We start from the raw sequence: 558,178 nt of genomic DNA, 5'->3' as shown, positions 1-558,178 counted from the left end.
GGGATTTGTTTGGCCACATGTTGCATATCTTTAGGATGAGCATAAGGTCAGTCCAAAGTGAGGCTTGCATTTTGGCCACCCACAGGGCACTAAGAAAAAAAAGATCTATAAATGTAATTGGGGAAAAGCTTCATTCCAGACCCTCCAGAAAGGATGTATCTAAGGATTTATCAGCCAGCCAAATTAAAAGCTTTTATTAGAAAAGTCGAAATTTAATTAAGCTGTTGGAGAAAATCTATCACACTCATTTCCTATCTGGTTACTTTGCTGCATTTGATGAATTAACATTTCACTTCCATCTGGGTTTATTTGTAGTTACAACATCTCCGCTGCTCTCCAGTCATTTCCAGACAAAGAATATGATCTCAGCTTGTTTACAAAGGAGGTCCTTTCTTGTCCTGACCTGCATTATGATGGCTGTGGATAACCGAAAGGTCTGCTTTTAAAAGAATACAGCAGGTGTGGAATCACAGCAGGGAGTCAAAATATCACCTCTCTGAACATTTAGGGAAGGGAAACAAGGAACTTAAGTGGCTGACTGAATCAGATCTCTGTAATATAAGGTTTTATGGTTCAATTTGTTTCTGTTATGTTGTCTTGGTGGAAAGATGGGAGGATGGGGAAAAAAGTAATATATGAATAAACCCAGTCTTCTCAACTTGATGTCCTTCACCTGTGTCAGATGTCAATGTCTATTAGTCCTTAACATCTCAGTGGCTGGGGACCATGGGATTTGCAGTGAAAACATGCAAAATGCCAGTGGAGAAAATGAGATTGTAGTCCAACACATCTAGAGGGCACCAGATTAGAGAAAGGTGATCTCTTCAAACATTCATTTTCTGCACAGCCTGATACTTCTGGCTTACCTTTAGCTCCAGATTTTGCTGGAAGATCCAGAGCATTCTTTGGTGATGCTGGGCAGCTGTTTACACATATGTCCTCATTGTGTAGCCTGCTGCTGGCACATGTCACTCCATCTGAGATTACAACAAGGAGCCTAGATCAATGCTCAGAAGGAGCAACTTGTGCCAGTGGTGGCACTACCGGGAAACACAGCAAGCACATGTCTGTAGACAGCCACCCAGCATTGTTATGGAGTGCAAAGGTAATGGGTGAATCCAGGGTATCTCCAGAGCCAGAATGCTCCAGGAGCAGCTCCAAATATCCATAGAATCCGAGAATCATAGAGTTGGAAGAGACCACAAGGGCCATCCAGTCCAATCCCCTGCCATGCAGGAATAAACAATACACTGGTTTTTGTGGGTTTTCGGGCTATATGGCCATGTTCTAGAAGCAGCTAGAACATGGCCACATAGCCCAAAAAACCCACAAAAAACTATGGATGCCAGCCATGAAAGCCTTCCACTTCAAACAATACACAATCAAAGCAATTTTGGATGGTGTAAGCAAGCTTTTAGACTTCAGATTGTCAAGATCCTTCTGTCTGGATTAAAACTGAAAGGCACTTTCCTTTTAGAGAATATCTCCTCAAATGTACCATTAGAGAACAACAGTTTCCAAAGCAACAGCCATGCTTGTCTGTGATGCAGCAATAACAACTTGACATAGTCTCATGGCAAACGTGAAGATTAAGACTGGGATCCTGTATCAGCAACTTAGTTAAATGTACTTAACTAAGCAACCTCTTCTGGGCTGACTCCACCAAACCTGAAGGAAATGTAATTCACCAATGCTCCATTCATGAGCAGAACTCCTTTACTCCATGCAGCTGGTGCTTGGGGGAGGGGGAGTTATGATCATGGCAATTGTATTAAAATGGTGACTTACATAGGGACCATGAACTGTTATGGATGAGTAAATCTAGGTAAAAGTTTGGTATTCACAATCACTACCTAGTCACGATTTTGTCAAAATTGCCACAATCATGAGTCCCCCCATCCCTGCCTACTTTACCAGGCATCAGTTGCAGAGAGAAGGAGGTCTGTTCTGCCAGCGATTGGAGCATGAATGTATGATGTTTCCATCAGCTTTGAGGAGATTGTGCCAGGAGAGATTACATAGATTAGTATAGTTAACAATTTAGCTGATACATTTATATTATAGAGTCCACCCAATGAGAGTCGTTATATATTACTCTCAGTTCATGTGTGTATTTGCATGCACAGAGAGAAATACAGAAATAGATACAGAGACAGATGAGTGGAATGATAGGCAATGAAGCCATATGGATACAAAATGCAAATAATACAAATAATGGTAATTCTGTTAGAACCTGAAGGCATACAAAGTTGGCAGAGTGATCATATATCATTGTGTGGTAGGTGATAACGCAGCCAACAGAAACAACCGAATTATCATTGATTGGCAAATTTGATTTGATTCATTTGAATCTCATTCAAGACAGTGTTTTATTGTTCTATTTTCTTAGCACTGCCATTTAATATTAGGGTGAAGATAAGCCTCATATAGAAGATCTAATGGAATTCATTTTCCAACCTTTATTGTGAACCTCGAATCAGACCATGTAGACTTCAGCGTCCATCAAAGAGGCAGAACTGGGATGGGGAGGTTAAACCCTCCTTCCCATACACATCCATAATACATCTGCTGTTTCCATTGCCAATTCTCCATCCACAGGGGGAGAATTGCAGATGCTCAAAGAGGTAGTATGAGAGAAGGGGGTCAAAATTAAGACCAAAAACGGCATTGTAGTGATTGAAAACTTCAATTGAGCATTTAGAAATACAGCTTAGGCATCCAAGAGAAAAGGGTCCGACAAAGGTACCAAGGGAATGTGAACACAACAAATGTAGGAGTTCTGTGCGTATTGTGTGTTGTGTGCCTTCAAGTCATTTTTGACGTATGACAACCCAGTCATGCGATTTTCATGGCAAGATTTGTTCAGAGGAGGTTTGCCATTGCCTTTCCCCTGAGGCTGAGAGAGTGTGACTTATCCAAGGTCACCCAGTGGGTTTTGTGGCCGAGTTAGGAATCAAACCCTGGTCTCCAGAGTCATAATCCAACACTCAAACCACTATGCCAGCCCCCTGTAAGAGTTCTAGCTGTGAATTATTGTCACTGTCTCCCTTTCTACAGTGCTGGATATTTGGGAAGTGAAGGGAAATTAAAATTTACGGAGGCAGGATAGAATATTTTTATTTACAGTCATAGACCAATAAAAGAAGATACCATTTACAAAATTTTAGAATCACATTAGAATACATCAGTATTAAATTACAGTATAAAAACAACTTGAAACACAAGTCTTATATGCTAAGTATTAAAAGGGAGGGAGAATTCTTATCTGGAAGGCAATGCCCTCATTTTACTCTCCCTGTAGCTACAGCCATAGGCACCAGGATTTATATTTGGGATAACAGTTTGGAAATAACTGGACTATAAACAGATGTTAAAACAGAAAGTAGCAAGAGAGCTGATCATGGCTGGTGTAGTTTGGCCTTCAGACCTATCCTTGACCAGGTTTCTATGGTAACAATGCAGCATCCTTCCTTTGTAACTGGGGTGCCAATGGAGTGCATTGGTTTGGCATACTGTCTTGCCAGAGGAATTCTGTGAGAGCAAGTGCTTTTTGCTTTTCCTTGCCATTAGCTTCCCTTTCTCATTAGGGTTGCCAAATTGAACGCTGGAGAGGGCTCCTGTACTTTTAATGGTTGTGTGAAAGGGGAGGATTCAGCATGTGTTGCTTGTCATGTAAATAGGTAACCAACAATTTGTTGTAATTGCATGCCTTCAAGTCATTTCCCATTCATGGCAACTGTAAGGTGAACCTATGGGGTGTTCTTGGCAAGACTCAATTCAAGAGTCTGAGGGTTCATCTTCTGCGCTGCAAGAATCATAAGGACATCTTAATGCAGGCAGATATCTTTTGGTGCATTTGAAAATCAATCAAATGGCCAGAGAGACTGGATGATGCTTTCTTCTAGAGAACCCCCAAGGGCTGGATTGAAGCTCAAGGAGGGTCATATTCTCAGGTCCCCCACCCCTTTTGTAAACAACAAGGGTGGTCTGTGTCTGTGTAGTCCAGTGCAATGACTGTGATTTGCTGCTTGATCCTGCAGCACATCAAGACCTGGCTTGCTATAGAAGAGGCCAAAGTGAAAGAGGAGCAACTAAAATGGTGAAGGGTCTGGAAAACATGAAGCCCTATGAGGAATGACTCAGGGACCTGGGGATGTTTAGCCTGGAGAAGAGAAGGTTAAGAGGTGATATGACAGCCCTGTTTAAATACTTGAATGGATGCCATATTGAGGATGGAGCAAGCTTGTTTTCTGCTGCTCCAGAGAACAGGACCCAGAACAATGGATGCAAGCTCCAGGAAAAGAGATTCCACCTCAACATTAGGAGGAACTTCCTGAGAGTAAAGGCTGTTCGGCAGTGGAACAAATTCCCTCGGAGTGTAGGGGAGTCTCCTTCTTTGGAGGTCTTTAAGCAGAGGCTGGATGGCCATCTGTCAAGGATGTTTTGATTGAGAGTGCCTGCATGTCAGGGGGTTGGACAGGATGGCCCTTGTGGTCTCTTCCAACTCTATGATTCTATGAGCCAGACACAATTGCCCTTCCCCTCTCAGGTAAACTGTTGATCTGCCAAATGCCAGTGTCAGTGCCTTGTATACTGGCATAGTTAAACACAGTTCAGATGAGTTGCGCAGTTGCTGTCCTTGTTATTCTGACTTATGGTGATCCTTGTTGTTGTTTTTGTTGTTGTGTGCCTTCAAGTCATTTCCAACTTATGACGATCCAAAGGGGAACCTATCATGGGGGTTTCTTGGCATGTTTCTTCAGAGGGGATTTGCTATTGCCATCCTCTGAAGCTGAGAGAGTGTGACTTGCCCAAGGTCACTTAGTGGGTTTCCATGGCTGAGCGGGGAATTTGAACCCTGATCTCCAGAGTCATAGGTCCAAAACACACTGCAGAAATAATCCAGTTTGAGACCACTTTTACTACCCTGGCTCAGTGTTGGGGAACTGTGGGAACTATAGTTTTGTGAGACATTTAGCCTTCTCTGTCAGAGAGCTCTGGTGCCACAATAAACTACAATTTCCAGGATTTCTTAGCACTAAGCCAGGCCATTTAAAGCAGCCTCAGACTGGAATATTTCTGCAGTGTGTTTTGGTCTCAGACCACCACACGATGCTGGATTTGTTCAGAAGGAGTTTTCCTTTGCTTTGGGGGTTTTCATGGCCAAGCGGGAAACCATACCCTGGTCTTCAGAAAACCACTACACCACTTTGGTTACTACAGTTCAAAACAAGTACCCAGCAAAGAAGATCTCCGCACAACTGTTTCCAGTGATAAAGAGAAAAGCAGAAACTGATGGAGTCGGGTTTAAGCACACTGAACAGAGCCTCACAGAAAGGCTATTGACATGCAAAGATCTCAATTGTCCGCCAAGCAAAGTGTGCAATAATCACTTTGGTTTTCAACTATCAGCCCCATAGTGTCTCTCTCTCTCTCTCACTCACTCACACACACACACACACACTTGGTGCAAGGGGGAAAAGCCTATACCCCTCCACATATCTCATTCTCTGAAGATGGAGACATTTTCCACTGGAGAACTAGCCCATAGCTTGCAAACAGCTTGGAAAACTGACTTTTTAGGACTGCAGCCCCCAAAATCCCCCAGACGTATACCCTCCTTGTTCAAAGCAGTACTTGGGGAAAGTTACTTCCTAGACCACAGTTCATAGAATCGCTTTGCCTGCATGGCGGGGTGGGGGTCCATGCTGTCTGGGGGATTCTGGGATCTATAGTTCGAAAGAATCCAGATGCTTAGATTCAAGGAAGCCACCACCCTGACTTTGCAAGACCCGGACTCTTGAGAACAGGCCAACATTTGGAGATCTCTGAGTCCTAGTCTCCCACTAAGTGGAAGTCGACTAAAGAGCAATTAGCAGCAAAAGTCCCCAAGTGAGAAGATGTTCAGCAGGAGCTTCCCAACCCTCAGGGAGCATAGAAAGCAAGCTCTGGAGCAGGGCTGTCCCCCTCCTTCTGGAGCCTGGATAAACCCCACCCTAGCCCACTCCCACTCCCACAGCATCTGCCCCTGGCTCCTGTGCGGAACAAGGGCCAGGGAGAAAGAGGAGAGCATCCATCATCCTCTTTGTCAGGGAGATTGTTCTCTGTCTCCCTTGCTAGGCTCCTTCTGTCTTGCCTTGCCTCGTTTTCTCCCTTCAGGAGAGGGATCGAGAGGAGGACTTCGACTCATCCAACTTCCAGCCAGAGCCAGAGGCTGCCTTGCTCTTCCCCAGGAAAGTCCGCTGGAAGATGGAGCCAGCCCAAGTCTTCTAGGCTGCTCTTCTGGGTGGGAGTTTCCAAGCCTCTCCTCTGCTTCTCCATCCTTCAGCCATGGAGGGAGATCTCAACAGCAGCTCCCTTGGCTTGGCCAACGGGAGTCTGGACGGGGAGCTTCAGCACCAAGGACAGCTCTCTGCGCCGGTCTCCATCTTCTTGGCTGCGCTGATGGCGCTGGTGGTGCTGGCCACTGTCCTGGGCAACGCCTTGGTCATCCTGGCTTTCGGGGTGGACAGCAGCCTCCGGACCCAAGGCAACTTCTTCTTCCTCAACTTGGCCCTCGCCGACCTCCTCGTAGGTGAGCCAAGCCCAGCCCTGACCCCAATGGTCCAAGGATGCCAAGCTATAGCCTTGTTCCAAGGATGCCAAGCTATACCCCTGTTCCAAGGATGCCTAGCTATAGCCCTGCAGAGGGATCTTGGAGCCCCTTTGAGACTCACTGAAAGGAAGAAGTGGGCAGTATGAGCTTTCCTAGACTAAAGTCTACTTCCTCAGATGCATTGATGCATTTGAAAAAGTAGATTTAAATCTAGAAAAGCTCGTGCTTCCCACTTCTTTCTTTCGGTGACTCTCAAAAGTGCTACAAGATCTCTCTGCATTTACTGATTCTACAGAATAACACAGCCATGCCTTTGGATTATACATTATGCATATGTTTTAATTGTACTGTTTTTAATGCCATATCCCGCTCTTTTCCCAAGATTGGGACTCAGAGCGGCTCTAGCAGCAAAAACACTACCTGCTTTGAAGAGGATGCCCATCTTTTATAACTGAGCACAACTTGCATTGAGTTGCTGTATTTATTAGAGGATGTCTCCTCTATCCAAAAGAGAGAGACAGAGAGATTGAAAAAATGGGGACAATTGTGTGCCTTTTGTGTCTGCTAGCTCAGCTTTTTCCATCCCATTGTGCGATGCTGCATCTGTCAATTTTTCTTCTTTAATTCCAGATCTAAAAAATATTTGCTGTAGGTCAGTGGTTGTAAACCTTTGGTCCTCCAAGTGTTGTGGACTTCCTCTCCCAGAAGTTCCAGTCACGATAGCCAGTGTTTAGAAATTCAGAGAGATTAAAACACACAACATTTAGAGGACTAGAGGTTGACAAACACTGCTTTGTATAATCCATCTCAAAGTGCAGAATTTTTGTAATTGCTTCACGTAAAGGCCATTTGAAACAGGCAAGTCCTCACTTGGTATATGACTGCACCATTGTGTGTGTACATATAGAGTTGGGGCACATTTATTTATATGTAAGTTTGTTATTATTCTGTACCTTCAAGTTGACTCTGACTTATGTTGTCCCTATGCTAGGGTTTTCTTGGTAAGATTTATTCAGAGATTTTTCCATTGTCTTCCTCTTAGGCTGAGAGATTGTGACTTGCTCAAGGTCATTTTATGGGTTTCCATGGCTGAGTGGGGATTTGAACCTTAGTCTCCTGGAGACCTAGTCCAGCATTCAAACCAAGACAACATGCTAGCTCCATTTGAAAGTACCATCACATTAAAAAAAAGGAAAAATCACTGTCACAGGTGCCAGGCTATGACTGTCTCACTAAAACGTTGTTTTACTGGTCTACTTTCACAGGTGGTTTTTGCATTCCCCTCTACATCCCTTATATTCTGACAGGTGAATGGAAGTTTGGAAAGGGTTTATGCAAACTCTGGTTGGTGGTCGATTATCTGGTGTGCACAGCCTCTGTTTTCAACATTGTCTTGATCAGTTTTGACAGATTCATCTCTGTTACGAAGGCGGTAAGGAATCTTCCTTTCTTCTGAAGGATATGTCTGACACCTTAACTTTCCTCCATCCCTCTAGAATCCCTCTAGATGCAGTGCAGGTGCTTAGTAAAAGAAGAGAAAGTACCTGAGCCCAACCATGACAGAAGAAGATAGTAATATCAGCACATTTGTTGTTATTGTGTGCCTTGAAGTGATTTTCAACCTATGGCAAGCCTAAGGCAAACCTATCATGGGGTTTTATTAGCAGGATTTACCTAACAACTATTAATTAAAATAGTCTGAATTACTCCATGTAATTTCTGAATCACCATTCAACAACTGATTCATCGAGTTTACTTATAGGCTTCAAGCCCCTGTGTATCTAGAGGACATCAATATACATTTGTAGTCCAAAGATGTAAGTTTTCTGAGCTCTAACCCCAATTAGCCAAATTCTCAAGTTGAGCGAGGCCACCTTTCTTACGGGCTTATTCCATTACACAAATTTACTACAATGACTGGGGCTGGGGATGTTTAGCCTGGAGAAAAGAAGGTTAAGAGGTGATATGATAGCCTTGTTTAAATATTCGAAGGGATGTCATATTGATGAGGGAACAAGCTTATTTTCTGCTGCTCCAGAGAATAGGACCCGGAACAATGGATGCAAGCTCTAGGAAAAGAGATTCCACCTCAACATTAGGAGGAACTTCCTGACAGTAAGGGTTGTTTCACAGTGGAACACACTCCCTCGGAGAATAGTGGAGTCTCCTTCCTTAAAGGTCTTCAGACAGAGGCTGAATGGCCATCTGTCAGGGATGCTTTGACTGAGAGTTCCTGCATGGCAGAATGGGGTTGGAATGGATGGCCCTTGTGGTCTCTTCCAACTCTACGATTTTATGATTCTATGAATATTTCCACCTTCTCCAGGGTCTACCACAATTGCTTTCCTTTGTAGCCTTGTTGTAAATTTTTTCTAACCTATAATTTCAACATACACTGCCCCACGATAATAAGAAACAGGTTTTATTTTTATTTGGGAAAAGTAAATGTGTCCTCCTGGCATGGCACATATGAATGCACATGTACATGCATGCAAGTTGCTTAAGCTAGGACGCTTAAACACTTAAACATTGACTACAATTAATGACTGTTTTGATACAGGCATCGATTAGAAGCCACATATTGAAGAAAAAAGATTTGACTTGTATTGTACCATGAATACCAGTAGCTCTTTTCAATTAGGATATGTTGAACCTACAGCTAAAATAATTAAGCTCTAAGTGGTATGAGTACCACCTTAAACACTGACACATACACACACACACACATTTTTCCAAGACCCGCAGTGTTGCTCACCACCATCTCCTCTGCTCTCCCCTCCTTGTCAGTTATGCATGGTGGGAGAAGCTAGTGGGTTGTTGTTGTTGTTGTGTGCCTTCAAAGCATTTCCGATGTTATGATGACCCTAAGGAGAATCTGTCGTGAGGTTTTCTTGGCAAGATTCAGAGAGGGCACTGCCTTCTTCTCAATCTGAGAGTGTGTGACTGGATTTTCCCCCTTCTCTCATAATGCAAAAACCCCAGGAAGCCACCTCCTGAAGCTAAATGGCAGGAGATCCAGAGCAGATAAAAGGAAAAACTTCTTTCCGTTGTGAAATGATGGCTTTAAAAAAAAGATTAGATCAATTCATGGGTGATGGAGTCATTAATGGTTCACAATGGACATATATCCTTCCCATTATGCTCAGTCTCTGAGGATGGCAATGGAAAACCCTTCTGAAAAACCTTGCCAAGAAAAACTTGTGATAGGATCACCTTAGAATCACCGTAAGTCAGAAATGACTTGAAAGCACACAAAGACACACACACACCAGAACCAGTACATCTCTTTTGAGAGCCACAAGTGCTATTGCACCCGTGTCTTGTGACACAGCACAGCCAGCTTCCCATTGGCAACTGGTTGACCGCCATGAGAAATAAAATGCTGGATTCCATGAGCCTTTTACAATCCAGGAGGGCTCTTCTTATGTCCTTCCCAGATTTTTCATTAGAGCGCTTGGAATTCATGTGAGATCAGAGTCAGGGAGCCATGATTTTTAAAAATTAACTTTTCCACGTTTTGGGCCTTTCCTGCCTATATTAACCACACAATTCCTAGTAAGCTTTATGTGATTCCCCATATGCTATCCTTTCTTTAAACCTCTCATTGTCAGCTTGAAAATGAATTAGAGCTTACAGATGCAAGAGCTAACAACTACTGTAGCAGAGTGACTCAACAGAATGTTCCCACTTTTCAACAGAGATTTTGCTATTGTTTTCATCGTTGACATTTCCTCTTACACCTTTCCTCCTAGGTGAGTTACAGAGCCCAGAAAGGGATGACCAGGAATGCAGTAGTGAAAATGGTGATGGTTTGGGTTGCTGCTTTTCTCCTGTATGGTCCAGCAATCATCAGCTGGGAGCACATCACCCAACGCAGCATTGTTCCCGAGAAAGAGTGCCATGCAGAGTTCTTCTACAACTGGTACTTCCTCATGATTGCTTCCACCATTGAGTTCTTCACACCTTTCATCAGTGTTACTTACTTCAACTTAAGCATTTATTTCAACATTCGGAAACGGACGCCTGTAAGAGCCGAGAACCTCCCTCCAGGCGAAAGGGACTGTGAGATGTGCTCGCATGGGAAGAAACAAGAGCACGCTATCTTTTTTATGAAAGTGAACAGAAAAAGAAACCAAGAGAGAAGTGGAAGCCTCTCTCCTACTAAGCTAGCTATGTCAAGGCTCAATGGTCAGAACCAGCGTAACCAGTTGGTAGAATTTAACATCAACCAAGATCTTCCACCTTTACAAGTTGATGTTCGGTCCAAGTCTCCATGGGATGGTTTCTACAAAGCTCTAGAAAGCATTTCCAATACCACTAAAAGGACAGAGGTTGCCAATACCATGGCTAGCCGATTTAGGCTTTCCCGGGATAAAAAAGTGGCAAAGTCTTTGGCCATCATTGTCTGTGTCTTTGCTTTGTGTTGGGCTCCATATACCCTCCTGATGATCATCAGAGCAGCTTGCCATGGGCAGTGCATCCACCATGCTCTCTATGAGGCTTCATTTTGGCTCCTGTGGCTGAATTCAGCCATTAACCCCATTTTGTATCCCTTGTGTCACATGAGCTTTAGAAAAGCATTTTTTAAACTGTTATGTCCAGGCAAGGCTAAAATTCACCCTAATATTTTCACATGACAAGATGCAAGGTGAGAACAAGGCATTTTAACATGGATGAACTTAGCATTTCAAAAGAACTGTGACTATATGCTCATCCAAGCTAACAACTCATCCAGTTTAGAAAAATGGCCTTGGACCATTCGAACCTTAAGACTAAAGTCAAAAGCTACAGAAACATTTGTCTGAATCTTTTTGGCAATGCCAGAGAAATTTACAAGGCTTAGCTCTCTTTTGAGATTTGTAACTACTATCTTACACTAGTAAGATATGCAATGAGTATGGACTAATCTATAATCAAAATTTGGGACATTTTAAAGGAAATCTTGGTTTATAAGCAAGAGTCCAAACTGCTGCCTGTTAACCACCGATACAATCCTGTTTCCATTGCTGAAAGATAGTACGCTATCAGTTGGACACTGTATGTGCTTCTGTTTAAGAAAATTGCTTAAAATAAAAAATGCAAGGTTTCCTTTAAAGACTTTTTGTAAATGTTTTATTGTTTTTGATGATTGCATTTTATGGGAGTGAAGGAAATATAATTCAGTATATTAGACAGTTTCTCTATCTGGGATATGAGATGTTCCATGTACTCATCCCAACTACACATGCCAAAATATAGCCGGTATCAAAACCTGATAAAACAATGTGTGTGCAACATAGCAAAGATTCTATAGATCTCCTTTTTCATGGTTTGGAAATGCATCCCCCCCACCCTTGGTGGTGTTGCACTGTGGCTCCCATCAGCCTCAGCCAGCATAGCTAATGGGGATGCTAGGAATTGCAGTTGAACACCATCTGGAGAGCTATACATTCCCATCTTTGGTACAGCTTGGCAGATGTTGAGGGATTCTGGAAGCTGAAGTTCAAAATAGCTAGATGTCCAAAGTATGGAGATCACTGCCATAGTATAAATATAATCCAGTGTAATTCTAGTTGCTGGTTCTCCAAGTTATGGAAAAGATTGTGCAACCAGTGCTGTAGCCTTGAACTCCCCTGTTGCACAATGGTTGCTTAGCTCCCTATGCACCAAGTCAAAAGTGAGAGGGCTGCATGTTTGCAACTGCTTGCCCAAACAGGATACTGGCCAATGCAACGGGGGCATGGATTCCCATCAATCCTAGTGGGATTCTCAAGTGGGATTCGGGGAACTTTCATAGTCCCTACATTGTCTCCAAATAAAAATTTTTGAATATATAGCAGTAACAAATGCACCACTTTAGGTTATGTATTTGTAAGTGCCCAACAGAATTCCAGTCCACACCACTTTCACATACACTGAATTCTAAACATGCATCAGCCTGACACTTTTGAAGATGAAATATCATTCATTTTCCTGGACGATTTCCCTACTATATTAATTTTGTTTGAAATTTCTACCAATACACACTTTTTTTGTATGCAAGCTCCTCCAGTGTACAGATTTTTCAGCCGAGTTCTCTATCACAAACAAAATACTCATCCTTCCCCTAATGAGAAGAGATCTTTGCATTAGAATAGTCTATGCAGCATTTAGAAAATACTGGGACTGAAAAATGGCCCTCACACCCACTGTAGTTTTCCAGCCCTAACATCAACCAATATGTACACAAAAAGGCCTTGTTACTATCTGTTGTCGAGTCAGCTTTGTTTCAAGGTAACCCTATGAATGAGAGACCTTCAAGAGACCCTTTTAACAGCCCTACCCAGGCCTAGCAAACTCAGGGTTGTGGATTAAGGAATCCATAGCCCTGAGTGTGCAAGACTTGCGTAGGGCTGTTAAAAGGGTCTCTTGAAGGTCTGTCATTCATAGGGTTACCTTGAAACAATGCTGACTTGACAACAGATAAACCTTCATGTCATCTTCCTCTTTTCATGTCATCTTCCTTTTTTCCTACTTCCTTCAACTTTACCAAACATTATCGTCTTTTCCAGTGTCTTCTCAAACTAATGCCTTCCCAAAATAAAATAGCCTGTTTATTCCATTTGACTTCTATTGAGAGCTCAAGCTTGATTTGCTCTGAGACCCATTTATTTGCCCTTTCTAGCAGTCTATATCCACTGAACTCTCCTCCAGCACCAAATTTCAGATGAGTTTTCCCTTCCATCAGCATTCTTCACTATCCAGTTTTTAGATTGATACATCGGAATAGGAAAAAATATGGCATGGACGATCTTGACTTTGGTATTTCATGGGATCTCTGGCAGACTTTAGTATCATTGATTCTGCATTAGAAACCACTTGGCACACTACCTTGGTTGTGTCTGGATCAAAATCTGATGTTCTGGCCATGAACTGAGTGGAAATATGAATGGTACATTAATTAGATGAGTAATGAAAGACAGAGCTTATGCAGCCAATTTCTCAGAACACACAGTACTTGGAATGGGAGAAAAAGGCCGCCTGATGCTGCCTTTGTGGTCTACCAGCATCAGGCAATGACTTTAAGCCCCTTCCCCTTATGATTCATTTCAAATACTAAAATTACATCAGAATGAGTTGTTTTGTTGACTGCTACCTTGGACTACCTCCCTGGAATCTTTCCTACAGAAATGTAAGCTCATATTTGTTCCAGAAAGCTTTTCAAACACATTCTGACGTTTATTTTAATTGGCTTCTTTCCAGGATTGCTTTTAATACTGTACGTTTCTAATGTCATGTTTTTAAATTTACAATATTCTCTCTGTGTGTTGGGAAGAAAAGCAGGCTATAAATAATCATGCTAAATTACTAGATGGGAGAAAAAAGGAGAAATGGAAAAAGATATACATAGATATAAGTAAAATTAAAGCTAAAACAGTACTAAATTAATATACTAAGCACTAACTGACGAAAACACACAAGGACTGGTTACACTCAAACTGTAATGGGGAAAAAATCTAAAAGATAAAATACAGTTGGCCCTCTATATTGACAGATTCTGCATCCACGGAGTCAACCAGCCACAGTTCAAAAATATTCACACAAATAAGATTCCAAAAGCAAACCTTGCTGGGACATGCAGTTCAGCAGTGTTTGGAGGGCCACACTATTCCCATACCTGCTCCAAAGGGACCAAATCTGCAAAAGTGACAACTAGGAGCAAAATACTGAAGACTGATCAAGACTATGGTCTAGCTGGTAAACTGCAGCAATGAGCTAACATGGTTGCCATCTGATTAAATTGCTGTAAAATAGGGTTAGACATACTCACAGGTGTTACTTTCTCTCTTTAACGGATGAGACCTCAAAGAAAAGAAAGAAAGATGCCACATATCTGAAAGCAGAAGATAGCTCTACTGTTTAGGACAAGCCAGTGCCTGGATTGCATGAGCCATTCCGTTCCATCCATTTGCTTCCTGGAGTCAGGAAATTGCAGTGAAAAGGAGATCTGAACCAGTTCTGCAGGGAAATTTACTGTGATCCAACTGGAAAATATTTAAGGTTGAACTACTGGCAAGTTGCATATCTGACAGGGATTTAACAAAGAAATTCTTTGGAATTGCCCCTGAACAAAAGGTTCAAATATAGGGTATGTCTGGAAAAAGGAGGACATCTGGTCACTCTGAATGAAAGCAGGCCCGGCATCTTTTCATAACTAGTCATTAGATGCAACAAGAGACATCCAGAACCAAGCTTGTTAATAGCAACTTTATTGTTCCACTGGTGCAAAGTCATGATAGGAAGTAGAAGAGTGTAATGCATTTCCCCCTAATTTTACAGCAATGAAGGTTATACATATACTATATAGACCACAATCTATTCTTTGCTTTCTTTTTTTGTCTTCTTAATACTATGCGGAAACAAAAATTATCTTGATAAATATGCCCTGCACACATTACTGGCCCTTTACTGAGTGTCACAGAGCCCTCATATGCAAAATATAGTTTCTGGATCTCATTTTATTTTTTTACTTTTTTTGAGCATGGTGCTTTACAACTCCAAAAACATGCATTAATATATTCTAGTTATGAGAATGGGTAAAAATCTGGCATAAACTTGAGTGGAAGGTGTTTGTTTTTTTAAAAAAAAGATGAAGCAGTATCTGACATACAAGAAAAATGAACATTTTCTGTAAAAACAAACTGAACACACATGCACACACACACACACACACACACACCCTAGAACACTTGCAGATGGAAAGCCAGGCTAGACAGTAAAGGGCTTGAAGGGGGAGATGAAGTGATAGAAGAGCAACAAAAAGAAATCAGAATGTGAAGGAGCAGAGGATTGAGGAAAAGAGACAGATACACATCACATGAATTTTAAGAAAAATGGCTTCAGTCATGCTAATTTTCTGGTGGTATCTATCGAGCTGCTGGTCCAAACAGTACAATTTGGTAGAAGTAGTCCATGTTAAGTGTTTGGAAATGCATCAGGGAATAGCTTGCACATTCACACAAAAAGGAGAGCAAACAGCCTAACTTGGCACTTCCAAAAGGCACAAATCTATGAACTCTAGCATCATCATCATAATAATAATAATTAAAAAAAAACCTCATGGACTTTGTTGTAAATGGAAAGATAACCACTTGGATTAGCAACTACCCAGGGCATTGTGTTAGATTATCAGCCCTTCATAGATTGGCCCTTCGGATTCCGGCGATTCTCTTCTCAAACGCAAATGCTCCAGCGTGTTGTGAAAGTGTTTATTAATCTGTTCTGTTTCCTCAGTTGATTCAAGGTTTGGAAGGTCTTCCCGGATTTTTTGTATAAGCTGATTCAAAACCTGAATTGTCACCTGCACATATACAAAAATGAAAACAAGTTCAGATCAGGAGAACAGTGGACATCTGTCCTAGAACTCAGAAGTAACACATTAAAAGGACTGTTGTTACTTGGTGCCTCTTCCCCTACAAAAACCTACTGGGTGACCTTGGGCAATTCACAGTTTCTCAGCCTCAGAAAGCAAGGGCAAAACCCACTCTGAACAAATCTCTGTGCTAGGATTGCCGTAAGTCGGAAACAACTTGGAGGCATAGCCTTATAAACCGTTTCTAAAAGAACCTGGCAGGGAAACCAGAAGAAAACTCCTTTCCCCAGTCTAATTCAATAATTTAGCTAGTTTGCAGAGACACAGGAGGTATCATGCAAGTTGACATGTAATATTTATCCAGACAACTAAGACACAAATGTCATTGTGATGTGCGGCATGGTGTCACTTACCGCATCGTTCTCCTTCTCGTAAAAGTAAATATATCTGTTCAGAATTTCTATGAAGAGCTGAACTTGAAGAGAAGGATCCATGCACTGATTTGCTATCTTCAAGGCCTTTTTCAAGCACTCCATGACTCGTTTCCCTCCATGAAGCTAAGCAGCACAACAAGGAAGGCTGATCAGTAATCCAGTATCAACACATATTTAACTGAATTTGTACAGGTTTCACAAGAATTTCCTCAATTTCCACATACTTGAGGATGGAACAGACAAGGGAAACAAGATGCAACAGACTGAAAGCCAATAGTCAAAGACATGGTTAGGTAAGCCAGTACATGAACCTATGCACCATTGTTCAAGCAGAATACTGGCAAGTTGATACATGTTATAGATGAGGGTGACCAAGATGATAAAAAGTCTGGAAATCTCGCCCTATGAAGAACAGCTTAGGGGGATGTGTATGTTTTGCTAGGAGAAGATGAGATTGCGAGGTTATATTTTCAGAAGAAAGAGCCACCTTTTTTAGATTGTAAGCTTGAGGACAGGGAAATGTTTAATTAACTATCTGTAAGCCACTCTCAGAGCCTTTCTGGCTGAAGAGCGGGGTATAAATAAAGTAAATAAATAAATACATTGTTTTCTGCTGCTCCAGAGACTAGAATACACACTAATGGTTTCAAATTACAAGATGAGGGATTCCACCTAAACGTTAGGAAAAAAATCTTAACTGCAAGAGCTGTTCAAGTGGAACAGGACACAGAGTAGTGGACGCTCTTCTTCGGAGGTCTTTAAAAAGGGGTTGGATCATGGCCATCTTTTGGAAGCACTTTAGTTATACATTCCTGCATTGCAAATATTGGACTAGGAGGCCCTTGTGGTCCCTTCCAAACCTACGATTCTATGGTTCTGGGGACATTTGGGACAACTTTCATGTGGCCATACTGGTGGAGTGATGGGACTTGCAGACCAAAACATCTAGAGGACACTAGGTTGACTATCCCTAGATAATATCAAAACAGTGAGGAGGAAAGCACAGCTTCAGTCCAATCAGTCTAGGGAAGACCAAAAACCTATTCAGAAGTCAAATAAGTTTGCTGGCATATATGCAAAGAGAGCAGTGTGCTAAACCAGGCTGCTTTGTTTCCAGTCTGTCTTCCCTTATAAGTGGCAGACAACAGTATGAACTAGAGAGCCTCCAACCATCTATGGAGACTCTCGACATCTAAGGAGGTGATGAAAGCTGGCTGGATAGTGCATTCCACACCCTTGTATGTAATATAAATGCCCAAACAGGGCTCCAATCTCCTTTAAATACCAAAACCCTCCTTTAAAATACTCTCCAAAACTCTCCAGCACCTTCAGCCTCTTCTCACCTCTTCCCCATTCTTGTCTGTGTTCCGGCCAGACCAGAAGAGATGGGCGCAGGTGCTGACGGCTCGGCACTGATCCGGCTTCTTCAGCAGTTTGGAGGCCGCCAGAGCACACTGAGTTCGCAAGGGCTCGTGGTTCTCTTCGCCAAAGCATTTCATCCTCTCAAATGTCCCAATTATCAAGGTGATTGCGGCCAGCTGCGCTTTTGAATCACTGATTTCGTCTTCATAGAGAGAGAATGCCTGATTCAGAAGCAAAGGAGGAAATTGGAGGGAGGGGAAGGGAGGAGGAAAAGATGATCACCAGTAATTCTGATTGCCTATTTTTAATTGCCATTTTTTTTTCCTTCTGCAGAACAAAAATAAAAATAAACCAAGCTCTCACAAATCAGTCTTAAGCTTCCTGGGGTGGAGGGAGGCAAAGAAGGGCATATTTATCACCACATTCAAGAGAAAAAGTGCCCAGATAGGGCAATCCAACAAGCAGTCACTTCTGCAGCTGTTGGTTTAGGTCCTACCTTTTGCACGCAAAGCTAGTCCTTATCTAGTAGTCTTCTAGTCTATCTCCCCAAAAGATTTCCTCACACTTCCCCTTTGGCATAAAGCGCACATCTCTTCTCTCATAGGTCTAGTGGCTATGGCACCCTTTCCAGGGTGCAAAAAGGAGCTGCTTTTTGCAGCTCCTTTTTGCATCCTGGAAAGGCCAGATCGGGGCTGTGGCGTGCAGTTGCCACCGCCCCAATCTGGTGAAGATGGAGGTGGCTGCAGGCCGCCCCTCCAGAAAAACAGTTTCCTGAACAGTTTCCACCCCTATGATGGGAAACAGTTGCCAAACAGTCAGGAGATGCACTGCCAGTTGGAGTAAACATATACACAACCAGAAATGGGACCAATAGACCAAACTGGGAAAAGAACCTGAGAAAGTGACTTTTCTGGACTAGTTTCTAAATCCCACTGCTGTCAGGGTTCTTTTGCTCAGAAAAAGGCAGCTTACAATATCTGAGTATAGAAACTGAAGCAGCCTTTCTCCAACCCAAGATCCTCCAGATATACAATTCCCACATCCTCAGAAAGCCTCAGCTTAATGGGCAGTCTGTGTGGGGGATATGGAGGATGAAGCACCACATATCTAGAAAGTGCCCAGGAAGTTGTACTGCATTTTATTTTTAAAAACTCACATTTTTATATTAAAATATCAAATGTATGATATGAAGATCAATCACAGTTAATTCAGTCAAGGTTTCAGCCCAGAACTGATATCAAAAGATTAAGTGATATCAAGATAATAAGTATGTCTAATTTAAATTTTAGCCTACATTTTCAATCTAAATGTTACACACAAACAATTATTTTTAAAGGCGAAACAACGTGCTGACCCCACCTGGGACATGAACTCGTAGGCCACCGTTTCATGGTTTTCAAATCCAATTTCCCCAGCTGCCAATGCCCCTTGGAGGAAGAGCCGTAGAGGAAGTTCTGCCAACTCTGCTTTTATCAGAGCACTGATTGTCTGGTGTGCAAATGTGAAGATCTTCTGACATTTCTTTTCCCATTTGTCATCCTTTATGTAATAGAAATAAAGACAATTCAGCATAAGACACTAGGTCACAAACCATGACAGAAGGAGAAATAAACTTGGTATTTTGAGCCATGTACAAGCCTCCACTTACATATTTTACCTTATTCAAAAGAATCTAAATTCTGCCATCTTATTAACTTATGGAAAGAGAACCTAAAATATGAGTATTTATTATACTTATAATGCCCCTTCTATTACAAGATGGAAATCACAAGTTCTCAGTTTATGCTGGTCAAGCCAAATCTACCTATTTTAATTGCAAGGAGATGGAATACTTGTATAAATCCATTCCAGCAAAAACAATAACAAGGAATTTTGTAACACCTTAAAGATATTTCATCTCCCATAACCTCTTATTGAGAGCTGCCTAAAACATCAGATGCACTGTTGCCGTCCCATCTCTTTTAAGCATCTGCTGCAACAAGAATACCAGGTATGCACTTTGGCTCATCCACTCACCACTTTAGAGTTCTCCTTATAACGGAATGCAAGCTGGTATGCGGCAAAAACCAACGGCGGCAATGTAAAACGAATACGCTGGTTTCCACCTGCACCAAAATGTTTCCGGGCAGTGTTTAAAATCTACCAAAGGAGGGAAAAAAACACATACATTTATCATTTGGTTATTTTAGAATTCAAGATGACATACCAATAAAATGAATTTAAAGCAGTTTTAAATGATATAACTACAAAGATTTAGGCATGACCCTTAGTTTCCCAAAGCTCTGAATTCTGCCTCCAAAGGATGGTTCTCCACAACTGAGGTGCCTCTAATGTGTCCCCACATATATACTGCTCCTACTGGTACCAAGGTTAGGAACCAATGATCCAGTTGTTCTTGATATTATTTGGAAGACAACAGGGTGAATAAGACTGCCATGTACTAGCTTCAAGCCTAGCCTTGTTTTTCAAAGATGGTCAGCTGGATGCTCACTAACAGTACATGAAGCAGATTATTAATCTTTATTTATAAAGCGCTGTAAATTTACACAGTAAATTTACTTGTTCAATAAGTGAATTCTCCTAGCATTCAGGGATACTGCTCCAGAACCTAGAAGCCTCACTTCACTATCACGACTCATAAGAACTGATATACCTTTCTCCACAAAACTGTAAAAACTGCAACAACCCCCTCTCAAAGTTGCCTGAGATCACAAGAGATTGCTATACACATCACAATGAACTCAGTTACCACTCTGATAGCTCCCTGCATTTGTTCTTCACACCAAGAAATTCAAAGCATGATGCATCATGACAATGCAAAAACAGACGAACAATCATTGCTGGAGCCAGGCATTTTGGGCAAGACAACTGCCTCTTAACCATGCCAGCCTGCCTTCTACAAAATGCAGAGGCTGGGAACATTATTTTGGAACTACAGTGCCCAGAATCCCCCGGCCAGCACGACCCCAGAAAAGACTAGAAAGATCTCACATAGGAAATGAGCTGGAACATTGACTCCATTTGCCCTTCCTCATTTCATCTCCGAACATTCAGAGGTATATATGATGATGATATAAATTATGACAATTGGATGATAATCAATGTTGCATCACCTATATGACTGTGTTATTATTCACTATAGCTGCCAGAAAATTATGAACTTACTTTAGTTGTGGTTTTTCAAATTCATGCTCATTAATATTAAAAAACTCTCAATGCATCTTCTCTATAGAAAATGTGTTACAATCTAATGTAGACTGCATTTCATTTCCTTTTAGCTTGCTATGGATTATTTCCGTTATACTAACTATCAAATTGTAATGGCCTTGAGTTAAATGCAACCAAAAATTGGCTATTCACTGTGACTGATAAAAGGATTCGGCTGAATCGTCATCTTTTTGAAGCAACAACTGTGCTATTAGCATAGGCCAGGTGGCATTCAATGTGCATTTATTAGAATTTCATATACTGTATGTCTGTGGAAAGATGATTCTGGAGCCTCCCCTCTCTTTCATTATTTAAAGCCAGCATTTTTCACAAACTGTTCCTGCAATTTAACAGAAACACTAATGACTCACTGTGGTAGAAGATGGTTGAGGAAGTCATTGTGATTTCCCACCCTTTCATTTCCTCTTTTCAGTAACTTAGGATGGAGTAGAAAAGCAACAATGGACAGTGACCCCCAGGTCTATCTGTAGTATGCGTTTGAAAATTTTTTTTAGAGAAAGAGCCATCTTAATGTAGCAGTTTAAGAGCTACGTTTGAGAAGCCATGCTTGCTTGGATGCCTCAGGCTTGCAGAGTATCTCTTCTATTTGGCCCTTTCTGGCCAAGTTCCTTATTGGGAAGTAGTGGAATATAAAGTTCCAATAGCATACTTACTTGAAGATCAAGACACAGGGCACAGGAAAGGAAAGGTGAAGGTAGCCAAATAGGCAGCGAAGCTAGGTGCTTTCCCAGTGCACCCACATGGCCAAATAGTAGCTGGGCAGAGTTATGCCTAGACATTGTTCACCCAGCACCATGATGTCTAGCAAAACTGTTGTGTAAACAGGTACCTGATATCTCCTTATGCAACACTGGAAAAAATTCTCTTTGGTAGCATAACTCACACATTACATCAGCATAAACTCTCAAAAGAATTCTTGGCCGTATGTAATAGTTTAAGCCCTTCCTGTGGGTATTCTGAATTTTACACTTGAGCATGAAATTCTGTGAATGAAGATTTTATATCAGTTTGTTCATCTGCAGAACATTCTCTTTTACTAGTTTATTTTGCACAATTCTGTCTATTTTTTCAGTCATACAATGGCACGAGAACTACGAAAGGCATCAGAATTTCATCCCAGAAGCAGAGAAAACTATAGGAGTGTTCAAAGTACAATCCTTCAGATGCTGTTGTATTGCAACTCCCAGCAGCCCAATCCACCACAGCCAATAGCGAGGAGTGCTAGGGAATTGTATTCTTACAACATCTGGAAGGTCACACTTTGCTCACTTTTGGCATAAGGCATCTAAAAACTTATCTCTTAAAAGATGATAGGTAGAGATTACAAAGAAACCAAGCCCAGTGATCAAAACTTCACCTCTTGCAATTTTCCTATGGAACTCTGATAATACACCCCACCTCAGGCCATACAGGAGACTTTACCAGGAAGATTCCACATTTAAGACAAAAGAGAAGGTGAAAGAGGAAAGCCAGCACTGACAACATGCTCTATAGATACTGAAATCTGTGTTTTGAGTTTGATTACAAACACACAAAATACACACTGATCAGAGCAGCACAGAAACCACTCTTTAGATGAAGTGGCAAACAAGCAGTTTGCAGGTCATGTGTGATTCTTCACACAGCCATTTTTGCACATATATCCCCCCCCACACACACACACAGACACCATGCCTTCATTTGTTACCACCACTAAAAATATATTTGCTTCCCTTTTGGAAGGGATGGAGATGCTTCGCCCTGCAAATTAGCAGGACTATATGGTGTGGGAGCACATTCTGGCACAGTAATATACCATAGAGAGCCACTGCAGTTGCTGTTAGATCTAACAGCAATGGCCAAATATCACTGCTGCAGTTGTGTTGGGTTAGGAGTGGTCCAGTGTATCCTCTTTTTCCGTTGCGCCTGAGGAAGTTGCATACCCGTGCTCCAGATGAAACGTTTGGATACACAACATTTTTTACTCTTAAAAAAGCCGTACCAGGTACTGTTGATTGGGATCATCTGAACGAAGGAGGTGAATGAACCTGCCCACAAGGCCCTGCTCGTCAGCAAAATCTTCAGGGTCAGGATCTTCAGCCGGCTGATCAGGCTGGTCCTGGATCAGCGTCGACACAAGGTTCATTATAGAATCCACCTGTGGAACACAGGGAACATTTTAATAAATCTGGTTCAAATTAATCAGAGTTCTGAAGACAAGGGCAACAGAAATGAAAACACCTACTTGGTTCAGAGAAACACAACTCAAATCCCATTAGCTCCAATGGGTTTTCTGCAACATTCCAACCTCAGAAATCCCCCTCCCTGGAGAAAGTAGGGAGATGTTCTGGATTCACACAGAATGTAGAGCTAAGGCAGTAGGTGGGGGAATCAACAGAAATCAGGGAGGTACAAGCGTGGCATAGTGGTTGGAGCATTCTCCTTGTCTCTCTTGCAAGAACTGACTTCTAGTGGATTTAAAAATCATTACAATGCTGGCAAGATTGAATTTATCTATTCAATTATTATTTTTCTCCCAGGATGGGATCCAAGGCAACCAGAAGGAGTCTAAAGTAGTCATGGGTAGAAGTTTGAGTGTTGGACTACAACTCTGGAGACCAGGATTTGATTATCTGCTTGGCCATGAAATCCACTGGGTGACCTTGGGCAAGTCACACTCCTGAGCCTTAGGGGAAGGCAATGGCAAACCTCCTCTGAATAAATCTTGCCAAGAAAACCCCATGATAGGGTTCCCTTAGGGTCATTATAAATCAGAAATGACTCCAACAAATATAACAACAACAGAGCATTTACATTCTTCCCCCAACATCTCCAGATGTCCAAACTACAGTCTACTTCCTAAATAGTGGAGAGATATTTGTGCCCATGAATTGCAATTGTTTTGTTCTTTCTTCGAAACTTGCCACAACCTGACATCCTAGAGCTCACAGACCAGAACTGGTCCATGGATCCCACTCCGAGTAGCACTTCTCTAGAGGGTCACAACCCTTTCCCAATGACACCACCATTAAGTGGGTTCCTGGATTTTGTTCAGCATCTTTTCTGTTCTTAAAAAAGGTCCCACCTTTTTTGCCATTGGCCCCCCTGTGACCCATCAAAAACATCTCTGGATATGAACTGGGCCTTTGGACTGAAAGGGGTTCTCCATCTTTGTTTTAACAAGGGTTTGGAATTAAAAGTATATTGGACTTTTCCAAATCAATAAGTTGACAAAGGTGTAATTTTCAAACAATTCTATATTATAAACAGCCCCTTGATTATTGGTCTGTTGTTATACCTGGTCCTGAGAGACAATTTCTGTGTTGTAATCCAGCACGTTGCTAAGTACGTAACAACTCATGCTCTTCCTGGATTCATAATCAAAATATTCAAAGAGTGGATGGAAATGTTTCAGTTTCAAGACAGTAAGGGCGTTGTTGTAGGTGTCAACAGGGATTTTCAGAAGTCTTGTTAGTTCTTTTGAAACAGCGCTGCTTGTAGCAATACTAGAATGATAAAAGTGGGAGATAACAGACTGGCAAATATTATGTCTCATACACTTAGGTCCATTTGCTTAAAAGTCATTATCTCAGGAAGCAGAAAATAAATATCAAATCAAAGCAATCTTCACGCATTGCAAACATTTAAACTGCCAGCTGCCAAGCTTGAAATTATGCAGCAGCAATCCACTGTTAAAATTATTTTGTTAAACAAATATTAGGCACTTATTTAAAAGCCAGCCTTTGGGTAAAATCAGAAAGGTGCAGCTGGCATTGGTTCCCCATCACTTCACCCCAATTAGCAGAAAATATATCCTTCTATTCTGTTAAAAAGATGGCATTCACTTACTGCTCCAGGTTAAGTTTGTTGAATATCTCCACTGTCGTCTCCAACACTTTGTCTACATAGTCGACCCGATCGGGGTAGCATTTCATAGCCAAGTTAATGAGAGAGACTTGTAATGAAACCACATCCTCCGAAGGCATGTCCTGCCTAGACTGAAGTGTGAACAATAAAGAAAAACATGCAATTTTTACATTATATATATTATATTTAAATTTTGGTTTAATCCCAACATCACCCTTCAAGGCTGTATATATAAAGGAGTGACAGTGTTATTACACAGCAGCGAGTCCTATTACACAAACATGCTAGCTCTACCCTCTCTGTCATCATTTCTATCATCCTCCTCCTCTGAAGGAAAACCTCCAGTATGTGTGGAGTCTCTCTACGCAATGCAGAACAGTGATTTTCCAGCATTCTGGGTTGCTTGGGGAGCTTTCAAGGACTAGTGAAGGGTCCCTTCTTCAGGCTGTCATCTTGCATGTTTAATACATACAGACACCTGAACAGGGCTAGGGCGAGTGACATATACCAGACAATGAACAAAGGTTGCACTGAGATTTTAAAAATAATTTCAAATGTGTGAGTGTATTTAAAAAAAAAACCTGGAACACTGATTTATTTATTTTCAAAGATGGTGTAATATTTTCAGAGAGGATGCTGGCCAAAAGTGATCCCTAGAGATACCTAAGTTGCCCACCGCTGCTGTAAAAATTAAGGGTCTTTTTAGTTGTGTCTGGAAACCGATAAGCTGTCAGCATCTTACTGCTTCCAAACTTTGGTGAAGTGCACTCCAAGATGAGAGAAGAACTGTCACTCCACTCTGGACCAAGCAGTGGTCAAAACTCAAAAATAAATTCATCACTCAAAATTGCACCCCTGGACCACAGTAAGTAAGATGAAAGCATCTCCACTCCCAACATACCTGTATGACAGTGGCCACCTGTTGGGAGAAGATGTCAAAAAGTTTTATATCAGCCGGGATGCCTGGTCCATCCTCTCGGTGAGCAAAGAGGGCAAGCCTAAAGCCGGAATAAAAGATTTAATTTTAGAAAATGCAAACTCATCCTAGAGATAATGATTCAGAACAAGTTTTCATGTAGACTCTCCCCTGGGTATCAGGGTACTCAGCAAGGGAACTTTGGTTCAAAACAAAAGCTGGGATTCTTATGGGAAATGCCTTCTGATCTTTGCATATCTTACATGTATATTCTGACCATATTCCTATTATTGAAAACAAGACGGCATATAGGCATTGACAAGACCAAGACATTCCCTAGCTTAACCAAGGCAACAGCAGCATATGCCAACAGACTGCCCACGGTCTCCATCCACCAGGGACTTGCAAACTTCTCATTTGCAGAATTAAACCAGTAAACTGAACTACAGAACAACAATCAATCATATCAGTCCTCCACTTAAGGTTCGTTAATGTATGGTGAGGCTACGGCAAAGGTGTGGTCCTCCAAATGATGGTGGACTGTAACTCTCATCCTCCCTCACAACTAGCTTTGCTGATTTGGGCCAATGGCAGCTGCAGTATATGAAGGACCAAAATGGCTCTCTCCTGCACCAGAGTAAAATGAGGCTATTTTCACCAGCGCTTCCTCTTTCTTGCAGCCTTTCATTCTCCAGATCAGTATTCAGAAAGTGCTGGGTCTAAAAAACCTTTTAGACCTAAAATTACATTCAGTAGATCCAAACTGATGTTCTGGGTATGCGCAACATCATTATGCCTTTTTAGAAAGTAATTGCCTTTTCATTAAATGTTGATGATGTGAAGCATACAATGGGGGCACATTCAGCTATTACAGTGGCCCTCGGTATCCACAGGGGATCTGTTCTGGAGCCCCCCTCATGGATACCAAAATCCGCAGATGCTCAAGTCCCATTGTCCTTAATGGTGGCATGGCCCTGCAGCTGCACCACCATTAAGGACAATAGGATTGGAGTCCCCTCCTCCCCTCCTTCCTTCCCTGCTTCCTCTGAGACTTCTGCCCTGGCTTGGCCAGCAGGGTTCCAAGGGAGCCAGTACCAGGGCTGAGGCTTGGCTTTCAGAGCTCAGAGGCTCCGTATCAGGTGTTCGGCCTGGGGACGGGACCCCGAGACTCAAGCCAAGGCTATGCAGCAAGCTCTGCCCCCAAAGCCAAGCTGGGGCAGAAGTCTCAGAGCAAGCAGGTAAGGAGAGAGGGAGGGACTTTTGTCCACAATGGCAGCGCGGCTGTCATCCACGGGCTTGCCATCCGCAGATGTTAAAATCTGCTTATAAGGAGGGCCCACTGTACTTTTGTTGTTGTTGGATACATTAAAATCTATCGGTTTTGTATTAGAAATGTCATTGGCATTTGTAGATGCCTATGTTTTCTTAAATTACATTCCCGTGATGTGGAATTTTACTGGGGTTCAATGTAACTAGCTTCTGTATGCTTTTACTCTTTGGGATACAGATGACTGTCACATACTTCAGCACAAACCGGGGGAATATCTATTCAGTGTTACATCTGCACTTCTGATTATATTAAAGAAAGATGGACTGTTTACACCCACAACTGTCACTATTTAATGCCACAGGGAGAACTGAATGTTCCAGGAGAGAATTGCAGAAGAGATTCAAGCATAAGTACAGAAAGCAACCAAAGGTTACTTCCTCCACATCACATAATTGTCACTTTCAATGGCTAGGTAAACTTCTAGTGAGTCAGAATATTTTTTTTCCAATTCAGAAATACTCCCAAAGTGTGAACTGAGTTTGCTTCAGGCAGCTGAGTCACAGATTTCCTACACACACAGAGATGATACACATTTCTCTTCCTTTCTTGAAACTGCCCTTTTGCTCAGATTTGTATAACATACAATTTGCATGCAACTATACATGTGCTTGTCATTACACAGTAGGTGGGAGCCACATGGCCCTTTTGTTGGATTGCAACTTCCAGCATTCCTCAGTGTTTGCTATGCTGACTAGGGCTGCTAGGAGTTGCAATGCAACAATTCTGGAAGGCCACACATTTACACAATGGATGTATTCGCACATAGTTTGTGTTCACTATGGCTTGATTAAGCTACAAACCCCATAGCATACACTTAAAAGACACATGGCTTGTCTTCCCCATTTCTGGTTAGATTCTCAATTGCCCTTTTTGCCAGGTGTTTCAGGGTGGTTGAGCCGGGGGAAAAGCACAGTTGTAGAGCTGCCCAAGGAGAGATCAGGCCGAGAAAGGAAGGAAGAATGCCCACATTAGCAGCCTTGACCTCGTGAATAATCAAAAACGTGAGTCTCAAGGCCATGAATATGGAGGGCCGACTGTACATAATAACCAGATTTCAACAAGCTACACAGGTATGTAATGATATGCCAACATAGTCAGGAAATGCAAACAGTTCTTTGAAAGAATGCCAATAGAAATCAGCAGCCAGCCTAATCCAAAATCACAAAATCCAAAATCACAAGAAGGGAAGTAGGGACAGCAAAGGAGTAGTTACCAAAATATGCCCATATCTCTCCACAGCTATCAAAAGTTAACACCTCACATGCAGAGAGAAAAAATTTAGCTGGTCAGTTCAATCAATGTGAAATTCTACACTCCAATTGCCTCTGCTCCCCATCTCACTTGCCACCAACGTGAACAACAGCACGTAACAAATTACCCTCCTTTCCCAACAGCATATTACTGATCCTGTCCACATGGTCAATCTGGACACAACTGTCTCATCCTTCCACCTTCCCAAATGTTTTCACTCTCCATATCAAGGACAGGCAACATGGTCTCCCCCCGCCCCCAGATAATGCTGAACTGAATAACCCTCACCACTGATAATGCTGGCTAGGTTTGAAACTGCTGTTCAACAACAGCAAAGCTGATATTGTGCATCCATATTCTTCCAGCCAACACATATGTCTCCTTCTACTTATAGATATAAATTTCTCACCCACTTATACTTTTCTTTTTCATTCACTTTTCCCGTACTTCAACATTTATTCAACCTTTACTTGAGGTCCTTTCTTCTTAGCCTGTTATTTTTTATTGTCCTTTCTTCTTCCTCTGTCCACTCCAATTCTCTATTCTTACTGTTCAACTAACAGCATAAATCTTCTTCTGACCTTAATAATATTGCTTATAAGAACTTTCAAACTTGCCTCTCCCTTCCCCCACAGACATTCCCCTGTTTAAACTGTCACCACTTCCAACCTCTGACAAGAAAACGTACATGCATTTTGTGACATCGCAGAAGCTCCACCAATCACTGGGAGAAAGGTATCAAGAGCAGGTTTTTAGCTTACAGTGAAAGAGTAACTTGTGGAAAGAACATGGAAATGATGAAGAGGGAAAAGGGAAAAAAATAAGTTTGGTAGATACAGTATACCTACAGATTCCTGCCACATCCACCCAGAAACATTTTGTACCCACCTATCAATTAATGCAATGATGATATTTTTCACATTCACGTTTTGGTGTAATTCTGCACATGCTCGAAGAAAAGGATTCAAGGTCTGCAGGTGGAATTCATCTGGGAAGACCTAGAGATGGCAGAGATCGCAGTCAGGAAGGGATGGGTTCAGCCAATGAACATATCATGTGAGAAACACATCACAGTAGTTACAGAATGAACATTCCAGAAGGCCAAGTTGTCAAAACTTTGAACAAAGATCATTCCAATCTTCTACCATTTGTTACATAGCTCTGGCTTCCAACTTAAACTGATCTCGCTATTACCCTCCACAATCTTGTAGGGGTAGGGAAAGAAATGCAGAGTAAAAAACTGTGCCTTGCACCAGACGAAAACTGTACCAAAATAAAATGTACCACCTGGTCCTTAATTCCTGTTTTAGTCATCTCAGGAATGCTCACAGCCTGTAAAATATTACCAGCCACATTCCAAACCAAGGTAAGGAGGCTTATTTTCCCTTTTGCAGAAGGGAATATATTTTTGTTCTGTGATTTGTGTATAACTATGCTGACTAGAGCTGACAGAATTTGTAGGCCAAAAACATCTAGAATGTCTTCGTTGCCCACTCTTGCTCTAAAGAGAAATTACAGCTCATACAATGAGAAATTACGGCTCATACCAAGTGGGAAAGAAATTATTCTGTGGCTTGCAATTAATCAGGCTGTTATATTAGCACAACTTCTGGGAAATATCACTAAGCAAATAACTATCAGGCTCTGAATGTGCATGTGCAAGTCTCTTAACACTCACTTCTTTCCTTCTTCCCCCCATCTGGACAAATTCTGGCTCTCAATCTGAGATGGGTTGAAGTTCCCAGTGCCTCTGATGCTGGGAATAAAATTTGTATAGGGAACACATATACAGAGAATGTATAGTGGACCCTTCCCGTATGTGGGGGATCCATTCCAGACCACCCACCACCATATAAAGGGAAAAACATGTATGCTTAAGCCCTGTTTAAAATAATGGGTGTGTGCTCCCACGTGCGACAGGGGTGTGCACGCACACCATTGTTTTAAACGAGGCTTGCTTTCCGCGTAAGGTTAAAGCCTTGTGTGGTGCACCTGTGTATGGTTAAACTGTGAACCAATGTGTGCTCACATGTTTCTGCATTCAACTGTATCCCATTAACTCAACCTCCTGGATTTAGGAGCAGTCCAAACTGGGAAGTCCCAAGGAAGTGACACACTGTAAGCTGTTATTTACTGCCATTGCAGGTTAACCATGCCTTGCTTGTAGCTCACCTGAATAATACATTCCATGAGATATTCTTGAGCTAGGGCATCCCTGCAGTTCACAACTTGCTCCAATATACCAGGCAAAACAATCTAAGAATAGAAACGAAAGCACTGTATTATTATTTTCACCCGGCCCTTGAAGTCTTATCTGCTCACAGTACTATATTCTCCACATGGCTCTTTGGTTCTGCTTCCTTCATTCTCACCTGCTTGTATCTTTCCACATTGACACCTTCCAACTGACTGAGACGAACCAAGTTGGTGCCCACTAAGATCCTCAGCTCCTGCCTCTCACGCTCCCTCTTCTCCCGATCTCGACTGTGACCTTGATGCTGCATTCGCACCCAGAGCTTATTCATCTCAGCAAAGTTCAGCAGCACAAAGTCCATGGAATCACTAATGTCTCCAGTTGTTTCTTCACTATAAGTCAAACAAACAAGCCTCTTAATGCACAAAAAGGACGTGCGATGATTACTTCTGAGGACATGGGTCTTGCTCATCTTCACAAACAGCCAATTCTCTAGATCATGAAAAAAATGCTCATTAAAAAGTTCTTTTTGGACTAAGCTTTGAAGCTTGAAGAAAGGATTTGCCTCCACCTGAGAATTAAATCCATTCAGAGGCTGATGGCAGAATAGGAAGAAAAACTGTAAAACTGAACATTTCAACCCATCTTTTTCAAACTCAAATAGCTGAGGTTTTCCTCCCAGAAGAAAATGATTGTTCAACCAAGAACATTTTCTACACACACCAACAATGCATGGCTCAGTTCAACATTAGACATGGTGGGTTAAATTTGCTGGAGAGCAGCTGGTTTTATTGGTGATCTATCCTGAGTGGAGGACAGGAGTCCTGGCAAACTTGACCACCACTTCCTTCCTCAACTGCAGGTCTTCCTCTGCCTAGAACAGAAGGTAAGGGGCCTTTGGCCAAAGAGGTGTTTTGGATTTCAGCTCCCAGAAGCCCTATCCACTATAGACAATGAAAGAGGAATTTAGGAGCTGTAATTCAAAACATCAGGAGGACAAAAGGTTTCCCACCCCTGACCTACAACAACTCAGTTGAGAACAGGGGAAAAATTTGTTTCACACACGAAAAGTCCTTCTAATTTTGCCTCTTTATCATAATCCCAAAGCCATATTAGGATGACTTGGTAGAAAAGAGAGACACTATAAAAAGTGATGAGTTGTGGCAAGCCCCCTTTTTATTTTTTGCTTCTAGGAATGTTGATTTTTCAACTTAACACTGGGCACCATCATTTGAACAACAACCCCCCCCCCAAAAAAAATCCTGTCAAATGTTGAGGTGTCTACCATGATTTCCTGTTAAGTTATACTGCCCCACCTCTTTTTTCTTCTAGTGATCCAAAATAAGCATTGCAATTTGGGCAACAACCAAAAAGCACTATGTTTTATGAGTTGTGGCTTTTATAGACAACCCAACACACCCACCTTGTTATTATTAGAGATATTCTTCATCCTCATAGCACCCAATGCAGGGTTCCCAGTGACCCACTTAGTTTCAACACACCTCCAGGGATGAGGCAGTTTTGCTCCAATGTGTATTACCTAATGGATTCAACATATTCTCATCTGCAAATGCTACACTTTCACCCCACCATGCTTTCTCTTACTCTGTCTGTTCTCCATCATCAGGCAAAATATTCCGTGTGCACTGAAGGAGGTAGTTGCGAAGAAACAGGCCTCGCAGAGGATGCTGAACACCACGACACATTTCCACCAGGTCTTTTAAGATGTCCTTCCTGGACTGTGGGAAGGACTTCACATAAACCACCCCAACTGTTATTAGTAAGTAGCTAGGAAAAGAGAGAGAAATGGTAATTAAGAACAATTAAGTCAATTAAAAATGAACAAGGCACTATACCGTCTATTTCCAGTGTCCAATACGCTGCAAATGCTATAGCCAAAATGACACACAAGAGGGAAGTATCGATGTGAAAGGAGTGGAGACAACTACCTCCTGCTCTCCATGAGCCACACACAGGCTAAATCCAATTTCCAGTTTCAATTAGACCAAACTAACTTAATCTATGGGATTTACATAAGTGCTGAATTACTATGCAAACATTACTTCAGCAGACACACTTTTGTGGGACCAGCAATTGGAGCTAGCTCACTATATCCTCAAATAAATATCTACACTCTAGATTCAAACTGACTTACAGCCGTGGAATGATGTTTCCAGCATACTGGACCAGTTCATAGAGATCTGCTACTTTCCTTCCCTTGGCAAATTCATCCGTCAGGTACACCTCCAGGTAGTGCAGTTCATCAGAGATAGCCATATCTTTTTCTTGCGATTAAGGACTGAGACTGATGCAGCACAGATGTATCCTGTGTGAATGTTATCACCCCACAATTTGCAGAAGAAATCAACAGCTTGGAAAAACTCAGAATCTAAAGCAGCCAATGCAAACAGCAAGGAAATGGAGCTGACATTTCAGAGGGCAAAAAGGGATTAAGCCTGCAAGCAGAGATAGCAAGGCAAAAGGCAGATACATAAACTTTGAAACCTGGCCTCTTGACAGTTATTAGTTGAAAGAACCGGGGGAGGCCAGGTTGTTCACAGAAGACCCAATTTTGGGTTAGTCGCTCTATGTCAAGAGCACCCAGGGAAGAAGACAAAGGCTGCTGCCACACTACAGAATTAATGAAGTTTAACACCACCTTAACTGCCATGGTTCCATCCTACAGAATTCAGGAGTTTGTAGTTTATTGTGGAACCAGAGCTCTCTGACAGAGAAAGGCTAAATATCTCACAAAACAACAAATACCAGAATCCCATAGCACTGAGCAATGACTGTTAAAGTGGTATCAAATTGCAGCCAAAGTGAGCATTAGGATTCCAGAAGGATCCTGACCTGCCTGTACAAATGGAAGTACATTTCCTATCATTTCTACCTCCATCATGTCCTCTGTGGCTTCAATACTCTGTAATGGTGCTGCTACTGTAAACCAAAGGTTGGACAGATTTCAATCTTAAGGAATCTATATGTGGTTTATTTTTCCACCAGAAACCATGATCCACCAAATGGACCCCACTGCTACAAATGGACTCAAAATTAAAGAATTCAGAATCCAAGAATTGGTTCTGAGTGCCAGGTTAACTTCAAAAGCCTATTCATATCTACTTCACTCAATATTTACATATTTGCTATGCTCTACACATATCATATGTGACAGATTTTGCTGCTGCTGTACTTTAAAAAATTGGAGGGGGCAGAAATCTCATCTCTTCCCATCTTTGCTACAAAGAGGTTCTGCCGTCTTAATACTAACATTAATACTGAATTCTTGGACTAGCTCAGACCTGGGGAATATTCAGCCCTCCAGATGTGTTGGCCTATGATTTCCATCAGCCACACTCAGGATGAGCAATATTAAGGGACCATGGAAGTTGCAGTTATCCAGATCTACACTAAGGAATCATTAGACAATCTAAAAGGTACAGTAGATACAGTGCTTACAAGGTCACATCGCAGCAACAGACCCTTCCTCTTTCCTTTACCTCTCACATTCCTGAGAGGTACATGTGCAAGAGGCTAACAATGGTATTGGTCTTTATATCTGGTGGAGATGATGAAGTGTCATCTCAACCTCCAAACCCAGGAGGGCAATGTATTGACAGTGAACTAGGATCACTGAAGAGTAGACTGAGACCACGATCAAGAGGATACAGAGTTCATAATAGCTCTTTGGAGATAGCATTGAAGTCCTTAGCTCACCAAGCATGTTTGAGGCATGTTTCAAGGCATCCATGAGCTTGTTTTTGTCCTAATGAAACACAATAAGAATAGTATTATTGGCTGTGTTTGATTTTTGCAACAGTTTAATAATGTACAGTGGGCCCTTCCTTTACGTGGGGGAATTCGTATGCTCGAGCCCCATTAAAATTAATGGTGCGACACATGTGCCATTACCCCTTCCAAGGCATGCCAAGGCTTCTTCCAGTGCAGCTTTCAGTATATGCTGAAAGCCATGTATAATGCACCCGCGCATGACACAGGTGCACTGTAATACCTGTACAGTATTCTGTTTTTCTTCTTCCATTGAGCTCAAAACAAAGTACAGTCCTCCCTCTGTTTTCAGTCTTCAGACTCGCATGCCTCACTTATATGCGAGGGATGAACAGAAGGGGAATGAACGGGACGTGCACTCGTGGCATGTGCCCCCGCGCCTATATTCAAGCCAATGGGGCTTGAATATAAGTGAAACTCCATTTTTGCCAGGTGGTTCGGAACGGATCCCCGCGAAAAAGGAGGGATGACTGTACATAACTTTCCCCACTGCCACACACATATATTTTACTCTGACAACAGCCCAGTGAAGTAGGACAGGTTGAGACAAAGAGCAACTGGCTCAAGGTTACTTATTTTCATGGCTCAGTGGGGACTAGAACCTAGATCTCCAAATCCCAGTCCAATATTCTAACCACTTCACTACACTGTCTTTTGAAGCTCTAGCAGAAAATATGAGCCCAGAAGTGTGTTCTCAATAGTTATCCATTTTCAAGACAATATACCAATCTAAACTGTCAATGCCACATCCCTGTATGTCTCCTTGGAAATGTTCCCCCAAATGCCACCCATTGTTATGAATTTTCCCATGAGTTTAAAAAAATTGGAAATTCAGAAATCTGTGTCAATCTTACACTGGAGAGAACAGCAGATCCAGATCTAACTCTGTCCATCTCTGCTAATAAGGGCCTTGCTGACTTTCAAAGAAAAAAAATTCAAGAGCCCCTCCACAGGAGGTAGAGGCAGAAAGGAGAGAATGTACCATTCCTCTATTTCATTCTTTTTCCCAAGCCTTCACAACTCAAGGTTTGATTACATTCATGCCTGAAGCAGCCCCAATACACGCAACTGGCCTGTTACCAAGATGTATCAAATATTAAAAGCAAATGAATCTTTACAAAACCTTTTTGTGCACTGAATGAGGACAAAAGACCTAAGTTCCCTGTGTCTTACCAAACATCGCTTCATTTGGAAAGACTGGACCTTGACAGCCTGAATGGCTTCATCCAGGAGCTTCTCTTGCTCATCTTGAGGAGACTGCTGTGTTGTCGGCTACAAAAAGAAGGTGAGGGAGAGAATATGTTATCATCATCATCCAGAACATAAAGAACAGAGGGTGTTAGATCACACTGAAATTCCACCCAGCCTGGCGTCCCTTTCCCCCCAGTAGTCAACCAGATATCTCCAAGAAGCTCATGCACGGAGAGTGTGAATGCAAAGGCCTCTCCCACTGGGGCACTTTCACACTACATAATTATAGCTCTGTGATTCTACTATAACTGTCATGGTTCCATTCTAGTGAATCCTGGGATTTGGATCTTATGAGGGGTATTTGGAATTCTGATCTTATCTAAATACCACCATTGGCTCATCAAACTACAAATCCCAGGATGCCATAGAATGTTGCCACTGTAGTTTATAGTGCTACAGTTGTGTAGCATGAAAGGGCCAGGCCCCAGGCACTCCCAGAAATTGCTATTTACAGATGTACCAACTATGAACATGCTGGTTTCAGATAATCAGCACAATTAATTGGCTAATGCTTGGCTTCTCTTCCACCTCTGTGCATTTACCTAATCCCCCTTCTAAAGCCATCTGAGCTTAGCTACCATCATCACATCTTGTTGTAGCAAATCCCATAACTTAATTATGCATCATGGGAAGAAGTGATGCTTGTTTCTCTTCTTGGACATATCATGACTGCCCAGATTGATCAACAACACATGGTTCTGTGAAAGTAGAGTTCTGCAGGGCCAAAGCATCCAACTCAAAGGAACTTACCTAAGTGTTGACTTACTAAGTTTGTTTGATTATTTATTTATTTATTTATTTATTTCCCGCTCTTTTCCCAGGACTGGTTCAATGGTTCATATTCCCAGTCCTAAGGACTGGAACATGGCTTTGGCATGGCTTTCAGACTCTTAGGACGCATACATCATTTAAACAGCATACCTCCAAAGTGACCTGAAGCAGCTTTATTTTGGCCTGTCTGTATGGGCCCATTGCTATCTTTAAATTCCTGAAGGGATGCCATGTAGAAGATGAAACACACTTGTCTTCTCCTGCTCCAGAGACTAGAACATGAGTCAATGGATTCAAAACAAAAAGAAAACAGATTCCATCTAAACATTAGGAAGAACTTTGGTTTAGATGGCTCTTGTGGTCCCTTCCAACTCTATGAGGATGATGGGAAATAAAGTCCAATACGTTTAAAATGTTATTGCTTCCCTCTAATCCTGATATAGGCAATTGATCTTCACTATTAGATTTGGGCATTTGCTAATACTGGAAAAAACAAAACAAAGAGAAACCCACTCATTCAAAAGCAAACAGCCATAGGGTAAAAGCACTGTCTCTCTTTTCTGGCTTTCATGATCTTGCCTACTGAGAATCTCCACTTTCTCCTTGACCACACTGTCAAAGGTTGGAGTTCAGGAAGGTTTATTTTATTTACTTACTATTTTATCATTACAATCTGCAGAATTTCCCTTTGGCCATGCTTACAGGAGTGTTCTGGAAGTCACAGACAAACAAACAAAAACTATTTTTCCTAGCTCTGCCAAAAGATACATACGCAGAGTAGACCTCATGATGTACTAATTAGAGCAGCATCCTTTCACAATAATTTTAATTTAATTTAATTGACTCTAGTAAGTCGTTTTAGGGAGCCAATTAAAGCAGATTAAGGATAGGAGGCGATTTTTCCCCCAGCCTTTGGTCACTAAAAGTCTAGATTCTCTGCCCTAGCAGGTTTACTTCTGGAGGAAGGGTCCCTTCAGAAAGAGCTATGATTCATTCATTCATTCATTCATCCATTCTTTCTTTCTTACCCACCTCTCTCCATGGATCAATCCATACAGTGTACAACAATTAGCAATTATTTACCAATGAACTAATGGAGGAGGGCAGGGAATATTCTCCAATCCCATATCAATGGAAAATAAAGATATTCTTAGGAAGGAAACACCATCCCCTTCCAACATAATTGTTAATGCGAACAGAACATGCATGTTTACACCAAAATAACTGCAACTGTGTTCAGGAATGCTTACTCCTAGGTGAAACTTGGAATATATCTTATTGTTGTGTACCTTCAAGTCCTTTGTAATTTACAGAGACCCTAAATCAAGTTTAGCAAGATTTGTTCAGAGGAAGTTTGCCATTGCCTTCCCCTGAAGCTGAGAGAGTGTGACTTATTGCCCAAGGGCACCCAGCGGGTTTGTAAGTGTGCAGAAAAACAGTTTCATATTATTTGCACCTATGCAAGTGTGTGTGTGTGTGTGTGTGTGTGTGTATGCTTGCATACCTCACACAGACAACAACTGCGCACACTTAAGTGAATATAAGTCTCACTTTGTCCAATAGGACTTACTCCCATGTAAGGTGCTTTGAGCACCGGGGCTGCAACTTGGGAGACCAGGGTTCGAATCCTGGCCTTGCAGAAGTCACTCTCTCTCAGCCTCAGAGGAAGGCAAAACAAAACCCCTCTGAAGCAATCTGGCAAAGGAAACTCAGCGCTAGGGTCACTTTAGGTCCAAATGACTTGGGTCCCAAACACACTGCGGAAACCATCCAGTTTGAGACCGCTTTAACTGCCCTGGCTCAGTGCTGGGGAATCCTGGGAACTGTCCTTCACTGAGCTCTCTGACAGAGAAGGCTAAATGTCTCACACGAAACTACAGTTCCCAGAATCCCCCAGCATTGAGCCAGGGCAGTTAAAGCGGTCTCAAACTGGATTGTTTCCGCAGTGTGTTTTGGGCCTTGGAGAGGTCCAAGAGAAATGCTCAAAGTGTGTCTTGGAAAGTTTGGCTTTAAGGGGAGGCTCTTGAATGGAAACGCTCTGGGCGACCTTGGGCAGGTAGGTCACACTCTCTCAGCCTCAGAGGCCTAATAAAAGCCCATTGGACACATCCTGCCAAGAAAGCCCTAGGAGAGGCTGGAGGGTGGCCCTAAAGGCGCCTTGAGAGGCAGCTGAGGCCCAGAGGTCTAGCGCGGGGCTAGGGCTCTGGGTTCGAATCCAGCCACACTCTCTCAGCCTCTCTGAACAAACCTCGCCATAGCGGTGCCAAACCGGGTTACCCCTGCAGTGCGGACGCAACCTGAGCCTCCGAGGCAGGCCCGCCGCCCCCTTCCCTTCCTCTCCTTGCAAAGGGAGCTTCTCCTCGGCATAGACTCACCATCGCGGACCCACTTGCGCCAACAGCCCCGACGCAGTCCTTGACGGCCTCCTTGCCTCCACTCCCTCCCCTGTCATGTGACTCAGGACCCGCCTCTCTCCAAACCCCGCCTCCCTCTCCCTCCTCATTGGAGGAAACTCCACTCCTCGATGGCGATTGGTCGCTTTTCCAAGACGGGCGTCCTCCTCAGCCAATGGGGTCCCTGCTCCGCTTCCTTGACGGATGAGACGTCTCCTTCTGCTGCTTCTTCTTCTCCTGTTTCCCACCCACGCCCTTCCTCTGCTCCTGACGTCACGCTCCGAAAAGGAATGGGCGGGGCTAAGGGAACGCCCGAAACGTTCGGAAAGGGGCGTGGCCACAGCTTCGGAGCGGGGCGTGGCAAACGGAGCGCGAACGTTCGGAAAGGGGCGTGGTTAGAACGCTGGGGGGAGGAGGCGGAGCCAAAGTGTTGGCGGCGTTCGGAGCGCGCGGGAAAAAGGAGCGGAGTCTGGATCCATGGACCGAGAAGGGCTGCAGCGCTTGGCCTCCAAGATGGGAATGACTGCGCCCTCAGGGATCAGGTAGAAGGGGGCTCTAGTTACTGGTCGTGTAACAATAGTATAGTATAGCATAGCATTAATTGATTGATCAATCCAAGGCTGCATCCACACGGGAGACATAACCCCTTGGGATTGATTGTCCAGGGACTGCATCTCCCATTATCCTTGGCCAAGGCGTCTGCCCTTTGCCCAGTTTCCTGTGGCCCCACGTGGCGTGGCCTTCTCTGGAACAATCCGGTTTGAGACCGCTTTAAGTGCTGGGGAATCCTGGGAACTGTCGTTTGCTGTGGCTCCAGACAAAAGAAGGCTCAATGCCTCACGAAAGTACAGTTCCCAGAATGGTTCCCAGCTGGGTATAAAAATGCAATAGATAGCTAGAGAGACACAGGCTTCGTAAGACTATCATTTAAGTATTTATTTATAGCCCGCCCAATATAGGAAAATATAGACACTCCTCCCTCCAGATTTGCTGGTTTGATGATTCATATGTCCTCTCTAGGAATCTCTGGGTCCTCCAGCGAAACTCTATGGCCAGCCTAAACTAAAAGTCGCACTGAAAGGCATAGAGATTATTCCTAGAGAGGACACTCCACTAGGCATTGCTAGCTCCTCCAGTTCAGCTCTGGTCAGTGTCTGTCGGACGTTGACCACAGAGTTGCAATGGAGGACCTAGAGAGGATACTCCACTAGGCCTTTGTTGCTCCTCCGGCGCGACTCTGTGGTCAATGTCTGGCAGAAGCTGACCATAGAGTTGCAATGGAGGACCTAGAGAGGATACTCCACTAGGCCTTTGTTGCTCCTCCGGCGCAAGCGCAACTCTATGGTCAATGTCTGGCAGAAGCTGACCATAGAGTTGCAATGGAGGACCTAGAGAGGATACTCCACTAGGCCTTTGTTGCTCCTCCGGCGCGACTCTATGGTCAATGTCTGGCAGAAGCTGACCATAGAGTTGCAATGGAGGACCTAGAGAGGATACTCCACTAGGCCTTTGTTGCTCCTCCGGCGCAACTCTATGGTCAATGTCTGGCAGAAGCTGACCATAGAGTTGCAATGGAGGACCTAGAGAGGATACTCCACTAGGCCTTTGTTGCTCCTCCGGCGCGACTCTATGGTCAATGTCTGGCAGAAGCTGACCATAGAGTTGCAATGGAGGACCTAGAGAGGATACTCCACTAGGCCTTTGTTGCTCCTCCGGCGCAACTCTATGGTCAATGTCTGGCAGAAGCTGACCATAGAGTTGCAATGGAGGACCTAGAGAGGATACTCCACTAGGCCTTTGTTGCTCCTCCGGCGCAAGCGCAACTCTGTGGTCAATGTCTGGCAGAAGCTGACCATAGAGTTGCAATGGAGGACCTAGAGAGGATACTCCACTAGGCCTTTGTTGCTCCTCCGGCGCAAGCGCAACTCTATGGTCAATGTCTGGCAGAAGCTGACCATAGAGTTGCAATGGAGGACCTAGAGAGGATACTCCACTAGGCCTTTGTTGCTCCTCCGGCGCGACTCTATGGTCAATGTCTGGCAGAAGCTGACCATAGAGTTGCAATGGAGGACCTAGAGAGGATACTCCACTAGGCCTTTGTTGCTCCTCCAGCGCAAGCACAACTCTGTGGTCAATGTCTGGCAGAAGCTGACCACAGAGTTGCAGTGGAGGACCTAGAGATTCCTAGAGAGGCATCCTCTCAGGATTTCCCGCATTCGCGGGGGTCTTGTGCCCCTAACCCTAGTGAATATGGAGGGACAAGCGTATATGTTTTTCTGAGGTCTGCTTTGAACCTATTGGGTCTCTTGGGTTTGGGGCAGTGGAAATAACCCTCTCTCCTCTTTGTGGGCCGACAGGAAAGCCGAAGAGTACCTGCGCCTGTCGCAGGTGAGATGCGGCCCACTGCTGGCCCAGATGACCGCCACAAGCCGGGCTGTGATCTGCCTGGACCTGGCTGCTGCTTTCACAAAGAACCCTGTGGACAAGGTAAAAATGCCCCTAAATGACATTATGTATATATAGTGAAATACACAATACATTAATCTTACTCTCAAATCTTATATAATACATATGACACATGTATCTTATATGATGCATAGACATGTAACATATGACAAACAAACAAAACGAACGTAACATTTAAACAACTAGGTCATACATCCCTCAGCATTCATTACTTCCTTATGATGGAGGAGGTGGGAAAATAGCTTAATAAATAAAGCAGAGCCTTCCATATGTTTTGGCCTTCAGTTCCCAGAAGCCATTGACAGCATGGCCAGTGGCAAGGGATTATGGGGGTTGTAGTCCAGTTTATGAAAGTTGTATCCTCTGCATTCTTCGGCCTAAATTCTCTTTTAGTCCTGACCCAAGTCGATCTCTTGAACCCAGTAGATTTATCTGTGTGTTGCCTCGTGATCCAGCAATTGATTTGAATGGGTCTGCTCTAGTGGGGAGAAACCAACAAGATTTCAGCCACTGTCTTTGTAAATAACTCTGTAAAATTTAGACCACAAAAAGGATTCCTTGCATTTCTTGTAAATGATTTGGAAGTATCTTTTGTTAAGCTGGCCTGCTTGGATGGCTGGATAAGAGCATTATGTGCCTCAAGTGACTAGAAGAATTTTGTTTTTCTTATTTTCTTATATCCCGCCTTTCTCCCAATATAAGGCAGTGAACAATTTAAAACCATAAAGCAATTAAACCATTTAAAAAGTTAAAACCGTTATGAAAGTAAAATACAAACTTACAGGCCTGGCAAAAGAAAATACCATTTGCTTTTCTTTTTCTTTAAAGAATTACTTGGTGACACTCTCTGGATTGAACAAGACCACTTACCAGAGCTGCTTGAGGTCCTTCGAAAGCCTGCTTGGCCTGCATTCGAACCTTGGCATCCGAGAATTGGCCGTTCAGTTCTGCTGCCTGGAGGCGGTGAATATGGCATCAAAAATACTGAAAAGGTAGGCATCCGTCTTTAAAGCAGTTTGTTGAGCAGATGTTATCATTGTTAAGAAGTACAAGTGGGGTCTGCCAAAAAAAAAGGTTGCATCTGAAGTCCTTATCTTCATGGCAGCCATCCATCTTCCAGGATATTCTGATCCTTTTCTCTCACTCGTCCAAACAATTTTCCATTATTCCCCCTCCACAAATGGGATAATACTCCATTGCCTTTGAGCATGTTGTCCTCACTCAGCTGTTTTGGCTGAGTTTTCTATGGTGAAGGTTCCATCTAAAGATGGGGGTTCTTTAAATCTTGGGGTTCCCCAAAGCCTGCAAATAGCCCCTCTTGAACATGAATGGTGCTCCTTTGGCCACCAAAGGACCGATACTTAGGGAATCAGTTTGCTCTTGGTGTAGAAGTGGTTCCAAAACTTTGGTCTTCCAAGTTCCCAGAAGCCCCAGCCATCTTGGCCAACAGTAAGGAATCCTGGGAGCTGGAAGTTCAAAACATCTGGAGGATCAATGTTTGGGAACCACTGGTGTAGAGGATAACCTTTGGTTCTTGTTTCATATCCAGTGTTATTTCTTTAATATCTTCTTACAATTGATTTTGCCTCATTGTTTTAATATCCATTGGTTTGTTTTTACTTAAACTAGTATAAAATAAATTATTTTTCATTCTTTTAAAAAGTCCCAAAAGGGTTGTTAAGACAATTTCCAGCTGTGTTCATAGCACTGTTGCAAAGCCAAGAGGTGCATTATTTGAGCCTTGCCAAGGTCATGTTGAAATGGCTTCGTTTTCAAGAAAGCAGATTTTCTCTTTTCAGGTATGAATCCAGCCTATCAGAAGCTCAGCAGATGGACCTTGATTTGTCCAAACCCTTATTTACAACTGCAGCATTGTTCACTGCTTGCAGGTAAAATTATTTGATAAAAGAAAAGTATTTATCACAGAGGGGAAGCTTTTGGGGACAGAGAGGATCAGTATGAAGTGTGTACATATGTCTTCAAGTCACCTGTTAACTTACAGCAACCCCATGGATTTTAAATGGGTTTTTTAATGCAAGAAATACTCAGAGGTGGCTTTGCCAATTCCTTCTTCTGAACTATATGGCATACAGAACCTGGTAATAGTTGGTGTCCCATCCAGGTACTAACCAGAGCTGATCCTGCTTAGCTTCCAAAGTCAGATGGGATTTGGTGCCTTTAAGGATGTTTAGGTCTTTTAGTGAGAGGCATAGAAAACTGTAAATCCCACAGACCTTCGCACAGCAGTCAACATTTCTGAAATGTTGAAGCCAATAGGGAGAAGAGGATTTCTGGGTTTTAGTGGGGGAACGTGGAAAATGTGATATTATTACCCTTTACAGATCAAAAGTCACTTTGTTGCTTTAAGAACGTAATGTAAATCACGTATAATTTAGTTGTACATAAAATTATCATATTTGCAATATATCAAAAATCCAGTTTATTCAGATAATAATAATTACATATGAAAAATTTCAGTACCGTATATATTCATTTTTATTGTTGCAAATGGAGCTACAAGATCCTGAACTGTACAAAACAACTGAAGTGCAAGGAATGTCTTCCGTTTTTGTTTTGGAAAAGTCGTGCAAAGTCCTGAGTTTATCTTAGCATTATGTGAGTGAACTCAAAAGAATAGCAAAGCGAGAGGGTAGAACTAAAGTAATTGTTGCCATCCAAATTAATTTGTATGAGTTTCTTTTATCTGTGTGGTCACTTGAAAGTTTCTTATCAGAGCTTGAAAATGTTAGCTGTCAAGAGACACACTGACACTTTCTGGGAGTTATATTCCAAAGAATCTAGTTCTTACCGACTATAGATGAGCTGCTACTTGCAAGTATGATTTAGGACAGTGATGGCGAACCTATGGCACGTGTGCCAGAGGTGGCACCCAGAGCCCTCTCTGTGGGCACATGTGTCGTCATCCCAGCACAGAGTTTGTTACTAGAAAGCCAGGGGGACATGGCACTTTGCAATAAATAAGTGGGTTTTGGGTTGCAGTTTGGACACTCGGCCTCTAAAAGGTTCACCATCACTGATTTAGGGTTTAAATTAGAGCATTGACCCCCCCCCCCATTGTATAGGGTTGTGTGATATGTTTTCCAGCAGTAAAATTTTGTTTACAGAGTCCATCTGAAGATCTTTTTTCCCCCTCCATGTTGCAGATATTTGAAACTTAAAGTGGATAAGAACAAAATGGTGGTTGCATCCGGTGTGAAGAAGGCCATTTTTGATCGTCTCCATAGCCAGCTGGAGAAGATCAGCCAGCAAGTCAGCCGTACGTATTTCCTCTCTTTCAGACTAGGTTCCCTGTTTCCAGTGCAGGCAAGTAATAAGATGTAACTTCCAGGGAAGAACATAGCCGGGATGTAGCTACTGGGGGGCAGGGAAGGCAAAAGAATAGCAATGCCCCCAATAAAAATTGTGTCCTAATGAAATTTCCTTCACTCCCCAAATTTCTAGCATTGCAATAATGTGGTTTTAAATTAGTGGTGTTTGAATGGGAAAGCTTAATTTTTAAAAATGTTTTCTCATCAGGTTTGAAGCTGTGTTTTGTTTTAATCTTATCATATGAGATACATGGGGTCCCATGTGGGGGTGGGGAGTGGGATTGTTGTTGTTATGTGCCTTGAAGTTGTTTCCCATTGTGGGGTTTTCTTGGGATTTGGTCAGAAGGGGTTTGCCATTGCCTTCATCTAAGGCTGAGAAAGTGTAACTTGTCCACATATATCACCCAGTGGGTTTCATGGCCAAGCAGGGATTTGAACCCTCATCTCCAGAGTCTTCATCTAATGCCCAAACCACTACATCACGCTGGCTCTTAAGAGTAGGATATTGAATTTAAAAAAACACAAGCTGCTGGTAAGTGAATGAACTGTTTGCAGACAAATCATTATGGTCTCAAAATATGGAAAAAGATGACACATGGGTGCTTTTAGTTTAAACTCAACATTTGAACTTCTCCCTGCTGCAGAAGTGGCTCTCTCAAATTGGTCCTGTCATGATCCTTCCAACAGGGATAAAAAAGTTCTAGGTCTGAACAGTTTTCAGTGTCATTCTGCAATGCTAGAAATTTGGAGACTGAAAGAAAACTTCTTGGGTGTGCAAAGTTCTTGTGTGTGGCTTTTTTTTTTTTTGGGGGGGGGGGGTAATGGTCTGGTTTAATCCCATCCCCAGTTAGCAACGCCCGGGAACACAAAGATTTATCATTTACCTTACAAGCCTTTTGACAAGAGGGCAGAGTCCTTTCTGTATCATAGATCTGTTTTATAATATTTCTTTTAAGTTAAATTGAGGAAATGGGCCAAATAATGTCAACACAATCCCAGTTTGAAATGTAGGGGAGGATATGCAAAACAAAGAAATGAGTCGTTGTCAAATGGGATAATGAAATGTATGTTCACCGTACATTTTTAATGTATTTATTTCTGGCCACCCTGTCCCTAAACTTCACAGCTGGATGAAGTCTAAAACATGCATTAAGAGAACTAAATAAAGCCTCAGGAAAATCAAAACCCATTGGGTTGGATCCAGAATGACTGGCATCAATTGACTTCCCCTCTCTAAAGTGATTCCTTCCATCCTTTTGGAAATCCTATAGAAAGGATTAGAGAGCCTGTTGAATGCTGCTGTTGTTGGGGACGGGGACGGCACAGGCTGATTGAACAGAGCTCTTGAGGGGCAGATGTGGTCCCCAAACCATTGCCAATTGTAAACTTAATATAGCTCCTAAAGCTCTTAAAAGGGAGGAAGGTCTTACAGCAGTGCAGTAGCTACTCAAATGCTTGGATTACTATCAAACTTTGAGTATACTACCAATGAAGTAATGAAAACTGGTGGGTCAAGCACAACCTACTTGATATGGATGGGTTGCAAACCCCTGCAGCCCTAGCCAGCATAGCCAATGTTAACACATGCTGGGAGTTTCAATGCCAACATATACGGATCCACACTTCACACCCTCTTGAATTTAGAGTTTACCCATTGAAATTATGCATCATTAAGACAGGCTTGCTGGCCTAAAGTGACATGCAAATGTGGCCATTATCGACAAGTCCAGGTTAGTGTAAACTGTACTTGAAAGAGTTGTTTTATCTTATTTCTAAGGAGAAAACGACCAGTTGGCGGTGGAGGCCACCAAAACCCAGAAGACCTTCGTTCACTGCCTTGGGAAGGAAGAAGGTAGGTGTCATTTACATTGGCTTCCTTACTGTTCTGCACAATATAGCCCTTTAATGGTCAGCTCCTGGAGGGACGCACTGCAGACACTCCTGGAAATTATTCTGAGCTATGCTATATAAACCTCTTCAGATTGTCTATGCATGGAAGAGATAAATCAGCCGTGGGGAAAACATGATGTTAGATTGCAGCTCCCACCCCATTCAGCATTAGCTAGGGCTCAGGGCAGGTGTTGTCCAATATCTGGAAGTCCAGATATTCTTTACCCTTGAGGGAAACAAAAGTCATCTAGAAATCTAGTCATCTAGAAATCAGTCTAGAAATTTTTGATTGATTCTATGTGGATTTTAATGATGTATAGTTATGCTGATTTTAATTGGGGTGTTTTTACTGTGAAGTTTGTTTTCTTTTAATCTGTATTGTATCACATTTGTATTGCCTGTAAACCACCGTGATCGTGGGAACGGCAGTATAGAAATAAAATTTCAATCAATCAATCAATCAATCTTGCTGTGGGTTCTAGTAGAGCAGGGACTGGTGGAAGGTAGATCTTAGGATGAGCTGGAAGAGCTTAGCAAAGATTCTGACTTCAGTCGTTTAACAATAGAAGCAACAATGTGACTCTCCCTTTGTGCTCTAATAGTTCTAAATTATAATGCTGACATGAAAAAAGACAGAAGATTAACCAGGAGTATTTGTTTATTTATGTGCATATAGGAATGTAACCTTTGTTCTCTGATAGCATTCAAAACATGTTCTTTAAATTTACATTGGGCCCTCAACATTCACTGGCTTTAAGTGTTCAAGACCCCCAAGAAAATGGGGAAAATGCAAATAAATCCATTTTTAAAAATCTGAGAGAACCCCTCTCTAGGAATCTCTAGGTCCTCCAAATGCCTAGGAAAGTGTTCTCTCAAGGTCCTCTAGTGTGACTTCTGGCATGAGTTGATCGCAGAGTAATGCTGGAGGACCTACAAATTCCTGGAGAGAACATATTAATCAAATACGTGAATAATCAAAGCTGCAAATGTGAAAGGCTTACTATACATGTTGTTTTTTTGCTCCAGGCTCTAGTGATGCATCTTGGGTTTCTAGAAAAAGAAAGCATTCCCATGAATAAATGGCAGAACTTAAATCAGGGTGGACAAAGTGTGGACCTCCAGATGTTGTCAGACTGCAGATCTGATTGTTCTTTACCATTGACTATGCTGGCTAGGGCTGATGGGAACTGCTGTTTAATAACATCTGGAGGATGACAACAGGGGAATGACAAAATGAGGGCATTCCTGCCCCCCAAAATAAAGCTTCTGCCCCCAACAAATGAATTGCAATCGCTTGAAACCTAACTTGGGAGTTTAGAAATACACTTCGGGAGTCCAAAATGTGACAAAACAGAATGAAAACACAGCGAGTAATTCTAGGTGTGAGTGATTTTCAGTGTCTTACTCTGCAATGCTAAAAATTTGAGGACTGAAGGAAAATTTCCCAAGGAGGCAGCGTTCTTGGGAAGGGGAGCTCATTTTGCCAACTTCATACTATGCCTCCAGTTGCTATATCCCAGGTGGCAGTTTGCCTACCCATAATATAAACATGCCGAAGTTAAGTAGGATGGGATAGCATAGATGTGGGGAGATTTCACCTCCCCAATACTGTTGGACTACAACTTCCATGAACTGTAGCTCCACCATATCCATTGTTGAGGAATGATAAACTCCTGGAATGCCGCAGAGTCTGAACTGCTGCCTTTCAGACCTTCCCAGAGCACTTATCTGCTCACAAAACATCCAGTCTCCTCAGTGTCTGTCTTTTTTCCCCACTCAAGTAGATCTGGAGACAGAAGTAGTGGTCCCTCACAAGCGTCCAAAACAGGAAACTGAAGCTACAGAGGAATATGAAGAATGGAAAAGGAGAATTCTAGAAAATGCTGCAAAGTCACAGAAGGAGAATGTGTGATCTGAGTATGTGCATGTGTGAGAGTGAGTTCCAAAACAGGACCTTCTGGGTGTTCGCTGTATTTTGAAATCTTCAAATTTCTGGTGGTTTTGGAGTTTTAGAAGTTAGAAGTCTGTCTGGTGAACATAAAGGCCATCCCTGTCAATTGGTCAGTATTTGGCATGAGGATTAGATGGCTGAAACAACTCCAAAACTGAAACCAACAGAAGAAGTTACTTAGGTTATCCCTGTTGCTTATGTCGACATTCCTTTGCATCTTTGTCATTTGAGGAAGTTGGACTTCTTTTTGTAGCATCACAACTGTGGTGCTGTGGATTGGAAACTAGAATATGCATTCTTCACTTTGAGGATGAAATATTTTATTGTGCAGTCAATCATGACTATACTTTCTCAGTAATGGAACCATTATTATTTTCAATGGATGTTGCTTCCACATGGCAAGTTCCTGCTACCAGTTTCATTCTCATATTTGTTCTGTGAAAACTTTCTTGAGTGCCTAAAGGGATGGTAAAACTTAATGTTTTCACCCCCATGTTTTGTTTTTAAAGCAAGGATGGGCAATGTGATGCCTTTCAGATGTTGGATTGCAGCTCTGATCAGCCTTGATCAGGGCGAAGGATACTGGGAGTTGGAGTCCAACAACCTGAGGCTACACTTTGCAGTTTGAAATTTTTTTGATGTGGGGGGCCTTGGGATAAAAATGAAATTCTCCTTAGAAGCAAATAAATATTTTATTTCTCTCCTTTCTTTGTGTCTTATTTATTTCGTTATTCAGATGCCACAGGTGAGTCAAAATCAGAGTGATTACATTTCCCTTCTTAGGGCTTCCTTACTGATAATCGAAAGTTACCCCATTCAAATTGTCATAGGAACGAATGTGGTGTAGTGGTTAGAAAAGGGGCGTGCAATTGTGGTTGTACTCCCCTCTGAGAGGATAGAAGCATTTTCATAATTTTAAATTTTCATTTAAATTTATTGCTGTGCCAGAAAATGGCCACAAAACCACACTGCTTGGGTTGATGATATCCTGTAACAATCACATGGGTCACTATAGGATTCAGTCTGCTTTAAAAATTGTGGACAGGTAAGGGTAAATAAAGGAGAGAAAAGATTGGATGGTAAATGTTTTGCAAGATGGGTTTCCCATCCTTCCATCTGAGATATGATATTCAGAGTGAAAATATTCCACACAGCCCTGATAATGCCGCAGTTTTAATTACATTGAGAGGTCATCCATCCCCTGACGTTCTCAAACATGAAAGATCTGTATCGCCTACGTAGCCATATAAAAAGTAAATGCAATCCCCTGACATTAATGTCTAGTCATAACCGACTGTAGGGGCGGTGCTCATCTCTGTTTCTAAGCCAAAGAGCCAGCCTTGTCCAAGAACTGCTCTGGTGGTCATGTGGCCAACATGAGTGCACCGAACACTGTTAACCTTCCCACTGAGAAGTACCTATCTGTCTACTTGCATTTCCATGCTTTCAAACTGCTATGTTGGCAGAAGCTGGGACTTGCGATCATCAGAACTGGCATCTTAACCACTAAGTCATCACATTCCCTTAGCTATATAACCATCTTAGTAGTATTTCCCAGCCTGCCCACCCCAGTCCTCAATGGGCAGCTGCTAGACCAGTGATTCACAAATTTTGGTCCTCCAGATGTCTTGGACTTCAGCTTCCTGAATTCCTGACAGTTGACCAAGTTGTCTGGGTTTGAAGTCCAAAACATGGAGCACCAAAGTTTGGGAACCATTGTGCTAGAACAATGAGGATCTGTCAAGAAGCAGCTGACTCAGTGAGCTATATCCATTATGACAAGCAGAAGCAGGATTCCTGTTGCAATCTCCTCACCTTGGGAAAAAAGGTGGAAGTCTCAGCTTCTTCCCATTCAATAGGAACAGTAGCCTATCTGTAATAGAGGCTGCTGCTCGGTAAGAGAATTGGGGCAATCTTCATTGCCCATACATGTTCCCTAAGACTAGGAATGGGAAGGGCAGCTATGAAAAGAACTAGACAAGATCCTAAAGAGTAAATTTAGACAACTGAACCCTAAAATAGGACTCGTTCAAACCATCATATCCCCCATCACCATGTACAGATGTGACAGCTAGAGAGTGAAAAAAGCAATAAAGGGGAGAAACTGCCCCAAAAGGGGGGCATCATGCCACCCCTGAAAGAGCTGGAATGGGGCTGTGGCAACTGCATGCCACAGTCGCCAGCCAGCCACCCACACCCACCCCCTAAATAGAAGTAGAAAAAGTGCTCTAGAGGTACTAAAAGTGTTCGCCAGCTCTGGGGCAAGTAGTGTCTGAATGCCATGCCCCCAAGTCACCTGGAAGCTGGCCGGCATGTAATCACCAGCGCAGCTTCCAGGTAATGGTGGTGTGACACATCTAAACCACACCTCCAAGCAGGCGTTGAACTGGATGTTGAGGGCAGTCTGTTTTAGCCCTTAGAAGAAAACATGTGAGATGTGCTGGAGAAGAGTGCTAAGGATACTGTTGACACCTAAAAAAAAACCCTAATGGGTCCTTGAAGAGAACGAGCTTGAAGTCTCCCTGGATGCCAAGATGATCAATATTGGAAGAAATTGCTGCTAATTGCTAACATATAATTGAAGAAATAAAGGAACAAGAGGCATAATTTAAGTCCACTTCCACCACCACCCCTTTCTAAAAATGCAACCAATTTTCTTTTTCTACAGACCACCCCACTGGGCCCTACTAGCCTTAAAGACTGAAACTGAAACACACTTTGTGGTTATGTAATGGAAAATGATGGAAGAAATCTCATTGCCAGATGGGGAGTTAGACCACTTCCTGCAATCTTCACATCTTTTCATGTTTTGCTGATCTTCAACAACAGGTTACGCAGGACTCTGAGACATGCTTGGGAACCTTCTCAGCCTGTTGGCGGCAGCAACCACATAGAAATGCTTCTGTAAAGAAAACAGAAACAACACAGTAAACAAAGACAGTCCCGATTTTAAAAACAAACACAAACAGACAGACAAATAAGTCTTATTATAATACCGTTACAATGTCCCTACTTGTTTTTAGTGAATTTTCCATTACTTCTTTGTAATTGTTTTCCAACCTTAGCTTCGAATGCTAACAATACTTAGTGTGGAAATAATTTTGTCAAACTGTTCTTAAACTACTTTAAAAACCACACAGCCTTTTCAAAGCTCTGTAATGCACTGGTCAGTCACAGTAACAAGAACTGGCACTAGCAATCTGAACTGTATTTAAAAAGAACAGGGAAGCCAACATAAAGCTTACCTTCCATTTACGCTGAGCCATGTAACGCTGTAGTAGCAGCTGAGACTTTAAACGGACCTTGGATTTCTTGGCTTTGGCTGGCAAATCTGTCAGCCATTCGTGTTTAAGGCAGTTGGCTGCACTTGTCCTGCCACTGTGAAGACAAGGAAGGAAATTTGTGAATGGGCAACTTCAGACCTAAATTATCAATGGTATCATTGAAGCAAATGCTTCACACCACACAATTATAGGATTACATTCCACTTTAACTGTCACGGCAACCTCTTGAGATTTGCAGTTTTAGGCAGGAGCACTCAGCCAGAGAACTCTAGTGCCTCCCCCAAACTACCAAACCCATGATTCAATAGGATGCAGCCATGGCAGTTAAAGTGGAATCCTCGGTCTGCAGGGGTTTCTGGGAGGTTGGAATGGGCCAATGGAGCATAATCAAGGCCCAGAGATAGCTGTGGGGAAACCCTCATTTCAAATACCTTTTTTCCTTTATGAGGAGCCTGGACACAAACTCTTTGGCCTCTTCTGACACTTGTTCAAAGGCTTCCGCGTCAAAGTCCCAGCTGCAATTGACAATGTAATTCATGGTCTCTGTATCCGTTTCTCCAAGGAAAGGTGATAAGCCGCTGAGCCTGAAACAGGGAGCAAAGGCACTGTTAGGTGGAGACTTTTCATCATGCCCATTGCATACCCACATGTGCTTCATAGCAATGCTACTGAACTGAGAGTGGGATGTATAACCTTTCCAGAGGTTTAGTTCAGCATAATGGAGAACTGCAAAATGTAAACTGTAGGTTGCATGTTTGCCTTCGCTACTGAACTCCAGTCCCTATGGATACCCTTCAGTCTCTCCAATCCTTCTGTCTAGTCACTTCCAATTTCTAAATATGCTTTTTCTAGTTTGGAGTGGGAATTATATTTAAATGGTAAACAGCACTCCCTTCAGAAGCTTCTGAGGGCCCAATTGACTATGAGTAAATAATTTCAGGGTGAAGAAAGAATAGAAGGAAGTGATAGCTAACATCGAGTAATTGTTCATTCTCGTGTAGCAGAAAGCCAACACAGACCAATAGTTCTCAGTCACTGTCCCCCAGATGTTTTTGGCTTCAGCTCCTAGGAGCACAAACCACCTGGCTTAGTCTATTGACAGGGATGCAGGATAGTCAAGTCCAAAACATCTGGAAGGCCAAAGGCTGCTTTCTCAAGTTTGTTGATTTGCATTAGCCGGCCAGGTTTTTGCAGCTGCTTTCAGTCTCTGTAATTCCTTTCTTGGCCCTTTCACAGCTTAACTGCCATATTAACATAGTTTGGTGAAGCACTAGAACTCTTTGACTAAGAATTCTAAATACCCCTTCCTAAACTGCAGCATGGTGAAATGGTTTGGGCATTATTGAATGCAATGTTGACATGGTAGATAAAGTGGAATGATGGTACTATAATTGTTTCGTAAGAAAGGACACCAACTCTCATAAACTTTGGCCACGTAAGACCTGCTAGCCTTATCTATGGAGTTAGTGTTGTCATGACTAACATCCTCCTGCCCTCCCTCCCAGAAGCTTTACTCACAGCATATATGCTATGACGCCTACGCTCCACATGTCCGTTGGGAATGACACAAAGTCATAGTTCACCACTTCAGGAGCCAAGAATTCTGGTGTGCCAAAATTCACTTTCAGCTTATCACGGGGTTTGTACCTTTACCAGACGTGAAAGAGAGAGAACATAGCAATGAAATGATGCTCCAGCAGATACATGGAATATATATAGGGCTGAATTTTTTAACAAACTGTTGAAAACATCGGCAAGGTCTCATTTTTTTAAAAAAAAACACCTTTTTAAAAAAAGAAGCAATGTTTCTAGATCTTGGTTCAAAACACATTGCAAAAATAATCCAGTTTGAGACCACTTTAACTGACCTGGCAAAAAACCACCATATAATTAAAAGTTTTTTAAGATCCAGGATCAAACAGGAAGATACTATTAGACCCTTTTACATTTTACATGTTCCCCACAATTATCAGGAACCAAGGCTTTGCTTTCAGCTCTGCCCCTGATGTTGCATACATTTCTTGGCTTCTGCACCTGACAGATAAAATGGCCCTGACATAATCCTTAGAATGGTAAATGCAAAAAAAACCCTGACACTGAGGAAGGTTATTCTAAAAGTCAGGGCTATCACAGAAGAAAAGACTTCATATGGCAACGGCCTATCTAGCCTCCAAAATAGGCAGTATGAAAGACAACAGCAGTCAAAAAGGGGATAGGGAGAAAACATACCTCCGTGCTAATCCAAAATCAATTATTTTGATCTGGTTTCCAGTATGATTTACACACAGTATGTTCTCAGGCTGCAAAAGAAGAGAAGATACTCAAATCAACATTTGCAGTCTTTTCAGAATGTGATATTAATTTGCAGCAATCCAGAGTGGTGCAGAGCATTGGGTTGCGATCAAGTAGATTGAGGTTAAAATCCCTGCTTAGCCTTGAAGCTCACTGCATGATCTTTGATCAGTATCTCTCTCTGTCTCAGCCCAATCTACCTCACTGAAGAAAGCTCAAGGGGTGACGTAATACGAAGAAGATAAGAACCATAATCATTACACTCTGAGATCATCAGAGAGAGGACAATTTATCAGTTTAATTGTCCTTTGCTGCTACGTGCATTCAGGTTAACTCCAAGGCATGGCAACGCTGTCACAGAGTTTTCTTGACAAGATTTAGAATCACAGAATCATAGAGTTGGAAGAGACCACAAGGGTCATTCAGTCCAACCCCTGCTTGCAGGAAATCACAATCAAAGCATCCCTGACAGATGGCCATCCAGCCTCTGTTTAAAGACCTCCAGGGAAGGAGACTCCGCTACACTCCGAGGAAGAAGTGTGTTCCACTGTCAAACAGCCCTTACTGTCAGGAAGTTCCTCCTAATGTTGAGGTGGAATCTCTTTTCCTGCATCTTGCATCCATTGTTCAGGTCCTGTTCTCTGGAGCAGCAGAAAACAAGCTTGCTCCCTCCTCAATGTGACATCCCTTCAAATATTTAAACAGGGCTATCATATCACCTCTTAACCTTCTCTCCACTGGGTGATCTTAGGCAAGTCACATACTCTCAACCTCAAGAGGAGACAATGGCAAACCTCCTCTAAACGACTCTTGCCAAGAAAACCCCATGATGAGTTCACCTTATAGTCACTATAAGTTGGAAACAACTTAAAGGCACACAACAACAACAGCAACAACTTGATTCTCCACATGACCTTGAAGGACCATATTCCCATCATATTCTCATCCTTCTTTTTACTTTTACTTTTTTTTTCCTTCTTTATTTTTTCTTTTCTGTTTTTGTTCTACAAATGTCTCCATGTTTTCTAGTTCTGGGCATACGTAAATGTTGTGGGGGACGGAGGAAGCCATTTTAAAATGTGGATCTTCTCCAGGGATTTTTAAGGCCTCTAAACAGGCAATGTGGGCCACATTTTTTTAAAAAAGAAAACACACATATGCCCAATACTAAAAGCGTGAAGGTGCCCTTCAACCATCCTTGGTTCAAAAGGATGGATTGTGTAGACTACAAGAAGTGATGTGAATTTTCCATCACCTTCAGGTCTAGATGAAGAATATATTGTTGATGCAGGTAGTGGATTCCTTCACATATTTGCTTCGTAAAGAGGACAGCATCCAGTTCAGTAAGGCTGTAGTTTTCATCTATGATCCGGTCAAATAGTTCACCACCATCCACACTGTCAAAACAGAACATTGAGGAGAAAGAAGTATCTTCCCATTAGCTCTATTTAGGCACGTCAGGTTGCAAGTTCAGCAATATTAAATACACAAATGCAAGGTTACAATCTATATGTTACCTAACTAAAGTTATATAGCCCAATCCTATGCATGCTTTCTCAGGAGCAAGTCTTACTCGGGGCAATGGAGCATATTTCCCAATACATATTTCACATGCTAAAATAAAAAGATAGATTTCTTTTTTCCTCCCTCTCCCTTTCTTCTTTTATCTCTAAATCATCCTTTTCTAACTCTCGTGTTCTCCAGGTATATTGCCAGCATGAGGACTTACTATTCCATAATTAAGGTGAGGTTGTTCTTTGACTCAAAAGCATCATAGAGCTGGATCAAATTGACATGGTTTAGTTGATTCATGATATTGATCTCATTTTTCACTTCCTCCTGAAAGATGAGACATTAGAAATATACTATCAGGATTTGCACATCTCAATTTTACTGTAGGGAGTTCAGGAAGCATTCCCATCTTGCCCCCCACCCAAAAAAAACCAGATATCGGATCAGGATCCATTACAAGGTGAAGAAAAGGGGAGATACAGAAAAATCCATTCTTTTTATTTCTGTATTTAGTTCTATGAATGAGGAGAAACATAGGTAGCTGCATTATATTGGGATGGTCCTCCAGATGTTTTTGGACTGCAACTCCTGTCATTCCTTACCACTGGCAGCATTAGCTATGGTTAAGGGGAATTGTATCCCAATCACATTTATCCACACATTCTGCACTGCCTCCCTTTTATGAAGTCAGATTGTACATCTAGCCCAGGATACTTCACTCTGATCTTTCGCATCAGTTCCTGCATGATCTTTTTTATTTCTGTTTGTTTTTAGCTCAAGATGCCAAGGACTGAGCTTGGGACCTTCTATGTACATGTGTTCAAACGAAGGGTACCAGCAGAGTCTAGGCAGAATAATAAATACAACGGAGACTACTGCATCTTGTAGATGAGTGGGATATAAATATTATTATTATTATTATTATTATTATTATTATTATTATTTTAAAAATCTTTTTAAAAATTCACTCTTTGAGAGGCCCTCCTCACTTAACTGTATTAAAAGGTATTAAGAGTGAATTCTATAATGTAGGGCTACCACCAAAAAAGCCATGTTCCTGGTGCCCATCAATCTAGTATCTTTGAATATGGGCATAAATCTCAATCAAAGGTGTCACTAAGGGGCTGCGGGGGTGCACACCGCACCAGGTGGCATCTGTTGACCATGCCAAAATCACAAATAAGCCCTCCGGAGGCCAGGCAATCTGGCCAAGGGGCCAAACAGAAGGACAGTACACACACAGCCAGCCCTTTTCAGGACCCGCAGCAGGTGACACCAACCTCCATGACGCCACTGATCTCAATGAATGGGCATGGAAGTACAGAATAGATGGTCCTTAGAAAAGCCAAATTACAAAGGGTTTACAAACCTAAAGGCTAAAATGAGCATTTTAAATTTGCCCAGAAACAAAGGCAGTGTAGCAAGTACAAGCTTTGGCATGTGGACTAATCCCTTACTGATAAGAAAGTCAATTTGTCAATTTGTCTACAAATGCGGAGAACTCTACAGGGTCGAAATAACATATTAAGAATTATATGTTGATTCTTCTATTTATTTATTTTTTAAATAACAGAGGGAAATTATTTCACATTTTGCTCTTAATGAGATGCATGCTCATTAAAGTTCTAGAATAACAAGTAGTGGCATGTTATAGATAAGTCACTATTAAAAAAAAAAACTAGGATGGTTTTATAGTGAAATAAGCTTTCAAGGATAGCCCTGGAAGGTTTTGCATGCAACAAGAGCTCTGGGACAAAACCCTCTTGATGACTTAGGCTTGCATAATTAAGGGTTATGCAGGCACTGGAATTGTTTATGACATTATGTAAGGATGGATCCAGTACTTTATTATGCAACAGTTATCATGGGTTTTTTCTTGGCAAGTTTCTTCAGAGGAGGTTTGCCACTGCCATCCCCTAAACCTGAGTCTAACTTTAACAACAACTACTTAATTTTGGAAATCACTAACCTTAAGAAACACAATCTTTTAAGACTAGCATTCCAAATTGTGGAGAATTCTAAATATCAGAGATAACCAAGACCATTCTAAATACTATGCAACATAGTACATGTTTATTAGTCATGAAAATTAAAATGCCAATCTTTTCGCTCCTCTCCCTCATGCATTGATTTCTGGAAAACTACTTTATTGATGTTGTCGTTGTTATGCTGGCTGGATAGTTGTAAATCACAAATTCGATAACCTCATTATACTGCATCTTGGACCTGTTGTTTGGTGGTGATGTTCATCTCTGTAAAATCTTTAAGATACTAATTTCAAAAAGAGAGAGAGTACTAATCTATTTCCTGTGCCACTTTCCCATATATCTTGTTTCAATTCGCAGATAAATCTGCAATTTTTAAAAATCTCTCTCTATACACATACACACACACACATCTATAAACATACACACACACACACCAGATGATTCCAAAAGGATGGTGCAAAAGTAAAGCTGTTCTTATTCCGTGCTGTTCTTATTCTGTATTCCACCATTCTTTTTGACTCACCCTGTATATATAAGTTTAATGCATATATTCTCTCAAACATGGGCTTCAATGTGTATTTTGAAACACTGAAACTGCCATGAAATATGGTGGATACCTGCAGAGGTATCGTTCAGGTCATCCGGGGCTGGAAGTCAGACAAATCAGATTCACATTCCCTGACTGGAGGGATTCTTTTAGCTGTTGCTTTTAAGTATACTGTTCAGACTGAATTTACATGAAAAACTGACAACCCACTGTTGCCCATCATAAACTTTCAGTGGTGACCAGAGGACCTTCTCATCCCAGGCTCTGGAACAACCTGCCGGACGAGATCCACCATATTACCACCTTGGAAGCCTTTAAAAAGGCTATTAAGAGAGATCTCTTCCGGCAGGCCTTCCCAGACTAGGTTAGATCCATTAGACATTCCTCCCCCCTCTAATGATACCTCTATTGTTCCGTTATCAAAATTGATTGATACCATCCCCCTCTCATTTCTTGCGCTAATCTGTGTCCAAGAAAAGAATCTTCTCCAGGTTGTCCTCCAACATTTTATCTCACCATCTGTGTCTCTTTTATTTTTAAAGAGGATGGAATTACCCTCTCTTTTGCTACTTTCACTTTGATGATTTTGGCCGCAAGACAGAGCCCAGTTGACTTTTCGGTGCACTTGTGAACTTGACCAAACCGCCCCCTGTTGAGAGAGAAAGAGAGAACACAACATAAATGATTCCTGAAGGGGAAAGGGCTTAGGGGACAACTCCCTGCAGACGCCTCCAGAGACCAACTATTCTTATCATCAATTAAAAATAACCTGGTACAAAGCGAACGGAATCGGGAGGTCAGGAGTCTGGGAGCTCCTCTTTCTCCCAGCTTAGGGGGGGATTAAGGTTGATCTTTTCATCCAGTTGTTCAGTGCTTACATTAAAATATTACTCCCCATGTATATTCCTCCATTTCACAATGGAATGACATCCGATGGTGGTCTGCATTTGATGCCGTAACAGGACACGCCTGTGCGGCTGCCCTTTAGCAATACGTTTCCACAGTTCTCCTAGAAAGAGAGCTTGCTGCTTTCTAAATCAGGAATGAGGAAATGAAATGGCAATGGAGTAGGTTCCCTCTGCTCATGCTCTCCATGGGCCAGGTCCTGACCAAATTAGACCTGCAGGATGGAAATTCTGCTCCCAAATTATGATAGTCAATAGCAAGAATTTTTCCCGTAGTGTACCAAGGAGCAGTATCATATTTGTGCCCTCTGGCTACAACTGTTTCATTCTCTCCTGGAAGCTCACCAGGGACCAGAAGCCAATGGTCTATGAACAAACACCAACCCATGGACCATCACTTTGAGCATCAATGCTCTAGGTGACAGGACATGTCCATTCTCCAAGCAAACCAAAATGATACAAATTTACCCTGTGATCTTTTGCATGTTTATTCAAAAATCCCACTGTGTTCATTAGGATTTATCCCCATGCAAGTGTGTACAAGACAAGCTCTGGGCAATTTTGTTTCTGCACACCTGCTTGTCTAATAGGTACATTTTAAACTTTGGGGTTTTTTTTAAATTTCTTTTTTACAATAATATTTGTCTGGATAGAGAAGGGTTAGAAGGTAGCAAAGACCTCATAAATTATTACGGAGGGTGGAGGCATGTATATACATTTTAAGGACAGAGGATAAAGGAATTAGATTAAAGTCTGCTCTTGTGGATGCTTTCTGCAGAATATGCATGTGATTTTTCAAAATAATGTTTTTAAAGATATGCTCCATGAGAAAGTCTGACAGACTGCTGCCCTTACTGACAAATGCAAGTACTGAAAGTTTAGTTAATTTCAAATGAGGTTTCTTGAAATTTATTGAAGTCCATCGACTTCCCTGAAGTCCATCGACTATCCGATTATATGCCACAGGTTATCAGATTATCACCAGACCACAATCCCAGTAGCCCTGAGCAAACTGGAATCAACACAGGCAACAAAAAAACACACTATATTGTATATTGTGGTTATTTGCCTTCAGGACAACTCCTCCTGTAGAGTTTTTTCCCCACAAGATTTACTCAGAGGAGACTTCCTTTCTCTATGGTTGAGAGAGTGTGACTTGCCCAGTGAGTGTTGGCTGAGAAGGAATGAAAACCCTGTTCTCCCACAGTCCTAGTTCAATAGTCAAACCACTACACTGGTTCATGCATGCAACACCCTGTCTTCCAACCTCCTTAATGTGGAGCATGGAGACCTAACATTTATAGGTGCTCTTAGGACAGACTTGAGAAACAAGTCCAAAAAAACCCTAACAAAATTATACAATATTGCAGATGAGGACCAGTCACTCATAAAAGCAGCCATTACAGATAAACCTACCCTCCCAAGACTTCATGATGGCATACTGAGTAAGAGGCTGTTAAGTCGGTTTGCTTGATGCTGACAATGCGGTGTTCGAAAGGAGCCGGAGGGGGAGGGCTGTCATCTAAAGGAGAAAAAACACACCATGCATTGATTTTTCTGTGCAGCAAACAGCTGGGTATCTAATTCGATCTCTTTGGCTTATACCTTTGCATCCCCAGGAGAAGATGCTTCAAAATGCCAGTGAGAACATTGGCCAAATACGCCTACAGTGATAGAGCATCTCCAGAGACTTAATAGATAACATTTTCTCCACTGACGTAGGCATTGTTCCAATGAGCTCAGGAACAGGGGAGATGAGATCTACCGCCAACTCTCACAGGCTAGGATTCATGTAAATATGCAGTAATAAATTGTTAGCACATATATAGTACTTTATAAGCCTTCCTTGCATATTATCAAGTCAATTGTTTCAGACAGAGGGGGGAACTTCCATCTGTGTAGTTTGTCAACATAAACATCACTGGTCATACTTTCTGCTTTTAATTTCTCCTTGACCTCACTCACTAGAATCCCATTCTAACCATACAACCCAAGAAAGCTCCTGAAATAATACATGTTAGTCTTTATGACTGCATAGATGTCTTTGGTCCAAAACACACTGCAGAAATAATCCAGTTTGACACTGCTTTAACTGCCATGGCTCAGTGCTAGGGAATCCTAGGAATTGCAGTGTGTTGTGGTGCCAGAGCTCTCTGACAGAGAAGGCTAAATATCTCACAAAACTACAATTCCCAGAATTCCCTAGCATTGAGCCAGGGCAGGTGAATCAGTGGCAAACTGGATTATTTCTGCAGTGTGTTTTGATCTTTGTCATTTTAACACAATGAAGAAGCAGCAGCATTTTTATAGCAATGAGAAACTACACGGAGCATCCCACTAACGGATGTGTGTATCTTCAAGTTGCCTGTTAACTTATGGTAACACCATGAATGTCACAGTTTGTTCTTAGGCAAGCAATATTCAGAGGTGGTTTTGCCAGTTCTTTCCTTTGAAATAGCACCTGATATTTGTATGCATGGCAATGGATGTGTCAGGGGTGGAAAAGCTTTGATATTTAAAAAAAAAGATTCAAAGCAATGAGACAAAAATCCAAAACACACACACACATGCAAAATTAATATAGAGAAAAAATGTTGCAAGGATCCAATGATTAAGTATCCTTTGGACCCATGAGAGGCTTTGGATTTCAACTCCCCAAAGTCCCAGCTCCTATAAAATAAAGCACAGTGGGAGTTGTAGTCCTAAACATCTAGAGAGAGCCAATTTTCCTGCTTTACACCAATAATTATTTAGGCTAGTATTTTCCCTGATATTCTTGTTTTCATTGTGCAGGAATTTTATTTATTCATTCGCTCTTGACAGAAAAACATTCAACTATATTGAGTTGGAGAGAATTCAGCCCAGATATACCTTTACTACATTGGATGCATCTACATTGTAGAAATAATGTAGTATGACTCCACATTGTAGCTCTATCCGGTAGAATCGTGAGATTTGTAACTTTACAAGGTCATTAGCCTTCTCTGCCAAAGAGTGCTGGTGCCTCACAAAACTAAAAATCCAAGAATTCTGTAGGATGGAGCCATGGCAGTGAAAAGTGGTATCAAACTGCATTATTTCTACAGTGTAGATTCACCCCTTGTCTCCTGGGAGAGGTAGGTCTTGAAAGGAATCAAGACTAGTAAGATTTGGAGGGAGTCAGGGAGCCATGTAGTCCAGCCCATAGCTTGCTTGATACATTTTGGATTGGGTTCAACACACCTGCAGCACAGACATGACCTGAGGCTGCTCAGGTAACACAGAGGACCATCTACTTACCAATGATCACCTCTTCTGCTTTGCTAGCTGCTAGCAATGGAGTATTTTCTGATGGTTTCTCTGCCCCCTGATTCGATCTACTTTCCCGTCTCCTTAAGGTAAAGCTACTCAATTCCATGCTTTCTGGTTTGACTTCTTTCTCACAGTCTTTCATTATTTTTGGTTTTTCCTTGGGACTTTTCGCTGGGCTTCCAGGATCTTTCTCAGTGTCCTTTGCAATGGAAATCAGGCATGGAATAGTCTTGCATTTGTTGTCTGCTTTTTCTTCAGCCTCTGTAGATGTTGCTGCCAGAAGGCCCTGAAGTTTGGGTGCCTGCTTTTCACTTGGTTTATTAGAAAGCCTCCCTCCTTTTTGTTCTTGAATGGGTTCAGTCCTGCTGCTCTTACTAGAGATCTGCTTAGCTGTACAGGGCTCCGACAAATGTTTTGTTCCTTCATCTATTGAAACAGAAGAGATAGGAGCTACACTTTTACCTCCGGGGCTGTTAGTCGTTCCTTCTTTGCTCTTTAACATCTTCTCTTGACCATCAGTCATTTGCACATTGATCGAAAGCCTAGGGAAAAAGAAACATTTATTTTTCAGATACTTCTTTGTGGCCTTGTTGTTGTTATGTGCCTTCAAGACATTTCCAACTTGTGGTGATCCTAAGGCAAACCAATCACAGGGTTTTTGTTGGCAAGGTTTGTTCAGGGAGCAAGATTTGTTTTGCCTTTGCCTTCTTTGAGATCTCAGGAAGGCCAGATTTAGTCCCAGGCCTTAAGTTTCCTACTCTTGGCCATGAATAATGGAAAATGACAGCATACCATTTGTCCATCTACTGCCTATACAGTGGGCCCTCCCATACGCTGGGATCCGTTCCAAATCCCTCCGCATAAGGGGAAATCCACACGTGCTAGAGCCCCATTAGAAGTAATGGGGCTTGCGCCCGCGGCACACAACACAGCAGCGGGCGCGCGCCATGGGCACCCGCCCCATTACTTCTTCTGGGGCGCATGAGGGGCTTTTCCAGCACAACTCTGTACTCAAGGAATTAGACATGCCTAAAGTAGATCTAGGGCCTATATGCCCTAAGGGCACCAGATCCTGTCTGATTTAGGAAGCTAAACAGGATTAGCTTAGTATACATAGGTGTGAGGCCCCCTATGAATACTTGGTGCTGTGGACTATATTTCAGAGGAAGGAACTGGAAAAACCACCTCTTGAGTATTTCTTGCCTAATAAAACCCTATGAAATTCATGGGATTGCCATAAATCAATAGGAAACTTGAAGGGGCACACACACATAAAGTAGATCAAACTGAGAGAGAAAAAGTTGGTAACAATAAGCTTTTGTAGACTAAGAAGGAAAGCAGACCAGTGTGGGGGCATCGCGGTCACACACTTCACGCCCCGACTCCACCCCCAAACTGCGAACACGCCGCACACACGCCCAGATGGCGGATGTTGTGGGAATGCTCCTGCGGTGCAGTGTTTATACACGTTGCGCCAAAGAAACATGGTATCCATCCTTCATTCTCTTGCATATTTGCACATATCCAAATGATCCTCCTAATGGCGTGCTAAACTGCATACTCTGTTCTACAAACCCCTTATCAGGCAAGTAACTGAGATCTTGTCCAGAAGTCTATTTGACTGAGCTCTGAGCAAGATTCCAAGAGCTGAATTTGCTATATTAAATCCAAACTAAATTAGGCTGCAAGGTGACCCAGAAGTATTGCAAGTCACCAAACAGCTTGCAAAGAATATAAGTTGTGTTACACCGCCTTTGTTCCTGACATAGCACACCCAAAAGATACCAACATTGTACAATTATGCCAGTTTGATAGCACTTTAACTGACATGGCTTTACCCTATGGAATCGTGGGATTTGCAGTTTGGTGAAGGATTTTGAATTATCTGCTATAGTTCAAGGAAGTGTACTGGATCTCGGCCACAGAGTTTTAAACCTCATTAAACTACAGATCCTAGCATTCTACATCAAGGAATTAAAATGCTATCAAACTGATATAACTGTGCAGTGTGGACACAGCCTTCATTGCTAAACAGTTTTACTAATCAATACCTTTGTTCAGAAACCTTTCAGATTTAAATAAAAGTATACACTTGGGTCCAAAGCACTATACTTATAGTGCCCAAAGCTCTTCATCTGCTCATGGATGATTTTTTTAAATGTTTCATTTGAACAGCAGTGCCACATGCCACATGCCACATAACAAACTGACTTGTGAAACTCTGATCAGTTAAAAAGACTTGAAATAAGAGGGCTGTTGTTTGAGGAAATGCAAGCCTAGACTATCATTGGGGTGACATATACCAGGGTTGTAAATGTAAAGTCTTCCAGATGTCTTGGAACTGTAAGTCCTAGCATTTCTCACCATTGCCTATGCCAGCTTTGGCAACTGGGAACTATGGGCCTACAACATTTGGAAGGCCATATAATTCCCATCACAGCTCAAATGGGCACACCAATTTTAAGATGCAAGCCAGGATGGAAAATACAGTTTGGGGGATGAAAAGGAAAGAAGTTATTTCATTGAATTAATGGGAAGAATGGCAGTTGTACCTAGGGAACAACTTTGCAACTTCTTTTCACTCTTTCTACTTGGCCAGAGCTTGAAAAAGTTACTTTTAAAGACCTCAGTTCCCACACTACTCCAGGCATTACGACCATTGTGGATTTTGGGAGAGGCAATTCCCAGCTCTGTTTCCAAGCGCTGAGATGGACCTTTTGCCTGATCTAGTGAGACCCCTTCTCTTCTCAGGATCCGAGAACAGAAAATAAAAACACTAGATCATTACCTTGTCCGCACAACTTCACCGCCAGACTTTGAGGTGGATGGCTCAGTTTCCCTGGTAGGAGCACTGAGTCGGGAGGTGTTTTTTTCAGTCTCCTTTGACTTTGGACTATGATGCTTCTGAGGAAGGTTTTCCAGGCCTGGGGAGGTTTTGTCCATATTCTGGCTTCCTGAGGGAGTGCCGCTACTTAAGTTGGAAACCAGTCCACTCTTCTGGCCTGCAGCCTTGACACCAGTTTCCTTTTGCTTTGGGCACACTTTGATGTTCTTGGTTTGTCCAGACATTTCTGTTCTTTCAGGTTGGGCCATCCTCTCCTTGACATGTACGCTGGAGTCAACTTTGGAAAAGACTGGACCGGCTGAATTCACCTTTTCACTTTCTCCAGTACATTCATCCAATTTTTTCTCCCTTTTGTTTTCTAGGAATCAAAATGGCATAATAGATTGAGAGAAAGAGAGAGAAGGAGCCATTAGTAGGTCAGGGAGCAGGCCTTGGAACAACATTCCCAGTAGGCTCAGGATTCTGAATGGCCAACCAATTTTATTATTGGTTGGCCAAAAACATTCAGCAACATATAATTACTTATAAAATATGATGACATAACCAACTTGTCATCTAAAAGTTATAGTCCCAAAATGTAACTTCTACATTGTCTGAAATCAAGCTCAAAAAATGAGCCGAGCTATCTATGTGCCATCAAAAACAGAATACAGTAATAAGACTCGACTACAATTCTGCAGATTTCTTCATCAGGATATATTTGAAATTACCTTCCAATGAATTCTTGCCTTCTGCCTGGATCCCTTTGTTGGCAGGTGCATGCTTACCTTTGGCACCTTTCTCTTCTGGTTTATCTTTAGCCTAATGGAAATTTAAAAAGGGAAATTATTGACAATTACTGAGTTGCAAATGTGAACTCCTTTCCTCATTTACTTCCCTCATCTCCAGAGAAGGAACTGAACAGGCAGCAACCACAAAGAGTTTTTGCCTGAGAAAATGTGACTTGCCCAGTGGGTGTCCATGACTGACCAGAGATTCAAACCCTGATCTCCAGAGTCATAGTCTTATTTGCACATCACTATATGACATTGCTTCACACAACTTGACAGGCCTTCAGATAAAAAAGATGATACTTGTACCTTCCAAATGTTGCTGGGAGTTGCAGTCCAACAACATTTAGAAGTTGGGGTGATTTCCATCCTCTGAAACTTAATGTGTCTTCCAACAGAGGAGCATTCTCCGTAAAATAGGACACATGGCCAGGCTAGTGGAAGGACTTCTGCTTAGCACACTGAGCTGTTTCTTAGTTCTCTCTTCTATTCAGTGCTTCATTCAGCTGTTTTGAACAGATCATACAGAGTAGCGAACAACTTGGATCTAGGTGTTGTTTACCATGTTAAGCTCACTTGAACAAGAGGGAATGTTCCCAAGAAACCCAGTTGTTTATGCATTTGACTTTGTGCCTTTGTTTATTTGCTTTGAGCTTATCTGCCCTTTTGAGTGATGAGAGACCCATCACGACATGTGAAAGAAGGAGACATGTTCCACTGGTATATTTCTGAAACTTTTCTCCATCAGCTGATAAAACCCTGCGCTATTCAATGCAAAACATAGCATCTCAAAACTCAGCAACTCATGGGAAAACAGCAGCTCAGCTACTGCTTTGGTTTCATTCACATATCTCCAGATGTGTGTCTGGAAGAATCCAGGAGTGGCAATTCCTGGATTCCTTTCATATAGGTTAGAGCTCCCGATGGACTATTTAACACTTTTAAGAAAATATTTCTCAAAACCAGGTTTGGATTTTCCTTTCTTTCTGAATTTTTGTTTGGCCTGTTTAACCATCTCTGAAACTCCTGAAGGATCCCAGAAGGATTGAAAATTGGTACTAGCCAAGATGGCTTCTTGTTCTCAAGCCAAGTGAGCAAAAAACACGCATGCAATTTTCAAATGTTCAAGTGGCTTTTTAAAAAGTAAACAGCAAAATAAATAGCCACCAAGTGGGAACTAGTCAGGATCGGGAGTTAGGGAGGAGTAGGGTAGGCAGATATGGGGGAGGGAGCCTTAATCCTTTCCACACTGGTATAATCCAAATCTGGATCTTTCATCCCCCCCACAGCACACACCTGCCATTTGCATTGGAAGAAAAGCTCCCATTGGGACAAGTGGGGGTTTTGTAGAAGGGACCAGTTCAGATCAGGACCACAACAAGAGCCTGATTCCAAAACTGGCACAATCTCAGTTGAGCAAACAGTCATACGTTGTCCAGACCTCCTTATCCAAGCAGTTGGGCAGAGGGCAAGTAGCATGATGTGCCAATTGGACCATAATCATTTGCCTGAGCACAACTATACCACCATTCTCCATAAACCATCATAGCCAAAGCAGACAACTGTAGGAAGCTTAGGGACACATTATCATCCCACCTGGAGAATCTGGAGGACCATCATCCACTACACACACACACACCAACAAAAAAATGCCCACAAATATCCCCCAAGAACTCTCTAGACTGCATTTTCACCATGCTTTTAGGCCCACCGTGGTGCATTTATAACCTAAGATGGAAAGGCCTTTTTTCAACAACAGCTTTCAGCCCTTTCCTCTTTACTTCCTACCATATAGTCCTATAATGTCTTTAGGCTGCCAACACTACCCAGTTTCCTCCTCCTTCCCTTTCACCCTAGAAAGTAAATTGGGATCCCAGTGAACTGTGTAGTGGACTCATGCACTGGCAAAGGATTGCACTAGAGGGTTCCTGTGATAGCAGAAAAGAAATCAGGACTATCCCTGCCAAACTGGGACAGCTGTAGAATATGTTGTCCCAAGCTATTTGGGGCTTTGTAGGTCAGAACCAGTCCATTGAAACTGGATTGGAAGCACAGAATCACAGAACCATAGAGTTGTAAGGGGCCCCATCAGCCAAGTCCATAGAACCATAAAGTTGGAACAAAGACCTCAAGGGCCACGCAGTCCAACCTCCTGCCATGCAGGAACTCACAATCATAGCACCCCCAACAAATGGCCATCCAGCCTCTGTTTAAAAACCTCCAAAGGATGAGGCTACCACACTGCAATGGAGCCTATTCTGTTGTTGAACAGCTCTTACAGTCAGGAAGTTCTTCCTAATGTCCAGGTGAAATCTCTTTTCCTGTAGTTTCCTGTAGTTGGGAGTCCACCCACCCCCTTCATGAAATCCAGTTACAACGTCCCCAGCAGGTAGCTTTACAGCTTCTTTCTGAAGATGTCCAGAGAAAGAGACCCCAGCACCACTTTAGGTAATTCGTCCCATAGTCCAACCACTCTGTCAATAAATATCTTCTAATGTTCAATCTGCTTGAGAGAAAGTGATGGGTCAAAGTCCCCCAGTGAAACCCACTGGAGGACCTTGGGCAAGTCACAGTTTCAGCCTCAAAAGAAAGCAACAGCAACCCACCCCCCGAACAAATCTTGCCAGGAAAACCCTGCGATAAATTCACCTTCAGAAACAACTTCAAGGCACACAACAACAATATCAAAACGTAAATGGAAAGCAAGAGCTCATAATTTAACCTAAATTTCTCCAGTTTCAAAGCACAGGGATATTTTCATTCATGCACCTTCACTTACACATGGATTCATTTTTACTGATATCTAGCTAAAGGCTATAAGGCTCCAGTCTGGTTTTTATAAAAGAAGATATTCACAGTTTTAGAAGGATTTGAAGTACACACAGATGCTTTCACCTTTTTTTCAGACAAAAGACTTGACATTAGTCTTGCAAACTGCAACAAGAGTTGCATTTCAACCATTTTACCATATATGTCTGTTTTCTCCCTTCTTTTCCTTTCTTAGGATGTGTCCACATTGCACAATTATAGAAGTCTGATGCCACTTTGATTGTCAGGGCCCCATACTATGAAATCTTGGGTTTTGTAGCTTTGTGAGGCACTGAGAAATAATTCTCTGCTAGAGAAATCTAATCCACATCCCCAAACTACAGCATTAGATACCCCACCAAACTTTAAATCCCAAGATTCCATAGCAGAGAATTCCCTTCCCTTTTCTCCTTCTGTTTTAAAATAACAAAAATAACAAGGAAACAGCAAAAAAATTAGCATCGAAGCCACTTTAGATAAGATCATGAAGCACTGTGGGACCTCAGTCCACCAGTTGATGCAGCTGAACTACCATTCCCATCATTCCTGACCACTGATCATAGTGGTTGAGGTGATCAGCCTTTGAATCCAGAAACAGCTGGAGGACAGCTGATGGTTCCAGAAAATAAAACCATGCATCAGGAGTCTAAAAGGCACCATAATTTCAATGAAAGACATGATTGGTATGGAGGCGTTAAGGATCAAAAACAAGGAACAAAGGGAAGAAACTAACCTCTTCTAGGATTTCAGTTGGACTCCTTTTCCTCCAAGGAAGTCCACCCTTCAGAATGAAGTCCACCACCTTAGAGTTTTTAAAAGTTTCTCCCAAAAATTTCACAATTTTGTCCACCGAATCCACCATTTTTTCTATCTTATCAATCCTCTCCTTGTACCTTGAGGTATCTTGATACGTTGCCTTTACTAGCTTTAAGATCTCATCACACGTACTATGGGTATCCGCCTGAGAAACACCATCTTCAAATTTCAGACCTTTTTTAACACCACTGTTAGCGGACGGCATGGCTGAAACAGTGAGCTTCTGAAAGCCTTTCCCCAAATCATCAATCCCTTCATTCACTTTCTGAAGCTTTCCTGTCAAGTCCTCCTGGAAATTTAATAGCTTGTCTACCTTTTCATTTAGGAGGTTCAGTTTTTTGTCCATTGTGCTCAACGTATTCCCTTTGATAACCCGCGATTTATTCACAAGCCCCTCTTCGGACTCCGGATTACTTTCAAACATTTTGATGATAACGGATTGTTTTGGCTATCTGGGACTTCTTCAGACTAGAAGACAGGTCTTTGAATTTCCATCTCACTTTGGACTGAAAGGAAAAGTCTACAACCCTCTGGAAGAGCAGCATCCATTAGCTGCCATGCAAAGCATTTCTTCTTTCATATCATTCCTTTTCTTGTTGCATGCTTATAATGATGATGGTAACTTGGCAATGAGTTTGAGGGTCCCTCTACCATCTCCTCCCATCCTCACTGGCCTCCTTGACGTCACAGAACCATTTAAAATTCTTTCCTCAAGAGGCTGTTGACAACCAAGCATCTTAAGAACTGGCAATGGTTGTGTAGCAGACATTAGCAAAGGAAAGAATTTAGAATTTTGAGTGGGTTTTTCAGCTCATCGGGGAAGATGCATGCAAGTGCGTGGGTGCTTCCTTCCCCCCTCCACAAGATTTAAGGTATAAAACTGAGCTAACTATATTTGAAGTAAGGCTTGTACGACAACGGTGTTGTCAACATCAAGTCACACACAGTGGCCAACATAGGCATGCTTGCTGTGCTTAATTTTGGCAGGCAGTTGGGATTTAAAAATAGACAATGTAATGACAATGATATGAGGCACGTATCTCGCGCCAGCATGCCTTTGTCAACTGAAACAACTCAAACGGCATTCTTTCTCAGGTGCCAAGAGAGCCCCCAGTGCAAAAACAAAATTTATTTTTAAAAAATGACATCTCAGAATTGTTTCCACAATTAACAGCAAAATGATTGATCCTACAGTTCTTTTTTCTTCTTTTAAGGATTTTCTATTCAACCACTTTGTTTTTCCAAGCAATTGTTTTCTGGAGGAAGTGAGTACTAATGATATTTTCTTGAGAGGCCAGAAATCATATCTCTTATGTTGGCTTTGCCTATATATGGCAGCCAGATTGGTCACCGGTGCATCTAGGTTTGACCATATAACACCTATCTTGAGAGATCTTCATTGGCTTCCTATTCGCTTCCGGGCACAGTACAAGGTGTTGGTTATCACCTATAAAGCCCTACATGGCTTGGAACCGAGTTACTTGAGGGACCGCATCTCCTCGTATGATCCTCCCCACACACTCAGAACATCTGGTAAGAACTTATTGGAAACACCATCTTCCAAATATGTTTCCTCATCCCAAAAGGCCTTTACTATAATCGCCCTGCAGATCTGGAATAGCCTTCCTGAGGAGCTCCGTCTCATGACCCCCTTGGAAACATTTAAAAAGAGACTTAAAACGGTACTCTTTTATCAAGCTTTCCCCCCTGAAGAATGAAGACCAATATCCCTGCTGACAACAATATTCTGCCTTGCCCCTGGATGCTGGATGGCTGATGGATTTTTGTACTGTTGTATTGATGAGTGTTAATGTAATATTTTTTATGTTTTTATAAGAGTGTTATATGTATTGATTTTAATAGTCTGTAACCCCGCTTCGATCCACTGGGAGAGGCGGGGAAACACAAATACATTTTATTATTATTATTATTATTATTATTATTATCATTATCTATCACCACATGAACAAGGGTTACCAGCATTAGACAGAAAGTACTGCAGAACCAAAGCTTGGAAGAGTTACTTTTTTGAACTATAGAACCCAGAATCCCTCAGACAGAATATATTTTCTGAATATATTTCTACTGTAAGGGCATCTCTTTAGCTCAGAAGAATCAGGGAACTTTTATGATGATGGCAGACAATGTCACAATCCCTGGTCATGACTCTGGTGAACAGGGTTCGAATCCTGGCCTGGCCATGTAAACCCACTGGGTGACCCTGGGCAAATCACACTCTCTCAGCCTCAGAGGATGGCTATAGCAAATTCTGTCTGATGAAACTTGCCAAGAAAACCCCATGATAGGGTTGCCTTAGGGTCACCGCAAATCAGAAACACAAGGCACACAACAATCAACAACTTGGATCCTATGAGCCTACTGCCTTTCATGCACAAAACAGCATCTTATTCACACTACTGGGAAGCCTTTCCTGCATAACAGAACCATGGCCTTCTCTTATTAACACCAGGAATATCTATTCAAGCAAATTTGGAGAGCAATGTCCCTTTGACACCTGGGTCTCCCATAACAATAATCTCCGTGAATGTTCTCTGGCACCCAGCTCTGCCAACTGACATCTCCATGACATTTTCATTTGACGTCATTCGCACATACAAGAATAATTTATCCGTTGAGGAAAAAATGGTATTTGAAGGTTAGCCACACAATCATCCGACAATAACAGCAAGGCAGGGAGCAGTGGCAGCTTGAGCAGGGAAGAATGAAATGTAGAGGTTGTTCAGCAATAATCTTTTGATGCTGAGTGTTCAACACACTGCACATGTGTTTTCTTGTCATAATATTTAAAGATCCCTGTAAGGTTTTCCCCCCTTTACAATAAGATCACAAGGTGAAATTCTCATCTATTTGCACTGGCCCTATTTAATAGTCACGATTGTTCCCAGTGTAGGAAAGATCCCACTGAGGATTCCTGCCATATAGCTGTTAAAGATGAGGACCCTATGCAGAAAAGAAAAGATGTGGTGACCTCAATTCAGCACCACAAAAAAGGGCAGAATAATACACAAGGATTTACTAAGCTGTCAAAACTCTAGTGCCTGGTTGGATGAGTTTCACTTTTCAACCATATCAGGGTGGGGGAACCTAAAATATCTTTTCCAGCAGGAGTATGTAGATAAGAACTTTCCAGAAGGTTTAAAAAAATAACCAAACAAAATTGTCGCTCATGTCCATCCGTGGACATGGACAAGAATGGTGGGTGCATCTGAGATGATATTTGAACCAAGAGTTTCTTGAGTCCTTAATCTCTCCATCACTAAGCTACACCAGTCCAAGTCACTGGCATGACGCCACCCAATAAACCAGTGCAGGTTTCCACACCACAGTTAAAGCCACTTCAGCTACATTTAGATGAACAAGAGCTAAAACAGCCATCGTGTGGGAATTACTCAGACTCAAGTTGCATGGCTTCTCCTTTCTTCCACAGGACACAAGAACACATAATCTGTGTGGAGACTCTAGGTATGTGAGAATAGCAATTCTCCTTCCTGGAGAAAAAAGTGGCAGCAAGGGAGGACTACAAAAATCCCATTATGGGAGAAAGGCGAGATATAAATCCTTGAAATAAAAATAATAAAAATTAAATACAAAAGTCAGCAGGAGCCCTATGTTATCCATGAAATTCCCAGTAAAAATTCTCCTTGCCCTCCAAAATATTCCTTCAGTCCTGACATTTCTAGCTTTGTAGAGTGAGATATTGAAAATTATTCACACAGAGAATTCTCCATTTTTTGCTATGTTTGCATTTCCTTCTTAATTGTACCTGCCCCTTTCGTTTGGGTGCCTAAACTATTGTATATCTCTAAATGTACAAGTCAATTTTTATTGTTGTTGTGTGCCTTCAAGTTGTTTCCGACTTATGGTGATCCTAAGACGACCCTGTCATGGGGCTGAGAGTGTGCAACTTGCCCCTCGGTTTCCATGGCTGAGCTGAGAATCGAGCCCTGAAACCCTGATCTCTACACTTATAGCACAATGCTCGAACCATTACACCATGCTGGCTGTCACAAATGGGCTACTCCAGCCTTAAACTAACCTGCCAAATTCAGGTGTAGCAGAGAATGCTCTTCAATCAGCAGTGTTGCTGCCTGTCCAGTTGGCTTTTGCACATGGAATGGGACACTGCACCATCATGGTCTTTGCTTCATACAGCAAAATGCCTCTGCTGCAGGGATATAGCTACTGGGGGAGGCCAAATGAGGACATTGTTCCCCCAATAAGGATTCTCCCACTGCTGCAATGAATATTCTTTCAGTCCTGATATTTCTAACTTTGTAAAAAGTAAAATGCTGAAAATTACTCACACATAGAATTTCTATATATGCTATGTTTATATTTCTTTGGTAATTATGCCTGCCTCTTTTCTTTGTGTGTGTGTGTGTTGTATTGTGTTGTGTTGTGTGCATTCAGGTCCAATTTATGGTGAGCCTAAAGCAACCCTATCATGCAGTTTTCTTGGCGGAGAGGTTTGCCATTGCCTTCCCCTGAGGCTGAGAGAATGTGACTTGCCTAAGATCAATACCTCTAAATGCATACAAGTTTTATTGAAATGCTAGAATTTGTGGACCAAAGGAAATTTTTATGAAGGAGCAGAAATCTGATGAAAAGGGAATGCCCTCATTTTGCCTCATGCTCCCAGCTACACCCAGCCAAGTGGACAACTCTAAGGCTGCATCTACACTGCAAAAATAATCCAGTTTGACACCACTTTAACTGTCCTGGCTCAATGCTATGGGATTTTGGAAACTGTTGTTTTGCGGGGCATTTAGCCTTCTCTGTCAGAGAACTCTGGTGCCACGACAAACTACGATTCCCAGATTTCCATAATATTGAACCATGGCAGTGACTCCAAATATGATGCAAAGAGGGCAGTTCTTCACTCCTGTTCATCCTTGCCCCAGCAGCAACAAGTGTTCAGTGGCTTATACCTTTTGAACATAGATGTGCCATTTAGCAAGCACTGCTAATAGCTGTTGATAGATTTCTCCTCTGTGAAGCTGTCTGATTTCCTGGCCAAATGCTGTTTAGGGTTTGAAAGGTCAACCGGGACACACTTGTCTCATTACTTATTTCCACTGCAGTCACAAGTCATCGCTGCAATAGAAATAAATAACTTGGACAACAGTGGGTGATGGAGTGTCACATTTTTACAGCAACTCCCCCCCCCCAAAAAAAATTGCTATTTACTTCTGACAAAAGTATTGCTGCAAGAAAAGGTATCTGCATCCACCTTACTCCAATAATTTCTGAATTTTTGAGAAAAGGCATTAAGGATCTTTATTCAGTTGAAATAATGCCAGTGCATATTGAGGCCCTTCAACAATTGAATGCAAATTGGAATTTGCTGGATTGGGGATTCTAGAAGTTATAGTCCACCAAACCTACTTTTACAAGCTGTAATTGAGAAGGACCTCCGAAAGGTGGTACACCTGGTCTGTTACTGCTGAATTGTTTTAGTTTTTATTGTCACTGGATGCTAGACTGGATCAGTCAATGTTTAGAATAAAACAATACCTTTATGAGGACAACCAAAATGTCACAAAATAGTACACAGGCTTTCAGGGTCTTCAAAAGCTGGAGAAGAATTTCTTTACGTCTTGTTTGAGGAGTCATAAAATGTTGTTTCCTTTTAAAGTTTTCCTTTATGCAATCCAACATCTATGTATTCTCTTCTCGAATAAAATTAGGTACTTTGGACTACAGCATGGAAAACATTGGGGGGCGGGCAGAACTACAACAATGTGGCATAGTGGTTTGAGTGTTGAACTATGACTTTGGAGACCAGGGTTCGATTCCCCTCATGGCCATGAAACTCACTGGATGACATTGGGCAGGTCACACGCTCTCAGCCTCAGGGTTTGTCAATGGCAAACCTCCTCTGGACAAATCTTGCCCCCCCAAAAAACCCCATGATAGGTTCACCTTAGGTTTATCATAAATTGGAAACAATGTGAAGGCACATAACAACAGCAACAACAAAATTATTTTGAGGGATGGCACAGCTGGAAATGACCACAAGGACCACAGGCCCTTTGCCATGCAAGAACACACACCTAAAATACTCCTGAAAGGTAGTGGTCCAACCTCTGTTTAAAGACCTCCAAGGAAGGAAAATCCACCATGCTCCCAAGGCAATGCATTCCACTGTCAAACAGCACTTACATTCAGAAGGTTTGTCTTAATGTTTAAGTGGAATCTCCTTTCCAGTTTTTGAGTCTTGGAACTGTAGTCCAAAGAAGTATCCCCCCCCCCAGCTTTCGACACATTATAAACAAATTAACAAAGATGACCAAGTTAGACAGTTTGCTTAGTGTCAACTTAGTCTCCAAGGATATTAACAAGTTCCGGAATAAAGCATATCCTGAACACCTATGAGACGGACTGGGAGAACTGAAGGTTAAAAAATGATGCTTATATGTGAAAGAAAACCAGAACGAAACAAAAAGGAATAATAATTGAAATAATCAAAATTGTTTCAAATCACTGCACCAGGTTCTCTGCTGGTCAGCCGTAGAGCCTTTGCTTTTTAAAAACTGCATGTTGGGTCTCCAGGACAAAACAGAATACAGAATGCAACAGCTTATGTGCAAGCACTTTTAAAAACTTAAAAGAAAAAAAATTATTTCCTTACCACAAATGTCTTGATGTAATTGGAGACACAAGATGCTCCCATACTCAGACAAAGTGACTTATGCAATGCAGATCCCTGATACAGCGTTCCCATTTCTTCTCCTTTGGCCTTGTTGGGCAAAATCCCTAGGGCTGCCTACAGCTTTTCACTGAATTCAGCATTGAACCCTCAGCAGGAGCTGGCCAGAATTGGCATCCCACCTTATCTATCACTAGACTAGGCATTTCAGACACTTCCTTATCTCCAGGCTCTGGCTTTTATCTCTGTTCCTGCAGCTCACTTCCTGAACGGCTGATAAGGGACCAGAGAGCCTAAGCAGAGGATGCCTAAAAGTGTCTAAACCAGAGTCCCGAAGGAGACTGACTCTCCTTTTGTAATCTGGACATACAAAAGTGGCTGCAGCAAGAATAAGAATGTCGCTTTCAGGGGAACAAAGCTGCTGGACTGGCTGCTGGATGGAACATGAACTACATAACATCTTATGGTCATGTTTGCCAGGTAGGTTGGGGTAGTTTAGCTGGTCTTCGTGTCCCTATTTCCCAGGGGCATCAAGAAGGGAGGTTGTGGGGCATTGCAGAGAAGAAGAAAGAAAACTCCTGGGGGTCTTGCCCAAGGGAAAAGCCAACAGAACAGTACAAAATAAATGTCGGTATCTCCACATTCTCCATTGACCTGATCTGGCAGGGACAGTCTTGATTAATCCTCTGTCATCCCACTTTTTTCAGTTGCATTTAAAATGTTCCAGTTTCTTCTCATCATGCATTCCTTCTTTGTCCTCAGCTTACTTCAACTGCTGCAAACTGAGTTCAAAGTGCAGAAGTAGTTTGTGCTCAATTTACTCAGTAGGGGAGGAAATGGAGAGGAGGGGGCAGAATGCTCCCCTTCCCAGGAGGTTCAGGTGAAAGCAAACTGCTGCAGCCTCTCCTAGACTGTGTTGCCATCCTGACCACACTCGGATGTTGCTTGGCCACATGTGTCCCAGTTTCAGGTATGACATGCTGGACAATGCGTATCTCAGCAATCCAGAGAGTGACTATGGTCCAAAACACACTGCTATGTTAGGACTATGGTCCAAAACACACTGCAGAAATAATCCAATTTGAGACCACTTTAACTGCCCTGGCTCAATCCTAGGCAATTCTGGAAACTGTAGTTTTGTGAGACATTTAGCTTTCTCTGTCAGAGAGCTCTGGCGCCACAATAAACTACAATTCTCAGGATTCCCTAGTACTGACTCAGGGCAGTTAAAGTGGTCTCACACTGGATTATTTCTGCAGTGTGTTTTGGACCTATCGTATTTGTTACTACTTTAGGAAAGGCATCCAATCATTCATCTTGCTTCAAAAACCCACTGTCAGTTCCCTTGGACCTTGCGGGGGGCAGTGGTGTGACTAGGGTTAGTGTCACTCTGTGTGGGTGTCCGGAAAGGATAGCCAGGGGCAGCAGCCCCACCTTCCTTTCCTTCCTTTTGCCTTGCCCATCAACCCACCCGCCACCCAGCCAGACACAAAAAAGGCTCCTAGGGTATGGATGTAGCAGCCCACCTGCCCATCACCCACCCAGCTGCCCAGCCAGATCCAAAAAGGTAGAGGACTGGGCGGGTGTCTAACTGGGTGAGTAGGGCAATGCTCTGCAACAATGGCATCCTCCTCCTCTTCTACTCCCCTCTCTCCTCCTTTTACAGAAGTGCCCTGACTGGCAGTGGAGGGCAGCAGGGGAGTGAGACAGGTAGCAATAGTAATAGCAAGTACATTTCTATATTGCTTATTAATGCACTTAAGCACTCCCGCCTAAGCCATTTACAATGTGTAAGCTAATTACCTACAACAAGCTGGGTACTCATTTTAGTGACCTAAGGAAGGATGCCAGGCTGAGTAGACCTTAGCGCCCTGCCTGGGATTGAACACACAGCCTTGCGGCTGGGTAGTGTGGGGAGAGTTATTTCCCTAGTGCGTCTCTCCCTCAATTCCTTGACTGTGCTTAGCACTACTTCATCTACTCATCAGTTCTCAAAGACTACAACTTGGACATGTTACTTTATTCTTATTCTCATTATTTCTATTATTCTTATTACAATTTCCACTACCTCTTTAGACTACAAAATGCTGTTTGGGAAACTCTGGTAGCTGTAGACTTTTTAAAAAAGCAATTTTTCTGAGCTCTGCATAACATATCACATCCAGAAAGCCCAACAGATGTGCCAGAAAATCCCACAGATACATGGTTAGCACCTACCCTTTCATTTGTCTTCCAACCATGCGCCAGAGTAGAATTGGATACCAGCATATAGTACTTTCTCAGGGGTAACAGCCGGAGGAGATAGAAAGCAAAGGATCACACTGAAGCCTGTGAAGAAAGCAAGTTGGGTTAGTCACTGTTAAAGCAACAATAAAGGCAATTCCAAAGCTCGAATCAGAGGAAAAAACAAGGGAAACAAACAGTTAGGGATTTCAGGACATCTCCTGCAGAATAGGCATCTCCAACAGCCTGTGTTTCTCTGACTGCATTGCCTGGGCACAAACATATTTCAATAGGTGCTCCACTCCAAACAGATTAGAGGAAAAGGTCAGGGTGCCATCGGCTTGCCCTGCTGTATTAATTCATATTTATTTTGTCTCCAGTATCTCTTAGGCAGAGGAAGGAAATCTCTTAAGAGCAGGAAGGGCTTTTCTAATCCATCATCAGGAGTATTTTTAATGGCCACTCACCTGTCCCTCAATTAATACTGCAGGCTGTTTCTTCAGAAGCAGAGGGCTGGGAAGAGAATCTGGCTAGGTTTCCCCTTTGTAGAATGTGGTTTGCTCAAGTCAGAGCTTGGGAAGGTTATGATTGGGACTACAGCTCCCAAAATCCCACAGCAGCATGGCAAGGTTTCCACCTGAGATGGGTTGGATCCAAAACCTTCCTACAATGTAATTATTTTAGTCTGTTAGCCACTTTGAGTCCCAAATTTAGGGAAAGGTAGATTATCAGCCATGTTCATCGTCTCCTGCTGCACCAAACTGGTGCACTTCTGGCAGAGTTCAGAACCTGTGTGTTAAGATGGTTGTTATGTGCCTTAAAGTCGTTTCTAATTTATGACAACCCTAAGTCACCCTTGTCATGGGGTTTTCTTGGCAAGGTTTGTTCAGAGGAGGTTTGCCATTACCATCTTCTGATGCTGAGAGCTTGTGACTTGCCCAGGTTCACCCCGAGGGTTTCACAGCCAAGTGGGGAATCAAACGCTGATCTCCAGAGCCGCCATCCCATGCTCAAACCCGTATACCACCCTGGCTCACTGTGTTAATATTAAGTATATTAAATAATATTTTGGGGGAGTAGGGAGAATTATGCCAAGATGTGGAGTTCTTTTTCTCCCAGGTGTGATTTTGTGGGCATTATCCAGGAAACAACATAGGGCACTTTGCACTATGAACATATAGTTTGCAGCAACTGAAATAAACTGAGGGCACAGAGGGAAGGTGGGAAGAAGAGAGAAACTGGGACATTTTACAAGCAGGTGAAAAAGTGGAATGACAGATTATTAATCTGGGCTATATCTGCCAAATTGGGACAGTATGTGCCTTTCAGACTGCAGTCCATGCCAGTTTCCTCCTTTCATTGCAGACAGCAGTGACAAAGAACAATTTCATCCGGCAACAAACAAACCAGGAAACATCTAGCATTGCAGTACCTTGAAGCCTTAGTTGAATGTTTAGAAATACAATATGTAGAGAGATCTTGGAGCACCTTTGAGACTAACTGAAAGAAAGAAGTTAGCAGCATGAGCTTTCGTAGACTTAAATCCACTTCCTCAGATGCATCCCCCAAATGACAATCGTGTCAAAAAAGACACGAATTCATGGATTCATGGATTAATGAAATAATTCGCTTCCATAGTGGGAACTACGCATCGATTTGATTTGATGCAGCAACCCAGTGTCAATTCGACCCGTAAACCAGTTTGAATGAAAGTGGGATGCTTCTGGGGACGACCATTTGAGAAGATGTGTAACTGGAAAGCGTGATAGTTAGATGGGAAGGAAAATGGTTTGGCAACAGAATTTGATATCCTGGGGCTTTCCAGGAAAAATGAAGATGACATTTGAGCATCTTCAAACCGACATCATCGAAAGCCCTGTCACTAGTGTTTCTGCAGCATTTGGGGGAAATCTCCTAAAGCTTACTTGTGCATGAATGGTAGCATTTTACCTATGTAAGGCCCAGCCAGGGCTCATATGTAACTGATTACAAATAGCAGGTTGCGTCTAACTACAGTGTACTTTCTTTTTTGCTAAATCAAAATTACTCAAAAAGTAACTAAGGTCCAAAACACACTGCAGTTACAGTTACAGTTACAGTTACAGTGAAGTTATCCCTTGTTATGTTACAGTCCTAAAAGAACTTTGTTCACTGCAGAAATAATCCAGTCTGAGGCCACTTTAACTCCCCTGGGTCAATGCTAGAGAATCCTGGGAATTGTAGTTTATTGTCTCTGACAGAGAAGGCTAAGTGTCTCCCAAAAACTACAGTTCCCAGAATTCCCTAGCACTGAGCCAGGGCAGTTAAAGCGGTCTCAAACTGGATTATTTCTGCGGTCTGTTTCGGACCTAAATCGTAAGAAATTTCCCTTCCTGAAGATGTATCATAAATAGGTCACGATAGTTAATAATAGGAAATGTAATACCTTATGGATAAGAGAAATGAGATTGAAGAAGAGTTAGTTTATATAAAGTTATGTATAGAAATCCTATTTGTACGGCTTAGGAAGTCAAAGTTATGTGCGTAAGTAGATTTGTGGACAGTTTTGTGTTAGGTGTTATATGTTATGTGTCACAGTGTTTGTAAATTTGAATTTTTATATATATGCAATAAAAATGTGTGTGTGTGTATATGTGTGTGTGTGTGTGTGTGTGTGTGTATCTAAAGCCTATCTACATATATACACAGCAAAAGTATGTGTGTGTTTGTGTGTATTTGTCTATGTACATATATATATATATATATATATATATATAGTGTATATATACACACACACAGCATAAGTATGTATGTGTATGTGTATATATGTGTGTGTGTGTGTGTGTGTGTGTGTACACACACACACACACACACACACACGGAAGTGCCAAGCGCAGAGGCATCCCTCTCTTGGCAAAGCCAAGGGCCATTTCTTTCCTCCTCCTCCTCCGTCCAGCTGTAAGGCTTTCCTTTCCAGCAGCATTGGCCTCAATAGAGGATGGATGGAGGGACACTGGGGAAGAGTCGCTGTCTGAAGCCATGGACCTTCTGGGAGCCTCCTTTTGTGAAGCCCACTGACCACTGCTGCTGCTTCTCCTTCTTTCCCCTTGGGAACCCAAAGGGGTCCTTGCCCTCTCTGGTCCTCTGGAACTACAACTCCCAATACAACTCTTCTAAGTACGAGAAGTATGTATGCATGTGTGTGTGTGTATGTTTCAGAAGTACACACACACACACAAAGTATGTATGTGTGTTGGTGTATACACACACACAGCAGAAGTACGTATGTGTTTGTGTACTTATGTGTGTGTATTGTGTATTTGTGTGTGCCTGCATAGAGATATAGATACGTGTGTGTGTATATAGATGTATGTGTATATATCTGTGTGTGTATGGATATGTATGTGTGTATGTCGATATATAAGTGTGTGTATGTGTAGATATATGTGTGTGTGTGTGTGTTTGTGTGTAGATATACGTGTCTGTATGTGTATTTGTGTGTCGATATATGTGTGTGTGTGTTTGTGTGTAGATATACGTGTCTGTATGTGTGTTTGTGTGTCGATATATGTGTGTGTGTGTTTGTGTGTAGATATACGTGTCTGTATGTGTGTTTGTGTAGATATATGTGTGTATGTATGTGTAGATATATAAGTGTGTGTGTGTGTAGATCTATAAATGTGTGTATGTGTAGATATGTGTGTTTGTGTGTAGATATATGTGTCTGTGTGTGTGTGTAGATATATAAGTGCGTGTATGTGTGTGTGTGTAGATATATAACTGTGTTGTTGTATGTGTGTGTGGCTATATAGGGGTTTGTGTGTGTGTTTGTGTATGCATGTGAGTGATGGGAATTGTAGTCCAAACTCGGTCCCTGCTAAGGGCGCCCCACCTACTTTTCCTATTGTCCTGGAGCGCCCTCTGGCGGCCGGCAGCAGGAAGGGCGACTTCTCCCCTCGAGGCTCCCGTTCCTGCCCGCTCGCTCTCTCTCTCTGTCAGGCGCCCTGCTGTGGCTGCTGCGCTTGCGCAGGAGACCATTAGCGCCATCCCTTCATCCCAAAAGAGCAGCCGCTAAAGAATTAGGAAATGTGCTCGAATGCGGCCACAGGAGGGCGCCGGAGAGCAAAGATCCGATGACTCGTTAGCGATGAACTCGCCCTTTCTGCTGCCGCCAGAGGGCGCTCCAGGACAATAGGAAAATGGGTGGCGCCCTTAACTAGTGCAGGGACTGAGTTTGGGACTGCAGTTCCCATCACTCACATGAACACACACACACATATCTATATATACACACACACACGTATCTACGCATGCTACTGCAACTAAACCTGAATTGTGCTCTAAAGAGCACCTATGCAAGTGTATGTGTATCCTTTTTCCTGGGAATGCAATGCCACTGAAAGAAGCTAAAATGGCAAATTTGCAAAAACAGTATATTTATGCAAGGAAATTCTGCTTCTGGAGAAGGTGACATTTACATGTGTCTCACCTGTGTTCCTGCGAGCCATTAAAAAGACAAGGAGCAAGCAGTCTTTTTAGCTTTGTTCATCCAAAAATAGGTACAATTCCAAGAAGTCGTGATCAGCTGCCCTTAGTTTGGTCTTTTATTACATACAGTACTTCTTCCTATGCTGCTTATGAGACTCAGTACGGTTCAGTGGTTTGAGTATTGTACTTGCACTCTGGGAGACCAGGGTCCACATCTCCACACCTTCATGGAAACTTCATTCTGGACAATCTTGCAGAGGAAACCCCATAAGGTCACTTTAAGGTCACTATACATAAGTCAGACATGACTTGAAGGGACACAACTAATGCTGTTTATCCCATTAGCCCTGCGTCTCTTCTTGAAATGGAGACCACTGCAGATTTAATGCAGTTTGACAGCACTTTATCTGCCATGGCACCATCCTATGGAATCCTGGGATTTGTAGTTTGCTGTGACACCAGAGCACACCGACAGGCTAAACAGCTCACAAAACTAGATCCCAGAATTCCATAACATTGAGCCAGGACAAAGCGGTGTCAAACTCCATTCATTCTGCAATGTAGATGGACCCCTGTTAGCATTTGGAATCCCCTTCCTGTCCAGACTGTAATGGATTCCTGCTTATCCCATTAAATTGGGATTCCCCAATGCTGTGCTTCCCAGTTCTTTGTGAGTTTGTTTTGGGGGGCAGACATCAACTCGCACCAATTCCCAGCAACATGGCCAATTGTGAAGGATGATGGAAACAGGAATCCAAAGTGTCTGGAGGTTCCCAATTTGACAGAGACAGACTCGAGAATGTATTTGCTGAGGTTGTTTGTACGCGGGACTTAGAAAGAGACTTTGAGCAAAAGAAGCATCAATTGCTAATTTCAGACTACGTTGTAAAATAAGGGCGTTTCTAAGTATAGTCAACATAACAAGGTATGATTTGGAAACCATGCCTTATGAGGAGCAGGAGCAGCTCAGGGACGTTCAGCCTGGAGAAGAGAAGGTTAAGAGGTGATACGATAGCCCTGTTTTAAATATTGGAAAGGATGTCATATTGGAAGATGGAGCAAGCTTGTGTTCTGCTGCTCCAGAGACTAGGACATAGAGCAATAGATGCAAACTACATGAAGAGTTTCAATCTGAACATAACCCACTGGGGGACTTTAGGCAAGTGATACTCTCTCAGCCTTAGAGAAAGGCAACTCCTCTGAATAAAGCTTGCCAAGAAAATTGCACAGATAGGATTGTCATAAGCTGAAGTTGACTTGAAAGGACACAACAAAGTATTCACAGTCTATCTCGAGTGGGTCAAATTTTCTCTGTGATGATGCACTTAGCCAAGCAAGAGATATGGGGAGGTTCCCCTGCCACATGATAATTGCTTCTGTTTTTTAAAGTATTTCCCAGAAAGCTACCATATATACTTGACTATAAGTCGTCCTCATGTGTTTAAGTCAAGGGCAAGCTTTGGAGCCAAAATTATGGATTTTGATATGATCCATGGATAAGTTGAGTGTAAAACTTTGGACATGTAACAAAGGATGTAAAGGACAAAGCAAAGGAAAACGAGGCCAAAGGACTTATAAAATGCCACCAGGCATAACTCATAACGTAATTTGTGTTCACCCTAAAGGCTACATGGATGGTAAATCATAGGTGTGCAATGTGTGGGGGATAAAACCAGGCACAAGTGGGGCTATGAAAATGTGCATAGGTCAAAAAGGATGAAAAGGCAAAACAAAGCAAATGGCAACTAGATTAGCAATGATTACAGCCTTTTAACTTCAATAACATTGCCTGATTTTAACCCAGAAAAGCTGAGAAATCATACACAAATGTCTTATTTAAATCCTTCAAAGCCCAATGCAGTACTCCTTTGAGGGGAAGTGCCAAAGAGCTGCCAGCAGCACCCTAGGCATTCAAAATGTCGAAGGTTGTGCCATGAGAGAAAGCTTAAAAAAGCAAAAACATGGTGGTTCTACACCACTCCCAATAACTTTCTCAGTTCTGCAATCAGTAGATTGTGTTAAAATAACAATATTGATTTATTAAAAGGATTAGCTGAAGTATATATACAGGTAAGCTTCAATGTAAGTTGAAAATCTGGAATCGGTGTTGTGAAAGACATTTAACTTAATTAAAATATTGAATTTTAATTGCAGAAGTGTCAAAACAAACAGTTTTTTAAAAAAACAAAAACAAAACTGTCGAGTTCTTCTAGATGCTGTCTTTGCAGGATTAAAAGATTTTTGCTTTTGATCTTCTCTCTCTCTCTCATGGAAAGCATTGGTCATTTTGCTTCTTGACAAAAAGCTGGAACGAACACCAAGTCTGCAGGCTCCAAAAACACCAAAAGAACGAAAGAGCGAGAGTGGCAGAGGTTCATCCAGGAAAAATGTATATCCTCAACTGATGCAGGTGGCCAGATTTCCTGGTCAAGCGCCACCACATGTTCCAATTTCATCACCCGACTTAAACAGCAAGGCATGCACAAGTCCTGACCAGGTAACTAGAGAATAAGCCTCTGGTTGATAATCTTTCTGTTTATTTCTGCCAAGGCCACTGAAAATACAAAAGCCTTTTCATCAGACAGGTTTGCATACATGTCCACTTCTTTTTCTTGTTTTTCTGCAGAAGAAAATAATAAGATATTAAAAATGAATAAGACAAGTGCAGCACAAACCAAGTATCTGAAAACCTTCCCCGTTTTAAGCGAAAAGATTTTACAAACTGGGGCATACTAGCATTTTTCACATTTGGAGCTAGTGTGTTGGGATGCTTGCTAGTTTGGCCTGCTGAACTCACCGCTTGTCTAAATTATGGACAATTCAAGGCTTCCTCAAAGAAAGAAAAGAAGATTGAGTTTCCTGTCCCAGCACTTCACAGTCACTCTGAACATGACCAAGAAATGATCTCAAAAGCAACCTTGAAGCTACATTCGTTCTTTGCACAGAGAAGGCACAGGAAGACACACTCCGCGTGCTTTCGTGGCCCTTGCATAATATGCAAAAGCAGAACCAGATGGCTCCGTTCCTCATACCTCTTTCTTCTTCATGCTTTTTAGCTGTGGCAGTCTTTGGTCTCCCTCTTCCTCTTCTGCTGTGGTCTGAATGGCTGTTGGACCTGGATCTTCTTCGGTTTTCTAAGTCTTTATTTATCACAGAATTTATCCTCTCTCTTTTGACTCTTTCTGTCCGTCTTCTCTTCGCCTCACTTCTGATTTCTATTTGAAAACATCATCATTGTTCATCATGACAAAAATTTTAAAAGCTAGTTTTGTGGCTTTGGGATTTTCCCTTTTCTAGGGGGATCCATTTTCCCAATCTATTTTATTATTAACATTACATAATTTGTAAGTAATAGCAGAAGGGGAAAACCAATAAAACACAAGTGCAACGTGTTGATTGTTGAAAAAAGATAATGCCCTTTAAAATATTTTTCCCCTTTACCTTCGCAGGTAAAAATTCTGGGCCCAAAAAGTTTTTTTGAGTACCCAAACTAAACTGAATGCATTTTCCTTCCATACTATTCTTGATTTTCCAAAGCTTGATGTATCTGAGATAATATGGAGTTGTGGGGCCATTCTGTTGCCTGCTATTCTTACCTCTTAAAATCCCTCCAGCTGGGGTCTGATTCTGGGAATTCTGGATTCTAAAAGTTATGTTTTCACATTCAAAGAACAGAAAGAGGAGGGGGAGAAATAGTGGCCAATAGGGGAAAGGGTTGAGATTTTTGTACTGAAATAAAGAGATCCTATTAATAGCTTTTTGTGGGGTTTTCGGGCTATGTGGCCATGTTCTAGAAGATTTTCTTCCTGACGTTTCGCCAGCACCTGTGGCTGGCATCTTCAGAGGATACTATTAAATTATCATCTTAGCAACAAAATATTTATTGACATGCCTCCAATATAGTGGGGTTAGGTTCCAGCTACCCTAAAGTGAATTACAGCTTTTTTCACTTGGTAGTGCATATAAAAGCTTAAAAGCATATTTACGCTAGCCTTTATTAAGTGTGCAATAACGCTAGGCCTAAAAAAGTATGCAAAAATAAAAATAATAAACATTTGCCAGAATATGACACTGAGACACAAAGTGCACAAATGCTGCAAACAGCCTGATACTCGGGAACCAAATGCACTGTACTGCATAATTGAAATGCACTGTATTAGCAAGGTATGACTCCATTACATACCAGATGTGCACAGTAAATTCAACATCTTCCGAAATGAAAAGACAACTATGAGAGGATGCCACAGGAATATCAGGGAAAGGAGTACTTAACCCTTCTCCTTCGGCTGTCTTTTGTTTTTATATTTTTTTACTGGAAGGCAGAAAGGAATATATATCAGCACTTGGAAACAGCAGAAAAGGCATCAAATGGAACAATACCTGCAGTGGGTGGCAGCCTTTCAGAGCGTTTAGCGTTCAAGAGTTTTCGACTAATAAATATATACCCACACGGACAAGATTTGCATGCAACAGGAACCTGGAAAAGATAATTTAAAAGATGAGTTTGTTTTCAAGGACTGTCACAGCTTAAGTCTACTTCCTTAGATACATTAGTAAGTAGGAAGTAGACTTAAGTCTACCAAAGCTCACGCCTGCAACTTCTTTCTTTAGTTAGTCTAAATGGTGCTACAAGATCTCTCTACATTTATAAACATAAACATAACAACATGGAGATACCGGAGTTATGGAGGTACAAGATGGTTACAAAATCACTGACAAAACTGGAGGGGAAGTTAATATAAGCAACATTGAGGGTGTATTAAGTAATGCATATTGTATTTATGCTGATGATTTGTTTATATGTTATTATTTGTTACATGTTATAATATGATTTGTTAGTGTTTTTTAGGAAGAGTGTGTTGCTATTTTATTTTGTGCAAATAAAAATTAATTTAAAAAAAAAGAAAGAAAAGGTTGGAAACCACTTTGGAAATCATTTCCAAAGCTAACAATCCGCAGTAGAAATACCTACGGCCCATTGTTTCAACAAGCTAGGCATTGATTACATGTTCTAAACATAGAGTGGTGCGCACATTACAAACCTACACTGTCAGCTGCCACAACTGTTGAATTTGTAGATAGCTTTAAGTCAATTTATATTTATTTCCATGCAAGATCAGAGTCCCATTAGTGTAAATCAAAGTCCGTATCACGTGCTAATGTTACTAGAATAAATGCATTCCTTTGAAAGGAAATAATCTTCTACTGTGTTTATGGCACCAAATTATGAGCACTGCCAGAGGCAGAGATGTATTTCCTGTGAAGCGCTTCACACAAGCGCACATTTATGAGCAGCCAGCCTTTGAACAGTGGATGATTACTCTTCAAGTTCACAGTACATCCCTGCCAAGCCTTCATGTTATTAACAATGGAGCCCATTCACTGTTGTGCATCTGAAGGTGATTTAACTGAATGGATACCCCCAAAGCAACTGGCATTGCTAATCCCATTCACATAATTTTCTGAAAAGGGGCTTCAAGGCAATTTTTCCCCCCTGAAAGAACGGCATTATGTCAAAACATTATTCGCATGCAATATTCCCCTTGCACAAGCTAACAGTCACATTGTAGAACTTCCATATCGAATAGTGTTGCCAGGTTTTCAAAATTGCTATAAAGGACAGTTTAAATTCATGACATGCAGGATTGATAACTAGGAAGTAGTTAAAAAGCTTCTGTTCCCCCTAAATATCAAATGAATGTATTGTTTCCGGTTAACTTAGCCATGTATTTCTCTGTAAAATGAACAAATTATCAATATTAATACATTACATGGGCCCACACACTTCATTATAGAATAGTCAGCATCTCATTCAATCTATCAGCTTATTCATACTCCATAAATAAAGCAGTTTTATACCATTTAAACTGTCATGGCTCCATCCTATGGAGTCCTGGGATTTGTAGTCAGATGAAGTGTTTAGCCAGCATGGTTTGAGTGTTGGACTATGACTCTGGAGATCAGAGTTCAGTTCACCACTTGAGCATAAAAATCCACTGGGTGACCCTTGGGCATGTCATGCTCTCTCAGCTTCAGAGGGTAGCAATGGCAAACCCCCTCTGAAGAAACCTGCCAAAAATACCTAGGGTCACCACAAGTAAAAAAAATGACTTGGAGGCACACGACAACAATGAGGTACTTTAGACTGGTCTGTCAGAGAGCTCTGGTGCCTCACCCAAACTACAAAATTCAGGATTTTGTAGGCTAGAGTCATAGCAGTTAAGGTGGTGTCAGACTGCTTTATTTCTGCAGTGTGGACACACCCTATATCAAAGGAAAAGCTTTTAGTTTTTCTCATATATGGGACATCCCTTACAATAAGGGACACCTGCCAATGGTGTAGTGGTTTAAGCACTGCACTAAGGCTCTGGGAGACCAGGGTTTGAATCCCCACTTGGACATGGAAACTCACTGGGTCACCTCTGGCAACTCACACTCTCTTAGGGGCTGTCCACACAAGTCAAAAGACCTGTGTTCCCCCTGGCTCGCATTGTCCTGTTTGGATGACACAGGTCAAACCTCAGAGCCAAGATTGGGGCAGATCCTAGCAGGTAGGATGTTGATCCAGCCCGATCCTGGGGTAAACAACCCTTAACACAGGTCAGTTTGACTCCCAGCTTGCCATGGAGCTTTCAGGAAACTCCACTGCAAACCCCATTTGTTTAGACACCCCATCGATTCCTTACCCTTGCATCTCCACTAGTAAGTTGACATACCTGGCATGCAAATGGGAGCACCTGGCTGCAACCACATGGACTGGTGCCCCATTTTCATGTTAGGCATGGTGAGTCAAGAGGAGGAAGACCAAAATGGTGAAGGGTCTAGAAACCATGCCCTATGAAGAGAGCCTGAGGGAGCTGGGTATGTTCAGCTTGGAGAAGAGAAGATTAAGAGGTGATATGATAGCTCTGTTTAAATATTTGAAGAGGTGTCATATTGAGGATGGAGCAAGCTTGTTTTTTGCTACTCCAGAGAATAGGACCTGAAGCAATGGATTCAACTTACAGGAAAAGAGATTCCACCTCAACATTAGGAGGAACACTATAGAGCTGTTCTACAGTGAAACACACTCCCTTAGAGAGTGGTGGAGTCTCCTTCTTTGGAGGTCTTTAAACAGAGTGGATGGCCATCTGTTGGGTATGCTTTGATTGTGAGTTCCTGCATGGCAGAATGTGGTTGGACTGGATGGCCCTTGTGGTGTCTTCCAACTCTAGGATTCTGACAGGGGTTCACTCACTAGCAGAGACACAGGGGAAAGGTAAGGAGCATGCCACAACACCAGGTCCCCAGGTAGGTGTGTAACCATGTGCCTGGCCCCGTGCCAGCCCAGGGACAACCCAAGTTACCACCTGGGCCAAGAAAACAAGGGCTGAGCCCCTACTTTCCTTGCTCATCTGCTCAGGGCCTTAGCCACAGAGGAAAGCAAAGGTAAACCCCTCTGAACAAATTCTACCAGGAAAAACCCTTTGATAGCTTGGCCTTCAGGATCGCTGTAAGTCAGAAAAGATTTAAGGCACACAGCTAGGAAGAAACTTTCTGGCCTTCCAATAAGGAACACTTGGCAACCATAATATCCAGAAAAGCACACAGGAAGAGGTGCCCCCACCTCCATCTTCTGTTAAAATAAATTCAAGCACTGCTTTGGATATTGCATAGAGCTTCTATTCAGAAAGGAACCAGTTCTGTTGCTCAAAGTGTTTGCATGCAAAAAAGCCTCACTCCAATAGAAATGCGGATTCTTAGTCAACAGTAACCTATGCTGTCATTTCCAGGAAAACATCAGCATTCAAAAACCCTTCTCAGTCTCATCTCATGGTTTTAACTGCTTTTGATCACTGCCTACTGTAATTTGCTGTTTTCTGTCACAGCCTAGTATACATTTATGGTTAGGCAACATGCCTCACAGCTCACTTCTGGCATTATTTATTGATTGCTATTGTGTTGAGGCCCTTAAAGTAATTCAAACTCAAAGTAACCAGTGCTGAACTTAAAACAAATACACAATAGGAGTAGAGGATACATACATTTCCTGTTGTTGCTGTTCCTATAAATGCAGAGAGGGAGAGTAAAAGCCATGACAGAAATTTTAAAGCAAAAAGTAAATATATTAATTATAACAGGAAAAATGTAACATCTCCAAGACTGCATCCCTTTCCATAGCTCTGTATAAGTAAAGGCTTATGCAAATCTCTTTAAGTAGCACAAAAATTCTCAAAGGCAGTCAAATACTTCCCTATTAATAGCATGACACAACAGTGCCTTCCCAAAAGGAAATGAATAAAACTGGCCAGGCTGGATCTACTGTATTGCTACATATTTAATAAAGCTGGGAGACACATCAAAAATAACTAGCTGACTAGCATACGATTAAAAATAAAACAAAATCCAGTGACTGTGTATAATATATAGGACAGGAACCCACAAATTAGAAGCTGTGTTAATTTCTACAATGATTATGAGAATCAAAGGATAGAAAATATAGCTAGCGACCACAAGGCCACGTGTCACACATCCCTCTCATCTTTATCATTGGCTTCAATCTTCCTTGGTGCATCTTTCAATTTCATGATATAGTAGGAAGGGTACTTTTTAAATGTCCCTTTTTGCTCATTTGTGCTTTCACTGATCTAGATCCATCATTCTTCCTCTTTAGCCTCCTTCAAAGATTTCCACTCCTCCCAGATTGATGACAAGTAAGGTCACTCCCTGATATGAAGATCAATGAATTCTACCCACCCTTCCAATAATAGCTTGTTCTCCAATAGCTGTTAAGTCAACTGTTTTGTTTGTTTGTTTTGCATTTTTCCTTTGGAGCCCTGACAAAGATGCATGTCATCACCATTTGGGGGTCATTTTTTGCTATTCCAGCTGCACCATGCCTAGTTATGATGGCCTGCATTTGCCTCTTGATCTAAGGCAGGCCTACACAACACATGGCCCGGGGCCCACATGCAGCCCGCCAAAGGATTTAAGGCAGCCCACGAAGATGTGGAACAACTTCAAGGGTTCTCTGTTGCCCAGCTTTCTCCTAAGAAGAAGGCTGGGCAGTGGAGGAGGAAGAGGAGCAAACATTCGCCCCTCGAGGCTCCTCCGTTGCTTGGCCTTCTCCCAAGGAGAGGTCTGAGCAGAGGAGAAGGACAGACAAGGCTCTTCCACCACTTGGCTTTCTCTTGAGGCGTATGCACCTCACAGTGCCGCATGCACATGCTCCACTGTTTTCAATGGGGAGCAAGCATACATGGTTTTCCCCTTATGCGGGGGGGGGGGGGGGGAGGTCCAGAACAGATGCCCTGTGTAAGGGAAAGGTGGACTGTATTCGGGGGTTTGGCCTAATAAAGGTTTTGGGAAAGCCAGCAAGAGCAGAGTTTGAAAACCTACTAGCTCACCATGGCAAATCATATTGTTTTAGAAGAAGGCAACAGCAAACCTCCTCCAAATCTTACCATGAGCCCTATAAAGTCACCTTACATCACAGTAAATTTGAAGCCACATAACAAAAGACAACAGATAACAGTATTACCACAGTAGTACAGATTGTGGAATTTGCCTTAAAACGGAGTGCATGAAGATTTTTATTTTTCAGACCTAAAATCTAGGCCAACTGTTATGCTTGCTGTTTGCAGAAACCAAAGAACAAAAATCATGTAATATAGAAATGAGGGGTTTGGGTTAATGTGTATGTTCTATTAAATGAATTATTATTATTAGTAGTATTAGTATTTCCTGCCTTTCTCCCAATATAGGGAATCAAGACAGTGATATATTAATAATATATATTCATATATGAATTATATATATATATATATATATATATATATATATATATAATGTTACTGTTATCCAGAAAAATAAGGTTCAGTGTTGCTATTGACACAGAAAAATCATATACAAAGAACATAGATTTCATTTCTTACACTCATACGCAAGACAGTTTCAACGTTATTAGGCATATGCTACTACAAAGAGTATCACTGTGTCTTAAATTCATTTAGCATTCCAAGGTGGGGACATTTTAAGAGCTCTTGAAAGAAGGCTCCTGATTCCAAGCTTTGAACAAACCACGCTATCTATACATATTTCTAAAATTACAACTGTGAAATGAGTCAGCAGCAAGTTGGCATGGTGGTTTTCTCAAAGCGAAAGCTCAGAAGCTGCTAAAAAATAAACTCCCCCACTCCATATTTTCCACTTCTTCGCTTCAAAGCTGTGTGCCAGTAGTTCGTATAAGAAAAGGATTATTTCCCCCTCTCAGTATAGTTCTTCATAAAGCTATGGCTGCAGATATTTAAACACTCACCAATCCCTTTAAAACATTATAGCATTATAAAACATGTAGTCTGTGTAGAACTGCGGACACAAAAATGGATCTTGGAACCTAAACTAAGCAGGCTGAGTTCTGGTTAGTACTTGGATGGGAGACCATCCACAAATGTTAGGCCCTATTTTATAGGAAGGACCTGGCAAAACCCTATGAAAACCCTATGAGTTCATCATAAATCGGCCAGGAACTTGAAGGCACACAGACACAAAGAAGTCACTCCAAAGCTGAATCCAAACTGCAGGAATAATCCAGATCGACACCGCTTTAATTGCCATGGCTCAATACTATGGAATTCTGGGATTTGTAGTTTTGTGAGATATTTAGCCTTCTCTATCAGAGAGCTCTGGTGCCACAAGTACAGTTCACAGACTTCAATAGCATTGAGCCATAGCAATTAAAGTGTTATCAACCTTGAATATTTCAGTCGTCTTCTGCAACAAGAACTGAGGACAGAAAAAGATTTCTTTTCCAAGACAGGCACTGGATGGAAAACAGGAGCAAGGAAGCTAATTTCATGAAGCTAATTGCAAGTTCCAGCATCTCAGAAAGAAACAGCTGGCTTTGATGCTGGCCTCTTGCAAGTTAAAATAAACTCTTGAGCAGACTCTCAGGAGGAAAGTGAAACCAGGCCTTATAGGGCCACTATAGAGATCACATAACCACCTATGGCTGTGTTTGCTCAACCACTTTTCCATGCTGGATGAATCACCATTCATTTGGCAACGTGAGGAATGCTTTCTGGGGGGAAATGCAGTGCAGGAGGAAGTTACCACAGACAAAAATACCACAACTGAGAGTAGTTCCACACTTTCCATGGAAAATATATTTGCTGGCATTTTCTATGTTACAGTCGGTTCTTGGTTTGGTTCCAGGACTCCTGTGGATACCAAAATCCATGGACGCTCAAGTCCTATTAAATACACAGGATAGTACAGTTGGCCTTCCATACCCAGGTCCCATTAAATACAACAGCACAGTAAAGCTGGCCCTCCAATCCCAAACCCATTAAATACACAGGACAGCACAGTTGGCCCTCCATACCCTAATCCTATTAAACAGGACTCCTGTGGATACTAAAATCCACGGACGCTGAAGTCCTATTAAATACACAAGATAATACAGTTGGCCCCCCATACCCAAGTCCCAAGTCCCATATTTTCAAGCCGTGGACGGCTGAATCCGTGGGTGAAAAATCTGTAGATACAAAGGTCCAGCTGTATATGCACGAACATGCGCAACACACAACTATACGCACATGTGGGAAATTAGACCACTGTGGTCTAATATGGGTGTATACTTGCATTTCTGTGGATATATATGTTTCATCCACACACTGCACATTTGCTATAGGAAACACTAGCAAATAAGTCTGTTTGCCACAAAATGCAAGAAGCTGAAAGGACCAAAGATGTCCAAACAGACATCCATGCATGTCAAAACCAACATGGATCCATGCAATATAGTGTACATGCCCTTGAATCCAAGGGATTTGCACTGAAGCAGCCATTAGGTTGACACATGGCAACCAAACTAACTACAAATATCCATCTTAAAGACATGGAAGTTTGCAATCTTCCCATTAATGGCAATTAGACCAAGACTGGAGAGAGACTCCAATTCAAATTTTCATTCACCTGTGAAGCTTATGCTATAATTTTGGGGCTGTCATTACCTCTCATATGGTCATCATAAACAGAAAAAGAAATGGGAAAATCCATGTACATCACCCACATTCCTCAGAAGAAATACAAGATATGAATAAAAAGACATAACAAATAAATAAAATAATATAATAATAAATGATAAAATAAAAAGAAATAAAAGAAATAAAAATATAAAAATACACAAAGAAATAATTATCTATAAATAAACAATAAAACACAATACAATAAAATGGCAATAAAAAATAAAAACACAAAGAAATAAATATTTATAAATAAATAAATAATAAAATATAATAATAAATAATAAAATAAAAAGAAATAAAAGAAATAAAAATGTAAAGAAAAGGCACAAAGAAATAAATATTTATAAATAAATAAATAAACAATAACATAAAATAAACAATAAAATACAATAAAATGGCAATAAAAATAGAAACAAAAATAAAAGACACGAAGAAATAATTTATAAATAAATAAATAAATATAATAATAAATAATAAAATAAAAAGAAATAAAAGAAATAAAAAATGTAAAGAAAAGACACAAAGAAATAAATATTTATAAATAAATAAATAAACAATAACATAAAATAAACAATAAAATGGCAATAAAAATAAAAACAAAAATAAAAGACATGAAGAAATAAATATTTATAAATAAATAAATAATAAAATATAATAATAAATAATAAAATCAAAAGAAATAAAAGAAATAAAAATGTAAAGAAAAGACACAAATAAATGTTTATAAATAAATAAATAATAAAATAAAATAAAAAGTAATAAAAGACATAAATAAAAATAAAAAATAAGAACAAAAATAAAAGACAAAGAAATAAATATTGATAAATAAATAAATAAACAATGAAATAAAATGAATAATAAAATAAAATGTAATAAAAGAGATAAATAAAAATAAAAACACAAATAAAAGACACAAATAAATAAATAATAAATTAAGTAATAACATAAAATGGCAATAAAAGACATTAATAAAAACATGAATATATAAAATCAATGGAAGGCTCTGCCTGTCAACCTTTTTGAAAAAGTGAATTTTGGCTCCCAAATCTCTAAAAGGGTTTTTAAACAGAAAACTGAGAATGAAGCAGTCTCAAATAAAAGAAGACGATTCAGAGGGAAAAGGACAACTGGCAGACGGAGGACAACCTCACACTGTTACACAGCACACAACATGGGGGAGCAACAGAGGGAGGGGAGGCACAACGCAAAGTGTCCATTTGCTTTCCGTCCTCTACAATCTGGGAGGCTACCATGATCCGTCTCAGTCTTGGCTGCACAAAATGCATGGCTAGAGACTCCAGGCAGCCCACGAGCACCAGGCCCAAAGCGTCTCCTATCTTTGTCATCGGGGTAATTGTCCTCTTTCATGACTTCAGGTTAACTGAACAATCCTCTCAAGAGGAAGGCAGCAGAGCCCTCGATTAGAAAGGGCTTCTAGCAGCAGCAGCAGCAGCAGCCTTCCCTTTCTCTCCCTGGAGAACCCTGAACTTAGCCAAGGCTCCCTTGAAGCCCCGGGGCCCTTCCTGCTCCTTCTTCCCAGGAGCAGGGCCTGGCTGGGTCTCACCTGCTGGTCGCACTCCGGGCAGGACTTGGTGGCCATCTTCACCTTCTTGGCCCGGCCGCCAGACATGCTTTGCTCGCCTTTGCTTCGCTTGGATCCAGACACACAACGCCGCGCATGCGCAGACGCCTCTGCGCGGCCACCGCCAGGCAACGGCTCGCGCCCCTTCCTTCCTTCCTTCACGCCGCCGCCGCCGCCTGCGCATGCGCGCTCCCGCAACTGAGGTTTTTGTTTTTTTCAAAGGGAAGCGGCCGCCCAATCATCGTTCGCTCTTCGGCCAAACCTTCCCCCCTCCCCTCTCCCCAAAGGGGCGGGGCTTACGACGTGACGAAAGGTCTGCTCCGCTTTGCTATTGGCCGGTTGGATATGAAAGACAGGCGGGGTAGTGAGGGGAGGAGGGGCCAGAAGAATTGGCCTGAGAGTTGGAAGAGGCCCTGATCCAGTCCAGGCCCTTCATCCTGCCATGCAGGAACTCCCCATCAGAACATCCTTATGGACAGATGGCCATCCAGCCTCTGCTTAAAGGCCTCCAAGGAAGGAGGCCCCACTATTCCCCATTGAGGGAGTGTGTCCCACTGTCCAACAGCCCTCCTGATGTTGATCTGGAATCTCTCTTCCTAGAGCATCCATCCATTGCTCCACTGTGCCCTAGGCTCTGGAGCAGCAGAAAACAAGCTTGCTCCCTCCTCAATATGTATTTAAACAGGCCTCTCATATCACCTCTTACCCTTCTCCAGGCTAAACATCCCCAGCTCCCTAAGTCCTTCCTCATAGGGCTTCATGGTTTCCAGACCCTTCACCATTTTAGTTGCTCTCCTTTGGACACATGGCTCCAGTTTCTCAATGTTTTTTTGAATTGTGGTGCCCAGAACTGGACACAGTATTCCAGGTGGGGCCTGACCAGAGCAGAATATAGTGGCACTATGACTTCTCTTGATCTAGACACTATACTTCTATTGATGCAGCCTAACATTGCATTGGTCTTTTTAGCTGCTGCATCACGCTCATGTTCAACTTGTGGTCTCCTTGGACTCCTAGATCCCTTTCACACCTAGTTTCATTCAGCCAGGTGTCCCCCATCCTATATCTCTGCATTTCATTTTTCCACCCTAAGTGCAGTACTTTACATTTCTCCATGTTGAAGTTCATTTTGTTAGCTTTGGACTAGCTTTCTGGTTTATCCTGGTCATTTTGAATTTTGATCCTGTCTTCTGGGGCATTAGCTATTCCTCCTAATTTGGTGTCATCTACAAATTTGATAAGTATGCTCCCAATTCTTTCCTCCAAGTCATTGATAAAGATGTTGAATAGCACTGGGCCCAGGACAGAGCCCTGTGGGACCCCACTGGTCACTTCTCTCCAGGATGAAAAGGAGCCATTGTTGAGCACCCTTTGGCTTCAACCGGTCAACCAATTACAAATCCATGTAACAGTTGCCTTGTCTAGCCCACATTTTACAAGCTTGTTTGCAAAAATGTCATGGGAAAATGTCATCCCAACCTTGTGACATTATACCCCACTGTTCTATTCTAAGATGGTTTGTTTTTATGTTCCAATAGGAACATAATTGTCCTTATTTTCCAGTTGTTGGGGTGTTTTGGTTGCTTTTGTTGTCATTGTGTTGTCATTGTTTTGCCTTATGGTTTGTTAACTGTAGTAAAGGATTTGACTTGAAAATATTCCAAAGTACCGTATATATAAATTACAAAAAGCAACCCTTGATCTGGCCATTTTACTACACCATTGCATTTAACGGGATTTGAGCATCCATGGATTTTGGTATCCATTGGGAGTCCTGGAATCAAATCCCAGCAGATAGCAAGGGCCCACTGTATTTTATATCTGTGTCCTTCTGTTCCGTCAGAGTTGGAAAACATATGGCTCTCCAGATACCTGAACTGCAACACCCAGCATCCCCTGACCATTAGCTATACTGCCTAAGACTGCTGAGAGTTTCACTTCATCAAAATCTGGAGAGCCGCACAGTTCCCATCCTCATTATTATCCCCAGTCAGAAATAAAGTGTCTGATGGATCAGTTGAAGCATGTGTTTCTTCTTGCCGGAAGTAAAGTCTCTCCATTTGGGAAAGGAAAGAGGAAAAAAACAAGGCTACAGTGACCGTGGGGCAATAAAGGTTTTATTATCTGTACAGTGTCTTTCCTAGGTTCTTATATGCTTCGTATGAAGTGTGCTGCAGACAGGAGAAAAGAGTTTCGCTGCTTGAACAACTGCCTTTAAGAGCAAGAGGGCAGTATGGAGGCACTAATCCTTGAGCATGAAGAACTGTCTTGCTGATATTTACTGCTGCTCTATTGGAAGCCCAGCTCTGGATGAAAGCCGAGTAACATTTTCAGCAAGCCTTTATGGGGGACTGCTGTGATCACCCCTAGGAATTACAAACAGGGAGACCAAGGCTGAGAAAGCATGGCTTGCATAAAGCCACTTAACATATCCACAGGTAGCCATGTTTGCTACATAGGAAAGTGCAACATCCAAAGTCCACAAAACGGTTAATACCTTGAAATAGATGGAGCATATGATTACATGAAGTAAGCTGAATAAGATGATTTGGTAAAGAATATATATGAATTTAAGGTAGACTGGATTTCAATAAATGGTAGTGTTATTGAAAGTCAAGAGCCACTGGTTGATATACTATCGGTATTCGATGGGAAGGAAGGTTAGGAGTGAATGTAAGGAGCTTATCACACGGGAGGAATTTCTCTTAATTTCGAATGAAAAGGAAGTGGGGCCAAAACGCATTTATGTGAATTCGCTAGTTCAGTGAATTTATGTGAATTCGAATTGCGTTCAAACTGACTTCCCATTGCCCGAAAATAGCTTGCCATTGCCCGAAATTGCGTGTGATCACCTCTCACACAATAACGTTCAACCCCATGATTGTGTTCGGACTGACTTCCCATTGCCCAAAATTGCTTGTGGCAGTCTATCACACAATAACATTAAACCTCATGATCGCATTCAGGTTGCCATTGGATTATACTTCCAATTTCCCTTGTCTGATAAACTCCTAGGTCTCCAGAGCCCAGATTGCCAGAAGAAAGAGCTTCTGCCTGCAAGGGTTCCCTCCATATGATTTTAACTGAGAACAACAACAACAACAACAACAATAATATCTTGACAAAATGTAGACTTGTGACTCTGTCATTTATTGATTTATTTTGACTTTTTCCTGTGTTATTTTTAACATCTTTGCCTGACTAAGAAGCGACTTGAACTTTGAAAGCCTGCCTCATGCATTTTGTACATTTTAGTTTGGCCAGGAAAGGGATTGGCATTTTGTGGATTCTGGATGTTAGTTGCTATAATCTTTTGGGGGAACATGACAGTTCTTTCACAACCCTCCTGCCCCCATTTTAAGGTGAAACCTCAATTTAGGTTTCTATTCCTACACTTGTTTTCTTGAGAGTAAGCATCCTTGAACTCAGTTGCATTTGCTTTCATTAGACCAACTGTCTTTTAAAATTCATCTTTAATATTGCTTCAGAGCTTGGGAAGTTACATATTTGAACCAACAAATCTGAAAATCCCTAGACAGCATGGGATTTGACTGGGAGTTATAATCCCAAAAGTCGCGATTCCAAGTTGTGTCCAGTGGTGTGTTTGTGCCTGGCAGATACACACCTATGAGAGGAATACACACAGAGAGAGGAAACTTGTTAAAATGGCTAGAAAAGTGGTATAAACTATGTTCCATCATCTAGACACATTTTTCACTTCTGACTTGACAAACGGATGTCCTTTACAGTTTTGAGAACATAAGGATGAATATTGTAACCATTTCCTTAACAGTCATTCAGTTTTGAATGCTGGATGTCACCAACAAAGGACACATTGAAACTCTGGCCAAGGAAGTGGAGAGAATAGATGTTCTGTGTAATATTGCAGGGTAAAATATTGCTATAGTTCACATTAGAGTCTACTCTTAATGTGCTTTTTCAAATTAGCCTGGATTTGTTTTTATGTCTACAAAAAAATTGTGTGTAGCTTCAGCCGTTAGATGCAGCTACAGCTATTTCCAGAGCCATCTAAATGCTGCTATGGCTCTTTTTCCAAACCTGGTCCTAGCTTTCAGCAGAAGGAAGCCATTCTTTCAGCATTCGATTTTAAATGTTATCATGCATATTGCAGAAGGTTAATTCATGTGTTATTGTTGAATGTTTGTTTGTGAGATTCTGCTTCATGCTCCCAAATAACATGGTTGGCTTTGAGTATTATATGCCTTCAGTTGGATGAGTTGGGAGTTGAGCTTGGAAAAGTGACCTTTTTGGACTCCGGCTCCTAGAATCTGGGAGCCTGGGAATTATAGTGAATTGTGGTGAAAAAGCTGACCATTTCACTATTATTGGGGGGCAGAAAAATGTCTTCAGCTAATCCTTTCTGAGAACCATAGGTCAATGTGATATGTAATATATGGAGTTCCTCTCTTTCTAAAGCAGAGATGGGAAATGGTATCCCTCCAGATATTCTTGAACTGCCATTCCTCATCATGGTGGTTCCCACAATCTCTGTAGGGCCATAGGCTCCCCACCCTTATTCTTCATCAGAGATGGGTAGCTCTTAGAGATGAGGATTGTATTGGCTCCCCAGGAGGACTGTGCATGGTTTTTCTCTGTGGGAGCACTAGAGGACATTTGGAAGCAAAGGTCATCCCAAAAAACGGCACCAATTTTTTTTTTTTGGGGGGGGGCTGCTGGGAGACCCTGGGGCTCAAAATCAGCCTTAATAAGCTGCACACAACCTGGAGACTGGCAATATTTTGTGGCCACATTAGTGGGGCCATCGCATAGAGAGCCTCGGTCAAAATTGCCATCCACTTTGCCCTCCTTCCGCCAAGTTTGTCTTAACAATGAGAGAAAAACCTTCCATCTTGGGCTTAGTAGCAGCTGGAGGGGGACAGTTTTTGGGGGACACCATCCTGCCAGAGGAAAGGGGTTCCAGTAAATCTTCTCCTTGCATACTGGTTTTACTGTTTGGTTATCCTGTTATCCTGTTTGAGATATGAAACCTGTCTGGATCTATTTATGAAAGGAACTGGGTTAGTAATACTTTCAAGGTGAGACCATGGCTTTAGTAGCTGCCATCCCTAAAGAATTTGACTTACCCCCCTCTCCCTTTTACCTTCTTCTCTGCCAGATTTTGTCCATCATGGGACCATTTGGGATTGTGAGGAAAAGGCCTGGGATTTCACAATGAATATCAGTGTGCGCAGCATGTACCTGATGATCACAGCATTCCTGCCGAAGGTAAGCCAGCCTTTCTTTCCTTCCAGCAGCTAGAGGTGTATCTCAGAGGCCTTGTTTAAGGAGATTCAGACAGAAACCGCACTTCATGTTTATATGAGTCCTTCCTGAATCTTCGTTCGCGAAGAAAAGACAGAGAGAGATTTTTTGTGCATTTTTGTGCTTTTAATGCTAACAAATCTGCCTTGTTGTGACAAGGATGGTGATGATGATGGTGGTCACCATGTGTAAATTTACAGCGCTTTATAAATAAAGGTTAATAATAATAATAATAATAATAATAATAATATTGATATCAGCAAGCCTCTGAGGCATGGCCAATGTAAGTTGCTCTGATTTTACAAACTCATGCGCAGTTAAGAAAAATCAAAGTACCTTGACCAAGTACACACTTCTGAGAAGTATAGTTAGTGTAAGAGACCTGAAACCAAGGGCAAATCCACTTCTTGTTAAACCACCTTGACATGTTCAATATGCATAGCCATGTTAACCCATGTTCATATGCCCATGTTAAATGCCCAAATGTGCTGTTGTGTGTGTTTTGCAATTGGGGGGGGGGGATGTTTGGCCAGAAAGGGAAGTACATTTCCGGCGGGTGCCGGGGACCGTGGGAAAATAGCGGGATGGGGAGCGGGACACCCTTCCTGCTTTCACGCACATGCCGGGGACCGTGGGAAAATAGCGGGAGGGGGAGCGGGACACCCCCCTGTTTTCCGACGGGTGCCGGGGACCGTGGGAAAATAGCGGGAGGGGGAGCGGGACACCCCCCTCCTTTCCCGCGGGTGCCGGGGACCGTGGGAAAATAGCAGGAGGGGAATGGGACACCATCCCTGCTTTCCGGCGGGTGCCGGGGACCGTGGGAAAATAGCGGGAGGGAGAGTGGGACACCTTCCCTGCTTTCCGGCAGGTGCCGGAGTCCGTGGGAAAATAGCAGGAAGGGGACCGGGACACCCTCCTTCCTTTCCCGCAGGTGCCGGGGACCGTGGGAAAATAGCGGGAGGGGAGCGGAACACACCCCTGCTTGCCCGTGGGTGCCGGGGACAGTGGGAAAATAGCGGGAGTGTGAGCAGGACACCCTCCCTTTTTCCCCGCGGGTGCCGGGGACCATGGGAAAATAGCGGGAGGGGGAGCGGGACACCCTCCAGGCTTTCCCGCACGTGCCGAGGACCATGGGAAAATAGCGGGAGGGGGAGCAGGAAACCCTCCCTGCTTTCCCCGCACGTGCTGGGGACCGTGAGAAAATAGCAGGAGGGGGAGCGGGACACCCTCCCTGCTTGCCAGCGGGTGCCGGGGACCGTGGGAAAGTAGCGGGAGGGGGAGGGGGAATCCCTCCCTGCTTTCCCCGCACGTGCCGGGGACTGTGGGAAAATAGCAGGAGGGGGAGCGGGACACCCTCCCTGCTTTCCCACGGGTGCCGGGGACCGTGGGAAAATAGCGAGTGGGGGAGACAGACACCCCCACTGCTTTCCCGTGGGTGCCGGGGACCGTGTGAAAATAGCGGGAGGGATAGCCGGACACCCCCACTCCTTTCCCGCGGGTGCCGGGGACCGTGGGAAAATAGCGGGAGGGGGAGAGGGACACTCCCACTCCTTTCCTGCGGGTGCCGGGGACCGTGGGGAAATAGCGGGAGGGGGAGCCGGACACCCCTCCTGTTTTCCCGCGGGTGCCGGGGACCGTGGGAAAATAGCGGTAGTATCAGCCAGACACCACCCTGCTTTCCTGTGGGTGCCGTGGGTAAATAGCGGGAGGGGGAGCCGGACACCCCTCCTGCTTTCCTGCCGGTGCCGGGGACCGTGGGAAAATAGGGGGAGGGGGAGCCGAACACCACCCCTGCTTTCCCGCGGGTGCCGGGGACCGTGGGAAAATAGCGGGAGGGGGAGCCAGACACCCCCTGCTATCCCGCGGGTGGCAGGGACCGTGGGAAAATAGCAGGAGAATAAGCCAGACACCACCCTGCTTTACTACGGATGCCGGGGACCATGGGAAAATAGCGGGAGGGGAGACGGACACATCCACTCCTTTCCCGCAGGTGCCGGGGACCGTGGGAAAATAGCAGGAGGGGGAGACGGACACCCACTCCTTTCCCGTGGGTGCCGGGCAAATGTCTGACAGGGAGGCGCTAGTGGCCAGGGCCGCAGAGGTAGATGCACTCCTGGTTGAGTCCACCATCACCCCCTCGGGTTGAGTAAGATCAAGCGTTCGGTAGCTCTCTTGAATACAAGACCTGATCCACCTACTCAGAGTCGAGGCAGATACCTTGCACCCAAAGAGCCCGTGAGAAAGGAAATGAATATTTCAGATGATCTTAAGGTTGAAGTCCTTCTTAGGATCAGGGCAGAATGAAGGCAGGAGAATGTCCTGCGATACCTGAAAGGCTGAGTTGACCCTAGGCATGAAGGTAGGGTCTGGACGAAGGCACATTGAGACTGGCCTAAAAATACACAAGTCTTTACGTACCAACAGGGCCCCAGCTCTGACACCCATCTGGCAGAGGTAATGGCCATGCGGAAGATGCCCTTGAGGGAGAAGTGTTTGAGGAAGGCCTCCCGAAGGGACTAGATCGGCCCAACCGTCAGCGCCTTTAAGACCATGTTCACGTCCCAAGATGGAAAACGATGTCTGGTGGCCTGGCCCTGTTGGAAACTCCCCTCAACAGCCTCTTAATGTGAGGATGGCTGCCATTCTAGCTGCTCTCGTGTGGAGTAGAACCGACGTGATGGCAGACACCTGCCTTATAACTATGTTGGATCTTAGTCTCTTTTTTAATGCCATCTTGGATGGACTATAGCAGGTCAGCCACTGAAAACCTGAAGCAGTCGATGAGAACTTGTCTAAAAGGTAGATTATGGTGGATGATGTGATCAATCAGAATAGAACCTGATCTAATCTGGACCTATGGCAGCTTCCAGCCTATCACTGATCACCTTGTCAACTGGTTATAGCAATGAAGGTGATATTAAGGTGATTTCATTGTAGCAATTAAGACTTACCGCTCTGAAAGAGGAATGTTAACGTCTGACCTCCAACTAATATTTCAAAACAATGTGCAGTTACTTACTGGAACATCTGTGAACCTGTGTAAAATAAGACTAATCCCATGGTTAGGCAAAGAAGACACTGGATTAACCTTTACCTCTCAGACATTGGCGAGTCCATGCAGAAGCGTGGAGGCACTCTGTGTTAACAGGGCCTGTGGTCAGAATTAAGTCTGATTTCATCTGAGGATGAACTTGTCTAAAGGCTTCAAAAATCACCCCAACTCCATGTAGCAGACCCTGGCTCCTAGCTCCCGAACCCCTGGGACCTGGGCACCTGGCCCCTAAAGCAAAAAGAGGTATTAATAGAAACTGACAGATAAGGAATCTATAAAAATAATACTATTAAATACAGCACCCATTTATTATCATCATTATAAATCATGTTAATAGATTTGCTGTGTATTCCTGCGTGGTAGAGGTTGGACTACGTGGCCCATGTGGCTCCTTCAAAATCTAGGCTTCTACAAAGAACATAATAAGGAGCAGATAAACTGAGATAAAACCAAGCCTAATGGGGGGCCGGACTTAGCACTAATTGGGAGACATGGTGAAAGATGCCTCTCTTTGGCTGCCTTGGGCTCCTCCGCGCATCAGAGAGAGCAAAACGAACATGGTGCTGCCTCACATGCGTCCTCATGCTCACTCTCTGAGCATGCTCTGCCGGTCACTTGTCTGACCGCTCTGAATGCTCAGCTGCACTGTTGCTGTAACTCTCCTGGAAGAAAACGTTTAATTTGATCAGTGTGTTCATGCACATTTTGATTTTAATTGTTGTTTTTTTAACCACAAAACTTTCGATATTGTGCATCTTCAGTTAACAGAAAATTCTTACAGTATAATTAGCTCCAATGGAGGGAAATGGAGGAAACCATGAAAGCTACTTGTATAACTGAAGCCTGGCCAGTTGCCTTCAGATGGAGGTGGCACATTCATCCTGACAAAGACCCCCCACACACACACAGATTCAGAGGGACTTTGCCTCTTCACATTTCTAGGCACTTTGGCTCTTTTTGGCATGTGCCCATGCCCTTGACACTCATCTGCCAGCCCTGATGCATCTCACAAAACCCTCTTGGCAGGAGGTGCAATAAGCACACAAGGAGATGCATGAGCGATCTGGCTCCATGGAGAAACCTTGGCTGTGTCAGATGCCACAGCTGCGAGTCCCATCTGGAAGCCGGCTCCAGATGAAGGGGGTCTGTGTCCCAGTCTCCCACCCAGAACAGGCCTCCAAGGCACCCCTTCACTTCTGCTGGCCAAGCCCCTTTCCACTGTTGCAGAAGGCGAGAGATCTGCACCATTGAGGCTTCTTCCATGTGGCACGAAGGAAAGGAGAAAGCAACATCGCAGAGGTTTCAGGGGGAAATCCATGCGTTGTCACTGGAATGCACTGTCCACCTGAGCAGCAACGTGGGAGCTCTCCTGTCCACCTAAACCTGCTTCCAGATGTTACTACCCCCTAAACAAGACAATGTCCTTTCAGGCGGCCATTCAAGACTAACCTGTGGCCCTCCAGGTTTTACTGGACTGCAAATCCAAATATACTAGACCACTGGTTGGGCTGCTGGGACTTGTAAGTCCACCTCGAAAGACAAGTGTTCTCTTCCCCCTATGTAAAGCATTGGTTTGGATCAGTAATTTTGCAGTGAATAGTTTAAAGTCATGTAAGGATGCAAATTACAGAATGATGCAATGATAATTGTGTACTTTTCTCCCAAGTGTGAGAAAAGTCTCCTCTACTGAAGCATTATGGGACACCTAAACCTGCTTCCAGATGTTACACACAGCTAGTAATGGAAGGAGGGGGACCTACTCCATCTCTTTTCTTTTGGAAACGGCACCCGTTTCGTCCCAGTGAGGTGACATGGCCCCAGCTGCTGTGTTTGCAAATTAGGATCAGCCCTTCAGTCCATTTGCTTTGCATTTACATAAATGGCAAACTACTAGGAGCAATTACTAAAATCACTAGATTCAACCATCAAAATAATGCTGTTTGGTGACTGAGCAAAACAATAGAGATAGTCTGATACTCCATTTAGTTTCCACTAAATGATGCCCAACTAAATTCGTTTCGTTGGTGTGGCAAGACTAATTCTATGGACAAATCCTTCTGCTCCTTTTCAGAATCCACACTTTGATAGCCCAGTATATTTAAGGCGCCTTTACAAACTTCCTGCACTCTCTTTACTTTCTGAAAGGAAAGGACATTTCTCCAGGCCTGGGAGACGTTGACTGCATCTCGGGAGGTGATCTGGAAGGCTTCCCTCTTTCGGCCTGGCCCTTGGCCGTGCGTGATATTGTAGATCCAGTTTTCAAGCTTAGCGGTCAGCTGGAGGTCTGTAAATTTATACATGGCTGCAATCTGGCCTATGGGGTCCCGCACGAGGTCTTCAAAGCGGACCATCAGGTAACGGTCCTTCAAAAACCTGGGCGGCTTCAAAGTGGCCGTTTCATAGATCTGAATGTGGCTTCGACAGATCTCTTGCAAGACCTTGTACTGGCTGTCCTCCACTTCCGTGCCATTCATGCTCAGGACGATCCCGTTGTCGCGGGAGAGGGCTTTGGCCGACTGCTCCCGAGACTTGACCACCGCCCGGGGGTCCCTGACCAGGTGGATGATCCTGAGGTTGAGTGAGGGGTCGGTCAGGAGCGGGTAGAGGACGCGCAGGTCGAAGAGCCGGACCTCCTTCAGGACCACGTGGCTGTAGGTCTTGCAGGCCTCCTCCGCCTTCCCGAAGGGGTAGCGGCCGCAGAGGGTCCGGCAGGCGCGTTCACTGGTGATTTCCGTGCGCTGGAAGTGCTCGCAGGCAGGAGTGGTGCACAACGCCCGGCTCACTGCCCACTGGAAGAGAGCCGATAGGTTTCTCTTCCAAGGCATGTAGGCGTCGAAGACAGACATGTCGCACTTGAAGACAGAGCGGATGAGGTCGCGCACCGCCATGTGCAAGACCCTGGCACTGTTCTGGTGCATGGTGGTCCAGACGTGCCAGGCCGGCTCCATCAGGTAGAAGACATCGGGGTGCTGGCTGAAGAGCTGTCCGACGAAGGAGGACCCCGACCTCCAGGAGGAGATGATGAGGACGTGGGCCCCGGCCGGCTTCTCCCTGGACTGGGACATGAAGAAGCCCCCTCTCTGGGAGCAGAGGAAGAGCAGGAACCCCGTCTGGACCACCAGGCAGACGGCGAGAGGCGCGCTGGTGATACGGAGCCTCGCCATTCTGCCGCAGCACCAGATCCCAACTAGGCACAGAGAGAGAGAGAGAGAGAGAGGCTGGTTAGTGGTGAGGGCCAAGGGAGGAGGGCCAGAGGAGGAAAGGGTGAAGGACACCCAGAAGGGGCCAGGTCCATCAGATTGGAGGCCAAGGAAGGCCATTCTTCACATTGCAAAGCCTTTGCAACTGCAGCGACTCTCTCTTCCTGGTAGGGTTGCCTTTTCAGGGGAATAGGCGGGACAATCACGGTTTTTAAGGTTTTACAGCGTCCCGTCCTGCCTAGTCCTGCTCCCATTCAAGTTCCCGGTTTCGGCTCCCCTCAGGCCCCGCCTTCCTCTCCTGACTGCTGGCAGGGGGTGGGATGTTCAGCTCCTCTGTTCCCATTGGCCAGATTCAAAATAAGTGGGAGAGGCTGCAGCCTGCAGCAGTCTATTTAGCCCTGTGCGGCATGTGTGCGCAAAACCGAGGCGAGAGAAGGCGTGGGGAGTGAGAGACACAGAAGAAAGAAGGAGAGGCGAGCAGAGCAGACAGAAGGAGCAGAGTGAAGCAAGAGCAGAGGAGACAGAAGAAAGAAGGGCCTGCAGCCAGAGAAGAGAGGAAAGAAGGAGTGGAGTCTTGGAGAAGATAAGAAGGAGAGCGGAGAGAAGACAGAAGAAAGAAGAACCAGAGTCTTGGAGAAGATAAGAAGGAGAGCGGAGAGAATAATAATATAATAATAATAATAATAAGCTTTATTTGTATACTGCTTTTCCATGGACGATCAAAGCGGTTTCCAATATCAGATTAACAATACATAACACATCATGACTCTGCTTCTCTCCCCTCAAGATGGTGGTCGGGACAGAAGAAAGAAGGACCCGAGCGGAGGAGACAGAGAAGAAAGAAGGAGCAGAGAAGAAGGAGAGCGGAGAGAAGACAGAAGAAAGAAGGACCAGAGTCTTGGAGAAGATAAGAAGGAGAGCGGAGAGAATAATAATAATAATAATAATAATAATAAGCTTTATTTGTATACTGCTTTTCCATGGACGATCAAAGCGGTTTCCAATATCAGATTAACAATACATAACACATCATGACTCTGCTTCTCTCCACTCAAGATGGTGGTCAGGAGGAGGGCTCTTCTTCATGGCAGGCAGAGGCCTGTTGTTTCTTGCCTGCTTCTCTCCCCTCAAGATGTTGGTCGGGACAGAAGAAAGAAGGACCCGAGCGGAGGAGACAGAGAAGAAAGAAGGAGCAGAGAAGAAGGAGAGCGGAGAGAAGACAGAAGAAAGAAGCACCCGAGCGGAGGAGACAGAGAAGAAAGAAGGAGCAGAGAAGAAGGAGAGCGGAGAGAAGACAGAAGAAAGAAGCACCCCGAGCGGAGGAGACAGAGAAGAAAGAAGGAGCAGAGAAGAAGGAGAGCGGAGAGAAGACAGAAGAAAGAAGCACCCCGAGCGGAGGAGACAGAGAAGAAAGAAGGAGCAGAGAAGAAGGAGAGCGGAGAGAAGACAGAAGAAAGAAGCACCCCGAGCGGAGGAGACAGAGAAGAAAGAAGGAGCAGAGAAGAAGGAGAGCGGAGAGAAGACAGAAGAAAGAAGCACCCGAGCGGAGGAGACAGAGAAGAAAGAAGGAGCAGAGAAGAAGGAGAGCGGAGAGAAGACAGAAGAAAGAAGCACCCCGAGCGGAGGAGACAGAGAAGAAAGAAGGAGCAGAGAAGAAGGAGAGCGGAGAGAAGACAGAAGAAAGAAGCACCCCGAGCGGAGGAGACAGAGAAGAAAGAAGGAGCAGAGAAGAAGGAGAGCGGAGAGAAGACAGAAGAAAGAAGCACCCCGAGCGGAGGAGACAGAGAAGAAAGAAGGAGCAGAGAAGAAGGAGAGCGGAGAGAAGACAGAAGAAAGAAGCACCCCGAGCGGAGGAGACAGAGAAGAAAGAAGGAGCAGAGAAGAAGGAGAGCGGAGAGAAGACAGAAGAAAGAAGCACCCGAGCGGAGGAGACAGAGAAGAAAGAAGGAGCAGAGAAGAAGGAGAGCGGAGAGAAGACAGAAGAAAGAAGCACCCGAGCGGAGGAGACAGAGAAGAAAGAAGGAGCAGAGAAGAAGGAGAGCGGAGAGAAGACAGAAGAAAGAAGCACCCGAGCGGAGGAGACAGAGAAGAAAGAAGGAGCAGAGAAGAAGGAGAGCGGAGAGAAGACAGAAGAAAGAAGCACCCGAGCGGAGGAGACAGAGAAGAAAGAAGGAGCAGAGAAGAAGGAGAGCGGAGAGAAGACAGAAGAAAGAAGCACCCCGAGCGGAGGAGACAGAGAAGAAAGGAGGAGCAGAGAAGAAGGAGAGCGGAGAGAAGACAGAAGAAAGAAGCACCCCGAGCGGAGGAGACAGAGAAGAAAGGAGGAGCAGAGAAGAAGGAGAGCGGAGAGAAGACAGAAGAAAGAAGCACCTGAGCCTGTCCTGGGGTTTCTTGCCAAGATTGTCTTCTGAAGAGGTTTGCTGCCTGACCTCGCTCTCCTTGGGGCTGAGGGAGCAGAGACTAGGACTTGCCCAGAGCCACTGGGGGAACATTGCCTCATACTCTGTTCTTCCTACCCTTTTTCTTCCTCTGGAGTCGGACCTTCCAGTATTGTCATTATGATTCTTCACATCGTCTACCTTTCAGGATTAAACTTCTCAAGAACGTTCAGACATATTAAAACATTCTATGCTAACAAATTAGACACACAAGTACAGTAACATCCAACATCTACAAAGCAGTGATACCTTTATAGCACCAACCAAAATGCACAAAATATATGATGCAAGCTTTCAAAGCTCCACTGACTTCTTCATCAGGCAAAAGTGTTAAAAATCCAACAGATGATAGATAGAAAAAGCGATGGTGTTGGAGTCATAGGCCTATACTTTGTCAAGATATTGTTAGTTGTCCTTAGTTTAGATGGTAGAGACAGAGGGATAGCCATGTAGACAGAAGCCATTCCTCCTTTTTTGCTGTGACAGAGACAACCTGGATCTTAAAGGAGGTTTCTTTTTGTGCTGCTAATGGAGATTAAAGGCCCCATACAGACAGGCCAAAGTAAAGCTGATTCGCGTCACTTTGGAGGTATGCTGTTTAAATGATGCATGCTTCCTAAGAGTTAGGAAGCTGTGCCAAAGCTGTGCTCTGGTCCTTAGGACTGGATCGTGGCTTTTGTGTGGCTTCTGGACTCTTAGGACGCATGCATGGCTCTGCAATGTGAAGGGAGGGGGCTGCAAGGCCAAAGGGCCCGTCCCTCTTGGAAATGACCCAGTCTCCCCAGCATCGGCGTCCCTGGGGCTGGGGTCACCATCCACCTCCTCCTCCTCCTCCTCCCATTTCACACCAGACAGGATCCTGAGTTGTGCTTTTTTGCACAAGTGTGGCCCACAAATTGTAATCCCTCTATACCACTGAATGTAAGGCTAAGAGTTGTGGCATAAACAACCAGCAACATTAAAATTGTACCTTCCAATTGCAATATCATGTGCACAACTGAAATGCATTTACCTATACAAGTGAAGATTTGGTTAAAATGTGATGTTTTCAAAGAAAGTTTAAAAAGAATTTAAAAATGTAAAAAATTCCAACAAATCATTTAAATGTAAAAGTCCAAATTTTAATGTTGAACCCCTCCCTCCCCCGAAGGAGGCTTTTCTTTCTCCTCCGGCTGAGCTTCACCCAAATGCCCCCAAAGTCCCTTGAGGCATTTCAAAGGAAGCAGAGAAGGCCAGGAGTGACATTGGGAGACGAAGGAGGAGGAAGTAAAGGAGGGGGCAGAGGAGCCTGAATAGGGGTCCTGGGGGTCCCTGGCCCCGTCTCCTTCGGCAGGGAAGACCCTTGGGGGGACGGGGGGCTCTGGGGGCAGAGTCTCAGGGGTTTTGGGAGGGAGGGGGACCCCTGTCTTGGCGTGAAGGAGGGAGGGAGGGAAGGCTGGACGGAGCCCGGGCCCCGAGTGCCCTTCCTTCCCTCCCTCCTTGGCTGTGTCTTGCCCCAGAAGTCCCGCTGCCTCCCTGCGCTTGCCTTCCTCTTCTGCTGCTGCCGCTGCTGCTGGTCCTTTGCCTTCGTCGCTGAGCAGAGAGACGCCGCCGCCGCCGCCGCCTCGCGGACAATGCTCCGCTTTCAAACGTGGCCGCAGCCTCTCGGGAGCCTCCCGGGGAAGAAGAAGGAGGAGGAGGAGGCGGGGTCCCTGGCGGCGGGTCCCAGGGAGGGAGGTCCAGCGGGAGCCAGGAGGAGGCAACCCCAGGGAGGGAGGGAGGGAAAGGGGGGCCTCTCTCCTCCCCAAAGCCCCCTTCGCCCCAAGGGACCCCCTCCCCCTCCAAAGGCCCCCTCCGTCAAAGAGGCCCAGGCCCCTCAAGGACCCAAACTCCTCCAGCCTCCCTTTTGCATAGCCCCACCTGCGGCTGCTCGGGGGGGGGGGCACTCCCCTTCTCCCCGGCTGCGGCCTTCGGGGGCACAGGGGCAAACCCGCCAAACCCATCTTCAGCTAAGGACCCTTTGCAGAAGCCTCAATACCCCCAGAGTCCCCCCAGAAGCCTGAAGAGGCCCTGGGGCAGAGAGGGCAGTGGGGCCTGGTCCCCTGAAGCCCCCTCTGGGGCACAAAGGCCAGGGACCACTGACCCTCCAAAAGGGCAGAAAAGGCAGCAGGGCGTGGCCCCCTGAAGCCCCCCTTTGGGGCAGAAGGGCCAGGGCGCCTCCGCTGGCAGGACTGGCAGCAGCAGGAGGAGGAGGAACCCAGAGGCACTGGATGCCCAGGGAAGGTGAGTCACCAGGTAACGAGATCCATCTGGCAGGCGTTGCCAGGCGCCTGTCACAACGGCCCCTTGTCATGTTTGAAGCCTTGAGCAAACACCAAAGTCCCTCCGGTGCCAAGGCAGGCTTCTTCCTCCGAGGAGGCCCGTGGGGCTCGAGGGCTAGCATGCCCCCTCCCCATCGGCCCCTGGGCAAGGGGCTTCCAAGCAGAGGTCCCCTGGGTCAGGCCAGCAATGGGCAGCCCCCCCCTCCCTCCCTGCCCCCAAAGGCTGGACCAGGAAGGCTGCAGCCACCGCCCTCTTCCTCCACCTTGCGCTGCCCACCCCTCTTCTTTCCTGGAAAGGGCAAAGCAGCAGATGGCAAGCAGGGCACTCTGGGTGGGACCCTCCCTTCGCTCCTTCCTTCCAGCACCCAGCAAAGGGCCACAAGGGAGCCTCGTCCGCAAGAGCCCCCTCCCAGAGCACTCTGCAGCCTTCCCTTTTGGGGGCAGGCCCCTTCCTCCCTGTGGCCCAACTGTCCTCCTGACAGGAGCCCCTTCTCCTCCTCCTCCGGTTCCTGTTTCTCGTCACAAAGAACCAGAACAAAACTCTCACACTGCAAAGTCTGCGCACTACATTTGGTTGGACTTTATTTAGCCACTTTGGCTTTGAAATTCTTCCTACTGTGTTGAAGTATTTGGGGTCAGCCAGAGCTCCTCCCTTTGGGCTAAACCAGGCCAGGAGTTTTTCAATGAACCAGACCTTGTAGTCCTTTACCAATTGCCTTTCTTTTAAGTGTGAATTTAATTTTCACTGATGGCTTTATATACCAGTGTTTAAACGCTTCTTTTCTAGATCCAGTTTATTATAATTTTATGAGCTATCCCAAAAACCTGCTAGAGTTCAGGTGTCAATCTTTCTAATAAGCCAGGTCACTTTTCAGGGCTGGGCATGACAGCCGTCTTCTGTGGGGCGGCTGAGCTCTGCAGCAGGGCTGGAGCTTTTGTGGCCCTGAAAAGATACTGGGCTGCAACTCCCAGCATTCCTCACCTTTAGCTCTGCCGATTAGGGCTGCTGGGAATTTCTGTTCAACAGCTCCGATCCACAGACTGGCGAGTGCATCCTCCTTGGAAAGAATCACATTGGACGGCCAGCATCTTGGTGCTATCTCACGGTGGTGCTTGCCATTTCTGTCCTCTGTCCTCACACAGAATCATGGCATCTTGGCTAAAATGATACACATGCCTGAAATTCACTGGTGAAAACACAGATGAATTCAACACCTAAGTAGACTCTTGCTCTTACCCGCTGAAGCTGCTACAGGTTGAGATGGAGACTTCAGCCAAGGAAGCCTAAAATACACTTGTGGAAGCAGAACAGCCAGCCCCCCCCCTTGTCCACAGCGGAGACAGAAACGGACACACAGCCTTCCCAGGATGGGAGCAAGGGAAATGCCATGTGACCAATAGTTTCCCATGATCCTCATCCTTGAGATACGGAGCAGTTGAAGAAAGAGAAAGTGAGGCAAATCCATTTTATCTGGTGTTTCCAGGAGTATGCTCAGGACTGGTGCTCTTTAAATGCCAAGGCAGCCGGGTGCTGTGACACCGGAACCATTGTTAGCACTTGGTTCTGGAAAATAAAGGCTTTTATTCTTTCAGATATCCAAAGGAAGATCAGCAGGATGCTGACATACTGGATCCAAGCAAACTTTATCATCTCCCAGAAACCAGGCTGATATGTAGCAACAGTCAAGGAATGGTTTCAATTTAGTGACTATACGCTATAAGCAACTGGCCAGCACAGTACTAACCCTGCCCAGACAAGCAGCCATAAGACACACTCTTCCTCTAGGCCCCCTCTGGGCTCCATCCCCTCCTCTGGCCAAGACTGTCCCTGCAGCCTCCTGGCACACAGCGGTGCCATCTGGTTCCTCGCCCGTGCCAAGCCTCACACACAGACAGGAACAGCATCCCGAAAGGGGAGGGGGCAAAGGGGAAATCCCACAAGGAGGAATGTCAGGCAAAGGATATGCAATGACTTCCACAGGATAGTGGATGACCACCTGGATCACAAAGGGCTCGCTGGGGGCTCTTCCGACTGACCACAGGGGGCTGGGACCGGTCAAAACTGTTGTGACTGCAAAGGAAGTATCAGGGGCCCTGAAGACAGCTGTCCAGGGCTGGCCAAAAGAGTCTGAGAGCAGTTCTGGGGGGCCCTCAGGACACAAGCAAATGGCAGCTAAGGAAGGAAGGAAGGCTCACGAGGCAAACTGACCATTTCTCTCTTGATAGGCAGCAACAATATTCGTGAGATCGTAGTCCTGAGCAAATGGACTTGTGCTGTTGATCACGGACACCTGTCAGGGCGAGATGATTGGGAATTAGGAGGCAAGAGCAGCTCTGCAGGACGGATGGGATGACGGTCCATTTCAGGATGCGGAAAATACCTCCACACTTGGTTGACGCTCTGTCTGTCTGTCTGTCTGTTTCATTTCTATCCCATGTTTCCCCTCCTGAGGGTCCCAGGCAGCTCAGCAAACAGGCCTAAACCAACCAGATTTCCCAACTGCTCTGGGAGATGCCCCAAATGGAAGGGAACAGGCAGCCAAGGCATAAGGTGAGGAGGCAATTCAAACTGCTGTTATAAAGCCCTATAAGGCTTAGGTCCAGATTATCTGAGAGAGCATATCTCCCCCTACGAACCTGCTAGAGCCCTAAGACCTTCGGGGAAGGCTTCTTCTCAGTCCAGCCATCATCACAGTCTGGCCTGGCATGGAAACCAGAGAGAAAGAGAGAGGCTTCTTCTCAGAGGCTGCTCCCAACCTCTGGAAGGAAGGCCCTTCTGGGAGACGCAGGACTGGCCCCTTCTTTGCTTGCCTTTTGTCCCCAGTGAAAAGGCGGCTCTATGCAGGCAGGCTTTGCAGGGATCACCATGGGGTGGCTTGGGCGCTTGCTATATAACATATAGGGAGGGTATCATGGCCTTAGTGAATGGACATTATTTTTAGATGACAACTTTAATGGTTTTCTTGCAATGTGTTCTTAGGGTTTTTATTTGTGAGCCGCTCTGGGTCCCTTTTGGGGAGAACGGCGGGACAGGACTCAAGTAAGCAAATAAGTAAACAAAGGAAGCCTTCCCCAGAGAGGGGCAATTGCCTGAAGTGATGTTCCTCCCGAGTCAGTCGTGGTGAATCTCTCCTACGTTCAATGTACCTCCTTAACAGGGCATCCATTCATCCTTAGCTCCCCCTTCTGGCTCCCTGGGAGGGGGGCATTCAATGCTGCAGACGAAAGGAGGGAGGGAGGGAGGGAGGACGGGAAGGGAGGGAGGCCCCGAGACCCAGGGCCCGGGGCCCTTCTGCTTGGCTCACGTTGTAGGCGTTGTCATCGAGGCCCGTCGTGTGCCGGAGGGGCTGCCTCTGGAGGAGCCTCAGGTCCCCGCTGACGAAGACCCGGGCCCCCGGCGCCGGAGAGGAGGCCTGCACCAGGGCCATGCTCTGCATCTCGAAGGTGGACATCCTCTGCAAGGGAAGAAGGAAGGGAGGGAGAAGGCAGGCCTCAGTCCCTGGCGGAAGGGAGGCAGGGAGGCAGGCCTGGTGGGGCCCAGGGTCCCGGGGGAAGGGGCGGCTTCCTCGCCTGCAGCCGGTAGGAGAAGGTCAGGAGGAGCTGGAGGCCCACGACCTCCTCCCCGGGAAGAAGGGGCAGCTCCATCCGCAGCCGAAGCACGTCCGACAGTCCGTCCCGGTCCAGGTCCTCCTCCGCCGCCTGGGAACCAAGAGGAGGGAGGAGGGCGGTCAGCCGCGGGGAGGCAGGCGGGCAGGGGACCCGGCCCAGGAGGACTGAGGCGCCTACCGAGAGGAGCGGGACGCGGAGGCGGGAGCCCAGGAGGCGGTTGCAGGCCGGGAAGGCGCTCCAGCCCACGAAGCCTCCTCCGCCGAGGAGCGCCACCAGCAGCGCCTCGTGACGGAACCGGACGCTGGGCTGCTCCGCGTAGCTGCTCCGCTGCAGCCACAGCCCTGGAGAGGGAGAGAGAGCGGAGGGGGAGGCGACGGGGCCGGTCAGCGGGCGCCGCCAGGGCCGGACGGGCTCCCCGGCTCCCCCCTTCGGGCCCCCGGGCGCACCGTGGCTCCGGTAGGCCGCCAGCAGCGGAGGCAGGTAGGTGAGGGCGCCCAGCCCCAGCAGCAGCCCCAGCGCCGCCCAGGAGAAGGCCCACCGCCGCCGCCGCCGCCCGCCGCCTGGGGCCCACAGCTCCAGCAACCGCGCCATCCTCTCGCGCTCCGTCGTCGCCACGGCAACCGCCCGGAAGTCCCGCCCCTGCGGCGCTGGCCGACGGGAACCGCCGCCGGAAGTCAGCCAGGCCGCAGAGGGGGAGCTTCCGCCGCCGGATCCGTCCTCCTTCGCGTCCGCCGACCGTCCGCCGCTGCCTCTGCGAAGGAGAAGGCGAAGGAAGGCCCCAGAGAGAGAGGCCTCCCTCCTCCCTCGGCGGCGCCATGAAGTGGATGTTCAAGGAGGACCACGCGCTCGGTAGGCCCCGAGGGAGGGAGGGAGGGAGGGAGGAAGCAGCGGACGGAGGGCGGGGCGGCGGGCGGCAGGCGAGGGCTGACGGAGCCCTTCTCCCTCCCTCTCTTTCCCGCAGAGCACCGCTGCGTGGAGTCCGCCAAGATTCGGACCAAGTACCCCGACCGCGTCCCGGTGAGTCGTCCCTTCCTTCCTTCCTTCCTTGTCCCGGGGGAAGCCTACGCGAGGCCCCGGCCCGGGCCTGTCCCTCCCTCTCTTCCTCCCTTCTTCCCTTTTGGCAGGTGATCGTGGAGAAGGTGTCCGGCTCGCAGATCGTGGACATCGACAAGCGGAAGTACCTGGTCCCTTCGGACATCACGGTGGCCCAGTTCATGTGGATCATCCGGAAGAGGATCCAGCTCCCCTCCGAGAAGGCCATCTTCCTCTTCGTCGACAAGACCGTCCCTCAGTCCAGGTCCGGGAGTCCACCCAGGAAGGCAAGGGGCCCTGGGGGCTCCCTCCTTCCCTCTGTGGGGAAAGGGGGGGCGTGGGGCTCTCTGGCCCATTTGTCCATCCGTCCGGCCAGAGAGGGGTCAGCGGGGGCCGTGGGGCATCCTGCCGGTCCAAGAGGCCAAGCAAAGACTTAAACCTTGGTCTCCTGGAGCCCCAGGAGGTCAATGCATTACACTCTGACAGCGCTGCCTCCTGTGGCATTCTGGGATTTGTAGTTCAGTGAGGCCTAAGAGCTCTCTGGCTGGGAATTCTAAATGCCTTTCCCTGAACTACAATTCCCAGAATGCAACAGGAGGCAGCAGCCAGAGCAGTAAAAGTGGAATAGCAGCACTGTCAAGTGTGCAGCTTGTCCAAGCACTGTGTTCCAACCCCAGCTTATGGTAACCTCCACCAGTTTCCTTGGCCTGGCTTCCTCAGAGGTTTGCCTTCAGCACTGCCTCCCTCTGGGAGCGGCTAAGAGTAGGAGTTGCCCAGTGCCTTTCCACGGCTGAGGCCTGCTCCAAAACTCAAAGCTGCTAAACCACACTGCGCTCATAGGGAAACTTAGCCAGTTACACTTCCCACATTGTCATAGGTTAGTTTGTGATATGTTTGAAGGCCTTGATGGAAATCCAGGTTTCAAAGAGAACTCAGCTCTCCCCAGGCTGTATAGAGAGTGGCCTCTCAGAAGCAGCAAGGGGCCCAGAAGGCACTGTGGAGGCTTGCCCAGGCGTCATCTCTGGGGCTCTTGGGCACCTGGTCCTAGCTGCCTGTCTTTGTCTTCCAGCCTGACCATGGGGCAGCTTTACGAGAAGGAGAAGGACGAGGATGGCTTCCTGTATGTGGCCTACAGTGGAGAAAACACTTTCGGCGTGTGAGCGGATCTCCTGCCCTTCTCCTCCTCCGCACCCGTTGTAAATAGCCTCTTGTCTGCGATCATGACTCTGAGGCACCGCCAGCATCCTTCACTGGGTTGATTTAATATATTGGTAGGGCATTTGGGGTTTTTCTTTGTTGTTAATTAGCCTGGTAAATTAAAATAACTTCATTTCCCCATTGCACATTGTAGTCATAGCTGTAAATTTCATAGTCCACTTCCGCTGAAATACACTGATGATATTATTTAAATAGCAATGCGAAAGTAGGTGAGGTGAGATTAAAAATGAAGGTGGGAGAGATTTTTTGAACTGAATGTTTGACTAATTATTAATAACTACAGTTTCATAGTAATAGGAGCTTCTCCGTTATTCTAAGCCGTCTAAAGATGCTGATATGTTGACCTTGGTTATTGTGTTCTTCTTGGTGAATTTTGCTTGAGGAAGTAACAATTAAAATTCCTCGCACAATTCTATTGCAATTCTGCTTTCTTACAAGTAATGTTCTGAGGCCAAGCACTGAAGCAGCCGCGTTTGCAGAACTCCCACACATTCAGGAATTTAAGAACGCTTTTCTTAGTGGAGTAAAATAGCTTCCTGGGAGCAACCACCAACAAGGCCCTGTCCCCTGGGTCTTAGCTAGCTGCACCTGGGACGGTGGTGGGGCTGAGAGAAAATGCCTGCCCTGAAGATCCTAAAACTCCAAGGAGGGCTATATAGGGAGACACGGTTTTTTGGACAGCCTGGCTAAGCCATGTTGCAATTCATAGCTCATAGTCAGCACTGCTAAAGCAGCCTCACTGGCTACCAGTGCGTTTCCAAGCAGAGTTCAAATGGACTGGTAGCCGGTCAGGCTGTTTCAGCAGTCCTATAACCAGCCCTAGTCTAGTCTAGGCACAGCATTCTGAACCTGCTGTTATGAAGTTTCCAAAAGCAGCCCCATGTACAGCAGAATGTGTTGCAGTGATTCAAATGGGATGCAATTAAGGCATGTGCCATGGTGGATGGAACAGACATTAGCTTTAACTGTTCAACTGCACTCCTGAACCCAGATTCCAAGCTCAGGGCTGAGTCCAAGCTAACCACAACTAACTTGAGATTTCAGGGGAGTATAACCCCTTCCAGCACAGCTTGAATTCACTGATCTGGCTTCACACAAAGCAGGAGCACATCGCTCATCTGGAATAAGCTGGTGCTTAGTCAAGATGGCTATAAACTTTTTTCCTGGGCCTGGGAGAGGTTGACTCAGGATAGCAGCTGCTGGGAGAGGTCTGAATATAGGACAGAAAGTGGCAGCTGGTCCTCAGATTTTGTGCAGCTTCAGGACAAGTCCTGGCATCTTAATGTAACTAGTGGAATATACAGTGTTCCAAAGGTGTTGGGTATATATGCAAAACTGCCTGCCTGAAAAAAACAGATAATGGGTAGAAGAGAAGAACCCAGGAAACAAATTTCTGGAACCAATTCTTTTGTCTTTTGGCTGAAAACTGCTTCTGCTGGGGACTCTCTGTGAGACGATGGACTTCTCTGCTTCGATGGTTCCACAGCCAAAGAACAAGCCGATGCCAGTCTGAGCCAGTTCTGTGCCTAACATCCCCTTGGCACCTCTTATCAACATCAGAAGTTCATCATTAACAAGGAGGCAGCCAAGCACGGAAGGGGAGACAGATTGCCCTGATCTTCTGCATGCATGCTGTGCAAATGAGCAGGAAGGCACTTTGCAAACCCTGTAACCTCCTTCTCCCACCTTCCCCCAGGCCCTTTTGCAGGGCTGCCTGTGCTGGTCGGGAGCACCTGCATGCAAAACAAGTGCCCTGGGAAACCTTTCCCACCATTTGTGACAGGCATTTGGTTGAGGGGAGTGTTTGCAGACCTGTTGTTGTGTTCCAGCTTTCATCACCCCATATGAATGTGTGTGCCAGCTATGACTAATGGAAGCTGCATTCAAAACATCTGGAGGCCGCCCATTCCTTTTCTGTGGCTCCTGAGGGGCTGCTGAATGCTGTAATAAATCAAAATGCCATGAATTTGAAGAGGAGGAAAGGGTCCAAACAGCAAGTGGAACGCAGTTACATGTGGTCTGTGTGGAAGGGTTGTTAGCTCCTAGAGGATATTTTCGGACAGGTACTACTTACTCTTAAAACAGAACCAGACAGCTGGCACATAATTGGCAAACGACACTGAAGAAATATACCTAATGAAATAACGCAGGTGACAAAACATGTCACTTTCAACATGTCCTGTTCAGAAGCTCTAAAAACATACAAGTCTAAATAAGCTCTTGAAATGAGCAGAGTTAAGATGACTTTTATGTAAGAACACAAAAAGTTGCTAGCTTAAAATATGCTAGTCCAAGAAGTTCTAAGGATCCATTTTGCATTGGGCATTATGGATGATGAACTGGACAGTAAATACGGATGACATCTTCAATATGACAACAACAGTAGTTTGTTGGAAAAAGACTGAAGCACCGACAATGGAGAAATGAATTGTCAAAGTTACTGAATTATTCCAAATTAATATGGGTTCTCAAGCAGCCCCAGCACCAAGAGGCCACCTCCACTTTCAGGTGAAGTATAGATAGTCACGGCTGTTCCTCACCCAGGAGCCAAATGCTTGGTCGCGCAGCTCCTTCCAGGCCTCTTGGTAACTGGCTGCAGCTTCCTTGTAATCCCAATAGGTCTGTAGCCTCTTAGCCCTGAGGAAGAGGAGGAGGGTAGATGTAAGAGGCTTGGGGGACAGTTTTGCATAGTGCCTCCCCGCAACACAAACAAAAAGGGTTGACAGCCTCCCATCCCCACATTCCCCTCGGAAGAAATTGGGAGTCCTGGAGCCCCTCCAGAGCCGCACCAGAAGCCGCCCAGCCTCCCAGTATGGACTGGCCTCAACAGCTCCCCTATATTTCAAGCAGGGGCCTCAAAGTGTCAGGAGCTGAATTCAGTATCTTCACCATGCTAAGCAAGGTCTCTGCCACAGATCTGCTGATGCTGCCAAATCCGCACGAAAGGACTGCCAAAACCTCTGACAGCTGGCCTGCCCTGCTGTGAGGAGGGCCAGGTGGCACTCTGCCAGACCCAGGCCCAGGCTGAAGGGAGCAGCTGGGCAAGGAGCATGAGCCTGCCCTGGAGGCTAGCAGGGAGAACAGCTAAGGACACCTAAGCCCACAATATCCTCCCTGGGATTTCTGGTGGTTTCCTTTGACCTTCTGGGGAGAGGGAGGCTGGCATGAAGCCTTGGGAGCAAAAAAACAAAACCCAAAATACTAAAAAAACCCATAGCACCCACTATCAGCATTGAAATGAAATGGCCAAACTATGAAATCACGCAGCTGCTACTTGCTGTGCACAGAAAGGTACCCGGCACACCTTCTGGTACATATGTCCCATAGCCCTCAGGCAGAGTGCCTCTGTTTCAGGAAAGACTGAGAGCTCCTCATCCTTCTGGGGCCACCCTTCTGCCATAGAGGGGCACTTCGGAAGGCACTGGCCTGCAGGACAACAAATGGGGTCACAGTGGAGATGCAGGCCAGAATAGAGGACTCCAGGACCCAAAGCTCAAGCTCCCCTCCCTGTGAGGAGGCTCCACTCGGGGCCCCTTTGCCTCCAGCCACTCAGAGCTGGATGGAGAGTAGGAGCAGTGGCCCCTTCTAACTGGCCCAGCTGATGGCCAGTCAGTCTCTGCCCTACAGATGCCATCCAACAGGAAACGTCCCAGCACAGCCTAAATCCCCAGGAAATTGCAATGTCAGAGAAAGCAGAGAAGGAGGGGGTGACCTACGCACATGGCCAGCATCCCCTGAGGATATTAAGCACAATCCAAGATCTGCTGGGGGAGCCTGGTTGTTTGTCCACGCACGTCCTACACCAGTGATGGCGAACCTTTCTTGGTTCACGTGCCAGGGTGGGGCTTCTTCCCCTGGGGGCAGGGACTGTGTGCTGGGGGCAGGGCTTATACCCTGGGGGCGGGGCTTTCCACTCTCCAGGGGCAGGGCTTCTCCCCCCACCCTTTCCCTGGCCTCCAGCTGGGGCCCCTTCTTCCCTCCTCACCTTCCCAAACCCACAGCAGCACAGGCCACAGCCATAGGTTCACAATCACAGTCCTACACTAAGCATGCTGCCGCTTGGTAGCAGCCAGAGGCCTGATCCTGCAGGACCATGTCCACATGGCTGGCCTCAATATGTCCTGAACAAATAGCAGGGAAATCAAGAACAGGAGAAAAACAGAACACAAAAAGAATCTTAGAATCAAGTTAGGAGGGAACCTAAAGGCCATCCAGCCCAACCCCTGCCAAATACACAACTATATGCTCCTAAAAGATGACCATCCAGTCTCTGTTTAATGACCTCCAAAGAAAAGCTGAACAGAAGCTCAGGGTCAGAGAAAGATGGTTATTATTCTGCCATGGCTTCTGAATTCTTGGCCTGTTGGCTCAGATCAAGTGTAGTTTGAGATAGATTGGCAGGGCAAGAACAACATCTACTTAAAGCCCCTTTGCCAGGAATGTACAAAGTTGCTGGGCCCCTTCTCCTGCTGTGGAATCACCAGAAGGTGGGAAGTCTCACCGGAGAGTCTGTGGGAGATGCTCCTCTGGAACACTGGCTACCAACTTCAAGAACTCGTGAAACAGCTCCACTTTGCAAATCCGAGACCTGGAATCCAAAGGACATATTCCAAGGAGAGGGAGAAGGGGTGAAATGGCTAGCCAACACTTGCCTTGGCAAAGACGTTTCCCACAGAGGGCTTCTTACAAACCCTCAACTGGGTCATAAAGATTTCTACAACAAAACGGGCTGAAAGGAGAACGCACCTCTGGATTCATAACTTCTTGCGCCCATAGCAGAGTGGGATGGCTGACAAGCAAGGGCAGAAGACTGACATGCAAATGCTTTCATGCTTATTTTTTCAGGACTGGTAAGAGATCTTACAAAGATGGAGGCACACAATCCACGTCTGCAAACATGAGGTCATTTAAAGGCCACCTCGTTTTCAGACTTGATTTCAGTCTCCAAGAGTGCCAGGATGTGTGAGCCAAATAAACCCAGCATCTGGCCTCCTAAACATCACAGGGCCTGGGAAGGCCCACCGCTGCCACAAAGCGGGTCTTGCTGGGTTCCTAACTAGAAGCAGCATTTCTGTCCACCTGGGCTTGCACACCTTGGCAGACCTGCCTGCAAGTGCCATGCAAATCCTTTTCAGAAGCAACTCTTGCCAGTAGCTGCCTGTTGAGAATGCAGCTGGGCCTTGTTGCTCTGCATTTCCTTCGGTACTTTTCCCATTCAACCTCTGAGAAATTAATTCTTCTGCAAGGCAGGTAGAGCAGCCTTTCCCACATACAACAAAGGCCCTGAAGAACAGCAGCACTGCCTCACCCACTGCCCAGGCCCAAGATGGCACACCTGGACTTGAGGCTTCCAATCGCTTTCTTGGTGGTCCCCTGCGTGAAGCCACAGCAGGTAATGTCCAGCGGATGCTCTGGGACGGCGCTCCAACTGATGGCTAGAAAATGGCAAACGAGGGAGAAGTCACTTGGCACAATGAGGTACCTGCAGTGCCATCTCTGTGGAGCCCTTTATGATGGAGGAGACCTGCTCTGCAGCCCCAGGAAACACCAGCCTGCTTCCTCTGCCACCTCTCAAGTCCTGCCATGCTTCTTTGTTCCCCGCTACCAGCTCCCCTACCTCCTAATATCAAAGGACCTTTGGAAGCACTGGACATGGCTCCTAGGCCACAACACCTCCTTTCTCCACCACAGGAGTCTGGGCCGGTAGCACCTGCCCATGCAGCCAACCAGCAAAAATGACATGTGCAGCCAGAGGGTCCAAGCTCAGCTCCTGTCCTACCACCAGCCAAGGGTAATGCCAGTCTCCTGCCCACCCGCTGCACCAGCTACTCTCATCTCAACCTTGTCTTCGTTGCCTGAACTTGCAGAGAAGCTTCTGTGGCTTTGGGTAACAAGACCATTCCTGCAGTGACACTGATGCACCCCTGGCATGCCCACCCAGTTTAAGGGAGAAAACTCAGGCACCCTCCCAAAGGCATCACCCTGCAGTCTGTAGTGATACTCACCTGCTCCACATGGAGCCACCTTTCCTTGGGATGATCCACAGCTGGCTTGCACTGCTTCACGGCTGTGGATAAAACACAACTGTGACTGCACAACTTCTAGCTCTTGTACGCGGAAACCATTTGGCAAATTCAGAACAGATCGACACCTGGGAATGGGAGGAGAGGAGAGCAATCAGCAACACAGGGAGTCACCTGGCACCACACAAAGCTGTCGCCCCAATAAAGAGTGCCTTTGCAGCCCTCTTGGAGGGTTCCAGCCATGTGGAAACAGGGGCCTGGTGGGATTTCATGTCCTTAGAATGGCTACACCCTCTTTTAAATCATTCTGGAAAAGGTGCTTCTGGCCCTGGCAAAAAGAGGCTTAAGGGCACAAGGAGCAGGACAAGAGATGGGTTTCAATGCCCTCCAACTACCCCTGGCACATATCCATCACAACGATAAAGGGTGAAAGAAATTATGCCAGGTCAAGTGATCTGTGGAAGGAGAATACCCACTTAGGGGTTCCAAACCCAGTGCAGGAAACAAGAAGACAGTAAAGATAAAACATAAAACCAGCAAGAGGAAGACAGGCCCAGGTGGCCTCCCAGCCAGCTGCCTCGCCCAAAACGTCATAACTTCCCACGTACCAATGGCAGCAGGGGAAGATAACAAGAAAAGCTCCGAAGATAAAACTCAGTAAGTGTCTTACCAGACGGTTAGAGAACCCCCCCCCCCCAACAGGCGCACTCCACCGCCCAGTCTTCCCCCAAAGGAAAAAGTGCTTATAGGCCAAATGGCAGCGGGGCAGCTTCCCTGGACCATGAGGCCATCCCTCCCTGCTTTCTTGCCTGCCAAGGGCTACCCACCGGTCCACTATGGCCCTCTGCATGGCCTCTGGGCTGTAGGGGCACTGAGCCAGGATGATGGTTGGCAGGTAGACGGGACGCTCCAGGAAGTGCATCAGGAGGGCTCCTTGCCAGCCCAGGATGTTCCAGCGCGCCAGCTTGTCGCTGCAAGACATGGAGGTGGTCCGGGGCCCACGGCCGGGCTTGACCCGCAGGAGCCCCGTGGCATGGAAGGCGCTGCCGGGCAGCAGAGGATCCCCGGCTTCCCCTGGGACACACTTGGCCCCCGTCCGGTGGACGTCCACTACTTTGGCCTGCAGGCTGTTGGCGGCACCAGTGGCAGCAGAAGCCAGGTCTGTGACCTCTGCTTTGGGCTTCTTGGGAGCGGGGCCATCGCCCGGGGCCTCTCTGGCCTCCCTCTCGCAGGCTGCCATGCCAAGGGCCTCTGCGCGCTTCAGGGCCCCACAGGGCTGGGCCTCCGCCTCCGTCACGGGGATGATGGAAGCGTCTCCACCTGAGGGAATCCCAAGGAGAGGAACAGAAGCATTCAGGGGGTGGAAGGCGAGGGGGCTCTCCGGCCCTTTTACCCTCCAAGAGCAGAGGGGGCCCCTCGTCCTCCAGGGCAAGAGGCAAGGGCCCGTGACAAGCCAAAGGGCAGCTTGCTCTTCCAGGGGAGGGCATGGCACTCTCTCACTCACAAGGCGTCTGGCTGGAGAAGAAGGCGAAGCGGACGCCCGGCCGGAGGGCCCACTTGCCTCCTCCCTCGGCTGCCGGGGCGAAGATGCTGCGGGGCTCCTGGCGGGCGGCGGCCATCTGCAGCTGGTGCAGCAGGTACCTGGCGGGAGGCAGGAGGACGGAGGGCCGCCGTCAGAGGGGCGGAGGAGGGCCCCCTCGGCCTCCCTCCCGGCCTCCCCGCTGCCTGCCTCCCCGCTGCCCACCTCTGGAAGCTCCTCTTGGCCACCACTTCGGCGTGGCTGTCGTTCAGAACGTCGCCTGCGGAGGAGGAGGAAGAGAACGAGGGCAGAGAGGCGTCGGACGAAGCCCCGCCCGGAGGACCGTCCCAGGGCTGCTCTCTCGGCCTCGGCCTCCCTTACCGCTGCGCCGCATCTGCTCCCGGCCCAGGCACTTGGTCCCGGTGCCCATGGCCACCACCTCCGCCTCTTCCGCCCCTTCCGCCTCCCTGACCACGGCGGCCATCAGCGTCCACTCGCGCCCGGGCTCCGGCTTCCCCCGCTTCAGAAGGCGCGCCTCGTAGTGAGACAGGCACCGCGCCGCCAACGCCTCCGCCGCCATCGCAGCCGCGCGTCACTTCCGGCTCCCGGCGGAAGGAAGAGGCAGCGGGACCAGAGAGTGCGGCGAGGGCAGAGCGGCCACCGGAAGTGCCCTCGCTCCCTTCTCCTCCTCCTCCCCCTCGGAGGCGACCGGAAGCCCAGGGCGCCTCTCCTGCTTTCGGGAGGAGCCCCAAGAGCAGCCCCCAAAGAGCCGCGGGCGGAAAGGCCGGCTGCTGCCGCTGCTGCTGCGAGGGATAGCCCTTCTCTTCGGAGGCAGCAGCGGCAGCAGCGGAGCCTCGTGGCGGCGGGGCTCCAGGGCGCAGAAAGGCTGGCTTTGAGGCGTCTCCCTGCCTTCTTTATCGTCTGGGGATGATGGGAACTGCCCTCCAAGCCCCTGACACTGACATTCAAGTCACCAATGAAGTTGTATCTAGTATTATGTATAGCTGTGGATATAATATTATGTGTGTGTGTGTTTATATATATATATATATACACACACACACACACACACACACATACGCACACACAAGACTGTGTTTATAATATTCTATATATGTGTGTCTACATATATATAGAGAGAGAGAGGTGTAAAATTATATATGTATATATAATATATCTATAAACCTGCGTATAATATTATACCTATGTATGCGTATCTATATGTGAGTGTGTGTGTGTGTGTGTGTTAGCATGGGCAGAGCACCTGGTCAGTTGGCATCCCTGCTGCCCTGTCTTCCAAGAATTGTGTTTTGTGGCTCTCTTTTTCGTTCTCTTTTCCATTGCCATCCATACTGCAGAAATAATCCAGTTTGGCACTGCGTCTAACTGCCAGGCTCCCTGCGATGATGGGATTCTGGGCAGAACAAGCCACCAAGCCCAGAATTTCATGCATGGAGCCCTGGCTGCTGGTAAAAGCAGTGTCTCAACATGTCACAACAAGCTACAATTCCCAGGATTCCCTGGTTTGAGAAGGGAGTTGCCTCCATGCTTCCAGATCACAGCCCCAGAGACTGAGTCTACAGCATATCAGTGTTGCCAACTTAAGTCCACTTCTTCAGCTGCATTTGGATTTAATAATGATAATAATAATAATGGTGATGATGATAGAGATAGATCTTGTAGCACCTTTGAGACTCACTGAAAGAAAAGTTGGCAGCATGAGGTTTCCTAGACTTAAGCGTACTTCCTCAGATGCATGGGAATTGTAGTTCATTGTGGCACCAGAGCTCTTTCTCACAAAACTACAATTCCCAGAGTTCCCTAGCACTGAGCCAGGGCACCTAAAGCGGTCTCAAACTGGATTATTTCTGCAGTGTGTCTTGGACCCAACTCAGGCTGCCTATTCACTCCAGACTCCAGAGACAACCCAGTTTCATACCGTTTCAACTGCCATGGCCCAGTGCTATGAAATCCTGGGAATTGTAGTTTGTTGTCACACCAGAGTTTGCTGAGAGAGAAGGTTAAATGTCTCCGAAAACTAGAATTCCCAGGGTTCCCTAGCACTGAGCCATGGCAATTAAAAGGGTGTCAAACTGGATTTATTTCTGCAGTGCGCTTGCAGCCGAACACGTTTCTATTTGGCAGAAAGCTTCCTGGAGCTCCTTCATGTCAAAATAAACATCTTAAAAGTATTAGAAGGACTGAAAGATTCTTTGGTTGGTTTTAATGGTAATTTGGAGAGTTGAAATAAGTTCCAATTATTTTTATTCAATTAGGGCTACGTTTATTTGCAAAAGATCTGCCATATTAACAATACAGGGACTTTCCGGGGATTTTGATGGAATATTCCGGGTAATATGGGGGGGGGGGTTGTGTGGGTTTTGGTCAGACGTGCCAGGAAATATCTTGGAGGCTTGTTGGCAACACTGCTGAAGGCTGGCTTGCAGAGAGACCCACTGAACGGAAGGAGGGGCTTCCCTGGACCAGGGCCGGCTCTAGGTATTATGCCACCCGAGGCAAGAAATATTTTGGCACCCCTGTCGCCCTTCATAATTATTTTCACTCCTTGATTTCCGCTGTTTCGTTTGTTAAAGCTAAACATGACATAAAACTTAGGTTCCAATCTCTCATCACAGTATTGAGAATTAGTCAAAAAGCCAATTAGGTTTTTACAAGTTAAAGACTTTTTTTTTTATTGCTGTGATATTTGGAATGGAGACTAATGCAGACATATTCCTTTTGCAAACTAGAAGCATTATTCATTCTAATGATGTGGAAAAATCTGGATCCCATCTCCATGAATTTGCGGGGAAGTGGTGCTCCATCTGTGACCCCTAAAAACTAAAAATCTTCACCCAAAGGGTGTCGCAAGAAAGCGAAGGAAACCAGTAGGGTCACCGGGTGAAAGGACCAGGGCTGCTGCCACACTGCAGGATTAATGCAGTCTAACACCACTTTAGCTGCCCTTGGCTGCCATGGTGACCAGCTCTCCTAACCGCAAAGGAGGACAAGGCACTGTAAAATGTAGGGCTTTCAAGTAAAATGGAGGACACGACCAAGGGAAAGCTGAAACCCTTCATATAAATATAAATGTATGCTTCTTAGTGATGCTCAACAGGGAGGACATCTTTAGAATTCCTCCTGGACAGAAGACTGAAATGTAAGGTATACCCCAGAAAAAGAGGACATCTGGTCATCTTGCTGGTTCCATGCTATGGAGCCCTGGGATTTGTAGTTTTGTTGTGGCTCCACTGCTCTGAGAAGACAAAATCTCCAAAAACCCAAATCCCAGGATTCCATAGCATGGTGCCAGACTAGTTAAAGCGCACTTCTGCAGTGTAGATGCAGCCCATGAAACAAGGATGGGAATGGCTCCAGAGCGAGAAAGCAAAGACACACAGTAGGCACACCCACCAAGAGTGGCAAGCCACTCTCTCTCAGCCTCAGAGGAAGGCCATGGCAAAGCTTCTCTGAACTCAGGGCAGCGCAGACCTCCTCCTCTTCCAGGACATGTCTTCCACTCTAACCTTCTGTCCAGGACGTATTCTAAAACATCCTCCATCTTGAGCATGACTAAGAAGCATGCATTTACATTTCTAGGAGTGTTTGGAACTTTTCTTGAGTTCTGTCCTCCCTTTTTCTTGAATGTCTGCCATTTTGTGGTGCCTTCCTTTGTGGTGAAGACATCTGGGAAGACCAAGCTTTTAAAGTGGATTGTTAGAGCCAGTGTGGACTAGTGGTTTGAGTGTTGGACTATGACTCTGGGTTCAAATCCCAGCTCAGCCATGGAAACCCACTGGGTGGGGGCATGACACTCTCTCAGCCTCAGAGGAAGGCCATGGTGAGCCTCCTCTGAACAAACCTTGCCAAGGAAACCCCATGAGAGGGTGGCCAGGAGTCAGAAAGGACTAGAGGGTGGCCAGGAGTCAGAAAGGACTAGAGGACATACAGGAACAACAAGGGGGTCTAGGAATCTGAGAAAAGGGTGAATGATGGGAAGGGAGGCAAAGGTGGGTGGATAGGGAAGAATAGGGCCAAAGTCTGAGAAGGAGAAAGGAGTTATGCAGGGGGGAGGGGGGTCATGGAACCCACTGGGTGGCTTTGGGGGTCACACTCTCTCAGCCTCAGAGGAAGGCCATGACAAGCCTTCCCTGAACAAGTCTCTCTCTTGGCAAGAAAGAGAGGAAGGAAGGAAGAGAAGAGGGAGGGAAGGAATGAAGGTGGAAGAAAGGGGAGGGAGGGAGGAACAGGAGGAAAGAAAGAGGGAGGGAAGGAAGGAAGACGGAAGATGCTGGCTGCTCTGCTTGCCTGATTCTATGATTCTCTGGCTCCACCAACTCTCTCTCTTTCTCTCTCTGGCGCCCCCTACAGTTTGGCGCCCTAGGCAGCTGCCTAGCTCACCTATATGGATGAGCTGGCCCTGCCCTCAAGTAAAGGCTGCTTCCTCAGGTGCATTCAAGGAGCTCCCTCTCCGTAAAGAAGCTTCCCTGGCTGAAGTTCCAAAGCAGGACGTCACAGAGACTGCCGAGGAAAGGAAGAAGAAGAGGGCGCTGGGTTGGCTGCCAGTGCCTTGGGCCTCCGCGGCCTGGCTCTTTGCAGGGCTGAAGCCCTGACCCACCAGGCACTGCCCTTTGCTCTTGCGCTGGGTTCACAGGGCAAAGGGCTGTCCTTTTGCTGGCCAGAGACAAGGGCCTGCTGCCTGCACTGCCTCCTCCGTCGGGCCCAGCTTCCCAGGTGAAGAAAGAGAGCCCTCCCTCCAGTCCATCTGAGGGAGACCTGATCCCTGCCCACCGCCATTCCTTCTCCTCCTCCTCCTGTGCCCTGTCTTTTCCAGATTGTAAGCCTAAGGGCAGGGAACTGTGCAATTCGCCATTTGTTAGCTGCTTTCAGAGCCTTTGAGGCTGAAGAGTGGGGTATAAATACTCCAAATGAAGAAATAAAAATAAAACCGGATTTCAGCTTGGATGCGGAGTGTTAATGTCTATTACATTAGAGGCCCGCTACGGACAAAGAGGAATTTCAAGCGCGATTGTGTTCTCATGCCCTCCAAAAACCAAGGAGAAACTCACAGCAAAGAAGAGCAGCAGCACAGGGCTGCCTTTAATTGCAGATGGAAAGAAAGCGCAGCCATTGGGCCTGGACTGTCCAAGCCTCTCACACTGAGGTCCCCTCCACAGGAGCGGCATTTGGCTGAGTGTCCTTCCTTTTGTCTTCAGGCTTCATGGCTGGAAAAAGCAGCACCTCCTGCAAAGAGACAAGGGGGGTTCTCACAGCTTCCCCAGACAAGGTTCATCCTAGCCTCCTCAAGCTTCGACCAATCCTCCCTGTGTGCAAATCTGCTCCTTTGGGTCATGCCCCTTTTAGGAAGGTGGGTTTTGGAGTCCTTGTTGGCATCTTAACAGCTCTTCAGTGGCATCCCAGAGTCAATGGGGGTGGCCTGGATGGCCCTTGTGATCTCTTCCAACCCTATGATTCTATGGGTTTGATGCATGAGTCTGGCAGCTTAAAGCTGGACATTAACTGGGAGACTGTGTCACTTTGGCTGTGACGGGATGCTGGAATCCACCTGCAAAAGGGCTGCCAGAGACCACTAATAAAGCTTACAGCAGTAACGTGAGTCACTGTTCAGCAGCAAAAGAACTCTATGAGAACCTGGAAATACATTCAGTTCTAGCACAGAAGGCACCTTGGTTTCTCACCAAGAACCCCATCGTGTGTGAATGTGGCACTAAAACCTGTGTTTGCCTCCACAGCCTGCTGGAAGAATGCCCTTGCCTGCTAACCTTAATGTTGTTGGAGTCTGTCAGAAACATTGTGAGACGGTCGATGCCCAGGCCCCAGCCCGCTGTTGGAGGGAGCCCATATTCCAGAGCCGTGCAGAAGTTCTCGTCAATAAACATGGCTTCGTCATCACCAGCAGCTTTTGCCTGGGGAAAACAAGAGACCATAATGCCTACGGAGCCAGGACCTGCACATGTTGCTGCTTTCCTTGGCACAGGCTGTCCAAGGCCAGCTGTGCATGTCAAAGTCCAGGGCAAAGGGCCACCTGGCAGCTCTTCAGAAGCAGGAGGGGTGCAAGGGCCACAGGGTTCTCTCCCAGCTCCTCTTTCAAATTGTTTACATTCAGTAAACAAAGAAAACACACAAGCTTCATTTATCTACCGCTTCATCCCGCCTAAGCAGTGTCTAAGTGGTTTACAACTGTAAGCTAATTTGCCCGCAGCAATCTGGGTACTCATTTTAGCAACCTCCCTGAGTCGAGCTTGAGCCCTTTTGCTGGTCTTGAACTCACAACCTTATCGTTTTGAGTGAGTGATGGCGGTACAGGCATTTAACCACTGCGCCACCAGGGCTCCTCAGTAGTCCATCTGCTCTTTATTCCAGTTATAGGGTCTCCCCACAGACCTCTATTTGGTTTCTCCTTTAAATGAGAGAACAAATATACCCTCTCTTTCAACAACAGAATCTCTACCTCCTGGAAGTCCTCAAGATAACACAGGCACCGCCAGTATCCTCAACCACAGTCTGAGCGCATCAAAAACTCTGCTGGCAGGCAGTGAGAAAGGAAGCAATGCCTCAGAGGCCAAGCATCCCCTCCCCAAACCCATGATGGCTTTCAGCTGGAGGCAAGAAGAGCTGCTACCCAAAATAAGGATGCCGAGGGGATCCATCAAGGCTAACCTTTCTCCACCTCACCAGGCAACAGCCAAGACAGGTAAGCGCCCAGTTCAATCCTGCATACATCCAGGATCTGTTCTTGGGGTCCCACAAGTTCTGGTACCATCTCTCCTTTTCACACACACACAGAGCCTTCTGCCCCTTTTATTCTTGCACCTCCTTTGAGCTGGGAGAGAGTTCCAGGCTTGAGGTCACCCGCCACACTTTGTGCTGGACACCCAGTTAAGAGGGGACACCCTTCAGACAGCCGAATGGGGCTGCATTGGTTCAGGGAAGGGTTTTCTGGTCCTGATGGGAGACATGAGGCAGGACTCTCCACAGAAGCACCGCAGTCGCCGGTTCCCATTGAGGAGGAGATCCACAGGAAAGCACAGCTCATGAGGGCCTTCCCTCCATTACAATCTTACTCTGATTTCACACCTTGGCCTGATCCTCAAAGAGCTGTCGCTGCCAAAAGGGGTCGTTCAGTTCGGTGTAGGCGTTGCAGACCTCCTTCCTCATGATGAAAAGCTCAAAGCGCTCTGTCAGTCCCCGCCGAACGCGGTGCCTGCAGAAAGAGGGCAGGAGGAGGGGGCTGCAGACTCAACCAGCACAGATACATCCCCTAAAGCCCCTTGGTAGGTTTAAAGGAAGACCACCCCCATCCCTGCCAAATTCTGCAATATTCTTTTTAAACAGAATGAGCAGTTCTCCAGAGACACATACACACACTGGCAAGACTTCCTTTTTGCTCTGCTCACCATTTAGCAAGGGGGCTCATGATTTGTGGGTGATCACAGATGAAAGTGGGGTTGATGCAGGTAACTTCCAAAAATTCCCCGACGAGCTGGAAAGTCCGGCATCAGGGGAGAATATGCAAAGAAAAGAGAAAGAAAGCATCTCAAACTGTAATTTGAACGACCACTGCATTGCAGAAACAGCACAAGCACCACTGGCCCTCTTTGGCATTTCAAAGCAATTCCGCTTCCAAATGAAGATAGAAACTCTGGTCTAAGACAGACCATTCAAGCATATTTTGCTCTCAGGGATAGCCACAAAGCCATATTTTCCAGAGGGGCATACTGTCTCTTTCCTACTCCAGAGGCACTTTGTTAACAGCCACCAGCAAGTCAGAGTCTTCCACTTGTGGTGCTAATTGATCACCAACCCCAAAGAGCTGTCAGGGATCTTCTTAATCTCTGGATGCAAGAGAGCTTGCAACCAGCTCCCTGCCTGCTTTGCCCTGCCTCCAGAAGGCTTTCCCATTTTGCCAAGGCGAGGCAAAGGTCAGAGTATGGGAAGTATGAGAAAGCCAAGGGTCAGCCACTTCGCAGCTCACAAAGTGGCCAGATGTGAGCCATTAAGGGCTCCCTGTTCATAAAGAGGATGGCGTCACACCTGGCTCTTCTCACCTTATCGAGGAGCCTGGCTGTAGACCGAGGCGGCGGACACTCAACTTTTCTCTCTTCACAAAGCACATCAAAGAATTTGCGAGTCTCTGTGAATGACAGGGAGAAACATGCAAAGTCTTTGCTTTCACCAGTTTAAGAAGGGCCAGAATAACTCATTTTCCCTCCCCTCATTGCCAGAAACAGCAATGGCCTCCAGGAAAAGAATAGGACGATTGATGCCAGAGACTACAGCGTCAATACTGAGGCAGAGTAATAAAGGGGCTGTCTCTCATGCAAGGCAGCCAAACTGACTATAAGGGGCACAGAGAGATGGGTTTCAGGCCCAGCCCACATTTCACAGGATAAACACAAGGAGGTTAACATTCCCAGACTATGAGAAAGACTCCTTCTCACCTTCTGTCTCAAACTGATCAACAGTGGGAAGTTTGATTCCCAACACTCTCTCCAGCTCATCCACCATGCTGATCTTCCGGAAGGGCGGAGTGAAATCTATTTCGTATGCCTGGCCCTCCAATCCTTCCGGGTGGTACATCACCTTGTAGCCGCCCGTGATGTGTCTGACCATTCCTGCGAGAGAGCAGCTCCATTTCAGTCACCAGTTGATGCTCTACCTGCCCTTCTCCTCCCCCACTGTGCCACCAAACCCTTAATATTCTGATGACAAACCTGAAAGTAGCTGTTCTGTGATCTCCATCAAGTCATGGTAGTCTGCATAAGCCATGTAAAATTCACAGGTGGTGAACTCCGGGTTGTGGGTTAAATCAATGCCTTCATTCCGGAATTGGCGCCCGATTTCATAGACACGGTCCATGCCACCGACCACCAACATCTAAAACACAAAGAGAAACAGCTCAGAAGTGCCACTTCATTACTGAGTGAGCTTGCTTTGAACTGCTGATTTTGACTTGTAAAATCAGTTTATTGTCAAATTTCAGGAGTCTAAATTCATTGGATATTTCAACACATGCGCCAAGCATCTGGGTAGATGTATGCTTCCAAAGCATTTCTCTTTTTATTGTTCCTGGCAGTGACCGCCACCAGTCCTCCCCACCTCGAGGCACAGGCCGTCTTGGCAGGAAGAGGGAGGTTTTTTACTGGCACTTCAGACTGAGCCTCCCACGCTGGCACTCGTTTGGTGGCCCTGTTCACCTCAGCCTGTGGCAACAGCCACACATTTTTCCTCTGGTGTCCCAGGTGACCTTTGGGCAGAGGAGCCTCAACCCAACTCCTGTTCCTTTGGCCCAAGGGTTCACCTTGTGGTAGAGCTCCGGAGCAACACGCATGTATAAGTTCATGTCCAGCTCATTGTGGTGAGTGATGAAAGGCTTTGCCACAGCCCCTCCAGGGATGACGTTCATCATGGGCGTCTCCACCTAGCCAAGGAACAAACACACAGCTATAATGCACCAGCCAATCACGGCAAATGCCCCGTCTCAAAGGTGTCTTTTTCGTGGCAAAGAATTTAGCAACCCCCCTCCACCGAAAAATAAATAATTACAAATAAATCAGGTATCTATATAAAATGGTATTGGTGGAGAATTGCATTCTCTTCCCAGTCTGGGATTCAAGACAACTTGCAAAAGCAGATACAACTGAAAAATTAATGACAGAAAGAATTTAAATGCAGCAATCAATCAACATATTTAAAAGGAACTAAAAGTATAACTACTGAAAAGGAGAAGAACCAATATAAATAGCTTAGTTCTCCCTGAGCAGCCAGCCTTCAAAGGCCTGCGGAACAAAAAGGTCTTCACCTGCATACAGACCAAGTCAAACCTCTCTAGGAAGGGAGAGCTGAGCCTGGGTTGCACTGAGTGCTTTCTCTGGAGCAGGATTTAAAAAAACATTAGCCAAGGACTAAATACGTTTTATGTATTGGTTCAAGGAATCCTAGGTGCAACGTCAAAGCATTACAGCGCCTACAGAGCTTCATCTGTACATCTGGCCCCAAGACAGTGGCAACAATACAAGACTTGGACAGATGATGCCTTTAGATGCTTATGGACCGTTATATATTTTAGGAAGTATCCAAGCGGAAAAACACTTACCTCCAGAAAGCCCAACTCATCTAGGAAGGTTCGAAGGTATGTTATTATCTTTGCTCGGATTATGAACTTTTGCCTCACAAAATCATTAAGAATTAAATCCAGGTATCTCTGCCGAAATCTGGTTTCCTAAGAGTCGAGGGAGGAAAAACCCAGAGTTCAAAAGCGCGTCATGAGATCCCCTCAGAGGCCATGAAGGAAGGCGGCCAGAGGGGATGGTACCTTGTCTTTGAGGCCAAAATGAAGGTGAGGCAGCATGTGAAGGCATGGAGAGAGCAGAGTGATTTCGTACGGGATGATGCTCAGTTCCCCTTTCTTGGTTTTGCCAGGATTTCCCAGGATCCCAACTATGTCTCCACGGCGAAGCTTGTTGTTAATGCGCACGTATTCTTCCTCCGACTTGTAGTTCCTGGGAAAAGGTTACATGAAATACCTTTTACTGGAGAAAAAAACCTTTTCCCATCACTGTGGCATTTACTTATATGAAAAAGCCTTCCAATCTTCCTAATCTAGAAGTTAGAGCCAATTAGTAATAGATAAAGATTGACATGAAAAGGTCCACTGATTGTTATTACACCACTATGCTATTAATAATAACTGGAAAACCTTTTCATCTCGGTCTCTGAGGCCCTGCAAAAGGCAGAAGCAGCCCCTGGGCCACAGGAAGCCTTGGATTTAAAGAGGCACCCAGGAAAAATTGTGAGTTGGGGCAAATGGAACAATTGAGGGATATAACAAGGATTGACCAATGAAATAAGTCTCATATACAAAATAAGGATATGAGGATAGAGAAGTGAGTGGATTATACAAAACAAGGAGCCCTGCGATGTTTACCTGGAATTGGCCATAACTTGCAGCTTCACTCCCTCCCCACGGAGATCGTAAAAAATCAGCTTTCCTCCAGAAGCACGTTTCGCATGGATCCGGCCTAAAAGGCGCGAGAGAAAGGTGTCGGTGGCCACAGCATCAGGGCTGGAGCGAGGGCCAGGGGCCATGGGGAGAGGGCCTTGGGGTGGGGGCCCGGGGGTAAGGGACAATGGGGAGAGGGCCTTGGGGTGGGGGCCCGGGGGTGAGGGCCAATGGGGGAGGGCCTTGAAGCGGGGGCCCGGGAGCAAGGGCCAATGGGGAGAGGGCCTTGGGGCAGGGGCCCAGGGGCAAGGGCCAATGGGAAAAGGGCCTTGGAGCGGGGACCCAGGGGCGAGGGCCAATCGGGAGAGGGCCTTGGAGCGGAGGCCCAGGGGCAAGGGCCAATGGGGAAAGGGCCTTGGGGGTGGGGGCCAATGGGGAGAGGGCCTTGGGGCAGGGGCCAATGGGGAGAGGGCCTTGGGGCAGGGGCCCGGGGGCAAGGGCCAATGGCGAAAAGGCCTTGGAGCGGGGGCCCAGAGGCGAGGGCCAATGGGGAGAGGGTGTTGGGGCAGGGGCCTAGGGGCAAGGGCCAATAAGGAGAGGGCGTTGGGGCAGGGGCCCAGGGCCAAGGGCCAATGGGGAGAGGGCATTGGGGCAGGGGCCCAGGGCCAATGGGGGAGGGCCTTGGAACAGGGGCAAGGGCCAATGGGGAGAGGGCGTTGGGGCAGGGGCCCAGGGGCAAGGGCCAATGGGGAGAGGGCATTGGGGCAGGGGCCCAGGGCCAATGGGGGAGGGCCTTGGAACAGGGGCAAGGGCCAATGGGGAGAGGGCGTTGGGGCAGGGGCCCAGGGGCAAGGGCCAATGGGGAGAGGGCATTGGGGCAGAGGCCCAGGGCCAATGGGGGAGGGCCTTGGAACAGGGGCAAGGGCCAATGGGGGAGGGCCTTGGGGCAGGGGCCCAGGGGCAAGGGCCAATGGGGCAGGGGCCCAGGGCCAGGGCCGGCTCCCATGCGCTGCCTTGGGGCTGACCTGCCACTCGCAGGGAGACGCTGCCCAGGTGCTCCCCCGGCTGCAGGTGTCTGTATCGCGCGAGGAAGTCTTCCAGGGAGAGGTCCACGTGGAACTTGTGGGGGTAGGGCTGCTCCCCGGAGGCCTTCAGCTGCTGCACTGCCTGGCTCCGGATCCGGAAGTATTGCTGCGGAGAGAGAGACCGGTCAGGTCAGGGCAGGGCAGGGCAGGGCAGGGCGGCCGGGAAAGGGAGGCAGGGCGCTGCTTACGTTGGGGTCGAGGCTCTCTTCCTCCTCCTCCTGCTCCTCGGCCTTGGCGCTGGCGGCGTTCCCTTCGTGGCGCTGGTCCTTGAGGCGCGCCTCCTTCTCGGCCGCTTTCCGCTCGGCCTTCATCCGCCGCTTCGCTTCGCTGAGAGAGAGAGAGAGAGGGAGGGAGGGAGGGCGTGAGCCATCCAGCCATGGAGCCCCGTCCCCCCTCGGCCTCCCCGGGGCCTGTCTCCCACCGACCTGGGCCTCTCCTCCGGCCCGCCGCTTGCCCTCCTCCTCCTGCTGCTCCCGCGGCCGAAGAGGAAGGGGAGGCGGAGGCCGAGGAGGGGCCGGGGCCGCAGGGCGAACATGGGCTCCTCCTCACTTCTTGCTCAGCCGCGGAGGCTGCTCCGGCTCCGCGCCCGAAGAGACCATCCTCGTGGCCGCCATGGCCGCCTCCGCCATCGCCGGAAGGAAGGAAGGAAGGAAGGAGGCGGGCCGGAAGGGGCGGGGCCGGAAGCGGCGCCGGCGTCGCTGGTGCGCGTGCGCGGGGGAGTGGGCGGGGCCAGGGAGGGAGGCGGAGTCGGAGGCGGAGGACGCGGCTTCTCTGCTGGCGCCTGCGGAGCCTCGCCCTCCAGGGCCCCGGGGGAGAAGGAGGGATGCTGGCGGAGGCAGGCGGCGTCTTCCAGGAGGCCAGCCGGGAGTTCGAGGACAGCGAGGTAGGAAGCCGGGCCCCTCTCTCTCTGCCTCTTGGCGGGTAAGGGGCCTGGCCCGCCCGCTCGCTTCCCCGGAGAGGCTGAGCGCGGAGGGCCCCCGTCCCTTCCTGCTTGGAGAGCCGCGGCGTCCCTTGAGGCGGAGGGCCCCCTGTGTCCCGCAGGGCCCTGCCTCGCCCTGGTGAAGCAAAGGCTGGGGGCCAGCTGCCCCAGGGGCTGCTTTGTGGCCGGAGGAGGGGCCCCTCTCCTGCCGCTGGGCATCTGGCCTTCAACCCAGGGCCCCTCCTTCCACTCCGCTGCCTCCTTTCCAGGGAGACCTACTCTCTCCAGGCATGGAGCCCCCCGAGGCCCTTCGCCCGGCAGCTCCCTCGGACGCAGACGTGGCCTCGGCCGTCAGGGACATGCAGCGCCTGATGGGCCTCTTTGGGCTGGGCCTGGAGGCCGTGACGCAGGCCTTCCTGAAGAACAGCGGGGAGCTGGCCGCGGTGGAGAGCTGCCTGCGGACGGGGCAGCGCTCGGACGGACGGCCGCTCTGGACCAGGCGAGACGACGCAGAGCTCCAGCAGGGGGACCGGGGCCTCAGGGGCCGGCTGGAGGCCAGGTACGGGCCGGAGAACGTGGCCAAGAGAGAGGCCTTCCGCAGGAGCTAGGCGCCGGAAGGAACCGGGCCGGAGGGTGGGCCAGATGCCCTTCTGGGTCTTCGGAGGCAGAGGAGTATTCTGTGCGCAAGGACCAAGAGCTCCGGCTCCATCCAAAGCAGGCTCCTTCCCGCAAGACCCTTCCCTCTCCTTCCAGGAGATGCCTAGCAGTCATGGCTGGACCCAGCGGTTGCGTGACGGAGGTTGGCTGAGAGTCAGACCGGACATCGGAGCAGGTGTCCCAAGGTGGATTGTGAGTGCCCTGTGTGCCCCAGGGTTTGCTGTGAGGCTCTAGGGCAGGCAGGGCCTTGTCTGTAAGGACTTATGGACAGAGCCAAGGGTCTCTGGGTTACGCTCTGCACCCAAGTCCTGCTGCGAAAGACAGCTTTCCCGCTCACCTGAACTGGGCTGCTCCTCTGCTTTGGCCTCTCCTCTTGATCCATGCCGCTTCACGGCTGCTGCCTGCCAAGGCGCTTTGGGGCCGGCTGTGGCTCTGTAATCAGGAGAGGGCCTTTACTCCACGCTGACCAAAGCCCATCGGTTTCCTATGCTTTTCTACAAATGGTGTATTGAGGCAGTTCCAGCTCTTCTCTGGTTAATGTGCTTTTTCACCCCTTCCCTGGCCCTGCAGCTGCTAAACATGCCTTTCTGCCTGTTTCCAGCCCAGCTGCAGGTAGTCTCTTTAGACTGCAGCATTGCTCACATTCCCTTACGGAAGTCACCAGTTCCTCCCTTTCCATTAAACAGTAACAATAAAGAGTCCTGTCACTTCTTAAAGGAAAAACGTATGCTCCCATCATTCTGGAAACCAAAGGGATCCCCTGCCTCAGAGCTGAAATGTGGGTGATTCAGGACAGATGTCTTAAGGCAGTGGTTCCTACTGGCTGGTGCGCCAATGGGGGAGGGCCTTGGGGCCCTTGGAACAGGGGCAAGGGCCAATGGGGAGAGGGCATTGGGGCAGGGGCCCAAGGGCAAGGGGGGGTCAAATGACCCTTTCATGGGGGTCGCCTAAGACCATTAGAAAACACCTATTTAATTACAGTTATGAAGTAGCAACAAAAATAATTTCATGGGTTTGGGTCACCACAACATGAGGAACTGTATTAAAGGGTCGCGGCATTAGGAAGGTTGGGAGCCACTGTCTTAAGGCAAGGAAGCACACATTGCTCCCTTCCCAGGTCACACCTTCCTTCATTGCTTCCTCCAAAGTGTGCAGGAGTCTCTGTGACTCTTATGGAAATCAGCACATTTGTATAGCCTGCTTTCAAGTAGGACTGAGTTGTTGACCAGCCCCTGGACAGCTGTTGGTCATGCTATCGGGAGCTGGTTCTGCAGGCAGATGGTGGACACACTGCCCGCCTGTCCTGGTTCTGCAGGGAGCATGCACACAGCTCCCCAGCTGAAGCGATGAGGGTTTGGTGACCGCAGCAGCAGGAAGAGCAACGCTGGGGGCCACAAAGAGCCACAGGGTCCCTCTTCCTCTTTCCCCCTGTGAGGTGCTGGCCAGTGTTTTGTTCCATGTAAGCATTGCTGGCACTGATGGCACATGTTACCTTGCAGGAAGAGTGTGGGCTCCACCTGTGGCACTGTGGATGGGGAAACAGTTCAGTCCGCTGGTGGTCTTGCCAGAACAGACCTGAGAGCCTGGTTCCTTTGTCTGCGTTGCCATTGTATGGTCTGGGGGTGTCTGAGGCTGGGTGTTGCTTGCAGGGAAAGGCAGGGCTTCCTAGCAGCCCTGCTGTTCTGCCGATCTGCCTGCATTGGGGCCTTTCAGAGAGAGGCATATAAAGTGCTTGCCTGAGTTCATGCAGTCTTGGGCCGGCTGTGCAACTGTCCTCCTGTGTTCTGCTCATTTCTCGTAACTTGTGGCATTAGTCATGAATGCTGGAAATGTCGTCTTAGAAAAGTACTGCTGTTGTATTGATTCATTTTGTGGGTTTTTTTTATTCCCAAAGTGACTTGTAATACAAGTAATAGGCAATAAACCCTTTATTAAAGCTAACAATACCAATTTTACATTACATGAATCTATTCTAGCAGTCACTGTGCTGTCATTCAGAATGGCTCAGTGGCGTTTCTGGGGCAGGTGGTGGGGAGAGACTGTATTAATCTGTTGCAGCTACGACAACCAAAGGTGTATGGCCCCCAAAAGGCCAACGAGTGTTATATTGCATCAGTCATTGTGTAATAACCATCTGCAAGCCGCTTATTGTGGTCATGCTTTTCTTAGGACAAGCCAAAGGCAGAACATGTACTGTGCCCACGGGGGTCTTCCTCAGGCAAGGATGGGGGAAGCTCTAGCACAGTCACTTTCCCTCCCTGTGTTGTTGTTGTTGTTGTTCCTTCATTGCCTGAAGAAGAAGCTGGTGGGCTTTGAAAGTTAGTGTGACATATTTTGCAACTTTGAACTGGCCCAATAAAATTATCACCACAATATGGACTTTTATTTTATGATCAACCCCTGCAGTTTTCCCCCCTTCTTCGTCTTTCCCAAATGCCAGGTAAGGCTGGGCTCTGTGTCTCAGATGAATGTTGGCCACTGCTGCCCCAGAAAGCAATAAAACTTGTTGGTCTTTGGGGTGCCACAAGACTCTCTGTTGGTTTTTCACAGGTATTCCAGCTCCTTTTTCAGAGTAAATATGTACAACCTCAGAGTGTTAACAAAGTGTATTTGCACTTGGTGCAAGGAGTTAAACATCACTTTAACCTTCTTCCTGGCTGAGCATTTCTGATGTGACTTGGCTGGATTGTGGGAGGGGAGGGAGACCCTTACTTTGGCCGTCCCTTTTCTCCATGCCTCCCTCCTGCCCCCAAGACCTCCTCCTCCTGAGTTATACTCTGGGACAGAAGGGAGCATTTCTGCACTGAGAAGGGTGGCTCCTGACTTTGCATCCCTGGGAAGGAAGCTGGAACAGCGTGGAAGGCATTAGGAACAGGACACTCCTGTGCATTGATGGTCACGGTGCATTCATCCTCAGATGTGCCGCTGTAGAGCCAGAGAGTTTGGGGTTGGGTTAGAAGGCTGCTCCAGGCTTGAAGGTCAATGCAGCAAGCCAAGGAGGTGGAGGAGACCTCACTCTTCCAACCAAAAGCAAACCTCCATGTGGGCTTTCTCCAGCAGCAGGCCAGTTTCCTGTGGGAATCCAGTCTGTGCCGTTCTTGGGGAAAGCCAGTCAGGAGCCACGGGGAAAGCTTTCTTGCTGCACAAGTACGTGGCTGCAGCTTCTCCTTCATACTCCTTCGTGGGTTTGTAGTTTGGAACTACAACTCCTGGTCTCCCTTCCCGAGTTGGGGGCTGGAGGCAAGGTCAGCCAGTCAATCCACTCAAAGAGAAGATAGCCTGGTAGTCTCACTGCGGTGTCTCCTTGTCTTTTATGTGGGGAAAGCTGGAGCCAGGGGCTCCCAGGTTCATTGGACCATCCTGCCCATCAGCGACTGGCTTATGCTCAGCCTGGCACTAACCATCCCCTTGGCTTGCTGCGCTGGCCTTCCAGCCTGGAGCCTCTTCTAACCAAGTCATGAGAAAACCTCAGACTCTCTGGCAGCCTGCTACCCACTTTGCCCCCAGCCTGCTGTCTTGTGCCCGATCACATTAACCCTGCCTCTCCTCCAGCTCAGCTGCTGGAGTCACTTGTTGAGGCTTCCCAGACAGGCTGGCCATGAGCATCCAGAAGGCTCAGTGCCAGGTCCTGCTGCTCTTCCTCGGAGGAAACTAGCCGGTAGCCCAGCAGGTTCATGGCCTCCTGGCAGATGGCTTGGAGCTTGGCTACCTGGAGGTAAGGCAGGGCGCTCCTCCAGGCCTGCGACACATTCACTGCATCCCGGGAGGTGGTGTCGAAGGCCGCCCTGCCCAGGCCCTGCCCATGGGTGATATTGTGGACCCACTGCTGGAGATGCGGTGGGAAACCCAGCCCCACAAAGCGGTAGAGTTCAGCAGCCTTGCCCATGGGGTCCCAGGCGATGTCTTCATAGCGCACCAGCCAGTAGCGGCCCTGGAGGGTGGAGGGCAGGGCCCGCTGGGCCTCAGTGTACACTGCAACATGGCTCTTACAGACCTCCCGCATGACGGTGTAGGCCTCCTGCTCCGGCTCAAGCTGCTTGGGTGGGCTCCTACCTCTTGCCACTATCTTGCTGCCAAGGGAGAGTGCAGGTGCGGTGCCTTCGTGAGTGCGGGAGCGGAAAACAGCCCTGGGGTCTCTGACCAGGTGGATGATTTTGAGGTTGAGGGAGGGGTCGGCGAGGAGAGGGTAGATGACGCGCAGGTCCAGGATGCGGACCTCCTTCACAGCGACGTGGCTGTAGGTCTTGCAAGCCACCTCCACTGTGCTGAAGGGGTAGCGGCTGCATAGCGCTCGGCAGGCCTGCTTGGGGACAATGTCGTCACGCTGGAATACGCTGCACGCAGGTGGGGAGCAAAGGGCCCGGCTAGCCTCCCACTGAAAGAGCGCAGATTTGTTCCTCTGCTCGGGCATGTATGCATCGAAGACGGACATGTCACACTTGAAAACAGAGTGGATGAGGTCACGCACTGCCATGTGCAAAACTTTGGGGCTGTTCTGCTGCATGGTGGCCCAGACGTGCCAGGCTGGCTCCATCAGGTAGAAGACATTGGGGTGCTGGCTGAAAAGCTGGCCAACAAAGGAGGACCCTGACCGCCAGGAGGAGAAGATGAGGATGTGGGCCCCAGCCGGCTTTTCCCCCTGGGGGTTCCTGCTCCCCTGGTACTCTGTGAAGAAGCAGAGGAGGACCAGCGCCTGGATCACCAAGATCAAGAGCAGCTCTAGCCGCTGAAACATCCGCATGGCTGCTGAGATCCTAGGAAATGGGGGGCAGAGAAAGAGAGGGGGCACATCTATCAGACTCCTGCACCAGCAAGGCAGTGCCAGTGGCTCCCCTTTGGGTTCCCACTCAGGGCCTCGCAAGGGGTGGCACCTCGGCCCCAAAGAGGCCAAGTAGGCAGGGCAAGAGGAGGTGCTGCGGGGCCACGGCCCCACTTTGTGGTGACCTACCTCTGAAAGTATGCTGCCACCAATTCCACTGCTCAGCCTTGCCACTAACTTAATCTCAGTTTAGTTAGCCACAAAGGAGCGCGTGTGTTTTTGCATATGTGTGTGTAAACAAAATGGTTTACTTAACAGAAGAAGATAACTAAACTATTCACCGCTGCTAGTTCTTCAAATGCATGTGGTTACAAGGCAGCATTTTAGTTTAGTTTTTAGTCAAATGCTTATAACAAACAAAGTAGATGTGTGTTCCTTGGCAGTATTTCCTTAACAGAAAAGTTGGTATCAGGAGCAGTAATATCATGGAAATAATAGGTTTAGAGTCCTACACCATACATGCAAAAAACTGTTCAACATGTTTCAGCAAATTTGTTATTTAGAACTACTAATATGAACATGTGAAATTAAACAACTTGAAGCTGCGCTCAAGTAAACAAAAATATTTTGGACCTTCTAAAAACCACTTGAAGGCTTCTTCCAAAATGCATCCAGGGTGGATTTTGTTCTTTCACCAGCCCCCTCTTTTCTTACAAATTCAATTTTGGTTACAGTTTCTGTAACCAGACGTGGCCGGAGAAGCCGGGGTGCCTGCCTTCCGTTGACAAAACCTCTGACCAAGAAGCTCCCTTTCGCAAAGTCCTTTCCACGTGCCCATCTTTCCTTTCATATATCATCATTTATTATTGTTGTTGTTTTCTGTCCCCCTGCTTTCTCTCTGTTTTGCTCCCAGGCAGGCTCCCTGCCTTTTCCCAGCTCAAACTTTATTGCATTGTTTACCGCAGGCAATCTGCTGCAGCCTGACTCTGAAGGTCTTGTGTTTCTCTAGCCCTCCTTCACCACTGATACTCCTACAAAGCAAAAAGGGGAGCATCTGGGCAAGCAGAAAAGATTTTGCAAAAAGGAGCTTCTTGGCCAGAGTTGTGTTAACTGACCTCGGCCGTGTGCTCCCTCGAGCTGCCCTCCCGCTGCTGCTCCAGATGCCCTCCAATCCAGCTGTGCAGAGCCTATGTGTGTTGGGGAGGGAGAGGCTGACACCGTTTGGGCTCCCCCCCCCAGTCCTTGGCACCAAATGATCCCACTGCTTCTCCCACCCCTCTGGGTTGGCATGTTGGGCGTCTGGCACACGGTTCCCCTGCTCCAGTCTGCCTGGGCCTTTGCTGAGGGTGGCATCCCTTCTTCTCACCTCCCCTCTGCCCTCCATCCCTGGGTGGGATGGGGACAACTGGAAGTCTGTCCATCTCTAGCAGGAGAGAAGATGCTGTGGCCTGGCAGCAGCCAGAGGTTTGTTGAGCGGCTCCTGTTCCTTCCCAGCCAAATGGGACCATCGCTTGGGGCAGGTTCTCCTCCCTCTTTATCTCCCACCATCTGCCCTAGAAGGTCCCAAGAAGGGCTGAAGAGGGTTATGTTTCAGGCAAGAAGGGGATCAGCAGGGAAAGTTAGTACTCACTGGAGTTGGCACCAGATAGGCAGGCACTTCCCCAGAAAGTGTTGCGAAGGCAGGACTGGCAATGTGGACCTGGCAGAGAATGGCTACTGAAGCAGGCGGCCGATCAGCCCAACCGCCTGCCAGCCCAACCTGCTGGGAGGAACGCCTGCTGTCTCCCTGAGAGGGCATCCTCCTGCAGGCAGACTGGCATGCAGCCAGTGCCCAGCCCTGCCAACAGGGAAAGGGCGCTGGTTTGGCCATGGAGGATGGGTGCATTGGGCCCTGCTTCCTTGGCACAGCCAGGCTCAGAGGCGGCAGCATCCCTAGCAGGGTTTATAGTGGGCGCTGTGTGGACAGGGACAACATGGCAGCTTTTTAATAGAAGGCTTGTCAGCACCCTCCCAGGAGCACTTTGGTCTAGATGGCCCTTGGGTGCCCCTCCCCAGCAGATCCACTCCCTCCTGACCACGGGCACATCTCACCTTAGCCTCTTCCCTTCCTCCCGCCAGACATTTGCAAGGTGGCATATGTATTTTTAAATAAAATAAAGCAGATCTCGTTCCCTGAATGCCCAAGTGACCATGCCAGCTGAGAGATCCTGGGAACTATAGTCCAATAAAGTAACTCTTTGAAGCTCTGTATCAAATATGCTTGAGGAAAACTACTCCCATTGTGACCTGGATGGCAAGGGCTAAGCTCCAAAATAAGACAGCCCTCTAAAAGTAGAGGAAGGAAAACCTCCAGAATCACAGCCCCCAAATGGTCTCCTCAAGTTGTTTTCAGTTCTTAAAAGACCTACTGCGAAGGAATGTTTTAAAAGTATTTTTGGTCCTTTGTGGGCCTTAACAATTTTAACACTGACAAGGGAAGTTACTTCCTTGGTCAGGCTAGCTGTGGATGTCTAGTGGTTTGGTCCTGTTATTTTGAGGAAGGGGATGTGGTGGCTCAAGTTGTTAAGACTGTTGATTGCCAGGTTGGCAGTTCGAGTGCTGCATGATGGAGTGAGCTCCCATCCCTAGTCCCAGCTTCTGCCAACCCAGCAGTTCGGAAGCATGCGAACGCAAGTAGATAAATAGGTGCCTCTCCGGTGGGAAGGTGAATAGCATTCTGTGCCATCATGTTGGCCCCATGACCACAGAGGAGTCTCTGACAACACTGGCTCTTTGGCTTAGGAATGGAGGTGAGCACCTACAGTCAGACTTGACAACCTTTTCAACGGGGAATACCGTTAACTTACCTTATTTTGAGGTAAAAGAAAATAGAATCATGACCATCATTTTAAAAGCAAAGTCCTTGGGAGGAGAGGGCAAGAAATGTCTTTTGGGGGGTCTGGTGGAATTCAAAGATACAGCCGTGTCAGTCTGTGGACTCAGTACATAGAGAGATTTTGTAGCGGCACCTTTGGGACTAACTGAAAGAAGGATGTTGACATGATGAGCTTTCCTAGTCTAAAGTCTGCTTCCTCAGATGCATTGAGGGGTCTGGTGGTTTGTCTGCCTCCTCCTGAATTCCTATCTAGAACTGTGGCCATGATCCATGTTGTTTCAGTGTGGCATAAATATTCTCCCACGGAGCTCTGTTCTGTGGTCCCTGTGCAGAATGCCAGTGTACCACAACATGTGCGGATCCATGTCCAATGTCCTTGGATGCATTTTGGAAGAAGCATCTCTAGATGGCCTGCAGAAGGATGATCTTTTGTTTGTTTGCTTGCTTTTGCCAGGCTTACTTGATTTGGTTGCTTCATTTTACACGTGGATATTGTTAGTTTTGAATAAAAAGTTTGCTAAAACAGGTTGAGCTGCTCTTCTTTTTTGTGCTGTCTGAACCTATCCCTTTTCTTTCCATTTTATTTCTGACTCTGGCACCAAAGGTTTTGCTAAAGAAGTAATGCCCAGGAATACCTCGACTTCATGAAATGAGCTATACCTGTACAACCAGAGGATTAGACTGCATTCCCTGGCAGAGGACCATGACATCTCCGGCGCTTTCTGGGGGAATGTCGAGGCGGCTAGCTATAAGGGGCATGTTGCCAGCAGGTGCCCATGGCCAGCTGGAGGAGGGGACTCCGTGGATAACTCTGGCAGTGGTCCTGGATAACTCTGGTAGTGGTCCGCCTTGCCCTGTAAATGGGACAGCAGCCCCCACCCCAAGATGAAGGGGTGATGTGTGGGGAGGGTCAAACCCTGTGCGTGCCTAGTTTTTTCTCTAGGTTTATTCATACAAAAGTTACAATAACTTACAAATATGTCAAACAGGCAGAGGAGAGGAAGAGTCACCGCAGCCTGGCAACCCTGGAGGGCAGCGGGGGGGGGGGGGTCAAGGGTCCCTCCCTGAAGAAGAACAGGGCCATCTTTAGCTCTGCTTTTTTTGGGGGGGAGGAGGTCTGGGAGTTCCAATGCAGAGGCCTGCAGACGTCTTCTGTCCTCGCTGGCAGATGGGGGCCTGCAGGGAAAGAGTGTTTCCCTCCCTCCCTCTGTGTCTGAGAAGGTGTCACAGTGGGGTACTGGCCCTGGGCATGTTTATAGAGACGGATGGAGTGGAGCAGGCTGGGGGGGAAGGCTGGGGGCCCCCATGGCTACTTGTCACACTCCAGGTCCTGGGCGCCTTCGTAGTGCTGCTCGCAGAATTGCCGGATGCGCTGGCAGGCCTCCGCCATCATGTCCTCTGGCACCGTGAGCACCACCCGGAAGAAGTTGGGGTACTCAAAGCACTGCCGGGAGAAGATGGGGGCACATAAGCCAGACCCATGGACTCCTTGTCCCCCCCACACCTGGGAGCCTGCCTCGGCTGCCCCTCTGAGCGGTCACCCTCCCTCTACTCTGGGCAAGGACTGTCCACTCCCGCATGGCTACTGGGGAGGGGCCCTTGGAAAAGAGGAGCCCAGAGGGCCTCTCCTCCGCCTGAAGGAGGGCATGATCCTCACCGTGGCCGGCAGGCAGAAGACCGACTGCTCCGCAATGAGTCGCTCTGTGAACTCTACATCGTTCTCAAACTCCGGGAAGTGCTCCATTTCAATGCCCACCTGCAAGAAAGCGGGAGGCTGAGCCCAAAGGGATGCTTGGGACCCCCGCCCTGAGAGCCTCAGGATCGCGTGTCCCCCTCCCCGCTGCATCCTTGGCTCAGCTCTACCAGTGGTCTTGGGGGACAACTCACCATGAGGTACATGGCTCCCGAGGGCTTGACAGGACGCAGGCCGCAGACGGTGGAAAGTGTAGTGTAACAGAGTGCCGCATTGGACTGCAAAGGCAAAAGGAATGGAGGGGTTGGGGGAGCTTTGATCTTCTTTCTTGTTTTAAGGAATTTGACTACAGTACATTTATAGCAAGTATTTGGAAAGAGTGGGCTTACTTTCAAGAAGCTGAGGGTGTTGTGGTAGAATTCAGGGGAGGTCCAGTGCAGGATGTGTGCAAGAGCTCCCTGGACGATGGTGCAAGGACCCAGGATCCTCTGGCTCAGCCTCAGCAGCCCGTCTCTGATCTGGGAAGGGGGCAGTGCAGAGTTCAGTGGGGCCATCTGAGCCCACTTCCATGGGGCAGGACAGTCCAAGCGTTCTCAAAGGCCACTCTGATTGCCAGTGAAGGCCACCTTGGTAGTTCTGTGGCTACTGAATGCCTTCTGGTGGGACCACCATAGTGGGTCTGGGTCCATGGTGGCACTCACCTATGGCAACTCTCATTCCAGGAAGCTTCAGGTGGAAATGTTCTTCCACTGCAAATCACTGTGTTTATGCCGAATGGAGGAACAAGCCCCTTAGTGCTTTATGGTACTAAGGAGTGCTATATAAACCTTGCAAATGAAATAACGGAATCTCCTCTGCAGTCCTGGCCAAGAGGGTGGGTATTTGAGCCTGCGTGTGCCATATGATCCACCCAGGAGCCACTCACCCCACCCCAGAGAAGGCAAGAAGGTGTTGGCATCCACTGGGAAAGCTCTCCTTTTCCCAGATGTGCATAATAATATTAATAAGTTTTATTTCTATACCGCTATTCCAAAATTAGATCACAGCGGTGTACAAAACATTCAATATACAATACAGGATAAAAATACATGGTGCCCGAGCTGAGCCTCCTCAAAAATCATTGGGCTTGCCTGAGGGGGTTTCCCTGCCCAAGGGGCTCTGGGGACAGAGTGGGGGCCTTAAACCCCCCATGAACCCCAGGGAAGTTGAGGCCTGAACAGTCTGGAATGAACCAGGTCCCAGCCTCAGAGACCCCTTTGGGTGAAGGGGCTGGGCAGGGGGTATGGCCAAGAAGGGGGTCCAGACAGGAGTGGGGGGCAAGAGCTTGGTTTCCAAAGTACCTCTTTCCCAAAGATCTCTCTGCGGTCATGGATGAGGATCCATCCCATTCTCCAGCCTGGCACCAGCCACCGCTTGGCCAGACCCCCACATGAGAGGATGGGCACATTGCTGCTGAGCTTGGCAAGGGACTCTGACTTGCCTTCCTCAAAGACCTGGGGAGGGGAAAGAAGAATACCCATTAACGGTGCTCCTAGAGCAGGCCTCCTTCCCCAGAGGAAACCCTTGTCCCAGAAGGGAGGCCAGGCCCCTGGAGGGCTGCCCAGGCTGAAGGGCCCAGGAAGTGCCCTGCTGTGGCCACTGCCCCACTCACCATCTCTGCATAAATCTCATCAGCCAGGATGGGGATGCACTGCCGGGAGCACACTGGGGGAGATGAGAGGAAATAAATCTTTGGGTCAGTTCCAGGGCCCCTCTTTGGCGCTGGTCGCCTTCCTGCCAGAACAGCCAGCAAGGGGCCAGGCAGCCTGCCAAAGGAGGGCAGGGGCTCTATCCAAAGGTCCTGAGCAGAAGAGGCCACCCTTGTCAGGGCGGCCCTTCTGCTTACCCCCAGACCAAGCGTTCCCTGGCCTGGCACAGATGTGGGCATGCCCTCCCTGCCCTGCTATTCCCGCCGTGGGCAAGGGACTCTTACCTGCTAGTATTTTCTGGAGGTGGCCCTTGCGGAAGACAGACCCACAGGGATTAGAGGGGTTGTTGACCACCAAGCAGGCGGTCTTCTCATCCACTAGTGACTCCATCTGCTTCAGGTCACTCTCCCAGGACTTCTCTGGCTGTGAGGGAGATGGAGGAGGTGGCTGAGGAGGCATGATTCAGCCTGGCATGGCCAGAGAAGGGGCCTGCCTGCCTGCCTGCCTGCCTGCTGCAGCCAGAGCCACCATGCCCAGCACACAGGGGCTGGAGGCTGCTTGGGCTCCATAAGGTCCAGCTCAAGGGACCAGAGCCCCCCTGAGAGGGAGGGGTGGGAGCCTTGCCACCTTGAAGGGGAGGGTGGGCAGAGAGAGAGGGATACCACACAATGCCCTTCCCCTCTGGACACATACCAAAAGGTCATAGAACTTGACCTCGATGCCCATAGAGTGAGCCAAGGTCTTGTAGAGGGAGAAGCCCGGCCGTGGCACCAGAATGTTCTGCCCGGGGTTGGCCAAGACTGCCAAAGCCATTTCAATGGCCTGGCTGCAGCCGCTGGTCAGGATCACATCCTGTAAGGGAGGAGGACAGGAGCAGCAGCAGTGAGCAGTGGGCTCCAGCCCTGAATTCAAAGCAGTGCGGGGAGGGGTCTTTGGCATTCCCTCCTGACCAGGATCCTGAGGGGGGCAGGAGAGATGAAGGGAGCCCTCCCCCCAGCATCAGGCTGCCTTACCTGGGCTTGCAGTGGGGCTTCTGGACAGCTGTAGTAGCCTGCAACCACCTCACGGCAAGAAAGGTAACCTGCATGGGGGTTGTTGGAGGAGCATGAGGGTGCTGCCCCACTGGGGTCTCCCCCAGGTGCCAGACCTGGGGGGGGGGGTGTCCCTGAGCCCATGAGAGTCTGCCATCACCCATGGGGCTAGAAGTGTCCACTGGAGTTGCTGATGCTCTTGTGCCCAAGTGATGCCCTGGCCCCTCACCCAGCCCTCCATCTCCCCAGGCCCATGGAGACCACCAGCAACCCCCTCCCCACTGGCTTGGAGGGCCAGAGACCCTCTGCTTAGAGGGATGCCCTAAGGATGCAACAGGGGAGGCTGCCCCTCGTTATGCGCACATCCTGGGTGGCCCCATTGCCCTTCCTGTGGCAACTGGGGGGCACCTACCTGTGGAAGGAGCATAGCCGTTGCACTTGCCCGAGTCCAGGGCATCCTTCATGGCCTGGGTGACCTGCTCATCCGTGGGCAGGTTCCCAAAGACTGTGGGATCCCCTGAGGAGCAAACAGCAGGTGGCTGAGGCCAGTCCCTGTTGCCCAGGAGCAGGGGGGCATCTGGGGGTCTCCCACCTGCCTCCACCCCTCACATCCCCCAGCTTGCTCACCGATGGAGAGGGAGATGAGGGGCTTCTGCGGGTGAGGCTCCACCTTCATGCTGTCCACAATGGCCCGGATGGGGTTGAAGGTCCGCTTGGACATCTCAGAGGCCCGGACTGCCCAGTGGGGCTTGCGGTGACCTCTCCCTTTGCCTGCCACACAGCAGGGGCCTTTGCTGGCCCGGCTGACCTGGACGTCCAGGACGGAGGGGAGGGCTGCCTTGCCAGTCATCATCTGGATCAGGTAAGAGTCCATTTCTGGGAAGGAGAGCTGCAAGGATGATCAGGAGGAAGAGGTCAGTGCATTGCCCCAAAGAAATCGGTGGCTCCTTGTGGCAGAGCCTGGCATTAGGCCTGCAGTCCAGGCAGTAAGCGGGCAAAGCTCTGCCCAGCCCCACGGCTGCAACCAGGGCTAGCAAGCGGCCAAGCAAGGTGAGAAGATGGCAAGAGGCTGCACTGAGGAGAGGCTGGCCTGGCTGGAGGGAAATAGTCATGCCCCCCTTTGCCCCCTGTGAAAGGTATGCCTTAGGGTTGTCATAAGTTGGAAACAAATTGAAGGCACACAACAACATCAACAACTGTAGTCCTTCCTTTGCCCATTCCCCAGAGGATAAGCCCTCTCACTTTCCAGTGGCAAGGAGTCCAAGGAACAATAGAAACAATGCAGTTTGACACCACTTTAAGTGTGATAGCTACATTCTATATGGGATCTTGGGATTTGCGGTTTTATTAGCTCTTTTAGTTTTCTGTGACCTATCCCAGGATTCTACCCATCCTAGGATTCTGTAGGATGGAGCCATGGCAGTTAAAGCGGTGCCACACTGCGTTATTTCTACCGTGTAGATGCCCCCAAGAGGCAAGCAGATGCCCTGCTCACTGCCTTCTCCCAATGCTGCCCCACCTGCCCACTCCTCAGCCCCTGCGTCAGGCATACTCTGGACAAGCGGTCAGCTCAGCCTAGGCCACCCATTGTGAGAAGGTGTCCACTGCTTTGCCATGGGTCTTTGCCCATGCGGGAGTGGTGGCAACCCCAAATACCCCAACTTACCCCATGGTTTGGGCTCAGCTGCAGCATGACCTTCATGGGCCACTTGGGCAGTTTGGTGGTACTCTTGCCAGGGGCAGCTCTGCCCTATCTGGGCACAGGGCCTGACCAGACTTACCTCAGATGTGGTGGTGGTGGTGGAGGAGGAGGAGAGCCTCCGACTGCGATGGCCCCGCTGGCCTTGGTCCAACCTGGCCTTGGTCTGGCTGGGGGGCGGGGGCAGGCAGCAGCTGGGGTTGCAGAGATCAGAGGCAGCAGGCCTGGGAAGGGACCCTTTTATGTGGGGCCGGTGGGCAGCGGATCCAGCAGCCCCAGGGCAGGTCCTTGCCAAAAACTGGGTGTCAGCTGGGAGACCTTTAGCCATTGGCTGGTGGGGAGGCTGGGGGAGACTCCCCCTGGCCCAGAGGCAGGCACACATCTGGAGCAAACACTCCTGGCTGCACATTAACCCTTTCTGGGGCCTTCTGGAGCACATGGCCTCTGGTGCAAAAGGGGTGGAGGACAGGACCCTCTGGTGCAAAAGGGGTGGAGGACAGGACCCTCTGGTGCAAAAGGGGTGCAGGACAGGACCCTTCTGCTTTGGCCACATGCACCCTGCCCACAAGGATACCAAGCAGCCTGACTTTGGCCTTGTGGTGCTCAGGGAATGTTGCATGTGAGCAGAAAGTCAGAGGGTGTCACGTGGGGCAGAGTGGGATCCCACAGGAGCCCCACTATCCCTCCCCAGAGCATCTGGGGGGGGGGCTGATGCAATTGGATGGGCTGCTCCCTCCCTCCCTCCCTCCCTCCCCAGATCCACGTTGCAAGACCCAGTAATGACTCCCAAATGCCTCCCCCTCCCCCCCTTTCTGCCACATCACTGGAACCTATCTGGGGGAGATGCCCCAGAGAACGGGCTGCATTCGCCCCATGTCCCTCCTGCCCCAGTTGCCCCATCCCACCCACCCCACAGCTGAAGTGGCATCACCTTGGCATCACCCCAGAGGTCTCCAATTGCTGCAAGGGAGCATTGGAGGCATGGCGGAGGGAGGGAAACCTTGACCAATTGGATGCTTTTAGGGCTTCTGGCAGAGCATGGTACCTCTGCTGACTCTGGCATGGCATCTCACATGGAAGTGGGAGAGAAGGGAGCAGGGACTTGCCAATGGCACCCTGTTTGCATATTTCGCTCAAGACTCCCTCCTGGCCCACAGCAAACTCCCCCCATGCCAACAGGGGCCTGTGGAACCAGGCCAGTCTGCCCCCCTCCCGTGCCACTCAGACTGCCAGGTGACGCAGCTCCGGCAATGGCCTTGAGCCTTCACAGCTGCCACCCCACAGCGCTTGCATAGCCAGAGGTATTGCCCCCTGCCACCCACCTACCCCAACTTGGGTGGGATGCTGATCCCTCTCTGCTGGGGCATTGCTGCCATCAGGCGCAACCTCACTGTTGCCGTCATTGTTGGCATGGACATGGGGGGAGACCGTCACATAGGGTTGCATCAGGCAGCATTTGGAATGAGGAGGGCACACTGCCTGGGACCTTCAGTGGGGCTTGTGCCGAGGCCTTTGGGTAGCGTATCTGGGAATCCCCCTTCCTCAGGCAGGATTCCCCAGCACCTGTCCCCCAGCACTCCTCAGGGGCTCTTCCCATGCTCTATCTTAGACTGGCTCTCTGGACTCACCCAACAGGCCTGGCCCTTGCCAGGGAACATGACCCACACACCCCCACCAGCCCCACGGCTGGCTGCCCTGCTCCAATGCCTCTGTGTGGGCCCTTTGCATGGCAGGTAGTGCCCATGCCCTCTACCCAACTGGTCCATGGCTCAAGACAAACCACTGCTGCCACCAAGAATCCTCTTCTCATTGGGAGGAGTGGGGCAGGCAATGCCAATGGGGAAGGTAAGGGGGAAGAGCAGGGCCCACAACACCCACGGCTGACCTGGTCCACCCCTCCCACCTCATGCCAGCTTGGTATCAAAGGCCCACAAAGGGTGCCAGGCAAATGTTGTGACAGTGCCTGAGGCCCTCTTCTACCTCACTGGGGCGCCCCTCCAACATACAGTCCAACCTGACCCAAAGCCACTTCTGGTTGCTCCTGGCTCCAGAAAGCAGAAAGCAGATGGCCCCACCTGAGCTCTGGTTGCTACTGGGAGACTTGCCTTGCCTGCTGGGGGCAGAGGGCAGATGTGGTGTTACATAGGGAGAGGGTTGGTAGGGGCAGTTCAAGACTTCCCAGTGGGTGGCATGGGAACCAGGCCAGGGTCCCCCGTGCTCATCTCGTCTGTCTGTTCGTCCGTCCGTCCATGCCTCCTCCCTGGGCTCCCATGGCCTTGCAGCTGGATCAATTTGCCCTCAGTGTGCCAATGCATTTTCTGCCACCAGGCAAGAGCTGCCCTGTGACCCATGAGCGACACTGACGTCCCCAGGACCTGAGTGAGCTGGACAGTGACATGGACGGATGGACAGAGAGACGGATGGGTGGCGTCAGCAACAGTTGCGTAATGGGGCGGGAGGGAGGGCCGGAGCGCCTGCTGGGCTGGGCCCCCTCCCCCCCTTTGACGCCAAAGTCAATATTGTCTGATTGCATCAGGGATGTTTGCCTTGGGCCTTCGTAGTCTCTTCCTTTGTGCTCTCTGGGATGGCAGGTGGCCTCTGCCCTCTTCCCCACTGCCCTGGCCTTGGAGCAGCTTGAGCTCTGCTAAAGGGGGGGGTGGGGTGTTAGACCACTTCATGGCTTTCAGTCAGCATAGCTAGGTATGGCCTCAAGAACAGCTGCTGGCCTCTGCCTGGCTTGGCAGCTTTTCAGAGCAATGGCTGGAGTGGTCAGGGGAGGCTTTTCTCCTGCCCAAAGTGGCAGCCTCCTCCTGGCACACAAGGGACTCTCTGCCTCCATTGCAGCAGCAGGAACAGCGGGAGATGAAGGAAGTCAGTCATGGGCCCCTGGCTCTGTTTGGCAGTTGATTGCTTAGCAATTGAATCCATAAGACGCCATCAAAACATTAAGAACTTGCTCACTGCAAGAGCTGTTTGGCCACTTCAGAGGGTGGTGGGCTTTCCTTCTTGGCCAGTCTTTCAGCCTCAGGGGACTCAGATGGTGCTTTGGTTGTGCATTCCTTCGATGGCCTTGGTATCCCTTCCAATGCTAAGCCATCCTTGCAGAGCCCACGTCCATCCTTCCTGAGTGTCCAGCGGCCAGTCTTGCTTGCAGAGGGAACCCAGGTAGCTGACTTGGCCTCACAGCTCTTCTTGGCATTCATGTTCTCATTCAGGAGGAGTAAACATGTAAAACAGGAGCAGCTAACAAGCTGGCTTGTGTTGAAAGTCAACAAGGAAGTGAGAAAAACTAAACCATTTTCTAAGTCCCCTTCGAGGTAGGTATTGAGAGAGCTTTGGCATTGAGTCCAGAACAATGTATGCTTGCCTGGTCAGAGAAAACAGAAGCCAGAGACGGGTGGCTGCCTGATGCAAGGAAAAGCGAGGCCACAGTCAAAACTCCTGGTCAGAGGACAGGACTGAGCCCCACTGGCTGCTAGGAAGAAGAGACAGATCTGGCAGATACAGGAGTCGCAAGAGCAACACTGAAGTCACTGATGCAGCACTTCACCGGATGTCAGGCTTCTCCTGGTGCAGTGCCCAAGCAGCCGGAGGAGCTGCTGGCAAAGGGGCAGCCAGTGCCCAGTGCCAAAGGAACTACTGGCCTGTTGCACAAACTCTTGCCCTGGCAAACGCTACCTGAGCGGCAGTTTCTCTTTGAGGAGCTGCTGTTTTGAAAACCTTAAGGCCAGGTCTAAAGGCACAGTCAGCAGTTCAGCAGACATTCACAGAGGAGGAGACATCCGTTAAACAGCTTTTCCCCTTTCACTCCTCTTGTCGGGGAAGCCTGAGCCAGTTTAAAATGAAAGTGCTCTAAAGCAAAAGTGGTCCCAGTCAGTGGGGGAAAGGATGTCCTGCTCCTGTTTGCCCACAATGTTTTGCAAATTTTTCCCAGTCTGCAGGAGATAAAGATCCTGCTTAAGTACACTGAAAAAAATTGTGGGTTGGGGATCAATTCCATCAAGCTTGTTTTCTGCTGCTCCAGAGAACAGGACCCGGAACAATGGATGCAAGCTCCAGGAAAAGAGATTCCACCTCAACATTAGGAGGAACTTCCTGACAGAAAGGGCTGTTTGGCAGTGGAACACACTCCTTCCTCGGAGTGTAGTGGAGTCTTCCTCCTTGGAGGTCTTCAAATGGAGGCTGGATGGCCATCTGTCAATGGGGATGCTTTGATTTGGATTTCCTGCATGGAGGGGGTTGGACTGGATGGCCCTTGAGGTCTCTTCCAACTCTACTATTCTATGTTTCTATAACTCTGAACTAATAGTGGCTCCATTCCCTTCTCATTGAAGTCTCCCCAGAAACTGTCTACTCCCATTTTAAATCCCAGCACCAGTTTCAGATCCCTGGGTGTAATGCAACCAAAATAAACTCTGCTGAAGGAATCTGAATAGCCAGGCAAAGGGGTTGTGCACAGCCAAGTTTCTTAGCAGAAGTTACATTTTACAGCTGTAGAAAGGCAGCTGTAAAATAAACATACTTCTCTGAAAATTTTCCTTTCATTTTCAGATGCTGCTAAGAGTCCTACCAAGTTATTGTCAGAATAACTTTCCCTCTGGGACTCATGGACGGCTGGGGTCTTAATGGGAAGCTGACTTTGGGTCTGCCATGTCTGGGTCTGATGGACGCACCAGAAGAGTGACCCTCTGAAGCCCCAGCTGGGGGCAAGGCTGGCTGGCACTGTCCTGCCAGTTAGCCCCCAGCTCCCCGATGGTAAGAATCGGATGCGGAATCCCTGACCCATATCTGACGGTGGAACAATCTTGCCACAAAAACCTTTACGAACAAACACTAGATGTGCTCTGGACATAGCAGAACAACCAGCTGAACCGGATCTACCTTTGACTTGATTGTTTGTCTAAATTTAAGGAGCCTTGAGACCCAGATCTTGTACAAAGGCATCATTCTCTGTTTCCTGGCAGGAGAAAGAACTGGCCAAGCCCTGGGAAACATCAGCACTGGGTCATTGAATCCAGGCTGTTTCTCAGGGCTGGGGGCTTGGAGGTTTCTCATTCAGGGGGTGCCAAAAACGAAAGACGACTTGACAGCAAAGACCAACAGATGCAGTGGATCCTGGAGAGGACCACAGAGATCTGAAACCAAGCTCAGCTGCTGGCAAGCAGGACAGAGAGTGAGTCATTCTGCCATGTTTGTTCTCTCCTCTTTCCACGTCTGAGGCATTTGGTAAAGTTTGGATGGAACAACCAAGAGTGAAACGTGCATCCTCTGACTGAAGTGGGCCTTCAGTGCCAACTCACACCTGCCCTGCGAGGTAGGCAGGGCACACCATCCCCTGGCAGCCACCAGCAAGCCTTTCTCCCTTCTCTCTCTCTCTGTCCTTCCCCCACAAAAAGCTCCCCTGCCCCAGCTACACACAGCCTGAGAGAGTTGCAAGGCCTCTGCCACCCGAGGCTCCCCTCTCTTTCCTTCTCCATCTTGAAGCAGCAGCCGCCTGGAAAACCCCCAGTATCTGCCCCCTGAAGGCCCCAGGTGTGTGTGTGTGTGTGTTTGTGTGTTTGCCCATAAGTGGGTGGCAGAGGGGCCTCTCCCTGCTCCCTCCCAGACAGGCATGCATGGGGCTAATCCCCCCGGGGATCAAGGGGGCCAGGAAAAAACCAGAGAGAGGCTCAGTTGGGCGGAAAAGTACAGCCAGAGAGGCACACCTTCCCTTGGCTCTGCAGGGAAGCCGAAGGGCCAGGAGGACCCTCGCCCAAGTGGGGCAAGCGGCCGGCTGGGCAGGGCCTGGTCCCATGAGACTTGGGCAGTAGAGGGGCTTGGGCAGTGTCCTTCGTGGGGAGCCTCCTCCTCCCCTCCCACCATAAAGGCTGCTGGGAGCCCAGGGTCCACATGGCTTACCTGGCGGGGCTGTTTTTGTGAGGAGAAAACAGAGGGAGGCATCGAGAACTCCAGCATCCCTTAAACATGGCCGTCGTCCTTCACTGGTGGGCTCCTTAGTCTGTCAGGGGAGAGAAAGAGAGCAAGAGCGAGGGCCCAAAAGGCCCATGTGAGGAAGCCAGGGGGGCTGTTTGGGGCCAGTGTGGATGATGATGAACATGGGCCCTTGTACTTCTGATCTCTATACCCAACAATAAAGGCGCTGCTTGACCTTCTCTGCCCCTGCCTGCTTTTGCCCCTGCCAATGCTTGTCCAGTGGGTGGGCAGAAGTCTACCAAGACCCTCTCCACACACAAAGGAGGCTTTGCACCAAAGGGGTCTCCTAGCCCACGATGGAGGACCCTTCCTGCTGCTTTGGCCCCTTTAAGAGGCGGCCCTGCTCCTTTGGCCAAAGGAGATCCTTCTGACCATTCTGGTCTCCAATGGGCCTGCACATTTCCCATAGTAGGTCATTCCAATAGCCCAGCCCCATAGGCCTGAAGAGAGCCAAAGGGTGGCCAAAAGGGCCTCCCTGACAAAGGGCCATCGCCAGCACCCTCCCTGGCCAGTGGCTGACCTTGGCCCAATGCCCCCCCAGCTTTGAAGCCCCCATCTCTCTCAGGGTCAGCCATGGTGCCCACTGCAGGGAGACCAGTATAAACCACGGCCACAGCAACAAAACCAGCTCTGAAAGCTCCATCGACACGGCTTTGTTAAACTGCATGGTCTTTTATTTCAGTGCCAATATTACAGATACAACACAAACGTCCCAGGAGGAGAACAAAGTCAAATGGAATCCAAGACTGACAGACTGAGGAAATGAAAAAGGGGGGCAAGGACAGAAAGCAGCTTTGCGGTGGCAGCAAGTCTTCTGTGGCAGGCCAAGGGCACTTGACAATTGCCCCTGGCGCCAGCCTAGCCTTCTCACCCCTTCATTCACTCGCCCACCCTCCCACCATGGCTGGCCGAGGACAAGACAAATGTAGTTCCAGGATTCGGGGCAGGGAGGTGATGAGGAACAAGGCGATGAAGGGAGGGGCCCTCGGGGGGGGCACTGGTTGCACAGTCCCCCTCTGTCTGCAGAGCATCCGTCTGGAACAGCAGCCCCTACACCCACAGGTCCCTGCTCGGACTTGGGCCCTGGCCTTTGGGGGAGACAGTGAAGCCAAGCGTAGAAAAGGCCTCCGCTGTCAGGGAACCCCAAGGAGAAGGGAAGGGCCACCAGCATCCTCAGAAGATTCCAGCATGAAGAACTCAGGATGAAAGTGCCTGAAGATGGCAACTGGCCAGGAAGGAGCCAGAGCCCACTGAAGAAGAAACGATGACAAAAAGGGAGCAGAGGCAACTGTCCTCTTGCTGCTGTTTGAGGGGAACTGCCAGAGAAGCCCCCCTTGCCCTCTGGCAAAACAAGGTGGCAGGCGTGATTCAGCACAGCTGGAGTGAGTGCAAGGAAAGCAGAGGGAGAAGGGAGCGCCAGAGTCTCAAGAGATAGGCTTCAAAGTGAGCAAGGGCCAGTCCTCCTGCTCCACAGTAGCAGCGGCAATAGTAGTAACTCTCGCCCGCTCCCCCGGTCCCAGTGCAAGGGGGGAAATGGGGTAGTCTGGAGTCACGGCACTATGGCTGGCCTGCCCGCCTTCCTTTCTTCCTTGGGCCAGCTGATGCAGTGGGTGAGGAGGGCAGGGCCAGAGCTCCTCACTGCCAGGACTGGGGAGGGAAGGTGTTGACTTCTGCCAGGTCCTGCATTGGTGAGCCCTTGTGATTATACGTCAGCTTAATCCGCATGCGGAGCTGTTGCTGCAAAGGGAACAAAGAAGAGAAGGCTCTGTGTGTGTGTGTCTCAGGAGGGCTGCTTCTTCCCCCCTTTGAGGGGAGCAGCCCTTCAGGGCTGAAGCACAGCTTGCCAATGGCAAGCCAGGCAGTAGCTTTCCCTCTCCTTGCCCACTTGCTCACCTTTTGGGGGTTCAGGACTTTGATGATTTGCGTAATGGTCCCCGTATTGAAGGCTGGGATGATGCTGCTGCTGGGAGACAGGAGCTGCAGCTGGAATGTCTGGAAGGAAGCAATGGCCAAGCGTCAAGACAGTCACATCTTCCTGGCCACCCTGTTTGCCAGGGCTTTGACCACAGCAGCAGGGATGTAGGAAGGGGACCGATCCAGTTGGGACACTTCTCAGGGAGCTGGCCGACCGGCCGAGACGCTTCCCAAGCTCACAACACCCAGCCCCCCACCAACAGCTGCCCCTCCACCTCACCTTTGGTACCGCAGCCTGGAAAACAAAGTCTGTCATGTCCAGCTCAGTGCTGTTGGAGGCCTGTATTGTGATCACGGTGACGCTCGGATTGGTGTCGGAACGCTCAAAGGCAAAGTCGATCTTCAAGCCATTCTTGTTGTAGGCTGTGATTGGAGGGATGCCTGTGGAGAAGTAGCACTGCTCAGGCCCTGCAACCTTTCGCTGCTGTCCCCCTGCCCACCCAGCGCACTCCCCAAGGGACACCAGGACAGAGCCCTCCCTCAAAGGGAAGGCAGGCTGTCCTTCAAGGCAATGCCCAGCAGCAGAACACATCCGCTCTTCCTACCAGCAGCAGCTATTTCGTTGAAAATGGGTGGGGAGGAAAGGCCGTCCAAAAGGAATGGGGGCTGTGAGATCTGTGGGGCAGGAGCCAGAGGACCTGGGGGGACAACAACAGGGTGTGGGTGTCAAAACTAGAGCTCCTCCAATTTTTCTGGCAAATCCCTGCCTGCCTCCAGCAAACAAGAGGGCACCCTCCTTATAGCCCTTGGCCTCCTCACCTGTCGTCGGGTTGAGATCCCCCAAGAGGTCCAGCAGCTCCCCTCCAGCAGAGGCCGGCTTGTTTGGAGGGGCTGTCGGGATGCCCAGTGTGATATCATTGCTGCCCAACAGGTCAAGCAAGTCATTTGTCTGAAGAGAAACACAAAGGGGGCCTGGATTCTGGGGTCAAGAGCAAAGTAGCAGCGGCTGCACCACAGCCAAGCACCAACTCTGTTTACAGGCTGCAAGGAGGGAGGGATGCCGCCGCCTCTTCCTCCTCCTACCTGGCTGGGAGGCTGCAGACCTGCCAGGGATGGCTTGGTCTCAAGAACAGCTGGCTCAGTCTCCCCGTTGGGCTGTGTGACATCCGTGGGGCCATTGGTGGTCAGTTTCTCCATGACTGGCATCCTCTCCAGAAGGGCTGACCTGTGAGAGGATAGAGGTGTGTGCCAGGGAACTCAGGCTCCTGTTCTGCAAGTGGTGGGCTGGTTCAAAGGCTTGCCTCCAACCTCTCAGGTTGACGAGCAGCCACCGCCACTCAAGCCATCCCGACAATTCCTTCAAGAACAGAGCTGAGCCACTACTGCATCCCCTTCAAGGGACCCTGCATCTTCCTGGGACAACGAGTCCAGGGCCCCCACTGGGCAGCCCCAAAGCGAGTGACTGCATTCTCCAAGGCAAGGAGCTGGGGCCCAAGTGCTGACCTCATGTGGTCGTACTTCTTGAACAAGGCGTTGTACTCCACTGCCCTCTGCTGGAGCTCTACATCTATGCTGCTGCCGTAGATGGAGACCACCTTCTTGATGCGGCTGGAAGAGAAGGAGCAGGGATAATAACCAGCAGCCAAGGGAGGGGGGCAAGCGGGGCATCCTTCCTCCTCCAGCAGCCCAGCCGGGCTCAGCCACTGGATTCTCTTCCCCTTTTTGCAAGACAACTAAAAATGGGGCTTTTTTAAAGAGAGGGGACAGTCTTGCTTGCCACTGTAATCCTACTAGAGCTTTCAGGAACAGGCCTCTCACTCTTCCAGCATCTCCCCAGAAGCAAAGGCAGAAGACACTTACTTGACTGTGCAGGAAAACCGCGTAGAGAGCTTCATGATGGCTGTCAGGGCATAGCCTCGTGTGACTGATGCCGACATGTTGGAGACAAGGACGCTTTCCAAAACATCTAGGACTTCATCCTCCGTGACCTGAGGAAGTCAAGTGGGGGGAGAGCTGAGGCAAGAGGCTGCTGGCACCACAGAAGTAACAACACAGGCCAGGCACCCCCAAGGCAGACCCCCTTCCCCTGGCAGGCCTACCTGGATGGGCTCCTCCTCCTCACACTGGCCAGACACCAAAAGGTCCCCGTACTCCCCGATGCACCAGGAGGACACCTGGACCAGCGGTTGCTGGCAGAGGAGCAAAAGGATCAGTCAGCTCAGCCACGGCACCTGGGTGCCCATGCTGCCCAGCACCCTCTCCCTCTCAGGGCTTACTTGGGAGTAGTCACCCAGGATGGCTTTGTAGAGTTTCTGCACAGTGTAGGCATGCATCTCCACACTGTTGGTGATGAGCTGGATGAGGTTGGGCACAGCATCATCGCGCACATAACTCCCTGCCTGGAAGATGGAGAACGGAAACAGGGACTCAAGCGCCACTCAGAAACAGACAGGAAAGGGACCCCCACATATGCTGCCTCACTCAGGCCAGCTTCTTGGCCTGTTTACAGGCTTTCAGAGAGAGCGGACCCTCTGCCACCGATGAGTTAGCATGAAAGTATGAACTTGCAATAATCATTTTGGATGTTTTTTGCATCTCCTTTACAGTTTGAAGCTGGGAAAAGATTATGACTGAGAATTAACTGGGAGTGATTTTTACTCCCTTGCTAACGTGCTTACAGTTCTCATGCTATTTTTTTGGGAGGGGGAGGGAATCATGCTTGAGCCCTTTAATTTTGTCTGCTTTTGCACTGAACAATCCTCAGAGCCCATCTTCTATGAGTCTTAGCCTGGGAGGGAGGGGGCTCCGTGAAGCCAGGGTCCAAAATGTCCAGCAATAGAAATCTGATCTGATTGCCAGGTGAAAAGATAAGCCTGAGAATTTGTTTGGGGGCAGCACTCACCGTAGTCAGGACGCGCATGATAGTGTCTATATGCCAGCGCTTCGAGGGAGCATACCTGGAAAAGAAGCAGAACGCATTAGGCCGAAGTGGGGATACTGCAGGTGCTCAGCTCCCCAAACTTCCGACTGCCCCAGCTCACAGTCAGAGGCTCACTCTGGCTGCACCGCACAGCATGATTTTAATTTTACAATTTTAATTGCTGTTTTAATGTGTTTTATATATGTTGTTACCCGTCTTGGGTCCCACTTTGGAAGAATGGCACAGTGCCAGGGTGTCCCCAGGGAGACATCACAGCTGGGTCTGGGTACTTGCCATGGCTCTCTCTTTAGGGAACCTAAAGAACCCTCCACCCAAACGAAAAAAGGTAGCAGGCAAAGAACATCCTGCAAACAGGAGAGCAACTGGGACTCTCCGTCTTCCTCTCACACTAGCCACACACCCACAGGCTCCTGGGGCTGAGCCACTGGCAGGGGTAAGTGGGGAGGGGGAACCCCCAATGGAGCTATGGAGGGCAGGCAATGAGACCCACTGATGTTCAGAGAAGTCATTCTTGGGACATCTTACTTCTCTGCAGCCAGAAATATGCCTGATGCGCAGTCTGCCTTAAACTCTGGCTCACAGGAGTCCAGGAAGTAGAGCAGCTCCTTCATCATGCCTCGGATGTTGTTGCCATTCACTAGAGCAAAACTGAGCTCCATCGCCCTCCTAGGGATGGGGAGAGGAAGAAGAGCCTCAGGAGGCACAGCAGAGGATGCTCACTCCCAGCCCTTGTGGCACTAGACTTCTTAGCTCCTTGGTGAGGGAGGGAAAAGTGAGTGCACTCTGGGCCTCCCTTAACTGTTCAGCAATAGAGAAGAGGGCTGCAGGTGTGCTTTGTCAGTCGCTTGAGTTTCACCACTGTGTCAGGCACTCTGCCGATGGATCACTCTCAGGCATCATCCTCCAACAGCATGGCTGGCTAGCCCTGTCAGGTCTCTCCTCAAACTGCTTCCTCCTGCCCTCCCCCCAAGTTCATTTTGCATATTGAATTTTCCTTTCCCTTCAGGAACAGAGTTGGTCAGGGCAGGTTGAAAATCAAGAGCAAGGTGGGCCAGACCCACAGGGGGTCGGTCCCCTCTGGCCCCCAACTGCCTGGATGGCCCAGCGCTCCTCCCCTCACCGTTTGATGGAGACATCCAGATCCTTCAGGCAGTCCACAATTGTGCTTCTGTGACGCTGTACAGCATTGTGGTCTGTCTGCACCGTCTTCAGCAGGGAGGTCAAAGCAACATATCTGAGGGAGGAGAGCTCTGCTGCATCAGATTACGGCAGCAGCCCTGCACTCAGCCTAATGGAAAACTTTTGCAGCCAGCCCAGGTAGGCCAAGGAAGACAACTAGATGATAACTGAGCCAGCACCAAGCTTTCCATGTCCTGGCCAGCTGGAGCCCCATGTCCATCTCAGGATAGACTGGCTGACTCCAGCTGCCCCTTTGAAGAGGAAAGCAAAAAGGGAGCTGCCCCCCACCCAGCAAATGGCCAATGCTGCCCCTGAGAGATCAGAGGGAGGGAGACCTGACTAAATTGCCAAAAGCTTCCTCTTGTTGGGATGTATTCTTTGGCTTACCTGATATTTTTATCGTTATTAAGTAAGAATCGGCCTAAGATGTTAATGGCCAGAACCTAGAAAGAAAAAGGAGACAGAAGGAGAGAAATCAACAAGAATGGTAACTTTTTGTTCTCCATCCAACCATCTCTTCCACTCCTTCTACAGAAAGGAGCCAATGGCCTGCCTCCAACCACAGGTTTTGGGCCTTCTGTGGAGTAGATAAGACCTCAAGAAGGGAAGATGGGCCAGACACAGCCTGGCTCGAAGCTGGAGAGTGCTGTGGCCACACCCGGCCCCTCAGGCCTTCTGAACTCAGGGGACGTACGTACACGCAGACCACTCTCAGACTTGATGTCCATGATGGTTAAGACTGTTTCATAAAGAATGGCGTTGCCTACGTTTTTACTTGTTTCAGTGTTTGTGGCCACCTGGAACAAGACAAAGGAAGGGCCAGCTTCACTTTGCAGCCCCAGATCCCCAGCTCTTGTCCCCCCAACATGCTTCTTGCCCTGCCCCCCCCCCCCCCCCGGTCTCCCAGGACCTCACCTGGGCAAGGATGTCATTCATCGCTTCACTTGAGTCGTCATCATTTCGGCCCAGAATCCTCAGCAACCGCAGGATCCGTACCTGAAATGGAGGCAGATCACAACATGAGCTGCTACAGCCACAAAAGGCTCAAGCCTGCAGCTGGTCAAATCGGCTCAACCAAGAGGTAAAGAGGAGCAAGCCATAATGTCCCAAGCCCCATACCTGCAGAAAGGGGTCACTGATCCCAGAAACGTCGTGCTCAGGAGAATAGCCAGACATGATGAGGTTCTTCAGGATACGAACAAGCTGGGGCACAAGCTGCAAGTAAAAAGACAGTCATAAGGCACCCAACATATGGCACAAGCGCAGGGAAAGAGACCCAAAGAGCAGCCTCTCCAGAAAATGAATTCTGCACAGCTTCTCCCACTCATGCTCAGGGGCATTCAGCCACTGACAGCCCAGCCCAGCCGTCCTTCATATGGCATAGAGTCAAACAGGCTTCTTGGCCTGCCTCCTGGGGTTGGAGCAGTTGGTTCTCAGTTGCAGCATTCTGAGAAGCCAACAGGTCTTTCCTCCTGACCATGCCTCCTGCAGCCACCCTGTGACAGATGGGGCTGGGGGCACACTGCTGGCTGCTCCTGCAGCCAGAGCACAACGGCTTCTCAGGTCAAATCTGGGTGGCATGAGGGCTGACAACCAGCATCACCTGTGCCCTGGTTGCTTCTCTGAGGACCAGCTCAGTGGGGAGCATAAAGCACTGAGTACAGCTTTTAAAACAATAAATGAAAAACATCAACAAAGAAAATAACAATGTACCATGCTATAGCTCCATGGTCACCCAAAATGGGTTGATTATTTCAATGCAAAGCCATCAGCAGCTGAATGAACTGAGAGGGCCATGTTCCAAGTGCCCCATGTTGGGATGCATGGTGCTATATGTATGTGTGTGTGTGTGTGGGTAGGGAGGTGGCTCTATCTTAAAAATAAAAGATGATCATGAGAAACAGCAGTTGCTCAGATCTGCAAAATTGGAGGGATTCCTACTGGCATCACACGGCCGTTATTTCCCACCCCAGGGGTGTTCCTGAAGGCCTGATGGGTGCCATGAGGGGGCTTCCTCCCCACACAAAAGGCACGCCTGCGAGCCACTTTTGCTTGCCTGCCAGTCACCAGCCAGATGAAAATAGAACACCTCCTTTGCTCATGATCCCCTTCCTTCCTCACAGACAGAGGCAAAAGCCCCCACACCACCCCTCTCAGATCTACCCAGTGAGGGGTGGGAGCCCAAGGCAACACCCAAATCCACACACAACTGAGCCCCTGGTTGCTGCCCCAAGCAAATATACATGGAAGTGCAAGCATGTTAGGCACATGAGCATATTAGTAAACAACAGAGAGGCATCAGCCTGTGGAGGACGACTACAACCATGCACCAGTGGGAGGGCCAAGCGAATGCCTCTTACCTTCTCATTCTAACAAACCACCACAGCAGGATTCCAAACAGACACAAAGGGAACAAAAGAGATGGAAGCAGCTGTTAGGAGAGGAGCGGCTAGGGCAGCTCACAGCAGCTGTGTCCCCCTCCACCACCACCACCACCAAGCAGGAAAGCAACTGGGGCAGTGCCTGAGGCACAACTGCAACCCAGCCACCCCTACTTCAGCAGCTCCCTGCCACAACTGGACAGCCCCACAGAACAGCAGCCCCCCCTGGGATTTGGAGCCAAAGCCAACACAGCAACCCCTTGCCTTGGCCCAGACCTCTGGGCTCTCACAAGAGCTCTGAGCAGAGCGGTCAAGCAACGGAGGCCCATGGGGCCCACACTGGAAGCAGCCACACACACACAGGGAGGGATGCCGGGACCTGGAAAGTGGAGGCAGGGGCAGCAGAAGCCCTGAAGGGCACAGCCACAGTGTCAACGACGGTGGCCATGGGGCACAGACTGACCTTTCTGAAATGGGCAAGCATGTCTGGGCTTCTCTCGCACATTTCTGTGAGAAGGACAACTGAGGTGTGAAGGACACCTGTAGGAAAAGAGAAGGTGGAAATGCTTTAGGGGGTTAGAGAGCAAGCACTGCAGGTAAAGAACAGTGGACAAGGGCAAGTGCCAGTGGGAGCAGCTATTGGGGAGCTTCTGAAGAGCCATGGCCCCAGACTCCATAGCAATTCCTACGCCACTCCTGCCTACCAGGGAATGCCTCAGGGCCCCACCAGAGCCAGTCCTCTGGCAATGGGGCCAAAGCTCCAGCACTGGAGCCTCTCAGTTTCCCAGTGCTAGACCAGATGGCTCCCCTTTCAGGGGAGGAGCAGCCACTCCCATCCAAGAGCCCCCTTGGATCCCTTCTGTCCAGGCCAGGCTGCCCCATACTCTTTGCCTTTGGGCCTGGATGTCACCTTTGTTCTGCTGGCCAAGACTCCAGGGGGCTCTAGGGCAGTGGGTGCCTGGAGGATCAAACTCTAAAGCGGCTGCACCTCCAGGCAGGTCCGCTGGGAAGATTCCCCACCTGAAACCCTGGAGAGGCCCTCTTCACTTCCAGGACAGACAAAGCAATGCTCTTGCCAGGGAGGAAGATGTCCCCTCGCTTCCAGCCAAGAACTGGCAGCCCAGCAGAGCCATCCTAGCAGGATGCAGGAAAGGCGCCCTTCACGAGCTGCCATGCTAGACTGTCATGCCCCAGCTAGGTCTCTTCCTTCTCCCTCCACTTGTCACGGCAGGCATTACCATGATTCTTCTCATTCAGGAGGTTTTTTGTCGCTGGCAGGAACATCTCCATGAGCTCAGGCACCTTCCGGATGACATGAACAGCACAGAGGGCTGCCTGCAGGCGAGGTGAGGCAGGAGAGGCAGGCTCAGCACTTTGCAACAGCAACTGTAAGGCCAGGCCTCCCCCAGCATAAAGAAACAGAGTGCTCTCCCTGCAGGAAGAACTCACAGCTCCTCTGCACAGGGTACCAAGGGCCTGTTAGTTTCTCTGCAGTCTAGGAAAGGGGACCTGGGAAAGAGGCATCCACAGAAAGTTACCTTTTTCCGCAAGTAGGAGTTTGAGGTCTTCAGGAGCTTCTCCACCTCCCCAGCAAGGTCGCGGCACATTTCTGATGAGCCCATGCAGCCCAGGGTGCAAAGGGCCAGGCCCTGGACATACTGTGTGCTGTGATTAAGGTCACTGGGATGAGGAGAGAGAAAGAGAAAACAGCAGTGCAGGAAACCCTTCCTAGGCCCACCAGAGAGAGAGAGAGAGAAGGGGGAGGGGGGCTTACTTCTTGATGCAATTGGTCATGAGAAGGTGGACATCCTGCCTCTCGTCCAGCAACAGCATGGCGCCAAGATATCCAATGCGCTTGTCTGTGAATTTCTGAGAGGCAATCAATTTGAGGCACTCCAGCTGAAAGAGAAGACAAATGTGTTAGCAGTACAGGTGAGTGCAGGTAAGAGTGACCTTCACTTCATTTACCTGACAAGAATCAATGGGAGGCTTCAACATTCCTCCCATGCTTGCCATGTCCATCCTGCCTTTGCAAATCCAGGCCACTTCCACAGATGGTGCTTCAGAAGCAGGTAGGGCCACTTCCTGCCCCCTCCCCAGCCCCTTCTCAACTGTTTCCAAGGCAAAAAGGGCTGGGGGGGGGCAGTGATCTCTCCCAGTTAACTCTCCTCCCTTTTCTGTATTTTTTGAGGAAATAAGTGTAAGTATTCCCCAAAATAACAATATTGAGGAATAATGCATATTTGATCATTTATTTGTGTCAGGTGCTTCTCCCTGTGCCTCCCACTGCTTCTCTTTTGTTTCTCTGGGTTTGTCCCTTCCACAATGGTGCTAAATACCGTTTCTACTTCCTGGATTATCCACATTGTAGTGGTTTTTGAGATCAGAGAGTCAATCAATCAATCAATCAATCAATCAATCGTATCATTATTGTGGGAAAAATGGCACTCTCTCTGCTCACCAACTGGACACAAAGAATAGACCTTGGCTGCTGCTTCCCATTTGGCCCAGCTGGGACTTTTAGTAGCACACAGGGAGACATCGTATAAATACAACATGATATAGCAGCATGTAAGCATATACAGTGCGCCTTTCCCTTACGTGGGAGATCATTCTGGTCCCCCCCCCCACGTAAGGGAAATACCATGTATGCTGGAGCCCGATTGAAAACAATGGGGCTCATGCCTTGCCATTGCCTCTTCCAGCACGCGTGTACTGTATAATCACCCCAGTGTGTTAAAACATTTGAAGAAGAAAAAGAAGAAAACATCTTTGTTTTGGTATGGCTGGTAAGGTCAGACCCAAACTGTGGGCTCCTGTCCTTTATGTGGCTGCTATCAGCCAGGGTTGCAAAACAGGGCAGGATTGAGAAGTCATCAGCAAAGGTGAGGTAGATCGGCAAATTTATTTGACCCTATGAACAACCCAAAATTGCACATTCTTATGTGAGGGAAATCCTCCAAACATGCACAGAAGATGCTTCGGATTACATTCCATGGTATTCTGAATCGTGAGAACGAAACGGACCCTAAAACTGAACACCCGTGGAGCACCCAACAGCCTCCTAGGACCCAGGCAGTGGTTGCTGTGCATCCTTGCCAAGAGGAGGCCCCAGTCAGTGCTGTATGCTGGCCCATGATCAAGGACAATGCCCCAACTGTCTCTCCCATCCCACTGGCCTTGCTTTTTACCACCAGGCCTCTCACTGATGCAACTACACTGATCCCTTCTAGTCAAAAGCTGCTGCCAAGGTGCTGCGGCAAAACTACATTTACCCAAGCTCATCATCTACCTGTTCCCAATCTGGGTATAAAGGGTCAGCGCAGAAGCAGTGGCCACCGGAGGCTAAAGTCACAGCATCTATGCAGGGGTTTGGTGCCTGAGGGTGTACTGAAGGGCTTCCTTCAGGCAGAACAGGCAAAATCGCAAGCACAGCAGCAGCAGCTCAAACTGGAACCCAGCTGATAGCTTGCTCAACAACTGCTGGCACCCCCCCCCCCCCCCGAGCCCAGTTGAGACACCTGAGCTGGCTCTCTCCAGTGAGTTAGGAGAGGGAGAGAGAGAAACCCTGACACCAAAATATCCATTTCATCTGGAGAGAAAGAAACCAGCCAGAGCAAGAGGAGAAAGAACAGGCAAAAGGAGCCGTCCTGTCCCCATGCTTTCCCAGGCTCTTCATTGTAGCCATCTGGGCTCAGGAGGGCTTGTTTTTGCTGGTCCAAGGTTCCAGAGTGAAAGGCCCAAGGAGAACCTGGCAAAGCAGCAATACCAGTGGGAGGGCTGTCTTTCTGATGTGGATCTGTTTCCCCTTCTAGCTGTGAGTGCCCCAAAGGCTGAATGTTCGCAGCACCCTCCCCACTAGGACGAGGAGAGCAGAGCTGTCCATCCTGGGTGGAAGACTCCCTGACAAACCCATTCAGCTCCTTACTGGAAGAAACAGCCTTTCAACCAGCAGCTGCACTGGGGAATTAGCACCTCGGCCTTCTAAGGCCCGTTCCGCATGGGTGTAAAGTGCGTCCTGGGGACGTACTAGGGTTAGGGAAAGTGCGTGCCTTATGCACACACCTAACCCTAGTACGTCCCCAGGGCGTACAAAATGGCAGTGCCCTATACACATAGGGGCAGCCATTATGACATCATGAACGCGCCGCCTCCAAACAGGGCGGCGCAGGCGTGACGTCTTCGCACTGCGCGAGGGCGCATAGAGCACCCTTTCCACGGTGCTAGAAGGAGCTCCGAAACAGAGCTCCTGCAATTTGCGTCGCTGGCGCAGCCTTTAGACGGCTGCGCCAGAGACGCAAGGGAAAAAGGGGCTGAGCGGCCCCTTTCTCCTCCTCCCCACCACCACCTGGTGTCCTTGGGGCTTGGAGCCCCAAGGACACCCCTTTCCAGGCCGTGGGGAAGCGGCCTTTTGACGCTTCCCAGCAGCCTGGAAAGCGGTGGATCGGGGCCTCGGAGGCTGCCGCTTTGGCAGCTGAGGCCCCGATCTGGCGGGGAAAGGAGTGCCTACAGGCCGCCCCAAAGGGGCGGTCTGTAACGCTCCTAAGAAACCTTCTTGATGGCCTTTCACACTTCCACTCCCAACAACCTCAAGAAAGAAAAGGAAATGCCACAAGATGAAATCTCTGGCTGCCTGACGGAGGTGGGGCCTGTGGAGTACTCAGAATGGCCCCATACAGACAGGTCAAAATAAAGCTGCTTCAGGTCACTTTGGAGGTATGCTGTTTAAATGATGCATGCGTCTTAAGAGACTGGAAGCTGCACCAAAGCCACGATCCAGTCCTAAGGATTGGAGCTCAGCTTTGGCGCAGCTTCAGGACTCTTAGGACACATGCATCATTTAAATAGCATACATCCACAGTGACCCGAAGCAGCTTTATTTTGGCAGTCTGTATGGAGACAACGTTTCCTTTATTCTGTTGAAGGGAATAATTACCCAGAAGCCACCCTAACCATTTCCTCCAGGTTACTGCAGCTCAAATGGATTCTTCCTTGTGAGAAGACTCCACTACTTCCCTGCCAATCAAAAGCAGCAAAAGATACCTGCTTGGAGGATACCTGGGCAATTTCCATGAGGCAGCAATCCTATGTGGACTCTGGATCACTTTGCCCCACATCCAAATCTGAGTCTCAACTAGACCCACTGAACTAACAGAACTTACATGGGTGTTGTCTTACTTGATTCCCACATGTTCAATACATCTATTCTAACTGGCACTGACCAATGGATTCCCGCCTTTGCTGCCAAGCAGGGCTTCCTCATAATCATCCAAGGACCAGACTTTCAGGAACTAACTACTGCTACCGTTTCAACTGCAGCCCAATGCTCAGCCTTACCCGGCTGCTCCAGTCAGATTGCCACAGGAGGGCCTACCTGTCCAAAGTGCGCAGGGTAGCCCAGCATGTGCATGTACAGCAACTTGGCGACGTTCCGGCAGCGATAAGTGTTGTCCTCTTCTCGGAAGGAGGACCGGATTGCAGCACATTCTTTCTGGATCATCTCCCTTTCTTCTGCTTGGGTCCGTGCTGTCCGTATGGTCCGGATCAACTCCCGGAGTCTGATGGGGGCTGGCATCCTCTAAGAGAAGAAGAGTGAAAACCTGTGAGATTGCCCCAGCTCTCAAGACTCCCTGGGCTTCACACAGGGTTCTTGGACCCAGTCAACCATCTCAGAAGGGGAATCAAGAACCCATGCCAATTTATTACAGAATATTCACCAGAAAAATGGGCTCAATCTGAACCAATTATTTTACTTTGTATTTGTGTATTCAGACACAAATGGATTTGTGATGGATACATTCGTAAGCTAAAGACAAACATTAATGCTAAAAACCAGTATGATGTTTCTTATACTGCATAGTTTCATATTCCTTGGAGCCGTAAACACGTAACAGCAAATATATACAACCTCACCTGTTCGATCCTAGCTTCATTGCTCCTAGGTTGAAATCAGGCTTAAAGAGTGACCACACTGAGGGACTAGTCAAATGCCCAAGGTCCCAACCAGCCATCTAAAACTACCACAATTCCTCCTGAACAAGGAAGTGAAAACAAAGTTCTTAGCAGCATGGCATTTACATTGTCACAAGATCTCCCTCTTCATGCCACATGGAAGCCACTAGGCTTACACTCAACTGTCTGCGTCACAGGCATCCCAGCAGTGCCACCCTTTAAAGGCTCCCTGGCATGGCTGGTTCTCTGGCTCAGAGCAACTAGGCCAGGACAGCAATGCCTGCATGCAGAGAAATTGCTGGGAAGACATGGGGCTCTGTCCTTCTCCCTAGGAAGGCTCTTGGCTGGTGGCTTTCCTAATGCGCTCTTGGGAGAGAAGGAGATAGACAGGCAGATAAAAGAAGGAAGGCAAGCCCAACAACCAAACAGCATTCACAGCTCCATTCCTGCCTCAGTGGGACCAATCCAAGGCCAGGGGTCCAGGCAGATCTAATTCTGGTCCAAGCACCACTTCCCCAAAAAAGCTTCAGAGATTTTCCTCTGACAGTTGGGTCCCCAAGCGAGATGAGGAGGCCCCTGTGCCAGAAAAAGTGAGCCAGCCACCACCACCATTCATTCAGGCCTTTTTCCAGTGGGCTGGGGTTCTGCTGGTGCACAAGCAAATGACAACTGCATGTCAGAAAAGGCTGGCAGGTTCGGCAGGAAGAAGAGACTGGCAGAGACGCACCTCACTAGGAGGAGAGGCAAGCAACACGAAACAGCCACAGGCCTGCTGCTGAGAGATGGGCCAAGAGCTCCCTCTCTTTGCTTGCAGGTTGTGAAATCCGCCAAATGCCACCTGCTTCCCCAGCTGATTTCACAAGGGCCCCCTCGCACCCAACTCCCAGAGCAGCTATAGCTACAGCACCACAACTGGGAACAGCTAGAAGGCAACCTCCTGAAGAGAGGGCTGCTCAGCTGTTTTGCCCTGTTGTCAGGACAGCCTTCCTCTGGAAACCTCAGCACTTATCTTGATTAAAGTGTTGATACCCACTTGGTGACCTTGGGCAAGTTATATGCTCTCAGCCTCAGAGGAAGGCAATGGCAAACCCCCTCAGACAATTTTTGCCAAGAAAACCCCAGGACAGGTTTACCTGAGGGTTGCCATAAATTGGAAACAACTTGAAGAAATGCTAAGGCAAGCATATTTTGGCAAGAGGCACAAGAACAGGAGGGTTCTCACCAGAAAATCAGCCACTGGCATCCGGAAGCACAACTAGCAGCTTTGGCTGCTTTTGCGAACCAGGAAGGGGTCACAGACTCCCTTATTTCACTACAGGAATGAGGACCCTTCATGATGGTTTGGACAAATAGCGGTGGTGGCCTTGCCCCCCTTTCTTTCTCTCATGCGCGCACACACACACTCATTCACACATTCCTTCTTACCGCCTTCTCTCTCAGGCCTGTGTGACAAGAAAGAGTTAGCTTTAGGGCACACAATAGAGGAGCTACTTTCTCCCCATGTAGCTGGCATCACTTCTATTCTGTGCTAAGACCTCCCTAGGGCCTGGGGACAGTGACTCCCAATGGAGGGCCTTCCTCACCCATCACTGTTCCTGATGAGCAAACCTGCAGGCAGCCATGGTATACTTGGCCTGCCCACATCCCTTTACTGACGGAACAACAGTATCTTTATGAGCATCCCTCAAATATTCTGGCCAACATAACCTGCAGGTCACCTTAGCTGCTCACAGCTGCTATTTGCCACCCTGTATGCTTACTCCTGCTTTAAGAGTAACATCTGTCCTGGCACTCCAGTTTAGGTCTTTCAAAAACCCAGCCACTAAAAAACGAAGATGCCACCCAAATTCAAATTATAAGACAGAGAGACAAGGGCCTCAGGATTTGTACTCTCCAATGACCCCATCAGTATGAAGAAGAGATCAGGAGCCCTCTCTTTCCCCCACTGGCCAGGCAACCTTTGAAAGAACAGCCTAGATAGAAATACCTAAAGGCACAGCACTGCTGAAGCAGGCACACATGGGGGGGGGGGGAGTAAAGATGGGAGACCACCAGGAAGGAGAAATACTAGGGATCTCCAGGTAGGGCCAGGAAACTTGCTGTTGCTGCCAGTCCTGAGCCAATGATCTGTCTTGGTATAAAGTGGGCTTCTGTCATTTAGCCAGTGGAAGAGACAGGATTGGGCAACCCAGTCCTAATGCCCCAGTTCTGCCTTCTGATATAGAGCCTATCTTATTACTGTGGAAAGTTATGAAAACTCCTCCGAACTGTATCTTGCAGGCTGGAAACCTGAAGTCTCTTTCTTCCTGCCAAACTTCAGTTGGCCCCACCTTCCTCAGTTACATTAGGGAGCAAGTCAGAGGGTAAAACAAACAGGAGAACTCTTTCAAAGCAGCTGGCTCTTCATGGAAGTCTGTTGTGCCATGCAGAAGGTGAAACAATCCTGTTCAAGGCATTGCCAGCGGAGGAGGACAGAAAGGTGAAGGCATGACCACCTGGTACCTGAACTGTGCAGCCAGACTTTCTGAGGGAGGAGGCTACTGCTTTCTGGCTCCACTTCAGACCACCAGATACCTTGGGAAAGCACTATGTAAACCAGGGTGCTAACTGGAACTCCCTAAACCTTTTCTACTGCAAGTTCCAGAATCCCCCGCACTGGCTATGCTCCATCTGGCAAAGGAGGTCTGCAGTCCAATACCTGAAAGGCCATATGTTCCCTACACCAATGTAAAATGAGGCTCGGGATTTTCTGGAATAGGTCCATGTCGAAGGCATGAGAGAAAACAGCTGGGTGTCAGACCACCTGGTACAGCGTGCCTGCGTCATACGCGGGCGCACTTTACGCAGACTTGAGCTTACGTGCTCAAACCGCGGGGTGCGTGCGGGGCAGAAGGGGCCGCGTGTCCTATTCAATTGAATGGGCGCGCATGCCCGTTGCGCCGCCGCGCCCGAGCCCCATTGTTTCCAATGGGGCTTGAGCATAGGTGGAATTCACCTTACGCGGAGGGATCCGGAACAGATCCCCCGTGTAAGGAGAGGGCGGATTGTACTGTTTCTGCAAAAACATACCAATAGAAAGCTGACCCTGGACACACACCAGCACCATAAACTGATGATGCCAGACAACAAATGAAATTAAGCAACTAATTTGGGCCGTAGTTGAGAGAGACACAGAACTTTATTTCATCAGCCTAAACGAAGCTATGACCCAGCCATACATTGCTAACAAGAACCATCATGGCAGACATGCCATAGGTAGGAAGGCCAGCATGTGACTCTGGAAGCCCCCGCTCAGCCATGGAAACTCATTGGGTGACTTTGGGCAAGTTACACACTCTCAACCTCAGAGGAGGGCAAGGGCAATCCCCCTCTACACAAATCTTGCCAAGAAAACTCTGCAATAAGGTTTGCCTTAGGGTTACCACAATGACTTCAAGGCCTGTGACAACAACATGCTGCAGGTCTTTGTGATTTAATCTGCAAGCTATAAAAGGTTCACATGTTATGTGATGCTGGAAAGAAACTGAGTTTGTTCCTGAACTGGGTGGGCTTCCTGAATTTGCATTGCATGACCTGGTTTTATTCAGAAGCTTTACCAAGCTTGTTCCACAACTCCAGTGCAGTTGAACTGGCAGCACAGGGAGGGAGAGAGAGGGTCTTTTCCCCAATGGTATATATCAGGCTAACTTCGCTTTGGCTGTGCATGCAATTGCTGCTGGGCTGAATACGATCAGCATTTTTGCTCATGATTAGCGTTAGGGTTCTTAGGAGTGTGGATTTAGACCATAAAGAGCATCTAGAGCTCACAAAAATGCTTAAAAAGAGAAATGTTAATGGAGGCTCATTGGAGTAAAGAAATTTCATAACGGTAAAAGAGAATGCAAAGTAATGCAAAACCAGGCTGCTCTGTCAGTCCTGGAATACCCCAAAGCCCACAGCTTTGAAGAAATTTGTCACGCTTTCCAGCTACTTAACTTCTCTGTTAAGAGAAGAAGCAGGTTCTCCCACCTGCTTATTTTACTTATACCCCACCTTTTCCCATACAGGATCCAAGCCAGCAGTCAGCATAAGACCCAGCAAGGTCTTCTCCTTTCCTTCTCTCCTCCATCCAGCGTATAGTAACAGAAGAAGGAAAGCACAAGGTTGCCTTCCCACTCACTCACCTCCATGGATCTCCAACCCACTGTGTCCCAAGGGCACAGCGTGGGCCAGTGGTCTGGCTGTTGGACAAGTATAGGATCCTAGGGTTGGAAGAGACCCCAAATAGGGCCCTAATCCAGCCCAACCCCCTTCTTCTGCCCTGCAGGAACTCTCCATTAAAGTATCCCCAGTGACAGATGGCCATCCAGCCTCTGCTTAAAGACAGCCTCCAAAGAAGGAGACTCCACCAAAACCTCCAAGGGAGCCTTTACTGTCAGGAAGCTGTTCTTTCCCTGGAGCTTGCCTCTATTGCTCCATTGGGTCCTAGTCTCTGGAGCAGCAGAAAACAAGCTTGCTCCCGCCTCAGCGTGACTCTCCTTCAGATGCTTCGAGAGGGCTGCCATATGGAAGCCCCTGGCTGCTGGCCTTGGGCAGGTCACACTCTCTCAGCCTCAGAGGAAAGGCAGCCGCCCTCTAACAAGCCTTGCCAAGAAAACCCCACCAACTCTGGGTCGCCAAAGGGCAGAAAAGTGACTTCTAGGCAGGCGATAACCATAATACTCATATCCTCCCCAAAAGCATTGGGACACAAACCCTTGAAAGCAAGCGCAAACCCACGGAAGACTGAGGAGGCAGCGAGGCGGCGGCTGCTGCTGCTGCTGAGGCCCCAGGGCTCCTCCGCCTGCCTCCCTGCAGCCTGGCTCAAGGGCCCGCTCGGGATCCGGGAGGGAGCAGGCCCAGCGGCGCAGCGGGGAGAGCAAGGGGCTGCTCTGCCCGGGGGCGCCGCCTGGCCAGACCCGGAGAGCCGAGCCTCTGCCTGCGGGGGAACCCGACTCCGTCTGTCCTCCCGCCCGCCTACCCGCCCGCCTCCTGTGCAGGACCAGCTCTCGGCTGCTGCGAAGGGAGAGCGGCCGGACGACTGGCCTCCCTGCCTCGCTCGCTCACCGGTCCGGTCCGGTCCCGACGGAGGCGGCGTCAGCAAAGGCGTCGGCGGCCGGAGCAGGAGCCTGGCCTCCAAAATGGCGGCGCCGCGGCCTCAGCACTGATACGGCCGGCGGAGGGATCCTTCGGCCGGGACTTGCTCGCGCTTCCCCTCGGGCCCAGCACTCCCGCCCCCGCCCCCGAGGGCCCTCCTTCCGCCCGCAGCCCTCCTCGCGGCACAACAGAAGCGGCGCCGGCGCCGGCGCTGGCGGCGGGTGAACCGAGAGAAGCGGGCCGCGGGGCTATCTTCCTCGGCGGAAGCATCCGGGGAGGCGCTTGACAGGAGCGCAGTGAGTCTGCGCCGAGGCCGCTAGTGATGACGTCAGACGCCTGGCGAGCCACGGCTGCGGCTGCGCAGGAAACACGGTCCGTGCGGGTCCCGCCGGCCGCCCTTAGGGTTCCGCCCACAATGTAGCGCCGCCGCGGCGCAGAGCCATGCGGGCCTGAGCCCGACCCAGCAGCAAACCTGCCGCTCCCTTCCCGCGTCACGTGCTTCTCGACAGGGCGACTACGACGGCCTTCTTTATGGTTGCCCTGGCAACCGCGGCCCGGCGGGGGTTACGTCATCAGCGAAGGCCCGACTCGCGCGCACCTTCCTGTCGTCACTTACGCGGCACTTCCGGCGCGCCGCCAGCGAGGAAGGAGGAGGGCGGGCCCAGGCCGGACGAGGAGGAGGCCGCGGCGAGATGGAGCCCGGCCGCGGCGGCAACGGCGGAAGAGGAGGAGGAGGAGGAGGAGGAGGAAGCGGCAGCGGCAAAGAGGAGGAAGGTGGCGGGTGAGAAGGGGCGGAGGGCGGGAGGGCGGCGGAGGCCCAGTCCCTTCTCCTCTCGGGAGCGTCCCTCCGCTGACGGCGTCGTTGTCTCCGCAGGTGAGGAGAGGGCGGCAGCCCCTCGGAGGCGCCATGCGCGCGGCCCAGGAGCGCGGCCAGGAGTGCCTCCCCCCGAAGAAGCGAGACCTGCCCACGGCCTCCGCCCCCGTCGCAGAGCAGCCCAGCCGCCCCTCGGAGAAGGGCCCGGGGCCCCCCGCGTCCTCCGGCTCCTCCTTCTCTTGCGCTGCGGAGTGGGTTCAGGCGCCCTCCCCGTTCGTCCCGGAGGCGGTGGCCGGCCTGACCCTAGACCAGTACGGACTGCTCTACAAAGTGGCCGTCCCTCCTCCGCCTCCGGCCGCGGGAGTGGTCAGCGTGGGGGCACTCCCTCCGGCCTTCAGCGTGGCCTCGCAGCTGATCCAGCACCCGGGGCTCCCTTACTCGCCCCTCCACTTCGCCCAACTGCCCCCGGCCCCCCTGCACTTCGTAGGCTCCCCCTACTCCCTCCCCTTCGCCGTCCCTCCGGGCTTCGTGCCCGGACACCTCCTGCCCTCCTCCGCCGCCATCCCCCACTTCGTCCCCTACGCCCCTCTCCTGGCTGAAGACTCCGGATCCACAGCCCAGGCGGCGCACGCCTTCGGCAAGGAAAGCGCTCCGCAGCCCCAGCAGCCTCTGGATGTCTCGCAGGGGAGGATCCCCGTCTATTACCAGGTCTCCCGCTTGCCCACTGGATACCCGGCGTTCGATGGTCCCATTGCGGCCCTCGACCCGGAACCCGCTCTGCTGGAGAATCACCTCAACCCTAAGACAGCCACAGAGAATGGTCTCCAGAGAACGGCCACAGGAGCAAAGGAAGGCGAGGCGGAGGAGCGCTGGTCTCGGGTGGCTGTCCAGTGTGGCTCCAATGGACCCATCTTGCTGAGAGCAGAGGCCTCCTCGGGAGCCTCCCAGCGGAGCAGCCCAGACACAGACCTGGAGGTGCAGCGGGTGGTGGGAGTGCTGTCTTTTCAGGACTGCCTCAGAGGCTCTTCTCGGGAGAAAGACGGCTTGAGCCCTTTGAACCTCTCCCACCGCGGTCACAGCCCAGAGCCAAAGGGGCAGCCAGCCAGGAACCCTGGGGAAGCGGAGGCGGCTGAGAGGCCCCCAGAGCAGCTCCTCAAAGGGCCGGTGGTGGCCAATGGCAAGCCGGTCCTGGGTTCCCTCCAGCCTGCGGCTCAGGACAGCCTGGATGCCTCAAGGCTGGAGGCAGTGGCACAAGAGGCGACTGGTGCCTCCCGTCCCCAGAGCCACTTGCCCTCCCACTTCATGAAAGGCGCCATCATCCAGCTGGCCACTGGGGAACTGAAGCGGGTGGAGGACCTGCAGACCCAGGACTTTGTGCGCAGTGCGGAGGTGAGTGGCGGTCTGAAGATTGATTCCAGCACAGTAGTGGACATCCAGGAGAGCCCCTGGCAAGGTTTGGTGACGCTGCACTTTGTGGTGGGGGAGCAGCAGAGCAAAGTGAGCATTGACGTCCCCCCTGAGCACCCTTTCTTTGTCTATGGACAGGGCTGGTCCTCCTGCAGCCCCGAGAGGACCACCCGGCTCTTCTCCCTGCCCTGCCATGTCCTGCAGGTGGGGGACGTCTGCATCTCCATTAGCCTCCAGAGCCTGAATGGGCACCTGGCTCCTCTAGCCAGCCCCCCAGCTGACAGCCGAGAGAGGTCTGGGAAAAGCAGGCAGGGCATCCAGGAGCCTCTGGCCCCAGTCCGGGAGAAAAGCTCCCCAGGGAAGGGTGGGGTAGTGCTGGGGTCCCCTCCAGACACCTCCTGGCTTAGCCCCATTTCTGCACACGGCTGGGCAGGCCCCAGCTTCCAAAGACTTGAGGATGAGTCCCCCGGGCTACCCCTTCTCCGCCCCTCCTTCATCCCTCAGGAGGTCAAGCTGTCCATTGAGGGCCGTTCCAACGCAGGGAAGTGACGCTTTGGCATTGGGAGCAACCCTCCCATTTCCTGCCGCTCTGGGCTGGGCGTCTAGTGACCACTGCTCAGACCTTCCTGGCAGCCCAGAGGCCCCAGCCAGCCCTCCCTGCAGCCTCTGTGTGCCTAAATGCATTCCACTGACAGAAGGTGGTTTTGAGGGAGTGGGGCGGAGGGGGCACAGGGCAGATTCGAGGGAACGAACTGCTCCTTTTCTTGGTGGAGAGGGGCCACTCATCACATAAGCACTTTACTAAGCCTCTGGTTTACCCAGGGCACTTGCGCCAGATGGTGGGAGGACAGAGGAGACGAGGGCCAGGTCTCTGCTCAGGTGCCAGGGAAGCCTCGGTCTCTGCAGCCACCCCTTCTAGGCCCTGAGTCAAGGCAGCTGGATGGCTCCTCAGGGAGGAACGCCTAGGCAAATTCCTCACCTGGGGCCAGTGGCAAGGAGGAGGGTTTAGCAGCTCCCTTCTGCCGTGCTGCAAGCATGTTGCCTCTGAGCCCTGCAGCTAGGTAAGAGTAATACCCAATAAGCAAGTTGTTTTGGGGGGCTGGCATGGGTAGGTGTGCAGGAGATGATTATGTGTGCATGTGCACGTCCACACTGTTTCCTTGCAGCTCTTTCAACCTGCGTGTCCCAAGTGCAGAGTGCTGCTGCAGCTCCGCAGCCCCTCCTGCTTTGAGATGGGCTCAGGGGTTTGCTTCTGAGCCCCCCAGTCACCATGCCCTGGGCTTCCATGCTTGGCCTGTTCTGATCCAGACATAGTCAAGGCCAGCAATTCCTGGGGAAAGCACAGAGTTACTCCCGCCTCACTTGGCAGAGAGGGCTTGGCAGAGGAAGAGGGAAACCTTTCCCTGGCCACTGACCGTTGGGAGTGTGGTGGGCAGCCACTCTGCAGCTTGACCACTGGGCTGAAAGGGCCCAGTGCTGGCCAGGAAATCCTGGGGTCCCAGCCACAGAGGCTCAGATTTTCCTGCTGAGGGAGCTGGGTTTTCTTCTTTGCACAGAGAGGTGCAAATGAAATTTGGATAAAGCAGCTGACTCCATGCCAGCCCCACCCTCTCCTCAGTGTTGTTGCCCCTCAAGCCCCAAAAACAAGGCTCCAGACAAGCCCTTCTGTGCCCATGTGCCACCCAGTCCCCTTCCAAAGCAGCCTTAGAGTCACTGGGATGGCCCTTCTGGCCATGGGCAATGGCTTCCCTGGACAACCATCCACCTCGGTGGCTGCAGGGTGGACTTTGCTGGATTCTTCCTGATTTCTTCCAAAGGTGCTGGCACTTTGCACTATCCCTGACTGCTTCCCTTCTGGCCCACTCTCCCCGCCTTTCTCCCAGGTTGCCCTTTGTGGGCCTCTGGGGCTAGAGCTGCCCTCTACCAGCATCACTGCCACCCCTTTTCCTATGTCCTCCAGCTGTGCAATAGCAGAGATGGAGCAAGGGCTTTAGGAAGTTTTGGAAGGCCTCCCCTCTCCCCACAGGTCTGAAAGGGTGAGGGGCTGGGCTGAGTGTGCCCCCCCACCGATGCCCATTTCTCTGATTTGATTCTCATACACAAGAGAATTGTTTCTGTCTTGCTGGTTTGCATCTGCTGCTCCTGCTGCTGTGTACGATCTGGGGCAGAAGTGTTTTTGGCTACTGCCCTTTCTAGGGCTGCAGGAAAGTTGGGAGCCCAGCTTCTCAGAGCAATAAGTCATTCCTCTCATGTGACACTACGGCGGGTCATCTTGCCTAGCACTGGCAGAGAGCAAAAGAGGCAGGGAGGGCAGCAGCGGCCTTCACAGCAGTTCCTCCCCCTCCAGCTGCCCAGCACCCACAAGAGCACATGTGCCTTTCCCCTCGGCTGCCCCAGAGCGGTTCTTGGACCGGCCTCAGCCCGGCAGCTTTTTTTCAGAGGAGTCCGCAACGGAAGGAGGCACCCAGAGGTGACGCTGAGGCCTGCCCAGCCTGAAGCCCCTCACACAGCACCTTAGTCCGGGTGGGCTGCTTGTCAGGGTGCGTTCGCATGTGTGTGCAGTGAACCAGGAATTGCAGCTGGCCACCCTCTGCTCTCGCTAGCTGCATCTGATGTCAATCCTTAGGCGTAGCAGCATTAGCAGTAGCTGCGTCCCGGTCCCGTTTCTCCTATCTGACCTTTGATGAAGCATTACTAGTCTGAGGGGATAATCTATTTTGTTGTGCTTCTTTTGTATCTGTTTTAAATAAATCAATTTGTACTGTATATTTGTACCTTGGGTCAGATCCTTTTTCCTGTTTTACCATTTAAAGTCTCTGTACACACACAGATTGTATTTTTATTGTTAACGCTTACAAATACTGCATTTAACTTGTTGACTATGTAAACAGTATATATGCATATACCTATATATCTATATAATTATAAGCCTATAGCTTTTATATTGCTGTGTCTGCCTCTTAATTGTGCCATGGAGCTGTGACTTCAGAACCATGTGAGAAAGATGTACCTGTCATTTTTGGGAGGAAGGCTGCTTTGGTTTTGCTACCTCTTGAGTGCTCACAAATTTCTGTCTTTGGGAGTAACTTAGTTTGCATATCCGTATTCTTTAGACCAGTATCAAAAGCCAAAGATGATATTATAGAAGTGACTTTGTTTAAACCTGTGTGACTCAATCATGCAGAGGTTTCATCCAGCCAGCCTTCCCAGAAAATGCCAGGGCTGGACTGGGTGAGTAGTTGTGTGCCAGCTTCAGAGGATGGGCTGCGCTCTTGGGAGCCCCAAGGCTCCTTAAGGGGCTGGAAAGGGAGTTGCAATAGTGACACCACAGCCACTATGTGCTCTGCCTCCTTCTGTGAAGTCTCAGGCCAGGGCCAGGGCTCTTGGTGGAGGGTCTCACTGGATCAGCCCAGACTAAAGTGCCTTTTGCTGGGCCAAACACACACAAACAGAACAGAGAGAGTGGCTAAGAGGATAGGGCCTGTTCCTCCTGCTTCCCATCCGGAAGTAAATGGGCGCCACTCCTCCCTCTCTCCCCCTCATTGCCCTCCCATGAAGAGCAGACAGTGAGATCTTGGCTCCCAGCCCTTGATCTGGTCACCCAAGAAAGACTCAGAACAAGTACAATTAATTTATTTTCTCTCTTGCCATTCCCCATTCCAGCTGGGCTTTGGGTCTGCCTCAGCACAGAGGATGCAGTGTCCCCTGCCCCACACACAGCCCATCCTGCCCCCCAGTCCCATATTCTCCTAGGATGGGTGCAGCTCCAGGAGCAAGAGCCCCCTGCAGTGGTCCCTGCAGTGGGTTTTGGGGAGGGTTCAGTGCAGGGCACTGGCATTCGGCTCTTCGAAGGCCATCTTGCCCAGGAGCTGGCCATCCAGCTCCATGCTGCCCACGGGTAGCGGGAAGAAATTCATCTCAGCGGCCAGAGCAGCCATGGCTGAGGGGTCCTGGCCAAACTGAGCACGCAGCATCATGTCCATCTTCTCCAGGCGCCGCTTCAGTCTCTTGGCTTCGCGCTCCCGGATGAGCCGGGCCTGCCGCTTCTCGGGGGTCTCGTTGGCGCGCTTGAGCCGCATGGCTTCGCGGTCCCGCTGCAGGCGGCGCGCACGCTGCTCATCTGTTTCCTGCAGGCGCTGCAGGCGCTTGGCCTCGCGATCCCTCATGCGCCTGACCTCCCGCTCTTCAGGTGTCTCGTTGTCCCGCCGGCTCTTCTTGGCCGTCCGCTCCCTTTCCAAACGCTGCAGCCGGGCCTCCAGGGGCTCGTTCTGCCGCCGCACAGCCCACTTGCGCACCCCAGGGGCCTGGGCCTCCAGGAGCTTCCGATAGGCCACACAGCTGTTGCACACCAGGAGGATACCTGCTGGGTAGACAGTCGGGGCAAGAGCCCCCGGGGCAGCAGGGGCATTGGCAGGGTTTTTTTCTTGGGTCCCAGAAGAGCCCTCAGGGAGCGGAACTGGCAGGGCGTCTCCACACAGCACTTCAGGCACCTTCTCACTGTGAAAAGCAATGGGCAGAGAGAAAGCCTGTCACAGATTTTCATGGCTGACTTGTGGTCATTCATGCTGGTTGTGCCCCGCCCATGCCATCCTCCCTCTCCCGTGGCTCCAGTCTTAAGTAGACTACTGGCCCATCCTGCCTCACGAACCCAGAGCCTGGAGAGTGTGAGCCAGGAGAGCCCAGTACCCCCAGACGAGGACTCCCACCCTCATGTCCACGGGCGACTTTTCACCTGTTGAAGGTGGCGTGGCTGGTGAAGCAGGCCCCGCACACCGCACAGTTGGAGAGCTGGTCCTCAGAGTGGATGAGGAGGTGCCGCCCCAGTGAACCTGGTGAACTAAGTGCCCGGCCACAGACGGGGCACAGGTAGCTCTTGGCGCTGACAGCAGCGGCGGCTGTGTGCTGCAAACAAGGCCGAGCTGTGAGGGAAGGGTCTCAGGCACCCCCTCCCAACTGGCCCTTGGAGGAGGGCCCACTAAAGCTGCACGAGAAGGGAAAAGCCCCATGTGGGCCTTTCTCAGGATGGGCTCCAAGCCCACTGGGATGAGGAGAGGGCAACAGGAATCTCTCCCCCCCACCCCCACCCCCACCCCGCGATAACTGAGCATCCCTATACTTGAGTCTGCAATTCCAACACAGAGTGAAGTTGGGGGGGAAGAAGGCAGGGCAGGGGCATGGCAGGGGGGAGGGGGCTATCTCCCAACAGCCCCATCCTAGTACCTGGTAGACGTGACTGACCAGCTGTTCCCGGCTTCCACACTCCAGCTGACAAAGAGGGCATTGGGAGAGGCCAATCAGGGTATCCTGGCTGGCACTGAAGCCTATCTGGAAGCAAGGAGTGGCAAGGCTGCCTAGAGAATGGTGCAGGGGCACCACTGCCACACAGGCATCTGGACACCCCCCCCACACACACACACACCATGCAATGCAGGAATTGAAACAACATTAACAACACTCGCTCCCTCACCCTGTATAGTGTGGAGATCCTTGAGTCAGAAGATGGAGACCCCTTACTCTCTGGGAAACCTACAAGCAGCATAAGAGGACACCAGACCCCCCCAGCAGACCCCCCCTCAAGCACTGCTGCTAAACATTATGAGGCTCAGTATGCTGTCAGAACTTGGTCACTTCAGCCACCTGCAGCATCCAACCTCTTCCACGGGAATCTGCATGATGCCCACTGGCAAGGTCTATCCCCTGGATCCAGGCATTGGGGAAGCAAGAAAGCACCCTACAGCTATTCAAGCTTCTCTCAAGAGCAGCTTTGGGGTGCCTCCTGTGTTCTGAGCATCCAGAGATCTCCTCTGGAGAAAGCCCACCTACAAAGTGGCACCATGCCTTGCTCTCGGGATGCAGAGAATGGAGCAGGCCCGCTGTTCTTCCCTTACCTGCTTGTGGTGCCCCAGCTGCTCCGTGGGTCCTAGCTCCCTTTTCACTGGCCCTTCGGCTGCAGCCCTTCCGTCCTCCTCAGATGCAGGAGAGGAGGCCTCCTCCTGGGTTGTCTCCTCATCAGCCTCACTGTCACCTGGAAGACAGGCCACACGGCCGATGGCTGGCTCGCTCTGTGCATGCGCGTATGTGTATGCGCTCGCCTTTGAGGTGGCTCTTGCCTTACGTAGACCCCATGGGCTTCACAGGGTCTTCCCAGGCAAAGCATCCTCAGCGGTGAGTCCCTGGCGGTCTCCATCCAAGGGCTGACCGGGTGGGACCTGGGCCTTGGGTGCCAGAGGGCCCCACGCAGGAGACTCACTTCCGCAGCTGGTGCTGGCGCTGCTGCTGCCGCCGCCGCCGCCTCCTCCGTGGGAGTCCTTCTCGGGGGGCGGAGGGGGCCCCAGCGGGTGGGCGGAAGGGGGAGCCTGGGCCCCCAGCAGCCCCTGGAAGTCCCTCTTCATCATGGCTGCCTGCCACGAGTGGCCCTCCAGGCCGGCAAAGACCTGCTCCCCTGCGGAAGGAAGGGGTCAGTGGGCGGCTGGGGCTGCTCCCCGTGGCCCGGGATGCCTCTCTCCCTCCCTCCCTCCCTGGGACCCCCTTCCACTTCCAGGCGGAGAGGCCCGGGGAGACCGGCTGCCCGCTCCCGGGGCTGCTACTCACAGCGCACTTTGTTGGGGGCGGGCTGTTTCCTCCGGGACATGGCTCCCCCCCGGAGGGGGCGCCGACGAGGGACCAGGCCCACCAGGCCCACCCGGCCCCCGGCCTCAGCCCCCCCGGGCCACCGGCCGCGGACGGAGCGGAAGATGATGGCGGCGGCGGCGGCGGCAGGAGCGCCTGGGACTCCCCCGAAGGGAGCCCTCCGCAGCCGCCCCGACCCCCTCCGTCCGTCCGTCCGTCCGTCCGTCGGCGGGTGGGTGGGTCAGCCGGGCCCCGCGGGGCGGGAGGGAGAGCCGGAGGGCACCCGGCTCCCTCTCTGGCTGGCCCGCCTCCCTTCCTGCCCTCCCTCTGGGCGCCGCCGCCGCATCCGAGGCGGAACAGTCCGTCGGGGGCCGGGCGCCGGGGGGCCGCAGCCAGAGGGACGCCGCCCCGGAAGTGCGTCACCGCGCTCCGCCGGAAGTGGGCCGCTCCCTCCTCCCGCGGAGCAGTTCCTCCTTCCGCACAAAGGACCCAGCCAGGCCTCACTCCTCGGCTGCCCCTCCCAGCGCCGGACCAAGCCCCTCCCGACGGTGAGCCGGGGTCCCAGGCGCCCAGGGGCCCAGGCCCGCGCGGAGCGAGGCAGGAGGGACGGCGCGGTCCTCCGGCCGGGGCTCCGGGGCCTCCCTCCCTCCCTCCCTCCCTCCCTCGATTGCGGCGGCTGGGGCTGCGAGGGGCCTGGGACCTCTCTCTCACGGCTGCCTTCTCCCCTCAGGAAGGCCCAGGATGCTGGGCTCCGGCTTCAAGGCCGAGCGCCTGCGGGTCAACCTCCGCCTGGTCATCAACCGGCTCAAGCTGCTGGAGAAGAAGAAAAGTAAGCGAGAGGGTGACCCGGGGCCCTGGGGCTGGAGGGCGGTCTCCATGGGTCCGGAGCCCTCCCTGACAGCCCCCTCCCTCCCTCCCTCCCTCCCTTCTCGCCTCGCAGCGGAGCTGGCCCAAAAGGCCCGGAAGGAGATCGCGGACTACCTCTCGGCCGGGAAGGACGAGCGCGCCCGCATCCGCGTGGAGCACATAATCCGGGAGGACTACCTGGTGGAGGCCATGGAGATCCTGGAGCTCTACTGTGACCTGCTCCTCGCCCGCTTCGGACTCATCCACTCCATGAAGTAAGAGCGGGCGGCTGGGGTCACGCTCCCTCCGACGGTCAGTCGGCAGCCGCCCGCTTGCTTCTCCAGCGCCACCTGCTTCTCTCCTCAGGGAGCTGGACTCCGGCCTGGCAGAAGCCATCTCCACCCTCATCTGGGCAGCCCCCCGGCTCCAGTCCGAAGTGGCAGAGCTGAAGATTGTGAGTGGGCCCGGCTCTGCCTGCTGCATGCTGGGTGGGGAGCCTCCGTTCCCTTTGCAGGAGGCTGGGGAGGGAGCATGCCTTGGCCAGCAAAGTCCGGTGCTGAGACTGGCTCTCCCAGCTCCAGCCCTTCTGTCATGAAGAGGAGGCTGAGGACCCTCAGCGACCCCCTTCCCTCCCCCCATAGGAGTCCATCTCTTTCCCAGGTGGCTGACCAACTGTGTGCCAAGTACAGTAAAGAGTATGGGAAGCTGTGCCGCTCCAACCAGATTGGGACCGTCAATGACAGGGTGAGCAGGGGGGGTTCTGTGCTCCTCGGAGGTATGAGCTGCTGGCTTTGGAGGGAGGAGAGGAGGCATCTCTTGGGGCAAAGGGGCGTGTGGGGGGTGACACTGAGGCAGGCCCTGACGACTTCTGTCTTTCCAGGCATGGCTTAGCAAAGGCTCCTTGACTTGACTCTTTCCAATTTACAGCTAATGCACAAACTGAGCGTTGAGGCCCCTCCCAAAATCCTGGTGGAGAGGTACCTGATTGAGATTGCAAAGAACTACAGTGTCCCTTATGAGCCAGACTCCGTGGTCATGGTGAGCGGGGGCTGGGGTGTGTGGCAGTGGCAAGAGTGGGGTCTGTCCCCAGCGCCCTCCCTCTGCCCCTGCCCCACATGGCTGAGCCTTGCTTCTCCTCCCCCTGCAGGCTGAGGCCCCCACAGGTGTAGAGAGTGACCTGATCGATGTGGGATTTGTGGATGACCCAAAGAAAGGGGGCCGCGGTGGGGGCGGAGGAGGCTTCACAGCCCCCTTGGCTGGTCCTGGTGGAATCATGCCTATGCCCATGCCCATGCCTGCTCCAGCTCCCCCCTTCTCCTATCCTCCTCCAAAGGGCCCGGTGAGTGACTGAGGGGTGCTGGGGTTTTTGAACAGGGGGCGAGTTCCAGAAAAATTGGGGTGGGATGGAGAGGGGTGGAAGAACAGCAGGCGCCTAGTTAGCAGTGGGCTCTACTTTCCAAGAGCATCTTTCTTCTGTTCTCCAAGACCCTTCACTCATCTGAATGCCTGTCCTGGGGGAGCCTAACCTGACCTTTCTCCACAGGACAATTTCAATGGGCTGCCAGTGGGCACATACCAGCCCTTCACCAGCATTCACCCACCTCAGATTCCAGCCACTCCACCCACCTATGAGTCAGTAAGTGTAGCCTTTGGAAGGCCTGGCTTTGCTGCTGGGGAGGCGTGGGTCTCTTCTCTCCTTAGCTGCTGCTGTCTGCAGAGCCTTACAAGAATGCTTCCCTCCCTGCCTCCTATAATTCTATCCCTGTCATCCCCTTCCTCACATCTGAAAACAGGTTTATTCCAGGGACAGAGCAGGAGGGGACCCCAGTGCTACTCAGGCAAGGCCATACAGCTGAGGAGACATACCTCACCTTTGGCTTCTCCCTCCTCTCCATGGCAGTTGGCTTACAGGGGCTGTCCCAGAGTTGGATGTGGTCTGGGGAGAGATGGTTTGGTGATGGGACAAGGCAAGGGAGGACTCCTGGCCAGGACTCCCAGAAACCAGCTTCTTTCTTTCAGATTGAAGATATTGGTACTGACAAGGATGTGCCATCTTTGCAGGTGACTGGTAAGTGGAAAGTGAAGCAAGAAAAGCCTTGGGCTGGGCTGGGGAATTGTGGGTCACAGAGAGAGGAGAGGCATTGGGCCCGGGCATCGTTGTGCCAGCATCTGCTCTTATTTGCCTGCCTTTCCCTGGCAGTTTGAAACCCATGGATAAGCACATGCCTTGGCTGCAGGAGGCTTTCTGAGGTGGCTGTCTGTGAGGCTGGCAAGAGAGGCCGCAAGAGTGTGGGGCAGTCATTTACATACTTGAGCCACGATCTTTTCATTGGATCAGATATTCCTGTTTCAGTCTTGGCTCAGCCCTCTGTTTTTCTCCCTTAGGTCCCAGCCCCAAGCCAGCCCCTCGAGGGCGGCCACCGGCTCCCATACCCAGTTTGGGAGACAACTTTGTGCTGCCAGAGTTGCCATCTGTGCCCGACACGCTGCCAGCTGCTTCTAATAGCTCAGCCTCTGCTTCTGAAGACATAGACTTCGACGATCTCTCTCGGAGGTTTGAGGAGCTGAAGAAGAAAACCTAAGAGAAGCCAGAAATCGCCTGGATGGCATGGGCCAGTCCTTCCCTCCTTGGCAGGGCTGGGCGCGCTTTCCTCTTCTTCCCTCCTCCTGGCATTCCCCTGCTGTAATTAACACCCAGAGCCACCTTTCCTGCTCCCCTTGCTTTTCTGGTGCCCACCACTCTGCCTCAGGAGGGGAACTCGGAGTTTGTTGAAGGTGGGAACAGGGAGCAGCACCAGAAACCTGGAGAGCCCTAGCCAAGCTGTGCTCACAGGGAGCCAACGCGGTGTGTGTGTCACCTTTGGTGAAAGGGTGGCCCAGCGGCTTCAGCCTGAAAGTCCTTGCCAACTTGGTAGAGAGAGGCCCTTAAACACCCCCCTCCCATTTGCCCTGCTGGTGTGAGCGTGTGCTGTGGAAGAAGTTGGGTAGCTGCCTCGGGGGCCCTGCCACAATCTCAGGAAGCCCTCTGGGGCCTTTAGGACTTTCCTGTGGGGAGAGGTGCTGCAGAACAGAGGATCACACCAGGCGGCTCCTGGGGGCTCTTGCTGCTGCTGTGTGTAACTTGGGGGCAAGTATGCCTCCCTGTCTCAGAGGGACCCTGGCTTTGCCTTAATGGGGCCCCGAGGAGTCCCTCTCTCTCCAGGGTCCATGCCAGCTCCCTCTCCGGCCCAGTCCCCCCCACCCCAGGGCCAGTGTCGCTTGACTTTTGCTTCATTCCCTCTGGTATGGCCTACACTACCAGCCATGAGGGACGGTGGCAGGGGCAGCCTTTCCTCTCCTGTGTAGCAACACACCTCTGTATGTAACCATTTCACAAGGCTTTTCTGGGATGATTTGGTGGGTTTTTACCTTTTCTGTTGATTCTAAATAAAGTTGAGTCATCTCTGAGGGAGTGGCATCCATCTGTGTTTGAAAGCAGGCGTCTGAAGCTTTAATGGTTTGACCTGTTGCAACACCACTGACCCCTATGAGAGAGCGGAGGGAAGGAGGTACCTCTGCCCCAAAGACAGCCTTACAGGAAATCCTGCAGGTCTCCCTGCCAGTCCAGGTGGGTTTCAGCTGCCTCATGGATTGCAGTTGGTGCCCATCCACAATCTGCGTGGGTGGGACAGGCAGCTACTTCAGTCTTGGGTTTCCTTTGGGGCAGCAGCTGCAGCCAGTGGAACCTGTTGCTTGATGCCAAGGAGGAGTGAGAGCTTGAACTGAATCAGCTCCAGCATCGATTCTTCTTTACTGGCCTGTAGAGCAGAGAGGTGCACATGTTGAACTGGGCTTGTAGTCTGTGGCTGCAGTGCAGAGAAGCTGCTTGAGGGCTTCTTCATGAAGTCTTGGCTCGCAGATGGGGAAGAGCAGGACCAAAGCCACTGGCCCCCTTCCCCAGAGGGCTGGAATCATGGCTCCATGGAGTGCTTTTGTATCAGTACCCCACAACCCACCTCATTATTTCTTTGGACTCTATCTCTGGAGGTCTCCAGGAGGCTTGCCCATGGCTACAGGGGAAAGAGGTTTGCAGCTGGTTCTGGCTTCCCTGGGGTGGTGAGAGGCTGGCACGGCCCATAGCAAGCCCTGGAGCCTGCCCACCCCAGGGGTTGCCCTTACCTTGGCAGCCTTCATTTCCCGCTCAAAGACTGTCAGGAGAACAGAGACGAAGAGGTTGATGATGACAAAGACCATGGAGAAAATGCTGGTGGCAATCAGGATGGAGCCCAGCACAGGGTCCAAAGCAATGACCTAAACAGAAGAGGGAGAAGGTGAAGTTGTGACAGGGCCCCTGTATGTGGGTGCTGCCCTGGGCCAGGCAAACCAGGAGGGCTTGAATGTCAACCAGGGAGCAGGAAAGCCCATGGATGCCCTTCCTTCTTTCCTTCCTTCCTTCCTTGTGGAGCATCTTTTGAGAACCATCCCTCAAAGCACACTGGCCAGGGCAAGGCAGGGGGTATTCACCTCTTCATAATTGAAGATCCCGATCAGAAGGCCCACGATGGTCACGGCTGAGCCCAAGAAGGTCTTGTAGTCCGAGATGCTCCAGCCGAACAAGAGGTTGCACTGGCAGTGTCCCAAAGAGCAAGAGCATGCGGGGGAAACGGACACACAACTCATCGGGGAGGGGAGGGGGGTCCACCCCCCCAGCAGCCCCACACCAACCCTCTTCCCCTCTGGCCCCAGGCCAATGTCTTACCGCTATGCTGTAACCTGCCAGGAGCACCAGCTGGATGAGAAGGAAGCCCAGGAGGTCCTCCCAGGCGGCCTGAAGCGTCTGTGTGATGAGCTGCATCCGGGGGTTGAGGCGCAGAAGGTTCCACAGTTTGACAGTGGCCAGGGCCACCAGAAAGGCAATCAGGTGGGTGACCGTTGCATCCATCTCGGCCACCTCATAGAGGCTGAGGAACCTGCATTGGGGCCAGGAGGGAGTATGTCTGCTTTGCTGGGGAAGGTGGAAGCCCCCTCGGCTTCAGGATGGAAGGCCCGTCCCTGTGGGAAGGGGCTGCCAGACTGGAAGCTTGGGAGGAGCGGGGGGGACCCAGTGTGTGCCCAGGGCTCACTGGTGGCGGTCTTGGTGATGCTGTGCCAGGATCCGTTGAGCCAGGAGGTTCCTCTTGATGTGGAGCCCGAAGGCAGCCAGGCCGATGAAGAGGACGCTTGCGTCCAGCAGGTTCTTCTTGCTGCCAAAGTAGTGCCACTTCTGCCGCACCAGCCGATTGCCCTGGCAGGGGGTGGGAGGCAGCCCTGAGCCCCAGGGAGACGCATAGGTGGAGGCAGCCACAGGTGGGGCATGACCAGCGTGGCAGCAGGGGTGCTGGAGGGGGTAAAACTGCCCCACCCAGCCCAGCTGTGGCTGGCATTCCTCACCTTTGGCTTTATGGTAGGAAGCAGGCTGATGGGAGATGCAGTCTGGCACGACCAGGAGGGCCGTGTGGCTTTCTGGGCTTCCTATAGAGGCTAGTCTCCCCTCCCTCAGCCGCCTCCTAAATCAGCCAAGGCTCACCTGCACCAGGGCATGGCCCAGGAGGAGAAGGAGGAAGGCAACCCGGGCACAGGCCACGTGGACGAGAGTGTGGCCACTGGCGTGGAGGCGAAGGACCCACAGATTCGCTTTGCCCTGTAGGGCCCCTGCCATGGAAAAGAGAATTGGGTGGAGGAGAAGGAGTCTGAGTGGAGCTGCAGGGAATGGCTGTCGGGAAGGGAGCCCACTCAGTCAGTTCTCCCAAGGCCCCACTTGCCAATCCCGTCGCCCTCCAGGATCAGTGTGACTGCGCAGAAGAGGTTGACATTCGCATTGTAGACCACCAGCTCCACAAAGACAGCACGCGTCCCCCTGTCAAGCCAGTGATGTCGCGCCAGATGTCGGAGGACCCTGTGAGGAGGGAGGGAGCAGAGCTACAGAGGACTTGCCTGGGCTGCTGCAACTGTCTGTCTGCATGCCTCATGAGGTCTCCACAACTGTTGGTAGGTGTCTGCTGCCCACATAAAGTCTCAGGTCCTGGCCAGGTCCCTAAAGGCCACAGAGAGTGGGACGAAGTGACCTGCTCTGCCCACCCCCCATATCCACGGGCCTGAATTGAGGCTTCAGCTCTCACCCCACCTGCCGCTCCTACCTCTGCCAGAATCACTGCTGCAGGTTGGCCTGGGGAAAGAGGAGAGCTCTGTGCCAGGCAGTGCTGACTAACTGGGGAGGCAGCAAGAGAAGCCCCTCTGGAACAAAGACTGCCCCTTTTCAAGAGATGCCCTGTATTTGATGCTGGGCCACCTACCTCTTGGCGTGGCTTGCGTTAGTGCCAAGGTTGGCGAGGTAACCGCTTCCTGGGTAGAGAGCAAACCTGCCCCAGATGGGGTACTCCTGCAGGATGCTCTCAGGCTGGTAGACCCAGGCGCCTGTCTCTTGAGCCTTCCCAACCCTGCCAGGCGGTCCCCAGTTGGCAGCAGCAGGGCTTTCCCTCTCCTGCCCTTTCTTGGTGGCCCAGGGCTCCTGGCGCAGATGGAGGGGCAGCCAAGACTTGGGGGGGCACTCCTCCACCCGGATCTGCCGCAGTCTCATGCTGCCCACAAGGAAAGAGTTCCCATCCGCAGCCAAACCTGGGAGGGCAGAAGGCCATTTCAGGAGCTCTGAAAAGCTGAGAGGAGGCGCATGAGAAGGCGTGAGTGTGCACCCAAATGTGGGGCAGCTCTCTCCCCAGACCCCTCTCCCGCCCCCGACAGGGCACCTGCCCCGTGGCCTCCCCGCTTGCTCTGGGCAGCATCGCCATAGACAGTGGGCAGTAAAGTCCCCCTGGCCCAGGCATAGAACTGCCTGGCAACCCGAACATCGTCCATCTGGGCTGTGAGCCTCCTCTGGAGGGCAGTGCTCAGGTAGAACTCGTTGGGGCTCCTCTCAATGTAGCAGAGCACCATCAGGATGGCCAGGAAAACAAGCTGCCCTGGGGACAGGAAGAAAGAGGCCTTGACAAAACTGGTGTCCCACGAGTGGAAGGGGGGGCTGCACCACATGAAGAACAGCCCCCCCTCCCTTAAATAGCCTCTGGCAGGACCCAGGGCTCTATTTTCATTGCAGCTTGGGGGCAGGAGGTGCCCTTGTGCACTCTGTTCATCCCTCTGCCTCCAAAGACCTGGTGGCCGGGCAGCGGTCAAGGTTATCCAGGAGTAAAGCGGGCACATCCTCCCCACCACCACTGGCCACAGTAACTCCCTGCCAGGAAGTAGCCAATGGGAGGCTGGCAATCCCTCCACTCCTCCCATAACAGGTCAAGGGACAGACCTTGGGGGCAGCAGGAGGGGCCCAAGGCAGGAGGGGGGGCAGGTTATCTTTTGAGCTCCAAGTGCCTCCAGGCCTTGAAAGGGGAAGGGGCCCTTCAACCCACCAGGGCCGGAGGGCTGCCTCTCCTTTTGGCTGACCACCAAGGGAAAGCTGGGGGGCCTTGATCAGCTCATGCTCCCCCCTGCCCAGCATGGGAGTCAAAATCATTCAGTCCCCTCCCTTGTGGGTGTATGTCTGCACATTGTGAGCATGGACAGCATGATATCCACCTCCCAGTGGAAGATCTGGGGTAGCGGAGGAGCCCCTTCATTCTCTTGCCCCTTCTCACCTGCAATCTCTCGTAGCAAAGAGTGCAACTTCTTCTCCTTCAGGGCCCGCTCTGTGGCCCTTGCCATGGGCTTGAGGGCCGGAGGCCTGGGCAGGGGATCAGCACAGCGCTGGGGGCTTGGACTTTCAGGGCAATGCTGCCTTTCTGGCCAGCGAGAGGGGAAAAGCCAGGTTAAGTTGCATCAGGAGGAAAAAGGCCTCCCTCTCTCCCTCCCGAGTGGCCAGAGTTTTCTGGGGCCAAGAGTTATCTACTAACCCTAGCCCTGCCCCATCTTGGGGTGGGATGAAGGTTTGAAGGGCCATGGGGGGAGCTTTGGGGTCACCTGAAAGGAGAGTGCTCAGCACCCGGTGAAGCTGCTGCTCCTGCCCCTCATTCTGCCACAATTGCTTCATGCGCATCAGTGAGAAAAGGAGAGTCAGGACCAGGACCTGTGGGAGGAAGAAGAGCAGAAGCTGGAGGGCTTCTGACCAGCAACGCCAGACAGCCACTCCCCACCCACTCCACCTTCTTCATGGGACCTGAGGACTGGGGTCCATGAAACCCTCCTCTCACCCAGGCCAGGCCTCAGGAAGGGGGCTGGCACTGTGGGGCCCCGAGCACCCCCCACCTCTTCCCCATTCAGCAGAGGCCAGGAGCATGGAGCTGGGGGCATATGGAGGGGGTGGGGGCACTTGCCCACCTTGAGCGGCTGTATGAGGAAGACGCTCTGCAGCACCGACAGCAGGATGGAGACAGCCCAGCCACTAGCCTGTTCCCGGTTCATCTGGAGAGTGTAGAGGATTGTGAAGAAGGCTGCCACCAGGTTGAGGACTCCCACCAAGAGCCAGCAGACGAAGGAAAACCGGCCAGGCAGGCGCCAGGAGGGCCGCCCCGGAGTCTTTTCTTGGACTAGCGTTTCAGCTGTGGGGCTGCCTTGCCAGCCACTGGGCCTCATGAAGCAGCAGCAGCAGCAGTGCCCAAGGGGGCTGTAAGCGGAGGAAGAAGGGGAAGTTGCACCACTGTGCCTCGGGCAACAAGGGGGAACTGGGCAGTGGCCAAGGGCAGCCCCTGGCACCCCCTCACACCCTCCCTCCTGGACTGAGGCCTCAGCTGGCTTCTTCTGAGTAATGGGTCACCACCCCCTGGAGATCCCAGGCAACAGAGGAGGAGGAGGATGAAGATGAGGAGGGGATGACTGCGCTCGCCTTCCCCCTTGCCATGACTTTTGCTCTGGCATAAGGCCCTGGGAGGACTGCCAGAGCCTCCCTGTACCCCACATAATCCCTTCGCAGCTCCATCCATCCTCTTGGAGGCTTGGTCCTTTTAACCTGCTCTTCTCCTAAGGCTTGGCTGCCATGTTTGGCAAAAGAATCTGCTTGAATTCACGTTTTATGCTTTTAATTCAATGGTTGAAATTGCTATGATTTTTTAAAAACATGCACATCTCCTACACAATGTCTACAATTTAAATAAACATTTTTGCAGGAAAGGGAGCAAGTGCTGGTGTTGTTCTTGCAGTTCCCAAATGGAGGGGAGTCAGGATCAGTGGGGGGGGGGGGGTAGGACCACCAGTGGATGGTCTGCAGCTCATCTCAGCCAAAACTAGCAGCTCTGTTCACACTCCTCCTTCTCCTTCCCTGAACTTTATCAGAAGGGCCAAGGCATAAACAACAGCAGCAACATTTTTAGTGGCACTTCTACAGGCCATGTGTGTGTGGACCTTATCACACATGGGGGGGGGGGGTGCAGCTCAGATCCGCAGTCACTCCTGTTCTAGCAATGCAAAGCGTGATGTTTTTCCACACCAGATCCAGAGTCACTCCTCTCTAGCAATGCGGATTGAGGTTAAAACGTCATGTTTTTCCACACCTGGCTGCCTTTCTGTTGTCCTTCCGAAGTGAGGGAGAAGAGAAGTCAGTTCGATTCCAAGCCAGTCACGTGATGCGGACTCAAGCAAAGGGGAGTGAGCGCACATTGTATGACCACACCAGAGCATACTGTGAGGGGTCAACGATTTGAATCAGCCCCCTTGGGCATGCTCAGTGGGGCTCGGGATGCTGCCCTCCTTCCCTGCCCCCTCCTTAGCTGTCATCCTTCATCGGGGTCTAGGAGAAGGCAGGGGATGATGGGATAACTTGCTGGGGGTTGCTGGGGCCAGGATCAGGACGCAGGAGCAGTCAGGGGATGATGGGATAGGTGGATGGGGGTTGCTGGGGCCAGGATCAGGACGCAGGAGCAGTCAGGGGATGATGGGTTAGGTGTCAGGGTGAAGGAGAGGAGCAGATGGGGGTCTAAGAGAAGGCAGGGGATGGGATTGGTGGGAGGCTGAAGGAGGGGAGCAGACCGGGGTCTAGGAGGATGCAGGGGATGATGGGATCGGCTGGTTGGCAGCGAGGAGGAGATGGCATGAAGGTGGAGGAGGGGAGTGACGCAGCAGGACGCAGGGGCCAAGGGGGGTGGCATTGGAGTGCTTTTGCACACCAGACCAAATCGCAGTGCAATAGAAGGCGGCCTGAAAGCGAATTCTCTGAAGCCACTTTTTTCCATTTTAACCAAAATGAGGGGTGACTTCAGAAACGCTGATGAAGGAATTCGCAAGGGGCTCCCATAGAAATCAGTCCCTTTATGAGGTGAAACCGCATCGTTTGAAGTGCAATCACTTCAGAAGTGAGCTGGAACTGAGCTACAAAATCACCCAAAAGCTCAGTGTGATATACTCCTGTGAGAGAGCATGTGTGAGTCATGAGGCTAGAGTGCAACTCCCAGTGCCCCCACCATTGGAGATGATCAGTGGAGGACTGGTGGGAGTTACAGTCCAATAACCACAGAGAGGGCCCCCATTCCCAACCCTGGCATGAACAATCCTGGCATTTGGGGCTGAGTGTGAGTGTCTGCCTGGGCAAGAGAACAACTGCAGAGGCCCACTCACTGCTGTATTTAAACCTGCCTCTGATCCATTGTACCTGGGCCCCTCGGGGGCAGCGGGTGCAGTCGGAGGCAGGTGGCACTCCAGGTGCTTCCAGAGCTGCCGCAGCTGATCCCCAGCATGGAGATGGTCATAGGGCTTGGGAAGGCTGCTCCAGTCCAGGCCACGAAGCTGGGCCTCCAGATCCTTCACCACACGGCATAAGTAGCTGTGGAGGCAGCGGGACCTTTCTGGAAAGAGGAGTAAAGGCACATAGGGGTCAGTCAGGGTTGCCCCCCTCCTGGCTGGGGGGATCCCCAACCTCTTTGCTGTTTTCACCCCTGAAGCATTATGGGCTGCCCATGTGCCCCCGTCTCCAGGGGCTTTGCCAGGGCAGAAGAGGCGGCGCATGCCCTCTGCCTGGCTGAGATGGGATAGGCCGCATCCTGCCCCTGTTACCCTGAGGGGGAGCTCCTGGGTCTTTCAGGCCTTGGAGGAGATGGGACCGGATGAGGCCACAGAGGCTGCCCACCAGTTCGGGCACCTGCTGCAGAGCCCCCGGGAAGCCGTCCGCCTCCCTGCGCTGCCAGAGGACATTCTTGTAGAGGAAGCCCAGCGTCTCCATCAGCTCCTGGCAAGGGAGGCACATGGTCTCACGTTTGGCCTTTCTCCCACAGCCCCCAGACATCCTCCGGGGGAGTGGAAAAAAGAACAAATGCAAAGAGGAACACAGGAACAGAATTCAGCAAAAATGCAGTCGGATTAAAAACAGTTTCAAAGCACTGTCATTAAGTACATGACAATCCTAAGAAACTGTGCAGGCACATGTTGCACAAGGTATGTGAAGGATACTCATTAACACCACATCCTTGATTTTAAAATGGCAGTTCCAACACTCAAGGCTCTCCAGTAAAGAAATGAAAGAGAGGTGGGAGGGCCTTTGCCCACAGTATTTTGGCTGGGAGAAACTACATTGTGGGTTTGGGAGGCACTGGCATGTACTTTTTGCACAGGAACCAGGGTGTTTCACTCCAAACAGACTTATGCCAAAATACCTTGGGAGAGGCGTTACAGAGGAGAAAGTATTGCCTTCCCTCAAACACCCTATTCAAACCTACATATTTACCCCAATGAAGTCCCAAAGTCTGGATTAAGCTTGAAAGATGCCATATAAAGCCTTGTATTCTCCATGCCAAGCATGCTGTTGGGAAGGGGGAATAGGTGAAGATGAGGATCCCTGTTGGAGGGCCAGCTCAAAGGCACCCATGGGAGGCGTGGGGGAGAGGCTGCTAGTGGTCAGGGAGCTGCTCTTTCTATCCCAGAAGTCTCCTTGGAAGGAAGAACAGTTGCTATGCTCTAGATCTGAGGGGGTTCTGCGGACGCTCTGGAGCAAGATGGATGCTCTGGAGCTTACATCAGCCCCTAGCGAGCACTCTGTAGCCACTGTGGGAAGGGGGACATTTGGGGAAATATTCTACCCAACTGGCAGATGGCCCTGTGGCCAACAGCTCCCTGGACTCAGGGGCCATGGGGGATGTGTGTGCCTCACCTCCTGGAGGTGTGTGAGTGGGGTGGCCTGTGTGGAAGGCGGCGGTGGGTGCAGGACCTCAGTGCTGGCCGGAGGCGGCACGAGTGGGGCCCCAGGGGGAGACTGGACCAACTGGAAGACACGGACAACCAGCAGGTGCACCGGCAGCATGAGGACGGCAGCTTGCATACTGACCACCAGCTCCCGCCACGTCACCACGAAGGGCCCTGTGGACCAAGAGGGGGAAATGGAGGGGAAAAGGCAGCTCAGCCAGGCAGGTGGATTGCAGGGAGACTGGTTCTGGTGGTGGTTCTGCCCCTGCCACACTCACAGCCAGAGCTAGGAGAGGAATGGGTCCAGAGGGCAAAGGAACAGTCGTCTGTCCATAAGAAGGGCCTTTGCCCCTGTGGCTCCCCATGAGTGTGTGGGTATAGCCAGGCCCTGCCCTCTCCCCAGGGCCTATTGGCCAGGGCTTCCTCTGGGTCCTTCTTCCCCATGTACCCCCAATAGGAGAGGAGGAGGAGGATGCTGGTGGCCCTTGGCAGCCTGTGGGAGCCCCTACCACACTCACCCGCCTCTGGGTCGCTCCCGTGCTCCGGGGCCTCCTTCCAGAACATGATGTTGATGAGCATGGAGCAGAGGAGGAGGGTCAGGCAGCAGGAGAGGCGCTGGATCCGGGTGAAGGGGCTCCAGGCTGAGCAGGTCAGGACTGAGAGCCAGAGGTGCTCCTGCGTCAGCTTCCTCACCAGCCCAGCCCAGAAGAGGTGCCTGTGGGGGAGAAAGGGGGCACCTGAGAGCAACAGGAGGCAGGGGTCACAGTCCCTCTGCCCTCTGGACTGGCCAGGGACCCCCCCCTCTTATTTTGCTGAGCCAGTTTGCCTGGAGGTTGGGACACCCGCTCCTCATATTGTGGAAGCCATGCCCCCAAAGGCCCTCTGCACATGGCCAGAGACACTCGCCATACTGTCACCTCAGTTTCCAGCTCCAAACATCTGTCATTCCATGGCAGCCACCATCACCCCTACCTGCCCAGCTCCCAAGTTCAAATAAGTTTTGTTTCATCATTTATTTCTCCTGTCTGCTTGTCAGCATCATCCAACAGGTGTACTGTTGGGGCCTGGTTCCCTCCAACTAGGTCCTTACCAGAAGGACAGGAGCTCCTCCTGTGAGGCAGCCACAAAGACCTTGTCCACTTGCCCATCGTCCATGTCAGATGCCAGCCAGCAGTTGCACAGGAAGAGCCATCTCTTTCTCACACTCAGGTCTTGGACAACCAGCTGCTGCACAAACCTAGGTGCAGAAGAAGGCCATCCTTACCCTCTATGGGGCAGAGGGACCTCATCGTGTGGTGCATGGACACAAATGCAAAAGAGGTGTTCCTCATCTCCAGGAAAGATTTCCTTGGGGGGGGGGAGGGGGAGGAACGACCACAACTCCCAACAAACTGTGACCATCAGCTGCCATGGCTGAGGATGATGTGGCATGTAGTCCAAACGACCTGGCAAGTCAGGATGGGGCTTCACAGGACAGACAGAGGGTCTGGTTTGTGCCCTTGCAGCCAGATTGCCACTGAGCCACAGACTGTGGCTGGTGGCCACTGGCCTGACACTGCCAACATTCTTTGGGCAGCCACCTCCATGCAATACTGCCAGGGCCACGGCTCCCCTTCCACTTACCAGCTGGGATTGGGTCCAGCCTCATCGTGCCAAAGTCGCACAGCATGGAGGTCTCCCAGAGGCCTCTGAGCAGCCAGGAGGAAGGCATCCATCCCACCACGCTCAAAGCCCCCAAGGGCCCCTGGGTGCCGCAGCATGTGGGGGCGGCTCCGTCCCTCTGCCCCATAGAGTGTCAGGATGACCTGAAGGCAGAGAAAGGAGTCTATTCAAGCAGGCAGGCCATGGGTTGGGGCAGAGGGAGCAGCCAGGTGGGCACTGGGTGGGATTCATGGCCCACAAAGCCCAGTCCTCTGTTCCTCCTCAGAAGAGGATGCTGGGCTCCAAGGACCAGCAGATTCTGCATAGAGGCCAGGAAGATGGCAGGGACCCCCAGGGTGGAAGTAAGGACCCTGCCCCCAACTCCCTTTACCTGGGCAGAGGTTCCTGCCCCTCGCCGATAGCCTGTGAAGACTTGGACCAGGTAGAGGAAGCAGGCACTGGGATCGTTGTCTGCCAGGACCGTGACTCTCACCTGCAGTGAAAGAGCAACACGGCTGAGCCATGCTCACCAACCACCCACATAGATGATGTGCCACAGCCAGCCCCACAGCCCCTCCCTGCCTTTGGGGCTGCTGCCCCACATCCAGCAATGCCACAGACTTGGGAGCATCCCCTGGCGCCCAGAGGAAGTCCAGGGAAATGACCCACAGAACCTCTTCCTGGCCTACTTCCTTCTGCCCCAGGCCTGGTTCCACCCTCCACCCATTCTTTATCTATCTGCTCTCTCCTGTGGCCCCTACACACAGATTCGGAGCCAGCATGGGACCCCAATTTTGGCACACACGGACCCTTTCTCTGGCCTCACCCTCCTGATGTCATCCCTCTGCCTCCGGCGCACCCAGAGGAAGGCAGCTGCATAGCCCAGCAAGAGGGCGCTGAGGAGGGCCACTCCAGCTGGGTTCTGGCCCACTCTGCTCAGGAGAAGACCTGTGTGCTGGAGGTCAATCGCATGGGGCAGGACTAGAAAGAGGCGCCCAAAGAAACTCAGGTGGCGGCACAGGCACTGGGTACTGAGCAAGGTGCTCTGAGGGCCCACCTGGAGAGCGAACGGAGAAGTCTGAAAGATGCCCTCACCCCCCATCCCTGGGCTGGCAAGCAGCTCCTGCCTGCAGCCTTCCTCCCTCCTTCCCTGGCTGGCATTCCCTCCATACCCGGCATCCATCGGTTCTCCAGGCCTGGTCCTGGCTGGCCCAGTAATAGCACCCAGTGCTGTGGATGCACACTGAGAGGTTCCAAGTGCCATTCAAAGCAGGGGCAACCTCTCCAGAGATGAAGTAGGTGCCCAGGCCATGATGGAGGCTTTCGGGGGGGATGACCCACACAGAGGCACCCTCTGGAGAAAGAACAGGGGGTCAGGGGTGAAGGACAGAGAGATACCTGGCACAACACATTGTCCCTCCTCCACTCCACTGCTGCCTGCATTCCCAGTCTCCAGGTGCCAGCCTCCTGCATCCATTTGTCCATCCCTCTGTCTCCTTCTGGCCACAGTTCCCCTTCCCTGCCCACCTTCCTTCTGGGCCTCGAGGACGGTGGTGTTCAGGAGACAGCCACTGCTGCCCTTGCTGGAGGGAGGGAAGCCCAGGAGGCAGAGGATGATCCGCAGCGGGGAGCTGGCTCTCATGGAGACCAGAAGGGCATCCTCCAGCGACGTGACGTTTACTGCCAGGCTGAAGTTCTCAGTGCCCAACCCGGTCACACTGCTCACGGCGGAGGCTTCTTTGCCACCTGCCTCTCCGCCCAGCTCAATCTGGCATTGGTAAAGATGTGCATATGTGGGGTGATGTGTGGGGTGAGACACCAGGCGACACCCCTAACACTGGTCTTTCCTCTTTGTAGCAAAGGCCACCATGACCAAAGCCCTGGTGGCACAATGGTTAGATCCCTCTCCTGCAGCCACTCACTCAGTCAAAACCATAAGGTTGCGAATTCAATACCAGCAAAAGGACTCAAGATCGACTCAGGCTTGCATCCTTCTGAGGATGTCGCTAAAATTAGTACTCAGATTGTTGGGGGCAATTAGTTAATAATAATAATAATAATAATAATAATAATAAATATTTATTTATATCCTGCCTCTTCCGTTTGGGGATCGAGGCGGGTAACAACAGTTTATGATACACAATATAAAAACAATAAAACCCACAAAACCCTGACCCAACCCTCCCTCCCAAACTATAAAAGTAGCTTACAGTTGTAAACCGCTTAGACACTGCTAGTTTGGTATGAAGCTGTTTGTTTGTTTTTTGAGACTGCCTCCCAAGTTTCCCTCCCTCAGCCAAGGCCCACTTCCAAACCAAAACAGGAGAAGGAAGCTGGCAGAAGGTGCATCAGGCCTTTGGTGGGCAGCACAGGGGAGGGGAGGACATTGGTGCACCCCCACCCTTTGCCCACCTCCCCGGTTCCCATGATGAGCCAAGGAGGGCTCCCCTATGGCCCACTCCACTGCAGCACCCCACCTCAATTTCCTCTGCCAGGCCCTGGACATGGAGGAGCCCTTCTTCCTTCCCCTCCTCGGCTGCCAGAGCCACACTGGCTATACTTCCGATTGGCCTCCTGTCCAGATGCTTGAAGGGGTTGAGGGAAAAGGAGGCCACCTGGAGTGGGTCAAAGAGCAAGAATGTGGGGGCACTGCTGGGGTCTACCCTTCACCGAACAAGGCAGGCTGGCAGCAGAAGGGAGCTTTGCTGCCCACCCTCCTCTGCCCCCGCCTCTTCTGCAGCCCTCCACTCTGTACCCTCTGATATCCCACAGATGAAAACTGGGACACATCAGAGTGGTCAAGCCACCAAAAGACATTCACAGGAAAGGACAGACAAGCTGGGCAGGGAATTTAGGCCTGAGCCTCCCGGGGAGGACAAAATTCTGCCCCTCCTCCCCTCTGCCAAGTTAACTGAGAACAGGCTACTTTTGCACCCAGAACTCAATCTGCAGCAATGGGAATAAGTAAAGGGGGAAGGAGGAGAGGGAAACTGGGACATGGTAAAAGCAGCTCAAAAAGTGGGAAAGCAGAAGATGAATGAATTCTGCTGCTGCCAAACTGGGGCAGGTGGCGGGCAGGCAGCTCCCCATGGATGCCACTTCAATGGCAAGGAGGCCCTGAGGGAGAAGCCACACTTACCTGGACCTGGATGCGGCTGTGCTGCCCCAGCAGGAGCTCCAATGCTGGGCCGGAGGGGAAGGTGACTGTCAGGGGCCTTGGCTGGGGAACATGGAAGGAGCTGTGGGGCAGGGAGGCCGCTGTGCAGCTGGGGGGTAAGAGAGAGGGTCACCAAGACACCTGTCTTGCCCCCACCCCTGCCCTCTGCCCCCTCCGCCCATCCTGGCACCTGCTGAGGGTGGTGCTGAGCACCGGAGAGACCACCGTTGTTGTCGTCGCTGGGGGCTGGTCCAGCAGGAGCCCCCTCTGGATGAGGGGCAGCGAGGCCAGCATGTCTTCCAGGGCCACCACCTCCCCCTGAGAAAGGGCCAAGGGTTAATAGGAAGGATGGACAGGCTGGCCATTTGAGGGGCTGATGAGGGAGACCAACCCATGAAGGTTGCCCAGCAAGGATGGGGAGGGGGGTCCTAGTTGCCATCCCTCCAGCCATCCTTCTCTCTCCATTTCCTCTCTAGGCTCCCATTTTGCCCCCAACAGGGACGTAGCCAAGGGGGGGGTTCTTGGGGTCCGGACCCCCCCTTCCGTTAGAAAAATGAATGGTGCGTGCTGCTGCGCCGCCGCACCCAAGCCCCAATATAATGGTGGCACTTAGTCTGGACCCCCCCTTCCTAAAATCCTGGCTACATCCCTGCCCCCAAGCAGCCCCACAACCACCACAACGACCGCCTGGCACCTCTCTCTGGCCCCCACTGGAGAGGTCCATGGCCTGGAGGAGGTTTCCAAGGGTCTGGAAGAGATCCTGCCAGGCATCACTGGTGGCAGCAGCGGTGTCTGTGTCAGTGGCAGGAGGGTCCCTCTCGCTCTTCAGGAGGTGGGTGCTGAGGGCCAGGAGGCTGCGGCTGGCAGATGCCTGTGGGAGGGGGCAGTGACAGCTGCACTGGGGTGCCAGGGACTAGGAGGGGGGAGGCAGGCCTGGTGGCCCCACATTCCCTAGCCTTCCACCCTCTCTGCCCATCTGGTGCCCGCCTGGTACCTGGGCACTCCCGGAGAGAAGAGCAGGGGAGCTGGTCAGACTCTGCAGCCTCTGGGCTTCTCCCTCTGGGTTTGGCCCTAGTGGCCCTGCTGCTAACTGGCTGAACTGGTCCAGCAGTCTCTCCAGGACCTGTGGGGGTGAAGTCAGCATGGGGGTTGGGGAGAAGAGGCGGGGGGCTCACTGCCCCCCAAAAGCCCCATGTCAGGGCCTGGCCCCTTCCCTATGGGGTGGGGCTGTGACGTGGAGGTAGGGGCAGAGAGGTCGCCCCCTCCTGGAGGGACCCCCCATGCCTTGCTCCCCTTCTTTCACAAGACTGAGGGCCCAGATGAGGTACATGCCCAACGGGCTATAAGTACAAGAGAAAGTTACTCCATTGCTCTAACAAGCAATGCCTTCTAATTGTTTTTAAAGTTGAGTTGAAAGGGCATTTTAAAGCTATTTTGAGAGAGTTTTTTGCCAGGTCATCCTCCCCCCCCCCCCCCGTCAAACAGTGGGTTTCTCCTCCCCTTCACCTCCCTGTTTCCCCTACCTGCGCCTGGGCCTCTGGGGAGAGGTCTTGCAGGGGGGTGAAAGGGAAGGTCTCAGTCCCCAGGCTTTCTGTCCTTTCCAAGGGGGTCCTGGTGGCTCCTCCTGGTGAAGGATCCCTCTCTGAGGGCTGATGGGGGCCTGGATCTGGCCTTTGGATGGTGATTTTGTTCTGGGCGGTGCTGAGCTCCTTCCTTGCTGCAGAGAGAGTCTGGGTGGTGGGCTGTGGGCTCTGAGGAGGGCTCCCTGGCCCCATGGTGAGGCTAGGGGCCTCGGGTGTGGTTCTCCTCCACGGGGGTCTCTGTCTGCAGATGAGCCGCTGGCAGGTCGAACGCTGGAGGAGGGAGAGAGAGACGGCAGGGATCACCATCACCCTCTGGCCAAGGAGGCCTGCTAGAAGGTGCTCAGCAGGGATGGACGGATGGACAGACAAAGTCTGTCTGGTGGGCCCCACTCCCTCCAACCCCATCACAGGCGCCCACTCAGCACCATCAGCAGGATCTTTGCCTTCCCCAGGACTTACCCTTTGCTGGGAGATGGCTGCTTCCCGTTGGGCCCTGTGAGGTCCTGTGGGGGAAGGGTTAGGGAGCAGAGAACAGGAGGACCAGAGCTCAGTGGGACCTGGTTCCAACAGACCACTGCCACCTCTCCTGCCCCTTTGAATGCCAAATGGAGCCAAAGGAGCACCTCTCCACTCCTGGCCTTCTGCAACACCTTTTGGCCTGGGAAAGGGGGCCTGGAGGAGGAATGGGGCTCCCTCCACACTCACCAGCCTGGCAGATGAAGAAGAGCTTGTGCAAACAGCCCATCCTTCTGGCCCAGAACTGGTCCCCAACCTGGACAAGGGCCTGGCACTTAGAGGCCGTGGAGGTCCCAGCTGTAGGAAGGAGAGATGCCTCAACTGACCCCTTTGCCAAACTGGCCCCCAGCCCCTCCCTTAATGGCTGGGAAATCCAGGACCAGGTCCCTGTTTGGGGCCTTGCTGTACCAGGGGAGGCCATGGCAGGACGAAAGGGGCAGGGGGCAAGAGGGGAGGTCACTCTGCTTAAGGGTAGCAAGAGGTGCCCCCACAACCCCCCAGCAGCAAAGGCCCATTGTTGGGGGGGGGGGCAGAGAGAGAAGACCACTTCCCTCGGAGGCCTTGCCATGAGGAGGGATTTGGGACTGGAGGGGGTGTAACAGAAATTTCAGGAAACTTAAATTTCTAGGACTGACAGAGCAAGGATTGGCAAGAGGACCTAGTAATTGAAAATCCATAAGTTTATTTCCAATTGTCGACAAAGGAAAACAATGAACTCAGTGGAATTCAAGTTCCAAAAGCTGAGACCCCGAACAAGACAAAATGGCTCTTTTTATATTATTCAAGACAAAGAAGCTTCTTCTATACACCTGATTGGCTAATTACAATTTAAACATACAGAATTCTTACAATCAGAACAGAAATACATGCATACATTAAAACTGCATCATCACTCCTTACCCCCTCCTGTAGGAATTCAGTGGCTTTCCTCCTAACCTTGCTTCTGAATGTCCTTATCTCAGTAGTTTATGTTATGTCTTTTTACTGGTGCCAGCTTCCATCCAGGTCAAGATGCACTCCTTATTCCTTTGCTCTAGTTTCCCTAAACTCCAAGCCTTTATTTCAAAAACCATCTCTCTGGCTGACAAAGGTGACTCCATCTTTCTATAGCTTTTTATTTCAACAAGTAATATTTCCACCACAGGGGGACAAATGTAGGATTTGGGAAGCTTATGTCCCCCGCGTGAGGCACCCAGCAGCTCTAGCCCCTCACTTTCACCTGTGTGGTGCTGTTCCTGTTCCCGGGGCACCTGTGCACTGGGCCCAATCCAGCTCTTGGTCCCATCTCCCATCTGGCTCTGGAGGGCCTCCTTGGCTTGCTGGTCCCACAAGGAGAGGAGGTGGGCCCCACGGCGCTGGCACCAGACCTGGGCAGCAAGGAAGGGCAGCGGGAACTGCACCAGGCGGTAGCAGACAGCCTCTCCCTCCACCGGGAGGCAGGGGGGCGCTGGTGCTTCCCAAGAGGCATGCACCCCAACCCAGAGGGTCACCCACATCACTGCAGGGAGCTCCATGCTGCCCAATCTACCCCACAGGAAAGCAGGCAGACAGGGACGTTGGTGCAGGGCCAGGCTCTTATAGGTGTCCCCCACCCAGGAAAATTAGGAGGCTGGAAAATGCACAATAGGAGATGAAAAGTGCTCCCCTTTCTCAATGGGGGGGGGGGAGAGAGCAGGTGTGGCACCACCAGGGCGTGTCTCTGTTTGCCCACAAGGGAGTGCCACAGTCCGCACCCCTTGCGGCTGAAGGGGTGCCCACTTTGCTGGCAGAGGCACCTGCCTGGATGCTGGTGGGAGGCTGAGGGCAGCTGAGGACGGACTCATCTTTCGGGCAAAGCCTTCTGGCCATTGGGCTTGAAAAGCAGCTCCTCTGGGGGAGGATGGCAGAGTGAAGTCTTTTTCAAAAAGCCCCACAAGGCTGGGTGGCTGGGATCTGTGGCTGAGCCAAGGTGTGTGTGTGAGGGGGGCAGATATTGCTCCCTCTTTATGGGGGGCTCTTCCCTGTCTGGACCCCCATGTAGACAGAGAGGCCCCCAGGAGAGCTCTGAGCCCCTCCACTCCCCCCCACCAACACATCCACTCTCAAGCCTCTGACACCAAACTTCTCTGGCCAGGAAAAGGAAGGGGGGAATCTTTGAGGGGCCACAGTAAACAGGCCAATCCAAGTTGGACCAAGGAAGTGTCCTGGGGAGGGCAGTTTTTGGCCTCCAAGGGGGCAGTTGTCCAAAGACAAGACCACCTTTGGGGGGGGGCAGTGGAGGAGGATGGGAATGTATATGATTGAGGGGGTGATGTCTTCCTCACTTGGGCAGAATGGTTTCTTAATGGAAATAAAAAAGAGAACATCCTATGGTGGGAGAGATTATTATTCATTGGCGTGGATTAAGCCTGATGACTCAGGCAGAAAGAGACCAACAAGTGTCACACTGCATCCCCTCCCTCATTTTTCAAGCTGGCAGAAGTCTTGCAACCAGAGAGCCAAGGGGCAGCTCCCACGGGGCAAAGAGATTGGGGGCTGGGCAGGTGGTCCACTCCCGCATTTCCCTGGCAGACTGGGAGGGGGGTGTTTCCATTTGTAAAATGCAGGAGGGCTTCCCTCTGATCACAAGATGATGGTCCACACAAAACCCCACTCCCCCACAATGAGGTGCCCAAAGGTGAACTCAGCCATCAACATGATGGATAGGTGCATTTCCTTTATTGAGCTCAATCCCTGTCAGTCAATGAGGAGTAGGTCACAGCATTGGGAGGGAGGTGTCTTCTTCCCCCCCCCCCAGCCGCCCCAGCTGCCTTGCTCTGCCAATTCTGGGTCCAGTCTCTGCAGGGCCATGGGCAGCTTCATCTGAGCAAAGGAGGGTGGATGGGAGCATGTAGGGGGCAATGGACGTTGTGGCTCCAGAAAGAGAGGCAGCACAGAGTGGTCCAACGGAGAGACTGGGAGTGGCTGGGGGTCTTGAGTGGAAGGCTGTCCTCCCCTGGTCACTGATGAAAGCTCAGCCTGGAATCACAGAGAAGGCAGGAGAACATCAGGGGGGAGGTGGGTGGGAGGGAGGGGATTTCTCAGCCCTCTTCCCAGCCAGAGCTCCCTTCTGCTGCCTGGACTGGGCTTTTCCCACCTCCTCACCCTTCTTCCTTGGCTGCTTCCCTAGATCTGGGAAAAGCCCAAGGGACACAAGGCGGGTTTTGTGGCCCTCAAAACTAGCCCCCTACAGACAATCCCAGCCTTTAGCTGGCCCTTTGGCCTTTAACAGGCCACAGGAAAGTCTGAAGCCCTTAGAATCACAGTTTTCACCCATCTCTCTGGAGACTCCTTTGGGTCTTGGGGCAGGAAAGTGGCCCTGACTTGCTCCTGAGGGAAGCTTCCCAGGCTGGGTCCTGGCACAGGGCTTTCTGCCAGGGCTCTCATGTAATCCCACCTGGCCAGCCTGCTCTCCTGTGGGCCCTCTGCTCCATTGTCTCATTACCTGTCATCTGGTGGATCAAGGGACCCCTCCTCAACAGGGACTTCATCCTCTGCTTTCTTCAGGAGCAGCGCAAAGAAGATGGCAAAGCAGACCACCTGTGGGGGGAGCATTGCAAGAGAGGGGAGCACTGAGCAAGACCCCCAGAAATCCCTCCCCCCCATGATCCAGCTCACAGAGAAACGGGTGTGTGTGGTAGCTTCCTCCCTGCTCTCCTCCTCATTGGGGCAAATGGGTTGATGATAATGGCATTAGTACAGGTGGAAAGAACACTTATGCACATCACACTATGATGTGTACAGAGACAGCTATCATTACGAGTACAGCTGAAGCAGTTTTCCAATGGTACAGTCCAGCATAACACTGCAGTGTGACAAGCACCTCGTTCTCTCTTTCTGAAATCTGACAGGATGCTGGCACTCTGGCTGCCTGGCAACCCCAAGTTTTGGCCTCAGCCACTCTACCTGGCATTTTAGGCCTACTTAGCATGGCTGCAGCATTTAATCCAGACATCTGGACTACAGCCCCCAGAATCCCCCAGTCAGGAGGAATGAGGGATGAGATTTCATGTGCATTCATGTGAGGGGTGGATAAAGGGATGGTCTGCCCAATTTCTGGAATGCCTTGGGTGCCCTCACAGAAGATGCCCAAGAAAGGAAGCCTGGCTGGTAGTCTCAGGTGTGCTCCCCCTATTCTGAGCCCCCCCGGCCCCTCTTTTTGGTGGCCTTCTCTCCTTCTCCCTGCTACCACCCTACCATTCTAGAAAAGACCACTTTCGTGGGTAGGGGGCAGGAGGGTACCTTCAGAGGCTGGAGCACCAGGAGGCTCTGCCCAAGGGAGACAGCAGTGGAGATCAGCCAGCGCTCAGTGCTCTCCTTGCCATAGTGGAAGCCATAGAGCAGGATGAAGAAGGTGGAGATGGTGCTGAGGGAAGCAAGCAGGGCCCAGCCCACCAAGGCGCCCCACCAGGGGAGGCACCATTGGCATCGCCTAAAGAAGGAGAGGAAGGCAGAGGGAAGGATCAGGCCCTCCAGGACCCCTGCTCCTCCCAATCCATCAAGCCCTCCAGATTGGTATGGCTACCTACTTGTGGTGGCCATGCTGACCAGATGAAAGGCGTGCGTCCAGGGCTCCCGCCATCTCCTGCACCAGTTGCAGGGCCTGGGGGGGACTGGCCGGAGAGGACCCCGCTTCCAGCTCTTCTAGGAGGCATGCCACGAGCTGCAGTTTCCGGAGGAGGAAGCGGCTGCAATAGACCTCGTGCAGCGATGAGGAGGATTTGGGCTCCTCAGCATCGTGCAGGGTCTTGGGCTGCCCCTCTGTGAGGGGGCAAGCAGAGGCCAAACTGTCATGCATTCCCTTGGGCTGGGAAGAAGTGACAGGGCTGGGGGGCTCCCACTGGATCTGGGCTCCTCACCATCAGCCAGGACCAGACGGCCCAGCAGCTGCAGAAGTTCCTCGAGGCTCAGGCTGGGAAGGGGTGGGTGCTGTGGCTCCAACCATTCTGTTCCTCTGCTCAGGACCCCCATGGCATTACGCAGATGCTACAGAGAAAGGCAGAGGGTGGGCAGCAGGGGCCAAACACTCCCAGGCCCCAAATCCTGAAGGCTAGCAGACACGTGTCCACCTCAACAGTGGACGATGGTTGCTTATCCAGCCCCACCAGCCCAGGAAGAGTGTGCTACAGCGCACTGGGGTCCACAAAGGAAAGGGCCTGTGTGTTGGGATACAGCAATTTCGCATGCTAAGACCTTTCTAATAATGCATGTCTATGGTAGTTCATTGATTACTAACAACCCCCCTCCTCACTTCCTGTTTACCATGAGGACACCTAATTTCCTTTGTCTTGAGTGAAGAAGAAGCAGGATGAATCGCCATTAGTACTAACTTGCTTGCAAACTCATCAGCATGTCTATCTCCGGAGCGGATGCATGCTGAGGGAACATCTTTCTTAAGATGTATGGAGACTACCTTTCTACCTCATTTTTTTCTTGCAACATGAAGCTAGACCTGTGTATCTCTTCATACACATGATTTTGTAAGTAAACTTATTTTCTTTTTCACTTTTAACCAAGTGAGTGTGTGTTTTTATTGGGGACACGTGGCTGGGAGAGGAGTGAGCTAGATAAAGTTTTTATTCCTGCTTGCCCCATCATTTTTCTGCTGTGTAAGCTCTGCTAGTGAGATTAAACAATCTTGCTTACTTTCCTGAGTTTTCTAATGATTCTCAAGAAAGAACTACATTTCCCAACACTGTGAGGCCCTGAAAGTGCAGAAGCTACTGGGATGGAGGCGCCCCAAGAAACTTTGCAGTCAGGGGGATGCCAGGGGAGATGGAACTGGCTCTGGGCCCTGCCCCACGGCCCTGTTCCCCTGCCCCCTCCACCCACCTCAAGCACAGCCACCTGTGGGCTACTGGGTCCATCTGGGACACTGAGCCCTGTGGAGGGTGCCTGTCTGGGTTCCCGGTTGCGCCTGCGGGGCTTAGTGCGCTGGAAGATGAAGACGACAAGGAAGTTGATGGGGAAGGCGAGGAGGGCGCTTTCCGCCCCGATCACGACATCCTTCCAGGAGAGGGAGAAGACGCTGCCTGTGCGACATAAGAGGAAGGCGCTTGATCCTTCCCTCTGCAGGGGCCCTACGTATTGTCCCTCACCCCTGGATCCTCACCCCTCCCCCTCCCCAGAGGTGCACTTTGGAGGGGGTTCCTCCTCGGTGGGTTTTGAAAGGCCTCCAGGACCCCTGCAGCACTCTCTCACTCTCTCCTTACCGACACACAGTTGAGGTGCATCTTCCTGTGGAACCTCCCAGAACATGAGGCTAATGAGGGCTGAGCAGAGCAGGAGGCACCAGCCGCAGGAGAGGCGCTGGGCCCGGGTGAAGGGGCTGTGGGGCGGTGGCTGCAGGACCAGCAGAACTGTGTGCTCCTCCCAGAGGCCCCGCAGGGCCCTTTGCCGGAAGATGGGCCTGCTGGTGAGAGAGGCCCCCGGGTGCCGGGGGAGCAAGAGGATTGGGGCCCAGTGGGAGCCCCAAATCCCTCTCTGACCAGCTAAGGGGATCTCTTCTCCAGGGCAGCTCCACCCTGAGCAACCCATGGCCTTCCCCTTGGCTGCTATGGCTGGGGCTGATGGGAGCTGGAGTCCAACACATCTGGAAGGACACAGGTTTCCCAAGTGGGTCTACAGGGAGGGGGAGCTGTGCAGAGGGACAATGGGGGACGGAGTGCCCCATTTGGGTGGTCACACATCCAGCCTACCAGAATGCCTTTTCTGAGGGAGCTGCTGGGAAGCGTTGTGGGGAGCTGCTGAGCCCATCTTCTCCTGCAGCAAGCCAAGCATGGCAAGGGAAGTAGAAGTGCTTTCGCTGTGGCAGGTCATGCACCGTGACCTCTGATATGTACCTGGGGTAGGGGGAGGCAGAATTAGTGCTCCCCCATGAATGACCCACTTGGGATACGGAGTCCTTAGTGCTATAGGAACTGCCTACTGTCCTGGCCTCTGGGATGAACAGGCGCTCAGACACAAGCGGTGGGGCCAAGGCTTAAAGAGAAAAGGGGTGGGGTGCTCTGCCATGTGGGACCCCAAATGATGGACAAAGAGGGTTTGTGCACTTTCCCTGGCCTGTGACTAGAGCCCTCCCAGCAGCCAGGGCATCCTGAGCGCACACACACATGCACCTCTCAGATAGCTGAGAGACAGACAGACAGACTGACCAGGGTGCCTGTGGGGCACTGGGGCTCTCCTGCCACAGCCAGATGCTCTGCAGCTCTCCCAGTGGGCATGGTTCGTGCAGCAGAAAGGTGCCAGCACCAGGGGAGGGGAGGCGCCGGGGCTTGCTGGTGCCAGAGGATCCCTGGAGGCTGATGCAGAGCTGGAGGGAAGGGAAATGGTGGAGGGGGTGAGTGTTCAGCCAAGGAATTGAGCCCCTTCCCTCCCTCCCTCCCTCCCTCCATGCCCCCCCCCCCCCCCATCCTGGGCAAACTCTCACCTCAATGCTGCAGCCAGGACTCTGGGACCGCTGCAGGCTGACATGCAGCAGGTAGCCATACTGGGCACAGGGGTCGTCCCCCATCAGCAGGGTGGCCCTCACCTGAGAGAGGGACATGGGTTTTCAGGCCACCCTTTCGTTCCCAACCTACACATTGCCCAGGGGAGCTGGGGACAAGGCCTTAAGGCAGACCAGGGCTACTGCCACCTTTGCCTGGACCTCATGAAGGAGGAGGAGGAGGGAAGCATCCCTAAAGGTCAGGGAGGCAACAGGCAAACTTTCCAGCTGCATAGTGCTTTGATGGGCGCAGAGATTTGTTGGCCACACTGTGGCTGCCACAGAGGGTATAAGCCACCAGGACCCATTCGTTGTGGCAGGTGGGGCTGCTTTGCATGGTTGGCTGGGCAACTAAAGGAGGGCACCTGCATGTGTTTTGGGGTGTCACTTGTGCCAGTCTCTCTTCCCCCTCAGCACAACCATCCCTGGGGCCGTGGGCCTCACCACTCCCCTGCCTCTGCGCACCCTCCAGCCCCTACACAGCCAAGCCCTCACCTGGGGTGGGTTTCGCATGTCCATCCAGCAGGCCCATGCCATCCCTGACAAGTAGAGTGCATAGAGGACCCCCAGCAGGATGGCCAGGATGGGGTTCTCGCTAACGCGCCCGAAGTACTCTGCTGTACGCACCAGATCCACTTGGACTGGCGCCACCCAGAAAGAGGTGCCGAAGAAGGAGAGGTGGGTGCACAGACAATGCCCTCCTGGCACCAGGCGGCTCTGGGGCCCCACCTGCAAAGAAGAGGAAGAGGAGGCATGCCATCCCCTTCTCCCAACCACCTCCATGAAAAGGGCAGTCCTGTTGCTGGGCCAGTGCCAGGAAGGACCCTCTGCCCAAGTGGACTGCCACATTCCACAAAGGGAAGCCCACCCATGAAAGGGCTGCCAGAAAAAGAGCCCCCCCCCCACACACACACACAGTAGTTCGGAAATGGATCTGAGTGTTTCAAAATGAGAAACCATTCTTGACAGCCTCTTCTGGTGTCAGTGGGAGTGTCACAGTTCGGGCTCCTCGTTTCCCCAGCAGATGGTTTTGTCCTTCTGGGGCCCAAGAGACTCACCGAACAGCCGTCCTCCCTCCACTGGGCGCTGGGTTGGTGCCAGGAGAGGCACTGGGTCCCGTAGGCACTGAGGTGGATGGAGACCTCGGAGCTCCCAGTGGAGAGGTTCAGTGGCACCAGCAGGAAGCGAGGGGCTCCCCCTGGGGCCAGGAGCACCTCTGACCCCACTAGCCAAGAGTAGCCACCTGCAGAGAGACATGTAGGGGTAAGACTGCAGAAACAGCTTCTGGCACTGCCGAGTGTTGGTAGGGGGCAGAAAAGGCTACTGTGCTCCCCCCACTAGCACTGGGTCCAGCAGCAGGAGGAGGCCTGTGCAGCCATGTCCCTCTCACCCACCCCAGCCATGCCACCCTGCCTCCCTTTCTTCCATGTGGCCCCCCCAGTGTGAAAGCAGCAGAAGGCACACTGGGCCACCGCTGGGCCTCCACACCTGTTGTAGGTGGGCCATGGGGTTGGGATTGATCCCCAATCCCAGTCTCCACCTCACGGACAGGCCCAGAGCTTGTCCAAGGTGGGCCTCCTCTGGCACCCAGAGTCCCCTCACTTACCTGGGTCGATGGCGCTGGGCTGCAGGAGCTGCTGATCCCACTGCAGCAGGAAGAGCCCCAAAGGCTGCTGGGGCTGGGTGGAGGCCTGGATCCCCAGGGAGCCCCCTGCCCACCTTCCCTCCACTGTCAGAAGTAGCGACTTCCCAGGAGAGACAGAGACAGTGGGGCCCCAGTCCTCTGAGGCCAGTGCCTGGGGCAGGAAGATCTGACAGGCAAGAGATACCATTGTCAGCTGTGGCCCACCGCAGTGGGATACGACACCCAGCAGGCTCTCACCCTTTCTCCCTCCCACATGGAGCCTTTGGCACAAACTGGAGGAAGTGTGTGTGGGTGTGTCTGGGGGTTTAAGAGTGGAGAGCAACAGGCAGAGGAAGAGGGGCCAATGCATAAGGTCTTCCTCTCAACCGCTCCAGCCTGCCTCCCCATCTCAAGGGGCTCTTCTGGACCCCATGGAGCCCCTGGCTAAGGCCTTCAGTCAGCCCCCCTCCCAGGTGTGTGCTGGTCATACCTGGACTGGAGTGCTCAGGTGGCCGACATGGATCTCAGTGTTCCCAACAAGGAGGTCCAGTTCAAGGACGGTGCCTGTGGCCACATGCTGTGTGGAGGTATTGGAAGGGAAGAAAGGGCTCCCCAAGAAGCTCGTCATCTGGTCAGAGAAAGAATTGGGAGCTCACCACCCCCAGCTCACCAGCTTTGATCCCCTTTGGAAATTGGGGGGGGGGGGGCGGGGTGCAGGTTGGTTCAATTTCATCCTCCAGCGATTGGACACAGAGGGGACATGTTTGCGACTCCCCAGAGGAGGTGGAGATGGACTGGGGGTGCAGGGCCAGCTGGTCTTTGTGGATACCTCTGGAGCTGGAGGAAGTAGGAAGTTTCAAGGGTTTCCCCCAAATCAAAACTCTCCAGATGCCCAGTGGGGTGGCCTGGTGGGAACTGCAGGACACAGGCTGGTTTTGGGCTGGGGCGGGGGCTCCTTATGCCCTGTTAAGATCTGAGGGTTTCTAGTACAAGGTGGAGAAGGAACAGCCAGGATGTGAAGCACAAAAACCCCTGATTAAATAATTTTCTTAAAGGATGATAATTTAAAAGTGTTTCCCTTGCAGAAGATTATTCTGGATATAGGCTGGTCTGTGATCATGACCCTCTCTCGAGTCACATTCCCCACGCCAAAGTGAAGCCTCTTAAATAAATTGCTAAAAAGAAGAAAGAAGAGTGAGAAAGATGCTCCTCATGACTCTGTGGGGTTGTAATGCTCTCCCACCCTTCTAAAAAAAGACTTTCTTTGCTTAAAAATGGGTCAGAGGGGCATAGGAAACATGGGGATGGGCAGTGAAAGCGGGGCAGAAGAGGATCTGGGGCTGGGAGCTGCCCCTGGGCCTGAGCCGTGGGCATCTGCAGCTCTTTGGAGAAACAGCACCCAGGTATGTGCGGGGAAGGAGGTAGGTGGGCAAGGCGTCTCTCCATCTGACCTGCACATCGACACAGACGTTGGGCGGCACAAAGGGGTCCAAGGCGTGCTGCTCTGGCAAGACCACCCTGGCTGCCCAGGGTTTGCTGGGGAAGGAGAGAACAGTGGCACCCAGCTGGGAGGAGATCAGCCTGGACCAGGAAAACAAAGAGCACAGTTGGCACGTGGTGGGCACAGGGGGTGTTTATGGTGGGATATAAGAATGGGTCACAGAGCTGTGGCAGGGAGCAGACCAGAGCTCCACCAAGCAGCCCTTGCTTTCTCTCCTGCTCACATGGAGGAGCTTCTCTCCCCTCACCCTCATTCCCACATGGGCACCCCTCGCACCAACCCCTCCCTTCCCCCTGGAAGGTTTTTTTGGCACCTGTGCACAGAGAGGCTGAGGAGTGGTGCTTCCAGGGCCAAAGAAGTCCTGTTGGGTCCCTGGCCACCTGACAGGGCTGCCTCCAGGTTGCTGAGAATCTCCATCAGGGACCTAGCCAGGGATGCCCGCTGCTCCAGCTGCTGCTCCTGCACCAAAGGTAGGTAAGGAGGAAGGCCCCCCATTTGTCCCCTGCAAGATCTGAGGGACTTCTCTGGATCCCTCCGCTACCACCCGCCACTCACTATCCTCACCTGGGTGCTGCCCATGGCTCCTAGCGAGCAGGGCCCAAGGCTGGCCTGGAGGAGACGGCTGCAGCCGCTGATGGCCAGGAGGGCAAGGAGGCACAGGTGGTGGGAGGAGGGAGCAGAGGAGGCCGGAGACCCCAGGCTCTGCTGCCGCACAAGGTGCTCGCTCACAGCCTGGACCAGCCTCAGCTCCTCCACCTGGCAGGACACAAAGACACAGTGGGTACCTGCCTGCTCAGTCCTGCCCAGGCCCCTTGCCCCCTCCTGCATCCCCTGTGCCACCCCACCGCTGAGCAATTGCTGGGTGGCTCTTCCCTGAACAGCCAGGCTCCCTTTCAAGGCATGTACCACCCTGCCCAAAATATCTCAGAGGACCTGGTCTGGGCAGAGCTCCCCACATCTCCTGGGTTTTGGGTCTCAGTTCCTCCATCCTCCCTGTGCCTCCCCAGGGAGCCCAGCCTCACCACTGCCATTTCGGAGGCGTGCCAGGCCACCGGAAGGATCAGCTGCTGGACCAGCTCCTGTGGAGAGAGTCAGATGAGGGAATGAGGACAGACCGGCTTGTGGAGCAGCTGGAGAGAAGCTCTGCTGGGCCTGAGTCAGCAAAGGCTGGTGGGCACTCATGTGCAGCAGGGGTGGGGGGCTGCATGGCATATGCCACGGATGTTAGGAAGAGGAAATCTTCCCCTCCCTGCCCACGGATCCCCTTCCCTCCTCCTCCTTGGCCAGGATGTGGGTGGGAGTAGGGCTCCTCTCATTCACCTGTCGCCAGTTCCCAGGGGAAACATTTTGCAAGACTTCCCAGATGGCCGTCATCTCTGTGGGCACAGAAAGAGTATTTCTCCTAACCCACACCAGCTCCAAACTGTCCCTTGATACACTCTTGCTCACAACCCCCCAGCCCCAAGAAAGACCCACTGGGTTTGTTCTACATTACCGGGAGATGAAAGGACTTGTTTCTAGGCAGCGGACTGTAAGTGTATTTCTGTCTGTACATCATAATGGCTTCTTTTGACCTTATGTGCTGGCATGGGCACCCTCTGCTGGAAAGGTGGCAATTATAGCACCACTTTAATGGCGGGGGGGGGGGAGAAACTGGCTCAGGGTGGGGAGGAATTAAGGAGTGAGGGGGCTGGGCGCTCCCACCATTACCATCACCATCACCATCACCATCATTTGCAAATTGGGTGGAAATGACTGAAGGCTTCCGGTGGCACAGCAGGCAAATGAGCCCAAGGAGCACAGGTGCCTCCCCTCCCTGGCACAATCGCTGGCTCACTTGCCTTCCCAAAGCCCTGCCAGGCTCTGGGCACAAATGGCAGCAGGTCAGTAGAGGGAGGTCAGGGGACGTCTGCCCAAGGGAAGGAAGCCCCCCACCTTACATTGTTCCTGGAGGCGGGGAGGTACCTCCTGAGAAGGCAGAGGGACCAGGTATCGCATTGCAACCTATGTTGACTAATGGTTTGCACCAAAGAAGGCCAGAAGGAAACCAGACTGTGCTTTAGAAAGTGTGATTGTTCACGGCACACTAAGGAACTAGAGTTGTACATTTATTGTAAGCATTGGCAGGAAAGTAAGAACTATACATATAGTTTTTAAACATGTTTTCATAGGTGACTCTTTGTCACTCTTCCTTTTTGTCCCTTTGTGTTATACCTCTTTAACCATTTAATTAAATGATTTTTATCTCCCTCCAGCTCAAACATCCTTTTTTGTGATGTTTATTGAATCTTATAACAAAACATACAGCAAACATACATTAAACCAAGACACAAATCTCTAACATTTCCCATAATTCTTCCACATTAATACATCTTTTCCTTTAATCTATTGACCTCATCCAACATCCTTCATTTTTATCAACATTTCTTTCAGTTCTTTTCTTCTTCTCCCTTCCTACTTCTGTGACCGCTTTCTCAGTCTTTCTGTCCTTTCCCACTCTCCTCCTTCCTTCCTTCCTTCCTTCCTTCCTTCCTTCCTTCCTCTTACCCTCCACTACGTACTTAACCCTCTGTTAAGACTAAGCTACCATTTACTGATTTGCTCTTCCCTGATCCTCTTCCTTTCAGCGAGAGGCTTCCTATCTTCTCGTTTTACTTTACACCTTTCTTACATTTCTTAATTTTACCTCTTATCGAACATCTAGTTGTATAACACCAGATATTTATTCCCCTTTTAAAATTCTTTGCTACTTTCCCTAGATCATTGGACTTTTATTCTTCTTAACCTTTAATGATTACACTACGATTGTCTAATAACAATTTCTTAGTTTTATCTTTTAACATTCACATATTATCATGGCTGGATCATAATATTATTTCTTCCCCCAGCTCTGCCATTCTAAGCAACAGGAGCACCATGCGCCTCCTGCGCGCCCTCCAGACTCTGCACAGCCAAGCCCTCACTTGGGGTGGGTTTCGCATGTCCATGTCCATAGGATTGTGCTCCCCCTCCCTTGGACCAGCCTTCTCAAAATGGCAGTCCCTGGACCAGTGCCGGCCTATGAGCCATCAGTCACCAGCCTCTGGGGAGTTTCCAGGAAGGAAAGACTTAAGTTGCAGCCAATGGGCACAAACAGGGCACTGTTTCCTGGGGAAAGCTGCCCATCCCCAACCTCAGCTTTGGCGCCCTAAACCAACCAGAGCCTGGCAGAAGGGGAACGCTGCCCCAAAGCCATGTGCCAGGATGAGAGACGTTTGGCCCAGGCCCCCTCTGCCTTTCCTTTTGCTGCCCCAGACTCACTTGGCCCTGCGGTGCCTCCTCCTCCTGGCATCAGCCTCTCCTGGGCCTCAGGGTACCTCTGTGGGGTGCTGGGCCTTGCCAGGGCGGATGCGGGGGTCCAGCTCAGGCCCCCGAGGAGCAGCAGCAGCAGCAGAAGGGCCCGGCTGGCCCCCAGGCGCAGGTGCCCCATGGCAAGAGCTGGCCTGGCTGCCCTCCTCTGGGTCTTTGTGGGGAAAGAGGCCGAGCAGGGAGGCAAGGGAAAGGGCAGGGCAGCAGCCCCGACGGCCCTTCCCTGCCTCCCTGGCCCTGTTTGCCCAGGGAAATCCTGGGGGCGGCCCCACTGTCCTGGCCACAAAGGGGGACATCTGAGCGGAGCAGGAAGCAGCCGGAGGCGGCTGGGAGGGATGGAGGAGGAGGGAGGCTGGAGCTGGGAGGGGCGCCCAGAAGGGCCCCGATCCAGTCCAAGCCCATTCTGCCCCGGAGGAAATCACAGCCAGCGCATCCCCAAAGACGGGGCCCTCGGATGGCCCTCGGCCTCTGCTCTCTTCCTGCTGCTTGCTGTCGGGAGGCCCCTCCGAATGCATCCGCTGTGTGTCTCCCGTTCTCCGGAGCCGCAGAAAACTAGCTGGCTCCCTCTTCACCTTCCCTTCTCCATCGACCCCCGTCTTTCCTCGTAAAGCCTGGCCAGGAGGAGGCAGCCCCCACGTGCCCCGCCCGCCCGCTCGCTCCGCTTCTCTCGCGGAGGGGATGGAAGGAAGGAAGGGTCCTGGCGGCGGCGGGGGGCGTGGCCGCCTTTCCCGGGAGCTTCCGCCGGAAGTGACGCCACCTGCGTGACCCCAGCCCCGCCCCTCTGCCGGAATGGCGGCGCTCGGGGTGAGGAGGAGGGGGAGGAGGAGGGCTGCAGGGCCCGGGTCCCTCGCTCCCTCCCTGGGCGCCGCTGACCCCCTTCCTCCCTTCCTCCCTTCCTTCCTTGGCAGCGTGGCGTGTTGGAGGCGGCGGCGGTGCTGGCGGGCGGCGCGGCGGCGCTGGGCGCCGTTCTGGTGGCGAAGGGCGACGCGGAATTCTACTCTGGGCGCCTGGTTCCGGCGCTGCAAAGGGCCCTGGGCCCCGAGAGGGCGCACCGGGCGGCCCTCCGCCTCCTCTCCCTCCTGGGGCCCCGGCACCCGGCTCCGGCTGATCCTCCGGCCCTGGTGAGCGGGCGGGCGAGCCTCCTTCCCCGGCCGGGTCCCTCCCTCCCTGCCTGCCTGCCTCGGCTGAAGGCCCCTGGCCCCTTCCCAGCAGGTGGAGGCCTTCGGGCGGCGCTTCCGGAACCCCCTGGGGATGGCCGCCGGCTTCGACAAGGACGGGGAGGCAGTGGACGGACTCTTCCGGCTGGGCTTTGGCTTCGTGGAGGTGGGCACCGTCACCCCGCGGCCCCAGGAGGGCAACCCCCGGCCCAGGGTCTTCCGGCTGGCCCAGGACAGGGCCATCATCAACAGGTAGCAGCAGCAGCAGCAGCAGCAGCAGCCCCGGCAGGGAGCCCAGCGGCCCCCGGCCAAGCGGATGGGCGGGTGGGCGGGCGGGCGGCCAGCCCTAACTCTGCCGGCTTCCTCCCAGGTACGGCTTCAACAGCCAGGGCCACGCGGCCGTGGGGCAGCGGCTCAAGGCCCGGCAGGAGGCCCAGCGCAGCCTGAGCGAAGGTGAGGAGGAGGGCAGCTGGGGCGGGACAGGGACCCCATGGCAGGGCCTGCCTGGAGAAGAGCCTCCAAGGAGGCCCATCTCTGTGGACCTCCTGCGCTGTTCCTTGGGGGGCCCCTCTCAGCGGTCGGTCGGTCGGTCGGTGAGGGGTCTGCCTCCGCAAGCACTTGGCGGCCCTCTCTTCCCAGCCGGACTGCCCCTCGGAATCAACCTTGGCAAGAACAAGGCTTCGGCGGACGCCGTGGTGGACTACGTGGCCGGAGTCCGGGCGCTCGGCCCACTGGCCGATTACTTGGTGGTGAACGTCTCCAGCCCCAACACGGCCGGCCTGAGGGCCCTGCAGGGCAAGGCTGAGCTGCGCCTTCTGCTGACCAAGGTAGGTCCCCGGCCGGGGGGTGAGGCTGGCCTTCCCACGCCAGCCGCCCTTTGGGTCTCCTGGGGTGTCCTCCCCACACACCACACCCCTCCACTGGCACAGGCCCTACTGGGACCCTCTCCCTGCTCAGGGAAGGCCAGGCAGCCAGGCAGCTGACCTGCACCAGTGAGAGAGCCCTTGCCTGGGCTGGATGTCCTCCCTGACTGGACAGCAGGCCTCCTCGCCACCTTCTTTGCCCTCTGGTTGGGTCCTCCCGCTCTGTTTCCAAGGAGCTTCTCTGGCTCCTGAGATGACAGGGGATGTACTTTGTGAAGGTGCTGAGGGGAGGCCTGAGGAGGCAGCTTGGAGGGCGCACCTTGCCCCCCCCACCGGGATCTTTGCCCTCATGCCCCTCCTCTCCCCAGGTGCTGGCTGAGAGAGATGCCCTGGCAGTTGAGCCCAAGCCGGCCGTGCTGGTGAAGATTGCGCCAGACCTCACGGCCCAAGAGAAGCGGGACATTGCCAGCGTGGTCTGCGAGGTGACCGGGGTGGGTGGGCGCTTGTGGGAGGTTGGAAGTCCCTTGACACACCTCTCCCCCACCTGCCTCAGAGACTGTGGGACAGCCTTGATTTGCCTGTGTGGCCCTAGAGCTCCTTCTTCCGTCAGGTGGGAGTGCAAGTAGATGGGTCCCCTCTAACAGTGGTTCTGGTCCCCTTTCCTCAGCTAGGTGTTGATGGACTGGTGGTCACCAACACCACTGTGAGCCGTCCTGACACTCTGCGTGGGGCCTTTTGTGATGAGGCCGGCGGTCTGAGTGGCCCCCCCTTGCGCCCACTCTCCACTCAGACGGTCCGAGAGATGTACGCTCTCACCCAAGGTAAGGGGCGGGTGGAAGGAAGCGTGGAAGTGCTGCTGCTGGAGGCGTCCCTCGCCTTACATTTCCCTTTGCTGCCATCCCTCAGGACGTGTGCCCATCATTGGTGTGGGTGGCATCTGCAGCGGGAAAGATGCCTTGGAGAAGATCCGGGCAGGGGCCTCCCTGGTGCAGCTCTACACAGCCCTCACTTACCAGGGGCCACCTGTGGTGCGGACTGTGAAGCAGGAGCTGGAGGCCCTCTTGAGGTGAGGGGGCGCAGGAGGGCTGGGGCTGCCACTCTGGAGGCCCCTCTGCAGTGCTACATGCCCTTGGCCTGACCATAGCCTAAGGAGGCCATTTGGGAATCAGGTGGATGGGCTGCACAGATTGACAGGAGGAGTCACAGTGGCAGCAGCTGTGGACAGGGAACCATGGAGTGCCCACCTCCTGTGGAGCGGGCCAGCCTGAGGGGTGCCTTCGTGGCCTTATTTTCTCTAGTTACGCTGCTCAGGCAGAGAGAAAGGATAAACTCCCTTCCCCTTCTTTGCTTCAGCTTCCAGTCTCTAGCTTTGCTCACCTTGGCAGACTCCCACCCAGACTCCACTCAAGGCCAGTCCCTTGCTCTCGCTCTCTGTCTGCGGCTTCTCGGCTTTTCATCTTCTCCTCCTCTTCCTCGCCCCTTTCCTGATGACTTCTTCTGGCAAATGTCTCCCCAGCCTCCTGCTTCCTCTCCCCAACTCTGCTCCCCTCACCCACAAACTCCCAGCATCCGTGTGGCTTCTGCCATCCTCTTGGTTGCAGCAGCAGCAGCAGCAGCAGCAACAACTCTGGAAGCCAGGCTTGGCATCTACATCTCTCTTGAGCCTTAAGAGTCAACACAAGACATGAAATTCAGTTTTATTTTGTTTACCTTTATCTGCCTTCCTCTGATTTTGTCTGTCACTTGCTTCCTAAAGAAGCACACCAAGGCAAAAGGTTTGCTCCCATTGTTGCCACCCACACATGATTTCCTGCCACTACCTGTCAGAATTAACCCGATGCTGCCTGGAGGTGGAGGGCTGGGGAACTCAGAGGCCTGCCACGCATCCTGGCTGATTTTGGGTGCCATGGAGGGTCAGAGGGCTTGGTTGGCCCTTGGCTGGGAGGCCCATGGGGGAATGGTGCCAGGGATTTCTCCCAGAAAATCTGGATTGCTACCAGCCAGTGTTGATGGTAAGGGGCTAAATGGGCCCTCAAGGGCCTGGCTCAGGGCCCTGTGTTCCAAACCTGATTCTGGTCCCTACAGTGTCTTGAATCCCTTGACCAATTGCTCTCCCTCAGCTTGGCTTCCTTCATAGGGTTGCTGCATGGATCAAGTGAGGAGGAGGCAATGACCGCTTAAACTTTCTTGCACTCGATGGAAGGAGACCAGGAGCCATTGTAACTAATAACCAAAACAGAGCTGCTGGGGTGGGCTCCGTATTGTTGGAATGGACATTTCTCCAAGCCTTTGGGCATGCGTGGCCCAGTTTCTGCTGAGGCGGCCAACCATTGCTCAGTCACCATTCTTTCCTTTTACCCAGGGAGCAGGGCTTCCGGAGCGTCCAGGATGCCGTGGGTGCGGATCACCGCTTCTGAGGAGCCCTGGCACGGCCTTGGTGTGGATCCGCAGGGGCACAGGGTGGGCGGGGCGTGTGCAGCCGAGGCTTGGCTGCCCCTCCACTCACTGCCCTCCACCTGGAGAGGGACTTGCAACCTGATGCTCCGTGTTCCTGGCACAGAACAAATATTGATCTGGGCAAGGAGGCTGGCATCGGAAAGCACCTGAAGGGTGTGGCGGACAGCTGTTTAATCAAGAGGACAAGCCAAAGGAGTCCCTGGTGTGGCTCTGTAGGGTCTGTCCTCCTTTGCAGGGTCCTCTTGCTCCCTCCACAGACCCTGAGAAGCCAGGGGCAAGTGGGGCTCTGCAGGGCTTGGGGCTTCCCTATGGCAGAAGGGAGAGTTCAGCTGCCTGGATTTCTCAATAAAGCTTTTCCTGTGTAATCTTGGTAAGTCTCCTGATTCTTGAAGCGCCGCATTGGAAACCAGCATGGGACCCCCACCTCCCCCTGACCCATGGGGCTTGGTGAAGGAGGCTGTGCCCCTTTGGCCAGAGGGCAGGCCTGTGAGGAGAGCACCGGGCGATGCCCCATGCACAAGATCCGGGTTCGAATCCCTCTTCTGCCATGGAAACCCTCTGGGTGGCCTTGGGCAAGAAGTCACGCGCTCTCAGCCTCAGCGCCAAAGGAACCCTGGGACAGAAGGGCGACTGTTGGTTTTAGCTTTATCAGTGCCTTCATTTCCATGGATGTTTTGGATGCGTTCTGGGGGGAGGGGCAGAGTGGCCCTGAGTGAGGAGGAGGAGCAGTGTTGCCAACAAGCCTCCAAGATAATTCCACCAAATGTTTGTCCAAAACACACTGAATCCCCCCAGATCACACGGAATATTCACTCACAATTCCCGGAAAATTCCCATAATGTTAAAATGGCGGATGTTTTGCAAATAAACATAAACATAATTGAATAAAAATAATTGTAACTTATTTCAACTCTCAAAATCACCATTGAACCAAACAAAGAATCTTTCAGTCCTTTTAAGATGTTTATTTTGACATGAAGGGGCTCCAGGAAGCTTTCTGCCAAATAGAAACGTGTTCGGCTGCAAGCGCACTGCAGAAATACATCCAGTTTGACACCCTTTTAATTGCCATGGCTCAGTGCTAGGGAACCCTGGGGATTCTAGTTTTCGGAGACATTTAACCTTCTCTCTCAGCAAACTCTGGTGTGACAACAAACTACAATTCCCAGGATTTCATAGCACTGGGCCATGGCAGTTGAAACGGTACGAAACAGGATTGTCTCTGGAGTCTGGAGTGAATAGGCAGCCTGAGTTGGGTCCAAGACACACTGCAGAAATAATCCAGTTTGAGACCGCTTTAGGTGCCCAGGCTCAGTGCTAGGGAACTCTGGGAATTGTAGTTTTGTGAGACATTGAGCCTTTATCAAAAAGAGCTCTGGTGCCACAGCAAACTACAATTCCCAGGATTCCCTAGCACTGAGCCAGGAGAGTTAAAGCGGTCACAAACTGGATTATTTCTGCAGTGTGTTTTGGACCTTAGTTATTAAAAATGCTCAAGGTCCAATCCATACTGCAGAAATAATCCAGTTTGAGACCGCTTTAACTGCCCTGACTTAGTGCTAGGGAACCCTGGGAATTGTAGTTTTGTGAGAAAGAGCTCTGGTGCCACAATGAACTACAATTCCCATGCATCTGAGGAAGTAAGTCTAAGAAAGCTAGACTTAAGAGGGAGTCGGGGGCTGAGAGAGAGAGAGAGAGAGAGAGAGAGAGCTTCCTGAGGGCGGGGGCGGCGACCACTCTCCAGTCCTCTCTCTGATTGGCTGAAAACTGTGTGTGTGTGACACTCCAAAGGGTTGGTTGCTCTGTAGCCAGCCTCGCTCTCAGAGTCAGGGCTGGAGCTGAAATGGGCAAAAGTCACCAAAAATGCACTGAAATAGAGCCAGGCACCAAAATCACACCAAAAGCTCTGAAAAGTCCCCGTTTCCGTGTGAAAGTCACGTCATTGAGGAGGAGGAGCTGCGGCGAAGGACTTGCCCCGCCCCTCTCCTTCCGGCCCGGAAGCCCCGCCCCCTCTGGGGAGCGCGCGGCCGCTCTAGGCGCTCGCCGCCGGAGTCTATGGCCGGGCTAGAGCGGCCGCTTCCGGCGCGGGGCATTGTGGGTGGGGCAATGGCGGCGCCCGGGCGGCGGAGGGCCAGGCCTTGAGGCGGGGAGGGAGCGAGCGGCGATGGGCGAGGAGGCTCCTTCGTGGCCGGGGGCGTCTTCTCCGGAGCCGGAGTCGGAGCCGGAGCCGGCCTCCTCCGCGTCGCTGCACCGCCTTTCGGGCCTGTCTCCGGAGTCGCAGCGGGGAGGGCTGGTGGTGCGGAAGCGGAGCGCCGCCGAGGAGCAGCACGTCTTCAAGATCCCGGCGCCGAGGACCTCGCTGCTCGGCCTCGACCTCCTGGCCGCCCAGAAGCGCCGCGAGCGAGAGGAGCGGGCCGAGGCTGCCGGCGGAGAGGCGGAGCGGAAGAGGCCCCGCATCGCCTCCTCCTCCTCCTCCCCGAAGGACTGGGCCGAGGAGGCGGCTGCAAGGGACGACGCGGACGTCGCCGGCGGAGAGGAAGGGGACGCAGACCCCGCCAGTGCCGCCTCCGGGCGCAGCGGGCGCAAGGACCGGTGAGGGAAGCTGGGAGGAGGGCAGGCTCCCGGCTGGTGGGCCTCCGAGTGAGTGCCCTTGGGGCAAAGCGCGTCGCTCCGCAGCAAGGGCTCCGAGGAGGAGAGCTTCAGCCTGACACCTCCCTCCCCCTTCTCCCCCTCAGGCACTACCGCTCTGCGCGCGTGGAGACGCCGTCACACACCGGCGGAGTCAGCGAGGAGTTCTGGGAGCGCAGCCGGCAGCGGGAGCGGGAGCGGCGGGAGCAAGGGGTCTACGCTTCCTCCAAGGAGGAGAAGGAGCGCAAGAGGGACCACGACCGCAAGCGCGACCACCGAGGTACCCTGGCCCCTGCCCCTGCCCTGCCCTCCCCTGGGCAGCGTGGGCCCAGGCTGACCAGGCCTTGTCTCCCCAGAAGAACGGGACCGAAGTCGGCGCAGCGGCAGCAGCAGCGGAGGGGGCGGCCGCTCTGAGAGGGAGTCCTCCTCCTCCTCCTCCTCCTCAGAGAGGGGCAGCAGCAGCCGGAAGAGCGAGCCGGAAAGCCCTCGCCACCGACCCAAAGGTGGGCCTGCGTTCTGCATTTCTCTCTTCGCAGCCTCTCCTGGGGAAGGTGCTCTGGGTCTCTTTGTGGCTGTGGAGAGCATCCGGCGTATCTTTGCAGGAAGCTGGGTGGGTGGGTGGGGGCTGTTTCCCAGGCCTCCTGAAACTCCCTCCCTGCCTCCAGATGCGGCTACTCCTTCGCGCTCCGGCTGGGAAGAAGAGGACAGCGCCTACAGCTCTTCGCGTCGCTCGCAATGGGAGTCCCCTTCCCCTGCCCCCTCCTACCGGGACTCCGAGCGCAGTCAGCGAGGGTCTGCTTCCCGTGAGAGCGACAGGCGGGACCGCGACCGGTATGGAGGCCCTCCACATAGAGCTTGCATGAGGCTTCTGGGAGTGCCTCCCTGGGACAGTCCTGGTGCAGAGGGTGGTTGTCAAGGGGCCCTGAGCCGTCGGGTCCTTCATCCTCACGGTCCCACTGTGCTGATTGCCTCTTGCAGGTCCCTGAGGAGCCGTTACCCAGAGGAGACGCCGTTGCCAACCCCTTCCTACAAGTACAACGAATGGGCAGACAACCAGCGTCACTCAGGTGCCACCCCTTGGCTCTCTAGAGGCAGAGGTGAGGCCTGATTGCAGGGAACTGGCATTTATGATCCCTGGTCAAAACACCCCTTGATGTTGCCTTCTGTCTCTAGGGAAGCGCGAAGATGGGGAAGATGGCATCGCCTTTGAAACGGAGGAGGAGCGGCAGCAGTGGGAGGAGGACCAGCGGGTGAGTTGAGGTGAAGAAAGGCTCTTGCAGGGCTCACGCAGCGAACTTGAAAGAGATCCTGCTCTTTGAGCTGCAGGAGGGGAGGCCTCTATGGAAGCAGCCTGCTTGGGCATCTCACCTGGTTGAGCTTTGTGGTTGGCAGGCCTTTGGAATGAGGCAAATGTGGGTCAAACTAGATTAAGGCCAGCGGTTGGTGACAGCACTTGAGAAGAAAGTGACTTTTTAAAAGAATGAATATGGATATGAATGAGTGGATTCAAGTTATCTGTAATTAAGAGGTGGCTGTTAAGTTTACTCTTAGAGCCTAAGGTAAAGACATAGCAGAGGAGTACTTGGCCAGTCTAAATGGATTCAAGTCCCCAGGACCAGATGAACCCCATCTGAGGGTGTTAAAAGAACTGGCAGAGAACCACTCTCAGTAATCTTGGGGAATTTCTGGAGAACTGGAGCAAGAGAGCATCCAAACAGTTGTATGTTTTAAAAATGTTTTTAAGCCATGGATGTTTGAGTCTGTGCATAAAAAATCTGTGGATGCAGTGGAGGGCTGTTGGCGTATGTAAGACCATGAGTCGTTCTTTATGGCTTCAGTTGTAGCGTGTTGTGATCTTCTTTTTGGTATTTTGGCAAGTGTCTCTTCCCATACTTCTATCTAGACTGACTTGAGAAACAGCAAGCCAAGGAACTGTGGTGCTGGGGGTTAGAGGAGAGGACTGCGCACCTCAGGCTGTAGGATGTCTTGGGTGCCGTTGCTGCTCCAGACTTGGTCACGGAAGTGTCCTGGAGCCGGTGACTGCTCCCTTCTGCCCCATCTTTTTTAAACTGCTGTCTCTCTAGAAGCGGTGAAGCACAGCAGGCACCGGAGATCATTGCACTTTTATAGTACTGCTATTCTTACTAGTCTGGCTGCCTCCTGTTGCATTCTGGGATTTGCAGTTTACAGAGGGGCACTTAGAATTCTTTCAGAGAGCTCTTAGGCCTCACTGAACTACAAACCCCAGAATGCCACAGGAAGCAGCCAGAGAAGTAAAAATGGAAAGCAGCACGATAAGAGTCTAGTGCAGTGATCCCCAGCGTCTCTGCTGGGCTGGGTGCTGTGCTTTGCTGAGCCTGCTTTTTTCTTTTATTTCTCTTTCTAGCAAGCAGACAGGGACTGGTACATGATGGACGAAGGTTACGATGAGTTCCACAACCCCCTGGCCTCCTCCTCAGAGGAGTACGTGCGCAAACGGGAGCAGCACCTGCAGAAGCAGAGGCAGAAGCGCATCTCTGCTCAGCGCAGGCAAATCAATGAGGTGGGCGAAGAAGGCTGGGGACGCACACACTTGGGCCCATTGGAGGGGGCCTTCTGAGGCTCAGATGGGGCAAAAGTGTGGCCCCCTGTCAGCTGACAGTATTGCCTAGCAGCTCTTTGGCCAGCTTGAGTGGGCAGTCCCTTTACCCAGTGGAGAGGCTCACCCTTACAGAAGCAGCCGCCACACTGCCACCAACTGCCCAGGAATCATGGGAGGGTGAGAGGCATGGCTGTTGGGTGCTGATCTGGCCTTGCTTGTCTTCTGGTCAGGACAATGAGCGCTGGGAGACGAACCGCATGCTGACCAGTGGTGTGGTGCACCGGCTGGAGGTGGATGAGGACTTTGAGGAGGATAACGCTGCCAAGGTTCACCTCTTGGTCCACAACCTGGTGCCACCCTTCCTGGATGGGCGCATTGTTTTCACCAAACAGGTAGGGAGGGAGGGGGGCTTTCATGAGAAAGGGAAGAAGGGGGGCCCTCTCCTGGTTAGTCACACTCCGCTTTTTCACTTCCAGCCGGAGCCCGTGATCCCTGTCAAGGATGCCACTTCGGACCTGGCAATCATCGCCCGCAAGGGGAGCCAGCTGGTGCGGAAGCACCGGGAGCAGAAGGAACGCAAGAAGGCAGGTCTTCTTGGGCTGGGCTGGGTCTGGGCAACAGGGGCTGAGTGGGGCAGAAGTGGCAGCCTGTGGTCAGGGGGGTTTGCTGGGATCCGTTGGGGTGGGGAGTGTGGGGGTGCTTTTCTTGAAGGAGAAGGGCTGGTTAGGAGGCCAGCAGGGTCAGCCAGGAAGGGGAGGCTGAGCCTCAGGACACACACACACTCACATAGCCCATTCTCCTTTTGGAGACCTTCAGAGTCAGTGTGTTTATGGTGTGGAAATGGGGCTGCTCCTTTTCCAGGCCCAGCACAAGCACTGGGAGCTGGCAGGCACCAAACTGGGCAACATCATGGGCATCAAAAAGGAGGAAGAGGAAGAGGGGGCCAAGCAGATCCTGGCTGAGGATGGCAGTGTGGATTACAGGTACAGCTTTTGAGCTGGGGGGGGGGAGACACAAGGGGAGTGGGGTTGGTGGCCAGAGAGACAAGGGGCCCTGGAGAGGAGCTGATGATGGTGACCCCCCCAATCTTCCTTCATGCAGGACAGAACAAAAGTTTGCTGACCACATGAAAGAGAAGAGTGAAGCCAGCAGTGAGTTTGCCAAGAAGAAGTCAATTGTGGAGCAGAGGCAGTACCTGCCCATCTTTGCTGTGCAACAGGACCTGCTGACGGTCATTCGGTCAGTCTGCCTGCCAGCTTTGTTGGCCATCCTTAGGCCTCTCCTCAGCTTGCCTGCCTGAGGGGGCTTGATGGAAGAAGGGGGCCTGGTTGGTGTGTTTGAAACTGTCTTATGCCGTTCTCCATCTTATAGATTGTAAGATGACAAACAGGAAATAGAAATGATAAGCCTTGTGTGTCCAGCGAACGTTGTTGCTGTTGTGTTTCTTCAAATTGTTTTCAGTTTGGAAATTGTGGAAATAGGTGATCCTATCATGGGGTATTCTTTGCAAGATTGGTTGAGAGAGTGTTTGTCATGGCTTTGCTCTTAGGCTGAGAGTGTGTGATTTGCTGAAGCTCACCCAGTGGGTTTCAGTGGCTGAGTAAGCATCTGAACCCTGGTTTCCCAGAGTCCTAGTCTTATAGCGCACTTGCTATATTGAAATGCTCAATAAAAGTGCTACCAACAGTACTATGATTCTTTGATTGTAAAAGGGAGCAGAAAGTGAAAAATTTATCATTTAGCTTTAAAAAAGTTCTAATCTGCCACTTAAAAATAGTAGTGCTGGGTGGCTTTGAGGTGTCTGTGGCAGGATGAGCATTCTCCTCCCCTTTCCTGTCCTCACAGAGACAACAGCATTGTGATTGTTGTGGGGGAGACCGGCAGTGGCAAAACGACACAGCTGACGCAGTATCTTCATGAGGACGGGTACACGGATTACGGCATGATTGGCTGCACACAGCCCCGTCGGGTGGCAGCCATGTCGGTGGCCAAGCGTGTCAGTGAGGAGATGGCTGTGAGCCTGGGGGAGGAGGTGAGTGCTGTGGGCACAGCTGTGGGGCCCCTGGGGAAAGAGGCCACTGTCCATCCTCCGGGGGGGGTACAGGGCAGTCTGGGTGGCCGGATTGCCAGGCTCTGTGTGTCCCCTGTGAGTGATGCAGCTGACTGGTCCCCTTGACTCCCTGCCAGGTGGGGTATGCCATCCGCTTTGAGGACTGCACCTCTGAGAACACGGTCATCAAGTACATGACAGATGGAATCCTGCTGCGGGAGTCTTTGCGTGAGGCAGACCTTGACCACTACAGTGCCATCATCATGGACGAGGCTCATGAGCGCTCGCTCAACACCGACGTGCTGTTTGGCCTCCTGCGTGAAGTAAACATTCTGACTTGGCTGGCCTTCAGGGATAGGGGTTTATGGGGCCACCATTTCTTTGCCATGTTTACGAGATGGCTGGGGGGTCTGTACCTCAGCATGGGTGATTGGGTGGGGAGGGACGGAGTGAGGGGTTGGTGAAGCTTCCTTGAGCAGAGTGCCAAAGAAAGTTATGGTGCTCAACAGCCAATAGGCATAGCCCATCTGGAAGCCAGTCTGACAGGCCAGGACCCGTTTGCCTATAAAATGGTGGAGCAGAGCCAATGATCAGAGCTTGGACACACGTTGACTTGTGTAGACCAGGACCACTTCTCCTGCCATGTGTCTGGGGATTTGCTTTTGTGGTGGGCCAGGAAGAAGCTGGCACCGCATCCCCTGATGAACTTATTCCCTGTAGGTGGTGGCTCGGCGCTCTGACCTGAAACTGATTGTGACCTCAGCCACCATGGATGCAGAGAAATTTGCTGCTTTCTTTGGGAACGTGCCCATTTTTCACATCCCGGGCCGCACCTTCCCAGTAGATGTCCTCTTTAGCAAGGTGAGGGGCACATTGGAGGGCAGGTATGTCTATGGTGCTGAGCCTGCGTCTGAGAGCGTGTGTGCTAGTCTTGCTGTCTCTCCCCCCCAGACCCCGCAGGAGGATTACGTGGAGGCAGCAGTGAAGCAGGCCCTGCAAGTGCACCTCTCCAGCGCCCCTGGAGACATCCTCATCTTCATGCCAGGCCAGGAGGACATTGAGGTGAGTTTGGAGAGGGGTCTTGGCCTTCTCCCTGGCCTCCCACACAGTTGCGCAGGTTGACCTCTCCTCCCCTCCCTCACTGCAGGTCACCTCAGAGCAGATTGTGGAGCACCTGGAGGAGCTGGAGAATGCCCCCGCCCTGGCTGTGCTGCCCATCTATTCCCAGCTGCCTTCGGATCTGCAGGCCAAGATCTTCCAGAAGGTCAGGCAATGAGAGAGGGCCCCTCCTGTGGCACCTGCAGGCCGGCGAGAAGCCTCTCCCGCCACACACTTGGGTCACCTATGGGAATTTGGCAAGACGGGGCTGGGCACCAGTGCAGCTGAGCACGCTGAGAGTCAGTCCTGGGGGTTGCGGGCAGACATGGAAAGCAATCTGCAAGGATTGGGGGGACAGCCTCGCGGTTGGCAGTGTGCCTCTGAGGAAGAAGACAAATAACAATTTAAATTAAAATTTAAATTATTTAAATTAATCAATTTATATTCATTCAAGTAATTAATTAATATTAATATATTAATTAAGTAATATATTAGGTATTAAGTATATTAGGTATTAAGTAATATATTAGGTATGAAAATACAAAATCAGGTAAAATATTTAGGTATAATAATTTCAAAAAGACCGAATGAAATTTGATAATAATTACAATTTAAATTACTTAAATTTAATTATTTAAAGTATTTAATTTAATTTTATTAATTAAAGTAAGTACTATATTAATTAAATTATTTAAGTTAATTCAATTTTATTAATTGATATATTACTTGCTTTAATTAATATATTACTTTTTTGAATTTTTTTGAAATTATTATACCTAAATATTGTACCTGCTTTTGTATTTTCATACCTAATATATTACTTACTTACTTAATATATTAATTAATGAATATATTACTTTAATATAATTAAATTAATTAATTTAAATGATTTAATTTCAATAATTTAAATTGTAATTTAAATTATAATTGTTATCAGATTTCAATTGGGACCTATTTCCATTCTTTCCATAATTTCAAAAAGTGTTGTCCAATTGACTGTATCAAACGCCTTCCCTAAATCTATAAAAAGCCTAATTCCTCATAAAATTTGATTGCATTTAGAACCTCTCTAATATTATCACGCGTTTGCCTTCTGCAAAGGCTGTGCTATTCTGATGAGGGATTGCCTCAGGTGGGAAGGTGTTTTGGGGTGGGAGACCCCAGGTCCTTGACTGTTGCCTCCATTTTGTGCAGGCACCAGACGGAGTCCGGAAGTGCATCGTGGCCACCAATATTGCAGAGACTTCCCTGACAGTAGATGGGATCATGTTTGTGATCGACTCTGGCTACTGCAAGCTGAAGGTTAGTGTGGGGAGCCAGGTGGATAAGCCTTGCGGAGGGAATGGGGGGGTCCGGCAGGGAGGCTGATGAGGTGCTGGCTCCCCTCCTCTTCCTCTCCAGGTCTTCAACCCACGGATTGGCATGGATGCCCTGCAGATCTACCCCATTAGCCAGGCCAACGCCAACCAGCGCTCAGGCAGGGCTGGAAGGACGGGACCAGGTCAGTGTTTCAGGTAGGCCGGTCCCTTCTCTTTGTGTGTGTCCCCCAATGAAGCCTTGGGTAGGGCAGGAGAAGGGTGAGGTGCTGCGGCAGCCCTTTGGCCTTCCTGGTGGATCCCTCGACTGAGCCCCTGCTCCTTCTCTTGGGCAGGCTCTACACCCAGAGCGCCTACAAGAATGAGCTGCTGACCACCACTGTCCCGGAGATTCAGCGCACCAACCTGGCCAATGTGGTGCTGCTGCTGAAGTCTCTGGGAGTCCAGGACCTGCTCCAGTTCCACTTCATGGACCCGCCTCCAGAGGACAATATGCTCAACTCCATGTACCAGTTGTGGATCCTAGGGGCCTTGGACAACACAGGTACAAAGGGAGCACGAGGCGACCTGGCTGCAAGGGAAAGGCCCGAGGAGCGTGTCCCTGATGGGTGTTGCCCATCTTACTTTCCCTGTAGGCGGGCTGACCTCCACAGGTCGCCTGATGGTGGAGTTTCCCCTGGACCCGGCTCTCTCCAAGATGCTGATCGTTTCCTGCGACATGGGCTGCAGTTCCGAGATCCTGCTCATTGTTTCCATGCTCTCTGTGCCAGCCATTTTCTACCGGCCGAAGGTGCGTCTCAGCTGTAAGTGGGAAGAGGCCATCCAGGCTCTTTGGTGCCCAGCCTCTTTGCCTCCTCATGCGCCGCTTTGGCTGCCTCCCCACAGGGCCGGGAGGAAGAGAGCGACCAGGTGCGGGAGAAGTTTGCTGTCCCAGAGAGTGACCATCTGACCTACCTGAACGTGTATCTGCAGTGGAAGAGCAACAGCTACTCCACCCTCTGGTGCAGTGAGCACTTCATCCATGCAAAGGCTATGCGCAAAGTGCGTTGGGGACGAGGAGGGCTGGGCTGGGCTGGACGGGATGCCAAGCCTAATATGTCTTTCTGCCTTCCAGGTGCGGGAGGTACGAGCACAGCTGAAGGACATTATGGTGCAGCAGCGCATGAGCCTGGCCTCCTGCGGCACTGACTGGGATGTCGTTCGCAAGTGCATCTGCGCTGCTTACTTCCACCAGGCTGCCAGACTAAAGGTGGCTGCGGGGAAAGGCTGGGTGGGCTGCCACACAGGTGGCTTCTGTTGGTTTGTACCATTGGGGCTGCCCTGCCCACATAAGGCCCGGCTGTGGGCTGCCTTCCTGTCATTTCTGGGAGCCAGTCCCCTTTCACTTCTAGCTTTGGGGGCAGGGGTTTTCTAGACCATTTGCTGTGCTTCACATGGAGTTTGACTTTTGGGAGCTGGTTTACTGCCTGGCTTGCAGGGCGAGACTTCCAGGGAGTCCATCCCCTGCTTCCCTTGTAGCCGGCAGTGATGCTTCTTCCTTCTGGAGGCCTGGCAGGGGTTCCTTGGAGAGCTGCTTTGGATGGCTAGTGAGGAGAGGGAATCTCTTTCTGTCCCTGTAGTTTGAGATTCTGCCTGTTAAACAAGGCAGGCATTTCAAGCAGGGAAGGGAGGTATGTTCCTGGTGTTTGCCAGCCTCCTAGCCATTTTGTGCTCCACCTGACCCACTCCCTGCTTTTCTGAGGGTGCTGCATTCTTTGTGCCACATTCCCACATTTACTTTTGCCCTGGACAGGGACAGTGCTGTAGTGTAGGTATGTGGCCGTGGGACAGTAATGCTCAACTGCCCTTTCCTCTGTGTCTCTCTACTGCAGGGCATTGGGGAATATGTCAACATTCGCACGGGGATGCCCTGCCACCTGCACCCCACCAGCTCACTTTTTGGCATGGGCTACACTCCGGACTACATTGTCTACCATGAGCTCGTAATGACCACCAAGGTGAGTGGTGAGGGAGCAGGCAGGTTGTGCTGACCTGCTTTTCCCTTCCTCCCTGGTTCCTGAGAATCCAGGACGGGACACAAGCTACCCTGGTACCCCTTAACACTCGCCTGCCTCCTCTCTTCCAGGAGTATATGCAGTGTGTCACTGCTGTGGATGGTGAGTGGCTGGCTGAATTGGGGCCCATGTTCTACAGCATCAAACACGCCGGCAAGTCTCGCCAGGTAAAGGAGCTGAGTTGGCATTCCCCTGACACACACCAGAGGTTCAGCTGCAGAGTTCCCAGGAAGGGCCTTTCCTTGGCAGTTGCTGAGAAGCCAGAAGGTTGTGCTGTGAACTTTGCTTTTTTCCTGCACCTTTCATGGGGGGCATGCCCTCTCTTAGCCAAGTGAGATTCATGGCCAGAATTGTATTTGGACCCTGGGTTGGCTTAGTGCCGGCAAGGTTGCCAGTTGGCTCTTCTGCAGAGCAGGTTGGAGTTGGAAGGATCCCTCAGGAACACCTGGCACAGGCCGGTTGTGCCACAGCCATTGCCACGTGTCCTACGTGGTATTTTTCCAGTGGCACCAGAGTGGTAGTGGGAAAGGGCCATGGGCGGAGGAGGGCTGCTCACAACTGCCATCTCTGCCCCAGGAGAGTCGCAGGCGGGCCAAGGAGGAAGCATCTGCCATGGAGGAGGAGATGGCACTGGCAGAGGAGCAGCTCCGTGCCCGCAGGGAAGAGCAAGAGCGACGCAACCCTGTGGGCAGCGTCAGGTACGCCTCTCGCAAGCCATGGGGGTGGCAGGTGCTGGGACTCAGCTAAACAGGCGTCGTCATCAGTCTTTTTCCCTCCCTCCTTCCTTCCCTTCAGGTCCACCAAGATCTACACGCCGGGGCGGAAGGAACAAGGGCAGCCTGCCACCCCACGCCACACGCCGGCTCGCTTTGGTCTGTAGCAGCCCACACTGTGTACATAGGCCCCCTCCTGCTGCCCTGGCCTGGGCAGGGCCCATCCTTGACAGACACTGAGAAATAATTTTATTGTTTCTATAAATGTTGCTGCTTGCTGGCCAGACTGTGTGCAGTGTTTCCATTTGCCCTCTTGCAGTGGAGGGGTTTAGCTCTGACGTCCAAGAGGTTGCTTCTGCCGGCTTCCACCTGGAGACCCGTTCTGTTTCCTCAGCACGTCCCCCCAGACACGCAACACAGCTGCAGTCCTTCTTGGGGGAGCACACCCCCATTTATTGGCTTAGTATTTTGCACAAGTATGTTTTTCCCTCCTCTTCTTCAACAAAGTCACATGATTTCCGTGGGTCTGCAGGTACTTGTCCACATGCCCTCTGGAGCCAGGCACACCAGGTGCCAATGTGGCCCTTTGCTCCAGGTGGCTGAGTGCTAAGGCAAGGGTGGAGAGCGGGGTCCAGAGGCCCTGCAGGCGCTAGCTGAAGTCCCACTTTGTCGCAAGCACTTTGCTTCTCTGCATCAAATGGGGAGAGCTGCAAGCAAGAAAGAAGGAAGGGAAATGACCACCCAGCCATGCTCAAGCTGTGGCAAACCTTTCTGGGTGGGGTGGGGAGGCATTGGAAATAAAACAAAACTCCATTGGATGGCAGTCTATACATGTTGGATACAGTGCACAAGTGCTGCTGGTGTTCTCTCCATAAGAAAGGGAAAGCAAGCCATCCCTAGCAAGGCTAGACAGGCGTGTCAGATGAGAGAACAAGCAACTTGTTGCTTGGATTGTGCTTGACCAGATTGAGCCTTTCTGGGCTGTGGTTGAAGGGCAAAAGCTGTACAGCTGCCTCTCTGCCACATCAACAAAGTCTCCTCCTCCTCCTGAGCCCAGCATGAAGAAGCACTTCGTTGCCCTCCACCAGGACCTGGCAGCAATGGAACCAGAGAGGCAAAGAGGGGCAAGTTGGCAGCTCCCGCCTTTTTGCAGGCAAAACGGGTGCAGGGAGGGAAGGCCACTCACCTGTCCACTGGGAGCGTGGGCTGTCGCAAGGCAGCGCACAGGTCCAAGTCATGGCTGCGGAGAGCCTGCAGGAGGGAGAGCAGCTGCGTGAGGACACTGAGTTGTCCTTGGCACAAACACCACACTTACACCGGCAGGCGCCCCACAAAATCCCACACAGCCATCATTTTCTTAGGACTTCGCAAACTTTCTAGGGAGCAGCTTTGGCCAAAGCCTCTTTCATGCATATCCAGTGCTGCTTGGACAGAACTGTGTACAGACTACATAAAGCATACAAATTAAAACACCACTCCCCCACCATCCCAAGAAAGCCATGGATGCATCCCAGTTTAGCAGGTGATGTACATCTTTCCACCACTGACCTTAGCAGGAGAGGGTCTGGACCCAGGCAAAAGGGTGGGCAGCCCTGAGGGGCAGAAGCAGCCCTGGGCCCCATGGGGAGGGCTGGTCCAGTGGCCCAGGACAAAGCGGGTCCCTTTCCCAGCTGCCTCAGCTACCAGCTACCTTGAGGCGTTCACACTCAATGCGCCGCTCATCCACCTCATTCTTCAGTCGCTTGTTTTCTTGCTCCAGTCTCTCGGTCAGTCCTTGGAGGTGGCTGGGGAAAAAAGGGGGGCAGAAGTGACATGATAGTGCACTGGTCATGGCACTTTGTGGCTACGGCAAGGAGGTGGCACACTACATTTGAAAGGCATATCTTGGCCGTACTCTTTAACATGTCAACGCATTTATTTGATTAGTGGAGGGATCCATGCAGACCATGTGTGTATAAAATGTGCCGGTTACAAAATCCATAATGCCCTGTACTAAAAAGGTGGAAGTGTTAGCTACTGGCAGAAGTGGGCAGGAGAAATTCACCTCATTCCCTCAGCGTGAAAAGTGGGATTCAAGCCCTCCACCCTTCTGGAAGGCAGAGGCCCCAAAGAGTCCCCCAAAAGATGCAGCACCCCATGGCCCCAACTCACTCCCTTTCGCCTGTCAGTTGAGCTGTTTGCTTGATCTGGTCTCGGATCTTCTGGCCTAGCTTCTCGTTCACCTGCCTGCAACAAGAGCTTCGGGTGAGATGGTGACAGAGCTTGCCTGCCCAGGGGCCACTCTTGGCTGCCGTCACCTCTCCTGCCCACTTGCCTGATAGCAGTCTGGCCAGAGGCAGACCACTGTGGCTGGCAGAACTACTCACTTCTGCTCCTTCACCCACTGGCTGACGTTGGCCATCACTAGTTCGCTCTCGTGTTGCAGCCGGCAGTTGTCAGAGCGGGCTGCTTCCAGGGAGGTCTGCAGGGATTCTACCTGAAGGAAGTCCAGAGGTAGGAAATGGCAGTGCCCTTCTTTGAGCTCAGAGCAGAGAAGGGGCTCCCTTGGGGTCACAAGAGATGGCTGCTAACACAACAGCTCTCCTGTTCAAAGCTGTCCCAAAACTTCCTCGAACCCTTCCTTGAATGGGTCCATACTGGGAGAAGGGCAGGACTCAAAAGGAATGAAAGCAATAAATGGTCATCAGTCTCAGCTGATGGAGCACTGCTGAGCCTGAACCTCAAAAGAAGAGGCCAAGAGGAGGCCAAGGAGACATGGAAGAAAAAGGAACCAAGGGCCTTTTGCCCTCTGCAAGCTCAGACTAGCAGGGTGCCTTCTGAGGTTTGAAAAGGGAGAAGATGGGGGCACTTCCTTCTGGGAACATGGACCAGGAGCCCCTGGGCTTGCTCTGCAGGGGAAAGGGCTTATCTCCATATGCCCCCTCCAGCCTGGAAGGGCCCTTTGGCCCGCTGGGCTCTTCTTGCTAAATCTGTGATTCCCTGCAAGGACTCTGAAGGAGAGAACAGTACAGAGAAGCCAAGGCAGTACAAGGGGAAAGCCAGAGGGGTTTTGTCCCTGGCTGTCAAAGGCTGTGGGGCAGAAGGAGAGGGAAAAAGTGGGCCCTCCCTGGACTCAGAGCAGCCACAGAGTCCATTCCCAGCCCTGGGGGATTTCGTGGCAGGCAACAGCTGAGGAAAGGTAGAAGACAGTTATCAGGGTGGCAGGGAGGGGGAAAGAGAAAGAACAGAGAGACAAACGGAGGAAGGCAAGCAATGAAAATGCAGAGGGTTAGGGGTGGGGTGGGCTAAGCGGCATTCCCCAGACTGGTGGAGAAGTCTGCAAGTGCAGTTGCTCCAGCCAAGGACTGTAAAATGCCGCTGGATGTAGAAGTGCAAGATGCCCACCAGACAGAGCTGGGTGCCACTGCTTCTGGGAAAATGCCTACCTCCCGGTTGGAGACAACAAATTTCTGCCGGAGAAGGTTGGCCTCGTTCTGCAGCTCTTCTCTCTGCCAAAGAAGATACCAGGAGAAGGCAGAGGAAAATGCAGTCAATGGGCACCCAGAGGCCAGGGTCTGGCAGCTCCCCTCAGACCCATTCCCAGAAGGAGGTGGCCCCCCACACACCTCCTCGGCCATGCTGCGGCATCTCTCCTCCATAGCAGCCAGCTCCACCTTGGTCACCACCAGCTCCTCGTCCTTCTCCTCCAGGGCCAACTGGGTGGCCTGGCTCTCCTTCTGCCAGTACTGTGCCTGGCTGCCCAGCTCCCTCAGCCTCTCCTCTGCACAGCAGGCCTGCCAGGAGAGGAGCCACATGAGCCACCGTGGGAGTAGGGATCGGGGGGCTGGGGTGGGGGTCTCCTCCAAAGCCCCTCTCGGGAGACTCACCTCTTGCTCCTGCACCCTCTGAGCGGCCATCTGTTCCTGCAGATGCTCCTGGGTGCGGGCAACCTGTTCCTCCAGGTGGACCACTTTGTGTTGGGCTAGCTGCAGCTCAGCCTCCATGCAGGACGCCTCCCGGGCTTTCTGTTCCAGCTGCCCAAAAGGGAGGGGGAGTGTGTTTTTGCATATGGGGGGGGGCCTCTGGTTGGTCCCCTTGGACTGGGGCCAGCAGCCTTGCCCTGCCACCTTACCTTCTCCACCACCTCCCTCTGGCTGGCCTGGCAGTTCTGCCGCTCCCGTTCTTGGACTGTGTGAAACTCTGTGCGCAGCTGGGATAAGGCAGATTCCCAATGCAATGCCTGAAGGAGGGAGGTCACGTTCACACATTCGGTCTGGGGGCTGCACAGGGGCAGAGGAAGAGGCAGGGGGACTCTGCTGTCAGCCCGCCTCACCTCTGTTGTCTGCTGCTGCAGCTGCAACTGCACACTTTCCAGGCTGCTGCGGGCTGCTTCCAGTTCCAGATCCTGCTGCTTCAGCTGCTCTCGCAAGGCCCGGCTCTCAGCTTCCCGCTCAGCCACACATGACTGCAGCCCTTGGTTCTTCCACTCCTCCTCCTGCAGCTGCAGCCAGGAAGGGGAAATCAATAACCTTGCCCCAGCTCTAAGGGTCCCATGGCCCAGCAGTGGGAATGGTGCCTGCTTTCCCTGGCTCCCGGCCCAAGGGGCCCACCTGGCACTGGCTGTTCTGGAGCCTCCGCTGCAGGTCCTTGTGGCACTGGGCCAGCTGGCTCTCTCGCACCTGGGCCTCATGTCGCTGCCTCTGCAGCTCTTCCTCCTGCTGCCTCTGCTGGCTCAGCTCAGCACGCAGCTCCTCCAGGGCAGATTCATGGCCCTGGACCTGCAAGCAGAGGCGCCCTTCTGTCTTGCGCCAACGAAGCCATCTCTGCCAACACGCCATCCCTGTCCCCCCTGGGTGCAGGCCTCCTACCTGCTGCCGCAGGTCCCTCAGCCCCTCGCGGCTGCTTTCTAGTTTCTGCTCCAGGCGTGTCACCTCCTGGCGCTGCTGCTGGGCCTCCTGGGCAGCTGCCTGGTGCTGCTGCCGCACCTGGCTCAGCTCTTCCGTCAGATGCTCCAAGAGTTCCCTGGTGGAGGCAAGGAGAGGGTGGCCATGTCCTCTGCACAGGGCACCTGCCCACCCTGGCCCCACTGGGCACCTGATCTAAAGGGATACCCCAGCTACCTTTTCTGCTCCAGCTCCTCTTCAGCTCTGGATGCTCGTTTGCTCAGGACCTGGACCTCAGCCTCTAACTGGTGGGCAGCCTGGGCATGGTGCACCACCTCTGCCACACGCTCCTCCATCTGCTCCTGGGCGGCCCGGAGGCTGTTTTGGGCCAGCAGTAGCTGCTCTTCCTGCCGGGCCAGTTCCTGGGCTGGGGAGGGGGGACAGGGTGAGCCAGGCCAGTTCCAGGGCTTTGTGGGGGAACAGGCCTGAGCAGGGAAGGAAGGGCCTCTACCCTGCCCTACCCCTTCCTTTCTGGGCAACCCACCTGCCTGAGCCCATGCACTCAGTGTGTCTGTGTATTTGTGTGGGATGACAAGCAGAAGCAAAGACAGAATGAAGAACAGAGGCTCTCCCTCCATAAGCCCAGGACCTGCCAAAGTACAGCTGGGCAAAAAGAAACGGGCAAGATTCGAGGCAGCTGATGGACATCCTGCTGTCTCCTCACATGGTCACTAGAGATCCCCCGGCGACAGAACTGACTTCATCTTCTGGGTTCAGAGAGAAGCTCCTGCAGAGCTCTCCTGTTGTCAACCACAATCCCATGCCCCCTCACCAGCTTGATGGTGCCGCTCCTGGGTCTCGCGCAGGCTCTGCCGCAGTGCTTGGGTCTCTGTGCGCAGCGCAGCATCCTCTGCTCGGTTGTCCTCCAGCGCCTCCTGGGCCTCCCGCAGGCCAATCTCCAGGCGGTGGGCTCGGCCCCGCTGCTGCTCCAGCTCCTGGCTTTTCTCCTGGAGGGCACTGCGGGCACGCACCAGTTCGGCCTGGGACTTGCGCAAGAGCTCATCCCGCTTCTGAATGGCCTGAGAAAGGAAGAAAGGAGTTTGGAGCTGGCCATCTAGTCAGCCTGGAACAAGACCCCTTCCTGCCCCACACAGGATGGGCACCTACTTGCTCTTGCTGGGCACAGGACTGGCGGCTCCGCCCAAGTGCCAACTCCAGCTGTTGGGCCTGCTGTTGCCGTGTGGCTGCCTCCGCCTCCTGCCGCTCCCTCTCGGCAGCCGCCTCCTGCCGCAGGCTCTGCACCGTCAGCTCCAGGCGCGCCAGGCCTGGAAGGAGCACTCCACTCACAGCTGGCCTGGCGTCCAGACAAGAAGCCCGCTGCTGCACCCATTCCAAGGGGAGTCTGCTCCCTTGTGCCACCTGTACCTTTCAAGGCGCTGCTCTTCTGCTCCACTACTCGCACCAGCTCCATTTTCAGGTCCTGCAGCAAATTCTGGTACTCCTCGGCCTTCTGCTGATGCTCTGTAATCTCCTTTTCGGCTTCTTGCAGCTTCTGGGCAAACCAGAGGGCATCCCCCACTCAGCTGGGCACCAGCAGCATCTCCCATACCTCACTGCCTCCACTCCTGACCCCTGAGCAATGCAGAGTGGCTAGTTGACCTCTAACCGGCCACTCCGCTGCCCCACTTACCTGCTCAAATGTCTTTGTATGGAGCACCTGGCTTTCATAGCTGCTGTTGGAGTAGCTGTGAGTTGACTTGTAGGAAGCAAAGTCCCTGCGCAGAGTTGCCAGCACCTCTTCCTGGTCTAGGACCTGGAGAGCAAATGCCAGTCAGTGAGGAGGACAATGAGGGCGGCCTGCCCACCCAGCTCCTCAGGGCTGGCACCAACCTTGGCACGGCTGTCTGACAATGCTTCCTGCAGTCCCTGGATGGTCTCTTCAAACTGGCAAGCCTGCAGCCGGCCCTGGCTCAACTCCCGCTGGGAATTATGCAGCTCTTGCACCAAACGCTCCATGGCCTCCTCAGCGTCGCTGGCTTGGTGACATTTGCCCTCCAGCTCCTCCTGCCAGACCAGCTTCTCTGCCTGAAGCTTCAGGATGGCCTCCTCCCTTGCCTTGGCCTGCAACATGGCAGGAAAAGGACAGCTCTGAGGTGGCATGGGAAGGGGACAGCGCACAGGAAGCAGGTCTCAAGAGGTGCCAACACCTCCGGCCACCGACCTGTCCAGGGAGCCCCCACCTGGCTGGCCAGTTCCTCCTCCAGGCGCTGCAGGCGACTCTCCAGCTCCCCGGCTCTGGTCAGTGAGGCCTGGTACTTCTGCTTGTAGATGTCCAGGCTCTCTTCCAGAAGGCCAGCGCTGCTCTCGGCCTGGGCCAGCCGGTCCTGCAGGTGCCGCTCACGCTCTTGCTGATGGGAGAGTGCCAGCTCCTGCTTCTCGGTGACCTCCTCGTAGTAGAAAAGCTGCAGAAAGTCCAGTGTAGGATGAAGAGGATGAGGCGGAAAGGGGTGCTCAGCTTGGTTGGAGGGAGAGGGGAAGGAAGGGAGTCCAACCCACGCACCTGGTCCTTGAGGATCTGGCACTGGTGGAGGAGGTGGTCCAGGTCCAGGCTCTGCTTCTCCAGGGTGCACTCACGGGCCTGCAGCTTGCTGAGGTTCTCCTGATTGCGGCCCTTGCAGATGTCCAGCTCTTGCTGGAGGTGCTGCAGCTTCACTTGCAGCTCCTCCATGTCAGCCTGGTGGGCCACCGGGAAGGAGCCCCGCCTCTCCCGCAGCTGTTCTCGGAGGGCCGCTGTGCTCGGGCTCTGCATATAATACCAGCCAACCCTGGGCATGAGGGCAGGGAGCAAGGGTAGGGGGTGCCACAGACGCCAGCCTCCCTCCCCTTTCTTGCAAAGGAAGAGACCTCTTGGCCAAGGGGTCTCATCCAGAGACTGGTACAACTGACCATTTTGCCTGCAGCCCTCCCAAATGCAGACAGGCATTTGAGGGTCTCTCAGAGTTCCCACTGGAGCCACACTTGGGAAACAGTGGCATGTACTAGAGTGCTGGCGGAAGCCCCCATCTGGGAAATGGAGGGGAATCTGGAGCCTCAGGGAGGAAGGAAGGAAGGAAGGAAGGAAGGAAGGACTGACCTGCCCAAGAGAGGCTTCCTTCTCGTGTTGGAGCTGATGGACAACACGCGTCTGCTCCACCATCCTCTGCCCCTGCTCACGCTGAGACTCTCGTGGGCCCCACAGCTTGTCCTGCAGATGAAGGAGTCTTGTTTGGAGGTCACTCACTTCAGTCTCCTTCCCAGCAAGCTAGCATCGGCACAAAAGAAAAGAGCATCTTGCTAGGCCACAGGGCAGTCCGTGCATTCAGGTGCCTCCTGCTGCTCATGCAGGGCTCTCCTCTGCACCTCCTGGGCTCCTGTTGGGCCTCAGTCTGGCTCTGATTGAGATAGATCATGAGCTGCTCACTTGTTCATCCAGAGCCACAAAAAGTGTTGGGAGCCCAGGGGTGCCTCTGCATACAGCTTTCATCTCTAGTGACCCATGGAAAGGAAAGGAGGGAGCAGCCCAACCAAAACCAAGGACATGCAGAAGGGTCCCTCTGCTCCACAAAGACCCTTCTGGGGCCCGTGAAAGTCCTGCATGCTCCCAGAGGTGCATGGGGGGGAGATAGGGTGGCATGAATGTTCCACTGTCTGGGCTCCATCCCCCTGCCAGGCTAGGAGACAGAAGCACTTGCAGCCATTCAGCCACTGGGAGAAGCTCCCCACATGTGGACACAGGTGGAAATGGGATAGCTCAGGTCACCCTTTGTGGGTTGTCTGTTAGGACCATGCCAAAGAGGCCCTCTGCCTCCAAAGGTCACCTAATTCTTTCCTCGCACCCACTCCTCCTCAAGTGTGTTTAGGCTCCCCTGGAGATTTACCTGGTTGTGGGAAAGGCCAGCTGGGAGACAACGGGAGAAATGCAGTCAGAGCAGCTGTGGGTGTTCTGGAGATAATGCCTAGAACCAGAACCCCCCAGCCACTGCATTCTCTCTCTCAGGAGGGGGAGGAAGGAACTCCCCCCACGCAGGCAGCTGGCACTGGGCAAAGGGAAGAGCTGGGCAAAGGGGAACCACTACTGCCCACCTACCCTCTCCTGGAAGGCTTTGTGTTGCTCCCTCAGTGAAGTCCCATCCTGTGCCAGCCGCTGGTGCTTGGCCTGTTCTGCCGACAGCTGCTCCTGGCACTGGGAGAGCTGGTCTTGGGTGGCCTGGATGTCTGCCTTCCATCTCTTCTTGGGCTGCTGCTCGCTTTGCTGCCGCTGCTCCCAAGTACAGGGAAAGCCCCATCAGAAGAGGTTAGGTGGGCTAGCTGGGCAGCCGGTCAGGAGTCCCTCTGGCTCTTCCCCAGTCAGGTCTGGGGAAGGGTAAAGGCGGTGCTGGCAATGGGCAGCTCCTCCTCTACCTTCTGGGCTTAGAGGAAAGGGAGGGCTGGGGCAGAGACCCCTGGGGAACCAGGGAAGCCAGGAGTGGATGGATGCCATCTTCCCCAAGCCTCACCTCTGTTGGTTGCAGGGCCTCCTGCAGGGCGCTCAACTCCTGGTCTCTCTTCTGCAGCTCCTCCCTGAGGACCTGGTACTTGTGCTGCTCTGTGCTCAGCAGTTCCTGATCCACCTGGAGAAGCAGATGGGAGAGACAGTTCCCTCAGCTCAAGGCAGCAGGGTCTCCCCAGCCACCGCCAGATGGACCGACAGGGGTGCCAGCATCACCCCAGGAGCCCCAGGACAGTGGGAGAGTCCCAGTCTGGCTGCCCCTCTCTCCCCCTGAGGATAGAAAGGGCAGCTGGGGTCTCCCAAGGGCCCCTTTCACACCCACTGGAGTGGTGGCGGCTGCTGTGCCCATACCTCCCCCTGCCGCTCCTCCAACTGCTGGCCAATTAAGTGGCCTTTCCTCCGCAATGCTTCGATCTCTTCTTCCTGGGCACAGACCTGGGACTCTGCTGCTTCCTGTTTGGCCCGTGAGGCTGACAGGGTGCCCTTTGAAAGAGGGAAAGGGCTTTGCTACTGTGGAGACCCCTCCCCTGGGGCAATCATGCCGTCACCGCCCCCCCCCCCCCCCAACATACACCTTAGCCAGGTCTCTTTAAAAGCCTTTAGGGTTTTCTGGGTCCTGGGTGAAGGTCTACTGCCCACCTGCCACCCAGCACACTCTGCTCCTAGGCTCGGGGGCGGGAGAAGGAAAAGGGTGCCTGGCTCCCTATACCTCCTCTTGTGCACTCTGAAGGCTCGCCAGTTGCTCCAGGACTTGGCTCTCCAGTGGATGAAAGAGCGCCTCCCTCTTGGCCATGCGCTGTTGCAGGAGGCCGTGGCTTTCTTGGAGGTTGTGCAGGGCTCGGTTCCTCTCTGCAGCCTGGAGGGAAGCAGAAGCTTTTGGCCTTCCTTCCAGTCCCAGAGCCCCCACAGTGGTGGTGGGGAACAGCGGTCACTTGGGCGGCCTCCTCCAAAACCCCTCCCCACCTTGGACAGCTCAGAACAAGATGCTGGCAGGGGGGTGTTCCTCACCTGCTGCAAATTCAGCTGAGAATCAAGAGTATTCAGATAGCTAAGGCCGTCTTCTTTTCCTCTACCCAGAATAATTATGTGGGGAGAGAGAAGGGCTCCCCTCTTTGGCCCAAAAATGTGGGTAGGCACATTCAGCACAGTGGCCTAGTTACCCAGTGGCTTCCTGGACCACATGTCCACCTTGGGAGAGAGGTCCAGGTGGTTTTCAGGCCCTGGATGAATAGCATCTCCTGGAAGGAAAAGGGGATGTTTGGGGCTGGTGGACAGCTGCTAAGGAGCCCTACACAAAATGTTCCCTCCAACAGAAGGCTGGATGGCAACTCCTTCCAAGTCTTCAAGAAAATCTCTCCAGGACAGGCAGCGTTTCAAAGCTTGGCTATCAACCAAAAGAGGGATGGATCACTTCCGGCCACAGAACTGGCTTTGGCCCACAAGCCACCCTGGACCTTCGTCCACCAGAAGAGGGTCAGTCCAGCCTCCTGCTGCTTCTGGAAACTGTGATGCTGAAACCCGGAGTTGGCTGTGCTCCCTCCTCTGCCAGGAGGACCGTCCCCATCCCCTCTGCCAAGAGGCACCTGGGAACATGTACGCTGCAGCATGAGCCCAGAGCCTCATTAACACCCACCTCAAACATCATTAAGACGTTTCCAAGAAAATTAATTGAGAGACTCATTAAAAATAAATTAAGAAAAATGTGTTGCGGAGTGCTTGCTCTGAGCTCGTAAATCATGGCTCACGGCTCCAGGCTGCTGCACAGACAATTAATGCCCGCCAATTTGTTTTATCCTGACCGCAAAACTAAGAAAGCAGACGTGGAGATTAGATTAGAGGTGTCTGTCAAGTGGAACTCAGAGTACATATTTTAGGATACAAAAGGAAAATTAGGCAAACAAAGGCCAGCAAGACTTCACGCAGCAGAGCTACCAGGTGAAGATGGGGTAGGCCCCCAAAGAGACAAGACTGGGACAAAGGGGTGCATTTGTAGGCAGAGGCCACAGGGCCCAGCCTGGTCCTTTCTTGGGGCTGGAAGACAGGTTCAATGTGTAAGTGAGAGAGCTAGGAGTCTGGAACTGGAAACGGTGGCTGAGAAGAGCATGGAGAGCCGAGCCGTGGGACTGGCCCCAGAAGCCCTTGGGAGAGATCTCTGGGGTGGGAGTGATGCCAAGGGCCCCTTTGGTCCTTGCACCAGAGTTATACAAATCAGAGGGCCCCCTAAACACCAGGCCCACTTCCTAGCCAAGATGCTCAGCCTGAAGACCAAGCGAGACCACCAGCCAGGGAAACTCAGCCATGCTCCTCTCAGCCCATCCTTGTCCCCCAGGGCCAGTGGAGGGCCAGGGGGGTCTGCCTCTCAAGAAGTAGCAACCACTCCATCACCCCTGCTCCCCCCATCTCACCAACGCAGCACTAAACCCCATAGCAAGAGGCAAGAAGCTGCCACTCTCAGGAGAGAGAGCGACAAAAAGAAAACTCTGAAACCTCAAGGGGTGCGTGGTAGTTGAGAGGCAGAAGGCAGGGCACTGGATTGGCCAAGGGGTACAGCTGATGCCAGGCAGGCAGGGAGGCACTCAAGTGAGGGTTCCAGCTGCCTGCTGGAGCAAAAGCCTTCCCAATGCTCTCTCTCCAAATCCCAAAGGAGAGACCCCCCCACCTCATCCCTCCTCATGGGGTGGGAGGGAGGGCAAGGGGATCCTCTTTCTCTGTTACTTTCTGGAAGAAAGCACATCATCCTTCACAGGGCCTCCTCTTTTGTGGGGGGAGGGGGGGGAACCATTGCTCAGTCTTGCAGTTCCAAAGGAGGACAGCAGAGGTCACCCTCAGCTCTTGCATTTGGCCGCTCCAAGTTCCAAAATGGCAGATTTTTGAAAATTCCCCTGATTTCCAGACATGAGAAGTGAGTGACTCCTCCTGCAGTGAGTGTCTGGCAGAGGGATGGGATCAGACAACAGACAATGAGAGATGGAGGCGTTAACAGCCTCTCCCCCAGAGCCCTCAAAAATACAGTTGGCTCTCCGTACCCACCGATTCTGCATCCATGGATTCAACCGACCACAGTTCAAAAGTATTCACACATACACAAATTCAATACACAAATGGTTTTGCCATTTTGTATAAGAGACACTATTTTCCTACACCAGTGTATTTAATGGGATTTGAGCATCCATAGATTTTGGTATCCACGGGGATCCTGGAACCAAGCCCCTTGCCACACTCTCACCACCCACCTTTCTTGCAACAGAAACGGAACCCAAGAGTTGGAGCGTAGCTGTCCGAGGGCAGCAAAAACAAAGCTGCACTCTGCGCATGGCATCTACATTGCCGCTGCTACCCCCTGCCACCCCTTCCAATGCTTTTGCTCCCATAGTACCTCCTTCAGGGCCAGTCTGTACTTGCTCCTCAGGGCAGCTGCCTCAGTCTTTGCCACCGCCAGCTGAGCTGTTGCTCCTTGGGCCTGAAAGAGAAAGAGAGGGTTGGCATCTGGGATAGGGGCCACCAGGAATGAGGGCAGGAGGGCAGTCCAGAGGAGCTGGAGCCAAGTGTCCTTGCAGTTCCCAGGGGCCTCCCAGGCATTCCTCTGTTTTCTCCATTTCCTCTCCTTCCATTCTGCTGAAAGAAAATGGTCAAAGTCTTAGCTTTGCTGCAGAAGAAAAAGGGGAAGGGATGTCTTTGGCAATTGCCGAAAGGCTCATTAAACTATGTGATTTTCACTGAATTGGCCCCTCACCCCATCCATGAACCTCTAAAAAGGATCTTGGAACATATAGCTTGGAACATACAGCTCTTGCTTGTCCCATGAAGAAAAAAATGAGTACAGAGAGCCTACACAAATGCAGCCTAGAAATAGAAACAGTGAAAGAGTTCTCATACCTGGGGTCAAATATTGATTGGAACAGGGACTACAGCCAGGAATTCAAAAGGGCAGCTATGAAAGAATTAGAAAGGATCCAAAAGAGCAAAGAGATACAACTGAGCCTGAAAATTAGAATTGCACAAGCCACTGTATTCCTCATCACAATGAATGGATGCAAGAGCTGGACAGTGAATAAAGTAGGTAAGAAGAACAACTCATTTAAGACATGGTACTGGAGAAGAGTGCCGAGGATCCCATGGATGGCCAAAAAAGACAAGCAAATGCGTCCTACAACAGATAAAGCTGGAAATCTCCTTGGAAGCCAAGATGACAACACTGAGGCTGTCGTAGTTTGGCCACATCCTGAGAAGGCACAACTCACTGGAAAAAACAATAAAGCTAGGGAAGGCGGAGGGAAGCAGAAAGAAATAAAGGCCACATGCTGGACGGACAGACTTTATTGAAGAGGTCAAGGGAATGGATTTGCAGGACCTGAGCAGAGCAGTGGAGGACAGAAAGTCTTGAAGATGTCTCATCCACAGGGTCGCCATAAGTCAAGACCAACTCGAGGGTAGTTAACAACAAAATTATGTGAGCGCATGGGAGAGGCCTTGCTGAAGAGGAGGACGGTGCAGGGAGCTTCTGACATGGGTTTTCTTGCCCCACCAACCTGATTAGAGTACAGGCAGGGCCTGGAAGGACCCACTGAATACATTCTCTGGTGCACTTTGTTTTTAAAAAGACCTTTGACTGAGAACTCAACACAGAGCAAGAGTGGAGGACAACAAGTTAGAGCTGGACAAAGCAGGAGTTAATTTAAAACAAAAAACAAAATGGAACAAAAACCCTGAAGCACTATAAAAGAGCATTTTCAACTGCGAGGGAAGGAAGCTTCTAAGTCCCCCAGGGATTCAAACTGGGACTGGGGCTGTCTAGTATTCCCAAATGCTCTGGATCCAGCAATGAGGGATGCACATCTCTGGCTGTGTCTGTGCCTTCAAGTTGCCTGTCGACCGATGGCGACCCCATGAATTTCACAGGGTTTTCGTAGGCAAGGAAGACTCAAGAGGTGGTTTTGCCAGTGCTTTCCTCTAAAATATGCCAGAGGAGATCCGTCATATCACCTCTCTAGATGCCTTTAAAAAGGTGGTCAAGGCAGATCTCTTCCGGCAGGCCTTCCCAGACTGACCTTGCATTAAATTAAATTGACTACCCTGGCTGCCCCAAGTTGTCTTGCTCCTATCTGCAGTTTTAAGTTGTCTTTGACTATTTTAATTGTTTAATTTGTTTTGATTGTTATGTTGAGGGTGAAGGGTTGGGGGGCCCGGGTAATGTTGTCAATGGTTGTATTATATATATATTTATCTTCTATTGTAACCCACCTCGATCTGTAGGGAGAGGCGGGATATAAATAAATATTCATAGGGAGAAGCAGAATATATTATTATTATTATTATTATTATTATTATTATTATTATTATTGCTACAGTATTTGTGAGACAGTGGCAGTCTCCTATCTAAGTACTAGCCAGGGCTGACCCTACTTGCTTCCAAGATCAGAGTTGATCTGGTGCCTTGAGGGTATTTGGGCCTCTGTGCGTGCATATGTGCCTTCAAGCCATCTGTCGACTTATGGCAACCTTATGAATTTCACAGGGTTTACTGTGGCAAGGAACACTCAGAGGTTGTGTTGCCAGCCCTTTCTCCCGAAATATAGCCTACAGCACCTGCTATTCATCTGGACAGTGCCAAATTTTACAGGAGCCTGAAAGCCCAACTAAACTGGGAAAGGCAGACGTGACCTTTCCCGCCAAGGAAGAGGAGGAGGAATTTGGGATAAGGGTAGAGCGGTCCCCACTTGGACAATGGGAAACCACCCCAGGGGTGCGTCTGAGCCATTCCCCGCAACTCTGGCCCAAGAGGAAAAAATCCTCCTTGAATCTGCTGAGCCAGTCCCAGCCAGAGACATTAGCCATGAGATTGCAAGGAAAGACCCCTGAGGGCTACAGGACATGCTCCTTCCACAGAGGGGATTACATATGGCATGTGCCTCTGGCCACATCATCTCCACAAGGTGTAGAAAAATGCAACTAAAACTGATCATGGCGTGTGGAGCAACTGCCACTCTCTCTTGAAAGACTGGCATGTGGAGTCTGCAACGGAACGGCAAACAAGTTCATCCGCCTGCAGGACCATTGCAACATTGGCTGCACCACTCTCAGAAATGCCAAAAATTCAAGGGGAAAAAATCTGAAGTGGTCTGATGTTCCCTGCCAGTTTCATTATTCCACAGGTGGGGGATTACAGCTAAACTAGTGCTCCTCTGCTCCGGTGCTGCATTGAGGAGGGAGCCCACCCTGTTCCCTTGGGAGGCCAAACCTCGGCTGGGAAGATGCAGCCCCAAGCAGAGCCCCCCGTCGTCCCTTCCTGGGGCTGCCCAGAGCCAGTGGGGCCTCCCTTACCATCAGGTGGGCATCCTGGAGTTCTGCCCAAAGAGCCTCCGCCTGGGGATTCACTAGCTTCCCACTTAGCTCTGCCCACTCTTCATGACCCCTCAGAGGAACTGCCTGCGCCTCCACACAGGGAGTCTTCCAGCTCCACTTCCAGCTGGGCATCAAGCCCTCTGGTGGGAAGGGAAAAGATGGACCTCTTAGATGAACCCTCTGCCAGGCCAAGCCCCTGACTCCCTCCTGCACCTCTCTGAAGGCAGAAGTCGGGGCAGCCAGCTTGGGTACCGGGCGCCGCGGTGCATGTCTTTAAGAGTCTCCTGTGGAGTGGGGAGGAGGGAGGCAAGGGCTTGGCAGGTGAGGAGGCTGACTTCCATTGCTTTCCCACTCCTCCTCTCAGTTCGGTCCCAGCCTGGATGGCATCCCCACCTTCCCTGCTTACCTCCACCCTGTGCGCCCATCTGCGGCCTCTCAGCACCTTGCTCTCGCCTTCTGCCTGTATCGTCAGCTGTTGGAGCAAAGGGAGACAGGCAGACATTGGGAGAAAACCAAGATAGTGCCCATGCCAAGGCCAGGGGGTGGCAATGGGAGTCTAGGCCTCACTTGCTGGACACAGCAAACAGACAAGTGGTCTGCCAGCTTTGCTTCAGCCTTACAGCAAGGGCACTCCGTGAGCATGGCCTTCTCCTGTATTTGATGGGTAACCCCTTCCCTCGAACACGGGGTGGGCTATTCAGCAGAGGGTCTCTTAAGACAACAACAACCCTGAGGCCTGCCTTATCTTCACATTCCTGATGTCAACCAGGTACCTCCGTGGAGACCACACACTGGAGCATGGAAGCATAAGCCCCACCACAAGCTGCACTGACTGATCCCCAGTCCTCTGAAAGAGAGGCTGATCTTAAAGCCATGTTACTCATTTTAGTCTGAAGACCAGCACTGCTGCTCTTGCTCTCAAGTGAGAAATGCACAGAGGAGCCTCAGAAGTGGGAAGGAGGAAGGCCTCGCTACGGTTGCAAAGCTTGTGCGCTTCATATTCTCAGGATGAAAATGGCGGCAAGGGAGAGCAGATATCCCAGGAGCAGCCTGAGCCCTGGAAGTTGGGTGGGTGGGGTTCCTCTGCCCCAGGCACCTTTTCCAGCTTCCAAGCCAGAGGTGGAGAGCAGAGCACATGCCCCAGAGCCGGAAAAAGCAGGAGGAGCACCACCAGTGGGCAGGAGATCCTCCCAAGGCAGGAGCAGCCATCCCCAGCCCTCGTGGGCCAATCCACAGCCCAATCCCTCAGCCTGAGCTCCTACCATGCTAGCCACAGCTGGTCCTGGGAGCCGCACTTGAACTAAGTACCCCAGGTGGAGCCCTTGCGTCGGCAAGGGAGGCCAGAGGCAGCGTGAGAGGAACCGCTGTGGGAGAAGCCACTTCCTACTGTCACTCACAGGGTCTGCAGCATCCAAGGTGCCTGCGCAGAACCACGGCTCATAGGAGAGCAGGCAGGGCAGGGGCAGCTCCGGGACACCTGTCCTCTGGCAGGACAGAGGTACCAGGAGAGAACAGAAAGTGCCAGCAGCAGGTAGGCACCCAGGAGCCCAGACCCAGGACCCTGAGCTGAGCCACATTGCAATCAATATGCCCTGAGTGCAGCGGTGGCTGTTCTTCCTTCAGCTGCTGCCCCTCCTGCTCCCCAATTAGTTCCCCAATTCCTCTTGCTTGGCCCTCCCATACCTGTTGGCAGGGGTCCTCCTGGCCAGGCTGCCTGTCCTCCAGATGCTGGGATTGATGCCGCCTCTGCCCCAGCACTGTCTGTGCCTCCCTCTGCAAGGTCTCCAGTTCACAGATCCTCTGCTCCTGAGCAGCTGGCTATTGACCCACACGAGGAAAGGAAGGGAGGGAGGAAGAAAATGGCGGGGGGAATCAATGAGGGACGAAGGAGAACACAGATTGGTGGCAGTGGTGGCTGTTGCTCCTCCAGGGGAAGGATGTCCGTGATGCTCTGAGGACAGGAAGGCAATGAGGTGAAGGGGGGCAGGATAAGGGGACAGCAGCGCACCTGCGCAGGGGCATGCCAGGAGTTCGGTCAAGTCCCCAGGGTCTTTGCCGTTGGCCACACACGTATATGGAGGTGGGGCAAGTGTGGGAGAGATGGGGGGGGGGGGCTCTTCTTGCCAGGCTGCCTCTCTCATCTTGAAGAAGCAGGAGCTGGTCCTGAAGCCTCTGGATTTGTGCTGCCTGCTGCTCCAGCCAGAACAGGGAGGGAATGTGAGTGAGCAAGATAACGAACAAATAAACAAACGGACCTTGACTGTCAACCATGAAACAGGGAGAGTAGGCCAAGACTCAGGATGTTGATCTGCCACACTGGTGGGTGCTGACTACTGCATCCTCAAAGGCACTGGCTGGGGGCAAGGGAGCCTGGCTGCCCAGGGAGGTCCAGCTGAAGTGGCCCAAGCATCAGGAGAAGCAGCAGCAGGAGGAGGAGGTCCACTGGAGGAAGGGGTGCTCCCTTTCTCGACCTCTGCTCTCTCTTCCTCGGCAGCCCAGGGACACGCCAGCCAAGGTGGGTGGGTGAGCTCAAAGCTCCTTCATAGAATCATAGAATCGTAGAGTTGGAAGAGACCACTAGGGCCATCCAGTCCAACCCCCTGCCATGCAGGAAATCCAAATCAAAGCATCCCCGACAGATGGCCATCCAGCCTCTGCTTAAAGACCTCCAAGGAAGGAGACTCTATCACCTTCCGAGGAAGTGCATTCCACTGTCGAACAGCCCTTACTGTCAGGAAGTTCCTCCTAATGTTCAGGTGGAATCTCTTTTCCTGTAGTTTGCATCCATTGTTCCGGGTCCTGTTCTCTGGAGCAGCAGAAAACATGCTTGCTCCCTCCTCAATATGACATCCTTTCAAATATTTAAACAGGGCTATCATATCACCTCTTAACCTTCTTTTCTCCAGGCTAAACATCCCCAGCTCCCTAAGTCATTCCTCATAGGGCATGGCTTCCAGACCCTTCACCATTTAGTTGCCCTCCTTTGGACACGCTCCAGTTTCTCAATGTCCTTTCTGAATTGTGGCGCCCAGAACTGGACACAATATTCTAGGTGGGGCCTGACCAAAGCAGAATACAGTGGCACTATTACTTCTCTTGATCTAGACACTATACTTCTATTGATGCAGCCTAAAATAGCATTGGCCTTTTTAGCTGCCGCATCACACTGTTCACTCATGTTCAACTTGTGGTCTACTTGGACTCCTAGATCCCTTTCACACGTAGTTTCATTCAGCCAGGTGTCACCCATCCTATATCTGTGCATTTTATTTTTCCGCCCTAAGTGCAATACCTTACATTTCTCTGTGTTGAATTTCATTTTGTTAGCTTTGGCCCAGCTTTCTAGTCTATTCAGGTCGTTTTGAATCTTGATCCTGTCCTCTGGGGTATTAGCTATTCCCCCTAATTTGGTGTCATCTGCAAATTTGATAAGTATGCTCCCAATTCTGTCATCCAGGTCATTGATAAAGATGTTGAATAGCACTGGGCCCAGGACAGAGCCCTGTGGGACCCCACTGGTCACTTCTCTCCAGGATGAAAAGGAGCCATTGTTGAGCACCCTTTGGGTTCGGCCGGTCAACCAATTACAGATCCATTTAACAGTTCCTTTGTCTAGCCCACATTTTACAAGCTTGTTTGCAAGAATGTCATGGGAAACCTTGTCAAAGGCCTTACTGAAATCCAGATATACTATATCCACAGCATTCCCTTCATCTACCAAACTGGTAATTTTATCAAAGAAAGAGATTAGATTTGTCTGGCATGACTTGTTTCTCTGAAACCCATGTTGACTTTTTGTGATTATGGCATTGCCTTCTAGATGTTCACAGACTCTCTGTTTAATGATCTGCTCCAGAATCTTTCCTAGAACTGATGTCAGACTAACTGGACGATAATTGTTGGGATCCTCTTTTTTCCCCTTTTTGAAGATGGGGACAACGTTTGCCCTTCGCCAGTCTGCTGGGATCTCTCCTGTTCTCCAGGAGTTTTCAAATATGATTGCCAATGGCTCCGATATTACTTTTGCCAGTTCTTTTAATACCCTTGGATGAAGTTCATCTGGTCCCGGAGACTTAAATTCATTTAGATTAACAAGGTGGCTGTAAAAAGATCCTTCCCCAGTGCATCTGGAACAGACAGCCAGGGGTCCTCCTGGGACCTATGGGAGGAAAGATGCTAGTGTGGTGGGACTTGGATCTGCTGCTGCCACAGTCCTCGTCTTGCCTGGAGTGAGAGCAGGGCAGCAGGTGAGGCAAAGGGGGCCTTGGGGAAGGACTCCCTGCCTCTCAGAAGCAGAGAGGTGTGGCCTCAGTGAGGGTGGGGTGCACAAAGGGAAGGGCAGGGCAGGGGGGAGGTCTCTGGAACCCAGGGATGTGCCAGGAGCCACGGAGGAGCTGTGTGGCCCTAGAGGCCTCTTGCTGGACCATACCTCCCATTATCCCTCACCGTTTCCCATGCTGGCTGAGACTAATAGATAGGAATTGCAGTCCACATCCTCATGCCTCAAGACAAGTGCCAGGGTTCCCGAGAAGCAGTGGGAAGGGGCACAAAACTCTGGGTTCTGCCACACTCTCTGCCTGCAAACAAGTCTCAGCGTGTGGCCCTTTGTTCCTGGGGCCCTCGAGTGCACTATCAGCGCTGACATTTCTCTCCAGGGCCTGCCTCTCTTTCTCCAAGACTGGGGAAAGAGCACAGCAGCAGAGCATGGGGCGCTTCCTTCAGCTGGCATCTGCTAGGTAGCCAAACACCCCCTGCCTGCCTGTGCCCATCTCCACGTGAGCCCACTCTCATGCTCCCAAAAGAAGGTAGGGGGTACTTTCCTTCAGGCTGAACCCCCACTCCCTGGGTCAGTGCTGCCATTTCTCTTTTCTCCTTTGCAGAGGCAATTACTTTCATGTCATCATTTCTGGAGACACTTGCAGGGAGAGCAAGAGCTGGACTATCTGTGCCCACCAAGGGACTTTTGCAGTGGAGGCGAAGGATTAAAATAACTGAGGAGCCTCTGAAGCAGCGGCTGTCACCTTGGTCAACGTGCCACACTGCTGGACACTCAGCACTGCGCATCTATGCAAATAGTTGCATTAAAGATCATGATGTCAACTTGCAAGGCACCTTGTGTGTGCTGGGATGATCAAAGCTGACCGCTAAGGCAATTATGGCAAAGGAAAGTCCATCGTGGCTGCGTGCTTCTCCCTGGGCTCAGAGAGTTTAACTGTTGAGCAGAGATGAACCTCCTACATTCAAGCATCCCTGGCATACGCAGCAAAGACACTGGCAGGTCCAGAGAACAGGGGCAACTGCAAGATCTGCAGTGGGTGAGGCAGGCAGCACACTGACCCAAAGGCCTGAGTGAGCTGACTGAGAACAGAGCTGGGCCTTCTAAGATGCCACCACGTCATCTGCAGATTGGATCTTCCCTGGGAGGATCCTCCAGCCCCAGAAGAACATGGGGGCTTGCTCACCCTCATGTGCCCTCTCTCTCTTCGCCAAGGGCATTGCATTCACTGTTGAGCTGAACCTGCCTATACAGAAACCTGACTTGTTTCTGGCAGCAGAGGCCTCCCAGCAGTCCACTGACAGCTGCTAACTTCCTACCTTAGGGGGCCAGCACACAAGCATATCAGCCCCCCCCCCCCCATGCCAAGAAGAACTAGATGTGAGCAGGTCAGCTCAGAGACTGGCGGAGGCCTGGGCGGAACAGCGAGTGAAACCTGCCGGGCCTGGACAGGCTGGCCTTTGCAGATGTTGCCTCCCTTGCAGACAGAGGGAAAGAAGGAGGAGCGGGGGTCAGGTGGCAGGAGAGCATTGGGGGAAGCCCAGCACTGTTCTCTGTTGCCTCTGTTTGCATTGTCTCCAAAAGCAAAATGGTTGATGTGTGGCTGCTGCAGCTGCGTCACAAGGAAGCCATGTTGCAAGAGAAGCTCCCCTCCCTCTGCCTGCCTTTCTCGGAGGCTCCATTCACAGCCCAGGCTCAACCTCTCTATCCTTTGTTCAGGAAGTGCCTCTCCCTCTGAATGGCATTTAATATTCTTCCCCTGCTTTGATTAAGCCTCCCAGCTTAAAAGGATAGGCTGCCAAGGCACACAAAGGCACCTCTGCCACTGCTGATCTTTTGGACCAAAGCGCTCGCTGGCCACCCAAATCTGGCAAGTTCCCCCCCTCCCACCTGAGAGCAGGTCTCCCACCCTGGAAGGGAACCATCACAACGCCCTGTGTGTGGCCCACTTGTTCTCTTCTACTCTCTCAGGAAGACATCCACACATCTGGATTGGGATGGGGGGCAGGCAATTCCTTGCCAGCTGGGAAGAGGATGCACCTGCAGTGCCCTCACTGCCAGCCTGCCTACCTTTGGGACGCCAGTGCAATAAGTCCCCTTTGCAAAGCAAGAGAGATGGGTGGGCAGGGTGAGGGGGCACCAGGACACAGTGCGACGGATAATTAGTTTCCTTTATAGTTACAGCTTTCCCCATTTTACATAAGTAACTGAAACACACCCGAAAGCAACAAGAAACTAGAAATGTTAAAATATATTTCTAAATTGTATTGAAAATGTTCAGATGTGTCAATGGTTAACTAAGGTTTAAAATGGTTCCTGTTGAAAGCCAGAAAGTCTAGGCCTGGAAGAACAAGTCTTCAAGGACATTTGCTGAGACATAATATACACAAAATGTATTATTGTTATGGTCTTGTGTAGTATGGTGACTTCATGGGAAAGAGGTGTGTCCACTTGGTGGGAAGGTTGATCTTTTGAGAGAACAAAGACTGATGTCACATTCAAGCTTCTAGCATGGACTCTGAAAGAGTATAGATGTATAGTAGCCTGCTGTAAAGTGTAAATAGCAACGAAGTCAATAAACCCTCATTTGAGTGAAAATCTGTGTTGAAGTTACTTTGTTCCTGAGTAGCTAAGAAGACTGCATCTGTTCCAGTTGGTACCAGTTCAGAACCACCGGCAGAACGAGACATCACCCATAACAAAGAGTTTTTTTTCCTAACAAAATGTACTCATCCATGTCACCTTGAACACACATTGGATCTGGCTAGTCTTTGGACAGGAGAACCTCAGGAGGGAATAACACCCAGGGGCTGTACCAGTCAGCACTGACCATACGGGACAGAGATGGACTGACAAGGGTCTGGCTCAGCTTGAGGGCAGCTTTCTGTGACCCTGCTCCTCAGGGCTTGCAACACAGCACCTCTGCCCTCATGGATTGGGGCCAGACCTCTGTCACTTTAAAAGCAACTTAAACACTGCAAATGGAGTGAAGTTCTTTCTCCACCTCAAGTTACAGCTTTAACATAACTTAACATGCCTTTTTGTCATGGAAAAGGGTATGAATTACAAGCAGCAGGTTCTGTCCAGATGGAAGGATGTGCCAGCAAGGTCTGCCCCCAATTGGCCCTCTGCAATAAAGGTTGTCCAGGCCCTGGAGCCTCTGCGTGGCCCCCACACCTCGTGCCATTGCAGGGGTTGCAGGTTAGAGGCCCAGGCTGGGTTACATGGAGGGCCCTGTCCCTGCTCAGGCTGGTGCTGTGGATCATGGTGTGAGGCCCCATTTAGTGCCAGTCCCTGATACAAGCTCCAGCTGACTGCAACAGCCACTCATTTGGCAGAATCCACTGCAGGTAACATCTCAAGGTATAGTCAGATGAAGTCAAGGAGCCTAGATCCAAAACACACAGAGGAGCTCTTACTTACCACTGCTGGCTCCTGCCTCTGCCTCTGCTGGACGCCACGCTCCTCGCTCTCCAGGCGGTCCGTGTCCTGCAGCTCCCTCACTGCCTCCAGATCTTTCTGGGAGATTTCATAGTGAAGCTCGGCGATGGTCTCTTGCAGCTTCTGAATTTTAGCTTCCTTCTCCAAAATCTGCAGACCAAGGAAGCAGCACAGGCCCATTTGCATCCTGGAAAAGACACTTGTCTGTCTGGGCACAAGGGGGTGGGGTGAGGGACATGCAGGAAGCTGGCCCTCAGGGGCTCTGTCAGCAGGGATGGGATGCTGCTCACTTGCCGGCCTGCACAGGATGCCTCCAGGGTCACTTGTCTGATGGATGAGGGGCAGGGCATTGGGGGCCACGGGGGGGGGGGTGATGGAAGGGCCATGGGGGTGTCTGGATCCCCCCACTAGCTGCCTTGCTCTGTAAAGAACAGACCCCATAATGACCTGTGCCCTGCGACCCAGTCTGGAGTCGGCCCTTTTCCTTCCCTCGACTGACTGGCAGAATCAGCACATCACTCCCCAGCCAGCTTGCCCTGATCCTTCATTGCAGAGGTCTACATGCAGGGCATAAGCATGGCTAGACCCCCCCCCCCCTCCCTTGGTCTGTTGGCTTTGGCATCAGGACCTGCTCAGGGAGTGAGATGGCAGGGCCCACCTCAGATCTGGCTGCCTCCTGCTGGCATGTGGCTTCCTGCAGATGGAGGGCAAGTTCGAAGAGGAACTGTTCCTGCAGCAACACTGCCAACCTCTGTTCCTCTGGACCAACCTGCTGCTCTGGGAGATGAAACCTAGGAAGGAAGAAGACACTAGTCAAAAAATGTTGCAAGGATGCCATTGGGACAGAAGGAATAGACAAGTGGCCTGAGAAACATGCCTGGAGAGTGGCCCTAGATCGGAAGGGCCCCTGGCTCAAGGCTGAGCTCCTCCCCATAGAGACCCCAGACAGCTGCTGACTATCAGAGAAACAGAAAGTTCCTGAGCACGAGAGACAAACAGCCTGACTCACTGCAAGATAGCCTCCTGGCCTGAGGTGGACAGAAGGTAGGAGAAGACTACAGGTAATCTCTGGGGGGCTTGATTAGGTCTTCAAGGGGCTCTCATCCCTCACGCCTGGCATCATGCCAGTGGCCGCTTCCTCTGCTCAGCTCAAGAATTACAAGCAGTGCTGCTTTTCACCAGGTCTTTCCTCATACCTGTTGGTTTTGTTTAGAATGAACCTGTGCCTGGCTCTGGCAGGAAGATCTCAGCACCCCAGTAGAAACCAAACCGGGTCCTGCTACAGCGAGGGCTGCCTCTCCCTTTCCCACTTCCTCCAGAAGATGCCTGACACCAAGTGGCCTCTTTGGACCCCTTGCCCAAGGTGTGCGCGCGTGCATCTTCCAGCTTCCAAGCGAGGGGAGGGGAGCACCTGAGGGGGGGGGTTGGGCGGGGGGAGGGCTTCCCCCTTCACAAAAAAGCCTGTCCTTTCTCCCTTTCTCGATTGCCCAGAAACACAGCTGCACACGTGTGCATGCAGAAGGCTGGTCTGCCCACGGGGGAATCTCACCCTCCAGCTATACCTACAGTCAGGATTAACCTACTTATGCCCCCTGCCAGGCAAGGGAGAGGGGTCGGGAGGAGGAGCAGAGTGTAGCATTCAGCCCTCCCTTGTGCCCACCTGAGGAAGACATCCGAGACCTCTGACTGACGGTGCAAAGGAAGGCACTCCATGGGCAGCCAGGAAAGAGCCACAATGGAGGGCATTTTAGTTACCTGAATTCAAGGCACTATACAGCCTAAAGACCCTCAAGACACAGGATTCCTGCCTGATCTTGGAAACTATGCAGGGTCAGCCCTGTTCAGTCATCAGATGGGAAGCTGCAAACAAATAGCAGGTACTGTGGGCTCTATTCCAGAGGAAGGAACTGGGAGAACCACCTCTGAGGAGTCCTGACCTGAGAAAACCCAGCAAAAATCATGCAGTCACAGGCAACCTGAGGGCACACATGCACACCGATGCCCGCTTGAAGATTTCAGCTTTTTCCATTGGCAGGCAGGCTCAACATGGGCAGGAAGGGGAAAGAAAGGAGAGAGTGCCATTCCGTGGCAAATGCAGCCATTGCTTCCCATAGCCATAGCAGACCATATGCATCCAAGTGGAAGCCCTGTGTCTGGCCTCTGCCAACAGCAGAAACATCTCTGTTATGTTTTCTATTAATGGGTACAAATAGACTTATTCTGTCTGAACACTGTGTTTTTCTGTGCTTTCATTTTCAGCTCAGTGGAAGGATTGAATTTCATCCATTACAATTGTTTTAAATTATTTGCAGTGTGCCAAACAGCTACTGGCCAGAAGCAGTGGTTTGAGTGACCCTGGCAGAGGATCTCTTGGGAAACAATGGCAGTGGCCTCATAGCCAAAACTGCACTGAAGGAGGCATAGAAAACCCCTTTCAAAGGTCTTTCCCCATGAAAATCCTATGATGAGACAATCTCAGATGAAACAAGAGATAGTGCCAGAACATAACACTCCCAAGTCAGATGGCACTGAGAGCACTTGGGAGGGAAGGAGGTGTGAAAATTGGAGGAAGGAACATCACATCAGCACAATATACCAGCAAAAAATAGCAAAAACTTGGGAGTGATTACTGAAGAAAGACATGGAAGAAAGTGCAGATGCAGACTTACAGTTGAACAAAACACAGATAATTTACATAATTTTAATGTAGATGATGAAAACATTGAAATAGTTCAAGATTTTTCATACTTTGGCTCAGTTTCAATCAGAGTGGAGACTGCAGTCATGAAAGCAGAAGACTTGGACTTGGAAAGGCAGCTATGAAGGAACTAGAGAAGATCCTGAAGTGTAAAGATATATCACCGAATACCAAAACTAAGATTGTCCATGCCATTGCATTTCCCATTTCTATGTATACAGTGCGCCCTCAGCATACGCGGGTGCGTTATATGCAGCTTTCAGCTTAGAACAGGGCTCGAACATACGTGGAATTTACCTTACTGGGGGGGAGGTCTGGAACGGATCCCCCACGTAAGGCAAGGACGCACTGTAGTTGTCAAAGCTCGACAGTGAAGAAAGTGGATAGTAAGAAAATCAACTCATTTGAAATGTGATGCCGGAGAAGAGTTCTATGAATACCATGCCCTGCTAAATAGACAAATACAGTCAGCCCTTCTTATACATGGATTTTTTATACACGGATTCAAGCATCCTCAGTTTGAAAAAGTTCAAAAAAAGTATAAATTTCAAATATCAAACCTTGATTTTCCATTTTTCTTTATAAGGGACACCATTTTGCTATGTCACTGTATTTAATGGGACTTGAGCATACAAGGATTTTGTTATCCATGGATGGGGGATCTTGCAACCAAACCCCAACGGATAACAAGGGTCCACTGTAAATGGGTCTGAGAGCAAATCAAACCTGAATTCTCTCTAGAAGCCAAAATGACTAAACTGTTGTACTTTGGCCACATCTCAAGACGTGACTCACTAGAAAAGACAATAATGCTTGGCAAAGTGGAGGAAAGTAGGAAAAGGGGAAGACCGCCATGCAGGTGGAAGACAATCAGCTTCTGTAGACCTGAGTCTGCAGGCAGTTGAGGATGGGGGTCTTGGGGCCTGTCATTCACGGGGTCCCCATGGACCTAAGTCGACTTGACAGCAGTTAACAACAAGCTATTCTATTGATCTGCCCAATTCCTATGTCCTCTACACTTGAAGAGTTAATGTAGCAAATGTTTTTTTCAGTCATGGAGACTTCCTGTGTTTTAATGGAAGACAAAATATGCAAATGTCAAATGAATCTTTTTCTGACGGGATCTTTTCCCATTCAGAGTTGCTGCCAGGGCAGTCCTGGACTCTGCAGAGAAGCCACCTCCCAGAGTGGAAAGGAGAAGCTGTGCTTCAGCGGAAGACCCCATCAGCTAAAAGTGACTTGAGATGACTGACCCCCCGGGGCTGACCAGCAGCTCCACAGCATTCCTGGGGAGGCTCCCCCACTCTGACTGGTGCAGACACACCCAGAGAGTCTGAGGGACAGGAGCCATGCCAGCTCCTGGGATCTCTTCTCTCCCCTTCAGAGGCAGGGCTCCCTGCTGCCAGTGTGCTCAGCAGCTACTGAGCAAAAAGGGCTTGTGGGGCTAGCCAAAGCAGGTTGCCCCCTTGGTTTGTAAGAAATGGGTCAAATGGCACTGAATAGCAGCAGGGATTATTAAAGAGATTTGTTAGAGATTTAAACTTCTCATGCCTGCTGGCAAGGAAAGGGCTGTGGAAGCCCTCTCAGCATAGATGCCCCGTCAGCCCACATGCCAAGGGTCTTCCACAGCCCACTGAGCTCCTTTGGGACATATGCTCTGCTCCTACCACCCTTCGGCTCAGGAACGAAGGTGTCAGCAGACGAGCCATTGAGGAGCCCATTCTGGGGGCCAACCTAGTCTTCCTGGGGGAAGGCAGGGGCCCAAATCCTCCTCCCATCTCCCCTCCTGGGAGGCCTGTCCTCAGGGCCTGCAGGGCCGATGCTGCCGCCATCAGGAGAACTAATTCCTGGGCTGGAAGGAGTCAGGAGGGCTTGGTCCTCCCTGCAGGCGCCTGGTTCCAAGGATGTTTGCAGAGCAAGCCTCTGAACAGGAGCAGTTCACAGGCAGACTGGCACTCATAAATTATGCACGTCGTTTGCATATTCCCATCATGAGACGTTATGCAAATGCTACCTGATTTGCATAATGGATTCCACTCACTGCTTCAGTTAGCTTGGTGCTTTTAAAAAACAAAATGACACCAAATGGAAGCACGAAGAGGGAATGGGTGGCTCCATCTGCCCACCCAACGCCCCCTGCACCTCCTTTCACCATCTGGGCATGTGGAAAGGATGGCGACCGGGTTGGGGGGGGCACCCAAGCCAAGCACAGGAGATCTTTGCAACTCTCTCCTTTGGACCCAGCGGAGATCCTGCACCAGAAGCCAGGCACCTGACCAGACAATTAGGGAGGAAGGGTGCATGCGAGAAACAGGGAGGCAAGGCTCGCAATTGAGAGAAAGAAGGATTCGGCCCCCTTCTGTCTCTCACTGGTATGGGTGGCACGGGGGAAGGCACACAGGGGAAACCCTTCTTTCACAGCTGCTTAATTAAAATTAAGGCACATCTTGGGGGAAGAGGAGGCAGGACCCACCAAAAATGTGCCTTAAGGCACATTTTTGAGGGTCCTGCCTCCTCTTCCCTGCCTTCATTTTCTTCCTTTTAAAGGGGGGGGCGTTCTGGGAGAGGGGGCGCTTTGATTATTTAAAATCTTGCGAAGGGTGGAAAGGGAAGTGGCACATGTGTGTATATGTTACCATCCATCAGTTGCCTGCTGCCCGTCCAAACGCCCGCCCGCCCGCCCACCTCTCTCTTTCCTGCAGCCAGGCTGCCTTGGCTTGGCTGCGGGCACTTCCCTGCCCCCCTGTGAAAGGCAGGACTGTGCCAAGCGCCAGGCGCCTGCACCCTGTGGGAAAAGTTGACTGTAATTCTTCAGCTTTTAAAATCAATTAATCTGTGTGTTAATTAACGTCAAGCTGACGGAAGGAGGAGGGGGAAGCCAGAGAAAGATGGGTGGGTGGGAGGGGGGAAAGAGGGAGGGAGGGAAAGAGCTGCAAGGGCGGATGGATGGCAGACTCGCTGGCACTGTGCCATCCATTCAGTGGCAACGCCACCATTCCGTGTGATAACAGCAGCGGGTATATGTTCCAGGGGTCCTGGACAGGGGCCGGGCAGTACGGAGCAGCAGAGGGAGATTAGCCCGAGCCCCGGAGCAGACAGCAAGCGGCGACAGCGCAGGACACGGGTGCCAGGAGCAGGAGAGCCTTTTGCTGGGACTCCAGGGTCCCCACCAGGCAGGGCACCAACCGGACCTCGGCACCAGCCCCCCAGTTCAGCGCCATTTTGCTGCAGCAGAGCCAGTGCAAGGGAAGACAAAGGCCGCCATCTCTGCCATTATACTGCTCCCACGCCCAGGCTGGCACCCTGGAACCTTTAAAATACGAAGGGAGCAGGAGGAAGAGATGCCAAATGCTAAAGGAAAACCAAACAACGCCCTCGCCTACCAGTTTGCCTCTCTTGTGTCACTGCTCCACAGGCACCTGGTCATTTGCCAAGTGGCACTGCTGATGGCTGGCACCCTAAAGAGAAAGGTGCAAGTGGTAGCAAGCTGCTGCCAAACTGGCAACACCTAATGGGGTAGCCCATTTGTGGAAGAGAAGCCAAGGAAGCTCCGGCCAGCGCCAGTTGCAAGACCAAAGGGAGCGATGCCAAGTCTGCAGAGAGCAAGCAGGAGAGCAACCAGCTGTAAGGTCTCCTGGGAGACCTCAGAAGGCAGGCAGGCAAGCGGGTGAGAGGCGCTGCGTGTCCGGATCCAGAGAGGGAACTATCTGCACCAGCACTCCAAAGGAAGCAGGCAGCGGCTGAGCATGAATGTGTACAGAGTGGCATTTCGGCACCAATGCCCACACAGAGCTCTCGGTATGTACATGGTGGATGCACCTGTGGGGCCACTCAGTTGTGCATGCACTCAGTTTCAGTCAGGTTCGCACATATGAATGTATCTACCTGTATGTTGATGCATGTATGTTTGTGTGTGCAAGATCACAAGGAGATAGTGTAAAGAAGAGAGAGGAGGAAAAGGGAGGAAGATGCCCAGCCGCCCACCCGTCACTTCTGACCCAAGTGTGCAAAAATGGCCACTTTCCATGGCCCCTCCAGCAGCAGCGGTGGTGGATCTCTCAGAGGGCTTCCGCCTGCTATCACCTGGGAGATGAAGGGGGCCGATGGCAGGGAGCCCTCCACCATCGCAAGATCCACCGTGGAGTGTTTCTGTGTGCTGGGGGAGGGGGAATGAAGGAGAGGGAGGGATGCCACTCAAACCTGCACCAATGTGGAGAAGGAGACGACGGAGCAGGCAGCAGAGCGAGCGAGCAGGAAGGGGCTCTCCTGACACCCGGGTGGCATGTGCCACACAGGCCAGGAGGCAGCTCCATGCCCCCCGCCCCATGCGCTGGCACAGGAGGCTTCCTCTCGGGCTGCTCTGTTCCTCCAAGGGGCTCAGCTGCTGACTTACATGGATGGTGCTGCTGCTGGAGAACCTGGAAGGCGTTTCACTGGCATCAAGCTCTGAGGCAGGGATGGGTGCTGGAGAAAAAAGGAAGATACAAAAATAAAGTCATACCCTAGGAATATCAATGGGCTTCTCGCTTAATAGGAATTTACAAAACACGCTAACTGGAGAGTTGCTTTCCCTCTTCATCCAAAAAGACCCCCACTCCCAAAAACTCCCTCCCCTCAGAAGAGAAAAGGGGATTGGCACACATTATTTTTGCATGGAAAATACAGTGCTCAGGATTAACAGCTGGCATTTTTTGGGCATCTTTTTTCCTCAAATAGACGAGCTTTTGTGGCTAACGAGGAATTATCGTTTTGCTAATGAGCTCTGAAATATTAAGGGTGTTCTGCTAATCATGCTGGCGCTGTGTCATGACTGGATTACAAAAGGAAGAATTGGGGGGGCAAGACAAAAGGTGGTTAAGTCGGAGGAGGAAGGGGTCTTCCTGAAGGGGAGCAGCACAGAGATGGTTGAGGGTCCACTGTGCTGCCCGCTGTCTGGCTCCTCTGGGCTACGTGCCAACTGCTTGGCCTCCCCAAACTCCGTAATGTGGCAGTTCAAGGAAGATCATCCTGGCCTCAAAGAGCGGTGGGCACCACTGCTTCACACGTCTCCTGAGTTTAATCATCATGCAGTTGAATGATTTTATGCATATTTCATTTGCATATCATTAAGGCACGCGACCAAGGGATGGTGAGCCAAGAGAGGTACAATGCTGAAGGGAGAGGGGAGCTTGGTTGGGGGCACCATCAGGAGATGCCACAAGCGGGACCTGAGTCTGCCCCTTGCTTTGACTCTTGTGGAAGTGGACTATTGCCCAGGCAGTGCCTCCTATTTCAACTCTGGGGCATTAATGGGGGGCTGGTGGCTGGGAGCCAAGCACACGCCATGCAGGATGCCATCCATTTCAGCAGGATGGAAAGAGCCGCTCCCGGGGCAAGGGTTGCTCCCATCTCTACAGAGGCCGTGACTGAGGTTGGTATGAATGACAGAGCCCACAGAAAGGCACAACAAAAGACAGTGGCGAAGCAGCAGCAGAACAAGTGGAAGAAGAGGGGCAAGGCCACCCTGCCTGTGGGGTGCAGTGCCCCTCTCCTCCTCTTCCCAGCCTAATTAGCAAACAGTTGGCTCCTCTGTTCCCTCTTTTGCTCCCTTTTCTTCTGGAGCCCCACTTCAACAATTCATCAGGCACAGGCTAGCTGGCCTTTCCTGCCCTGGCACCAGCCACGGAAGGACAGCAGCCATGTGTGAGTTTGTGGGGGGCCAGCAGAGGGGCTTTTTTTTCACTCAGTGCCACATAGACAGAACTGGGCCCCTCAGGCTCAACTCCTGGCCCACTGGAGCAATTCTGCTGCTGGGCAACCTCCCTTGGACACCAGGGGGTTGAGCCGGAACCCACTTTCCATGGGGCACTTCATACAGCAGCTGCCTTCCTCCCAACAGCTGTAGATCTTGGGCAATGGTGACTATTTGGTTGGGAAGTGGCAGTGGCATCAGGAGGAGGGTGCTGCATTAGAGCACCTGTGCTGCATTTCCTGTCCTGTCTGGGTCCTCCGTAGCACTGCTGCAGCACATGAAGGTGTCGCTGTTGTTCCTTACACAGACCTAATGATATGCAAAAGCAAAATGCAGCCTCTGAAACAACTGTTTCAAAGGGGGGGGGGGGGGGAGAAGAAGAAGCAGGAGGTCCCCATGAAGGGTCTTTACAGGAGGGAAGATGGAGGGGAGGCGCAGTCCAGAGTCCCATGGTCTCTGTAGGGGGAGGAGAGTGTAGGGCCGCCTTGCCCAATGCCCCAGGCGGCCTGAAGAGAAGGAGAGGGTGGTGGGCCCAGGGCTGGAAGTCAATGAGTCTCAGTCAGGCTGTGCCTCACCTGCCGTTGTGGGTTTGGTGAGGAGGGCCCTGGTGGCATCCTCATTAGGCGTGCTATTACTGCCAGCAAGCCTTGAAGGAGCTGCTAGGGTCCAGGCTGGGCCTCCAGAAGTGACAGAGAGCCTCCCACCATCACACAGTGGCCTGAGCTCCAGAGAGAGGGCCGGGGGGGGGGGGGGGCGGGAGAGGTGGTACTGCCCTCCTAAGGAAGCCTGGACAAAGAGGACTGTTTCTCATGGTCAGGCAGACCTAAACTGAAGCCAGGAATGGGGAGGAAAACAACCTGGGATTTTTCTGAAACAGGAAGTGTCTGCTAAAGGTCTCCTGGACCTTAATACGGTGCAGGAAGCCCCCAAAACACGGTGGAATGCCCCCATGGCCACTAAAGGCTGCTTGAGGCCATATGGGGGCAAATTAAATTCTTGATTTTTCCTTTTTTGTGGGTGCAGTGGGGGAGTATGGCCCTCCAAGGTCTCTTGGGGGGCTAATGCAGCCCCATAGTCTTCAATATTTTGTCTGCCCCTCGATTAGCTATTTGCTGCTGAGATCTGGCAGCCCACTGAAACAGTGGTTGTGCAGAATTTTAATCTAAATTTCCCTGTGGCTCCTGGGGGATGCAAAAAATAGTGTCCACAGGCAGTCTGTGGGGCATACATTGCCCACCCCTAACTCAAAGGTAGCAGAGGATGGGCATTGCCCAGTTCTCTCCCACCCCTGCCAACAGACCCATGGAGGTTGGGGGAAGAAAGGGAGCAGCCAGACCCTTGAAGAAAAAGGAGCCCAGCACAGGCAACAGCCAGGCTGCCCTTCTGGTAGTGCCAGCATGAGCCAACATGGCTCAAAAGGCACATACAAGACCAAGAGGAAGGCATGAACAGACTCAGGCAACCCTGAGGGCTGTCGGGTTATAAGACATCTTCACAGTACTCTTGTCCTGCTTCCAAAGCCATCCTGAGCTAGTAGCCCTGGCCACCTCCTATGGGAGCCAATCCCGCACACTCACTCATTTGCTCTGGCTTTGGTGCTTTTCTCCTTTGGCCACCCTTTGGGCACAGCTAATCAGTTTCACTGCCACCACCCAACCCTCAAGTTCCAGTAGTACAAGAGGGAAAGAAAATCTATCTATTTCCCACACCTACATCATTTTGCAAAACCTTACCTTGCCCTCCCTTACCTAGCCCAAGGTCCAAATGTACACGCGACACTGGTGAGTCTGCCCAGTGTCTGGCGGCCAGGCCAGGCCAGTGCTAAACAGACAGCGAGGCCTCATCCTGCGCAGCCTAGATGAGCCTCCCAGAGACCAGTGGGGCTGCTTAAGTGTACCTTGGCACAGATGCCCCTAGGTGCTCAAAGTGAGGCCAGGGGCGAGACGTCAGGGTAGACATTGCAACCTTTCTGCTCAACTGATCTACCTGAGGACCTGGGATAGACCCAACACTTCACTGGGCAGATGTGGTTGTTTCCAAATCCAACAGCTGTGAGGACAGATGCTGGAGGGGCTGAACTCATGTGCGCTAGCACTGCCATACTCTGCAAAGGCCTTTACACTGAGACGTCTGAGAGTCCAGCCAACATGCATCTCGTAAGAACGAGGGTACGGGTGGCAGGATCTGCCCAAACCGCACAGCAAACATTTGTGGGGAAACAGATGATGAACAAAGATCCCCAAACTTGATGGGTGCAACTAGATCAGACTAAAGTGGGCCTCTCCGGTCCACCATTCTGTTCCCATCATGCCTTGACAACAGGAGGGCAATGGTCTTTCTCAGCTAGTATGGTTATCCCCACATTTACTTACACACACACACACACACACACACACACACACACACACAGACGGTAGCTGGTGATTGAAGGACTACACCTTTCACCCTGAAAGTATCTTCACAGAGCCACTGTGCCTAGCAGCCACTGCCAACCAGCCTCCTCCTTCATGAACTTGCCCACTGCCCATTTCATGCCCTGCATCTGGTAGAAGTGTATTCCACCGACTGCTTGTGAAGAAGTCCTTCCTTTTGTCCATCCAGAATCTCCCACCACGTAGAGTCTGTGGATGCAAATCTCACCCAGCAGCACTGGAAGAGAGGAAGGAAAACACAGCCCATCTGTATTGTCCTTGCCAGACCTTCTTAACCTTTGTAACGTGGGGACTGGCAGCAACTTTCCCCCAGTATGCCAGGGACTGGCACCATATTTGTTCCCACCAACTATAAGTGTTTCTTTCTTTCCTGGAAACTTGCTGCAGATCAGATGTCAACGGTTTCCAGATTTGCACCAGTCCAGGGACAACCACTGCTGCATTGGTCTATTATCATTCTTAATTTTTTGTAGCTCTACAGAAAAAAACCTCTACAACCCCACTGTCTTTCCTTTAAAATTTAACTTTGTTACCCTTCCTCCCAGGGGACTGATTCTAGCTCCACACCATCTCTGTTGTCTTTTCCCCCTGAAAGTTTTTGCCTCTGTATCACAAGGCTGACTTAAGAGCATGAAGGGAAGAGGTTGGTCATGACTTCCCACTGCACACAAAGATCCAGGAACCACCCAACTTGGTGCCCGGGCACAATGTGATTCCTTGCCACATCTCAATGGCAGGTGGCACTTGACTGCTCATGATGCAAACGCACCAGCCACAGCCATGATCTAGTTATCCCAGTTGATCTGGGGCAAGATTCTCCCCAGCAGCTTCTGCCTGCTGCATTGCTGCGAGAAGTGCCTCGCCCTACTTTTTGGAAGGTGGGATGGTGTTCCCCTCTACCTCTTTTTTCATAAACCAGGGCAATGGGGGGTACTTCCCAGGCAGTCTCCTCTCCCACCTCCTGCTCTCCCTTTGCGGAGATCTGCTGACAAGCCTCTATGGGGAAAAAGGCACCTACCCACCCATCACCCACCACCTCCATTTCACAACCATGGAGCGCCACTCTGGATTTGAATGCCACTGTGAGGTCGGCAGAGCTGCAGAGTTCCTGGTGCTCTTTCCCCCCTTTAAAAGCAATGAGCTATTTACTCCCTAACAATTCTGCTTGAGAGCTGGTTTAGCATTTTTATTGGAATGTGAAAGCTCTTAAAAGAAGGGAGAAAAAAAATCTAATCAAGCAGAAGAGATAGAAAACTTGCTGGATTTTTTGCTGCCCCCCCAGCACCCCCCTCAGTCCTATCAAAAGCACATCTTCCATTCATTGCTTCCCGATGTCATTATGACAAGCGGCTACAAATCAATAGCAGAAGGGAAGGCCGGGCCAGTCGGCATCAGCCAGTGATAAAGACTCCCCTCAGCCCCGCTTTGCTAATAGCACATAATAGCAGCCACTAGTGCCCCCACATTAAATCATACATTTCACTCGGCGTTTATTATGGGATTTTTAAAACTCCTCACCAAATTGGATTTTCTAGATAGTCTCTAATTTCAACATTTGTCATTTAAAATTAAACTCCTCTGTGGGGACAAGGAATGAAAATGGGAGGAGGGCAGGACAGGGAAAGAGAAAGGGGATGGTTTGGGGAAGTTTTGTATCTCTCTTCTTTTTAAAAATGAAAACCCATAATAAACACTACCCAAATACCACTAAAATGTTATGTACCGGAAGAGTAAGAAGTTGGTCCAGAGTTGCTTGGGAAGTTTCCCATGAATCCAATTCAAAGGGAAACAGGGCTCCTTCCCATACCCAGTTGGTTTTGGTGCCGAGGGGCTCAGAGGCAGCTCTGGGGTCTTTTGGGGACCCCCTTCCAGAGGGTTTCATTGCAGAAGATCCCACGCAAGCGGCCTTGAGCAGAGTCCCTCCTGGCACAGGGGTGGACGCAATCATCAGGTTTAAGTCCCTGTTCCCAGAGAGAAAGAGAGAGGCAGGCAGAAGACCGAGGCCCTCATTTCTAGCTGGCGCGTATGCCATCACCCAGCCAGGAGTCCTGGGCAGACAGCATTGTGCCAAGAGAGAGGAACAGGCTGAAGAGAGGACGTGCCAGAGCAAGAGGCAAGGAAAGGGCGAGTGGGGGGCCCAGCCAGGCCCTTGACCACCCCAAGCGGCCTCCCACAGACTTGGCATGCCCACCCCAACCCAGCTAGGCTTCTGCAGGACCCCTCTGGGAAGCCAATGGCCACCAGAGCTCTGCCTTCCTCGCCACTCACCAAGGGCAACACAAGCAGGGCTTCTCTAACTGTTCTTAAGTACTGGTCAGTACTGGTGGCTTGGACCTCCAAAGGTAAAAACTAATACAGATAACAACCAGGCCACAGGGCACTGGGGTCCCTGAAGACGAACGGATCAGACGCCCCCTCCTGCCAAGGAACAAGCAGTCAGGGGTTTAGCAGACTCCTATGCTCATGAGGTTAGGCGAGGGGCACAGTCTACCGCCAACGGGTGGGCAAGGAAGGAAACCCACAGGCCCGTTTCCAAAGTTCAGGTGGTTTTTCAAGCGGCAAGGTGAGCTGCCCCTGCCTACCAGGCCATTGGCTCCATGGCTCCACAGGAGCTGAATTCAATGCTCAGCAGGAGAGGTGGTGGCTGTGGGCAGGAGAGGCCCCAATGCACCGGTTGTTCCGTCCAAGAGGGCATGACCAGGCAAGGCAGGTGGATGCCCCTCCAGGGCTCCACAAAACTCAAGTTTTTCGGAGTCTGCCTGCCACCTTTCCCTGGGCCTGGCACTCTTGGAGACAAGGGAAAGTGTGGCCCTGGCCCCAGACACTGAGAAAGGCAAGCAGAAGACTCAGAGTGCCCACAGCAGCCCTCCTGTCAGCCTTGAAGACGGACAGACTGAGAGGCAGGAGGGGCTTGGAATCTCCAGGAGCTGAATGTTTTCCCAGATCAGCTAATCGAGCTGCCTGGGTCTGTTTGGGGAAGGGGTAGCGGGGAGGGTGAAAAGGGCAAATGTCGCCTTTCCGGCAAGAGAGCACAATCTATTACAAACGGTGCCCGGGAAGGGAGCCACCCTCTGCCCAGCGCCTGCCCCGGGGCCTCATTACTCTCCCAACTGTGATTCAATTTGTCCCTCCTGGGGACCCCTGCCCTGCATGGTGCCAAATGCGCGCTAGCCCATAATTTCCAATTAATGCAATCTGTTCCTGACTTCTCCCTGACCCTCTCTTGCAACCACCTGGTTGGGCCAAGTGAGAGGGAAGATGCCCTAGAAAGCAAAGGGGCCAGTGAGTGAGCGAGGACACACACTCCAAACACATACACAGGCGTGTGCCCACAGAGGGATGGATGCTTCTGCCACTAGGGCCCTGACTTCAAACATAAATAAAAGAGAGGGAAATGGACCCTTCCCAGTGATTATGAAATCAGCACATGAAAAATAAGCGCAAGGCTGAGGCGGCGGGGAGACGGGGGGGGGGGGGAGGAGAAGAAGCTGGCCGCGAATCTCTTTCTGCCGATTTGCCTTTGAGATCGGCAAGGTGCCGTCTGGCTGCTTACATTCTGTTTCCCTGGCAACACACTCCTGTAAAAGAAAGATTATTAAAGCGCATATGATTACTTGGCTGCTGAGCGAACGAGGCTGCGGCAGAGCCAGCGCGGGCAGTGGAGGCAGCTTCTGAATTCCTTATCAGGGGAATTCAATTTCAGGGCAAATTGTGTTCTTGCACGCACGCACACACCCCAAAAGCTGCCTGGCTCTCAGACCCCCTTCCCAGTCCGGTGCAGCAAGCAGTACTGGTACCAACCCTTCCAGTGCCATCACAGCCTGAGAAGGATGGGGCCATGCTGCCAAGCAAGGAGGGTGGTGAGGGCACCATCTGACCATAAGCCTGGAGCCGACAGCCAGTCCCTACTCTTTCCATGACGCCGTTGCTGGCTCACGGCAATAACAGAGGAGAAGGAAAACATGCAAAGCAGCTCTTCTGCCCCTCTTCTCTGAGAGCAATTGCGAGCCAGTATGGGGCAGGCGGCACATGTCCCCAACAAGGTCCACTTGCAGGGCAGGCCTGAGCCAAAGCTCCCCTGGGCATCTGGGTGGGCATATTCTACTTTGAGCCCACTTTCCAGAGGGGCCTCTGGAAAGCCTTGGAGCCTACTGCCTTGTGTAGTCGCAGAGGAGCCAACCAAAGCCTCCCTCAAACCAGTGACTGACCACAGAGGCCAGGTAGGCATCTGGCTTAGCCACTGGCTGCTACTCCCAGCACTGCCCAGCAGGTGGCACCATTGATCCTCCTAATCTGACCTCAAGGAGGGAAGAAAGGCCATCTAGGCAGGAGACATGGGCCTCGGGAGGGAAGAGCATCTGCTGGGCCTGGTGGAGAAAAGAAGGGCAGCTGGAAGCCCAGCCAGACTCCTAGGCAGATCCCGTGGAGGTGGGACCCCAGCCAAAATGACCGCAGTGCTGTGCTTGGGCAGCAACAGCAGCAGCCCCCCGGCCCTGAATTCTAAATCCAAGAGCCACCTGAGCTGCCCTTGCCTTGGAGAGAAGTGAACTCTCCATCTTCCTAAACAAAGGGAGAATTCAAAGGAGAAGAGTCACAAAAGCCAAGCCCCCACTTCCCTCCAACTTGCCCACCCAGGGGAGTCCTGCTGGGAGTCCAGGCAATGGGATGAAGCAAAGGAGGAATACAGCAAGAGGTACCCCTCTGACACAGAGGTTGGTAGTGCCTGTGTTTTGTGGGGAGAGCATTTGTCAGCCATTCTGCCTTAGATGTTTTGCTCCCAGGCTGTCAGCACCAGTTAAGATCAAGTATAATATTAGACATATCCAGTCATTTAATATTCACTTCATGTATTCAGCTCATATATGATCACTGTTGTATGTTTAATATATGTATTGATCTAGAAAGTTCTGTGTGTTGAAACATTGTATAGTGTTAGGGGTTGGGAAAATAAGGTTGAATATTAAGGGTGAGGTTTGGCTTGTGGATGGGGCCCTGCTAAGGGGTTTGGGATGTGGGATAAACTGTAACGGCTCTTCAATTGTAAGGGGGCTGGTTGCCGTGGGGGCTGAGTCCTGGGTGGGGTTTTAAAGTGGGAACTTTTCCTTGTGCCTTCAGATTCTGCAAAGACGTGCTTGTGGTTACTTCTGCTGTGCATCTTACAATAAACTTTCTTGTTTTACATTAAGTTGGTTGTGGATCATTAGCCTGAGGTTCTCAATTCTCATACAGGCAGAAGGAGAGGCTGTTTACTGGCAACAGCCTGGCCTGCTTCCCTTGAGCTTCCCTTCCTCCTCACTGAGGACAGAGCCAGAGGGCCAGGAGAGGCTCCAGGAGGCGAGGAGGACCACTTTTGCAGAGCTGTAGTGGAGGGAAAGCCCTGGGCCAGCCTCCCCACCTCATCTCCCCCCAGGTCAAGAAGTCAGAAGAAGAAGATTTGGAAAGGCAGCTATGAAGGGACTAGACAAGATCCTGGAGTGTAAAGATGTATCACTGAATACTAAATCACTAAATACATCAAAGGTCCATGCCATCAGATTTCCCATCTCCATGTATGGCTGTGAAAACTGGACAGTGAAGAAAGCTGATAGGAAGAAAACTGACTAACTGGAAATGTAGTGCTATAGAAGGTTGCTGAAAATACCATGGATGGCCAAAAAGAAGAAAAAATGGGTCTGGGAGTAAATCGGACCTGGACTCTCCCTAGAAACCAAAATGGCTAAAATGAGGCTGTCATGCTTTGGATGGATTACCTTATAGTTGTAAACTGCTTAGAGTCACTGTTAGTTCAGTATGAAGCGGTATATAAATGAAGCTGTTTGTTTTGTTTGTTTTTGTATCATGAGAAGACACTTTCTGGTGGGGAACTGCAACAAAGCCCCCTTGGAAGTCCAAACAGGCAGTTTTATTGGGTCTTCTGTAAAGTCATTGCTGCTGACACTCAAAGTAGAAGCCCATAACCCAAAAAGGTCAGTAGAAGCAGAGCCCCTCCTTGAAAACCCAACAAGCCCCTTTCCTTTGCAAGTTTGTCCTTCTTTATACTTATCAGTTCAGGTTTTAACCACAGTTCCCCCAGCCAGTGATGCCCTGGGTTAAAGTGCCTGTGATCATGGGGCTGCTCCCTGAATCCCTTCTGGAGAAATGGCATAACATTGGCCACCTTCTGATCTTCTTGTAAGCAGGAGGATTTGAGACCCCTGAGACTCTTGCTTGACAGATCAAGGGCCATGGGCAAGGACAGCAAGCACAGAGAAGGTATGCAGAAGGCATACCATGCCAGAGAGAGAGAATGGACAGCTACCTGGCATCAAGAAGAAACAGATGCTAACCTGGAACAAGTTAAATGGCGTTTTGTGGTCACTGTAGCAGCACTTGCATTTTCAGCCTTGCACCCTGGACAACATGCCCTCACCTGCACTTCCTCTTCCACTGCAGCCATTCTCAAGAGCTCTCTCCTCTTCAGAGCCAAGGGGTTGCTCCAGTCACTCAGCCCTCTGATGCAGATGGCCTACACAGTCTTTGCCCTCATCTGTAAAGGAGGAAAGACATCTTCACAGGGATGCTCTGAACAGGTGCCACTCCTCACCCCAACAACTAAGAGGGCAGGCCCAACTCTGGGCATGGAGACCTCCTAAAAGAAGCTGAGGCCCCAAATTTTCCTTTGAGATTGGTGGCTATATGCAGCCAACAGGCTCCTTCATGCCCAGTGGATCATCATTAATTTGCCTGATCTTTTCTTTTAAGGCCATCAAAACCAACAGCTGTTGTAGCAAATACTACTGCTTAACAATGTCTTGTACAAGGAGGGACTTCCTCTCTTGAGTACTCCCATGTGCTAGCAAAAGAAGAGGAAGACTAACACAACGAGTCCTTTTATGCCCCATGCACTGACGCCTCTCCTCACAGGGCCCACGTCTGCAACAATGATGTTTGGGTCTCCATAAAACCCAAGGGGCCACACGTTTCTTATTCCTATTCTGCAAGGTGCCATACCACCCCCCTAAGTTTGCTTATATCTCAAAGTGTAAGCCATGACCCCATGAGGCAGTTAGACCCAAAGGCCTAATATATCATTCTGAAATCAATGCTGCAAGGTGGGAGTGTGCATAGAACCTGGCCTGCTCTCCCCTCTTTCAGCCAAAGCTACCCTGGAGCAGAGGGCTTGGGACTGGGGGGGGGGGGGGGAGACAGCCCAGCCCCATGGCCGAGACAACTACCCCAGTCCCCCAGGGAACCCAGCAAAGATCTCTGGGAAGGCGGTAGGACAAGGCAGGCAGAATATCGTTCCCCATTCCCTGAGCTGCCCCTTTGGGGTCAAATACAACGATTAGCTTATTAAGTAGCAAAGCTTGGCTTTTAATAAGCAAAAGTGACTGAAAATCCTCTCCCACATCCTGATAATTTCAGCATTTCTATTTCATTATTAGAGCCCAGATTCATTAACTATTCAGTTTATAGATATTAATGTTCAAGATGCAGGCATCACCTGCCAGAATGGAAAGAGAAATGGTTTCAATTAGCTGTCGTGGAGCATGGATACTCTCAGCTGGGTATTTTTAGAGATGGGAGACAAACACGTTGCTCAGCCAGACAAAGGCCCAGCCAGGGTCTGCATGGAAGGCCCTTCAGCCAAGCCCCCAAAGGTCCAGCCAGAATGGGTCAGCTGGAAGGAGAGCAACACCTGGAAGCAACACACAGGATGCCAGCAGGCATATCTCACAATGTGGCACAGAAACCTCTCCAGTGCCACCGGCAGCAACAACCTGCGGTGGGTTGGAGACGCAGTGCAGGTAGACCATATGTCATGGCGTTCTGGAAGCTCAATGAACCTGGCAGAAAAACCTAGTCTTGGGGAAGGGTCTCTCTCTCTCCACATTAGCTTCCAGAATCCGGCAGAGTTGATGCAGCTGGGTAATTCTGGATCTCCCCTCCCTCCCCCTGTCAATGCAAGGCAGCTCCTCTGGGCATCATTTTCCTGGCTCTTCCTGGCACTCGTAGGGCTGCTCCTCTTGCAAGAGCAGGGATATATTTCCTTTCAGCCCTCCCTGCCTGAGAGCAGCTTTCCTTCCCGTCACAACCTGCCCTTCCTTCCTTCCTTCCTTCCTTCCTTCCTTCCTTCCTTCCTCTGAGTTCAACTTCCGAACCCTTCCCTCCAGAGGGGTGGCCAGGCCAGGCCAGGGCACCTTTTGGGTCCTGCTGCTCGCTTGCAGGAGACCCTTCACCCTCTCCCCTAAAAGGGTCAAGTCACCTGCACCAGGTTAAGACATTGCCCTGCTCCTAGGCCCTGCCTGGGATGTGGTTGGCCAGGGGCCAAAACAATATCCATCGTATTTGTTATTGGGATCAACACTGCTACATATTTATTATTATTTTTTATTAGTTAAAATCAGCATTACACATATATGGACAGGTTGCTTACCTGTAACGGTATTTCTTCGAGTGGTCATCTGCGAATACATACAAATGGGTTTTACTGCGCCTGTGCAGTGCTGCTCGGAACTTCTAGAATCTCTGGGCAAAGTACACTTTGCAACTTAAAGGCAACTTTTTGGCGGTAACTCCACCCACCCTTTATAAGGCCCCTGCCTTCCCGCTCTTTCCTCAGTTCCAACTTTTTCCGCTGTGTAAGCGAAGAATGAGCCAATCAAGAACAGGACACTGCGGGGAGGATGGGCGGGATTTGTATGTATTCACAGATGACCACTCGAAGAAATACCGTTACAGGTAAGCAACCTGTCCTTCTTCTTCGTGGTCTCTGCGAATCATACAAATGGGTTTAGACTGACAAGCTCAGGTGAGCGGCGGAGGGAGTGTCCGGACAGCAAATAAAGTAAATCAATGTTGTTTATTACTAACAATAAACTTGTAAAAACCCAATCTGTTGTCAGTCACTTGTCTTTAAACCACAAGCATGACAGCAGGAGATGCAACTCCTGTAAGCAATAACCCAATCATGAATGCAGTCATTTGTGATTTAGCATAAAGAAACAACATAAACACAGGTTAAGCATTTCCTGGGTATGAATATCAATAGAACTTCATAATGCATACATTACTAATTAATGCAAACCAGAAACTAGTACAGCTCTACCAAAAGCTGCGTCCCGTCTGGCCCTAGTGTCTAGCTTGTAATGTTTAATAAATGTCAACGGCTGGGACCAGACAGCAGCCTTGCAAACATCCTCCAGAGGCACTCCAGACAGAAAAGCGGAGGATGCTGCTACCGCCCTAGTTGCATGAGACCGTACCCTGGTAGGAAGAGGTCGACCCAAGAGTTCATAGCAGAGGTGAATGGTCGCAGCCACCCATTTGGAAAACCTCTGCGGTGACACCGGTAGACCCTTTTTCGGTTCCGAGTAACATTGGAATAGTCTCTCGGACCGACTCGAACCCGACGTTCTGTCCAAGTAGAAGGCCAGAGCCCTCCTTACGTCTAAGGTATGCAAAGTCCGTTCGACCTCCGTGGTCGGATTCGAGGCCAGGGTAGGCAGAACAATGTCTTGACACATATGGAAGGTCAACACCACCTTAGGCAAGAAGGTGATATCGGTACGGAGAACCACCTTGTCCTTATGAAACCTCAAATAGGGCTGGTCTCTCCGCAAAGCACAAAGTTCGCCCGCACGGCGGGCAGAGGTAATGGCCACTAGGAAAGCAGTTTTCCAAGTCAATAGTCTCAAGTCCGTAGTGGCCATGGGTTCGAAAGGCTTGGTTTGTAAAGCTGACAGGACAGCGTCCAGACTCCAAGCCGGGGTTGGCACCGACACCGGCGGGTATAGGTTAGCACAACCCTTGAGGAAAGCCTTGACCAACGGGTCCCTGAAAAAAGAAGGTTTGTTTGTAAACTGAAATCGAGAACAAATGGCTGAGAGATAGCACTTGACGGAGGTGAGAGTAAGGCCCTCCTGCAATAGTGCCATCAGGAACTGCAACACCACCGGGGTGGAGATCTGGTCCAAATCGATGTCTCTGTCGGACAGGAACCTGGAAAACCTTTTCCACTTGGAAGCATAGGACCTTTGGGTTGAAGGTTTATGGGCAGCCTGGATCACCGTCCGTACCGAGTCCGGAAGCGAAGCTAGGGACGGAGCCTCCACGCTACCAAGGGCAGGCTGTCGATGTCGGGATGGCGTACTTGGCCGTTCTGGATCGTCAGTAGGTCCGGGCGAGGGTCGATCCGGAAAAACGTCTCTCCCGAGAGGTGCAGGAGGGACGGAAACCACGGCTGTCTGGGCCACCACGGGGTAATGAGGATCGCATTCAATCGGTCTGCCGTCATCTTGGACACCACCCGAACGATTAGCGGGAGCGGAGGGAAAGCATACAGCAGACAGCCGGTCCAAGTGAAACCGAACGCGTCTCCGAGGGATCCTTCGCAGCGCGTTCTGGAACAAAACTGGAGACAGTGAGTGTTGGACCCGGTTGCAAAAAGGTCGATTTGGGGAGTTCCCCATCGCCGGAATATCTGTGCTGTTGAGTCCGGGTGTAGTCTCCACTCGTGTGATGCAGACGTCTCCCTGCTGAGTCTGTCTGCCAGGTCGTTGTCCTCCCCTGGGAGGTGAATGGCCTGGAGGTGGACCCTCCTCGGAATGCACCAGTCCCATATTCGCATGTCGAGTAGGGTCGGGGATTTGGTACCTCCTTGTTTGTTTATGTAGAACAGCACCGTTGTGTTGTCTGTTCTGAGAAGTATCACCTTGTCCGTCAGTACCGATTCGAACGCCCTCAGCGATTTCTCCACGGCCAGCATCTCGAGGGCGTTGATGTGGAGCTGTTGCTCGGCAGGCGACCACTTCCCCTTGACTACTAAATCGAGGAGGTGAGCGCCCCAGCCGTCTAGGGATGCATCTGTGGTGAGCGTCAGCTGTGGCTGGAGCGGGGCGAAAGGTAACCCGGCGCAGACGTTTTTGGGTTCGCGCCATCAATGTAGGGAAGATGCGACCGGCCTCGGGACGGTGAGCCATTTGAGCGGAGAATCCACCCCTGGGTCGAAGATGGACAGGAACCATCTTTGCAGTGGGCGAAGCCGAAGTCTTGCCCACGGCGTCACAAAGGTCGTAGAGACCATGTGGCCCAGTGCCACCTGGACATCCCTGGCCCTCACCCTTCTGAATCTGAGGAATGGCTGGAGGGCGACTGATAAGGCTTGGAAGCGGTCCCGGGGAAGCGATGCTATGCAAGAGTCGTAATCCAGAAGAGCCCCGATGAACCTGACCTGTTTTGTCGGGGTCAGGTGGGATTTGTCGAGGTTGATCACCAAGCCAAGGGACTGGAGGAGTGTGAATGTGAAGTTGATGGACCGATGGAGGTCCTCTTGTGACGGAGCCGCCAGGAGCCAGTCGTCCAAGTAGGGGAACACCCTGAATCCCTTCTGGTGAAGGTAAGACACCACCGGAGCTAGGCACTTGGTGAAAACTCTTGGGGCCGTCGCCAAACCGAAGGGCAGCACGTTGTATCGATAAGCGTCGGAGCCAACGGCGAAGGCGAGGAATCTCCTGTGGGACTCTCGAATGCCTATGTGGAAATATGCGTCTTTGAGATCGATCGTCGCGAACCAGAGGCCCTGGTGGAGAAGAGGCAAGATTGACAGTAAGGTCACCATACGGAAACGCTTATATTGGAGGAAGTGGTTGAGCCCCCTTAAGTCTAGCATGGGCCGAACTCCCCCATCCGGTTTCAGCACTATAAAGTATCTGGAGAAAAGGCTTTTGGCCATTGATTCCGGCCTAGGGGGGAAATTGCACCCTTTTGGAGCAAGGTGCGCACTTCGTCGAGAAGGGTGTCCGAGGGTGGGGTAGGGAGGAAGGTCCCCGTGGGGGGAAGGTCTTGAAACTCTAGGGCATAACCCCTACGGACGATGGTAAGCGCCCAAGAGTCAGTTGTTATGGAGGCCCAGGTGTTAAAAAAGGGCCTCAACCTGTCGAAAAAGCAGGGGGTGACGAAGTGCGCGGTTCCACTTCAGGAGGCTTTCTTGGCCTGGTCGGGTCCCTGTCGGTGTGACTTTCGGTACTGGCCAGGGGGACCCCGTCTGCCAGATGAGGATGAAGACTGAGACGGGTATCTAGGGCGTTGGGAGCCCTGATGTTGACCCTGCCGGTCCTGTTGAAAGGGTCTGAATTGTTGACCCTGAGGCTGCCATTGGCGTCTCTTGCGATACTGAGGGGTGGACGACGAGGACATACCGCGTGCTTCTTGGCGGCCGCCTTAAGCTTGAATTTTCTATTGAGACGATCATCTGTCTCGGTATGGAACAAACCCGATCCATCTAGGGGCATGTCCTCGATTGCCGTCTTCACTCCAGGCGTCAAATCGGTCCCGCGAAGCCAGGCGTGGCGGCGGAGGGCCAAAGAAGCTGACATTGCCCTGCCTGCACACTCGGCCACATTCCGTGAGGCCGTGATCAGCCAGCCTCCTATGGAGTGGGCCTCGTCCCTAATCTCCACGAGTCTCCTTTGGGTGTCATCCGGGACTTCAGGAATTAGGGGAGAGACGTCTTCCATGAGGGCCTGGACGTAGGCTCCCATGCATGCGGTGTAGTTTATAGCCTTCACCGCCAACGCAGCCGCTGAGTATGCCTTTTTGGCCAGGCCATCTACCTTGCGCGCCTCCCGGTCTATCGGGGATGTAGCCTGCTTGTGGGCGATGTTGAGTTGGGCTCCCTCAACGATAGCCGAATTTTGGCGAGGATGGTTGGAGAGCCAAGGGCAGCTCGCTGGAGAAACCCTATACAGGGTCTCGATCTTTCTGGAGGAGCTTGCCAGTGAGTCAGAGCATCCCAGGACCTCTTTATAAGCGTCTCCAAGGACGGAAGGAGCGGAATGGAAGGAGGAGTTGGGACACGACCCTGGACCCGACGCTCCACAGGATCCCTTGCGGTGTCCTCAGGATATTGCAATTCGATGTCCAGAGCCCTGGACATCTTAATGATGTGTTCATTGAAAGTCCTGAGATCATCGGTCGGGGAGGCTGGCTCGGGACGGTGCATGTCCTGGGGTGAGTCTTGTAAGGACAAGTCGTCGTCCGAGAGTTCATCCAAAGAAGGAGCTAAGTCCGACCCCAACTCCGAATCCGAACGGTCACGGGACGGAGGTCTTTCTGGATGGTCCCTGGACCTAGGGTGACGAGGTGGAGCAGTCACGGTCACTGTGGGCGTCGCATCCGAGGGACCCGGCTCCGGGTCCGACCGTCTTGGTCTCGGAAGCCTTGGTGCCGGGGTTTCGGCCACTTGGGGGCAAGTCGCTTGGGCATGACGCTTGGCCTTGAATCTCTTGAAGGCAACCTCCTTGGAAACTGCCACGTAGTAGTTACCCGATTCGGAGTCATAGAAGAAGTCTTCGTCGACCCTCTCCTCCTCTGAGGAGATCTCCGAAGGTTGGGCCGGCATTGGAGTGGGAGAGTGATGCGGAGCCGGGGAACGGCGTCGAGCCGGAGAGTGTTCGCGGTCCTGGACCTCCATAGGGATGGACAGGGGGTCTTGTAAACCCGGGTCCGGTAGAGGAGCGTCATCCCGGTCCGGTGAACGCCTCTTTTTGGCCGGTTTCGGAGCCTGGCAATTGGGCGATCGGTGTCTCTTTGACGTGGCGGACTGGTCACGATGCTTTGAGCCCTTTTTCGAAGAAGAGGAGTCCTGTCCCTTGGATGACTTGGACTTGGAAGCCTAAGGAGTCTTGGGCTTCTTCCTCGGAGGCAAGGGCGAATCCGGCGGAAAGAAAGGATTGACCTGGAGGTCAGTGATGGTAGTTACTCCGGAAGTGGTGGCTGTGGTCGAGCCATCGCCCCTTGCGGGAGTAGAATGAACAGACCTTGAGGTCGAAGCCCCGGGTTCGGCCGGCGCCATGTTGGGATCGGTCCTCGGCTTCGTGCCCTTGGACTTTGGATCCTTGTCGGTCCTCTTGGATGACTTGGGCGGCTTCGAGCCTGAAGTTGCCAGAGGGTCCGAGGATTTCGACTTCGAGAGTGAAGTCTGATCCACTGACGGCGTCTTGGTTTGCTCCATCAAACCAGAGTCCTCGGTCCCTGACGGTTTGCGAGGGCGCTTGGAGGACTTGTCGGTGGCTCTGGACCGGTCTGGGTCACGGGCCACGTGGGAAGTCGAACCCTGAATGGCCGGGGGAGCCGAGGAGGCACTCAACGGGCTGTCTCGAGCCACAGGGGCTGCTCCGGAGACGGAGGCCGACGGAGCAGAGGCCAGTCGTGAATCGTCCCCCCGAACCCTGCCCTGGGCAATGGCAGAAGTCAGTCTGGACTCACGATTTTTCCTCGCTTGTGAAGTCATTGAACGGCAAAGAGGGCATGACTTCACGTCGTGGTCCTTCCCAAGGCAAAGCAGGCAGGACGAATGCGGGTCCTGTACTGGGACCTTGCCCCCGCAAACGTCGCACTTCTAGAATGGAGGCGACATCAGGAACCGAAGCAAACCAATCCGAAGGGATAAGCAAAGCGTAGTCAAAAAACAGTCCGTAGGTCAAGCGAAGGAGAGGTCAGCAAAGTCGAAAAACAGTCCAAATTGAAGCCAGAGATCAAAACGAGAGAGAGAGAGAGAGAGCGAAGTTCCAATAGCACCAACGCGGCGGAAAAAAGGAACTGAGGAAAGAGCGGGAAGGCAGGGGCCTTATGAAGGGTGGGCGGAGTTACCGCCAAAAAGTTGCCTTTAAGTTGCAAAGTGTACTTTGCCCAGAGATTCTAGAAGTTCTGAGCAGCACTGCGCAGGCGCAGTAAAACCCATTTGTATGATTCGCAAAGACCACGAAGAAGAAATTCATAATACAATGACATCTTGTGTCTTCCATATTTTCTATTTACATCTTATTCCATGATATCCAATTACAATTACAAAAAGATAATACTACTACATACCAAAACTTCCTTGCTTCTTTTCCGTCATACATGACATAATCTGGAAATGAAAATATTTTTTCTTCTCCTATATTACTACTCTTCATATCTTATGTGTCCTTAGGATCAAGCTGTTGAATATTCTAATCATTTTTTTACTTTCTATCTTTTCCCCTTTTATTGTTTATGGCTCTATTTTTAGTTTATTCCATTTTTTAAATTTATTATTTTAACTTTTTAATTTCCAAAGCACCTTCACAAATTCATCAAATGTTTTCCAATTTCCTGCTTCTACCTTTGTTTAGTAACATCATAGTTAACTTATCCATTTCTCTTAACTCCAGCATCTTTTGTTTCCATTCACCTAATTTGGGTACCATTTTATTTTTCCAGTTCTTTGACAATGACATCCTGGCTGCTGTTACAAAGTACAAGACTAACTTCCAGTATTGCTTTTCTGTCTTAGCTCCCAAAAAAGAAGTCGTGTTAAGTAGAGTTCTGGTGCCACAGGATATTTTATTTTAACGATTTCCTGTACTGCACTGTGAATTCTTTCCCAAAACCTTTTAATTTTTGGACATACCCACCATATATGATCATATGAACCCTTTTCCTTCTGGCATCTCCAGCACTTATCTTCACTCAGATTATACACTTTGGATATCCTAACTGGTGTGAAGCACCGTCCGTTCATCACCTTCAAGCAATTCTCCTTAAGATCCTGTGCTACAGTAAGCCTAGCAGTTCTTTCCCAGGAACTTCCCCAATCATCCATAGTAATAATATGCCCAATCTCTTGTGCCCATTTTGTCATACTCGATGTTACCTTTTCATGTTCCAATTCTCGTGACAAAAGTACTTTGTAGAATTTAGCAATCTTACCTTTATCTTTGTCCCTTTGTCTATTTCATTTTCTCTGTTCTCAAAACCTTCTTTAACTACGTCTTGCTTGAATTCTGATTTTATGTGTAAATAACTGATCCACTGAATTCCCCACTCCTTCTCCAGTTCCTCCTTGGATTTCACATCAGTCTTTCCCTTCTCATTTACTTTTAGCAGATCCTTATGCCTTAGCCATTCTTTATTTTCTTCCCATTTGCTAAAAAAAGCCACATTGGGATTTTTGAGAGAATCTTTCTTTAACAGTATTCCAAATTTTTAACAGAGGTTTGTGGATGGAGTGGTTTATAAAGTCCTTATTAACCTCCTGCTTTTGATACCATATGTAGGCATGCCAACCGAATCTTGTATTTGCTGGCTCTATACTCAACAAGCTTGTGTTTTCTGCCTTAACCCATTCCTGCAGCCATAATAATCCACGTGCCCAAAAATATAACTTCAAACCTGGCAAAGCACTTCCTCCCTTGATTTTTTCTTTTTTTAGTATCTGATTCATAATCATAGCTTTTTTTCCTTTCCAAAGGAATTTGTTAATTTCTTTGTTCCATTCTGTAAAAAATGTCTTTTGTAATAATGGGTAGATTTTGATACAGGAACATTAACCTTGGTAATATATTCATTTTTAAGACCGCCACTCTCCCCAACAGAGACAATTCAGAATCATTCCATTTTTGCAGGTTTTTCATAATTTGGGTCCATACCAATTTATAATTACAGTAGAGTCTCAATTATCCGACATAAATGGGCCGACTGATAACCGAAAATGTCGGACAATACAATGACGGTATGCATGCATGAGCACACATGGTGCCACTGGGGACAGTGGCTCCCTTGGAGCTGAAGGAGTCTAAGCCTCGCCTCAGTGTGCCTTGGACTCCTTCAGTCCCAAGGGAGTCCTGGCTTCCCTCCACTTGAAGGGAGCTCCGCGGAGCTGCCTTCTAGCCCAGGGAAAGCAAGCTGCTGGGCAGGGGACTGGGCCAAGGCCGGAGGGAAGGCTAGCCACGCACCAAAGTTATCCGACAGTCGGATAATCCGGAATGTCAGATAACCGAGACTCTACTGTATTCTCAAACAACTCAATGTTCCTATTTGTTAACCAAATACCTAAGTATTTTGCTATTTTCCCCACTTTAATTCCTGACTTTCTCTCTAACTCTTTCTCCTCTTCAGTTTTCATATTTTTAGTTACCATTATTGTCTTTTCCTTATTTATCTTAAATCCAGATAGTGTTCCAAACACCTTTAACTCACTTAGAGCAAAATCAATACTTTTTAACGGATCTTCTAGTATTAGGACCATATCATTGATGTAAGCCCAAATTTATACTCACAACCTTTAATTTTGGTACCTCTTATTTTCACATTAGTTCTAATAGAATTGTTAAGTATTTCCAGGATGGTGATAAATAATAAAGGAGACAATGGCAGTCCTGCTTGGTTCCTTTCTCCAGTTTTATGCAATCTGTTTTTTGCTCATTTACTATTATTTGTACTTTCTGGTTTGTATATAACTGTGAAATATTTGCCAAACATTTGTTGCCTATTCCCATTTTTTCAGAACATGCAACATAAATTTCCATCTCATTCTATCAAATGCCTTTTTGGCATCGACCAACACTAATGCCATTTCTTTTTCCTTATGAATTGTGTAATATTCTATAACGTTCAATATGGTTCTTGTATTATGTCTTAGCTGTCTTCCAGGAAGGAATCCATTCTGGTCTTCATGAATGATCTCAGCCAAAATTTTCTTAAACCCATTAGCTAATATTCCTGTATAAATGTTATAATCAATATTCAGTAACGCTCAAGACGTCCGGCTGGGATCGGCGGCAATGGCGGATCGCCTCTAGAGAACCTCCAAGAGGCGAGATCACTGCGCGGCTTCCCCCCAAATCAAACAAACAAATTTAGAAAGAAAACATTAAGAGGAATCTCTAAAAGGGGGCTTCCCACATCCTTGGCAAAAAGGAAGCGATACCTGGCTTACAGAGGGCTCCTAAAGTCATGTCCGGCGCGAGGAGTCAAGCGGAGATGGGGGAAGCTGTACCACTGCGGGCGAGGAGAAAGGAGATGGAGCCAAAAGGGACCGCGCTGGTAGAAGCTGAGTAAAGTGACCGGCACAAAACCCCCACCATTCACTAACAAGAACAAGTAAGCTAACTAATAATAAAAAATCTTGTACATGAAAGAAGGAAAGGGAAACTCCAACGGAACATCTGCAAAACCAAAAGAATTTCTTTTTAGAAACGGAAAGACTCCAGAGGTGGAGAGAGAGAGGCGGAGGAAGGGAATGGAGAAAAGCTGTAACGATTATAAGCAGATGTAGGAATAAAAGACGCAACTTCCAACTAGTCTTGCTCAAAGAGAAACAAAGGATCAAATAGAGGGTCGGAAACAAATAAGCCATAAGTAAAAAACGAGAGAGGTGAAAGTTCAGAAGACAGAAAGAGAGGAAATAAACCGATTCATTGTTTGCCCCTCAACTGAAAAGGAAGAAGGAGTAAGAGAGACTACGGAAAAAAGGGGCGCCTTCTTAAAATAAGTAAAACCATTAAACAGAGCAAGAGATTTAAGGCACAACTTGCTGCTAATATTTGTGAACAGAGAAGAGAAAAAAATTTAATACTGGCTATTAATCTGTCTTAGAGGCAAAGGGGAAATAAAGAAAGAAGTGGAAATGCAAAAAGAAACTGTAAAAGAAACTAGTGCATTTAAGGAGATCAACATACATTTTAAGGCAGAAAGAGAGAAGTAAAAGCAAAAGAACAAACACAGCTGTAAAGCAGATTTGAGGGAGAGACAAGAATGGGAAGAGCCATAACAAGATAAACTCAAGGACACATAAAGGGACTCAGCGGCAAAAGAATATACTGTAAGGCTGCAAAACTTTAAAATAGTGACGCCTGTTGATAAAGAAGACTGACCAACAAACAAATTAAATAGACAAAAGAAATTACTGCAACTGAATTTGAGAAAACTGAGATAATATTTGAAATATTATAAAAAAATATATACAGAAATAACAATAAATAAGAAATTTGAGATACAAAAATATTTAAAAGAAAAAAATGGCAATGTCCCTGAGAAAGCAAAGTACAACCCAATCTAACAGAAGACCATCTCTAGAGTACAGCTCCAAACAAGCCGAGCAATCAGTAATACTGGAAGAAATTAAAAAACTGAGCCAAGGGATGCAAGATATGCGTCAAGAAATGAAAACGGATCTGAAGTGTGAATTTAAATCGGAGATAAAAGGCTTAAAACAAACAATTGACAAAAGACCTAAAAGCAACAGACACGAAAGTGGAGATTCTGGAGGTCAAAACAAAAGAACTTGAAGATAAGACATTACAACTATCACTAGAACAAGAAAGAGATCAAAGAGCCATTTCAGATTTAAAAACAAGAGAACGTTGTCTGAAGATCAGAGGGCTCAAGGAATTAGAAAACGAGGGCCTCTATAACTATCTTATCCCAATATTGGCAGGCTTTGCAAAAATACCATATGTGGATTTGACAAAAGAAGTGGATAACATTTTTAGGATTAATTCAAGAACAGCTAGAGAAAGGAATCTACCGAGAGACATTTCCATTTATTTCGTCAGAACAAGAATTTGAAAGGATGTCACATTGAGGAGGGAGCAAGCTTGTTTTCTGCTGCTCCAGAGAACAGGACCCGGAACAATGGATGCAAGCTACAGGAAAAGAGATTCCACCTGAACATTAGGAGGAACTTCCTGACAGTAAGGGCTGTTCGACAGTGGAATGCACTCCTTCCTCGGAGGGTGATAGAGTCTCCTTCCTTGGAGGTCTTTAAGCAGAGGCTGGATGGCCATCTATTGGAGATGCTTTGATTTGGATTTCCTGCATGGCAGAATGGAGTTGGACTGGATCAGGGCCCTTGCAGTCTCTTCCAATTCTATGATTCTAATTGATTTTAGGAAGAAGCTATGAGAAAAGACTGGTTGTAGACAAGGAGGAATTGATGATTGCAAAAGATATCCCGGCGAGATTATTGAGAAAAAGGGCCGACTATAAACTTCTCACATCATCTTTAAAGAGGCACAGCATCCCATATAGATGAGAAATTCCAGAAGGGGTATCTTTTCACATACAAAAAAAGAGAATCAGAATTAACACCCCCAGTAAAGCCAGAGATTTCATAAGAACATGAAGAAAGAACCAACCAGCAGAAGAATCAGACAATCCGAACCCACAATCAGAAGAAGACGATGGCCTAGAAGAACAAGGAAAAACAGGGAACGACTCAGAAAGCCAAGAAGGGAGTGAAGAAGAAGAAGAAGAAGAAGAAGAAGAAGGAGAAACAAACAAGGAACCCTAAGAAAAGTACAGGGGATTAATAGAATTTGTTGAAACAAATATGAGTCTTAAAATATTGTCATGGAACCAAACGGAAAAAAATCTTCCAATATTTAAAAAAGAAAAATTGGGATATAATATGTCTACAGGAATCACATATAAAGAAATCAGAGATGAACTTATTAAAAAATAAAAGATTGGGGAAAGAATTTATTTCGGCTAACAAACAAACAAAAAAAGGAATAAAGGATACCATATTTTGGGAGGCCAGTTAGGAGGCAATGAGAGGATTTTTTATCCAAGAGAAAGTATTGGGAGGAAAAAGAAAAGAAAAACCAATAAATAAAATTAGTGAAGCAATTAAAAAGAAAGAGGAAATTTTGAAAGATGATACAGAGAATATCAAAATCATTAAAGAAATTAAACTATTACAAAAACAAATATTGATGTGTCTAATAGACGAAGTGGAGAAGAAAATGAAATTTACAAAACAATATTACTTTGAAAATGCTAATAAATCGGGGAGATGGTTGGCATACAAAACAAAAAAAGAAAGGGAAAAAACTTAATAATGAAAATTAAATTAGGAGAAACAGAAATAACAGATCAGGAAAAAAACAAAGAAATCTTTCAAAATTATTACACAACATTATATGAGAAACAAGATATTGGAATAGAACAAATCCAAAGGTATTTAAATGAAATTAATTTCCCACTAACAGAAGAAGATCAGATAAATGATTTAGAAAAACCAATTACAAAAGAAGAAATTAGGCAAGCTATAAAAGAACAAAAGAAAGCAAAGACACCAGGTCCAGACGGATTCACAATGGCGTATTACAAATTAATAATAATAATAATAATAATAGGATTTATTTATATACCGCCCAATCACTGGGAATCCGAGTGGCTTACAACAGAGGGGATAACAGACGGTTCCCTGCCCTCAGGCTTACAATCTAAAAGACATGGCACAAAAGGAGAAGGAAAAGGTCAAGAGATAGGAGGGGATCAGGTCCAGCATTCTTCTCTCCCTCTGAGTCCTGGACCAAGGCAGATGGACTGGAGGGAGGGCTCTCCTTCTTCAGGCTAGCCCTGATGGAGCTGGCCTGCCTCTCTCTCCCTCAAGATGGAGGATGAAGGGAGGGCTTAGAAGATGAATTAATAGAACCACTACAAAAAATGTTAAATGAGATAAACATAGAGAATTTCCCTAGAACATGGAAAGAAGCAAATATTACATTAATTTTAAAACCAGATAAAGATCCCCAAGAAATAAAAAATCATAGACCAATCTCATTATTAAATAACGATTATACAATTTTCGCAACTATATTGGCTAGTAGATTAAATTTTTTTTGAAGAATTGGATAGAACAAAATGGTTTTTTACCCCAAAGATATTTAAGAAAAAATTTAAGAATTATGATAAATACCATTGAATCGTTGAAGGAAAAAACAACAACAAAGAAATGGCGATTGTGCTAATAGATATGGAAAAAGCATTTGATAGAGTAAATTGGGACATAATATTTGAATTTTTTAAAAAAAATAGGAATTATAAGAAGATTTTTGGAATGGATAAAAGCAATATATAAAGACCAAGAGGCTCATTTAATTATAAACAGAGAAAAGACCAAGTTAGTAAAGATCAAACAAGGTACAAGACAAGGATGTCCCTTATCTCCTCTATTATTTATTATGATAATTGAAATACTTATTAGGAAAACAGACCAGAATAGAGAAATTCAAGGAATAGATAATAAGGGCACCAAGCTAAAAACATTGGCCTTTACGGACGATTTAGTTTTTTCTTAATATTTAATAACCCGTTATTAAATATTAAGATGTTACAAAAAGAACTAAAAGAATTTGAAAGAATAGCAGGACTAAAAGTGAATGATAACAAAACAAATGTATTAACTAAAAGTTTAAGTAAAATGGAAGAAAGGGAATTAATGGAAACAACAGGTTATAGTATAACAAAAAAAGTAAGGTATTTAGGAATTGACATTACAACAAATAATGCAGACCTCTTTAAAAATAATTATAATAAACTATGGAATCAAATTAAAAAAGACTTAGAAAATTGGAAATCGTTAAAATTATCATTATTAGGAAGAATAGTGTGTATCAAAATGAACATTTTACCAAAGATATTATTTTTATATCAAACAATTCCAATAATACAGAAAGAGAAATTAATAGAAAATTGGCAAAAAGATCTATCAAAATGTATCTTGGGTGAGGATGAAAATATTACAGGACTCTAAAGAAAGAGGTGGATTATCTGTCCCAGATCTAAAAATCTGTTTCCAGGCTTCTTGCTTGATCTGGATTAAGGACTGGTTAGAACCGAAGGATAGAAAATTAATAAAATTAGAGGGAGAAAAATTAACTTTTGGTTGGCATGCATACTTATACTATAATAAAGAAAAGACTGACAAGGAATTCAATAATCACTGTATTAGGAAACCGTTATTATGGATTTGGAAAAAAGTGAGAAAGAAAATTGGTGAATTAATCACACTAGAAACTTCTCCACAGGAAGCATTTCTCTGGAGAGAGAAAGGATTAGTAAAGAATTGGTTAAAATACAAAGACTTATTGGTGAAAGATGGGAAAACTTTTAGATTCAAATCAGAAGAAGAATTAAAAGAACAAAACTACAAAATTCATTGGTATTTAAAATGGCAACTCAAAGGAAGGTTTAAAACAGACCAGAAGGAAAATATAATCGCAGAGGAAGAACCAGAATTAGAGAAATTATTAACATTAGAAAATAAGGGCTTACTCTCTAAACTTCATAAATATTTATTAAAAACAGAATTAGAAAAAGAGATAATTAAAAACAATATGATAATATGGGCACAAAATATAGGACACAGTATAGAGTTAAGCCAATGGGAATATACCTGGAATAAACAATTAAAATATACTGGAAGTCAAAATATTAGGGAGAACTACTACAAAATGTTCTTCTATTGGTGGTATATCACTCCGGACAAATTAGCTAAAATACACGGAACAAACGATAAATGATGGAAATGTTCAAAAGAAAAAGGAACGTTTTTCACTGTTGGTGGTCCTGCTCTGTAATCAAAAAATATTGGCATGAAATTCATAACTTAATTGGGAATATGTTAAAAATTAAAATGGAATTTAAACCCGAAATCTATTTGTTAAATATAATTGAGAGCAAATTAGAAAAAAAACTATGGTAGAATAACCTTTCATTTAATTACTGCAGCTAGGATTGTACTGGCGAGAAAGTGGAAGGAAGAAAATATTCCAGATCTAAAGGAATGGACTGAAAAAATACATGAATTGGCCGAAATGGACAAATTAACAAGATTACTGAACGATGAAAACATGGAGGACTTCTTTAAAGAATGGGGATTTAAATATTTGAAGGGATGTCATATTGAGGAGGGAACAAGTTTGTTTTCTTCTGCTCCAGAGAACAGGACCCGGAACAATGGATGCAAGCGCCAGGAAAAGAGATTCCACCTCAACATTAGGAGGAACTTCTTGACAGTAAGGGCTGTTCGACAGTGGAATGCACTCCTTCCTCGGAGGGTGATAGAGTCTCCTTCCTTGGAGGTCTTTAAGCAGAGGCTGGATGGACATCTGTCAGGGATGCTTTGATTTGGATTTCCTGCATGGCAGAAGGGGGTTGGACTGGATCAGGGCCCTTGCGGTCTCTTCCAACTCTACGATTCTATGTGATAACTTTTTTACATCGAGAAGAAAAGGAACTATATAGAGAAGGCTTTAAAGATTAAAGAAACATTGAGAAATAGTAGTAAATGTAATCGAATTAAAGTATTGATAAAATATAAGTTCCTGTTTAATCCCTTCCTTCGGTGAGACGGACACATTAGCCGTACGCCAGGTATTTGGTATACCTTCTTCAGCAACATTCAGTTCTTTAACACTTTCCTTTCCAAATAACCCTCAGGCCCCGGTGCTTCTCCGTCTCTGGAAGCTCTTATTGATTGTGAGATTTCCTCTTCTTGTATTGGCAATTCCAACTTTTCTATTTGTTCTTTTGTAAACTGGCTTATTTTCTTTCCCCCCAAATATTCTCTTACCTTGTCCTCTGATTCACTATCTGTTACGTTTTCCTTAAATGAATTACTGTAATATTCTTGAAATGCTTTTCTTATTTCTTCCTGAGTGGTTTCCTACTTTAATGTTGTTAATCATTTTCTTATCTCTTTCCTTTTTTAATCTAGTCTTATTTGTTCCCTCAAAATAATTTTGGTTTACTCTTTTTAATTTATTTACCGTCTCCGCTGTGTTTTGTTGTTGGATTCTATGTTTTAATATAATGTATTGCTTTTCCATTTTGTCGTTTTCCTTATCTTTTGTCATCCTTTCCTTGAGAGCTTCCAATTCCTGTCTATTACCTTCCTCTTGTTTTTGTTCTTTACCTCAGATCCTCTTTGGATCAACATGCCTCTCATTACTCTTTTAAAGGGATGCCATATTGCCTTACTTTTCACATCAGTTGCATTATTTTCCCTGAAAATGTTTCTATTTCTTTTCTCATTATTTCTATATTTCTACACTGATATTATATACTTGTTTCCAACTTTTCTATATAAAACACTGTGTGCTGAAAAAGTGGGAAAGAAATGGAAATAATGGTAAAAACCGTGGCAGGTGAGACTCTCTTCCAGATGGAGGAAGCGTTTTGCCTTGATTTTTAAAGGGGAGGCTTGCTTCATGCGCTGGACGCTTTCCCTCCGCTCAGCTCTGCCCCCTTCTCCAGCGCTGCTTGAAACTGGCCTCTTCCCCACAATCCTCTTTCCGCACCAGAGAGAAGGAAGGGAAGGACCGGCCCGATCTCTTCCTTTCAGCCTGTCTGTCCCAGGCACAACAAGGAAAGTGTGGGACACAGCTTTCAGGGGGGCATGGCTGTCTCCCACCCTTTTAAATGCAGGTTTTCTAAAGAGGTGCTTGCTGATCTGGGGCCTGGCTGGGGAAAGGGTCTTGGGGCTCCCAGCACCCCAACAATGAAGCCGCCTGGACCCAGTTCTGCTCAAATCCCAGGCCTAAAGGGCTGCCGGGGGAGCAGAGGCCATGCCACACAAATAAAACTGTTCCGAGTGATTCTTCTTGGGTAGATAAGAAAGGAGGAAAGAAAGAAAGAAAGAAAGAAAGAAAGAAAGAAAGAAAGAAAGAAAGGAGTGCTTCAGGGCACGTGCCAGAGGAGTTTGTCTGCCTTGCCTCTCAGGGAGCATGGCGCACACCCCTCTGCCCTCCTTCCAGCAATAAACAGGAGCTTTGCGCCTGGTGACACCGAGGAGTGCTTCAGAACAACCTCACACCAAAACAGCAGATTTCTCAGGGATGCAAAGCTATTCAATAAAAAGCTTTTAAAGGCGTATTTTTAAACTTGCAGCAGGAAAGCTTTTCTGTGTCAAGACTGTAATTCTTATAACAGCATTGATCAAAATGTCATTCTTTTACGAGTGTACAATACCTTTTAATGGCATACAACAAGCCATTAGGGTTATACACCTCCGCAGAGCAGGCATCTTACTGGAAAGAGGGAGCCCTAGCCAAGAGGCAGGCAAGCCAAGCGCGGCTTCCCCCCGCGCCTCCAAAGCCTCACCCAGGGCGACGATCCCTTGGCAGACGGAAGACCAAGGCAGGCACGCGTTCCCCCAATCCTGGCCTGTGCCAAAACAGCAGTGTCCTCCTGGCTTTTGGTGTGGGGCAGACCCTCTCCCTGCCTCCCTCTCCCCAATCCCAGGTGACCTCCCCGTCTCCATCAGCCCAGCCTTTCTGCTGGAGGCTCTCAGCTTTCAAAGATAGAAACGGAGTCCTGGGAAGGCCTCCAGTGCTCTGGCTCTTGAGAGGTTTCAGAGTAGCACTGGAGAGACTATGCATTTGCTCCGCTTGGACGGAGCAGGGTCTGCTGGGAAGCCCGCAATGGCGCTCTTCAGTCTCTGCCCCAACTGCCCTCCACCTCCAGGCCTTTCCCTCCTGACGGCTGTGGAGGTCAAAGGAGCCCAGAGCTGCCTATCAGCCCTTTTTGCCAACAAAACCGTGGCTGCCCCTCTCCAGGGACACAAGGCAGGGCCAAGGACAGAGCTAGAGGCGCCAGGGCCCCCTGCCTTCAAGGGAGCCCTGCTTCTAGCAAGGATGCTGGCATCACAATGGCTGACTGAGTCAGGGGCTCCTCTGATGGCTCCATTCCTAAGATCCAGAGGGTCAAGGTGCCACAAGGGCCACCTCAGGGCCACAAGCCAAGCCTCTCAGGCCAGACCTTGCCGGACTCACCATCTCCTGCTCCTGTCACAGGCCTTAGACTCATGGAGAGACCTCAAGAAGGGCCCTGATCCAGTCCAACCCCTTTATTCTGCCATGCAGGAACTCCCAGTCAAAGCATCCCCACTGACAGATGACCATCCAGCCTCTGCTTAAAGACCTCCAAAGAAGGAGACCAATCTTTGTGCCACTGACCGGGTGCCGGGTGCGAGAGAGACTTCCCATACTAACTTGCCATTTCTTTTCCTTTCCTCAACAAGGGTTCTCCCCTGAAACAATCCACCGATGATGCCATTGCCAGCCACACTGGACCCCTGGAACCCAGATATATCCATAGCACCTTTGGGGCCTTGGTTCTGGAATACGCTGCAGGAATAATAACCCAGTTTGACACCGCTTTAACTGCCCTGACTCAGTGCTGGGGAATCCTGGGAACTGTAGTTTTGTGAGACATTGAGCCTTCTTCTCTGCCAGAAAGAGTTCTGGGGCCACAATAAACTACAATCCCTGGGATCCACTGAGCGCTCTCAGACCGGATCATTTCTGCGGAGCGTTTTGGACCTGAGAGGAGCCCTTGCCTTGGACCCTCTGAGGAAGGAAGGAGGCCCAGGCCAACAAAAGCCCATGCTCCCAACTCATCTCCCTCAGTTTGTCTCTCAGGTGCAGACATCAATCACCGATTAGACACTCTGAGTCGCTCCACATTTGCTAGGGAAGGGGCACAAAGGGATAAAGCCGCAGGGAACAAAAGCCCACCATGTTTTCACCTGAGAGGATGCCTCTCTAGCAATCTCTAGGCCCTCCATCTGCCAACAATGGCCATAGAGTTGCACTGGAGGAGCTACAAAGGCCTAGCAGAGGAGTGTCCGCTCTAGGAATCTCTTTCAGGGCCACTTTTGGTTGAAGCTGACCATAGAGTTGCGCTGGAGGAGCTACAAAGGCCTAGCAGAGGAGTGTCCGCTCTAGGAATCTCTTTCAGGGCCACTTTTGGTTGAAGCTGACCATAGAGTTGCGCTGGAGGAGCTACAAAGGCCTAGCAGAGGAGTGTCCGCTCTAGGAATCTCTTTCAGGGCCACTTTTGGTTGAAGCTGACCATAGAGTTGCGCTGGAGGAGCTACAAAGGCCTAGCAGAGGAGTGTCCGCTCTAGGAAATCTCTTTCAGGGCCACTTTTGGTTGAAGCTGACCATAGAGTTGCGCTGGAGGACCTAGAGATTCCTAGAGAGGAACATATTAAGCAAAGCAGCGAAGATGGAGGGATGAGCGTAGACTCACCTGTAGGGCGGCCTCAAGAGTCAGAGGCTGCATCCACACTGGAGAAATAATAACCCGGACTGGCACCGCTTTAACTCTTTTCTGGCCCAAGGTTATGGAATCCTGGGAGTTTGTTGTGGGGTCCAGAGCGAAGCTCCTCTGGGCCGCCTCCTCCTCAGCGTCGCTCCCGCTCTCGCTTCAAACGTGGCCCTCAACCGTCAGTGCCACCTCCTCCGCCGCTGAGCCCGCCCCCCGCAGGGCTCAGAGCCAACCAGCGCGGGCCCCAGCAAGGAGGAGGCGCTCATTGGTCCGCTCCGTTCGGGGAGCCTTGCTAAATGGCTAGCGCTCTCCTGCTCCGGACCAATAGGCAACCGCGGGGCTCGGAGGGGGCGGAGCCGGCGCGGACAAGCTCGGTGGAGAGGAGGGCGGCCTCCCGTTGCCTTGGCGACGCCCGGCAGGAAAAGGCGGGAAAGGAGGGGAGGAAGGCGGTGCTTCTCAGCCTCTGTCTTGAATTGACCAGAACTGGACATAGCGTTATTCCAGGCGAGAGGCCTGACCAAAGCAGAATAGACTGGCACTAGGACTTCCCTTGATGCAGCCTAGAATCGCATTGGCCTTTTTAGCTGCAGCCTCACACTCTTGGCTCATGTTCAACTTGTGTTCTACTAGGGCTCCTAGGTCCCTTTCATTAAGCCAGGTGCCCTCATCCTGTATCCCATCATCCACACCCTTGGCCCAAAGGAGGGGCCTTTCCCGCTTTTGCGCTTTCCTTCTTCCGCAAGGACCCTCACCTGCTGGAGTCCCTCCTGGGAAAGCCTTCAGACAAGGGCTCCAAGGCCTCGCCAAAGGACTGCCCTGGAGTCCCCTCCTGTGGCCCTGAGGGCCGCCTGTGGGCAGCTGAGGGCCTTCCCTGGGTGAGCCATCCCTGGGGCCCAGAACCCAGCAGCCCCATCCAGAGCCAAGAGCGGCCTGGATGCTGGCGGGCTTCTCCCTGGGTCTCCCTCCGAGGGGCCTGGCCTGGGCCAGGGCAGGCCGTCTGGGGTGAGGCCTCCCTGCCATGCGGTGCAGAGAATACAAATGGATGCAAGGGAAGCCTCATCTGCGCAGGCCTTGGCAAATGTCAATGCCACAGCCTCCTGGAGGTCAAGGGTCAAGGAGGAGGCTGCAGGTCAGCCAGGCCTCAGCAATTGTTTTGTGATAATAAACCAGGTGCCTGCGGCTCATAAATCTCTTGCGGGGGACTGTCAGCAGAGTCATTTGTGAATGCAGAGCCAGGCCCCCTTTCCTTGCAGAAATGTAAACCCTTTGCTGGAATGTCAATAAACCATCTGCTTTGACTCGTTACCAAACGGCTTCATCCAGTCCAAAGCCATCTTCCCTAATAAAAACAGAGTATTTATCTCCATGGCTATAAAAGGATTGTTTTCAACTCTTCACTTACAGTTAAGAAGCGCATTTAGTCTGGATTGATTTCCAATGCCGTGGTCATATCCTGTCACTTTCCATTTCTTGGACCCAACATCTCCCTTTAGCTACTTAGCAAGGGAAGGAACAAGCCAACTTGGGCCCAGAGACCAGTGCGCCAGGCAGGCATTTTTTTTTTTTTGGGGGGGGGGGGCATCATGGCCACAGCGGCTGCAGCTCAAAGCCCAGCTCCAGCCCTGCTGACCAGTCCCTCCTCCAGCTGCCAGGCTCTTTCCCACCCAAAGCCCTGCCGCAAGAGCTTTCTTCTGCCCTTTCTTCCACAATCCGGATCCATGGAAGATTCCAATTTGATTTGGGGCTGAGGGAAGGGCCATGAGGAACCATTCTGCTGGGTGCCTCCTCACCTGGATGGGCCTTGCTCCCCAGGCCCTTTTCATTACCTGCCAAACAAGCCTCCCCACCCCTGCATTGCTCCACAGAAGGCTGGGCCTGGGGTCTGCGCTGGAGAAGGAAGGCAAAGCAGAGGGGTGGCACCTCTTCTGTGGGCAAGGGACCCACTTCCCCTACACTTGGTATATATTTAGCAGTCCTGTCCCACCATGCGCTTGGCAAATGGAGAGCTCATGTTTTGAGTCAGATGCAAAGGGGCGGCAACATTTTGGGGAACGTTCACAGCACAGGCAGCCAAAGGGGTCCTCCCGCCTTCTCTGTCCCTTTGCAAGCACTGCTCAAAATGCCAAGTGAGGAATGATGCACCAGCCATGCTCTCCTGACCCAGACCCAGGCATGCAAGCAGCAAGGCAGCTTTCTTCCTCTGCTCCTAGGAGGGCCCACCGCAAAGGGACAGGGCTTTGGGGCTGGAGGTGGAAGTCTCCCAGGGAGAGCAGCACCCCCAACTCTGAGGAATAGGTCAATCCCGAATTTGCCCGTTCAAGAGAGGGATGGCTCCCCTGCCCCCCGAGGCCCTCCCTTGGCAGATGGGCCTTTGGGCTCCCAATGTCTGGAGCTCCAGACATTGAAGGAATCTCAGGTTCTTGTTTGCTGGGGGGTTGTGGGGGTGGAAGATCACCCACATTGCCCCACAAGCAGTTTTTCCTCTCTTGGCTCCCTTTTTCTAGGAAACCCAGCTAGGCCCAGGACTGGCCAGCCTCTTAGTTTGGTTTCTCCCCTACATCTGACTTTTCCTTGGCTCCTCTGACCAGAAGCTTTGAAATCATGGCTGCAACAGGCAAGTAAGCTCTCTGGCATCATAAGAAACCTGAAAAGAGCAAGTGGACTGCCATGCCAGGCTTCTCCCAAGCATGCTCTGGGGGCGACTGCCAAAAACCGTCCCAGGAGTGTGCAAGAACCTCTCGGGCAGCAAACTGTGGGCTCTCCATATTGCCTCCCGTCTGCTCAGGTTTGCCATTCAGGCGCCAGGCAGAGACCAAGGTGGGGGAGACCCACTCCTCCAAGGCAGGGTCTGGAGCCCGCTCCCCAGATCCCATCCCCGGGTCCAGAGACGTGGAGGGCTTGGCTGGACCTCTCTGGGGAAGAGCGAGAGGCCTGCCTGGTTGTCTCACCCAGAGAGACACTGCTGCTGCTGCGGCCACTGCCCGTGTCTCGCACCGTCTGACCCACGCCAAGGCGGTCCTCCTCCTTGTCCTCCGTCCGGCAGACAGGTGGGCAGTGCGGGCATTTCACACACGCCTGGGGACAGCCGAGACAAAGAGCTTTTGCTCATTTTTTTAATGTATCACAATGAGCAAGAAACATAGTTGATGAAATATTTTCAAAGGAGTATATTCAATAACCATCTACAATCAACTTAACTATGACAACAAAGTGTTTTGTGACAAAATCTTTTCTTGTTGTTTAGAGTTCCGTGTGGTGTTTTTTGTTTTGTTGTTTGTCCATCTCCAAGAGTTTTGGTACAGTTCGAGATCAGCATTGTTACAGTAACAAAAAAGCTAACAAGACTACATTATAGAAAAAACATCAAGAACATTATTTTTGGTTTCACTTGCTCTAGTTTTTGTACATTGCAAAGGCTGTTCATATACCTCTTCACCTCATGTATGCCTTCCGTTTTATCAAGACTTGTCAGGCCCCCCACCAGCTGCCTCCCCCCAAATTGAACAGATGAAAAAGAGTCACTAACATTTTGAGTCTCACAGTGGACAGGAGGGTCAGTGCCGTCCACCCGACCGACCGGCCACCAGCAGTCCTGCTTCTGCGGTAAGAGAGCCAACTATGCCAACCCACATGGGGATCCCTCACCCCATTCTCTGCCAGCACTCCCCCCGACCCTCCTTTCCTCCCCTTGGAGCCCAGCGTCTCAGGGACCAAGGTGGGATCCTGGGGAAAGAGGGGGATGGAGGCCAGGGGTGTGGTACCTGGAGGGGCAGCCATGGAGGACCCTCCTGCCCCCCAAAATGGAGGGAGGCCTGAGCCTGTCCTGGTGCAGGGCTGAGGGTCAATGGAGTGGCCAGGGAGGGCAGTGGCAGAGGGCAAATGGGAGGTTGCCCATCAGGCGGCCCCCTTGGGCCCTTCCAGAGCAGAGGTCCCTCTCCTGGCAGACCCCTGCATCCTTCGCCCTGGGGATATTGGGAAATGCAGTGAAACACGTGTGGGAGGGAGGGAGGGGGCCGTGTGTGGCATTAAGTGATTTGAGGGGGGGGGGATTTGGAAACAGAATGATTTCAAAGCAGACCACCAAACCTGGCAGGTAAAGCTAGTGTTAAACTGGCAACTGATACCACACAGGGAACCAAAAACAAAACAAAACAGAACTTCTATATGGTACAGAGTAACATTCAACAGTTAAATGGCAAAAAATATATATATATCTATATATTTTTTCATAGAATTACAAACAAGTTAAAATAATGGAAACTCAAAAAACTGTACAACTTCAAAATTTAAAAAATGTTCATCTCAAGCAAGGGAGAAATACAAGGATCTTTGTTAAAAGGGAGGCGGCAATGTCTGAGCCCAAGGCTTGCGCCTGCTTCTGACAACAACAACCACAAACATATGTGACGGCGGGAGGCTGGCCGCTGTGCGCCAACCACGCGTCCATGCAACCCGGGGGTCCGGGTCCGGGGGAAGGAGGAGGGCATTGCCCACTGCCTCCCCTCCGGCCAGAAATGTGTACCACAGCTGAAGGCTGAGCACCCGAGCCAAGAAGGGGTGGAAGGAGAAGTCCGGGTCCGGAGAAGAAGGGGCAGCCCTTGGTCAGACCCCCGAAGGTGCCAGGACATGGTCAGGGGGTGGCCAGGGCAGAAAGGGGCAATGAGGGGCAGCCCCCTCCCCGCATTCACAGTCTATGTTCCCTTTTGAAGCATGCAAACGGAGGGTGGGAGGCAAGGGCAGCTGGGCTTCTGGGCCAGAAAGTGGCAAGGCAGCCCCACTGCCCCCCAGCCCCCAAATCTACCTGGTAGCAGCACAAAGTTATCCTTCCAACATCCGGAGAGAAGATGCCACAAAGGGGAAGCAGATGGAAGGAAGGGTGTGGGGCAGGAGGAGAAAGGGGGGACCCACCAGACCCTCCCATGCCATGCCATGCTTTTTGCTCCCTCGTCTCCCGCTTGCACCCGGGCCCAGGCCTGTGAGACGCCCGCCTGAGAGGACGCCTCTTTGGTTTGTGGAACTGTGGCTGAAAACAGAAAGAAACCCTCGAGTCAAAAGAATCCTTCTTGCTCATTCTGCACCAGCGGTGAAAAGGGTTGTCTTTGGATTTTATTTAAAGCATGAATCTCTTTTGAGGAAAGAAAAACAAAACAGGGAAAACAACAAAGCCCCCTTTCGCGGGCAACAAGCATAGGATACGTGAGGAAAAAAGTCCTTGGGAAAGGAAGAAGGGCATCCTAGTGACCCAAACGAAGGCCGACACTTCCAAAATGGTGTCTTCTGAAGCATTTTTTAAAAAACGAGGAAAGGAAGTTAAAGAAGAAGAACAAAAGGAGGAGGAGGAGGAGGAGAAGAAGACAGAGTTAAGTGCACAAGGGTAACAGACATGTATACACCTTAAAAAGTTTCGAACCCCAACAAAAATATTCTGCAAGGGATGCTACTGACCCCTTGGAAACCCTTGGATTTTTCCCCCTTTAGTTTTTACAAAATAATTCTGCAGCCGCCCTCCAAGAAACGAAGGCGGCGGCCGAAGGAAGTGGAAGAGTAGGGATGGCGGAAGGGCCAAGGTACAAAGGGGGAAGCGGCTGCTTCTTCGGTGGGTCAGTCGGTGGGTCGGGACCTACCTGGCTAGGAATGGACAAGACAACATCAAATGAGAAGCCGTCAGCCGGACCATACAAAAGCTAAATGTACACAAAGGGGTTCTTTTTCTTCTTCTTCTTCTCTTTTTAAATCTACCATACTGCTTCAGTTCATATCCAATGCAACAATCTACTCAACACCAAAAATGGCCATATCTATCATAAATACAGAAAGTCAGTTGTTTTTTAAAACGCATTTTGAGCTCCAAGTCCATCACACTCTTTTGCGTGTTGCTGTTGCTTTTCCTTCCTCTGAAAAGTGGGAGTGCTGAACTTTCCCCTCGAAATTGGCTTCAGCAGAAAAGCTACCCTTAAGATCCCCAGAAAATTAACTCAGTTCACATTGTTTCTCTTATGAAGACTTTCTGCCCATTTTTAAATTAACAACCAAAAAAAATCCTTTTCTTTTTGGAAAAAAAATTAAAAACTGAAAAAGAAATTATATATCTATATATCTATATATATATTTATATAAAACAATGATTCTGAAAACCGAACAAAGTGTGAGCGATTGACCTGAGAATAAAAAGACGTTACATTTCTTTCTTTCTTTCCTTTTATCAAGCCATTGGTTCTGAATGCTAAGACAGCAAGACATTTAAAACTGTGAGCAGTGGTCTGCATTCCCATACAGTTATGCCGGCCTCTGCTGTGCTCTTGGGGTTCGGGTGGGGGGCGTTATTACTGAAGGAGGGGGTCTGGAGCTCCACATACAGATAGACTGACGGACAGACTGACGGACAGACGGACGGACAGACAGACACTGGAGAGGCCAGAGGGGCGCGTGCCTTTGGGGTCGATCCAGTCTACCTCCCATCAGCCAAAATGCAAAAAGAAAGCCATGGAAACGTCTGCCGGCATTGTTATATGGGAAAACAGCCCACACTCCTCTCTTCCTTTCTATTTTTCTTTTTTGGTTAGAAGCTTTGGAATTGCAGTTAGTCTGTTTCTGAAATTGGTTTGTTAATATTTTTTTTAAAATTCATTTCTTTTTTTAAATTGTTCATCTTCAAAGCTTACAATCTAAAGGTGTCCATTTCCACGCCAGCACCGAGACCACTGTCCTTGGGGCAGTTCGGCTGGTCAGGCGTCTCCGTGGCCAGGCTGGCCGGTCGGTCCGACTTTTGGCTAAGATCCGAGTCAGACTCCTCCAAATAGTCATCTGTTGGCATCGAGGGCTGAACCCCTGAGGTGCTGCATGAACTTGAGGTAACCGTTGAAGATGAGGAGAGAGGAGGAGGAGGAGGCGGCGGCGGCAGAGGAGGCGGAGGGGGCTTCCCTGGGGTGGACCCCTGGGCGGCCGCTTGGGGCCAGGGCTTCCTGGAGGCGTGGGGGGATGTTGCTGCTGTGGAGGAGGGGGAGGAGGAGGAGGAAGGGGGTGAAGAGGGGCTGTCATTTGAGTGAGCGGCAGGCTGCGAGGTAGATGTGGTGCTAGGTTGGGGGAGGCAGGCGGAGTGAGGTAATAGACTGGGGTGCTCTTTGGCGTTTCTTGCTGCTCTTGGGATTGTTCGATGTTTGTGCGGGGCAGACTCGAGATGCTGCCGGAGGGCTTCTTCCCCGCACACCGTGCTCTCGCACGCCACGCACTGGAACGAGCTGCTGCTGCCACTGCCGCCGGCAAGCACATGAAGCACCATCTCTTGCAGATTTGCCACGGACTGGCCGAAGTAGCAGAGGGACTTCAGGTGGTCGCTGGCCGCCTCCTGGCTGCCAAAGCCTGCCTGGCATTTCCGGCAGACCAGCCGGTACTGCACCTTTGGGACAATGAAGGGGTCGCAGAGGGAGTCCGCGGCCCCGTTGCTTTCTGCCTCAGGCTCTTCTGGGGGCTTGGGCAGGTGGGGGGGCGCCTCAGGGGGTGCGTTTTTCTGCTCTTCCTGTTTGGGGGGTTCTTTGGCAGGATTTTTTTCTGGGGTAGCAGCCCCAGAGGGGGTGGGGGTTTGGCTTCCTTTGGGCTGCGGGGGCTGCTGGAGCAATTTTTGCTGCTGCAACGGCTGCAGCGGTGGCTGCGATGGTGGCTGCTGCTGCTGCTGCGCTTGCCTCTGCTGCTGCTGCAAGGCTTCCTGCAGGCTCTGCTGATATTGCTGGTACTGCTGCAAGAGGGAGCCTGGGGACAAGCCAAGCAGGGCCTGCGACAGAGCTGGACTGTAGGGGAACAGCCCTTCCATGCCATACATGGGCTGGAGGTACCCGCTCTGCAGTGCCCCTGGGATCTGAGGGGCATAGTAGGGGGAGAAGCCCGGGACAAAGTAGGGGAGGAACTGGCTCGTCAGCAAAGCTGTGGGGTCCGAATTCAATGCTGCTTGCAAAGCCTGGAGCTGGCTGGGCTCCACAGAGTACTCCACGGTGGGCAGCATGGCAGCAGAGAGGGCAGGGGCCAGGACAGGAGCCTCCGCTTTGTCCTTCTTGGGGGCTGGAGGGGGCTCCCCCTTGCCCTTGGAGGATCTGTCCTTCTCTTTCGCCTTCTCGCTTTCCTTGTCCTTTCGGGGGGCAGACGGGGGCTGGGGGGCTGCTGCTGCCAGGGCTTCTGCTGGGGTGTGGGAACTCAGTGAGGCTGAGGGCTGTTTATTTGGTAATCCAGATGTGGGAAGCCCAGGAGAGGGGACGCTTGTGCCAGGGAGAGCCATCAGGCTGGGCTTGGGAGACGTTAAAGCTAGGAAGTCAGGAGAGAAAAGAAGAAGAGTTAGGTGTGGGCAGAAGATTCAGCCCTTCTGCCCAGGAGCTGCAAAGGGGCTGCCAGAAAATGGGCCTTGGAGGGCAAAGGGCAAGTGACTGAGGTTTCCAGGCTTAGACACACACATGCTGACTAAAAGGCTGTGGGGTGGCATGGAGGGGAGAAGAGCATCCAATGCCAGGGCAAGAGAGAGCAGTGGGCCAAGTGAAAACAGCTGGAGGAGAAGGGCAGGGAAGCAGACTCAAGTCCAATGGAGCCTCTGCCAAAAGCCAGGCAGGACAGTCCCTTCTCTGTGGGGAACCAGTTGTGCCATATGAGTCCCCTCCCACATTTGTTTGTTGCCAGGAAAGGTTCCCTGAGTTCCTCCACTCCCTGGAAAAGCCACAGCCATCCTTTAGGGCAGGGGTAGGCAACCTGCGGCCTGCGGGCCGGATACGGCCTGGCAAGGCCTTGGGACCGGCCCCAGCCCGGTCCTGCTGCAGATTGCCGCCGGGGCCTTTGGCGTCTCGCGGGAGGGGCATGGTGGGGCAATTGTCTATAGAAGCCTCAGAAACATGCATTTATCTTAACATTTTTTACAAAATCAGCAAATTTTTTTGCGTGTCCTCCATTTTTTATCTAAAAAGTGCCCTCCATTTGAAAATTTTGTCCTACATTTGTTCCGGTTTATTTATTTATTTAATTTTTTAAAAAATTATTTAATTATTTATTTTTTGGCTTCGGCCCCCCAGTTGTCTGAGGGACAGCAACCCGGCCCCCGGCTCAAAAGGGTTGCCTACCCCTGCTTTAGGGGAAGCCAAAGGAACCCACCTACTCCCTTTTGCCAGGTGCAGCTGGAGGCAGATGAGCTTCCCTCAACCAAACCAATGAAAACCCTTTGGGTGCAGCTGGCCAAGAAAGAGTGGCTCTATGCTGCTCCCCCCTGCCCCCCCAAAAGTCCAAGGCACCCAAGAGGTGGCCAGGAGGGCAGCTTCCCTGCCAGTACTCTCCAGGGCTCCAACTGGGAGCCCTGGGAACGCTGGCAGGTGAGGGACCCGAGGTCTGCTGGGTGCGAGGGTCCTGGCAGGAGAGCTCAGGGCTGCTCTCCCTCCTGATCTCTCCTGCACCAGCCCAGATTTGTTCTGCCCCAAAGGACAGAAACAAGAACCCCATTTTCCCATCCCTTCAGGCACCTCCAGCTTTTGCCCAAGTGAAGGAGTTGCTTTTGGATCTGAAAGGCAGGTACCACAGCTCCCAACAACCTGCACTCCCAGGCCTGGACCCTGATGCAGGTGGGGGAGGCTAATGGAGACTGGCCTTCTTGGGAGGCCCCCCTCTGCCCTGGGTTTTCTGAAGGTCAGGAAGGAGGAAGGGGAGCAACTCACCTGTGTTTGAGGGAGTGAAGCTGGGCAAGGAGGGGCTGTTGAGGCCGGGCAGAAGGACAGGCGGGATGCCCTGAAGCGTCGCTGGGTAGGTGGCTGAGAGGTTCAGCGTCTGAAGAGGGGGGCTGTCAAACAGGCCTTGCTGCTGTGTCGCCAGGCCGAGGACTTCATTGGCCTTCTTGATCCGGTCCAGCTCCTGCTGCGCCATCAGCTGCCGGACCGTAGCCGGGTCAAAGTACTCTTTCTCTTTGTCCAGCTGGCTACCAATGGTGTCCTTCACTTTTGAAATGTGCTGCTGAGAGAAGATGTGGTCCCGCACAGACAGGCGGGCGCTGTACTTGATGCCACACAAAGTGCATTCCGTTTTGGGTCCCTCGTAACTCGCCTGGTTAATGCCGAAGTGCTTGGCCATGCTGAGCTTGGCCTTCTTTTCCTTGGCACGAGCGTTTTGGAACCAAACCTGAACGACTCTCTTGGGCAGCCCAATGTCGTTGCCCAGGACCTCGCACTCCAGCATGGTGGGTGTCCGGTAGTCATTGAAGCAAGACTTTAGCAGCTTCAGCTGGAGATTTGTCATCTGCGTGCGGAAGCGCTTCTGCCCCGGCCGATCCCCGCTCTCTCCAGACTTACTAGCCGAGCCGCTCGTGCCAGGGCTGGGCGAACAGGGGTCTGCCAGGCTGGAGGTCTCGCTGTAGTCCACGATCCCTTCATTGTCGTATTCCTTGCTATAGTAGCTGGGCGCTGGGCTGACAAGGCCAGAAGACAGCCTGTCCTCATACTCTGACATGGCGATCATGGCGGCCTTGGTCAGACCTTCACTCGGCCCCGATCCGCATTTGGCTTCTGTGGAAAACCCGTTGGTGCTGTCATTGTCTGCATTGCCCTCATCGCCCGTGGTGGTGTCTGTGATGGCTGTGTTGACGGAGGAGCAGTCATCGTTGTCCAGCTTGCCTGGGTCAAAGCTCAGGTGGACGGAGGACATGGAGGGGTTCTCAAAGTCCTCCATCCCTTCAACCTTGATGGAGGACGGGCTCAGCAGGGCCCGAGGGGAGAGCTCCAGGGACTTGCCCATGGGGGAGAGGGGGATGCCTTGGCAATCACTGCTGCCACCAGGAATTGGCAGGTGGGAAAAGCCAGCCCCGTCAAAGAGGTCTCCCTTCACCTGGAGCCCTCCATCGCAATCTAAGAGCATGGCAGACAAGGTCAAATTGTACCCAGCCCGCTTGGCTTCGTGCCAGTGCCGGGAGCGGATGTGCGCTTCCAGGGCTGTTTTGGCTTTGAAGAGTGCCCGGCAGAAGGGGCACCGCCGGTGAGCCTGGGCAGGGCCCACTGCCCTGAACTGGCCCTTCCGTTCCCGGGCCCGGGTGTTCTGGAACCAGACCTGCACCACGCGCTTCTTCAAGCCCACCTCATGAGCGATGTGGTCCAGCATCTTCCGAGTGGGGTTGGAGTCAAGCAGGTACTTCTGGTAGAGGACCTCCAGCTGCTCAGGGGTGATCGTGGTCCGGAGACGCTTGTCCCTCTGGGGCTCCTCCCCGCCGGTGCTGCTGTCATTTTCCCCAGGGCTGGCGCTGGCCTTCTCCTCCAGCTTTCTCTTCAGGGTGCTGACGGTGGAGCTGGGCGTGGAGGGCGACGTGGCAGAGCTCAAAGGCAGCTGGGGAAGGGTCCCAGAGAGCAGCTGGCTGGCCAGGAGGGGGTTGCTGGGGTCAAAGAGCATGAAGGGCATCTCAAGTGTCCTGTCCAGGAACTGGGGGTGGATGAACTGGTTCTGGGCACTCAAGAAGTGGAGCTGCTGGTGCTCTTGCCAATGCTCGAAGGAAGGGAAGGCCAGCTTGCACTGGTCACACTGGTAAGGGATGAGCTGAGGAGGCAGGTTGGCCAGCTGCTGGGGAGTGGAAGTGTGCAGAGGCTTGGGGGGCAGGTGGGAGAGCTGTGGCGGGGTGGGGCTGGACTGGGGCAGGATGCAGTGAGGAGGCTGGGCTGGCTGCTGCAAGGTGGGTGGGGAAGCCTTTGGGTGCACCGAGCCAGACTTGGGCCCTACTTGGTCTTGCTGCTGCACCTCCTGCTTTGGTTGCGTTTGCTTCTCTGGAGTTTGGTTTTGCTGTGTACTTGGAGGTTCAGGTTGCTTTGGTTTCTCATCTGCTGCTTCTGCTTGGGAGTTGTACGTGGCAGAGTCTTCATCAGCCTCAGGGGTGACCTGTGGGAGGAAGGCCAAGGAGGAGGAGGAGGAGGAAGTGGAGGAAGAAGAAGAGGAAGAGGAGGAGCAGGCAGCATTGCCGGAAGGTGTGGGGGTGCTGTAGGCCTGGGAAGGCATTGGGGTGCTGCATGAAGAGCTGGTGGGTGTCAGGAGTTCTGCAGCATCCATAGAGTCCTCATTCTGGCTGTCCTCCTGGCCTTCTTCATCCTCATCCTTATAGCACAGCTTCTTCTGATGCTTGATCAGGTCGAAAATGCGCTGGAAGATGAGGCTGCACTTCTTGCACTGGTAATTCAGGTTGCTTGTTCGGATATACCTGTCATTGGTCAGCTCCCGCCTCTCCCCATCTTTCCCGTCTCCCTGATTCTCGTAATTCTTCCGGGCCTTCTGCCGCGCATTCTGAAACCACACCACAATCACCCGGGTAGGCAGGTTGAGCAGGTTAGAGAGCTGCTCGAATTCATCGTCCTTCGGGTAGGCGTTGGCATCAAAGAAGTCCTGCAAAACCCGAAGCTGGTAGTCCGTGAAACGGGTGCGAGAGGACCTCTTGCTCCCCCAGTACTCATGCTTTTGAGGTTCTGGGGAGGGAGGCCGCGAATCTACCTTCAGGTCCTCCAGGCTGGTGATGGGAGGGTTGCTGAAGTTATACGGGGAGTCCTTGTTGCGCTGGCGTTCTTTGAAGAGAGTGTTCCGAAACCAGTGCTTGATCACCTTCTGGGGCAGGCCAGACTTATCCGCCATCTCCTTGATCTGCTCCTCACTTGGAGAATTGTTGATGTCGAAGTACTGCCTCAAGACCCGGAGCTGGTCATCAGTAATGCGCGTCCGGGGCCTCTTGTTCTGTTGTTGTTGCTGCTGCTGCTGCAAGAGGCCCGGGTTGAGCTGGTGCTGGTACAGCTGGGCCAGGTCTGCAGGCAAAGAGTCAACAGGACCCAGCTGTGGTGGCAGGGTCTGCAGAGGCATGGTCTGCATCATCAGTGGGGAGAAGATAGGCAGCTCCATGGGCATGGAAAGCTGAGTGAGGGGCAGGGACGGCTGCGCTGGTGCAATGGTGGGAGAGGTGATGGGTGGAGCTGAAACTGGGATGGTGGGCGTGGAGGGCTGCTGGGGGGGTGCGGCAGGCAGCGGTGGGGGTGGCGGCGGCGGCGGCGGTGGTGGCGGTGGCTCTGGTGTCTGTGGCCGCAGCGGATAGAGCTGGTCGTATTGCTCCCGGTACTGCTTGGCAAACCTCTCCAGCTGCTTGAAAGGGAAGTAATGCTGGTGGACATGCTCTTGGTGGCTCTTCAGGATGAGGATGTTGGAGAAGAACTTGCCACAGGAGTCACATTCCAGCTTCTCTAAGCTGTCTCCCTGTTCTGTCTTCCCTGCCTTCTTCTGCACCTTCTGCTTGTTCTCGTTGTACTGGATGACCAGCTCAAACCCAAAATTCTCCAGCAAGGCCTTTGTGGCATTCCCACGTGCATCTGATGCAATGCGGGGAGGAAGCAGGGAAGGTTCTGACGGGCCCACCATTGCCACTGTGCTTGCCGTTGCCGCTGCCTCCGGCTTGTCTTTGGGCTTCAGGCAGGTGTTGGGGGGAAGCTCCTTTGTGGCGGGGCTGCAATCCCCCCTCTCTCCACTTTCCCTCTGCCCCTCCTTTTCCTTCCCAAGGGCTTTGCTCTTCTTCTCCAGGTGCTGGCTCTGCTGGAGGATGCAGTGAGGTTGCGGAGGGGGATGCTGCTGCTGCTGCTGCTGCTGTTGATGCTGCAGCAGCATCTGTGTGTGGCTGGGCTGGGGCAGCTGCACCTTCAAGTCATCCAGCAGGTTGGGCCCGGTCCCGGTCAGTGTGAGGGTCCCACTGGTCACAGGCAAACTCACATCTGTGTTCAGCTGGAACTCTGCACTTGGAATATAGAAGGGGAACAGGAGCTGCTGCTGCTGCTGCTGCTGCTGCTGGAGCTGGAGGAGGGTCTCAGTGGTCATTGGGAAGTGGGGCAAAAGGGTTGGGTTGAAGAGCTGGGACTGCAGAAGGGCAGCCTGCTGCTGCAGTTCTTGCTGGAGCTGTGCCTGAACGTGGGCCTGGGCCTGCGCCAAGGTGTGCACTTGCTGCTGCTGCTGCTGCCGGGATGCAATCATGTCGGCCAGTTTCTTCCGGTTGGTCTCTTTGGGCTCCGTCGATGAGCCAGAAGTGGCCACAGAGGTGGTGCTGGCACTGAGAGGGGTGCTGAGCAGAGGGATCCCTGTGCTGTCACATGAGATCTGGCCAAGCAGGCTTGGGACAGGGGCTGCACTGGTGCTGCTTGTGCAGGTCGTGGTGAAAGAAGTTGGGGCAACAGCAGGGATGGTGGATGCGGAGCTTGTGGTCACTGGGCTGGGTGTGGAGGAGGCCAGGGGGACGCCACTGCCGCTGCTGCCACAACTGCCTCTAGCAGCTGCAGGTGTGGGGCCTCCCCCCACTGCTTCCAGCTTGGCCGCTCGCGCTTTGGTCTGGTGGAGGACAGAGCGCATGTGGATCTCCAGGGTGGAGCTCTGGCTATAGGCCACACTGCAGGTGCTGCACTTGAAGGGCTTGTTGTCGGGACTGCTGGTGGGCTCCGGGTGGCCGGTGCTGGACTCCTGGAGGGCTCGTTTCAGCTTGTGCAGGTGGGAGACAGAGTTGTAGTGGACCAGAAGGATGTTTTTCTGGGTGAAGGATTCTTTGCAGACGGTGCACTTGTATGGGCGGGACGGGTCCAAGAATTTCTCCAGGGTGAAGTTTGGCCCCTTCCGGAAGGGGAGAGCCCGTTTTGGCTCTGAGCCAGAGTCCTCCTGCACAGAGCCAGCATCACTCCCAGTGGGGCTCTGCTTGTCCTCTGGGTCGCTCTCCTCCTCTCTGTCCTCGTCACCAAGCAGGGTGTGTTCTTCGGCCAGTGACGGATCGCCCATGGCCAGGAGGTCTCCGTTGACCAAGAGCCCACTGTACAGCTGCTGGATGTCCCCTTCACTCAGCTCCAGGTGGCTGGTCTCAAGGTGCTTCTTGAGGGCCTGGAAAGTGCGAAAGCTGCGCTGGCAAAGACAGCACATGGTGGCGGCACGGATGACATGGTACTGGGAGTGCAGCTGGAGCTTCTCTATGGTTTTGAAGGCCAGGCTGCACTGGTTGCAGCGGTACTTATAGACGTGCCGGTCGGAGACAGGCAGCTGGGGCCGCTTGGTGTGTGCTTCATTGAAATGGGCCTGGAGGGAAGTGGAGCTTTTGAATGCCTGGCTGCAGCCCTTTTTCCAGCAGAGAAAGCCCGCGTCTTCTCTGGCGGAGGGCTGGTCTGGTGGCTTTGCTTCTCCCAATTGCTCCAGCTGTTCAGAAGGTGGTGGCGGCGGCAGCAGCAAGCCTTTCCCCAGTTCCTCGGAGGTCTCTGTGGGAGAGAAACAGAGGAGAGTCAGTGAGGCACCTAGAGGCACTGTCATCAGAATCTCGTGTTTGCTGTCATCTGGAACTGGGCTTTCACCCTCAGTGGCCTTTTCTCAACCATACCTCTGACAAACATCTGGCCACAGGACTGGCACCTCACCTCCCCAGCCAGCTCTCACCAGGAGGAAGGATGCCCTGTTTCTCCCCTTCGGCATTCAGGGCTTCCCAATCTGATGAACCATATTGCTATTTGGTTCTATTAATATTTTTGTCAGTTGTCTCCATGAAAAATACATATTTTTGTGCAGTTTTCACCTGGCATTTGTATAGCCCAAAGTATTTGAGGAAATTATTTTGTGCAAAAAATACATGCAGGCTTTTTATGGAAAATGTTGCTGGGTTTTTGTGAAAAAACCAAAAGTCCCCCTTCCCACAATATAACCAATTTCCAGAAACATAACTGGCTTTTGCTTTTATTTAAATTTTACACAAAAGAAAATATATTTCTGGGGAAATAAATTCTGTGCAAAAATGTGGTTTTGTACAAATTTCCCACATATATTTCTTTGCAGAATAATTTCCTGGAACTCTTCAAGATGTGTTAATACTGAGTGAAAACTGAACTTCTGCTTCTGCGTTACTCTTCTTTACAGGACTTCCCAGCAGTCAGAAACAAATAACAGTGAATATCTGTTCTGTTCCTGGAGAGGAAGATCACAGGAGGCCTGGGAACATCAACAAGGAAGCCTTGCTGTCCAGCACTCTGAACCAAATGCAGAAACTGCCCCAGACAGCAGGTGGGTTCGCTGGAAGAGAAGGAACACCTTTTTGCATGTTCTTCCACACAATGCCTGACCAGCAGAACATGAGGGCCACCATTTTGCAGCCCAAGCCCCCTGCTATGGTTCAACAGCCTCGGGCCAGCTATGAGCCTCTCTACACAACTGTAGAGGACCCTGTTGTGATATGCCTTCCAGTTGACTTATGACAGGAGGCTTGCCATTGCCTTCTACAAAGGCTGAGAGAGTGTGGCTGGCCCAAGGGCACCCACTGGGGTTTCTAGGGCTCCCAGAGTTCTAGCCCAGCATTCAAACCATCACGCCACACTGGCTCTCAGTAGGTGTTATGGGAACAGTATTTGCATGTAGCCACAGAGCAGGTGGATTCACTAGCTGTGCCTTGTGGGCTCTGGTGCTAAAGCATCCTTCTCCCCCAACATCCCAGTGTTGTGAGTCCCAAGATGCAGCAGAGACTAGTCCAAACATGCCAAGAGACCCTTCTGGGATGGGGATGGGATGGGAAGGTTTGCCTCCAAGACCCCTCTTCAAGTGACTGACCAGATAGCTTGGCAGCCTCATCCGTGCTGGCATTCCCATCTTGATCTGGCGTTGCAGCCGGGATGAACATACTGCTGGGCATCATGACCTCTGGAGTTGTCACCTGTGGATACCCAGAAGGAGACAAACAAAAACCCTCTCAATAACTTTGGACACAGAGAACTTTTTAGCACCATCCAAATGCCTGAGGTGCCAAGCTTCGGTTCCTTTCAGAGACTGTCATTTATTACACAAAGCTCAAAGCTGCCAGAAATGTTTCTGCTATTATGTTCTGGACATAATTAGTGGCACACTCTCTATGTGCAACCAATTAAGTATGTAAGTTGAAAGGCCCACTTTAAGTAGCAGAGACCACAAGGAAGGTTTCAATTAAACCGCATCTCGGAAGGAACACCATGGTCTTGAACTACGAAAGGCTGGAGCACTCTGTTCACAGTGACTTGTCACCATAAAGAAGGAGCCAGAGAAAGAAAGGAAGGGGGGAAAGGAGAGAACCTGTAAGAAAGAGGGCAGTCAGGGGCTGAGAGGGAGGAAGGCAGGCTGGAGAAATAGCGGCCTCCATGCACATGTCCATGCTCACTCGCTCATTCTCACTCCCAAGCTCCAAGAACAAGCAGTGTCCTCTGATAGCAAAGATCAGAAGGTCAACGTCTAGGAAATCCTCCAGACTCTGACTTTTGTTATGGCTAAAGAGAATAAAAGGAACCATCCAGGCACACACCACAGATGATAAAAGGGAGCCAGAGACAGGCAGAAATGTGGGTGGCTGCACAGACCTATGGGGGCTGGTCAGCAGCCTTTGAATGAGAGGAGAGAGAAAGAGAGAGAAAGCACCAGCCTCCCACAGCAGGAACAGCGGTGGCCACTTCCCAAGGGAAGGGGGCTCCTTCTGCAGGGGTCCATGGCACCCGCCTCTAGCCCCAGCTGTGCAAAGCAGTCCCTGGCAGCATCACTCAGCGCCCGCCTGCCCACCCTGTGAGCTAAAGTGGCAGCGAATGTATGCAGGCACAGGTCCTCTAGAGCAGGTGGCCATGTCTGATATGCCACATATCCAGCCATTTTGCTGCAAGAGGAAAGCTCATTAAAACAAGAGCCCCGTTTGTTAAGCAGTGAAAAAAGAAATTAATGCTCAGGAATTATTAGGAAAGGTTTCTGGAAGGAAGAGGATGCTGCTAAGCAGCTCTAGGCTGTGGCCACAGTTTAAAGTAAGGACCTGGCAGGCTCAGAAGACTTGAAAAACCAGACAAGGGCAAACCAAATGGTCAAGAGGCTGGAGCACGTTCACCACAAGGAAGGGCTAAAAGCCTTGAGGCATTTCAGTTCTTGGGGCAAAGTATGTGTGATTACAGAAGTGGAAGAAGTGTGGCAGGGGAGAAGGTCAGAGAGAGGGGATTTTTCTTAAAAGGCAAGAAATCTAGGCCATCCACTGACATTGATTGCCAATAGGTTACAGAGCAGACAGAAGAAAGTATTTCTCTAAAGAATGAACACAAAGCTGATGAGATTAATAAGTGTGAGAGACTGTGGTGGAAGCGGGTTTACAGGACCTTTTCAGAAGTTTTAAACAAATACATGGAAGGTGCATCTATTCAGAGTTATCAGCCATGGTGCCTCAAGGGAGGCCCTCTTTTTCCTCACAGGCGGCAATGTCCCTGGGGAAGCCAAAAGGGGACTGACCACTTGACTGCTGGCAACAGCATAAACTGTAAAACTGTGGGCAGCCTCTTCTCCGATGTGTGTGAAATAGCGCAGAGGGCAAGACAGAGAGAGAGAGCATCCTGATGGACGTCCCAGGCCAATGGCCACAGCACTGGACGGCCATTTCCCTGCCCCACCCAGCCTCCAGAAAAACCAGAGTCACTGGAAAATGCCCTCCCTGAGTCCCATCCCATGGAGGCTGCCCAGGACACCAAGGCCAACCGTATCTAAAGTCCGTGAGAGGTCCAGCAGAACCAACAGGAACCCAGTCTCCCTCTCAACATCTCGGCCAAGGTTGTCCACAAAGAGAAGCAAGCCATCTCTGTCCCTTTACCAGACCTCAAGCCAGACTGAAATGAGTCTGGAGGATCTATCTCTTCTGCCACACAGGCAGCCACTTCTGTTGCATGGTCAACCACTAAGGGTCCGTACATGCATCTGGGTGAAGGGGAACTGGCCAGCAACACCAGTGGGCACTTCACATAGGCCAACACCCAACAACAACAACAACAGGAGAAGCGGATGGCAAGTAAGCCCAGAGATCTGCAAGAGGTTTTCCCATGGAGTGTGGTTCACACCCTGCAGAGGACATTCACAAAGGAGAAAGCCCCATTCTCTGGATGGAGATGGACCAGAGAGGCCTTCCCAGCTCCCTCTGGCCGCCTTGTCCTGCCCAGAGAAGGCAGACCAAAGGAGAAAGAGTCCAGGAAGAGAGGCAGAAAGAAGGGTGGACAGACAGGGATGGAAGGAAGAAAGCCCAATGGCACTCCTGGTACTATCATTGGAAGAAGCCAGGTCTCAAAAGTGATGCAAATAATTCCAGAGAAAGAGAAAGAGAGAGGCCAGTGGAGCAGGGCAGCAAATTTGATCCAATCTTAAGGTGCACATTATTACAGCAAAGCACCCTCTTTCTGCAGGAATCCAGGAGGGTAGCCATCCAAACTAAGAGACTCCGTACGATGGATCAGTAATTGTTTTCATACACTTTAATTAGAAAAACTCAGATGGCTACGAATAATAATGGAAGAGAGGCTTTTGCACTTGAAAGGTTGAAGTCAATCAAGTGTGAATGACGGCAAACCTAAAAAGAGAGCAAGGGAGCGCAATTCATCAGCCGTCTGTTGTCTTGCCGCGTCTTTAATCATAATTCCTGATTGGGATTCAAGAAGGCAGTAAGCAGCGATTCTTTGTCTGCCTTCACCTTCCGTCAATTAACTCTCCCTGAAATATAATCATCAACCTCACGTGCTTCTCTGCATCTCAATCTGCGGCTGCAAACCAGCCTTCCTGCCTTCTTTCGGTGTGTCTTAGCTTACCCATCCTTCCTCTGCTGGCTAGGCTCTTATGAGGCTGGAGGGCAGAGGGGTACCAAGGGGCACTGAGGAAGGGAGGACCTCAAGAGGCCATGCTTAACAAGCCAGGGGCTCAAACGGGGGTCTGTCAGGGCTGCTCTTCCGGGGCCCACTCCCAGCAAGGCCCAGCGGCCACGAGAGTGGCAGCCACGCACCGGGGGTCGGAAAGGGGGGCAAGTCATCCAAGCTGCGGCCATCTCACCAACAGGAGGGCATTTGGGCAGCAGAGGCACAATGGCCGACAGAGCAGCTGAAACTCCTGGGCTGTCCCAGAGTGTTATGGCGAGAGAGTGCGCCCCTCTCCTCCTCATCCCTTTGGAAGGATGCTGGCACTCACCCTCCCTGAAACTGCTCTCCTGGGCCCCTGGGCCCTTCCCCTTTCATGGGTCACGGGCGGCACCCCTCTGCTCACCCCTCTCCTGCCCCCCCCGGCTGCCCTCCTCCCTCCAAGGCTGAAGTCTAATTGGACCAAAATGAAATCTGCGCAAGAATCTGAGGAGAGACAGCATTAACATCTCAGCTGGTTGTCCATGCTGGGGCTGGGGAGGGTGACAGGAGTCTGGCAAGATGAGGTTCCAGAACCAGACAAAGGAGGCAATTTCCATTACAAAGGCAGACCCACTGACTGAGCAGCAGGCGAGTTAGAGGAGGAAGAGGAGGAGGAGTGTGTGTGTGTGCGCGTGTGTGTGCGCACGTGTGTCAAGCTGGAGAGAAAAGCTTCATTAGGCTCAGAGAGGCAAAGCAAAGGCACTATACCAAGGTCACTTCTAATTTAGACCACCTAATTGGCAAACACGGCTCCAAATGGCTACCATCTCACAAGGCTCAGAATTAATGAAGGCCGATTATTTTCATTACCTTCATCCGAAATGGGGGCCGAGGCCGGGTGGGAGACGGTGGGGAGGCGAGGGGGCCAAGAGTGTCAGCGGCTGAACGACAGCAGAGGGCTGTGGGGAGGCTTCGGGGGGAGGAAGAAGAGGCACCCACAGAAGCAGCCCCCAGCCTCAACCAAGGAGCCAGAAAGGAAGGAAGGAAAGAAGGAAGGAAGGAAGGAAGGAAGGAAGGAAGGAAGGAAGGAAGGAGGGACAGAGGAGGACAGAGTGGGCCAGAACAGCAGAGGGCCTGGGGAATGGCTGCCTAGCCCGCCAGGGTCGTAGCCCAGTCGACTTGCCCAGAGGGGACTTGCCTCCCTCCTTCCTGCCCTCCCTGTGTGACTCCCACTGAGCAAGGAAGGCCCAAGGGCCAGCATTCCTACCTTCCAGGTGACCAGCACAGGCCACAGCCTCTCTGTCCAGGTTTGGCCCATTGCGCACATGAGCAGCGTCTGGTTTCTGCTTGCCTCCAGAGGACGGTGTGGGACGTGGGCAATGACTGACATCTCTAGCAGTGGCCATGCATGCCATGCATTCTCCCCCAAACGCTCGCTCGCTCACTCGCTCGCCTACCTGCCCGCCCGCCCACTGGGCCACTGAAGGCAGCCTAGTCTCTCACCGTTAAAATGAGCTTCTCAACGCAGTCAGGGGACACACTGTGCAGGTGGGTGAGGTGCAGCTGCAGGTGGATTTTGTTGCTGAGCATGTCCTGGCAGAGCGGGCACCGAAGCATGGGCTGGATGGAGTGCTGCGTCATGGCATGCACCCTCAGCCGGTTCACGTCTGTGTTGCAGTACTTGCAGTATGGGCACTGATACATCTGGAGGGCAAAGAGAGAGCATGCATTTTGGTGGGGTGAAATGCACAGAAGGTCGGACGGGGACATCCTCCGGCCCACTCCCCATGTCCACCTGGCTCCTCTCGGAAGAGGCTACCCTTTTCAACCCTTAGGCAGTCTTGATGCAGCTTGAACGTGAGATATATTGTGTAAAGGGGTAGGCAGATGTAGTCTTTGCGGAACAGCGTCTCACCTGCTCCAGTTTTGTCTCGTCTGTTATTTTGGGCCATTTGGTAACAGGAGACTCAGAGCTCCTTGGAAATGGAATGTGTTTGGAAGATGCCGGGGCCTCTGTCAGCTCCTTCTCAGCCTGCGTCGCTTGTGCTGCAGAAAGGGCAAAAGACAACTATGTGAATGCACACACTGGGTCTGGAACAGCTTTTGGGGAAGAAAGACATTCACAGACTCAATCCATCCCACCCTCTCTCTGAATTGGCTTTGTTTACTCTTGGCAATGCCACTGCGTATAACACACCTGCTTGGCTCCATAACGTCAAGGTTAGGCAAGGAGTGAGAGAGAAGGAGGGCAATCTGAGAAGGCAAAATGGAGTGGAAGCTCCAAATAAAGTGGGGCCACAAGAAGCCCAAATATGTTGCCCTGTCTCTAGATCATTCCTGCAACTAGAAACCACCACCTGCAAAGGGCCGTGCTCCTAAAACGGAAGAGACATATTTCACAAAGCACCATTGTGCCTTGGTTTGTCCCAGTCCAAGGAACCACCTTCTCTCCATGTAGCAGCACATCCAGCCTTCAGCAAACAATGAATGGGATCTAGCACTGAGGGTCCAACCAGACACTGCACAGCTCCACTCTTGGGACTGCTCTGAAGGGTCTACCAAATTGGCTCCAAACTCCCCCCAGGCCTCATGCTGGGATAAGGCTGGGGTCAATGAGTGCCTCTGGGACCACTCTGGAGAAGGAGCCCAGGTGGGGAACATGACCAAAAATATCCAGAAAGACTGGAGCTCAATCCAGGCCAAAAACGAGAAGAACATGGCAACCCCTCTCTCTGTGTGAAAGCCTTGCAAGGCATTTCTTCTCATCCCGCACCCCACAGACACTCAGACCTATCCAGCTCACTTTGCACCAGGACTCCTACTGTGATTTCAATGCAGAGATAAAGAGGGTCACTGATGCTAAGGAACAGGGATATGTGAGTGCCCTCTCTCTCAAACACACATGCACACATATATATGAATGCTTGACCCCAACCCACGGAAACCCAAGAAAGGCTGAACAAAAGGCAGAGCATGTTCCAGGAAGGTGATCCTCTTCTCAGAATGCCCACCACATAACCTCTGAACTATGTACCTTGGAGCACATAAATTTGCAGGGCATCTATTATTTAAAAACTACAAGGACAAGCCTATTACGCACAGCCCTGACAAATGCACACATTCAGAACAGTACTTTAATCTGTCTCGAATCGACTTCAAACCCATTTCACCCTTAATGGGAGTTATTCATTTTCACTTGAAAGGTAATATATGACAGCTGGATATTTAACATGATGGATCGGCTGCCGATTAACTAGGTGGTTTAACGCTCCTTGCTTGCTTCTCCCCAACCTTTGCTCACTCCCCTGAAGATGCAAAGCAGTTTCAGAGAAGGAAGTTGGTTGAAAAAATCACAAAAGAGGGGGGAAGATGAGCTCAGCCTGAGAAGAAGACCTTTGCCAAGGTGCCCTCTCCAGCCCTTCTGTCCATCTGTCCTCTGTGTGCAGAGAGCAGCTGGTCAGCTGGTCAGCTGGCCGGCCACAAGTCCCCTTCCACCATTCCCCAGGCATTTTGTCCTGTTCCCCATCAACAGCCTAATCAAAAGTAATAGTCACTATCTTTGAAGAGGGTGGCTTAGCAAGGCATCAAGGGGCACTGGGCCTTTCCCCCTGGAACAGCCTTGGATCAGGAACAGAGAGGAATGAGAGGAGAAGGTGAAGGTGTAGATTTTGCCCATGTTTTCAATCTCCTTGGGGAAGGTACTCAGCTGATGAGAACCGGGATGGAGGCACAGGGAGGGGAGGCTCATGTCCCCTCTGGGGGTGCGATAAGCAAGAAAACCAGGGCAAATTCTCATAAAAGCCAAAGCAAAACCTGTTTTTGAGAGGATGGGACACAAAGATCAGTAACTAACAAAAGGCAAGGGCAGCATCCGCAAAAGCGCTGGAAGAGGGGCCAGGCGGTGGAAAGAGAAAGGACTGCACTCCCTCGGAGGGTGATAGAGTCTCCTTCCTTGGAGGTCTTTAAACAGAGGCTGGATGGCCATCTGTCAGGGATGCTTTGAATTGGATTTCCTGCATGGCAGGGGGTTGGACTGGATGGCCCTAGTGGTCTCTTCCAACTCTACGATTCTATGATTCTATGACTGCAGTTGCATGGACAGAAAAGGCAGAGCTGAGAATGGTGCTGGCACATACAGTTCAGTCCCAGTTTATTCAGGTCTGATCTTCCTCTAGTGGAAGCCACCTGCTTTGGCTCCAGCAAAAAAGCTTAAAAACCAAAATGTATCTTAAACGCCTGATAGACTAAACAGACAGGTGTGGAAACCTTAAGTGTTGCCATTGCCTTCAGAGAAGAAAGGCGAGAGCGAGAGAGCACCAATGTGGTAAGGAGCTTGGACACATGGCCCTAGCAAAGGGGGTCCTCCATGGGACTGGATTGTTTGACTTCCGTCTTCAAGGAGCAGATAGAAGATTACAAAACACTCTATTTCTCAGCTTCTGTGAGAACAGAATGGGAAAGCAGCTAGAAGCACAGCCTGCCACCTCCTCTGTAGCTCACCATTCAGGAATGAAAGCCACCCAGAACAAAAGACTGAAAGAACATCTGAAACTCAGGCGGTCCTGGGGCTTCAGCAGCGGGGGGCCGGGGGCAGGTCTGCCTGGCCAGAGATGGCTCCCCCTCCCCAGCCATCAGCTTCTTTTAGCTCAAGCACCACTGACAGCCCCTTCATCTATAAACGTCCATCTACTACCCAGCAGCATAATGGAGAAGCCAATTAAATGATTATTAATTCATGCTACTTTCCGTAAGCTGGGGTCTCGTTTCTCTGCGTGCCGTAAACCAACTTGCCACTGGCCCAGAAATTTACAGCTGGACTCTGTGAAGCTGGCTCTCACCAGGAAGTCCAAGACCCCAGCCCTCCAACACGGGAGGCCCTTCTCTGCCCTCCAAGGGTAAAGCTGCTGGTCAGGCGGCTGGCATAAAGTGGCCCAATGTCCGTGGCCCTCTGGCAGCAAACCATGGGCCCTGGCTGGGCACTGGGTGGGCCTTTCCTGCGTTCCCCTCTCCCTGCTTGAATCCTCCTTTTAGCCAAGTTTTCCAGCCCCAAGAACAGTCTGGACATTTTGTCCATTTTTGTTTCCCAGTGACCCATTGCCAGGGGCAGAACAGAAGAAGTACCTTGAGCAACAATGCCAGTAAATCATGCATTCAGTCTGTAAGTTCACAGAACTTCATACTGATGAGGGTTTTAGAATATGTGGCTCCTTTTGGTATGAAATACCAAAACGTGCTTTGTACCGACCACAGGGGGGATGTGCATTTTAAGGGCTCAGGCGCAGTACCTACTGCAAGCAGCCCCCAAACGAGGGGTCCGACACCCCGTGGGCCCCCCTTCCCTCCAGCGCTCCTGCCCTGCAGGCACTAAGGGCCCCTAAAGCTTCGGCTGTCCCTTTCCTGGTCCGGGTCTCTCTTGCCTCTTGGCCCCACTGGAGGAGAGGCTCAATGGAGCCTGGGATGTATGGGGCAGCAGGCGGCCAGGCCAGGGAGGGAGCCAGGGCGGGACATTGGGGCTGCTCTGCTCTGGGGTGTGCTGACCCCCCCCCCCCACTTCTCTGTCTGTAATTAGAAATATAGTGGGGCTGTAGGAATTATTCATAAAGGGCAAGAGCTGTGCAGCAGCCATTTATGTTAAACATGTCAAACCCAATTGCAATCATGCCTGCCAGCTCTGCACTCCATAAACACACTTTTCTGCAACAATTTCCCAGCCCTTGGCAGCCCATTAATACCTTCCTTAATAGCAGTCTGCCATGGGTGCAAATTACAGATGCTCTGCTGCACTGATTGCTGCATAAGGGGAGCCCCGCCAGCCTCTGAAAACAGGGAACGTTGAAAAGCTCTCTGGGCTGCTCTGATACAACCAGCTTTGCTCATCTGGCCGCAACGCTCAAGGTGCTGAGTTCCAGTGCACCCAACACACAAAACGCTTCAGCGCCACGCTGGCTTTCGTTAAAAATAGGTTGCTGGTTTTGTGCCTCAAAGCCATATCCAATTCACAAACGCTTTAACTTAATTTTTTAAAAGAAATCTGCTCCTTCCCACCTCCTGGAAAACAAGGAAATCCACAACTGCAATCCCTATTTCTAATGGAGGAAGCATAATTTCATAGCTTGCTATCTCCTTGTTAAGACATAAAGCAAAATTATTTTTCCTTGTTCTTTCTTTCTGATAGAGAAAGAAATCCAGTCTCTTGTTTTGGGTCCTTGCATAAATGCTAGACCTCAGAGGAACCCACAACAAGTGTCTGATAAAGCAGGCATTGCAAAGGCTACACTTCCCACATTTGGTGGGAGGACAGGCGTAGTCAGATGCCCCTTCCAGGACTGGGGTGAGGTGGGTTGGGGGCCAGCCTGCCTCTGTTTGCCAGCCATTGGGCAAACAGCAGCCTGATGCTTCCTCACACCCTTCTGCCTGGACATGGGATGTCCGGCAGGCCAGGCAGGCCTTAAGTCTTGACTCAGCAGCCTCAGACTCTTCTGCGGTCAGACCCCAGGTGCCAATCCCACCCCAAAGCCCCTGTCCTTGTATCATGTCCTGGCTGCCTTCTGCCAGTTTTTAGTAGGTGAGCTTCTGCCTGAAGTCTACAGAAACATGCAAGCAAGGCTGGTTTAAGAATTCCCTCTGGGTTTTGCATTTTCTCACAAAATCCATTTGGCTAAAACCAAATTTGGTTTAAACAAACAAACCTAAGTTCACTTTACATGCCCCTGACTTCCTAAGCTGCTGTCAAACACCAGACTGGTGAGGAAACACAAAAAGCAGAGCAATTGGAGATGATATTGAGTGAGGCATCCATGTGGACGCTCGGGGCCTCCTCCCACTGACCTGTCCATTTGAGCTGGTCCTTTTCCAGTGCGCTCTCAGGGTCTTTCGCAGGCTCTTCAGGGTCCGCGGCTGCCTCACTGGGTCCTTCGCCATCTTCGATTAACTCCTCTGAAAGGTAAGACGACAAAGGTCAAGGTAAGCAAGATCCAAAGCCCACCGCTGCAAGACTTACTGAGTCCGGCCCCGAAAATCCCTCCTCAGCAGGCGGGCCTTTTCTCTTGAGCTCAGACATGAATGAGTTGCTACTGGGAAAGAGTCTTTTGTAATGGTGGCTGGGCCAGAGAGGGAAGAACCATTGTAAGAAAACCACATCATGCACCAGAAAGGCTGAGTGTGACAACCCTCAAGGAGCCTCTGAAGCATCCCTGGGTCACAGGTTCTGGGAGGGATATGGCGTCCTTGCCACTCGTCATTCAGAGGGTGGGAAACCAGGCATCCAAGGGCAGCAACCCTTTCCCTTCTACATACTTGCAGGCGACTGGGTGACTCTCTGCTCAGATTCTTCCCAGCAAGGAATATGAAGTGGCATTGTCCCTTTCACCATCTAGAAGAGGCACCCACACTCTTTTGGGCTTCCAAACATAGAACGAAACCAGGCACCCAATGGTGAATGGGAAAGCACCAAGCTCACATTCTTTGCCAGGAAGCAAGGTGTGTTATGTGTCAACTGGTCAGCTCATTGCAATCAAGAAAGAGGCAGCAGGCAGTATGGGCCTCACCCTTCTTTCTGCTTGCTCTGTCCAGCCAACTGAAGGGGTGACAGCATTTTGTTTTAAATTCTTTATTAGATAATTTAATACCTTTTACATATAGAGAAAAAAGAAAATGACACATTACATACATTAAATATAACATACATAGACACAATCTTATCAGACACAATTAAAACTATCACAGTAAGTATAAGAAATACATTACCTACAAGAAAAAAAAGATTAAAATAAAGACTTCTGAAACCTGTGGTCCTGGGCAATTTCCCTCAGCTTATCTGTGCATTAACTCTTGTTTTATATACACATTTTACTAATTTCTGTAAAAAACATCCCATCTTAACTTTATAAAAAAGGAACGGTTGAAAAGTAAAATTTACACATTTTTCTATTTGTATATTCAATTAAATAATTTCACCCGACTTTGTATTTTTGGTCTCTTATCTGTTACCATTTTACTCTGAGCAAAGCTAACTATATATCTATAAGTTCACAGACACCTCTAGAGTCAATTGCTGTTTCTAGCTTAAGAAAAAGAAAACAAGCAAAGAGAAATCGGAGCAAGAGTAATCTTTCTGTGTTTCTATACTTCCTAAAAATCACATGAAATCGTCACATATCATGAAGCTAAATCATCACAGTTTTAACCATATTTTATAATGGTCTTTTGAGTCCAAAACTTATCGAGAAATCTCAATACGGGGTTCCACTCTTCTTCAAATTTTCCTAAAGAGTCACATTTAAGTAAATAAGTTAATTTATCCATTTCTAACTAATCATATACTTTCCAGATCCAATCCATTATTGAGGGGGTATGTTCTCCTTTCCAATATTTGGCATAAGCCAACCGAGCCATTTACACGTAAACTAGAATTTCCCCAAATTTCTCTTCTCACTTTTTTTCAAACATCCCTAATAGGAAAATTTTGGGTTTACTTTCTAATTTTGTTTGGATAATCTCTTCAATAGTTTCTTGAATTATTTTCCAATATTGTTTTACCTTTGGGCATGTCCACCAGATATGAATCAGGGAACCTTTGTACTTCCCACACTTCTAACATTGACCTTTCTGCTTGCTCTGTCCAGCCAACTGAAGGGGTGACAGCATTTTGGACGGGGACCCAAAGGGCCTCCATTGGTACTACCTGGTGTGGTACCTGGTGTGATGTTAGCTGCCTTGAACACTACTTTTGAAGGCATATAAGAATAAAATGTTAATAAAATGCAACAACAACAACAAAACAATTAGGCATTTCTGTTTATTCTGCCTTACTGCAAGGAATTCAGAGCAGCACATATTGTCTGCTTATCTTGTCCTCACAACAGTCTTATGAGGCAGATCAGGCCGAGTGGCTGCAATCTGACCCAGAGATCCTTCTCTCTTGTCCAGATGAGAACTGGCGAGTGGGAAGGGACAGCAGAGGCGCAGGGATTTGGCTGAAGGTGAGGAGAAACTGCCCGGTGGTTTGAGCTGTCTGACCGGCAGTCCTGGGGGCAGTTCAGCAGATCCAACATTAAGCACCGACTGGACTGGATGGCCTCCAAGGTAACTCCTTCTAGGAGTGGGAAATTGCATTCTGCACCTGAGGGACAAAGTGCATGAAGGCAGAGCTGGGGGCCATGCAGTTGGTCAGGGCAAAAGAGCCTTTGGCCAGCTGCCCCTTCAGCCACTGCTCAGAGGTGGCTCTCTTGGCCGGAAGGAAACCCTGTTGGGATATAGCAACTTCGCATGCTGAGACCTTCTAGTAATGCATGTCTATGATAGTTTATTGCTTACTAACAACCCCCCCTCCTTTCCTGTTTACTAAAAGTGAGCACACCTCACCTTTTGTCCCTGAAGAAGAATCACCACTACTATCTTCCTTTGCCTTTGTCCGGAGCTGATGCATGCATGCTGAGGGAGCATCTTTCCTAAGATGCATGCAGACTACCTTTTCTACCTTGATTTCTTGCAACATGAAGCTAGACCTGTGTATCTCTTCATACACATGATTTTGTAAGTAAACCTGTTTCTTTTCACTTTAACCAAGTGACTGAGTTTTGATGGGGGACACGTGGGCTGGGAGAGGAGTGGAGCTAGTGAGTTTTCCTGCTCCAGACTCCTTCTGGGAGGCACCGAAAAAGGCCCTCTCGCTCTTCAAGGGAAGGGGGTGGGGGGAAGGCGGCTGTGATGACCGAACCCTTTGGGGTCAGCTGGGCAGGAGGCTGCCTGAAGTCCCAGTGGCCCCCTGGAGGCGTCGCTCTCTCCATGGCCAGGATGGCCGCTGGCTGGGCTGCGACTGACCACAGCCTGTCTGGGATTCCCTCCGAAGCATGTGGAAATAATATATGGCTTCCAGCAAACTGTCTGGTTCAGAGGAAGCAAAATAGGACATTCGTAAGCAGTTGCACCATCTGTCTTTATACCACCAACACCATTGACAATTGCGGGGGGTGGGGTAGCTCTTTGAAATGGATTAAAGGCCAGATTGACAGCCATGACTCCTGGAGTGGAGCTGAGAAGACCCTCAGGTCCCATCCAAATGGGCTACTCTGAGACTCGTTTGCACACACACACACAGAATCACTGCAGCCCATCCTTTGTAGAACAAGGTACACAAACACACACACTGGAGTTGGTCCATGGCTGGACCAATGCTGTCCTTGCCCATTGAAAGTCCTTGAGAGAGAAGAGGTTCGATCTGTGGTCACCACCCCAGATGGGGCAAGCAGGGTGGCCAGACTGGGCAGCACTGGTGAGCACTGGTCCAAGTCCAGTCAAGGAAGAGGTGCCCCGCTTGCTCCCCCAGGGATGTGGGTCTGGGGCAGGCGCATTATCCCTTAACAAAACGACAACCCTCAAGCAAATCCCTCTCTAAAGGTTTTTGGGGGCGGTGGAGGGGGGAAGGGCAGGGGAGGGGGCCGAGGAGTGCGTTTCCCTCCCACACTGAACCCCCCCCCCCCGACTCCAGCAGACTCAAGAGTGGAGAAACATTAGCTGTCATGGACCACAATCAAATCGGGTTTGAAATATTTAGCAGTGGCTTGGAAAATGCGATGGTGCAGCTCTGACAGGCGAGATGGGCACAGACACCCATTTTCCATTATAATGGAAATATCCAGCCTGTTCTGAATATGTATAACCCAGAAAAATGTATTGATTTTTCATTCGGCATTAAAAAAAATTGAAATACCCCGCAGCTGTCAAAAGCCTTTTGTTAAAAGCTCATCTTCCTGGAATGGAGTTTACCAGAAACAAGTTTTAATTGTACACAGGCTGCTTCTTTGAAACACAGAGGGAACACCCCCCCCCCCCCGGACGGACAGATGGACTGGACCCTACTGTGCCCTTGCCCCCTCCCCAGAATGCCCAGAGGGGCTTCTTTTGGTGGGCAGCTCAGTCACAATAAGTGGGCTGCAGCCCAGGAGAGGAAGCCAAAGGCCACCTCAGGGAAATCTGGCTGGCCGGGCTGAGGTTAGGCGGCAAAGCCACCCGGGGGTTGTGGCCAGCCCAGAGGCCGGAGTGTGCCCACGTGCGCCTGCCCTCAGAGAAGCATGGAGCAGCAGGGCCAAAGCAGAGGCTTCACCTGCTCCCAGGAAACACCAACCAGGCTGCCCAGCTCTGACTAGGATGGGAGCAGCCTCCTTTCCGGGAGCCCTGCCCAGAGGAGAAGAGGAGGCTGGGTCCATACAGACGTCCTTGGGCTCCATGGGACCCCAGCCCTGAAGAGGTTGTCCCTGGGAAGGAACCCCTCTTGGAGGTCTGCTTGCACACATAATGGCTGGGTTCCTGGCTGGACTGGGATCGGCAGAAGGACCCCCAACAAGGAGCACAGGACCTTGTAGGGCAAGTGATGGACACGGAGGGGCTTCTGCCTGGCACCGCTGGCAAAAGGATGGAGTCCAACCCTCTCTGCTCCAGGCAGCCCCCCACCCTTGAGGTCCAGGTCCACACAGTGCACAGGAGTTATCATCATTCTCTAAGAGGACATCTTACATTAAATTCTTCACAAGGTGCATTTAGAGCAAGTAGAACTTTATCTGGAAAATAATTTCCGAGATCCCAGAAAAAGGAAAATAAAATATTCCATAAGATTAACCCCCCCAAATCTCCCATTGCCTCCACTGCAAAAATGGGAGAAAACACTTGGTTTTTAATCCCACGAGAAAACAGCGTTTGAAAGTGGTGCGCTGTATTTTATCTCGTATGTTTGCAATTATGTCTTCAATATATTTCAAACCGTTTTAACTACGTCCTTCCAATGGAACTGTTGTTTGTTTGTTTTTAACTTCTATAATAAAACATTTTAGCTAAACTTTTCTTTTAAATTATTATAAACTGCCTTCCCACTGCAGGACAAAGGCAAGATATAAACTGAAACAAGCAAGCAAGCAAGCAAATAAAATCTAGGAACTCAGTTTTTGTACTCTGAACTCAATCTGCTGCAATTGAAGATATGGAAGGACCAAAGGAGAAAGAGGAAGACAGTGTGCCATTTTAAAAACAGCTGAAAAAGTGGGAGGACAGAGGAGTAACTGGGCCTATCTCTGCCAATTCAGGGCAGTTGAAGGGTATGGAAAGACCTCCTGCTCTCCATGGATCCAAGGCACCAGGGACCTGGGCTCAGAGTCTTGCTTCCCTTATGGCCACTGGCAGTCCATCTCCACAAAAGGTAGGCCCTCGGATGAAACCACTCCATGCCTGGGACCTTTCCTGAGCCTCTTGGCTACTCAAACAGGGGTGGCCCTGGCGACTCTGGAGGGCTCCCCGCTTGGGTCTGTAGCCAAGTTCTGCTCCCTCCGCTGCAAGTGGACCCCTGGGTCCTCCCCGAAATGGCTTCTCCCAAAGGCGTCCCGATCTGCTCCCTTTGCAGCAGGCCCAGGGGCTCCCCTTCCTCCTCTTCCTGCTGCTCCCGAAATCATTAGCAGCGGTGAGCACAGACGAAGACGAAGGGAAGCTCTTCTGCTGCAGCCAGTCGAGAGCCCTATTGATCCGATACACACTTGGTGCCTTCAAAGTTGTTTATGATCAATATGCAAATTGCTCACGGCATTGATCTAGTATTAATTTTCAATTAGAGAATCCACAAGGGGTCTTCCAGGGTCAATACCTAACAATGCAAAGGAAATGCCACAATGAAGTTATCAGTCTTGGCGTTCAGAGGCACATCTACAGCTTTCTGTGCATCCTTTTCCAGTGACAGCTATGCCTCGGGGCCTTCTTGTAGTGACCCCCAAAGCAGCCCCCCAGCAGCATCCTCCCCTCTCGAACCCAAAGCCAACTGCAGGGGCTGCTCGGCTGAGATCTCTTTCTTGGGATGGTCCCTCAGGAGAGCTGCTCTGGGTGGGCTCTTCTTCCCTGAGGGCAGGAACGGAAAAGAGGCCACCGGCTGAGGCCAATTCCTCCTTTTTGGGGCAGCTTCTCCTTCCCTTCCTGCTCCGGAGGTCAGCCTTTTCCCCAGGCAGAGCCCACTTTTCTCCCTGTTTCATTGGCCCAAGCCCTGTGGTAGCTCCACTTGCCAAAATGGGTAAAGACAAATGAGCCGAAGAGGAATCCAGGTAAGGCAACGGGGGTAACAGCATCACTCTGGTCTTGTGAACTCAAGTGGGGTGTGTTGGTCAGGCTGCCCCTGGTTCAGGGCTCTGGGCTGCTGCTGGGAAGCAGAAGTGGGGACACCTGCCTTTCGCTGTCTCTCCAGTCAGAAAATGGGGAGTATTTCTTCTAAACGTTCTGGAGATGCTAACGGACATGGCTGCCAGTGGACTCTCCAGGGCCAGGCCACTGCCATGTGCTCCATAGAGGGAGGAGTGGAAGCGGGGCAGTTCCCGCTGACCCACAGCCTTCAGCTGGCAGAAAAGATGGCAGCCCAGCTCCTGGCGGGCGACTCCTCATGCAACCTTTTTGGACACCAAGACAGCCAGCCTTCTCCCTCATGTCCTACCCCACAAGCCATGGGCATACAGAGGCTCTGATGCAGAAGCTACACAACAGGGCAAGAGGGTCATTTTCTAATCTTGCCACGTGATTTTAAGTGCATTTCCCCCAATTGTTTATCACAACACATTTCCTCCATTGATGTCAAAGAATGGGGCAGCAGAGCAGAAACAGGACTAAATGCCCTGACTCTCCCTGGAGGGGAGGAAGGGTCTGCTCCGTGGCCAGAGACACCAAGGAGGAGAGGAGGGCCGCCCAGGGCTCCCACGCTCTGTCCACTGCCTTCCCCAGACCACTGACCGCTGACCCTCACACCACCGACTGAGGAGCGCAAAAAGGCCACTTGCGGTTGATGCCCTCCTCCCCAGATAGACTTCTGGCTGCCATTCACTGAACTAACCAGCTCACTGGCTACCCAGGCTAATTGCTTTATGGATAACATTAATTACCATGTTGCTCATTAATGGAGGAAATCTTCATTGGTTTCATTGATCAGCAGGACTTGTTAGCAGGCTTAACCAATGGCAGATGTAACAAGCTCTCTTATTGGCATATCAATTAATGTAATCAATTTTTGGCCAGCGGCTGCCATTCACTTCTCTGCTTGTTAGAAGCAGGAGCTAGGAGCCAGAGCAAAAAGGAATTTATTGGAAGGGTTTCTCTGGCTTCTGGGGTGGGTTTCCCCACAGGCCCCCTTCCCACTGTCTGTGGGTCCCTCGGCCAAATGCTCCCCACTCCTCCACACAATTTATCGGCTTACGCACCCACAACACCACAAGAATTGTCCTCTGAAGGAGCTGTAGCGCACCCTCCTGTGGATCAAACATCCTTCATGGAGGCAACCACATATTCACATTCAGGGGAAGGGGAAGCATGATCCAAACACCCCCAATTTGACCACAGCCCCATGCAGGGCAATATGGACTCTGGAGCTGACTCTTCTTCTGAACGGCCTCCATCTCTCATTCCCAAGACAAGCTGCTTTTCCCTGCTGGGGGGCCAGGGCAGTCTCTGGAGAATGCCTCAATCATTTCCCAGCTTCTGTCCTCCAAAGAACCGCTGAGTGAAGAATGAGGGGTTTCAACTCTTCTGTGCATGGAGATGCAATCCTGATATGTTTGTCCCACAGACCACAGAAACAGATCCTACGAAAACAGAGAAGTGGGTACCTGAGGCCACTGGACCATCAAGAGATCTCCTGCCTTCCACCTATTAGTAAGTGAAACCTTTCCAGGGCTAAACTATACAGCTGAGAAGACTCCCGTCATTTCAAGTCAGCAAATAACATCACAAAAGTACTTTTTAAACTAATTACTCATTTTCCAAATTGCTGCCCCCTAATGAGCCTTCTTTCTGCCCAGAACTTATGCGAGAAAAAGCTACCTCTGGAGCACAGTAATTACCGCTTTCCCTTTCAAACTTCTAACTGGAGATCAATGCTGCATTTTAAGACTCATTGATTTACAATTAGCCTGGCTTTCCTGCTAAAGTGTTTTCAAGCAGAGTTTACTTTTATTTTATTCTGAAATCTCGGAGATCTGGTTCTTGGATTTCACATCCTCCTGAGACACATGTTGGAAACTCAAACAGGAAGAAACGCATCAGGAAAATGGAGGCAAGGAACAAGGGATGGGGGCCATGCTGAGATCCACGCTGGACAACGATGAAGCAGTCCTCTGAGATGGAGACACCTTGGATGGAGGAGCGAGTGGCAGGCCCTTCATCCAAAAAGAGCAGCCGCAAACACCTGGCAGAAGCAGGAGCTGAAAGGATGGGCCGATGGATGGATGGACACAAGGAACTCTCTGGAAGCTCTTTCCTTCTGCTCTAGCTGCATCCAGCAGAAGGACGCTTTCTCCATCCTTGCAACACAAAGCATCGGTTAAAAATAGTGCAGAGGGTAAGGCCATGGGGGCCGTGGCTCTTGCATTTGTACAATCCCAGAAGGAGAAAAGCAAGCAAGCAAAGCAATTAAGAATTTCGTCCCGACTGCTTCAAGCGTTTTCTTTTCTGCCATAAAAGTCGTAGTGTAAAGATGAGTGCCCCTCCTCCTTCCACCCTGAGTCCTCCTCTCCATACAGATGGGGGGCCAGCTGAGATGGACAGATCTTTGCTCTTGGTTGCGCTCCACAGCATTTGCTATGTGGTGTAACTCTATACACAAAAAACCCACAAAGTGGTGCAATACACAAATCAGACCACCCTCAGCAGCGTGAAGGCAAGCAGGCAAACCAATACTCAGGCAAATCCACAACTGACATCATGTTCAGAGTAAAAGCCACATTGAGTTTTGTTTGCAGAGACGTGTCTGATGCCAGGCCAGCAGATGTCAGCAAAAGCTCCAGGGCTGAAAGAGGAGTGAGGACCCTGGGACTCTCCATGGCTCCCTGCCCTCTGAGTGCCGCCTTGAAACCCAGGTATCACTCACTCACACATTCACACACACAACCTCCCAACCACTTACCTTGACCCAGGCCCCACCTAAAAGTCCAGACATACCTTTGAAAGATGGAGACAGCGAGTTTGAAATAAATCACAGAAAAGAGATATGCAAAATATCTACCATGCGTATTGAATAAATCTATTCTGAATACAGAACCTGATCTCCTTGGTACAAAATATTCTGTCCCAATACAAAAAATAAAAAGATATCTGTACCACCGTCATATAAACAAATCTCTCTCAGAGGACGCGAGGGGAAGGGAGGTGTGCACAAGGAAATGCGTCTGCTTTAATGGCAACCATATCTTACTTCAGTGTTGTGCCTTAGCACCACAAGCCCATGAATTATAGATTTCTGATAGTATACACTATCAGAAATACTGCATTAAATTGCGTAGTTCGGTATTAACTGGATTAATGTATCCACTTAGCAACCCTTTGGCACAGCCACTGCTCTGGCGATCTCTTTTTTTTTTTTTGGGGGGGGGGAGACATTTTACACACACACCACACACAGACATGCACCAAGCCCAACTGGTCCATGCAGATCCGTGGCCAGAAAAGAGCATGGAGGACAGATCTTAACCACCGAGAAAGCAGGAAAGGCTGCCCAATTAAATCTTTAGGAAACGAGGACTGCATTTGATTCAGTCTCACCAGAAAGCTCTCTTGAGTCTAAAGCAGCTCGCCATGCTCCCCTGTTTGCCCTATTTGTAGGAATCCAACATCCAGAGGAAAACAAGAGCATCCATTGCCTTCTGCTCCAAAGGAGACGGAGTGATGCTACAAGAGGAGCAGCCATTTGGAGATCTGACTCATCCCCACACCTTCTCCTCTCCGTTACCGACAGCCATTTTCTCTCTTTTGCTTCACTGTCCTCCCTTCGACAGGAAAATGGGCTGCAACACGCATCCCCTAAAGCCACCATGCCTGAGAGCAAACCTGAGGAGCACTCCAAGGACCCCTGGGTCCGAGCCACCGCAAGAACCTGCCACGACCCACAACACCCAGGCTTCCTAGAGAGGAGCCAAGCCCCTAACCCGGTTGGGCAACCTGCCCCCAAAGAGAAGGCTCACTCAGGGGCTGGAATCTCGGGTGCCCCTTGGGAAGCCCCTGCGTGCCCCGACCACTCTCCGTCCCCATCCCTCTCTGCCCCCTTGGCATAGGAACGTAAGATCCCTCAACATGGAGCGCGTCTGTGGGAAACAGCAGCCTCCCAACCCCTGACCGCCAGCCCAAATAACCCAGTCAGGCCTAGAGAGGGCTCCGGCCCTTTAAGGGGTCTGGTCCAGGGTGCAAGCCAAGGAGGATGGGGCAGGTATTTGCCCCAGATGAGGGCAGAAGAAGGCACCCCGCTTTGCCAGACAGTGGCTGGGAGGGGGCAATGCCTTCTAGGGCAATTAAGAAGAGAGGCAATGCCTCTCTTGCAACCCATTCTGAGATGAGAGAGTCGGAGCTAATTGTATGTCTTAGTTCATCTTTGACGAACAGAAGGGTTAATGCAAGAACCACTTCTTCACAAGGGTAACTCAAGCGACACTGATGTGAATCAATGTTCCTTTTGTGAACGCATTACTTGGCAGAAACTGGCTTTTTGTATCCCCCTTAAACGAAGCCAGCAAAACAAAACAAACAAAAAAAAAATCCATGGGGGGGGGATGTCCTTCAAACAAAGGGATGAGGTGAAAATAAAGAGAGACTCGCCTGCACTTTATTCTCTTTCATAGAAGCAAATGCATTTGGTGCTTTTTATACATTAATCAATCAATATCACTGACTGTACATCAGCAGTGCAGCCAAGTTATGAACGACCTTTCTGGCAAAGAGGACACTTTTAATGCTCACAAGACTGCTCAAAGCTTTGCAACTTTCTGAATTTATGCCCGCATGGTTACTCTGCCGGAGCAGGAGCCCCGGAGCAGCCGCAGGAGGGCCAGACTGGAAGCTGCCAGTTTGCAAAAGCCGGGGGTGTGCAGGCCGCCCCAAGGCCCCCCAAAAGGTCTGAGAGGGTCAGCACCTCTGGGCCGAGTGCCCTGGCCCCAGCCACCTTTGGCCCGGCTGACCCCAGGCCTTTCCCCACAGAGGAGGACGGCTGAGCCGAGGAATGGCTACTGAAAGCCCACTAAGGAGCGGCCTTTGAAGCCATGCTGGTTTGTCTCCATGGCTGCCTTTCAGATAAGTGGCCATCAGTGCGCAAAGCTGCTCTTCCGTCATCGGTCACAACGCCATTTCTGCTCTTAGGATTTGCTAATTTTATACCAAAACAAAAAGAGAGGACAAAATTCAAACCAGGGCCATTTGTATGAAGACTGTCTGGTCAGACAAAAAAGACAATGCAGAAGGAACATTTCTACTATTGTTTCAAATAACATTTCTCTGATATTTCTACAAAATAGACAAAGGGGTGTTCTTTTAAAAAAAAACATACACACAAAATACAGCAATTGTGGGGTTTTAGAAACAAAATTCTATTAGAATTTTATTAGAATTAGAAAATAGAAACGAATCTTCTATTAGAGGAGGACGTGGTTTGTTATTGTTATATTGCTCTAATCACTATTGCTTCCTTGATTTTTGGTTGTTTGGTGTGGGATTATTCAGATATTAAAGAAGAAGAAGGGGGAAAAATAAAGGAAGAGACTATGAGAAATCAATCTCAAATCTACAAAACCCAAATCAGAGAAGAATCTTAATGGATAGATCTAAAAGCCCAGACATGAATCAATTAATATTGGACAAGATAGAAAATTTATCTTTAAATCTATCAACAAACCTGGCTAAAGAAATGAACAATTTTGAGAAAGAAATTAAACAAGAAATCAGGACTGATTTGAAAGAAATAAATCAAATGATAGACAGATTAACAATGGACATGCCAAAAACAAAACAAAGGGTATAAATTTTAGAGTTCAGAAATGAAAAATTAGAGACGGGCTTTGCAAAAATGATAAATAAAAGAGAGGAGGAATTAGATGAAAAAGCAGTTTGGGAACAGAAAACGAGAGAAAAATGTGTGAAAATTAGGGGCCTTCCAGAAGAAAAAAAATGAGAAACTAGCAGAAAAATTGATTACTGAAATTGCCAAATTTTTGAAAAAAAAAATGACTTGAAATCTTTTGAAGATGAAATAGATAATTTATTTCGAATTAATTCCCAGATTGCAAAACAGGAGGGTTTGCCACGCGACGTGGCTGTATGTTTCGTTAGAAAATGTATGCGGGATTTGTTTTTGTCCAGACTTAATGAAACACCCTTTTGTTATAAACAACAAGAATTAAAAGTGTTGAAAGATATTCCTGGGAGAATTTTACGGAAGAGGAAGGAGTATATTGGGCTGACTTCCTTCTTACGGAAAGGAGGAACGAATGCCTTATCGTTGGAGTTGCCGGAAGGATTGACATTCTGGTGGAGCAAGAAACATTTTAAGACAAGCCACACATAAAAATAAAGAACACAATAAAGAAGAGGAGGAACAAATCCCAGAAGGCGGCAGTGCTAAGAAAGAACGAGGCGGAACAGGATCCGGGAATCTTTTAGTAGGCTTAAGAGGAGAGGAGGAAGAGGATTCAGGAGGAGGAGGAGGAGGAGGAGAAGTAAACCAAAACGTATCAGACATTTCAAACCCAGATAGAGAACTCCAAGAATTATTATTAGAAGAGAGAAGACTGAGGAGAGAAGAACAAGAGGAGAAAGAAGAAGGAATAATAGAGGAATAGTAGTGATATTCATACATTTACCAAATTTGACTATATTTTTACAGTTTACCATATAAAAGTTTTTGAAACAAAAGCATAATATAAAAAGTTGTGGTACTGATTGTTTTGAAGACACATTTTGTCTATGGCTGAACTTTCAAAATTGTTAACTTGGAAGGTACAAGGTTTGAATACCCCACAAAAAAGGGGAAAAATTAAGCTTGACATGAAGATTAATAATCACTTAATAAGAAAATCTCTTCTAAGAATATAAAAATAAATGGTGCACTAAAATCCCATTTTGGACTTCTACTAATGAAGCAATTTCTACAAGAGAGGAAAAATTCCTGGGTAACTTACAAGGATTTAGCAAAGCTTCAAGGAGGAGTAAGGAAAATGAAGACTCAAGAGGACTTATTAAATGAAGGTTTCTCATGTAACTGGTTTGCGTTCAGGCAATTTAAGGAAGGATTTCTAATGGAGAGCAAAACAAGTGGCCTTGGACCGGCTGAATTAGAATCCGAAAAAGTGATAAAAAGTCCCAAAAAACAAATGTCAAAATTATATAGCTTAATCCAGAAGTTTGAATTAGAGGAAGAAACTGTTAAGGAAATTATGACTAAATGGGCAACAGACTTAAATGAACAGATAGATACAACTAGAATATTGGGAAAAATTATGGCAAACCAATATTAAATATACTCCGTGTGCAGAATTGAAAGAAAACGTGTCCAGATCCATAGATAGGTGGCACTTAACGCCTTACGAAATATCGAAAGCGGTTAAGAGAAGTAGAAGCACCTGTTGGAAAGGTAAAAAAGAGGCTGGTTCCTATCTACACGGCTGGCGGAAATGCCCAAAATCTAACATATTCTGGAGGACCATATATCATGAGATGAAAAAGATTTTAAGTTTGAAGTTCGTGCCGAACCCAAAATGTACCTTTGAATATATCAGATACCCTAAATTGAGAGAAAGAAAAAGAAAAAACGTTGTTCTATCTGACCGTTGCGGCAAGGATAGCATTTGCCAGATATTGGAAGTCGGAGGAATCTCCCAGAGATTAAAAGCTATGGCTCTTTATGAGATAGACAGATTGACCGCTCTTGAAAAAAGAACCATTAGATAAATTCTATAAAGAATGGGAACCTTGGAAAGAATAAGTTCAATTTGGAAAACAGGAAATGATGCAAACGGCGCCATAAAGGATTAGTTGAAAGGAAAGGTCTTGAATAAGAAGTTAGCAAAATTTAGCTGGTCAAGAAAGGTTTGCAGGGGTCATATAATTCTGGGCAAGAATACTTATTGGAAAACTTGGACTCTTTGGATCGATGTGACAGGAATTAGATAAGAGCGAGTCGTTTGCTTTTTGATACTTTCAACTATTGGGAAAAATTTACTTAGCCTTAGGAAGTTCAATGAAGGAAATGCAATTTGTAGTTTAGCAGATGCTATAGCATAAACAAATATATTAAAATGTTTTCTTTTGCACGTAATGATATCCTTTTTGTTAAAAGAGTTTTATATGCATGAAATTTTAAAAAATAAAATAAAATAAAAAAGAAACAAAATTCATCAGAGCTTTCCCTGAAAATATGGCCACTTTCTAAAATGATGATGGTTCCATTCAGCAAAACAAATGCTGTATTCATGTCCACTTAATTTTAAATGCTGTATAAATATTTCAAACTAGTTTTTTTCAATACCTAAAACGATGTAAATTTATATATTTTGATTAGAAATAAGTCAGTAAAGTAAACATGGCACACGCAAGGAGTAAGCGCTGATGAAATGGGAAAAGCCTATTTAGGAGTAAGCGCGCATGAGATTGGACTGACCATCTCATAAAGAAATGCAACTCTTTATGGGGGAAAGTGAATGGTGGCTTTGAAGCTGCTCAGTTGGGCTGCTGCCTTAGCCTTTCATTCCATTATATTTGGCTGTCCATTTGGTAAGGCATTTTCTTCCCCCCAGAGAAAAATACAGCAATGGAGTACTTCCCTGTCCAATGGCTCTGTGCCCAGCCTGCCATGCTGGGTCCTCTTATCCCAGTTGGCTTGAGAAGGAAGGCTACTCCCCTCCCAAGCCAGCCCCCATTGCTCCCAACCCAGAACGGAGCAAGTCTGGCTCCTCTTTTGCAGCCAAGGAGAAAGCCAGGGGACTCACTGGGAGGCGGGCAGCCGCTTCTGAATACGCAGCATCCTCCCAAAAGGATTACTTTGCTGTGTGTTGACATTTGGAGCGGCCTTAATGCACTTTTAAGGGGGAGGAGGTAGAAGCTGAACAAGACCCCTACACAGCCCCCCAATGCTCTTGCAGGCCTGGGGAGGGGAGAATTTGCAGCAGCCTCTGCTTTCATGGCCCCTTTCCCTGCCGCCCCCCACCCAGCCCCTCTCTCTTTCATCCTACGCCTCCTGCCCTATGCCTCTTGCCTTGGTATTGTTAGAAGACCATCACAAGGACCTGGCGGTGGCGGTGGGAGCTCCAGTTCACTAACATGCCTGTGCCCCTCTCCCCACATACACACTGGTCTGAGCGCTGACCTTTCCCCCTTCCCTGGCTCCCCTGCCCCAGAGCCAAGGAAGGGGAGGCAAGAGGAAGGAGCTCCTGGGAGCTGGCCTGGAAAGCAGAGGCCACCGGGCCACTGAAGTGGAACAGAATGTCCCTGCATGCCTGCCTGGGCTGCATTGATGCTCTTTCCTGCCACAAAGGCAGCCACCGTGCCCTGCCTGGTCGGAGGGCACAGCGATGGGGCCAGGGACCCTTCCTCCCAATGGAGGAAGAGAGGCACTTCCAGCTCTCGCTTGGAAGTCCCAAGGGCCTGACCACGGCTGCGGGGGAAGAGCTCCTGCCACTGACCAGCAGGAAAGGGATGTCTCAGCCTCTCCTCCCCAGCCATTCTCTCAGCGCCTCCCCATAGCCCCACACACAGGGCAACTGGTATTCAAGGAAAACCCTCTGCTGGTGCCACTGGTGCCAAGTTGGAGCTTCCTTTGGATCTGCCGATGTGCCTGCCTGCCATCCGGGTGATGGCAAGATGGAGCATCATCGACTGAGCATCCCAGATGCAAATGTGGGGCTGTGCTTGGAGCATCTGGGCATCACTTGCCCACAGCATCACCTCTCAGTGGAAGACCCAGGGAATGAATGGGGCACCTTGTGCATGCAAAGACGGTCCCTGCCTGGGTCCCATCCCTTGCCACTTCAAACAGGACAGAGCAGTTGTCTGGAGAGGAGGCAGGGACACCAAGCAAGCCCTTCCAGATCTTATGTCCACCATGCAAAGCTGGTGTTTGAGCCCAAAGGGCAGAGGAGAGCCTTTGGAGAGGAGGCAGAGCCACCACAGACAACCCTTTCTGGTCCGGTCCTATGCCAGGCTTGGGCACCAGGAGCACTTGCAGCAGGGAGATCCAAACCCCAGCGGCCAGAGGAGAATAGTGTTCCCTGCAAGAAGCAGCCAGCAGAGGGACCCCAAATCACTGCCAAGAGTCCTGGAGGCGAAGCAGTCCTGCAGCCGGCAGTTCCAGCCCAACAAGGGAAACATTCTGTAACAAGTCAGCAGCTGGAGGGAGCTTCCTCCCTTGTTGCTTAATGAAAGCCATGAGCTGCTGCTTCTGCTTCTGCTTCTGATGACAAGTGTCTGGTGGAGGGAGCAAGCTGAGGGTTTATGAGATTCCCGCCACGTTTCAGAGCAGCTGCGGCATGCCTTCACTCTGCCTGCCACAATCCTGCTAACCACATCCTTCCCGCTGTCCTTAAAGCGAGGCTTTGGGAAGAGGGTCCTGAGGAGGTTTACGCATCCTCCTGCCCAGCCCCCTCCTCCTTCACCAAAGGCACAGCTGGAATTTCAACCAACAGAACAGGAAAACGACCCACCTTTTCCCATCCCATCCCATTGAGATGCCCCCCTCGGTCCCACTGCGGCCGGAGCCTAGCCAAGACAAGGGATGTACCCCAAAGATCCTGGCCCTCCCTGGAGTGTGAGGTGAGACAGTGTTACCCCCTGGGAGTTTCAGGAACACATCTGCTCCAGAGGCCACCTGCGCCACAGAGACCCCATCCTCCCTTTACTTAATATCCTGCCTGTCTCCTGGCAACTGGGCCAAGGCAACTTACAACACAGACTAAAACAACATGCCACTAAGAACCTTTTCATATAAAAGTTTAAAAACCATTAAAGAGCAATCCCATTAGAAGCACTAATTTAAAACATAGTAAAAAGATGAAATGACACCCCACCCCACAAGCAGTTGAGTGCCAAAGCACAGTCTAAACTGAAAGGTCTTTGCCTACCAGCCAGAAAAGGGCAGGCAGTGGTGCCTTCTCAGGTTGTCTGGACAATGGTCAGAGCAGTGGTCTGGGCAATGCAAGGGCAGTCCTGGCCACCCACCACTCTTATCCCTGCAAGCCTGCCCTGCCCTGGACCTCCATCCAATGGAAGTCCCACCTGGAGATCAGTACTGAAAACAGCCAGACCTCCACCTCCCTCTCCTGCCCCAAGTAAGAAGGTTTTGGTGTTAAAATGGGACACTGGGAAAAAACTGCCAAGTAAAGGGGAGCATAAGGAAACATGGAAATGGTGGAGTGGAGGAGAAACTACCTCCAACAAAGGCAGCTGGTCCACCTCCACAGATTGAATGTCCCTCCAGACAGTGACCGTTTGTGTGCCGGCTGAGCAGCTCTTTGAAGGTCCTGGTCTTCCTCTCAGGCTCCAGAAGCAGACAGTGACCACTCGGCCAGCCCTGCTCTTCTGCTCCCCTGCAAAGGGGCTTCTGGTCAGAAAGGCCAGGCCCTTCTTCACCTGCTGCACTTTGTTTCCTAGGATTCCCAAGGCTAAAGCACACTGTTACTCCAGGGGAAGGGAAGGGAGAACTTCACTATCCCGGGAAAATAGCAGAATTACGCAAAATGATTTTACACGATGTTGCACAAAACCCATCAAAGTGGTCACAAAGAAGCATTAACACACATCTTTTTACTTTTGGGATTTCAGTGACAATGCATTTCCAATATTACTTTATTTGCACAACTGGGTGTGATAATTATTCATGCAATTACTCGCCATTTTCGCTTTATTTGCAGGATGCTTTAAATTCACTTTGCTCTCTCTTTAATGGTGAAATTAGCCCCAGTGTGATAAACTGCTATGATTTTAAGTTCAGGTACCAGGCCCCATTTGCCAACAAAGTCACCAGTCGACCTGGGGCCACTCTCTCTGAGCTAACCAAGAAGGAAAGGCAAGATACAACTGGAACTAATAGCGAGTGGAGAGAAATGAATAATGACTAGCCCTCCATCTTCTGAAACACACACACGCATGCATGCACCCTTATGCCGGTGGCAGAGAGATACCCCTCTGCAAGGAAAAAGAGGGGAGCCCCTCCGACCCCGGGGCCACTCACCAGCGTCGGATGCCGGGCACTTCTTGATGGTAAAGATCTGACCCAGGTCCTCCTCTTCCTCCGGGAGCCCCTTCTGCATGCGCTGCAACTTGCGCAGGCTCTCGCTCCGCTGGTGTTTCATAGAGCGCACGTGTTGGATGAGGTTCAGCTTGGCCTTGGTGGAGTAGTTGCAGAGGGCGCAGTGGTAGTAGCAGCTTTCGCCCTCGATGCCACTCTCATGATGCTGAAGGTGCTGCGGGGAACAGAGCAGAAGGTGAGGGACAGGGCCTTCCTGGGCAGAGCATCTGCTCACTCTGGGGCTCCAAGCCACGCAGGGCCAAGCGCGGAAACCATAGAGCTCTCGCCTAAAGTCATCACGGGGAGCCCCCTCACTGAACCTGAAAAGGAAATAGGGAGACTTGCAAGCAATAAGCCATCTTCCAAGATGCCACAGGACCCCGTTTTTACTGACTCCTTTTATTTTGAACAGTATGTTGGTAAAGCATATGTTCTCTTTCTCTCTGAACCAAACAGCTGGAAAGACAATCCTGAAGGATAACCATACAAACCTGGCAGCAACACACAGAAAGAGTATTTTGGCACATTAAGGGCTAACTGGTTGTGGCAGATGTTTACATCAAACTGAGTTCATTCCATGCATCTGGAGGAGAAGAAAGCCATTTGCATGCACCTTGGTTTGGGAACTCCAAAATGGCAGTGGGAAACATGGCTGAAATCAACTGCCCCCTCCCCGCGGGTCAAGTAGTGCCCACTCGCCAGGCCACACTGGCTGAGTGCCCAGCTTCAGACTCTCCCTTGGAGCCAAAGGGGGTAGCAAGGGACCACGGAAGCAAACCCCAAAGCCTAAAATAGCTCAAGAGTCAGGAGAGAAAAGAAGAGACCGCTACCCAGAGGTTCTTGTTTTTAGCCCCCGGTGATGCGGCGGCTGCCCTCATTTGGCACAGACTGTGAATACATGGCATGACATAGCCTCCCAGAGGGGCTGGGGAAGGGTCTCACAGCCGGCCCCTCAAATCATTCAACAGCACTGTGCTTTGGTAAGGAACAGGTCTCTGATCCCCAAATGTTAGCCCTCCAAGTTCTCTCTCACACATACACATATACGTGAATGTGGTGCGGAAAAGCTTGTCTAGAGAAGAAGCATGCCATTCTCAGCTGGCACACACACCATTCCACAAAGACTTTTTTCCCGGCTCATCTGGACAAAAGAATGGCAAAAGAAAAACACTGGGCAAAAATGACCTACCAGGAAGAAATTCTTTCGAAGAATAGATAGCTTTTAATGGTTTCTAAGAAAAGCTAAGGAACTTCTGATGGGACACAGTGATTTGTTCCATAAATCTAGGCTGGCATGACACCTCTGCCTGCCCCTGCCCAAGCCACCAATAGTAGGAAGCTTCTTACATCTGGTTCTTGATGGAGAGATGCCAGAGAAAAAAGATCCTGACCCCAGAAAGGAGGATCCAGGTAAATGCTGAAGAGGAGAGAGGAAGGTGACCCAGAGAAGGCAGGACAAAAGAGGCATTGGAGGCAAGAGGGGTGGGAAGGACACCGGCTTAAAGCCAGCTGCACAGCTCCTGGACAGAGTGAAATGCCCTCTCCAGGAAACTGAGTCTAGTGGTCATCGAAGGAGAGCAAAAGTTTGGCTGTTTACGCTATTAATGTTGCATTTTTACTACCAATGAAGTGGAAAGGTCATTTCCCACCTGAAATGCTAAAATAACTGGAGAGGTGCACTCGCTCAGACCAGACGTTGGCTAATCCCAAAGCCCAGAAGTAAGCAAAGAGGATGAGGGAGGCAGGAGTGGAAGGCTGCTGTGTCTGGAGCCAAGGGGCCGAAAGGGATTGTCTCTGTCATCATGCCCTGTGAACTGGCCTTCCTAAATTGGGGGGGGGGGGGGGGATGGAGACAGATCTTATACATCTAAATAGTTGGCTCTTTGGCTCAAGGGTTCCAGTCTGGGTTACTGTGGGGTAGGGTCTGCATGGGCAGCAGGTTGGAGGCTGTGGTGGGTTCTTTTTCTTGCAGGAAAGCTCTGCCAGACTCTGCAAAGGCGTTAGGGCAACCACACAGTAAAGGCATGCTTATGCAACAGGTCACCTCCTAACCAGCTCATGGCGGGCAACCAGTGAAAGATTCAGCAAAACAGAAAAGCACATGGGAGTAGCCAGTTAAAATCTTACCATGGGGCCACTGTAGCTGTGGAAAAGAAATCATCCATGCAGAAGAGCCTCTGGCCATGTAATGGGTGTGATGCGAACAGAAAACCCACTTAACAGACAGATTTCTGAGTATCCCTGGATCCCTAATGTTCCATTCTCCCTTCCATGGTTTAGAGGCAACTGGAAGCAGACAAGCCACATTTGCTGTGGGATGGGAGTGAGAAGCAGCCTTGTGAGTGTCCTCTGCCTCCAGGCCAGCTCTGACCCTCCAGGGCTGTCCACTATTTCCAGTCAAAGCCACTCTCAGGAGGAACTTGGGGGGTCCCCTTGGTCTCCCTTGTGAGGAGCGGCTGTCGCATGTAACCTACTCTGTGAAGGCAGAATCCCAGAGCCAACAGAGAAGCCCTCCAGGAAGCAAAGCCAACTCAAGCAGGGCAGCCCCAGAGACCTCCAAAGGAATAAAGTTCCCTAGTAGGATGCCAGTAATCTCAAGGCACCAGATCCCTTCTGATCTTGGAAGCTAAGCAAGGATCAGCAAATCCCAGGTGCTGTGGGCTATATTGCAGAGGAAGGAACTGGCAAAACTACCTCTGAGCCTTCCTTGGCTAAGAAAACCCCATGAAAAAATTTATGGGGTCTCCGTAAGTCAACTTGAGGCAACTTGAAGGCGCATACACACACAAAGCCACTGGCAGAAACTGAATGTTGACTGAAGGCCATAATTAAGACAGGCAAAACCTTCACTTAAAGACAAACCATTTCCTCCACAGCTGTGCAGAGTCTCTAGCTGGTGCAAGTACGCATCACTTGTTGGCACTGCTGTTCCAGGAGAGCTCAGATCCATTTCACAAAGATCTGGGTCCTTTCATACCTGGACTGCAGCTGGGGCCAACCCTACACTCCAAAGAGCAGCTCCTGGGGAAGGGCATCCAAAAGGACCACAGTGGCTATTGCTATGGGCACTTCTGCATCCTTCCCAAGAACCAGAAGCACATCTGTTTTAGATACACATCAGACAGCCTGCCTTCCTCATCTTTCCCAGAGAGAGCAAGGGCTGGCCTGCCCAGAGGTGGCTCCACCTTCACTGACCGACCGGCCATGGGACCCTCTGGTCCATTGGGCAGCTTTGAATCACTTTAAGATTTCTGTGTAAATATTTTAAAAAGAAGAAGACACTGTCCACCTGGCAGGTGGGTTTCTGCTCCACCCTTGAAACTCATTAAAAGCCAATATTGCTCAGCCTAAAGATGGAAAGCTCAGCATAGATTTTACTGAACGTTAAATCAACCAGCAAGCACAGCCAGCAAACTCTGTGGCACTTTAACTTTAAATAATGCAATAATTATTGAATTTCCTTTTTATAACTGAAGTGCTGGAATGTAAACAATGGGGCTGTAATTGCAGGAAGGGGGGATCAATAGAGGCAATCGTTTTCAGCCATGTTAATTGTAAATACAATTGCTCCAAGATGTCAGGCTTGTTCCTCTCGCTCCCAGAATCACCCTAACGGATGACAGAGTCCAACTTTCCCATTACAGCTGTTCGTTCCTTTAAGAGGTTCTCAATCAGGTCTGATCAATCTGTCAAGATAATGCATGGAGTAAGTAAGACTCTTCCAAACACAAATGCCCAATCAATAGCCCCAACCAGCTTAATGAGGAGGGGCTCAAGCCCAGAGGGAGGCAAGAACTGGGCTGCAGCCGGCCAGCTCAATGGATCCTTCCTTAACAAGGAAGAATCATGGAGCCCCCTCCCCAGGGACAGGGGCCGGCCGGAGCCAGGGACCAAAGGGGACACCGGCCAGAGCAGCACGGCCATCCATCATGGGGCAGAGCCAGGCCCAAAGGCAGCAGGAGCCACTGGGGAGCGCTCCGTCCTCAACGTATGCATGTCTGTACAATGCCTGCCTGCCTGGCCTCCTTCCTTGTGGGATGGAGCTAGGGACAAGCCCAGGAAAGGATCCTTAGCCCACTGCACCTCTTTGAGCACACCTGGACCTCAGTGCATGAAAACAGGCTTTTGGACTGCTCAGCTGAACTCCTCCTGAGCATCAAGATGTGGCCCTCTCTTCAGAAACCACCCATGCGCATGATCAGACCAGACCCGCTTCCTAGAAAGCCTGATTCCCATAAAAGCAGCCTAGCACCCTGGATGGCTCTGCCATCTCTTGCCACGACGTTAAACGGGACCATAATCTATGCAGCCAAAGGCCTTGCTATAAAGCATAGGCTAAGTTTCTATTGACATTGTTTGGTATGTTCCATTCTCCAATGCATATTTTCAATATGATTCCTAGTACGTCTTTGTTTCCTGAATCCAGCTTGGATTCCATCTGGCATTCCTCTTTCCTTGGACTGTAAAAGTCTTTGTTGCAGAATTTTCAACATCACTTTGCTTGCATGGGAAATTAATGCAATTAATCGGGGCAGGACAGAGAGTCAGACGAGTCACCGCTTCTCTTGCGATTCTGTGTCTGCTAATGACATAATCCTCAACTACCATAGCTAAATATTCTGACACAGGTAAAGGGACCTGAAGTCACACGTGAGGATTTCTAGTCTGGATGCCGTCTCACGCTCCTTCCATGTCTGTGGGAATAAATACAAGACCCAGATAGTGACTTCCAAGATGGGCAGAGCACCACCTCCACCATTGAGACAGGGGTCCTTTTAGAAAGACAGTGAGTAGAATCACAGCATCCTAGAGCCGGAAGGGGCTCCAGAGGCCACTGAGTCCAAATCCCTACTCAGTGAAGGAACTTCCACTAAAGCATTCCCACCAGCAAGGAGACGTCCAGCCTCTTTTGGAAGACATCCAGAGAGGTCCAGAGAATATGAGGTTTCCTTATAAAGGGCTTCTTAAGTGAGACAGTGATCTATCTTGGCTTTATCTCTTTTCCATTTGTTGGCTGTAAAAAATTCCAAACCACTTTTTTGTCATCTCTGTTCTGCAATTTGCCACTAAAGTAAATGGTCAGAACTTGGGGGGGGGGGGGAGCTGAGGCACAGGAGACCCCAACTCTGCTCTGGGGCTGGGAGCAGGGATCCATCTAGCTTCCTTCCAAGGCTTATCGCTGCTGTTCAAGCATGCCCCAAGCCTTGGCACACACTTGCAGCGCATGCAAAGCTTCACCAGCCCCCGTCTGCTCCGAACGTTGCCCATTACACAAAGAGACATCGCCTTGCCGGAACCTTGCAAAACTCTACTGAGGTGCCTTCTGGTAAGAAGCGAGTTGCACAGGCTAATTATAGATGATGAGAACAAGCTTGTCTTTATAGCAATTTGGCTGTTTGTGCTCCAAGAGGAAGGCGAAGTGTGCTGTGGATCACGGCTCTGGTTTTTGCTCAGAGTATGTTTCCTCCTCAGCAAGGGAGCCCTTCTCCTGGCCTTTGCCACCTTCAACATCCTCCGATGATCCACGCTCTGCTGTTTTGTTGGTTTTTAATACTGCCCTTTAATGATTTTAAATCATTTTAAGTCTACAGATTGTTTGCTTTTAAAATAACATATACACAAAGAGTACTGAGGGCTTTGCATGGTTTTTGATCTATACTATTTTATTTATTTCATTTATATGCCGCCTTTCTCCCCTCTGAAAGTGCTAATCTTCCCGCAAACTAGGGCCTACTCCCCGCCAACTTTGTTCAGAGGCCTATCATGGCACATGGGGGTTGCTGCTACACTCATCGCCAGCCACACACAGCCACACCAGTGAGATTTCTGGGCAGCCTCACAAGGAGCACCATGGGACCTCCGCCAAGCCTCCAAACCTCCCCATGTCACGTGCGCAGCCGCCACAAGTGCTTCCCAGGCCATGCGCTGTGAGGAAAGCCTCCGCCTGCTCCCCACCCAGCACCCCAAGGCTAACCACAAGCCTTTCAAAGGCTCGTGTATTTACAGACGGAGGCATGTCGACATCAAAGGGGATCACACATGACATAATTCACATTAAATGCAAGCAGGCGGACAATTTATAGCATCAATTCACAGAAGGTGGAGAGAGCTAAGGCTTGGTAATTATTTAATTCCTGCTTAAACCAACAGCAGCTTTGCCTCCAGGAGCACTGAAACAGGCAGGACTTGGAGGAGGATGTGGCGGCGGCAGTGGAGGCATTGCTGGCAGCCAGCTGATGCCAAGGCCTGGCACACGTCCAGGGCTTAGATAACAGACAGTGGGACTATTTATAGGCACTTCACACCAGAATGCTGAACGGAGGAGGAGGGGGTGTCCCTTCCACCTGCACTCTGCTGCCATTCAAGAAAAAGAAGGCTGAGCAGCAGGAGCAGGGCCAAGGAGAAGCCACTGAGCGGAGGGGGACGTGGAAAGGGCCGCTGGCTCTGGCACAGCAAAGTCGCCTCCAAGGTCTTCCCGCAACGCGGAGCCACAAACGCCTCCTCTGGAGCTCCCAAAAGCTCTCCAACACACCTGGATGCTTAGGAAATGAAGGCAGAGACCCCTGGGAACCCAAAATATTTCAGGCGATCTGCGTGCCTCACAAATGCTTTGCCCCACAACTGCCGGGGGACCATGCAGACATCAGCCCAAAGCCCCTGTTTCTGCGATGCCCGGGAGTGCTGCATCTGTGCCATCGGCAGACCCTTGACATCAACGTTGGCACTGGATAAGTGGCAACACCTCATCAGCTCTTCTACCTCATTAACTGAAACACATTAAAACAAGGGGCACTGGGAGTCGAAAATGAGACTATTAAACCAAGCTGATATAATCCTCATCAGCAGTGGGCAACCGGGCCACATCAGTTATGCTGAATCAAACGCAGCAACGGCTGATTTACGGGAGGTGCTGGGACCCCAAGCAGCCCTCCTCTGCCTGGGGCCATATTTCTCCATCTCTCCAGCAATCCTGCTCAGGCCCTCTGTGGGTTTTACCTTCCCTTCCATGATTTCTGTGAGATGGGAGTTCTGGCAGAACCCATGGCTCTCAGCCTATGGATGGAAGCTGCCACTAGACATGGCCATTCCCCCAAGAATAAAAATGGGAATTATAAGAAGACTAGGGCTGGGAAGGTCCTAAAGAGCAAAGGTATAAGTCTGAACACGAAAGTGAGCTTCCTCCAAGTCATCGTATTCCTCACCACCATGAACAGATGTGAAAGCCAACAGAAAGAGTATCTGCTCCTTTGAGATGTGATGCTGGAGGAGAGTGCTGAAGATACCGTGGATATCTAGGATATAATTGCTCTTAATAAATGAGTAACTAAGCCCATTACATTAAACCTGGAACAGTGCCAGCATCTCCAGGGAACAAGACCTCGGTCAGCTCCAGTTTGGAAACTGGAACCAGCCTACAAGGTGAGATTGGGACATTTCCAGATGGTACAGTGGATAAAGAAGGAGTCTAATGCTGAGTGTGAGAAAAAGGCACCTGGTGGGTTGGCACTTCCTCTCTTTTGGTGCATGAAGCCATGGTTTGGACCTGGTGAGGAGGGTCAGTTGCAAGCTTAGAATCAAGTACCTTTGAAGTATCAGTCCAGGAGACCGGGAGGTGAATGATAGGTGCAGAATTGGAACCAGTGGCACCAAAGACTGTAGAAGGTCCAAGACAGTGCCAAGACTGACAATGGGAACTGAAGGTGAGTTGGGCTTTCCTGTTGAGAAGGACATGAGAGCAGATTTCAACCTCTTCTTTGGTCTTGCTGAAACCTTCTGAATAGAAACAGATGGATGCAGAGCCATCTGTACCATTCATCTAGGATTTACTGGCAGCAGAGAAAAGACGACTGCTTGAAAGTCAAAGGACTGGCTGCTGGAAGGGACTAAGGATGCTGACCCCAGAATCAAAGGAGGGTTCAGTATCAACATCGGATCTAATGACTCTGTGGTTGGGATCGGCTGTTTCAGCAATAGTCTTGAGTAGATGATGACAGAGGCTTGTAGAGAGGCCTGTATTTGGTGGCTAATTCAGTGACTATATGGGTATTCTCCCACTGCAAAGACTTCTGACATGGCAGCTGATACCCTGAGGCCTGAGGGTGAGGTAAAGGGTTGACAGAGGAAATAGGAATCCATGTCATGTTCCTTACCCAGAAAGAGGTGGCAGTGGGAATGACCACCAGAGTCTGGGATCTTGCTCTTGCACATGGTACAACATGCAGAGACCCCTTTGAGCCCACAAGCTCCTATGGGGACAATTCTGAAGTCATCAGTTGACTGATGTGGGCAGTGAAGTTCTTCTGAAGAAAGAAAAATACAAACAAAGCCAAAAGCTCCAAGAAGAAAAGAGTAACAAATGAAAGGTCTGAATGAAGTGATTGACAGGTGACCCATTGGAGTATTACCTATGTGGGGCAGAAGGGTTGTGGGGTGTCCATCAAAAGGAGATTATTCAGCTCTAGAAGGTTCTGAATGCTGTACTGTGCATTTCTGTGACTCACAGAGATCACAAAGAAGAGCTACTGATTTCTACTGCTCTGGGTTCAAATGGTGACACCTGCCTGCTTACTAGAGCCAGGTGTCATGGTCCCCAGCCCAGAAGGCTTACTGTCTCAGACAGACAGAGAGAGGCAGATGGAGGGTGACTCCAAGGCCCACCTGTCCTCTTGTCCCCGGTTCCAAAGGCAGAAACATCAAAGGGTGTCCCATGAGTTCCTGCATTTAAAATGATAAACAAAAGATGCAATTGGAGGCTCTCTGAACAAGGTGCAGGAAGCCTGCTTAACCAGCGTGATCCATACCGACAATGAGCAACAACTGCAGGATTAATTATATGTGTAATTAGCATCCCCTCTCAAGAGGATTGGCTTTTTTGCTTCACGAAACATTTCCAGCTGTGGGTTGTTGTTTTTTTGGGGGGGGGGGGGGGGGAGAAGAGTAATGATCTTATTCTTGCATCCCAGACAAAGCCAAAGGATCTTTGGAGCATCATCCTGGTCCTTGCATCACCCAAAGGGACAAAGGATAAAGGGGGAAAGCCCAGCAAATCATGAGGCCACAAGCCAAGTCTCCAGCAGGACAGAAGCAACATCCAAGCTCTGCTGCAATGGAAATGGGTCGCAGCTCAAACACTGATGTGAAGCCTGGCCCAAGGCCACCGTTCCCTTGGATAAGCCCCACGGTACCTGAGGAAGACGCCTGAGAACAGCGGGGCTGCTTGGGAAGAGGAAAGGGTGCAAGACGTCAGCAGATGCACCAAGCTACCAACTGAGCCAGAGAGGCCAAAGCCAGGGCAAACTGGTTTGTTGGGGAGCAGAGCTGGCCCAGCTTTCTTCGAGAAAAACCAAGAATACTCATTTTAATTTCAGGGAAGGGAAACCACACAGACAGTAGTGGACTCTCTGAAGAGGACGATATGGGAAAAGGAAAGCCAGCTTCTCAGCAACCCAAGACTGGGAAACCAGGTCAGCAGAAAGATCGCTCAAGTGAGAACCATGTACAGAGAGCGCTAATGTCACTACAGTTCCTGTTCTCCCTGCTGGAAAGCTCCAGATGAACAACTTAATGGAAGGCACAAGGGAGCATCAAGCGACTGCTCCCTGCTGCCCAGATGAAGGCATCCAACCATGAATGTAGAAAGGGAAGCAACATGTTGTGCCAGAAGAGCCACCACCTTTCCACATGCAGCCTCAGCATTCAACAGCAGCAAGAAGTGGAGCTTTGGATTCAGGTTGGGAATCACAGAGCCAGGAAACTAGCACAACACCCTGTATACCTGCCACCTCCAAAAGCCAGTCTGGTAAATGACGTGGGGGCTGCACAGTCTCAAGAAGTTTCAAGAATAAATTAACAAACCAGTTGGGAAACCAAAGAACAAGAAGAGATTGGGTAAGCCCTAAGTACAACATGAGGAGCACCCATCAAAAACCCCACCAATCTGGCATGGCAGGGCATGGCATCCTCCAACATCACCTGAACTCCAGCAATTAACAAGTGCAGAACAAGAATCAAGAGTTCACTCCTTAACTGCGATTTTTATTTAATGACATGGGAGCCTCACAAACATTTCTGAATTACTCAGATACTTTAGGGGATTAGCTAGATGGGCCTTCCTTTCTTCTACCAGGCAAACACAGTTGAGTCTTGCATTTCTTTACCTTTCTTCATCCAGACGGCCCAAAGCACCTGCCTGACCTCTGCTCCTTCTGTGCCAGCTAGGAATGATGTGGGTGGCATTTGCAGGGGCCTTGCCAGTGCCATGGGGCACTCTCAATAGTAGTGGGGCCCACAAGGCCACCTCCAGCTCCTGGACAGTCCATTTCATGCACGTCTGGCACCTGGCACCAGAGTGCACACAGTGCACAGAAGCCAAGGAATTGCAACTCGAGGGTGAAATGGCAAAAAGGCAGAGCAAGGAGGATTGCAAGCATGATAAGCCTCACGCTCTCTCACCCAGGCAGCATCTGGAGAGGATTTTCTCCAACAGAGAGGCAAGAACTCGATTACATCCAGTTAACTGCACTCTAAACTGATTATGCATGTGCCAGGCTAATGGATTATATTAGCAAGAGAAAAAACAACATCCCACCAATGTACCACGCAAGGTCTGGAGAGAAAAGAAGCAGCTCCTGGACGGTCCTCTGGCTCCCAGTGACGGAAGCCTGAGCACAGAGGACAGAGAGGGGGTCTGGTTGCCCTGCAACTCCTGGGTCCATGCAGGTGTCCTGTCAATGGAGGCCAATGCTTCCACCGATCAGGGCCTCCAGGAAGGTTGGACTACTGCCCAGTGCAGAAGCCGAGCTGAGGGAGCTAAGCCTGCAAGCTGGGTATTTTGGCTATCACTTTAATGGAGCAAGGAACTTGCCTCCTCTTTGCTAAGGGACAAACAGGGTGAGGTGGCGGTTTGTATATGTGGAGGACACAGAGATGGCATTTATATTTGGGGGAGGGATGGGGCAATTCTCAATAGGCAAGTGATGAGCAAGGCAGAAGCAGGAGCAGAAGCAGCAGCAGCAGCCACTCACTAGAAGGCCGCATTGTGCTGGGCCACAGGAGCAGCTGCAGCCAGACTCTGCTGACCCTCTGGACACAGACAAGAGGTCCACCAGGAGAAGCTTTTCCAGCAGAGACTGGCCAAGTTCCCCTCCAGGGCCAGGGCCTGGTTCACTAGCCTGACTGGGAGGACTGGGAGTCTCATCAGCACACATGGGAGCAAAGCTGTGCTAGACCAGACACTTGACAATGGTTTATTCTCTTCTGCTGAAGCTTCAGCAGATGGTACCCAGCCATGGGCACCACAACCGGCACAGATACAGGAGGGTTGTTGTTTTTTTTGGCGAAAGGGACCAAAAGCGCACCTGCCACCAATGCCTGCAAGCAACATCAGGAGGACAGTTTGCTTCAGGAACAGGAGGAGGAGGAGGGGTGGAGGAAGGTAAACATGTAGAATGGAAAACTGAAGAAAACAGACGCTGAAAGCAAGACAGACAACATGCGTAAGTGAGTGGAAGGTACATGAAGTGAAGCTGCTTAGATTTATGGCAATTTGTACCTGATTGTTCATACTAAAGCCATTATGGGATGATTAGAGAAAAAGGTGAAGCTTTAAGTCCAGGGAAAATCAATAGAAACGTCTGGAGCAATTCTGCTGTGCGAGTGAAAGGACTATTTACTGTATGCAGAGGTTCTTGTTCCCAGCCTACAAAGATGCAGTCAAAGGGAGGGGGGGCAAGAGAGCAGGAATTTGAAGCCAGAAAAAGTGGGCAAAGAAAGGGGCACTCAGGGTCTACAAGAGGAGGCGAATTACTCAACTGCCACCAGGGTCCCAAATGCCCACTCACTGTGTCCCCATAGGCCAGAGTTAAACAGTAGTACACACACAGTAGAGGGATGGCATGTGCAAGGCATGAAGGACTCTGCACCATGGAGGCCCATCTGGAATCCAGCAAGGAAGATACGGAGACCCACTCAGTCCTCTGGCCAAGCTACTCTGCCTCTGCTGCCTGCCCCTGGGGTGGCAGGAATCTCAGGTGGCATATGTTCAGGGGAAAGGCCACCCACCCCACAGCCCCAGTATGGGAGAAAAGAGGAGGGCCTTACCTTGTAGAGCTTCAGGCTGGCCTCGTGCCTGGAGTTCACAGTGTGCAGCCGCAGCTTCTCCAGGCTGTTGGTGTAATAGTCACAGGCATTGCACTTCAGGTGCACCGGGTTCCCAATGGCCACGCACTTGAGCCTCCACTCGTTGGCCTTGCCCCCCTCCTTGATGTGTGCCACCAGCTGGAACTTCTGCACATGTTTGTCCGTCTTGCAGTGGAGCTGGAAGTTGGCCTTGAGCTGTGTGTTGTAGCGGCACAACCTGCACTGGTAAGAATCCCCCATGACGGCCTTCCACTCGTCCTCTGGAAGGCTGCGCTCCATGTTCATGTGCAGCCCCAGCAGGTCCAAATTGTCCGTGGTGAACCTGTTGCACACAGCGCACTGGAAGAGCTTCAGTGAGGGGTCGTTGGTCTGTGTGAAGGTCTCCCCCAGGTTCATGAGCTCCTCAGACACCAGCTGCCCACCCCCGAGACGCATGTCCAGGGGGATCTCTCCTCCCACTGTACAGAAAAAGAAGACAGGCAGTCAGAAGGGCTCTGCAGAAGCAAAGCCAGGAGGGAAGAAGGCGGCCTCTCAGCAGCGCTTCAGGGCCAAAGAGGCACCTTAGAGACTCTGGACCAAATGTGCTCCCTGGGACTTCGAGGGGTGAAGGCATGGGCCACAAAGGGGAGGGTGGCGGGGAAGGAAACACGGCCCCCAGCCCCCATTTTGTTCCAAGGCCTGAAATGAAAACATGGAACATCTGGATAAGAGCTGAAAAGGCAGGGCACATTTTCCCTTTCCTCCCTAGGAGTGAAACAGGCTACTTTAAAAAGAACAGGTATGAAAAAGAACGCTATTCCCAGGTCATACTGTCAAAGTTAGTATTGGATCCAAGAAAGTAACATGAGTGATTAACACCAGATTACTAAACAAAAAAATATTCTCAACACAATGTTGGAAAAGTGCTTTCAGAAATACTACAGAGAGGTAAAAAACATCTTCAAGTATTTGTTCTCATCTAGAAGTCCCACCAAAGACATTAGAATCAAACAGTAGCCATGGCACTCTCCATCTTCTCTTTCCACTGGCCTCAGACCTCTCCATCTGGGACACCAAGTTAAATTAAAGTGACAAAATGCCTAAATGCCACACACACACACACACACACACAGAGAGAGAGAGAGAGAGAGAGAGAGAGAGAGAGAGAGAGAGATCAAGGAAGAAGATATACTGTACAGAGGTCCCCAAAAGCTCGCTTCAATCCACATGTTCCTTGTACTTTTAGAAAAGCATGAAGCTCAAATAGAAAGTTTGGGGAACAGAAGCAACTGATCTTTCAGACATTCACTCTGGTTCAGATGACCAGACCATGTTGCAGCAGTCCTTCTCAAGAATATATCCTCTTAGACAGAGTGGGATATAAATTTAATAAGTGCAAGACAGTTAATGCTGCCTACTGTGATGGTTGCACTTGCAACGTGATGCTACTAAGCCTTGTGTTTTTGGGAGAAACCCTTGCCAAGCTTCCCTTTGCAGCAGTGAGGACAGGACTGCCTAGCCTACCATGATAGTAGTTCAGAGATTTCATAAAAATGAGCTAAACATCCAGAGTTATTGTTATTCCTGAATCACATTAAAGGCCTGTTACTTTCTCAACACTTGTACACATTTGTAATATGCCTATATGACCACACTATGTTCTATATACCATTTCTAAGCACAGTTAATACATTATTCCTTCTGTTTATTGCAACATTAATGGTTTCTGTTTTCAGGTTTCTCTCATTCCTGTTTTCTCAGCTTGCAGAATGTATGATCCATTTAGTACATTGCAAACCAGCAGTTCCACCTCTGACCTTATGCATATTTGTAATTTATGTCTGAATAAAAATCAATGTATTTCTACTTTTACATTTAAGATATTGTACCAAGTTACCATTTTATGCACTCAGTTATACATAAAGTTGGAAAGTACACTTGGGACAACAAATATTGCATAGCTTTTAGTGTCCCCCTCAAAGTTTTCTTCCAGAGTGTGAAGATCTCCTACAATTGTTGTAGTCTGGAGGACCACTTAAATCCTCTCAGTTGTTACTGCTCTGCACCACAGAACATGTGCTGTGGATTTCCTAGAGCGTTTAGAGGTTGTGCAGGGATCTGGTGTGAAGCATCACTAGTATTCTGCTATCATCCAGATCTTCAATGGAGTTAGATAAAACGGCGCTGAATAACTGTCTGGGATCTGCCTGGATGAAAGCTACTCAAATAACAAGCCGAAGCTAGGAGCCATAGGAGACCAGAAACAGACCAGTGCAAGTCAGAAGTCAGAACAAACCATGGTTCAGGAAGATTAATGACGATTTGGTGTGATGCGCACATTCATAAACCACAGGCTGCTGCATGGGGGAGATGGCAGTGAAGCAAAGAGGAGCAGAGCATCATTTGCCAGCTGGAAGCTCTCACTACAGCTCAGGTCGTAAACTATGATTCACGCAAACCATGATTTTGTGTGTCACTCATTTGTTGAGGCAGGAACAAGGCAAGCAAGTAGGCCAGAAGGGAGGAGGTAGGGAATGCAGTTCTCTAGTTGCACTCTCCAGCCAGCCGAGAAAGTCCTTGGGTTGGAAGGAGAGCAAACAGAAAAGAGTCCACCTTGTCCTAAGCCCCTGTGGACTCCAACAGAGAGGACAATGGCCTGACCATTGGACCCGACCCTTGTCCTTCCATGGGCTAGTCTCCATCTCAACCTCTCCTCTTTGAAATGGGGATGAGCAGCCCACCCTTACAGAGAGATGAAGCGTGGCGTGTACAGTACACTAAAATGGCAGCAGAGAACCAAGGAGGGACTGTAAGTGAACGTGCAATAAAACAAATATCCCCCCCCAACATTGGTACAGCCTCCTATACAATGATTACATACATAGGCATCTTACAGACCGAGAGACACATGCACACAAAGTGCTCTATCTCAATTGGTCCCATGCGAGGAAAAACATCATCTGCTTAGACCAATGTTTCTCAAGCTTTTTACCCTGCAGGGACCTTTGAAATAATTTTCTGGTCTCAGGGAATGTCTACATAAAAAGACATTATATCTACAGCTCCAAATGAAGAGTTTATCTTTTGCACAAACATGATTTCCTGTGGTCCCTGGCTGAGAAATCCTAGCTTTGACTATTGGGAGTTTGCATGGGAGTTTGCCCTTGCAAACTCATTTTGTGCGCTCAAGTCGGTTGCCTGCCTGCTCCCTCTGGCCACTTCCAGTCTTCCTTGCCCAGATGCTTTTAGCCCTCTAAATCCCTTTTCTTCTTTGGCAGGGGCTTCTTAGCTGCTATAGCCTTTTCTTCTACAGCAGCTACAGTCACTCCATTCTCAAGGCCTAAGCAAAAGTAATCCCCGCTGAACCATGGAGTTTGCAATGTCTTATTTTTAAAAAACAAACAAACCAACAACACTCAAATATGTCAAATAACAAGTGGACCCTCCACGGATCTCTTGGACAAGAGACTTTGCATATGCAAAGACCATATATGCAGCTTTCTGGAAAGGCTGTCACCTACAAAAGGAGGATATTTCAAAATTTCAAAGACAACAAGAACAGCCTCTCTCTTCTGCATCTAGCGCTTAGATTAGTGAAAGAAATATCATATGCATTATTTATCTCTCCCTCTCTCTCATTCTCTCCCCCATCCATTCCTCAGCATTATTTTTAGAGCAGGTCATACCAATATTCACTGGTTCACACAAAGCAAAGATAAGCCCTTCCATGGCTCCCAATGTGCATGCGTCAGGTGATGTGAAGAAAGCAGGCTGCATACCAGGACAACGTTGTACCAGTGACCCTATGCCCCCTCAGCCCTTCTGTCCAGTTGCAGCCAGTGCAGAGTCCAAGCCAGCCAGCAGCTCCTATGCCCTGCCGCTCTGCCAGGCGCTACTCCATTAAGGCTCCTGCATTAGGCCTGCCCTTTCAACACACTTAGAGGCATCCACAGAGAGGAGGAGGAGGAGGAGGAAATAATTTGCTCATAAGTCAGGCTCAGGGAAGGCTGTCTTGAGAAGACCCCTGTGACTGCCTTGGGCACACCAGCAGAGGTCTTCAAGAGACGCTCCATCTGCTCCAAGCAGTGTTTTCAATGCACACATTTCAGCAAAAGCCCTCCCCATAAACAGACCATTTGATTTATTTTTCAATGAACACATAAACAGCTAGCCCACTGGCCATGCAGATGAAGAACTCATAGGATATGCGAACCTTTCAGTCAGGCCCACTGAAAACACTTTTCCCAAGCACATCTGGAGCTAGACATTACATTACCACAATCACTAAGGTCACTAAGATGAATTGTGGAACCAAACATGGGCATTTCTAGCCATGGTCTTGTGCTAGGAACCACCTAAGTTCACCCTAAGAAACAAAGGAGCCGCAGTCTGGCCTCCTGGCCTTCGCACAGCAACCTGGCTTCAGAAATAGGGCATCGTGCCGCCAAAGGACCTACAGTGCAAACCTGCCTGGGAAATTCCCTTTACAGAAACAAAGATGAGGGTTCTCTCTTTTTTCTCTCTCACCACATTCAGGTAAAAAAATGAAGGTAAACGCTGCTATACTGATACTAGCAATATGGCAACAGCATGATGCAGGTAATCATTAACATGGTGAGACTTAAGTCAACTTGCATTTTTGATGACTGTTAAAGAGAAGAGAGCTTTGTCCATTTTAACATTTTAGATTTCCAGCCAGTACCAAAAAATCTGCCTTCCCTGTCTTTTCACAGTGATAGAAGCTAAAGAAGCTAGAACCAACCAATAAACCTGGATGTGAAGGACAGACAAGGTCCCAGGGTATCTACAAAGAAGGTCTTCCTCCTTGGACATCTCCTTTTTCACCCATCTAGCCTTGCCTCCCCTTTGCAGCAGCTTTCACCAGGCCACCAGAGCTGACCACCAGAGCTACCACATCCTTCCTTCCTCAACATACTCTTGTCCTTCATGAAGGCACAGACATTTTTAGAAGAGGCAGGCGGCTGCTGAAGGCCCCTGAAAACAGACGAACGCTCCCAGGCTTCAGAAAAAGCAGAGATTCAATGTCATGTCCTGCTCCCTCTTTAGCTCTAAAGGCTGAGCCCCCACAACTGCCTCTGCCCATTTCCAAGAGAGGAATGGCTGCAAACCCGCTCTAAGAGAGAGCAAGCCAAGGGTCTCCAGTGTGGGGCACATTGTCCTCCCCTGAAGGCAAGTCCTGAACCTCCTCAGCATGTGCCCACAGAAGCCAAGAGGGACCCTGAGCAGGGAAAAGCCCCACAAGCAAACCTGGACAGCCCCCTCCCCAAAGTGCATGCTTCCCTGTCCAGACCCACCCAGAGACCCCGGCACAAAGAAAGGTCACCTCACCCAGAGATGGGGCCAGGGAGGCAATGGCGTTGCTGGGATCCAGTTGGAAGCCGCCCATCAAGAAGGGCCCCTCGGAGGCCGTGCTGTCCATCTTCAGGTTGGGCAGGGCCATGTTCTGTGCCAGGTAGTACTGGTACAGCTCTGCCTCGGCAGGGAGGCTGCCCAGGCCCAGGTGGCGGTTGTGCTGCATTTGGCTCATGTTCTGCTGAAGCAGCATCATGTTGTGCATGTGCTTCTCACTGGTCATGTGGATGCGGAGGTTCCTGGCAACATTGGTCTCATAGTCACACACCTCACACCGCCAGGTAGGTTTGCTTTTTGGTTTGGTGGGGGAGGGGGTCCCACAGCTGCTCCCAATGTTTACTGCTGCAGCTGCGGCTGCGGCGGCAGCGGCGGCTGCGGCGGCAGCTCCAGCATTGTGGCTGAAAACTTGCTCCCCACCCCCGTTTTGCAGGTTTTGCATGTTGTTGAGATGCTTGTCAGACTGCATATGAATACTGAGGTTGCCTTTGGTAGTAGTGGAGTAGTTACAAACCTCACAGCGGAAAGGCTTGTAACCACAGGTGTAGCTCTCACCCCGTGCGAGCCGCGGGTGAGGCTGCCCGCTTTTGCAGTAGCTGCAGGTGCCCCCGGGCTCTGGGTGCTTCTCCTTCATATGGGCCTCCAGCGTCTGCTGGTACTTGTAGTGCCAGTTGCACTTGGGGCACTTGAGCGTCTTGCATGAGTTCCGCGAGTGCATCATGGTCATGTGGCCGCCAAGCGAGCGCGAGGAGCCGAGGACAGTGTCGCACTTGGGGCACTCCACGCCACTCCCCGAGGGGCACTCCCCACCCGCCAGCTCACAGAGGGGCCCCAAGTGCTGGTGATGGGCCGTACAGACCCCGTCCTCGCCCTCGAGGCTCTCATTTGGTTCTGTTAGTGAAGCATTGTCTTTATTGGCACTTTCTTCGCTGAAGTCCAGCCTCCGGCTGCCCTCACTGCCTTCACTGTTAAAGCTTAAACAATTCCTCCTGTTTGTACCATCAAAGACAAAGGAAGAAGCAGAATTAGAACTAGAAGAAGCTGTGCCCCGGGACATCGTCTGAAGCACGTTAGGCATTAAGGGAGAAATGCTTTGGTTTGAGAGAGCAAGGTCCTTTGGGCTGCAGCCACCGCCTGAAACAGACCCAGATTCTTCGGGAGGCCTCTCCTCCAGGTCGTCCTCCAGCTCGCTTGCAAACAGCCCTTTGCACCCTTCCTCTTCCTCCTCCTCCTCTTCCTCCTCCTCCATCTCCTCCTCCTCCTCCCCATCCTCCTCCTCCTCCCCATCCCCATCCTCCTCCTCCTCTTCCTCCTCCTCCTCCATCTCCTCCTCCTCCATGTCCATCTCCTCCCCAGCTGGCTCCGCTTTCTCTGAGAGGCTGTCCTGGACAACAAGGTCTTGCTTCTCATGCTCTACTACTACTACTACCCCACCAGGGTCCTTCCCCTCCGAAGAGCCAGGGGGGCTCGAAACCAGTGGGCCCAGGGGGACTGAGGTAATTGGTGTCTTCAAAGCTGAACTGGTTAGCCCTCCGAGGTTCAAGAGGCCTGGCTGCGGTGCTTCGACTCCACTGGCAGCCCCCATCTGGGCACCCTCCTCCCCTTCCACACGGATCCCACTGAACTTGCCATAGAAACTGTGTCCAGGGCCTATGAGGTTAGCGGTGGAGACTAAAGGGCGTGGAAAGTTTTTGGTTTTTGGTTCCAGAAAGCTTACAAGGGGTTCCTTGTCTTTGCCTATCCCTTGGATGAGTGCGGAGATGTTCTTATTGCTAAGAATTTTCCGCTCCTCCTCGCTCAGAGTCATTCGGTGGTCGTGCACCGCGTGGGTCACGAACGAACGGACATACCCAAAGGAGAGTTTGCACAAGAAACACATCAGGATGGGCTTCCGCTTCCCATACAGCACAAAACTATCAAATTTGGACAGGTCCACATTGTTGGGAACATCTTTGGATACACAGGAGCTTTTGGCAGAACCGTCGCTGTTCAGGTAATCCTTGTTGCTTTTGTGGCGCACATCAAAAACGCGGAAGCTGTGCAGGACAGGGCTGACCCCTGCCAGGGCTGAGGTATTTGGGAAGGCATGGTCTGAGCCCTCAAACCACTTCCCAAAGGATGAGGCTATGTGAAAAGTGTTGATGATCTGTGGGTAGACGGGCGTAGTGGCGGTGGCTTCGCCTGGCTTGCTTCCCGTGCCGGGGAGAGAGTTCATAAAAAGGGAGGGCAGCGTCCCACCGCTGGTGCCGGTGCCAGCCCCACAGGAGCCCCCACTCTGGACCAGCTGGCTGAGGCTTTCGACAATGTATGCTGAACCGTCCGGCTGGTAGACAATCTCCCCAGCCAGGTTCTCCACGTCGCTCTCGTCTTCTCCTTCCTCGCCAGTCTCGCTCTCGCAGTGCACCTGCAGTGGGACGAGGGGCTGGGCGCCAGGGCAGTGGTGCTCCATGTAGCTCTGCAAGCTGGCGAAGGAGGCCAAGCACTCGTTGCAGCCGACCTCCTTGCTGGCTGGCTCAGCGCCGGCAGCCCTTTCTGGGGAGGACTCTCGGAAAGAAGCCCGCAGGCTGTCTAGGGCCCCATGGTTCTCCACCGCAGAGGGCTCCATGTTAGCGGCTGTGCTGGGGAGGTGCAGGCCACCTTCACTCCATTGCTGGTGCTGAGAGAGAGCACACCCATTGTCCTTCCCCAAGATGACCGGTGAGTCACAGCCTTCCATGGCATGGCCTGCATGGAGCGTTCATGGCCCCCAGTACGGCTTGGACCTACAAGCAGAGAAAGAGAGGAGAGGCAGGTCAGTCAGGAATAAGCACAGACCGCATGTCCACACAGAGCAGTCACAACATGCACAGGTTCAGCTTGCCCAAAGGAGCAGCTATGGCCTGCTGCTAAGCCTGGAAAACACAGAGGGAGGAAAGCAGGGGTGAGCAAGGCAAAGGAGAAGGGCAGAGTCACTGGGAAAGGCCCTCCTCATCCCAGCACCAAAAGCACCTCTGCATCTCAAACCACTTCTCAGCCTTTGCCCTAAAAGTGGGGTGTGGGGGGCTACTGCTGAAGTGCTGGCTTTCTCTCCTGGCCATGCCAAACCACCCCGTCCTGCTTAGGCTGGACAGGGATGAATCCGAGATGGCTCCCAGCTCCTGAGGACACAGTAAGGAGGCTAATGTGTCATTGCACTGAGCTCCTATGGCTGCTGCTACTGCAAGGTGGTTCCACCCTCAGGATGATGGAGAGCCAGCACAAGAGCATGTTGTGCCACAGTCCCTGCAGGCAAGGGCTTCTTGGGCTACAACAGAAGCCAACCCTGAGACGGTCTTTGTTTCTCCACTGGCAATCCCACCACCTGCACCCAGATAAACAATTCAGCCAAGCCAAGCTCAAGAGATGCATTCACGGGGCTGCTGCCACCATACAAGCAGACGACCATGCATGGAAAGTGCTGCAACAACAAGGAAGAAACAACCCAGCTCCCAGTTCATTCAGTTCCACAGGACACCTTCTGAAGCCATGCAATGGCCATGGCCATCCCTGTCTACAGACGTCTGTGGAAGAGAAGAGGGTGGCATGGAGGCAGTAACCAAACAGGGGTGGAAAGAGGTATGTGTCCTCAGTAGGATTTTGGCAGGGCCATGCAGCCATGGAGCACCAACTTGGCCAGAGCTGCTGACCAGCTTGGCTCAGCCGTTCCCTGCTTTGGGGCTGCATGGAGGCTGGAGCCAAAGCAAGCAGGAAAGTCGCTAGAGGAGGCTGCGATCCCAAAGTGTGACACCAGCTTCCCTTTCACCGCTGCCAGTCTCTCTCCGAGCCTACTGCTCCTGCGAATGCACACACCTGTGCCCCAATCTTCCCAAGCACTTCAGGGGACTCAACATCTCATGGGATGAGAAGGCCTTGCATGGTAACAACTCCCCCCCCCCCATGGCCCTAGGTCTCAGCCAGGCAAGGCAAGCACTTTTCTGGCAACCCACTCTCTGAAGACCGGAGGCAAATGGGCAGCTTGGAGGTCTGCCCAACAAGATCCTTGAAAGTGACAGGTCTTCTGAGGGCAGAGTCCCTGTCTCCAGGTCCTGGCCATACATGCCACTTCTCTGCAGTTGTGTCCTGCCTCTAATCTCAGTGGACCCAAAAGCTCAGGAGACCCTTACATGGATTTCCTGCTTTCTGTGAGCTCTGTGCAGAAGGTTCAGCTAAAAGCTTGTACAAGGGTAGGTGACAGCAAGACCCCAGGCCAACAATGACCATGATGGCCAAGATGGAAGGCCAAGAGGAGACAAATCTGGTGCTGCCTGGACAAGCGTGGCTGTGAGAAACCCCCACCTGATTGGCTGTGAGCGGCCTGACTGACAGTCTGGACCAGAAGGGTTGGCAGAGCTGATGGGGTGGGAGGGTTAACAGCCTGATTGTAAAATCAATCTCATAAATGCTTGGTAAGTTACAGGAACAAGCGGGAAGAGAAGGCTGCGATTGATAAAGGACTGCAGCTTTGATGCTGCACTAGGGACTTGTTTATTGACAGGAAAACCAATCTCCTCTGCAGGGCAGGCCAGGCCAGAGAAACCGGCAATGACTTCCCAATTAATTGGTGGGCTTTTTGGCCTCCCAACTGCCCTCTACCTTGCTCCCCATAGCCAGCCAAGCAAGCAAGGAAACAGGGCATGCAAAGGCTCCCTTCCATCAGTCCAGCCTTCTTGTTTGCCAAGGCTCTGCAACCGGCCAGAGCCAGATATTCTGCCCCAGAAATGGTGCCTCCTTTCAGAGGGCTTTTGCAGCCACCCCGTTTGGGTTGCCAAATCTTTAGGGGCCATGGGTTGCCTTGCAAGCCTCATGAACCCTCTCAAGCCAAAATGGAGACTGTGCATCTGAGCTGAGCTCAGGCTTAAGACTGCAGAGGAGGTCCAACTTTCACCTCCGCATCCAGTGCTAATTCCTCTTCCTCCACCAGTCAGTCATTAGGAAAAGGTAGCTCTTACTTAAGGAGGCAGAAGTCAACTAGTCAGGTCGATCATGGCACTGGCTGTAAACATGTTTTCCTGTAAAATCAATGGCCTTCGGTTAGAGAGAGCACTGCCTGGGAACCTGAAGCCATGCTCTCCCCTCCTCCTGCCCTTGGGCTCCTACTCTCACAGCCTCATTTCACATTTAAAGAGCTCTACCTGGACCCCATTCTACGGGACAATTATTGACTGGTCTCAGATATCCTCTTTTTAGGGCAAGGTATTGGAGCCCATGGTGGCCTCCCAGCTCCAGAGGTGTCTGGAGGAGATGGACTATCTGGATCCATTTCAGTCTGGATTCAGGCCCAGTTATGGGAGGAAGACAGCTTTGGTCACTTTGGTGGATGTCCTATGCTGGGAACTGGACCAGGGGAGTGTGGGTCTGTTGGTTCTGCTGGACCTCTTGGCAGCCCTCAATACCACCGTCTGTGGCATCCTTCTAGCCTGCCTTGCCAGGATGGGACTTAGAGGCACTGTTTTACAGCAGTTTTGTTCCTTCCCAGAGGGGGAACCCCTAAAGAGGTGTTGGGGGACTCCTGTTTGACTTCTTGGCTGCTGGCCTTTGGGGTCCCCTCAGGTTTCAGTTCTGCTCCCCCTGCTATTCAATGTCTCCATGAAGCTTCTGGGAAAGATTGTCCAGGGTTTTAGGGCCAGACTCTTCCCCACCTAATTCTAATGAAGCTATTTCTGTCCTAAACTGGTGCCTGGTGAAAGAGACTGTTTGGTCCTGAATGAGGTACAGATAAAGGTGGGCTCAGTCCACAGAGTGGTTTTGCCTTTGGGAGCTTGGAGCCTACCGCTGCTATGTTTTCCGGAGCTTGGGCAAGTTCCTTTAGACCAGTAATGTATCGAAACCTTTGTAATTGCCATTCTTGCAGGCTAGAACAAATAATTTCCCCATCTTCCTCCTTGCTGTGAGTTTTACAATCTGCCATATTCACCGACTTATTCAGTGCTAAAAATGAATGTACTTTTTGGGATAGAAAGTGGCATTTAGCACATCTGGAGAGTACAGTACTAAATTGGAGAGGGCTGCTCTTCACGCTTACCAATGAGTAGATCACAGGGAACTCTGTGAGACGTGCCTCTGATGAGACAGGCCTGGGATGGCTCTTTCCCTTCCATGAGCAACAACACTTTCGGTCCCCAATGAAGGACAGGGGGCTTATTGGAAGGGCTCAAGCCACAGCTCCCCTCCTTGCAGACAAGACGTGGCAGTTTTGCAGCAAAGACCCTTAGAGGGAAACCAAACCCTCCTCTGCTTTGCCGGTAAGAGCAACCATGGCCCCTAAGTGGGGTCAAACCCCATGAAGCCAGCTCTGCACCAGAAGCTGCTAGAGGCTGGGCACGTGCGCCTTCCTCAGCAATGCTATTTCCAGCACAGACATCCACTCAGACTGGAACTGAAAGCAGCCAGCCCAGCCAGCTCTACAGGGAACACACATTAACCTCTATGCTGCGGTTGCAACAAGGGTCAAGCAGCTTTGGGAAGCGGCCGGAGGGCAGGGAAGCAAAGGACCACAGCGGACCTGGAAGGAAGGAAGGAAGGGTTCTCCCTCCCCAGTATGGATCATTATGCCCCCTCTGACCTCAGTTTCCCCTGGCCTGGAAAAGGAAGGTCTTGGGTAGTGCCAGCCAGAGGCAGGGCAAGGGGTCCAGGTCAGCTAGAGGCTGCCCATTCTCCAGGCTGAGTGGCAGGAAAAAGCCCAGGATCCAGGGGGCCATGGGTCCTATGGTGAGGTGGCCACCTGGAAGGGGGCTTTCCTCCAAGCATGGAGAAGCTGCTCATGCAGAGGACCTGCTGCCAGTCACAGCTGGAACTGGATAGCTGATAACACAACCAAGGCCCGACGCACAGCAAGGCCCTCGGATCTCCAGGCAGCCCCTCTGGGGAAAACAGACCTCCAAGCCCAGGAGGGCCCCTGGTTGCAAAGGCCTAGGCCAGGCCTGGAAGACCCTTTCCTCATCCCACTAAACAGATGCCCCATTCAATAGGTGGTTCAGGCCTAAGGGGCAAAGAGAAAAGAGCTGCTTTTCTCCTGGAACAGAAATGCCAGGCTCCCAATGCTCTCCATCCAGCAGAAACAAACTTGAGGTGAGCACAGCTCCACAACGGTAGTTGCACCAAGAGAATTCAGAGCCAGCCAAGAGACCAGAAATCTCAGGGCCACACCGCCTACATGCACCCACTCACCCATCCAACGGCCAGACTGCTTGCGTACAGCCGGGTGCCCCCCACAAACAACTACAGTTGCCACCGAATTGGCACACCTTCGTGCAGAAGAAGGTGGTGGTCTTTAGCTTGGAAAATCACACAAGAGAGGGAGGCAGAGTGTTGCAAGGACACAGTGTTATGCAAACTTGGGATATGCATGGATAACATCTGCTGCTTCCACAGATGATGAGCATTCGGATGTTATCCTTGATTCCACGGGACACAAAACCAACTCAACACTAACTGCCACAAGTTGGACCATTGGCCTCTGGCTTAAGACCCTTTTTTCCGAAGGACCAGGAACACCCACGGAAGTCCTCCAGCCCTTATTCGCCCAAAGAGCAGAACCTCCCACTACCTCTAAGTGCTTCTAAAAACAAACTGGTCATGCCTTTCAATAGTGGGTACAAAACAAAATGTGCACTTCAAGGCACCCATACATGTCTATTAACAATTAAAAAAAGACTATTTGGTTTCGAATCTTGATTTTCAAAGGTAAAATCCTGTCATTGTCTAATATGAATAATATAACATACAGTAATTAGCTTCATCTTTGACACAGTATAAATTCTGCCCTGGTTATTTCTTATTTTGTATACAATACAGCAAAAAACCAAAAAATCACTACTTTGCCGTAGAAAAGTCATGCCAGCTTGTCTAAAGAGAATTAAAGTGGCTTTGTAAAATGCAACATTATGGAAAAGGGTGAAAATATGACCCAAACCCTCTGCAAAGTGCATCCTTGGCACTTTCCCTGGTGGTCCCTCTCCAAGGAGAGACACGGCTCCGGCTCTTCCGCAGGTAAGACTCCAGGAACCCCTATCAATACAACTGTAATCCAAATTTATTTTCCCATCACAAGGAGATAACAAAAGATTTTGCATGGCTGTCCAGGAGGAAATCAATCACACAGCAAAACAGCTCATGCTGATAATAAGCATAAACAACTGGAATGCAAAAGTAGGAAACTGGGCACACGCAAACAGTCTAAGAGATTTTGATCTAGGATCAAGAAATGAAGGAGAATAACTTGTCATACTTTGTGAGACCAACATTTTGTTCACCGCAGACACATTGTTGAGGCAAGCAAAGAGACAACTGTCCATGTGGACACCACCACCACCAGGAAAGACAACAGGGTTGCTTCAGTCATGGGTTTTTGGTCATCTGTTTTGTAAGTGACCATTCACTCAAAGCCATTTTGTGACTTCCTATGCCTGCTCTCCACCTTTTTGTGAGGCTTCCCACAACCTTTTCTCAAAATCCTCCATATCCCCAGAGGTCCCAAAGCCTGATCTATGCAACATGGGATCCCAAAAGGAAGGGGTCGTGTTGCTGGGGGGAGGTAGTTGGAAGTGGGGCTGGGGAGAAGAGAGCCCAGCACTTTGGGGCAGCAAGACTGGAATGGCTACCCTAAGGCTTTGGCTCCTGCTAATTGTAGGGCTTTATTTCTTTATTTCTTATGACCCTCTCACACGCCTGATGAGATTAAATTACCGGAACTGACACAGCTGGAGGCAGCAGCCATACATGGAGCCTCTGAGGAGGTGATGTAATTTCATTTTCATTGATCAGAAACCAGCAGGGCAGCAAATGATGGGAAATGCCATTAGGAGAAAGGTTGGGCCAGAAAGCCCAGGTCCAGCCTCCTGCTGCAGCCATGCCATGCCTAGCCCTCGGTGCAAAGGCAGCTCAGGGCCAAACAGGGCTGGACAGGGCTCTTGTTCCACAGAAGCAGCTTCAGAGGCTGGTGGGCATTACTGCCAGACCCAACACCAAGCTGCCCTGGAGGCTCTATCCCACAGCAAGGACCTAGGAGCCTAGTTCTGACCCCAGGAGCAAGGTATCCACAAAAAGCACCTCTTCCTATGCCCCCAGAGCAACACAAGGACTCACAGGGTCCTGGTCAGCGCTCCTGCCTGTTGAGTCGGCTGCAAATCCGACTCAGTTTTCATTCCCACCACAGGCTCCCCAGACTGTCCGCTAGCCATCCCAGGCTCAGCACCACCCCTGAAGGGCTCTTATGGCAAAGCTCAGCCTCCTTTTGCACCAGCCTCCTCTGGGCTGGAGTCAGGGGCTGGCCGCTGGCCTGGCCATGCAAAAGGAGATGTTGCCACACCACCCAGGGGTTAACAGAAGCTGACCACAGCTACACAGCTGTTAAGGGAATCAATACTACTGAGATACTAAAGCAGTGTAAGCCACATTATTGATTGCCACGTGCATGATGAAACTGTTCATTATGATAATTTCAAAGTCCCTACAAGAGTACCTAGTGTTGCCTTCTGCCAGTTGCACGAACCCAGGAATGAGCATGACCAGCTAAGCCAAAGTCCTCTGGGCTTCTGCAATCTAGCAACCAACTCAAGAGTTTCTGCATTTATGGGACAGTAAGAGTAGTTTGCTTGCTCCATCATTCTCTCTCTCTCACACACATAGACACATGAATGCACACAAAACCCCCAAGCACTGACATCCTTGTATGAAATTCCAAAAGTGCCAGAATTCCTGCTTATTCAGATGGGCAGAAAACCCAGCAGAAGCGAAGGACGGGCAGCTGGACTTTGCTTGCTGACCTCAAGAGGACTGTGAGCCTGATGTTATATCAGGGGAGAGCAAAAGGTAGATAAGGATTCACCTCTACCTCTCTGTGTGATCTGCAGCAGAACACAACGGTTTTTGTTTCCCACTGGTTTCACAAGGACTCAGCCCAAAGGTTGCAGTGATGAGTGAAAACCTGGGCAGGGAACCAAGGGAAGATTTATGTGTGGCAAAGCTGTAAGCTCAGATCTGGGAGAAAGGATCTTCAGAGGCTGAAAGGAGGCCCTAGCAGAAGACATGATGGCTCTGTATTTCTTCTGGAGCTACCTCAAGGAAAGCTGGGACCAAGAAAGGAAGAACATTTTGACCGTCCGATTTTGAATCCCAGGGTGTCCGACTAGCACTTCCTCTGAATGCCTGGACACTGAGGATACAATAGCAACAGATGCCTTGCCTTGGCAGCAGATGCTCTAATGCCATCCTTGATCTTGGCAGCCACATTCTCCTGGAGAAAATGGTATTCACTATGATGCCTTAGTTTGGGTAGGCAGGCAATAAATAGCACACTATTTCTCAGTGAAACAGGGGAGACTAGGCTTCAGTGGCCCGGCAGCCTGGTCAACCTGCTGTCCAAGAGAAAACTGCCAATGGGCAACTTGAAGGCACTCTTCTCCTTCCTTGCAGTTCTCCATATTTAAGCCAACAGCCCTGCTTAAAGACAATGCCTTTGGACAGAGGACTCTGGTTTGCTAGGACTGTAAAGTAAGGTGCATGGACAATATGGGGAGGGGGGCTGGAAGTAAGAAGATGGGAAAGCAAGCGAGAGGCCAATGCGTGTTTGCTGGGAATATATGACCAACAGAGAAAGCACAAGTGTGTTCCAGAAAGAGAGAGGGACAAGAGGGACCAGACCAAGAGGACCTTCCATGGTCAGAGTCCTTCCTGGTCAAGTGTCCTGCATTATACTTCCTTCATTGTTACACCTACAAGGAAGTCTATTGCCCTAGGAAACCAGGTGCATAGAGCTAGGGATGTAAAGAAGATTCATACAGCATTTGTTTATTTTATTTTTTTGGAAACAATGTTTTGAACAAAAATACTGAAATACAAAACAACAACAAACCACCATTTCCTTAATGCTTGCTTCAAGGGCCAATGCTCCTCAGCACCTCTACGCTGGTACACGGAAGATCTCAGGGAAAGGAAGCAGGCCGTGCAACGACTAGAGCGCAACTGGCGAAGACACAAGCACTTAGCCGACAAGACACTCCTTGAGTCTCTTTTGAAGGCTTACGGAGTGGCAATAAGTGCAGCAAAACATTCGTTTTATGCTTCACGTATTGCATCCGCGGAGTCACATCCGGCAGAGCTGTTCAGGGTAGTGAGGGAGCTGACACAACTGTCCCCCTCCCTGAACCCTATTTTAGAACCATCGAAAGCCTGCTGTGACAAATTTAACAACTTCTTTGTGGATAAAATCTCTCAGCTAAGAGCTGATCTCGATGCCAGTATTTCTTCAGATCCTATAAGAGAGGCTTCCAGAGCTTCTGTGGACTTCATTAAATTGGATCACTTTGAGTTTATGAGTACCGAGGAAGTGGACAAGATTCTTCGAAGTGTTAGAAAGACAACATGTTCTCTCAATCCCTGTCCTTCATGGCTGGCGGCTCAGGGGGGAACGGTGGTAACTTCTATGTTACGCCATATAATTAATTCATCCTTCAGGGAGGGGCGTTTTCCATCTAGCTTAAAATCAGCAGTAGTAAAACCTTTGCTAAAAAAGCCCTCCCTGGACCCCCTGATTTGGAATAACTATCGGCCTGTGTCACTGCTGCCTTTTCTGGGGAAGGTGATCGAGAGAGCAGTTGCTTTCCAGCTTCAGGGGATCTTGGAAGAAACAGATTTTCTAGACCCATTTCAAACCAGCTTCCGGGCGGGCTATGGAGTTGAGACTGCCATGGTTGCCTTAGTCGATGATCTCCATCTGGGCATGGACAGGGGAAGCCTGTCCCTGTTAGTGCTTTTGGACATCTCAGCAGCTTTTGATACCATTGACCATGCTATCCTTCTGGAACGCCCGAGGGAGTTAGGTATTGGGGGCACTGCACTCCAGTGGTTTCGTTCCTACCTCTCGGGTAGATTCCAGATGGTGCAGCTGGGGACTGTTGTTCCGATAAGAGGGCGCTTACATCTGGCGTCCCTCAAGGAGCAATTTTGTCCCCCATGCTATTCAACATTTACATGAAACCGCTGGGAGAGATCATCTGGAGACATGGGGCGCAGTGTTATCAGTACGCTGATGACACCCAAATATGCTTCTCTGTGTCTCCGACTGATGCAGTGACTAGGGATGGCATCTCTCCTCTAAATGCCTGCTTGGAGTCGGTAATGGGCTGGATGAGGAAAAACAAACTCAGTTTGAATCCAGAGAACATGGAAGTACTAGTGATAGGCATTCCCGGTCCGGGTGGTGAAATTTGTCCACCTGTCCTGAACGGGGTCACGCTCCCCCTGAAGGACTCAGTTCGCAGTTTGGGGGTGCTTTTGGACTTGTCGCTCCAGTTGACTTCTCAAGTGGATGTGGTGGTCAGAAGTGCCTGTTATCAGCTTCGGCTGATACGCCAGCTGCGACCCTACCTTGGCCAGGGGGACTTTGAAACGGTGGTACATGCTCTGGTAACCTCTCGGTTGGATTTCTGTAATGCGCTCTACATGGGGCAACCCTTGTATCAAACCCAGAAGCTTCAGCTAGTGCAGAATATGGCAGCAAGGTTGGTCACTGGATGTTTCAGGGCTGACCATATAACACCGGTTTTGCAAGATCTCCATTGGCTGCCTGTTCGCTTCTGGGCACAATACAAGGTGTTGGTTATAACCTATAAAGCTCTAAATGGCTTGGGCCCAGGTTACTTGGAGGACCACCTCTCCCCATATAATTCGCCCCGCACACTCAGGTCAGCCGGGAAGAATTTGCTGAGGATCCCGATGGCGAGATATGTGTCAACCTTGGAAAGGGCCTTTTCCATCTCAGCCCCTAGGACCTGGAACACCCTTCCTGATGAGCTCTGCTCCACCACCTCCCTGGATCTCTTTAAAAAGAGACTCAAGACCTTCTTGTTTCGGCAAGCCTTCCCCAATGTTCCTTGATATGATGTGACTCCCCCCTATATGTACTGTACTATCGACTGCACTCAGCTAGCTTGGCTTTGATGTAATGGTTTTAATTTGTATAACTGTAATGTTTTTATTGGAGTTTTATTTATGTATTGCAATTTTTATTATTTATTATCTACTCTGTCATTGCAATTTTTACCTGTACACCGCTTTGATCACTGCGGAAAAGCGGTTTATAAATAAAACTTATTATTATTATTATTATTATTATTATTAGATCCTCTTTGAAAAGACGGAGCCAGAATCAGAGAGGGTGTTTTACATATAGATATGGCAATGAGAACGCAATACAACCATCCTTCTCTGAGGAGGCACGTACCACACACACAACCCTATGTGGCAAATATCTTGGACACAGAGGGGCTCTTCAAGGGGCTTCAAGTCTCTTGGAGAAGAACCATAAGAAGTACCAAGGGTGTCCACTGTTGATGGATCCTGTTACAGACTTATCTCTCTCTCTGGGCCTTTAGGTCTGTTGGATAATTTGTTATGCGAGAACAGTAGTGTTTCAGATGTACTGATTCATTTCAGTTATTGATTCAGTAGGTGGTCCCCAACACTGGTCATGTCTGCAGAAGTGGAAATTCAAACTCAGTGCAGTGCACCAGATTAAGACAACTGGCCCATTAGTCAGGGACCAGGCCAGAAACCCTTAAGAACCAGTGCTAAGCACTGCAGGTCCAGAACCACCTTCTGAGAGGAGAGGATGGGCTTCGCTGGGAGACTGCTTCAGGCTCTTCCAAAAGAGTTACTCCGTTCATCTCCTCTTTGGTGGCCTTTGCAGTTGGACAACACAGCTCTAGTCTACAGTCTCCCTGGGTCAGCAATGCTTTTTCAGAAGGAGAAGTGAGTCTAGAGGGCAGTTCAGCAAGCAGCCCCTGGGCTGACCTTTACAGCTGTTTCAGAGCTCTCCCCATGAAGTGATCTAATGCAAGGCAAGGTAATTAGGGCCAGAACAGTAATTGCAGCCTCTAACAAACGAAGGCAGCCCAAGACTGCAAAAGCTCTCCAGAGGGGCCCTGCTGGGGACTCCAGCCCCACACAAAGTCATCTGCTTGCGTTCAAAAGGAGACGCTCAGCAACATTTCTGCAAGGCACTGGCACTTTCTAAGCATTTAATTAAAGGAAGTTAAACAAATGAAAACTCTGAAAACAGTCAACACCACCCTTCCCTTTTGAAAGCTCCCCCTCTCCTCCATTGTTGAACTACTGGAGACCACCTCAGCCCAAGTCTTCCTCAGTTCCCCCCCATTGGGAAGGCAAGCTCCGCCAGACTAGCCCCACAGAAGAACCCCCAAACCCCTGTAAACTGACTTGAGAACCTCTGGAGTGTAATTAAAGCTCTTGTGGACTCCCAACTGATGGGATTCCTGAAGGAATAGCAAAAATGGCTGGCTCCTAACACAGCCCTAACTTTCCTACAGTTCGCCCTAGAACAGCATCTGCATCTGAAGGGCCGGGATGCAGTCTGCAAGATTGCGGCATCCACGCATTTTGCCACTCAAGCACTAAAGTTGGCCACCAGGAACATTTCGTATCTCATTGGTTAACTGCAAAGTACTTCCTCAGACAAAAGGCAGATGGACAGAGAGGACACTTCTCTACCTATCCAGGAACAGGAGTGTGGCAGCTCTCTACATGCACAAAGGCGGCAGATTGGTGCTTTCTGGAAGAAAGTACCAGGTTTGTGGTGCAGGCTGATCATGATACCACTCATTTTCAGCAATGTGGCTTGTCAGTGGTGGCCAAAGGACTTTGGTCGTGGCTGTAAAATGGCCATGGGCATGTGAAACCCATAAGTATTCGGAGGGGTCCTGACTGACTTTAAGAACAAGCTGTTTTTACAACATCCATCACCAGGAGAAGGAAAAGCTTCAAATCTCTTCGATGTTTATTATACAATGCTATATATATGGAAATGAAGCTGGAAATAATGTCTTCTTAGCTACTTTTCCTGGCTCCAGACCTGACAACGGAGGGAAACAGGATGAGACTGGATTTAGTTATGGAAGTCCCCCAAAGAACCAAGCTGACTCCAAAGGAACATAGGAGAATACAAATACAGAAGATCAAGCAGTAGGACAGGTCAGATAAGATAACCTTTTCACTATCATTTATTTTCAAGGCTGAAGCCACAGCCTGCCCACCCCCACAGACACTATTCAGTCATTATAAAAGCATTTATTGCCATGGAAAGGAAGTGGAAAGCCTCTGGAGTAGTCTTGGAGCCAATGGAAGGGATCTACAGACATCTGAAGTGAGCCAACGGCACACAGGGGTAGGCAGTCTGCCACCAGTATCCTCCATGGTCAACAAAAGGTGCCCAAATCTTGAAATCATGGAGAGGCAGCATCTAGCAGCTAGTTCACCTTCTATCACAAAAATCCACACTGCCAACCCCCGTTGTGGCAACATGTTAACTCCCTTTCCCCACAAAACCCACCCGCAAAGATGAGCATCAATAAGCCTGTCTCAGCTATCCTTCTGAGTTCCAGGCTCCTTCAAGCCAAAAGCCTGTGCTATCCTCAGATCCTGTCCAGACCGTTCTGCAACCTGTGTGTCCATGATGGCAGGGCTCTGTCTCTTTATCCAAAGGTAAAGGAAAGGCAAAGCGACCACAGGGTGCCCCCAAACCCATTCTGCCTGTGCCAGGAGAGGGGCAGAAGTGGCAAGCAAAATCCAGGGGTTGGGAAGGGCAAAACAATCACCAGCCTCACCCTTCTATCAAGCCTTCCTTGTACTCTCCAGCACCAAGGGAAGTTTAGCTCTCACATGGGCACACAAACACATGCACAAAGAAAGAGCCCACAGAGGGGAAGCCAGGAGGGAGAAAACTTCTGTCCTGATGTCCTCCAAGGGCCGGCCTCTCCAGCTCTTCCGCCGCAGAACCAGCATGCTGAGCCCGTTTCCTCTGCTGCCACACCCCAAAAGGTGGCGGTGGTGGGGTGGCATCCTGCCCACTCCAGCAGCAGCCCCAGGCTCTTCCAGGCGAACAACGGAGGATGCCGCTGGCTGGAGGCCTATTCAGATTGCTTCATAGTGCCGTGAGCTCAGGTTTCCAGGAAGGCCTTCTATCACCACCCAATGCTGCCTGTGTCAATACAGGTTGCCCTGGCACAGCGCAAGGGCCCTTCCCTGTCCAGAAGGTTTAAGGAGGCTCAGGCAGACATGCCCTTGGGGCTCTGCTGCTTGCAGGCAGGAGCTGAGATGGGCCAAGAGCAGAGATGGAGGAGAGACAGCCCAGGGCAACCTGCTACAGTCTTTTGCCCCTTCTCTGCCTGCCCGCAGCTGTGCCAGGAATGTTAGAGAAAAATCCTGCTGCTCCTGCAGAGATGCAGCAGCAATGCTGGGGAGGCAACCTAGTCAGACGTCCCACCAGCAAGACCAAAGGCTTCTCTGCCAGAGGAGGGCTTGTGCCTCCTTGCACAGCCAGCCCATTGCCAGGCACCACTGGTGCTCCTCCTGCTGATTCTTCCATGGCTCCTTTTCCTTCCTGCCCATCTCAGTCTCAGTTACGGGAAAACCCAGTGCTGGCTGCAGTCACAGTGGAAGAGAGAAGGAAAGGGGACACTGGAAGAAGCAAACTTCCTGCCAAAGTTCCCCTGCTCTAGAATGAGGTGGCTCCCAACAGGCCAGGAACTCACATGCCTCATGCTCAGAGACCCCAAGGGACCCTTATGCATCACTGGACACTGAACTGGACACAGAACAAAGACCCCTCCATACGAGAAGACATGCTGCGTCAAAGCCCTGCAGGGCCAAGCAAGGCCTCCTCTCAGAGCAAAGGGCAGGAGGCAAGCTTAGAGGGCTGTCCCCAGACATTCGGGGCAATGCAGGGCAGCTCCAGGAGTGCTTGGTTCAAGAGCCAAAGGGACAGCCTTCTGTGCAGAGCAAACCCACACCAAGCCGCATCCCGGCTGGAAGGTGATGGCAGGGGTCTGGCCCACTTTGTGAGCAAAAAGCAGCTCCCCTTCGTCCTCCTCCTCTGCTTCTGGGAAAACAGGATCTAACAAATCTAACAAAGGAGGAGGCAAGCATAGTGCTTCAGCAGAGCATTTCAGCCATCTAGTGGTCACAACCACGGACACCAGGGATTAAAGGTGGCTCTTTCACAAACCCACTCCCAGGACGACAAGGCAACAAGGAAATGGGACAATCTTCACTCCTGCAAGCATCCAACTGACCAAATGAAATGAATTTATATTTGGAAGATTACACACCACAAAGGCAGCAACCTCACTAAAGCTCAAATGTATAACCTCCCACAAATCTGAGTCTTCTTTAAAGCAAATGGCATCCCAAACACAAAAATGTTAAAGAGGACGCACAGCAGAAGTATCTTGGATCTGATACAAACCTACTTCTAGATCACACAGAGGTTGCAACTGAGCTGAGAGGCAGTAAAACTACTTTTCTTATGGCAGACCCTAAGCCCTCAATGCAGCCATGGGGTGGGTGGGGGGAACAGAAAATCTGAAAGTAATGAAATTGCTCAATTAGGGCAAAATATGATACTTTTGGCAGCATCTTTATTAAGGTAAAGTGTGCCAGAAGCTTCATTTCTTCAGTGGAATAAATTAAAATGCTGCTAAGTATTGTTCACTGTAACTTTTAGAATGAGCAGAAATGCCTGCTGTCCTACAAGCAAGTGGCCTCAGCACCCACAAGGAGGTCACGGGTGGCTGGGGGCACTTGGACATGTAGTTGCACATACACTGGCCAGATGGCCAAATCTGCCCTTCTGGCAAGTAGAGGAATGTGAGCCTCTCCCAACATTTCTAAAACAAGGTTCACTCCCTGAAAGCTGCAGAGGCTTGCATGGTCCTTGGCAAAAACCTCACATGCCAAGGTGGCTTCCCTGATGGGGTCCATCCATCTGCAACACCGTCTTCCTCTTTTCCTGCTGCCTTCTGCCTTGCCAAGCATTACTGTCTCTTCTAGTGAGTCATGTCTTCTCATGACTGTGTTGTTGCAAACCAAAGGTGCAGCTGTAGCAAATGATGCGGCACAGAATTTTTTTAAGCCACCTGGAGGAATAGCCACACAGTTAGAAGCGGGCAAGGAGAATGTTGCTGCTGCTGCAGAACGCTACACTTCCTGCTTATCCAAACCAATGCAAGAAGCATGCACAGTGCTTCTGCCCCACATTGCCACCCCCTGACCCCCTTAAGGGTGTGCCACATGCGCACAACCTTCCCACTGGCTGAGCACACCTTTGCCTGAGCTCCATTTTTCTGCCCCACAGTATTTGAGACCCAAGGCCAGTGCTCTTCCTGCCAGGGATGTAGCCAGGATTTTAGGAAGGGGGGGGTCCAGACTAAGTGCCACAATTATAATGGGGCTTGGGTGCGGTGGCGCAGCAGCACACATCATTCATTTTTCTAATGGAAGGGGGGGTCCGGACCCCAAGATCCCCCCCCCCGGCTACATCCCTGTTCCTGCATACCAGATGCTGACCCTTCTTCTCCGCAGGACATGAACTTTGCTGGTATGAGTCATTCCTCCTCTTGAGAAATGCTTCTCTTTGAAATGTGACCAAGCCAGTTTCTAGAAAGCAATGTGTTCCTTTTGGGAGCTATATGCAGGTGAGGTGGCACGCGGGCATGTTTTCTTATATGCCCCCCCTTTTAAAAGGGATGGAGGGCAATGGTTTTGCTCCACTGGAAAGGGGCACATCAACCATGGCAGCTCCATTGCTGCCAACCTATTTCTTTCGGAGCCCCGCTAACCTGAGCTCCATAAACCTAAAGGAGAAGGGGGGGGGGGGATCAGAAAGCAAAGTCTACTTGTGGCAGATGTGCCCTTTTCACATGACAACATGACCAAGAGGATTGCTAGAGACAAGAGTGGGATTGTCTCCTAAATTAAAGCCAAATGGTGTATAAGTGTCACACCTGTAGATCCAGAAGTTTTCTCTTTCTCAAGCATGGCTGGACTGCAGAGTTTCTCTACTGGAAATATTGCCATGTTGGAGAGCTGCATCCCTCAGAACTATATGTTTTGCAACAGATGGTTCCAATTTTTTGATAGCAATAGTTGTCTTATGGCTCTTGTGTGCAGGTCACCAGTGGTTTTTGAATACTGCACATTGCTTTAAAGGTGTTGGCATTCCATCACACCAGTGGGATTACAAATTTTGTTTTGTTTAATGGGATAGATTCACTCCAAGCTTTTGCTTTTAAAAGTTGTTGTTTCATGGTATACACAAGTGATGAAATGCCTGGATGAATGGTGATGTGATCCAGGATTTTCAATTGATATTATTTCTACTCTCAAGAGCAGGGGGCTTATTAATAGCTTTATCCAGACATACACACACACACACACACACACACACACACACACACACACACCCCTTATAGAAAATATGCTCAGATAGATAGTGCCAACCCGACCTCTCCTGTTACCCAACTAGAAACCCTTCAAGAGTCAGCAAATGTTTTGGGGGAAGCACAGGAGCGCAAGTGCCTCTCTGCTTCCTTTTGAAAGCAGAAACTTCTTCATTCCTCTTGAACTATGGACTAATGAGACTTCTGGGTGACAATTGCCACTCAACAGCCACACAGAAAGAGGGGCTGCTGAACCGGAGCAGAGGGCCACTGGAGAAAGTCTAGCCGCTGGGGAGACCAACATGGCCTTTCTGACATCACTGCCCCCTTAACAATAACACAACTCTGCCTTCAGTCTCAGTGTGTGTGTGTGTGTGTGTGTCAAGGGGAGATGAAAACAGGATATAACTCTTAATAAATAATTTCCCTTCTTGTGTGAAGTGAGGTGGACTTGGAGGTGGACACAGGCAAAAAAGCCAGATTGTCTGTGTAGTCAGAAGACCATGTAAAAGGTCAGAATGAACTCCTACACTAAGATGCTGTGTAAAGTTGGATCAGGAAATTGTAAAAAGCAATGGGATGGGGCTAAGATGATAACCAATTACAGAACAGAATGTATAGGCCAAATGTTCAGGCCACCCCTGTATATTGATGATGTATAAAATATATGGTCCCAGGGCAATTGTGGCCCAGGCTTTGGAAAATATTCTTCTGGGACACAGCCGGCTGGAAAATAAAAAGTTTGCACTTTCCATCTGATTTGGGTGTCCTCCAAGATCTGCTGCACATTATTCAGTAGCCATGAATGCCACTATATGGGCTTCCCAGGGATGCAGACAGGCTTGGCTTCACTGGTCTGCTTTCACTATTGCCAATATTCACCAAGTGGCTGCTACTTGAAAAGAGGACTCCTAGCAAGTAGTGGGAGGAAAGAGGGTCAGGCCCATGGTTCCCTGGGAAGAAAGCCATCGCCAGCTTGCCCTGCTCCTCTGAAACCAGAGTATTCTCCCAAATGTGGAGAATAAAGACCTACATATAACTTGAATCTTCCAGTTAATCTCTCAACTGAATTGCAGCCAGAGGTCTGTGCTAAAACCATAAACAACTGGAAGCCTGAAAAGAGGGTAAATCTTCAGGCTGTTTGTTTGGTGTGGTGTAAACAGAGGGCTGGCCCATCATAGCCACGCCAATGAGCAATGAGCTAAGCCTCTCCTACCTGAGGATTAACTGCCAAGTCCTTTCATCTGAAAGCAAACTGAAATGCTTTTGGTCAGTTTCAAGCCACAAACCATTTGTGCCCACAGATGTCAGGGTCTATCACTCTGCCAAACAGTGAACTCAGGTGCTGAGAGCAGGCAAAAAGGGAGCTAGAAGTGAGCTTCTGAGATAGCTTCTGTCAGCATTCTCTACAAGAGAACCCCAGGACTGGCAGCCTGTATTTCTTTCAAAAGCAAACTAGGGGTGGTGGTGGACACCTTCCTCCCGAAAACATATCAATGAAGCCGAGCACTTTCAATAGCAGTGAAAGAAAATGGGGGTCTCAAACTGGCACCTGGATGTGGCCTGACTGTTCAAAGAAATGTACAAGAAAGCGACTCTTCTTGTGCCATGTTAAAGGACTGGTCCAACACTGTGCGACTGGGATGCTAAGTGCCCCAAAAGAAACAACTAACAGGGGAGATCATGGGAAGCCTTGCTTGGAGATGCAGACTAATGGAATGGAGCTGCATCATGCCAGCCCCAGCATCTGGAGCCCTTGGCCAGCCTTCGCTGCCAACATGCAGAGGCCAAGCGGCTCTCAATGCACAGCCCTAGCTGGCCTGCAAAGCCTCCCGACCCTGTGTGTTGCCAGAGGAGCAACTGGTTCACAATTCCTGTAAGCCCCCCCAAGTCTAGCAGAAAGGTGCACTGGGCCAGAGTACAAAACTGGTACACCCCCCCAACCCTCCATCAAGGTAATGGGGCAGCCAACATGGCAGGCAGACGGAGAGAGGACACAGTGGTAGTTTTGCAGGAGCTGCACCTCAGGGAATGGCTCTGATGTCAAGTGTCAGCCAGTAAATTGCTATTGGCTTCTCAATAAGCAGGAGCAGTGAGCTAAGTGTTTCCCTGCACTGTGAAGGCTTGCCCAGACTCAATACGGCAGTATTGACAGCACAATCACCCAGTAATCCAGGCCTCACTAGCGGATCAGCACTTCCACACTGAAAAGACACTTTCCATCCGGCCATCAGCCCATTCGCTGGGCCTCCTGTGCGCATTGGCATCATCACCATCATCTCCGCCACTGTCTCACCTCGGCTGGCACTGCCCCCAAAGACAGCCATGGGGAGAAGGAGGAAGGGATCAGGAGCCAGAGAGAGCAGCTCAGTTGTGCCCCAGTCGGACTCCTTCTCTCACATGCAACAGGCCTTCTCATCATGCTTGCAACTGGAGAGGCCTCCACAAGCAACTGTGGCTGCATTTGGCTTGAATGCTCTTTCCAAAGAGGAGATCTCCCTCTCTGGCCCCATGAAAGCCCCCAGAATAATAAAACCCTATAGCTATGCCCACTGGTCTGCACTGGGAGAAAGCAAGCCAGCTGGAGGCAGGACTATAATGGTCAAGGAAACAGCTGGTTAGGAAAAGGTTAACTCCGTTCCAGACTGTCATCTGATAAAAGCCTCTGAGGAAAGTGGGTTCTCTCGTTTTGAGATATGATGTCACTAACCTTTATTGATCCACAATCAGAGAACTTTCCTTATCTCTCTCCGGTGGTGATCGACTGACCTCCCAGACTCCACTTGTGTTTCATATACTACTGGCCATCTCACACTCTTTAAACAGGGGCCCCATTTCAATGGCTCTGGCAGCACAGCCACCTTTCCTTGCTTGCATCCCCTCTCCCCATCCCTCTTCCACAACACATGCCACAACCATGCCTTCTGCCCAAGAGCCCACTTTGAAGTCATCCAGGCATGGCTACTGCTGCACCAATGTGCTATGTGGGCAAAGGGACACAAAGCTGTCCAGGGCTCCCTTCGGTCAACAGCAGCCCAAAAGAAATGCTGTGATTCAGGATACAGAGAGAAGATGCGGAGTATCCCCCTTGGGAGGGCAGCTCATGCTCACAAGCAGAAGGATGTGAAGCACTGCTTCCGAAAAGACATGAAAGCATGCAAGGCGCAACAGGTAAGGCCTAGAGCTCCTCAGGGCAGACCAGGGCCAGAGCTTTCCTCCTGGAGATCAGAGGTCATGGTTCTGTTAAGGGCAGGGAGGAGTTTTTCAACTTCACTTAAGTTCTTCAAAAGGCTCTTGCTTTCTAGCCAAAAAGGAGATTGTCTACTTCTGTCTCCCCGCAAAGGACCACTTGCTTGCATGCATGCACACACAAACACAAACTGGACATTCACCACCTGGCTGCAAGGGTAGAAAATCCACATATTCACCTGCAAAGCACTCAATGGCTGCATCCACACGGGAGAGATAACCCGGTTTGGAACTGCTTTTCAGCATCCTGTCACAAGGCTATGGAATTCTGGGAGTTGGAGTATGTTGTGGAGCCCAGAGCAGAGCTCTGCTCAGCTCTGGGCCCACAACAAACTCCAACTCCCAGAATTCCATAGCCTTGAGACAGGGCAGTTAAAGCGGTGGCAAACTGGGTTATCTCTCCAGTGTGGATGCAGCCCTGGTCACTCTTTCCAGAACCTCAAATGTAACTTGTTGGTTACTGAGTCCAGAGATAGCAACCCAGGGAATTGTAGGGTGTGGGCATACTCATCCTGATCTCAACAGGGTATTTCTTTGTTAATATCTTGCTTTTCTTCACCAGACAGAGGTGCCCAAAATAGCGCATCTAACTAAGTATAGAGGGACATCCAACATAGGAAACAGGCTGCCCTCTCTTAGAACGGGAACCAAGCTCCACGCAACCTCTTTCTCATTTCAGAGGCATGGAAATAAACATCATACCAGGGGAAGCGGAGGCAGGGGATCTGTCGCATGGCTCTCCCTTCAGAGTTACCCAAGGGCCTGGTCCGGCTGAGTTCAACCATCAGCAACTACTTGCAACTGAATAAGAACAAGCAAAAGCAACTCTGCCCAAGAACAGCTCTTGTTCCCAGGGACCTGTTCTACACAACCGGGTTAAGACCTGCTCTCCAAGCAAAGGCAGTACAAATGGCCTTTCCTCCCCAGCATCCCCCCTTCCTTCATGTAGGTGCAGCTCGAGGTAGAAACATATGAACATCTGTAGGACAAGGGAAGGAATTATCCCTCCCATTGATTTTTGCTCTGGGGTATTAGAAAGAACATAGCATTAATCTGGAGATTTCTTCCCAAAGCTGGTGGTGGACTTTCAAAGGTAAGCACAAGGCAGAGATGAAAGGAATTTATCAGAGGAACAATCTGCTCAAATCTCCACCGCCCGAAAACAGGAGCCCCTGGCAGGGAGGGAGATGACCCCATTGCTTTTTCTTCTTGGACCTCTGGAAGCCACTTGGCTTCCTGTCCAGCTTCAAACCATGAGCCGAGAGGAGGGCAGGGAGGTTGGCAGTGAAGGAAAGGGGCAGCCCCCACGTTCCCAGCAATGCCTGATCCACATCGCCAGGCCCTGCAAGGCACACTGCAGCAAAAGGAGAGGAAAGAGAACGGCAAGGAAGAACTGAGGCCTAGATGGGAAGGATAGGAACCCTCTGCTAGGAAAACGAACGGTGGCATTGACCCTTTTAAACCCCCAGGGAGTTTTGGTCCTGCAGTCAAGCAAGGGAGCAGGGCTCCTCTGGGACAAGCATCTCTCTTGGAGCACCATCGATGGCCACAGAGTCACCCTCCTGAGTCACGGCTGTGCAAAATGTTGCCAGGAATGGTGGCAGCACTTAGTCACACAAAGATTCCTGACAGGAGTGACCAGGGACTCACCAGCATGCCAGCTGCTGGAAAAGTAAATGAAACAAAATGCACGCATGTGCTGTGTAAGGCATTGGAGCCCCTTCCAAGAGCCCCAGGGGGGTTCTCCTTGGGCCACAAGAGATTTGGAGAGAGGAGCAGGAGACGAATGACTACGGGGTGCCTCTGCATCTCCATCCATTTCTCCTGCATGGCCTCCTGGCATTCCCCGACCCCAAAGAGGACCCCACAGCCATGCCTGCTTGCCTGCCTGTGTTTTTGCCGCTCCCAGGTAGCTGGAGGGTTGTAATTGGTGAGGCAGGAGATTAGAAATATCGGCAGCCTCTAAGTAAGACTTTAATTTACTGGCAGATCAATAGCACTAGGGTTATATTGGCAAAGTGTCTACAACTCTATTGACTCCTGCAATTCCTCTTATCAATTTATCAGAAATCTGGAAGCCAGAAGATATTGTTTGAAGAAAAAGGCAGGTAGGAACACTGTGCGCTGCCTCGGCTGCCTTCCTGGGCGCTTCAGACGAAGTCTGTTATAGCCACTGGTGTATTCACCGCAAAGATGATAAACCTGCAGCAATCTACTGAACAAGGGCACCCCAGCCTCCCTTTGCCCAGGCTGGCGATGCTCTTTGGGCCTGGTCACCTTGTTCTTGCACTCATCCCACAGAAGGACTGCCGCTCAGGGTTCAACCTTTCCCGGCCTTTTCCCCAGTCTATAAAAAGGATCCCATAATCAGCAAGTGATGGGAAAGGCTCTTTCCTCCCCAGAGACCCAGGGCCAACAACACTGGGCAAGGTGACCAATACTCAGATACCCACCCCTCTTGTCTCCCTCTCACTAACCCTGCAAGGGAGCAAACCATGAGTTGGCTCAGCAACCCTCCTTGCAGCTCTCTGGCTGCCAGGATCCCAGTCCCAGCCCCTAATGCATGGAGGAAGTGGGGCTGCCCCAGTCCTCCCCCCCAGGAGACCCCCAAACCCTGCCTACTGCTGCAAAAGGACTCAAAAACATCCGTGGGCTGGGTCTGCAATGACAGAAGCACATCAACGGCATGTCCTTCTCCCTCCTTCACCCATCTAGTTCCCCACTGCAACTTTTTGTTGCAAAATATGGAGCACGCGTCTCAGCGCTTCTAGACAAAAACACTGAAGTCTGACTTTATGAGTTACAGAAGAGAGCGCCCTCAAGAAGGGTCCTAGCCAACTCACATGTTGTTTGTTGGGTTACCAACTGCGGGCGTTACTGTGCCCATGTTATGCCAGCAGAGTTCATTTGGGGGAGGAGTATGCTGCAGGAACCTTGAAAAAGGTAACACAAGGCGATGAAAGAAACACTCCCAAACATTTCTGCATAGGAGGAAGGACAAAAGGTTTCTGGCCACTGCGAAGGCAGGCTTCTTCTGCTGTGGGAGCCTCTCCTTCGCTCCAGACCCACTACCTGAGATGGGCTTGCATCCTTTTTTAGAATGGGCACGAAAGAGACCAGCTCAAGAAGAAAAATACACTTTCAAGACTGCTCTCCTCTTACCAAAACATCAGAGAAGGGAAATCTCCAGTTATCAGTGAGAAGCCTGTCTGAAGTACTGCCAAGGGTTGCTTCCCCTCAAACATGCCCCAAATCCTCACGCATGATGCCCATGCCAATGTGGCCAGACGGGGCCAAAAGGGCCAAGGGAAGCTGCCAGGTTGCAGACCTAGTAATATAACCTTATGGGGAGCCAAAGGGATGGAGGTCAGGGTCAAGAGAGTGCTGGTTGTTTTGCAGTGAACCATCAAGGCTTCGTAATTCTCACTGGTTTAAAGAAAGCAGCAACGGAATGAGACTTCCTCCTGACTCCCCCCCAAAGCCCTGAACTGTTTTGTGGGTGTAAAGCAGGAGTAGTTCTATGGGGGAAACACTGAGAATGCTGATGGACCTTGGGGTTTGAGGTTTTCAAAAAATCTCAAAGCAGATCCTACAGCAGCGCCTTGTTTCTACATCACTTTGTGCTTGCTGTATTGTTTTAGAGATGTTTTAATTTTGTAATATTGATGTTTTAGACTGTATGCTGTTTGGCAGGTTTTTATTCTTATTTCATTTTGATTTCTACTATGTAAAGCGCCATGCAAATCCTATAGCACTCTATAAATAAACGTTAAAAATAATAATTAATAGTAACCACACGCAAGAATACGATATTCATTTGTTCTCAAGTGCTGGTGCTCCTGTGTGTGAGTGCACATGTGTACGCATGCTGCCATCTTGTCTGCTGAGCATTGTTTCTCAAACTCTGTCCCATCCAGCAATGCTGAGATTCCAGGCCTGGCATTTCCAGGGGTGGCAGCGGGGAAAGAGACTGGCCTCCTGCAACACGACAGCTAAGAAGGCCAATGCAATTCTGGACTGCATCAATGGAAACATGATGTCTAGATTGAGGGAAGTAATAGCATCACTCTATTCTGCTTTGGTCAGGCCTCACCTGGAATAATAGTGTGTCCAGTTCTGGGCAACAGAATTCAAAAAGGATGTTGAGAAACTGGAGCCATGTGTCCAAAAGAGGGCAACTAAAATGGTGAAGGGTCTGGAAACCATGGAGCCCTATGGGGAAGGGAACTGCTGGGGATGTTTAGTCTGGAGAAGAGAAGGTTAAGAAGTGATATGATAGCCCTGTTTAAATATGTGAAGGGATGCCATATTGAGGAGGGAGCAAACTTTTTTTCTGCTGCTCCAGAGAACAGGACACAGAACAATGGATGCAAGGTACAGGAAAAGGGATTCCACCTCAACATTAAGAACTTCTTGATGGTAAGAACTGTTCCACAGTGGAAGACACTGCATTGGATGTTTAGCCTGGAGAAGAGATGGTTAAGGAGTGATATGATAGCCCTTTGAAGGATGAAGCAAACTTGTTTTCTGCTGCTCCAGAGAATAGGACACAATGGAGCAATGGATGCAAAGTACAGGAAAAGAGTGTCCAGCTGAACATTAGGAAGAACTTCCTGATGGAAAGAGCTGTTTGACAGTGGAAGATACTCACTAAGAGGGTGGAGGGGTACAGAGGCTGGATGGCCATCTGTCACTGGGGATGCTTTGATTGTGAGTTCCCGCATGGCAGAATGGGGTTGGACTGGATGGCCCTTGGGGTCTCTTCCAGCTCTATGGTCCTATGAGTCCAACCCAGAGAGGCCCACAGCTCCTGGCTCCCTGGGAGCAATGCAAAGGCTTAAGAAGCCAGGCTTGCCCCCAGCCCAGCCCAGCCCAGCCCACACCTCCCTCTTCCCTGTCTCACCATGGAGACGAGAATCCTGAGCACATGAATCCCCCACCACCCTCCCACCCACCCCCTCCAGAAGGAAGGAAAAGCTCTGATCTTGCACAGGGTTACCATGGAGCTTAAACAGTTGTATTCATTCATTGGGAAGCGTGGAGAGTTTGCGGAGTGGTTCGAGAAGAGGCCTGGCACTGCTGGGGGAAAGAAGAGGCTTGTGAGGAAGGAGCCACAGCAGCGTTTGCGCAAGAGACTGTGTCGCCACCCAAAGGCCTGTGCTGCAGAATCCCTGGGGCAACCCCACTGGCACAGCCCCATTCCCCCACCCCCCCCCCCCAGAGCATTTGGGAAGGCACTCCAGGCTGCCTGACACCTGAACAAAAAGGGCCAGCTCAGTCACTTAAACCCAAAAGCGTTTCAACTTGACCCCAGACATGGCAGCCCTTCCTGGCCTTCTGCCTTTGACATGCAGATTTGAACTTTTCACCCAGGGTTGACAGCTGCTCCTCTCTTGTCCCAGCAGGGACCAGGCGCCACTGGGCTGTTCTCCTGCCCAGACTCCTCCAAAGAGAGGGTCTGCAAGGGGCCAGAGGCCAAGGATGGTGGACCAATACACCCTCGAATGCAGAAAAGCCTCAGCCAGCCAAACCCAAGGCATCCATCCATCCATCACCTGGCTGTGGAGCAACCTGTGAAGAGCAGTAGTGCAAAGCCACTCTCAGAAACACTGCATTTGTTCCAGCCTCACTAACCCCTCCTGCCTTTCAACCCTTCAAAGCAAAGCAGAGTATATCTGCACAAACCCTTTGCTCGCTTGTTTGTTTCTGCTGCACTTTCCTCTCAGGATAGATAGTGCCCAGATCCTGCAGACAAGGACCCAGTCAAGTGTTTCAACCACTTGAGATGTAAATGCAGGTGACCCTGCAAACAAAGGCCTTGCCAAGGGAAGGGTGAGGTGGGGCTGCAAAAGCCACAAGCGCTTGGAGGATTTCTTCAGGCCAGAAAGAGTCGATGGCAAAGGTCAGGGGGATTTCCCCCCCAGGAAAACAACACACACACACACACCTCCAAAGGAGGACCCCACAACCAATACCCACAACGCACACATCTCAGCCCTGGGGCCGCTGAGCATGGATCCCAAGCAGTGCTGCCTCCTCCTCCTATTCCTCACCAAAGGAGTCGCCAAACCTCAAAATTCCACAGATATCCTTTCTTAAAATGAGCCATGAGCAGATGGGAAAACAAAGAAGCCAGTAGTGGCTCACTGTGTTTCACTCTCCTCAAGGTTCCCAAGCTGATGTCAAAACTTTTCAAGAGCGGAGGGGTTGTTAGCAGCTGTGGGTAAAAAGTTCAGAAGAAGAAAGAAGAAGAGGAGGAGGAGGAGCGTCATTTGGCAGACGCCCGCCATTTGTTAACCATGGCCATGTCACACTCCTCACTCTCCCAGCCGTGACACGGTTTTGTCCAGGCCACCTCCCAGCGGTTGGCTTCCGGCTTCTCCTCCTCCAGAGCAGCCACATCCTCCTCCTTCCATGGAGCCCTGGGCCACCAAGGCCCTCCAGCCCCCAAGAAGCCCCAGAGGCGAGGAGGGGGCCATTTGCATTCCTTTTGGAGCATAAAGGGAGGCTGGGAGGCGCATGTGTGTATGTGCCAAACCTGTCCAAAGCTCTGCAACGCCACACCACAACACCCTCCTTGCCAAAAAGGGAGGTTGGAGGGAGGGAGGGAGGGAGGGAGGGAAAGGCAGCCCTTTTGGGTCAGGAGTGGGGAGGAGAGCATCCTCCTCCTCCTCCGAAGGCCCTTTGATCCCCTCCACTGACAGAGAGGCCTGGGAATTAATGGGGATTCAAGGGGGGAGAGACTAAGTTCCTTAGGAATGCAGCAGGACAGGTCTGCCCTTCCAGGCGCTTTTGTCTCTCAGGAGGGGAGGCAAGAAAGTAAAACACTGGAGGAGAAGAGAACTCAGCCTTGCCACTGCCTGCCCCTACGCCAGCAAAAGGAGGGAGGCAGGGAAGGGGAGAGAAAGTCCTTCATGTGCCCGCAGGAGGGTCCAAAGGAAGGGCCAGAGAGGTCGCCTTTCAGCCACTAGGAACAAGCAGACTAGGCAGTGAGGCGGTCAAGGCCAAAGCCCTCTTTGGTTGGAGGGACCCGACACAGACTCTTTGCAGGGTGCCAAGTGTCACAGCAGTAAGGCCCAAGGGGTCCCATGCCAGCCCAGCTATGGGGCAAACCCGCCTTGCCTTCACACCACAGCCTTCTCCAGATGGGCCAAGTGTGCTGCACATCTGCCCCCCCCCCCGACTCACACTCACTCTCTTACACACTTGCACAGAAACACAGGCGGCAGTGTGTGTGTAGGAGGGTCGGCCCAGATTAGCAGCTGCGGCCGGCTCAGTCTCCACTGACACACGCTGCCTGCCGCCTCTAGCAGTGGAGGCCCAGCCCAGCCTACTTTTCTGGAGCAAAAACAAAGGCTTAAAAAGGGTTCCCACCGATTGAGCTGGGTGAAAAAGGCTTTGCTGCTGCAGAGCAGAGAGGGAGGCAGCAGAGGAAGAGGGGGAAGCACAAGCCGCTGGAGCCCAAACGCCATGGAGGGCCACCGCGGGCTAGAAACCAGGCTTTGCGGGCCTCACTTGCCAAAGACTGTCTGGAGAAGCCCCCCCCAAAAAAAGGCAAACAGGACAACCCCCCTCCTAAGCTCAACCAAGGCAGAAAGGGACAGAAAAAGGAAGAGTTTACTCTCTGGAGTCTCCTCTCCCAACCAAAAGCCAGTTCCTCTTACACACCACTCACAACAAAAGGAAACAGATTTCCAAAAACAAGCTATGATTTTAATATCATTTTTTAAAAAATAAACCCCTCTCCTGCATGGTAGTCATCTCTGCAAAACTCAGCCAGAAACAGGTTCTTCCTCTGGAAGAAGCAGAGATGCACAGCTGTCTCTTTCACTCTCTCCTTCAGGAGCATCACTTGTCTGCCATTTGGATAAATAAATCATCCAAACTGCACATTTGCTCAGTATCTCTGTGGAAAGTAGCATGGGAAAAACTCTCATTGGCCCAACATGGCTCACTCTCCTGCCAGGCTCCATCTCTCAGGACCATCATCTGTCCAAATATCAGAGGCTGCCCTACAACAAGCCCTCCCAACATTGTTCCTCCCAGCTCAGCACTGGCTGCTGGGACCTGCAGTGGATTTCCAGGTGGGACCCTCTGGAGCAGCCAGCAAAGCACACGCTCTGAACTAAAACCTTCTCCATAGTCTGGTTCAAAAGCCACCTAATGCCAAAGGAGACCCCAAGATGCCCAAGCGACTGACAGTGCAAGTGCTTACAGAACCCCACTTGCTCCCAACTAGAAAAGAGCTGCACATGACCCTCCACTCCAACTGGAGGAAAAGGAATAGCAACACACCCCCATCAAAGCAAGTGGCTTGGGAGAGGGAGAAGAGGCTGCCAACTTTAAGTAAGTACCATGTACGAAAGCTAAACAAAAACAGGAGGAGGCCACAGCTCTGCAAGGCAGCCAATGGCAGCAACCAGCAACCTCCTCTTTGGCTGCCTCTTCTGCCTCCAACACAAGAAGCCTCCTAGCTGCAATCATAGGTGGCCAGTCTTCAAGTGGACACAGGCTACCTAGAACCATACAGGAGAACCTTAAAATCCTGGCCTGGAGCAATGCTAACAGGGCAGGTGAGTGGTCCCTAAACCCCAGCCATGTCGCCACATTCTGTGGTCGCCCCACACAGCAGCTGCCCATTGGCGAAAGTGGACGAGACAGCAGCATGGTCTCCCTGCATGGCAAGGCAGATCGCCACCTCTATCACCGGCTGCGAGACAAAATCACTTTTTAAAGAGCCAGACTGAGTCAGAAATAAAGAGAAACCAACCCTTTTTCTGAAGCTGTAGGAAACAAAGAGAAAAGCACTAATTAACTCAGCAGCAAGTTGTTAGCATTTGCATATAAATGCCGTCGCAAATCACCACTAAGGACCCAGGACAAGTCAAGGCTGCCAGCTATGGAAACCCACCCGCCCTGGGCACCCGCAGCAGCACAGAAGAGGAGGCGGCAGCGTGCCAATGTCTTCCTCGGAGGAGAGCGGCCCACGCCTGGCCTGCGCAAGCGGAAGTGCCAGCCAGCAAAACACAGAGAGGGCCCAGGCAAAAGGCAGGCCACACCAAGCCACAAGCTGGGGAGAGGCCCAGAGGCCTATGCTTTAACTCTTTGTCTGGCTCAAGGCTATGGAATTCTGGGAGTTGGAGTTTGTTGTGGGGCCCAGAGCGGAGCCAGAATTCCATAGCCTTGAGCCAGGGCAGTTAAAGCCGTGCCAAACCAGGTTATCTCTCCAATGTGGATGCAGCCTGACTCTGACACTCTGCCACAACTCTTCTCTCTATCTACAGAGAGCGGTGTTTGGGTCTGTTGTTTTTTAAAACTTGATCACACAAAACACCGCAAGTGTGTTTACTACTATGACACTGTTCAGGAAGCAAGGTGCACCCCTCCGTCAAACTACAATGCCCTTTTCCCCATCACTAGTTCTGTTTTTGTGCCACCCCCCCACCCCCATCCTTCCAAAGGAATCCAAGCCGGTACACAATTGCAATGAAGACAAGAGATACGCGTCGCTAAAAGTATAGCAAAACACACATGATCTTAGAAGAGCCCAGTTGCATCTAAAAAGTTCAGGTATGAATATGATTTCAGTGGGTGTCTAAAGCTCATGAGCCCCAGAAAGAGAGCGCCAGATGATAGACTATGAGGCATTTCCACGAAACACATGTTCAGTTCCATGCTTCTGGAGCAGACAAGAGAACGCATTGTGATCTGAACCTGCAGAGTCCCTTCAGCTAAGACCAAAAGGGTTTCTGTCCAAGGCCAGAAGAGTTTGCCAAGCGGCACCTGAGAGGCTCCTAGCATTAGTCTTGGTTAGACATGACTTGGAAACATGTGATCTGTGAGTCTGTGGGCCACATGCAGCTCCCCAGGTCCCTCCCAATGAGAATGGCTCTTTCTGCAACTTTCCAGGAGTGGTAATTCTCCTTTAACACAAGGAATGGGGCTTCCTGTTTTGCACCCTCCCAAAAACAGAACAGAACAAAACAAAAACAAAACCAAAACCAAGGTGGGGACTTAAAAGACCAGAAATGGATTCCCAGTCCCTCCCAGTTTTGTTCTGGCCCCCTGAATTTTCCCAGCTCCTGGTTTTAAAGCTTAAGTGAAAAACTTGGGGAGTCATATTCTACAGGTTTGCTCTGAACAGATTTTAAAAAAGATTTCCATACCTCTCTGTTTGTGTGTTGTGTGTCCATGCACACACGTGTGTGTCAACTTTTAGCAATCCTGTGAAGTAGTTTTGCTATTGCCTTCCTCTGAAACAAAGCCTACGGCCACTTGAAAAAGGTGTTTACAAATTAACCCAACATAAACAATGAATCAGTAATCAAAATGATTCTAATAAAATTAACCTCAAGCTCTAATGCAGGACAAAATAGGAACAAACAGTATCAGAAGCAGAAACCAAAGAGCCTCCAGAAAGAGCAGACTTCAGTTGCCTCTGAAGGGAGAGTTTAATTCTCGTCTTATTGCAAAATGGCATTTCAGTGTTGTGTTATTATATTGCTGGAATTTCAGAAGCCGGGACCCGTCTGCTCCTCTTGCAGAGGCTGGCCTACATCTGGCATGGAGGCTTTGGAATCTGGAAGAGAACCTCCTCTGGAGATGTTAAGAATAGAAACTTAGAGAGAAGAAAACATTAGCGGAAATGGTCTGACCTCAAACCATTTAGGATTACAGGGGTCCAGAGCAGCACTTTGTATTAGGATGGGAAAACTGGCTGCTTCTTGCCCTTCTCAAAATACAAGAAAACTGGCCCACGCCCCTCAACAGGGAAGCCTCCACATTCTGCACCGGCTGAAGTTCTGGACTCTTGCATTGCCCTTTATGTGGGGCTGCCAGGTTTGGAAAAAGCTTGGAAGCACTAACAAAAAAAAGAAACACACCAGCTGCAGATGGGATCTTGACACACACAAGTTGTTTCGAACTGTCTTCTCAGAGCCGTGTCCACTTCCAGGCTCCATTCAAAGTGCAAGTAGCAAAAGGATGGCGTCTTCTGTGGCCAAATTGGACATACCATGGAGTGCTCTCCATAGAGAGGACTGCCTGGCATCCACCTTGGCATCATTTGACCACCAAGCAAATACTCTTTATACTGTATAGTGACCTCAGCCAGGACACCTTTCCTGGGAGATCTTTTGAGAGCGAGGGCAGGTTAGTCATTGCCTAATGTTATTTATGAATTATTGACTGACCCTTCAAAATCTATCACACTTAAGACCGCCACCTTTGCGGTGCAAAAGATCCACTGCAACTTCTTGAATTGCAAAGGCAATCTGTTGTTGTAACTCTCGGTACTATTGTTGGTTTGATATTTTACTCAGTAACCTTTTGGGTTTTTTGTTTGCTTTTTGATTTTAACTTTTCTTCATCCTGCGTCTAATGCAACTGTAATTTTGTCACCAGTACATGACTTGTAGAACCAGATGCGTTGTTTTTGTCAGAATATATTTTGCAATGGATGTTGTGACACTAACAGATTTTTCCCATGCCTTACAGTATTGCTAGAGTCTAAAGTTTTGAATCCCTTTAAGCTGCTACTCATTTTTATTGATCAGAGGTTTTAAACCCTCTCTGGTATGATTGATTTATCCATTCTGAAACGTTTTACTCTCTTGCAAGCCATCTTGGCAATGCCAACTGCAGGGAAAGATACCCATTTTAAAAACAGACAAGCCATTTTCAAAGGGAGTCCTGGCCAAAGACTGTACATGAGAACCAGCTAGGAATGAATGGCACCAAACAATTTGCTCCAAGCGTCAAGTGTAGCTGGAGACGGTGGGAAGCTCCGTGGAATAAAGCTGCCGCCTTGGAATTCAGGACTTGCCCCAACAAGATGCTCAGCCTTTGTCCTCATCCTTGCAGGCCAGCGCAAGGCACAACCACAACAAGCCAGTCCACCGTACATCAACCCAATGTGCCATCATCAGCTCTTTATTCCCCCTTTACCTAAGGACACCATACTACTCCTCGGTCCCAATGCCCTAAAGGCAACAGATCCTATCTGATCTTGGATGCTAAGCGGGGGTCCTTGGATGGGAGACGGCCAGGGAATCCCAAGTGCTGCAGGTGATACTTCAGAGGAAGGAACTGGCAAAACCACCTCTGAGGACTCCTGGCCTAAGAAAACCTTACAAAACTCATGGGGCCACCATAAGTTGACCGGTGACTTGAAGGCACACACATCTCACATACATACAACACACTACTCAGATTCTGCACTGTTTCTTTCATTCCCCAGTGAATAATGGATTAGGCCTGACTTCCTAACTGCAGCCTCAGCAAACGTGATAAAATTTGGGCCTAAAGTATCATGCCAATGGAGGGCTAGTTGGTCCTTATGGCCAAACAGTAACAAGGAAATCTGTGGCTACTACAAAACATAGAACTAGAACGGGATTTACCTATGGCGCTATGGATTTTCTCTGCATTTTCTAACGCATCATCTTCTCTACAGCCACAGAGGCTAAGAACACACTATTTTGAAAATAACACAGTGCCTTCCCTGGAATCTTGAAAGCCAACTCTGGGTGCCAAGACCTGGGTCAAATTCAGAGGCTTGTGACGTCTCTTTGTAGGCAAGGAACAGAGCAGCCTCAATCCAAGCCAACCAGCCCAACTGTGTGTCTTCTCCTACAGTTGGTCACTGCAGAAAACCACAAGCTGAGATTCACTCTGTGCTAAACTTTGTCAGAGAAATGGATCCAGGGAAACAGAAGACTACCAGGAAGATCTTAAAAACACATCCTACAGGCAAAATGGGAAAGATGTCTGGAAGAACAAAGCAGGCTTCATGTACACAACACACTTACTTTAAGAAAACAGTTCTAAAGGTTCCTATACAAGTAGACTCAGAAGAAAGGAATACAATTGGCCTTGGCAGAATAGAAAGCTAGGTGGAAATTAACAAAACAAAATTCAGAGATAAAAGGAGAGTTCTCTGTTTAGATGAACAAACAAGCCAAGTCCAACGCACAGAGACAGAGTGAGGGGCACCTGGCCTGGCATTTGGACAGATGAATGCTATCTCAGGATGCCAGGTGATCACAAAATGGATGTGAGTCAGCAGCAGCATGATGCAGCTGCAAAGAAAGCTAATGTGATTTTAGTGTGCATTAACAGAACCATTATTCAAACCTGTATCAGTCTGGCTTCAGGCCTAGACCCAGCGCAGGAACAGCTTTGGTTGCCTTGACTGAAGGCTTTCCTTGGGAAAGGGCTGCCCTCTTGACTCCTCTGACCTCCCCACAGTTTTCAGTAACGCTGACCGTGGGTTACCCATCAGTGGGTTATGGTGGCCTTGAGTCCCAGTTTTGGGGGGAAAGGAGAATATAAATAAAGCACTTCTTGGGATGATATGAGGGAAGCCCTTTTTGGTGGTGGCACCTCATTTCTGAAATGCCTTTCCCTTCAACCTCTTATGTAAGAGTTCCAGATGGGCACAATTTTTAATGTATATCTTTCTGGGGTCCAGGAAATTTGGGGACTGGAGACCATGTCATGGGGGGGGGGGCAAAATTCTCATTTGGAGAGCATTTTGTCCCTCTCCCCCCATAGCTTCACTCCATCACTTCATCTTGGGGTTTCATGGTAAATTTACAGCACTATATAAATAAAGGTTAATAATAATAATAATAATAATAATAATAATAATAAATGGTCCCACAGCCCTGATGCCATGGCCTGAGGACCCACCCTGGGCATGCAAGGATGGGAAGCCTCCCCCCCCCCCCGACTCCTGAACCACTGGCTCTCAGTAGGCAAGAGTAATGGCCCCCCACTCCTTGCCAGCGGGGATGGGAGCCCTGGGCCCTCCAAATGTTCCTGTGATCCTTTACAACTCCTATCACTCAGATAAGGATGGCCAGCAGCAAGGGACTATGGGAATGGTGTTTGGGGGAGGTAAAGGTTCCCCGCCTTTGATGCAGCAAGTATGCCTCCTATGACAATAGCTTCAAGAGGCCGGATGGGAGGCCACTGACAAGAGCCCACAAGGCAACAAAGGCAACAAAGCATGTGGTGGGTATGAGTGTAATTCTGGACTACAGACACAAAAGACATCACTCTACTGGATTCTTCTTGTGGGAAAAGTGTGTGAGGGACCCACAGAGGTACATCTAGGCCACTTTGGACGTCCCTGTTTGACCGTGGTATTAACACAGAGGCCATACAACTCATTGTGTGTCTTGCTTGTGGTCCCAGACGCACAGATCTTCCAGAACTAATTCCCTGCTCCAGCTCTCCTCTGACAAAACCTTTCATTAGACACAGCCTGACCTGCTTTCTGCTGGACATCCCAATTGCCATGTGGGACGGGAATAGCTGCGTGGGTGGAAGCATTCAAGCAGCGCAAAAGACGAGGGGTAAAAACGGCTCCAGAGCTCACTCAGTGCCGGCACCGGACACACTGCTTGTTTGTTTATTTTCTGAAATAAGTACTATTAAACTTTTTTTAAAAACACATTAAAAAGTGTACAACATACAACAGAATAACCCAGATAATAATCTGACCATTCCATATGAAATACACACCGAATAGGCAGCCATGCTGCAGGAAGGCTCATTGTATGTGCTTGTCTGGTGTTAAAAAGAAGGGCGGCTGTCTGAGATTTATACACCATCTGACACCAAAAATAAAGTAGTGTGTAGCTTAAAAAACAGGAGTCCAGCACCCACTGCCAATGCCAAGCTGAAAGTGGTCTGGAGGGAGTCCCTCTCCTGCCACACAGAAGCCTGATCCTGAAGGAGGTTTTCTGGGGAAGGTTCTCCTCTGGGTCCCATGACTGGAAGCATCAGGCCAAGATGCAGGAGAGGGCCTTTGCAGGATGGAGGCCTGGCACAGCCCTGACACAGCCCTGGCACAAAGGCAAAGCTCTGCTCAGCAGCAGCTGCTCCTCTGAGCATTTAGGGCCGGACGAGAGCATGGCTCAGGCTTTCATCTCTCAAATGGCAAGCCTGGTTCTGATTCAGTTGCTAAAAGAAAGAACACTAATGGGCACATATGAGTCCTAGTCTGGAGGAAAAGGCATTCCTGTCATTCCCCAGCCCTCACCTGGTTCAGGGAGAAAGACTGCAGAGGGAACCAAGAGGCCAATGTCTCCCAAGCCAAACACTATAAACAAACAACTGCCACCTCCAAAGTCTGTGTGCATTTTTAAACCCAAAGCATTCCATCACTGACACATGGCAGAATGGGAGTGTGTGGGTGAGGGATCGGTCTGCATTTGGGGGGGAGCACACTCAACCGGATACAGTCGGAAACACAGCCGGGCGAAACCATTCCTCCCTTCCCTTCTGCTGGACACAGTTCCCCAGAGCCCTTTGCTTTCTAGTTCCAGACACTCCCAGAAGAGTAAAACAAGCCCCATCTCCCTTAGCTCCCCAATTTGGGTCTACATAATGGGATTCACACAGACAAAACACACAGGCACAAACTGCAAGTGTCTCTTCCCCTTCTATTGCTATGTATCTGGAGTAGAGAGGCCTATCCTTGAGTCACCCAGCTCCATGCCAGGGAAATAGCTATGTCTTACACACACACACACACACACCACTATATGGATAGGCCAGGCAAATGGCTTTTGGGGAGAAGGGGAGCAGCCAGGCTCCTCAGTGCCACTTGTCACAATAGGTTACATCCTTGCTTATGGAGCTGCAGAGACTCTGGTGGCCAAGGACCAGCTGCTCCCCAGAGAACCAAGCCCTAAGGTTGCCACTGAGGAGGCCAGAGGCCTCAGCCAGCCCTGCCAGGCCCTGAAATGCCCCCCTTTGTCTGCCTGCCCCGTTTACGCCCCACACAGAAAGAGGACACAGCTTGCACCTTTGAAGTGAGACGGGTGATTCAGCTGCGGAGGAAACCATTTGCTGCTCTGGAGGTCTATATTTTGTTCACTATCCTCAGCACTTCTTAGCAGAAACATGGGATATATAAGCATTGCTGGCCACTAAAACGATGGGCGAAGCAGAAACGGAGTGGTATGTGAGTGTAGACACAGCTCTGGAGGAAGAAGGACTGGGTTGGGCAAGCAGACCCCCCCCCAAAAAAAAAACTGTGCGCACATTCATATAAAAACTCTGCTCACGGCTAGAAATGCCCCCTTGCCTTCCTCCACGACCCATGGCACCCCTGGGCAGCCAAAACAGAGCCTGGTCAGAGCGGAAGGACCTGTCCTTAGCTGACTGGAATCCTGTGTGAAACCCCCTCCATCACTGCAAAAACCTTGCAAAATTTCACAGGCGAGCAGGCAGCTTGAAGAACCACAGACAAGTTGAATTGTAATAATGAAGGCTTGAAGAGATTTCACAGTCCAGCAGGGGCTGCTGCCCCACCCTGGAATAACCGTGGATCCAGTCGCTGACAACTAAAAAGCCGAAAGCAGAATGCCTACGTGAATGCACCCTTTGCAAGCCAGTCTGCAGCATGGCAGACGTATCTGTTCTGTTGTTATACAGTTGAAATGCTCTACATGCCCCTGCAACAGCCAAAATACGCTGTTTCCCCAACGAGAGACTGCTGAAGCACCAAGGAGAAGACAGTCAAGAGGCACCAATTCAAAGCTGACTAGCTCCAAGGAGCCAGGCTGGCTGGGGTCAAAGCCAGGAACATACATCTTCAAAGGTAATGAGTGCCCAGAAATGCGGATGGCAGGAAGGGGTAAGGATTTAGAGAGAAAGGTATCAGCTGAACAGGATGGAGCCTGAGAAGGCAGAACCTGCAGCCAGCTCCAGAGCCCTGAACAAAACCCCAGAGGCCACAAATCGGCCGGGTGAGAAGCTGGCATCTTGGCTTCTTCTTCCTGGACGGCACCCGGTCTGGCCTCAGAGAAAGGGCCAGGGAAGTCTTTGTGAGCCACAAACCGCCTCTCCCAAGAGCTTTATGTAAATTGCACCAGGCTCCCAATTTGCTAGCCTGCTTTCTTTCCATGGAGTGGGGGGGGGGGGGGGTTTCAGATGGGAAAATCACATTAGATATCAACAAAGCAGAAGGTTAATTTGAAGCTCCAAGCCTGCTGTTCCTCCATTCGCCTATCAGCACTCGCTCTCCTTTCTGTGCAAAGCCTGACATCTATAGTTCCGCCTGGCGCAGTCAGGGGCTCCGACGATGTGAGGATGGCGAGGACGCGACAGCCGGGGCTCCCTTGGCAGGCACCCATGTGCGTCCACGTGCAAGGCCCACCCGGCTCTGCCAAAGAAGGGGTCAGGGAATGGCCTCCTCCAAGGCCTCCCATGCCCACCAGTCTCCCACTGAGAGGCTCTTCTTGTCCAACCGTCCCAGGCAGGCTGGCAGACCTCTGACGGCAACACCATCATCCACGGCCTGCTTCTGCCCTGGTTCTTCCAGCAAGGCTCTCAGCACATTCTGCAGCACAAGCACCTTCCTGACCTGGCAGACTGTTTTCCATACCTTGGCAATGCGTCTGCCTTTCTTTAAAATGTATTAGGTTTCATTAAGCATAACACCACCAACACCAACAACTCTACCAGATCAATTATACAATGCTCTTAATACAATTACACAGTAAGACTTAACAAAACAGGGGTAAGCAATGAATTAACCAAAAGACAGAGAAGGAGGCTGTAATGTCTCTGCCTTAAGGAGCAGGATGGGCCTCCACGTGTTCTTCCACAGCTGGCTCAAGGCACTAAAAAGCTAAAAAGCAGCAGTTTTCCACCTCAAGCGGCAGGGGCAAATGCACCGCGGTTTGTCCACCTAAGACAAGTGCCTGACATGGCATCTCCCTCTCAAAGGGACTTCCAAATGCTCCAACTTCTCCTGGGAGGCAAAAGAAAGAAGCTGAGCAGGCGGTGGAGCGCACTTGGACAATGAGAGGCTCACTGGTGCAGCCTAAGAGCGGCTCACCAGGTCGCAGCAGGCGCCATTCGGGGAAAGCCCAAAGGTCTATGTACAGTCAATGGATGTTTAAAAAATGGGGGTGGGGAGGTGGAGGGGGAAGACCTTCTTTCCCAGAGAGGATAGGCCTGTATGCAGAACTGCCAGGTCCCAGTGTTACATGAGTCCTTCAGCCCCTCAGGAGCAGATCCGTTCAGCTAAAGGGTGACGGGAACCCCAACTGTGTGCTTTCCTCTTTAGCAACAAGGGGCTTCTTGTGTGTGGCTTGATGACACGACCAAAGAGCTGATCAAAATCACAGGTGACAAGAGGGGACTCAGGAGCAGGCCAGCGCTATTTCTGATTCAAGAGCACATCCAGAGAGCGGCCAAGAGACATCAGACGCCGCAGATGGCTGCGGGAACCCGGCGAGGGGCTTTCGTGGGAAAGCGGGTCAGGCAGCAGCTGCCTTCTGCTCCCAGAAAGCAGGTCTCTCAAGGAGCTCCAACGCGGAGGAGCAAAAGGCCGTGGGAGACCAGGCACCAACTGCAGGACTACTTCCCCAAGAAAACACAGACAAAGATGCTTCCTTAGTGTGTATCCCCGTCGCTCTTTCAGATGTGGCTGCTGTGCAGATGACCAATTCCCCAGCAGACATTTTTGTTAGGAAACTCACAAGAAAGCATGCCTACGGCTGAGGCCTCTTCTCCGTGCCAAACGCCACCATGCGCTCTTCCAGGGCTCTTCTGATCCCTCCTCAAGGGAATCCCAGGCGACCCTTTTCTTCCCTGCCATAAGGAACCTCCTCCACTTGTGAGCCGCTCTGGGTCCCAGTTCTGGGAAAACAGCAGGATATAAATAAAGAGAACAACAACAACAACAACAACAACAACAACCTCCGCTCTTCACGGAAGGCTGGTCTTGCCTTTTCTCAGGCAATGCTGGCCCGGGCTTCCCAAAGTCAGCTTACGGTTCCCTCACCTCCAGAAGGAGCCCTCGGCTACCAGACTTTAAAGGGAAGATTCCAATCCTATTATTATTGCAATTATTATTATAATTACAATTATTATTGTTGTTGTTGTTATGATAATAATAATTACTACTGCTGCTATTGTTGGTATTAATATTATCATCCTTGTCGCTGTCGTTTTTACATTGATACCCTTTGTTTTCTCCCAGGGAACCTGAGCTTGCCACTATTCATCCCCAATGCTCCTTCCTTTTCATCTTTCACACAACGCACACATTTTTCAGGCGGCTGCTCACAACAGCTCTATCCAAACCACTGGACTTTGCTGAAATGAGGCCTGCCACCACACAAAGAGCTATTTCCTAAAAGTTCAGGGCACATTGTGACATCAGAAAGAAAGAGGACATTTCAAAAACCGAGCGAGAGAGGAAGCCAGATCCCTGCAGGGCCCAAGATTCATCTTAACTAGCCAAACTCTTGTTTGTCGGAGTGCATCCAGACCCGCCGCATTGCCTGGAAGGTATGCGTAGCTGCTGGGTTTACTCCAAGAGCAAGGGTGGGCAAAGAGGAGAAGGGTCAGACCGTGGCGCCCGACTCCGAGGGAGGCAGAAGCGAGTGCGGAGGAAGCCACGGCGGAGGCGTCTTTGTCCAGGGACCATCTTGGCTGCCCTGGCCGGCCGGCCGTGGTGGGCACTTGCAACACAAGGCCTTGTTGTGGTTGTTGTCGAATCAATTAAAGCTGAGTTTTCCTTCCTGGAAGAAGCACCAGTTTGGGCTTATCAGAAAATCTCCTCTAAGAATAACGCAGCCAGCGTCCTGCTGAATTTCCAGCGCCAGCTTCAAGCCAAGAGAACAGGGGGCTATGCATGCGCACATGGAGGAGATAGTGGGGTTGGAACAGACACAACCCTGTATGTAACACAACACATTCCTCATCAAAAAGCGCAAACGCCGCAGCGGTGGCAGGAACAGAGGCAGTGGCCCCTATCCAGCCTGAGAGGCAGCCGCCGCGGCCTTTTCCGCTGCTCAGCCGCTGGCCAGTCTTCTCTAGGGACTCCGTTCCATTGGCCTCCCTGGACTCCGAGGGCCCTTGTGTGTGTCTCTGTTGCGTCTGTGGGAGTACAAGCCGGAGAGGACCAAGGTCTGCCTTTCTGATCCTGGACCAAGTGGCTCCTCGCTCAAGCTGTCCTGACCATCATAAGCACAAGGAAAGAGGCATCCGCACCGGAGACCTCCTCTTTGGCCAGGCTGCCAGGAACAAAAGGCGGCGAAGGTGGAGAGGGACCCGGGGCTTCTCCCTCCGGCCCAAAGCCAAACTCCCAGCGGCTCTCCTCCTTTTCTCTTTTTCACGGTCTTTCTCTTCCTCCATCAGCGCCGGGCGGCTGGCTCTGAAGAAGCCCAAACAAAGCCTCCCTCCTCCCTCCCTCTCGGGCAGAGCGGAGAAAGGGCTCTCCTGCCTGCCTTCCTTCCTTCCTTCCTTCCTTCGGCTGTGGCTGCGTTTCCTCCCTTGCCAACCCAGCAGCTGCTGCAGCAGGAGCCTCCCAGGCCAAAAGTCAACTGACCGAAAGGAGAGGAGGAGGAGGAGGAGGAGGAGGAGGAGGCCATGGTGCTCTTCGGGGCTTCGACTGCAAAGCAGAAGCCCTGCAGCCCTTGCCTTCTTTTCCCAGCAGGCGCTCGGCTGAAGCTGGCGGCGGATTTGCAAGTGAATGGAAGTTGTCACTGGAACTTGACAAGGAAGAGGCCAGAGAAGGTAAGCCAAGAGGGGAAGGAGGCAGCTGCGGAAGGGAAAGGAGGAAGGAGAAGGGGGACGCAGCCAAAGGAAGACAAGGCTGGCTGCCCGGAGGAGAAGGCAGGCAGGCAGGCAGGCAGGCAGGCGGGCAGGGTCCGGTCCCCTTTCGGCCCCAAAGCCTTCCTCCAAGGCAGACCCTGAAGGGCTGCCCGGGCCCAGGGCCTCCCCAAGAGGCCCCCTTCGAGGGGCCAGGCCCGGGGCTCCCTGGGGGCTTCCCTGCCCCGTCCGTCCGCCCTCCCTCGGGGCCACTTTCCCTGCCTGGGGGGCTGGCTGCCCGGCCCGAGGGCCCCGATCCCTCCCGGGCCCCGGAAGCAAGTCCCGACTTACGCGGCGGAGGCGTCGGGCGGCCTCGGTTCTCCTCCTCCTCCTCCTCCTCCTCCTCTTCTTCTTCCTGCTCTTCGGCGGCGTCGGCGGCGTCGGCTGGGGCTTCTTGGCGGAGGCGGTTAATCCCGGGAGGCTGGGGCGTCGGGGCCAGGGAGCCCATCAAGGCGGCCGAGGGGGAGGGAGCGGCGTGGGGACTGGGAGGCTTGGGCGGCGGAGGCCAGGCTGCTGGGCGAGCGCTCTTCTTCTCCGGAGCAGCCCCCGCCGCCGCCGCCCGGCCCGCTCCCGGCGCCCAGAAGCAGCGGCAGCGGCAGCGGCGGCGGCGGCGGCGGCAGCGGCAGCGGCGCCCCCCTCCGGCGCCCCTCCGGCATCCTCCGCCTGCCTGCCTGCCCTTCCCTGGCTCTTGCTCTCTCTTCTCCTGGCTCTGGCCGAGGAGGAGGAGGAGGAGGAGGAAGCGCCCCGCTCCGAGCCCGGCTCCTGCCTCTTCCTCGGCCGCGGCGGAGGCGGCGGAGGCTGCTGCTCTTCTTCGGGGAAGAAGGAGGAGGAGGGAGGAGGAGGAGGAGGAGGAGGAGGAGGAGGGCGCCAACTCCGGCGGAGAGCTTTCTTCGGCTAATTAGTTTCCTGCCAAAAATGGCTGATTAGCGGAGTGCGCATGTGCCTCATTACCAGGCACGACGGGAAGGGCTAATTAGCCCCTTCGCCAGCCAGACCCCGAGAGGGAGGGGGAGGGAGGGGAGGGGAGGGGCCAGGCCCCGCGCGCACGCCACGGCCCCCTCCCCCTCCCCCTCCCTCCCCCCCCCAAGGTCCAAGGAGGAGGAGGAGGAGGAGGAGGAGGAAGGCCAGCAGGCGGCGGCGCCCCGGGAGGACCAGCAGGAGGACGCCACGGCCCCGGGCCCCGGCTCCGAGGAGGAGGAGGAGGAGGCATCCAAAGGGAGGCACGGAGGGAGCAAGGCGCAGCAGCAGCAGCAGCAGCAGCAGGGGAAGGGGAAGGGGACGGGCAGAGCAAGAGCAGCCCTGAGGGCCCCCCAAAGATGGGGCCCCAGAGAGAGGGGCGGCCAGCTTGCCTTCTCCCTCTCCCTGCTCCCTTCCCCGTCTCTGCTCCGGATGCTCGGGGCCAAGGCAAGGCAAGGCAAGGCCAGCAGGGCGGGCGGGCGGGGGAGGGAGGGAGGCTCGCCTTGGGCCCCAGCCCCGGAGGACTAGCCTGGGGTCAGGGCTCCCGGCCGGCCGGCCGGCCTGGCTGCCTCCAAGGGGGCTTCGGCCTCGGGAGCAGGAGCCCTGGGGCTGGCTGCGAGGCAGAGAAGCCCTTGGAGGAGGGGGGATGATGGGTTTTGGCTCCGGCCGGGAGAAGCCCCAGGAGCAGCTGCCTAGAAAGGCCCAAGGAAGGGGCCGAGAAACAGGGCAGCCTCCCTGAAGACTCTCTTGGCCCTCGCCGCCGCCTTCTTCTTCGCCTTGGGAAGCAGCCAGTCCTGTTCTCTTCGGCCTGTTCGGCTCACCTTTCTTCGAAGAAGATGGAGTCCGAAAGAGCCAGGCAAGAGAAAGCATCGGCCCTTGGTTTTAAGCCGGCTGGAAGCTGAATTGTTGGAGGAAATGGAACCGACATAAAGAGGCCACCCTTCATTTGGGGCCCAAGTCGGATGCCTAAGCTGCTCCCAGGCTTCGGGACCAGGCTGCCTTGCCACTTGCCTTGCCACTTGCTTGCCTTGCCACTTGCCTTGCCACTTGGCTCGGGACCAGGCTGCCTTGCCACTTGCTTGCCTTGCCACTTGCCTTGCCACTTGCTTGCCTTGCCACTTGCTTGTCTTGCCACTTGCCTTGCCACTTGCTTGCCTTGCCACTTGCTTGCCTTGCCATTTGCCTTGCCACTTGCTTGCCTTGCCACTTGCTTGTCTTGCCACTTGCCTTGCCACTTGCTTGCCTTGCCACTTGCTTGCCTTGCCATTTGCCTTGCCACTTGCTTGCCTTGCCACTTGCTTGCCTTGCCACTTGCCTTGCCACTTGCTTGCCTTGCCACTTGCCTTGCCACTTGCTTGCCTTGCCACTTGCCTTGCCACTTGGCTCGGGACCAGGCTGCCTTGCCCTCAGGTTCACATTTATTCTAATAAATACAGTGAATGATCCATTGGAGAAGTTTGCGCAATTGATCCAAAATGAAATAGAGCTGAAATTAAATTTAAACCAGAATTTAGAAGACGGAGGCAAAGATGTCGGTCCTATTGCTTTCAAAGGAGAGATGTGCTTTTCGGGGCAAAGGCAGCCTCCAGGAAAGGATCCCTCTCCGTTTTTCAGGATGGAGCTGGGCCTCTCCATCTCCGCACCAGACACTTGCCCCCCCGTCTCTCCCTCCCTCTCTCCCTCCTTCTCTCTCTCTCTCTCTCTCTCTCTCTGTCTGTCAACCACGTTTCCACCTTTCTTCTGAATATCTGCAATAGGGGAGATGGAGTCATTTGAAAAATTGCACATGAAACCCTTTGCGGCTTTTCTGTTCATTAATCCGAAGCCCGGTCCGAGCTGCAGAGTCTCACACAAAGCAGATTTGGAGGACCACAGGCCCCTTGTTCCATCTTTGCTATTGGTCTGGAGTGTGATTTCTGAAGTTCAAACCCTGGGTAGGCAAGGCTGCTTCTTTCAATAAGCTATCGAAGATGAGCATACAACCTGCAGGGTGGACATCCATTTTGAGAAAGACGGGTGGTCTTCCAAATCCCCCGTTTGCAAAGAGACTCATTCCTTTCTGCAGCCATTTGCCAGAGGAGCCGGGGCTTCCTTGGGCCTGTCTTATGCTTAGCCTTCTGGGCGCCAAAGGAAGCCCTTCTGCTGAAACCAGGCCTTCTTCTTTGGACAGTTCTCCAGAAAGATTTTGCAGACGGAGGTTTGGTGGTGAGGAAGGCCAGACCCATTGTGACTTCGCCAGGATCTACTTGCACCTGGCAGGGCCTGAGGTTAATGTATGGCTATTTTATGTTCCAGCGTCCGGCGGTGTTGGGTTCAGACGTCCCTTTGTGCAGTCTACACACAGGTCCCCTCCTCTCCCAAAGGATGCTGCCCTTTTCCACTGAGCATGGGTGATGGGAGAGGCAGTCCTTCCAGACAGAGCAGCGGCTTGCAAGGAGGCCAGAAAGGCGCATGGGCTTTGGGCTGTTGGTGGGCCAGGCTAAAAGGACAAGGAAAGGAAGGGCAGCAGATCTCCAGAAGGACTGGCTGGAGGTGCCATTCCTTCTCTCAGAAAGAAGATGCAATGCCGGGACGCATGTGTGCCTCGGGATGCTGAAGCCAGGACACCAAAATGCCAAAGAGGCGTCCTTGCTGTAAATGCCTTCTGCCGTCTGGAGCTGTGTTTTCTGGCCATCCTCTTCCATACAGAAGACCTCTAGAGGTTTGTGTTGTTTTGGGGAAGTTGCTCTGAAGGTTGCTTTATTGGGGGGGGGGGGGGGGTAGGAAAGGGCAAGGTTAGGGATGCTTTCTTTGTCACCTTGGTTTGGCTGTTCCTACTTCTTCCAGAGGGCTAAAATCCAGAGTGCCTTGTTTATTTTCAACGCATACTAAGCCACTCCCTGGAGTTGGTATGCATTAAACTGAAATAGGAGTGATTCCCCCATTCCCTATCCTTTTATTGAGGGATTGGAGGTGCTTTGAGGTTTGTCAGCCAAACTATACCTAGCTGGAGGTTTGTGATAGTCAACCAAGTTTCCAGCTTGAGAACAGCTGTATTATCCAGTGGGCAATTTAACATCGACATTCCCCTTAAATATACCTCAAGCATCAGACTGTTGGGATATTTTCTAATGTGGGAATAAACATGTGGCTTTGCAGACATTTTGGTGAAGTGCTAGAGTGACTCCCTATGCCAAGCAAAGGCAATTCCTTTCCCTCTTTCCTTTGCCAGCATGCAGATCTGAACCTGTTAAATTGGATTAGCAAAGATGCCAAGCAAACACCCGAATCCTGGCTGCATTTTTAAAAACAATGAATAATAGCCATTGAGTATGCCACTGCCACAACCCCAAGAGAAGCATTGCTTTTCTAGCAGTGACCCAGTCTGAACATGAAGGTTTGTGTCTGAACTCATATATTGCGTCCCAGAGTTTCAGAAGTCGGCACTTGCTCTTTTAATGTTGCCTAGAAATTGTTGCATTTAAAGTTTCTGTGCCTAAAAGACTCCTTGCTCCTTCCAGATGCTCCAAAAGAGAAGGCAACTCTGTCGCCTGGTTGCTGAGTTTGGCAGCTGAATGGAGGAGCTGTAGGTCCATCCATAAATGCCCAGTCTAAACAATGTTTGTTATTTTAACAATCAGCAGAACGAAGAAAAGACACTCTAGTTTTCTCTTCTGGGGTCAGTTGTCGAGTCAGATTCAACTGGAGGGTTGCCAAAGTAGCCCTGTAAATGGCACAGTGTTCTGCAGCAGTTGCATGACCGAGGAATGCATTTTCTTCCTTCCTTTTAAAAGAAAACCCTGGCATTTCTAAGTATATACATTTCCAATTTGCATTGTAAACACAACAATGGCAGCCTATCCCCCTTTCCCCGTGTGCGTTCCTCCTTTTTAAGGGAAGTCTCTCCTTTTCGGTCCTTGCTTTCTCCTTGAGGAGGAAATCCATCCCTGTAATTTGAGTCCCAGCAGAGCCCTGGGCTGCCTTTTGGACCCGGGTTCCCCTTTGCAGGGCATGACCCATTTCCACCGCGAGGCTGTTCTTACTCGCTGGGCCAGTCCTAGGCCAGTCCTGTGCTGCGTGGAAGCCATCTTTCAGGCTTGGGACTTTTGCTCAGCCGTTCACTAGAAAAGCATCACAGAAGCGGCAAAAGCGCAGCTCCCTCCCTCTTGCCTAAGAGGAGCAAAGGCAGGGGCTTACCAGGGAGCGTGTCTGACAACCAAGAGAGGGGCATTGCCCCTTCCCCAGTGGAATCCTTGCTCTGAGGAGATGGCTGGAGAGACAGGAGCATGGACAGCAAGGCCTGGCGCAACAGAGGCCTCTTTGTCCAGTTGGGATGGGGCTCAGGTGAGGAGACCCAGAAGGCCAGGGCATTTGGCTCCCTGTTTGCCTGCCTTGACGGCTGTAGAGATGCCAGAGAGTCTTCCTTCAGCCTCCCAGGGCAGAGGAGGGCCATCTGCTGCTTGACTCTGCTCCTTGTTCTTCCCCTGTTTGTGAACTGCCTGCAGCCATGAGGTCTCTCTGAGCGGAGGAGGCTGCTGAGTACTGAGCCTGCCTTGCCAGAGTCACAGGATTGGCTGAGCGTCACACGCAGCCCTTGCTCAAAGGCTTGTTGAGGAAGCGCCGCTGACCAGGCCGCCCAATTGCATAATGCTTTGGGAGAGAAAGGCTGCCCAGGGCTTCCGGACAAAGGAAGGAGGAGGAGGCTGGGGTCCCGGCTCTGTCCTTGGACCCAGGGTCCAGCCGGGAGGCAGGGCACCTCTCCCCAATGGACTGGGTCCCTGCCAGGCCTGGTGGTGCTGCTGGGAGGCCTGTGCCCTTTCACCCAGTGACCAAGGCCACCGGCTTCAAACAGGATGCACAGGGGCCCAGGCAAGGAAAGGGCTGGCTGTTTAGTGCTGCTGCTGCTGTTGCCGCCACCTTTGGAGGCTGGCTGGACAGCCGAGGAAGGAGTGGTTCCTGGCACATGGCAGCCCTCCAAGATCCACCTTGGACCCATTGGTTTTGCCGGGTGCTGGCACGGGGAGGCTGTTGGGTTTGGGGGCTGCTTGAAAGCTCCCTCTCCTCAGTTCCCAAGGAAACAGGGAGTGAGGGGTCCGCTCTCCAGTAGGACATAGCCCAGTCTCCCCATGTGGAAAGAGCCTTCCTTGGAGGTGCCTCCTTCCAGTGGGTTCAACAGCCGTACTGCTTGGGATCCACGGGTTCCCAACTGGGAATTCCCTCAGAAATAGAGCAGGGGAGGACAGCCCTAATCCAGAGCCTACTTTAGGAAAACAGAGTTGCAAAGGGAAGGATGGTAGGATATTGGAGAGAGGCTTCTCAAGAGGACCAGCGCCTTCCTTCCACTGGGATCCAAGGAGATGAGATGGCCATTCCCTGGTGCTTTGCTGGATTACCAGGGTCTTTGACACCCATCGCCAGCTTTACTAAACCCACTGCAACCGATCCCTCAGGCTGCAATCCTCCCTTCATTTACCTGGCAGTAAATCCCACTGAACTCAGTAGAACTAGCTTCTCAATAGACAGGTATAGGTTGGCTTTGCTAGTCTTCTCACCAAAGGACTGTGAAACAATGTGTGGGTGGGGGGCAAAATAGCCCAGAAGATGGTATTCAGAAATGCCCCAGCCCTGATCCTGTAAGCAACATAGAGCTGTTCTCAGAGATCACTATGAGCCTTGCCTTAAGTTGAACAGCAACTTGCCTCAGAGATAAATGCCAACAGTCTTTCCCAAGTAGACCACAAACCCCAAGACTTTCACAAAACCGTGGCCTGCAGGTGCTGCTTACAAGACTTTTCCCAATTGTGGGAGGCGGTTATATATGCCAAAAATGGTTTACGGGGAGATTTACTGGTTTGCTTGCTTGAACCATTTTGCTACAGCCCTTCTATAGAAACGTTCTGCATGACGGATATGGCAACACATCATCATAAAACCAGAGGGAGAAAATGGCACCGGGGTGCTTCCTACCTGTTGATGTTCCTCAGAGGCCTTCAAGTCCTCTCCAGGCTCTTTCTTTCCATGCAGCTTTAAGATCCAACGGTGCGCAAGCGGGACCCAAATGCCCAAGCGCGTGTGAAAGGGTTGCTTCTGCAGGTTGGCTCTTTGGTGAGTTTCTAGGGGAGTGTTCCAGAGGAGCTGGTTTGCCGCTTCAAAGCATCTTCAGTGCTGGTAAAGGCTAATAAACTAAAGACAAATAAACCGCTTCTGCGTCTGATTGTCCGGCTGATGGATGAAATGCGCACTCAGTGACTGCACTTCTCTGTAGGCAGGGCCTTGGGAAGAACCGTCCCATCCTAGGAGGAAAATAGGGAAAGCAGCGTTTCACTCAGAATAATAAATAATATCCTCAGAGAACATCTTTATTTTTGCCCACAAGGCTGTCTCCAGGGCTGCCTCCTGGAGGACCCCCACCCAGACATTCCAGTCCAATCAGACAACAATGTCATGCCTTTGTTGTTGTTGTGTTCCTTCAAGACACCTCTGACTCACGGTGATCTGTGGGTCGTGATCCCTTTGGGAGTCAAACGACCCTTTCACAGGGGTCGCCTAAGACCATCGAAAAACCCATATTTCCAATGGTCTAAGGAACGGAGACACCGCTCCTCTATGGTTGGGGGGTCACCGCAACATGAGGAACTGTATTAAAGGGTTGCAACATTAGGAAGGTTGAGAACCACTGCCCTAAGACAACCCTGTCAAGGGATTTTCAGGGGCTGAGAGTGTGACGCCCTCAAGGTCACCTAATAATAATAATAATAATAATAATTATTATTATTATTATTATTATTATTATTATTATTTATAGTCTGCCTTTTCCCGAAGGAATCAAGGCAGATTACAACACAAATATAACAATAAAATATCACAAGAATACAAATTCACAGTTATAAACAGTCCCATATCCCAACCCTCCCCCCAATTCAAGAGAACAAGAGCCAAAGAGCAATAAAATAGAGATTAAACAAACCTAGTGGGGAGTTGAATCCTGGTCTCCAGAGTCATAGTCCAGCGCTCAAACCAGACTGGCTCTCATAGTACCTATCCATCAACTTTATTATATGATATTCAGCTTTGGTTCAGATAGTGTTTCCCAAACTTTGGTCCTCCAGGTGTTTGGACTTCTAGAAGCTCAAACCATTTAGACCAACAATCAGGAATTCTGGGAGCTGCAGTCCAAAATGTCTGGAGGACCGAAGTCTGGGAAACATTGGTTTAGATTATCCAGAAAAAGAGGGCAAGACTGTTTGCAAAGCTTGATGCCTAAGCAATTCCCAGGGTAAGTGTGCCTCTGAAAGGGTTTGTACTAAGGGCCAGCTAGAGAGACATACTTTATGTAGCATCCGGGGGGAAATTGAAATTTGGAAGCAAGCGCATTTTGTGTCCCAGCCACGGAGGGAGGTTGCAGCAGTAGGCTCCAAAACATGGCATCATTTGGAAAACTGGCACCAAGTCTGTAGTCTTATTTTGTAATGGGTAAATGTGGCCACAAGGATAGGAGCTAGGTACTGAAACAAGAAAATCCTATCCAATATCATACCCAGCACTGCCACCCACCTCCCTGCTCTTCTCCAACTGTAACCCACCTGGCTTCCTTTATACTTCTTAGATCAGGATTAAAAACAAGGCTTCTCTGCTGTTTCTGACCAGGGCACCCAGTGATAGTAGCCCCTGAGCAAGGGTTTTGTCAACAAGGACTCGGAGCTCGACTTTTGAGAGGCTCTTTTGAAAACGTAGCTCCCAAAGAGGGCCTGAGGTCTGCGCACCATTTAAAGGCCTGGATGCATGAAACTGGGGTGAAAGTTTTATTACTTTGCAGGACAGGGCCCTCTCTTTATAAAGTCCTCTATCTGAAAGGCTGCCTAGTCCAGTGTTGGACCAGTCCTGGTCCGCAGGCCATCGGTTGCTGGCACAAGATAGGTTTATAGGGAAAAAACACACAAATGCTTATAGCCAGTGGGCTCAAATATAGTATCAGTCCCAAGTGCATCACTCCCCATTCCCACCTCAAATAGACAATCCCATCCTACAACTTGTCCGTCCCCCGCATTGGAGAGCGGAGGGTCAGGGGCCTTGAAGGTGTCCCTCAACACTTAGCACCTAGGTCTTCCCCCGCTATGGTGAGATGGATTGCATTCCTGTTTAAATTAGAGTTATTATTTCTTAAAATGCACCAGTACACAGCATACATATTTGTAATGGGCATCGATGCCCCTTTTTTGCTTTTGTTGGCAGTGCATACGTGGTTGCCTTAGTTGCCTTCCCAGCCACCCTTGGCTTGCTCCCCATTTGAGTGTTGTGCCGCCAGGGGCCATGCCAGCTGGGCTAATGAAGCCCATTGAGCCAATAGCCTTCCAGCTTAGGATGGGATATTCATAAATTAATGCACAGCTGCTGAAACATGTGCCTGTCGACAAATGGCACCGTGCCACAGAAGCCTTATCACTGGCCACCTTTCAGTAAAATGAGCGTATTGTTAAAGCCAATATAACTCATTCGTGGAAAGGGCTTTTTTCTTTTTGTCAAGCTGTACACATGCAAACAAGAAGCAAGCTGAGTAATTTATTTACCTTTTCAAGATTATGATTTTTATCATATTTCATGTTTCGTCGGCACTGGAGAAATACCATTTTGTTCTCGGTTTGCTTTCTTATTGCTTTGTGCTGCTGTTTGGTTTGTCATCTTCAGACAAGATGCAACTAGGCATCAGCACAGCTTTACTTATGGACCAGGAACTCCTTGCCATGCTTTGAAAGAATGCAGGACCTTATTATTTAGGAACTGCTATCAACTTGTTGGGATTATTCAGAATCCATTCAAAATAATGCAAAAGGGTTGAAAAGCCTGGAATGGAAAAGATACCAGAAGCTTTATATTTTAAGCCCGTTGGATAGAAAAGTTACACACCTCTTGTCTGTAAAGTACTACAAACACAGGCAGCATCCTATAAACAAAACCAGGACAGGCAGCTCTCAGTCTCAGGGAAGGCATGGGCTTCCTCAGCTGTTTGCAGAAGCCTCTACTGACGCCTGGAGTTCTCACAGAACCAGCTGCGAAACTGCCTTTCCTTGCCCCAATGAAAGATATAGAAGTCAGGATCACATTGGGTGAGGAGGAGGAGTCAAAGGTAAGTGCCCCCCTCCCATATAAGGAGCCAGGAGGAGGGTCTGCAAGGCAACCTACAACTGGTGCCTTCCATAAGAGGATGTAGACTCTGGAAAATATATCCATATGGTGAGGTGTTGAATCCTGCATCCAGATGCTTATGCAATTTGGGAAGTTCCTGTTAAATAGGATGGACTTGTGGTTTCTTCTAGGGCTATGAGTCTGTGATCCAGTCCCCAAACAAAGAGATTGTAAGGTTTGCCATTCTGCTACTTGGAGCACTTACTAATCTTTCTCTGTGTTTGGGAGAGAGGCAGTGAAACAAGGAGCAGCTCTCATGGGGTTTCCTGTTACTTGTTCATATCTGACATCAAAAGAACTTGGTTTGTATTCTTCCTTATTTCTGTGTGTGTGTGTGTGATTCCTTCAAACATGCCAACTAGTTCCACTTCTGACAACTCTTTGTTGGAGAAGTTGGTGGAAGTGGACTTTATTGTCCAGTTGGCCATCCGTAAGACAGCCGTCCCCAGCCTTTGCCCAAGTAGACAGCTGACCGTCTGTTGCCCTTGGAGCAGGAGAAGAGGCCGAGGAAGCGAAGGGAGGCCAAAGCAAACCTATAAGGACCTTGGCTTACAAATGCTGGATTTGAACACTGCATTGAGAATCTTAATGCTAGAAATTGTGGGGAGGAGCCATCATATTTTGAATATCCAAAAGCAAACCTTGATTTTGCCATTCTAGATAAGGGATACCATTTTACTACATCATTGGGTTTAATGGGACCTGAGCATCCATGGATTTTGGTATCCATGGGGAATCCTGGCAACAAATCCCAGCCGATACCAAGGTCCTTACAGGCACAATAGTTGTGCCAAAATATGACCCAAAGAACATCCATGTAGTATTTAAAAGCCATAGAAAGAACAGATTTGCACTACTAAGCCTAGCTGACCAGGAGTCAGAAGAACTCTGGATTAAAACCAGAGACATTGTGGCAGAGAAATACAAAACGTTTTTAACTACAGCCAAAGAGAAAGAAGAACCTCACTGGACAAGAGATTTCCAAACATTTCAGGATAGGTGAGAAACTGAAGCAAAGGGTGATAGAAATAAGGTCAGAATTCTGAAGGCGACAGTTCAGCAATCTCTGCATATGGACAGAGAGTATTATAATAATTAATTAATGCAAAGAAACAGATGCATTTGGGAGAAAAGTAGTGAATTAACAGCTTAAGTAGTTGATCAGTGAGTAAATCCCAAGCTTGGGCAACCTCTTCGGTGCGTTTGTTGCAACGCTGCTTAGCAACACAGCAATGCAAGGGTTCCTCTTTCTGAGTTCCCTGCCTGGGTTGAACCCTCTTCTATTGAGAGCAGACTCAAATGGTTAGCCGCCTTCCTTCCAGCAACATTTTACAGGTTTAATTAATCAATGCAGAGCAAAGCAAGAGTAAATTGTGTTATTACAGCTGTTGTAAACTGAGAGGTTGGTTCTCACTGTGAAAGGTCATTTCAGGGAGCAAGCCGCCCCTTCAGCCTACCTGAGGACGCACCTGCGCTTGTCATGTGCACCAGTGCTGCGCAAAACACACACCATGGGCCAGTATTTTGTCTTACTAAAGGAGAACGCTGCTCCCAGTAGCCTCCAGAGAGTATGGCTTGCCTTTAAAACAAGATGCACAGCATCCTTGCCTCTTGCTTGAATCAAAGGCCAGGAGTGGGGTCCAAGCCAGAAGGGGCTAGACCTTGTTGCCTATACCTCTTCTGTACCTTCAAGGTTGACATTGTGGATGGCAACCCTTATGTTTTATGACCTCTTTGCTCTACTCCCCACTGGCACCAGTATACACCAGGACATACTGGTAACTCCTCGTGTGTTTGATGAGGTAGACGCCAAGGCTTCTGCCATAGGTATGTTACTACCATGGTTGCCCACAGAGAAGCATGGTAGGTTATACAAAAACTGCATTCACAGTGGAGAAATAACCCAGTTTGGCACCACTTTAACTGCCCTGGCTCAAGGCTAAGGAATTCCAAAGTCTTAAACCAGGATGCTGAAAAAGTGGTGCCAAACTGGGTTATTTCTCCACTGTGGATGCAGCCAAGAGAGCCATTTTTAAGGAGATGGGCAGCATGGGGCATTTAGGCCTCTGTGACAAGAAGATTTGGGACGCCATCTGCCCTTCAGGTGTTTCTGGACACCATTTCCCCCAGAAACCTCCAGCCAGCAAGGGAGATTGTGGCCTCATCCCTGAATACACTCTAAACTCCAGCAAATGAAGCCATTGTGACCAAAGTCTGGTTTTGCCATTCCCCAGCTGCCTCCTCTTCCCAAGTTAAGGACTTCCCTCAAGTCGCTTTTGCAGGGCAGGGCTCTTTCATTTTCCCAGAAAGGAAGGGAAATCATTATCATGGCGAATGAAAAAGAGACACTTAAAGGAACCGGAAAATGTGAAACTACCTAAGCTCACTGTGAGCAAAACAAACCTGGACAATTTCACTGGGCAAAGATGCATCTATGTCACCTGGCATGCGTTCGACAGAGAGCTGCAGCCCATCCTGACAAGTATACCTGTGTTATATGCATTTGCGACATCTGCTTTTTGTGTATTTTCAAGCACATTTTAAATGTCTTAGGTACTTTATGTTCTAGAGCTTGCACATGTTGTCATGAGGGTCATCAGGGAATCTACACAGCCATTGTGTTCTACTGTTATGCTGATGGAAATTACACAATTCCTCTTGTTGAGACCTGAGGCTCAGCTGAACACTGTGAAGTTTTGGACATGCGCTCATCATTTCCAAGTGGCCAAGTAACATGAAGAGGAAAGTCTGAGCCCCCAGAAGCTGGTGTGTCTGTGACCAGGACTCTGGGGACCCTGGTCACTCAGAGGAGGCCACTGGGCTGGAAGGGTCACTGGTCTGCCCCAGTGAATGGACAGATCGCATGCTGGCCTTTTCAGGAAGCAGCCATCATATACTCTCTCTCAAATCCCTGTTGCCGAGTCTCCATTTTGGGCTGAGCTGTGCAAACGCAGGGCAACTATCCCTGAGCTGCGGATTGAAGAGAATTAACACTGAGGCTTTGGAATTGCTCTCTTGAGATCTGACTACTTGTTGATGAGCTCCTTTTGGGAAACTGCCTCCAACCTTCAGCAATAATAAACATTTCTTTCCTTGGGAATTCCGGAGCAGCCTCAGTCGCCCTTCTGGCCTCTGCCTTTGCCGGGAAAAGGCTATGGGTTTTAGGTGGGAGCTGGCCCCTCTTTCATGCTGGCCCTTCTGGAAGCGGGTGGGCCAATGGGAACATTGAACAAGCTCATTGAGAACTTGTGGAAATGCTGTGTTTGTCTCTTTAATGACGCACCTCTCGGCCAGGAAAGCAGAAGTGTCCGTGACCATTGGAAACTGTATTAGGAGCTTTGAGCACTGCCCTTGGAAGAGGCTGCATTTTGGGAGACTTCTGGTCAGTCAGTGTGTTTCTAGGGGTCTAACAGCAGCTACAGCCACCTCCCAGCCCCAGGTTGATTAAGGTTGCCCCAGAGACAGCTCTGGAGGCCGGTCTGGTGGATCTGGACAGGAAAAAAATATCCTAACCACAAGGTCTCCTTCGCACAACTTGCTTGCCAAAATCCAGAACCATGCCAATGAGAACAAACTGCTTTGACTGGATGATGTACAGCAAATGATTTGGTGTTTCAGAAAGGGAAGAATCCCAAGCTAGGGGCACATTGTTTTTGGGTTCTTGATATCCAGGTTTTCCTCTGAAACAGGGCATGGGGCCCTTTTCAACTCCTCCGTAATGAATTAGCCCAAAGTTATCTCAAGTCATTGCCTCAAAGAGCCAGCTACCTGTTGGAAGAGCGGCCTGATCGATGCAAACTAAAGCAGCCGTGCGTGAGCTGTTACACAGTGGTTAGTATTGATCAGAGCTAAAGGCTGCCGATAGGAATGTAGAGGGAACTGACAGGCGGAGAAGAGGAGAGGAGGAAATGGCCTTCGCTGGTGGCAGTCGTATAGAGAAAAGCCGATAAAAAGTCAATTCCACTTAAGTGAACAGCTGCTAACTAAATATTTTGGGGGGCAGAGCATTCCCTCCATTCCGGAAGTGAGACATCAAACCAGAGCCAGGCATCGACAGGTGAATTTGCAGAGTGAGTTGTGACGGCCGGCCGAGCGGAGTGAGAAAAACGCAAGTGCCGTACAAGTGGCTCAGGCAAGGTCCTCCTGCTGCGCAGAAGAAGCTGGCGGAAGCAGAGATGATCCAAAGGCCAGCCCTTCACTACTAGAGAGTAAACTCTATGAGTCCTCTGGGCTGTACACCAGGACTGGTCAGTGGCCTTTTGGGAGAGAGGCAGGAGGTGCCTGTGATTCCCTTTAGCAGAAGAAAAGAAGGAAGGAATAAATAACAGAATCATAGAGTTGAAAGAGACCTCAAGGGCCACCCAATCTAACCCCATTCTGCCATGCAGGAAGACACCATCAAAGCACTCCTGAGAGATGGCCATCCAGCTGCTGTTTAAGGACCTCCAAAGAAGGAGGCTCCACCAAAATCTAAAAGGGAGTGTGTTCCACTGTTGAATGCTGTCAAAGGAAAAAAAGAGGAAGGAAGGAAGGAAGGAAGGAAGGAAGGAAGGAAGGAAGGAAGGAAGGGGAGCACCAAGAAGACAGAGCGGGGAAAATAAACATGGCATGGAGGGGAGGCTGGAAAAGGTACTGAAACCTGAAGCATATTTTTATCCAAGAACACGATCCGCCCAACACTTTTTGCCCCCTCGCCTTCCCCAGGAGCAAGGAGATTTCCCTTCTACTTACTGTGGGGATTTATTTAAAGCATCCTGTTCTCTCCCCTAGACTAGCACTACTCAGTTCATGGTTACTACCTCTGAATAAGTTATTAATTCTCAGGTGCATTTGGCTGGACGCCTTGCCTTCTTCAAAAGCAGTCTCTCGTTTTTTGTCAATCCTCCTCCTCCAGACCAACATGGCACATGGCGCATAGACCGCAACCTCCAAAAGCTAGCCAGCTTCTGCCCTGGTCCTCTGGCTGCGCTCCTCCTGGCACTTAAAGCGCTGCCTCTCTGCCTGGGGCCCTTGTCTGCGAGTTTCCTTTCCTGAGAAAATGGGACCATTGTCTGTGAAATGGATGGTAAGAAGCTACTTAGTGGAACCACAGTTGTCCCTCCACACTTGAGGCTTTGACTTTGGTAGATTTGATTCTTTGCAGTTTTGATTAATATGTTCTCTCTAGGAATTGATAAAGTGCTCTGATGCAACTCTGCCAGAAGCACAACTTTGACCACAGAGTTGTGCTGGAGAACATAGAAGTTCCTAGAGAAAACACATCTCTAAGCATTTGAGATCATACATGATTGTATGATCAACTTCTGGCATCAACTTCTGGCATCCAGGAGGACCTGGAGATTCCTGGAGAGGTTCTGTAAGGTAAAAAGAACCCACATTCCCCCACATTCACGGGGTCCTTTACTTGAAGCCCAGCAAACATGGAGGGACCACTGTATTGGACTAGAGCGCCCAGATTTACCCGGCTTAGTTTCCATCCTCACAGAAGGTCTTCATACCCAACTTCTGATTTGAGCAAACGTTTCAGACAACCCTCTCTCCTCTCTCTGGGAGTGAAGTTACTGGTGTAACTGGAACCAGCTCCACTGGCCCCTGGACCAGTCCCTTGAAGAAGAATCTTCTGGCCCATGATGGGCATGACTGGTCCTGACACTTGGCATAAACCAGGTGAGTTGATCAGAACAAAGCAGTGGGCTCATTTGCTCACTTTTAATGATGGGAAGCAAATACCTAACAGTGCAGCTACTATTTTGGAAGATGCAGCAACACATTTACTGCAGTTGTTTTAAACCCACAAGCTATTCCTGGTGCCCTCATCCACATAAGAGTGAGGTTTCCAAAGAGAACTGGGGCCATCTGACATATTTGTGGACCCATTCTTTTTCAGAACCAGCCCCCCCCCCCATATTTTTATTGGCTCCTCACCCCAGTCTGCTCCCCCCCCCCCCCGGTCTATCTAGTATATCGGCTTTCTTTCATTACACTTCACCTTCTCAGAGTGGAAGGAACAGAAATTATGCTGGTGAAACCAGAAAAAAGCAAATCTTGGGCAATTTTGAGGGGGATCTGCCCAGAGAGAAGAGACAAGCATATCAGGAACGACAGGAAAGGCAACTCTATGTGCAGGAAAGAGCACTCCAAAGAAGCGCACCTTTGCTCCTCCAGTGCAACACCCACATTGCCCCATCTGTCATCTCCAGCCCTCCATGCTCTTAAATTAAATGAATGCCTCCAAGGGGAGGAGATTCCTTCACCAAATCTTGGGAGAAATGAACCCAAAAGCAAAGTGAGCCATTGCCTTCCAGTCAGGCAATCCTGCCAACTCTTCAGCAGCTTCAGGGCCCACATTTGCCCAAGGCAGAAGAACGGCCCAAAGGCCTCCAGATAGAGGACCTTCAGTAAGAAGTGCTGGCCTTTTCCAACCTGACATGGTTCCTGATGCAAGCCTTTGTTTACCTGAGGAAGACCCCCATTTAGAAGCTTAAACATCTGTCAGGAAGAAGACATTGGGGCTTGAAAGCTGTAAGTGTGAAAAGGATGAAAACAATCGCAAGCTAAACATGAAGCAGTGATGTGGTACGGTGGCAAAATGAGCCAATACAATTCAAGGCTGCATTGTCAGCAGTAGAAGTAATGGTACCACTACTTTGCTTTGGTCAGATCCCAACTGAAATAATATGTCCAATTCTGAACAATGCAGTTCAAGAAAAACATAGGAGAAGAAGTGGTCGTGAGGCATTGGGATAGTCATCTTCAAGTATTTGAAGGGTTTTCCAGATAGGTGATGGAGTGTCAATGCTAGTCCTGCTCTAGGGGATAGAATCAAGGGGTTTGCATAGCAAAAAAGCAGAATCTGGAAGAGTTTCTGGACTACAACACCCAGAATCCCCAGACCCCAGGGCTGCTACTAGCTGGGGAATTTTGCAAGCTGTAGTTCAAAACAGTAATGTCTGTTACTGTGCAACCCACAATACAAAATAAGATACAAAGATAACTGGCGAGATATAAGATATCAGAAAGAAAGACAAATCTAAATTGGAAACAATGAATTATATTGAAAAGGGAAATCTATAATCGATAATAGATCTCTCATGTCATTTTAAAATTATTTTTAGAATATAGGGTAAGTGACTGGAAAAAGACAGGACAAAAGGGGAAATCGTAAATCATGGTTGTTGGTGGAATCAGGAAGACAGTTGTATGTCTGGTTGTTTATGGCTAAATGTAAGGATGAGGAGATCGGAAAGAGGGAAGGAGGGGAAGGACAACTGGGACTGTATGGATGAATATACTGTATGTGTGTGAAAAGGGAATAAATATTAAGGAAAAAACAGTCATGTCTTTCTTGCAAGAATATTTCAAAGATTGGAAAGAACCGCTGTTTCTGAGGATGGTGGACTCTTCTTCATCACCAGTTTTGAGCAAAAATAGGAAGCCAACCTTTCAAGAATGGTTTTCCTGCAATGGCAGAGGCCTGGGCTATATGACCTTTGTGGTCCCTTCCAGTTCTCTTAGATTGGCTGATAAAGGAAAAAGTGAAATGATGCAGCCGACTTCCTTGTTGCCAGGATGCGTCTTGCCCCAGATTCTGTCTCCAGCAGGAAGACCCCAAAAGGCAGGAAGCGACTGGCTGCCCCCCAAAGCCCCATGTTCAGGCAGGCCATGGGAGGAAGGCAGAGGGGCTGGTTCTGGTTCTAGTTCTGGAGCGGAACTGTGGGGCAGAGGGAGAGGCAAAGGCATGCTTTGCAGGAGGACGATGAACTCGCCCACAAAGAACTGGGAGGGATTTGGGTCCACTGTGCTAATCGACAGCTTACAAGGCTGTAAAATGTTAAAATTTGTGCTACAGAATGCCTGGGATAAAAAAAGAAGAAGCAGCCCTTTCCACCTCCCACGCAGTGTATATAATTTAACGTGTGGAAGCAGCCTCCAGCATCTAATTTCCTTTCCCTTCCCCTCCATTGTGAGCCCTGCTGCTTCATATATGGAAAATGAAAATGGAGATATCAAGTTCGGGTTTCTTCCCAGCTGCTTAATTGCTGGCTGCTCTTCTGCTGCTCCTGCTGAAGTCCACCACGGTTCTAGCTGGAGCGAAGTGGATTTTTCACATGCATGAAAGAGACACACATTTCCATCAAACGCCAATGTGGGACGGCAGGGAGACCCTCCTGGGGAGATCATCTTGGGGTCCCTGGTTTCACTCAGAGCCAGGCTTTGCAGGCCAGGCTCCATGTTGCTCCAAGGCCTTCTAGGTTAACAGCCCTTCTTCGCATCCCAGTCTGCTGCCACTCCTTTCTGGTTAATGCCTCCCAGCTGAGCTCAGCCGCATGCTTAGCTGGCCTGAGTGACAGAAAGCCGATGCTGACCACTTCATTATGAGGTGACTTTACTGTCCCCTTTGCCTCCTTCTCCCTTTCTGCAAAGGGGAGGGTGCTGACCTACTCCCATCTGCCTTGTGAGATTCCCGGCCGGAGGCAAGCAGAAAGGAGGGATAGGCATCCGATAACAAATAAATAAACAGAATGCTGCACCAGGTAGACTTTCCAGCTTTTGTATGCTTTTGGAATAGTTTAGCTCTGCTTTTCATTTCTGTTTGTGTTTATTTTTGGGTATGGAATTATTTTTAGATTTGGATTCAGCCTCAGGGAACCTTTAGGGCACAAGGATAATTCGTACACAATAAATAATTGGAGACCTTTTATCTGAAAATGGGACTGAACTGGAGACCTTCTGCATGCAAAGCTTGTGCCCTGCTGCTAAATTAGGAGCTTTTCCCACTCAGGCACTGTTTTTCCTCCTCTAAAGCCAGCTTTGGGAGTGGTAAGGGGCTGAAAGACCCAGACGTTTGAGGGGGATGTTGGGGTTGGACTGAAGCGTTTTGGAGCTGAGCAGAGCAGTGGAGGATACAGGGCACACATCCAGTCCTTTGAGGACCACAATTTGTAGAGAGGCAAATTCACTCTAGATCATAGGGGCTTTGCCTCCTGACCCCTCAGATCTGGCCTGCTGCCGGACTCTGGAACTTGAATGGACTCAGCTGGGTCAGATGGACTTTCCTCTGATCTCGCCCAGCCAAGCTTCAGTTGTGCAAGCCAGGCAGCTTTTTCACCCATGCTTGAGCCTTGGGTCAGAAAGCATTTCCCATGTGCTGACTTGGCCTGAAGCAGGAAACGGGGGAAGCCTATTTGCACAAGAGCCGGAAGGACTGCTGGTCGGAGTGGACAAGGCTGGGTTTGGTGGACAGCTATACAGCTGCCTCCTGGGAAGTTAGTCACTTTTCTGACTCCTTCCTAGAAAGTTTCTAATGGCAGGACAGAAGCTAGAAGATGTGGGAGATAGGCCCCAGACCTCTGCAAAGATCAGAATTACAACCCTTTCCCTAAGCAAGGATCTGGATGCAAAGAAGGAAAATGCAAGGACATTTGGTCAGTTTCTCTTCAGACTTCCTCTTTATGTTTGTAGTCAAAGTCCAGTGTATTTGTTTTCCCAGCTCGTAAAAGACACTTTAACCTGTTTCAACATCCCTATTTTAGTTCTCCCTTTTTTGCTCTTGTTAAACTATTAGCTGATTTGTATTGTTTAAAAGTGCTTACCAAAAAAATTCAGAATGGGTGGTTTGTTTGCTTTTTACAAACCCTGGAGGAAAAATGCCAAGATATGGGCTCTTTGAGGCCGAGGACCAGCGTCTCCTCCTCCAAGGAGTATCATGATGCTCCAGTTGCTCCAATGATCTGCCTTTTTCTAAAGTCGTAGTAACTCTCCATCGGCCAAAAGGGAGAGAGACGCAGTGTGGCTGCGAGAGCAGCTGGATGTTGGCAAGGCAAACACGATCTGCGTGATCAATATCTTTACAAGTCAGAGGGAATCCTAGCTCCCAAAGGGTTAATCCGCAGAAGCAAAGCCATCAGACTGTTTAGTGAGCTAATGCCTTTATTGATGGGGGATGCCTTTCAGGCTGAGTTGGGGGAAAGGCAGAGAGGAAGGGAATCTCAGGATCCAGAGAAGGAAAGAGGAAAGCCCCAAGGCCTGGCAGGGAAGGAAGGAAGTGGCCACAAGGCTCTCTCCCCAGACCCTCCAAACCTTGGGCATGAACCCACACATCAAGCAGCTGGAGAATAAGGCCCAGCACTCAGGTGTCCCTTGTTGTTGTTGTTAACTGCCTTGGAGTTGACCCTGACCCATGGCGACCCTATGCATGAGACATCTCCAAAACCTCCTGTCATCCAGTGCTCTGCCCAGCTCCTGCAAACTCTTACTCATGATCTCTTTAATAGAGTCCATCATCCATCTAACATGCAACCTTCCTCTCTTCCTACTTCTATCCACCTTTCCTAGCATCACTGTTTTTCCCAGTGAGTCCACTCTTCTCATGATGTGTCCAAAGTACGCCAGTCTAAGTTTTGTCATCTTGGCATCTTCCAGGGAGGTTTCTGATTTGATCTGCTTTAGGACCCATTTGTTTGCCTTTTTGTTTGTCCATGAAATTTGCCAGGCAAATTCCAACACAAAATGGACAGGGCCGCTGCCTGTCTTTCCTTGTCTTTGACAAAAAACTGCTCTTTCCCCCTTTTCCTGGAATCCCTATGCAGTACAGTAGCAGCACTGTGTAACCGAGGGAGTCTCCGCTGTGAAATCTCAGCTTACAAATGTTATGATCTGTGTCCTGTGGACCATCACAAAGCACCTTCGCAGCGCGGCCGTGTGTCCTGTGCAGTGGTTAATCTGTCGCCTGCGAGGCTCTCCTAAGAAAGGCTTCCAGCTCTCCTTCGGCGGCCAGCCTCTCTCTGCCCAGCCCTGCTCTGGAGGGCAGCTTGCGGTCAGTGCCAAGGACAGTCAAGGTCCAGGTGTAGCGCTCTGGTCACACAACTAAAGCCTGCTGCTAAATGGATAGATAGCGACTCCTCACTGGTGACCTCCCCTGCGGTCAGCAGATATTGGCTTTATTGAGAAAATGCCAGCTGCAGAAATGTTGGGAGTGACCGATAGCAGGGAAGGCACCTGGAGTCTTGTGGCCTGAAAAGCAGCTCACAGACGGAGGGGCTGTCTCTCTGCAAAGGAAATGGTCAGGAATGGTCCCTCAGCCTGCTATGGAGGAAGGCAACGCAGCTCCAGAGGTCCCCATTCACTGTGGGAGGCTGTGGGGGGCATTGCGGGGTCTGCAAGGGAACCCCAGGGACAGAAAGCAACTTCAGTTCCCCCATAGCAGGCAGGCAGGCAGGAGATAAATGGTGGTGTGGGGGGTGGGAGAGATTCATGGATTTGAGATTGGGATTTCCTCACATCTAGAGTCTCTCTGCCACTCTGCATTGTTGCTTTTTCCATATGACTGAACATATGGCTTGCCATAGTGATTTGAGTGTTGAACTATGACTCTGGAGAGCAGAGGATTCGAGTCCCAGCTCAGCCATGGAAACCCACTGGACAAGTCACACATTCTCAGCTTCAGGGGAAGGCAATGGCAAACCTCCTCAGAAGAAATCTTGCCAAGGAAACCCCATGATAGGTTTGCTTAGGGTCACCATAAGTCAGAAATGACTTGGAGGCACACAACACACACACACACACGCATTACCTATAGTTCCATTACACTTTTCTGCTTCTCCAGAGACTAGGATGAGCAGGCTGAGGGACCATTCCTGACCATTTCCTTTGCAGAGAGACAGCCCCTCCGTCTGTGAGCTGCTTTTCAGGCCACAAGACTCCAGGTGCCTTCCCTGCTATCGGTCACTCCCAACATTTCTGCAGCTGGCACTTTCTCAATAAAGCCAATATCTGCTGACTGCAGGGGAGGTCACCAGTGAGGAGCCGCTATCTATCCATTTAGCAGCAGGCTTTAGTTGTGTGACCAGAGCGCTACACCTGGACCTTGACTGTCCTTGGCACTGACCGCAAGCTGCCCTCCAGAGCAGGGCTGGGCAGAGAGAGGCTGGCCGCCGAAGGAGAGCTGGAAGCCTTTCTTAGGAGAGCCTCACAGGCAACAGATTAACCACCGCACAGGACACATGGCTGTGCTGCGAAGGTGCTTTGGATTTTTTTGGAAAAGAGATTCCAGCTCAACATTAACTTCATTAAGGGCTGTTCAATAGTGAAACACTACCTTGGAGATTTTGGTCGAGTCTCCTTCTTTGGAGGTCTTTAAGCAGAAGCTGGAAGGCCATCTGTTGGGAGTGCTGTGACTGAGAGTTCCTGCATGGCAAAATAAAGGTGTTGGACTGGATGGCCCTTGTGGTCTCTCCCAGCTCTATGGTTCTATGATTCTATGGTTAGTGCTTGGATGGGAGGCCGCCAATGAATCCCAAGTCCTCTTGGTTCAATTTCAGAGGAAGGAACAGGCAAAACCACCTCTGGGGTTCCTGGCTTAAGAAAACCCTATGAAAACATTGATGGGGTGGCCATAAGTCGACAGGTGCCCTGAAGGTGTGTGTGTGCGCGCACACACCCACCCACCCACCATTTGTGCCAAAAAGCACAACACAGCCTCTCAAATCTTGTGTGCATTTTCTCCTCTCTCATTTGCACATTCAGGTTTCCAGTGCCTGTCTGCCTGAAATGGTGGCAGTTGTAGGCTGTGTGTGTGTTTGTGTGTGGAAGGAGGTTTCTAGCTTTATCAAGAGAGATTATTTCAACCCAAATTATTTTGCATTGTAAATGTTTAAATCTACATTAAACCCAGATTAATGCATGAAACAGCCTGGGAGAGTATTTACTAAGGGTTGGGGTGGGTGGGTTGAGAGATCAAGTTATTATGGCCCTTTCCCACCCAAAGTCCCATTTAAAAACACCGAATTCTAAGCCTGGACCTATGAAAATGTTTCTAAAATTATGCTTTCCTTCAGAAAAAAACCCTCTCTCTTTAATTTTGCAGACAATCTGAGTCCTTTAGCACTTATTTTTACACAACACAACAGGAATTAATAATGCAGATAAATCCTAAATAAATCTGGATTTGGGTTAACTATGTCTTGAGGTTTAGTGCGCTATAGGGAAATGAAAAGGGGCGGAGGCCGCTCTGCCCCGAAAGCTGTCTAACGGTGGGCTGGGGGGGGGCTGGGGGTCCGGCAGGAGCTGAGCTGGCCAATCAAAGGCCTCCTCTCTCATCGGGGGGGGGGGGGGGCTTCCAAAGATCTTGTCTGGATGCAGGACGCTGGGTAAGGTCACGGCAAATGCAGTCCCCAGAGCATTATAGGGCAGCGAGATTTGTCATAGTCCTGCTACGGAAACCCAGAATTCTCATGTGAGACAAATCCCACATCTCCCAAACCCTTTAAGAAAAAGAGGACTGGGTTCAAATACCAAAGACAAAACTAGGTTTGCAAAGGGACCTCTTCGGTCACAGCTGCCTTCTCTAGATCCCTTAGAATCAGAGTTGGAAGAGTGGTCTTTTCCAACTCTATGATTCTAAGAGACCTCAAGGATTTGTTTATCTGATTGTTATCTGATATTGTATTTTCTTTGATCTCTGTTGTTCTCAATCTGTTGCCTCCTTATTTGTCAGGGGTTAAAGTTAGCACACTGGAAATGCTTAGATGTATGTGTGTCTGACCATGAGCATCTAGCACTGAGAAGGACAAGGCTGATCAGGCACAGCTGATGCTCATAGGCTCAAGGACAGCCTGGTGCCTGTGTGCACCTATGCCTGGATGATCAAATATGTGTCTGGATTGCACAGGAGGACACTTTAGAGTGTGGGACAGGAAGTGGCTGAGTTTGGGAGACCACATGGTCTGGAGTGTATATAAACTCAAGGGCTTCCAGTAATTGCTAGTGGGTTTGAGTAGGACTTGGTATTTGTTTGGTCTGTATTATACTGTTGGTGATTTGGATAGCACTCTGTAAATAAAGATAGCACTTCGGGAGACTTGGCTTGTCTGGTAGTTTATCAGCAGCAGCCGGAGTCAGCGTTTGCTGGAGAGTTCCCGAAGTCCCTGCATTCTTCAGTTCCTGGAAGACATCCAGTTGCTGTTATCTCTACTGAGGACTGTGAACCACATTTCTGAATTTGCCAGTTATACTCTGCTATATGCCAGCATTGGCTATATGGTTCAGATGAGTTGCTGACATTATTTTATCTAAGTCTATCTTGTATTACTATCTATTGTTTTATATGTATTTTGTAGAATGTACGCCATTGGCGGGTTTCATTTGTAAAATGTACAGTTCTGTGTAAATATACAGCGCTATATAAGTAAAGTATAATAATAATTATTATTATAAGGACCATCCAGTCCAACTCCTTGCCATGCAGGAACTCACCATCAAAGCACCCCCATTGACAGATGTCCATCTAACCTCTGTTTAGAAACCTCCAAAGAAAGGGACTCCACCGTTATCCAAGGGAATGTGTTCCACTTTCCAAAAGCTCTTACTGTCAAGAAGATCTTCCTAATGTTGAGGTGGAAGGACAGGTTGCTTACCTGTAACGGTATTTCTTCGAGTGGTCATCTGCGAATACATACAAATGGGTTTTACTGCGCCTGCGCAGTGCTGCTCGGAACTTCTAGAATCTCTGGGCAAAGTACACTTTGCGACTTAAAGGCAACTTTTTGGCGGTAACTCCGCCCACCCTTTATAAGGCCCCTGCCTTCCCGCTCTTTCCTCAGTTCCAACTTTTTCCGCTGTGTAAGTGAAGAATGAGCCAATCAAGAACAGGACACTGTGGGGAGGATGGGCGGGATTTGTATGTATTCGCAGATGACCACTCGAAGAAATACCGTTACAGGTAAGCAACCTGTCCTCCTTCTTCGTGGTCTCTGCGAATCATACAAATGGGTTTAGACTGACAAGCTCAGGTGAGCGGCGGAGGGAGTGTCCGGACAGCAAATAAAGTAAATCAATGTTGTTTATTACTAACAATAAACTTGTAAAAACCCAATCTGTTGTCAGTCACTTGTCTTTAAACCACAAGCATGACAGCAGGAGATGCAACTCCTGTAAGCAATAACCCAATCATGAATGCAGTCATTTGTGATTTAGCATAAAGAAACAACATAAACACAGGTTAAGCATTTCCTGGGTATGAATATCAATAGAACTTCATAATGCATACATTACTAATTAATGTAAACCAGAAACTAGTACAGCTCTACCAAAAGCTGCGTCCCGTCTGGCCCTAGTGTCTAGCCTGTAATGTTTAATAAATGTCAATGGCTGGGACCAGACAGCAGCCTTGCAAACATCCTCCAGAGGCACTCCAGACAGAAAAGCGGAGGATGCTGTTACCGCCCTAGTTGCATGAGACCGTACCCTGGTAAGAAGAGGTCGACCCAAAAGTTCATAGCACAGGTGAATGGTCGCAGCCACCCATTTGGAAAACCTCTGCGGTGACACCAGTAGACCCTTTTTCGGTTCCGAGTAACATTGGAATAGTCTCTCGGACCGACTCGAACCCGACGTTCTGTCCAAGTAGAAGGCCAGAACCCTCCTTACGTCTAAGGTATGCAAAGTCCGTTCGACCTCCGTGGTCGGATTCGAGAACAGGCTAGGCAGAACAATGTCTTGACACTTATGGAAGGTCGACACCACCTTAGGCAAGAAGGTGATATCGGTACGGAGAACCACCTTGTCCTTATGAAACCTCAAATAGGGCTGGTCTCTCCGCAAAGCACAAAGTTCGCCCGCACGGCGGGCAGAGGTAATGGCCACTAGGAAAGCAGTTTTCCAAGTCAATAGTCTCAAGTCCGTAGTGGCCATGGGTTCGAAAGGCTTGGTTTGTAAAGCTGACAGGACAGCGTCCAGACTCCAAGCCGGGGTTGGCACCGACACCGGCGGGTATAGGTTAGCACAACCCTTGAGGAAAGCCTTGACCAACGGGTCCCTGAAAAAAGAAGGTTTGTTTGTAAACTGAAATCGAGAACAAATGGCTGAGAGATAGCACTTGACGGAGGTGAGAGTAAGGCCCTCCTGCAATAGTGCCATCAGGAACTGCAACACCACCGGGGTGGAGATCTGGTCCGAATCGATGTCTCTGTCGGACAGGAACCTGGAAAACCTTTTCCACTTGGAAGCATAGGACCTTTGGGTTGAAGGTTTATGGGCAGCCTGGATCACCGTCCGTACCGAGTCCGGAAGCGAAGCTAGGGACGGAGCCTCCACGCTACCAAGGGCAGGCTGTCGATGTCGGGATGGCGTACTTGGCCGTTCTGGATCGTCAGTAGGTCCGGGCGAGGGTCGATCCGAAAAAACGTCTCTCCCGAGAGGTGCAGGAGGGACGGAAACCACGGCTGTCTGGGCCACCACGGGGTGATGAGGATCGCATTCGATCGGTCTGCCGTCATCTTGGACACCACCTGAACGATTAGCGGGAGCGGAGGGAAAGCATACAGCAGACAGCCGGTCCAAGTGAAACCGAACGCGTCTCCGAGGGATCCTTCGCAGCGCGTTCTGGAACAAAACTGGAGACAGTGAGTGTTGGACCCGGTTGCAAAAAGGTCGATTTGGGGAGTTCCCCATCGCCGGAATATCTGTGCTGTTGTGTCCGGGTGTAGTCTCCACTCGTGTGATGCAGACGTCTCCCTGCTGAGTCTGTCTGCCAGGTCGTTGTCCTCCCCTGGGAGGTGAATGGCCTGGAGGTGGACCCCCCTCGGAATGCACCAGTCCCATATTCGCATCGTGATGTCGAGTAGGGTCGGGGATTTGGTACCTCCTTGTTTGTTTATGTAGAACAGCACCGTTGTGTTGTCTGTTCTGAGAAGTATCACCTTGTCCATCAGTACCGATTCGAACGCCCTCAGCGATTTCTCCACGGCCAGCATCTCGAGGGCGTTGATGTGGAGCTGTTGCTCGGCAGGCGACCACTTCCCCTTGACTACTAAATCGAGGAGGTGAGCGCCCCAGCCGTCTAGGGATGCATCTGTGGTGAGCGTCAGCTGTGGCTGGAGCGGGGCGAAAGGTAACCCGGCGCAGACGTTTTTGGGTTCGCGCCATCAATGTAGGGAAGATGCGACCAGCCTCGGGACGGTGAGCCATTTGAGTGGAGAATCCACCCCTGGGTCGAAGACGGACAGGAACCATCTTTGCAGTGGGCGAAGCCGAAGTCTTGCCCACAGCGTCACAAAGGTCGTAGAGGCCATGTGGCCCAGTGCCACCTGGACATCCCTGGCCCTCACCCTTCTGAATCTGAGGAATGGCTGGAGGGCGACTGATAAGGCTTGGAAGCGGTCCCGGGGAAGCGATGCTATGCAAGAGTCCGAATCCAGAAGAGCCCCGATGAACCTGACCTGTTTTGTCGGGGTCAGGTGGGATTTGTCGAGGTTGATCACCAAGCCAAGGGACTGGAGGAGTGTGAATGTGAAGTTGATGGACCGATGGAGGTCCTCTTGTGACGGAGCCACCAGGAGCCAGTCGTCCAAGTAGGGGAACACCCTGAATCCCTTCTGGTGAAGGTAAGACACCACTGGAGCTAGGCACTTGGTGAAAACTCTTGGGGCCGTCGCCAAACCGAAGGGCAGCACGTTGTATTGATAAGCGTCGGAGCCGATGGCGAAGGCGAGGAATCTCCTGTGGGACTCTCGAATGCCTATGTGGAAATATGCGTCTTTGAGATCGATCGTCGCGAACCAGAGGCCCTGGTGGAGAAGAGGCAAGATTGACGGTAAGGTCACCATACGGAAACGCTTATATTGGAGGAAGTGGTTGAGCCCCCTTAAGTCTAGTATGGACCGAACTCCCCCATCCGGTTTCGGCACTATAAAATATCTGGAGAAAAAGGCTTTTGGCCATTGATTCCGGCCTAGGGGGGAAATTGCACCCTTTTGGAGCAAGGTGCGCACTTCGTCGAGAAGGGTGTCCGAGGGTGGGGTAGGGAGGAAGGTCCCCGTGGGGGGAAGGTCTTGAAACTCTAGGGCATAACCCCTACGGACGATGGTAAGCGCCCAAGAGTCAGTTGTTATGGAGGCCCAGGTGTTAAAAAAAGGGCCTCAACCTGTTGAAAAAGCAGGGGGCGACGAAGTGTGCAGTTCCACTTCAGGAGGCTTTCTTGGCCTGGTCGGGTCCCTGTCGGTGTGACTTTTGGTACCGGCCAGGGGGACCCCGTCTGCCAGATGAGGATGAAGACTGAGACGGGTATCTAGGGCGTTGGGAGCCCTGATGTTGACCCTGCCGGTCCTGCTGAAAGGGTCTGAATTGTTGACCCTGAGGCTGCCATTGGCGTCTCTTGCGATACTGAGGGGTGGACGACGAGGACATACCGTGCTTCTTGGCGGCCGCCTTAAGCTTGAATTTTCTATTGAGATGATCATCTGTCTCGGTATGGAACAAACCCGATCCATCTAGGGGCATGTCCTCGATTGCCGTCTTCACTCCAGGCGTCAAATCGGTCCCGCGAAGCCAGGCGTGGCGTCGGAGGGCCAAAGAAGCTGACATTGCCCTGCCTGCACACTCGGCCACATTCCGTGAGCCTCCTATGGAGTGGGCCTCGTCCCTAATCTCCACGAGTCTCCTTTGGGTGTCATCCGGGACCTCAGGAATTAGGGGAGAGACGTCTTCCATGAGGGCCTGGACGTAGGCTCCCATGCATGCGGTGTAGTTTATAGCCTTCACCGCCAACGCAGCCGCTGAGTATGCCTTTTTGGCCAGGCCATCTACCTTGCGCGCCTCCCGGTCTATCGGGGATGTAGCCTGCTTGTGGGCGATGTTGAGTTGGGCTCCCTCAGCGATAGCCGAATTTTGGCGAGGATAGTTGGAGAGCCAAGGGCAGCTCACTGGAGAAACCCTATACAGGGTCTCGATCTTTCTGGAGGAGCTTGCCAGTGAAGTCGGAGCATCCCAGGACCTCTTTATAAGCGTCTCCAAGGACGGAAGGAGCGGAATGGAAGGAGGAGTTGGGACATGACCCTGGACCCGACGCTCCACAGGATCCCTTGCGGTGTCCTCAGGATATTGCAATTCGATGTCCAGAGCCCTGGACATCTTAATGATGTGTTCATTGAAAGCCCTGAGATCATCGGTCGGGGAGGCCGGCTCGGGACGGTGCATGTCCTGGGGTGAGTCTTGTAAGGACAAGTCGTCGTCCGAGAGTTCATCCGAAGAAGGAGCTAAGTCCGACCCCAACTCCGAATCCGAACGGTCACGGGACGGAGGTCTTTCTGGATGGTCCCTGGACCTAGGGTGACGAGGTGGAGCAGCCACGGTCACTGTGGGCGTCACATCCGAGGGACCCGGCTCCGGGTCCGACCGTCTTGGTCTCGGAAGCCTTGGTGCCGGGGTTTCGGCCACTTGGGGGCAAGTCGCTTGGGCATGACGCTTGGCCTTGAATCTCTTGAAGGCAACCTCCTTGGAAACTGCCACGTAGTAGTTACCCGATTCGGAGTCGTAGAAGAAGTCTTCGTCGACCCTCTCCTCCTCTGAGGAGATCTCCGAAGGTTGGGCCGGCATTGGAGTGGGAGAGTGATGCGGAGCCGGGGAACGGCGTCGAGCCGGAGAGTGTTCGCGGTCCTGGACCTCCATAGGGATGGACAGGGGGTCTTGTAAACCCGGGTCCGGTAGAGGAGCGTCATCCCGGTCCGGTGAACGCCTCTTTTTGGCCGGTTTCGGAGCCTGGCGATTGGGTGATCGGTGTCTCTTTGACGTGGCGGACTGGTCACGATGCTTTGAGCCCTTTTTCGAAGAAGAGGAGTCCTGTCCCTTGGATGACTTGGACTTGGAAGCTTCAGGAGTCTTGGGCTTCTTCCTCGGAGGCAGGGGCGAATCCGGCGGAAAGAAAGGATTGACCTGGAGGTCAGTGACGGTAGTTACTCCGGAAGTGGTGGCTGTGGTCGAGCCATCGCCCCTTGCGGGAGTAGAATGAACAGACCTTGAGGTCGAAGCCCCAGGTTCGGCCGGCGCCATGTTGGGATCGGTCCTCGGCTTCGTGCCCTTGGACTTTGGATCCTTGTCGGTCCTCTTGGATGACTTGGGCGGCTTCGAGCCCGAAGTCGCCAGAGGGTCCGAGGATTTCGACTTCGAGAGTGAAGTCTGATCCACTGACGGCGTCTTGGTTTGCTCCATCAAACCAGAGTCCTCGGTCCCTGACGGTTTGCGAGGGCGCTTGGAGGACTTGTCGGTGGCTCTGGACCGGTCTGGGTCACGGGCCACGTGGGAAGTCGAACCCTGAATGGCCGGGGGAGCCGAGGAGGCACTCAACGGGCTGTCTCGAGCCACAGGGGCTGCTCCGGAGACGGAGGCCGACGGAGCAGAGGCCGGTCGTGAATCGTCCCCCCGAACCCTGCCCTGGGCAATGGCAGAAGTCAGTCTGGACTCACGATTTTTCCTCGCTTGTGAAGTCATTGAACGGCAAAGAGGGCATGACTTCACGTCGTGGTCCTTCCCAAGGCAAAGCAGGCAGGACGAATGCGGGTCCTGTACTGGGACCTTGCCCCCGCAAACGTCGCACTTCTTGAATGGAGGCGACATCAGGAACCGAAGCGAACCAATCCGAAAGGATAAGCAAAGCGTAGTCAAAAAACAGTCCGTAGGTCAAGCGAAGGAGAGGTCAGCAAAGTCGAAAAACAGTCCAAATTGAAGCCAGAGATCAAAACGAGAGAGAGAGAGAGAGAGTGAAGTTCCAATAGCACCAACGCGGCGGAAAAAAGGAACTGAGGAAAGAGCGGGAAGGCAGGGGCCTTATAAAGGGTGGGCGGAGTTACCGCCAAAAAGTTGCCTTTAAGTTGCAAAGTGTACTTTGCCCAGAGATTCTAGAAGTTCCGAGCAGCACTGCGCAGGCGCAGTAAAACCCATTTGTATGATTCGCAGAGACCACGAAGAAGAATCTCTTTTCCTCTAGTTTGCATCCATTGCTCCTATTCTCTGGAGCAGCAGAAAACAAGCTCCCTCCATCCTCAATATGAGATCCGTTGAAATATTTAACCATAGCTATCCTATCACCTCTTAACCGTCTCTTCTCCAGAGGATCCTCTCTTGTGGTGGGTTTAGTTCCACGTATTAATATAAAGATCCATCAGGAAAATATCAAAAGGGACGCAGTACATTTCAAGGCTGGCCGTCTTGCATGGGAAATTAACTGCCTCATAGGAGTTAGAAGAATCTGTGATCTAAATGCATTTGAAACATTCATCTGGAAGAAATGTGTCTTGGTTGATTGTGGGGCTTTTTACAAAGACTGGCCAATAGAACTGACCAGAACCAAGACTGGAAACAGTTTGACACAAGCTGCAGATATGCAACACTTGTGGGATGTTTGTCTTCTTGCCTAGAGATGTGGAGAACTTTACCTGCCCCAAGTGCAAGTTGGTAGCCCTCTTAGAAGAGAAAGTACAGCAGCTGGAGGCCCAGGTCACTACACTCCAGCGTCATAGGGGGCAAGAGGATTTCCTGACCAGAACAGACCAGACGGTCCTGGACAGGAAACACACAGAGGAAGTTGCTGGGGAGGAGGAGGTCACTTCACACACAACAGAAGGAGATAGTTGGAGGACTGTCACACACAGAAGTAGGGAAACCAGGGAACATTCTGTAAGCTTACACTACAGAATCGATTTCAGTCTCTCTCTACAATCAAGGATGATGAGGAACAGCAGCAGGGACAGACCTCAGGGACAGAGCAAGGGACCCTGAGAGCTCCACCAAAGGCAACAGCCACTGCTAAGCCTCAGAGGAGACGAGTGGTGGTCATCGGGGACTCTTTACTGAGAGGCATTGAACCAGTGGTTTGTGGGCCTGACAAGAGTCTCGAGAGGTGTGTTGTCTCCCTGGGGCAAAGATCCGTGATGTGACAGAGAGACTGACAAGACTTGTCAAGCCTACTGACCATTACCCTTTTCTTTTCGTTCATGTGGGAACCAATGATACTGCAAGGCATAGCCTTCAGAACATCATAAGGGATTATGAGGCTTTGGGTAGGAAGTTGAAAGAGATGGATGTACAGGTTGTCATCTCCTCTCTTCTCCCAGTCGAAGGGCATGGGCCAGGAAGGTAGAAGAAAATAGCGGATGTAAACAGCTGGCTCCGCAGATGGTGCCGCCAAGAATGATTTGGATTCTTGGACCATGGGCTGTGGTTCCGTGAGGAGGGACTTCTGGCAAGGGATGGGTTGCATCTCACACCAGTTGGCAAAAACGTTTTTGCCAATAGTCTCAAAAATTTTATCAGGAGGGCTTTAAACTGAGTTCCGTGGGGGAGGGAGACAGTATTCTGGAAGGCAAAAGGGCTGGAGAAGATAGTCAAACTGACAGAGAGGGAACAAGACAAACAGTGCAAGGACCCAACAGTGAGAGGCAAAAATGTTTGCACAGGCATCAAGTAAAGGGAACACATGGGCTTAGATGTCTCTACACTAATGCACAGAGCATGGGAAATAAGCAAGATGAACTTGAACTCCTAGTACAACAAAGCAAATATGATATAATAGGCCTCACTGAAACCTGGTGGGATGAGTCTCATGATTGGAATGTGGAAATAGAGGGGTATAACCTTTTTAAGAGAAACAGGCCAAACAGGAAAGGAGGAGGAATAGCCCTATATGTCAGAGATATTTACACCAGTGAAGAGATCCAGGACATCAATCCTGGAAGCCAGGAGGAGAGCGTCTGGATAAGAATCAAAGGGGAGGGAAACAACAAGGATGATATGGTGGGAGTCTACTACAGACCCCCAAGTCAGACGGAGGAATTGGATGGTATCTTTCTAGAACAGATGACCACACATTCAGAAAGGAGAGATGTAGTAGTGATGGGCGACTTCAACTATCCTGATATTTGCTGGAAGTCAAACTCAGACAAATCCTCAAGGTCTAGCAAATTCCTCACTTGCCTGGAAGACAGTTTCATTGTCCAAAAGGTGGAAGAGGCAACAAGGGGCTCAGCTATTTTGGATCTGATCCTAACCAACAAGGATGACTTGGTTAATGGGGTGCAAGTGGTGGGATCCTGAGGGGGAAGTGACCATGTTCTCCTGGAGTTTGTTATACAGTGGAAAGGAGAAGCCAGGCAGAGTCAAACACGCATCCTAGACTTTAGGAGAGTGAATTTCAGCAAACTTAGAGAAGTATTGAGGGCGATTCCATGGTCAGAGGTACTAAAAGATAAAGGAGTTCAGGACGGATGGGACTTTCTCAAAAGGGAGATACTGAAGGCACAATTTCAAACAGTTCCAGTGAGAAAGAAAAATGGGAGGTGTCTCAAGAAACCAGGATGGAAGACTAAGGAACTTTCAACGGAGCTAAGTTTGAAACGGAAGATGTATAAGAAATGGAAAAAGGGGGAAATCACGAAAAAGGAATTCAAAGAAATAGCAGGCATTTGTAGGGTAAAGTCAGAAAAGCTAAAGCGCAGAATGAACTCAGGCTTGCTAGAGAGGTTAAGAACAATAAAAAGGGCTTTTTTGGATATGTCCGCAGTGAAAGTAAGAAGAAGGAAACGATAGGGCCACTGCGTGGAGAAGATGGCAAAATGTTAACAAGGGACAGAGAAAAGGCAGAATTACTCAAGACCTTCTTTGCCTCAGTCTTCTCAGAAAAGGCAAAGGGTGCTCAACCTGAAGATAATGGAGCTGAGGACAGAACAGGGGAATTTCAGCACAGAATAAGTAAAGAGATAGTAGAGGAATACCTTGTTAATCTAAATGAATTTAAGTCTCCAGGACCAGATGAACTCCATCCAAGGGTACTAAAAGAACTGGCAAATGTAATATCGGAGCCGTTGGCAATAATCTTTGAGAACTCCTGGAGAACAGGAGAGATCCCAGCAGACTGGAGGAGGGCAAACGTTGTCCCCATCTTCAAAAAGGGGAAGAAAGACGATCCCAACAATTATCGTCCAGTTAGTCTGAGATCAATCCCAGGAAAGATTCTGGAGCAGATCATTAAACAGAGAATCTGTGAACATCTAGAAGGCAATTCCATAATCACAAAAACTCAACATGGGTTTCAGAGAAACAAGTCATGCCAGACAAATCTGATCTCTTTCTTTGATAAAATTACCAGCTTGGTAGATGAAGGGAATGCTGTGGATATAGTATATCTTGATTTCAGTAAGGCTTTTGACAAGGTTTCCCATGATATTCTTGCAAACAAGCTTTAGAAATGTGGGCTAGACAAAGGAACTGTTAAATGGATCTGTAATTGGTTGACCGGCCGAACCCAAAGGGTGCTCAACAATGGCTCTTTTTCATCCTGGAGGGAAGTGACCAGTGGGGTCCCACAGGGCTCTGTCTTGGGCCCAGTGTTATTCAACATCTTTATCAATGACTTGGATGACAGAATTGGGAACATACTTATCAAATCTGCAGATGACACCAAGTTAGGAGGAACAGCTATTACTCCAGAGGACAGGATCAACATTCAAAATGATCTGAATAGACTAGAAAGCTGGGCCAAAGCTAACAAAATGAAATTCAACACAGAGAAATGTAAGGCACTGCACTTAGGGCAGAAAAATGAAATGCACAGATATAGGATGGGTGACACCTGGCTGAATGAACCTACATGTGAAAGAGATCTAGGAGTCCAAGGAGACCACAAGTTGAACATGAGTGAACAGTGTGATGCGGCAGCTAAAAAGGCCAATGCAATTTTAAGCTGCATCAATAGAAGTATAGTGTCTAGATCAAGAGAAGTAATAGTGCCACTATATTCTGCTCTGGTCAGGCCCCACCTGGAATACTGTGTCCAGTTCTGGGCACAACAATTTAAAAAAGATGTGGAGAAACTGGAGCCATGTGTCCAAAGGAGGGCGACTAAAATGGTGAAAGGTCTGGAAACCTTGCCCTATGAGGAACGATTCAGGGAGCTGGGGATGTTTAGCCTGGAGAAGAGAAGGTTAAGAGGTGATATGATAGCCCTGTTTAGATACTTGAAGGGATGCCATATTGAGGAGGGAGCAAGCTTGTTTTCTGCTGCTCCAGAGAACAGGACACAGAGCAATGGATGGAAACTACAGGAAAAGAGATTCCAGCTCAACATTCAGAGGAACTTCCTGAGAGTAAGGGCTGTTCAACAGTGGAACAAACTCCCTCGAAGTGGAGTGGAGTCTCCTTCCCTGGAGGTCTTCAAACAGAGGCTGGATGGCCATCTGTCATTGGGGATGCTTTGATTTGGATTTCCTGCATGGCAGAAGGGGGTTGGACTGGATGGCCCTTGTGGTCTCTTCCAACTCTATGATTCTATGATGCAATTTGACACAAGGTGCAAATATGGACTGAAGCTCATTGTTGAGAACAGCAAACAAAACAAAAAGGAGGTTTAGGTAGAAGATCAATGGAAATGCAAACTAAGAAGGAAGAATTCAGGGGAAGAATATAATGCTCAGTCCAGGCACTTCTATTACTAGTTTAAATTTAAGGAGCAGTTGTGTCTTTCCCCATCAGGACGTTTAATGGTCTGAAGTTGCAGGACAGTAGATTCGGACTGAACATTAGGAGGAACTTCTTGACCATAAGCAATTGTGGTGGGGGTCTCCTTCTCTGGATGTCTTCAGAAAAAGGCTGCTTCTGGGGACGCTTCAGCTGGAGGCCTTGCACTGGACAAGGAGCTGGACTCCATGGTCCATGAGGCCCCTTCCAACTCTAATAAGATTATATGACTTTATGGCTGTATGACTGCTTCTGCAAAGGTCAAATCTTGTCTGACTAACCTTTTAGGGGCTGCATCCACACTGGAGAAATGGCCTGGTTTGGCACTGCTTTTCAGCATCCTGGCTCAAGGCTATGACATTCTGGGAGTTGGAGTTTGTTCCGGGCCCCACAACAAACTCCAACTCCCAGAATGCCATAGCCTTGGGCCAAGGCAGTTAAAGCGGTACCAAACCAGGTTATTTCTCCAGTGTGGATGCAGCCAAGGTTTGTAAGAGTATTAACAAGCATGTGGACGAGGAGGTGCAGGAGGAGAGACAAAGTAAATAAATAAAGGCTGTGCTTGCACATCATGCGTCATGTCAAAATATGACTTGTGGTGTGTGCCCACCCTACCTTTGCTAAGAAACCAGATTTGTTAAGGAGCTGCAAACCATGATCTAAACCCAAGATACCTCTGTTGACTTATGAACCCGTGTTTGTTCAAACCATGGATTGTTGTAATGTGTGGACTCTCAGGCTTATCTTCTCCTTTTGCCAAATGAGGAGCTGGGATTCTCCATTGGGACTGAATGATGAAACGTTCAGAGTGGAGGAAGAGGAAAGGCTTCTTTTCATGCAGTGTGCAGCCGAAGTGTGGCATTCGCTATGAGAGGTTGCAATAGTCACAACCCAGATTGCTTTAAAAGAGGATTTGATAACAGAGGATGAGACTGCCAGTGACTATATATATATGTGTGTGTGTGTGTGTGTGTGTCAGGATGGCTATATCTTACTGCCAGCGTTAGGCCAGCATGGCTCTCCATACCAATAGCCAGGAAGCATGGCTTGAAGGGTGCTATTGACCCATATCCCTCTTATGGGACTCTGGGATGCCATGCTGAGAAGGGAAGGATGGGCTAAAAAGGCCATCAATTTGCTGCAAACACAGCTCTTCTTAAGTTCTTAAATGCTTAATTTTAGGAATCCCTCCAACCCGGGGAAGCAGCGTGATCAGCTAAATTTAGGAGCAAGGGAAACCGGCGGCAGCAGAACCCAAGCCGAATTTCACTGACACTGAATGATTAAGTTTGTTCATTTTCAGGTTTCATTGCGGCGTTATTTTTACAGTCTGACAGCCCTGCTGTGGTCCTGTTATTTTCCAGTAATTGAAAAGTGTAACCTGTCCTGCGATGAAGTCGAGTGAGAAGCAGGTTTTCAAAGAGAGAAATGGGGGGACAGGAACATGGCACCGAAGAAAGAACTCCATGCCCTTCCTCTTGGAGTTTGCTGTGGGTCCAGAGCGGAGCAGAGCTTAAGGAAGGAAGGCCCCACAACAAACTCCAACTCCCAGAATTCCATAGCCTTGAGCCAGGATGCTGAAAAGCGGTTCCAAACTGGGTTATCTCTCCAGTGTGGATGCAGCCTGAATTTTTCATTGGTCCACCTGGCTGTGACTGCGAGCTGAATTTCCAGCATTTCTCCTTGGATGGTGGGACTCTACTAGTGGGGAGCCCTGGTGGCACAGTGGTTAGATCCCTGTCCAGCAGCCACTCACTCAAAACCACAAGGTTGCGAGTTCAAGACCAGCAAAAGGGCTCAAGCTCGACTCAGGGAGGTTGCTAAAATGAGTACCCAGATTGTTGGGGGCAAATTAGCTTACAGTTGTAAACCACTTAGACACTGCTTAGGCGGGATGAAGCGGTAGATAAATGAAGCTTGTTTGTTTGTTTGTTTGTTTGTACTATTGGGGTTCAATAAAGCAAGCAATGAAGAGCCATAAGGGCAAGATAAATGTTTTTTTTATAAATGTGACGGCATTTTGGGATTTAATTATGTATACAAAAAACCCACCAGTTCCAAAAACCGAGTAAGGCCCCAACATCTCAAGTGCAGATATACGGAGGAGGGAGGCAGGAGGCAGGTAGAAAAGACCCAATAGACACATCAAGAAAAACCGCCAAGGCGCCAGGGCCACTTTCCCGCCTTAGAAGCAGCTGCAAAAGCAGCTCAAGGTCTGTAGGTTAATAGGGAATTTATTAAGCCACAAAATTCGAGGGCTGAGGAGACGTGATGGTTCTCCTAATCCAACTCGCTTCTCCGAATCAGATTTAATTGACTGACCTATAGCAACAAAATTCCTTTTAAAACAATCCTGGGCTGGGAAGGAACTGGCAAAGCCACCCCTGAGGACTCCTTGCAAAATTCATGGGGCGGCCGTAAGGGAGGCAGACGCAGAGCCATAAAGTTGGCACAGATGGAGGGTTGGGGTGGGGAGGCTCTGGTGGGCATCTCTTTAGGCAAGTCCTCTTCTGCTCCAGAGGCTGCCCTCTCAAGCACATCCCAGCCATTTGGGAATCCCTCCAGCAAAACATCTGCCCTCAGCCAGGGCAGGTGTTGCAAAGACGCTTCCCTCTCTGGCAGAGACTGATGGTGGCACTCCGGCAGGTCCTGGGCTGAAAACTGCACCCCAGTGGGGCCATAGAATCACAGAGCTGGAAGAGACCCCAAGAAGGGCCCACGTCCAGTCCAACCCCATTCTGCCATGCAGGAATTCTCAGTCAAAGTATCCCTATCAGATGTTTAAAAACCTCCAAGAAGGAGACTCCACCACTTTCCAAGGGAGCATCTTAAACTGTCAAACAGCTCTTACTGTCAAGAAGTTCCTTCTAATGTTGAGCTGGAATCCCTTTTCCTGTACCTTGCATCCATTGCTCCATGTCCTATTCTCTGGAGCAGCAGGAAACAAGCTTGCTCCCTCCTCAACATGACATCCCTTCAAATACTTAAACATGATTATCATGTCACTTTTTTGCCTTCTCTTCTCCAGGCTAAACATCCCCAGTTCCCTAAGGCTCTTCCCATAGGGCTTCATGATTTCCAGACCCTTCACCATTTTGGTGGCCCTCCTTTGGACACATGGCTCCAGTTTCTCAATGTCCTTTTTGAATTGTGGAGCCCAGAACTGGACACAGGGTTATTCCAGATGAGGCCTGACCAAAGCAGAATAGAGTGGCACTATTACTTCCCTTGATCTAGACACTATACTTCTATTGATGCAGTCTAGAATCGCATTGGTCTTTTTAGCTGCCGCATGTAGCCTCAGAAAAAGGGGGAATTTATGCACTGCTCCACTCTGCCTGAGTTTGCAGAACTGGGAGTGCCCTATGCGCCACTGTGCTTCTCTTTGGTTCATAATTACAGAAAGTAGTCCTTCCCAAGGCATCCCTGGCCATTATTCCCATGTCAGAGACGACCACTTGCCCTGCTCTGGTCATAAGACGGCTGAAGCCGGCAACACAGGCCAAGGATCTGGGGCTGTTGAGTAAGAAGGGAAAACCTAGTTTATTTTGCCTCCTTTGAAAATCAGCCCAAAAGGAGATGGTTTTAGGGCGCAGCCTCTTCAACTATAAAAACAAAAAGAAGTAAAAAGGTGTTTGGAAATCTGTCCATTATCTGGTTGCATTCTCCCATTAGGCCATAATGCGAGAGAAAGAGAGGGAGAGGGAGATCTGCCATTTGTCCCCCAAACCACATATTTCATAGAATCATAGAATCATAGAATCGTAGAGTTGGAAGAGACCACTAGGGCCATCCAGTCCAACCCCCTGCCATGCAGGAAATCCAATTCAAAGCATCCCTGACAGATGGCCATCTAGCCTCTGTTTAAAGACCTCCAAGGAAGGAGACTCTATCACCCTTATGTCAAACTTATGTCAAACTTAATTATAGCACATTTGGCATAAAATAACAATCCACATCCTTGGAGGGGAGAACTTAAGTAGTTAATACGTGTGATTGAATGAAATTGCTCCACTGAATGTTTATGGGAAAGCTAAGACGAATGAAATATGGTGTTGTTTTAACCATGGAGATGCCAGTTCTGGGTTTCAAGCATGCATTTTTCCTGCTGTAATTCCAGTCTAGATTCCCAACATTTTACACCAGCATAACACCGGACTAATTGCAAAACCAATGGAGCTATGCAAGGCCAGGTATGATGGAAGGGACACATGCAGCCTTGATGCGGAGAATCAGAAAACGAAATGCATTTTATAAACTAGAAAGCACTCAGAGTCAGTCACAGATCTGGAAATGGCAGGAGGATTCATTTAATGGCAGGCCTAAATACCCTAGAGGCACCAAATCCCATCTGATTTTGGAAGCTTAGCAGGGCAGGCCCTGGTTAGGACTTGGATGGGAGATTGCCAACAAATACCAAGTGCTGCAAGCTGGAAAGAACTGGCAAAACCTCCTCCTCTGTGGATTCCTTGCCTAAGAAAACACTTGGAAAAATTCATGAGGTTGCCATGGGTCAATAGGCGACATGAAGGCACATGCACACAGACAGATTGCCAGACATAGCAAGAATGAGGATGCTAGGACAAGGGTTGCCTCCATGATGGCTTTAAAGTGAAAGTCTCCCTGGAATGTCACTATGACTGCTGGCACACACTTTCACATGACCTTGTGGCCAGTAGGCCAGTTTGGCTTGGCAGAGGACAGGCAATGGCGGTTTACAACGGTCAGCTAATTGCCCCCTTTTAGCGATCTTGGAAAGGTGCAAGGCTGAGCCTATGGCTGGGGTTTGCCATTGCCATCCTCTGAGGTTAAGAGAATGACTTGCCAAAGGTGGGCTTCCATGGCCAAATAGGAATTTAAACCATCGTCTCCAGAGGCATAGTCCAATGCTCAAACCACAACACCATGCTGGCTCTCCTTGTGACTACACACTCTCATTTATTAATGATCTGGCCCCACCAAGACCTTCCCCCTCATAAAACCTTGCTGGTAAGATTCAGGGGGTGGACAGTTAGACCACCAGGCATGGGAACCGGCCACCCTTTGGTTTATGACTAGGGGAGTGAGCTGCTGGAAACCTCATATGCTCCCTCCTTTTTCTGCTCCCAACACAGCTGCTAAGCAGAGACTGGAAGCTTTCATTTCCTCTTCTGATTAACTGCAGGTTAATGTTACATTCTGTCCAAACCCTACACTGGTTGATCTTCACCAGCCTTCACCAGCTTGCTGCACATTGCAGCCACTGCAACCCTTGCTTTAGGAACCTCCAGTCAAGACAAACATGGAGCCCTTGCGGCTGCTTTGGAAGCTGCTATAGCTGGTGCTGGGTGCTGCAAAGGAGGCGCATGGAGGGCCTTGCTCTGCACATTGAACCCCTCTGTGGAAAGAGGGGCAATCGCTGCCAGTGTGCATCTCAGATATTCATGGATATTCTTTGTGACATAAAAAGCTTTGTTTTCTTCTGCTCCAAAGAATAGGACCCAGAAAATTGGATGCAAGATACAGGAAAGGAGATTGGGAGGAACATCAAGACAGTAAGAGCTGTTGGATGGAAGACGCTTCATTCTTGGAGGGTGGTGAGGTCGTCTTCTTTGGAGGCTTGGAAACAGAGTCTGGATAGCCATCTTTTGGGGTTGCTTTGATTGTGAGTTCCTGCATGGCAGAATGGAGTTGGACTGGTTGGCCACCGAAATCCCTTCCAACTCTATGATTCTGTGATTCTAAGCGTCTGATCTCTTGCCATCCTGTTATTGGGTTTGCAGACAGAAACATGATGCGTTGTCCTCCTGGACCCTGACTGCCACCAAGGCCGAACATCTGCCAGCCCTGATGCCCTCTCCCATCTTGGCCAGAGCGCTTTGTCCCTCTTCCCATGTCCACTGGAAATATCTGTCTCCTCTGATAGGTCTCAGATTCCAGACAGAACTTTCCCATGCGCCATTCCTCAAAATAGCCTGTGTTCCTCAGTATTTATAGCAGCATAACTCTGCTGGGCCAATTTGTTTGGATTTCCACAGCTTTTGTGTTCGACTTGCCCTTGGTTTTCGGGGCGAAGGAGGGGTGGTCCCTTGCGGTGGCTGCTACTGTTGGGGTGCGTCTGGGAGCGCCTTCAAGATGGTAGCTGCCTAGGGAGGATAAGGTTGCTTTGCATATTTATTCTTCTTTAAAGCTGCTTCTCAGAAAAGAAAGAGCAGGAGAGAAAGGGAGGGAGAAAGTTTCTGTAAGTAGCTGGGACAATGAGAACAAGGCAGGCAGTATGCCAAGCAATGGATGGCTGCCAAAACACAGATCATTAGCTTGGGCCAGCTATAAGCAAGGAAATGAGAAACATATGTGGGAGAGCAAGGTTAGCAGAGAGGGCCTGTGGGTCACTGACAGTCCTCCCAAGACGTTTCCCTTCTTCCTCAGCTGTGGCCTGGCAGCAATGTCCAGTGCCCTTCGGACACACTGCCTTTCTCATGGCAGTCAGGCTTGTTTTGGCCAGAGAGGGGTTTGGTTTGGTTTCTCTTCTCCTGGTGGGAGTTTTTGGGAGGAGGAGGGAGGGAACACGAGAGGAAGACTTCCTTCACAGCTATGGGAAAATAACAGCCGTCCGTGTTTTGAATAATGCTCCCGAAATCCCTTGCACTTCCCTGAATAGCAGCAGGCTTGGGCCCTGACCGGCCTGAGAAGGAAGAAAGGGCCGACTGGTGCGCTCCCAAGTAGTCCTTGCTGTTCTTTCTGAAACATAATTAGACGTGCCTCATTACCTCGCACTGAAGGCCCTTTTGTAGTTTTGCAGGGCTGCGTTTCCCGAAAGCCATGGCATGCCACAGCTTGTAAGATCCACTCTTATTTATGAAGCTAGCCATTTGGTTACAACGTTGTCCAAATATTCCCCACACACATTTCAAAAGTTGTTTAAAATTATTTTGCTCTCCCACAGCAACCCCTTCCCTGTCGGCTGTCCCTCAATGAAGCCTCTTAACAGACTCTCCAGAGACTCACTTTCTATCTCTCACAAAAGGATGAACAATCCACAGGGTGGGAAAATCCTGCACTAGATATATCCATTCAATGTACTACTTCCTTTCCAAGTAGACAGAGGCGCAGGAACAATAGCATCTTCATGCGGCAGGATCCCTGGCTGCCATGCAACTTCTTCCCCTTTGCTTTACAGGGAAATTAGACATCTGGAATTTGTACATATAGAAAAGGGGATGTGTATGTGTGTTAAGTCTCAGCCCCAGAAACCGCTGTGATAGGATTGCCTTAGGGTCGCCATAAGTTGGGAATGACCCGAAGGCACACAACAGCCTAAGTATCATGAAAGCACAAGATCCTGTCAGGTCTTGGAAGCTCAGCAAGGTCAGCCCTGGTTAGCATTTGGATGGGAGACTGTCTACAAACACCTCATACTGTAGGCTCTGTTTCAGAGGAAGGAACTGGCAAAAACCACCTCTCAGTACTCCTTGCCCAAGAAACCCCCCATGAGATTTATGCGGTCACCATAAGACAATAGGCATGCACACGCACACATACATACATGTGTCTACATGCATGAAGAAATAAGGATAAAGAAGTGACATCCGTTCAGAAAAATACTTTCCAAACACTGAAAATAATTTCCATCCACAGACAAGTTCTCCTGATTCAACACTAATGTGCTGAGCTATGACTGTAATAAAGATGAACTGAGCAGAACTGAACTGATTCAATACTAAAATAGCATCACTGGGACGGTGCCTCTAAGACTGGCTGTGATGCCAGCATGTTCTAAGCATGTTCTAAGCATATCCTAAACCTAACCCTAGGCTACCATGTTATAACTCTAACCCTAACCCTAGGCTAGCATATTCTAACCCTAATGTAACCTAGGCTAGCACGTTCTAATCCTAACCCTAACCCTAGGCTAGCATATCCTAACCCTAACTCTAATCCTAACCCTAACCCTAACCTAACTGGTGTGTATGATGGACACAAGAGTGCTAAGCAATGAAGAGAGGCTCAGGCCTAGGGGGATGAGGAGTGCTCCTGTGCAAGAGCTCTTCCTTGGGGGGTTGCACCCACTAGGCTTTCATCCCCCTCAACCTGCTTCCAAGGCAAATGTGAAGAAGGGGATGGGGAGGGAGTGGGTTTTCTTTGTGCCTAGCAGGACTGTCAGTGGGGCATTGGTGACCCCTGGAGCCTTGGACCAGGGTCACAAGGCATGCCCAGTTTTTCTCAGGCCGCGTGGGCCTCCTAAAGCGACAGCAGGGGAAAAGCTCCCTGGCCTGGATCTCCCCTTGCTTTACCTGCAGACTTTTAAGAAACTCTTGGGAGACTCCCTCCAGGAGCAGACAGGAAACCTCCTTGGCCCAAATGGGCAGAACACGGCTATGAGATCCATGCGCAGCTTGAAGAACAACCATTGTTTAAGGTGAAAGTACATCATCTTGTATGGACAACGAAGGTCACGGCTACCAATTTTGGTAACAGAAAAGAGAAACAAGGCAAGAGAAATGGATCCCACTATTGGCTTCAAAAACATCAAGAAGTCATGCTTTAAAAGCAACTTCTAGTGTGACTGCTGCACCCTGAAAGCATTTTCCTTTCTGCCCCACCCTAAATTCTCAGATTAAGCCTGAGCGTTCCCACCAGCCCTATAATTCAAGAAATATGTATTATAGTCTCCGAAAACTCTTTCATTGCACTTGAATAGTTCTGTGGGAAATAGCAGAAGAGATCTGGCAGAAGCTTCTAGTACAAAAACCTCTAAGTCATTACTTTAAAGCAGCAGAGAGAGACTGAAGACAAACCAGAAAGAAAGCAAATAAATGCAGAATTCTCTGCAAATCTGAGAAAGAAGCTGCGGAAGGAACTGCAGACATGCTCACGAAAAGCAAAGAAAAGTAAGATGTAAGCTTTAAACAAAGAAAAGCTTAACAGATGTGCCCACACTTCTCCTTCTTTCTTATTGGGATTCTGTTAGTTTTGGAACTGACATTTTCCTCTTCTGATCACTTCTGAGATAGTGGCATGGGAGTATACCTTATCATCACCATCATCATCATCATCATCATCATCATCATCATCATCATCATCATCATTATCATCACACTGATGAAAACAGCTGCACAGAAAGAGCAAGAACGGATGGAGTCCTAATCTCTGACCCGTTTGCCATCTCTCCTAACTAGCTATTGACCTTAAAGAGCTGCAGTGCTGAGGTGAAACAATGACTTCTGTTTCTTCTTAGTCAAAACTGGAAGGTCTAAAAGGACCTTCTTGAGGAATGGATGCAACTGGAACCACCTGGAGTAAGAAAAGGACATTCAAGTAAACCGAAGAGGTGGATCTCGTGGGAAGGATGTCTTGGAAGACAAAGGAGTCCTAGCCTGACCCTTGGTGTAAAAGCCCATGGATCTCCAGTCAATGGCCAGGGGCCGAGGGTGAACCACGGTCTGGCAGAAGATTTGGGGAAGGGAAGGGAGAGGATGCCCTTGAAAGACTACTCGATGGAGCCCAGGGCTGGGCCACTTCCTGCTGTCCTGGCAGTTGTCCCAGGTCCTGCAGGGCTTGAGCCTGGCCAAAGGCCTGCCACTGACCCCCAAGTCCCTCCTGCCGCACCTGCCTTCCTGTCAGGTCTCACAAGTAAATGGAAGACCCCAGGAAAGGCTTCTGCTTCTGTATTAGATGGCCCTTGTGGTCTCTTCCAACTCTATGATTCTATTCAGTCAAAAGGGCAGAAGGACAGGGAGACCAGTGGCACCAGCCAGGAAAGTCCCCAGGGCCAGCTCTTTTTGACACACAGTGGACTTTATCACACAGGGAAAATTAGATGGTTAACCAAAGGTTAATCCGGGGTCATACAAGGTATTTCACATAATTTCGCAAAATATTTCCAAATGACGTCACACGCAAATCCAAATGCAGTTGTGAGACATCCCAGGAATAGCTGAATTTGCAAAAATATCAAATTTATAAATCCTTTCCCACTGCCAATTCGCAGTCAATTCATATTTGCGTTAGCATGAAATGCATCTCCAGTTCAGCTGCGGGATTCCTGTCATCCATGGGTTCCTGTCCTCCCTGCGCATGCACAAATGTGCTAATTTGAAATCAGGAATCCGATGGGTACGTACTCCCGTGATGAGTTCATTTGCATTTGCACTGCTTTCTCTTTCGGATGGACGCTGCGTTCGTCTGTGCGTGTGATCAGCTATGTATACGTAAACTCTTGCATTTTCAGACTGCCCCCCCTTCTTCTTCTTTCGGGACGGTGATACATTCCTCCGTGCCAAAAAGTCCAGTGTGGGATTAGCTCTATCTCTCCAGACAGCCTTTGCGTGCAGATCCCAATAAAGACAGGAACAGTGACAGAGAAGTATGCGATGTGCCTTAGATGAACAATAATTTTAATTGATAGGCATTTGTCCCCCTCAGCTTCAGCCTGACATGTCGGTCCGTTCGGCAGGAATGAAAGCCAGTCGGGGAGAGGAAGACTCCTCCATCCCCAGAACCTTCCTTCTTTTCATCCTCCTAATTATCATAATTCATGAAAAAGGGGACGAGGGAAGAGCCTTCCTCAGTAGATGTTTAATCAATGTTCTCTGAGCTTCATAAGCAGCCTCTCTCTTTCTGAGACACCAGAAAATGAAACAAGACATATTTCTGAGGCTGTCAGCAGGTAGATCCACAGATTTTGCAGTAAGTACTCTCTCTGGGAGGAAGCCTTTGGCTCTGATGTCTGCGCAGAACCTCCTGCATCTCCTGCAGCCGCACCCAGCCAGGCCTCTTCTATGAGAGAGGAGGAAAAGGTGGTGGCGGCGGCGGCGATGGCAATGATGATATTGCTTCTAACAACCAGACGGAAGTGTAGCCTGAGGCCATCTTCCAAAGCCCCCTCCAAACAGCCTCTAATTAATTTTTATCCTGCTACTCCAATGAGTCCCAGAGGGGCAGCAGCCAAAACAAAACAAAACACCCCCCCCCCTGCTCTCATTTGCTCTTTCGGAAAAGCTTTGGCGGCACTTCTTCACGATTTCAGAGCTCCAAAGAGGAAAACGGGACTCAACTTTTCAGCTGAATTTTCCCTCCAGTTTCCATCTCAAAACCAGCAGCTGGTTGTTTCTAGTGAGGAGGCGAGAGTGCATTTCCATTCAACTATTAATGCTACGTATGACGGCATACAGACAATTTGCTTGGAGGTCTGAATCTGGCACCTCTGCCAACGCAAACGCAGAAACCAGTTCCGGGTACTGACTGGCTGAGTCCCAGTTCACAGAGACAGCCCAAATGGTGGGACTGGTACTGGGATGCACTTCAGGTTGCAGATTTCCCCAGGGACTGTTAACTTCCTCCAACACTTCTTTGTAGGAGTTTTCCTCTTAATAGGCCACTGAATTGCTGCAATCCAAATCCATTTCCTCAATCGTTCAGGAGACTGACTTTCTCCCATGGTCTTCCTGGAGCCCTGGATTGAAGGCTGTTATCTGCCATTAATGCCATTGTCTTCCAGGTTGAACAGACCCTCTTCAACCCTTTCCCATTTTCTAAACCACTTCTTATAGTTCTTCTTTCTTACACAGCAGAACTCTTCAAGCGCTGTTGGAGCTCACAGGGCATTCACGCATCATTATTTCTTTCTTTTGGTATGCTTAAAATGTTTATATCCTGTCCTATATCCAAAGTGTTAACTCGTGGTTCCTCGATTAAGCTAAATATTACATGACAGTTAACTTACCAGCCATTTAAGCTATCTCAGAGACCGCCTCTTCCCATACAATCCTCCCTGCGCTCTCTGGTCCTCTGGGAGGAACTTGTTGCAGCCTCAAAAACTGAGGCTTGTGGCGACCTCCCGGGGGGCTTTTTCTGCTGTCGCCCCCAGGCTCTGGAACGGCCTGCCGGACGAGATCCGTCAATTAACATCTTTGGACAGCTTCAAAAAGGCTGTCAAGACGGATCTCTTCAGGCAGGCCTTCCCAGACTGAAATATCCCGGCCTCAGGATCTCCCCCCTCCTCAGTAATGTCTCCAAAGCCCCCTTTTCTTTTCTTTAGAACTGAAGTTGCAGTGGTTTGTTGGTTGGTATTATTTTGTTTAATTTATTGTTAATTTAGCTAGTTATTGTGGTTTTAAATTAGATATGTAGTTTAATAACTTTTTAAGGGGGGAGGGAAATGTATTGTTTTTATGCTGTATGTTATTTTAATGTTGTAAACCGCCCGGATTGGTTCGCCACAGCGCGGTATATAAATAAAAATTTATTATTATTATTATTATTATTATTATTATTATATTTATTTTGCTAGTTCCTCTTCCAAGTTGGAGAAACAAAGAATGGACACAGCTGGGTTTTGACTCTAGCAAGAAGCCCTGGTTTAAGCATGCCAGAGTTTGTGAGCAAACAACAAACCACAGTTTCAGGATGTGATTTTGTGGCTCATTAATAGCTTGCTAACAGAGGCAGATCTACAAACCACAGGCTCTTTCAGCAAACCACATAATGGCTTGTCACGACGTGTGGATGTGGTTGTTGTGTATTCACCTGTAGATGGGCTTAACACTGGATGCTTCTAGAAATTAAGGCTGCAAATAGGTCTTTTTGAATTTAATGTGGGGCTCTGTGGATTGATGTCCCAGAAGTCCTTCCTCGCTGGCTCTCTGACATCCGAAGCCGGGCGGACGGATCTGAACGCTGGTGGCCATTCACAGCAATCCCGGTGTGATGAAAGAAGGCAGTAGATGCCCGGTCCCAAAATACACGGAGACAGAAATCCATTTCATTACCTCATTACAGGAAAGCCAACGACAAGCCGGCGCAGAATTAAGTGGAGGCTGCTCTATTCTTAAGGGAGAGCCAAAGGTTTTGCGAGCCTTTCAGGAGAAGCAGCATCGCACCCACTTCGCACCTCGCCCGGCATTTCAATTTCTTCCCTGACCGGTGGGGATAATTTTGTAACATTACACCAGAACATCTTCCTTTCCATTTGACAAAATGAAACCGAGTCCTCGGGATTTTTTCCACCCATTGCTCTCTTGGCTACTCTGCTGCAGTACTATTTCATTACTTATTGATTTTCCAACATGCCGTCTGCGTGGCTGTAATTTACACAGGTTCTGATGGCCCTTAGCAATTCTTAACACCTGAAGGTGAGATCGTGGAGTTCATCTAAGACAGTAAATGCAGACAACCAGGGTTTCCAGAATGGATGACAAATGGGTAAACTTTGGTAGCCAAAGAGGAGCTGCCGTTAGCCCAAGGCAGGGTGCATATTAAATTGCCAGCAAAGAGACGGGATGAAGGAAGTTTGCATCTCAGTGTTATTGTTGTGAATGCTGTCGCGTTCAGGGAATGACTGAAGAAATGGAGGAATAGGTAGAAGGAGGGACTATTTCTAATGGATTTAAGTTAGAGAGAGTAGATTTGGGTTGGACATTGCTGGGAAGAGCAGTTTTGACAATGGAACCAATTGCTTACATGGGATGGTGGTCCAAGACCTTTGAGCAGAGGATGGGCAGCCATTTTGTCAGGAAAGCCCAAGCTGTTGTGTCAAGAAGGTGTTGAAATACAAGGCCTACAACCCCCTCCCCCCCTATTTCTATGGTCCAAAACGCACTGCAGTTTGAGACTGCTTTAACTGCCTTGGCTCAGTGCTAGGGGATCCTGGGAACTGCAAAATTAATTGCAAAAACACGCTACATTTTACAATGAAAATGAACCTGCTTGTCAAGGAGAGGCACAAATAAAGGCTCTAGCCACATTATAACAGATGCGCAGCCCAACCCGATGTGTATTCACATGGAATTAAGTCTCACTGAGTCCAATGGGGACGGAAGCCATCAAAAATGTACCATTTAATGGCAGATATATGTCCAAAGCCACGCAAAGCATAACGGTGGTGTTCTAGGAGTGGTTACCTGAAGAAAGTAAATATTACCCTTCCTGCATTAAAAGGAATTTAGGCTGCATCCGCACTGGAGAAATAATCCAGTTTGGCACCAGTTTTCAGCATCCTGGCTCAAGGCTATGGAATTCTGGGACCTGGAGTTTGTTCCGGGCCCCACAACAAACTCCACCTCCCAGAATTCCATAGCCTTGAGCCAGGATCCTGAAAACTGGTTATTTCTCCAGTGCGCATGGAACGTCTATGGCCTCTGTTGCACAATTTTGCAAAGGCGACACCAACATAGTTGCATTCCTTGACATTTTCATTTCTGTTGTGCCACGAAAGGCACACCTTTGAGGCCAGATTTATTTATTTATTTATTTATTTATTTATTTATTTATTTATCTACTTATTTATTTATTTATACACAGTCATCATGACTTGTGATATTCACGTTTGTGTGAACAATGCAAGGGAAAGACACTCTTCTAAAAATACCAGTTAAGTCGAAAGTGCTGTTTTAGGGGCTGCTGTGGTTGTTTGTTGTGCTTCTAAGTTATTCCTATTGAGCTCGGTTCAAAAAACCCAAGGTATTGATCTATAAAGTACTTTAGGTAAATAAATGCACATTCTCCCAGCCAACCCCAGTAACCAAGTCACAGACCAAACAGGACCTCAGTCAGCCTTGTGGCTGCGTCACTAATCTGCTCTAGGATGCCATATTTTGTGAGGCAAAGGAAGGGCAACAGAGGTGAGTAAATAGGAGCACAGTGCAAATCGTGAGGTCCTGGAATTGTGGGGCCACAGGGATCTGGGGGAGGACAACAAGCAGGCAATAGGAACAGATAGCCTCCAATACTGGATTATAGATCATATATCACCTTCAGACACTGGGACAATTCAGTATTTCATCCCCAGCAAGTACTACTACTTCTTCTCCATCCTTGGTTCCTTCTCCTCCTTCTCTTCTTTCCTGTGTGCCTTCAAGTCATTTGCAACTTATGGCAACCTTAAGGCAAGCCTATCATGGGGCAAAATTTGTTGGAGGGGTTGCCACTACCCTTCTTTGAGGCTGAGAGAGTGTGAGTTGCCCAAGGCCACCAGCCAGTTTCCATGGCCAAAGTGTGGACTTGAACTCTAGTCTCCCAGAGTCCAACGCTCAGACTGCTATACCATGCTGGGTCTCCATGTTCTCATATGCCTACAAACTGAGTAGGAGTTATGGAGGCCCTATTCTAGGGTTTTCATGTCAAGATTTATTCTGAGGAGGTTTGCCATTGCCTTCTTCTGAGGCTGAGAGTCTATGACTTGCCTAGAGTCACCCTGTTGTTTTCCATGGCTGATTTGGAATCCCAGTCCAATGCTCAAACCACTCTGCCATGCTATCTCGTCCTCTCCAACTCACCCATGGGCATTTCCAAGTTTATTTGAAAAACAAAAGGAATCATGGACGGACTTCTCCTTAGACATCTTCTATGCTTTTGACACCACATCTGAATAAGTGCTGAAGGGCAAGCATTTACTGAAATCTTCAGGCCCTAGTTTCTACTGAGTATAACGTTTCGGGATTGAAGCCATCATCTTTTATGCCAGGCACTGGGGATGCCAGTCTGACATCAGGCATCATCTTGTACTCTAGCAGCAAAAACTAGCAGTAGTGCTTCAGATGAGGATCTGCACAACTTGGTTGGTAGTACGTTTTGTCCGCACCTTACTTTCTACAAGGTTTTCATACTGGTAGTCTCCCTCTTTGGAGGTTTTTCAATCTGTCCCAGGGAAGGCATGGATGGTGTCATCCTGCATGGCAGAACGGGCTTGGACTGGATGGCCCTTGGGTCTCTTCCACCTCCACAGTTCTAGTTTCATTCCACTGCTGTCCAGTTTCTGCTGTCCACTTGTGACATCCCCGGCCCAGGACACAATGCTCCCGCGCTGACCAGCAGGCTGTGCTCTCAGAGCAAGGCTGCTCTTTCCTGGCTCCTGGCAAAAGAAAGGGGACCCTCAGCCATTTCGGTGCCCTCCTAAGGGCACGGAAAGGATGGGTCTCAGGACCCTGCTTTGCAAGGATTGTCACCTGGAGTAGACACAAAATGACAGCAATGTTATCAGGGCAGCTCACAACTAGCACTGGAACTGGCAAAAAGGGAGTGACAATAAAGGTAACGCTTTTGAATGGGTCCCTTTTCAGCCTAGAAAAGTCTTCTTTTCCTCAGGACTAGTGTGCCTCATGTTTTTTTCCAACCACCTGGATGTACGGCGTAGAACTATTCCACCAAAACAGCATGTGCACTATATGTTTTAACTTAAATTAAACCTCTTTGATGAGAAAATCTGGATTAAAAAATGCTATGTAACCGACTGACTCAGTTGGCTGTGAATGAATTTCACATAGTTCCAAATCAAGATGCTTCAAGATTCAGTGACTGATAGAAACTGAGCTTCACAGACGCCTCAGAAATAATCTTACATTCATTTTATTTGCATCCATTGCCTTTTGAAACCCACTCGCATTTTAGGAGTGCTGTGTTTTGAAGAAAGCTCTTTGGAGCCGGTGGCTGAGGGAGGCTTGCCTGGCTGCAGTATACAACCAGTATATTGTATTCTGTGATAAGGAGGAAGGCATACCAATGATGCTAATGAAATAAATGTTCACTTGAAGAGGTATCCCAGATCTTTATTCTCAATGGTCACTGGGCAGAGGCTTTACATTATGGCCCAAAGTCATGGCTACTTTGGTCAGCATAAAGACATCCTTAGACGCAGGCAGTTGCCGCATGCTGAAGTGGTCAGCTTCCAAGAGGCCATAATTACAAGATCAGCTAGCATCAAAGAGCAATGACATTAGCAATAGCATTTACATTTTTGTACAGCTTATCCGTGAATTAGCACTCCCCAAGCAGTTTACAATGTGTATTAAGCCAATTGCCCCCAACAGACTGGGGACTCATTTTACCAACCTACGAAAAGATAGGAGGCTGAGTCAACCTTGCGGCCCTGTGGGATCGAACTCACAACTTTGTGGCTGCAGCACCAGCATCTAACCGGCATTAAAGCAGAGAGCCCTGATGAATGCAGGTGCTGCAGCCACAAAGTTGTGAGTTCGATCCGAGAGGAGGGCTCCAAGGTCCACTCCCATCATCTGTTAAAGCATTTTAAAGGGAAGCAGATAAACGCTTTGAGAAGCATTGGGGTCACCACCCCTTTTGGGGTGTCTGCACCCCCGTGTCCCCCTAATGTCCCAACTGCTTGCTATTGCTATCAACCTCTGTGCCACCAGCTCTCCCTTAGGAAGAGCAAAGGGAAAACCAAAAGTGAACCAGAGGAGCCCTAGTGACCCAAGGCAGCTGATTCTGTTTGAGGGATGCACTGGCCGACGTCGGTTTCAGTGAGTGTCCTTGCAGAAGGAGGCAAGGATGCTTCAGTCGGTCTCATGCTCCTGGAGCAAAAGGTTTCTGGGCCAGGCATCCTCCTCCTCCTTCTGCTGCTGAGATTCAGACAAATCTCGCTCTCAGCCTCCCCTGCAGCCCTCATATCTGCACTTAAAAGAAGAAGCCTTGCAGACGGAGGCAGGGAGGGAGGGAATGATGAGGTGATTTTGCCTGGAAATCACGGGCAATGCGGCCACTGTCCTCTTTTCTCCCTCGAGGCGTGAGAGGGCCCTGCCGCAGCCCTTGGCTAGATGAGTCCTATCGATCTAAGAGGCTCTGTGTCATTTCCAGGGGATTTGCTAAAGAAGCTACTTATGTGTCTTTTTCATTTTCACCAACTCATTACCAGCCCTGCTTCTGCCTTGTGTATTTCAGCAACACCTGCAGGAATAAAAACCCTCAGTCCTTTTCATCCAATTCTGTTTCAGATATCCTTAATTAAAAGCAAGGAAACAGTTTGCCTGTTTGCCTGTTGGTTGGGACGGCTGGAATCAACTTGCTCCGGCACAGGAGACTTGGCTACTAGGCAGGCTGGCTTATTTGCAATCTTCGCCTCGTTTGCAAATGCTCTCAGTTCTAGATTAAGCATCTGATCCCCGGCTTAACATTTAAATTAAGGCCACTGCAAATTTTGGGAAGTGAGGAGAGTGCACTCCTGCAGCCACCCATAAGCCTTTGCAAATGTCAAGTGCCTCTCTGCGTTGGTGGCTTGCCAAAGGTAGCTAAGCTACAGCACACCATGGGAATGAAAAGGCCCCTCCATGCGCACTCCGTAGGGTTTCAGTCAATATACATAATATTATTGAACTCTGACAGGATTAAAGATTGCTTCTTTTGTAGCCCGAGAACATGACAGTCTCAGTGCACGCAAGATGCCTCCTCCCCTTCTTTGAGCCGGATGATGGGGAGCCTGATGTGCCGAGGCCGAGAGACGGAGAAAACCACTTGAGGAGCTCCCAAGCAGCGACCCAGTGTTCCCCTTTAGGGCCTTCAAACTGCCCTATTTAAAACGCTGATGGATATTCCTGGAAGTGTCCCTTCTTCCAGCAACTTTTCCTACTCGAGCAGGGATTCCACCTGGGTGCCTGCTGATCGTCCCTTTCACTTGACTTTAAATGTGGAAATGAAAACCCGTTTTAACAAGCTCAGAAGCCAAAGCCAATAGCAGAGAAGATGCATCAAGGGCTTCCCCGGTGCTTTGAAGCCCCACTGTTGCTGCTCCTGGTCTCTCAGGTATAGCATTTCAGTGAGTGGAAAGGAAGAGCCCTCGCCTCAGGCGTCCCTGAGGATGACCTCTAGGTGAGCGGCTCCCCAGACACTTGACTTGGAGGGCACCCACAAATGCAGAGGAGGAGGAGGGCTTCTTCACTGCTACAGGGACCTGCTCTGAGATGACTTCTTCTTGTGCTTTTCCTGCCTTCCAGCCTGTTTCCTTTCCCTACGGAGCAGAAGAGCAGGAGAAGGCACCTCGGGGCAGCCAGGCCTCCCTCCGCTCATCTGCCTTCCCAACAGAGCAGCCAGGTGGAAATTCACTAGAAGAGTTGGGACCACAAGGGCCATCCAGTTGAACCTCCTTGGGCCATGCAGGAAGACACCATCAAAGCCGTCCCTGGGACAGATGGCCATCCATCCTCTTCTTAAAGACTTTGTGGAATCATACACTTGGAAGAGAACTCAAGGGCCATCCAGACCAAACCCCTACCATTCAGGAAGACAGTCAAAGCACGCCCTCCAGCCTCTGTTTAAAGACCTCTAAAGAAGGAGTCTCGACCATCCTTCATTGAAGCAGCAACATCTTTCACTGTCGAAAAGGTCTTGCTGTCAAGATGTTCTTGCTAATACTGAGCTGGTATCTATTTTCTTGTAGTCAGGAATCCTTTGTCTCCACAACATGCAGGTCAAGAAAGTTACTTCTGAAATTAATTTCCAAATAGCTTTGAGCAGATCAGATTACCACCATCTTGAGGGGGAGAGAGGCAGGCTAGCTCCAACTGTCTGCCTGGAAGAAGACAAGCCCTCCCTTCCTCCTCCATCTTGAGGGGGAGAGAGGCAGGCTAGCTCCATCAGGCCTCCCTGGAAGAAGAGAAGCCCTCCCTTCATCCTCCATCTTGAGGGGGAGAGAGGCAGGCTAGCTCCAACTGTCTGCCTGGAAGAAGAGAAGCCCTCCCTTCATCCTCCATCTTGAGGGGGAGAGAGGCAGGCTAGCTCCATCAGGCCTCCCTGGAAGAAGAGAAGCCCTCCCTTCCTCCTCCATCTTGAGGGGGAGAGAGGCAGGCTAGGTCCAACTGTCTGCCTGGAAGAAGAGAAGCCCTCCCTTCATCCTCCATCTTGAGGGGGAGAGAGGCAGGCTAGCTCCAACTGTCTGCCTGGAAGAAGAGAAGCCCTCCCTTCCTCCTCCATCTTGAGGCACAGAGAGGCAGGCTAGCTCCAACTGTCTGCCTGGAAGAAGACAAGCCCTCCCTTCCTCCTCCATCTTGAGGGAGAGAGAGGCAGGCTAGCTCCAACTGTCTGCCTGGAAGAAGAGAAGCCCTCCCTTCATCCTCCATCTTGAGGGGGAGAGAGGCAGGCTAGCGCCAACTGTCTGCCTGGAAGAAGAGAAGCCCTCCCTTCATCCTCCATCTTGAGGGGGAGAGAGGCAGGCTAGCTCCAACTGTCTGCCTGGAAGAAGAGAAGCCCTCCCTTCATCCTCCATCTTGAGGGAGGGAGAGGCAGGCTAGCTCCACCAGGCCTGCCTGGAAGAAGAAAAGCCCTCCCTTCAGCCACCATCTTGAAGGAGAGAGAGGCAGGCTAGCACCACCAGGCCTGCCTGGAAGAAGAAAAGCCCTCCCTTCAGCCACCATCTTGAAGGAGAGAGAGGCAGGCTAGCACCACCAGGCCTGCCTGGAAGAAGAAAAGCCCTCCCTTCAGCCACCATCTTGAAGGAGAGAGAGGCAGGCTAGCTCCACCAGGCCTGCCTGGAAGAAGAAAAGCCCTCCCTTCAGCCACCATCTTGAAGGAGAGAGAGGCAGGCTAGCTCCACCAGGCCTGCCTGGAAGAAGAAAAGCCCTCCTTTCAGCCACCATCTTGAAGGAGAGAGAGGCAGGCTAGCACCACCAGGCCTGCCTGGAAGAAGAAAAGCCCTCCCTTCATCTTGAGGGGGAGAGAGGCAGGCTAGCTCCAACTGTCTGCCTGGAAGAAGAGAAGCCCTCCCTTCATCCTCCATCTTGAGGGAGGGAGAGGCAGGCTAGCACCACCAGGCCTGCCTGGAAGAAGAAAAGCCCTCCCTTCCTCCTCCATTTTGAGGGGGAGAGAGGCAGGCTAGCTCCACCAGGCCTGCCTGGAAGAAGACAAGCCCTCCCTTCATCCTCCATCTTGAGGGAGGGAGAGACAGGCTAGCTCCATCAGGCCTCCCTGGAAGAAGAAAAGCCCTCCCTTCATCCTCCATCTTGAGGGGGAGAGAGGCAGGCTAGCTCCACCAGGCCTGCTTGGAAGAAGAGAAGCCCTCCCTTCATCCTCCATCTTGAGGCTGGAGAAGGTCTGGGTCCTGCACTGCTCCAGCAAGTGACCTTCCAAAAAACATTAGGACAGAATCTTGCAGCAATTAGTGTGATTTTCTGGGCATTAATTGCAGCACAAAAACGTTACTTCTGCAGGATTTCCATGAGCGTTTTATAAACTTAATTAATAGATAATAGATATTTACAGCTTTCATTCCATTTCAGCTGAAGGCCCTCCCTTTTTTTTCTGGGAAATTCCCATTCTCCGCCAAACATCAATGTCTTCTGAGAGCTTTTCTGGGCAGCCTGAGGGCAGCAAGGCAGTGGCAGGTGTCTGTTGCTTGGAAATCAATTAACATCCACCTTTTCTTCTGGCTCCTGACACTGCTTTCCTTCCGAATGCTGTGACTGGTTTTAGATTCTGAAATGGAGAGATTCCCACAAAGAGAGTTTCTTCGAAGAGGCAAGAGGTGTTCCTGGACCATGTCTCAGTACAAGGGCGAAGTTTGCCAGGAAAAGGATTCCTGATGAAGACATCTACAGGACTTTTCAGGATAGGAAAGCCATTTATCACCTATATTTAAAGTTGAATTTGCTGATATTTTATGGTATTCAATATTATTTCTATTAACATTTTATGCTGAAATTACAGAATGATTCGTGAGTGCTGAATTTTTGATTGCTTTTACACTTGCTGGGACACTATTAAAGTTGATTTACGTTAATAGCACTGTAAGAAGATATTAACAATGAAATTTCCAAAAGCACTTAGCATCCCATAATTGGAGTTAAATGACAAAAAGAGAGAGGATAATAAAGTAAAGGGATAGAAGCAGGAGAGGGGGGTATTTTTTTTGACAACTTTCCCCTGGATATCTCCTGTTTGCCATTAGACCATGGGAACTTGCTCCATGAAATAACTGAATCTCTGGCCAAGAAAGGGAATTTTACTTAGAGAACTGGGGATATCAGAGTATGAAACACAGGGCAAAGATGAAGGGTCCACAATGATATGGGAGAGCTTACAGGAAGGTAATTTCCAGCTGTTGTTCTTCCTAGCAGTTTTTAAACACTATGTTTGAAGCTTAAAGCAGTGGTTCCAAAACTTTGGTCCTCCAGCAGATGTTTTGGATTTCAGCTCCCAGGACTCCTGACTGCATGCCAAGCTGGCTAGGGCTTCTGGCAGATGATGCCCAAAAACGTCTGGAAAACCAAAGTTTGGGAATCACTGGTTTAAAGTTAATGGCTTATTCTGCAGAAGTCCCAGGTGATGCTTTGGAGGAACCATCCCAGTATATGGAATATTTATGAACGTGATCAGAAGGTGAAACCAGGATCAGCATTTTGGATTAAAATACACAACGACATGTTTGGCTTTAGAAGAACCCAATTAACAGCAGATTTGCCCATGAGTTCTGAAATGTACTGGCTTAAATGGGTTTCTCACACACACCCAAACCGTGCCAGTGTGAACATGGCGGAAATAACCCGGTTTCCCACTGGGTTATTTCCGTAGTGTGAATGTGCACGAAGGTTGTGGTAAACCTATGAGCAGGGATTGGTTTATCTTTTAATCCCTTGGAATGGTTCGAAAATTTTAGTTGTCATAAGGACCAGGGCATTTCTCCAATTACAACTCTTGGAGGAAGCTACATGATACTTCAGATGAGGGTGAGAAACATGGCCATTTGATAGTGAAACAGACTTCATCAGAAGATCGCATGCTCTCCTTCGTTGGAGGATTTTAAGGCTGGATAGCCACCTCTGAAGGCATGCTTTAGTTTCCGATCCCTGCAACTCTCAGAGTGCCTCTAGAGTTTCATGGTCCTGTGATGTTCAGTCACAGTCGTTCCTTGCTTAGCTTTCCACGCATGGGGAAACCAAACTGTTTCCCCTCATCTTTAATTGTGATCTTCCCGCGCACCTTCCTTGGAGACCCAGAGGTATAATTAGTCCATGTCGCGGGGAAGATGTGGCATCGGCAGAATTATCGCTGGGCTTGAGCATTTGTGATTCAGCCCCTTGTGATAGAAATGCCTCTGCTAATTGGATTGCCCAGGCTAATCGGGAGTCAGGCCCACTTTCAAGACACAGCCTCCTTCCTGCTGGTGTCAGCTGATAAAGTGCTCCTCTTGCCTGGGCACAGATTTCACAGATATTTTCCCAGCCTTTCTAGAGATCTTGGTGGGATGGATGCACACATCTCTTCTGCGTCTGACTGTTATCAGCTCTGGCAAAAAGCAAGGGACAGATGCCTATCACCCAAAGGGTCCCATGACACAAAAGAGGTCTTCTGCTGTTTGCGTTACAGAAGAATGGTCCCCAGGTGACTCACCGAGAAAACCTCAAAAAGATAGAAAGAGCTCCAATCATATCTTACAAATGACTGGCACAGGGATTGCAAAAGGCTTTGGACCTAAAACGTTTTAAACAGGGACGGGCCAGAATAAGATGCTGGCAATCTTTCCCCAAACTTCTGCCCCACGGAAAGGCGCAATGGGATCAGCTTCTTGCCCCCGACACCTGAGTTGAAGTGTGCCCTGGGGGAAAGCAGATGTAGCTCCCCTTTGGCTTCCTACCATCGCATAAATAAAATGCCCCAGGTTGTGTATCTACACTTCTCGGTGCCTCCGCTGAACACTCATCTCCAGCCTTTTCTTATTGTTGCTCTTATTCCTAGGTTCCTCTTCACTTGTTGGAGAAAAAATGCCATTAAGGATGTTCAAGCAGTAAATATGTTTTGTCTTTGACAACATGAAAATACACCTTGCTCTGTATTTATGTAAACTGGAAAGTAACACATGTGACGATGGAAGCAAAAGAAAGCTGCCCAGCAGCCAAGGCAAGTCTTGGGTGAGCCCTCATAGCCCCCCTTGCCTCCCAGTTCTCCAGAGGAAGTGGATCCAAAGAAATGGAAATATAGACCGCGCTCCCTCCTTATCTCCTCCTCCTCCTCTCCTCTTTGCTTTCCCTGTCATTTGCAGACAATCCCTGGACCTCTTGCGCTGGCACCAGAACCACTTGGGGTCCAAATGGGCTCCTGCCTCCCTTAGAATCCACGGCTAGACTCCATCAGTCGTTCCCCACAAGCCTCTGTCTCCTCTACTCCTGGTTTCCTTTTCAGGAATTTACAAACATTTGCCACAGATCAATATCGGTATCGATTATGCATTGTGAGTGAGTAGTGTGTCTTTGGGGATCCAGCCTGGAAGACTAAGCAGCCAGAAGCTGCTGCATTAGAAACTGGTGTGTGTGTGTGACAAAGAAAGGAAGGAAGGAAGACAGACAGAAAGACAGATTCAGCTGGCTTTGGTTCTGATGCTGATGCTGTTACTACTGCAGGCAACGCAGTAACATAAGAAGGAAGGAAGGAGGAAAAGGGGGAGCTGGAGCCGGAAAATGCAAGTCACAACTGAGGTCTGTCTCCTTCCAGAGGTCCTTTGGAGTTGAGGAGCCCAGCCGCTGCCATTCTCTGCCTGGATCTATTGGACATATTGCCCTGAGAAGGAGAAGTGACTCTTGGGTTTGGTATCTACTATGTAAGGACCTTGGGAGATTCCTTGGCTCACCGACAGCTCAAAGGAGGAAAGTCAGAGCAATGAGGCCATACAAGATTTCTTCCTGCTGCTGCCTTCCTAGGAATACAAGCAGCCGCTCCAGATAGCTTGAGCATCTCGACGCATCCAAACATTTGTAAGGGCCGGCATCGTTTGCAAAGTGAGTAAACATAAAGGCTTTCATAATTTGCTTACCGTCTAAAGCAAAGCTGTGTTTTGTAGACTGATATGGAAACAGACAGTGAGTGCACTTGCCATGTGAGTGTGTGTCTATGCTTCTTCTATGTGCGTGGAGGATGGCTGAGAGGGACAGGGTGCAGCTAATTGCTGGGGGTCTTTGAAAAGGGATTATGAGAAGAGAGGGAGAAGCGATCACAGGGAAACAGGTTGGATCGCAGCCAAAAACGGGAGAATCAAAGAGGAGCGAGGCTAGAGCTCCTGCGACAGATGGAGGTTTTGTGGCATGTTATGGACAGTGCAGCTCCTGGAACCAGAGGATTTGCCAGAAAGAAGCACCGCATCCGGACCTAGAAGTAGCAGCAATGGACAGGTGACCACAGGTCACTGGACAAGCCCTTACGGGGCTTCATGCAATTTCATTCTCCAAGGACAGCCAGAGACTCAGTCTCAGAATTAATGGTGCAAAATTCTCACCTCCTGAAGCCATTCTGAGACCATCATCAGTTGATGGTGTCATTGTTAAAGGGCCCAGAAAGCCTTTAGGACCAGATCTAAAATATAGCCCTGGTGGCGCAGTGGGTAAATGCCTGTACTGCAGCCATTCGCTCAAAACCACAAGGTTGCGAGTTCAAGACCAGCAAAAGGGCCCAAGCTCGACTCAGGCTTGCATCCTTCCGAGGAGGGAGCTAAAATGAGAACCCAGACTGTAGGGGGCAAAATTAGCTTACTTGCTAATTAGCTTACTTGCTGTTCACCGCTATGATCTTTGGAATAGCAGTATATAAATAAAACAATCAAACAAACAAAAAAAAAATACATATCTGTCCTGGACTGAAGTTTGGGTTCTCATTCTTGCTGTTGATGCCCTTGTTAAGCCTATTTACTCACTGAAAGAATGAGCACTCATTTTCCTCCTTTTTGGTTCTAGGATTGTTGGTCTTTTCAGATCAGGGGTGCCTCTTCAAGATTTTACTCTCAGTTTGACTTCATGTTCGCTTAGTTTTGGAGAAACGCTACTGTCTGTGCAAGCTGCCTTTGTTATAGAGACATGGATGGGAAGGAGAAGGCTGCAGCTTCGGTCAGTACCAGGGATATTTTGAACGCTTCATTTTCAAAGCAGTATTTGCAGAAAGCTGTCTTGGAGGTATAGCTCAGGGAGAGGAAGAGGAAAGCGAAAGCCAGATGCAGATGGAGGCTGTGCACTTGGGCATTTCTGCAGGAAGGCTCAGCAACGCTTGTCCTGGAGAGACCGCCATTTGCAAGTGCAGCACTTCAAAATCTGCGCAGCCCTGACTGGAATGACTGATATGATGGTGGGCTTCTCCTTGGCACACTAACCAGGTTATGTCAAACCCAGGCAACCAGCAAGCGACTGACCTCCACCTTCAAAGGGGCTCTCCACAGGCCAGCTTTTGGTCAGTTAGTCCCTTTTGCACAGGGCTTTTCTGCATTCTGGGTTTTCAGTCTGAAGGAAAGGTTGTGCTTCCAAGGGCTTATAGTGAAAACAAACTGTCTAAGCAGATGGTGCAGACAAAGCATGACAACAGCATCCAAAAGAAACCATTGCAGAACTGGAAGGGCCGGCTTATCTACAACATTTGGCCATCGCAAGTCATTCTTGTGATAACTTGGACGGATGATGTGAGATGAGTTTCACCCATTTCTGCCTCTCCTTCTCCTTCCTGCCTTTTGGGCTACACCACATTTCTCTGGATACAGTAAGTTTTTGCCTTGTGGTTAAAATGTTAGGGTGTCTTTTGCTTTGTGGCAAAAGTGGTTTGAGTGATGGACTGCAACTCAGAAGACCAGGGCAAGATCCACGCTTTCTTCCTCAGAGGAAGGCAATGGCAAACCTCCTCTTGCCAAGAAAACCCTTTAGGTTCACCATAGGTTAGGAGTGACTTGAAGGCACACAACAACAACAACAACAACAACAACACACAACTTGTCAGAAGAAGAAACCAAGTCTAGTCACCTTCCAAATGTCGTCCCCCACAAACAATCTTACTAACACCATTTCTTCTGCATCGATGGCTCCAGATGTGGCTGGACTACAACTCCCAACATTCCTACCATGAGCTATACTCATTTGGGGATGACATTTTGGGGGCCATGAGCTGCCCATTCCTGCTGTACAACTAAGAGGGAATGTTGCCATTAAGCATGCATGGAAACACTCCGGCAAAAGTCAAGGCTGTGCCAAATTTGTCCAAAGTGAGACTGGATCCTCTGAGAATGCTGTTGCGCGTGAAGTTCTCACATCAGAAACCATACACAATTTTTGAGCTAAAAAGGATCTAGAACAAAGCAACATAGACGGTCTAGGGACTGAAGCTACTCCCCAATGCTTAGAAAAAAGGCAAGGAAGGAGAGGCCTGATAGAAGTGAATGAAACAAGTCCTGATGTGGAGAAAGTGGATGGAGAGATGGTTTTATCCCTCTCATAATACTGGGATCTGAGGTCCTTTGGTGAAAGTAAAAGGAAGGACTTCAGTGCATAGCACTCAGTTAAACTGTGGATTGTATCTGCCATAGGATGTAGTGATGCTCCCAATCTAGGAAGGCCTTCACAAACTCATGAAGGATAATGAGTTATAGTTTTCTGTGGGTTTTTTGGGCTATGCAGCCATGTTCTAGAAGAGTTTATTCCTGATGTTTCACCAGCATCTGCCAGAAATAAACTCTTCTGGAACATGACCACATGGCCTGAAAAACCCACAAAAAACTATGGATGCTGGCCATGAAAGCCTTCGACTTCACACTGATAATGAGTTATCCTTGGCTACTGTCATGGTGGCTACCTGTTGCATCCAGCAGCAGAGGCACTACGTCCCTCAAGTCTATTCACTCCAAGAACATGGAACATGGGAGAGTGTGACTGTGCCCATGGCCTGTTTGTGGGTTTCCTGTGGCACTCCTTAGCCATTGGGGAAATGTGCTGGGCTAGATAGGCCTTTAGTCTAATTCACAACAGTTCTTCCTTTGTCCTTGTGTCACTTTGCGACCCCAGTCGCAATATTCATCTTGGAACACAAAGGTTCCCAGTGCATCCTCTTGATCCCATTTAGGTGATGAGAAGGTGTTTGTAACTTTGTCTGCAATAACAACCGCTCTACAATGATTCTAGACATTTCTGATATGAAAAAAGTCACAGAGAGTGGGAAAGGGCTGCTGCATATCTCCTGCTTCACATTTCCCAGCCCCAGAGATTTGGCAGGGTCATGTCATCCTGCTTTATAAACAAAGGTCACTTGACAAAACTTGGCAGTGCCACCTGTTCATCTGGTGGCTACAAACACTGGCCCCTTTCCCTCTCACCTAGATCTCAGGCCTATCCAGTTTTGATCCTGGTGTATCACCAATGACCTAAAGCTAAATGTTCTGATGGGTGGCTGATCCTGTGACATTGCACAACAGTTCTATGGCTATTCACCACACTGGTCCCTCCACATTCACTGGGGTTAGGGGCACAGGACCCCTGTGAATGTGGAAAGACCACAAATAACAAAACTTTTACTGGAGAGAAGACCTCTCTAGGAATCTCTAGGTCCTCTAGGGCAACTCTATGGCCAACATCCAACAGACACTGACCACAGAACTACGCTAGAGGAGCTACAAAGGTCTAGTAGAGTATTCTCTCTAGGAATCTCTAGGTCTTCCAGGGCAATTCTATGGCCAACGTCCGACAGACGCTGATTATAGAACTGCGCTGGAGGAGCTACAAAGGCCTAGGAGAGTGTCCTCTCTAGGAATCTCTAGGTCCTCCAGGGCAACTCTGTGGCCAATGTCCGACAGACACTGACCATAGAACTGCGCTGGAGGAGCTACAAAGGCCTAGTAGAGTGTCCTCTCTAGGAATCTCTAGGTCCTCCAGGGCAACTCTGTGGCCAACGTCCAACAGACACTGACCACAGAACTGCGCTGGAGGAGCTACAAAGGCCTAGTAGAGTGTTCTCTCTAGGAATCTCTGGGTCCTCCAGGGCAACTCTGGGGTCAACGTCCGACAGACACTGACCATAGAACTGCGCTGGAGGAGCTACAAAGGCCTAGTAGAGTGTCCTCTCTAGGAATCTCTAGGTCCTCCAGGGCAACTCTGTGGCCAACGTCTGACAGACACTGACCATAGAACTGCGCTGGAGGAGCTACAAAGGCCTAGGGGAGTGTCCTCTCTAGGACTCTCTAGGTCCTCCAGGGCAACTCTGTGGCCAACGTCCGACAGACACTGACCATAGAACTGCGCTGGAGGAGCTACAAAGGCCTAGGAGAGTGTCCTCTCTAGGAATCTCTAGGTCCTCCAGGGCAACTTTAAGTTAAAGCTGGCCATAGAGGTGCACTGGAGGACCTAGATATTCTTAGAGAGCATATTAATCAAATCTGTAAATAATCAAATCCACCAAAGTCAAAGTCGTAAATGTTGAAGGACGAGTGTAGTTTCTAAATGAGTATTCTTTTCAAAAATTGAAAAATTGTAATTCATCCTTATAGATACAAGAGGCATGCTCCCCTCAGCAACAACAGTGCACATAGTTTTGTTTCCAAACAACATCTTCTGTGTACTGTTCTGTGTGAAATTTCTGCTTTAAAGCTATGAAGATGGGCTCTTCCTGCGATGGCCCTGAACAGCAAGCCCTCTCCATCGTTCTCCATCCTTCCTAGACACAGCTATATTCAGTGTCTTTCAGTCCCTCGCTTTTACAGCCTTGGGATGCTTCTGGGCCCATGATTCACCAAATGTTTGTTTCCCTTATCCATCTTCTGACAAGGCTGTCTGCATCCCTTTCAGCTTCCACATATTGGCTTTGCTTAGATTTTAAGGCTCCCCACTCGAAGGAACCTCAGCAGTCCCACAACATCCTGGGTATTTACAAAAGCCACAATAAAAACAACAGCGACAACAACCCCCATGTAAAAACAAACAAACCTCAGGCTACAATGGTAGGTGCATATACTTGAGAGTAAGCCCCAGTGAACTTGCATAAAATGGCGTCGGTTTTTAGTGCGGAACCCTACCTCACCAAGCCATTGAGGCGCAGCTGCAGCAGCAACATCGCACCAGCCAAATGCAGGGAGGGCCTCTTGCCTTTGGTCACAGGTGGCAGGCGTTCGTCCCTTTCATCGCCTACAAATGGTTAAAAACAGAAAAGGAGTTGTCAATAACCTGAGAACCTGGGATGTACCTTCAGAGCCCAGAAATTTTACTTTTTGGTGGGGCTAAAAGTCCCCCCAAACCCCAGACAGTTAGGACACTACTTCTTCTTCTAGCAGTGGGCTTCTGGAAGGGCTGGGTTTTTTAATGTTGTGTATGTTGCAAATTTTAATGGGTTTTTTATTCTGAAATATTTATGTTTTAATTTATAACCATCTCAACTCCTTAAATCAATGTTTGAAGGCTATCCTTCCTTCAGTTCATTCTCAGTCCACAAAAATCGTAACCCGTTACCCCTCTGGATCTGCTATAGCCACTGTTTTGATTTGTTTATTTTAGGATATGTTTTAAACTGTGCATTGTTTAATTGTTATTTTAGGGGTGGGGGGATACTGGGATATGGGATTGTACTGTCTTAATGTGTAAGCCGCCCCGGTTGCCTCAGGCAGAGAGACGGGATATAAACACAAAGTTTATCTATATATTTAAATTGCTTTTCGAATTTTATATTCGTATATTTTAATATTCTTATACTGTTTTTAATTGTATTGTGATGTCGAAGGCTTTCATGGCCGCCATCCATAGTTTTTTGTGGGTTATTCGGGGGGCTCTGTGAATGCCATGTTCCAGAAGAGTGCCTTCCTGACGTTTCGCAAGCAGCATCTCTGGCCGCCATCTTCATTCACAGAGCCCCCCGAAAAACCCACAAAAAACTATTTAATGGTATTGTTTTTATACGTGTTGTTGGCCGCCTTGAGTCCCTATGTTGGGAGAAAGGCGGGATATACGAAAATAAAATAATAACAATAATCCTAGCTAAGTGAAACTGGGAGCCAGACTGTCAAAGGAGAAGCAAACAGGGGAAAGTGCTTCATAAACGGGGCACAACATGCAAAGCTCACAGTCGGCAAAGAAGGATATACACTGAAAAGTAAAAATGCTGGAGGTTCCAGCAGAGTCTGAAGGGTTTAAAGGGGAACCAAAGGCGCTGTCTGTTGGCAGAGGCAATTAGCCGGATTATTTGAGAAGAGGAGGCCGTTCTTGGCCATCGCTGTGATCATGTCACCTCTCTCTTTCAGTTTCTGTGCCAATTCCCTCTTTCAATCAGCTCCAAACAAGACGTCTATGGTGGTTTATCAAAGGAAGCGACGGCAGACGTGTGCAGCCACCGGGGGATTTTGATGCGGCTATCATTTTACCCACTTTACTTATTTAAAGCTTTTTAAAAACAATCTTGCTCTTCAACCAAAGAAGGCTCTGGAGCAGGCTATGTTGGGTCAACAGAGGCGAGAGTCTCTGCGCCCGCAGGCCTGCGATCTAGAAAGACATGCCACAAAAGGGAGAGAGAGACGGGGAGGGAAGGAGGCTTCCAGGAGGGATGGAGGACTGGCCCTCCTTCCAGGTCCCCTTCCTCTCCTGGAGATTGCTAGAATAGATGCCCAGCTGAAGGAGCAGCCCTTTTGGGGGGACAGTTAATAACGGGGAGGCAGATGCACATTGTTCGATTGTAGTTTGGTTTTGCCAAAGCAAAGGGGCAGAAGCAACGAGAGAGCAGCATAAGAAAGGGCAATGGAGCCACTGACCAGGGCAAGACCTTCCCTTCTCCCCTACAATCATAATAGAGTTGGAAGAGACCCCAAGGACCACCCAGTCCAACCCCATTCTGCCATGCAGGAAGGCATGCTCAAAGCACTCCCAATACATGGCCATCCGGCCTCTGTTTAAAGACCTCCAAAGAAGAGACTCCATCACTCTCCGAGGGAACGTCTTTCACTGTCAAACACCTCTTATTGTCAGGACGTTCTTCCTAATATTGAGGTGAAACCTCTTTTCCTATAATGTGAACCCATTGCTCCAGGTCCTATTCTCTGCAGGAGCAGAAAACAAGCTTGCTCCCTCCTCAGTGTGACATCCCTTCAAATACTTGAGGGCTATCATCCTATCGCCTCATAACCTTCTCCTCTCTAGGCTAAACAGACCCAGCTCCCTAAGGACTTTATTGCTTCCAATGCCTGACTTATCTCTTCCAAATTTGAGCCAAATTTGAATGTTACACTGATATTATTGCACAGACTTTCCCCTCAAAACAGCTTCCCATTGCCTCCAGCATTAAATTCGGGGCCCGTAAGGCGCTTCAGTGGCAATTTTTTCCAAATAGGAAGCTTTGGAATTGGAAAAAATGGCCACCAAGGCAACTTACGGGGCCTGAATTCGACACTAGAGGCAACAGGAAGCCATTCTGAGGGGAAAGTCCATGCGATAAAATCAGCGTAACTTGCCAGTTTGGCTCAAATTCGGAAAAGGTAAATCATGCACCGGAAGTGGTGCAATAAAGTCCTAAAAGCCACTCCTCAGAGGGCTTGGAGGTTTCTAGACCTTCCGCCATTTTGGCTGCTCTCCTCTGGACATGCAAACAGTTAGTGGGGGGCCATTTGCTCCACTGTCCTCTATGGGGAAAGCTGCCATTAGCCGCCCTACATCCTTAGGAGGGAGCCCTGGCAGCGCAGTGGCTAAATGCCAGTCCTACAACCACAACGTTGTGAGTCTGACCCTAGAGGAGGGCTCCAAGGTCCACTCAGCCTCCCATCCTTTCGTTGGCTGGTAAAATGAGAAGCCAGTTTGTTGGGGGCAATTGGCCAACACTCGTAAACCACTTAGGGAGTGCTGAGTTCACTATGGAGTGGTATAGAAATATAGGTGCTATTGCTATTGCTATTGCTGCCAATGGGGTGGGGAACAACCGCCTCAAGCCCCAGGGAGCCACACATCCTCCCTCTCCCCTCAGTCTCAATTCCTCTGCTGCCCATCCGCTCTGTTTCTTCAGCCCCTGCCTCCATACCTTCCACCATGTTGCTCTCTTGGGCTGTCCTCCGGCCCCACTTTATGCAGCCCTGGGCCTCATGCTCAGGACTTTGTCCTCTCCTTTGTCCACTCAGTCGCTGGCCCAGACCCCTTCCCACACGAAGGGGAAAGGCAACCCTTGGGACCTTGGGCAGCATGGGGAAAAGGTCAGCAACGGCTGCGGAAGCTTCTTGCGCCAGTGTTCCAACCGGCTCCTTCGAGGCAGCAGCCGTGCGCCACTGGGAATGGTCTTGGCACCTTGAGATTTCTGGGGAGGCTCACCTGTCTCTGCCTGAGGCAGAGCTTTATATATAAGCAAAATTGCTCCCACTTGGCCTCAAAGACTGCAGCTGGGAGACTTCCAGAGTCATTTGGGAGTCCAGTTGGGAAGAGTCTGAAGCTCTTTGCACAGTTTGACTAACATGGCGTCCACCCACCACCCTCTTTCCCTCTCTCACGCTGCTTACAGATACAAAATTCGGAGAGACGGGGCATGCCTACTGGCTTCCAGAAACCAAAGCCCTTCCACAGACTCTTCCGAAGCAGCAGCTACAAAAATAGGCTTGTATCCTTCTGATCCTTAGATCCAAAGCACAAACCGCAAGCGTGCCAGAATTATGAGCCCGCACTATCATTCTTTACATGGTGGTTTTGAGGAATAAAATTATTTGCCTGTGTTATGGGTTAACATTTCCACTGCTGCTAGAAAGTTTCTTTGTTTGCAGTATACGGCTAAGGGAAACCGAAACTGTTAGGAATTACTGGGCAGGACCTTCAGTGGAAACAAGATAGGAAGCAGAGCGGCTCATGCTGGCAGGGACGTAGCCAAGGGCGGGGGGTTCTTGGGTCCGGACTCCCCCTTCCGTTAGAAAAATGAATGGTGTGTGCTGCTGCGCCGCCGCACCCAAGTTCCATTATAATGGTGGCACTTAGTCTGGGAACCCCCCCCCCCTTCCTAAAATCCTGGCTACATCCCTGATGCTGGCTTTTTTTCTATACACTTTTGTGCTATTCTTTTTTTTTGGGGGGGGGGGAGTTCTGTGTCACCAGAAGACATCTGTGATAAATAACGGATGCACTTCTGGTGCACTAGCTCAATAAAACTGTTTCAAAGGACAACTTTGCGTGATACAGCAAGCGGGCATTATCAGTCCTATCATCCTTGCCTCCTTCTCTTACTTCTAATTGTAAGATATGGGAATGTCTATTGTTTATGGTTCTATTTGGCAGAACATGCAAATTCAGTCAGTGTCACTTCATGATGATAATGCCACCCATATACTTACACACACACATACACACACACAACTGTGGTCCAAAACACACTGCAGAAACAATCCACTTTGAGACCGCTTTAACTGCCTTGGTTCAGTGCTAGGGAATTCTGGGAATTGTAGTTTTGGGAGGCATTTAGCCATCTCTATCAGAGTCTTCTGGGGCCACAATAAACTGCAATTCCCAGGACTCCCTAGCACTGAGCCAAGGCAGTCAAAGCGGTCTCAAACTGCATTATTCCTACAGTGCGGACGCAACCTGTGTCATTACACCGAATCACAATTGTTGTTGCAAACATGCTTTCTTGCCTCTCTTCCCTGACTGTATTTTGTACTAATATCACCACAGAGTAAAAGGAAAGATGGGCAAATTGGGGTCACTCACTGGTCCCACCATTAAGACCAGTCCAGTTGCTTCAGCATCACTCAACTCTGCACAGATCCAAGATCTGTACTCCTGGAATATATGAACTTCAAAACAAACATTTTAAACATTTTAACCCCAGCTTTCAGGACAGAGTCCTCAAAAGGAGGCATGCAAACAGTTAAAAACAACAACAAGAAAACAACAGTAAAGCAAGCCCAAAGGAAAACAAGAGGTGTGCTCCAGTGTTGTTATGGAATAATCCAATTTCAAGTATAGAAACTCTGGCCACAAAAAGAGAGAATCAGAAGAGCCAGCTCTTGAAGAGGGGTCTTCCCAAAATGTGTCAGTAAGACAAATAAAAGCCTTCTTAACAACAGCAAGGCTTATCAAGGCTGTTTTTGTTTGAAAGAGTTTTAAACTTTAAATTTTAATAATGTAATGTTTTTAATTGTTTGAATGGTTTAACTGTGTTTTTAAATCTGTATTTTGCATGTTTTTATAGTGTTTTAACTTGGGACTGTTTTAGATTTGTAAGCCGCCTTGAGTCTCTGTGCTGGGAGGAAGGTGGGATATACGCTAAATAAACACCATCCTCATCATTGTTCCAGAACAACACTGGAGCACATTTCTCATTTTCCTGCAATTCACGGTGTTTCCTCCTCTTCAACTCTTTCTTGCCCAGAACCTAACCCTGAGAGAGGACCATCGCTCAGGGAAGCAAGCCCAGCTGCAAGGAAGCCATTAGCTTTGTAAACCGCTTTGGGAGTGCTTAAGTGCACTGATAAGTGGTATGGAAATGTACTTGCTACTGCTATTGCTATAAGCAGGAATGGGCAGAGCTGGGGAGATTGTGTGGCTGCCCCATCATCCCAAGGGTGCCCCCAAAATGGGAGAAGCAAGAGGTGGCTATGGGACCCCAGGATGGCTCTCTTTTGAAAGTGGGACCGCTTAGCTCCTCTCTCCATGTGGATCTGCCAAGCAGCTTGTCTCACAAGGCGCACAGTAAAAAGCCATGGCGTGTGCCTTTGTCTTTTGCCGCGTGCCCACATACGGAGGCTGCCTGCTTGTGCCTCCTTGCAATTAGCCCATTCAGTCCTTATGCCCCATGTTAATTGGAGAAGAAGAGGAGCATGCCTTTCCCTGCCAAGAACTACGATGGCTAATTGCTGAAGGCTTTGGGGGATGCCTGCTTTGCCTTTCATCAGTGTTTTGTTTCTAGGGGCAAAGCTGGTTGTCTCCCTTTTGTCAGAAATCCCTGGCTAAGGCTAATGCCACCTTCAGCTCCATGCTGCCAGTTGTAGTGCCTGAAGGGACACAGAAGAGATCTGCCCACACAAGACCCAGCATTAGCTGCGATAGACAAAGACATGTGCCACAGTTGGCTCAGGCGCCTCCAAAATACCATAAGACATAGTTCTGCAGCCTAGAATGAAAGGCAAGAGGGTCAGCAGCTCTAGCAAAGACCAAGGAGAGGGATGCGGAGCAAGACTCAGCAGTGTCCTCTTTGCCCCTCTGCCTTTGTCAATATAGTTAACAAGGGCCCAAAGTTCAGACTAGGTGGGCCTGGCCAAAGAGAGCACTTTAGAAGTTGGCACAAGGTGGGCAAAGCAAAGGAGACAACAGCCTCATTCCCACTTACAGATAAATCAGTGTGTGATCCGAATCGATGGATCAATTCAACAGCGGAGCATGGTTCCCACTACATTTGCCCTGATCACACTTTTTCTCTCTAAAATAATCCAGTTGTGGTTCATATTCATGCATGAATCGATTCAAAATGGACCCGCTCCAGCTCCAGCAGAAGGGGGAATTTGATTCCAATCCGCATATGGTTCACACTTGTGCGGAATCAATTTATTGAAAAAGACGTGGAAAACATCAGCGTCAAAAAGACGCAGGTTTAATGGGTCTAGCGCTTGGCCCTCCTCTTGGAATCGCTTCCATGATTTGGATTAAGTGGAAACCAGGGGCATTTGAACTGGTTCAAACCTATTCACAATCTGATTTAAAAGGTAGTGGGAATGAGGCCATAGTTAAGAAGTCCAGACTAGGTGGGCCTGGCCAAAGAGAGCACTTCAGAAGTTGGCACAAAGTGGGCAAAGCAAAGGAGACAACATGTGTGCTCTGAATGGCCCTTGGAAGGGGACAGCCTGGTCTTCTGTCCAGGGATTCATAGTGCAGAAGAATGACCGCTGGAAGGAGGGAGAGTCCTCCAGTTCCTTGTATCTCCCATTATGTCTGGGGAGAATAAAAACCACTAGATAGTGCAGCAGTGTTGCTCAGTGCTTGCAGTAAGACACTTGGGCCCCATAATCCCATGGTTTTGGATGCAGGTTATGAAGCATGGAGGATGCAACCACAGCAGGAGCTCAACCATCCAAGGTTTCTGAAGAGAGATTCTCATAAATACATCCATAGGGCACATTAGCACTGCCAAAGGAAACACAAAGGGCAGCATTCTGTGCAAGGAGAGCCTGAAGTCAGTAACTTGAAGTAATTCTAGGAGGTAACTGGACGGCTGAGTGTGAATCTCGCTGAAAACACATCTCCCCACTGCTATAAAAGCCAGGTCACATGCGTCACAAAACACATTTATTTACACAGCAGCAGCAGCTTAGCCTTAATTATTTATGATAATAATTCATAATAGATTAGTAAATATGCTGTGGTTTAGTTGGCTTTTAAAAGGTGACATCTTATACAACACAAATGTTGGTTTTTTTGGCTCAGGGTTGAAATGTTGCAAACCAGCAAAGAGATGCATGTGCGAACGCGCATCCTGAGGAGGTTCACGGACCCCTCCAAAAAGCCTGAGGGTTTAGCATGAATTTGCCTGGCTGCCTCACCTCCTGCACCTCTTGACTATGATGCCAGGATGCGGCGGCCGTGCTACAGGACCCAGGCCACTGCTGTGTCCTCAGGGGCAGCGGGCAAGGAAGCATGCGCTGCCACAAACACACACACACACACACACAACACACACAACAAGAGGGCCCCTTTTTGCATCCTCGGCTCTTTCCCTGTTTAGCGGTGTCATTTATATTCCCTGACCTGGCAAAAGCAGTTGGTTCTGCAGTCTGATTAAAGGAACTGGGCATTTGATCTGTAATTGTTTTTCAATGGCTGTATCTTCTTCTGTGTTATTGCTTTACATGGTTTGCGTTTGTACAATATTGAAAATCAATAAAAGTACAAAAATGTATTTTTTCTTCCTCTTAAAAGTGAAACGATCTTGTTAGGATTCTGGTGCAGAGGTCTTGCAACGGCTGGCAGCCTCCTCCCTCCCTCCCTCTCCCTTTCCTTTCTTCCTTTTCAGTTTCCTTTCCTCCTCTCCTCTTCTTTTCACTTTATTTTCCTTTCCTCTCCTTATCACTTTCCTTTCCTCCTTTCCTCTTCTTTTCACTTTATTTTCCTTTCCTCTTCTTTTCACTTTCCTTTCCTTTCCTCCTCTTCTTTTCATGTTCCTTTCCTTTCCTTCCCTTTTTCCTCTCCTCTCCCCTTTCCTTTTTTTAAACACTAAAATACATGAACATTTTAAACCATTTTGTGTCCAAAAACGTCTGAAGAAAGCACAATCACTCTTTCCCTCGCTAAATGAAAAACCATGTGGACAATTTTGGATTTCAGAGTATTTCAGAATTCGGGATTCTGGATAAGGGAGACTCAACCTGTGTAACATTCAATGCATGTAACTTTGTTTGGCATAAAACATTTGACCCATTAAGAGTTTTGCTGATTTAGAATATAGCTACAAATTAAACTTGCTTTTTTTAAAACATCTTTTTTGCAGCAATGAAGTTACAGGGTGCTCTTTGGTTTTGCCAGTTTGAGAAGCAGACCCTCCCCAAAATAGAACAAAACAGCAATGTTAATAGAGCAGAGAAAATTATTTTGTCTCCAATAGTTAGTGTTAAGCAGACATAACACACTCATTTCCATAAAAAGAACTAAGAAGAGGGAACCAAGAACCAGAATTGGTTGGCAGGGACACCATGTGAGATATTCTACACAGGCTTGCATTAAAAAAAAACCTTCCTCTTGCATCATTTTTAGAAATTATTTTGGGGCGTTAAATTTGTGAACACAGAATCATAAAGTTGGAAGAGACACCAGTGACTCCAGGTTACCTTCAGGACCACCTTCTTCCATCCCATGCGCTCAGGGCCTCTGAGGGACATCTAGTTCATTCTGCCAAAACCAAGGCTGGCCGTTCCCCGGAGGATTTTCTTTGGCTGCCCACAGACTGCGGAGGAGAGTCATCAGCTCAAGATACTGCCTTGAGTTTTAAAAAAGCATGAAGCCCAGTCTAGGGCCAATGTGACACAGTGGTTTAATAGTTGCACTACAACTCTGGAGACCAGGGTTCGAATCCTGCTCAGCCATAGAACCCACTGGGTGACCTTGGGCAATACGTCACAGTCTCTCAGTCTCCAGCAATAGCAAACCTCCTCTAAACAAATCTTGCCAAGAAAGCCCCATGATAGGTTCTATTTAGGGTTGCCATAGAGTCGGAAACAACTCAAAGGCACACAACACACAAAGACCCGTCTCCTCCAACAGGCCTATCCAGATTATGATTGAAGCATTTATTGATGGATAATGATGGATTATGGGTTATGCTTTGGTTTACATGCTCTTTTGTTTGATGTGATGTGCTATTTCTTGAGGGACAAGTAAGATGTAAATGCATGTTGTTGCAGTTGCTTTTATGTAAGCTACCTTTAGAGTCTCGGCCGATGGGGAGAAGGTGGGGTGCAAATGGAGACGGGGAACGATTACCCAGATGGCAAGGGACTTTGGGGTGGTGCCCCTTTTGCCCCACAGACCACTGCCCTTTGCCCCATCCCAGCCCTGTCCTCATTGGGGGGACGCTGCCCTCCGAGGGACGCAAAGAGAGAGACCCTCCCCAGCCCCGCTGCTTCCTCCTCTGCAAATATTGCCAGGTTTTTCAGAGGGGTATTTGGAATTTCTGATGAAATTGCAGAAATGTCATTGCCAGCGGATGCCAGCCAATCAAGAGGCAGCTCTCTGACCTTTGCCCTCCGCTCCTTCTTGGTGTCATTATCCTCAATGGGGGAAAGGGGAGGGGAGGGGAGGGGAGGGAAGGAAGCCTCTTGCTGGAGACCTCTGTCTCGAAGATGCTGATAACTAATGGCCCTGCCTTACATGAAAAACCAACCCAAGTCCTCCAGAAAGGATTGTGTGTGAGAGTGTGAGTGTGAAAGCGAGAGAAAGAGAGACGGAGCTTGTGGGGGGCTTAATAAAGAGATGCTCCCTCCCATTTGAAATGGGGCACTGAAAAGACTCAGGGAGACTAAAGGAGATCAGGGTCTTGGACAGAGAAATGAGCCCAGCTTCATGCAATGTAATCAAAGTGAGCAAATCCAGTCTGTGATTCGGGTGTGCAATGTAGAGTCTTACCTTATTGTGCACACACTTGCACACAATGGATCCCCACTTGCGAACGGGGATGGAGAGCTGGGCCCTGACCAGGAGTTGTTGTTGTTGTTGTTGTTGTTGTTACTTACCATCAAGTCATCTTCAACTTATGGCAACCCTATGAATGAGAGCCCTCCAAGGCTGCATGCACTGTAGAAATAATGCAGCTTCAAATGCTGTAGCTCCATCCTATGGAGTCATGAGATTTGTAGTAGTTTTGCAAGGTCTTTCTCCTTCCCTGCTAAAGAGTATTGGTACCACACAAAATTACACATCTCAGTCTTCTGTAGGATGAAGCCATGGCATTTAAAGTGGTGCCAAAATGCATTATTTCTGGAGTGCAGCCCAAGTCACCCTCCTTGGGCCTTGGGACTCAGGGCAGCAGCCATGGCGGCTTCCTTGTTTGGGTCCGTCCATCAGGACTGACAACCCCCTCTTTTCTTACTGCCTTCTACTTAATTAAACATACTTGTCTTTTCTATTGAGTTGTGTCTTCTCATGATATGGCCCAAGTATGACATCTTGGCTTTTAAGGACAGTCCAGGCTTCATTTGCTCTTGGACTCATTGATTTATCTTCTGCACAACTCTCCTACAGTACCACAGTTCAAACAAATCCCTACCAGCTTCTTCACTGTCCAGCTTTCACAAGCATACATAGGTATTGGAAATACAATGGCCTGGGCAATCCTAACTTCACTATTCAGTGATATATCTTTATACTTGTAAGCCGCCTCGATTGCATTTTGTAGAGAGGCGGGATATACATAAACATTATTATTATTATTATTATTATTATTATTATTATTATTATTTCAGGATCATGTCTGGTTCCTTTATAGCTGCCCTTCCAAGTCTTCCGATTTCACGGCTCCAGACCCCACTTTGATTAACGGTTGAGTCAAGATACAAAAAATCTTGAACTATTTTGATGTCTTCATTGTCTGCTTTAAAGCTATTGAAGTCCCCTGTGGTCATTATTTTTGTTTCCATGTTCACTTCTAAACCTGCCTTTGCACTTTCTTCCTTGACTTTCTTCTGTAATCATTCCAAATCTTTGCTATTATCTCCTAGTAAAATGGTGTCATCTGCATATCTTAAACTGTTGATGTTCCTTCCTCCAATTTTCGCGCCTCCTTCCTCTGAGTCTAATCCTGTTTTACGTATGGTACGATCAGCGTACAAATTAAACCAATAGGGTGTTAAAATGCATTACTAATGGAAAACGCACTGGTGTTGTGTTGTGGTAGGACCCTGTGTCCAGTCCTCAACATGATCCCAATCTGACAGGCAGCATGAAACCCTGCCTGCAGGCAATTGTAAAGCTAGAAGGGGATGGGATCTATTATTAATGGCTGAAAGTGAAGTAAAATCAGGGCAGTGAAATAGCATTAGCCATGATTAGTGCACACATTACTGCAGAGGCCCCAGCGTTATCCTTTGGATGCAGAGAAACCACAGAAAGAGCACCAGGCTGAGAGATCCAGTGCAGCTAAGTCCCATTTCCCAATTAAAGCGTAAGTGTGTTTATGCTGTTAATTGAGGGAGTGCCTGCTAATAATAGTAGAGGACCCTCCACCTTTGCCAGAAGCATTCTGGACTTAATGGGTCACAGTCACTTTGTTTTTGGTTTGATTATGGGGAGGACTATTAACAATGCTGTTAATGGGCATGAGATGGAAGGTATAAGGGAAGCCACCATGCCCAAATTCTATGCATCCCATGTAGGCATCAAACTCTTACTGATAATTCTACTGAGAAAGGAATAACATGGAAAGGGACACTTCCTCCCAAATGCACAGTTGCCACCGTGAAGCAACCCGGTCGGGGGGGGGGGGGGAGCACAAAAGACCCAGTGACAGCCTTGCAAAACTCTGTTCATTTACAAATACGCCAGTTGAGCCAGCGATTACAGGGATAACCTTAGAAGACTCCAAAAGATTTAATGGATGGTGGTTGGAGTGTTAAGAGCTGAAGCAGATTTTGCTGGCAAACAGGCAAGATCACATTCCTGATTTCCCAAACTTTCCCCATCGCTTTCCCATCAAGTCTCCAAGCGCATTCCATAAGAAGCCCAACTAGCTACAATTGCTTTCACAGTGCAGAGCAGGCAGCAGCACGGCTCTCAATGAAAGCTGTTGTTTTTAATAAAGCAAGGGCATCAATGTAGGGCATTTCAAGCACCAAAATAGGCAGACTGAGCAGTTGTTTTTCCCTTGGCAGAAGCTTTAGTTGTAGATCATTTGCCTAGTTCACCCACCCATTGCTCTTCTTTGCCCATTCTCCCTCCTTCATGCACATATTCCTTTAGGTCCCATGTGCAGACCTCTGTGTGAACACGCAAGGGCTACCATCCCCTGTGCCCTGGACAATGGTGGCAGCAATAGTCACATTGCCATTCAAAGGAGAACTTCAGATCCCTGAGCCTCATGGATGAAGGTGCTCTTTTTATGAGTGAGAGAGGACTGAGACCCAAGTCCTCCAAAGGGCTGGCCTAAAGCCTTCCTTCAGGGTCCGGTGGGAGGTCGGGGGCTCTTCCCCCCACCTTTGTGCCCCTGCCCTCCCCTCCCCTCCCCTCTGATCCTCCCCAATGGCTTGCCCCACCAACCCTTCTCCTCTCAAGAGCCTCCTCTTGAGCTCTCTGCTCAAATTGCCCCCAGAGCCCACTGGATATTCCTTCAGATGTCTAACAAGCGCCAAACACAACTGAGGTTTAGAGAGACATAGAAATCAATACTGCGGCTTCCACCAGTCACGCTGAGGGATTAGCCATCCCAAGGAAAAGCGCAGACAGTTGAATAAGGGAATCATGACTCCGAATAACCTAAGCAGTTTATGAAGCTCCAGAGCAGGCCCCTGGCCTTGATAACCTCCAGTTGACCCAGGAGGGAAGGGGGGCTGAGAAAACATTCACTTAGCCCCATCCCCTCCGCTGTCAATGAGGGCGAGTGGGAGACCCCCAGGGTCAGCAGCCCAGCCCCAAGGAGAGACCGGCCCCTGAGGCTGCCCCCTGATCCTCCGGCACACGATGGACAAGGGAGGACCACCATTCCCACGCAGGGAGAGGCCGGCCGGTGTGTGGACAACCCTCGGGGGGCTTCTGCTCTGGGTCAGGGATGGGACAAGCTCTGGGGAATGCAGGGCGAGAGGGGTCAGGGGTGGAATAAAAAAACCATGGATTCCTAAGGACCATCAGCCAAAATATTACTATCAGGGAAGAAGAAGGAGCCCAGCAACTCACTGCCATGATGGTGGCTGCTAGAGGCAGGGTGGTCTTTTCACTTGATGTCCCAGAGCTGTATAGCATTACCCAATGGATATCTAGAGGCTCCATATTGAAAAGGTCTACTGTGCAGAGACTACACACACACACACACACACACACACACACACACACACACACACACGTACACTCTGAGAGGCTAGATTGGTCAAGCTCACAAGGCAAGGCTTTGTCTGTAGTGGCTCCCTAGCTACCAACCTCATCATGAAGGAGCCTGACACAACTGGTCCAAAGGCCATCTCCCTGAATCTGCCTTTTTCTGTCTTTCCTTGACTGGATCTGACTCCACAGCTCTTATTACAGGATGCCTGAAAGTAGACAAGGTCTGAGATCACTCCTTTTCTGAGTCCTGGCTCTCCCTGAATGAGCATGGGCCATTCACCTTCAATCAGACTAACCTGCCTGACAACCTATGTGCCACCCTGATATCACCAGAGGGATTTTCACATCCATGTAAAAAGGCTTTGCCAGGTGTCCCCCCCCCCCCCCCCACCATTGTGAGAACCACCTCCTTCCACTGCTTCGTGGTCTCTGTGGTGGTCTGTGCTTTGCCATTTGAAAGCCTTCGGAGAACCCATTGGGCCTCACAAGCGCCTGAGCCCAGCTCTGAGGAGGAGAGCGGATTGCACTGCATCCCATCGCATTGCCTGCCTCTTCTTCTTCTCCTCCTTTGCTGCACTGCCTGACCCCCCTCTGCCAGCAGCCTCCATAAATCTGCCTCACCTGATGGGAGATGGGCTTTTTAGGATGTCTCTGGGTACTTTGAGGTAGCACTTCTATGAACTCTGTGCCACAATAAATAACGCTACCTACAATATGTCTTTGGGAACGTGTCAGCAGCCGCTGTCCTGCCATGAATTTTTATTCTTTGGCCGTCTGGAAGATGGATTCCAGATACAGCATTTTCCCGCACTTAGTGTCAGCTCTCTTTACCCCTTTGCCCCAGCCCAGTGACAGGGACCACAAATACAATAAAATAATAAAAGAGCAGCCGCTGAGCAAGCGGCTGGAGAAAGAGCCAAGGAAAAGGCCAGGGCAGCCTCAGGGGGGAGAGGGCCAGCTCCTGGCAGGGGACAGAGGGGCTCCCCCAGGGAAAAGGGGGGATTCCTGAGACCCCCGAATGGAGACCTTCCCCAAGGGCCATGAGGGGAAGGTTGCTGAACGTCAGGGCTCAGAGGGCCAGATCCAAAGCACATGGGCAGCCAGCCTCTCCAAAGGAGGTTGAACAAATCTGGGTGCAGCCACCACACCACCTCAAAACCCCATACAGAAGGAAGCTGTTTATAAGACAGAAACAAAAACATAATACAAGCATGTATCCCCCCCCCCCCCCCGCAATGCCCTCAGTGTATAGAAATCATCCATAGGAAAAGAGAAGAGCAAGCAAAGCTGGACCACAGCAGACCCAACTGGCTCAGCATCCTATTTCCCCTGCCCCTCTTTAGGAGTGTCCTCTTGCCCCCGGATCACCCCATTTGTCCTTTCCTGCCCTCCAGATTCCCTCTTAGGGTTTCACCAGCAGCCTAATGGAGAAGGAAGACTTCACCGGCTGACTTTCTGTCTGCTGCCTAGCTCCGAACTGTGCCCAAAGGCCTTCATCATCTTGTCCCAGGGCTGATTTGACTTATAGGCTTTAGCCCATGGCTTCCAGTTCATGGCATGTGCTTAAAGCCCTGCCATTCATTCTGGACTATTGTTCTGGATTATGGGGGCTGTAGTCCAAACAGAAATGTTTGCAAGTGGGGGTCTTCCCATGTTCTGTGTAGCAAGGTGCATCCCTTCCCTTGGCCCTGAGCCATGCCATGCCACTTGGCCTTGTCGCAAGGCAGAGCCCAGATGCCCAGCCTTGTCCAGCTGGTGACTGCAGTGCAAGACCAAAGAGACTGTCCTGGCCTGACCTCCCCACTTCCTCATGGGATTTGCAGCAGGTGAAGAAAACCCTGGCTGACCACACACACACACCTCGTATATTGGTTGGGGGACCTGGCCTGTCTTCAACCCCACTGAAAATCCCCCCCCCCCACAGTGCATGCCAAGGGAACCCCCCACACTCTCCCCAAGACAAACAACGTGTGCCTGACTCCAGGGCCCAGTGGAAGTGGAGGTGATTTACAAGGTCGTTGACAAATGCCTGTATTGATCGGGTATTAAAGTGTCTTGTGATTAATACAGCCTTCGAAGTAATTAGTGCAGAAGATCTCTTATATCTCCACATGTTTAAATAATGCATCTGCCTGCACCCTGGCTCCTGTCAATCAGCCTGGCTCAGGGCATGCTCCGGATCCCATGATAACTCCTCTGGAGACTGGCTTTCTGCCTGAAGAGTCGCTTTCGGGAATGGAGGCTCTGCTCCCCTTTGCCTGGGATGACTGGCCTCTGCAGGGAAGGGATGCTGGGATCCAGGAGGGAAGAAGGGAGGCAGAAATTCTGCTCAGGGCCTGGCTCTCCATGTCAGGGTAAGGGAGGAGGCTCAGGGTGAGAGCACTGCCTTGGAAAACATGTCTGTGCTTCCCCCATCCTTTGTGAGGCTCAGTGTCTTCTATTTAAAAGACTGTGCTACTGCAGTTGGTGCATGGTGCACCCTGTGGCTCAATGGCATCACCAGTGGCTGCCCCATAATATCACCTTGTGACATCACCCCTAAGCTTCCAGCTTTAGTCCCGAAGGCTTAGGGCCTGCCATGGTCCTGACTTGGGAGAGAGCTTGCAAATGACCTGGCTCCCAGTCCTCCATGTCCAAAGGCAACACCCCTTCCCCCCAGACACTCTCCAATTCCTTCCCTGGAGTGGTTTCTGGCCATGCAAACCTGACTGTTTTCAGTCCCCTGGCAAGGGATCTCCTGCTCTTGGGCATGCAATCCCTGTAAAGACCAACATTGCTGGTGCAGAAGGGCTGCTCATAGGAGCCTGGTGCTGTTGAGGGAGAATTCATTATCCCCGAATGCCAGCTGGAATGAATTGTGTGCCTGACACCTCACTTTCTCAGCAGCAGCTTCAGGCAGCCCAGAGCCCCAGCTCTGCTGAAAGGAGGAAGGAAAGGTGATGGCAGCCATTGAGATGCCTCATTGTCCCTTCTGCCTTTAATGGTTGTATTAAGAAGATTTTAGGTCTGCCTTGTTTGAATTTGTTGTAACCCACCTTGGGTCCCATGCCAGGAGAAGGGCGGGCTATAAATTCATTAAATAAAGCAAAAGGAGGGCATAGTGTTGACCCCATTAGCCTTATTGGCAGCAGTGGGTCTGGCCTCACCCTTGGCCAGGGACGTAGCCAAGGGGGGGGGGGTTCTTGGGGTTTGGACCCCCCCTTCCGTTAGATAAAATGAATGGTGTGTGCTGCTGCGCCGCCGCACCCAAGCCCCATTATAATGGTGGCACTTAGTCTGGACCCCCCCCCTTCCCAAAATCCTGGCTACGTCCCTGCCTTGGCAATGAAAGCTCTTGCAAGCAGAATGACCTGGGCAGGGGGCCACTGGAGGCAGAACCTTCTGGCCAGATGTCCAGGTAGTGGCAGACTCTCCTCCTCCTCCTCCTCCATCATCAGTATCAGTGGCCCTTTGCAAAAGCCAGCCAGTGGCAATTACCTCCATGGACCCACGAGGTCCATGTCAGGCAGCCCTTCATAGAATCATGGCGCTTTCTCTGGCCATCAGGGAGAGGTCAGTTTTCCAGGTCAAGGAGGTCTGCCTCTTTCATTGTCCAGAGAGACACTATGGTTGCACTCCTTAGATCACTGCCTCGAAGCAGAAAAGGTGGACCTCCCTTTTGGGTTATGCTTTAGGCCTGGTTGCCCCTCTCCCTTGTAAATGTACCTGCGGTGGGCATTTTACAGGCTGCCTGAGGGCTCCAGACCTGCCACTCAAATAGTCTCCATTTGGTTCTCTGGCTAAAGCAGACGCAATCAAGAGAGGAGAGAAACCCACGTAATTATAGTGGCCAGGATGCCATTACATGCCAAAGAAATTAAGCCTTGTCTTAAGGCATCCAGCAGATGAAAAGGAGAAGGTTTCATTACCCCTGAGGTTACAGAGAGGTCACTTGGCAGACCAAGAGAGCCAAGGAGCCGAGGAAGAGAGGTCCGCAGTGTGGTGGGGTGTGGGGCTGGGGCAAAGGGACGGCCTCAAAAGACCATCAGATCACCAGCAGTGAATGAACCTTGTGTTGTTCTGAGAACGTGATGAATGAGAGTGCAACAAAGTAAGGTTAATACACACAAGAACAATAAATAACCAGGCCCTTCTGAATCCCAGCCTTGGGACTTGAATTCCCAGCCACTTAAAAGCGGCATAAAGCAGAAAGGCTCCATCCCATTGTGGCCTCTGAGGAGGGGAACAAGAGAATTTGGAGGAGAAAGAGCCCCGAAAAGAGCAGCTCCAGCCACAGACCAAACCCGCCTTCTGTGCCCACTCAGATGTACCTGCGCCCAGGTGGATAAAGGTGGATGGAGGTGGACGGGGCCCTGTGGCTTCTCCTCACTTGGCATCACTTCAGCATGACTGTGGCACTGCTGGGTCCCTGGGAGATGGAGACCAAGAAGGGGCAGCTGAGCCCTCCAACTCCATCAGGTCAGGAATGAAATACTAAGCCGCAACTGCTTGGACTGCTTCCAGGGCCAGAGGACACACTTTGCTGGTTTTGTGCAGCTGGCTTTGCATGGCCACAAACTCTCTGCACATGGTTCATTGTCTTGTTGGACAATCTTTTTAGCCTTGGTGCTTCCAAAGGCTCTTCTGGGGTCTCAACTCCTGGCCCCAAGAGGTGAGTTGCTCCAAATGCTGCACAATACAATCACTTCTGGAGAGGGACCCACTAACCAGCTTTCTCCTCTGGAATGGCTCCTGGGTTGGGGCCTTTCTTTCTATGGCCTCATTCACACTGGCAGCATTGCGCTGGAATGAACTGGTCAAATTCGGGGGGCTCCCGAATCTCTCCGGAAGCAAGTGCTGACTACCAATCAGGGGCATTTAAACACGAATGCCCTCTTGGAGAATTCGGGTTTAAGGTGAAGGTGCCTGGCTGTCAATCAAAGTTAGTTCCACGATGGTCATAGGTGACGTTTCCAGCACTGATAGGGGCATCAGAAGTGTGCTTTCCATTCCTCCTTTTTTTTAAAGGACCAGGCACCACTTGTCAAATTTAAAAACCTCTGGTGTGTGTGTGTGTGTTGTGGGCATTTGGGTCAGTGTTGTAGGTTATGATCTGCCGTTGGCCCCATTTTCAACCCCAAAATGCAAGCTAGTGCCATCTCTGTAGCCTGTATCCCATTCCCTTGGCACCCCAGAATGCCTCATACACAGGTAATAATAATAATATTAATTCCTCACCTCAGAATGCAAAAAAGGATGCTTTTTTTTTGCTTTCCCTAGGCTACCCCTGAATTCCCTAGAGACAGTAGCAAAACCTGTATCAATTTGCCAGTTTGCCTAATTGGAAAGAGAAGCATTACATTTGATTGGTAACATTCATTCGCATTGCAGCAGTCATTCCAAAGGAAAGAATATGCGCAAAGACAGTCAAAAATAATTTTTAAAAATTAAAATCCAAAGGAAAAAGGTCTCTGCCAGATAGCAGAGGCTTCCCTTGCTGTAGTGCCCTGACCTGCCCTGAACTGACCCCGTCAGTCACCCCCTTTTTGCCTCCTGTCACCCTTTGCCTCCAGATCCCCCTTTTTCCTTCGGCTCTTTCCTCCTCCCCCTCCCCTCAGATGAAGGGAGGGAATACTCTGACCTCTGCCCACCCTCTGACCTTAATCCCTCCCTGAATTTGCCCCGATCATGATCGAGGGCAAGTTCATATTTCACGGAACCCGGGTCTTTTCAGAAAAGACAGATTTTAGCCCGATTCCCGATAACCCGCGGTAAGGGGCATTTCCTTGTGCAAGCCTCGACATGGATTGTGAAAGAATCAGGCCCAATATGAACTTCACATGGAAGAATCGATTTCAAAACCGGTTTAAAAGGTAGTGTGAATGGCCCCTATGTTTGAGAGCCAAACTACTGAAGGATGCCCTTGGTAGGCGCCTAGGCTCCCAGAGGAAGGGTTCTGGAGAGGAAGGATGGGCTTGGAGGCGCCAAGAGACGTGCAACCACAATGCTCCTGGTGAGAACCTGTCCTATGTTTGTGTCCCTGCTAAGAATACTTCTGAGGTTTGCCTAAGTCACCAAGAGGAAGGAGAGGGCCTCCTGGACCATCCCGGAGCTGACAATTAAGAGACCTCAAAGCAATTTTTGAAAATGTCAGCATCTCATTTAGCAGAGGGATAAATAATGAATGACGCATAATCTCTGTCCTGTGCGGGCAGCACAACTTTGCAGTGTCATTAGTAAACTAGCGCTATAATATCTTGGTGTCACAGTTTAATTATATCTGGTAATTAGTTTCAGCAGCGGGTCATGCCGCGTCAGCCCCCCAGAGCTAAACAAAAGGTAATGGGACTTTCTGAGCCCCTCCCCTGCCTCTTCCCACAAAATACCCTAATTGGGAGAGGCTGAGGTGGGCAAGGTCCCCGGTGGGAGGCAATGGCCGAGGCAAGACCAGCACTGACCATGGCCTCAGCCTCTTTCCAGGCTCAACGTGGGCTGTGGCCCTTGGGCTTGCCCTCTCCTCCTGAGTGCCATGTGCCAAGCTCCCCTTTTTCCAAGCCACCCACAAATGCACTTGAACATGGAATCGATTTTGCAGTGGCACACAACGGTGGAATCCAGTTCTGGGCCCCACAGTTCAAGAAGTATATTGATACACTGAAAGGTGTCCAAGAAGAGCAACCAAGATGACCAAAGGTCTGGACAACAAAGTTTTTTGTGGGTTTTTCGGGCTATGTGGCCATGTTCTAGAAGAGTTTTTTCCTGACGTTTCGCCAGCATTCTCTGAAGATGCCAGCCACAGATGCTGGTGAAACGTCAGGCAGAAACTCTTCTAGAACATAGCCACATAGCCTGAAAAACCCACAAAAAACTATGGATGCTAGCCATGAAAGCTTTCAACTTCACTCTGGAACGACTGAGGGAGCTGGATAAAGTACAGCTTGGAGAAGACTGAGAGATGACATGATATCTGTCCTTAAATACTAATAAATAAATAAATAAATAAATAATACTTTAATTTATATCCCGCTTTTTGTTTCCACTATCAAAGCGGCGTACAACCTTTAAAAATACAATATATACAATTCCCCTGCCCCATAAAAAAAGGATTAAACAATTCTATCCATTAAAATTACAAAATCTAAAAACAATAAAACGATAATAATGGGATGGGATGTCATGTAGAAGACACAGCCAGTTTGTTTTCTGCTGCTCCAAAGACTAGAACATGAACCAAGGGATTAAAATGACAAGAAGAGAGGTTCCACCTAAATGTTAGGAAGAACTTTTTATGGTAAGAGCTGTTCAACAGTGGAAGAGGTGCCTTGGAGGGTGGTGGGCTCCCCTTGTTGGAGGTCTTTAAGCAGAGGTCTTTTAGGGGTGCTGCCATTGTGTCTTCCTACAAGAACAAGGGGGGCTGTACTGGGGGTCCCTTCCAACTAAGATTTTAAAAGGAATAAAAGGAGGAAGAAGGAAGTTCTCAGCCTGGCCTAGGAATCATGTGGCTGGCAGTGGGATGTGCATAACGGTTGTCTTTCTTCTGGTCAAGGGACGCCACATGCATCAGCCAACAGAGTGGCGCATGTGGTGATGAAGGATGAAGAATGTGCCATGTCCTTCTCCTCTTGGGGTGATGGTGGTAAAGGAGGCCAAGGTGAAGACCACACCTCAGGTCCAAAAGCAAGGAGAGAGCGGAAAGCCCCTGCAAAGCGCAGAGCCCTTCCCCATAGCCTATTCACCTCTGGCCTTCCAGGCTCTGGGTTCAAAGCATCCTGGCTGAGTCTTCCCTGAAAGGGTGTCTCTTGGTGGGGTGCCTCTGTTTATACATCAAGGTGAAGATTAAATGAGGAGTGACTTGCAGCCCTGAGCCTCCCATTGTGAGCCCTTCAACAAATTTAACAAAAGGGGAGAGCGGTAGTTGGGGGGTTGGGGAGGGGGGAGGAGAGCCCACCACTCCTGGGGACGGTGTGTGCATGTGCATGTGGCAATCTGGCTGGTTGCCATGGAGATGTAATGACTTGTTCACATGGCAACATACCTTAGGCCTGCTATTAAAAGGAGGAGGAGGATGCAGCTGTTCAAGGCAGCAGGGAGATGATACGCCATAACTGTTTTATGTGGGGGCATGAGAGACCCCAGGACTTGGGTGGGAGATGGTCCTGGGGATCTGCCTCCTCCTCCTCCTCCTCCTCCTCCTCCTCCTCCTCCTCCTCCATGTCCCCTGCTTCCCACTCCTTTTGCTCTGTCCACTGAATGATGGGCAGATTTCGTGACACTGACCGCTGGGAGATCCTGAGCTTCCCAGGAGACCTTCCCGGGACTCCTTTAGCTCAAAACATCCAACAGAGGCTGAGGGAAGGTCTCTCTTGCCTCAGGAGGATGGTGCCACCTTGGAAAGGGAAGAAGCTTCAGCTCTTCCTGGCACCAAAGCGATGAGGAGGGGTCCTCCTGGCCTGAAGACATCATTGCCAAAGAAGAGTCCCGCACTGTTGGGGTGTTGCAGTCACTTTGACGGTCCTGTTAAGAACATCAGGAAAATCAAGTGGCAGCCCCAATTAGTGGGGCAGGGAGGGCACAGAGAAGATACCCACTGCTTCCTTTCCTCCGATGTTCCTTCCCTGGTGCAGATAAATGGTGGTGGGTGGGCTAAGTGAGGAGGTCCATTCCAAGAGGCTATGGCAAGAAGCCCACCCGCCTGCTTGCCCATCACGGGCAAAACTGCCTGGGAAGCCACTGCCACCTGCAAGAAGGGCCTTGCCATAACGCCAACAGTCTTGTGCCTGAGAAAATATCCAAAATATCCAAAGTGGTGGAGCTGCTCAGGAGAGCCAGAGCATTGTTCTGGTATCCTCACAGTGTCTTCCCTCCCACAAGACTGGTGGCTCGGCACAGGCAGTGTGGCACTCCTTTCTCCAACAGGTGCCTGAACAGCTGCCCCCTCTGCAGCCCTTGGCTTCCTTAGCTCATTTCTTCCTTCCCTCTCATCATCACCATCCTCATGGTACCCAACATGGCTGCTTGGTGCCCTTGGCCTGCCTCCTGGCCGCTTCATTAAACCACCTCCGTCCAGTGGCCTTGACCAGTGGCGCCTGGGCCTCGCTTTGCCAGGCCAGCTGCTCCCGGAGGGAGGGGGAAGAAGGGAAGAGTGGAGCCCCTTCGCATACTAATTGGGTGAAGGAGGCAGCGATTCATCAGCCTCCGAAAGGGCTCCAGCATCTACAAGCACTTATGACATGTAATTGGTGGTGCATAAGCAAGTCCAGCCACATTAAAAACCCTACAGATAGTCAGAGATAAAAATTAATGACTTTTGCTTTGTGTGATCCTGCACGCATTGGTGGGGAAAGGGGAAGGTGGGGGTGGGTGAGGAACAGCTGGGATTAATGGGCAAATCTAAGCAGACACAAAGGAACAAAACAACAGGAAAACCCACAAGTGACAAGTCAGGGGAAAGGCGAGCGAGGTGGAAAATGGACCCTAGCTCATGGCTGGAGCAGGGATTCCATATCCTCAGCACGTACACACAGACACATACACACACACCCCTGCCCTCCTGTCCACAGGGCTCCTTCTCTATGGGGCAGACCAAGAGGATGCCATAGAAGGAGCTATGACAGCAAGGAAGGCTAGAAAGGCTTGCAAAGCTGGCCTTCTCTGCCAGGGACTTCTGGGCACTAAGGAATCAGGGGAGCAAAAAGATGCCGCACCCTTCCTTCCTGGCATGGTCCTGTTCTCTATGTGCCCTCCTGGACTGGTGGCTCAAGCCAAATTCTGTCCCCCCTCCAGTCTCCTTACACAGGCTTTGTTAGGGGCAGGTTTCCTTTTAAAAACAAGACAGGGGCTCCAGATGGACCAAGAGTTGGCCACCCTCTTCCTCCACCCTTGGTCTCCTATACCCCTGGCTGGTCACTCACCCACCATTGGGACCCATGACTAAAAAAGTACTGAAGCTGCCCTTCATTATTGGAGTTTCAAGGGCCACCATTCCTTGGAAGCTAAGTTTGCAGGGGCAAGAAAGAGATGTGACAGGAAGGCATCCTCACCCCATTGCTGTCCACAAAGGGTGACATATGCCCACCCACCTGCCCACTCAAGGTACCAGCATGTGCCCTGGTTTCCCTCCTGTCCCTCCTCTTGCAGAGTAAACACTTTGCTCCAGTCTGTACAGCCCACAGTTTTAAACTGTTTTGTTTGTTTTAAACCACCAAATGATTCAATATCCTTTTAGACTGTTTAAATTATTCTGTACCATTTTAAATCTTAACTCATTCCTAACCGTCTTCAGCTGCTTTTGCATTTATGCTGCCCTGAGATCTTGTGATGTTGGGATGGATATAATAATGTCAATAAATGCATAATGAAAGAGCAAGCAAGCAAGCAGTCGGCAATCAAAGAAGCCACTCCAACCGAATGAAATGGAGAAAGGAGGAGAGGGACCCCCATGTTGGGAACCGTGGGGTGAGAAGCATTACCAGATTGTCCCTGTTCCCATTCCCCCAAAAGCTCTCTGCTGCGGTCCCTTCCAATACTGCTGCCTCATCTTCACCCACACTTTTCATTCATGGGAAAATCCTGTAAATTAAAAGTGGCGCTAGAATTACTCTTTATTCACGGGATAATATTGGAATTATGATGGCGTTGCATGTCATCATCTCATAATCTTCCTGCAATTGCGCAATAATCACAGGAGCATCCGGCTATGCTCCTGTCATTTTTGGCCGTGTCATAAAGTCCTAGGTTATGGGGTCATGGGGGGGGAGGCATTTGGGAGCAGCCCCTTCTTGTCAACTTTGGCTCCACTGACCCCAGCCAAACAGCCCTCGTCACTTGGAGGGTTTTTTGGAACCCCCTGGCCCTTTGCAGATTCCCTGGGCAAGCAGGCTGGGCAGGGATGCCAGGAAGAAAAACTCATTGATATTGGCAGACCACTGAGCTGAAAGTCAGAGCCATCAGTTGTGTTTAAGCAGGGATGCCAGCCCCCCACCTGTCCGTCCCCCCAGGGCTGGCCGGCCGCCTGTTTGCCCAGCCTTGATTCCCCCTCCTGTCTCTGACTCCTGTTAATTTCATCTGGGACGTTTCAGGAGGGATGTTTGCTGAGGGGGGCTGCTGGGGGAGGAAGCTGCGGCTGCAGCCACTGGAACCTGATAGAGAGAGTTCATTGACGACCGGGGGCTCCTTGGCGCATTGAGCTAAAAGAGGATTAATTATGCTTTGTAGATTAAGAGGCTGCACACTCAGAAGCCTTTGTATTCCGCAGGGGTTTGGGCAGAACTGCCAGTGTTCAACAACCAAAAGCAACTCTGAGCCACCCCCTGCACTCACACAGACACACACACACAGACACACTGAAACGTGCAGCCTGGAGCCAAGGCCATACCGTTTTGTGGGTGAAAGCCCTAGTGCATGCTTGTATATCCAGCCAGACACCCCACACTACACACTGCGGAGTCCAAGAGGTGTGAAGGGGGGGGGGTCACACTGGCTCGTCAGCCTCTCAATGCAGAGCCCAGGCTCCACTGTCCCCTGGCAGCCTCCCTTTCTGCTTCCTCCTGGGAGCATCTGGCCTCCGCACAATGCCAAGGTCAGGCTATTCTCCGCTCCCTGGGTCTAAACAAGAGATCCTGGCCTCTTTCACAAAGAGATTGCTGCTGCTGCTGAGATCAGGGCTTCCCAGGCTATCGGATGTCAGGGGGCAGCAATTTTTCCAGGACTGGCACAGTATTTGTGCCCACTGACTACAACTGGGCTTCCGTGGCAAAGTGGGGGTTTGAGTGCTGGTCTCCTGAGTCCTAGTCCAACACTCAGACCACTACGCCATGCTTTCCTCAATGCCTACAAGCTGATTACGTTTTCTGGTAACCCCCTCCTAGGGTTTTCCTGGGCAGATTTCTTCAGAGTGGGTTTACCATTATGTTGCTTTAAGGCTAAGAGAGTGTGCGTTGCCCACAGTAGGAATCCATGTGTTTGTGCCTTCAAGTCGCCTGTCAGCCTATGGTGAACACATGAATACTTTCATAAGGTTTTCTGAGACAAGGAATCCTCACAGCTGGCTTTGCTAGTTCCTTTCTCTGAAAAAGAACCCACAGCACCTTGGATTGGTAGGTGGTCTCCCATCCAAGTACTAACTAGGGCTGACCCTGCTAGCTTCCAAGGTCAGATCTTGAGGGTCTTTAGGCAGAGGTCTCCACGGCTGAGAGGAATTTGAACTCTGGTCTCATAGAGCCCTTGTCCAGCATTCAAACCACTACACCAATCTGGCTCTGGATGACATTTATTCTAGTTCATTATTTTGTTCAGGCTCCTCTCTGTATTCTTGGCTCTCCTTTAATCTTTCTTCTGCAGGGCAGCTTTTTAACCCAGTGCAATCCTTGAGTCCTAATGAGATCTTTTCCACTGCAAGTGTTTTTCCTCTCCTCCGTTTATGCCCTGCAACTGGCAGAAGGAGACCAGGAACCACCCAGATTGGCGTAAGATCCAAAGGAGGACCCACTCTGACCTTTCTAGCTGAGCTGCTCCTCAGCACAGAAGCTGAAATCGGTCAACAAAAAGAAGTGGCTGAAATGGGGACCTTTTGCCCCCGCTGCCCCACACCTGGTTTTGGTTGGCATCCTGAAAGATGTTGTTGTTGGTGGGATGCCCCACATCTGGGCAACCTGGCCTCCAGCTGCATTTTGGCATTCAAAGGGAAGCCCAAAGGCCTTGGCGCTGCACTTGGCTGGCAAAAGAGCTCTGCTGATGGAAGACGCAATTGCTGCTGCTGGCGGCATTTAAGTGTTAACTGTCCAGGAATAGCTAAAAACAGTGCGCTAAGTGGTCATCACTAGGTAACCGTCTCCGACAGATAGGAAGAGCGAGAGGGAAAGCCCTGGAGTAGCTATCTTTAAAGAGAACAAGCAGAACTGAGTAATCCAATTTAAGGGAGATAAGAGCACGTCGGTAGCCCTGTCCTTTAACTGGACAAACGCCTTCGTTCAAGTGTCAACCCCAATCCTGGAAAGGTCACCGCAATGGGCCCGGAGCCTAATGCACTCCAGATTTGGCTGAGTGGATTTCCGAACAAACACACTGGCCCAACAGAATTGATTTCCAGCCAGCCACCTCAGTCCCTCGCCTCATTACGCTGCAGTTGGTGGCCGGCCCTGCTGCATCGCAAGTGACGGCCAGCCAAAGAAGAGGCTACTGACACAGCCTCCTCCTGCTCCTCTTCCTACCTTGACTGGCTTCAGGAGCAGCTCAGTCTTCTTCTTGATTCCCCGGTCTTGGCAGTTCCCCATGCAAACAGGGATGGAGATGCATATGACTTCAGGCACCCAACTGGCATCTTCTGCCTGGTCCTGCTCCCTGGTCAGTAGTCCAAGGGACGGGCCCTGTTGCTTGCCACCTTCGGTTGGGTGCCATGATGGCAGGCTTTGGCTGTACCTGGATTTCCCACTGAAGTTGAGGGCTCTTCCAGAATAATTGGTCAAGGAAGATGACTGCCAGGCTGAATGTCAAGACTGAGCCACCACTTCCTGTGGTCTCTCCTCTGGCTGCCACACGTGATGTTGGCTCTGTGGCCACTTTGCTGTGGCCAGCAAAAGTTGCCTTCTGGCCACCAGGGCTTGCTTCTCTCCACTGCCTTTCCCCCAAAGCTGGAGCAAGTCGGGCCAGATCCCAGGTATATTTTTCAGGCTCCAATTAGCAGGCTCCAATTCATCACCCCAAATCTCTCCTGGCATCAGAGCCGGGATTCCATCCTCCCGCCTGGCAAATCGGTCTTCATTTAAAATCTTCTCTCTTAGCCCTAAATGGAAATCAATTCTGCAAGTTTAGCAAATAGTTAATTACTCCACAAAGAGGATTGATTGGCCTTTGATCACCAGAAAGCTCTGTAGTGCTATTAGTCTCTTTCATCTGTGATTAAACCACAGAGAGAAAGAAACAAAAACTAAATTAGGCCTCTCCTGTTATCTTACATCCATTTAATGACTGGATAGTCTCAGAAAGGTGTGAGCAAGAGACACCCGTCCCATCAGGACAACTGGGGTGGCAGGTCCCAATTCAACCTGGAACACGACTGGTGACTTTTGGGAGAAGAGGCAGAAATTTGACCAAAGCCTCGGAGGGGTTGTGGAGCGTGTCCCTTTGAGACCCTCTTTCCTTTAGGATACAGGCGGCGAATTTCCTGGTGAACAATGCTTGCCTGTGCCATTGTCACTTGGAGGGAGTTGGGCTTTTGGAGGTTGGAGGCAACGCTTCAAGTGGCTTAGTGTTCCCAGGGAGTTTCTGGCCTTGGATGAGAGAGTGTTCTGTCTCAGTGCATGGTATTTCTATATCTGCTGGTTGGGATGGGTATGAGTTCCTCTTGATTCAGCTACTTGGAACTGAGGGTGCATCCACATTACTGAAATAAAGCAGTTCAACATCACTTTAATTGCCAGGATTCTTTGCTACAGAATCCTGGGATCTGCAATTTGAGGAGGAACCAAAGCGCTCTGACAGTCAAAGCTGAATACCTTTCTAGAAGTACAAATCTTAAGATTCCACAGGATGGACTTATGGCAATTACCTTTACTTGAGATAGGCATGGCTTCATGGTGGCTTACTGTTGGAGAGGCTCAGATGTCCTTCCAGTGAGGAAATAATGATGATGGCCGTTTTCATGGGCAGCTCTTTGCCATCCACCATAGAGGATATCTTTGGCCACAGTAACTGGTGTGGGTCGGCCCCAAGATGCAGATGGAGATGGAGGCACTTGTGTGGTCCTCCTGACCCCTTCACTCAATAGCAGGACATCCGGAGATGCCCAGGTCCTCACAGTCTCTGGTGAGAAGGAGACCTCTCTGCTCCACTAAGTGATGAAAAAGTGGGGCTGAAGAAGTAGGGGGCAGCCCACAACAGCTTTCTCTGCCCAAGGGATGGCAATCACACCCACTGGACAAGGGCGGTGGATGCTGGACTTTGTGAGCACCCTCATCTTTCGCCCAGCACCAGGGTCCTGGAACTATTCAGGAATGGAGTTCAGGACCTTGGAGACCTCCTTTAGATGAAAATCTGGATTCACTGCCCTCCATGACTTGGACCCAGCAGCCACCGTTGATGCAGGGAACCCTCTCTCTCTCATGGAACTCTCCACTAAATTATTCCCAAAGGAAACAACCAAACAATTCCAGCATTCGTCTTCTGCTGTCAGAAAGCTTGAAAACTGCCTTAAAAAAACAAACCTATCTACAGTTTGAAATGAATTCTGCCCCAAATTCACAGGTGGTTGTTTTATCAGAAAGCACTATTTTCTATGCAGATAATAATATTTTTGCACAAAAATATTATTTTCAGTGCAGAAAAATACTGTTTTCTGTGCAAAACCAATGTGCGCAAATCTTGCATAGAATAAGTCCTTGCCCTTGCCACTTCAGGATTCTTCTTGTCAGAGTTTTTGAACGCATGAAAGAGAAGGTTTTCTGACTTGACTGCTGACCCTCATGACATTTTGGCACCTTCTACAGACTCTGTGTGTGGATTTCAGTCTCAGTGTCAATGTTCTTAGAATTCAGCATGTGTTCCTTTGGATTTTACTAGGGTATTTTCATTGCAATTTGAAAAATGTAAGTCTAGCTAATGCTCTTGCAGAAGAGTACTGACTGTAGTACTTGGATCCCAGGAGGAGGAGGAGGAGGAGGAAGATGAAGAGAAAGAAGAAGAGAAGGAGGTTTGTTATTCCTTAGGGCCTTGCTTCCTCCAACAAAGTCCATTTCCTGGCACTGGCTGAGCCAAAGGGAGGCCATTAATAAACGAAAGGCTTTACTCAGCTTTGCTGATCAGTGTGTGTGTGTGTGTGTGTGTGTGCGCGCGCACGCGCGCGCGCATGGGGATTGGAGGGGGGAGGAGATTTGAAATGCTGGGCACGCTCAATGCTCACTCGAGTGCTGAGCTGGAAGGAAGAAGATGAGAGAAACCTCCATTTATGGATCTTCACTTAAATCAGTGGCACGAAGCACTGCCTTGCACAACGGATGCCTCTGACACACATAAACAGACACATGCGTGCACAGACAGAGTGACCCAGTGGCTCCACTTGGTCCTTGGGTCTGAGGCGGCTGCCTCATTGCCTTCCCTGTCTCCAGCCTTTGCAGGGTGCTGGGGTAGGGGGGGCACAAAACAGGTAAAGTAGATCTGGGGCAGGAAAGGAAGAAATGAGCCCCCATTTTGCTCTGCAAGGGACAGCCGTGGGATCACAGAGTGGGACAGAAGGGCAAGGGTAACCTGGGCCAATGCTTCTGCCCTGTGGGCGTCCACAACCACAATGCTCCAGGAAGTTGCCCCCCTCATCTCTGTTCAAAGACTCCCAAAGAGGGATTGCCTCAGGAGAGCATTCTCTTCTGCTCTCCTGAGGCAATCCATTCCATTCTCAGATGATTTGTACCACCAAGGTCTTCCTAGTGCTGAGGTGGAATCTCTTTTCTTGTAATTTAAATCCATTTGTTCTCCTGGGACTTGGTTACTTTTAATTGTACTGAATTCAACCATCTTTGAAACAAGAAAACATTTTTATTGTGGTTGCAGCTGGGCCTGCCCTCAGACTCTCTCTGGTTCTTCTGTGCCCACATCACAGTAGCCCATGCTGGCCACCATGCCACTTGCACCCAACTCCTGCTGCCCCAGAGAAAAGGGAAGGGGAACAAAGGTGTGCCCTGAAGGAGATCCCCCGACTGCTGTATTAGACGGAAGGTTATGAATCAGAGAGCCTCGATCCGCTCTAAATATCTCCTCAGCCATAATGGAAAGTTCATTATTTCACACCTTGGAGCATCTGTGACTTCTGGTGCTTTCAGCCCCAATTGTCCACGATTCTTAGCCCTGCTGTCATTCAAGGCCTGGGCATTTTGCACTTTTCCTCTTTGTCCTCTCATGCCCCAAATGCCAAGAAGCCCCAGCTGAGGGATAGGGAATGCATGCTAAGCCAGGATCCTGCCCTTGTTGGGCCAAGTGGTCCTCCCCAGGGCCATCCAGTCCCTTCTGGCCATGCTGGCCACTGAGGCCACTGGTTGCTCCCAGGCGGGGGCCATGAGCACTTTGTCGCCCTCCTTGAATGAGAAGCCTTGGAGGGCTTCCCATTGCCAGGGCTGTTGGTGCCAGCTATTACAGAGGCTTATGGCAGATGGGATCCCTCACAAGCCTATTAGCTCTTTGGCTGTTAAGCAATTAATCGGCCGCCCAGAGGAAATGTGTCTGCATGGTGCCAGCATGTTCTCTGACCGTCCTGTGCTCCTAAGTGGCAATGGAGCCTGGCAGCCCCCAGGAAGATCTAGAATTTGCCTTTCCAAAAATGACGGGGGTGGGACCCGACTTTCTCTTTCGGGGTTTCAAAGGCCACATCGTCCTCTAGAAGCCACGTCTCCACTTGGGGGGTTCAGGTGGGAGGATGGGGTGACCCCTGTCCTGTCCACTTAGGGAAGCAGTGCAGACTCACCTGTCAGCACATGCCCCCTGTGCTTCCCTTCCGCCCCTCTTTCCCCTCCCCTTTCACCAATAATGGCCTATTCAGAGAGCAAATGTTGCTAAACGTGTTTGAGTTGCAGAGTAAATGAGCAGCAGCAGAACATCAATAGATCTGCTGAGATAAGGGATTCTTAAAGTGTCTTCTTTGGCGAGACCTTCCCTGGGGAGCCCCGGATCCAAACGGAGAGGAACAAGAGAAGGCCCAGAGGAAAGGTGCTCATTAACGGGCAAAGGGGGCAGGAGAGGGTCTTGCGCTTCTTTGGCTGGCATCATTGAGATGGGTTGGTTGCTGTGGACTTCTGCGTGGGACGGAAGCCCAAAACAAGGCAAGACAGCCTTCCTCTCTGACCTCCCACCCGTCTGCAGTCTGGGTCTTCCTGCCTTAGGAAACACTGGCTGGCTACTCAGTTTACACCAATGTCCCCAATGTTACCTTTTAGGTCCAAGCACACCAACAGATACAAGCCACTCTGTGCAGAATTTGTCTGCTTAAATATTGGGAAGAACAAAAAGCAACTCCTCCTTCCTTTCCTAATGTGTGTCCAGATGCACCAGATAAAGTAGACCCATGACACCTTGAGCTGGACTCAATCTGTTCCTTTTCCAAGGGGTCCCCACACAGCTCTCTTGGCTGTTTTGCTGCAAACAGCACCCAATGGTTGTCACCCATCTCTTAGGCTTACTACTCTTCTCTCGGCATTTCCATCAAGGTGCAAATGGGTAGATTAGTTTACGCAGGGCTATTGATATGCCCTGACACAGGAGTGTATGGGGTCAGTCTCCCACCCTGCCGGACTAGGCCAGGACTAGCTGGCAGTGGCTTCCACTGGCCAGGAGGCCCACCCAGCCCAGCCCCAGAGTGCCACCCTATACGTTGCCTGTTGCCTAGCTTGGGCAGGAGCCATTCCCGGGGGCTCAGCCTGACAAAGACCCTCCGCTGCCTCCCCCCCTTGCCTCTGCTCTATTTGCATATGCAAAACAACTTGAGATGATTCCCTCCAGGGATGCTAAGTGGCAGCCATATGGCGGCATGCGGCTTCTGCCACGTTCAGTATTAATCTCCCTCGTTTAGATAGTGTTTTGTGATCATTATCTCATTAATCCCCACAACATCTCAGCCGGGCAAGTAGGTCAGCTCTCTCATGCCCATTTTACATGGTGGGTGGGTTGGAGGAGGCCGGGGGGGGGGGGCAGTGACTCATGCCAGGCAAATCACTCCATGGATGGATGCCCCAGACTATGATTTTCAGGCCTCCATGCGCTCTCTAGTTTTCTCTTACACACATAAACACACAAACACATACAGAGACAGGATCCCATCCGTGGCATTTCTATACCTGGCACTGGGCCCATGCTTGCATGTAGGAAGGCTGGCAGGAATGGACGAAGGAGACAGGGCTGCCATCCAACATCCCTTTAGTGTGGCACAAATATCTACATTAAGCCAGTGCCAACTCCCATGCAAAATACTATCATTGCACCACACAGGTCAATAATTTGGTGCTGTTGTGCCATGTGCAATGTGCAACCATAATGTGTAACATTGCTGTATGCACAACTCCACTTCCATTGCTGTCAGTAGAATGCATTTGTTGCACCATGGTAAATATTTACGCATGTGTATGCCACTAGCAGGAGGCCACCCTCCCAGCCACCCAATGCACTAAGCACTTTTCTTGTGGGTTGGGTTTGCACAAGCCACAGAACTTGGCTTTCCTGCCCAGTATCCCCTGTGAAAGTCCACACACACATGCCAAAAAATGCAAACCCTCTAATGGTGTGTAGACAGACAGGTGCTGCACATGCCAAGGAGTGGGTTCCTGCACATAGCTGCCTGTGTGATTGAACCAAGGGTCTCCTGGATGTAGAGGGGGGCTTCCTGGAGCCTCTCCCTCTAATTGGTTTGTATGTGGGTCTGCAGAGAAGAGGCAGAAGAGGCTGCCCAGGCCAGTGATGATGAGGGCTGGGAAAAGCAAAGGAGGAGGAGGAAGAAGAGAAGGTAGGAGAAAGGGGCCTTTCCTGCCTGATGAGTTGGAGACGGATTGTTAGGAAGCCAGGCTGGTCCCTCCGGGGTTCATTAAGTGGCTGGTCGTCCACTATCTACTGTCATGTCTGACCTGGAAACATTAACATGAAAGAGGCCAGGCTCGTGATATGGAGGGGCGTCATCCTCCAAATCTCTCTCTCATTCTCCCTTCCTGCCATTCTCCCTTCTCTCTCTCTCTCTCTCTCTCTCTTTTTTTCTCTCTCTCTCTCATTCAGAGTTCTCCCACCCAAAGGTGCACAGCAGCAGACCTTTGGTCCCATAAGGGAGGGATGCTGCCCACCACCATCACTGCCTTTCCAGAGCTCAATTGTACACCCTTCCTTTGAGAACCCCTCCTTTCTTGTCCCCAGCAAAAGCCCCCCAGCAACAGCACCACGGCTGGGGGACAAGAAGGAGGCAAAGATGGATGGACAGGGCAGGAGGAGGGGGGCAAGAGTGAAGAAAGGCAAGGCAAGGCAAGGCAAGTTTTTCAGTGGAGTTTGTGGCCTCTGTGGAAATACCCCACCCTAAACACACACACACAGTTATCCTGCTCTATGATGTTGTTCTGCCCCCCTGTTAACTCCTCTCTCCACTAAAAACAATGGCTGGGACCCCATTAATTAATCTAGACTAGACCCATCCACCCAGCTGTGGAACACTGAGCCACAAGGATTCAGTGGTTCCCAAGGCTGGGCAATTCCTGCCTTCTACAGAGTGGACGCTAGGGAGCAGCCATCTACCTAGAGCTTGGAGTACAGATCCCATTGCCCCTTGGAGTTTGGAGGAGAAGGCAGGGTACCTTTGGCATGGAGAGGACCTCCCTTGGCTGCCTGGACCCAGTATGGGGTGCATGGGGACACCTTTCTGGGCAGCCTTCTGCAGGCCGTCTCCAGGGCCAGTGGGCATGGCCTTGCCAGGGTCGGCTGTGAGAGCCACCATGATGCCCCCATCCCCTGGGCAATCCCAGTGGTGAGGGGGAATCCCACTGAGATCATGGCCCCCCTCTCTCTCTCGAAAGCTACCACACACAAGCCCCAAACTCCTTAATCTGCAAACAGAGCCTGGAGGACATTTCCAATTGCGCTTGATGAAAATAATCTCTGGCCAGAGGACTCACTAATCCCAGTGGGAAATCTGAGTTCTTTATCCATTCTGTGGATTAGGCAGGGTGGGACCCCTTTCCCGCATGCCCAGGGGGCAGCCAGGGGGTGTTCTGTGTTGACCCTGCCCACAACCATCATTGTCTCCACTGCCTCCTCTTTGCCCTCCTCATCCTCTTTGGCACTCTGCCTTCCTGGCTTGGTTTAGGTGGCCATGGGGCCTCCTGGGGGTCTGCCCCCTCCTGTTCCACCAAGATGGGGAGGGTCTTTGCTGTGCCCCAGATGCCACCAACAGACCCCCCCCCCGGTCTCAAAGCCAGGATGACCATTTGGGGTCCCACTTGGGCACTTTGAGCTCCAGCGGTCCTGGTGCAGAAAGCCAGGGTTCCTACAGGCCAGTCTGGAGTATAAGGTTGCCTATGGGACCCCCATCACTCCTGCCTGCCCCCCACAACTGGTGTGAGGTCCTGTTCCAATATCTCTGAGACATTTGCAGAGGTCTCTCTTGTCCTCCCTTCACTTGTCTCCCTGCCAAGCTACACATATTTAGCTCCTTTAATCTTTCCTCATAAATCAATCCCTTCGGCCTCCTAATTCCTTTTGTTGCTTTCCTCTAATCTCCCTCCTGTTTATCAATATCTCTTCAGAACCGAGGGGACGGGGACTCCGCTCAAGGCCCTGGGAAGGGGAGCCTCCTTAGATCTTTCTCGGAGGGATGTAGGCTGGAGGGGAGGCCATCTGCCCATTTGCTCTTTGCACAAGTGAGCCTGGATCAGGATACCTGGGCATGCAGCAGCCCACGACTTCCTAGGCTGGGTGCCATGGACATGCCTTCGGAATTTCACATGCAAAACTCACTCCTGTGGGGATCAGGGCCTCTTCCTTGGAGCCACAGATAACACATGCCCTCCACCTGTCCTGATTTTGCAGGGCCAGTTCTGATCAATCCTCTGCCATCCCACTTTCCCATCTGTTTTTTAAATGCCCTGGTTTCTCTCTCTTTCTCCCCTTTTCATTCTTGAAATGTTGGGGAACATATCATGGGGGTTTCTGAGCAAGTTTCCTCAGAGGGAGTTTGCCATTGCCTTCCCCTGAGGCTGAGAGAGTGTGACTTACCCCCATATCACCCAGTGAGGGAATTGAACTCGGGTCTCCAGAGCCATAGACCAAGCTCACTACACCAGGCTGGCTCCCAGATACGCTGGATCAGGTCCCACATGCCTCACACATCCACACACAGGAGCGCGCACACCATGCACACACACACCCCAGGCTTTGCCCCTGAGTTCCTCCCAGGTTTGCCCCTTCTTTCTCCACTTGTGGAGACCACTGTCCCATCCACCCTTCAGCCTTTATGGAGATTTCCATCCAGCTCCTGCCCCAGCTATTATTCCACATCACCCACAGAACAAGTGTGAAAACAACCCCGCTTGTGTGTCTCCCATGCACGACTGTTAATTTGCCTAATTAAATATAATCTTGTTAAACCCTGTGTATCTTTAGAGTAGGAAATCCACTGACACCAGAGTCAGAATTGAAAGCAACAGTGTGAGTCAACTTCCTGAATCTCCAGTCCTGGGGAATTAAGTGGGGTCTCCTGATTAGCTCTTTATCTTAAGCCTTTTTATGCCGAAATTGATACTGCGGCACGAGGTGCATTATTCGATCAGGAGTTATTTTGTTTTACTTTAAGCACTATGCCTCATTCCTATTTCCCAATTGTTTCCCTCTTTGCCTGGGGTTAGCCAAGAAGCTGGAAGAGCCAACCGAGAGCCAGGACTGACCAGAAGCCAAGCATCCCCCCCAGGAAGGACCCCCCTCTGATGACATTAAGGAGGATGTCCAAAGCATCAACCACAGTCCTTCAGGCAAAAACCACCAGGTCTAACCAATAAAGGCAATAAACACAAACACACTGGGCCCCTGAGAAGGTTTAAGAACCCCAAAAGCAGGCCTTCTCTAATGTTTCACAATTGAAAACCAGGACATATTAGTTGCAACCCCAGTCCTAACCCTAATCCAACCCAATCCAAACCCACCCCTAACCTGAACCTGAACCCAAATGTTAACCCTAACCCCAATGCTAACCCCAACCCTAACTCCAAGCCCATCCTTAACCCTAACCCCAATTTACCCCTAACTTTAACCTTAACCCTAACCTCAGCCCTAACCCTAACTTTAAGCTTAATCGTAACCATATCCCCAGCCCAAACCCGAACCCTAACCCTAGGACCCTGCCATTTGGTCCCCTGCCAAGTGAGATTGGGGGCTGAGGAGGGCAGCTGGAGCCATGGGAGCCGGTGGCCCATCAGGACTCCCTTGCATCCAGAAGAGACATTTTGGAAAAGGGGGGCAGGAGGCCGCATTCAGGAAAAATTGAAGGAGTGGGTGTCTTGTGTCGCCGGGTAATTACCCATTTTCTGTGTTTACAAAAATGTCATAAATATTGAAGTGTGCCAACTATTATCCCTATAGATACTGATTTAGCATGAATATGGAAATGTGTTAATTATCACTAAAGCTGTTCATTAAATTCTGGAAGTTCTTTCTTTAAAAAAAAAAAAAAGCCCTAGTAAATAAGTATGCCATTTACTCTCATTACATTGCATAAAACCCCAACATTTCCATATTGACCTGTTTTTGTTCATGTCTTGAATTAGGTACAAGAACTTCATGCATCATCTCATCATCATCATCATCATCATCAGTAACTGGCTCTTAATCTGACAGTCAAGTGATGCTGATCTGGGTTTAACCCTCAAAACACAGGCAAAGACGAATCACGAATGGGGCCACAAGGGGAAAAGGTTGCGTGGCTGATCGCAGCATAAAAGCCAACAAGAAGGAGATGCAAGAAGAAAGAAAATGGAGGCAACAAATGCAAACCTAACAATGCAATAAGAGGGAGGAAAGATAATTGTAACACTACAGCTACTCAATGCTTAAATGGAAGACCATCGACAAAGCAAGCAATGCAGAATAAACTGGACAGGACTGATAAAACAGGGGATCAACTATTGAATCAGCAAATACAGATTTATAGTGGAGATTCAGGAGAACATCATGCCTTGTTTGATACCATGATGCAACCACCCCACTTCCCTCCCATCTGCTCAAAATGTCCACACATCCTACACCTTTCACTGGGCAGAATCACCTTCTGGAGCCACACAGTCCCATTAAACAGATCCTGGGGATAGTGATTTGGACTTTGTTTCCCCAGGATTTCCAAGGGGAATGTCCCTGCCGTCCCTGGAAGGCCTCCTCTCTGGCATCCCCATAGCCCATGTAATGTGCCCCATCGTCTTGCCTCCATTGCCACAGACACCCAAGAGCCACCTGAGCCTTTCCCTGGGCTCCGCTGCAGTCCTCTGGGCCTCATGGGGCCAGATTTGGAGCATATAGCCAGCCTTCCAGGTTAACAGCCACAGACAGACCCTTTTCCACATTTGCCCTCTGATGTTCCCCTGATGCTAATGGGCTTCATGTGTCTTGTGCAGTTAAACCAAATATACAGAGGTTAGTGTCAGAAGCAGAGCCTGGAAATGTTACTCCTTCAGATTACAACTTCCAGAATCCCCAATGGATAAAATGCTGGTGGAGAAGGATGTTAAGCTATTCTTATACCAGAGAAGTCCCACCTCCAAGACAAAAGGCAAACCTGGAAGCAGAGGAGAGGTTTTGATCCAGAGCAATGATTCGTTTGTAGCCCCAGAACAACAATTTGAGTGTCATTCCTAAACCCAGAATGGCTGGAGCGTGAGAGGTTTAGCTTGCAAGGATCCTGCGCCTTACTCACTTCCTTACTTCCAGGTGTGTATGTGTGTGTGTGTGTTAGGACTCCACAATCCCCTTCTCTGGAGTAAAGAACACTTGTGTTACTCCTTAGTCATCAGGCCAATAGGTTTGGAGCCACTCCTGAATTCTCTTACTATAAATGGGGCAGGCTGACATTTCCTTTCTCTTTGTTTGAGCCTCTCTTTGGTGAAGGACTGCTAATGCTTTTATGTGTTTGTTTATTTGTTTATTTACTGCTCCTTACAGTAAAGCTTACTTTCTCCCTGGATGTTATTTTTGACAAGGGAATAAATAGACAGGGCTGAGACCAGAAGGTTTCTATTGCTGAAGGGAGTAAACCCAGCAAGAACCTTAACATGGAGCCCTCTTGGTTACTCCCAGCTAAACTAAACTCACTTAACTGACTCTTGACTCGTGAATCAACACGTAGGGAAAGCCCATGGATCCAGTGGGTCTACTCAAGTTGGGGCTGTGAGTAGGTTTCAGGTCTTACTTTGGGAGTGAATCCCAAGTCAAGTCAGGCCAGGCCAGGCCTACCTATAAATCCCTTGCTCTGAAATGGCTATCAATATCCTCAAGGTAGTAGGTTCTCACCAGGCGCTGCCTTATTTATGCCTCCTGTGTTCATCCAATTCATATGCCGACTTTGTCCTAAAAAGGGCGACTTCTGGCAAGATTGGATTGAAATACAATTAAGCCACAAAATGAGCTCACCTACGAAAGCGCAATTACATTAAAAAGCACAGTTTGCTAATAAACTCAGCAATCTTCCATAACCAGTCCATTACAGAAATGGATAAATAATGAAAGCAAACAAAACTGTCGAACAGACAATTTCAATAATCAATACAATAATACTCAAATCCCAACAACAATTCATTACGCCAAAATAAACAGCCATAGTATAATGACAGCATTAAATGGCAAGCTACAATTAATTTATTCAGACTAACAAAAGTGCCAATGAAAACTCAGCAGCAACAAAAATTAATACGAGTCGATTAAAATGCCAGGGTGACAGGTGTAATAACACTATTAGAGTGCATGATCTCTCTGGAGTCGGAGGAACTTGTTTCTGAGCAAAGACACTCAGGAACGAATGTGGGAAACGGAGGCAGGAACGGTTGCAGTCTTATAGGAAGTGCCAGCTGCAAAGCAGATCCTCTCTGCTCCCAAGCATCACTCTTGGAAGTCACAGCGAATGTGGGGAGCCTTCCAGATACATTCTGGTAGAACCGATGGGCATCTCTGGCACCAAGGAAGCCCAATGGCAGGGTTAAAGAGAATGGCGGTTGCCTGCAAGCGCCCCTCACCATCCTATTATCTCCTTGTTTTGATCCCAGACAAGCCTGGCAGGGGTTCAGATGAACATAGTGTATGGCACCGCAGGGACTGGCACATGTTTCACATCAGGCCTCAGGGAAAGGAAGGTGCCCACAGACCACTAGACTATCAGTTCTCAACCCGTGGGTTGCGATCCCTTTGGGAGTCAAACAACCCTTTCACAGGGGTTGCCTAAGACCATTGGAAAACACATATTTCCAATTGCCTTAGGAACTGAGACACTGCTAATTTTATGGTTCAGGGGTCACCAAATATGAGGAACTGTATTAAAGAGTTGCGGCATTAGGAAGGTTGAGAACCACTGCACTAGACCAAGGCACAAGGAGAGGCCCATTGGTGCTGCATGCCTTTTTGGGAACAGGAGATGACAACCTGCAGGTATTCCTCCACCCACCGACCCCCATCCTTGGGCCTTGGCTACTCTCCCACTTGGGTTTTTCAAAAGCACAAAGTCTCTACTCCTTCAAGGATGCCCCATGACCATGTTGCTCTGGGTGGGCATAGGAACCAGGTCCATGCATGCAGCCCTCTCCCTCCCTCCTTCCTACATCTCTGCCAGGACCACAGCTCTTAGCTCCTGTGGGAGACTCCTGCCCAGGCACACACTTCTTTGTGGCTAACAATCACAATAACGAAAATCAGTATATAGTCGGGTCTCAGTATCCACATATTTCTTATCTACGGATTTAACCATACATGGTTTGAATCCACACTACACACACACACACACACACACACACACACACACAGAGAGAGAGAGAGAGAGAGAGAGAGAGAGAGAGAGAGAGAGATGGCCCTCCTTATCCACTGATTTTTTATCCACAGATTCAAGCATCCATGGCTTGAAAATATTCCAAAAAAGTAAAAATTCAAAATAGCAAACCTTGATTTTCCATTTTATAGAAGGGACACCATTTTGCTCTGCCATTGTATTTAATGGGACTTGAGCATCCACAGATTTTGTTATCCATGGAGGATCCTGGAACTAAACCCCAGCGGATACCAAGGGACCACTGCTCCAAAAAGCAAACCTTGCTTTTGCCATTTTATATAAGGGACATCATACAGTTGGCCCTCCATATCCACAGGTTTTTTTATCCATGGATTCAACCACCCACAGCTTGAAAGCATTCCAAAGGGATATAGTCCAAAAAGGCAATCTTCATTTTGCTATTTTATATAAGGGACACCATTGTGTTTGATGAGACTTGAGCATCCACAGATTTTGGTAAACACTGGGGTTCCTGGAACCAAAGTTCAGTGGATACCAAGGGCCCGCTTGTATTACTAATCCATTGTAGTTAATGGGATTTGAGCATCCATAGGTTTTGGTATCCATGGAGGGTCCTAGAACCAAACCTCAGGGAGACAAGATGGACCCTCCAATGGCCCCAAATCTCCTGCCATCTTGCAGCTTATGTGGGGCAATTCTCTGCAAGGTTAAAGGTGCAGACAGCATTGCACAACCCACAGAGATGTTGAAGGTTGAGCCAGACAAAGATAGCTTTTTGGGAACGTTTTTGTAAATACTTGCTTTCGATTATAATCATACAAAACATGCAAGACGTAGGACCATCCTACTCACAAGCCACCATCTCATGAATGAGCAAACTGAACCTAGAAAGAACATCTAAAGCACAAACTCTCAAGTGGCCTCTGTTCCAAAACACTATTGAATCAACATTATAATTATTAAAAATAAAACCCCTTTCCTCCCACCAATATTAAATTTTTCACTCAGATATTCAGTCAAAGGGACCCATCAATGTTTCTGTTAAAGAAAATTGATTTTGGGGAGGGGTGTGTGTGCGCTTTCTTGCAGACAAATGGTTTCCGCAAGTTTCGTCGTCTTGGCTCTTTGTCGCGTCTTCCCCAGCTATTCCTTTCCTGCTTTTCTGCAGAGGAAGCTAATAGCCATTTTGCTGCTGTTAAAATGTTTGCAGCTCTTATTAGATTTCTTGCTGAAATCCCATGTTCCTGCTGAAAACACTAAAAATATCCCAGTAATATAGTAGATGTAATATACTACGTAATAGTGTGATAACACACAAAGAAGGCTTATTTGAAGAGGATGTCTAAGTGCACCATTTATATGTGATATTATATATATATATATATATATATATATATATATATATATATGGAAAGTATTCCTTTTTCATGTGCCCATCCTATCAAGCAAAGTTTTACCAAATTTTCAACCTGTATCAAGGGTGTATTTTAGCAGATAGATAGATAGATAGATAGATAGATAGATAGATAGATAGAGCAATCAACAACATAACATTTTAAATGTTTTGTTTCTAATAAGCACCGTGGGAGATTTCTTTCTAATGCTTCTTTTCCTTATATTCACAAACTTCCTAGCTGAAAGTTGTTGCTGCTTCTATGGTGATGGCTGAAATTAGGAATTTTGAGGGAGGAGGACTTTATCTATATTAATAAGACTGCATTTATGATTTGTTTTGGCTTCTAAGACTCGTGTATCTAACCATGTTTTAATATTTTATCATTTTAAAATAATATTATTTAATTCTTTTAAAACTTCTGTAAACTAATGTTTTAGCTTAATCTTTTTAAAAATATTGTCAGCTGCTTTGAATCTCTTCTCAAGAGAAAGACAAGATATAAAATCAGTCATTCAATAAGATTTCCTACTAAGATTTCTGGTACGCTCAGAAGGCAAAGTGAAGAGAAGTCTGGGGACAATTTTGTCCCAAAACACCTAATCAACAATTTTCTATTTTGTCTGGTTGTTATGGTGGGCTCTTTACACAAAAAAGGGGGATTTTTCTGGCATTTGAAGGGATGGAGAGGGAATGAAACAGGAAGGAAAGTAATGCAAAGTTCCTAAGTTCTCCCAGTGTTGTAATGGAAGTCACAGGCATGAATGTTGCATTCCTAGTTCTCAGGTGCCTTCTCCATGGATCATTGCTCCTTTATTGATCGATTGCCTTTTTAGCTCCTTGCTCAAGGCCTCGGGTGACTTCTGAGGGAGTCGCAGGCACATGAATGGTGTTGCAATGGGAGTCATAGGCATGCATTTGCAGGACATGAGCAAAGCAGAGGAGGCCTGGAGGTTTTGGAGAAGCATCATCCCCAGGCCGGGTCGCCTTGAGTCAGGGTCCACTCAAGGGCAGCTAACAACAACAATAACAGTAACAATGGGAGCATGTAATTTGCCAAGGAAGCTTTGGTCGCTGGCCAGCAAGAGATGGGCTCACATCACCTAAGGTTGATGTGGCACATGCCACCCTCAACACAACATACACACATACACACAGACACGAAGAAGAAACTTTTCTGGTGCCCAAAGGTCCAGACAGGCCCTAAGAGTGGTCAGGGGAGAAGGAGGAGGAGGAGAAGGAGAGGAAGGAGGAGAAGAAGATGATGAAGGAGAAGGAGGAGGAAGAAGAAGAGAAGGAGATGGAGAAAGAGAAAACCCCACATGGCAAAAGTCTACCATCATCATCCGCCCCAAGCGATAATGTTTGGAAAAGCCTCGGACCCCCTTCTTATGCCAGCTATGGGGGGGGGGGGGAGCATGGATGTGCAGAGCAGCAGAAGGCACCTAGCATGGATTCTTAAGGCCCCCATGTTTCCTTGCTCTATGGCCCCCCTGGCATGGCTTTGGTGTTAATTTGGAAATGAGTCACCCAAGAGCGCTGGCCAAAGTGCGCATGAACTCCCTTGCTTCTCGCTGTGTGCGGATGCACTCTTGGGGCATTTTGCTCTGCTTTTGAAATCTGGAGGGAGGATTTGTGCATCTCCACATGTGTGTGTGTGTGTGTGTGTGTGTGTGTGTGTGTCTGTCTGTCTGTCTGTCTTCTCACATCTCTCTCAGCCTCACAAGATACGGTAGCGATGAGCGATGCGCAAATGGTTAAACAGCTCACATTTCCATTCCACTTTGCCAGTGGGCATGGCAAATTTGATGTAATTAAGAGCCATTTAGAAGGCAAAGTGTGAATGGATCCAACGGCACTTCTGAATTTTTAAAGGCGTCCTAAGTGGGGGACCGTCGGTGGCTGCCTCTCCAGAACGCAAAGAGCGGAAGTGCACAGAGCGGAGCAGAACCCAGGGAGCAAAGGTAGCCGGCCGGAGGAGGGCGATTGCAAAATTCAGTCACATTTGGAAATTTTCTGCTACAATAATTCACTTTATGTAGAATTAATGTGCCTGATTGAACGTTTGTGCTGCAATTTACTTATGATTAACATTTTATGGTGAACAGATTTCACCATTGCCTTCATGCTGGGAACTCCGAGCCACAGGTCAAAAAACAGAGATGAAACAGATAAGCACAAAAATACCCTCACTGAAATATTAATGAGGGTTTTAATTTACTGCTTTAAAAATACATCTTTCATCAATGCCTGTATATCTAATCATTATTTCAACACCCCCCCCACCCCCACAAATCACATTAAAACTATAATGAACTTTTTCTGGCCTTTCAGAAAGTTGTGAAGGAAAGGACATGCCAGTTTGGTGCAGCCGCAAACTAATGTGCCTTATGGCCTATGAAGCCTTATAGGGCCCGGGCCTGGGTTGTCCAAAGGACCACATCCTGTCATAGAAGCCATCTTGGGACTTTCCATTGGAGGTCCATCTCTCTGTCCCATCACCCCACAGATTCATCCAGGGGGAAGTCTTGGGTTGGGGTCTTCTCCATGGCCGCTCCTGGCCTCCGGGATTCCCTTGCTGGATGGGCAACCTCCATGCCATCCCTCCAGAAGCACCATTTTGTTTTGACAGCCCTTCTGAGGGTGAATGCTCAAAGCAAAGGGCCTTCAGGATGCATTGGCAGAGAGGAACTACAAATGAATGCTGAAGTGTGTTTGGGAAGGTATGTGCAAGTAGCATGAAGGTATGAGAAAGTGGACGAGGGTAAGGTTTATGAAGGTCTATACCAGTGGTTCCCAATCTCTGGCCTTCCGCGTGTTTTGGACTTTTAGTCCCAGAAGCCCCCAGCCAGTTTGGCTAACAGTTAGTAGTAGTAGTAGTAGTAGTAGTAGTAATACTTTATTTCCCTATTTTCAAAAATGCATTTCTCCTGTTTTGCGCAACTTAGCACCTCAACTGGCCAAATTGACACAATTTCCCCCCACGGATTAAAATGGGTTTCTGTGTATTCCCTCCTCCTAGAGTGACCAAAAGTCCTAAACACAAAGAAGGACAAGGCACCGCAACATTCAAGAAAAATGTAGGACGTCACAAAATAAATGCTCAGAACACTAACATAAATATAAATTCCTGCTTCTTAGTCATGCTCAAAATAGAGGGCATTTTGACATTCCTCCTAGACAGAAGGTCGAAATGAAGGACATGTCCTGGCAAAGGAGCACATCCGGTCACCCTGCTCCCTCCTTGTTTATTCTCCTTGCATTGCTAAACACTGCATTGTTTTGCAAACCCTTTCTTTCTCAGAGATGCCCCCTAAGCCTCGCCAGCGCATGAAATGCGCATCTTCCCAGAAAACGTCTCAAGGGCTGCATTGAAATGGTGGAGCCCAAGGAAATCCCTTCCACAAGAGGACCCTGGACAAGAGCGTTGTGTATGTGTTTGTATGTGTATGTGTGTGTGTCCGTTGGAGCTGGCCTGAGGGCTGATTTGCTCTTCTTCTCCCATCAAGCACATGAGCTGCAACCTCTGGCTCACAATTTCAGGCTCTGGCCATCAATCAAGAAGCCACAAGCCCAAGCCAAGCAAGAGAAGGGATGGCCATTTTGCACCAAGGATGTGAGTGTGATTGCGTCTTGGTGTGTGCATGTATCTGTGTTAAGACAGTAGTGCCGGGAAACACATGCAGAGAAGCAGAGAAAAAGAAAGAGTGTGCAACTCAACGTCACCTCTCTCTTATTTCCCTTGCATTGTTTCTTTCCTGCAGCAAGGAGTTCCCCATCTCCTCACCGCAAGACCTCTTGGGTACTTATGCACCCCAAATGAAAGAGAAATGTAAAATACACACATGAACCTGCCTTTAAGACAACGCTTCCTTCTGCACAAAAGGCCATGGCTCTTCTTCCCAAGTTCCCACCCCCCCTTTCGATGAAATTCCAATAGAAATCATTACTAATTTTAAACAGCCCTGAAGAATTAAGGCACGAGAGAAAAAGGAAGAAGACATGTGGACCAAGAGGGTTGAATGTGAGAGAAAGAGAAAGAGAAAAAGAGGGAAGGAGGGAGGGTGGGAAGGAGAGAGAGAGAGAGAGAGAGAGAGAGAGAGAGAGAGAGAGGTTAAGCTCAAAGGCAGAGAGAGCGAAATGGACCAGATTATACAAAATTAAAAAGCAAATACGAGCGGACAATTTGTGCCGAGTGATTGCAAGCAATTACAGGCCGGCTTTTCTGGAGGGGAATTGGGTGGCGGGCGGGGGGAGCATTCCAGCTTAAAAGGAGACTTTATTCATTCCTGATCAGCTTCTCTGTCTATTCTCTCTCTTTTATTCTTAGATATCAATTTTTAGTTTGATTTCTTAAAAAGGCAGCCCTTGGATGTTAGACGCCCGGCCCTGCGAAGCCCACCTTGGCAACCGGGGTGGGATGCAGCCCCTTCCCATCTACAGCCCTGGAAAACCAATTTGCTCATAAAGAATGTTTTTTCTTTTTGCCTGGGAAAAAAGAAGCATAATATATGGGAGCAGCACAACAAGAGCATGGCACTTCTCTTGCAGGAGAGCTTCAATTTCACTGTAATTGTCAGGCGAAGGGCTCCTTTGATCTGCAGAATCATTATTATCTTTCGAATGTTGGTGCATTAATGGAGCAGCTGCAGTCGGGCGGAGGGCCGCTGGGAGGGGGGGATAACCCCTGGCTTTAGACCCTCTCCCCACGGTCCCCCCACAGCTCATTCTTTCTTCACAGCCCCTGGCAAGGAAGCCTCCTGCCTTTCCTGCGGATAGGAGTGGTGATGATAGTAGCAGTGATGATAATGATGGGGGTGAAGGGGAGCTTCCTCTTCTTCCCTTCCCAGCATCAGAAACCTCTGAGCCAGGCCTTTCCAAGACTTTGGAAGCTTCCAAGGCCTCCAAGCAACAAACAGACCTTTCCTGCCTTTCCCAGAGACTTGGGCAGAAACAGGGGCGTCATCAGGGGCCTGCAGACCACCCAAAGAGGTGACACCGATGATCCCCAAGCATCTGCATTTGGGTAGAAATGGACTCTGGTCTTCCCCTGCATCCATTTACATTTCTTTTTAAATTTTTATTTAACATAAAACACAAAATACAAAGAAAACCAACCAACCGATCAAACATGTATACAAACAAACTGACTGAAATTATATTCATACCTATATGTAAAAAGAAAAGATACACTTATTCTTACACATATGTTATACAGAAGTTCTTGTAGAACTCTATTACAGTGCAACCACGCCACACGCGGATAGCAGCGCGGGCGGCAAAAGAATGAATGGCGTGAGCATCCATAGTGTGGACGCTCTGCCGTGCCCCATTATATTCAATGGGGCTCAAGCATACGCGTTTTTTGCCTTACGCAGGAGAGGGGGATCTGGAACGTGTCCCCTGCATAAGGAAAAGGCCCACTGTATGTCTAATCCTAACCTTTATATTATTATTGTTGTTGTTGTTGTTGTTGTTGTTTATTTCTATAGCTCTGTACATACAGATAATCAAGTCAATAAAAATATAAAACTTGCCAATGGCGTACAATCTACAAAATACACATAAACAGTAGGTAGTAATATAAAATAGAATTAGTTAAAAAAAAGGCAACTATTAAAACATCATAATATCATTGATGCATTCTTTTCTATCTATGTTCTTATGCCTAACTTCCTAGACTGGAAGAACTCCATGTTAATATTCCATGGTTTCTTAATGAAACTGTTCTTATCTTTGGACATGAAGGAAGAGACAGAGAGAGAGAGAGAGAGAGAGAGAACCCATTCTAATTATACAAAGACAAAGGGTTTATACTCATTATCCTTATACTGTATGTATGTATGTATATATATATATATATATATATATATATGATTGCACTTCATCCTTAATCACTAAACCTATATATCCATTTTGATCAATATATGCCATGGATCACTTATATATTTCAATATCTGTCCCCATTCGTTCACATACTTCCCCAGAGTTTCACTTTGCCTAAGACACGTCAGTTTGTCTAATTCTGCCATATCTAATAACTTTAATAACCAGTCTTCTATTTTTGGTATTTCAGGCTCTTTCCATTTCGGTGCCAATAATAACCTAGCCGCTGCTATCATATAATAAACCATTCTCTCCCGGCAAGGGCTGACACCACTGCTCCCCAAACATCTGCATTTGGGTAGCATTCACCTGCACCCCTTTTAAAATTCTGGGGCTGGGCGGAAGAGAAGGTGTGAGGGGGAGAGGCTCAGTGGAAGGAGAAAGGAGAGGATATCGTTTTAATATATACAATATATATTAAAAATTATTCCTCTAAAATTTTCTTTAAACACATCACATCTTACCAAATTTTCACTTAAACCCCATGAAACTATTGTTGGTTCTCTCCTTCCGTGGGCTTGCCGCCTGCAAATTGGAGCATCCGCACATGGCCCGCCCATTGTCCTCAACAATGCAGCAGCGCCAGCGCAGCCACGCATACGTGCATCACACCGCCATCGGAAACAACAGAACTTGAGGCCCTGCATATTTTGCTATCTATGGAGTGGTTCACAGTGGAGCCCACATGGATACAAAGAGCTGGCTGTATATGTACATTTAGGTTATGAGTATGTTATTGTAATTTAAAGGTATAATTTTAATTTTGTTAGTTGTTCACGTTGCAGCTGTTGCCATTACATTCAATGAAATATGGGAATTATGACTTATGAGTAATAATTAGTACACAAAGCATTACTGAGGTTTGTAGGGTGTGATATGGGAGGAGGAGGAGGAGATATGAAGGCATTTGCAGATCTGGGGGAATGGGACTGAGGGGCGTCCTTACCCATTCCTAGTCCTCAGATGTCTTCCCCATGGCCTTTATTTGCTTCCCTATTGATCAATTGCCCTTTAGCTCCTTGCCCAAGGCCTCCAGCAACTTGTTTGCTATTGGTATATGACTGGCCTTCCCCACTTCTCACATCAGAGGCTCTTGCTGGGACAGGAAAGGATGTAAGCCCCCCATTTCCCCCCATGCATCCCCCAATGCCCCACCCTGTAACCCTGACCCCCATTATGCCCCCAGCCTCACAAGTTGCCCTGTTTCCTGCTCCATTTACCCCCACCTGAAACAAGATGTATGTTCAATGTGTACAAATGGAGAAAATGAGATTTCTGATTTCTATGCCATTTCTTCAATGAGGTGATAAAAAAAAGAGAAAGAGAGAGCAAGAAGAAAAAGAAGAGAGAGGCAATGGCATTTGACTGTATAGGATATTGATCCTGGCGATATTTTCCTTTGCAATAACCATTAGCCCAGTATTATTTGCAAACCTCTAATGTGAACCTGGAGGTGTAATTTGCATTTCTGTTTTCCTTATTTGCTTTAACAGAACAACAGTTTTTAAAAAAGGAGTGCTGGGCCTTTCAGTCCATCCCTGTTGTCCATAAAATCAGCAGCCAAGGGGAGCCTACTCCTCTGCTAAACCCTCCTCTCCATGCAAACTCTGGGAAACGAAAATTGTGGGCACTTTCTGATTGCCCAAACCAGTCTAGTTCTCTGGAGGCAGGGCTGGGACCCCCGAAATATGACCAAGGCACTCCTGCCCCAGCTAGGTACCAGTTCTGAATAATGCAAGCAAGTGAAGCATTGTGTAAGCCCCCCAACAAAGCTAGCAGGCTGGAGGGAAAGGGAACCCAGCTCAGCTAATTGCCCTCCATGGCCATGAAAGTGGGCAGCTGTTGGCTGTCCTTGGCATGTACAGGATGCAAATGCCCCCCACCCCGTGCCCACATGGGCTGATGCCGGGCCTCCATTGTGGCTCCGGAGGGGGAGCCAAATTAGTCCTTGGCAGCCCCCATCATTAGGAGGGACTGCTCCCATTAGGAGCCCCACAATTGCAGGAAGAGGATGGGCCACGGGCTTTGTTGTCACAAACAATGCAAGTCACGAGAAAGGGGCAGGCGGCTGCCTCGGCCCTCAGTTGCCCTCCTCCTCCTTCTTCCTATTTGGGGTTTATTGGGGGGGGGGGTTTACAGGGAGAGGCTGCTGCCCTTGATGGCTCCAAGTTTAGGAAGAAGGAGGGAAGAGCTTGCTAGCGACTGCTGGGTTTCCCCAATGGCCAAAGCCACATTTTTTGGAGCTGGGGAATAATACATCTGAATGTATTTATTTATTGACTGTATTATAGCCCACTCTTCAGCCCTGCCTGAGAAAATAATCCCCCAAGGGAATGTTTAGCATTCTGGATAAAGTTTGTAGCAATTGCTAAAAAACGTGTGCTTCTTTTTGAATTCTGTGTAACAAGCAACCTTTCGTATTCCAAGTACAGTGTTTTGTGGGAAATAATACAGTGTTCTAATGCCAAATATCTTTAAGCAAGGGGGATAGTACTTCGGACAGCTCCTTGACCAACCACTTGGACGAAAACCCAGGCTGCCATGGGAGCTCCCAGACCCCATTGAGAACAAGCCAAGTTGCGAAGTCCACTGGTGTGGTTAAGGGGCCCCTGTTACATCGTGGGGTGCAGTTGGCATCTGCCCGCAAAATGTACTTAAACTTTGCATCTGATCAAATTATGTCTACTGGATCTGAAACCAGCAAGTCAATTCTTCCCGGTCCCTAAGTGGCGATTTGTGGTTATGTCTCCATCAAGACAGAGAGAGGAGTTTGCAAGCTGGTTTGCGTAACGCAAATGTCTGTAGGATGGGGGAGGGCAGGAGTTGCCTCCAAGGATTCTCCCAGATAATGGCATCTGTGCAATGTTTTTTTGTTGGGGGGGGGACAAGGCTGGGCAGGAGGGGCTGGTTCTTGTACACACCTCTGGGGAGCAAGGGGTCTCCTCCTTTCTCTGTCCAAAAGGTTATTTCATGCCCAATTCCACGGATGCCCAGCCTTCCTTTGCCCAGCCTTCCTTTGCCGTATGCCTGGTCCTGAAGTGCAGCCTTACAGGGCAGGAGGGAAGTTGCCCCTGTTTTCAAACCCTGATCTGGCAGGAAACCATGAGAAAGAGGTTGATGGGCTCAAGGGCCAGATCCAGTAGAGCAGCCCATCTTTTCTCTAAGGCCAGGCTCCTGAGGCTCCTGAGGCATGCTGCTTCCCCCCAGGAATGGGTCCTCTCTTTCAGTGGGGCCATTCTTCACTCATTTGCCTCTCCAAGGAAGGAACAAATAATTTGAACAATTTTTCCTCTGGCTCCAAATCCAATCCAAATCCAAATTTTTTCTATGCAGAAAAAAGATACTTATTGTCTGAAATATAAGATGTTGTTTTCTTCACAAGAAACTCATGTGCAAATTTCGCACAGAATAAATCTCCAGCAGCAAACATTTTCCTCAGTCCAGGATTCTAATAACCAGGGCTTCTCAGCATTTGAGGAACACATTTTTGACCATTGATCAAATATGTTCTTCCCGTCCCTCTTCTCCGCTTCCTCTGGACTGGATTCCTGGGGCTGGTGGTTGTGGTGGCACCTGAAGCATAATTTTTGGAAACTTTCCATAAGTATGATGCTGCTTAAGAAGGGAGCAAGATACCAGTTTTGAATTTGCAGGGTATCGCAGGCTGAGCAAACACACAACTGATTTATGGCACTCTGTAAATCCAAAGGCAAGGCTGGTGCCACATGAACAAGCTGCAGAGGAGACAGCCAGGATGTTTCTCTCGGTTGGCCTGACCCCAATGGGTTCAAAGGCTGTTCCCACTGGTTCAGTGTTTGCAGAGACCTGGGCAGCCCTGACCCCCAGGAATGGCTGGGTTGGGGCATTCCCTCCTCCTTTCCTACCCAGACCCCAAATCTCCTGCCTGTCATCACCTGCATCAAAGCCCCTCTTTGGTTCACATCCGGTGGCAGCCAAGAAGGGAGGTCACAGGCCTGACATGTTTTCATGCACAGGGAGTGAGTGGGGGGATTTCCAAACCTGAAGCACTCCGCTACAACTTTCCTCCATACCTCTAGGAAGAAGCAGTTGCAGGAACCAATGCACCAACCCAGTGCCAACTTTTCCAACTGGTCTCAGCAGCCATTCCTCTCTAAAGTGAATGCCCAAAAGGAATGCGTTCTTGGAGGCATGTGTTCTTGGATGGGGCCACCCAAGGTAGCACCTTAGCCCACTTCTCACTACCAGATGCTACGAGACAGGAGGAAAAACAACCCGCATGGCTTACTGGGATGAAAGATGCCCTCCATGCTGGTGCAAAGAGCAGGCAAGCCACAGAGTCCAGAATCCCCAACAAGAGTGGCTGGAAAGGCAAGACTTAAGGGCACCAAGACAGGGATCCAAGTAGAAGCAACACTGCACACATTTGGCTTTCCCGCTAGAAAGAAACATACATGCATTTTGCCATTGTGAAATAGTTTACTGGTTTAAATTTCTCCCTCCCTCCCAGATCCCTTCTGTGTGTCTGCAATTTATAGCTATCAGTCAATAATCAAGCCAATAGCATGGATAAAACTAACAATCAGAGCAAGCATCTAAATGAAATGGAATTGGAGTCGCCTTGGCAGGATCCATTAAAGTAAAGAAGTAAAGGAAGGAAGAATTCTACTGAAGAGTCCATGACAGCCCTTATTAGAAACACCTCAGAGCAAGAATCAAGACTGTGAACAGAATGGAAAACCTCAACAAGGACTGCTCAGAATTAAGTAGGGAAAATTGGGGAAAGGGACCTCCTCGGAAGTAGGGGGAGGGAGGCAACAGCCCTGAAAGTGGTGCCAAAAGTCACTTCCAGTTGGGAGGAAATGGGGCCAGAGGAGTAGCCATGGTGGGGGACATAATCTGGGGTGATGATATCAGGGGCTCTCTATGGGGGAGAGCCCACATATCCCCCCACCAGGGTTTATTGCAGGATAGTCATGTTGCAATGGAGCAGGGCTCCACCTGTTGTCATACCCTTCCAGAGCCAATCTCTCCCTTGGGGGAAACCTGTGGGGGAGAAAGGTGCCCACCTGGACTGTGGCATGGGGGAGTGGGGGGCAGCTTTCATGCCTGGCACCTCCATTGGGCAGCAGGGACCCACTTTTGGATGAGACCTACAACTGGAGGTTGCAATAGAAAATAAACGTAATATATCAAGTTAATATTTATTGATTTTATTAAAGTATTTCTGCCCTACCCTTTATCATGAGATGCAATTTGAACCAGAGAAACAATTAAAAACTACTCTTGATAAACACAATAACATGATTTTGACAGGATAGAAGTTTATGAAATGGATCACCAAGATGAAACAACAGATATGCATGGATGCAATACTCAGTCATCATCATCATCATCATCATCATCATCATCATCATCTATTTATTTATATCCCACCTCTTCCCTTTTGGGGGATTGAAGCAGGTAACAACAGAGTTTAAAAGTACAAATACAATATAATAAACAACAAAAAAACCCACCCCCCATCCCACCCTCCCTAAAATACAAATGTATAAAACAAAACCGTAGATATTTGTACACGTCGCCATAATACCGGACTCCGGGGGACTCTGCTGAGTCTCTGAGGCAGATGCACAACCACTTCTGCTTTATTGGCAGGCCTGGCCTTTCATACTTTGTACCAGTGTATTCGGTACCAGAGTCAATGTGTTAGTAGCCCACACAGTGCCACCAGAAGCCTCAACGGCCGCAGAAACAGCTGGAGTCTGACATACACAGTGGCTGAGACTCAGCATTAGGGTTGCTTAGCATACATCTCTGCATGCAAAGTTAAGCATTAACAGTGCTATACGACTCTTGTGTTGAATAGCAATAATGCACAACAGAACCAAGACAGACAATGTGCTAATGAATACACCAGTAAATGCACAACATGTATCCATGTGCAATGGATTCAGGGGCATCACATGCATAAACCCACTTTCACAGACTTGAACTGAATGCCGACATTCTGCATCAGACCCAAAATCTGGTTGCTTCCACAAAAAGGGCTGCCATATTCCAGTCCCTCATATCCAAGTGTTTCATTTGCAAGTTATGCAAATTATTATAATTAGGAATATTATTAATTTGCATTCTGATGATGCAAGTTCAACACAATAATCATTGCAGCGTTTCTACCAGTATGTTTCAACCTCTCCTGGGGCTACTTAGAAGGGAAGTGCCACTGTGCTGCCTAGCTTTGGGCTCAAGTTGCCAATACAAACCCCACAAGGCCATCTCTGCTTGCCTCCTTTCCTTTTCCCCACCTTCTAAGCCTGCCAGGGAAGGGGCAAGGGAAGGAAGGAATAAAGTGGCAATGATACACCTGGGCAGAAGCAACCAGTGCCAGTTGTTTTGCACAATTTCCTGCTTCATTGCCATTGCCATGTTTTAACCTCCCTCCCATCAGTCTGTGATGAAGGAGAAATACGGGATTTACTGCTTCAAGTGACCCAGCCAAATGGGACATTTTCCAGTCCCTTCTATCCAGGATTTCCCAGGTTTTCTGAGACAAATGCCAACCATATCCACAGAGGAACATATGCAGATGTAAATTTTTTCTCTAACAGTATTGCAGCCAATGATGCACACAGGCACACGGTGCCTGTGGGTTTGTGTGAGTAACTCCTGCTTGCAGCAAGGTCCTCCTTGGCCATCTCTTCTTTAGGGGCTTCATGTAAAGGTAGCTACCTCTATTTCTGCCCTGAGTTCCCCCCAACTGGGTGGTGTTTTTTTTTGGGGGGGGGTCTTTCCAGTGACTTTGTCAAGCCCAGATGCCTGGTTTTAGAGAGCTCTAGAGCACTGACCTCTTCCTCACCACGCTGACCAAGCCAACTTGCCTGATGAATGTGGTTAGTGGGAGGTTATCCCAAACATTTTATGGAGACCCATTTTGTGTCCAGAGCCTCTTGGAAGACTGACAAGACAAAGCCAAAGGAGCCCACCAAAGCACCAGGAATTTGCTGGGTGACACAATGTGGCTCCTGTGCCTCTCCTTGCCCGCGATGCCACATCGCCTGGGAAGGCCTAGAAGGCCACCTGAAGACTGAGCCTGTTGAGAAGGAAGTAAACAGATTGCAGATTTCTAATGACCAGTGTCCAAAGGAGGGTGGCAAGGGCACACGCACACACATACACACAGAGAGATGCAAGGAGAACAACCATGCACATAAATGTCCTCATCACTGCTGCCACCATGATGGGTGTTTTTGCCATCCGTAGGGAAGCTTCTCTTTAATTCCAAAGACGCAAAGGATGGTGGACGGTGCCGCCCTGTTCACCTGCCTCTGGCATTTCACTGGCATTCTTTGAAAGCGACCACAAAAGAGGGGAGCTGTCCATTTGCCCACCGCTCCCCTGAAGCCCACCTACTTGCCTGCCCAGGCCCTGACCGCTGGCTCTCATCAGGCAAGCCATGTTCTGTCAATCTCACTCACTTGCAAAAGGCTCTCCAAAACATGGCATCTCCAACCAGAGCAATAAAAAGGAACCTCAAATAGAAAATTATCAAAGGGAACAGAAAGGCAACCAATACCAGAGAAACAAGCGGCTGCCAGGGGGGGGGAGGCAACAAAGCGAAGCGCTTGACCCACCTGGAGAGCCAAAGGGGGCACCGTGTCCATCTTGGCCAATCAGGCAATGGGCTTGGCGACGGGCAGGAAAATCCACATGGTCTCCTTTGGCCGGAGGAAGGCATTGTGGCTCATCAATGGACGGCGTAACGAGGAAAAGGCACTGCACCTTCCCCCATTTCCCCCTTGTCCTACCACGAAGATTGGCTGCCGGAGTGGGGACGGCGGGGGCGGTGAGGTGGGTGGGTGGGTGGGTTGGAGGTGGGTGGCTGGATGGACGGATGGACGGGTGGAGGGTGGGAGCTATGGAAGGAAGGAAGGAAAAGGAAGAAGGGGACTGGGCTGGCAGCAGTGGTGGTGGTGATGGTGGAGATCAGCCGGGATGGTGGGTGGGTGGAAGGGGGGAGAGCAGAGGTGGCCACAATACATATGCATGTATGTGTGTGTATTTATATTTAAAGAAGCATATAGCGCACGAAGAAAACAGTTTATACCTTGGGGGTCATGTGAGGGAGCCACTGGCAAAGATATATGCAAGAAAACAGAAGGAAGAAAGAAGAAGATGAAGAAGAGGGAGGGAGGGAGGGAGGGAGGGAGGGAGGGAGGGAGGGAGGGAGGGAGCAAAGGAAGGGAGGGAGGGAGGCTGCAGGAGCGTGGAGGAGAGAGGCAAAAGCTTTCTATTATTCGGGACATTGGTGATGCACACGGAGGCAGTTGGAAGATTAAATTAAGTATTATATCTGCTGACCCAATTGCCATGGTTACCGGACAGCGGAAAATATTAATCAAGCCAAGCCTTTTCTGCTGAACATACCGGAGCGGGCGGGCGGGCGGGCGGCGTCGGCGGAGGCAATGGGGGTGGGGGCAGGGGGAATATTACAAATAAATATGTGCATCTAGGCATTGCTCTGTCACACACACCTGCAGAAAGCCCCTTGAGACCGTCAAGAGAAAACCACTAAAAACTCACACCATTATTATTATTATTATTATTATTATTATTATTATTATTACGGATGTCACTGTTCAGTGTGCTGCACTTGGGCAACAGAGATGTGAAAGCTGAGGACCCCCTCGCATCTTATTTTTTCTTCTCTCTCTGTCTCTTTTGGAACAATTCTCATTAATGGCAGTGAACTCCGCCATTGGGCTGGTTGAGAAGCTAATGGCATCGCCAAAGCTCACAGGAGAAGCCCACATCGCTGTTCCAGACAAGAAGAGGAACGATGGTTCATGCAGACCATAAGCAAAGGGAGAAGGTGAGGTGGGCCACCAGGCCTCTGGTCCTTTGTATGCAGGCCATCCGCATGCGCCACACCTTCATGGTTGCTGCCACCACTACACTCCCACTTTGGAGCCAGAGGTGCCTCTGCCTTCTCCAAGGGCTCTCCACACTGAGCTCTCTTACAACTTCAGAAAGCCAGTGTGGGCCAGTGGCCGGTGTCCCTTGACCAATCTTGACCATTGCACCTGGCTGGTAGCCTGTCAACATGTCTTGGGAGGAGAGGAGGAGAGGGGAGCGCATGGCCAGGGCGACCGGTCCCTTGCTGGAGAGAAGCCAACCCCATTTCGCTTCCACTCCCTGCCAGCAGGGGGTGCTGCAGCCTCATCTGCTCTTGCTCCCAACTGGTCAGGCCACAAGAGGAACTTCCTCCTGATTGGCCCATTCGTATTATATAACTTCCTGGGTCATGGCTGGGCCTGACGTGATGCAAGGGCCGCCGCCATCACTTTTCCCAGAATCATGTTCACCAATTGGAGAGGAGGCGCTCCTGACTTATGAGCTGAGTCCCATGGCTTGGTATCAGACCTTCCAGATGAGGGCAGAGTCCATGCTGCTCCTGGATGGAGAGCAGGAGGGGAAGCTGGCCTTCCCCTGAGCCAGAAAGCTCATGCTTATAGGATTATGGAGCTGGAGGGGAACCCAAGGGCCATCCAGTCCAACTCCATTCTTCTGCCATGCAGGAATACACAGAGCCAAAGCACTTCTGAGAGATGGCCATCCAGCCTCCATTTAAAAGCCTTCAGAGAAGGAGACCCCACCCAAATCCCTTTGGCTTTCTTTCTGCTCCGTTCCCTCTTTTATTCTTTATGTCATGGTTCATACTTCATTTGTGGGCTTGAATATTGGCTTTGTTTATTTCTGTTGCACTGGAGAAATTAAAAATCCTCAGGTAAAAGTTGCCTGAAAGATGACATAAAACAAAAGCCATATATAAGTGTGTTGTGAAAGCTGAGGAAATGGCCTCAGAGAGGGTCAAGGCTTCCTCAGACGGAGGCGAAGTTACTTTACATAGATGAGGCCTACTCTTAAGGCAAACTTTTAATGGGTGTTCTTGGTGAGACAGGGCCAGGTTAAGAAGGTTAAGATGTCGGCTAATGGCCAATATATTCCTGATTTGACTTGAAATGGAAGTCAGGGTTCCTTAACTCTTGTCTAGCCTTTTGTCATCTCTTTAGCTTAATTCCTGTTCCATTTCCTCTTGTATGCTTTATATCATTGCTTAAATAAATAAAGGTTTTACATCATTTGTGGCCTTGAACCTTGACTATGTTTATTTCTTTCACACAGATGTGGAGAAATGTAAAATCCTGAGGTAAACATTGTTTGAAACATGAAATAAAATGTATAAATAAGTGTGTTGTGAAAGCTATTTCACAAAATAAGTGTGTTGTGAAAGCTAGGCCTGGCTACAATGAGGAGAATGGCCTCAGAGAAGTGAAAAGGTCCCCTCAGATCGAGGCCAAGTTACTTTGTACAAATTGGAAGCCAGGTTTCCTTGACTCTGCCTCCCTATAATAATAATTATTATTAAGATTTATTCATAAAGCACTGTGGGTTTACACACTGCTGTACATACAATCAGTTAAAATAAAATAAAATGAAGACCTATCAGTGGCATACACTTTACAAAGAACAACATTAGCTCCCTTGGTTTCTCCTACCATCTGTATGCCGATGACACCCAGTTGTATCTTTCCACCCCTGACCTTTCTCCAAGGCTTGAACAGCAAGTCTCATCTTGCCTCACAGCCGTCTCGCAGTGGATGCACCATCGGCGTCTGAAGCTCAACATGTCCAAGACGGAGCTTCTTGTCTTTCCTCCTAAGCCCACCCTTCAACACTCCTTTTCTGTCTCTGTGGACAACATTTCTATTCAACCAGTCCAGCAAGCCTGCAGTCTTGGTTTCATCTTTGACTCTTCTCTGTCGTGGATCCCTCAGATCCAGACCACAGCCAAGGCTTGTCGATTGTCAAAATCGGACCATATCTCTCCGCCTCTTCTGCCAAGATCCTGGTCCATGCCCCTAGTGGTCTCACGACTGGATTCCTGTAACGTCCTCCTGGCTGGGCTTCCTCTTTCTCACCTCCGTCCTTTAATCTCTGTTCAGCATTGAGCTGCATGCATTATCACATCCGCCCACCATCTCTCCTGTGTTGGCATCCCTTCACTGGCTCCCCCTCCCTTTCCGCATTCAGTATAAGCTCCTGCTGTTGACGTTTAAAGCCTTCCATGGACTGGCCCCTCCTTACTTATCAGGCCTTCTTTCTCCTCTCCTTCCCACCAGCGCCCTCCGTTCTGGTAGTCAGGGTCTGCTGTCTCAGCCCAGGATTTCCCCATCTAGGATTCGCCCCTTTTCACTTGCTGCCCCATCACTCCTGGAACCTTCTTCCCCCGCGAGACACAAGAGCCATCACTTCTTTAACCAGCTTCAAAACGGAGTTGAAAACCATCCTGTTCAGAGAAGCCTTCCCAGGCATTGCATAATTGTCACTTGCTATTTGATGTTCTTTTGTTGCCTGTTTTATTGAACCATTTCCTGTATTGCTATGTGTTTTATATGTATTATCCTACTAGAGAGGCAAGCTAACTCCAACAGGCCTCCCTGGAAGAAGATTAACCATCCATTAAGAAGCCAAGCCCTCCCTCCAGTCCATCTCCCCTGATCCAGGCCTCGGAGGTAGAGAGGAACTGCTGGACCTGATCCCCTTCCCCACCACCTTTCCCTTCTCCTTTGGTGTCATGTCTTTTTAGATTGTAAGCCTGAGGACAGGGAACCCTCTAATTAAAAAGATTGTATGTACATCACTGTGTACATTTACAGCGCTTTATAAATAAAGGTTAATAATAATAATAATAACAGAGATTAATACATATATTAAATTAGAAGCAATAAAATAAACAACACAGGTCTCCTTTGTTATTCTTCACTTGTCTTGCCTTTGTCACCTCTTCGGCTTACGTTCTGCCCCATTCCCTCTTTTATTCCACACACACAGACACACACACACACACACACAATTTGTGGGTTTGAATATTGGTTTTGTTTATTTCTCTGTTGCATTGCTGTGGAGAAATTAAAAATCCTGAGGTAAATGTTGTCTGAAAGGTGACATAAAATGTATAAATAATTGTGTTGTGAAAGCTAGGCCTTTCTCCAATGAGGAAAATTGCCTCAGAGAGGTAAAAAGTTTCCCTCAGACTGAGGCCAACTTGCTTTGTATAAATGAGGCCTACTCTTAAGACAAACTTTTAATGGGGTTTATTTGGCAAGATATGTCCAGAGAAGGTTAAGATATCAGCTAGTGGCCAACATTTTCCTTATTTGACCTAAATTTGAAGTCAGGGTTCCTTAACTCTTTATTATTCTTTACTTGTCTTGCCTTTTGCCACCACTTTGGCTTTCTTCCTGACTCATTCCCATTTTTTTATTCTTTATATCATTTATTTATGGTCTTGAACCTTGGCTTTGCTTATTTATGTCACATTGGTGTGGAGAACCTAAAAATCCTGAGGTAAAAGTGACTTGGAACGTGATATAAAATGTACAAATAAGCGCGCTACGAAAGCTAGGCCTTGCTACAATGAGCAAAAATTGCCTCAGAGAGGTGAAAGGTTTCCCTCAGACTGAGGCCAAGTTACTTAGTAATATTGAAGGTGTAACCAAGCAATGGAGGCGAGTCAAAATAGATGTCCTGAGAGCCGGTTAAAATGGGGTCACAGTGTACCGTGAAAGGGCCCCCTGTGCGCAAATAGTTGCTCGGCCAAATGTGCCACGCACCACATGCCCAATGGCACTGTATCCACAACTTCACTTCCAGAGCTTTGACCTGAACGCGGCCATTTTGCGTCAGGTCAAAATACCTAACCGCTTGCACGACAAGCAAGAAAGATGTGCGCAAGAGGCCGTGCTATGTGTAGCTACATACCCACTTCCTCGTAATGGAAGCTCTTACAATAACAACACAGAGAAGTCAGGAGACTTGTTATTCTATTTATGAGACTTGAGGCGGCTTACAGACAACAGTTAAACATGGCTAAACATTTGCAGCATACGGAAAGGCTGCATCCACACTGAAGACTGGCACCACATTAACTCTTTTCTGGCTCAAGGCGATGGGATTCTGGGAGTTGGAGTATCTTGTGGGGCCCAGCCCACAACAAACTCCAACTCCCAGAATCCCATAGCCTTGAGCCAGGGCAGTTAAAGCTGTGCCAAACACTCTCTCTGTGAAGGAAGTCCCAGCACTGTCCTGCTCACATTGCAACTCTGTCTCCTCGTCCCAGCTACTCCGTCACCCATGTGCCCAAGCTTATCTTCTCCTTAATGGTGCACCATTCCCTCTTACATCAAGCATTTGCTCTCTGCTGCTGCTGCCTCCTCTGCCTCCACTCCATTCCAGACTCCATTGCAGTCTGGCCAGAGGCCTGGCAGCTAGTGTCCACTCTGGGCCGCAGTCCCTTTTTGTCCCAGCAAAAGGGATCTCCCCATCCTGGCCAGTGCTGCTGCTGCCGCTGTCCTGGGGCAGCTGTGTCCTGTATAAATCGTTAGCCAGGGTCATAAGCACTTTGAGGAACCGTTTAATTCTTCTCTCCCGCCAGGCTGGGTTGATATATATCCTTGCAAGGTCATTAGCCAAGGCTAGGAGGGCCGCCTGATAAACAGCTGACGGAGCCTCCAATGAGGGACTCTGTGCCTCGGACAGCAGTACATTAATTAGACAGAGGCGGCTGAGAGGAAAGGTGGCCAGTCCGGGAGGGGGGCATGGGGCTGGGGCAGGGATGGGCAGCCATGTCCAATGGTTCCTGCCTTCCCTTCCCCTTCTGCAGACCTAGGCCTCTTCCCTCTTGCACCAGGTGTTGGCTTTCCATTCGCCTGGGCCTCATTTCCCACCTTGGACTGGACAAGGGAGCACAAAAGGGACACTTGCGATGAATGGCACATGCCAATGGGAGCTGAGAAGAGGTTGCCCAAAAGCCAAGAAAGGCAGGCAGGCCCAGACCCATAGACCCTTTTCTCAGGCCACTGGCCTGGTGGGCTCTCCAAGGAGAACCCCAAAGCCAAGCTCCTCACTGGTTCCCAGAGAAGGCTCAAACCATGAAAACACCCACAGTGGAGCTCAGCCAGGTCTGGAACCTGAATCTCTGGGCTGCTTCTCAACTTGTCCGCTGCCACCTCCATGGAGGCACCAGGTACCCCTAAGGGGGCTTCTGCCACAAGCAATGTCCCACCTGCCAAACTCACATAGCCACTCATATGGGTCTCGCATGGCCCACTCCCAGATTCAGCTGCCACGCACTGCCACCATCTGAAGGAGAGTCACATGATGAGGAAGCCCAGGGATGGTAGCAAATGTGTGAACCTACTCCTGGAGTGGCAGAGACCAACTCACCTGGGCACCCTGAGCGCCTCACAGCCACCTGAACCCTGGACATTGAGCCCTCCTTTGGGTTTCAAAGGGTAGAGACGCTGGCACAAGCAAAGCCGATATCCAGGCAGTGCCCACATAGACAGGAGCGCCAACTTTACCTGGCAACAAAAATGGCATCAGTTGGCCAGCCATGAGACAGTTTCAGGCCTGCCTTTGCTCAGCTGGCTGCACTTGGCAAGCACAAGGTGCAGTCTGGGTAAGAAGAACGTGAGAAGCCATGGCACCTTCAGGTATCATAGGAAAGGCCCATTCACCCCACTACCTGAGTGCTGACTTAAGCACCTTTCCTACCCATTTGCCCTGCTCTGGTGCCCCTGAAGGCATGGGGCAGAGGTGGATGAGAAGTCAGGAAGTCCCCCCCTCCATCAGAGCCCCCTATTCCTTTGGAGCAGAACTCAGCATGCATTTTGGAATGACCGGCCTGCCCTAAGCCCCCTGGCCTGGGCTCAGGGTCCCATGGTGACAATTGTGCCTCCTAGCCCCTCTGCCCTCCTGCAATGCTTTTGCTTACCTGCTATTTGAAGCCAAGTGCATGCATGTACCCTGAAATACCATTGTGTATATTCTGGCCCAGCCATTTTAGCAAGGGCACAACACAGCAAGGCCACCTGGAGATGTGCCATGTGCCGGAACAAAGCAAAACAAAAGCAGAGACAACCCAGGATTTTAGAGAGCATCTCCAGGCAAGCCGAGCAGCAGCCCACAGCTCTCCGCAAATGTCGGCCTGGCGTGTTTTCACTGCTCGTTTGCTCCCAGCCAAAGGCCCATTCCAGAGATGTGGCCAGGCCAGGTGGGAAGCCAGCTCCACTGGACACAGAGGGCCAGGCACTGCCCACATGGCCAAAGCCGTGCCTCCGGACCTTTCACTTGTCTGTAAAATGCACATGCATGAAAGGAAACATGGCATGTTCCATCACCTGCATGGAGCTGCCCTTCAAGGGGCAATTTGCAGGTGCCAGTTGAGAAAAAGGGATCTTGCTCTTATGCAGCAGGGGGGATGCCATTTTGAAGAGCACCTTTCCTTTGACGCCGCCTTCCCTGGCGCCATTGCCACATCAGACAAGAAGTCACATCCCCAAGACCAGGCGTCTCTCATCCCCCACACTGAAGGGAGTATCCTTCCCTCCATACTTTGGTCTTCCCACTGACATAATGGCAGCAATGCACCTGGGGCAGATGACTCTGAACCCCAGGTTTATCCATAGCCACTTGCACACAGCATCATCTCTCATGTACATTCACCCAACCATGGAAGGTGCACTGGGAGGGAGATGGGGAACACATTTTCCTCCAGTTATGTCTCCTTGTCTCCAGGATATGAGGAGTGGGGGAATCTCTCTCTATCGCTATCCATCTCTATCCACTTCCTATGCACAAGCCGAACAGTTACTCAAACACATGTAAATAGAAGCGCCATAATCCCATTTGTTTGGCAGACCACCGAAAGGGTAAGAAATGAAAAATGCACTCACACGCCCTCTGGCACCCCGGGCCCAGTGCGCGCGTGCGGAGCGCTCTCCCCGTGGCTGGCTTCTGGCTCCCTCGCCTGCCCGCCTGCCTCCCTCGCTGGCTGGTTGGTGGCTAAGAAGATACTTAGAGCGCGGGGATTGCTCACAATCTGGTTGTGTGATCCACATACAGGAGCCGTAATATGCCTGCTCCTATTTCACTGCCTCTCCCCCACTCCCCCCCCCCAGCCAGCCCATCGCTCTTGTTCTCATGTTCAGTGGTTATTTCAGCTTAATGCAATGACATCACGCGGCTCCCTTCATTAGGCAGAGCCCTCGCCCGGCCGCCTGCCTCCCCCGGCCCCCCCACGTTCACTCCCGAATGATGGGGGGGCCAGAGAGCCCTTGCCCATTGGCCCAAGGCTGGACTCTGGTGCTGGCGGTCAGTCGGGGCACCAGGTGGCACAGCACTTTGGCCGCTCAAGGTGTAGGTGCTGGGAAACCTTGACACTGGGAAGGGGGTGGTGGCCGTCTGTGTGAGCAGGACTGAAATTGGGGTAGGAGGAGGCAGGTGCCAACAGAAGAGAGTGGAAGGATGGCAGTGCGGGTGGTGGGGGTCTCTGTATTACGCATATTCATTTTTATACAGATGACTTAAATGGCCAGCAGCCCCGGCCTAAGGCTCTGGCCTCCTTGAATTGGAGGGCTTTGCCCGTCAGGTCTGAATGGAAGGAAACCTGGGTGGGCACAAAGCGGGGAATGGCGGCTCATTTTTCAGCATTGCAACACAGCCAAGGAAAATATCTGAATCAAAATAAACAACAGATGTATTTCGATAGCACCAGGGTTATTATTGGGAATCTATCAGTTTTTCTTTGATTCCTCCCTGACTGCACCTGAAGTGGAAGAAAGCGGAGATGTATCCAGAGCACAGAGGAAGAGGAGGAAGAGGAAGAGGTGCTGTGGGACCATCATGACAACCTCTGCCCTGGTTGCTCCTTCAACTGATGGGAAGATGGGGGCTCCAAAGCCCCCCTAAACAAGGCATATGTTTGGGCCAGTCTGCCAAGAGTCAACAGGAGGCTGGTCCCAACAGGATTCAAATGGGTCCAGAGGCTGGAGAAGGGCTTTGGCTTCATGAAAAGGCTTCCCTCCAACTGCCAGTCTGGAATCAAAATATCCCTGGGGTTAAGAGAGGACTGAGCGTTTTAACTGATCCTAATGAACAAGACGAACTTTGGCACATTGTGCTTTGCAGGTGCACTTACTGTACTGTCCCTGAAAGGTCTTCCTTTGATGAAAGGTCATCCTTCTGAGCCCTGTGTCATCGTCCTCATCATCCTGATGGCATTTTTGGGATTTTCTTGCTGTTTTCATGCTGTTTCTTTGCTGCCTGGACCCTGGACAGCTCCCTCTTCCTCCTCCTCAGACTAGAGCCACAGAGCCAGGAGGGAGCATCCATGCCTGCCATAGACGGCCCAAAGGAGCTGGAGTCAGCCAAGCCAGCATAAGCGGACAGCCAAGAGCGGCCTGGCCAGCTCAGTGTAGCTTTGCAGCATCGGCATCATCAGTCTCTGGACTTGAACCCTGCCCTCTCACCCCAGGGCCTTCGTCTCCCCTCTGCCTCCCTTCGGAGTCAGAGACCCACACTCACCCCCTTCCCACTCCCCCAACTGCCCCCTCCATCCTTCTGGCTCCTCTGACAAGTGGAGGAGATGTGCTCAGGCTGGCTGTGAATAAATGCAAGTGACCCCCATCCACCCAACCCACCCATCCACCACTCGCTCGCCCGGTTGCTCGCTCACTCGCTCGCCCCCACCACCATCACTCTGAGCTTCTGATGCTGGAGAAAGAGAGGGAGGGAGGGAGAGAAGGGGGGAAGGAATGGGAGAGAAGAAAGTGGGGGAGAGCGAGAGGGAGAGAGAGAGAGAGAGACCCGGCGCATGGCCCCGGCTACTTCTTCCCAGGTAATTAAAGGGTCCCTTTTCAAGGTTGCATGGGTAAAAGACAATTTGGCCTAATGAAGCATTGATCAGCCAGCAGGAAAAGTAGGAAGAGCTGCTGGCACTGATCGCTCATTCGCCCGTTCATTCGTTCCTTCCTTCCTTTGAAAGGTGCCTTCCACCGCTGGCCGTACAGGGATGCTTCTGGCTCAGCTGTCATTGCCTGTGTGACCTGCCTGGGGTGCAAGGGGGGGGGGAGAAGAAGATGGGAATTTGCTTTAAATTTATTTCAATTCTGCGATGGCGCCAAGGTATATTATATGTCAAGATGGATACAATTATAAATCAGGGGGAAATTATATTTGTACAACTGTGCACGCACGGCAGTGCGCGTTTCTCCCTCCGCCCCCCTTTCCCTTTCCCCTTCCCGTCCCCTTCTCGCCTCCTTCTTCCCCTCCCGCTTCTTCCGAATATTGCATCCTTCGTTATTCACATTAAGACCCCCACCAATCAGCGCTTCCGATGCTCAATGCGTGAGGTCAGTTATGGAGATGCAGGAATTTACCCAGGATTGGAGGGGATATTTATGCCAATTTGTAAGCAAGAGCCGGCATTAGTATCGGGGTTTCTCTTGGCATTGATTGGTGCGGAAATGGGGAGGGGGGGTCGTCCCTACCTTAAAACTGGATCTTTCATGGTGGGGTTTGTCAGCAAGGTGGGGGGGGCGGTCCCTTGGAGAAATATCGCTCTGAACCAAACCAGGGTGAGGATGAGTCCAGTCCAGTGCAAATGCCCCCCACACCCAGTGATCATGATCTCAGGACCTGATGGATGGAAAGATGGACAGGTGGGCACGGAAGAGGGAAGAGTCCATCTCCACTCATCTGCTACTTTTCATGCTTGCTTCTTTGGTTCACAGCAATGTCATTCCCCCAAATGAGCCAGGAATTTTGCAAAGGGAACTGGGGGCTAGTAAATGTGGGCAAAGGGCAAGGTCAGGGAGAAGCACCTGGATAGTGAAAGTAGAAGCGGGACCCTTATTCTGGAAAGTGGGGCTCTCCATCCCACCTTCAAACAAGGGCAAGGGTGGCCCTGGACACAAGGGGAGGCTGTTTCCAGGCTGGCCACCTTCTGGGTCTCAGCTGGGTCGCTCCTGGTGCCGAGGAAGAGGAGGAGGAGGAAGAAGAGGCACCAGCGCATGTGTGTGTAGCAGGGGACACTGATCCCCTTCGCCTGCTTTTCTGTGCCGAATGCTGTTCCGGCCGCACTGGCTCCTCTCTCTCTCTCTCTCTGTGATGCATGGTGCAATTCCATCCTTTCCCCCTTCCATCCTCCCGACTGCTGCATTTGGCATGAACCTCTCCAAAAGAACCTCCCCCGTCAGTTGGCCTAAAGTGAAAGGAAGGGAATTGTTTAGGAGGGAACGCAGGGGGATGAATGGCTGAAGGAAACACTGGGTAACCAAGTGAGAGAAAGGAAAAGAAAAAGGGATCCCATCCCGAAACTGCAACCTGTGCCTCTGGAGTCCTTCCTTTGCATTTGGACAAGGGCTGGCTCTGATGGATGTCAGGGTTTTGGGGCTCTTTGCGCAAGGGCAAAGGAAGCCGACGGCTCGCCTGCACCCTCTCTCTTTTTTCTCTTCTCCTCCCAATGGTCATTTCAAGTCATGGCTAAAGCAGGCACCAGCGATGGTCATCTGTCCGCACACGGAGAGGAGAGGGACTTAGGGCCAGAGGAATCCGGCAGTTCCGGGTTTGGGGACCGGGAAAAGCGGAAGGGAGACAAAGGGCACTCACTTCCCCATCACCTTGGCCTGGCTTTTCAAAAGAGCATCTCACACACACATCCCACGCACACGCGCACACCCCCAAAACACAAAGCGTCAGCGGGAAATGGCAATTTTATGAATCCTAATCAATCAAAGGGCTTATTAACTCAATGTGAAGCCAGATTAAAATCTTTAATTATAAATTGTACTAAAAGGAAAAACAAAATGTACTTATGGTACATTGAAAATTCCAGATATTAACATCGTTGTTATTATCTCCCGCAATATTAAAAATGCCCCCCTCCCTCCCTGCCTGCCTGGCAAGGGCCCTCCTTCTCTTTTCTCCAAAGAATAAGACTGCAGAGCAAAACCTCGTTCTTCTTTTCTTCACTTTCTGGGCCCCCTCCCTTCTCCTCCCAAGGCTTATTAAAATGTATTCTTTTCTATTGCACACCAGGCAGTTTGCAGGGAAGCTGGCGGGGCGGGGGGCCAAAGGGGGATCATTCAGGAAACCCCATTACAGCCGCACAGGGGAAGGGGCTTTAGGGAGGGTAGGAGTTGTGGGGGATGCAATCACATGCAAAGGAAGCATGGCTGGTCCCCAATGAACGAACGAATGGATGGACGAAGGAAGGAAGGAAGGCGGCATGCATCCCTGGGCAGTGTTTGGGGGGGCACGCGTTTGATTGGCAGGGCTGCAGATTGGTAGCCACAGGAAGGGCCCTTCCTCAAAGCCAAGGTGGCGGGAGAAGAGGCAAAGGGGCTGCTTTTTTCATCAGGCAGGCATTGGGGAAATGACCACAGCAAATTTAATCACAGTTGGAGGGAGGGCGGCGTGGGGTGGCCATGTGTGCATGTGTGTGCATGCGCCTGTGCGTGGAGAGCAGTGCCCGAGTCGCATGTTTTATTTATCTGCTCAAAGTCACGGTCATCCCATTGTGCTGCGCCCCTCTCTCCCTCGTCCCCCTTCCCCCCATCTCCAAACCCATTTCCATTGTTAGCCCAAGAAGCAGGGAAATAACGATATCCCCCCCTCTCTCTTTTCCTCTGGAAGGCCACCCAACAAAGGCCAAAGGCCTGGCCAGAGAAAATTGAGAGAGAGAGGATGGAAAGGGGGTGAGATTGGGGCTTTTCATATTCAAATCATAAAAGCAAAATTGCATCCGACATTGTGATGCTAAAGCCTGCGTTTTCTGTGCAGCTGAGAGGCTGCTTGCCTCATGCCTTCCTGTTCATCCCTTCTCTTCCTCCCCTTCAGCCTCAGCTCCATGCAATGTGTTTACCAAAACAACAACAAATGTCCCCCCTAAAAAACACAAAACCCCCCAAAAGGCCAAGTGGCAAGTGATGGGGGCAGCATCAGAGGAATGGAGGAAGAAGACCAGGTCAAAGCAGCAGCACTTGGGATCCCTTCCTTCCTTCCTTCCTTCCTTCCTTTTTCCCTTGCTTCTCCTCTTCTGACCCCCAACCCAGGATGAATTGGTTCCCAAAGCTGCCCCTTGGCCCCAAAATCCTTGCAGCTCCATGTCAACCCCTGAAGCCAAAGGAAGAGTGGTCCAAGCAAGCAGGTAACGCCTTCTCTTTCTTCCTCTCTCTTCACCTCTCTTTTGCTCACTCTCTCCTTTTCTGTCTCATTCCGAGCCCTGTTTATTTTTCTCTTTTGGCCTCATAATCAATGGGGGGGAGCAGTCCCCAAATGCTTCACTTACTAGGAACCAAAGGTGAGAGTCTCACTGCTTCCAGGGCATGTGTGCATCAGGCTCTTCGTATTTCTTCAAAGGTCCACTTTGTCCCTAGAGGATGAGGACAAGGATAAGGATGAGGATGGTGCTAAAATAACGCTGATGATGATGACAATTATTATAATAACAATAAGCAGCCTTGGATAAAGGTATGATGGCTGACCAAGCCCTTGTGTCCAGGAGGACTGAGGTCCCATATAGGACACCCAGCTGGACCCTCAGACACTTCTGGCAAAGGGAGACCAAGAGGAACAGGGGCCTTCCTAGAACCATGGACAGGCTGTTTTTGGGGTGGGAATAATAATAATAATAATAATAATAATCCCTTTCCCCCAAATTGGGACTCAACGCTGGCTCAAGAATAAGCTTTCAAGCTGAAAAATGAACTTGGGAATAAACCTCCCTGCATATAAAACCCATATAATCTATCTATTTTATATATCAATATCTATCTATAGATGTATATCAACATCTATCTGTTCTCTTCTAATCTCTGTTATCTGTTATACCTAGAAACCAGAATGATCCTGTTCACACAGACCCACAGAATGTGCCTTTATCCCCAAAAGGAATAAAGTCCTGCCCTGAGTCCCTATATTGGGAGAAAGACAGGATAATGCTAATACTAATAATAATACTAGGAATCAACAACAACAAACTTGTAAACACCCTGAGTTACTTTGGGGGGAAAGACTAGCTGTTGCTGTTGTTGTTAATTACACTCTTATTCTAATTTTAATTATTCTTCTTCTAATTGCAACTACTACTTCTACAGCACCAAAGCCATCTCCCTAAGAGAAATTGCTATTATCATCATCATCATCATCATTACAACAGCACCAGTCATCTTCCTAAGAGAAATTGCAGACTAGTATTACAATTACAATTTTACTATTATTATTATTATTATTATTATTATTATTATTATTGCAACAGCACCAAAGTCATCTTCCTAAGAGATGTTCAAGTCCTCTTCCTTTTTTCCTTCCTCCTTCTTCCTTTTTCCATCATTCGGCCATCCTTGCCATTTGCAACCTTCCCACCATCGATAGTCCATTTGAGGACAGTGTTTTGAAACCGAAATGCTCCTCTTTTCTCCCCCGGGATTTTTGTGATGGAGAAAGGGATAAGGAGGAGGGTCCCCAGGAAAAGGCTTTTCTGGCAGAATCGGGCCCTTTATGTCTTGGGAGCCTTCTCTCTTTTGAAATTTGGAGAATGGTCTCAGACAGGGTTCCTTGCCTTCCTGGGCAGAAGATACCTTTAAACAAGAATACAGGAAAGATTACTTACTACTGTATCTCTAAACAACAACAACAGTAATAAGATGACCATCAATATCTTACCCACCTCTCCCTATTCTATCTCGTTATTCCCATCTCAACATTTGCTCAAAATCGTTGGGGAAATGATGCTGCCATCACCTCGGTTTTGCCAAAGACCAAGGGACCTCCATATTTAGGGGGAAACTGAGAATCAAAGGCAAAGAGGAGACTGAGACGGCAGTGGCACCTTCTCTCTCGCTTATCTTTACCTGCAAACGCAACCTATTTTCAAGCCAATCTATACAAAAATTGAATTACAAAATATTTACCAACGCTTTGAACTCATATTGGGGGGAGGAAGAAGCAAACCCCAGAATGGTTTCTCGCCCTTTTCTCAATCTCTGCCTTTTGCTCTTTCCTCATTTCAGCCCCGGAAAAAGAGAGATGTAGGTTTGGGAAGGCGCCTAGACACTTTAATATAATTCGATTTAAAAACCGGGTTTCGGGGCCAAAACCAGCCGCCGTCGGATCCTGCCTCCTCCTCCTCCTCCTCTTTATTTGTCTGAAAATAGGTTTCCTGAAGACAAACCTCATTTTGCCCCAAAATGTGCGTTTTGCTGCTCTTGCTGTTTTGAAGAGGGACCCGCAACATACATTGCAAGCTGTGTGTTTTGGGGGAAAGGGAAAGAAACCAGGGGTCCTTTTGTCTTGCAACCCCTTCCCCCTCTTTCTGCATTTTAATTTTTTGCAACGGAGGAGAAAGAGAGAGCCCCGAGTCGGGACTTTGGCAACCCGAGGATGCTCTGCCTGCCTGCCTTCTTCCTTCCTTCCTTCCTTCCTTCCTTGGGGTTTGGATCCGGGGGAAAAGAGCCTTCCTTCGCAGCCGGAGGGAAACTGCATGCACCCCCAATTTGCAATACCCTTACCCCCCCCCGGAAGGCAGCCCCATCCCGACCCGGGTCTCGCATTCACACGGACACGCGTGTCGGCCAGGGACGGGGGGGGGCTTTCCTTCCTCCTCTTCCTTCCGATAAAGAGGGGCGCAAGGGGGGGGCATGAGCAAACAGACCTCTACAAGTCGTGAGCCCCAAAGCTGGAGGGAGCCCCTTTGGGGGTCTTTCTGCCCCCCTCCCCAAAGGGAGAGAAGCTCCTAACAGCCCCCCCCCCCCCCAGGATGACCCCGGGGCCTCTCTGGGGAGAGAAAGGCCGGAGGCTGAATCCTTGGGCTGTCCATCTGGAGACAGGGCTGCTGGACCCCCCTCGAGCTGGCCATGGAAGCCCTTTGGGTCAGTGGCCCAGGGCAGGTCACACTCTCTCAGCCTCAGAGGCATCCCCTGATGATGAAGATGATGATGATGATGACCCCCCCCCCCATGCAGACACTGAAAAGACTTGAAGGCAGGCCAGAAGCAACAGAAGAGGGAATGCACATCCAGTGTCCCCCCCAAAGAAAAGGGGCATTTAAGCAGAATTGGGGGGTCCCCTCTGTGAGCCTTTGCCCTGTCTTGCCAAGCCTTTGGGGCTGCAACACTTGCTCTCCCCAGAAGAGAGTGACTATTCTATTGGTTTGTGAGAAAGGATGCCAACAAAGCATTGGGCAAAGGCCCCCATCCCTCCAGGAGAGGAGAAGATGGCCCTGTCGTTTTGGAAGGAAGGGGCCTTGCATGGGCTTTTGCGGGGGCTTAGACCCCATTATTTCTCTCAAGGCCCTGGGCTGCTGGTGCAGTGGCTGTTGCGGTGTTTTGAAATGGTGGGAAAGGATGGCCTTTTTAGGGAGGGAAGAGCCTGGCCCACCTCTCTGGCCCACTTGCCCGGCCACACCATGCGCCACTTTCAGCCGGACACAAGGGTGGCCCTTCCCCAAAACACACACACTTGGCCCACTAAATGCACCGGCAAAAGAGAATATTTTCCTTTGAGGAAAACATCAGGAGAGCCCTTGCAGAAAACCCAGCAAAGCTGTTGCAAAAAAGGGTCTGGGAGGGAGCTGGATGTCGGGCCCTCCAGGACCCCCAAGACCTTTCCAGGGGCATTTGGGCAGCCCTCCTGAGATGACCCTCGGAAGCCCTCTTGCCCCTTTCCCCCTTTAAACTGGCATTAAATGGGGTCCAGTCCCACCAAACAGGAGTTATCATACAGTTGGCCCTTCTTATACATGGATTTCTTAGACACGGATTCAAGCATCCGTGGTTTGAAAATGTTCCAAAAAAGTATAAATTTCAAATATCCAACCTTGATTTTCCATTTTTCTTTATAAGGGACAACATTTTGCATTTTGTCACTATATTTAATGGGACTTGAGCATCCACGGATTTTGTTATCCACGGATGGGGGATCTTGGAACCAGACCCCAGCGGATAACAAGGGTCCACTGTAAATGGTTTTAATTCTACAAATGATTTAATGGCATTTGAACCATAACTCTTTCATATGCTTTCTTCCTCATGCCTTTGTATATGCTGTGATCTGTATTTGTTTTAGTGTTTCTAAGTCACTCTGAGTCCCAGTCTGAGGGGAGAAAGGAGGAATATAAATGTATTAAATAATAATAATAATAATAATAATAATAATAATAATAATGAATTGATATTATGGATAGTATCAGCAGACAGATAATTCACATCCATGTCCCTTTATTTCCGCCTGACACAACACTTTGTCAGTTCAGTGTAGATGCAAACCCTTGTAGCAATAATAATAATAATTTAAAAATTGCACAGCAGTTGGCTTTAAAATCTGGACTCTTGTGCTGCGGACGGACGGTGGGCGCAAAGGGCCCTGACCCAGACGTGGCGCCTGGACGCAAGCAAAGGACCCCCTGCTTCCGGCGCTTAAGTGTTTCCTCCACCCACTGAATGTCTTTCTCTGTTTTAAAATGTAAGACAACCCCCTCCGCCCCCATTTTAAGAGCCTCTTGTCAGTCCAGGAGCACAGCTCTCCCTCTTAAACCCACAATGGAGAGCAACCCTCTTGTCCTTCTCTGTAGCCATGTGTGTGTGCGCTTGTGTGTCTGTATGTTAAGGCAGAAGAAGAAGGCGCATGGAACAATGAGAGCGGATGCTTGGCGCAGGGGGATAGTGGGGGGGAGCTGCGTCCCTTTCACAAACACAGACACATGCAACACACCCCTGGGCCTCTCCGCCAGTCCTTTGGCTAGTGGGGTTGCAAGGTTGGCCATGAGAACTGTCTCCCATTCCAAGCAGCATCACTTTTTGCAATTGCGTTCTTGCAATCCTGTCTGTAGAGACTCCATTTGCATATTTTGGAGTTGCTCCCAGAGCATCTATGGCTGGTAGAGCCACAGTTGTCCTTCCTGTTGCTGATGACACTCTTCTGCCAAAGGGGCACCAGGTGCTCCTTGGAGCCAAGAAGTGGACGCCAGGAATAAGGCGATGGCATGCGGCAACCGGAGGGATGCTCCAGTTTGCCCAAGTTGCCCTGAAGAAAAGATGGGCAGAAAGTGCTATTTCTGGTGGGTGTGTTTATGGATAGGGCGGTCCCAGACACCAAATCCTTCCACTAACTTTATGTAAGGTCCAAGTAGTTTGGGAAATTCTGTTGCAGACTCACATAAGATTTGCTCCTGAAATACCTTTCTTATACAAAAATATCTGAGTCAAAACATCTATGTCACCACTGCAAGTGGAAACTATTTTCCTTTTTAAAAGCCCTTGCAAGGGTTTGGCCTTTGTGGCCCCGCTGGCTTTGTCCCCAGGGCCCCAAATGCTCCATTCACACACACTCTGAGCTAAAAGAAAGGACGGTTTGGGGTCACGGAGACCCTTCAGAGGAAAAGGCCTGGAATGGACACATATGGGCACAGGTCTTTGCAGGTAATGCAAGAACAAGGAGGATCTTGGCAGTGCAAAACGTAGGACATTCAAGAAAAATGTAGGCCATGACCAGATAAAAGCTAAAAACACCCACAGAAATATAAATCCATGCTTCTTAGCCATGCTCGTTTTTTCAGGTGCCAGAACGTTGCTGTTTTTGATCCAGAGTGCCTTTGATGGCTTCTGATGAAGGCACAGAAAGCAAATTCGGACACGTGCGGCTCCTTCTGCTTTTTACCATTGCAGCAGATGGAGAAGCTGCAAACCATCCAAATTCTCCCTTCTGCCCCATTCTCAGCCCTGTCACTTGCACCGATCCAGTAAACGTTAAGAGACAGGAAAAGGGTGGCTCCACACTTTGAGGATGTCCATCTCAATGGCTTACTTTGACTGCTTGAACTGTCTAAGTTTGGCATTGCGGCTTTGCCCATGAGGCTACACAGGTTTCCCATCTTCAGAGACAATGTAAGATCTCTCAACGTTCAGGTAATTTAATGAATTGCATGACTGTAGTTTAGGAACTCTCTTTGTGATAGAAGACATTGCTTCACAGACCAGAGAGAATGGATAGAGAATGGCCCTTGTGCCTGACCCATAACAGTCATTGCCTATAATACACACATTTCAAGATGTATTCGGGGTATGAAGGTAATCAGTGCAGCCTCAAAAATGCTCAAATGTAAGACATTTTTGAATGTCTCCTGGACAGAAGGCCTGGAAAAGAAGGACGTCTGGTCACCCTGGTCTTGGGCGACTCTTGGGTGCAGCTGAGGCTTCCAGATTTGGGGACAAACTTTGGTGGTCGATGCAAAATGTCACCCTTCTTTTAATTTTGGGAACAGACACATCCTGCCTGCCTCAGGACCTGCCAAGGGATCCAGCGGTCAGCAGCATCTCTGGGATTCAGGACCTCTGGGCCTTAGAGGCTATTTTGGACAGCAGGAGCATGAAATGATAAAAACCTGCCAGGGACGACGGCTGGAGTGACAGCCACGTCCCGCCTCTGGATCGGTGTGTTTTTACCCAGCTATGTGACTTCCAGCCCTCTCCGGTTGCATGAGCCACCGAAGGAAAGAAAGGAAGCCCAGGCAAGGCAAGAGGGAGTTAAGTCAATAATTCTTTTCCCTCCCTTCTCTTTGTCGATATGTTTAGTTCTCTTCCTGCCAAGACTCATTTCACTCTGCTATCTTGCGCGAGACACATATGGCGCGCTGAAATTGCCATCCAAGAAAGCATGTCCCAGCCTGTTGAGACATCATCAAATAAGATTAAAGCCAAGCAAAAATAAAAAAGAGAGAACGATTTTCCTCCCTTTTTTCCCTTTCCCTTTCCTTTTTTTCTCTCTCTCTTTTGGTACAGAGAATGTCTGATGAAAGTCGGCAAGGTACTTGAATGCTTCTAAAGGTTTTCGTGGCTATTTCTTTGCTTTGGCTGGTTAAGCAAAAGGCAGAGCAAGCGCAAGAGCGAGCGGATGAGCGAACGGCCACTGGCCCTCTCCCCCTTTCCTCCTTCAAGCTAACAAAAAAGTCCTTCATAATACTGCTTTCTATTCTCCTCTGATAAACTGCACTCCAAAGCACCCAAAACAAATCGTATTCTCCCTCGCTTGGTCCCCGAATCCCTCTCTCTGCAAATCCTATGGGGTCTCAAGCAACGCCAGCCTCTGACACCCCAAAGAAGCCTCCATTGCCTCCCACTCTCTCCTTTCTGGGTGCCGCTTGCATCAACGTCTTGGATTTGCACAAGATTGCTTCCAAAAGGTTTTATTTTCTTTTAAATTCTCCTCTTTTTAAAAATAATGCTAAAGTGCTAAAGTGCCATTGCACTCATGCGCCGATGCAAGTGAACTCTACCAAATAAATAAACAAAGCAGAAAGGATTGAAAAAGAGTTTCCTATTCTGATAGCTCTCAGAATGCCAAAAAAACCCTCACTCAAAGAGGTGCGCTGTTGGTCTGTCTGCATGAGAAATAAAAATGGCCTTTTCTCCCACTCTTTGCCCAGAAAAGGAGAAAGGCAGGGAAAAGCCAAGAGGATTTGGAAATGGCTGCCTCCCTTCAAAGGATCTGAGCACCTAGCTGCTGCTGTGGCTCCTATGGCCAGCCCCAAAAGTGAAGGAAACACCAGCCATGCTCTTGTTTCTTGTGGTTGTGTGCCTTTTCTGAGTCATTTCTGACTTATGGCAACCCTAAGGTTTGGGGTTTCTTCAGAGGGGGGTTGCCATTGCCTTCCTGAGTCTGAGATCTCCAGCTTAATAGTGGGTTTTACATTGCCGAACGGGCATGTGTCTCTCTGTGTCCAAGTCCAGTGCTCAAATCACTGTGCCACCTTGGCACTCAGATTTTCCAACAACAGCTTGGGGTTGGACACGTTTGTCTGATGCAGAATATCTGCATTTAATTCCAGGTTGCAGACGTGGAGTTGTGATGTGGTGCGATGTATGAGGATAAGCATCTGGTTGTGTGTATACCAAGTTGTCGTTTCAGTCACAGATCCTAGAGCTGAAAGAGACCCCTGAGATCCACCTGGTCCAGGTTCCTGCCATTTCCATATAGGACACTATAGCTAAAACACCCTTAAAAGGTGGATGTTTCCAGTCAGAAGCATCTTTTCCTCTGCACCCCACTGTCTCTGACCACTTGAAAGATGTCTCCCCCTTTGATCCCAGGGCACTCGGGTCTCCACCTACCACCATTTCGGGGGGCCCAACCCTTCCCCAACCAGCCATCTCCCTCCCAGGCTGGACTTTCGGAAGGAGCAGGACTTTTCCTTCCTCTTTTTCTCAACCTCGGATTGAGGCCAGAGAGTGTGGGGCGATGTGGGGCAGTCCCTTCTTTCCTTGATGGGGTCTTTGTTGGCTTTCCTTGGGGCAGCAATGGATGGCCCTCGGTGGGCAGAGATGATCCTGGGCCTGGACACGCCGCCGTTCTTGGTTTCCCTTAACAACCACAACAGCCACCGCTGCTTCTGAAATACAAATTGTGCAGCGCTTAGAGCCTGGGGCAGGAATTAGAAGAGAAGGAGTCCAAAGGAAGGAGAGATGGCGAAAGAGACCCTCAAAAGACCCCCCTCCCCACAATAGAGAAGCAATTGGGGCTAATGCAGCATCATGGCCACATTAACCTCCTTCCAGCCTGGAGCTCCCAGTTGCCTCCCACAGAACCAGGGACCGTCTCCAGTTACTTCCAGGGGCCCCGCTGGAGACGCTTCCCTTCACCTTCCCCATCTGTTGGGTTTGGCCTCTGTGTCCCCCTCCCAAATTAGAGAAGACCCCCCCCACACACACACACATGCTGCAAATGGTGTATGTTCTCCAGAGAAAAAACACATGCATTGGCTACAAAAGACAATTTCTTTCAGCAATAGCAATATGGAGAGGATGGAAGCGGAAATGTTGCATGGATGTGCACACACATACACAAATGCACACAAAGGCCCCCAGAGCCATCCTGGGAGAGGAAGCACATTTTAGGCAGCGCTCTTCCCCTCTTTTGAACCACCGGAGGCAATGTGTGTTTGTGTGCCAAGGGAAGCGTGATGCTCCTGCATGCGGCCCATTAGGAATGATCTCGCCTGGCAATGATCCTCTGAGCAGAGAGTTAATTTCAAAAGGGTGTGATGCCTTCGTTTTGGTTCTGGCATTTCCCAATTGACACCTTCTCCTTCTCTCAGGATAGTCTTAATGATGCTTCAGTGCTGAGCTGGTGTGTATCCACACTGGAGACATAACCCAGTTTGGCACTGCTTCTCAGCATCCTGGCTCAAGGAATTCTGGGCCCCACAACATACTTCAACTCCCAGAATTCCATAGCCTTGAGCCAGAAAGAGTTAAAGCCAAACCAGGTTATGTCTCCAGTGCAGGTGCAACCTTGGATGGTCTGGAGGAGCAATGCACTCCTTCCCTAAATGTGGCTGCATGCATACTTAGAAATCTGATAAGACAGAGGGACAGATAGCTTCCAAAAGTGGGAAATGGGTTTTTAGTTGAAAGTACGGTAGTAAAAATGAGGACAAATTGGGTTGCAGCAGAGGAAGGAAGACAGGAAATTTTTGACCTCTGTTTGGACCCACACAAGAAGAGGAGGACAAAGGGTGGGCACTTATCTGCACAAAAGGAAGAAAAGGCACAACTCAGCCATGAATGGTTGTGTTAGATCTGCCATTTCTGGTTTGTTTTGTTTGTCCCTGGCCCCAGGGCTTGCAATGGAAGATATACCAGGATAATGGGGGGGGGGGGGGGGAGTCCTGTCTGCCTCACAGTGGATTTTGGGTTGTCAGTTTCACCCCCCTCCAGGCAATGCCTCTGACCCCAGGCAAAGCAACAGGGGTGCATGGAAGAGGACTGGGTGTCTGGTGATGGGAATGAGAAAATATTGGGGTGGGAAGGAGAACTGAAAATGCAATGCTGAAATGCAGCAAGACCCATATTCTCCTCTGAATTGTCCCTCCTGTTCTAGATCAAGTCATGGAACCCACACCCCAAAATGCCGCATCTGCACATTAGGCTACAATGGTCCATTCTTGATGTGGGGAAGGAAGACTTAGGCATTCCAGCTGGGTCTATGGTTTGGGGAGAGGTTTTGCTCTGAGCATGATGTGCATCATTTTCCAAAAAATGGGTGAGCCAAAGGCAGTTCCCCTGCATTGTTCTTGCTGTGCGCCTTCCAGTTGTTTCTGACTTATGGCGACTTAAAGAGAACCTATCCTGGGGTTTTCTTGGCAAGATTTTTTTCAGAGGTTTGCCATTGCCTTCTTCCACTGAGGCTGAGAGAGTGTGACTTACTGCCTAAGGGCACCCAGTGGCTACGGTCTGAATCCAGTTGCGTGTCCCAATGAGAGTACAGACCCATTGAATCAAGGGGGTTTACTTACGTATGCCCCACCATGTAACCATTGATTCAGTGGGTCTACTCCAGCAGCAGCAATGGCCTGAGAAGACCACTTTGGCTGCCTGCTGCAGACCGTTCCTCCAAACCAACAGGCAGCAGATGGTGGGAGACCAATACTAACATCTCTCTCTCTCTCTCTCTCTCTCTCTCTCTCTATATATATATATATATATATATATATATATTTGACTGAGGAAGAGCTGTGTGTGTGTTTTGAAAGCTTGCACTAGCAATGTGTGTTGGCTGGCCAAATGATAAAATGATTTGAAGAATATGGATTTTAGGGGGTTGTGGAAAAAGGGGCTCAGAGCCTCTCCTTCTCTGGAGTTGCTTTTCCTGGCCCTGTTTGTGATGCAAATGGAGCAGCTAATATGGGGGCAAAGATGCTTATTTGCATCACAAATATCCATTCTGCAGGAGCCCAAGGGGAGCATCAAGAGCCAGGAAGGAAGGAAGGGGAGCCCTGGCCTGGGGAAGAGGGCCTTGCCATGGGCAGAGGGGCCAGGGCTGCTTCCTTCGCCCAGGAGCCATGGCTTTGGGGTCTGGGCTTGGGGGGCATCTGGCTCCCATTAGCCTCCCACAAACTTGTCAGCCCAAACCCACAACAAAAGCTGGTGTGCCAACAGGGCCTCGGTGGCTGTTTTACAAGGCAAATATTATCTGTTCTCCTTTCCAGGGTGGCGTGTTATTAAAAGCTGGATGTAATCTAAGAAATTAAAAAGGGCTTGTTGCGTTTGACATTTCATCTCTCAAAGTCCTTGGGGAGGAAGGGAAACACAGACGCACCGATGCACACACACACACACACACTTCTTCTGGCCTGGCTTGTCAAGAGTGGCCTTTCCAATGAGGAGACAGGCCTCCTTTGACCCCTGGGTCTGGTGATGGGGGGATCTCAGTGGTCTCCCCCATTCCTTGCCTCCATCAGCCCCACTTGGGGGGAGAGGGGGGACTCCCCCATTTCTGCACTGCCTAAATTGGGGAGGATACCTACCAGCGCTCTGGTTGCCCTTTGGGGTTCGACTATGGACTGAGATGGCTAATGGCTAAAAAGAAGGAAGATTTTCACCTGGTGCCTGCTTTCTTTCCCCAGCGATGCTCCAAAGGACCATAAACCAGGCATAGAGGAGATGCAGCCCTCCTCCTGGAGCCTGGGCCCCACTTTGAGGTGCGCAGACAGACTGAGAGTTCCTGCATGGCAGAATGGGGTTGGACTGAATGGCCCTTGTGGTCTCTTCCAACTCTAGGATTCTATGATTCTATGCCTCTTCATATGGAAGCCCTATTCAAGTCAAGAGTAGCCAGGCCTGGAGATGGATCAGGCCAAAAGCCAAGGGGCACCTAGTCCTACAGCCCTCCTCTCACCAAGGGCCAAACCGGTTGCCCCAACAGAAGAGGCACGATCCAGATGCGGCGAGAGGCGTCAGTGCCACTGTCCCACCTGCAGCCCCTGTGAGCCGATGTGCGCATACTGTGTGCCTTCAAGTCCTGTCTGACCCATGGCAGCCCCACCATGCAGTTTTCTTGGCAAGATTTGTTCAGAGGGGGCTCGGCATGGCCTTCCCTTGGAGGCTGAGAGAGTGTGCGCTGCCCAAGGCTGTTGCTCTTCCGCCACATCGAGAGAAGGGAGCCTTGTCTTCTTAGGGAAGTAGTGGACAGGATCCAGCAAAGTTAAAGGCAGAACCCTAAACGCTAGAGCCAGGGTTGCCAAAGTATTCCCTCTTTCCATGGATGGCTATGAGAGCGGGTCAGTGAAGAAAGGAGATGGGAAGGAGATGGCGATGTGGGGCTGGAGGAGAGGGCATCCCATGGAGAGCAGCCCAAAGGCAGCTCCTCCGGCCCCAAATCGCCCCGGAAGAAGAAGCCAAGAGGAGCAGAGCCACCAGGCAAGGGCCACCCAAGGAGGCGAGGACAATAGAAGGGACATACATTCAACCAGGAGGAGTGCAGATCTGCAGCGCTATATAAATAAAACATCATCATCATCATCATCATCAACAGGAAAGGAACACTCCTTCCAGGGATTGATAGGAAGAAGGGCTGCACTCGGAAGAAGGTTAAGAATGGAAAGGAGGGCTATGGAAGGACTAGGAAAGATAATCATAACAATAACAATAACAATATGCTTTATTTATAGCCCGCACAAAGATGTGCAAATGCACAGAGACCCCAGAGAGAGAGGGCTGGGTGGGTGGGTTTAAGGGGAGTTTAGGGGGTCCTAGAGGATGCAAAGCAAAAAAAGCCTCCTCCTCCTCCTCGTCCTTCCTCTGATCTTCCGGATCAGGATCGGATCCAGCGCCTTTCTTGCATCCTGCATCCGCACTGCAGAAACAATCCAGTTCCACTCCGCTTCAAAGTGCCAGGGCTCCTTGCTAGGGAACTGTGAGGCGTTTCTCCTTCTCTGTCAAGAGAGCTCTGGGGCCACAGCAAACTACAACTCCCAGGATCCCATAGCAGTTGAGCCTCGGCAGCCAAAGCGTTGTCAAACTGGATTATTTCTGCAGCGCGGACGCAGCCTTTGGGCGAAACGGGAGACGTCTCCCCTCTTCTGTGCTAAAACAGTGATGGCGATTGGGATGAAAGGAAAGGGGCAAAACAAGGGCAGGGCCCAGGAAAAAGAAGAAGGGACCCCCGTCTTTGGGGGCTTTGCTTCCCTGGAAATGTTTGCCAAGGATCCGAGGAGCCTCGCGTCCTTCGTTTCAAAAGGAGCCGCCAGTGCTTTTCGGGGAATGCATTTTCCAAAGAAAGGAGCGATGTCGCTTTTAGGGGTCTGGAAAGAAGGGGAAAGGTCTTAAAAAGGAAGGAAAGCGGAAGGGAAAACACAGCCATATATAGAAACCTACTGGGATTTTATATATATAACAACGGAGAGATAGCGAGATCCCAGTCCTGAATCTTCCTGAGAAGATTCCCAGCAGCAAAGAAGATCGGAAGAAAGCCTACTCATTAATGGGACTGGGAGATTATCTATCTATCTATCTATCTATCTATCTATCTATCTATCTATCTGTCCCAGTCCTAAATCTTCCTGGGAAGATTCCCAGCAGCAAAGAAGATCGGAAGAAAGCCTACTCATTATTTGGGACTGGGAGATTATCTATCTATCTATCTATCTATCTATCTATCTATCTGTCCCAGTCCTAAATCTTCCTGGGAAGATTCCCAGCAGCAAAGAAGATCGGAAGAAAGCCTACTCATTAATGGGACTGGGAGATTATCTATCTATCTATCTATCTATCTATCTATCTATCTATCTATCTATCTCCCAGTCCTAAATCTTCCTGGGAAGATTCCCAGCAGCAAAGAAGATCGGAAGAAAGCCTACTCATTAATGGGACTGGGAGATTATCTATCTATCTATCTATCTATCTATCTATCTATCTATCTATCTATCTGTCCCAGTCCTAAATCTTCCTGGGAAGATTCCCAGCAGCAAAGAAGATCGGAAGAAAGCCTACTCATTATTTGGGACTGGGAGATTATCTATCTATCTATCTATCTATCTATCTATCTATCTATCTATCTATCTCCCAGTCCTGAATCTTCCTGGGAAGATTCCCAGCAGCAGAAGCAGAACGGAATTTAAAATTTAAAAATGTTAAAAGATGTGAATGAAGGAAACCACGAAAGGAAACGGGGGAAGCCTCTTCCTCCTCCGTCTGCCTTTGAAACGGGTTTCCCCTTTTTCATTCTCTCTTTCTAACGAAATTCCCGCAGAGAGACACTCGCTCCGTCGTTTAATCCAGGAGTCAAGGAAGGCAGCGGTTTGGGTTTGGGTTTTCCTTGCAGTGAAATTAAGAGGAATCATAATCTGTCATCTAATCCGGATTAGCTGGAAATCGACGCGGAAAAGCCTGGCGGGCGGCTTCCTGGGAAGGGAAAGGGTCTGCGGCGCCTTTGGCCTCGAGAGGCGGCTTCGTTCGCCTTTTAAAAGGCAGCAACCCACCAATGAAGACGTTCTGGCTCTTAATCCTAATTTTAAGGCCGAGCGGCAATTCTGGACAATTCTGGATAAGGGCCGCTTTCTCTCCCGATTTTTAGGAGGCAAAAAGAAAAGGCTGAAAGGGCAGAAAGAGAGAAGAAACAGGGAAGGAAAGAAAGAAGGAAAGAATCAAAAAGGGAGGGCTGAAAGAAGGAAAGAGAAGGGAAGGAAGGAAAAAAGAAAAGAAGGAGAGAAGGAAAAAGGAAGGAAAGGAAACGAAAGAAAGGCAAAAAAGAAAGGAAGGAGGAAGGTGAGAAGGAAAAAGGGACAGAGGAATGAAGGACAGACAGACGGAAAAAGGAAGGGAGGGAAGTAAAAAGGAAGGAAGGAAAAGAGAAGGAAGGAAGGTAACAAAGAAGGGAAGAAGAGAAGGAAGGAGGGAAAGAAAGAAGGAAGGAAGGGAAGAAAGAAAACGTAAAGAAGGAAGGGTGGTCAGAAAGAAGGAAAAGGGGAGGAGGGAAATAAGGAAGGAAAAATGGAAGGAAGGAAGGGAAGGAGGAAAGGAAGGAAGGAAAAGAGAAGGAAAGAAAGAAAGAAAGAAAGAAGTAAAACCTATTTGTAATTATACTCTGAACAAAGTGTATTGTTGGTAGATGACATTTGATAATTTTATGCCAAACGTTTGTGTATATATATATATATATATATGAGAGAGACTTTGATTTCTCTTTGGGGCCGAAGACAAAGGCGATGGCTGCCTGAGTCTGGAACCCAGCAGAAGGAAGACCCCGGAGTCACAAAGCAACTTGCCGTCTGTAAAGGGCAGTCGGTCTTGCCTTCTTCCAATTCTTTTCAGACAGTGTCTATTTCTGCTCCTGAAAACCAAAGAATCAGCCGGAGGGACATCGGCCGCTGGCTTTGGAGTCAGAATATCCAGGAAGATTGGCATCTTTAGTTAAGAGAGAGTTTGGGGACAGGTTTCAGCACTTTGGACTTACTGCTGTCTTGTTGTGCCTTCAAGTCATTTCCAATTTATGGCAACCCTAAGGGAACCCCTATCCTGGGTTTTTCGTAGCTAGATTTCTTCAGAGGAGGTTTGCCATTGCCTTCCCTGAGGCTGAGAGAGTGTGACCTCTTGCCCAGAGTCACTCAGTGGGTTTCTATGGCCGAGCTGGGATTCGAACTCTGGTCTCCCAGAGTCCAAATCCAACAAACCATTACATCACGCTGGACTAGTTTGGACTAAAATCAGGAATGGGTTTGCTACCTGCGCTGACATGGAGGTCCCCATTTGCCACAAAACGGGTGGGTTGCTGGGTTGTGGGGCAGAAGGGGTGCCATGGGTCCAGGTGCCCCAAAAGAGCTGCTTCTTGATGCAAAGGGTTCCTGGAGGGCCCTAAATTCCCTGGAAGCTGCTCCTAAAAACAGCCCCATGGCCCTCCATTGGGCTGATAGTCTGGCTCTTGCCTCCATCGGTTCCATCCCCAAAAAGAGGCTGGAAATCCAGGGTCAGGAAACATCTCAGATTGCTCTGCCACCCTCTAAACCCAAGACATTTGTGTGATTGTGGGGGACGTATTTACAAGTTTCGGCAACAGCTTCCCAAACCTGGGCAACCTGCAAACAGGTTTTAAAACAAAATCCACCCAAAGCACAGATGCTCTGGACCGCTCCGGTCCCTTTGTGCCTTTCTCCAGGCAAGTGAAGGCGGCTGTGTGTGTGTCCCTTTCTCCTCTGTACATACAATTTAATCCCTTTAAAAAAGGCCAGGCAAGGCCATCGGTGGGACTTGCATCAATCAGGCCTTCATAAACTTGCAAAAACAATATTGTGATTCCCTGGAGCTCTCTGCTCATCAATGCAGGGTCACTCCTGCCCTGGTCAAATATTTGCCCCTCAGTCCTCTGGCCGGGTGGAAGGGCAGGTGGCATGGGGTGTGCAAGGGGCAAGAGTGGACGATGGGCCCTGGTGGACGCACCCAAAGAGGGAGACGGTGGGGAGGAGGGAAGGGGTCACTCCTCTCTTCTGGAGACCTTCTTGGGTACCAAACACAGACCTATTGCCGGTCCAAGACCAGCCTCCTCAGTGGTCAGTGATGCAGACGGTGGTCTACAGGAGAGGAGAGCATCCTGGACCTTTTGCTGATGGAGCCCATCATCCCCAGTCAGACAGTGGGAGAATTGGGGGCCCCAACTACCAGTCCTGCCCAGACTGTCCCTTGCCAGCAACCCAGGTTACAATAATAATATTTATTTATTTATTTATTTATTTATTTATTTATTTCTACAGTGCCGTAGGTTTATATGGCACTTGACACTAAGTCTGCGTCCACAGGATGCAAACCAGGACTCAGCAGAAGAAAGAGAAAAGCCTGCCTACAGCTTACATTCTAAAATCAAAGTTATAAAATTGAAAACAATATCTTTAAAATTGATAAACCGAATGACTGGCTCCTCTGGGGCAGCCCCCCCCCCCCCCCCAACGATTGTGGAAGTCCCAGTTGGCTCTCATTCTGGCACCAGCTCAAAACACGGGGCTTGCTTTTTCATTGAAGCCTCCAGGGCCTGATTGACTTTCATCCAATTTGCAAATACTGTAGTTGGCATAATTCAAAATGGTTTTAACTGGTTTTGAATGGTCTGCCATTTCCTGACCACTTGAGTCCTGGTTTGCCTCCAGTCTGGATGCAGCCTGAATGTCATTCCTAAACCCAGAATGGCTGGAGCGTGAGAGGTTTGGCTTGCAAGGATCCTGCGCCTTACTCACTCCCTTACTTCCAGGTGTGTGTGTTAGGACTCCACAATCCCCTTCTCTGGAGTAAAGAACACTTGTGTTACTCCTTAGTCATCAGGCCAATAGGTTTGGAGCCACTCCTGAATTCTCTTACTATAAATGGGGCAGGCTGACATTTCCTTTCTCTTTGTTTGAGCCTCTCTTTGGTGAAGGACTGCTAATGCTTTTATGTGTTTGTTTATTTGTTTATTTACTGCTCCTTACAGTAAAGCTTACTTTCTCCCTGGATGTTATTTTTGACAAGGGAATAAATAGACAGGGCTGAGACCAGAAGGTTTCTATTGCTGAAGGGAGTAAACCCAGCAAGAACCTTAACATGGAGCCCTCTTGGTTACTCCCAGCTAAACTAAACTCACTTAACTGACTCTTGACTCGTGAATCAACACGTAGGGAAAGCCCATGGATCCAGTGGGTCTACTCAAGTTGGGGCTGTGAGTAGGTTTCAGGTCTTACTTTGGGAGTGAATCCCAAGTCAAGTCAGGCCAGACCAGGCCTACCTATAAATCCCTTGCTCTGAAATGGCTATCAATATCCTCAAGGTAGTAGGTTCTCACCAGGCGCTGCCTTATTTATGCCTCCTGTGTTCATCCAATTCATATGCTGACTTTGTCCTAAAAAGGGCGACTTCTGGCAAGATTGGATTGAAATGCAATTAAGCCACAAAATGGTTTGCATCCATGTGATGTTGGTGTGAATGTGAGAGACCCTTCCTGAATCTGGCAAGGAAGAAGTGGGGTGGCTTTTGTTCTCCAGAGCCTCCTTCCATCCGATCGATTGCTGGTCCTCGGCCTCCGACTCAAAAGAGGGGTGTCTTTTTTTGGCCTCAATATAAAGGGAGGCCAGGGGCTGAGAAATCCAGAAGCGATTTTAAAAATCAGGAGAAAGACCCCAAATGAGAGGAAAGCAACATGTCCCTCAAAGCCAAGAGGATGAAATTGTCATACTTTAGCGACATCATGAAAAGGCAGGACTTGTCAGAAGAGACAATAATGCTAGGAAAGATGGAGGGATGCAGGAAGAAAGGAAGGCCTCCTGCTAATGGATAGACTCTATAAAGCAGATCACGGGTATGAATTTGCAGGATCTGAGCAGAGCAATGGAAGACTGGGGTTCTTGGAGATGCCTCGTCCCCAGGTTTGCCGTGCAACTTGGGCTTGACTCGATGGTGGTCAAAAACAAAACCTCCGGCCAACAAAGGGATAGGAAAGTGGTCCCTCTCTCCAATGGGAAGGTGGTCTAACTGGCTTCTTATGGCCTTGGGGATGGATATCCCTCTCCCAAGCGTCCCTGCTGTGCTGAATCCCCCAAATCCCATGTGGACCTCCAATGCAAGGGCCCCATTGCATGTCCAGAGGCTAAGAACAGTTAAGGGCAGGGAACACTTTTTTTAAAAAAAGCCAAAAGCCAACCCAGAAAATCCACATAAAGACTCAGCCAGTCCCTTCACTCCTCTGCGGGCGATTTCTGCAAGGGCTTTTTTAAAAGATGGGAGCGGTTGGGCAGCATCCTCTGTGATCCACCCCTGCCTGCCCGCCCACCCGCCCACAGAGGAACCCATGCTTGGATCAATGTTCCTGCAACCCTATTTCCAGCAAGCACATGGCATGAGGGCCACTTTTGGTGATGGGGCAGCCCAAGATGGTTCAATGAGCCCACCATTCACGTCTTCTTGTGCGCCCTTTGTCTCTGTCCTTCTCCGGTCCAGAATCTAAGGCATCCGTGCCTTCCTCTGTTTCCGAAGCATTTCTGAGCTGTACAAACATTTTCTGTTCTTCTTTTCTCTCTGTCTCTCTTTTCCTTTCTGGCGTAAGCTTTATTGGCATTCATGGGCTGATGGAGACCCGCAGATCAATAGACATATGCTATCCAGGTAGTCGGAGAGAGATGTACACCTAGAGGAGATACAGCACATCACACATCCCTTAAAGATGAGCTCCACAGCTTTTTAAATAATAGATGCTGCAGAAGCTGGATTATTAACAGGAGGGGTGTGCATGGGTTTCAGAAGCCAGTTCCCCTCCCCAACCAAAAAAAAAGAAAGAAACCCCAACGCAGAAGGGAGCCCAGTTGTTCCAAGGGGCCCTCTTTTTGACGAAAATATTGCCTGGCATGCATCCATGCATGCACTTCCCCGCTAAAGCAAGTTGACATTTTTTCCTGATGCAGAACATCTCCATCCAGTTCAAGGTTGTGGGAGGAGAGTTGCAGATGTGATGCAATTATGCAATGCACACTTGGCCATGCATGTTGCAACTCTGTAAGGATGAATTATTGTGCAACCATAGTATAGCTCTGCAAGTGCAAAGTTATGCTCTGCCTCATTGGCACATACGGGCCTTGGTCTTTCCTGGTCACTTTTTGGGTGAGGTGGACCAGGTATGCCCAGATGGCTTGTGGGTCAAGCAGTTCCCTGGCTGGACAGGTGTCTGGGCATCACCCCAGCTGCAGCATGGACAGGCTTAGCAGGCTTTCTAAGCCCTTCCCATTTCCAAGGCTTTCCAAGCACTTTCAGTGCTGTTTCTCCCAGGGAGTTAAGTGGCAAGGTCCCTGTTACTCATCCCAGTCAGGCCTCTGGATGCAGCA

The 558,178-nt window shown here is 49.8% G+C and overlaps 24 protein-coding genes and 1 non-coding gene across 54 annotated transcripts; 8 read left to right on the top strand and 17 right to left on the bottom strand.

Moving 5' to 3' along the window:
- Nucleotides 1-6,243: 6,243 nt before the first annotated feature.
- LOC149305893 (histamine H3 receptor-like) lies at nt 6,244-11,635 on the top strand. Its single transcript, XM_089540914.1, has 3 exons — nt 6,244-6,574; nt 7,861-8,027; nt 10,348-11,635. Exons 1-3 carry the CDS (start codon nt 6,331-6,333, stop codon nt 11,230-11,232), a joined length of 1,296 nt encoding a protein of 431 aa, XP_089397040.1. The 5' UTR covers nt 6,244-6,330; the 3' UTR covers nt 11,233-11,635.
- Nucleotides 11,636-14,807: 3,172 nt separating this feature from the next.
- On the bottom strand, nt 14,808-38,737 carry LOC149305892 (vacuolar protein sorting-associated protein 35). The gene is made up of 17 exons (XM_089539636.1): nt 38,674-38,737; nt 35,450-35,548; nt 34,157-34,253; nt 32,643-32,766; nt 32,093-32,275; nt 30,666-30,879; nt 30,466-30,549; nt 29,182-29,291; nt 25,698-25,794; nt 24,779-24,927; nt 24,228-24,435; nt 22,932-23,087; nt 19,739-19,861; nt 19,082-19,261; nt 17,704-17,943; nt 16,340-16,483; nt 14,808-15,914 (listed from the first exon to the last, which is right to left on the bottom strand). The coding sequence occupies exons 1-17, from the start codon at nt 38,674-38,676 to the stop codon at nt 15,735-15,737; spliced, it is 2,391 nt and encodes a 796-aa protein (XP_089395762.1). The 5' UTR covers nt 38,677-38,737; the 3' UTR covers nt 14,808-15,734.
- A 368-nt stretch (nt 38,738-39,105) lies between these two features.
- Nucleotides 39,106-48,331, top strand: LOC149305891 (origin recognition complex subunit 6-like). 2 transcript variants are annotated; one of them, XM_089540016.1, is made up of 7 exons: nt 39,106-39,233; nt 41,049-41,178; nt 41,986-42,149; nt 42,957-43,046; nt 44,322-44,434; nt 46,264-46,338; nt 48,161-48,331. In XM_089540016.1, the coding sequence occupies exons 1-7, from the start codon at nt 39,169-39,171 to the stop codon at nt 48,286-48,288; spliced, it is 765 nt and encodes a 254-aa protein (XP_089396142.1). In that variant the 5' UTR covers nt 39,106-39,168; the 3' UTR covers nt 48,289-48,331. The 2 variants fall into 2 exon arrangements, with proteins under 2 accessions (XP_089396142.1, XP_089396141.1); XM_089540015.1 differs by having other exon boundaries at nt 48,158-48,331.
- Nucleotides 48,332-49,014: 683 nt separating this feature from the next.
- On the bottom strand, nt 49,015-78,915 carry LOC149305890 (myosin light chain kinase 3-like). 5 transcript variants are annotated; one of them, XM_089540013.1, is made up of 14 exons: nt 78,746-78,915; nt 78,273-78,383; nt 65,702-65,792; nt 64,935-65,349; nt 62,135-62,688; nt 60,272-60,377; nt 58,506-58,599; nt 55,633-55,742; nt 55,159-55,300; nt 53,841-53,911; nt 53,130-53,258; nt 52,043-52,195; nt 51,573-51,705; nt 49,015-51,229 (listed from the first exon to the last, which is right to left on the bottom strand). In XM_089540013.1, the coding sequence occupies exons 2-14, from the start codon at nt 78,321-78,323 to the stop codon at nt 51,158-51,160; spliced, it is 2,121 nt and encodes a 706-aa protein (XP_089396139.1). In that variant the 5' UTR covers nt 78,324-78,383; nt 78,746-78,915; the 3' UTR covers nt 49,015-51,157. The 5 variants fall into 5 exon arrangements, with proteins under 5 accessions (XP_089396139.1, XP_089396138.1, XP_089396136.1 ...); XM_089540012.1 differs by lacking the exon at nt 78,746-78,915 and adding an exon at nt 78,477-78,548; XM_089540010.1 differs by lacking the exons at nt 78,273-78,383; nt 78,746-78,915 and adding an exon at nt 76,038-76,227.
- Nucleotides 78,916-84,758: 5,843 nt separating this feature from the next.
- LOC149305889 (UPF0547 protein C16orf87) lies at nt 84,759-96,489 on the bottom strand. The gene is made up of 4 exons (XM_089540207.1): nt 96,318-96,489; nt 87,126-87,222; nt 85,778-85,960; nt 84,759-85,365 (listed from the first exon to the last, which is right to left on the bottom strand). The coding sequence occupies exons 1-4, from the start codon at nt 96,381-96,383 to the stop codon at nt 85,247-85,249; spliced, it is 465 nt and encodes a 154-aa protein (XP_089396333.1). The 5' UTR covers nt 96,384-96,489; the 3' UTR covers nt 84,759-85,246.
- An 8,531-nt stretch (nt 96,490-105,020) lies between these two features.
- On the bottom strand, nt 105,021-111,435 carry LOC149305888 (carbohydrate sulfotransferase 5-like). The gene is made up of 2 exons (XM_089476984.1): nt 110,558-111,435; nt 105,021-107,857 (listed from the first exon to the last, which is right to left on the bottom strand). The coding sequence occupies exon 2, from the start codon at nt 107,832-107,834 to the stop codon at nt 106,653-106,655; it is 1,182 nt and encodes a 393-aa protein (XP_089333110.1). The 5' UTR covers nt 107,835-107,857; nt 110,558-111,435; the 3' UTR covers nt 105,021-106,652.
- Nucleotides 111,436-113,172: 1,737 nt separating this feature from the next.
- On the bottom strand, nt 113,173-116,823 carry LOC149305887 (transmembrane protein 231-like). Of its 3 annotated transcripts, XM_089476987.1 has the most exons (7): nt 116,664-116,823; nt 116,395-116,558; nt 116,179-116,307; nt 115,914-116,063; nt 114,818-114,899; nt 114,574-114,679; nt 113,173-114,281 (listed from the first exon to the last, which is right to left on the bottom strand). In XM_089476987.1, the coding sequence occupies exons 1-7, from the start codon at nt 116,806-116,808 to the stop codon at nt 114,101-114,103; spliced, it is 957 nt and encodes a 318-aa protein (XP_089333113.1). In that variant the 5' UTR covers nt 116,809-116,823; the 3' UTR covers nt 113,173-114,100. The 3 variants fall into 3 exon arrangements, with proteins under 3 accessions (XP_089333113.1, XP_089333112.1, XP_089333111.1); XM_089476986.1 differs by having other exon boundaries at nt 114,249-114,679; XM_089476985.1 differs by having other exon boundaries at nt 114,249-114,679; nt 116,395-116,823.
- Nucleotides 116,824-116,869: 46 nt separating this feature from the next.
- Nucleotides 116,870-118,882, top strand: LOC149305886 (gamma-aminobutyric acid receptor-associated protein-like 2). The gene is made up of 4 exons (XM_089476988.1): nt 116,870-117,066; nt 117,179-117,234; nt 117,342-117,514; nt 118,319-118,882. The coding sequence occupies exons 1-4, from the start codon at nt 117,033-117,035 to the stop codon at nt 118,407-118,409; spliced, it is 354 nt and encodes a 117-aa protein (XP_089333114.1). The 5' UTR covers nt 116,870-117,032; the 3' UTR covers nt 118,410-118,882.
- Nucleotides 118,883-120,693: 1,811 nt separating this feature from the next.
- ADAT1 (adenosine deaminase tRNA specific 1) lies at nt 120,694-126,603 on the bottom strand. 7 transcript variants are annotated; one of them, XR_016282487.1, is made up of 9 exons: nt 126,391-126,603; nt 126,235-126,289; nt 125,995-126,131; nt 125,318-125,810; nt 124,473-124,618; nt 123,803-123,902; nt 122,969-123,055; nt 121,763-121,893; nt 121,021-121,104 (listed from the first exon to the last, which is right to left on the bottom strand). XR_016282487.1 is itself a non-coding variant. In XM_089540405.1 (8 exons), the coding sequence occupies exons 1-8, from the start codon at nt 126,587-126,589 to the stop codon at nt 120,972-120,974; spliced, it is 1,350 nt and encodes a 449-aa protein (XP_089396531.1). In that variant the 5' UTR covers nt 126,590-126,603; the 3' UTR covers nt 120,694-120,971. The 7 variants fall into 7 exon arrangements, 4 of the variants coding, with proteins under 4 accessions (XP_089396531.1, XP_089396532.1, XP_089396534.1 ...); XR_016282488.1 differs by having other exon boundaries at nt 121,025-121,104; nt 121,772-121,893; XR_016282489.1 differs by lacking the exon at nt 121,021-121,104 and adding an exon at nt 122,453-122,588 and having other exon boundaries at nt 121,830-121,893.
- Nucleotides 126,604-131,084: 4,481 nt separating this feature from the next.
- Nucleotides 131,085-138,698, bottom strand: LOC149305884 (lysine--tRNA ligase-like). 3 transcript variants are annotated; one of them, XM_089539630.1, is made up of 14 exons: nt 138,607-138,698; nt 138,246-138,384; nt 137,998-138,163; nt 136,958-137,051; nt 136,346-136,532; nt 136,127-136,252; nt 135,332-135,451; nt 134,745-134,907; nt 134,472-134,645; nt 134,079-134,164; nt 133,428-133,513; nt 133,108-133,234; nt 131,793-131,936; nt 131,085-131,253 (listed from the first exon to the last, which is right to left on the bottom strand). In XM_089539630.1, exons 1-14 carry the CDS (start codon nt 138,684-138,686, stop codon nt 131,164-131,166), a joined length of 1,782 nt encoding a protein of 593 aa, XP_089395756.1. In that variant the 5' UTR covers nt 138,687-138,698; the 3' UTR covers nt 131,085-131,163. The 3 variants fall into 3 exon arrangements, with proteins under 3 accessions (XP_089395756.1, XP_089395755.1, XP_089395757.1); XM_089539629.1 differs by lacking the exon at nt 138,607-138,698 and adding an exon at nt 138,483-138,600; XM_089539631.1 differs by lacking the exons at nt 131,085-131,253; nt 138,607-138,698 and adding an exon at nt 138,483-138,588 and having other exon boundaries at nt 131,848-131,936; nt 133,095-133,234.
- Nucleotides 138,699-138,806: 108 nt separating this feature from the next.
- On the top strand, nt 138,807-139,680 carry TERF2IP (TERF2 interacting protein). The gene is made up of 2 exons (XM_089540695.1): nt 138,807-138,940; nt 139,246-139,680. The coding sequence occupies exons 1-2, from the start codon at nt 138,881-138,883 to the stop codon at nt 139,582-139,584; spliced, it is 399 nt and encodes a 132-aa protein (XP_089396821.1). The 5' UTR covers nt 138,807-138,880; the 3' UTR covers nt 139,585-139,680.
- A 3,506-nt stretch (nt 139,681-143,186) lies between these two features.
- On the bottom strand, nt 143,187-144,382 carry LOC149305882 (carbohydrate sulfotransferase 4-like). The gene has a single exon (XM_089540797.1). It carries the CDS (start codon nt 144,372-144,374, stop codon nt 143,187-143,189), a length of 1,188 nt encoding a protein of 395 aa, XP_089396923.1. The 5' UTR covers nt 144,375-144,382.
- A 3,829-nt stretch (nt 144,383-148,211) lies between these two features.
- On the bottom strand, nt 148,212-153,736 carry LOC149305881 (tyrosine aminotransferase-like). Of its 2 annotated transcripts, XM_089540289.1 has the most exons (12): nt 153,461-153,736; nt 152,307-152,568; nt 152,092-152,196; nt 151,662-151,729; nt 151,342-151,500; nt 150,933-151,071; nt 150,612-150,664; nt 150,301-150,453; nt 149,350-149,478; nt 149,155-149,238; nt 148,925-149,023; nt 148,212-148,711 (listed from the first exon to the last, which is right to left on the bottom strand). In XM_089540289.1, the coding sequence occupies exons 1-12, from the start codon at nt 153,704-153,706 to the stop codon at nt 148,577-148,579; spliced, it is 1,632 nt and encodes a 543-aa protein (XP_089396415.1). In that variant the 5' UTR covers nt 153,707-153,736; the 3' UTR covers nt 148,212-148,576. The 2 variants fall into 2 exon arrangements, with proteins under 2 accessions (XP_089396415.1, XP_089396416.1); XM_089540290.1 differs by lacking the exon at nt 151,342-151,500 and having other exon boundaries at nt 153,461-153,734.
- A 6,267-nt stretch (nt 153,737-160,003) lies between these two features.
- On the bottom strand, nt 160,004-179,075 carry LOC149305879 (AP-1 complex subunit gamma-1). 3 transcript variants are annotated; one of them, XM_089539768.1, is made up of 24 exons: nt 178,804-179,075; nt 173,141-173,344; nt 169,541-169,665; nt 169,305-169,446; nt 169,005-169,101; nt 168,230-168,306; nt 167,746-167,754; nt 166,505-166,600; nt 166,301-166,381; nt 166,084-166,182; nt 165,773-165,828; nt 165,327-165,440; nt 164,732-164,872; nt 164,168-164,222; nt 163,542-163,664; nt 163,365-163,454; nt 163,126-163,253; nt 162,769-162,873; nt 162,349-162,490; nt 162,085-162,214; nt 161,871-161,963; nt 161,546-161,706; nt 161,245-161,343; nt 160,004-161,088 (listed from the first exon to the last, which is right to left on the bottom strand). In XM_089539768.1, the coding sequence occupies exons 2-24, from the start codon at nt 173,339-173,341 to the stop codon at nt 160,987-160,989; spliced, it is 2,466 nt and encodes an 821-aa protein (XP_089395894.1). In that variant the 5' UTR covers nt 173,342-173,344; nt 178,804-179,075; the 3' UTR covers nt 160,004-160,986. The 3 variants fall into 3 exon arrangements, with proteins under 3 accessions (XP_089395894.1, XP_089395895.1, XP_089395896.1); XM_089539769.1 differs by lacking the exon at nt 178,804-179,075 and adding an exon at nt 178,453-178,538; XM_089539770.1 differs by lacking the exon at nt 167,746-167,754 and having other exon boundaries at nt 178,804-179,074.
- On the bottom strand, nt 165,035-165,120 carry LOC149305880 (small nucleolar RNA SNORD71). The gene has a single exon (XR_016271743.1). It is a non-coding gene; the product is annotated as a small nucleolar RNA SNORD71 (small nucleolar RNA).
- Nucleotides 179,076-179,580: 505 nt separating the features above from the next.
- LOC149305878 (ataxin-1-like) lies at nt 179,581-183,976 on the top strand. Its single transcript, XM_089539771.1, has 2 exons — nt 179,581-179,614; nt 179,708-183,976. The coding sequence occupies exon 2, from the start codon at nt 179,741-179,743 to the stop codon at nt 181,601-181,603; it is 1,863 nt and encodes a 620-aa protein (XP_089395897.1). The 5' UTR covers nt 179,581-179,614; nt 179,708-179,740; the 3' UTR covers nt 181,604-183,976.
- Nucleotides 183,977-184,671: 695 nt separating this feature from the next.
- ZNF821 (zinc finger protein 821) lies at nt 184,672-188,033 on the bottom strand. 2 transcript variants are annotated; one of them, XM_089539772.1, is made up of 6 exons: nt 187,646-188,033; nt 187,305-187,496; nt 186,943-187,079; nt 186,275-186,379; nt 185,787-185,956; nt 184,672-185,551 (listed from the first exon to the last, which is right to left on the bottom strand). In XM_089539772.1, exons 1-6 carry the CDS (start codon nt 187,683-187,685, stop codon nt 184,873-184,875), a joined length of 1,323 nt encoding a protein of 440 aa, XP_089395898.1. In that variant the 5' UTR covers nt 187,686-188,033; the 3' UTR covers nt 184,672-184,872. The 2 variants fall into 2 exon arrangements, with proteins under 2 accessions (XP_089395898.1, XP_089395899.1); XM_089539773.1 differs by lacking the exon at nt 186,275-186,379.
- Nucleotides 188,034-188,113: 80 nt separating this feature from the next.
- On the top strand, nt 188,114-191,956 carry IST1 (IST1 factor associated with ESCRT-III). 3 transcript variants are annotated; one of them, XM_089539775.1, is made up of 10 exons: nt 188,115-188,211; nt 188,394-188,492; nt 188,604-188,784; nt 188,876-188,963; nt 189,170-189,253; nt 189,437-189,547; nt 189,657-189,848; nt 190,053-190,145; nt 190,529-190,577; nt 190,895-191,956. In XM_089539775.1, the coding sequence occupies exons 2-10, from the start codon at nt 188,405-188,407 to the stop codon at nt 191,089-191,091; spliced, it is 1,083 nt and encodes a 360-aa protein (XP_089395901.1). In that variant the 5' UTR covers nt 188,115-188,211; nt 188,394-188,404; the 3' UTR covers nt 191,092-191,956. The 3 variants fall into 3 exon arrangements, with proteins under 3 accessions (XP_089395903.1, XP_089395901.1, XP_089395902.1); XM_089539776.1 differs by having other exon boundaries at nt 188,125-188,211; nt 188,398-188,492; XM_089539777.1 differs by lacking the exon at nt 189,657-189,848 and having other exon boundaries at nt 188,114-188,211.
- Nucleotides 191,957-191,977: 21 nt separating this feature from the next.
- Nucleotides 191,978-209,025, bottom strand: LOC149305875 (polycystin-1-like protein 3). The gene is made up of 29 exons (XM_089540796.1): nt 208,725-209,025; nt 207,701-207,808; nt 206,936-207,498; nt 206,407-206,535; nt 206,107-206,283; nt 205,603-205,730; nt 205,395-205,521; nt 204,733-204,870; nt 203,783-204,023; nt 203,428-203,609; nt 203,082-203,312; nt 202,647-202,748; nt 202,238-202,419; nt 201,705-201,851; nt 201,133-201,329; nt 200,583-200,788; nt 199,493-199,664; nt 199,092-199,284; nt 196,829-197,147; nt 196,472-196,577; nt 196,150-196,293; nt 195,271-195,483; nt 194,821-195,142; nt 194,055-194,259; nt 193,612-193,772; nt 193,248-193,458; nt 193,013-193,114; nt 192,668-192,799; nt 191,978-192,306 (listed from the first exon to the last, which is right to left on the bottom strand). The coding sequence occupies exons 1-29, from the start codon at nt 209,023-209,025 to the stop codon at nt 192,190-192,192; spliced, it is 5,556 nt and encodes a 1,851-aa protein (XP_089396922.1). The 3' UTR covers nt 191,978-192,189.
- A 1,174-nt stretch (nt 209,026-210,199) lies between these two features.
- On the bottom strand, nt 210,200-222,127 carry LOC149305874 (polycystin-1-like protein 2). 4 transcript variants are annotated; one of them, XM_089540231.1, is made up of 20 exons: nt 221,441-222,127; nt 219,461-219,516; nt 219,163-219,219; nt 218,705-218,896; nt 218,454-218,599; nt 218,091-218,220; nt 217,130-217,267; nt 216,622-216,826; nt 216,074-216,258; nt 215,511-215,744; nt 214,959-215,060; nt 214,684-214,841; nt 214,228-214,371; nt 213,742-213,941; nt 213,362-213,561; nt 212,389-212,515; nt 212,059-212,290; nt 211,772-211,961; nt 210,975-211,069; nt 210,200-210,508 (listed from the first exon to the last, which is right to left on the bottom strand). In XM_089540231.1, exons 1-20 carry the CDS (start codon nt 221,607-221,609, stop codon nt 210,490-210,492), a joined length of 2,979 nt encoding a protein of 992 aa, XP_089396357.1. In that variant the 5' UTR covers nt 221,610-222,127; the 3' UTR covers nt 210,200-210,489. The 4 variants fall into 4 exon arrangements, with proteins under 4 accessions (XP_089396357.1, XP_089396358.1, XP_089396359.1 ...); XM_089540232.1 differs by having other exon boundaries at nt 213,742-213,938; XM_089540233.1 differs by having other exon boundaries at nt 215,643-215,744.
- Nucleotides 222,128-222,256: 129 nt separating this feature from the next.
- LOC149305873 (dihydroorotate dehydrogenase (quinone), mitochondrial-like) lies at nt 222,257-226,334 on the top strand. 4 transcript variants are annotated; one of them, XM_089539861.1, is made up of 9 exons: nt 222,257-222,292; nt 222,397-222,609; nt 222,698-222,897; nt 223,016-223,098; nt 223,285-223,472; nt 223,877-223,990; nt 224,176-224,329; nt 224,415-224,574; nt 225,871-226,334. In XM_089539861.1, exons 1-9 carry the CDS (start codon nt 222,278-222,280, stop codon nt 225,923-225,925), a joined length of 1,182 nt encoding a protein of 393 aa, XP_089395987.1. In that variant the 5' UTR covers nt 222,257-222,277; the 3' UTR covers nt 225,926-226,334. The 4 variants fall into 4 exon arrangements, with proteins under 4 accessions (XP_089395987.1, XP_089395985.1, XP_089395986.1 ...); XM_089539859.1 differs by having other exon boundaries at nt 223,016-223,472; nt 225,025-226,334; XM_089539860.1 differs by having other exon boundaries at nt 222,268-222,609; nt 222,698-222,811; nt 223,016-223,472.
- A 1,744-nt stretch (nt 226,335-228,078) lies between these two features.
- DHX38 (DEAH-box helicase 38) lies at nt 228,079-238,689 on the top strand. 2 transcript variants are annotated; one of them, XM_089539857.1, is made up of 26 exons: nt 228,079-228,557; nt 228,701-228,873; nt 228,953-229,096; nt 229,259-229,424; nt 229,572-229,690; nt 229,767-229,843; nt 230,980-231,135; nt 231,405-231,566; nt 231,651-231,758; nt 232,036-232,157; nt 232,276-232,413; nt 233,020-233,206; nt 233,362-233,547; nt 233,945-234,085; nt 234,176-234,286; nt 234,372-234,488; nt 235,517-235,624; nt 235,724-235,836; nt 235,974-236,182; nt 236,274-236,428; nt 236,524-236,679; nt 236,753-236,887; nt 237,510-237,635; nt 237,764-237,859; nt 238,269-238,390; nt 238,488-238,689. In XM_089539857.1, exons 1-26 carry the CDS (start codon nt 228,130-228,132, stop codon nt 238,570-238,572), a joined length of 3,840 nt encoding a protein of 1,279 aa, XP_089395983.1. In that variant the 5' UTR covers nt 228,079-228,129; the 3' UTR covers nt 238,573-238,689. The 2 variants fall into 2 exon arrangements, with proteins under 2 accessions (XP_089395983.1, XP_089395981.1); XM_089539855.1 differs by having other exon boundaries at nt 228,950-229,096.
- Nucleotides 238,690-238,772: 83 nt separating this feature from the next.
- On the bottom strand, nt 238,773-300,495 carry PMFBP1 (polyamine modulated factor 1 binding protein 1). Of its 2 annotated transcripts, XM_089539854.1 has the most exons (33): nt 300,325-300,495; nt 268,946-269,016; nt 264,603-264,671; nt 262,513-262,645; nt 261,837-262,004; nt 255,821-255,955; nt 254,544-254,609; nt 251,172-251,255; nt 248,505-248,651; nt 248,147-248,278; nt 247,803-247,916; nt 247,394-247,564; nt 246,401-246,568; nt 245,828-246,070; nt 245,508-245,729; nt 245,158-245,388; nt 244,958-245,080; nt 244,693-244,819; nt 244,435-244,592; nt 244,100-244,346; nt 243,505-243,694; nt 243,253-243,406; nt 242,995-243,162; nt 242,718-242,885; nt 242,517-242,624; nt 242,272-242,418; nt 242,011-242,178; nt 241,831-241,893; nt 240,772-240,881; nt 240,557-240,631; nt 240,096-240,189; nt 239,592-239,656; nt 238,773-239,112 (listed from the first exon to the last, which is right to left on the bottom strand). In XM_089539854.1, exons 1-33 carry the CDS (start codon nt 300,355-300,357, stop codon nt 239,055-239,057), a joined length of 4,410 nt encoding a protein of 1,469 aa, XP_089395980.1. In that variant the 5' UTR covers nt 300,358-300,495; the 3' UTR covers nt 238,773-239,054. The 2 variants fall into 2 exon arrangements, with proteins under 2 accessions (XP_089395980.1, XP_089395979.1); XM_089539853.1 differs by lacking the exon at nt 264,603-264,671 and having other exon boundaries at nt 242,995-243,406.
- A 2,999-nt stretch (nt 300,496-303,494) lies between these two features.
- ZFHX3 (zinc finger homeobox 3) lies at nt 303,495-534,902 on the bottom strand. The gene is made up of 12 exons (XM_089540250.1): nt 534,713-534,902; nt 470,423-470,620; nt 412,515-412,840; nt 362,470-365,252; nt 357,103-357,599; nt 344,947-345,178; nt 326,784-326,891; nt 321,871-322,001; nt 321,459-321,659; nt 316,918-317,020; nt 310,020-315,584; nt 303,495-308,634 (listed from the first exon to the last, which is right to left on the bottom strand). The coding sequence occupies exons 4-12, from the start codon at nt 365,204-365,206 to the stop codon at nt 307,001-307,003; spliced, it is 11,208 nt and encodes a 3,735-aa protein (XP_089396376.1). The 5' UTR covers nt 365,207-365,252; nt 412,515-412,840; nt 470,423-470,620; nt 534,713-534,902; the 3' UTR covers nt 303,495-307,000.
- Nucleotides 402,407-406,167, bottom strand: LOC149305870 (uncharacterized). The gene is made up of 2 exons (XM_089540251.1): nt 405,903-406,167; nt 402,407-403,652 (listed from the first exon to the last, which is right to left on the bottom strand). Exons 1-2 carry the CDS (start codon nt 406,057-406,059, stop codon nt 403,489-403,491), a joined length of 321 nt encoding a protein of 106 aa, XP_089396377.1. The 5' UTR covers nt 406,060-406,167; the 3' UTR covers nt 402,407-403,488.
- Nucleotides 534,903-558,178: the final 23,276 nt, after the last annotated feature.

Source organism: Sceloporus occidentalis, unplaced genomic scaffold (assembly GCF_023333645.1).
Source record: "Sceloporus occidentalis isolate IW3139 unplaced genomic scaffold, rSceOcc1.0.p SCAF_10, whole genome shotgun sequence".
In the NCBI taxonomy this organism is placed as follows: Eukaryota; Metazoa; Chordata; class Lepidosauria; order Squamata; family Phrynosomatidae; genus Sceloporus; species Sceloporus occidentalis.
Note: the sequence above shows the minus strand (reverse complement) of the source record. Positions and strands in the feature narration are given on the sequence as shown.

Coding starts and splice junctions, on each gene's coding strand:
- LOC149305893 (XM_089540914.1), top strand. CDS start 6,331: ATGGAGGGAGATCTCAACAGCAGCTCCCTTGGCTTGGCCAACGGGAGT. Junction 6,575..7,860: donor CCTCGCCGACCTCCTCGTAG/GTGAGCCAAGCC, acceptor CTACTTTCACAG/GTGGTTTTTGCATTCCCCTC. Junction 8,028..10,347: donor TCATCTCTGTTACGAAGGCG/GTAAGGAATCTT, acceptor CTTTCCTCCTAG/GTGAGTTACAGAGCCCAGAA.
- LOC149305878 (XM_089539771.1), top strand. CDS start 179,741: ATGCGCGCGGCCCAGGAGCGCGGCCAGGAGTGCCTCCCCCCGAAGAAG.
- LOC149305889 (XM_089540207.1), bottom strand. CDS start 96,383: ATGTCTGGCGGCCGGGCCAAGAAGGTGAAGATGGCCACCAAGTCCTGC. Junction 87,223..96,317: donor GCCCGGAGTGCGACCAGCAG/GTGAGACCCAGC, acceptor TATCTTTTCCAG/GTTCCTGTTGCATGCAAATC. Junction 85,366..85,777: donor AAAGCATGAAGAAGAAAGAG/GTATGAGGAACG, acceptor TTTCTTCTGCAG/AAAAACAAGAAAAAGAAGTG.
- LOC149305875 (XM_089540796.1), bottom strand. CDS start 209,025: ATGGAGCTCCCTGCAGTGATGTGGGTGACCCTCTGGGTTGGGGTGCAT. Junction 204,024..204,732: donor GCCTGGCAGAGGAAATTGAG/GTGGGGTGCTGC, acceptor TACCAATGCCAG/ATTGAGCTGGGCGGAGAGGC. Junction 193,115..193,247: donor TGGCAGGTTACAGCATAGCG/GTAAGACATTGG, acceptor GGACACTGCCAG/TGCAACCTCTTGTTCGGCTG.
- LOC149305874 (XM_089540231.1), bottom strand. CDS start 221,609: ATGGGGCACCTGCGCCTGGGGGCCAGCCGGGCCCTTCTGCTGCTGCTG. Junction 214,842..214,958: donor GTCCTGGCTGCAGCATTGAG/GTGAGAGTTTGC, acceptor CCTTCCCTCCAG/CTCTGCATCAGCCTCCAGGG. Junction 213,562..213,741: donor TGCACCTCAACTGTGTGTCG/GTAAGGAGAGAG, acceptor TATGTCGCACAG/GCAGCGTCTTCTCCCTCTCC.
- LOC149305881 (XM_089540289.1), bottom strand. CDS start 153,706: ATGGCTAAAGGTCTCCCAGCTGACACCCAGTTTTTGGCAAGGACCTGC. Junction 150,454..150,611: donor ATGAGATTTATGCAGAGATG/GTGAGTGGGGCA, acceptor TCCCCTCCCCAG/GTCTTTGAGGAAGGCAAGTC. Junction 149,239..149,349: donor ACACCCTCAGCTTCTTGAAA/GTAAGCCCACTC, acceptor TTGCCTTTGCAG/TCCAATGCGGCACTCTGTTA.
- LOC149305890 (XM_089540014.1), bottom strand. CDS start 69,809: ATGTTTGAAAGTAATCCGGAGTCCGAAGAGGGGCTTGTGAATAAATCG. Junction 65,793..69,302: donor CAACTGAAATCCTAGAAGAG/GTTAGTTTCTTC, acceptor AATTTCCATTAG/GCTAAAGATAAACCAGAAGA. Junction 58,600..60,271: donor CATCATGAAGTCTTGGGAGG/GTAGGTTTATCT, acceptor CTCTCTCAACAG/GGGGCGGTTTGGTCAAGTTC.
- LOC149305892 (XM_089539636.1), bottom strand. Junction 25,795..29,181: donor ATCATTGCATTAATTGATAG/GTGGGTACAAAA, acceptor TTCCGGCTTTAG/GCTTGCCCTCTTTGCTCACC. Junction 23,088..24,227: donor AAATTGTCTCTCAGGACCAG/GTATAACAACAG, acceptor TGTGTTCCACAG/GTGGATTCTATAATGAACCT.
- ZNF821 (XM_089539772.1), bottom strand. CDS start 187,685: ATGTCCCGGAGGAAACAGCCCGCCCCCAACAAAGTGCGCT. Junction 187,080..187,304: donor CGCCAGCACCAGCTGCGGAA/GTGAGTCTCCTG, acceptor CCTGTCTTCCAG/GTGACAGTGAGGCTGATGAG. Junction 186,380..186,942: donor AGCTGGGGCACCACAAGCAG/GTAAGGGAAGAA, acceptor CCTTGCTTCCAG/ATAGGCTTCAGTGCCAGCCA.
- PMFBP1 (XM_089539853.1), bottom strand. CDS start 300,357: ATGCAGCCTCTGACTCTTGAGGCCGCCCTACAG. Junction 254,610..255,820: donor AGGAGGACCCCTGCCAACAG/GTATGGGAGGGC, acceptor TTGCTCCAACAG/CTGACGATACAGGCAGAAGG. Junction 244,820..244,957: donor ATACAAAGACATTTGAGCAG/GTAAGTGGGGCA, acceptor TGGTTTGCCCAG/AAGCTGCAAGAAGCCGAAAA.
- LOC149305873 (XM_089539858.1), top strand. CDS start 222,278: ATGGCGGCGCTCGGGGTGAGGAGGAGGGGGAGGAGGAGGGCTGCAGGG. Junction 222,610..222,697: donor CGGCTGATCCTCCGGCCCTG/GTGAGCGGGCGG, acceptor GCCCCTTCCCAG/CAGGTGGAGGCCTTCGGGCG. Junction 223,473..223,876: donor TGCGCCTTCTGCTGACCAAG/GTAGGTCCCCGG, acceptor TCCTCTCCCCAG/GTGCTGGCTGAGAGAGATGC.
- DHX38 (XM_089539855.1), top strand. CDS start 228,130: ATGGGCGAGGAGGCTCCTTCGTGGCCGGGGGCGTCTTCTCCGGAGCCG. Junction 234,489..235,516: donor AGGCCAAGATCTTCCAGAAG/GTCAGGCAATGA, acceptor CATTTTGTGCAG/GCACCAGACGGAGTCCGGAA. Junction 237,860..238,268: donor ACGCCGGCAAGTCTCGCCAG/GTAAAGGAGCTG, acceptor TCTCTGCCCCAG/GAGAGTCGCAGGCGGGCCAA.
- LOC149305888 (XM_089476984.1), bottom strand. CDS start 107,834: ATGGCGAGGCTCCGTATCACCAGCGCGCCTCTCGCCGTCTGCCTGGTG.
- ADAT1 (XM_089540405.1), bottom strand. CDS start 126,589: ATGGCGGCGGAGGCGTTGGCGGCGCGGTGCCTGTCTCACTACGAGGCG. Junction 126,290..126,390: donor GGAGCAGATGCGGCGCAGCG/GTAAGGGAGGCC, acceptor CCTCCTCCGCAG/GCGACGTTCTGAACGACAGC. Junction 125,811..125,994: donor CTTCTCCAGCCAGACGCCTT/GTGAGTGAGAGA, acceptor GGATTCCCTCAG/GTGGAGACGCTTCCATCATC.
- IST1 (XM_089539775.1), top strand. CDS start 188,405: ATGCTGGGCTCCGGCTTCAAGGCCGAGCGCCTGCGGGTCAACCTCCGC. Junction 188,785..188,875: donor GGACTCATCCACTCCATGAA/GTAAGAGCGGGC, acceptor TTCTCTCCTCAG/GGAGCTGGACTCCGGCCTGG. Junction 189,254..189,436: donor TTGGGACCGTCAATGACAGG/GTGAGCAGGGGG, acceptor TCCAATTTACAG/CTAATGCACAAACTGAGCGT.
- LOC149305882 (XM_089540797.1), bottom strand. CDS start 144,374: ATGCGGATGTTTCAGCGGCTAGAGCTGCTCTTGATCTTGGTGATCCAG.
- ZFHX3 (XM_089540250.1), bottom strand. CDS start 365,206: ATGGAAGGCTGTGACTCACCGGTCATCTTGGGGAAGGACAATGGGTGT. Junction 357,600..362,469: donor CTCCCTGGCCCCATCTCTGG/GTGAGGTGACCT, acceptor TTTTCTGTACAG/TGGGAGGAGAGATCCCCCTG. Junction 345,179..357,102: donor CCAGCCTGAAGCTCTACAAG/GTAAGGCCCTCC, acceptor TGTTCCCCGCAG/CACCTTCAGCATCATGAGAG.
- LOC149305884 (XM_089539629.1), bottom strand. CDS start 138,592: ATGTTCGCCCTGCGGCCCCGGCCCCTCCTCGGCCTCCGCCTCCCCTTC. Junction 133,235..133,427: donor ATGAGCCCCCTTGCTAAATG/GTGAGCAGAGCA, acceptor CTCTTTCTGCAG/GCACCGCGTTCGGCGGGGAC. Junction 131,254..131,792: donor CAGACTCCAACAACATTAAG/GTTAGCAGGCAA, acceptor GTCTCTTTGCAG/GAGGTGCTGCTTTTTCCAGC.
- LOC149305891 (XM_089540015.1), top strand. CDS start 39,169: ATGGACCGAGAAGGGCTGCAGCGCTTGGCCTCCAAGATGGGAATGACT. Junction 41,179..41,985: donor CAAAGAACCCTGTGGACAAG/GTAAAAATGCCC, acceptor TTTTCTTTAAAG/AATTACTTGGTGACACTCTC. Junction 44,435..46,263: donor GATCAGCCAGCAAGTCAGCC/GTACGTATTTCC, acceptor CTTATTTCTAAG/GAGAAAACGACCAGTTGGCG.
- LOC149305879 (XM_089539768.1), bottom strand. CDS start 173,341: ATGCCAGCCCCCATCAGACTCCGGGAGTTGATCCGGACCATACGGACA. Junction 169,447..169,540: donor ATGACCAATTGCATCAAGAA/GTAAGCCCCCCT, acceptor TCCTCATCCCAG/TGACCTTAATCACAGCACAC. Junction 169,102..169,304: donor ACTCCTACTTGCGGAAAAAG/GTAACTTTCTGT, acceptor CCTCGCCTGCAG/GCAGCCCTCTGTGCTGTTCA.
- LOC149305887 (XM_089476985.1), bottom strand. CDS start 116,808: ATGGCGCGGTTGCTGGAGCTGTGGGCCCCAGGCGGCGGGCGGCGGCGG. Junction 116,064..116,178: donor CCTTCTCCTACCGGCTGCAG/GCGAGGAAGCCG, acceptor CTTCCCTTGCAG/AGGATGTCCACCTTCGAGAT. Junction 114,680..114,817: donor TGCCTATCAAGAGAGAAATG/GTCAGTTTGCCT, acceptor CTTCCTTTGCAG/TCACAACAGTTTTGACCGGT.
- LOC149305886 (XM_089476988.1), top strand. CDS start 117,033: ATGAAGTGGATGTTCAAGGAGGACCACGCGCTCG. Junction 117,067..117,178: donor CAAGGAGGACCACGCGCTCG/GTAGGCCCCGAG, acceptor TCTTTCCCGCAG/AGCACCGCTGCGTGGAGTCC. Junction 117,515..118,318: donor AAGACCGTCCCTCAGTCCAG/GTCCGGGAGTCC, acceptor TTTGTCTTCCAG/CCTGACCATGGGGCAGCTTT.
- TERF2IP (XM_089540695.1), top strand. CDS start 138,881: ATGCTGGCGGAGGCAGGCGGCGTCTTCCAGGAGGCCAGCCGGGAGTTC. Junction 138,941..139,245: donor GGGAGTTCGAGGACAGCGAG/GTAGGAAGCCGG, acceptor CCTCCTTTCCAG/GGAGACCTACTCTCTCCAGG.
- LOC149305870 (XM_089540251.1), bottom strand. CDS start 406,059: ATGGGCTCCCTGGCCCCGACGCCCCAGCCTCCCGGGATTAACCGCCTC. Junction 403,653..405,902: donor CCGCCCGACGCCTCCGCCGC/GTAAGTCGGGAC, acceptor CTGTTTTCCCAG/AACTGGGACCCAGAGCGGCT.